The following is a 576,716-nucleotide window of genomic DNA, read 5'->3' as shown; positions in this document are numbered from 1 at the left end:
CATGCTCAGCATAAAAGCTTCTTCTGATGCTGTCAGGTGGAGCTCAAGCTAGCTGTCAGCCACCCTCAGATTAATTAGTGCCGGTTTAGAGGTGAAAAAAAAAGCTTTGTTTTGAATTCAGGAGAAACGTGTTGCAAACACAGAACCTGAGTAAAACTTGAAATAAGAAGCTGAGTCATAGCTTATATGCATTCTAATTTTGTATTCATATTGTTATTGCATCATAGAGCAACGTTATTGCACGAGGCATCTTGTGCAAGCCTGCCAATCAATGCAGTCAAAGTAGTCAAAGGTTGATCTTTTGCCCCGAGAATCAGAACACGGTCAACATAAGTGGACATGTCAGAATCTGGTGCAGTCTTCCCACAGAGCTTTGTCACGGAGCGCGAGGCTCCACCTTTAAGTTCAGACAAATCCACGGTTGGACTGACTAAGCAATGTCAACGAATCGATAAAGCACCCTGTAATCTCTCTCTTTTTTGGTAACCAAGTCTCCTCGAGAAAGAAGTAATGCCTTTGAACAGAGAGGATGCAGCAATTTCGGATCAAGGACGATGTGTTTTCAACGGGGTATTTTGTGGAGGTTGTTATCAGCGCGGCGGGAGGGAAGCTGTTGTGAGAGCAGAATGAGAGGGAGCGAGACAGACAATGCCGAACACAGAGGGAGAGAAGGAGAGAGATGGTGAGATAGAAGTGCCAATAATCTGTGGAAGGCTTTATTCACTTGCTCTACTCCTCAAAACATCCTGTTTGCACCACAAGAAGAAGAAGAAGAAGAAGAAATGAAAGATTGGAGAAGAAAGTGTTGGAATGTTTCATGCACAAGCTCCTTTTAAAGCCTTATAACCAGAAGTTCTTAATGAGTTGTTTTTATGGTTGCTGAAATCTGGCTTTGAATCAATGAATCAAATCTTATTTTGATTTATTAAATCCTTGCATTCTTTCCTCTCTTTAAGCTTTGCCGTTATCCACAAAGCAATCAACAAGCAGGAATATGACAGGCTTTAAACTCAACAAACTGAGCCTTGAGATGATCCCTCATGATTCAGCTTTCTCAAGGTTTTTACCCAGCGCTGAATCAGCCAGAGATTTCCGTCTCTCCAAACCAAACAAGCTCAGTGATTAAAACTTGTAAATATACCAAAGCAGGGCTGCAACTGTTGAATGTTTGGATTGTTATCCTTCATTATTGAAATGATAAATCGTCTAATCAACTGAAAATGAATTGCACGTTTACTTGATGAATCTTACTTAACTATCAGCCTTAAGATTTAACAACACTTTCAACCATAGACTGTATAATGAATGGACGTAGTATCCGTGACATCACCCATCTGTTTCTGAAGCCCTGTTTTGAAAGCCTATCGTTGGTGGGTGCCATATTGGAAATTCTGAACGCAACCTAATGTCTGTCGAGCTAGTGTGAGGTAAAGAGGCGGGCCTTAAGCCTCTTAGCCAACAGCTGCAAGGTGCCCGCCTGTCAATCAAGTCAGCCATGACCTTAAATGGGCAACTCATAATTAGAGATGCACCAATCCGATCCTGGTATCAGATATTGACTAGATCAGACTCAAAAAGCTAGATTGGATATCGGTGACAAAGGGCCGATATATAGTGTCGATCCATATGGCAGATCTATTCATCTCAGTTCTATGCTTTTCTGTTCTTGCAATACCCATGTGCGTCTCCTACGTCATCAGCGCCGACTGGTCTGTGCATTTTTGCCCAGTGGAGCATGATGGAGGAGAACTACAGAGGCTCTGCAGTTTAGGTGCACGCTTCTTTTGATAACAACTCCACCGGAAAGTTGTAACATGTGCAGCGCTAATGGCAGTTGCACTGAAAAATATAATGGGAGCCCAAAGGAAGAAGTTTACGTCAGCTGTAGCTAGGGATGGGTACCGAATTCGGTACTTCTATAGGTACCGACCGAATTCCGACTATACCGATTCACGTAAAATCAAACAGTACCATGTTTCGGTACCTGAACGCATCCCTGTGACTGTGAGGGAGTGGAAGAGGAGAAGAGTTTCCATACTTTCGCCCTGTAATAAAGTCAGAGACTGACCGGGTTGACAACTCTGCTCTCTGCTCTCTGCATTTGCGCGGGAGCGCGCCAAATGGAGCCTGCAGCTGACGGGCAGAACTGCAGGAGGATTCAGTTTATTTTCTACAGTCTATGGTTGAGACAGACCCTCTCGCTCCAACTACCTGCCCTGTTTATAACCGTTCCTGTGTGCGTGAATGCCCAACAAGTAAGTTGTGTGTCCTGTTATTATAAAGAGACGGAGAACTGACTTTTTCCCGTCCGCAGACATTCACGTGTGTTCATTGATAAACTCCCGACAGAGCAATTAGACGCCACGAGCATGTGTCAGCTTATACATCTAATCACCTTTATAATCCTGTTTCTGTTCATTTCATGTTAACAAATTTGAGATTTTATTTTTTTTTAAATTAACATTTATTACCACAGAAATACACAAAAGTACCGAAAATTGGTATCGTTGAGTACCAGTACCAATTCCCAGGTACCGGGTATCAGTTCAAATGAGAAAGGTAGCCATTCCCTAGCTGTAGCCGCCTGCAAAAAAGCAAGAAACCTTCTATACATGGATTCAAAGTGTGAAAAACTGACAGGTTATTGGATTTAATTGTTCTGGATCCTTGAAATGAAGGGATTCCAGCCTCTGGTTTAGCATTTTTGAATCCAGGTCCAGTTCACCATCAAGTCAGAGAAGCCTGAAGTTTCCGAAACATGGTTCTATCCTCACATTAAAGAATAGAGATTCTTAAATCACTACCGGGATCGGATCGGCTAGTATCGGTATCGGCAGATACCAAAGCCCAGGTATCGATATCGGTATTGGGACCTAAAAAGTAGGATTGGTGCATCCCTACTCATAATCCTCATATCCTTTGAACTGCCGTGTCCAAAACAATTGTGTGTGCCGATAGAGAAATAAGCTACTTAGACTCGAGCCGTTTTTTGTACCAGGCTGTAAACATGTTTATTTCTGCTGTAAAGATCGTCTTTTTTGAATTGGTGTGTATGTGGTTTCCAGTTTTTCTGCAGCCAGCCTCAAGCGGACGCTCCATGCACTGCAGTTTTTAGCACTTCCCCATTGGCCTCATATTTTAAGACCTGAGGTTGCTGCTTGCTTTCAACTCTTGGCTTTAAACACAACTAGACTTATTCTAAGAGAAAGATGCAGTCTTTATGAGTTGCTATAGAAAGTGCCAAGATGAAGTGTTGTAGGGGAAAGGTTTGAAGTTGAGGGACTGAAGAAAAGTAAAGAAAAATCATACAGCGTGGCTCTAACTTTGGACTGTTATCAGTTGAATGTCACAGTTCTTGTATAAGAGACTTAAACGCTTGTGCTTCAGGATCATGCTCCCATAAAAGCAACATCTGCTTTACAAAACTGTAAGGCAGTTAGTTCCTATATGCAGAGTTGAGGATTAAATGTTCTCAGACTTCAGTGGCTTTAAGACACAGTCGTGCTACATCGCCCACCGGTGTTGTGCTATGTTTAGTTTACCTGCCACTTCAACTTCTTCAATGCATAACAGCATACCATTTGACATTTTACATGCATGACTCCCATCAGAGATAATAAGGATGTGGGATGGCTCACTCTTTAGCATCTTAGCTCTTAGAAATGATATAATGTCTACACAGCATGAAAATCACATGCAACTGAGTGATTTTTGACAATTTAGTTAACTGGCAACTGATTTTGCAGACATTATGAAGTTACATTGCTTAAAGCAACACTCACTAGTTCTAACTATCTGATTTGACCTTTGCATCCAGCTGTAGTCTTGTGTTCCACTTTTTACAGCCGGTAATGTGGGAACAAAACAAGGTATTTCCATCAAGGTCGACAAATTAATTGCATTTCTCTTTTCAAAAGAATATCCACCCTATGTCACCTTAAGTCTGTTCATTTCAATCATCAGTTGGCGCTGTCCAAATGGGAGTTATAAAGGCAAGTGTGGTTTCTTTTCAGGACCGATTTTCTAATCAAACTGTTAACTCTGCTTTTCCTTCAGTTGGTTATTTCCTGCAATCCCAGCTGTGACTTTCAATGGTGTCTTAGAAAGGGCTTCTCTGTACCGCTCAGGTTCTGAGAGTAATCACAGAGGCGATAGGTTTTTCCAGCTGAGGAAAAAAAAGGGTAATACAAGGAGGGATCAGGACTGTTGTGTTCTCACTCAATCGTTCGAAGTCCAAACAGTTCTCTGTGAACACTCAACTTAAACTGAGTCAGGATTGGGATCAGACTGAACTGAAGAAGAAGAAGAAGAAGAAGAAGATGCTGAATGTGGAGTGATTTGTCTTTATGATTCAAAAAGCTTTCAAACTCTGCTGCAACCTTTATGTGAGAACACTGGCTGCAGTATTTCATTCTTGATTCAAGGGCTGACAAGAGAGAGAGTGATTGAGGCGCACACGACTGAAGGTGTTGTGTGCATTATTGCATACTTGTTAAAATGGGATCTTACTTCCTGTTTGATATTTGAGTGGACTTTTTTTTGTGTCATTGCTCTCAGAATCAAAGTAGAAAAGTAACGGCAGAAAGAAGAAAACCTTGAGCTTTTTGCACAAGATGTTTTTAACCTTTTGAATTTGAAGTCAACAGAAGCCTGTTGTTGGTACCAGATGTGAAATGCTTCAAATTCAAATGCAAAAAATACAAAAAGGAAGAGAAAGTAACACAACTTGAAAATGAAATACTATTAAAAAAATCCAGAGCACTACAAAAACTTTTCATAGCATTCTTTAAAGCTGGGGTTGGTAATCAGATTTAGATACACTTTTTGTCATACTGGTTAAAATTATCTTTATGTCCTGATGGCAATCAATACATGATGTGTTCTTAAAAAAGAGTGAAAAAAAACTGCTATCTACAGCCGGAGTGAACCAGGGAAAACACTAACCAATCACCGTTTTTTGGCTCCCCAAATTTTAAACCAATCAAATCCCGTCCAGCCGTTCTGCCCTCCTCCTGCGCGTACATTTCCCCGGCGTGCACTCCTCCGAGTCCCCATCTCCTGCCTCTACTTCCCCTGACTCTATTTACTGCCCCTCTCGCTCGTCCTCGGGCCGGTCCCCTCTGACCTGATGAGGTGCTTTACTCAGGACTGTAGTCCGGATCAGAGTCTAAAAAGCTCTCACCAACAAGCAGAATAATTAATGACGTTCAGTAAGTCCTACAGAAAATATATATGTACTGTAGCGTCTGTCCGGACGCTGTAGTGATGACGAGCCGATTGGTGAACACGTTGAGTTTTAATAACCGGTCACTGTCGGCCGTGATCACGCCAACCAACAAAACAACAATCAATGTTTGAATGAATGAAGAACTTCTCCTCTCCTCTCTCCCACTCGCACACTCTACACCTCTCCTGATGCCTTCACTGACCGTCAACACTGTAGGAATTAAGAACATCTACACTGAACACGTTTAACAAACAGTAGAGCTGTTACAGTATTATATATGTGTTATAACTTTTCTCCTGATATCGTGTCACCGGTACAACTGGATAATGCTAGCATGATAGTTGTGAGTACTAACAGCAGCCATGTTTGTTTGTGTTTTTAACTTTCACTATGATAATGTTTTGGTGAGGACCGGTTTTGAATCAGTCACGATCATATGGTCGAGAATCAGCGGCGCTCGTGCATGTGAGCGGGGGGGCGTCGTTTTGGAGGAGCTCCGAGGGAGGAGGGGAGGGGTTAGACGGAGTCATGAGGAAAAGCTACATTCAAATTCATGCTGGTTTTCCGAGACTACCAACCCCAGCTTTAAATGAGATGTTATACTTTTCCAAGAAACTTTTATACCAAATTTTGCTTGCTGCATTGGCAGTAGATTAACAGTAAGGAATACAATTAAGTCCTTATTTTTATTTTTTAATACTGTTTGAAATCAGTTTTTAATCTTACCTCATTACAGTTCAATCTGGCTTATATTGACTGTAATGAGATATTTTGTCTAAACAGTTGAGCTTTTCTTGTTTTCACTTATCTGTCAATGATATTATTCCACAAACAAAGCTTATTCATAGCACATGCCTTTGCTGATTACACATTTGGCACTGTTGTGGAAGTTTTCTGCTACTGGTGAATAATGAAATAAAGACTTCTGCCGGCCGACAAGTTGTTTTTTTTTTCTTTACAAAGAAAAGGTAAATCAACACACGAGCGGTCAGAATAAAGAAAGACCCAGAACATGGGTAAAACCTAAATATTTATACCTGAGGAACGTTTCACACCCTTTTGTCTGTTGCAGGTATTGGCACAGGGTCAGGGTTTTGTATCCAGGCAGGAGGTTTAAGAGGTCTAGAAATCACAATTTAAAACACAGAAGGACCTAGTATCTTGGTGAGAAAGCAGAAGATGGGGCATCTCAAGTAGTTGAACACAAAGGAAGTGAAATTATCATTACAGCACTCAACATACTAACAAAACCGTGCTGCGCTGTAAGAGGCCATCTTGTGTACTGTGCTTGTTTACATCCTTGTGAAGAGCATCAAAGCATTACAGCGGTAGCCATGACCCGACGCTACAGCCCCATTCAATCAGCTGTGCTACAAACAGACACAACCTAAGACCACCTTTGAGCATACAATGACAGAATATTTATAACTTGGACTAGTAATAAAGATGCTGATTGGCATGGACTTTTGATCTGTTACTCCACTAAAAGTGCTCTTCCCTGATCCCCACAATCCAAACAATACAATAACCTAACAACCTGAACAATAATGTGTGTGGAGGCTAAAATCTCACAGAACTGTGCACTTAAACAAAAACAATTTTATAAATAGGTTCAAATTCTATTTAAATATAGCCAAGACCATCTGTTTCTCAACAACACATACTTTGATTTTCTTTTCAAATGGTTGAACAATGAAAATACTGAGCATATAGATATCATTATCAAAGAAATTAACATTTCTCAGGAGGGTGATCACATTTCTCTCCCCATGTTCAAACTCACTGTGAGTGTGTGCTGGCTGCAGAGAAATTTTTGAGCTCCAACAGTCTATTGTTTTTTTTTTCTCTTTTCTAAGGACATAACACAGACAGCTGTAATACTCCAAATTATATTAAGCTTATCTTATTTACAACATTAGTGTTATCTGCAGTATTTCAAATTGAGGCATCTGCCTGATAAGTGAATTCCACATATAGCAAATAGATTTATCAGGGAAAGAGTTTCTGTGGAAGATGTCTGATTATTCAGATACTTAGTGGAGTCATGGGAAGATGAGTCGTGTCCTCTGTCAACAATCAAACACTGAGTCCTGAGCAGAGATTAACACACATCCCATATGCAGAGGCAGTGCATTGCTGTTATCAGCTGCAGGGTTTTAAGGGTATAGAATACATGCATAAAAATAAACATGTTAATGCACAGAGTGCCTCTTTTTTTACAAGTTATTCAAAAACCTGTCTGCCAATTTCCCTTCATCAGACTTCCACTTGGAGTTTGAGAATATTTGATTTTGTTCCCTCAGCCGTCTGACCCTCTTTGGTAAGCTCAGCCTGCAATTGTCAACTCTCCAATCACCAGTCAATGATACACTTCTCAGCCATCAATCAGGGAAAATTACACAGTAATAACAGACACATAGACTGAATAAGTGTTTTAAAAGTTTGTGTTTCCTGCCTCTCTTTGAAAACGCTAAACAAAACTTTATAATTCCAGAAAACAAGCAGAGAGGCAGAATATCAGTTTATTAGCCGGTGAGATGAACTCACTTTTGCATTAAAATCAGCACACAACTGAAATAAGGAATCAGAATATGTGCTCCAGTTATCTGTTGCCCTATATTCTGTGAGAGCAATTATGTGCATCTTAATTCAACCTCATTGGACTTCAGAATGGGAGCAGAAGAAAATTTAGTTTCCTGTAGGAAGTGTAAGTGTACATTCTAACTGCAGTGAATCGTTGGCTTCATGAAAAGCATAATTCAGAGTTTTACCCATGACCTTTTGTAAACATAATGGCAGAAAACAATTTATCTGAGGACGCAGTACTGAAATGTAATGGTGCCTTTGTGTTGACCTTCCTTCGCTGCAGCGTGAACACTGCAAGCTCAAACAGTCAGCAGTCAGACATTAAGTTCCAACAACAACAAATATGAAGTTTCTTTGTGATTTCAAAGAAGACCACTGGGTTCCTTCATATTTCTCCACATACTGAAAGGGTGTTCAGGGGATAAGCCTTATCTGTAAAATCACTAGAGGTTGCATCCTTTTTTAATCCTCCTGTTATGTTCGTTTCTTAGGGACAACAATAATGTTCCTGGGTCAATTTGACCCGGGGCATATTTAATGATTAAAAAATGTCAGAACCAAAAAAAAATGTCATGCTAGTTAAGGCAAGCAGAAGAAGTTTCATAGTGAAAAAATACTTTAAACATTTTTTTTTGATTTTTGAACTTTAAAACGGGTCAATTTGACCCGCAACATAACAGGAGGGTTAATAAAAAAACAAGCAAAAATGAAGACATGACATTCATTCATCTGGACCTCTAAGGGACGTACAGGTTGTGTTGATCTTAGTAACATTTGCAGACAAAGCTGCATGTTTTTGCTAATCCTGTCCTATGCATGCAACAGGAGTATTTTTTTAATGATTATTTTCATCATACATGCCTGGAGAACCAGCCAAGATACGATTGTAGGCGTGCATTACTTCTGAAACCACTGACCATCTTAACAAACTTTAAGATGGTCAGTGTTGGAGATTGTTTAACATCAAGTGGGAGCAAAAAATGAAGCCAGTCCAGAAGTGCCAAAAGCTGCAGTTCCTAGAGTGTCCACTTGTGGCTGGCTGCAAAAGCCAAGGGATCCCCATTAACATCCATTTTTCTGATTCATGGTCTGGTCCCGGAGACAGCTGTCTTAGCAAGTTGACCTTGACATACCTCTCCCCAGCTCCTCCTGGGGCATCCACAGCTCTGGATTTACACTAGAGCCTCATCCCAGTAGGACAAGCCTAGACCACCTCTTAAGGGTTTTTTGCTAATCCTGTCCTGTGCATGCAACAGGAGTATTTTTTTAATGATTATCTTCATCATACATGCCTGGAAAACCAGCCAAGATACAGTTGTAGACGTGCATTACTTCTGAAACCACAATGCACAAATCTCAGGAGTTATATTATTCCTAAAGGAGCTATATGAAGGAGTAAATTAAAACTCAGGTTAACTTTAAGGAAGATGAGGTACGGGTGCTGGTGGCCTAGCGTTCTAAGCGCCCCACATACAGAGGCTACAGTCCTGCCTGCAGGGGTCGTCGGTTCGATTCCCGGCTAGTCGACCATTTCCTGCACGTCTTTCCCCGCTCTCTACTCCCCACATTTCCTGTCTCTCTTCAGCTGTCCTATAAAATAAAGGCAAAAAGGCCCAAAAATATAACTTAAAAAGAAAAAGGAAGATGAGGTTGGCTGGAAGGCCAGAAGCTCATAATCAGTAAACTGGTCCTGCAGAAGCCAACACATAGACATCAACCACAATGACGTCCAACACTAACACACATTAATGTTCTTTAAAAAAAAGCTGCAGGCTCAGAAAACACTGGTGAGCAAGCCAGATGCATAGTGGATCCAGAAGACTGGAAACATTGCTGGAGGGCTCATCTGAGGATGACCAAATGATGATGACGCAGAAATGCAATAACCACTGAAACAGTATTCCTCAGGCTGACATCCAATGTGTGATATTTTGATGCTCGGTGCTTTCAGAGTTGAAGGTTGACTAATGTTTTTGGCACTTTCCAATTTAAAGATGAGTTGGATTTGGGGAAGCTGATACTACACGTCTGCTTTCAATGCTTAGCAGCCAAATGATGATGCTCTATGAGTAAATTATGACCTTTTTCCTTGATACATCAGGACGAATGAGCTCTATATTGCAAAACAATCCTCTCTCTTTGCTTACATGTCTTCTAACTCATCACTTAATGCCCAGTTATGCAGTTTTAGCTGACACCTTTCTGCACAGTCTCAAAATGTTGCCATAAATCACATGTACAATCCATTTTGAAGCCTAGACTCTTGTTTTAGGTTTTAAATACATCTTCCGATTCACCTGAACACATCATCAGTGATGTGACCAGGGATCATTGAGTGTTTCGGGTCTTTCAACATCAGACACTCTCACCCAGATGACCCAGCCGTGGTTGATCAGACTGCGGTCTTTAGCTTGTGCTCAGGTAGCATTCGCTTCTCCCCATGGCTGTGATCTCCGGATCCAGATCCATTTCCAGGTGTTCTTGATGGCTCTGCTCCTTGCTGCTCCCGTAATGCCCGATGCAATTAGGGCTTTGTGGAGTGAACACCCCACAAATCCCCTGCAGCCAACCTCGATGGGCATACACCTTGCCTTCCAGCCCTGCGCCCGACAGTCGATAGCCAGGTGTTCGTATTTTGACCTCTTCCATTCGTGGGCTTCCCCCAAGCGGTCCTCCCATGGCACTGTCAGCTCCATTATGATGATGTTCTTGGTGCTCTCTGAGACCAGGAGGATATCTGGTCTCAGAGTCATGCTGACGATGTGTTTAGGGAACCTCAGCTGCTTCTCCAGGTCTACTGAGAGCTGCCAGGATTCCTGCTGCTTCCTTCTTGCAAGCTGCTCTGGGCTGCTCTCCTGCCTTGACGAAAGCTATAGGGCTTGTCTTGTTGCGCACTCGGCTGCAGCTGCTGATTCCTTTACTGATGGCTTCAGCAATCGGTTTCAGCACCTGGTTGTGGCGCCAGGTGTAATGGCCTTGGCTGAGCGCCCTTGTGTAGGAGCTCAGGAGCTTTAAAGCTAGTCGAATTGAAACAATACAGGAAGCACAGAAGACTAAATAATAGATGGAAAATTAGCTAAAGGCCCTGTGAGGAGTTTTGAACTGGCTGAGAAACAGACTGAAAATGATACTGATGCCTCTTTATGACCTTCAATAGCAAACAAGACCATCAGCAGCAACACTGACACCTTCTCTGTTGTCATTTGTAATGCCTGAAACCGCCCTGAGGGGGTAGGTGTCAGACCAGATGATGGACATCTTGCTTCAGAAACAGCCTTCATTTGACTGTTTTCATGGAAAATAATCACATTGCCTGATAAAGTTGACTGTTAAAAGACAACAGGATGAGGTTTTTGTTGAAAACACTACTTTTACATGTATAGGATAAGAGATAAGAGGTATCACTTTGTCCACAAGGGGGCGCCAGAATCGATACAAAACAAAAGTTCCTCACAGCAGCTTTAATCAGATAGCTAGCTAATTTCAGAGGGTTGCATCAAGAGGCCAGTGTTTAATTTGCTTTTAACTGGACAGATTTTTGCATCTAGGTCTATGATTCAATGAAGACCTGTGTAGAAACTGATGGCAGTGTAAACCAACATATTCAAGTGTCCCTCTGTAGACTTAAACTGCACCTGAATGTCAGGTTGAAGGATAAAGATCATGGCAGTATGTGGGAGTATAGCTGCTAGGGATGCGTCAGTCTCGCTTTTCAAGCACACCTTTTTGTTCACTTCCACTGTGAGCTGAAAAAAAACATGCAAGTTTAATGTAAACATGCAGCAGAGAAAAACACCTTCAATAGAGGACCTTAAGAAAACCTATTTGCATTCAGGTCAGAGTCATAAACTGCTGCCATATTTTTATTCACTTGAATCAGGTTCAGACTGAGAGCAGTGACAGTCAGTGACAGTCTCTATATACGCGACACACGGGGGGCTCACAGATGGGGGTCCCTCTCCTTCGTTCTCCCCTTTCTCCTTCCTGTCGAAACGCTTTGCCTCTCCACACATCCAAAACAACATTTCTAAACAGACCCTGTGCAAATTTGGCATCTCAGTGCACATGACTTGCGCACTGAGATGTCATAGTACATTAACCCAATTTGGGTAGATTATATTCTGCCTCACTTCCACCCACGCACCACCACCTTGAGGTCTCCTCTCCTCCCCTTTCGCCCTGTCACAAGTCATGCTCCATTTCATGGCTGCCGTGTTCAGGATCATTGTCTGTGTGCTGCTCTGGCCGGGTAGATGTGAGTAAAGGAGGACATGACTGATAACTAAAACCCTTTTTTTTTTGGTGGTAGAGGGCTTTAAAACTCACAGCATGAAGCAGTGTGGGTATATCATTAAGCGTATCTAGGTCTTGTCCAAACCCCCAGGCAGTATAAATGAAACCTCTCCTAATGGTACCAAGAACCATTTACAGCCAACAAATACATTGTCTCTGTCAACTAAAGGGAAATCTGAGTGTATAAATTACATCTATTTATTTTCTGCTGGTCATTACACTGTTTCTCCACAAATGAACCCATACAAGTAAAACAATTCTTTCAGAGGATAATCATACATTCTGCTGCCCATTTCTGGTCCCTCTTTTTTTCTATGGTACAATTTAAACTAGGTTTTTGAGACTGAAAGGGCCAAATGAAACCATTTAATTTCCTGTTTCTGTTCAACAGTCACGTCTCTCTCAAATAAGTCTACACATCACAAGTGCAGGAACTAACAATTACTGAAGCTTTCAAATGGATTATTGTTTAGTCAATAAAATCTAAAAAAAAAAACTGTTGTGAAAAATGTTCATTAAAGATATCCTGATCCCAATTAATATCTCTTAATGGCTACTTTTTCTAAACTAAACTAAACTAATACAATTCACAGAATAACAAACTTTAAGATGGACAGTGTTGGACATTATTTAACATCAAGTTGGAGTGAAAAATTAAGCCAGTCCAGAAGTGCCAAAAGCTGCAGTTCCTCAAGTGTCCACTTAAGGCTGGCTGCAAAAGTCAAGGGATCCCCATTAACATCCATTTTGCTGATCCATGGTCTGATCCCGGAGGCAGCTGTCTTAGCAAGTTGACCTTGACATATAGTACCTCTCCCCAGCTCCTCCTGGGGCATCCAGAGTTGAGCCTCATCCCAGTAGGACGAGCCCAGACCACCTCTTAAGGGACTTCATTCTTTCCGTCCCTCCCCAAAGCGAATGATCATAGGTGAAGGATGGAACATAGATGGACAGGTAAATTGAAAGCTTTGCCTACCTGCTCAGCTCCCTCTTCACCATGATGGCCTGGAACAACGCACGCATGTCTGCTGATACAACACAAACCAGCATATCATTCTCTCAATCTGTTTTACCTTCAGCCCCCGAGACACTTGAATTCCCATTAAAGTTACTAACCATAGGCCTTTCTGTGGAGTCCCTGAGCTCCCTTGTCTCGTATGTTCTTCTGAGTCACTGCCATAGACGGCCTGCTGCTGTGGACGTGCCAGATTCCATCTGCTACAACTACTACTATCTGTCTCACCACTATCATCTCTCTCTATCTCTCTTCCTCTCCCTCCATCCCTCTTTACAACCCAACTGCCTGTTAAAGGAAGTTTGTCCTTACCGCTGTAACTTGCTAAATGCTGCAAAGTGCTCTGCTCATGGTGGATTAAAATGAGATCAGACTGAATTCTGTCTGTAAGATGGGACTGAATCTTATCCTGTTTTGATGTTGAGTCTTTGTTAATAATTTAACATAGAGTCTAGACCTTCTCTGTTTGTAAAGGGCTCTTTGGATAACATTTGTTGTGATTTGGCGCTATATAAATTAAGATTCATTGATTGAGCTCCCCCATAACACCAATATGACAATGCTCATCCGTTTAAAGATATGGAGGCTGAGAGGCTCCACCTCTTGTCTGTTTCTAGGTTGAATGAAAGTTAGGATGAGTCTGCATTCTGAATATGGCGGCCATCTTCAAAACCCCTCTGTAGAAACCAATGGTTTGTGTCACTGAGACTTTGCCCATGTTTCATGCCGTTCATGACCCAAGTTAAAAATGAAGCCAATCCTCAATTTAAGAAGCCGCAAACAAAAAAATAAACTCCAAACTGCATTTTATGAAACCGCTAAAGCATATTTAATCTAATATTTATATACACCATTAGTTCCTTATTTTATATCTTGCTTGAAACTTTGTTTTTTATTTTAATGGAGTATCCAGAGTCTCTGAATTAAAAGCTGTTGAAGCTCTATTGATCTATGTATATTAGCTCAGGCTGTTGATTCCATGGTAAAGATTTAGCACTGAGTTGGCAGCATGTCAAATGGAAATGAAATGCAAATGGTGCCAGCAAAGTTTCTGCTTCTATAACAGAAAAATAACATCTTAAGAGTGTTCCTACATCTTGATTCTCCTCTTAGACCTCTCTGAATCACAAAACTGTTCAACAAACAAAGAGCTCTGTGATACCGAGAGGTCTGAGAGGAGAATCATGCAGCAGCAGCACCCTCGCACACAGACACTCTGAGATCTATGTTCTTCACAGTCAGCCAGGAATTCAAGATAAACCGCGCAGAGTCATAATTGTTGCAGCACATACTTTTTTAAAATCTCTGTGGGCCTGACACCACCTCTCACTGCTCCGTCAGTCCCAGCGCCTCCTCTCCCGGGTGAGCCTGCAGAAGCCTATTCTCAGCTCTTTTGAAAAACCTCCTCAGTGAAGTTCGACGAGGATGGCTGAAGGATTGGAGTCCAGTGACTGCGGTTGGAAAAGTGTCTTCTAGATATCTTCATCTTCACTCTTGTTATGTATTCTTATCACATTTGGAGCTGAATATTTTGCCATAATAAAATTCAAGCTGTGAAGTTTGCCAGGGACATCCAAAGGGACTCTATCATTGAGCCAGACAATCGATGAGCATCATAAGTCATGTTTAAAGCATCCCTCATTGTGACCTGAAGAAGAGTTTCCACACTCTCCAGTTCTTCTTAGTATGTTTAGAACCCTTTAGCGTCTTTCAGCTCTCTGTTTTAGTTCTCTACCTCCTTACTCTGCAATTTCAGTTGAGTCATATCTCTCTATTTTGGATCCTTTCCAAGCAATTATCAACTAGGCGGTGAACTTGGCCAGCACAATGAGAAGAAAACATGCTACATTTAACCCTTGAACACTATCACTGAAATTAGTAACACCATCACTACCGCTGGTGTTTTTTACCCCGATATAATATACCCAATAAAAAGTACTTTTCATCAAAATGCATCAAAATCTGACAAAACATGACAAATAAGAGTAGTGTTATTTTATTTTAAACTGTGCCATGTCTAACAGAATGAAAAAAAAAAAGTATCATGGGGGGACTCTATAAAAATGCTCCCAAATTACTGAAAAAAAATTGGACTTCAGGACCAAAAGTTCTGGAAACTTGATGTTTGGTCCACCCATTCCTGGGACATTTGAGACTTCCCTGGTGAAGGCACAGTCTCCTTGATACACAAACATCTGCAGCAGAGAGAAACAAAAAATCACTATTGCCGGGTGAAAATCACCCGAACACGTGCCTGTAGGAAAAAGCAGGTTTTGGAGTAGGGAAACACCCACGCCTTCAAAGACGTCAAAGACGATGCTGAAGCTACCCAGAGACCCATGACACTCAGAAAAACACAACATAATGAAAATCATGTATATGTGTTTGCTCGGGTGAAGATCACCCGGCGATAGTGTTCTTGGGTTAAGCAGTGTTCATTTTGTAAACTAAAAATATGACAACAGAAGTTCATTTTTAGATTTTTTTTATTTTACCTTTATCTGCCAAGATGATTGTTGCTGACCTGACCTCCATTGGAGTTGATGTTTGAAGGAGCACAGTTGTGAGGGATCTTCATCATAGTGGGCTTCAGGACCATCGTCCCAGAAGAACCCCTTTACTCAAAGAGCGGCACATCAGAGCCAAATTGAGGTTTGCCCGAGAACATTTGAAAGGTAAAGATGAGTTTTGGAAGTCCGTCTTTTGGTCTGATGGAACTTTTTGGGCACATGGATGTTGTTCATGTTTGGCAAAGAAAGGGAGGGTCCTTCAACCCTTAGAACACGGTCCTCAGAACTAAACATGGCGGGGGGAGCATCTTACTGTGGGGCTGTTTTGCAGCCTCAGGCACAGGAAATCTTGTTCTGGTGCATGGCATCATGAAAAAAGTAAGTTATGTTGACATTTTGAGGGATAATGTGAAGAACTCTGCTCTTAGTCTAGGCTTTGGTCGGCGCTGGGTCTTCCAGCAAGACAATGATCCAAAGCTTACGTCAAAATTGGTCAAACAGTTCTTAAAGCTGGGGTTGGTAATCAGATTTAGATACACTTTTTGTTATACTGGTTAAAATGATCTGTATGTCCTGATGGCGATAAATACATAATGTGTTCTTAAAAAACAGCTAAAAAAAGCTGCTATCTACAGCCGGAGTAAACCTGGGAAAACACCAACCAATCAGCCTTTTTTGGGTGCCAAAATTTTAAACCATTCAAATCCCGTCCTGCTGTTCTGCCCGCCTCCTGCGCATACATTTCCCCGGCGTGCACTCTGAGTCCCCGTCTCCTGCCGCTGCTTCCCCTGACCCTATTGACTGCCCCTCTCGCTCGACCTCGGGCCTGTCCCCTCTGATCCGATGAGGTGCTTTGCTCAGGACTGTAGTCCGGATCAGAGTCTAAAAAGCTCTCACCACGGGGCTCTGACAAGCAGAAGAATGAATGACATTTACTAAGTCCTACAGAAATGTAGATGTACTGTAGCGTCCGTCCGGACGCTGTAGGGATGACGAGCCGATTGGTGAACACGTTGAGCTTTAATAACCGGTCACTGTCGGCCGTGATCACGACAACCAACAAAACAACAATCAATGTTTGAATGAATGAAGAACTTCTCCTCTTGTCTCTCCTCTCTTCCATTCACACACTCTACACCTCTCCTGATGCCTTCACTAACCGTCAACACTGTAGGAATTAAGAGCATCTACACTGAACACGTTTAACAAACAGTAGAGCTGTTACAGTATTATATATGTGTTATAACTTTTCTCCTGATATCGTGTCACTGGTACAACTGGATAATGCTAGCATGATAGTTGTGAGTACTAACAGCAGCCATAATGCTAGCATGATAGTTGTGAGTACTAACAGCAGCACTATGATAATGTTCTGTGAGGACCGGTTTTGAATCAGTCACCATCATATGGTCGCAAGTCAGCGGCGCTCGTGCATGTGAGTCGTTTTGGAGGAGCTCTGAGGGAGGAGGGGAGGGGTTAGACGGAGTCCTGAGGAAATGCTACATTCAAATTCATGCTAGTTTTTCGAGACTGCCAACCCCAGCTTTAAAGGACACCAAAACCAAGGTCCTAGAGTGGCCCGAACAGAGTCCATATCTAAATCCTGTGAAGAATCTGTGGCGGGTGATCAAAGTGAACATCCATGCTCAGAAACCATGTATTTTGGACCAGCTGGAACAATTTGCATTGGAAAAATGGGCCAAAATCCCTCCAGAGACATGTGCCAATCTTGTAAAGAACTATTTGAAGAGGTTGTTGTCCTGTGTGGCTCAGAAAGGGTGCACTATTGACTACTTAGGGCCAGGGGGCTAATAATTTTGGACATGCCATTTTTACCTTTTCTTGTTTCAATTCATTGCATCAATAAAATATCCAAGTCAAACATAGTGAACATCTGTCTTTGTTATTTTGGAAACACATAAACTATAAACACTTGTTTTTAATGGTCATTTTCATGGAGAAATCAAGGGTTTTATCTGATTTCACAAGGGGGGCTAATAATTTTGACCTCAACTGTAATTTGTCCATGGGTCAATTACTTTTTTTGAATGACCAAGAAGGCACTGCAACAAGCTAAAAATACATCATCGATAGTAAAATCTCTCATGAACATGAGATTTGTTTTTATTAACAGATGAGACGAAACCAACATGTTTGAGCTGGACTGACAGACATTTAAACTCCATAATATGTTCACATTATTACTACATTACTACATATTGTTCCAAAATCAGAGCTCCATCTGATTAGTCAAACATTCAAAGGTAGGAATCTTTGTGGTCTGTATAAAGCTCTACTTTTTATTGGCTTTTAGGGGGTACTGCTCATATTAATATCAGGATAACAATAATGTATCAAATATTATGCATTTAGTGAGTAGTTAATTTGACAGAGACTAAAAAAAAGTTGATTAAGACTTAATTCAAAGTGTTTAATCCATTTTTCCAACAATGCTCCTTATCATAAACAACTTATAAAAATCATCTCACAGGACTTATTGCAATAAACACAACTTTCTAATTAACCAAGGTTATGAATGTAATACAGTTTTATTCATTTTGAGATAATTAAGCATACTTCAATGTGTAAAGTTTACTTGCAGACCACTTCAAAACGTATAAACAACTTCCTGTGACTTGAAGGCCTTTTCTCTTTAAATAAAGAGCTGAATGAATAAACTGCTGAGAGTTCACTCCACTCATTAAATAAGTCTGCATAGAAGATTGATCAGCAATTAGCAGACTTCCCAGCATGCATTGTTTGGGAGATAAATAGTCCCTGGAGAGGCTCTTCTATGTAGCTGGAGGAAAACAGACACCATTGGACTAGTTTTGTACCTTTAATCCTGATAACATTACACTGGATGTTTATTTTTTATTAAGATGGAAAAAAATACAAACCTTATTGAAGGTTCTTGTCAAAGTCAATCTTTGGGAAGCTGTGATAGTACAGTCAACAATAGCAGCTCTCCATGTTGAGTTTTTATTAACTTAATGATGAAGCAGTTCTGACTTTAGGAACACCAGCTGTTGGTTTGTGTCAAAGGAAAAACTACCTCTTCAAATTAAGAACAGGTAAAAGGAAAGTAGATCTACAACAGAGTGTTCCTCTAAAACTTCTTCTTGATAAACATGAGAACTTAGCGTATTGATCCAGAACCAAGAAGTATTTCTTGAGTGTGGTGGAGTGGGCATGGGGCTCACTTTCATACAGATAAAGTTTGATACCCACAAATTAATGTTTGCCTTTTTGTTGATGTCTCTTTGTTCCTGATGCAGTCAGTGTCTTTACTCTAACTAAAAATACCAAGCTCCAGGTCCAATTGGCGCAAGCCTCACAGTGATACATGCCTCCAATGGCCAACTTCTCTGTATTTAAAGTGCAGCCAGCAGTGTGCAATCAACAACATCCAACCAAGACTTACATTTCCTTGCAGTGTTTAGTGTCTTGAAGGGTGTGATATCGACAGAAAATAATATCTTTGTATTTGGGGCGACTAAGCCAATAACAATAATTGACAATATTTTGCTGATATCTCTAGAGAGGCAGAGTCCAAATCTGTTTCTTCACTACTGAGATTTCTCACCTCCTTCAATTGCTGCACACGTTTATTGTCCAGTTCTTTGTACACAATTGAATGCATGTAAACACAGTCAACATTTGACCCTTTTTTACACGTTTGTACGTCCGTCCATCCATCCATCCATCCATCCATCCACCCAACCACCCACCCACCCACCCATCCGCCCGCCCGCCCACCCGTCCGTCCGTCCGTCCATCCATCCATCCATCCATCTGTCCATCCACCCACCCATCCATCCACCCACCCACCCATCCATCCATCCATCCACCCATCCATCCATCCACCCATCCATCCATCCATCCATCCTTCCATCCTTCCATCCTTCCATCCTTCCATCCATCCATTTTGACTGCTTATCCCGTTCAGGGTCCTGGGGGCTGGAGCCTATCCCGGCTGAAATCAGGTGGAAGGCAGGGTACAGGTCGCCAACCTATCACAGGGCAAAGACAAACAACCAATCACGCACACACTCACACCTAAGGGCAATCTAGAGGGACCAATTAACCTGGTGAGAATGTTTTTGGACTGTGGGAGGAAGCTGGAATACCCAGAGAGAACCCTCGCATGCACAGGGAGAACATGCACACAGAAACTCCACACAGAGAGGCACCTTCCCAAATGGGTTTTGAACCAGGAACCTTCTTGCTATGAGGCAACAGCCCTGTACCCACAGTACCACCGTGGCGCCCACATTTGTACATAAATGTAAAAATGAAATGTATTCTGCTTGAATAAATAAATAGTTTTAGGGGAATGATTTAATATACAGTTGAATCTAAATGATTATTCTTAAAACCTCTTCTCTTGATCACACCCTGAGTTTTAGGCAGGGCTTTGTTCCAGATTACTGTACATGGATATGTCTCTGTACAGAAAAACAAGGCCATGGAAAGTTACAATCATGTTATCTGGAGAGTTCTGCCTATGGCCAAAACATTGCATTTTCCCTTGGAGATTAGCATCAGCTGTGGAGCGACTCTTGTTTTCTTTATTAGAGCAGGATTGATGCTTGAACCCATTTTTGATAAGACCCTGTAGAGACAAACCTAATGTGATGACTGTGAGATAAAGCAGCGTGTTTACAAAAAGCATCCTTTGGCTGAAGAAAGCTCACAGTGGGGTGTAGAGTGTTTTATGTGAGCGGTCATCCATGATAGATTTTGCAATATTTTTTTGCTAATTTGAGCCTAAAATAAACACTTTTAAAAAAATCATTACATTTTTTTGTGAAGTTAATTTTCATGTTATCTGATCCACTGACAGCCCCTCTCTCAGAAGTTATCAAACCTTCAGGATAATTCACATCTGGGTAAATTGGAAATCAGCACAGACTATTATGAGTGTAATTGGTTGATTATATTGCTCATTATGAGTGATGAACACTAAGTGGCAATATTAATTTGACTCATGAATGCCACCTCAGTATAAACAACACCAACAGACAGTCACATCCTCTGAGCAGCTTGAATTCCTGTGAGGTGATGTCGAACCATCTCCTAAAAACCTCTGTACTGTCGAAGTTTACTTCAATAAATGACCATTTCCTGCATGTTAGTGATTCAGTAGGCACCCTGCAGCTTTACATTCTTGCATAAAACCTAACCTATAATGATGATGTAGCAGGGGGTGGACACTGACACCAACACCTGCAGCCCCACAAAACCGGGCTGCAATAATGACCACCTTTCTGAAAGCAACAACTTAATTTGTCAGTGCTTAAGTGGCATTTGCCACACAGACGCTGTACTTAATGCAGGTACATTGCTTTGAATTGCATAACACTGTACAGGTGTTCATGTTATTGTATCCTGTGCCTATTAAAAGTTGAAATGACTGAAGTTGTTTTGGGATTTGCAGGTGTTTTGTGATGTTTTGCAGTAAATCTCAACAAAGCTGGGATAACGACTTCTAATTAGGGCTTGTTAAAGAACTCACCAACAATGAATGAGTCAATGGATGTCTGTGACCCCTTTTAAAGTGTAACAAGATTACAAATGTCTGATCATTAGAAAAGAGGTGTAACAAAGGAGACAAAGTTGGTAGTCCTCCATCATTTGATGATGCCTTTCGATGTTTGCTTCTCAGGAGGTGTTTCATGGGGATTGTACTGCTGCTATATTTAAATATGGCACCATTTCTTTTAGTCCTTTGGGAAGGTATGGTCCCACACTGATACTTATTTCTAGCTTTATTTTGCAAATGGTCTGCAAAACTGAATGCCCATTCCACATATGGTCACAATTAAAAACACGAGTTTTTTAAAAGATTATTTTTGAGCTTTTGCCTTTAGTTAATAAAACAGCATGAGAGAGACAGGAACAGTAAGGGAGGGAGTGGTAGTTCCAAAGTAGCACCAAATTATGTCAGGACTGGGATTTGAGCCTACAACCAGTATGATGAATCCTATGGCCTCTGAACATGGGGCACCTGCTCTACCAGCTGAACTTCACCGGCTACCCTGTTTCACTTCTTCTTAACCCTCTAACTGAAACCAGCTTTGTCAGTTATTAGTTAAACATTTTATTTTCCACTTCCCTAATCTCTAACAGTTGCTCTTGCAAATTATATCAGCAAATCCTGTGGGATAGATGTCAAGGACACTTACTGTTCCATTGTCCTAAATACCTATCTATAACTCCCCTAGTTTCCTGCCCCTCTTAAAAACCAGACACCACCATGCAGTGGTTTCAGAAAGAACCAAAGACAAATGAAAAATGTGAGAACATTTCTCTTCACAGTTGCAGAAAATAACCAGTGTGTGATTTTCACTTGTGGTGCAGCAGATCACAGTTGATCCGTGGCCCCCCCATGATTCAGGAAGTACTGTTGTGATAGTTTTGCACAAACTTTCACACAGAAGAGACAAAGTGTTGTGCGCGGTTACTTTGTACTCAACGAGGCTTCCCCCCTCTCGCTCTTACTCTGTGTGCATTTATTTTGAAAGTGTCAACTGGTGGTTATGTGTGACAGCATTACTAATGTTGTTATCTGTTACGGTCGCCCAAGCAACAATGGTACACAGGCTCAATAGTGGAGACTGCAACATACAAGAACAGAAGATGCCAATCAAAAATCCCAAGGTTTATCTGAAATAGAAACCCCTCCCAAATTAAAGAACAAATGAAACCAAAATAAATAAGGGAAACAATAAGGGACTGGAGACCCCGGCCAAAAAGAACAAAAGAACAAATGGAAAGGTGCTGGGCCAGCCGCACAATGGACCGTCGCTCCCAGCCCCTAACCCTAAACTAGACTGAGAATAACAAAATCTAAAGCATAGGGAAAAAGAAAACTGATAACTAAACTACTGGAAATCCCCAAGCCCAAACTAACACAACAAACAAACATAAACCCCAACAAACTAACCATGCTTGGGACACAAGAAGACCAAGGGAAAACAACCCAAACCCTTCCTTGTACGTGTGCCGTCCTGTGTCAGATAGCTCCCTCTGCCCCTCTTTTCTTACCTCCCTCCTACCTGAGCGCTAATTGCACCCAGGTGCACAACTGGCAGAGGGGGGCGGGGCCAGAGGCACAGGAGAGAAAGAGAGAGAAAGAGAGATAGAGAGAGAGAGAAACCTGAGGAGCCGCACATACAGTAACATTATCCTTCAGCCTGCTGTAGTTTGTAGCCGTAAACTCACCCATGTTCTACAAACTCACTTGAACAGCACTGTCTTGGTTCATAACAGTTAAATTCCCTAAACACATACTCCTTTGTTGTTTTGTCAAAACCCACACAGCACAAGCTCCAAGAGCAGCCAATGCACACACACACTCACACTGGGTTAATGAACAGTGTGCATACATTATGTAGTAAAATCTTCACATACAAGAACAACTTTTTGTTTTCAAGCAGACTGGTTACAGAAAGTGTTCTGTTTTCTGTTTGTAATGTTGATGTGCTTGGCTGGGGGTAACAAATACAATACTTGAAATGATGCAGCTTTGTTGAGTTATCTTTGGGAGCATTTTACCTTCACTGGCATGGAGCGAAGCATCATGGCCGACATTTGAGCCTGCGACTACAGCAAGCACTGTGGCTTCTGTGTACAGGTTAAATGCTTTAACTGCAGAACTAATCCAGCGTGCTAATGATGCAGTTTTGTACATTTCAAATTTTTGGTCTCCAAGAAAAATAAAAAGGAGTTCAAGATTATCTGACGTCTAGAATTTATTATTAAAATATGTATGTGAAGAAAAGTTGTAATGGTAATTTCTTGTTCAGGCTATGATGTCAGCGTGATAGATGAAATAAACTCATGGAGAGACAAACGATTGTCTTTTGTCAAGTTTTATTATCAGCACTCTTTGCAAAGAGGGAGAAAACAAGTGACCACGAATTAAACTTCTCTCAGTCGAAGTCAGATGTCCTCTGCCTTGAAATGTGAGCTCAGACAGCATGTATCAGAGAATGAAAACAGGTGTGGTACATTGACAGGAAGCTTCTTCCAAATAAAGGTAAAATCCTGTGGTCTAACAAAGATCATTGATGGGTAGAATACAGGATCTGTAAGAGAAGGAGTTATGGGAATACAGGAAACCTTACTTCTTATCAAACAAAAGCCTTCTGTCTACAACCTTGGAGAACTGCTCCTGCAACAGTTCCTATCAGTCTTACACAAGCACACAAAGAAACACAAAGAACCACAGTTTATTCAGTCATTTTGCACCACAAAGTGAAGATGTGATACATTACTGAGATGCATTGTAATTAGTTGTGCCTTTAAAAAGCACGGTTACAGTCATGCATGTGAGAACCAGAGTTGTACACTTGATTCTTGTTTTTGTCTGATCTGAAAAATGGTCTTATCTGTGGTACAAGTCTATGATCTGAACTGGGAGACTTGTGGTCTGCTCTGCTACACTGGTTTTCATGTTTTACTTCTTGGTGCATTTATTTTAAGATGCACTTATGACAGTTTGTTCTACTTCCTGGATTCCACAATCTTAACCACCCCTAACCTTCAAGAGGAACATCCGATACCACCTCCCTGTCGAAGAGGGACAGCTTTATTTCCTGTACCGCTGTATCACTTCCTCACTGTCTGCTTGGACTCTCCTTCCTCCCACCCCAAGGCAGCATTTCATCTGCTGTACTGAGGGCCTTATTCTCTTTGCCAGTTGTCTTCCCTCGAGGACTCAGACGATGTCAAAGTGGAGCAAGAAGCCAAAGGGCAAAGAAGTTTGCAATTGATCTTGCCCATGTAAACAATTCCGGTGTGAGGAGTAGCTACCTCTGGGACGATTGGTCCATCTTTGGAGCTGCATGCTCACCCCATATGCTCTGTGATTCTTTTGTAAGTCACCTTTAGTACCCCGAACATCCCTGAACACTTTTACTGACTCATACCCAAAATAGTGAAGATCAAACAAAATAAACACGAGTGAAATACAGAGGTAAGTATTCAGATGTTTTCTTTATGCATCCATTTATAGAGGCAAATGTATTTTACTCTCTTAGAATGGATGAAATGACACTTCTGTCCTAATTCAGTGTATGATCTTATGGTCCTCTGAGACAAAGTATTGCTGCAGGATATAAAGCAGAGTGAGAATTGATTAGTTGGGAGGAGACAGGCAGTTTGATATACTGATGGCTTCCTCGTCTTCATCCTTACAGTTTAGTAACACTCCAGGACTTTCAAACAATCTATTAATGCTCCTATGTCAGAGGCCAACAACTAATTTTTCCTAACATTATTTAAAGAACTGAAATAAGAGGAGACAGGTTGGTTTCTTCTTTTTATGTTCTTGTATATCCAGTAATTGTAAATGGTGTATGTCTGACTCTTTTAACACACCATTTAAGCAAAGGTGGGGAGGAAGAAGAAGGCTGTTCAGTAAACATGGAGGAAAATAACACAGGTTTATTGTAACTCAGTAGTTTTAAAGATATTAAGATTCCAAGCGTCATAAATAGGGGCACATCTGACTTCACTGACACGTGGGCACATTGTCGCGGAGAGGCTCAACTCCACCTCTTTGCCTCTTGTGAAGTCACCCAAAAGTTAGGTTGAGTTGGCATTTCCAGTGTGGCACTATTGCAACTCCTCATCAGAAGCCTATGTCTGATGTCAATGGGGCCTCCTCCATGTTTCATACAGTCTGTGCTCTCAGTTTGGTCTTATGCATGGGGAAATAATGACGGTGACTGGGCACCTGTGAGAGCAGCCTGAGGAGCTACTGGGCCCCAACCATGTCTGATAGGGGAAAAGTGGAGCAACATCCTGTCCTGCAATCCTAAGAAGCTGTTCTCTTCAAAGTAACCTCAACTACTCAAGTCATAGTGATTCACTTTGCTTCTGGGTCATGTCTCACCCTGTTGATATTCTGATAGGCATTAACCACCTGCTCATTAAACATTATCCCTTATATATATATATACGAGCCCTTTCAGCACGGTCAGTATTGTTATACTGTATATGTCTACTGATTCATGCTGATATTTCAAACTTTACATCATGCACACTCAGTTTGTCCAGCACATTAATCTGACTCCATGGGGAAAAATGCACAAGGTACTGTGTGGAGCACATGTAGAGCATCAAAACAAACAGTGGTTGTCATTATTTTTGCTCCAGCTAAAACAAACACTGTTCTTGGTACCACAATGGTAAGTGCAGTTTTACCTTTTTCATAAGCACTGCTCTAACTCTCATGCATCACGCTAGTTTGTAACAGATAGCAATGCTTTTCCCACTTGTTATTGACTTTTGATATTAACCTTCGTCTGTAGGAGTTTTAAAGGTTTTTAAAAGCTGCCGATGCCATTTGAGTGTGAGTGTGGTTGTTTGGGTGGGGGTGACTGAAGGGGACCAAGGTCATCAGATTGAAGTTGTAAGTAACAAATAAATTGCACTCCAATTCAGGTTAGATTACTGCGATCTGTAGAAATTGAACTGGGATGTGGTGCTTCTCATAGACTGTATAAAACATGGACGTCGTCTCTATAGCTTCACCTCAACTTAACTTTTGGTTAAGCTTCCTCACTAACAGCTACAGTGTGCCTGCCTGTCAGTCAAGTCAGCTGTGACCCTAATTATTAAAAACTTGCAACCTTGATACCTTCAAGAGAAATTAGCTACAAAAAATGTGCCTCCCTTACATCTTGTGTGGATATAGAAAAATAATTTAAGCAAAAATTATTTTTGCAACCAGCCTGCAAGCATGTTTATTTATGCTGTAAAGATCACTTCTTTTGAATGGGTGTGTATGTGGTTTTGGTGCCTCTGCAACCAGCCTCAAGTGGACACTCATGGAACTGCAGTTTTTAGCACTTCTTCATTGGCTTCATATTTCAACTCTGGAGGTTTCTGCTTGGTGCTTCTCACAGGAGTTATCAATGGATGATAAATTAATTGTAACAACTGCAATCATTTTCAGTTTTCTCTTAAAGTGGCAGTGCTATTTTATTCATACCTATTACAGTTTGTAGAGCAAGGAGTAAACATTTAATCATTTTATACGAACAAGAATGATACAATGCCAGTTATCCATGTGTGGATTTATAAAGTTTTTATTTCTTCTGACACTTTGTGCTCCACTGGACCTCCACATACCAGCTAATTTACTAAGAACAGCATCTATACTTATAAAAACATTTTAAACATTATTCTCTGTTTCCAAGCCTTTGTTCTGACAATGGTTTTGTCCTGAGGCATTTTGTTTCGGGTTGACCCTGAAACCGTACTCTCCTCTGATTCTCGTGAACTCAATATCTCTGCATGGTCTGCTGGGAATGTCTTCAAATTTGGACCCAAGGATGAACCGGTTAGATTTTGGTGGTCAAAGGTGAGTCTGCCTGAGGGAACAACACAATCTGAGATCAATTAGTGGACATCCACACTCGCTGTACCCCTTGTGTACCTGTTCATTCGGCTATAGCGAGAGAGGTCTACTGGCAAACACATGCTCTGTGGAAGGAAAATAGCTACGAGCACTAACTTTAACCTTTGCTGTTTGCAGGGGCATTCAGCCAGAAGGTGATTAAAACCGCCACATTTTCACATACTATTGTCTTTGACAACTCCTCTTGGAAACATTTTCTACTACTTACAAAAGAAAATGGTTTAAGAATATATACTTGAATATATTACACTAACTGCAAAAACCCTATTTCTGCTGTTTGTAGTTACTATTTATCTCTGTTCTTTCTGTTTATGACCAAGTTTTGGGGTTGGAAATCAGACCTCAACATGGAGCTGCGAGTCATACATGAAAGCTGCAATTACAATTAAGAGAAGTAGAATTCACAGTCATATAATTATATTGTCAAACTATGCTAGCTAGCAGGCCGACAACAAATAATGATACTTACCCTGCCATGCAGGTACAATTTGCTGTTGGGACACAGCTTTCTGGCTTGTTAATTGTGACCGAGGCCTCACACTTACTTGTCTTGTGCACTAATCTTAAGCTTGGGAAAATAACTGATTTCAAGGCACAAAACTCAGGTTGTTGGTTCGCCTGCTATAGCCTACTAGGAAGATGTACTGAATAGGCCAAAATGTACTATATAGTTTGCAGTATGTAAGCATAAGTAAGATCTGCAGAATGCCAACAATACCTGGATGTCCTACTGATTCTGAGAAAAATCCTCAACATGCAGTGAACCAGTCTTCCTTGTGTACCATTTCCCAAAATGCACAGTGATAATGTTCTTATTTTTTGTATTTTATGACAGGTGGCACGCAGGAGGAAAATAACACCAATGTATAACGTTCCCACTGCCATTCATTCTTATTTAAACATGTCAATTTAGTAAGTGGTAGGTGGTTTCGTATACGGCCTCACAGTCTATTTGATGATATTTGACATTGTGTCTGTGTTGTTCTCACTAGCTGCAAAAGCTAGCTAACCAACCAGCTAAACAGTCCCCAAGAAACTCCACGACAAAGATGTTGGCTTTCATGAAGTTTACTCAGGTTTACTGTGAAACTGAAAACAGTACAAAAATGACCTTATTAATACAAACAATAAGGTAGTTGAATATGCATGTCAACACATGTAGTCACATAGCGTTAGCGTCTAGCATCTCAATACAACTTATGACGAAATTAGCGTTAGCTTAGCAATTAGCGAATGCTACTTAAATCAATAGAAAATGGTGTCCTTATGTTCACATGGATACAAAACAAACAGTGGCTCAATGTATACACATCCTGACAAAGAAAATACTTACAGATGTTGCATTAGCCTGCAGGAATAAAAGGAAGCATGCAACTTTGAAGCTACCGGCAGTGCTGCGTCCTGCACAACAGTGTCCATGCACACAGATAACATAGACATACAAATTACCTATATATCTTTGCCACTCGCTAATGTCTTCTAACCATTCACTTGCATCACACGGTCTTGAAACTGATAGTTTGGTTTGCCTTTATTTGAGATCTTTGGTAGGTTATCCCTTGTAGCTTGGCAAATTGTTGTACTTCACCATACCTCTATTGCTAAACTCTTTGCACACTTATATAGGTCCCCATTTTCTACAGACTGTAAAAGGATCTTTAAAATTAACCAAACTTTGAATGTAACATCAGGAGAGCACCAATTGTACTGAAACTCATCCTGAACTTGTTTTTTTTTTTGTAGCAAAGTTTATTCCTTTGTATCTCAGATGTTGTCAGCTTTTCCGGTCTTTTCCTCAAAGCCTTTCTTAAGATTGACAACATCTAATTTCAACCTTCAGTTGCCATAAAACATCGGCTTAACATGCAGAGACACAGAAAAATAAACTAACAGAAATATATAGTCTTAAAAAAAAACCTCCCATAATAACAGTAAAGGTGCAAAGACTAGATGCAGTCAAAACAGTGTCAGACCTAAAGTGAAAAATCAAGTGATGTCCAGCTCTGTGGGGAGGCTGTCAGAGCAGAAGAGATCAGCTGTCAAGTCACAAAAGACTGTGAGTCAATTTACAAAGACTCTTTCTCCCCAAACTTTCCATGCTGCAACTGGTTACCAGGCAACCCAAACTCCCCGTTGGCTGGGGAACAAGTTTCTGAACTCAACAGTTTCAATTTTTTTGACACGTTTTCTTTTTTGTCTCTCTCTCTCTCTCTCTCTCTCTCTCTCTCTCTCTCTCTCTCTCTCTCTCTCTCTCTCTCTCTCTCTCTCTCCCCTTTCCTCTACTTCTGGCCCTAAACTTTTCAGCAAATCGTTCATCTTCCTCAGCGACTCTGACTGTTTTACTAATGCAAATATGAAGAAATAAAATGATCCCACAGCAGCGTTGTAGTTAGCGCTGTCGCCTCACGTCAAAAAAGGTTCCTTGGTTTGAATCCTCAGGCTTCTCTGTGGAGTGTTTAGTTCTGCGTGGGTTAGGCCTGTCTGACTTCCTCCCACAGTCCAAAGACATGCTCGTTAGGTTAATTGGTCACTCTGAGGGTGTGAGTGTGTGTGGGAATATTTGTCGGTCTTCATGTGTTGGCCCTGTGCCTGACTGCTGATCTGTTCACAGTGTAACCCACCTTTCACCTTAACACCTGGGTTAAGTGGTATAGATAATGGATAGATAATGGATAGATGGGTGGAAAATTATTTCCCCTTTCCCCCAATTTCTAGGGTGTGTGTGGACGGCCTGCTCTCACTCCCAAATAGGCTCAAGATATGCTTGATAAATGGCAATTCCTTGGTAATTGCAATATGAGCACTGACATTAAGCACATCACAAAATTCTGAATCTATCAAGATAGAGAAGACAAAACATTTTACAGTGATATAAAACACTTCAATCGATCAGTATGTATTCATTTTATTCATTTGAGGGGTATGAATGGCTTTTATTTTATGTTGTTGTGGAGCTACTACTGTTGAAGCCAAATGAGACTAATGCTGTCAGCTACCTTTGGATTATTGGTTGCAAATTTAAAGGGCTGGTATGATACCTTTTTATCTTCTACAAATAAATATGAAGTTAGGGTGAGCAATGATTTTCGAATATTCATTCACTTTTAAAAAATTGAAGAGTTACTTCAAATATTTCCTCATTTAAAAAGTACAATTTTTCATTGTTTTTACAGGTGCCTGGTTGTAATATGGTGTTCCCGTCAGATGGTGGCTGTAGAGCGTGTCAAAGCTGTTTGCTAACTGCATTAGCAAACAGAAGAAGAAGAATGCTAACCGCATTATCAAACAGAAGAAGAAGAATGCTAACTGCATTACATAGCAAAAGAAGAAGAAAACATTTGCAACCGTCACGGCGATTTTCTCCATTTCTGATTATTTGAATAATCGTCAAATAGATACCAATGATTATTGAATAGCATTTTGGCTTGAAATCATCCTATCCCTAGTTAAAATGTTTGATGGTAATATTAAAAATGACCAAAGTTTGAGTGTGAGATAAAGATGTGTTGGAGTAATCCCCGGATGAGACGGCAGGCTGCTCTTGTTCAAAACATCAGATGAGAATTGTGCAAGTGGACCAAGTAATTTGCACAAATAGTGACACAAATGATTAGTGAATCCTTTTTAAAGAGCTTAGAAAAACATAACAATTACCAAAAAGAACTTCTTGCCCTGTTCTGTGTTGCTGGGGATTTTTGTTGTCCCTTTCTAAACTTTTGGGGTCAGATCTAGAGTCCAAAACCTAAGGCCATATTTCATAATTTTGTCATTTCGAACAGAGACTTTGCAGTGTGGCAACAGTGGAGGAGGCTTCTGGAATATGTGTGGTTTCTTAAAGGGACAGTTGCTGAAATAAAACTCTTCAGACAGAGGCCGAAATTAAGATTTTCAAAGACACCAATCTGAGATAAGAATTTTTTTTTTGAGCTGTACAATATGTAAAGCTACCACAGAGCTGTCAGAGGGACAATATAGAGCCTGGAAATAAGTGTGATACCCTCTATAATATTATGTTTTTATTCTTTATTTTGCATGCATAGGTAAAAACATGAGGAACAGCAGAAGGACGTAGAAACCAGGTTACAGCCAATATGCACTGTTCAGTGTTTGTTTATTCATTGCCTTTCACATTGTCATTGCAACACTGAGAAATGCAATTGCACATTGCATATTATCTCATATTGTGCAAGTCTAGTAGACACTAGTTACATAATGTATATACATCAGTTACATCATTCGTGGTGTGTCAGTTATGTAACTCATGTAACTTGTTTTAAAGCATCTTGTTTGTAAGTACTCATTTAAACCTGTTTTCTTTTCTCAAACAAAAAGTCTTTCTCACGTGTCGACTTAACCAAACAGAAACCATTTTGCAACACTTAACACTTATGTTTTTTGAATGTCGCACATTCAAAAGACATCAAAATGTAATTCATCTGTCTGCATGGTTTGTTGTAAATGTAGCTGAATGTTTTCTTATTTTTAAATGCTTACTTGACTGCTTTTACTGAAATTCACAAGTTTCATACCTTACCTGCAAAGCTATAACTCTCCTGTGCTGCAAGCCTCAACAATAATCCTGCCCCACCCCCACATGATAAGGACTCTTATCTAACCCTGCTGTCAGTTAACATCTCAATAATGAAGAGGAGCTAATGGTCTTAATGCATTACTTTAATATACATTGATGAACTCTGGACTTCAGTGTTGTGGATTCACATTGCACACTGTCTCTTTAACTTTTATACCATCATATTTTTGCAAAGACCATCATGCACATATCCTGCACAAGCTTCCATTAGACATACTGTTGTAGCATGTCCTCCAACAAAATGACAGTCTGGCCTGATCTTGGCTATGTAATGGTCTCCGTGAACACCAGGTCAATATTTGGCAACATCCTGGTCCATTTATGCAATGTCCTGGTCCATTGACAACACTGAATAATATTCCTCCAGAGCATCCTGTGGCTCCCTTCTCAGTTCTCAGTGCCTACATATTCAACATTTTATATCTTGAGTCTGTATTGTTAACTTTTAGTGGTGGAATAACTTAATTTCATGTACAGTCAGGGCTTTGAAATCTGTAATTCTATATCTGTGTTCACAGCTTCTGGTTATGAGCTGAACTGTCAAACTCATTTTGAAGCAGCACTTATTTTGACAAATGTTCTATTGATGAGTTAGCAGGGAGAATGAGTTCATGTAGAATAAGTTCCGCTAAAGGCTTGAATATCGTTCTGTTTTACATTTCTAGCCGTTAACTAAAACTGCTTCTCGGTTGCACGGGAGAAAACAATGAACACCTTGTGTGAAATTCTGCTCTGCACGGACACTCTCATTTGTGAAATACGATTCTATTACTCAAGTAATCATTAACTGGTGCCACGGTGTTGCTGAGTCTCACGTCTTAATCATCCAGGCCTGATGTTAAATATATATCTAAACAATCCACTTTGTTTTACAGCATCACTACCGAGCCAATTGGTTCCAAATCATAAAGTCCTTCGACGCAGGAAATGATATAGTCCCTTTGGCTTCCTGTGATTGGATTTAGTAGTCCTTGACTCTACATTTTATTGGTCTCCAGCACTGATCTACACAGTGATCAATAGCCAGAGAAAGACTGACCTTGCTGGAACGGTCCACCTTGGAATCACGTGAGAATGGAGCATCTGATGTGTTGCTCCGCAGGTCAACGGTTAACACAAGAGCATAAACCCGACGACAGATTCAGAGGAAACGGTCGGTTTAATGCATGAATAAACAGGAGGGCAACCAATGAGGCGCACAGAGATCCGTCCTGATACATGTTGTCATCTTTGTGCACCCACAGTAGCATGTTGTGAAAGGAACAAAAATGCATCTCAGAAAAATTCATATAACTTGACTTCAAAAATTAACAACAATATCAGACCTGTTGATTCCTGTTTTGTGGAGCACAGTTTCAACCGTGATCTTAAAAAGTCATACAAGTGGGGAAGTGATTGGAAACAATTTGTCTCCTGCAGCAAAGAATTACCTTCAAGAGCGAGAGAGTGCTCCGTTATTAATTTCAGTAATGAAATACAGCATGTGTTAATATGTTTAAAGTAAAAGCAACATAAGTGTGTGCAAAACCGGACTTTCTGGTATCTTGATCAGAACAGACGTGAGCAGCTTCAGCTTAATAAATGTTTATCTTACAGTGTATGAAATAAAAGTGTTTGCACAAACCATTGATAATGCATGAGTTTAGCTAAGCACATCTATTTGTGGTTCATTAACATTTATTATTACAGTTCAGTAAGTATTCAAATGAGTTGTGACACATGTATAATTATGTAATTAATGGATGCTTGGACGGTTTCACTGCTCTCAGATCCAAGTCACCCCCAGATTGAAACCTGTCACAACACTTACCTTCTGTGTGAGGAGGATGTTCAAGACACAAGGTAAACCATTAGGTGGTTATATTAGGACATTTCAGGCTGTTCTGTATGCTTTAATTTTCTTAGCACCCCATTGTCAAGTTAACCACAGTTTGCACATGTAGTTCCTGTTAAAGTCTTTCCTGCTTCATGTCTTCCATCATGTCTTCTTTTCTCCACTCAAATATAACACTCAAGGCTGCAACCAACAACTATTTATAAAGTCGACTAATCATACATTTTTCAAACGACTAATCAACTGACAGGATAATGAATCCTTAATGACTTAATGCCTCTTATTGAGCTTTCAGATGATAGATATATTACTCTAATAAGCTCAACACGTCATTAAAAATGTCAGTTCAAGTCCTATTTTTTCTCAGCTTTAGGGTAAGATGGATGATTTTGTTTGAATGTGTGGTTTCTATAGTAATATGTTAATAGTTTAGAGTTAAGTGAGAGGAGAGGCTGGGGAAATAGAGATGAGAAGGGGAGAAAGATGAAGTGTACAAGGGGAAAGATTTGAAAGCGGGGCTCTAACTTTGGACTGTTAAGTTGAATGTCACTGTTGATGTTTAAAAGACAGACGCCTAACATGCTTTCACTTCAAACGCTCACACATTACCAACCTCCTTCCATGATAAGTAAGGTCCACTTTGCAAATTTGCAGGCAGCACTCTTTTTTTTTTTTTTTCAGCATTGAGGATAAAATGCTCCTGGACTTTAGAAGATGAAGGATGTGATGGTGTTGCATCGGCCACTGCATAACTCTCTGTAATGATAGTAAGAATCAAATATGGATGTAATGATGTGACCAACTAACTGACATTTAAATGGGAATCACAACCAGGAACTTGGTGTTAGACTCTACCCAAAAGCAGATGACAACAAAGCATGGATAATATGATGAGTGGTCCTAGCCGGTACTCAAGTCACATGGTCCAGAGGAAATATGAAGATCTTTACTGCTAGATTTATATTTTTTTCTCAGTGAAGGAGAGTTCTCTGAATTCCAGGATGAAGTTATGAATGTTGCCCCCACAAGGTAAGGTCATGTTAAGTATCTATATTCTAAGCTCCAGTATTTGAACCTTAGCAAATTGAGCATGTTAACTTTAGATTTAGTTTGGTGAAGATAATTTGGTTATGACATATTCTTTAGTCCTTAAGTATTGGACAGATGAAAGTTTTCTCTTCAGAGTGCTACAAAAAGATGTTAATCAGGGAATCATTGAAGTCCCTGAGAGCTCAAAATGCCATTACCACATTTTTGTGGAAGGGTTGCTCGACCTTAGCCCATGCTAGCCCATTCCCTGCTGTCTCTACACAATGTTTCCTGTCCCTCTTCAGCTCTCCTCTCAAATAAAGGCAAAATGCTTATTTAAAGTTAACAAAGAAGCAGATCCCCTTCCAAGCAGACCGCCATCTTGCACCGCTGAACAAACTTGTATCATACACCTTTTTGTATTTAGTGAGATGCCGTGTGAAATGCAAAAGCTGGGGAAAAAAGAAGAAGATGAGAGTGGTTGTTGTGCAGAAAATAATTAGTATTGATAGATGTTTTTGATGGGAAAAACTTCACTAATGGAGCATCGTACTTATCATGCATCACGGCAGCTCCTTGTCCTCGAAGGCCACTGTAGCTTCACCGCTGGGAGGGGTGAGCAGGGAAATGTTTCAGTCTAGAAGCTGAGTGCTATTTATCACTAGATATTCCCATTTCTACACATCACCTTAAAAAAAGATATAGAAATCCTTCCAATAGTTGGAATTAATTTACCAACAGCTCTCTAGTCGATTGGCTTAAATATATCAGAGTCTCTAGAGTCAAAGTGTTGGAGCGCCTCAAGATAATCAGGTAATTTGGGGAGCAGATATGAACCCAATAAAGACTTTTCACCAGGGATAAAGTTACGGTTAAGATGATATTTATTGGTAATGTTTATGTTTGATTTGTAATATGAGGACTCTTGCAAGCCATTTGAAATCCCTCTCATATTACATTTAATTTAGTTTCTGCCCTTCCCACGTACACACGCATGCAAATCCCCTGCAGGCTCCACTACCTTGTATTATGCAAATTAGCTTAAACCAATCAGTGTGAGTCATACGACATTCACACATATGCACCTTGCATAGTGGTTGCATAGAAATTACTTGAACCCCTACACTGTGAGGGTTTGACTTTGTTTACTTGGAGAAGTTGCTAGGCTATTATAAGCTGTAATAACCTGCCCTTTGCTGGCAGCTAATTCTAATATAGCAGCTATTCTACGGAGAGTTCAGGTTAAAAAGGCACATTTAGAGTGCTATGACTGCATTAGTGGAAATAACCTTTTTGCAGAGCCATCGGAAAAAAGCTCAGAAGCTGTGAGGAGACACAGAGTCTCCTTTGGATCAACCTGGACAGGTGCCTGGATGTGGAAGTGCTCAGAGCAGGAAACATTTAAAGATTTTTGTCAGGCAAGCAAGGCCAAGCTCTAAAATTTTGGCAACCTTTTTGTGATGAGTCATCTCCATCCAGTATAGAGATATAAAAAGTCCCAAGTACCACACAAGTAAGGACACTTCAGTAAAATTCCTTGAGAAACACTGAGGTGCTACACTTGTTATAAATTGTTACTCCACGCTTGGCTTTAAGACAGCGTCTAAAAAGAGAACTCTGGTTTCCACGCTGAATTACAGCAGAGAAGAGTAGAGCACATGGAGGCTATCATAAAACATGAATATTATTGTGGGATGTTGAAGAGTGCAAGCATGAAGGCGACACCAACAAGAAGAACTGCTTGTGCTAAAGATCTCTGACTCCAGCCCAAAGTATTTAATAATGCCACCAACAACAAAATCATCAAGTGTGTGTTGTCTTGAAGGGATCAGAGCATACATCAAACACAGCACCATGTCCAGCAGTGAGTGCATGACTTAATAGGACATATCCAGGGAGATAAGGCTTTATACATGTCCCTGCATTCACTTTGGATTCTTGAATTGTTTTAACAACCTGATGAACACAATTACTTTTGAAACTGTGACTGAAAACAATTATTAAAATCAGAAATCCAAATTAAAAGTAAATTAGTCCATGAAGAATAAAACCAAGTGGACTGATTCATAGTGTAAAATTCTGTTTTATCCCTGGAACCTGAAGTATTCTTCTATTATTCTAACCCCCTAAATAGAACACATTAAAGCCCTTGTGCTGTGTTTTATTTGTGGTTATGAAACAGACTGAAATTGATATTGGTGCCTCCTTATGAACTACAAAAGCACACAAGACCATCAGTGTGATAGTTGTCTATCAAGATATTTTTCAAGTGTCTAAAACAGCTGCTTGGGGAAGGTGTCAGCCAAAGTGATATGCTGCTAAAACAGCCAACTTTCTCACACAAGCCTCAGTGAGTCATACATTTGACTGTTATAATAAAGCATGGTTCATTTAAAAAAAAAAAAAAAACACTACTTGCACATGTATGGGTCACAATCAGCAAAGGGGTTTAAAAGGTCTCCACAGGGGGCAGCAAACTGAAACCAAAAGTTCTGCACTGTAGCTTTAAAATGTAAAGCCCTGCATTTACCTTGAACAAGTTGGAATAGCAAAATTTGTTGTTTCCAGAGATAAGAACATTTCTCTGGTCATTTAATTACCACTGAGATACCATTATGGTACAATTGTAATGTTACCTTACCTTCTGTATGACAATATACCAGCACACAAGCTAACTGCAGATACTATTTTTAGCTTGATTAGGTCAGTTTAAAACTAGAAAAATCCACAGTTTGATGTGACTATTTGAACTGTCCACGAAGGGCAGCATTGAGCTAACTCACTACAAGATTTTCAACATTGTTTGCTTGTTTATTTTTTTATGTGTAATAGTTGTAATACATCAGACAAAGCAAATAGTTGCATACAGTCCCTTCCAGTGATTCCTTCCTGCTGGTACAAATGTCAGGGAGGGCCTTTGGAGAGCCCCAAATTCAGCACCATGGACAGCGTTAGTGGCAAAATCCTAACTTGTATGCTGGACACTACAGTAGTCAAGTCAAGTCAAACTTTATTTATATAGCACATTTAATAAACAACGGCAGTTGGCCAAAGTGCTGCACAAGCTTAAAAACACAATCAATAAAAAAAATAGTAATTAAAAAATAATATTAAAAACACAATAGATAACACAAGAAAAATCCACAATAAATGAAAGCCAAATTAAATTGTTGGGTGTCTCACTCAACAAGCCAATGCAAAGAGGTGTGTTTTAAGTAAAGATTTAAAATTCTCAAATGTCTGAGCATATCTTATATTCAGAGGCAGACTGTTAATTAAAGATAGTAGTCAATGGATATATATTAAAACATGTTATATATATATGTATATATATATACATATATATATATATATATATATATATATATATATATATATATAAAAATCATATCAAGTTCAATTTGTTGTATATAAGAAACAGCAACTATAAAAATAGGAAATTCTGTCATTTATTTTTAAAATGTTACAACTCTGGTGTTAGTGAATAAAATCTGTCAGTTTGTGTTGTGTTGGTCTTATCAACAATATATAAACAGCACTTTTTGATCCATCATCATTGGTCATCATTTGGGTCTCACAGTTTCAACATTTTCAACATCAGACCTTGTTTGGGGTCTACATGATGCTCAAACAGGTGAGTTTAATAAACCTGTTGGACAGTTTTTAGTGATTGCTGGGTTGCAAGCGGCTCTTACAGAAGACGGTGTAGACGAGCACTTTGTTGCTTAGTAACTTATTGTTGCACTGAGTGTTTGAGGTGTGTGCACCAACTCTGTTTACATTCCTTTCACATCTTTGTGTTGTCCGTCAGGGCTTTATTCTGCTCTTTATTGTATAGGAAGTGGGAACATACAATGTACAAAGACATTTCTAAGGTTTGTTCCTGTTTGTTGTTTGTTCGTGTTCGTGTTTTGACCTCTTTCATCAGTAGAACTGGAATTGCATGGGATACAAAGTCCACATCTTTATAAGATAGGAACTTTAAATTACCTTTTTAACCAAACCATTACTGTCGTTTATCTACTCCTCAGCTGGAGAGGGTTTGGACTTTATTAGTACATTTAGTACTATTAGTGCATTTTAGAACTTGTGCCTGCCAAAGTCTGCAGCTGGTGGAGAGAACATTTTTTAAAAGAAATTAATTTAAGAACAAAATGGGAGGGGGAAAAAGGATTTGGGAAACGAGGTACTGCTATCAAACATGAAATGACTCTTGACTATCAAGGAACTCCATAAAGAATTGAAGGCACAAGCAGAAGAAATTTGACGGAGTTACTAAAATGTTCTAAAACGTCTCTGTTTATAACCTCCTAGGCAAGAAAATGAATTATCCTCTCAACAGAGCAGAAGACTGAAACAGAAGCTCCAGCTGAAAGAGACTTCTTGCAGAAAAGAAAACCTTCACTTCAGAAAGCCAACATCTGAAGGTGCATGCACTGTACATAAAATGAACACTTAAGAAAGAGGAACATAATCGGAGAGAGAAAAAAACCTGGTGTCATCCAGGGATCAGGTTGTGGATACATGTTATTATTGAAGAGCTTGATGTAGAAATTTCTCCATTGCTCGGTAAATCAAGGCCAGTACATTTTGCCACCCACAGTGTGTACAAACCGCATGCTGTGTGGTTGTTTGGAAAAACGGTTCATTGCCTTGATCATGAAAGCTTGTACATGCTGTAATAGACCGTGATAAATTAAACTCACTTTAACAGCTTTCAAGCCATCATCTGCATTTGTGTGACGCTCTCTCTGAGCAAACCCTGCTCTCTTATTCATTAGACTTATCTACATCCCAGTCTTCTGGGCCGGGCACAGAAAAGGTTCATTAAATCGCATTTTCAGATATTGGATCACATTTCTTTTTCGTAACTGGCTGAGCAGGGAAAAGGGGGGAAAACGTGACCCGATTAACAAGTGTGATACTTACGACTCAAAAAAAAGCATGCAAAGAAAAGAGACAGATAAATTGGAAGATGTAATTTCAACAGCTTCCTGGAAGATTATCACACCTGAATTTTTAATGGCCTCTCTTCTTTGTATCCGATATATATATATCCATTTTTAAAGCACATGTTTCTTCCACCTTCACGAGACATTCATCTCCGCCCTCCTGCTCTTTGGAAAATATGACAAAAATAGAATCAAATCATTGGTTATTGCTGATGTTCCATTTTTAAAGGAGAAGTTTATACTTGGACTGTATTGCAGCACAGTAATCCAAAGCTGTTACCTGCATGCTCATGAGTCTTCATCACTGCTCTGTGGAAGTGGATTAAAGCGAGCTACCTGCTCATGCAGCGGCATGTTTGAAATGCATTTCTATTAGTATTCATGTCTGCACAGGGTTGTGACCAAACAGTCTTCTGCAGACATTGTCATCACAACCAAAACAGCTCAGGTGTGAAAATGTGTGTCCACCTTCACTGATAAACTAATAAAGCTGCTGCACTGTATCAAGCACATGCACAGTTGTCCCTCTTAGATCATCTGTGTGTATTTGTTGATTCACTGCATAGAGGGGATGTAATATTGATCTGCAGAGCTGCTTCACTTTCTGCAGCTTAGACTGAAATGACTGACTCCTACCCTTACATGTTGCGCCTCCCTTAAAGCTGCTCCATAAACTTGAAGTTGTCAACTGTACGGTGGGTTGTTGTAAAACAAAGTAATTAAAATGAATGGCAGGCTTCCTCACAACCTTCCCTGAATATGTTGTCCTTTCAGGTTCTCTTAAATCAAGTATAGATACAGACCTGAGTCATTTTATCAGCACAAGTGCCTCCAGGCATAAGCAAGCTAAGCAGCTGCTCAATACCCCAGAGCCCTCAGGAGCCATAAAACAAGTGAATACCAATTTTAAAATCATTGTAAATTTAGTCACATTCATGGTGATTTAATAACAAGGAAACAACACAATAACAATGTTTAATCTTTATTCTCCTTTCAGGGATTTTTGTGTGCTGTTGGTTGTTTTCCACAGTAACATTTTTAAAAGGAACACTTCATCATGTTTGGATGCAGGGACATTTATCTGAGTCTCATAGGATAAAAGTGATACAAGTTGTGGATGAGGTTCCAAGATATACTCATCAGAAGTTCAAGTCCAAGTTAAATCCACCATATTGGTGAAATCACAAGAAATACAAACAGAATATACCCGTAGTGTTAAGATTAAAAATAATCCCTTTTCAGAATCAATAGTCAAACGTATTAGCATGTGCTCCAATTTTTAACATTGATGTGTTCAAGCATAAAAAGCACTTTATTACAGGTGCTGCTGGAGATGGAGTACTTCATCATATTTATCTGTAATTGAAAAAATTAATACAGTGTTTCCCAACCAGGTGATCAGGCCTCCCTTCAGGCCAAATCTATGGAGTCATGAGATGATAAATGACCGTATGTTGAGAGGGAACAGACTGATTTTTTTTACTTTATGTGTGAAATATTATACTTTAAAGTTTTCTATTTTTACCTCCTTGGGTCTTGAGTTTTCTGATATAGGCTAAGAGGAAATGCAAACTTCTTCCAGACACTTAAAATTGGGCTCAGACTAGACACTGCTGTTTAATGAGTCCCAAGATAAAAAGGTTGAACCACAACTTCACTGGGAAGCCATGCATTGTATTTTTAAAGTTTTATTCTTTTTTTAATGTAAAAAATGTAATCTCAAAAGTTTCCAGTGACTGCAGATATCGTTATATATAGTGGAATAATATCTGAAATACTGTATGTCCTTTTTATGTGGAAATGAGGACAGAGGCTTGAAGGTATATGTAGGGGACAATGTACAGAGAGCAGGTTGTTATAGTGGATTATATTGCAATTATTTCTTACTTATTACCACTTTATTCTGATGGTCAAAACTCCATAACACGCTTAATACTCACTAATAAAAGGGACACTTAATTTTCATTTAACTTGAGTTTATTTGATTAGGACAATGCACATCAGTCAACATTTCAACAGTATGCTTCAATGTAAATATGCCGGGATTAGCACAATAGCTACATTTCATCTGTAGTCCTAAAGCAGGTACTTATATAAAACATGAAACAACAAGATTTAAAATTACAGGATGTCACAAGACAGTTAACAGGACACTTCATGAACTGATTTACAAACAAATTTTACATGCAAAACGTTTGTGACATTATAAAAACAGGATGAAAGGTGAGGTCAAAGCCCCCAGGAGCAGGCATCAAATGAGGAAACAGATTAGTCATGAGTACATGACTGGTAGTTTGTTCCAGGACTGTGTGCCTCTGACAGACACTACCTTGTTTGTGCTCTAGTTTTTATCATATTGTGATAAATGTATTCAATGATGGAGGGGCAAGCCCATTTAAAACTAGACACTAGAGACAGCTTGATGAATTCAATCCATGGACAAGAATTCTGGCACTTTAAACCTCTGCCTGTTGACACTGTGGCCAAAAAACATTAGTGTCTGTCTCAGGCTGGTCTTGAGAGTTGGGGAAATAATGACGATGATGGTTAGCGGGCACAGATGTGAGAGCAGCCTGAGGAGCCTACTGGGCCTCAATCATCTCTGGTAGATTCTTATAAAAAAAAGGTGGAGGAGGATCCTGCAATCCAGGCAACAGCAGCAGAGCTGGTGAGAGCATCTCTGAGCTGCTGATCACTGCAAAGTAACATAAACCATAAGAGGCAGTGATAATAGCAACAATGTTAACAGTTGTGACATTTGCCTCTTTTAGGATGATGGAAATGTTCAGTTTAATGTGAATTATAACAAATAATCAGGCCAATGTGTTCACTTGACTGTGAAGTGCAGCAAGTAGGCTGATCAGAGTCCTAAGCCAGAAAACAAGACCCCCTTTGCTTTATGTTGAGGTGCTCACCCTGTGTGGATTCTAATCTGTCTAACCACCTGTTCACCATTCATAAAGTAAGGGTACTTTAAAATGATATCAGTACCTTTACATCCCAGCGCTGGTTTTTTACATGAAGTAAAACATCAATGAGAAAATGTACTCTGCTGTTCTGAGGGGATTTAATTTATACTTCTGTCTGAACCTTATCAGCTCCTGCAGAGTTACCTGTCAGCACACACACTTTATCAGGACCCCGGGTTTCAAGCACAGGGACCGTTTTAAGGTAACAGACTGTTGCCTTGAATAAACAGCATACAAAAAAATCTGACTCCAAGAAAGGAGCAGTGAAGCAACCAACACATCTGATTTTTCATCCTTCAAAATCTCAAAAATCTGTAACTTATTTCTCCATCACTACTTAACATTTCTTCTACATCCTCTTTCCTCTCAGCAAAAGTTCACTTCAGTTCTCATATTGGTCTTAAACTCCTGAGACGATACACAGCTGCACCTTTAGATTAAGCCATACATAATAATAAACCTATCGAGTCAACACCAGCAAGATCTTAAGGATAAACCTGAAAGTATTCAATGTTTAAAGTATCAGTGTTTTTCTGAAGAACAAAGAGGGTCCATATTTAGTCCAATACCCTGATCACAGATATTAATAAGTAGGTGAACAGACTGCCAGAGGCTTTTTTGTTACACCTCGCTCTGTGATTCTCTTGTGGTGACACTCATTAGTAAAACCATTGCATATTTAAGCAGGCAGCCTAGCACGGGGCCAATTATACATGCTTAACAAATTCTATTTTTAAGGTAAATATGTGCTCTGCTCTTATGTCTTTAATTGCCTAAGTGCTTTAAACAGCACACCTGGCCTACAGTATTCATAAAAGGGCCCTTAAAGGCACTTATACATCTGGAGGACTGAAGGCAGAGTACTCCACGCTATTAAAGGCAGAGCAACCGTACAAAAGGCAGATAAAAGTGCAGAATACCTCAGCAGGGAGATGCACTTTGTGCCAAGATTAACCATTAGCCGGGGCTTTAACTTTGATGCCATCAAGAACACTTTGAGGAGGTACACCTCCTAAATGGATTGCGTTCATGGGTAAAAAGGGTGAGACAGATAAAAAGAATTATCTTGATATGATGTGCTAAAATATTCACCGCTGTACCACGGCCTCGTTCTTATCTCTCAGGGCCTGGCTTTTCTTGGCTCCAGACTCTGCGTCAGAGAGTTCATCCGCATTCTCTAACAATCTTATATTAAGGAACCCTTGGGCTCCCATCCAGGTCCCCCCCAATAAACCTGTCAGAAACTTTTCCCTTGAAGCTGCTCTGGGATTTCCTCTCTGGCTTGTAAGTGCCGTGTGTCCTTGAGTGTTTCCTTATGAAGTGGGAAAACACTCTGTTTGTAACATCAAGTAAAAACAGGCACATTTGTTTGCTTGAGCTTACAGTTGCACAAAACAATGGAGAGTGGGAGTGGTAAAGGAGTATGTGATAAAAAGAGAAAGACGTAAAAGAGTGTGTTTGTTTGATAAAACCGAGGGAGTTACTTTGTTCTACTAATGCGTTCAGAATTCCCCAAACTAAAAATTTGACTTAAGATGAAGCTGCGAGCAGGTGAAAAGAAAACAAACCCAAACTGAAAAACCTGCACATATTTAAGAGAACATGATCATATTTCATCATTTTATACCCTACAGATGACTCCCTCAAACAGTTGTGATGTACTGTGTGTAGACGATGTTTACTTCGCACCGCTCGAGGATTGATTCAATCCATTCTTGGAATTTTCTGCCAACATTTTCCTGTGATTTATAAATATCATTTCAGGATGTGGCGCCGCTCCTCTATTTCAGTCTCTCCAGGATGATAGAGACGGTTATGCACTTTTCGTGCCTTCTCCTTGCAGAGCCAAAAATACTTGGTGTAACTTATGATTATGCACACATACACACACACACATATACACACATGGGAGGCTGCATTGCATTTTGGTGAGGGGAAAACATTTTAAATGGCATCCAAAATAGTCTCTGAAATGTTGCACAAATCTGCAAGAGTGAGGGAGCAGTGGGAAAGCTGAGCTACTTTCTGTAAGAACAATAAATAAATCAAAACATTATGCCTGGCAGTACTTAAAATATTCAGATTAAATCAAACTTCCAAATGTTTCTTTGAAAGTTTAAGTAAAACATTCGGTTGAAATGTCAGAAACTGTCTTCTCACTGCAACACTACAGTAACTTTTGTTCTCGGATTTTTTGTGTCTTCAGTTTCCTTTCTGGTTTTGCTCTGTTGTCACAAGGTAAAATCCAAAACCTGAACACTGAATCTTCCCCTCTGTCTGGTTAAAAAACCCCAAACAAAATCATCAATAATCAAACAAACAAGACAAAAAGGAGACTATAAAACACCCAAATCTATCAAAGTGTGAAATCCGCCTCTATGTTTGCACAAATTCCTTTAGACTCTGTTGAGAAAAACAACAACGGCTGCCCTGCACCACCACATACTCATGTATTTATTGATTCATTAGGCTCCGCTGACACTCTTTGCTGGGGTCAGATAAAAGATAGAGGAATCTGAAAATGACAGAGGAGGCTGGGACGAGAAGAAAGGAAAGCAAAGTCCTAAGTATACCAAAAGGTAAGAGGGCATGGAAAGGAGGATCATTCCTTTCTTCCTTCAAGTTGTTGATGCCGGCTGCAAGAGTCAACATAATACCCTGGAATCTGCACCATCGATCGGACCTAGCCTCTCTTTGAAGTCCTCACTTCACTCAAATAATATCAATGAAGCTGAAGTATAAGAGCACTATGGACATTATTCTGCCCGCCTGTATTTCTTTTTTTTAGTTTGTTGTCATATAAGCTTATTTTGCATAGTTTTCACTTTGATGTTGCAAAGAAAGAAGTCTTTTTAGGACTCAGGGAGATGCAGCATTCAATCATTCATCCGCAGTGCTATATGCAAATGTGTGAGGTTTCAGGAGGGAGTGTGACAGCACTGTGTGTGGGGAAAAGTTTTATCTCATATTACTCATCAGACAACGTAAATGAATCATTTTGTGGAACAAAAAAACATGCTTACTTTGTTTTTACAGAGTATGCCTCTGCATAAGGTGTCTTCAAACAACTCCAGCATCTCCTCACCCACTCATTAAATACTCTACACACACTTGTAGAAAAAACATCTAGGATTATGTTATAACGAGCAGCCAGCCTACTTTTTTTTTTCCTGTGGGATACAAGGCAACAAAGAAGGCAACCTTCATTGTTGCCTGCATGTGGAACAGCATAATGAGTTAATTCTGTATTGGCAAGATCATCAGCTATGCATCAGCTGGCTTAACGTTAGCCGTGTACTGCATATAGCACTGTCGTTAAAGGGAGAGGAAAGGGTTAACCAATCCTCAGCTTGATTCCTGAATGCAGACATTTGAGCTAACTATATCTACTCTGGACATGTAACTCAATGTGAGTTGCACCCATTGCCATACCTGCCAACATTGCACTGTGAAAAATAGTGAGATTCCCTGGAGTATTGTGCAATCAGCCTATATCCAGCAACCCTGTTCTTATATAACCCTGAACTGCAGATTAATACATTTAATAAACAGATATGTAAGTCAAATACTTCAAATGTCTCTTAATTTAAGGTTTGCAGTAAAATATGGCAATGGAAACATACAAATTTAAAAAAAGGCACGTCTTACAAATATGACAAAATTCATAAACATGTTGAGGAGTGAGAGTAGAGTGAGCCACTGCAGTGAGGAGTAACACACATATTCCAGGTAGAGGGGTTTGCGTTGACACCATATTTTGATGTTAATACCATTATAGTGTTATTTCAATACAGTTTTGAATGCAGGAGTCTCTGTAACACTAATCTCCAAATTTAGATTAAATGTTATCTGACTTACAGTAACCCCCCCATAGACCATAGAAGTTGAGGGACACTCATTTGATTGGCATCAAAGTGAAATAGGGAGATTATCGGGATAAATAACAACTTGGGAGTACAGCGGGAGAATAATCTAAGAAGCGTTATATTTTAGGCCTTTTTGCCTTTATTGTATAGGACAGCTGAAGAGAGACAGGAAATGTGGGGAGTAGAGAGAGGGGGAAGACATGCAGGAAATGATCGACCGGCTGGGAATTGAACCGACGACCCCTGCGATGTGGACTGTAGCCTCTGTATGTGGGGCGCTTAGACCGCTAGGCCACCAGCGCCCCTGTGTGTTGGCAGTTCTGCCCATTGCACTCCTAAGTTATAGGTAGACAAAACAAAGCAGAACAAAAATCGTTTCAAACATTTTATACAAAAGAAGAAGAAATAAACAACAGATTTTTTTCAGCACTGCATGCTAAAGAATTACCAAGCAAAAATCAACCATACCTTTCTATCTTTTTAAATAAATTAATCATAAGTTCTCTTTATATTTGTGTATTAGCCTTATTATTGCTATCATTTTTTATGTTTTGTGTTATTTTGGTGACATTTTTGCCTTTATTGGTCAGGGCAGCTGTAGAGAGAGAAGACAATATGGAGAGCATATTGTGAGGACATGCAGCAAAGTGGCGGCTGTGGTTCAGTGGGTAGAGTCAGTTGTCTATCCATCGGTAGGCTGGCGGTTCAATCCCAGCTCCGCCAGTCACATACCAAAGTGTCCTTGAGCAAGACACTGAACCCCAAATTGCTCCCACTGTTGTTCAGCTGTGTATTAATGAGATTAGAAAGAAAGAAGAAGAAAAGAAGAAACGTACTTTATTAATCCCCAGGAGGGAAATTAAATTTTTTCACTTGTGTTGTTTTTTTCGTCATGCTACACGCACAGTTTTTTGGTGTATATATACATACAATCATGCACACACACATGCAGTGGACATGCACTTAAGGAGAGATGTCAGAGTGAGGATATTGCCGTCAACCAGCGCAACCCGAGCAGTTGGGGGTTCGGTGCCTTGCTCAAGGGCACATCGGCAGTGCCCAGGCAACTGAACCAGCACCTCTCCAGCCACCAGTCCACTTTCCAAACTTTGTCCATACTGGGACTCAAACCAGCAACCCTTCGGTTCCCAAGCCAAGTCCCTATGGACTGAGCTACTGCCGCCCAAAGCTAATACTAGCTTTGATGGTCCCTACTATATAGTGTGATGTGAATGGGTGAGTGTGACAAGTAGTGTGTAAAAGCGCTTTGAGTATTCAGAAAGACTAGAAAAGCGCCATATAAGTACAAGTCCATTTACCATTAACCAAAGTATGGAGGCTGGAGGGCCAATCAGCAACTGCTGCAACAGTAGCCCATGTATGGGTGGCATATACCTTGCAACATACTGCCTGTAAAGACTCTGACATAAGAAAAATGATGTTCAATAAAGGCATAAGCTGCAGTAAAGAACTTATCTTGTTCCATCTTCACTTGAGTTACTTAATAGAGGAAATAATATGACTGCTGCAATGATCTTAAAATGTATAACTGCCTTACATCGACTATAAGCCACCTTCTATGTCCATGTCATGACAGAAGAACGGAGCAGAGTTCAATATCAGAACATGTGACTACTGATTAGTATGTATTGACATCCTCACACCACGTATCAGTATTTCAATTTGCATGTCAGTATCACTCTCAGAGCCTGCTACACTTTTTAAATCAGCATCCCACAGGTATCGAATTGCCGCTATTTATTGATTTATGGGTTTTAATTCATAATAGATATATTCATTTTATCTGCTGTCGTGAATGTCTATTTTCACTCTCACTATTTAAAAAGGCACACAGACAAGGTTGGCTTATTAAAACCTGAGCATATTCATTATATTGTAATCAGTCATCAGACATTTGGGGCTAAATTTACATACCTTCCATTTTGCCCGACACAAAGCTACAGTGCTCTCTCAAAGGGTGACGTTCCCTTTGGCTTGATACCACCTGGAATGCCAAAGATGACCCAGTCTCCATTTGCTTCTGTAGTGGCCTCATCCCAACTGTTTTCCCCTGGAGTCAAGCAGCTATGAATAATGAGATGAAGCCCCATGCATTAATGTAACAGCATGGGCCCTAAAGGAACGTGTAGTAGCAGGTGATTGTTCGTAGCCTCTGTGGGGCTGTCAGTAAACATGTGCCCCCTGTAGCGTGGGGCATTTTAGCAGGAGCAACATCCCTTGCTCACACCCCTCACCCTGCATCCAGGGAAATTATGGATGAGTTTCTACCTAACCCCAAAGCAGCATGTTAGCTTTTGGGCCACCTCTGGCTACAAGTGATTTATGAGTACACATCAACATGAGCATTGCTTATAATACAGTGACATTTTAAAAGATGAAAAGGATGAGTTGTGCATCATGGGTAATTGAACACATCTGAGTGTTTGTACAGTGGAATTAAACATAGTCTGCTTACCCGGAGATATCTGTAGGCAACATGCGGGCAATGCCTGAAAGCCTGAAATGACTGACAGATGTTACTTTGAATATGCTGAATATTCTGACTCCAGTGTGCCTGCGAGTCAGTGTTTGCAAGAAGATCCCTGGTTCTTTAATTAATGCTTTAAATCTCTCCAACTGGCAGCTGCCCCATTTGATACAAGCATGACTGAACAAATAATTAGAAATAAATTGGTCTGGCTGAGGCCCACAAAATATGCCTTATTGACCTCTAAAAGACAAGCGGCTGATAAGTCAAACAAGCAAGAGCAGTTGCACCTGAAAACTTTCATAGGACTCAAAGAACTTCTTTAACTTTGACAGCATGGTAGGTGAACATCCACTGAATCGAATCTTATAGCCACTTTTATTGAACAGCCATGCAGTATTTCCATTACATTGCACTATTCTTTTTTTTTTTATTCTTTATTTCCATTATCACTTCTACTATAAAACAAAAGCATTGCTCAAAAAGCCCCCCCTTGGTTAACTTATTATACCTAAGTGTAAGAGGAAGTGTGTTGGAGACACAGTCGGTTTATATCTGCAGCTTTATATCTTGCATTTTAATCCTTAAAATGAATTTTAGTCTTCTTCAGGGATCAGTTTCAGGTACTTTACAACCTTTACCTGCGGCCACTTGGGTGCTATGTTGATGACACAGAGCTCTCTACGGCTGTCTCTTGTTGACTTACGCCCAATAAATGGTCTTTAATTGAATTTTTTAACTGCTTTAAGAAGGAATGTCCTGGAGCGACTACTTTCTAGTCGTTTAAAGTGATGTTTCAATTTCTACATACTAGTCTAAAGGTAAGAAATCACTCAAACATGCATAATTGAGCACAATTTATTTAGCATGGATAAATACAGAGCTACAGAGTCTGCAGGGCCAAAGTGGTGTACCAAGTGTGGTTAACATAAGCAGAGCTAGCCACCACCAGCTTTCAGTACTCCCTGCAAGTTAATTTCCCATTGCCTGTGCTGGGTACATAGCACTACGATCAAGTGGTTGTAAGCCAGTTTAACCAGACACAGCCTACACATAACTCTATACATTTTCTAGATCACAATACAGACAAACCGCATATGCTACGAGATGCCATCCTTCATCTGTGTTTGTTTATGTCAGTGTAGTAGAGCATTTTAGCATAATAACAGTAGCCTTCAACTCAAGCTGCAGCCCCAGATCGTGGTGGGTGGCTGGGTTACAGCTAGGACACAACATATTACTGACATTTTGGGCCTACAACACTATACTGTTGAGTAGCTGAAATACTATATCAGACAAGAATGGGACAAGATGGGGTGCTGGTGGCCTAGCGGTCTATGCGCCCCACATACAGTGGCTATAGTTCTTGTTGCAGAGGACGCTGGTTCGACTTCCGGCTGTGACCATGTCCCGGCATGTCTTCCCCCGCTCTCTACTCCCCACATTTCCTGTCCCTCTATAGCTCTCCTATCATAAAGGCACAAAAGCCCCAGAAATATAACTTTGAAAAAAGCTATATTTTCACTTTCCAAACTAAAAAAAACTGGTCTCATTGGTTCCCAAATGTTTCCAAAGTGTTGTTAAAAGAACAGGTGATGAAACACAACTGTAAACATGCACTTGTCCTCAATGTGTTACATTCTCTCAGATCTAAATTAAGAATATACTCTTTATAAACTATACATTATTATAGCTTCAATATTATGTATGCTGTCCTTGCACTATTTTCAATTAAGAGTGAAACATCTCATTCTGTTTGTATTAACATTCTACACAGCGCCCCATTTTTGGGGGAATGGGTTGTATTTTTTGTGTTAAGTTGCTTATTTTCCCAGTATGCCCACACATTGTTGCTTTTTTTTTTACTGAGATAATACAGTAAATAATTAATCAAATTGATGAGTACTAGGTGAGACTTGCTATTTTGACAAGGCTGGTACACTTCAAGCTAGAGTGAGAATCTTAAAAGTTTCCTCCAAGTATTCTAATAGTCAAAGAATTACAGCTCTCATTGCTCCATTGCTAGGGGACACAGACGCCTTGAGTTCTCCTGGGACAATATTTAAGCCTCAGTGATGGCATTTCAGTCTGCTGCAATGGTCTACTTTGCAATTTTCAAGCTATAAAAACCAGCTCTGTCCCAGACAGGTAATGGCATTATTACACTTCTTGCATCTCATTATACTATTTAAATGTGGAGCAAGTGCTGCAGATACTTTGCATACAGACAGAACGCAACAAGGAAAAGCAAGTTGTGTGCTAATTTTTCAATTAGAGCTTACATGCAGCAGGCTCTTCATTATGACTGTGGGACAGATTCCAGTGGGTCCCAAAAAATTGATGCAAGTGTAAGTCCTCCTGGAGTGCTAAGGTTTGCCATAAATAAGTACTTAATGGCTAACAGCTGCCACTGCATGTACTTCTGTTGCATGAAGTGTGGCATACATAACATTCATTAATTATTGCTGCCCTTAATGAACAAAGACATGGACTTAATCCAAAATGAACTTTATGTAAGTGGGGTATAAAGAGCACAAAACCAGAGTTTTATGTTCTGTAATAAAGCCAATTATCCACAATGTTGGCCTCACAATGGCAGCCAGTCAGTGAGGCTTGAAGTCTTTCTCTCATTTCTGGCTTCGCTTGTTTATTTGCTTCACCCTGTCGCCAGCTATCCTGTGGAGGATGACATTGTATTTTTTTCAGATAAACTTGTATTTAAGTAAATATAGCTTACTGTGGCATAATTATCCCACATTTGCACATTATCACGTATATCACACCCCCAAGAGAAATCAATGTAATCTATTTCAAGCTTCATGCTCAACCACAGTGTATGCTGCTTTTTATTACTAAGATATGTACTGCATGGGGTTCATTATCTGAAGACTGGCCGTTGCTGTGCTAACTGGTGCAAGGGGGGATATTTTTTACTGCGTCACTGATATATTTTCGGTTCACTCTGTAGAAACCAATGCCGCCTTGAAATAATACTAAAAAAGTTGCTGAGTAAAATGTGAGAGGTGAATTAAAATCCTGTAAATACTTTATACAACATCACTTTATGTGTCTGACCCTTCCTCCTACTCTTCTTTGTTCCCCTGCCATCTCCTTACCCTACATTATATCTTATTAAAAAATAATAATCACTATGTAATATGCATAATTCATAGAAATGGCTGTTTCCCATGTCATCAGAGAGGCTAGTTATCCTTAAAATGTCTGAGATCAGAGTCCATTATAGATGCATGAACACGTGATCTCTCTATATACATGATGCATAATGTAAAACTCACACGTTCTGATTGCAGAATATTTCTACAGGATTCCTCCAGATACTTTTTCTATATTCTGGATATTTTTAGATTTGCTTCCTCCGGGGTAGTGTCAGGCTTGTCACCACTGTGCTGAAAATGTGTCACTATTCACATTCTTCTTGGGCTGTGAGAGCAGGACTGAACAGCTGTAGGTAATGTTAGTTTCTGTATTTTGTCAAATGTAACATCTTGTAGACAGGAGGTGTATTTTTGTATGCTTTTAAAATGAATGATTGTTTGCCATTGTTATTAAAAGTATCAGGAGACAGGCATGTGTACAGAGTTGTTGTACAGAGACATTATTACATCAGAAAATGTTTTATAAGTTTTGATACAACAAAGCTTGAATTTTACACAGAATTAAACAAAAGACAAGCCTCTCAACTTTGGCCAAAGGTCATCTACTTGACAATGAAGGTCAGGATCAAATAAGTCCTGGAGTTTTTGACTAAATTAATTTCGAATGAACTAGCAGCAATCGAAAGTGAAATCCAGTCTGACCTTTTGTTTGATTATCAAGTAACATGAGGAGTTAACAGCCCTGGTCTTAAATTTACTGAAAGACTTGTGCAACCTCTAAAACTTCAAATATGAAGATATTTGAGAGTTAAATTCTTGATACATTTTTCAGTACTTTGCATACAGGATCAGAATTGCTAATGAAGGCTAAGCCTACAAGGAGATGGATCCAAGCATCAATTGACACCACAACCCTGAAGCCAATGTTAGCTAGCCCTGACAGAAATATTAGTAAAAAAAACACTTCAATCTTCTATTAATCTCAGAAGGGCCAACAAACCTTTCTGAATTATATTAAAATTTAGATTTGTGAAAGTATTCTACTAAAGTTGTACTGGAGATGTTGATAACTCCGTCTGGACACTAGTTTGTGAAGTTTCACCAGGTTCACACAGGGGGTGTCGGCCAGAACACCACTTAAGGCCAAATTCTTGAGAGCATGAAAAACACAGAGAGTTGGGAGTTGGTTGACTTGGATTTTACTTTGTGTGTGTGTGTGTGTGTGTGTGGTTTTTCTAAAAGGTAAAGCAACAAACACACTTCTTTATACTACCGCAATAGCTTAGCAAGAGAGCCGGGATGTCTGCAGATCTACACAATGACCACATGGTGAACATCTACACTCCCAACAGTGGCTCAATAACAGTTCACAGCGCAACATCAAATAAATCAACGTTCCTATTACAATTATCCTTTTACATTAATACTTAATACACTGGGATCCTAGCTCACCCCCTTCCCCCCGACCCCCTCATCTCTTACTTTAACTCTTCCTGTCCCATTAAAGTTACTAACCATAGACCTTTCTGGAGTCCCTGAGCTCCATTGTCTCGTAGATTCCTCTGAGCTGCCGTAGACGTCCTCCTGCTGCGGACGATCTGGACTCCAGCTGATACGGACGTGCTGGACTCCAGCGGCAACAGCTTCTATGACTCATCTCATCACTATCACTTCTCTCTCTTACTCCCCTCTATCTGTCTTTCCAGACCCAATTTGGTCGAGGCATGATGGCTGTCTAACATGAGTCAGGTTCTGCCTGAGGTTTCTGCCTGTTAAAAGGAAGTTTTTCCTCACCACTGTAACTAGCTAAATACTGCGATGTGCAATGCTCATGATGGATTAAGGTGGGGTCAGACTGAGTCTTACCCTGTCTTGAAGTTGGGTCTCTGTTCATAATTTGACATAGAGTGGTCTAGACCTCCTATGTTTGTAAAAGCGTCTTGAGATAACGTTTGTTGTGATTTGGCGCTATATAAATAAAGATTGATTGATTGATTGATTGAATACTCACTCTTTCATTCACGCACATCCAGCTTCTTATCACTCGTTTGTAGCTGCACCAGGTACTCATCACCGCATGGCATCCCTCACTCACAGTCAAACACTAGCTGGGGAAGCCCCTCCCACATTGAAAGTGAAAGCATAACTTAAACAGAACAGAAATGGAACAGGATTTAACATAACTTCGGGGCCTTTTCTACAAAAGTTATTTCTCAAAGTATAACATAATAAGATGTAATACAGAGCAACTAAAACAGTGAGCTGACTGAAGTTGGTGGTGCAGCCCTGTGAAGTTATGATCAAACCTAGTTCATACTTCTGTGTTGACTCTATGCTATTGTGATCAATGCCATTGCGAGCACTATATACTACACTACACACTGCATATGCATAATGCATACTACATACAAGCTGAACAGAGCACATTGGCCTGCACAGGGAGACAAGCACAGGATAGGCATAGAGCATCCATTCAATTTCAAAATAAAAAACACATCTAAGGACTCCTGGCTGTATATCAGGTCATATAAGATAGCACTACTGATGAGGGATATATTTTTAACAACTACAAAACAGCCATAAATATTTGATCCAAGTTGCTCACAACAGGAGTATTAGAGCTTCACTTAGTCTGTTGGTCACAGCACAACAGAGTTCAACATAATTATAAACAATAAACACATTTGAACATGAAAAAAGAAACCCTTTAATTATGTAGTGCACTCACCCACGTTAGAAGCACAAGAATCTTGTGATACAAGAGACCGGTTACAGACCAGCGTTAAACCAGCATGTCTGAGTGTTTGTTTCCACATGTGCAAGCCTACACAGATTTTGCGCCCGGGTCTAAGAAAGAGTAATGTGATGAGAAGTGGCTGTTGTCTCGTCCTATGTATTTTTGGCATGGAACTGCTCCGCTCAGCAGAGGCTCATAGAGCGGGGAACACAGACTGGAATGGTACATTTGGGACAAAATTATACTGCAAGGCATTGTATCAATTAGATAGATGAATGACCATGGGTTTTAATTAGAACACTGGGTACACATTCTACTTCATTATTCAGTGGAACCAAACTAATTCTGCTGCCCAACAGCAGCGAGGAGCCGGGCTGCTCCATCAGCACTCTGCCTCTGATAAGAGCACTGGGGCTTTGAAAGGTGGTGACATAAAGGGGAGTAATACAGTCTCATCAAAGGGAGGACAACATCCTGAAACGCCATAAAACCGGGCAAATTACCACATGCTGCAGTGTCTCTGGACCAGGGGATGCCTGTGGTCTTTTATACTGGGCTGAGAGATAAGCTTTAAGGACCTCTAACCAAATGTGAAGTGAATGTTTTACACATCTTGGCTTGTACCAACTGGCAATGAGATCATAAATCAACAATTGAAGGGTTGATTGATTTTTCTTAAACCAACCGTAAGACATTAACTAAAGCAGGGTACATGCTATAACCTGATTGGGCCTAATTTAGGCCCAATTCACCCCTTCAGAGCAAAGTCCCCATTATGATGGTTCTAAAGATTGTCTTGATAGATTCTCCAGAGGTCTGAGGATGTGAAGAGTGAGTTTATTCCCTCTATCTGCTCAGGAGAACACGTGACTGCACCGATTAGAAATCACAGATGTTAACATGTTCAATACTTTCGATCAGATATTCTGTTGTACAGGAGAAACCTCGAGGATAGTCGAACACATACTCGGTGGATTGTCACATGGAACCAAATGAGAGCTAATCAGGAAGCAAGTTGACTGAAGAAAGGAGCACACAAACAGCCATGGTGATGATAGCAAACATGAAATATCAAGTTAGATTTATGTCAGAAGTGTTTAAAAAATATGACCTTTAAAGGACAGGAGAGAAAGTTGAACAGAAATGACTCCAATGAATGTTTCAGGTAGCAAAGCAGCGAGCTACATTTAGCCTGACAGCCGTTATGGATCTAAAACCCAGCGTCTCTCTTCTCCATCAGCCTCCTCACCAAAACCTTTCTGTAATTCAGTTAACCATATGGAAATTAAATGGTCTGATTGATAATGTCACTAGCATGATCCCTCCTATAGCAGTGGGATAGCCTATATGTCAGGGGTGTCAAACTCATTCCAGTTCAGGGGCCGCAGACAGCCTGAGTTGATCTTAAGTGGGCCGGACCAGTAAAATCACGGCATAATAACCTATAAATAATGAAAACTCAGAACTACATTCTGTAAAATTTCACATTTAATGAACTATCTTCTTACAAAAACAGCTGTTGTATTTTTTCCTCATGATGAGTCTCATAGTGGGGCCGAATATGATATTCTTTAAGGACACACCAAACACTCAGGTTTCCCATTCACCTGACCCACAGTGAGTAATGATGAGTAATGAATCAAAAGAGCAGATAGATTATAATGATGACGAAGGTAAAGTTGACTATTTTGGACCCCTCAGCTCCAGCATAAACAGTGTGCTTGCTGGACAGTGTTGTATGCAGGGGTATTAGTGCTAGTGCAAGTAGTGACAGGGCGCACCTATGACATACACACATATATGGTAAGCATGCACTTGATATGTGGCTCCTCTCGAAAAATGTGGATTCTACTGTGACAAGGTTACATATAATTTTTAGTGTTGTTTGGATCTTGAAGTGCTCTAAAAAGTCCTTGAATTTCAACCAAATTATGCAAACTGCAAATATTATTTTTCCTCACTTTCAGAAAAAAGTCCTGGAGCATTGTTCAGGTGCGCTGTATGCAAGCTGCAGAGGACAAACTTGAAATAGTAGTTACTCTTATTGAAAAATTGCAGTTAATGTCTTCTTTGCAATATTTCACTTTGCAAAATCATCCCACGGGCCGGATTGGAACCTCCTGCGGGCCACTTTTTGGCCCACGGGCCGCATGTTTGACACCCCTGCTATAGTTGCTCTGGAGAAACCATGATTAGACTGTATAAAAAGATGATGATCCCACTCTGTGCTCATCCCCTGAACATAAACAAGCCACTGAGGTCCCTGGTTGAAAAATATTCTGTTTGAACAGAGAGCTCGTTTGAATCTGTTTAAAAATGTGGTTTCATATTTCAGGCTAAGCACTGATTGATCACCTCCTGTATGCAGCAAGTATTCACAAGTATCTACACAACAGCAGAATTTTATTAGAGCCAAAGAAGCAGAAAGTTGTCTCACAGCTGGTAACAGGGAATGTAATTTAACATAGAAATTGGGTTTACCAGTGACAGATACCTGTGATGTGGCGACGTGTACAGCAACAGCGCGGTGTGCAGCCAGAGATGTTTGAAGTCCCACTCATAGTAAATTAATTTTGAGGATGCTGCCACTCAGCAGCCAGAAGCTCTGTGAGTCTCTAGAAAAGTCAAACCAGGTCTGACATGTGCTGGAAACCCAGAGTATGGTCGGGTTTGTTTAAAACTCTGATGTATGACCGTTATAAATATGAAATGGATTGCTCATGTGAATAAATGTGTTACTCACCTACTGAAATTCTAATCCTTTAAGTTTTTGGAAGAAGCTGATTGAGGCATGATTCGTATAACATTTTCATTTCACTTCAACCATTATTGCATTAAAGATAGTGTTTATGTCATCCTTGATCACATCCAGCTCTTACATTGGTTCCAATCTCCATATAATTGACTTTTCTCATTAAAGATATTCAATTAACACAAAGGGAGAATACTAATTATGACAACAGTGACTGGAAAATGAGGTCAACATATATGGGTCAGATAACTTTCATATTATATCACAGGGCAATTATAAAAACAACTTACTTATCTAACAGTGTTGTTTTTTCCTGCTGATAAAATAATAATTGGCCGTATTAATGCCAGCATGATGGAAGAGTAACATTGCTGTATTAATATGAATAATATGAGCCAACTGTGCGAGTCTGCTTCCATCACATCTCATTCATGCACAGTCTGTTCTGCGTTCTGCATCACTGACCCACTGCGTTTCCTTCCAACATCGGCCTTCATTACCGCCCTGATGCACGCGGGAAAAATTCCCTTTAAGTGGGTAAACACGCTCCTTCCCTCTCCCTTTGTTGGGACATTAATTTGTACCACAGTAATGGCTGTGTCGTAATAAAGAGCACCATATGGTCCGGGTCCAGTGTCTGGCATAAAGCACATTGAGAATCAGCTTTTGTACTCTTCACCTCATTCTTAATACAAGCGTTATATTTAATATCAACAACAAGGTTGGATGACACTGTAGGTAATCAGCTGGGAGTCAGTTGATGGCTTTTTAATTGCTCGGCAATGCACCACAATGATGAGAAGCAATAAGTGAGTGCCACAGTGTCCTCTTTGCAAACACGGCACTCCATTACATTCTCAACTCCCATACATTGTAAATGTGACAGGCCTGTTATTCAGCATGATGAGATGTAGAGCAACCTCCTCCTTCCCTTACACTTTCCTCTGGTGAATCTGTCAACCAAACAGTTGTCAGTGTTGTTGACATCCTCCGCTCTCCTGTTTTGACGAAAAAATGTAAAACAGCAATGTGAAAATGCTGAGAAGGCACTTGCCGCCTTCATTTTGTTTTCTCTCTTTTTTGTGAGCTCCCGCCGGCGCCTCACTAAATTGCACAGTGACCCCAGGACCCCACCCCTGCAGCATGCACGCACACACATACACACACAAAGTGCACACACATTCTTTTCTTGTCCCTGAACCTTACTGAAGACCCTGCAGATACAAAAAAAGAGTTAGTGCTGCACAATCATCAGGCAATTGATTGTTGCTCTTCTGCAGTCACTCACCTTAATCGGTTGAAATCAGCAGGACCCCGTTAGTCCAAGCAGGTGTAAAGGTGAGGCAGTGAGGCCAGTACGATTTCATTCAGGTGAAGTGTGTTTACAAAAAAGCTCAGAGAGAGGATGACTTGGAGATTCCCTTTTCACCTTGGCGTCATGTGAGCAGCAAGCGCCACCCATCGTGAGTGTGAAATGAGGACAACGGAAGTACCAAGGGCTGCAGTTCCCCAAGTGGCCACTTGAGGCTGAATCCAACAGAGAGTCAGTCTATTTACAGCATGGTACTGTGCAGCTTGTTTTCCATTAGAATCAACTGTAGATGAGGGTGATTGTAAATACATATCACTAAGGAGGCATGGTCGCTTTAAGTGATAATCTGTATGCTAGATTTCTGCTCAGCTGTATCTTGTCTCAGAACATTATGCCCTGCCAGTGTTGTACTTTTGGTGTCTTTTAAGAAATGTTTTATGCAAATACATGAAAATTGAATGGCCTGCTGTGCAGTTCATATATTGTTTATACAGAGCAATCAGTATGTATATACTCCAGTTTTCTAGTTCTAATTTATTTCATTGATATGTTAGTACTCATTTATTTGTATTTGTTTCTGTGTTCACTATACCTGTCTTGTACGTGTAGTGTTCATCATATATTTCTATATATGTGATGGTACATGCAAAGGAGTAATTAAGTCCTCTGAGCAACAAGTGAATCTATGTGAAGAATCGAGTTAAAGCTGCTGTTAGTTCACAGAGTAAACATCTGTTCAGAGAGAGGGACTTCGAATGTCAACACTATCCCTCCCAACCAGATTTCCTCTTAGCCCCCCAACACAGATCGGCGTGTGCAATGCTAAGGTGATTCTTGAGCCTGGTGGGACAGCTCAGGGTGTTGTAACCCTTTTCTGTCCATGTTTATCTGCGGTGGAAGGAGGAGGAGGGAGGCAGAGGACTCAAGAGGTTACAGGATACAGTGGACCAAGGCACCAAAATAAGTAATAAAGAAATAAGGAAGTAGAGAGATAAAGAGGTAAAGAAATAAAGATAAAGTAAAGCAAAGAAAAAGAAAGAATAAGGAAAATAAAATTAACTTAAGTAGTGCAATAAAAAGAGTTAAAGAGCGTGTGTGTTTGTTAGACAGCAGTGGACGGGCGGAGGTTTGTGCAGTCATGATAGTGCCGGACTCATAACCAATTGGAGGACGTAGTAGGGGACCAATCAGGACAGAGGATTGGAGATTAGCTTTGATTTGTCCGTCATAACGGGAACGAGGGGAATAATAACATTGCTTGATACAAAGGCATTGGAAAACACAGATTTTGCAATAGTCTCAAATAACTTCACTTACCGATGAGTACAGATGGGCATTATGACCTTCTCTCCAAACCCAGCAGAAAAAAATTACGTTTTTTTTACACCATTCCTACCAACAGCAGCTTTAAGGCTTGTGTTTTTTGCTCATAGTTTTTTCCTCTCAGGGTTGAAGTTTGTCACGACTCTGAGAGTTGCAAAGAACTCCACAGGCTCTCCCGGGTGTTTTTTTTATATTGTTCTCAGAAGTGATGCTGCATAGAAAGTAACTACTAAAAGTAGAAAGTTCTTCACTCCTTGTGACAGTCTGTATTCTAACATCCAGATATTGTAGCCTAACGTCCCCACAGTAATGGTGGCTTGTTCCCTTTGAGTCATTTGTAGGATTTATCTTTAGCTTTGATGACTTTGTGCTTTACAACACTTTGCTCCTCTTTATGTCGCCTCCTCTGATTCGAAGGAAACCAACATGGCATAGGACAAGATTCTGAACTCAAGTCTTAAAAGGTAGTCAGAAAACAAAAGAATGTTGTCGGGGTGGCTATCAGGGGTGTGTGGATGAGTTAAGTTATTAATATTTGTATTACTATAGACCCACAAGGCCAGTCATATAATGTGTCTAAGCTGTAGCACAGCTGGTGGTAGGGCTAGCTCTGCTAATGTTAACCCAACTCTGCAAACCACTTTGACATTGTTTACCCCCAGACTCTGTAATCCCATGAGACCTTTACACTGGTTGATTAGTCATAAATGTAATTTCCATTCCAACAAATAGAGATTGAGTCACTATAGAACATCCCATTATTTATAATGCCGATTGTGCACACCTTGTCTCAATGAAGGACGCAACAAGATCATTGAAAGAACACCCAGTTTGGTTTCTGGGATTCCTGGCATCCTCTGAGACGAGATAATATCTACAACTTGTTGTATTTTTGCAACATAAATAACCCCGATGACGGAAACTGTGTACATTTCATGGAGATGTGAGGCCCATGCTGTATTGTCAATGATTTCTTTGTTCTATAGACGTTACTTTCATATAGCAGGAATGGGAAAATGTCCTTGAGCTGAAAACAAAGGTATAGTGCTTCTCTCAGCAAGAGCAACCAGCAGAGAACAAGAGGAGGTAGAGATGGATCAATGGGAAGTCGTACAGAATTTGGTGCAACGATATTGATCTCCAAAAAAGAAAGGACAGAATACTGGCCTTTTCCCTCAAACAACTTGTCTCTTGAAAGCTTCAAAACATACTGCAGGTGAGATCACTGACGGGAGTCGGCCACAGATTTTCTCTGATTTGTAGCTTTCTGTTCCATCTGTTCGATCAGTCTGCCAATTCAGAGGATCTTCACTCAGACAGAGGCTGAAATAGTGGATAAACCTGAGCCATTCATGGAAGGTATTGAGTTTTTTAAACAGGGGCAAGATCTCTTAAGGGGCCAGCAAGCATGCATTCATAAAGCAAAGTTTAAAGAAAAAGCATGCAGGGTCCAAACACTGAAAGTAAAAGACGAACTGTGGTCTGTCACTTACTTTGGGAGCTCCACCATACAGGAAGCAGTTTTTTTTTCTGTCATGATGGCCTCTAAGTTTCAGCGTCAGTATGCAAGTTCTCACTTTGAGGTATAAAATGTATTGTTAGTCCTAACCTCCGCCTCTTCAGCATGGTCAAGTTCCCGCCCCCACACTTGTCACTCATCTTGATGAGCTGTCTTCAATGAAACAGCCTCTTGCCTGCGGCTAATGTAACCAGGATCCATAAAGTCACTGCAGGTGAACAAGAAGGAGACACCCGGTGCAGAAAACCAGCAAAATCCACAGCACTTCTTTTTCTGTGCCTTTTTTTTGAAGCTTGTGTCTGCAGTATGTTTAGCTTTGCTGCTTTTTCTGTCTCTTCTCCTCTTTGGTTGCATTGTTGCTGTGAATCTCCTGCACTTGATGTTACAATTCAACTCCCTGCTGAGGTACATGCACGTAAAAAAAGAATGCAGCTGCTACTCACAAAACAGTGTGTGAAATAAAATAAAAAGAGGAAACTCTCTTTATTCATCCTGTTCACTTTTTTTTATTCTATTGCAGGTAAATTCTTATGAATTAAATAATGAATGTTCCTATATTTGAGAGAGCCTTTGGGTCTGCTGTGGCACATCCTGACACTTCATCCAAACTCAGTCAGCTCAGGTCAGTCAGTCACTCAAGTTTAATATTGCAGCCTTTCTTTTTATATCTCGAGTACAGTAAGTCTTCCTTTCTGCACCAACTCATCCCTCTGAAAACTTTCTATAAAGGATTTTGAAAGTCTTACCTGGTGGTACATTGCTTATGTTCTGTTTGAAGCCCGACTGTCATCTTAGTGACCTCTTGATTTCATTAATTTTGATTATATTAAGACAGTTATGCATATTTATAGGCACAGCTGATTTGACTGACAGTTGTGCATGCTGAAGCTGTTTGCCAGGAGGTTAAAAGCCCGGCCCAGCTCCACCTGTTTACCAGTTTCCAGGAAGTAAGATGGAGTCAGCATCTTCATGTTGTGACCAGCATCTAATGAGGAATGTCACTGAGACTGCATCCGTCCTCAGTATTTACAGTAATGCAGCAATGTACCCAGGATTAGCACAAGCGTGGAGGATCATTAGCTGTCAACCTGAGTAGAGGTAGCCTACAGGAGATCTCTCCTGTTTGTCGATATATTGAACGATGTCTTTGTCTTTATAATTAGAGTGACGGTACTTGAGAGAGTTCATCTGCTCTATAATGATGACAGAGCTGAAGAATTAACACAGATGTGACAGATCCCAAAACATGCTATCCCTTTAAAGCTATCCTGTTTTGCTATTAGAATCAGAGATATGTTTTTGATCATCAATTCAAGACAATGATGATATGATCGGATTTCTAACCTGACTGCTGTGTCAGAACTCCTGTGAATTGAGGTTTTTACATAGACTCGTATCTGTTTGAGGACCTGATGAAGCTCCTTAGATCCGCCTGTCTCCTTGTTCTTGCAGATGTGCACACACCTGACTCAGCACATTTAATTATGCAGTGCCATATGGAGCTTCTACTCCCTAGAGTCCTTAGGGCCAGGAATACTTGTAAAAGATACCTATAGCACGCAGAGACATCCACACTCAGCTTTCTGAGGATGTGGCAGGTCACTGCGTCCTGGATAACCAAGAGTGTGTCACGGTTGTAGGAGAAATGAGGAGGACCCAAGATGCAGATACAAAATAAAACTGGTGTAATAAACAAAACTTACTCTGAACAAGAATCACTGGAGCACAGAAACACAAGGAACATGCAGGAGGGTAGACAATGATCTGACAAGAGACAGGGGAAACAGAGGAACTAGATACACAGAGTAATTAACACAGGTGTGGAGCACAGGACACAGGTGAAACTAATGAGGGTAATCAAAAAGGGAGGGAAACACACGGAACTAGGGACTTTACCCCTGAACTACGTGCATTTGGACCGGTGGAACTAGGGTCTAAATTTAGTTCAGAGGAAGATAATCTCCTGCCTAAAAAGCCCCTGCTAGGGGGGTAGTAGTTAAAAAGCCCTGGGGCTTTCAGGGGACAGGGCCTGCAATGCTGAACATGTCTGATTAGTAGATTAACCGCAGTGTTTTTATTCTGCCCGCCGTCCACGATAACATCACACACATCTGTGATTCACTTGATTTCTCTTTCTTTCATTAGTTTTTATTTGTTCTATCTTTTTTGTATGTGTGTGTACTTTTCAAAAGAAGAAGCTGTGATTCTCTTGATTTAGCAGCTTGTAACAGTAGTCTTCTCTCAGCCCCACCGCGAATGCGTCTCTCCCGGTGTTACGGTTTTAAAAGTGACCCTGTAAACTGGAGACCTTCAGCTGAATGTAACAGTGTTTGTGGAGTTTACACAGCTGTTGAAACACAGAGGGAGTTTTAAGATTCAAAATATCCTCATCAGATATTTAATGATCGTCTAAAGACGTTTATGAGGGATGCATGCGGCTGAAAGTCTCCAGTTAACAGGGTCGCTGTTTAAACCAAAACACCGGTCGATCTCTGCCACGGCTTTTTGAATTCGAAAGGATTTTAAAGCTGTGTTGAAACGTCTTTGCTACTCGCGCTTATCTCCTCTCATGTGTTAATTCAGTGAATCCATCTGTGATGAAATATAGCACCATCTAAAACAGCACCAGCTGAGTCTCTTCATGCTAACAGGCTAACTGTTGTGATACCTGTCGGCCCGTCTTCTTCTGTGGTGTCATCTGTGATAAATGGCATTCGTCTTTGTTTTACTGCCCTCTACTGGTCTGGTGGTGTACTGCCTTTACTTTTTTTTCCCTCCATACATCACTGGCCTGATTTGCACAATCTACCCGGGGCTTCGGCCCCACGGTCGAAACACAGACAACACAGGGGGGCACAGGAACCTTTTAAGTTCAGGGGAAAGTAGTTCTGGGGCTGAAAGACCCTGGAACTCTTGGTCGAAATGCACCTTAAACTGGAAACAGGGATCAGAACCACAAAACAGAGAACACAAGAAACACAAGAAAGTACAAAAAGAGACATGGATCACAAAGGATAACTAATACAGAATAAAAAGGAAAAACCAGGGCATGAACACAAGCAAAAAACTAAACTAAACATGGACTCATGACAGAGTGGATAAAAGGTTTAACTAGATAACGTCCAGAAGATGGTTTCAAGATTAGTTCCTGTTATTTTACTTCATGATATATTCCCTATTCTAAACATTTTGGTTTCTTTACTGTCATTGTGTGACTATCTGTAGATACAACAATCAAATTCAGTGCTTACCCACAATTCCCCTGGCTGTTTAGACTGCACAGCTGTGGAAAACATACCGTATCTGGGCTGCAAATCCGTAACCTGGGAACCTTGTTTTCATACAGCAGCTTTCTGCAGATCACACCAGTGTAAGAGTCAGCGAGCCATTCACTTATTTGTATGCCATGCGGCGGTACTGTACACATTGTGTAGCTGACAGAGGCAAAGATGAGTGCAGTCACATGAGGATGCACTTGTGAACAGGGGAGACCTTGCTATAATTATGGTGACTCAGTGCAATGTTGACAGCATGTCTGCGCTCCGCTCTGCTTATTTTAAAGACAGAGGAGAGTACAGCTGAGCATCCTATTAAAACCACAGATAGCAAATGGCCTTGCATTTATGCTTTCAGGCAGTGATGACTCAATTATGAAGGCAAAAGCCACAAGAATACATTTCCTTCCAGAGATAAATAATAAATTGTGACCTTGCTCTGGACGAAGAAAACCACAGGAAGGAAGGAGTCGGGTTTCATTTCAACTTGTGGGCACTTCTGTGATCATGGATGTATAAGGAGAATGAACAAGCATCAGAGACAGGGTGACATTTTCTCATCATGAAACAAAGGAGGTAGATCCATCCATTTTATGAAACAGTCAAGTTTCTGTCTCAAAAGAGACAAGAACAGTTTTCACCCAAGGAAGTGACTGCTGACTCTGAGGACTTTCTCTGGTAGATTGCATTAGCTTGTGCAATTTTTCTACCCTGTGAAAACTGAAGTTGAAAGTTGGTTGACATGTCTATAACAGTGAAGCCTTAATGATAGTTAAGACAAAACAATAAGAGGATAAAATGTTGGAATAACCAACAAATAAAGGGGGGAAGGCATCAAAAGAAGACAACCTCATTTCAAAGAGAACTTGCAGCCATCATGCTCAACATCAGCTCAATGAGATTCAGGATGCTTTGTTCGCTTTGTTATACTGTAATGTTGTAAACTGGACCAAAGCACTCACCATCCCAGGGTTGTCCTTGTCATTAAATCATAGACACCTTTCTCTCTGCATAGGTAAACAAATGACTTGTTGCACTTTGCATCGTGGGAAGCTCTGGCTCCAGGATGCAGACTAACATTATAGTGATGGGAATTCCAGCTCTTTTTAGAGAGCCTGTTCTTTTGGCTTGACTCTTTAAAAAGAGCCGGCTCTTTTGACTCCCCAAGTGGCTCCTCAGAATTTTTCTTGTTAAAATGAATGTATTATTTAAAGTAAAGTTAAAATTAGTTACTGACCTAAAAACATATATTATATCATTTTTAAAAAAAATATTTATAAGGCTTTATTTATATACTCAACATGAAGCAGAATGGCACAAAAATTTAATTATAAAGTAAAAAAACAAGACTCATCTCAATGAGACAAAAAGGTCCAATCTTTGTCAGTATATTATTTATAAACTTGTTAACACCTTCATTAACAGCAGGTTCCCTTCACTGTCTTTATTCTTCACTTATTGCACTGATGGATAAACAGTTCTAATGTCCATGACCTGGATGACTGAGAACCTTCACAGACACTTCTAATGTGCCTTTGCAGGTTTTTTGTGGACCCTGATTGATGACATTTTGTGAGTGTCAGTTTGACTTGAAGCAGCGAGGAGTATAAACGCTTCATCATCTGTTGGGAAGATGAGTGTATTTGTCAAATGTTGGACACCACTCACAGAAGAAACAGAAGTGTACAAACTTGTGAGTCAGTGCATGAACGAGAGGGGCTTTCACCGCTTTAACAAGCAGTATCTCACTGCAAACAAATCTCTCCAGAGGTTGGATTTGAAGTGAGCTGAGACCACCTCTGCTAGGCGATCTTGGCTTGCTGTAGTATGTTCACATACTGTATGTCTAATTGAGCTGAGCCAAGGACTAAAACGGAGAAATTCCTCCAAATGATCCAGGAATTAACAGGTATAAGCCAAGCGGCAACCTCTCTAAAAATATGAGTCCAATGTGGAAGTGCTAAAAACTGCAGTTCATCAAGGATCCGCTTGATGCTGGCTCGGGTTCTGTCATGATTTCTATCATTTAATACGGGCCGGGCTCGGGCTTGCGCGGTAAATGAGCGGTCAGGTGAATCTGGACTCCCCTCAGCAAGCAGTTGTGCGTCAACGGCACGAGCACTGGCTCGTGTGTAAAGTGATAATACAGGACCTCTATAAGATCGCATCATTCCTCTGACTGAAATTTAACCAGCTGAGAATGTTTCCACACTCAGACAGGGAGGCCGTACACGCTCATGCCCGCACTCTCCTGTAAGCTATGCACGGTGCTGCAGGTGCACGACACGAAATGTGGAGACTCGAGACCCAGAGCTCTCCAGAGACGAGCGCGCTCATCCTCCAGCAAAAAGAGAGAATTTTGAGGAGTTGGAAAATGTACAGCAAGCTGACTGGGAAGACAACGAGGTATCACGCTACATTAAAACGACTGTCATGGAAGATGAAACTGATGTTTTTGGCTGGTGGAAAGATCAACAGACCTACCCAAAACTCGCAAAATTAGACAGATCAGTAATGAATCATGTCGGGGAAGTCGGGTTGTAAACAGGTTCGGGCCTTAAAAAAATCAAGGTCATTCGGGTTCGGACGGGTTCGGGCAGAATTCTGTCGGGCTCGGGTCTGGTCTAACTTTTAAGGCCCGACTACAGCTCTATCCTGAAGTACCAGAAACCACATACACACCAATTCAAAAAAGCCGATCTTTACAGCAGAAATAAACATGTTTACAGCCTGGCACAAAAGACGAGTGTAGTCTAGATAGCTCATTCCTTGATCGGCACACACTGTAAGGGGGTGATTTTTTTCTAACGCGGCAATTTTGAAGATATTGAGATTACAAGTCTTTCAATGAGAGGCACAGCTGACTTTATTGACAGGCGGGAACACTATTGGCTAGTAGGCTCAAAGCCCGCCTCTTCACGTCACAATCGCTCGACAGCAGCAATATAGCTGCCGCCGCCGACTGGCCTCAAAGCAGCGCTTCAGAAACAGATGGGTGACATCACAGATACTACGTCCATATTTCATACAGTCTATGGTATAAGCTTGATTTATAAATGTGTTGCGCTGGTGTCGAGCTAAGTGTTGCCTTGTTTCTAAATGTCATTACTGACACAAAATATTACTCTCTACTTGGTTCCAACAAGCCCTAAACTAAGTACAGTGTTCCATCGATCCACACAAAGATCCATCAGTAAGTTTGCCAAAAAGCAGTCTCTTGAATACAGTTCTCTTCTCAGTGCCAACCACTGCCACACAACTTTCTCATAAATTATAAAACAATGTGTTCTAAAGCTTTCTCTGGTTATAGACCTAAGGGCTGAATGACAAACTGTACCAAAAGGTTAAAGAGGAGAAGCAGGGGAGTGCATAAAAGTTACATTCCCATCGTTCATAAATGGATAAGAAAGATTCTAAACACTCAAATATGTAGGAGGTGGATAAAAGCATCTCCAAGCCTGACATTTTTCTAAGTAACCAGTTGAAATGTAGTTAGGTAATGCCTGTCTTGAGACATCACAGCACTTGAACAATTTCCTAAAAATGTTTGAAGTCATCCAACCATATCTTGATCTACTTATATTAATGGTGTGAAAAACAACTCTTTGTCTCAGCGGAGAAGTTTGGCAAAGCAGCAGAATCTATTTTTTCTTCCAGCCACCAGTGAAGTCATTTGAGGAGGTTTTGGCCTGAGAGAAAGTCAGGCAATTTCTGCTTGGATTTCTATTCTCCAGCAAAATGCAAATAAGCTGTGCAACTACACTAAAAACAGCAACAATGGCTCCCCACAATATGAGTCCAGAGGATGTTATGGACCAGAATATATTCCATGTTTTGAATGATTGTTCAGACTTACAGGCGAATCCAACAAGCAATTTGAGTATCCCACCATTTTACAGAGCTGCCATTACAACTCAGCATCTGCTGCTGCCTGTTTGTGGAAACAGCAGCATAAATACATGGATCAAAACTGTTAGACAGCTGCTGATGAAGGTATCTTTATCAGGGGATCTTCACATTATTCATGACCAACACTTACAGCAGAAGCTTGATCACATAATTCTTCACTTAAGGACAGCTTGAGACAGCTCGCATTCAACCGCACAGATGTTGTAGGGACGGACACGCCAACGCAGTAATGGCAGCTTGTTAACTTCTGGTAGTTTGTGGAATCTGTTTGTTCATTGAGCTCCAATTAGTGTTGTAGTTGAATCACCAAACCACAGGTCTGAGTCTTGGGTTCTCAGTTTCTTGTTTTTTGTGGCTCGCACTCAACTTAGACTTGAACACTGCATTGAGTCTGAGGAGAGTCAATATTAGTACTTTTATTCATTTTAACCAGTGTTCCACTCCTAACCTGGACTGTCAATTATCAATGAAGTTGCTGCGCTGTGTGGATCATACTGTTTATAAAAATGGACGCCATTAGTGTTCATTGACTGTGAGGCTAAAATATTTAGAGCTCCCCCTGCTGACTGGCTGCAGTATCTGCAAATGCAAACTAATGTATTGGTTAGTGTGAAGTCTGTGGCGTCAGTCCCACAGCTTGGTTCACTTCTGCACATGCTTTAGCTGCACAAGCAGAATATGTCAGCGCTCATGGAGGTGGTCTTTTAGCTCCATATCTCACAATGGGTGGAAATGAAGGCACGTTGTCCATACCATAGAAAGTCAATGGTGTGGTGCATTGGTTCTGCTGTAGTGGGATCATTACAGGTGACTAATAAGCTCAGAAGTACCGACAACGTATACACTGTTGATCAGAAACACCTTGGACCCAGTGGTTGCTAACTTTAGCATCACTCTAAATTTTCTGGGTGTACCCTCAACAGATGTCTTTTACATGTTGAACATGTTGCGTTGCTCTTGATTGCCTATCGTGTTTGGGGTCACGGGGGGGGGCTGGAGCCAATTCCAGCTGACTGCAGGCGGAAAGAAGGGTACACCCTTGGACAGGTCGCCAACCTATTACAGGGCAAACATGGAAAGACAGACAACCATTCACGCGCACACTCACACCTACGGGCAAGTTAGAGTGACCAATTAACCTGGTGAGCATGACTTTGGGCTGTGGGAGGAAGTCGGAGTATCTGGAGAGAACCCACGCATGCATGGGGAGAACATGCAAACTCCACACAGAAAGGCACCTGCCTGAACGGGGACTCTTGAATGCATTTGCTGTTAAATCTTTAGAACGCAAAACTCACAATTCAAGGCTCCTCTTTTTGCAACCTGGCAGGAGCTGTTGCTGGACATACATGTCCTTGTAAGTCCAAGTCTGAGTCATCAGTGCTCAAGTCGAAGTTGAGTCATGAGTCCTGAAAATCTGGACTCTAGTCAGACTTGAGTCCAAGTCCTGGACTCAAGTACTATATCACCAGCCATGTAGCAGAAGAGATGCAGAGGAGCTAGCTGATTCCAAGGCTGCTTGCTGTGATGCATCCTGGTAGATGTAGACACTGTCTTCCCTGTCCTGAGAACATAAATGTGTGTTCTTAATCAGTATTAAACACATTCAGGATTTATTTTACTAAGTTGACCATCAACACTGAGATGATACTCACACAAATCATTGCAAAAAGCTACTCTAATAAAATCCCATTCAGCGGGTCAGGAAATCTTGGCAGGCCTGAATGAACCTTGTTGCAGTTTCTATTAGCAAATGGTCGATTGAAGCAATTATTAATTCATCAAGTCTGTATTTTAAAAATGGAAAGGATATTATGCTCTGTTATTTTTTTGCACATCTTTTTTGAACATCTATTTTTCAATCAGTAGCCTGAGGCAGTCCTGAAGGAACAGAGAGGAGGAATCATCAAAAAAGTAAAAGAGGAAGAAAGACTTCTTCTCTTTTTTGACAGGGGTACAATACACACACAATGTCACCCTCTTCTAAATCTTTCCACGTTATTACACTGGAATACTGACAAAACCAATGCAAAATAAAGCCTAACGAAACATTGATCCAAGGATATTAAATATTGATTGGAGCATTATGATGGATCCCAGAAGCAGAAAATAAATTTCATTTGAAAGAGCATATTTAATTCTGTGAACAAAGATCGTACCCACTGGCACAAATCAATCAGCTGTTCATCATCTTCATCACCATCTCCACCAGCATCTCCAGCATGACAAAGATAATGATCGGCTCCATCTTGCAGGCAAAGACAATGTGACTGGTGCTAATGAGATCCTTCCTCTGCGGCTATGATTAGTTGGCCGACAGAGATAAAGTGCGAATGCTCTTCAGATAAGACAACAGATATGCAGGATGAGTCTATTTGCAGTGTGACCCGTGCCGCTCCTTTTCCTGCCTCAGCTCTAAAATTTCAACAAACATCAGAAACATCTTTTAAAAAAATCAGCCGTCAGTTAAGTGAAAGAAGACTTCTCACTGGTGTCTCTGGAAACTTCATGGGAAGGGAGCTTTGTGCTTCACACAACCCCTTCAAGAAATGTCGAGTTTGACTTGGACAAGTGCAGACTACAGATTCTCAGCTCATTTTATTCTGACACAGGGAGAGTCTGCAAACAGACAGGAGATAAAAATAGAGCATCCTTCAATTAACCAACATATTTAAGGCCTGAGAACGCCGGAGCGGAAACATCAGCACAAGATCATTTTGATAAACAATCAATAGGTGAAATAAAAATCACAGAGTGTACGCAATTTGGACTCGCTTTAAATGTCTCTATTACACTTCCCTTCAAAATAAGCTTTATTCTATGTATGGCAGCAAACCATTTCAATAGCTGGAGGCTGCTATTAATGATTTATGGAGATTGCTTTTTATGTTAAAATGGAGATTGGGAATGGTTGTGTCTGTAATAGTTTGGGGTGTGTAATCAATGATTGTGGAGGTTTGAACATGAAGTCTGGAATGAATGCATCTCTTGCACATTAACTGAAAGCCTATGTCTGAAAAAAATGTCTTTTTCGCTCTTCCTGTAGATACTTGAACATATATTTTTATCTTTTTTCTTCCTGTGGATACTTGAACATATATTTTTATCTTTTTATATATCAATTGCCAAAAAGATGCAGGAACTTCTGATTGACTCAATATTGCGCACACATATATTTGGAAGTTGGACATGTAGAGAAGCTCAGATGACCTGCTTTTCACCAAGAGTCTTCTTCATCCATTGAAACATGTTGACAAGATATTTCAGATATTAGTTACATGTGCATTTTTTCCTGAACCTGATTAAAAACCACTCTGATTACAAATTCAAAAATCATTGTTTTCACTAAAGCTAAAAGTGACTTGATTCCTGTTAGCCCTATACTAGATTTACACAACATTTAACATAAGAAAAGATACTCCTTTATCTGCCCACAACGGGGAAATTCATGGAGTTACAGCAGCAAACAAAAAGGTGTACTACAGTACAAGAATTCCAACAAGAATATATACAGGAAAGAAATGTTCACCAGAGACGACAGCTTGGCCTTAATTCTCCTGTCAGCCACCACCTCCACAGGGTCCAGGACTGAGCTGGCCTTCTTTGCCAGTTAGTTCAGTCTTGCTCTCCTGTATCCTGTCCGCCCACAGCAGGTGAAATCCTTCCAATGTGGCGTTCGTGTCCGGTGTTAGCTCTGTTAGCTACTCTGGTGCTGGGTTAGCTCGTCCACCTTATCGTAGATAGATCTTACATTCCCCATAACGGTGGGTGGAAGGACAGGTTGATGTCGTCTTTGTTAGCTTGCACCTCAACACCAGCACGTCATCCTTGCCTCCTTCTCCTCAGCTTGCAGGGAAACATCAGGCCTAGCATCATTTAGCATCGACATGCTACGGGATGCTAACAGCTGATCTCGTATGTAAACGATGTGACCATGGTTACTCGTAGGATCTCCGAACACACACAGGAACAAAAATAGTAATAACACCACTGCAAACGTAGCCAGTTTGGTGTCCATGGCCAACAAATGAGTCATTAAAAGTCATGACAGGCTCCAAATACAAAGATAACTAAACAGATATTAAAAAAAGTAGAAAAAAGAACAACAAAGAGAGAGCTGCTGCAACAAGCAGCCACTCAAGCGGCGCTAGGACAGTCTCATTTACAAAGTCAGAATAAAGACATGAGAGTTTGCTAAAGTAATGGGCTGTCTCATCATCTTAGTTGTTGCTGTAAGGTGGACATTAAACTCAATACAAACTGTTTAAAGACAGACTTTCTCTGCTCTTGGGGATATGATAAAATCAAACATATAGAATAGTATCCCATGTCTTTAGTCTTGTCAAATGCAAATCATGTTGTTCAATGATGTAAACGGTCACTAACCAATAGATGCGCTTTCCCCAGCACCAAACAGGAAGCTGCAAACGTGCTAAACAAGCACAACGGGGAGGGTAATGATGGTGCAGCTCTCTTGGAGTGTGAAAAAGGAGGAGACACTTGTGGACTTGTGGAGAGAGAAAGATTGCCTCTTTGATAGGACCTACCATTTGTACCAGGATAGAAAGAAAAAGTGGACAGAAATTGCTGCGGCCCTCCAAATCTCTGTTGCTATTGCAATCTATAGCTAACTATCTAACCACTGTCTCAAATTGGGTTATGGTCCTATAGCAATCAGTGACCCTGCAAAAAATCCTCAGTCTTTGATAAATCTGCAGTGAGAGTAAAAACTCTGTGACTAGCTGAGTCTGTCCTCAGATGTGAGAGGGTGTCAGACATCAGTCTTTTAAAGCTCTCTTTAAAGTTTTTACAAAGTCCTCTAGTGTGGAAGGCAGAAGATGTACGTGTACTACATTCATCCAGCACTTATAGTCTGAATAAAACCCTTTTGACATACACAGAGTTAGTTCATCGGTCTAATGTGCCAAAAACAGCCGAAGAAGAAGAAGCTGTCCCTCGCACTCATTCCAAACACTCCTTTCACTGTCATTGAAAGATGTAGTAACAAATAATGTCACTTCCACCTTCACTTGGCTCTTTGCACACCTATGTGACTGTGATTGATTGATTATACATGCTTTTGTGTCAGCTTGCTTGGATTATTGGAATTCTCTCTTTACATGTCTTAAGGCTGATTTATACTTCTGCGTCTCCCCTACGCAGCAGGGGCTGACGTGGACATGAGCACCACATACTTGTGCGTCGGTGTGTCTGTGTCGCGCAGCTATTCTCCGCCGAAACGCCTGAGGGCAGTGCGATCTCTCTGATAGCCGGCTGCCTGCTTCCGGTCCCGCTATGATCTCTGTTTACTTTTCCACAGAGTTTCAGAGCATGTTATGTTAATCTACAGCTGATACATGTTGCTGTTTATCATACAGACATGATTACATGAAGAATAGAGAGGAGGAGATGAAATACACGGCCGACGTGCGGCCGATGTCCGGGATCCCGGAAGTGTTGTAAATGCGGGAAAGACAAAGCCGCCGAGCGGACCAATCGCAGAGCTTGCGGTCCACGTCGGCTCTACGGGGAGTTACATTTTGGAGGAGGTGCACGTCAGCTACGTGCGTAGGCCTCGGCGTAGGTACGGGAGCTACGCGGACCCCCGGCGTAGGGTACGCCGTTGATTCAATGCAGAAGTATAAATCAGCCTTTAGTAATGCATCCTTGAACCGCCTACAAGTGGTCCAAAATGCTGCTGCTAGACTGTTGACCAAATCATCAAGGAGATCTCATGCAACACCGATCCTCATTTTTTTGCACTGGCTTCCAGTTAAATGTAGAATCCAGTTTAAAATCATTGTTGTTGTGTACAGAGCGCTCCATGGTCAGGCTCCAGTCTACATCAGAGAACTGCTGAAGCCTTATAACTCCAGCAGGACTCTGAGGCCCTCACCACGATTTATCGGTTTTGCCTCATACCAAGTTAAAAACTAAAGGAGACTGTGCTTTCCAGGTTGTTGGTCCTAAACTCTGGAACAGTCTCCCTGTGGAACTGAGAACTGTGTACACTTTTGACAGGTTCAAAAAGCAGTTGAAGACCTATCTGTTTAGACTTGCCTTTGTTTAATCTGTCTGTTTTTATCTCATGTTTTTGGATATAGTTGCAATCTCTGTTTTGCCTTTTAATGTTTTTCTATTGTTGTTGTAAAGCACCTTGTGGCCTCTGTTCTTGAGAGGTGCTCTATTCTTGAGAGGACTGACGTGTGCAGTATAAGTAATTTTACCCTGACCAGGAAGAAATGATCAGATTAAGTGCTTCTGGTGTGCTGGTTGATGGCAGCATCCTCACTCTGACATCTCTCCCTAAGCATGTTCACTGCGTGTGTGTGCATGATTGTATGTATATACCCAAAACTAAAACTGTGTGTGTAGCATGTCCACAAAATAGCACGAGTGAATCTTCTTCTTCTTCTTCTTCTTCTTCTTCTTCTTCTTCTTCTTCTTCTTCTTCTTCTTCTTCTTCTTCTTCTTCTTCTTCTTCTTCTTCTTCTTCTTCTTCTTCTTCTTCTTCTTCTTCTTCTTCTTCTTCTTCTTCTTCTTCTTCTTCTTCTTCTTCTTCTTCTTCACTGTTATTGTTCTATCTCTAGTCGGCACAAACCACCCCTCCCGTTTGGAATGGTAGTTCTTTCTAAATGGGCCGTATCGGATCAGTCTCTGCCAATCCAAGGATTCAAGGACATGAAGCATTTTGATTCTGATCAGGCTATACTTCGGATTATCAGTGGTCCATGTAAACAGCTAATGCTTCATCTTTCAGTGCCTCTCCTGCAAACACTCACATAAAGCTTCTCTCTGAATATTAGACGTTCGGTTGGATGGTTTTTTTTTCCAGCATAAAAACTCATAAAGCAAAAAAAGAATCACAGAGCTCAGGTAAATATTGTTATAACTACACCTGCTCACACAAAGGTTTATTTTTTTTGTTGCAGTGCCTTCTTTTAGCAGAATACCCTGTAGCCTATTCAGTAAATATCAATATAACTTCCAGTCGCACGCAGCCGGCAGGTAAATAGAATAGGGATTTTTGTGAAGAACAGAAATAAATAATGTGGCTGCAGCTCTAGGGTCAATTATAACCCTCCATTTCAATGTTTTGGGAGGATTTTTGCTGATGGGATTTTAGAGAATTCCATTTTTGGCTCAAATTGTTTATCCAAAGGAGTTATTGTGCAGCGAAATACCTGGACATTGTTGCGAACATATCTATTTGGGGGAAGCCAAACCTTGTTGTTCAGCTACCTGAAAGGATTTGGATTCACCAAATAGGACTTAGGTGTGAATAGCAATGTGCAGGTATTAAGTCTCTGCTGTCTAAATGCTGATATGCGGTGTCAAATCCTCCGGTTCTGTATGCCCTCGAACTCGTTAGCAAACTACTCCACTCTCTCTTTGTTCTGTTTTCACGTCCTTAGAAGTCATGTGAAGCAAACTTGGTATAAAAGAGAAAAAAGAAGGGGGGGGAGCTGTCACCTTGATGTTTCTGCTGCAGTTTTTCATTGAAGCTGGTCTCAGAGGACAAGTGCTAAGGAAAACATCATTATGTGGGGAGAAATGTACCGGTAATAAACCCAAATGGCACGGAGAGGTGCAGTTGTCAACCATGATAAATGGCACTGATGCATCCTGAATGTGTTTGGTGCCCTTGCCATGTTGACTCTCTCTCCTGAGGGCGGCTCTCGACTGCTGGGTTTGGCCCGGAGCTCCAACCTTAACCCCTCCACCCGGGGCTCAGAGCTGACAGGACGGAGGCGGCTCTCAGATTGCCAGGATTTCTGACTCACAATGCTGCTTTTATTCTCATTCACACTGCGGTTCAAATGCGTTAAAATTGTTGGAAAAATAATCTTTCCTCAGGGAAGGAAACACGTAGCGTGTTGTCTTTTCAGAAAATTGCAACAAAACATGAAAGGAAAGCCTTCCTTAGTATTAACACTGATCCCTGAAATGTTTTGCTACCTCACACTCTCTCATCTCAATTTATTTGACACTAGTCAAGATTGATTTACAGTATTTTCAATTCATTTTCCAGCAGCTCATTCTAATATGCGATTATAGCCCGGCTTAATTAACATATCTTTCATTTTGTCATTTCAAAATGAAAGCACAGGTTGAGTTTAATGATGACTTGAGGTTTCTGAATCTAATTATGTCATGTTTTAGAGCGTATGTTGGTGTCCAGGGAGATGCTCTGCCGCTCTGATCACTGCTCTCTCTCCAATTTTATCCAATAATCAGCCGAGTTCCTCTGAGGTCATACTGGGACACAATTTCTGACACATTTCCAATCGATGACTCATTTTGCTTACTAAAGAAATTCAAAACAGCTCTAATCAATGAAATAAAGCTGATGCAAGGGTTATATTGTGCAGAATTGTGACTTCAAATAGATTTCTTTAAAAGGAATGGATCATAAAAATTCATATTTTAGTCCTTTGATAACAGACCGATCAGTGACATAAGGAGGGGTCTGTTTGTTTAGCTAGAGCCTCAACTCTTTAGATGCTAAGACTCATCAAGCTGTTCAGCTGTAAAGACTTCTTACGTTATGTGACTCACACAACTATTCAAATACCCTTAAACTGTGCTCATCCAATCCAATCCACTGTATTTATAAAGCAGATTTAAAAAATATACATAGAAAGCTTACAAAAGTGCTGCACAGTGAAGTGAAAGAAATTAAAACACACGGATAATAAAACACTGTAAAATGAATAATTAAATGAATTAAACAAATAAATAAATGAAATTAAAATAATGAAAAACACAAGACACTTTATGAAATAATTAAAAACACTTAGAATACAAAAAAAAAGAAATAAAAGCACAGAAAAGAAAAACAGAGACATAGACCACACAGCTCTCATGACAGTGTTGTAGTCGAGTCCCCAAATCCGAGTTCGAGTCGAGTCCTCAGTCCTCTGTGTTCGAGTCCGAGTCCGAGTCCAAGTCACCAGAGAAAAATACGAGTCCGAGTCCGAGTCGAGTCCTCATGACTTGAGTCCGAGTCCAAGTCGAGTCCTCACCGATAATATTATATATTACAAGGAGGGCAGCCGTTTGAATCCAAACTATTGACTGTTAGTCTGGCTGTGTGGTACCTTTTGGATGTGTAGGAAACACATGTATTTAATTAACATTAGTGTTGGAGCTATTTCCATCATTTTATGCCATAAATATAAATTATTCTAATATATTCATAATGATTTTACTTTATGTCATTTATATGTTGTTGTTTGTATTAAGGGCAATGTCATGTGCATTATCATTATTTTATTTTAGTAAGCATTTTGATAGTTTGATTGTTTTCACCTGGATGGGCAGATAAGATAGGAGGGGCGGACACTGGGAGAGGTGAATGTTGTTGGGTTTTTTTAGTTTTTTTTTACCAGAAGACGTTAGAGCACGAGGACGCTACAGACTGTTTAATGAGAATCTATCTTGTTTAATAAGACTTCAGAGAATCTGAAGTTTTTACTGGACATTTGAAATGTGTCTGATCCTGTACGATCCGCTCTCCCCCCGCGCTGTGGCCGGTTTGATTTTCGGTTTCGATTTTAGTAAATAGACGAGGTCTGACTGCCACTGCAGTGAGATTCTAATGAAATCCAGCCGGTGTGTGTCTGGAGATTAATTTATGAATGAAGTCACAGCGCTGTGTGACGTGCGTAAATGCGCTTCAGCTGCGCTTCAGTTGATGAGGGGATGCGCAGAGATTCTGCTGCACTGGGATCACTGCCGGTGTCCAATAAACTAACAATGAATCAAACAACTTCATAACTTTGGTTTAGTTATTTTAGTCGCTAATATTACCGTTACACTAACACAGTAAAGGGATGAACGGTCTCAAGAAACTTTAGCATCTCTCTCACTTTTGGGTTCATCCTGTACAGATGTCTGTTAAAGTTTGAGCTTGTCTCTTTCCTTGATGGGTCTCTTAAATCTCCAACATGTCGCTCTGCTCTCGCTGCATTTACTGTGAAATCTTTGAAAGAAAAATGCACGGCTGGTAGCGTCTTTTAATCCTGGCAGACGTCACGTGCACGCGCATGCAGGCGAACACTCATGCCAGCCCTCGTTCTGAACGGAATACATTTTATGAAACATACAAAATCTAACATGAACATTAAAACAGTCTGTATCAATATATAAGCCCGAGTCCTCCTCTCTATCATCCGGGTCCTTTTGCAGTCAATGCTCGAGTCCGACCCCAAGTCCGAGTCATCAGCGCTCCAGTCCAAGTCAAGTCACGAGTCATCAGTACTCGAGTCCAAGTCCAAGTCACGAGTCCTGCAAAACGTGACTCGAGTCCGAGTCCTGGACTCGAGTACTACAACACTGTCTCGTGATGTTTTAAATTCCAAGGATTGACATTACATTTTAGACAGGATTTAAAAGTTGGTAAGCTTTTGGACAATCTAACATAAGGGGGGCAGCTAGTTCCACAGTTCTGGGGCTGCTGCCGAGAAGGCACGTTCATCTCTGGTTTTCAGCCTGGTCTTAGGGACCACAAGAAGCAGCTGATCAGCAGACCTCAAAGACCTTGAGGGGGTGTAGCCTTGCAGGGGGTCAGAGATGTATTGTGGTGCTCCTACATTTAAAGATTTAAAAACAAGCAATATAATCTGAAATATAATACTAAAATGAAATGACCAGGGAGCCAGTAGAGGGAGGCAAGGATGGGGGTAATGTGCTCTCACTTGTAAGTACTCAGCATTTAGGACTAACTGCAGACGTGCAAGGGAGGTCTGGTTAACGCCAACATAAAGTGCATTACAATAGTCCAGAAGAGTAGAAATACAAGCATGACTCTCTCAAAATCATTAAAAGATGAAAATGATTCTGAGATAAAAGCCTTGTGTTAGTGATAACAGCAACAGTTTAAAAAGTTGTGACATTTTCTTCATTTTTATTTAAAGTGTGTCGACTGCAGAACTCAAAGAAGAAGAGCTGAGGACAGAAATATCAACACAAATAGTCCTGCAGAAATCACGTTCACCTCGTCTAATGTTTCCTTCAGTAGAAATGTTCACTTTAATGTGAATTGTAACGGATAAGCAGGCTCATGTTTGACCATGACTTGTCCATTAATTGAAATGTTCAGTTTAATGTTAATTCATCCTGAACACACCCTGGCTGATGAGAGTCCCTCTGCTTCCATCATCAGCAGCACTTACATATCAGACTATTTTTTTTAAAAGCTGTATCCATAAATCATTTTTAAATCAATAAAATCATCTTTAAATCAATATTTTTGTAGACTTTTCTGGTTTGAAGTAGTCTAATAAGCAGGTTCTTCTTCTTCTTCTTCTTCTTCTTCTTCTTCTTCTTCTTCTTCTTCTTCTTCTTCTTCTTCTTCTTCTTCTTCTTCTTCTTCTTCTTCTTCTTCTTCTCCTCTTCTTCTTCTTCTTCTTATTATTATTTTAAATTATTTAATTATTATTTTAATCATTATTATTTTAATCATTGCTTTAACACTTATTGATCTCATTTAAAAAAAAAAAAAAAAAAAATGTATATATATATATTGAATCTATTTCTTGTGTTTATCTGATCCTGTTCACTCTACCTTATTTTTAAATTTTCTTTCCATTCTTGCTTATTTTATTAATTTTACTCTGTTGATTTTATTTTGGTTTTTAAGTATTTTATTTATAATAATGCCTTTTTTTATTTTATCTTTGCTGTTGTTTATCTGTCTCTCTGTTCTTCTGTGAAGCACTTTGGGCTGCATGTTTATATGAAAGGTGCTTTATAAATAAAGTTGAGTTGAGGTTAATGGATAGTGTATGGGTGGTAATGCAAATTAGAAATCAAGCTTTGAATTTGCTTGGATCAATGGGTTTTGTCTTCTCCTGAATGTCAGTGATTTTGAATTTGAGTATTTTTATCTATGGTGCAGTTTCATTTTCGTAGGTTGCATAGTTGATCTATTTTCTTTTGAAGGTTGGAAATGGATAAATTACTCTTAAATATAAAAAAAACAGAGAGTAAACACTGTAACATATTTCTTACTATAAACTGATGTGCCAGATTCTATATGTCCAAAGCTGTAGTGCAGAGAACAAACAACAACACTATCATCCTAAATTGTTAAGTAATTCAAGAACAGCTTGAATTTGAGCTTTAAAAAACAAAATGTGTGCCAGCCCCCCAAAAGACTTGGCACTGCAAAAAAAACAACGACGACACTAACAAAGAGTTTCAAACGGAGCATTACGGATATCTAGAAGATGTTTAGTTGGTGAGGCAGCCTACCTAAATGGGCTCTTGGAGATGAAGTGAAAGTTCTGGGTGATTACACTGCGTTTTGGATTGTGTTTCTGCAGGATAAATGCTCGGCGGTAAGCTTGTAGACTAAAAAGTTTTATTCTGTTAGACCTCAGATTCATTTGTATTTGATTCAGGACATTAATGTCAGCTTGTATCCTGCGATCCGTGTGTAATTATATCCACTTTAACCTGGTCGCTGAGGGTCGCTTCTATTAAACATTGCTGATTCACAGCAGACCGGCGTGGGGTGTCTAAACAAATACGGAATAAATGAAATGGAAACTGATGTAGTCTGGTGCACTGCTGTGAAATAGAATCCACAAGACGTGTCTCAAGTTCGGGAGGAGGGCATGAAAACAGGAAAATGGATGATTATAGAGAAGGCGAATTACATTAGTGTGTCGAATTAAAGAGACGTCTGGTATATCCAGCTGAGATAGAAGCAAAGAGCCTGAGAGAGAGAGGGGGGGAATGGCAGAAGATGAATGCAAAAGACAGGGACAAAGACATTGTGTGAGAGAGTGAGAGATGCAGGGGAGGAGGGTGAGAGGAAAGGATAAGCGAGATGCTAAAAATACCTCCCCACCCTATGAGTTTTTCCTCTATTGGCATAGACGATGAGCGCTGGAATAAAGCTGTGAGCTTGTTATTGTTATTTTATTATTCCCTGTGTTTTGTGTGCGGCTGATACAGTCTTACACAGCGGGGAAAAAGTGATTCAGTGATTTGCTGTTTACTGGAAATGAACAGAAACAAACAAACAGACCACCAGGAGCTAATAACCAACAACATTAACATTAATTTACTATAAATCAGTGATGGTCCATATCAACTTTATGAAGTCCTGGTCTGCAGTTACACACCATGTTTAATTTAAAAGTGTACATACTTATTACTTGTAAGGCCAAGTTTTGAGGAGTTCTTTCCAGGACAGCAGAAGAGAGTCAGAAAATGTGGGGAGTAGAGAGTGGGCGATGACAGGCAGCAAAAAGTTGCGTCAGGGATTTGAACCAGCGATCGCTTGGACTAGGGCCTTAAGGCTGATTTATACTTCTGCGTTGAATCAACGGCGTACCCTACGCTGGGGGTCCGCGTAGCTCCCGTACCTACGCCGAGGCCTACACACGTAGCTGACGTGCACCTCCTCCAAAATGTAACTCCCCGTAGAGCCGACGCGAACCGCAAGCCCTGTGATTGGTCCGCTCGGCGGCTTTGTCTTTCCCGCATTTACAACACTTCGGGATCCCGGACATCGGCCGCACATCAGCCGCACATCGGCTGCACATCGGCCGTGTATTTCATCTCCTCCTCTCTATTCTTCATGTAATCATGTCTGTATGATAAACAGCAACATGTATCAGCTGTAGATTAACATAACATGCTCTGAAACTCTGTGGAAAAGTAAACAGAGATCATGGCGGGACCGGAAGCAGGCGGCCGGCTGTCAGAGAGACCGCACTGCCCTCAGGCGTTTCGGCGGAGAATTGCTGCGCGACACAGACACACCGACGCACAAGTATGTGGTGCTCATGTCCGCGTCAGCCCCTGCTGCGTAGGGGAGACGCAGAAGTATAAATCAACTTTTAGTTTCAGTATTTGAGGCATGTGCTTAAACTGCTAGACTTTTTTGACTGTGGTACCCAAGCTCAGGCACTAACTGTTGCAGGGGTGGCATGGATGTGAGCACAAATGCATGAATGAACAACATTTATTCACCCTTTCTTGCTCCAGTAATCATTTCTCCTTTATCTAATGATTCAGTCAGTTAGCTTACGTTGTATTGATCAAACTTTGTTGCTGCAGCAGAACATTGTTTGTGTTTGGCGTCTCGGCTCCGACCTCATCACTCCTTGCAGATTAACTTTACATGCAGAAATGAAGGAGAGATGAGATAATAACCATATAGTCTGAGCTTGCTGGTGGATGCTGGGGAGGTGCTGGGGATGAAAGTTTGAGTGCAGCACTAGTGCAGAGTAGCATTGGCATTAGTATAGACCAAAGAGGCAGAGACCAGAAATCCATCCATCCATCCATCCATTATCTTGACCGCTTATCCTGTTCGGGATCACGGTGGGCAGGAGCCAATCCCAGCTGACTTTTGGCGGAAGGCAGGGTACACCCGGGACAGGTCGCTGTCGTGGAATTTTCATAGTCTTATATATATATGTAGGAATGTTTAACACTTGTATCTTTCCAGTCTAAGTGTCAGGTGCAGAGTTACTTCCTGCTAATGTCAGCCGAGACTATTGGGTGATAGGTGAGACAGGGTCACTGTAGTAATCAAGGTCTTTCTCCCTGCTCCTGTCTTTATCTGTATGTTTAGACTGACGTAGTGTCTCCAGACTAGAGCACAGGTCTTCCTCCCAATTGTTTTGTTTCCTATTGTCCTATTGTAAATATGGGTATCTAACTTTAGTGTAGTCTTTGGGGATAAAGTACCACGCCTGAGGAATTGTCTGGCAGAACTGACTTGGCATTGCACTGCACTCCCCTGCCCGTGTACTGTTATGTTATTTCTCCTTGGCCAAGTTCTACATGAACTATTTCAACGTAAGCCGTCAGAGTCTCCTGAGTCTTCTGTGTCCAGTGTCCAGTTTATTGATCAATTCCACCACAGTCGCCAACCTATCACAGGGAAAACATGGAAAGACAGACAACCACAAGCAAACACTCACACCAACGGGCAAGTTCGTGACCAATTAACCTGGTGAGCATGGCTTTGGACTTTGGGAGGAAGCCGGAATAGCCAGATAGAACCCACACATGCACGGGGAGGACTTGCAAACTCCACACAGAAAGGCACTGGGACTCGAATCAGGAACCTTCTCACTGTGAGGCAACAGCACTACCCACTGCACCACCATGCAGCCCAGACCAGGAATCATGCAGCTTAAATAGGCCACCTAACTGTGAGGATACTTTGTCAGGAGGTTGTGAGAATGATGCAAAGCAAATGTGAAATCAGTGCAGTCATCATGTTTGTAGGCATTTGGGATATAACTTACCTATATCTCTGGAGAAGAATAAATAAGAGACCATTGCAGAAATGTGTTTTCCTCTGGTTCTACTTTTCTAGGTTGTGTTTGAGTAAAATGGACTCATTAGTTTCATTGTATACCTTTCTCCTGACTTCCCAGAATCCAAATAACTCATTATAAACTCTTACTTGCAGAAAATGATAAGATAAGATGATGTATTCTCCAGACAGTGGATGATGCAAAGAGAAAATAAGTTCACATAGATTTAAAAAATAGTTTTAAAAATCTAGGATGAGCTCAGATATCAATATTTGGTGGAATAGCTGATTTTTAATCACGATTTTTATGAATCTTGGCCTGCTCTCTGCCAGTCTTTCACATTTCTGTTCAGTGTCGTTTTCCCACTCTAGGTGTTAAATTCGAGCAGCTCGGCTTTGTTAGATGGCTTGACGGTTGATCACCAAATCAGTGTGCAAATGAGGTGTGCCTGCGTTGTTATTCAACACTGGAATGAAAATGTCCTCCATACATGTAGAGATGAGGATTTCAGGGAAAAGTGGTTCCTTAATTTGCTCCAGAGCTGTATGTCGATGAGATTTATTTTGCATGTAAATCAAGCTTCTTTGTTCACAAACAATGTGTTCAGTAATCTCCAGCTTCCCTTCACTTTAAGGTAAAAGTTGCTGTGTTTGAAAATCGTCCACAGGTGCACAGACCCTCAGGATTTGATTTCAGATTTCTTCCTGCTTTTGGCAGGAGATGTTCCCTCCCAACATCCCTGAGGCAGAACATACATAAAGCATGATCTGCTCAGCCTTGAAATACTCTGACACACAGACTGCAGTCGTGTTGTCCTTGAGACACACTGTAAAATATACAGAACATGACAGTGTTTAGTTCTAATTTACTGTGAAGTGAGTGAATAAATTGAATCTGCTAAAAGCATTTAAAGGTGTTTGAAACACAATGCTACTTACATAACATCCTTTCTTTGCTGCTGTCACATATTTGATGCACTTTTAATTCCACTGCCACTATTAAGCTCTATTCTTCCTGCTGATTGTTACTTAGAGTGTAGAAACATTTACCGTCTCTCTAATTATGCCTATGAAAGAGTTGTCAGGCCAACACACTAAATATATCATGATGATCTTTTTGCATTTCTGAAATAGTACAAAGACATACAGATGTAGTGTTATCTGGATGAATGAGATTGCTTTTATTCTCAGTGTCGTAAATCCAGGACTCAGACTAGAGTCAGACTTCGGTCCTGATTTTCAGGACTCATGACTGAACTCAGGCTCGAGCACTGATGACACAGGCTGGTGCTAAGACCTGAGCATTAACTGGGAAGATGAGGAGGAGCACTTTGACTTGTGTATAGGTAAGGACGGTTTTATTTTGGTGTTAGATTTTCTATATCAGGCCCTAATAATGTATTCATTGAAGAACAGGGGCTGGTACATGTGTTCGCCCACATGAACGTTCACATGCCATCTTGATCAGCTGCAGTAACTGCCAGGATGCCTACAGAGGTGCTCAGATCGTGTGTTTTGGCTTCAAAGACTTTACAGTAAATGCAAACAAGAGCAGAGCAACATGTTCAATCAGTAAAATACCATTGAGGACAAGACAAGGACAAACTCTAACAAACGTCCAGGATGCACCCAGAACACTGAGATAGATGCTGAAGTTAGCAGTCAACTCCTGGATCCAAGATGTTTGGTTTGTTAGAATTCTTATTAATAGCGGGTGGGCTGCAGATATTTTGGAGTTTATTAGACACCTGCCGTGATCCCACTGCAGCAGAATCAATGAGTGCATCCTTCCATTAAGAGAAGCATGCTGTGCATGTATGCAGGACGCACAGCTCCATAACTTCATTGATCATTTAAATTTCCATCACTAATGAATGAAACGTGTTTTCTATACATTCAGAAGTTACAACACAGTCAGTGCAGGTTCATACAGTCTGTAGTTTGGGGTGAAACATCCTCCATCCTCCTAATAAATAATAATAATGAGGGCTGGACTCAGACTCAGGTGATTGGGACTTGACTTGGACTTGCCTCTTGTTCTTCTCTGCTGACTTGGACATGAATCAGACTCACATACTGAAGACTTGATTTGGACTCTACTGCAGTACATTTTAGGGTTACCAACAACAACAACAACAACAACAACAACAACAACTACAACTACAGCAGATTATTCAATAAAAGAGTCATCAGTCGCTGTGGGAATGTACTTTATCTGAATCCAGAGAAGGCAATGTGTAAATGCACTGATTTTAAATGATGATGAGCAACTGTTTTGAGTTTTAAAGCTTGAAAACAGGAAATTAGAGGAATTCACTTCTAGATCCTGCTCATCACCTACAAAGCCCTCAATAACCTCGCCCCCTCATACCTGATCGACCTCCTCAAACACCACTCCCTGTCTCGCAGCCTCAGATCATCAGATGCCAATCTCCTGTCCCCTGTCACCAGGACCAAGCACCGCACCCCAGCTTTCTGGAACTCTCTCCCTCCAAACATCTGCAACTCTGACTCACTCCAATCATTTAAAAACCACCTCAAGACCTTACTGTTCAAAAAAGCATACAACACATAACCTTTTCTCCCACCCACCTCTGTCTTTGTTCTGTTTTATTCATCTGCTTTATTTATTTATTTGTTTTTATTATTATTTTTCTGAGCGACTTTGAGTATCAAGAAAAGCACTATACAAAACCTATCAATTATTATTATTTGTGTTAATAATAATAATTATAATGTAAATATTTTTCATCAGCTATTGATAGTCCTGTTGATAGTCTTGATCAATGATCAGCCATTGTAGTGTATTGGAAGGACATTTATGTCCTGCACAACTTAGTAATCCTGGTCAATTAACCTGCCTATCTGTCAGTCTGTCTGCTGTATGATGAGCACCTATCAGATAGCCTTGTGATTTAATAAAGGGCTCCTATATTGTTAATTAAAATTCTGATAACACAATGTTATCGGATCAAAACACGGACAACAGCTGCTTCCATTCACTCATTAAAGCTAGGGTTGGTAGTCTCGGAAAACCAGCATGAATTTGAATGTAGCTTTTCCTCATGACTCAGTCTAACCCCTCCCCTCCTCCCTCGGAGCTCCTCCAAAACGACGCCCCCCCGATCACATGCACGAGCGCCGCTGATTCTCGACCATATGATCGTGACTGATTCAAAACCGGTCCTCACCAAAACATTATCATAGTGAAAGTTAAAAACACAAACAAACATGGCTGCTGTTAGCACTCACAACTATCATGCTAGCATTATCCAGTTGTACTGGTGACACGATATCAGGAGAAAAGTTATAACACATATATAATACTGTAACAGCTCTACTGTTTGTTAAACGTGTTCAGTGTAGATGTTCTTAATTCCTACAGTGTTGACAGTCAGTGAAGGCATCAGGAGAGGTGTAGAGAGTGTGAGGTGGAGAGAGGAGAGACAAGAGGAGAAGTTCTTCATTCATTCAAACATTGATTGTTGTTTTGTTGGTTGGCGTGATCACGGCCAACAGTGACCGGTTAGTAAAACTCAACGTGTTCATGAATCGGCTTGTCATCACTACAGCGTTCGGACGGACGCTACAATAAATATATATTTTCTGTAGGACTTACTGAACGTCATTAATTATTCTGCTTGTTGGTGAGAGCTTTTTAGACTCTGATCCGGACTACAGTCCTGAGCAAAGCACCTCATCAGGTCAGAGAGGACAGGCCCGAGGACGAGCGAGAGGGGCAGTAAATAGAGTCAGGGGAAGTAGAGGCAGGAGACGGGGACTCGGAGGAGTGCACGCCGGGGAAATGTACGCGCAGGAGGAGGGCAGAACGGCTGGACGGGATTTGATTGGTTTAAAATTTGGGGAGCCAAAACACGGTGATTGGTTATTGTTTTCCCAGGTTTACTCCAGCTGTAGATGGCAGTTTTTTTTCACTCTTTTTTAGGAACACATCATGTAATGATTGCCATCAGGACATAAAGATCATTTTAACCAGTATGACAAAAAGTGTATCTAAATCTGATTACCAACCCCAGCTTTAACAAGCCTACACATCCCAACACTGTAGGTTACGATATGCAATCTGCAGGAGAAGAAGAACAAGAACCATCTGTATTTTTAGTTCACTGTTACAATGTGTAACAGTGATGCCCAAGTATTCTGAGCAGGGGAACAAAAGTCTACATGTTTGAACACAAGAATTCTTTCTCGTCATCTAAAAAAAATCATCATTGCAATAAAGATGTATTCAAGGAATATGAAGCAGTTGTGGTCACAGCTAGCTTTACCAGAGACGATGCAAAGCCAAAGCAAGCAATGACAAAATCAGTGATATACAGCACTTAATGACCCGCCTTTCTCTGATGTTGAAGAAAGAGGGTTATGTCTACTTGACAGATGTATCCCTACCTGTCCTGTATGATGACATCTCTAGACACACACACGAAAGTTTTTTTCTTTGCTGTGTTTTTGTGTTTAAAATAGTGACCCCAGTTAGAAATAGTGATGTGGTATTAAGTATTTATATGCATCCTTGCCCACAAAATCTCAGCCTTTTTACCATCAGGTATACATAAACTATATATTTTGAAATACAAAAATATAGATTATCTTGTCAGCTGTCAGGAGGTTATTGGTATCACTCAGAAAAATCCTAGCAGTGCATCCCTCATTTTATTTGATCTGTGTTGATAGAATTTAGATGTCTCAGATGATACCTTTCTGTCTAACATAAATAAATACATATAGAGTTTGTATGGAGAAGATTTTTAGACACATCTTTCTCACTTATCTTCTCAGGGGTTATTGTTGGTGTTAATATATCCAGGTTGCAGTGAACATGGCACTTAAACCTTGAAACTTGTGCCAAATTGTTGAGTTCATCAACCAATAAAACTAGTGTATGCCAAGGTTTCCCTTTTAAAGAGGGCAGCAGATTGCTTAGTAACGCTGCTAAATGACAGAGATATACTCGTCCCTGATAACCTAATGCAGAGGAGAGACCACATACAGCACTCCAGATGTCGTTCATTAAGACTTCCACTTAGATCAGATGAAGTTTATGAATTCACTAAGCAGTAACAAGGCCTGTAACACTGAAAGGACAGAGAGTGAGAGTGAAAACAGAAGGTGTGATGCTGCCAGACTTCAAGCAAAGTTGGAAACAAACAGCTCTGATTGTTAACTTGCCCACAGAGAGCGAGCACATTTTAACACACACACACTGTACAGAAGCTAAGTGTAAAAACATGGCAGAGGAAGAGAAGAGACAACTTAGGTCACAGGCTTTTCCCAGTGCAAAATCACCGCTTTGCAACCGAATCATTGAACCAACAACGGAGGGCTCTGACATCGATTACCAACAACAAGAATATCACATCCTGCCGCTGGATAAAGGAGGGTGCTTTGTTGTGCTTCACAAAGCAAAACTATATGTTCTCTCACTTAAGTGACTGATTCCTGAGAGCCACACATGAATCAGAAAGGAAAATTCCACTACAGAGGCATCTATTGGAAAGAGATTATATGCTATTTATAACAGCAGGAGAAGGACTTGTATTGATCCTAACCCTCCCTTTCACCATATTCACACCACAGACTTCTGTCCCTGACATCACAGGCAGGAAGCAGAAATGCACAACAACATTGATGTTGTGTTTAATGTTGGCAAAATATGCAAAAGAACATAATCTAATACAAATCTGATGTGTCATCTGTCTATAATTCTTGTTAGGGCTGCAGCTCATGTTAGCCCTCGCTCCTAGCAAGCATTTTTGATTAACCCTGTTACACTGTACGACAGGAAAGGTGAAAATGAGCTCTAAAGTGATAAACTACAGCTTTGTCACAATAATTACAGCATGAAGGAAACATGGTGCATCTTCTAAGGTGGCATGTCACGTCAACAAAACCAGTGTGGCAGCCAGGAGGTGCTACTTTAACTTCGCTATCCGCTTGAAGCTGTTCCAACTTTATTTTCTCCTCCTCAAGTTTAACCTTCATTTCAGCCTCCCTTTGCCTGATTTCTGCTAACATTCGAGTTTCCTTGAATTTCCATTCACTCTCCAGTCTATCAAGTCTCGCTTGTTGGGCATGTAGCACTTGAGTAGCTTTTGCTTGCTCAACCTTTGCTGCAAGTTCTGCCTCTGCATCTGCACGTTTACTAGAGGCCCTTGAGGTAGCACATGATTGACTGTCAGCTCCTTGCGATGACTTTGAGATCACTGTTTCTGTGTTTATTTTCCCAAAGATAGATCCATACTCATCCCTTCTCCAGCTGGTCGTTAAAAACCTGGCCCATATTCTCCTGTCTTTTGTTGATCAGGTCACAAAACTCAGTTGATAAAGTGCTGCATGCATCCATTTTCTTTGCAATCTCTGGAGTGGTAGTTTGTTTACGTCTAATGATCTCATACTGTTGACACACTATTTCATGTTTGGATTTAATGTCCTTTTGAATTTCATCCAGGTCCTCAGGTGAGCAGGAAGTCTTTAGTTTGGCTCTACTATCTTTTGCTATAGTCTTCCATGATTCATAGGCTTTGTTAAAGGCTTTCTCAATTTTCTTTGTTTCTAGTTTATGCAACTCTAGGCCTTTTTCGGCCTGTGGCAGTTCAATGATAACATGGTTAATAATGTGTCTGTTATCAGGAGTGTTGGACTTCTAAGAGGACAAAATTGTCTGGTGTAGTTATTCTCTCTCAAGCTGCAGCCCAGTCATCAAGTTATCCAAATGTAGTCTCTCATTGTTGTAATTAGATGTTAGCTTGTTAGTTGTATGAAATGTTAATGGAGAATTTGGCTCTTTCCAGGGTTCCCACGCGTCCTGGAAAACCTGGAAAACAGTTGACCAGTTTTCCAGTCCTGGAAAACACCTGGAAAATGGGAGAAAAAGTCAAATGTCCTGGAAAATCACAGATTGTCCTGGGAAATTATTCTAACATGACTGCATGCGACCTGAAAAGGTTAAAAAAACCCATCCCCATTCAACATTTGTGGCCATTTTTGTCATTCAGTTCTATTTAGGTCAATTTATGCACTGATCCTCTGATCATTATTATTATTTATTTATTTATTTATTTCTGTAAGGCAGCTTCCAGATTCCTTTGCTGGCTCTTTTGTGTTTTACTTAGCTCATTTAATATTTTTTGAGAGAAGAGAAAGCTGAGATGAGAGTTGCCCATCATTGTTACTTGGTTGCACTAATAAAGTGCTGTGCATCTGTGGTTGCATTGTTCTATAATTAGTTTGCCATCATTTTTAAGCATGCAAGAGATGATTTCATGGATAGCCAATGTAAACTTCCACTGAGAGGAACATATTAGACTATTTAGGAACTAAATTAGGAACTCAATTTAGACTGTCATACCAGCTTGATCGTCACTGAAAATGTCCTGGAAAATGATCTCCGGAAAAGAGTGGGAACCCTGTCTTTCTGTTACTACAGTTACTAATGTTGGATGCAAGGTGACGGTCGGTGCATTGATTTAGAAATATGGACAGTTTGAGCAAAACTTCATCAAAGGGGTTCATCATCAAGATATAAAAGAAGACCTGCAGCCACTCAGAACTGAGTATCCTCCCAGGTCATGGTGAAATATCCTTCATTGGTTATATTCTTTATGTAAATAAGATTTACCTACCTGAAGTAGTGCAACATAAAAAAGCACTTAGCTTTCCAGCATAAGCATGAAGTCAGAGGAAGATGGCCACTGCATGAGAATGGTAAATTAAAAAGGATTTAGTGGTAAAACTGGGAGCTAGGGATTTGAACAAAGTATTGATGCAGCATAATACCAGCGATTTGGCTTCCATTATACTATTATTGATATGTTTACAATTATTGATGTATGATTATTTTTTTAAATCCAGTGCTCCCGACGGATTTCCAAGATGACGTCACGACTTGGTGGTGGCTCTAATGACATGAATGAGGGTTACCTGAACAGGAGTGAACTGGCTGAAAAAGAGGTTTCGTAAAGGAAAGCATTGTAGAAGAAGAAGACAGTAGGACAATGTTGGACAGAAGGCTGATTGGTTAAATGAAAGTTAAAGATTTTTGCACAAGCCACCTTCAAAAGCAAAAAGAGGGAACACAAAATAAAGGTTCAACTCTTTATGCCAAGACGAGAGCTTTGCACTCATCTACCATGGGTGGACTTCATGAGATGTGGAGTCCTGCGTGGCAAGTACTTTTTGAAAACATTCCTACTTACTACAAGCTAGCATGATGTATAAGACTTCAACTGGTGCTTATGTAAGTAAGTAAGTAAGCTTTATTTAGTAGAGCACCTTTCACAGACATAGTCACAAAGTGCTTTACAGAGAATCAATGTCGACAAGACAAAACAATGAGCAATAAATAAGATAATACAGAAAGCAGACAAAATGACATCAAATTACAACAGAAGTTCAAAATCCATAACAAACAAATGTATCTTAAGCTGCTTTTTAAAAGTCTCAGTGGAATCAGCACAGCACACTTGGGGTGGAAGACTGTTCCAGAGAGATGGAGCCACATGCTCAAAGGCACGGTCACCCTTAAGGCTGATTTATACTTCTGCGTCTCCCCTACGCAGCAGGGGCTGACGCAGACATGAGCACCACATACTTGTGCGTCGGTGTGTCCGTGTCGCGCAGCTATTCTCCGCCGAAACGCCTGAGGGCAGTGCGGTCTCTCTGATAGCCGGCCGCCTGCTTCCGGTCCCGCTACGATCTCTGTTTACTTTTCCACAGAGATTCAGAGCGTGTTATGTTAATCTACAGCTGATACATGTTGCTGTTTATCATACAGACATGATTACATGAAGAATAGAGAGGAGGAGATGAAATACACGGACGATGTGCGGCCGATGTCCGGGATCCCGGAAGTGCTCTAAATGCAGGAAAGACAAAGCCGCAGAGCGGTCCAATCACAGAGCTTGCAGTCCGCGTCGGCTCTACGGGGAGTTCCATTTTGGAGGAGGTGCACGTCAGCTACGTGCGTAGGCCTCGGCGTAGGTACAGGAGCTACGCGGACCCCCAGCGTAGGCTACGCCGTTGATTCAACACAGAAGTATAAATCAGCCTTTAGTTTTAAGCCTGACATGAGGCACAGCAAGCAGACCCTGATCTGAGAATCTGAGGAGTCTACTGGGGATGTAAGGGTGGAGCAGGTCGGAGATATAAGAGGGTGCTTGATGATGGATTGCTTTCTATGTTAGTATGAGGATCTTAAACTGTGTTCTGAATTTAAGGAGAATAGAGCTGAAATCTAACTGGAGGCTGTGGGGAAATGGAAGCGGACTGAAAAGTTACTGACATGGTGGTGAATACGACTGGAACTGTCACGGGTACAGTCAGACAGGTGAACATAAAAAAAAGTGTATTTTCACTTTTATTTTAGTTATTCTTTAGTTCATAGTTTGTAGAATTAATTTAGAGTCTAAAAACATGGACACAGGTGGATCTCAGTGAAACCAAACCAGTGTGCACTGAATACACACAGTAATCCTGTACTTCTTTTAAATTTGTAAAGGCATTTTGCATTCCTGTTATGTATCATTATTGACTGTCTTGCATTGAATTGATCACAGTAGATTCCTTTATCGTGATATTGTTAGTGTGGTCCAATGTGTTACTTGTATCATATCCTACTGTATTGTTTCCTGTCGTATTGCATTGTATAGAATTTCATCATTTCCTATGATATCATATCATATCGTGAGCTGGAAACAAAAGTCATATATCATGTTCTTGGAGCAATCAATAACCTGCAGAGGAAGTGAACCAAAGAAAAAAATATTTCTACAACATCAAGGAGTTGAAGAGTGAATGGCAGCCTGGATCAGGTGTTTGCATTTGTTGACCTTGCCTTATCGTACCCTAACTTATTAAAGGTGCAAAGTGGTTTCAACATAAAGAGGAGATGTGGCTATACATCTGGATTCACTGGAGTTTCCCACAGTACTCTCCTGAACAAAGCCACATGGTCAAAGAGAAATGAGAGCTTTGAAATACCTCCAGGGAACAATGGCCTTTGGTTAGCACGCTATACGTGGAGGTCACGATACAAATCCAGGAAGGGCAAGCCTTTATGGAGGAGATGCACTAGGTAGGAAAGTTGTTCCATTTTGTGACCAGGCAATCACAGCCTCCTCAGAAAACACTACACTCAAAGAGGAACTTTAACCCTGATACATGTTCAGCTGGGAGTAAACAGAAGGAGGTGGTTTTTAAAGAGGAGTGAGCGATGTCATACGTGTCGAATGGTGCAACCGACCTTGAACCGTGGGGGAGGTGCACAGAGGCGGGTGGGATGGCGGTTGATCCATGAATCCACTTACCAGCTAATTGCTGCTCTGTCATCTTTTCTCAAGTGATATCACAATCCTCAGTGTATATCATTTAAAACCTGACATGTGACCCGTGCAGCTCACGTGGAGCCGCAGAACGAGGTGTGAGTGAGATCAAAAAGCACTCCAGTATGGTTCATAGTATACTACGCAGCCTCTTGAATTTATAGTGAAATGTGTGTAATTTTCAGGTCCCAAAAAGTCATATAGAATTTATTAAATGTGATGTTTATTTTAATTTCATGTTGCTCTGTGTTTTCACTTGATTTAACAGTGTTACTAAGGTGTTGAAAATATCTTAAGGTCCTTTGTTGTCTCTTAACGGTCACCAATAAATACTAATTAATTGAGTAAATACTTCATGCATGTGATCTCCCTTTTTTCCCATAATGTGCCTTTCATTCCCCTCTTTTGAATATGCTTACAACCACTGTAGAAGAGCTAGAATTGTATGCATTTTTGGCTTTTTCATTTTTGTTTTCCCCTTTTTGGATATGCAAGCGACCTATACCAACAACATCATGGTTGTTACAAGGGATGCACAAAATATATCAGGCCAAAAGGTTATCAGCCTGATGAAGATGATATTTCATTATTTATATTTATTATTCTGATAATCTGTTTTATACAGCCGATAAAGGTTGCTCTGTGTATCTGTTTCAGAGGAGGCAAACATGATTGCACCTTGCAAAACACAACAAGTTTTAACACAACAGATATTATAAGTCACCTGAAAAGTCGTCATTGCAACCAAGATGTATGAAAGAAATACACTACCAGTCAAAAGTCTGGAAACACCTCCTCATTCAACGTTTTTTATTTATTTTAATTATTTGAAACACTGTAGATTAATACTGAAGACATCAAAACTATGAAAGAACATATATGGAATTATTGAATTAACAAAAAAGTGTGAAACAAAGCAGAATATGTTTTATATTTTAGATTCTGTAAAGTAGCCCCCTTTTTCCTTCATGGCAGCTTTGCACACTCTTGGTATTCTCTCAGTCTGCTTCATGAAGTGGTCTCCTGGAATGGTTTCATATTAACTTCATCATAGAGTTCATCTGTGGAATTACTTGCCTTATTAATGTGTTTGAGACCATCAGTTGTGTTGTTCAGAGGTAGGGTTAGCACACAATGGATAGCCCTATTGACTCAAATGACTACTGTTGTAATCCAGATCATGGCAAAACCAGATTATTTCCTAGTTTTGATGTCTTCAGTATCAATCTACAATGTCGAAAGTAATTAGAATAAATAGAAACCATTGAATGAGAAGGTGTGTCCAAAGCAAGAGCACTCAATGACAAAATCACTAAACTCACAGTATTTGATGACTCACCTTTTCCCAAGGAACAAGCCCAAGGATTTCAACAGCTAATGCAGTATTTGAAACAGTATCCCAAGTCACAGCTACTTTACAACTGTATCTCTACCTGCTCTGTATGATGTGAGCTCTTCACACTTTCACAGTCTGATCTGCAACAACATCAGTGATTAAGTTTGACCTTGGACAGATGGACTTCTGACGTTAGTCCATTCAGTGAGTATGTTAGAATGATGGAACAGTGGCTGGATGAAGACTTAAACATGACATATACATTACTGCGTAAACAGGAGTGCTCTTGTTCGCAGTTAAAAGTAAATAAATAAATAAAGTAAATGGAAGAGTCAGAGCTGTTTTTGCATAAAAAAAATATACAAATCAAATCAAATATTTAAATATATTTTCTCACTAAATCTTAGAATCTTTTACCCTCAGGTGTGCATAAACTACACATTTTAAATATCAGTTATCTTATCAGTACGACCTTCAGGAGCAGGTTGTTCTCGGTTATCTAAATCAGCTCATAAGAGTCTGTATTGTGCATCCCTAGTGGTGACATTACCTCCACAATCTTGGCATTTAAGACATACCCTATTTAAAAAAAGGCTCCCAAAGTGCCCACCTGTCCTCTGTCTGGATAATGTCCCAATGCACTGAGCTCACTCCACCTTATTTTAGATGGACCTACAAAATGTCCTGCGCTGAACTGTGTTGTCCTATATTGTGTCGTATCATCCCATGCTGAACACTTCCCTTTTGTTACCCTCCCTATCTTATCCTCAGCGTATATACTGAACTAATTATCATAATTGAGCTTTAACTTTTCCCATTTGGACATTTGACAGAAACAGTAATCATTAAACATGAAAGAAATCAGTTCAAATACATAATCAGTCTGAGTGAGCCTTTACAGCTAAATAAAAGCTGTCTTTTAGCCTGGAATAAGACATTTGCTTGGCTTCCCACAGCAAATGATAACAAAACGTCCAAATAGAGAAATTGTCAGAATTTAAATGAGCAGAAATGTATCTGAGCCTGACAGTCTGCAGGGTGAGATTGGTTCATTGTCTGTACATTTCATGGGTGAATGTTATATGTAAGGCTGTCTTTAGACCTTTCAGTGAAGCCTTCCCTCTTTCCTTTAAGTAAAACCACTGCCATGGCACAGCAGGATGCTAATGTATCAGTTTAGCTGCAATGGACAGTAATCTGTCATCTGCAGTGGAAATTACCGTTAAATGTGGTGTATTAGATGCACTTTCAATGCTTTTTTTGTCATCTAGAGGATGGCGTTCAAAGAAGCCAGCAACTGTTTGCTACGGAAAGCATGCTGGAGATGTAGCAAGGCAGACTTGTCTGGTGGCGCCACTTCTTAACAGCTTTTCTCCTGCATTAAGGTGTAACCAGCATTTAAAGAAAAGGGGGTATACTATTACAAAAACCCTGTGGAGTACTGGTTTGATTGAAAAGGCGTAGTGTGAGTTTAGGGGTCTATGTCTCACAACTATAAACGACCATAAGGTGAGTTAATACTGTGCAGGGAGCAAGCAGGATAGTGGCAACAGATGGTACTAAAAAGAGCTACACATCTGCATTGAAACTGCACATTGCTGAGTGCAACTTATATTCTGCATGTTCTGGCATTCCCACATAAGCAAGCATTCATGGTAGATTTTTTATGTTTCCATATGAATAAAATTTAACAAATTAAAATAAGTAATAATAAAGTAAATAAATAATAAATAGTAACAAATAATAATAATAATAATAATAATAATAATAATAATAATCATCAAGTAAAGTAAAGATGAAAGTAGATAGATGCAATGCAATGTTTTCTGACCTTTATCATTTTATGTTAATTAGATTTTTTAGCATGCATGTTCTACTCACTGTGATATCACTGATTGGCTGGCCAGAGGTGCAACATGCCTGAAAGTTTCAACCTCAAAAGCACAGAAGATTTGGGTATACACTCTTTTTTTTTTTTTTTTTGATGTAACAAGCTACACATTTATTTACAGATAATTATTGTCATTTTACATAAATTTGACTGTAATTTAAGAGAGCAGAGGAGATCATGTATAAAAATACAGTATTTTTTCCATAAAGAAATGAGAAATAAACATAGTTTATCATTATTGGCATAATACTTAAAAAAAGCAACCAGGTTGTCAATTTACAGATCATTTCTGTAATTTTACAGTTTTGTAAACTATTTTTAAAAAACAGAAAAACTACTGTAAAAATGTAGGGTTATTAACTGTAAAATTTGTTTTTTTTTCACAGTGTATATTACTCATCCTGCAATCAATACAGAAAATAGTCATCATTGTGGTATGTTGGGTTATCATTTCATGTGCTGTGTGGTGTATAATAAACCTCAAGACTTATAAATATCATATATCCAATGGCTCTTTAAATGTGTTCCTCAAAAGACAGCTAAGGGTGGTATTTAAAATGTGATTAGCTGTAAATGTTTTCAAAAATATAAAATCTCAACATATTTTTTAAGGACTTTCATTGAAAAACTCTTCTCAACCAATCAAAAAACACCTTGCATGTTTTTTTCCCTTTTTTTTGGACTGTTATTTTTGGTCTGAATGCCGCCTGACGTGTGATATTGTGTTAGCTTGAATCTAACCCTTCTCTTCCATGTCCTTGAGCAGCATTCAGCAAGTTCAGACCTGTCACACATTTCATATCATCACATTAGAAAGCTGCTTGAGCAGTCGATGAAGAGCTGTGACGACCCGGTGTTGTCTCCAGAGGAACCATCTGTTTGCTGCATGGGTTTGAACCCAGCTCATAGTCTGTCACACCTTTATGCGCTGAATCCTGTGCATCTGTATGATCTGCAATTAAACCAAGAATTAACACACACCTTTAAGTAGGAAGCATAGATCTTTAGCATGTAACACTCTCAGCCTCCATATTCTCTATGCACATTTATTTCTGTAGTGTATGTGTGGAGTCAGGCTTCAGAATCCAACACTGTATCTGATCCTTGATTAAACTTTAACAAGGCTTTTGGGTAGATTTCCCACAGTGAGGTTAAAAGTTTGCGACTTCAAGTAGCAGCTCACTGCCGAAAGTTAAATTAGCCAGACTTGTGTTGAGATGGTTTTCTGACGCGGTGCTCAGTTTATCCAGAGAACTGTCATGTCTGGATGTCATTATTCCTGCAAGAGTTTCAAATGAATCTTAAAGCAATACATTAAGAGCCTGAAAGTGCCCTTTATGTCTTGAGGCATTCATTTTTTATTTGATTTGTAGAGTTTTATATATTTTATTTGACTGAAGTCATTAGAGTTAATAAATATGTTACTCAAAACTTTCAGGCAGGGAACCTGTTGAGGGAAAGTTTAGTAATTATTGCTGTAGGATTAAAAAATCAAGCCTAGACCTTCTTGGAAACACTACCAGTCAAAAATTTGGAAACACCTTCTCATTCAAGGGTTTGTATTCATTTTGATTATTGTAAACACTGTAGATTAATACCAAAGACATTGAAACTATGAAAGAACATAAATGGAATTATTTAATTAACAAAAAAGTGTTAAACAAAGCAGAATATGTTTTATATTTTAGATTCTGTAAAGTAGCCCCCTTTTTCCTTCATGACAGCTTTGCACACTCTTGGTATTCTAGTCTGCTTCATGAAGTGGTCTCCTGGAATGGTTTCTAATTAACATGATCCTTGTCAAGAGTTCATTTGTAGAATGACTTACCTCCTTAATGTGTTTGAGACCATCAGTTGTGTTGTTCAGAGGTAGGGTTAGTACACAATGAATAGCCCTATTTGACTACTGTTGTAATCCAGATTATGACAAAACCTTATTATTTCATAGTTTTGATGTCTTCAGTATTAATCTACAATGTTGAAAATAATTAGAATAAATAGAACCATTGAATGAGAAGGTGTGTTCAAACTTTTGACTGGTAGTGTAAATATGACACATTGTATTTTTGACTATAAATGCTAATATAGTGTAAGACCTAATGTTTATATATTACATCAAATGTCCACATCGTTCAGAATTAGAAAGAGATCTAATCAATATAATTGGCACTATTATTTGAGTTTGTGATCATATGTCACAGGAGGTTTATTGCTCAAAAGGAAATACAGAGAATTGTAGAAAAATAAACATAAAGGCCGTAAGACATCTGATAAATCTCCACATGATGTGATTGGACACCCTGTCAGATGGGTCATAGACTTTATATGACATGAATTGAAGGACAGCTAACCCGAGTGAAGCCAGAACTTGTGACTCTCCCAGTGACTGGCTGCAGTATAAGTCCTGCAGCCTTCCCCGTCCAGCATGACAGATGGAGCATAGGTCATACTTGAACATTTAAATACACAATCTCATTTATGTGCCATTTCCTGAGTCTAGTTGTGATCAAATCAGCTTGAGGATCTGTTTTGCTCTAGACCGCACCAACCAGAGGGATCTCTCTTGTTTTATCAGTGTGTGTGTGCTTTAGTTAGTGCAAGGTGTGTGATGTCAGTCCTGCAGCTCCACCACCCAGATCGCTTCTGCTCCAACAGCGCAGTACTTCAGCACCTATCGAGGTGGTATTTTGGTTTCACATCTCACAATGGGAGGAGATGGAGGCGTGAAATCCATAATAACATACAGTCAATGGTTGAGGCTGAGACTACAGGTTGAACGCACTACGTAAATACCTTCTGGGGTGTGCAGCGCCAAAATAAGCTTTGGCTCGCTCTACTTCTCTGCTCGAAGCTACAAACTGAAGGCTATAGCAGCTACCAGCATAACACTGTCACATTTCCAATCACACTGTTAGCATTTGGATTGCATTGTGGGTAAAGTCTGTCAGGTTTAAAAAAAGGAAATGCTTGCTCTGATTGAGAAAGATGAATCATGTTATGTGAGTGCAAAGCTAAATCAGGAGAATAATGTTTTTCCTGATTACTTTTCAGGCTTTTAATGCCTTTGTTCAGAGGATAGAAGAAGGTGTATATAAACTTGGAAGATAGAGTGGGGAGTGGCATGGCAGGTCAGATTTGAACCTCGGCCTGCCTTCTTACCATGGACTTCCACCAGTTCCGTGTCCCGTCCGTCTCCGATCCGCTCTCTCGTCTGTCAACACCCACCGGTTGTGTTTTCAGAACACAGCATGGAGCAGGACCGCCGGACAGCTGGAGTCATGTGACCAAGGTTTTCCTGAATTAATGAATATCCTCCTCCTCTCCTCATCCATGTTGTCTTTCTGGTCCTCTGAAAACCTCTGACCTGTTGACTCCAGGCCTGGCTCCACTCATCATGACGGTTTGTTGTTGTAGTTAAGTGAAATCAAATCTGGTGATAACACAGAGTGTTTTATTCTGAAAAGTAATGTTTTCATTTTGTCTTGGTGCCTGACTTCCTGTCCCGCTCCATCTGCTCTGTTGAGATTGATGCATCGTGCTCCAGCATCTGACAAAAGTAGAAGTCTTTCATATCTGCAGCCCGTTGCACCAGCAGTGCACAAGTTGTGTCCTAAGTTACAGTGTAAAGTCATCACTTAAACCATGCGTTGAAACTACTTAGTTGTAACTTAAGTTGTGTCATTGTTTGGTTGCACCACAGAGACGTAAGGTTCATCTTAACTAGTAGGCCGTAACGTCCAAACTAACCAAAACATCATCACAGATATGACGTTGACACTTCCAGCAGCCAATCAGAGGAAAGCACCAACTTTGATGCAGGGATTATATGTGTTATTTTTTGTGCCTAATCTTCTCGGATCTGACCGACAGCTGAATCAAACTAAAGTAAAGTGATGACTATAGCCTAAATCCTTAATCTGCAGTGTCTATAATAACAGTGACTTTGAGTGGTTAAATTATCAACTACAACAAATGTTAACACTCAGGAGCGCAAATCTTGGTCATCATATTTTTCCAAAGGATGTAATCTCTCTCTTGGATATCGCCTTGCTGACGTAATCTAGCTGGGAGAACCCTCTGTATCTCCTCATCCTCTAAATCATCCCACCTTTCAAAACGACGGCCATGACAGCCAATAAACTCTACAGAGGACTTTACACCTACTAGGAGCCAAGTGTAAGAATTACGTTGTAACTTAGGCTTACGTTGGAACCATCTTAGCTGGTGCAACGCCCCAAAACTTTAGTAGAGTGTAAACTTCACCCTAAATGAGAAATTACGTTCAAACTAGGCTACATTTGAGTTTATGCACAGCTGGTGCAACAGGCTGCTGAACCTGAGAGCTCTGGCGTGCCACATCAGAAGCGCAACAAGATCGCAACAGAGTGGATCCAGTGGAAGTTAACACATTGGCTAAAATAGAAACCTATCAACTCCAGTGCTGTGACGAATCAGAGATGGACCGGACATGGATCCAGTGGCATTCGGCCGTTATAGCCTCTCTACGTGAGGCATGCAGTTAAATCACCAAGCTAGACTTGTGCTCTGGAGTAACTGTCAAAACATTTTCATACTCTCTGACATTTAGATCTGTCATCCTGCAGGTTTCTTTGATACATTCTGTCAATAGACTGGTGTAAATTCACTTCTGCAATATTTTATTTTCAAAACTATTTTTTTTATCATGATTCTATTTTTTCTTCGAGTACAAGAGGAGTTACATCCGAACATAAAACACCACAGAGGAAGTAAAAGAAGGAGCAAACAAACAGAATTTATAATCATCATTTATAGATCATGGTCATTGTCCTCATACTCATTCCAAGTACAGGTCTCTGGAAAGCAGAATTGACTGACAGAATGACAGAACAAACACAGAACAGTTGAAACGGAGACTTATTTGAGCTATTCTCCTCTGGTTTTTGCATCCACCCAAGCACACGTCGGACAATCTTGTAATACCACTTGGAAACACACAGCAAGGTAATTTATCTTTATCATAGTCATCATCATCCATCATCATCTTGCTCATAGTCATTCATTACCTCAGATTTCATTCTCACTCGTACGTCGGGATTGAGCAGGAAGGCAGTGATTCTACCAGCATCCTTTAAAAGAGATCCACACAAGTTTTCATGCCACCCTACCAACGCCTTATGCAGTTTTTGGGAAACAGATAGGCTACTACTGGTCTGGGGTCATCTATCTCAGGTTGGCATTTGTATAAAAACTATATAGGAACACATGTAAAAACAGGGGAGAATCAAATTATCATCAAACTGAAAAAAAAGCAGATGTCTTCATAAAATCTTCTATGTCTAGCAACACTTAGTAACACTTATGTCTTCTTTTTGTCCTTTTTTTTGTTGAAGTTTTATTCCAAAATGGTTGAGGAGCAGTTATAGTTTGCATCATCTATACAACAGGCTATAAAACACCACTTTGTCACAGTCCAGAAAGCACATATAGATGTGGTTGTACTGTATATAAACATATGTACTGTAATAAGATAATTTTGCGTGCATGGCTCCCCGATCTTAACGCTTGAGACGTTCCCGAGGAAACTCATCCCTTTGAGTTCACACCACGTGAAATCGAAGGCCTCCAGATTTCTCACTGTCACATTGGACGTTTTTCTTCTTGTGTTACATTGTCCTTAAGAGAAACTGACGTCCATTCTCATCCTTGCACTGCAACAACACAGTCAGCCAGGTATTGGTATAGTCTCTGCCGGCCAATCGCTGCCTCTTCAGGGGAGTACTTTGGCCGGTTCCTCGGACTTCCATCGCAGATTTTTTTCATTCTTTCTGAATTCACTGTAACCTGATTTTTTTTTCTCATCATCCACAGTAAATGTTTGGCGTATTTATGTATGTATTTATTTATGCATTGTGTCATTTTCTGTAGAAAAAGTCCAAACAACACAAACACAGGCAATGTAAATGAAAACATTAAGTTTGTAATGCTGAAGCTTCCTTTTTGCAAAGTGCATCTGTGCTCCTCGGTTCACCAGAAACAAAGTCAGATCGTATCGTCCCGGCTGAGGAAACAAGTCACAGATGGGTTCATATTGTTTGGTTGACATGTTAGATATGTTTATAGTCTTATCTTCCATCGCTTGCCAGAGCAATTTTAATCAGTTTCTTCCTGGACAGTCTCCAGTTCTCTGAAGACAATAATCTTTTCATTTTTCATACTTTTCAGAGCATTGTCTCATAGGAAAAAAAAGACTAAATAATGTTCATCTTTATTATACTGTACACATGTTAAAGTCCTGATTTGTCTTTTTAATAAATGTTGAAGTCGGTCTGGCAAAGACCAAATCCTTGACAATCACACGTAGTACTCCTTGTCCTTGTTCTTCTTGTTCTTGCTTGAGGTTTTTGCGGTGTTGACTGGTTTCTCTTTGACTACGGTGCCGTTGGATTGTGCCGAGTTGCTGATGTAGTTGCGACTCTCGTCCACGTGGTACGAGCCTTCGTCTCTGTTCCGGTATTTGTACATGGCGTAAAGCAGGATGAGAATACAAAGCGCCGCCGCTGCTACGATGCCGACCACCATCCCTGTCGTGCTGCTGGACTCCCGGAAGACCTCCGATGTGCCTGGGATTCCCCGCGGTCCAGCACCAGTGGGATTGGCTGCAAGGGAGACACAGATATGATTACCTTAATTATACAAAATCACACTATCTTAAACATTTCTCATCATTACTTTAAGAAGAATCATGGGAGCGGATGCATCTGTTTTCACTCTGGATCAATACCCCGGTTTTATGTGGAATGATAGTACAGACATCATGCCTCAGGGCTGCTGAAGCTGAGAGTAGAGGCTGGCTGATGAAATTGATTTCCCCGTCTTAAAGAAAAGCATCCAGTTACACAAGGAAGTGACAACACGCAATGTTTGTCAGTAATGATGCTAAAATAATGCCATAAAAGAGAGAGGATTAGAGGGTCCCAGCTGGACTCTTTCTTTTTTTTCTGTAGATTAATAAAAAAGAATAATCTAAATGTTTAATCCTTTAACAGTCCCTTTGCTATGCTTGATAAAACTGTCATACACTCCCCTTGCTGTAAAATAAGTCACAAATACCCCCCTGTAATTTTTCCTTATAACTCTCTTCAAGACTTTATTTTAAATCCTTTGTCAGACTCAAAATCCAGAAATTATACTGAACTGCAGCACAGTCAATCCTGCTGCAGACTGAAGAAATAAAGTATGTATTAAAAGTTTCAATAAAGGTAGGGGCTGGATATTTTTGTCAGCTTTGCCTTAAGTACACGCCATTTTACCTGTCTAGGCTACTGCCTATTAGAGTTATAATTCCTGCAGAACATTAATCCAATGACATTTATTGAATTCCCTTACATGCCGGAGAGAGAGAAGGTGAGATACTGTAGGATAAAGAGATTAAGTACAATCAGAAGTGAAGCTGACAAGAAGACTAATGTGTAAATGATTCATTAAACACACACTCAGAGGCTCATTACATATTTTAAAGCTCAGTCATGAATGAACGGGGCCGCATTTCCAACATTCACTATATATCTACACAGCATGACTGCATCACATAGTCTGTGAAAATAAGTCTTTCACAGAGAAACAATTCTTCAATTGACTCAGCAGATTTTGCCAAAGGCTATCCCCACTTCTTTTCTGAAAAGCTGCCATTCAATGGAACATATTCTGAAAACACGTCAGCCCCCTGATATAATTCAGTCCTCCTGGCACATCTCTGTGTGTTTTTGTAGCAGTCATCATTTCTGTTTAAGCCCTCTTTGTTGCATTTGTGAAATCCAAACACTCAACGCTAACATTTTGGATATGAAAGCACTCTGGTTCCACTGGATTTGGGCATAAAATATTTGAGGGATTTACAGCTGGGTTCAGATCATAGTTATGTTGAGGAGAAGATGTTTTGCTTCGATTAGCATTTTTACTGGACAGAGTAAAATAACAACAGACACATATATAGCTTTGATGATATTGGTATGAATCATTTTATTTTCTGTTGACCGGAAAGTTATGAAGGTTCAGCTCTGCAGGACTCTGAGACACTTAAAGTTCAGGGCTTTAAGTGGATGAATGAAGAGCAGGTACTCCCCTTTATTCACTTGATGGTGCATGTATTGTCCAGCCTTTTTAGTATTGCATAAACACATTCATTGAAAATACTACTTCAGTGTGTCACACAAAAACACAACCTCTCCATCTCTGCATCACCAAGCCCCCCATCTAATTCTCCACCAGGCTAATATAAACCGCATACAGTAGCTGTGGCTACTTGTGGTTACAGTAGCTTACTCTACAGTGAACACATGCAATTGAGTGTCATGTAATGCCAGTGAAATAATGCAATCTTCATGTAGTGCACCATGGGTAATGCATTTTAGGACCCATTATAAACCGCCAAAATAAATTGTGATATGGAGAGGACAGGGAAGTATCCAGTACACTGAAAAAGTCCTGGGCATGCCAAGTGATGAATCTCTAGATGTGAGGTTAATGCGTCAATGCTTTAACTGTAAGCTTATTTTACAGATTAATTTATCTCTCAGGTATTTACCTAGGTTGATGCTCATTTTGTCTGTTTTTGTACCTTATTTTGAAGGTAAAATTCTGGCTAACGACATAGAAATGCATTTAAACACCAATAGTGTGTTAGCATTGTCAAAGTTTGTTTTTAAGGAGAAGAGTTTATTTTTATACATTTTCAAAAAACACCTTTCTTTTTAATATAGATTTTTAATAAAGTCACATTTTTAAGATACCTCTGATTAGTAACGTCATTTTGACTTAGTCAAAGCCACCCAACTTCAATTGATTGATAATACCTAAAGCTACTAATAGAAAAAAACATATTTTTTGAAACATTTTTTAATTTTTTTTAAAAAGTGAGTTGTCTGTTTCTGCAAATGAACTCTTCTTGTTTGTTTGGCTCCTAAATGATGAGGACACAACGCCAAGGTTTGTCCATCTTTTCATGTCATATGTGTTTGATGTTGATTAAAAATGATTTCATGGTGTTATTGCATGAAAAGGTAAATCAATCATTCTTTTGGATTCTAAATGGAGTTATCTTAGTGAGGTTAAATATGCTCTGCTACAATCAAGAATGGCCATACTACTACAAGACTGCTGTATCAGCTCCATAAGTGCTTTTACTTATGAATTCTTCAAAAGCAGCTGATCTATTTTGGTTGATCTTGCTCCACTAGTATCAAGAAAAGCTCTATCGTTACCTGCGTTTGACTCGGTATACCATCATGTCCTGTTGCAGAGACTAGAATAATACATTGGCATCACAAGAGCTGTATTAAGTGGATTTAAATCTTATGTATTGAAAGGATGTCAGGGATAAGTCATCCATGCATACCAAAGTTAGTCAGTGATTTCCTCAAGGTTCTCTGGCTCACCTTATAGATGCTTCCTCTGGATAGTCTCACGAGGAAACACTATACATGTTAAGTGTTATGCAGACGATACTCAGTAATACTTATCAATGCAGCCAGTGTTAAGTGCTTCTCTCATCCATCTGACCACTCAAAGCTCTTTAACACTACATGTCACATTCACCCATTCACAACACATTCACAACACATTCACACACTGATGGCAGAGGATGCTAAAGTAGGAGACCATCAGTATCATCTTACCCCACTCATACTCATTCACACCTCTGATTATGTCACCAGAGGGAATTTGGAGTATGTGATGGCGGGAGCAGGGATCGATTCCCCAACTATCCAATTAAAGAGACGACCCACTCCACCACTGAGCCACAGCTCCCCTAAAACCTTGATGATCATAGATAGTTGGAATATAATAAAGCTCCAATGTTTTATGCTGTTAAAATAGTAATTCTTATATATTTGGTTCCCTTCTCTAGCTGACTATATGTGCTCATGGAGAGAGAATACCACGCACTTCCTGTAACATAAAAGCTTTACTACCCATTAAGAGCAGTATAAGACCATCATACAGATTCATTATAGATTTATATTGAGTTGACAGATGGGTATATGAGCTCATGGACAGAACCTAATGCAATATACATCCAGAGAAACTACAATATTCATCTAAGATGTCCATGCATTTTCATGTGAGCCAGTCATTACTAATTTAAATTTAACATTCACTATGACAGCTATCAACATTTGTATATACCAATAAAATGAGTCTTTTAATTGAAATGTACCGAGCATGCCGGTCCCTCATGTCCCATTTTGCTGTCCCACTTTTCTCATTACTTTTTCCCGGGAACATTTGGTTTTTGAAATAATTGCTTCCTCCAGCTTTGATATGAAGCAGCTTTAAAAAAGAAATTTCACTCTAAAACAAAAACTCTGACATTGTCTCTTGATTATCTCGATCCTTTGATCTTGTCCAGTCAGAAGAATATTTTCCAAGTGAGCAGCTCTCGTCCTAAACTGGAGCTCAGTATCCACAGCAGAGGGAAAAACTCTCTATTCTGTCTTACATCAAAAGGAAAAAGACACGGAAAACAAATGTTGCTGCTATTGAAGTTCAGCACAATCACCCTGTCTCATCTTATCAAATCCTTCTTTTATGACAGACTAAGTTATCTGATCATGAGTAAAGAGGGCAGTTCTTGTTCTCATCGTGGAAAAAGACCATTTCTCCCTGATCCGTGAAGGACAGACAGAATTAATAAGATGATACAGCACATCTCAGCGTAGCACTTTAGTGGCAACAAGTCGCAAAATAAACCTCAGACAGTTCTTGGGGTTTTTTCAGTGAAGGTGTTCCTGTCCTTCAGATTACACTGAATATAACCAGCTGCTGTAACTCCCATTAAAAGGACCATGCCAGTGGATTTGCATACATTTTCAAACCTACAAAGAATCACATATGCTTAACATCACCATTCTGCAAACCGTGCTAATTTGGCTCAGGGTGGATTTTTCAAAGTATCCATTGGTTTCTATGCAAATATGAAAACACTTGCAGACGTTTTCTTTCAATTCCACACTTGGGGAATACAAGCACTCCATTGGTAAGGGTCATTGATCGGCCATTTGACTTTCATTCCTTGAAATAACTTGAAATGAGGGGAAGTGCTTCCATAGGAAAACGAAAGTGCAATTTTAATTCATTTGAACAAAACAACAAAAGGCTCTTCTGGTCTTACTTTACGTCCATTTTGCATTTACTTTATGTTTGTACAAAAACAATCACTCTGTGTTCAATAACTCTAACTTCCTCCACTTTTGGGCATCATTTCCCACGCTGAATAGGAAGGTGATTGCGAAACAGCGTAACCACTTCACATCCTGAATGCTGTCCAAGTGATAACACAACTCTCCTTCCGTCTCTGATAGCCCTCATCTCTGTTTCCCTCTTCTAATTTCTACTCAGAGTTGGTGACTTTACAGATAAACAACTTTTCCTGATTGCATTCATATCTCTTCGTGATTGACAGCTCCTATGATGTAATATTAGAGAGTGACCCACACCGATGGAACACGTGTCTATTTTTGGTAAATCTTCTTCAAGCCAGACTGAAAAGGTATGAAAAAGTGTGAACTGTAAAAGGGCAAAAGTTCTGTAAGCTGTCTGCCGGGAGATGAGATGCTGCTGCTGTTCATTGACATGTTTCCTACCATAGTGAGACTGATCAGTGGCTGAAGTATGCTTCCAATGCCAGCAGACATTCAAGGACAAGCAGGGAGCACCACTGGGGGATTGAGTGTGACTGAGCGTTGCAACAGATTAGCTCTGCTTGTGACAAGCCCACTTATCCTTGCAGACAGGTGTGAAGAATGCTCTCGCCTTGTGGGCAAAAGCCACTGGTTGACACGGCTCTTCTCCAGCGAGACATTGTGCCAGTATTAACACTGACTTACTTTCATATTTGCTATCTATCCTTTGTCTGGGGTCAAAAAGGTGAAAGTGTAGATAACATAGCAGGTTGACGGAGGGGAGAGCTCTCACTATACGAGACCTGGGCTGACTCCTTCAGCAAGGTGACAAAGTTAGAAGAGTTCAGAAGGCAGGCGGCCTCAGTCTGCAACATCAGGAGTGAGTCATGTGATAACAGAGCCATGGTGTGTTGTTATTTCTTTTGTGATCTAACACCTCAAGCTCTGGGCTTTATTTCCTCCTGCATGGATCTGTTGATTGGCTCTCCACAGGCTGAGTTCACACACAGACTTTCTCATAAGTAACTCCCCAATGAAGTGATAACAATTCTTCCAGTCGCAGGAAATGTAAAGGAAGTACGCTTTGTGATCCAGTCATAGAGAGATAGACTCATAGTTGAAGATTTTTATCCAGATTCTTCGTGTTTCCTGTTGAAAATCTTTAAAATAAAGCTGAGTGACGACTACTTAAAGCAGGCATGTCCAAAGTAAGGCCCGGGGGCCAATCGCGGCCCAAGGTCCATTGATTTATGGCCCCAAGCCTCCATCTTTAATTGTGTTATTTATAGCACAGACATTAATCACCTTCTAAATCATCTGTACATTGGCAGTTTCTTTCAAGCGCACAAACAAAACTAAAGTCAATCCAGAAACGTCTCAAAAAGCTTCATATGGACAACCTTCCTAAAGTCAAAGCTCTGGGAATTCTGCAAGACGGCAATAAAGAAGAAACACAAGAACTCTTAAAGTTGACAGATTTTCAAATGAATGTTTTCATCATGATGTGAAAATGTTCTTGATGAACACTGAAAGTTCAGAAGACACAAAAGAGGACACAAGACGATATCACAATTATGAAATTGTACAGAAAAGTCCAAATTTGATGCATAAAAATTCTTCAGAACGCAGTCCTCCTGCTGTGGACGATCTGGACTCCAGCTGATACGGACGTGCTGGACTCCAGCGGCAACAGCTTCTACGACTCGTCTCATCACTATCATCTCTCTCTCTTACTCCCCTCTATCTGTCTTTCCAGACCCAACTCGGTCGAGGCATGATGGCTGTCTAACATCAGTCTGGTTCTGCCTGAGGTTTCTGCCTGTTAAAAGGAAGTTTTTCCTCACCACTGTAACTAGCTAAATACTGCGATGTGCAATGCTCATGATGGATTAAGGTGGGGTCAGACTGAGTCTTACCCTGTCTTGAAGTTGGGTCTCTGTTCATCATTTGACATAGAGTGGTCTAGACCTCCTATGTTTGTAAAAGCGTCTTGAGATAACGTTTGTTGTGATTTGGCGCTATATAAATAAAGATTGATTGATTGATTGATTGATTGAGGAAAATAATTATTTTGTTATAAAATGTTGTCTGCTGGTCAGAACAGTCTTAAAAACAACACCAAAAGAAGTGTGAGGAAATCCGTTTTCCTCCAGAAGAAGATACAGTTTGCTAATGTTTACATGGCTTGTGGAGAACTGAGGACTTCCTAGTTACTGTTTTATTGAGAAAAATTTAAAATAATTGTTATTAAATAGAGATTTCATATATAACTTGTATGATTCCTAAGTTTCAGTAGGAGACAATGGCCCTGAGGTATTCAGACAACATCAAATGTGGCCCTCTTTGAAAAAAGTTTGGACACCCCTGACTTAAAGGATCTACACTGCATTTAGCACCGTGCTGATGCGGCCATGTTTATTCCAAAAAGATTAGCATTCATTACAGCTCATTAGCTTGCGTTTGGTCTCAGAAGTGTCTATTAAACAGACACCTGATTGCACGAGTGGATCTTTCCTAGTCCCTTGGATTATCTGGTACACCTGATGATGTAGCTCGTTTGTTGCCCATGAGTCAGGCTGTGCACGCTGCCCTGCTGTGCCCTCAAGTTGGCTTCAGACAAAGTAATGCGGCAGACACGAGGCCTTCGAGAACGCCTCATAAGACATCAGCGAAAATGCATCTGCCTGTCTGTTCATTAGCACTCCATCACCTCAGAATGAAGGCACATAAACTGAGAGAGAAATAGTGCCTGAAACAAGTGTTTAAAATGATGGCTGCTCTTATGCGCTCTACTCGAGCGTACCCAAGGGTAAAATTAGACATGGGGAAAATGACCTTAAAGTGGCGCCTAGCTTCATGGCAGCCTGGCGGGGGTGCACTTGTGAAGTGATAGAGGTAAACTCAGGGGGGTTAACTTTTGAAGGATTGCAGTTGTGCAAAAGCTGCCAGAATAACTTTCTCCTCAGTGTCTCATCCCCGAGCCAGACTTAAATTACAGTATCACATACGGAGCGTCATAAAGTCCTTGCTGTTTTAGCCACAAGGACAACACTTGATGTGTAAGCCATTTAGTCACAAATCATTTGTTTTCATCAGATTCTTCCAGAAGAGATGCAGAAGAAAAAAGGTTAAGTGATGAGCAGATGATTTCATATATGACCCTGATCCATTAGATCAAGTGAGGAACATTAAATAGCCTGAGCAGAAATTGCATTTGCCATACAGAAGAGCACAATGACATGAACACAGAGATTGGTTTGGCTTCGATGTCCTGCTTCCTGCAGAGTTGATTTGATAGCATCTTTTCTCCTCGTTCTACCCGGATACATGAGCTCGCCTCTCAGAGATATAAGCGTATATAACTTGTCATTTAAAAGCCTGTGAAAATGCCTGATGTGATTCCCCTTCTTCTTGCCTGACTTCTTTTTCGCCACATGCTTTCAAGGAGAGGAAGGGGATCAGAGATTCCTCACTGTCAGGTGGGATTTGAATAAATGGTCCTCTTCAAAGACTATTTTTCCTCATTTGTCTCCAGCGGGCTGGTTCATTTGTTTGGTAATTTGGAGCAGGGGTGAGCAGGTTTGACGGGGGATGCAGATGAAGGAAAAACATGGAGAGAGGAGCTGAGGGGTTACTTCAGGTGCGTATGAGGCTTGTTGAGAGGTAATGGGCCAACCAGGACTACTTAAGATTTATTGAATGGACAGACAGGGCTTGACCTTTTGTTAACTGGTGGCTGTAATGGGCTGAAAGAGTGCACATGACACTGCTTTTTCATAAGAGGGTGCACTATGGCAACCCTGATGTCAAAGATCTATATATCAACATATATAAATATATATATCTATATATATATGAGATATTTTTTCCGAAGTCGGCACTGAAATGGGATTTCGTGTGCCTCTCTACAACCTGCATCAGCTGATAAACGTGAGCAGTGCACCGTGCACCGTGCATCTCTTGAGAGCTTAAGGAGGTGTGGTTGTGGGATGTCTTGAGAGCGACCCAGGCTTAGCTGGCATGCTCAGTGACACATTGCTGTTATTCAGCCAGATTAGTGTTATACCATCTTCTTCCTTCACATATCCAGCCATAATCACGAGCTGTCACAGCCGTCACAGAGTCGGGGATCAGTGTGCAGACAGGTCACTGTATCAACTCCAGCAGAGCCAAAACACTTATTAAATCCCTCTTCCCTCTTTAATTATCTGAGTGTCCTCCAGAAGTGATGCAAGCCACCCTGTACTTGTGACATGCTGGCAGTGTGCCCGATGACAGCATGCATGTGTGAGCCTGAAGCGGCTCTGCTCTCACTGATGGTGGCTGATGAACAGAGAGCTGAGTGAGCATGAAATGAGGTCGGAGTGAGAATTATCAAAAGGTGTTTGAATGAGCCCCCCGTCTAAGGTACGGCGCAGTTTAAGCCATCGCCCGGAGGAGTTTAACTTTAAGAGATGAAAAGAGAGCAAAGCCAGGCTGGCTGGACTACACCGGCATGAGTCTGGACTTCATCTCCTGATTAGATTCCTGAAAACAGAGGTTACATGTTGTCAGGGTCTGTATTTATGATGGATGCCATGCGCCTTTAGCTACACTGAAACTTTCCATTGTGTTGATAAAGAGTCGCCTTCTGCTGCAAGTGGATAATCAGATCTAAACCACAGGTTCACACTTTGTATTGCAGAGCTTTGACACAAACTGTTCTGTGAGATGAGTCCTGGATGTGTGAAGGCACAATTTTCTGTTAAATGTCCAATATCACTGCTTATAAAATCCCCAGAAAGCTTCGGCTATCTGAGCTCACTGTACTGCCCTCACTCGTCCCTGTTTGCTGTATGAGCTCGTTCCCCGGTCTTTGTCTGAATATAGTCTTTTTTTTAAATAAACTTTTTAATCTAAACTTATTTAAAAGTCTATTTTAGGGTCTGCTTCCTTCATATCTTCAAACTTACATCAGACAGAGGAGTACAGGAACTTCTAATCTCTGGTCCAAGGACCTTTTCTTCCAGCCTGTTCCAAAGGTCAGAGCTGAGATGTGAAAAAGGCGTTAAAGTTTGCAGCTCCCTGTACTTTGAACAAATAACAAAAATAGGTGAAACTGAAGGATCTGGTCTCATAAGCTCATTTCAAGCTGCTGTTGAATGACTTGGAGTCAGACATACCTGGCTGTAGATGTTCCTCTTGATATGTATATGATTGTGGTCCAGTTGTTTCACTTTTATTCTGTTTTTAAAGTTTTAATATCACCTCTTGTATTATGTTTATGTGGCTGCTCCCTGTTTGTTGGAAACCTTGTCAGCTGGTCTGCTGCCTGTCGTTGCCAGGACACTCTTGAAAATAGATTTTTGACTGAACAAAATTAAAGCTATGAAGAATTAGAACCATTCACAGACATTTTGGTTGAGCTGTTTATCTGTTCTGTATATTCTTCAGCATTATTAAAGCAGCATAAAGCCAAACATATTCTATTTTTGACTCTTAAAAGAACAGTTAATACACTTATCAGAGGGTTTTTTGAGGTTCTTTAATGGGGAAAGAAAGGAATCCTTAAGAGGTTGAGGTTTTTTTGACTTCACCCCTTTTCAGTAATTCTCTAAGTTAAGTTTTTTTCTTTCATTTAGATCATTGAGTCACAACCTTGGGGTTCAGAATCAAAGGGTGGTCGCAAATTCTGGGGTAAATGGTTGTGGATTAAAATTAAAATTAAAAAAACGTATTAAAAATAAAATTATATATATGGCTAATGGTTTTTACATCACAGTGCCTATTCAATCACTTTTAAAGCTCCACATGATCACGCCTCTCAGTACATCATTGACCTTCATACCCCGTGTAGGCCTGCCCCATCTCTGATCTGCTGATATGGTTTTGCTAGTTGTACCCAGAGCCTGTTAGAAGATTAAGGTCTGTTGGGCTCCCAAACTCTGGAATGAACTACCTCCTAATATCTGGCATGCTTTATTGGGTCTCTACTCTTAAATCTGTTCCTAAAACATCCTTTTTTGTAGAAAGGCTTTTAGATCTGTGTAAATTTTCACTCTGTGTCTTTATTTTCTTCTTCTTGTATTGTTATTATGCATTTTATTGTTTTTTTTTCTCTGTCTTTCAAGTTTTTTATGAAGCACTTTGTACCTTTGGAAAGAAAGAGCTATATAAATAAAGGTTATAATTATATATTATTACCTGATCCTCCGGTTGTGTAAGATGCTTGATTCTGATTGGTCCAAACCCCCTTGCAACCCCTTAACAGTTATTAACTTTCCCTAACATGAGCAACACCAGAGGCAAACTGATCACATGTCATGTCAAATCAAACAATGCGTTACCGGTCTCTACAGAGAAATTTTAACCATGAGCCGTGGTGATGATAGCAGCAGGGTTCAAAGTTGTGACATTTAACTTGTTTCTTTTTAAAGGTGTGTGAACCGCAGAGATCAGAGGAGAAGGAGAGCTGAATGAGGACAGTTTCATGTTGAATCGACCAGAACAGGGAGATAAGAATCCATCACCATGGAACGCTAACTGACGTGGAATCACTGGGACTATTTTTTAAAAACTGTATACATACATCACTTTAAATCAATAAAAAATAATCTTTAAATACATTTTTTTTGTCAACATGTTTGTAGTCCCTTTAGGGTGGTCAAGACCCCTCGGCAATAACCTGCCAACCATACATTGTCCCTTACTCATTATTTCTGGTGATGTCTTTTGTTTTTGCACAGTGTCAGACTGGCAGTGTGTTTCCTGCCTGACGGCTGCAGGTTCTAGTCTGGCTCTGGCCATCATCATGGTTAAACAGGTGAGGGGACACCTTGGATTTAACTCTCGAGGGTCATGACCAAGTGGCCAAAGTGACCAAAACAGCGCTTTAGAGACAGATGGGTGATGTCACGGATACTACATCCATATTTTATAAAGTCTATGGTCATGACTTGACAAGGTTGAGAACCACTGCTGTAGATAACCAGCCTGAACAACATATTGAAATAAATTCATCATATTTTTTTAAATCCAGAAAAAAATCTGAAAACTGCTGAAGTGTATTTTAAATGTTTGCAGCTGAAGAAGTCAGTGAAATAAAAAAAAAAAGCCTCTTTTTCTTGCGTCAATACAAAGCCTCTCTTCCGATTGGTCAGCTGTGATTTGTTTTGTAATGTTTCAAAGTCTTCTCTAACTTCTGCCATCACCATAACTGACCTTTGGCTGGGCTTCTTTTCTTTTCTTTGGAAAGCAAAGTCTTTCATGCCCTACTTAGACTTCTAAACAGACACATTGTGTTAGCATCAATGTCATCACACCCTGAAGATGTGGGGTAGGAAAATAAAAATAATTGAAAATATAAATACGGTGGGATCAGCAAAGAGAAAGACTGACAGTGAGTGTGAAATCCTGTTTTCTCTCAGAACACACTCCATTTAAAATAGAATGTAGAGGGGAGACTTGGACGGCATAATCCTCTCTGAAAGGATACAGAAAAACAAAATGGCAATATTCCATAAGATGGGCTGCATAAATTGCCGGAGTATGCATTAATAAAAGACATATATTGTAAAAGAAAGCACATAGGGGGCTTTAAGGTCATTGGTTTTTAATAGACACAAGCTCTGATCACACTCAACGGCTGATTTTTGTTCCATTTGCTAAACCATCTCCACTAGTATCGGTCTGTTGGCATGTGGAGTGCTAAGAGAGGCATGCCACACACTGGGCTCCAGCTAGGTATGATTGAATAACCTATTAAATGTGGGCAGTGACCTCTTAAGCTGGCACAGTGCTCCAAATGTTTCATTAATCTCCCAGCTACTTTTAAAACAATAATTTACTCTAATTTTTCTTCCCCTCTGGCCGGGTGCATTCCAGTCACTGCCATCGGGTTAAAGAGAGGATTCATTTGCTGTTTGATTTATTGGTTTACTCAGTGTATTATTTCCCCCACCCATAAATTGAATCTATTAAAACAAATGTCAAACGCATTAGTAGCTGCTAATGTCACTGCAGGATGCTCCAGGACAGACATAGATGAGAGAGCACAGAGAGAAAAGGGAACTATATGATTAACTTTAACCTGCCTATGGGCGATCCGCAGTGAAGGGCTACTGGAGATCAGAATGAAACCTCTGAGAGATGATTCTAGGAGTCTAAAATGATGCATGTATGTAAACTCTTACTCAGGCTGCTGGTGTATCTGCATTTCTTGAAGTTATTTTTTCCATAAAATGTGGGTTTTACATGCTTTATAAATTAATGCATGCATTGTTTTATTGGATATATCTCTCTGAGCTCCACACAGTGGAAGGAAACACTTCAGAGGCTGGGATCAGAGAAACTTCAGTTCAAAGGAAAACCAGTTCTGTGTTTTAAATCAAGAGAAAAATAGAACTTAGTTATGCTTTTTCTTTTTTTTTTTAAATGTTCAAAGCAGAATATTTTCTCCTTTTAAGTGGTTATCATTTTACAGAATTAATGTTAAAGGCACTGTGAGGAGTTTTTACTGATTTTGAAGCAGTCTCAATCTTCTCCTGACACCTCTCCGTGACCTATGAAGTAAAATGAGATTATCAGTAATAAAACTGGTTATGTCTCTGTACTGAATTTTAGTGTCTGTGTTTAAAAAAGCCAAATTTGTCGATTTTCATCCCTCACTCTGAAGTGTCTGTGTTTAGAGCTCTGCTGGTAAAGTTTGGCTGTGAGAAGTAACTTATCAAGCAGGAGGAGTTTTTATCTTTAGATCATTTTGTCCTAATGGCTGAAACTGGAGCAGGATTATCAAACAGATGTACGTTTTCTGTTGAAATTGGATTTAAGACAGAGAAACTCTCCAATCAGGGCTTTGCTAGCTAAAAGAGCTGAATGGCTATGAACCGAATTTAATGTTTATGCCGGCTTGTGAATGCTTCACTGCTCTCTGAGATCTAAAGAGTTAAACCGTGTGCATAATTACATTGTTCAGACATTTATTAGGAGACCGGTAGCTCCAGGTCTGTGATGGGTAACTTTAAACCGGTACATCTGCTCCCCTTTTGTAAGCTAATGTTGTATCATGGCCGCCCGTGATTTGTAGATGTAGAGGGAATCTTCATGACACCGGCTTGCTTGCATAGTAATGCATTCATTACAAGAATCAAAACCAGTATCAAACAAGCACCCAGAACGCTTGGGAGAACAGCTCTGTGACTGCAAATCTGCTCCCAGAAGTCTGTTGACCAACACCTTTTATAGGTCTGAGAGCCAGTGACATAGCCGACGACAGAGCACAACTTATCTTAACATCTGGTCTTTTATTGTACTGTCCTTCAGCTCTGCTGACTTAAGGACCGCAAAAACGTGTCCCTGCAAATCACAGAACAGGAAAGGGGTCTCTATCTAAATGTCTCTGAGAGTCTGAAACAACATAGTCTTCTCCTTGACTTGTTTTATGTCAGATAATTGTTTTATGTCAGATACTTCACTAACTCATGGTGATAAAACAGAGTTTACAAAGTTTGGTTGTTGTTACATTATGATTAATAATTTGATGTAGCTACAAATCAACACATGACCTCATCACTCTGCATCCTGATCAAAAGTTGTCTTTAACAATGACGAGTAGTATTAAAGAGAAGATCTTTCTTTAATTTGCTTCTACAACAAATGCACGTTTTGGCAAGAGACACAGGTGCTCATGGGAAGTTCAGTTTTGACCCCCAGGAAAAACACTAATAAATTTGTTCAAAGAGGTCACCAGAGTCTTTAAATATACTGAAAGCAGAATATCTTCTCCATCAGTCCAATCATTTGACAGCATTCATTTTAAAGATTAATATAACTGATGAATAAAACCTATAAAGTGCTAAAAGATCCCAATGGTGACACTGCCCCCCCTCCCGTTTAATGGATTCATCCATTTCTGAAAAATGTATCTAATTTTGTATCTGGAGCTTTAAAATCATCCCTTTAGTATGCAAATTCATGTTTTCTGTGATGAAGAGATTAACATCTCTGATCTGTTTCAAACAAAGCTTCAACCCACAGCCTGTTAGCTTGGAGAAACACAAAGACTGGAAACAGATGGAAATGGCAAGCTCGCCAGCTAAAACTGAAAACTGCTGTTTTAAAACTTCCTTTTTTCCAACAGATTAATTACACTAGAGAAAGTGATAACAAGTGAGCTTTTGGGACGCTGAAATGTGGATTTAACTCTGGGGCAGATGTTTAAAAAGCATATTCCAATTACCCAAAAATTCCAAGCTGGAGTAGCAATATTAATTTGCCTTGAATTTAGAGCCAGGGCTCAGAGTTCTGACAATATGACTGTGAGAAGAAATGATAGTCAAATCAAAAAGTGTTAAAAGCCAGTCAGATTTTCGAGATACCATTTGACTAATTTAAGCAAATGTGGAGGACGAGCTGCAAAAGCACGAACGCTCAGGGGAGAAAATCCAAATGATGAGGAACAAAGGCAGTTTGCAGGATGTAACCTTGGATATGGGTCACCGTGCAGCAGCTGCCCTCCATCAACGGCCTGCATGACGCCGATGAAATGAAGCAGGTAGGTAAGAGACATCCGTTCCATCTGACCCCATGCAGCTCGGCAACAACCGCTTCCATTAACTTTCACCATAAAACCTGAGGTTGGTCCTTGAAAATCAGCACCAGGCGCTGTTCACCGGGCTATTTTCACACAGCCCAGCTCACATCTGTATTTTCTTCAGGTGATTGGCCAACACTTCAACCCTGGCCATTAAATGAACAGGTTTTTCTTTACTGCTGGACTCTTTTCTTCCTAACACCAGGAATTGATGTTTCTCTAACATCAGAAGTGCCACTCCAGGTAGCTTTTAAATTATATATTTCATCTGGTTAAATTCATGTTACATCTGGCAGACATTTTCAGCTGACATCTTGGAGTTAGGTGCATTAATACTGGAACTATGATACAAAGGCAGTAGTTTTGACATTTTTTAATTTTCCCAACATTTCATGCTTTTATTTCTTCCATTTATTTTGCCTTTGCTAAGCTACATCCTATCTTTGGCTGTAAACTGAGACCCTGGGACTCATATTCCCACTACAATCCAGTGCATGATTCTAAAGAGCGCACATAAAGGAGGGTACTTTGATTGTGATGATACAGCTTAGCATAGTTTTCAGTGCTTGGCTATTATTATTTAGGTATTTAACTGATTATGACCACCTATCATTGTTTAGGACCCCCTCTCAGGTCAGCGCTGTACTACCCCTGATCTAATAGGACATGGACTGCACTAGACTTCTGAAGGGTTGCTGTTGTAACTGGCACCAAGACGTTAGCAGCAGCTCCTTTAAGCCGTAGAAGTTGTGAGGTGGGGCCTACATTTGTTGGACTTGGCGTCCGACAAATCCCACAGATGCTCAGTTGGACTGAGATCTGAGGAATTTGGAGACAAACACTTGTTGTCACATTCCCCCAGGCCACCTTCGCTCATTGGAACACAGAGCACATCTCTCCCATGTTAGCTTCTCTGCACTGGCTCCTCGTGAAATCTAGAATACAATTAAAATCCTTCTTCTGACCTACAAAGCTCTTAATTGTCAGACCCCTTTTTATCTTAAAGAGCTCATAGTGCCTTAGTACCTCTCTGGAATACTACGCTCCCAACATGCAGGCCTGCTCATCGTACCTAAAGTCTCTAAAAATAGTATGGGAGGTAGAGCCTTCAGTTATCAGGCACCTCTCCTTTGGAATCATCAACCAGTCAGGGTCTGGGAGGCAGACACCCTCTCTACTTTCAAGACTAGGCTTCAAACATATATTTAGAGCTGGCTCAGGTGTGGACCAGCTCTTAGTTATGCTGCTATAGGCTTAGACTGCCGGGGGAACTGACAGTGTTGTGTGTGAATGCACAAAAATGAGCGCCTTCAGTATAATAGCACCTCACAGGAGCTCTAAACAAAAGAATAATAGGTATGATGTCATTTAATTGCCATAGGTTCTCTGTCTTAGTACTTTTTCCACATTAATTAGAATATAGATTTTTGTAAACAGACTGTTCTTGCTACCTCCTCTGAAGCGATTTCATTCCCCTCCCTTATACAACAGATCTATCTATTCTCAGCGTTTTCAGTGATTATTGAAATAATGTCCTAAAAATGAAGGGATTGTCAGAATGACCGCTGTGGCCCTATGTTTATTAGAGTTACAGTGTTAATGTATGTCTGTTATCACGGGCACAGTGATATTCAGCTGTCAGAGCCCCACTGCTGAGTCCATGCATGCTCCCCGGACCAGCCTCCTGTAACAGATCAGTGTGGCAGCATGATGGGCCTGTGTATTCCACAGTGGTTTCCTGAACTGGGGTGTAGGGGGGGATTCAATTTGCTGCAGTATGATCTAATCTGAGTCCAGGCAGGTGATAAGCTCTGCCGGTACCGCTGGCTTTCCATGCTTTCCGGAGGTAAGAGAAATAAAGCATGGCAATAAGTGAGTTTACCCGATTGATGTCACTCAGTGGCTGATAGGGACTGCTGTGGGACCAGACTTTAGTGATACACAGGATGATCTAGAGCTGACCTTGGGCAATGGATAGCTCACATAATAGTCTGCTTCAGAGCTCAGCCCTTGGGATCACTTATGCACCAACATTATCCGACTGTATACATATGCTGCAAAGCCTGAGCGCAAGGTTGGGAGAAAGAGAGATATCAAAAGTATATGTGGCTGCCCTCTGCTTTTGAGCGCCAGACGGAGCAGACTGTCAAGGTGTTGCTTGAAAAATGATGTACTATTGGTGTCATTAAAAGGAGCCAGCTGAACAGTAATATGAGAAAGTAGTATATCATCTGCAGTGGATCCAGTTCTTTATCCACAGCAGCTTTGTCTGAGATGCAGTAAGTGCTTGGCAGAGCGTGTGAACGGTTCTGAATGTAGATATTAATCAGGATACGGTGTTAGACAGCTGCCACCCTGGGAGCCCGCAGCTCTGGTGTCAAATCCCCTTCAGCGATCACAGAAGGAGAGGGATACTCTGCTCTGGGAGTGTGCGTCCCTGAGCATCACACAGTTCGCGACTGATGTTTTGGCAGATGCCCTTGTCAAAAAACATCATAATGCAAGCTGCTGGTGTGAATCAGACCAATCTCCTGTGTACCCTATGTGACAGAGGTAGCAGATGTACATTGGAAGTACCTATTGTGATGCCGCCCAGTGGGAATATCACCGCTATGTGGAGTGTGAGAGTTGTAGAAAGAGAGGGACTGTGGCTAACAGCTAATGCTGGGAGTGGAAAGCTAGAAGAACAGGAAGAGACACAGACTTGAAAGTTGATAGTCTGTGCTGTGGGGCAGACATTAATTTAGTGGAGGTTTTATGACCACATACTGATCGATAGCACATTTAGATGGAGTGGGGGGCCTTGGGTCTGGACTTAATTGTTCTCTGTGCCTCTCATCACTTCAGAATGCATTTGAAAATCCTTCTATTCATAGGCGAGCGCTAGGGTTAGACTTAATTGCCTTCCATGTGTGGCAAGGTAAGAGATTAAAAGTCTGGCGGCATCGCAGGGAACAAACAGATTTACTATCCCTATTTGTCAAAGTGGAGCTGATAAAAATAGAGCTATTGTCCAACACTTTGGGGAGACAGAAGTGTTTCTTTTTATTTGAAATATATCAGAACCCTAGAACACATCAAGAAGTACGGATTAATGTACTTTTGTTTGTTTTAAGACTTAAAAACACTTCAATCAAACTTCCAGAGCTGTTACCTTCAGACACTGTGAACACGAGAAACAACTAAATGAACTCCCCCTGCTCACTGTAGGATTGAATCAACCACAGTGGGGCCCCCTCTACAAACTGGTGTCAAAATCAGCCTTCAAACACTCCTCTCTGGGTTTACACTGCTTGATATCATGAGTTGGAGGCGTGGGAGTCTGATAATTACAACTGTGTGTGTGTGTGTTTTTTCCGTCTTCTTGAGAACTCCCCTGTTTACGCATTAACAAGTGCCACGAGTTAATGAAGACGAAATAGGTGCACAATTAAAACGCGGTAATAACAGCTGCTTTGACACATACAAAACACCTTGAGCAGTCGGGAGAGTTAGTTATGCATGCAGTTCTAACGGACAGAGTTGTTATGTAAAACTGCCAGTGTTAGGAAAAACGGAAATCTCAATGGTCCTTCTCCAAGTCAGTGCAAACCTGAGAAAGACGCTAATGTTATGGATGAAAAAAGAATACATAATGCATGATTAAAAACTATCTGAGGTTCTGATAGGTGCTCGTGCATTTTGCTGAGACTTGCACGAGAGCAACAATACCACAGTCATGTTTATGCAGTGCATTTGATTCTGGAGACAGAAGTCTGTTGGCCTAGCTTGGAGGAAATACTGGTTCAGTCATTCAACTCATGTTGTATTGATCAAAACTTACTTCAGCAGCAGAACATTGTTTGTGTTTTGCGTCCTCATTACTCTATGCAGATTAATTTAACATGCAAAAAGTAAGTAGTGATGACTTAATAAATAAAACCCACTTTAGTTGGAGCTAACAGGTGGATGTTGGGGAGATGGTGGGGCTGAACGTTGAGCACAGCACTGATAAAGGGCAGTAGTCACATTGGCAAAGTGAAGCTAGAGACTGGAAGTCCTGCAGCTTAACTAGACCGCCTCATTTAGAGGATGCTTTGTCAGGTGATTGTAGGAATGATGCAAGGCAAATGTGAAAGTGATGCAGCTTTGTGACCATTATTATTATTATTATTATTATTATTATTATTATTATTATTATTATTATTATTATTTTATTTTTATTTTATTATTTTATTTTTATTTTTTTCCCATTAACTTATCTCATGCTATGCACCCCAGTTGAGGTACTGCATGTGGGGATGAAGAATAGAAAGGGTGGAGTATGATAAAAAGTTAATGGTTTTTGTGTGTGTGTAATTGTCAGTACAAAACTTTGAATCTGTCTATCTGTATGCTGATTAATCTGTCTTGTTCCTTTTATTGCTGTTCTGTTTAGGTGGTCTACTTTGTAACTGTTGTGTACAAGGGGATTACCTTGTTGTATGTCACATTGGTGTAACACACTTCAAAAATAAAGATATATATATGTAAAATAGTGATGCAGCTCGGGTTGCCTGAACTAGCTTGCAGGGGTCGCTCCATAAGCAGGAGGAGAATGCTAGCCTTGTTAGCTTACAAATTTGAATTGGTGTAAATCATTAAAAAGGAAATTATGTGCAAGTTATGATCTACAGATGTGATGTTTAATAGACTTTGTTGCCTTTGTGAACATGGATGGCAGTTATTCTAGTATCAGATAAGGGGCCACATTATGTTTGCAGTTAGCGCCACAGTGGTGTGGACATGACATCTGAATGTAGTGTCTAAGCAAAAAAATTATATTCGATCCATATTTTACTGAAAATTCATTGTTACAGACTTTTTAACAAGAGAATCCCTTATCTTACAAATTCTACCTCAGACCTCCCTCTGATTTCAGATATTTCTTTTTTATTTCTAAGAAAGTAAAAATAAAACAACAGATTCATTTCCCCTGCACCTTCAGCAAACATGGCCCTCTTGTGCATCTCTGCAGCTGCTGTATGCTCTGTTTGGTCATGCTCAAGCAAAACCTATTTAAGTGGGACTTGGTTCTTCTGATGCTGTAACCATAGCTGATGCACATGAGAGGGGCTGAGATGTCAGCTGTCACTTAATCAATATGATCAGTGCATGATGAGCTACTGTCCGTGTCAGATCTGATCCGGGATCAGTAGAGTGTCCTCCAGTGATTGAACAGAAGTAACGTCAATACAGGACATGGGGTGAACCACTGGATACAAACCCATGGAGTTCCAACAAACAGGACGTCCTGGATAATACAGAAAAAATTGGCAACCATAATCTCAAAGGCTGATTCCAGAAGTTTTCATCTATTTCTAGTCTTTGAGTCCAGAGAAGCTAATCTGTTTCCAGCTGCAGCTTGAAATGTTCAATAGATTTAAGAGTGGTTAACTTATCTAATGCTCAGCAAGGACGTGAGTAAGCATGTTTTGGAGAATGTTGAATAATCTTTAAGCCATTAAAGTAAAAAAGAAAATGTAGCCAGCCAACCTTCCAATTTAAAGTTGGAAAAAGTGACTTGTGAAACTGCCCCCATTAACTGGATTTCAAAACTGCTATCATGATTTAAAATTAAAGGAACTGCTTTTTAAAGCCTTTCTTCTAATATGTATTTTATATTTCTGTACAGTGATATATGATTCAGTAAAACCAAGCTCTCTGGCAAAATGGAAGCTTCATAGTCAGACCTAATGACCAGCCTCCAGGTTGCTGTATCATGCAGTCGGTGAAAGCCAGACTAAATCAACTTTGCCTCTGAGAAGTGTTCAAGCCCAGACTAAAACTCCAATCTGCTCATTTAAACGCTGTGTGTGCGCCCGGAGTGTCATGGTGGGGGTGGACTGTGACACACAGAGACACACTGACACACCCAGAGAGAAGTAGAATAAAAAAGATGACTAACCTAACCCACCTGAGCTCGGCTCACAGGGATCAATGTCCTCATCGTCGCTTGGACACTCGGCTGACGCCACCAGCAAGTCGTCGGTTGTCTGAAAGAGAGAGAGAGAGGAACACATAAGAACTGTGAGGGTATGAAATGCTTCGAGGTATCAATGGGGTAAGATGGCTCCCACTCAGAACTACCAATAGTGGCGTTTCCAGAGGGGGTTAGGTTAAGGAGAGCGGCACAGATGAGATGTGAATCCAGACAGCTCCACTGCTTGGCTGCTGGATTTATCTGTCAACACGGTCACACGCTGCCTGGCACTGTAGCAGCTGCTATACCGCTTTCCAGGCAATGCTTTCCTTACAGAAATGAGATCTGATTATTGGGGAACAGCAGTGGCTAAAGTTCACAGCACAATTGTCAGCTTGCATGCTCAATTTGTGCTGCAGTGTGTGTCTTTGCATAGCCCTTCAAGGGATTGTTAAGAGCCATCACGAAACACCTCTGACATTTAGAGGACAAGCAGCCATGAAAGCTTAAAAGAGAGATTGGAAAACAAAGGGCAGAGCAGCAGAGGTTTAAATCAATACTTTTTCTCTTTCTGTGTGATTCAGTATCTCTTTTACAGACAAAGCATCCAAAATAAACCCAAACCACGGCGTATTTGGTGGTGCTTCATTATCCTGCCACATCTACTCTCATACTAAATCCATTGCAGACTGTTTGAAATGCACTTCCTCACCTGCCAAACACTCTACAACTCACCCTCTCGGAAAATGGGAAAGGGCAAACAAAAGACCAGAAAAAAAATTGTACTGTAAAACATTATACTGCAATGTTCTTTTATAGTCTTGCTTCAGGCCATTTGATCAGCTCTGCGTTAAAGGTCATTTCATTTAAGCATGGCAGCCTCTTCAGGGCTGGGTTAGATTTGCTGTTATGGAGCCGTGCTAAGCAGAATAACCTGCTAGTATATATATTTAGCCTCTGCACCTTTACTTCTCCTTTTTGTGCTAATATTTTGAAATCCCCAAGTGCATGCTTGACAATATTTATTGTACTTTCAGGGTCGATACGCAGGGGTATGCATGCATGTGACAGTTATGAAATAAAAGAAGGAAATAGGGGTTTAAAACGCATTAGACTGCAAATATGAAGATGGACCAGAGGTTTTATTCAATTTGTGCTTTTATTTCTAATGTTTGACTGTGCATCCAAATACATCTGCAAGTTGGATTAGTATTGACTCATCATAAAGAAATTAAAGGTGATGTCATTTGCTTATCATCCATTTGGCTGGGTATAATGTGATTCTACTGCGAGTGTAACATCATTTTGACATTCTGTACACGGACCAACATCGTCTTTACATAATAGACCTGGAAATGATAGATCAAAGCCATTAAGGCAGTTGTGTTGGAGGGCTGTTTTTGGTGCATCTGTGCTGGGTGAGGCCCGGGGAAGCCTTCCAAATGTAAATTTAATTTGCTGTGCATGAGGCTGATATACAGTGTCGGCCATCCAGATGGCAAAACCGCCGGATCCTGGAGTGCCACATCCATCACTTCAGCCTTGTGATTTGTTTTTCCTGGCGGGAGATCTTGACATGCTGCACTCACTGGCAGAGGTGCAGGAATCAAGGAATCAATACTCCCTCTCTCTCCCGTCTTCCAACCTTACCTCTGTCAGTCTCTCTCCCTACCTCTCCCAGCCCTCCTCTCCACTCCTTTCAACTCCGTCCTTCAGATTTATTTGCGAGCGGAGAAGAGGAAGCAATGTGACGTGGGCGTAAGAGATGTAGGTTAACTCCCTATAGAATCACCTGAGTGGAGGTGTGTGCCCGTTCATATTTATATGTTTCCTGCTCCACAGTCAGGTCATAAAAGCTACAGCTTGAGGCCTTTATCTCCATCAGCAGCGTCACATTCAATAATGAATATGGATATTTGTTTATCTCCCTACAAAGGAATCTTTGATTTTATGATTAAAGGTGCAGACATCAAATCCAGGAGTTTAGAGATGAATTCACTTCTTATATGTGTGATTAATCTCTGCTTGTAAACACAGAGGAGCAACTGGTTTGCAGTTTGGGATACAGTTATGATTTCATTTAGATCTGACCTTTCAAATTTTATTTCAATTTCATCCACACGCCCAGAGAACTATAAGAAACTGACCAAATGTAACACTACCTCTTGATCGAGACTTTCATATCAGTGACAGACAATCATAATCTATAGTTTCATTATGTCGCCATAAAATAATACCCTTCTCATTTCTTCCCTTAAGGACAAAAGCTAGATCAGTGTAACTGTAGCTGTAAGCCACCTCGGAGTCCAATTCTAATCAAAGTATCCACACGATGCTACACCTCTAAATGAATCCTGCATGCATGCATGTGTGTGTGTGTGTGGTGGTGGATTGTGGGTGGTGGCGGGGTGTAAGCCTCTGAATCAACACGAAAATGAATTCACATGTTAGCGAGCATCACTCTGCCAGCATGGATTAGTGTGTAGGTCAACATTTTGATGTGGTCATGACCTGGTTGAAATCCAATAACATTACCAATTCATGGTGTCCTCCAACTACGCTTGGCTTCTTTTTCACCCGTGACAATTCAATGTGGTGCTATGTGAGGGGCTTACCATGCAATTTAGCCACAGTGATGAAAACTGACAGGTAGCCTGGCTGGAATGTTTGAAAAGGACACTGAAATCTTTTCTAAAAAGGAGCTGTCCCAAATATCACAGGATTCTGGCTCGGCTGTGATTCTCGGCTAAATGCAGGTTTCCTTCTTTAAATGGCTGATTTCTTTGACTTTTCCTTGAAATGCTGTATTTTTTGTGTTCGGTTCATTAGCTCAGCAGAGTCAGATTTACTGGTGCGATGAACATCATGACCACAGGAAAGCTGCTCCAGTACATAGGCATATAAACAAGATGTACCTGTAGTTCATTTTATGAAGGCACTTTTAAAGATGCTAAAAGCAAAAGGCTCTGGGCTCGCAAAGCATCATTAATCTAGCGGTAAAGTGCTGAAGCCATGGTGAACCTACAGCACAGCTCATTTATCTGCCTCTGCTCAGAGCAGCAGAGAACGAGCTCCTCTGAGACGTACTGAGAGAACCTGGGGAGACAGTTGGGAGCATGAAACTCAGAAAAAGTGGAAGAAAAAGACACACTAGAGAGAAAGAGAGAGGAATGTACAAAATGTATGCGAATGTTCATATTTTCTACAGGACATTTTCAACCTCTGGACATTTGGCATAAAAGTTTTATATAATGGAACCTTTTCTTATTTACAACATGTTGGCTTTGGAATTCAGTAGCAGAGAAAACAGCACGACTTCAGCCTCTGTGGAGGATCTGCAGCCTCTCAGTTTCTAACCTCATTATCCATGCGGTGATCTGAGTGGGCAGGGATGCTATGGTAATGGGACGCTGTGCTAATTGGCTGCCTAGAAGTTGTCTGAAGGGGAAGGGTGCAGAAACCTTTGCATATGGACCAATCTATTCACGATAGTGGAGCTTTGAGCTGATGAGATGGGAGGAGGATGAGAGAGTGGTAAGACTACTAGCATGTATTTGAATGTAGCATTTCCTCAAGACTCCATCTAACCCTTACCGCCCTCCCCTTGGAGCTCCTCCAAAACGGCGCCCCCGCTCACATGCACAAGCGCCGCTGATTCGCGACCATATGATCGTGACAGATACAAAACCGGTCCTCAGCACATCCAGAATCAGAATCAGCTTTATTGGCTAGGTATGCTTGAACACACAAGGAATTTGGCTTTGGTAAACTGTGCTCTCTTTGTACAAAGGCATAAGAATAAGGCATACAAATAAAAATATAAATATAATAATAATAACATCAACTATAAACACAAAAAGAACAACAAATAGGCATGACTAATATGCACAGGCTAAAAAGTAATATGATAATAGTGCAGTGGTGGGTAGTGTAGAGGTAGTTTTACATTGAAAGAGTATAGTAGGTGATAGTTAAATAATAAAAAATATACATTGTATATTTAGTAATAATAATAATAATGCATTTTATTTATAGGCGCCTGTCTTGGCACTCAAGGTCACCTTATAACATTAAAACAAACAGAGTTTAAATAACAAACAGGAAATAAAACAATTTAAAAAGTTTTAAGTGAATGGACAGAGGAGTTGTGGTCAGATGGAGTAGGCCAGTCTAAACATATGAGTTTTGAGTTTGGATTTAAAATGTGGGAGTGAGTCAGTATTACAGAGGTCAGGTGGGAGATAGTTCCAGAGCTGGGGGAGCAGAGCGGCTCCCCATGGTAACAAGGCGAGCAGGGGGGACAGTGAGGTGGATGGAGGAGGAGGATCTGAGGGTGCGGACGCGTGTGGCAGTATGGAGAAGGTCAGAGAGATATGGAGGGGCGAGGTTGTGTATGGATTTGAAAGTGAGGAGAAGTATTTTGTAGTTGATCCGGTCTGTCATGGGGAGCCAGTGGAGCTGTTGCAGGATGGGTGTGATGTGGTGGATGGAGGCGGTGCGTGTGATGAAACGGGCGTCTGAATTTTGAACCAGTTGTAGTTTATGGAGGGTTTTGTGGGGGGAGGCCAAACAGAAGGGAGTTGCAATAGTCCAAACGGGAGGTGACGAGGCTGTGAACAAGAATGGCCGTGGAGTGGGGAGTGAGTGAAGGACGGAGACGGTTAATATTGCGTAAGTGGAAGTAGGCGGACTGGGTGACGTGGTTGATGTGGGAGGTGAAGGAGAGGGTGCTGTCGAGGATGACACCCAGACTCTTAATCTGAGGGGAGAGGAAGAGGGGCGAGTTGTCGATGGGAATAGAGAAGTTATGGAGTTTGTTTAATGTAGATTTTGTGCCAATTAGAAGAAGTTCAGTCTTATTGCTGTTTTGCACGACCTCAACTCATGTCTCACTCAGCGGTAAGAAAACACCGAAACATTATTATAGTGAAAGTTAAAAACACAAACAAACATGAAATGTACGCGCAGGAGGCGGGCAGAACGGCAGGACGGGATTTGATTGGTTTCAAAAATTGGACTCTTAAGGCGGTGATTGGTTGGTGTTTTCCCAGGTTTACTCCAGCTGTAGATAGCAGCTTTTTTTCCACTCTTTTTTAAAGAACACATTATGTATTGATTGCCATCGGGACATAAAGATCATTTTAACCAGTATAACAAAAAGTGGATCTAAATCTGACTACCAACCCCAGCTTTAAGATGAACACCAGAGCCTTCAAGCTGTTGCACCAATGATGTAGAATAATGCATGCTTATCACTTTAAATCATGTTTCTCATTCATTCTAATTATCAGCTGTTATATCACGTCCAAAACTATCATGCATGCCACAAGAATATAAGGAGCAGAAGATGAGTTTCTTAGATTAAACAGGAGTAACTTTCGTCAGATTAAATGTGTCAGTCAGGGTGATTTACAAAAAGCTTTACTATCTGTAACACAGTTAGCAGTTAACATGTGCATGCTAAGTTAGCCCTTTGTGCTTAAAAGCTATGAATGAACTAACTTTGGCTTCAAAAGGTCGACTCGTGCTTTAATATAACTGAGTTTAACTACCTCGACCTACACAAAAAACTCCACAGCTGAGAGTGGATCATCAGAGGCCATCACAAAACTCCTGCAGCCATAAATAAACAACTTCTGTTGACTCTTAACACCCACAGCGGTCAATACTTGGCCGACGATTGATGCTAATGCCGAGTGTAAACTGCTGAATAGCTGCCGTGTAACTTCTTGAACGATTGGCTTGTTTAGTTTGTTGCAGAATCCTTTAAATAAATATCACGCTCAGTTCAAACCCACAGACAGAGGAGTTTACTGAAGCTTAAAAGAGGACAATATTTAGAATTTGGATAAAGACAAAATTCTGATACTTAAATATGTTAGCTATTATGTACACAAGACTCTTGATTATGCATTCATTTGGCTCTTGTGGATGTGTGTTTCTGGAGGTTGTATGTTCCCCAGGAAGAATACTTCTCACTGCGGTTAGAAGTGATGGGGCTCCTAAATGAATAGAGGCTGTAAGGTTAAGTCTTTCAGGATATTATGGTAAAGTACAGATATCGACTGACCTTGGCTCACACACTGATTGAACCATTAGGGGATGGGGACCAGGGAAGTCCATCCTGACTCAGCCAAAGGTGCTCTGGTGCGTTCTTAAACACTGTCATGCTTCTTTTCGATCTCTGAGGATTGATAATGGTCCTCCTTAATGAGATGTCCGGGCCGAGCCATGGTCTGCATGTGTTACTGGAGCTTAGTCAGCACAGTCTCATTCAGCCGGACAGGTTATCTACAACCCTACACACACTTATCTGTTCTCCACTAATGCCTGTCTGAACACTGTCTACTGCTCCTCTCAAATAACTACAGTATGGAGTCTGCAGCCTCACTTAGATGTACTACATCTGTACACCCCTGAATGCATGTTTTCCCCTCTTAATCCTGAAGCTGAAGGAGGGGGGGACAGGGAGGGGGGGGTGCTGCTCTTCAGAGAGGCTGCTGTGCACTGCTGCCCGGGCGCTCGAGAGCTAGAGACACCTTCTCTGTGATAACCTGTCGGCATGTCTCCACGGAGAGCCGCGGGTTTTCACATTGTTTTCTCTGCGGTCTAATTTGATGAATGCTCTCTGGCACACAACACGTCTCTTTGGAGACGAGCTGAAAGTCAGGAGGACACTGAAGGCATCTGAAGGGTTTATCCGAAGCATGCCTCTGCTGTCCTGGTAATGTATTCCTCTGAGGATGCTGGCTGTTTTCTTTCGCCTTGCTAGCTTTTTTTTTTCTGGAGTAAGCCCTGTTTTTGTCGAAAATAAGCTCTTGTTTTGTAGCTGCTCCCCTTGTTGTGTTGCTGATCGGTGACAATAAGAAAATTGATATTTTTATCTCAATGGCCATAATCTGTTGCTCATTATAATCTGCTGTGAATCCCAATACTTTTTTCAGGATGCCAAAAAGCTGCACTATTATCAGACAGTAAATTCAGGCTTGATTGAAAAATCAAAGGGAAGATGGCTTACAGATGCATCCTCTTCTCATATAAAATCCCATTTGTCTGCTTAATTCCACACAACACTGTCAGAGTTTGCCTCATAACAGATCTTTGTCTGACTATGTCTGATACTTTACGGCCCTGTTTGTACCCAAACTGCTCTCAATACATCAGCTGAAGTGTCCTGCTGGATCACCAATCCTCACGGGCCGTCAAGATTTCAGACACGAGGAAAGAATCACAGAAACAGATGTGTTGAAAAAGTGAAAATCCGAAGACTGCTGTCTAAATATGACACAACAATACCTCTTTTGTTTTCCTTCATGTAAAATATTACCTCTCATGTTGTCTTTTATACACATATTTTGTTGTTATGCCACTTTTATGACAAGAAAAGAGGTACAAACTGAATTTCATGATGTGTAGAAAACAATGCAGAGATCTGATTAACTTTGTTTCAGAGTATCACTGAAAAATATGATTTCTGATCCATGAAGCTAACACGCACATGGCTATATCATCAATATGATACGGTACACAATTATATATCATATAATTCCAGGTCACACAGGTATGAGCACATCACTCCAGTGCTCTCCTCTCTTCACTGGTTGCCTGTTCACGCCAGAGCAGATTTTAAAGTGCTACTGTACTGCTGTCTCTTAAAATTGTAAATGGTTTGCCACCCTCTTACCTCACCGACCTGGTGGATCCATATGTGCCTGCTCGGGCACTTCGTTCTCAGGGGGCTGGTCCACTCTATGGAACAATCTCCCTGTCGAAATTTGGTTGGCATGTTCAGTTGACTTATTTAAGGCAAAGCTGAAGACCAACCTGTTTACTGCTGTTTATGGCTGATGTTTCTTATGTTGTGTTGTGTCTTTGTTTGTTATTTGTTTTTAAGCTTTGTAAAGCACTATGATCGAAAGCACTCTATAAATAAAATATTATTATTATTATTATTATTATTATTATTATTATTATATTTGTCTTGGACACCTGATAACTGAAAGTAAGTTAACTGCCAATGCATGGCTCCCGATGTGATACTATACAATATGATATAATCTAATATGATATGATATGATGCAATGCAATGTGATATGGCAAGATAAAAATAATATATAATGCAATACTGTATTATTTGATACAGTAAGATAGACTTGATATTATATGATATTTTGTCCTCTTGGGGGAACTTTGTCTCAGACTTAAACACTGCACACACTCAACTGCTTCCAAAATAGTGTCACTGAATAAAATCATTACAAATAAAAATCACATGTAAACAAGAAGCAGCTTCATGCAAGACTGGGTTGCATGTAGGGCAGTGCCTCAATGTATTGAATTGCTAACAGGTATTGGGGAATTGACCCAGAACACTTTAGAACAATTGTTTGTTTGTGTGTATGTGAAAAGTCAAAGAAATGCTGCAGCCGTGTTAAATCAGTGCTGGATAATGCCCTCACTTTTCATTTATTTCCACTTCCACAAAGTATTCCTGCATTGAATATATTGACGGTACACTCATGATTCCATTTTAACCAATCCTGCTGCAGTAAATGCCATTCATATCTCATCAGTAATTGGCACCAGCCCTTGAAGCCAGAGCTTCAATTGCCCTTAAAAGCAGAGGATTTTTTTTCCCTCTGTCTGTGTTCCTGCTTGGACCCTGTGCCATTATTTCTCATGCTGGCACTGATTTACACTGATGTTTGTCTGCTCATGTCCGGATCTGACCAGAGCTGTGGTCCACGCAGGCTAATTGGGAGGAGTCTGTTGTCCTAAGCTTCACTCTTGCGGCAGCACATCATTAATGCGCCAGAGAGAGAGAGATGGGGACGGAGAGAGGGGGGAGACGGCGGTGGGTCAGTGCACAGGAACGTCTCATAGATGGGATGAATTTACCCATGGCAGCTATCACACTGCAGCAGCAGCCCTTATCAGAACGCCTGATGACATCCAAGTATCTAACTTAGCACCCTGGAACTAGGTCGATGTTGATGAATAATTTAGTCCCAGATGCTCAATAGATTCCAACTGAATAATGAAGGCGTGTGGGCCTCTAAGACTGTGAGTTCAGCTCCGTGTATTGCCTGGCCTTCGCCCACACTCTTCCTACTGCTGGTCTGCCAAGCTGTCAACATCATGTACTCACACATATACAGACTTCAGCAGGGCTGGGAGACAATAGAATGGCCTTTTTGCTATCACAGCTCAGATGTGAAAAGAGAGAATTGAAATATGTATACATGCATACATCTCATACTTACAATGTGTAAAACGTATCATGTTGAAAACATCTTGATTCTCTTTGCTTTTGTACAATTAAAGAACAGCTCTGATGTGAGGCGTCATGGTGACACGACAGATTGCCTCTGTGACTCAGAGGAGAGGGATGAACAATAGGGAACAAGCAGCGGGGGTAAAAATGGAGATATTCTCCTCTGCATCCTCACTGAAGAGGATTTACATCAGATTCTGCGATTCTCAGCAAATGGATCAACAAAGCTTCCAAACAGGCGCTGCCAAAAAACATCCCTCAATAAGCAAACCAAAAATATATGCAAAAGACAAACAAACAACACCAGGTGCTTCATTTTTTCCCTCGAAATGAATCATTGAGATTTTTTACTGAAATGTTGTCAACCATTAAATGAGGGTTTCACTCAGCAAGGTGTGTGTCTGTTATCTGTACAGCTGCACAATCTGTCTTCATAAAGAAATATCAACTCCTGCATGAAGAATTAGAGAATAACAATAAAAAAAAAAGCCTCCCTTGCAGATTGCATATTAAACATATGGCGTATCTGGACATCACAGAGTCACCAGTCTGTCGATGGAAACATAAAATTTCATTTGGACACAAAATAGTAAGCACCATGGAGAGAGAATCTTTCCTAAAATATCACATTCTGAGTTATTATCTGTTGTAAAATAATAGCATCACTTTATGTCTAATGAAAGTATACCGTCCTTCCTGACTCTTTCTACGTCAATGTAAGGAACATTACAGAACGAGGTCGCATATAAGATTTTTATTCCTCAAGCTGTGAGTAATTACCTGAGTCTTATCTTTTCTCTGAATCAGAGCAGGTTACTGAGTGCATTCTGAAGGTAGTGATATTCTTCACAGCACAAGAGAATTCAAGCAAAAAAAAAGATGCTGGCATTTCTCAAAGGCAATTAACTCTGAATAATTGCTCCTCCTCTCTGTTTTGACTGCTTGTGCTTGCTGTAACGTCAAACTGGCTGTGGTGGACAGCTGTTTTCACTTGCTAAGTTATGAGACCCGTTCCTCTCGGGAGAGAGGCTCTGCTTTATTTAAAAAGAAGCAGCTGTTGCTGCAACTGGACCTCAGGCAGAGTATCAGAGTGTCATTAAAAAAAGGATGGTCTCAGGCTCTCCATCTCCTCCCCTGGTACCCACACGTTCCTGTCTTGCTATACATCTTCCTCCAGGCTGGAGTCACTGCACCCCAGACAGTCTAACAAGGTGCTGGGAGGCGGCTCTAGCACAGCGCGCAGTGGGTGCACCGAAAAAACATACAAGCTTTGTTTCACCCAGAAATACACACAGTCCCAAGAGGTCTATGATGATATTTGTAAAAACCTTGAGACATGAGTTCATTCAAAAGTAGGACTAACTGAGCTAAACAGGGATTTCACTGGATACTTTATCCGTCCACTTATTTATAAATGTGTAGTGTGTCAACAGAATATGAGAGGGCATTATTGTAGAGTTGTTGAAGAGAAGTACTTCATTATTGATATATTATATTATAGTATATTCACTGTATTTCATCTCGACTTTCTACTTTACCCCACACATAAAAACACATATCTGTAATTCTCTACATTCTCAAAATAAGCTTGAATGTTGAGGTTTAATGCATTTCAGGTGACTAGGGAATTTCTGTGCACTACCATTATATCATCAAGGCCAATTTAAACTTGAATGGGTCCTATAATAACTGACTTGCACATTAGAGCAAAGTGTGTGTTGAATCTGGCCCCCAATGGATACCTCCAGTGATACCTCTTGTACATGTCTGGGTGTAAAATTAACAACCGTCAAGCGCCAATGGCCGGTAAAAAAAATTAGTCTGGCGTTTAAAAGAAAAATACTCAACCGCCAGTGGCTGATGGAAAATGTTGTTTTGCATGTGAGGTTTTGTGTTCATACTTCCGCCCATTTCTTGCGACTGTCAGGCTATTATGACCCTTGCGGTGCGCTCTACTTCTCTTATTATTTGGTACGTTGGGAACGGCGTGACGTCAGCTACTGGAGCTCTATGCATTCCCTTTGCTTGAAGAAGCACGGTGGGAAGAGCGTTTCGAGGAAGATGTGGCGACACATTCCCGGCGTGAAGCCACCACAAGCAAAAAGGATAAACAAAGAGGCAGGAGACGATAAAGAAGAGGAACAGAGCTAAACGGAGTAATGTCACAACGTTTCAAGGAAAACTGGAACATTGACAAGGCTGGTCAACCTCGGTCCTGGCTGACTTATGACCCGAAAAACCACACCATAAGCTGCAGCCTTTGCCGCAAACACATGTAGGATAAATAGAAGCAAAACCCATTCGATTTTGGCACAACAAACATGAAATTTGTCACTTCTGTGTAATGTTTGTGCAGCCTAGAAAAAAGTAGCATTTGGCCGTTACATTTTTGGAGGTCACTAGCCAATGGCAGATGAGGTAAGAAGTTAATTTTACGCCCTGTGTCTGACTCTTGAACTCTCATCCTGCTTCATTTGAACACCCCGATGTTCAACTCTTGTTAACCTCTGTCATGTAAAATGCAAATAAAGGCTGTTTCAGCTGCACACAGATAATCACTGGGACTGCCCCTTTCCAAGGAGGCGACCATCTTTCACTGTCACGTTTTAAAGGCAGCACAGAATGGACAAACTTGTAACATGTGCCTTTTATAGTGAGTGGCCACGTAAAATGCAAGAAGAGTGGATGTGTGCAAAGTAGTTAGCACTTTAAATGGTTACCACTTAACATATTGAGGATCATACTTGTCATGTTTCGCAGCATCCTTTTGTCCTTGGATGCTATTGATGTTGTTTAGCTACATATTTCCACTTCTACACCCTGTGCTTTTAACTTAAATACCCTAGTCTGAACAGACCCTTTTATTACACACCTATAACTCTACTTGTTATTCAATGTGTGTTATATTGCCACCTCAATGTAAAAAGTTTTGATAGAACAGTGGGTAGATAAATGTTCACAGTTGAAGTAAGGTCTAGGGAAAGAATACAGCAAAAGCAGCAGATGCGGTGTCTAACAGAAAAGGGTTAGCGTTGAGTGAGTGGTGACAGGTCAATTGCTAGTTTTCTGAACAGGGACAAAAAGGTCTCTGCTGTGTTAATGTAAGGCTGCATTGAGAAGGACAGGTCAGAGCTAATGTAAAGGTAAAATGCAGGAGGAGGAATGGAAATGAGGTAAGAACAGAGCTGCATCACAATGTACACATGACTGTGCCCTCATTAAACAAGCTCCCTGCGGAGTACCTGAGAACTCTGCCTTGTGACTCCTTTTAACGCGGCTGCTTCAAGGCACCGCTGAATCGCTTTGTTGATGTGTCGGAAGCCCCCCCTCAGGACGCTGAACTCATTTTCCAGGAACAGACATCCTCATGGTCTTAATGCTAATTCATTACTTTGCCGAGTGTGATGTGGCTTAGGCACAAACCTGGATGCAGGGACGTTGTATGGATGTGTGGGATGAAACCGGAGACAATAATTGAGAGGGGGTAGTGGTAACCACTTTCAATTCTGATGTTGGGTTTTTGAACCCTCACCCTCTATCCTGGTTGACTTGTCAATTACACGTGGCCCTAAAGCACACCCTGCTTTATTGCTTAACTCTAAATGTGACCAGAATTGACAAAATAAGCATCATGCTGAATTGAAGAGGACTTCAAATAAAAGATTAAGAGATAAAAAACACTTTTTAATGTTTTCAAATTTCCCCATTTGGTTTTATTCAAACTCCTGCAGCCAGCTGAGTTGCCCTCTGCTGCCCATCAGGGGGAACCATAGACTGTGTAAATAATGGACGTAGTATCCATGATGTCACCCATCTGTTCCTGAGCGCTGTTTTGAAGCCAATCGACGGTGGCAGCCATATTGGAAAAATGCATAACTCAACCAGTCAAAGTGTGATGTAAAGAGGCGGGGTTTGAGCCTCCTAGCCAACAGCTATGTGTTCCCACCTGTCAATCAAATCAGTCATGTCCTGTGTTTTTTTAACATACTGTTGCTTGCTTGTGTTGTCTATTCGTTGTGCTCATCTGTCGCTCAGTCTATACGTTGCCTCATTTGAATTGCATGCAGCTAGTTCAATGATTGATAGTCACTGTCTGATGCAAATATGTACAGCGCTGTTAAATGTTGTCCTGTTGTGTCTGCATGTGTCTTCTTTAACATTTCCTCATTGCTGCTTCCTGATTGTCTTGGACACTTTCTCAAAGACTGTCATATCATGTCCTTATGTAGCTTTTAGTATTTTTAATCATGTGGTGCTATTTGTACTTTTCTTTCCTCCCCTTTTTTTTGTTTGTTTGTTTGTTTGTGTTTTGGTTTCTCCTCTACCTTCTTATTCTGAACCTATTTTACTCTATTTCATCTTTGTTTAATCTTGATCTTTTTAGGTAGCCTTTTTAACTTCTGGCAAGGGACTACGGATGTAAACTAGCCTTTTGGCTAACTCTGGCGTATTTACAGAAGTGTTAATTAATATGCATGGTCCTTTTTAAATAATAAATAAATAAATAAATGTCCTTATTTGGGCAAAAACTCATAATCTTAATATCTTCTGAACCGTAGCGTTAGAAATAAATTCACCCCCGTACAGTGTATGCTGATAGGGAAATTAGCTACTGTAGCTAAGCCGTTTTTTGAACCAGGCTGTAAACATGTTAATTAATGCTGCAAAGATTGTCTTTTTCCCATTCATGTGTATGTGCTTTCCTGTTTCTGTAGCCAGCCTCAAACTGGTTCTCGTTAAATTGCAGTTTATAACACTTCTGGATGGGCTTCATACATTTGAGACCGGAGGTTGCCGCTTGGTATGGAGGCTATCTACCTTGAGTGAGCAGGCTAGCTTTAAATCTGATCTGCGACTCTTGCAAAATATGATTATTCACATTATCTTCCTGTTCCCTCCATAGTCCTCTCAATAAATGCATGACAAGCCCTAAAAATAACCTTTAAAAGCCAATTGTCCTTACTTATTTTAAACATACTGTTAACTCATATTGAGTTATGTTTCATATCTTGAGACCGGAGGTTGCTGCTTTGGGGGGAACGCAGGTTAAAGGCAGTCCTGCATCCGCTTCACTTTTCAAACCAAAGCCCACTTCTTATCTAAAGTCTGCGGATTAAACAAAGTCCATTTCCAAGTCAGTGCCTGCGTCACAACTCCACACTGCCAGTCAGTGACTCACAGTGAACCATGTGTGACTGGTGCCTAATTCATCCTCTCATACATATCAAGACTCAAAACAGTCTGTAGGAAATGATGAACAGTTGATATTTTGATTTCCAACCAAGCACACTGCTTATTATTTATTACCGGGGACATATAAATAATGTGCACACAATATGGCCGGGTGCCTGCAGTCACCACACGGTGCAGAGAGAGTGCACATTGAGCGGCTGCCATGTAGTATCCAGCTTGTAGCAGATTACACAAGAGACGGCTGAATGCCTTCTGTTAGCTACTTGCTCTCAATGATAAAATCTTAATATGAAATTCATAAGAACTATCTGCATCCATCTACCTCCTACGCTCCCCCCCTCTTGTTCTCTCATTGCTTCTCTCTCTTGCCTTTTGCAGAAACGCTGCTCCATGGAAGTATATTACATGGTGGACTTTGTCCCTCCTCCTTATCCTTGCTTTCACCATTCTCAGATAAATGAAATCTGCCAGCATTGAAGCATTTTCCCCTCTGGATGCCCTGATATTTTCCTTATCTGAAATCGAATCTGGAGCTCTGTGTGCGTCTGTAGCTTGCCTTGTAGTAATCTGGCCTGAGAGCAGGAAGCTGCCCAGGAGGAATATCATACACTAAGGATAAGCCTTGGAGGGAGGGAGAAATGACAATTATCAGAGAATGGCTTGTAATCATAGGGATTTCTATCTAAATTCTAACATACTAAAACTTGCCATGTTAGGGAAATATTCTGGCTCTGTCTAAACGGGACTACGTAATTCTTCATTTTCATGTTCCTCTCTCACAAGATCTAAAAATAGATGACAAATCTAAGCATGCATGTTTTTTTGCGTGTTTTTTTTTTAGAAAGAGGGAGAGAGAGAGCAAGAGGGGAAGAGATATGCAGCCTGGCTTCATATCGCTGTCTTCCTGACTTTTACCTGCGTCTTGATATGCAGTCCCAGTCCCTCATCAGGTGACAGGAACAAATTTGTCATCCTAATATAGATGCCATCACGGCTGAGATGAATGTACTCAGGTCTAATTCCCAGGTGTAGCGTTTGCAAAAACATGACATGAGGGAAGAGGGAGAGCAGCTTTGCCCTACAACAGCAGACCAGGTCGCCTGTAGCTCCCACAGAGCGTCGTCATAATCAGATTCCTGTCCTGCAGGTCTGGATGTGTCGCTCACAGAGGGCCGAGTGCCACCACTGCAACTAATGAGGAATGCGCTTGTTCAGGAGAGCGGAACAAAAGACACCACAACAAAAAATAAATAGAAGTAGAAACTGTAAAAAAAGAAAGAATCAAAAAAGTGTGCAGGATTGATGATGTCTCTGAAGTAGCAAAGATCTTCTATCAGTAATCCATCCCTGTGGCTGTGTTGTAATGCAAGACCGATCAGGACTACACATTTTGACTGGACCAGCTTTTTAAGACACAACTTTTACTTCCTTTTTCTAAATCTTTATTGGCTTTAAGATCTTGCAAAAAGGGGCGCTGGTGGACTAGCGGTCTAAGCGCCCCACATACAGAGGCTACAGTCCTTGTCGCAGGGGTTGCCGGTTCAATTCCCAGCTGGTCAACCATCTCCTGCATGTCTTCCCCCACTCTTTACTCCCCACATTTCCTGTCTCTCTTCAGCTGTCCTATAAAATAAAGGCAAAAAGGCCAAAAAATAGAGCTTTAAGATCTTGCAAAAAGATGCTGATTTCATCCTTTTAAAAATAAATAGAAGTAGAAACTGTAAAAAAGGAAGAATCAAAAAAGTGTGCAGGATTGATGATGTCTCTGAAGTAGCAAAGATCTGCTATCAGTAATCCATCCCTGTGGCTGTGTTGTAATGCAAGACTGATCAGGACTACACATTTTGACTGGACCGTTTTTTTAGGAGACAACTTTTACTTCCATTTTCTAAATCTTTATCGGCTTTAAGAGGGGCGCTGGTGGCCTAGCAGTCTAAGCGCCCCACATACAGAGGCTACAGTCCTAGTTGAAGGTGTTGCCTGGCCGGTCGACCATCTCCTGCATGTCTTCCCCCACTCTTTACTCCCCACATTTGCTGTCTTTCTTCAGCTGTCGTATAAAATGAAGGCAAAAAGGCCAAAAAATAGAGCTTTAAAGGTGACATATCATGCAAAATTGACTTTTTAATGTTTTTTTACCTGAAATGTGTGTCCATGGCATGTCTACAAACCCCCCGAGAATGAAAAAAATCCATTCTGCCCGTTTTGATTTCTCCACCTTTCTGTAAATGTGTGTGAAACGAGCCGTTTCAGACTTCCGTGTTTTTGTTACGTAACAACAATATCCGGTCTGTCACGGAGTCAGAGCTCGGAGCTTGTTCAGCCCATAGACTGTATAAAATAATACTGAATCCCTCCTCCGTTTTTCATTACCTGCACAAATGTGTGCTAATAAGGAGCTTAGGAGGGAGGCATGCTAGTTGTAGGCTGTCTTAATAAACACAAAGGTCGGTTTTACTCCCCACATCTGCAGATTTGAAGATCTAGTGGATGATTTTTATTTATCATGGATAAGTGCTAGCGCTAGTTAGCATAGCCACATATCGTAGCTGCAGCTGTGTACCAAGACACACGTCAACATACTGACAAATAAAACAACAAGTTACACAGATTCTGTGACCAATCCTGAAAATGTCCTGCTGCCTTTCTGGCAGAGGTCGGTTTTACTCCCCACGTCTGCAGATTTGAAGATCTAGTGGATGATTTTTATTTGTCATGGATAAGTGCTAGCGCTAATTGGCATAGCCACATAGCTACATGTTCATAGCTGTAGCTGTAGCTGTAGCTGTGTACCAAGACACACGTCTACATACTGATAAATAAAACAACAAGAAACACTAAATCTATGACCAATCGTTCAGAAAGGTCCTGCTACAGGCGCCTCTCCGTCAGGATCAGATTCAGAGGGTTGAAGTAACGCGATCTCCGAGCAGCCGTGTATATTCAGCCAACATGTAAACATTAGATCAACGTGCTGGAGAGCCGAGGCACATCCACTTCCTGAGGGGGCGTGGTCAGAGAGAAAACAGAGTGTTCTGAGGAGGACTGAAGAAGAGGACTTTTCAGGCATGCCAAAATCTGATTTCAAAGTGTTTTTTTTGAGCATAAACTTTAAAGACATGTTTTGGGGACCTCTTAGACTAATATATATCGATGAAAAAAGCGTGATATGTCCCCTTTAAGGTCTTGCAAAAAGATGCTGATTTCCTCCTTTTTAAATTTGGGGTTAGTTTTTTAAATTTGCTTTCAAGCAGAACTCTATTAGCTTAGCTTGGCACCAAAATTGGAAACAGGAGGAAACAGCAAGCCTGGCACTTTCTGCACGGACATGTACAGACTCCAAGAAATGTTTCCCAAAATATCAAACTATTCATTTAGATACATTTGGATTTAAACTCCATGCACTTAGCCTCATGATCAAGTTATATTCCTCTCCTGAGGCATTTTTTCCTCCATCACTCTCGCGCTCTCTTGTCCACATGTCTGACAAAATAACAGGCTTCATTTGCTGGAATGCAGATGCCTTTATTTCATTTCAGCCTCTCCTGGAATTTGTTTTACCTCAATTGAATCAAGATGGTAATGAAGTTACTTTCTATTATGCCCCTCTACATTCCTAAACTCTCCTTCAGAGTACTTGATGTGGTGTTCGACATGGGGTCAAGTTGAGAACCAGCACTCTTCACGTGAGTACAGTTTGTTCTCAGTCCAGGCTTTTTACTGAATTTTGTGCTTTAAATGGAAAAAGACTCGTGTCTTCCAACAAAGTACAGAGTATTTGATTTTACAACTGTAGGAATTAATTCAGGGATTTATGATTTATGATTTGTTTTTGTGTGAACTATTTTGTTCCATTTTAATCCCACTGGTTCTTTAATTAACAAATAAGCTTTTGGATGCACACGACTCTTTCAACCAGCCTTTGAGGAAATTCTTTTTTAAAAATGCAGAGAGCCTGGCTCCACAAGCAGTTGGCACACAGCTCATGTTCATGAATGTCATGTAAAAAAGCAGCTGATGCCAGAGTCTCGCAGGTGGGAGCAAAGCACTGAAGCACAAATTGTATCTTATGCTCAACAGTTGGCCCAGGACTATTTTCTGTTTCCACAAATCATAACAGCAAATGTCCTGAGAGACAACAATATGCTGTATAAAACATGCTGTAAAGCTGTCAGTGTCAGTTTCTCCTCCACGCACAATCCAACACTTTATTGAACAACAGAGACAACATTCACACTGCGTAGGTTTCATTTTTGTCATCCAAACAGACTTAGTGGGACAATCTGTAGTCGACTGCTTTTGCTGCCAACAGTGTGAAACCTGCAAAACAAAGATGCCTCTTTGTTGACTATCCTAATAATGGCTGAAGGTAAGAGGAGTCAGTCTGTGACAACTCAAGCAGACTTTCAAATCAAGCCAAAGGAAGACAAGTAATATCATGTACCTGTGACGGAAACAGCTGCCTGTGCTTTCAAATACCACAAAATACAAGTGACTAGGAACGCACCTCGACACACACTAGCATGTTCACCCCTGTCAAGGTGGACTGGACCAGCGAGTCACATGGACGCCATGTGTAAAACATGGTGTTTGAAGGGCAGCTCCCCTAATGGCCCCCGGTGAGGCTGAGATGATGGATAAGGTCTGTCGCTGGGAGTGAACGCTGCGGGCTCAGGGCAACCGCAGGTCTGCACCGATACCTCCTTTGCCATCTGTCAGCACTGGGTGGGCACCAACCCATAACCATGCCTGGGGCAGAACACACCAGGACCACCTACAACAGCTCTCACCTCGCTTTAGCAGCAAGGCAGGGAGGTCAGAAAGACACACAAGTGCTGCACAGGAAAGATTTCTGAGTATCCTGCAGTTCGACCTGTTCCTGCTCTCATCGGATGATGGTCCTATTCACACGGAGAGGCACATAGATCTTCACTCTGCAATCTCTGCTCACCTCAAAGGAGCAAAACATTTACCTTATCGAGCAATGGTGGCTAAGTAACTGTTGACCTTTGCTGCTTGTTGTGCCATTTGATTGGTTTTTCTAATGCGACGCTTCAGAAGATATTAAGTCTACAAGTTTTTGCCCAAATAAGGACATGACTGACTTGACTCACAGGCGGGAACACATAGCTGTTGGCTAGGAGGCTCAAACCCCGCCTCTTTACGTCACACTCCTTTGGTTGAGTTCAGCATTTCCAATATGGCTGCCGCCGCCGATTGGCTTCAAAACAGTCTATGCTCCATATACGGGCGTGCGATTCAACCACTGAGCTATAAACCAGCGCCCCAACCAGCTAGCTTTTTAATGCAAAAATAAAGTCAACAATGTAAAGCTACCTTTTTAGAATGTTAAATGCTAACATAAGGTTGGACATTCTAATGTCAAACACTGATGATAATGAAGAAGATGAAAGGGATGGTGATGAGGACTCACTGAGCAATCAGTGCCTTGATACTGTAACTGAACTTTTGAACAAGTTTGTCATGTTTGTGAGCCTCAAGCTAACGTTAGACACGGCTAGCACACAGCTGCTAGCCAGCAAGAGTTGTATGATGTCAGAGGAATCTGAATTACCATATTTACCTCATCCAGTGCCCTCGTCTCCAAACACTACAGTGTTGAGACTCCTTATCAGACTTGTGCGTGACATTAGATTGGACTTAAGTATGTCTGTCTACATGCAGTCTGTTTACAGACTTTATAATGTCAGATATTTTCACTCAACCATCATCTTGCACATCTGCACAGCTCCTCATCTACAACTATTGGACATTTTTGTATTGTATTACATACATTTTTACATTACATCATACTTTTCATCAAAAATGTGACTATTTGATATTTAGTATTTGTATACTTTTTGCATGTATTTGATTTTTTCATTCTCATTAAACATAATTAACTCTGCTTTTATTTGTTGAATATTAAATGTGTTCCAGCTCTTTACCTGGGATCATTTATTCTTGTTTTAATGAAGTAATTTTCTTCCTTATTTTAAATTCCATCCAAAAATCTTTAGCCCCTCACAGAAACACTGCAGACCCTATTTTTCCTCATTCAATAACAGCTCCTGGGCGCCACTGCTCATGAGAACAGTACAAAAAATATAACACAATGAAAACAATCAATCAATAGAGTGCATGCGAGCTGATAACAATCCCTTTTTCCCTCCCTTAAGCTTACAGTATGTGAGTATCATGATGGTCAACCTCATTCATCTGCATTGCAGAGGAAATCTTATCCCAAGGATGTTTTTTTTTCTGTGAATAATTGAAGGCAGCACAACCTCACAGGGCACTGACACTCACACTGAACACTGCAGTACGTCTCCGAGTCCACAAGACAATTTATCCTCCAACATGACTGCACCCTGGCTGATTAATCCTCCTCCCTGCTCCTGTCTCTGCTCCCTAACCTCTCAGTTTGCTGTGCGTGTGCACATTTTTTAATTGCTGGCACATAGCAGGAGGAATTAAACAAAAAGCAGGTTTTCATCTTAAAATAGGATCTGCCTCCAGATGAGTTGAAGAAAACAGTTCCACTTGGTTAGCAATGTGACGAGCTAGTCCTATTAATATGAATTTGAAAAAAAGAGACTACAGGGAAAGAGAGAGAGAGAGAGAAAAATGTTGTACAATCATCTCTGCAAATCAGCAATTTCCGATTGAGCTCCATTCAGTGCGAGAATATTAATGTTTCAAAACTGGCTCTGATTATATTCTGTGAAGACTCAAAAAAAAAAAATCCTGCTGTGCTTAAATCTTCCATGTGTCAGTTTGTGTCATGTTTCTTTTTGAGTTTTTTTTGAGGGAGTTCCTTAAGATAACTCACTTTTCTGTACCTTAAATTGAACAAGAATCTGACTAACTTTCAAAGTAAGAGAACAGAATGTAAGCACTGCGTCTGATTCATCCTCTACTTAAACATGTTTCTGTTATCAAAAATGAACGACGCACAGAAGAAGGGCGTTTAAACTGAAAGAAGAAACAGAGATGAGGGAGACATTGATACGAGGAGGTAATTAATTTCTTTATCATAATTTTATTCTAATGAGACAAAAGACTGCGTCTGATAACGCCGCTATCAGAGGTGGAATGTGCAAACTCTGCTTTCATTCACTGCCCATGCTTCTTCATGTTGGCCTGATTGCGTTCCATTTACCTGCTACAACCCAACACTTTTCTTTTTGTCTGTGACTTTCCAGTAAAAGCAAAAACAATAAAAGCCATCTGAAAATAACAACCATCCATCATAAAAACTCAGCAGAGAGCGTTTGGGATCACAAGGCTGACACCAGCACAAACACAGATGGGAATCCTAAATCCTGATGCCATAAAGTGAACAAACAAAGTCAACCTATGCTTTTTATACTGGGATAAAGTGAGGACGGAAATCGATTTTTACTGCCAGATACTCAGAATGCAGTTGTGGATTGCTTGTTAGAAGCTTGCATTTTTCCCATAAGTTGACAAAAAAAAAGTTCTTTTTGACTTATTGAGTGTTTGCCTGTCAGTTCATAACAATTTACTGTACACTGACTGTGAACAGCGGGCTGCTTATTAACCAAACTGACACAAGAAGAACACAAAATCATGCACAACAACATGTAGTACGTCAGGACAATATAAGTTAGTCACTGTGTGTGCAGGAACTAAATGTGAGCGCTCTGTTCGACTTCTTTTATTCCAGGAACATGACTTAAGATGCATCCATTGTTACAGCTCCTTGCTTTTGTGTCTAACAACCTCTTACACCTCACATACATGTATGATTTCAAACGTTGTGATGAAAAGTGGCACTTTACTGTGAACAAGTGAATCATTTATGACGCACAACTGAAGCTTGCAATTGATGTGCTTACACTGTACGGTCCACAGGAAGATGGGAATCTAGAAATTCACCCGACCTGTCAGGAGCAGCTTATCAGATTGTGATTAGCTATCATCCTGCACGGCAAACAAGGCGTGATCGTGCTGGAATTTGGTCTGACTTCTTAGAAATCAGGTCAGATCGGGCTCAATTTGCACAGTGCAAGCCTGGATTTATTTTGATGGTATTAAGTTGAGATGGCTGGTGCCGCTTCGGGTCAGAGTCTGTCCTGTACCTGAATCTGCAAGGGATCTTATGAACTATTTCTGCTCAGTCCTGTTGCTACTACTGCAGGTGGACACTGGAAATACTGTACATGTAACTCAGCAATACTGACACAAAAGAAAATGTTGCATGCAAATATGAACAAAGTGCATCTTATCAAAGTTTCCATCGTTGTCTGACCTAAAACAGAATTAAATCAGGTCAGCTAAGTGAAGGATAAAATTGACCGGGCAGTTGGGTACCATCTTTTTAATGATGTGCACCTCAAACTTTCTGATTTATGAATTCATGAACAACCAAGAACATTCTGTTTCTTTAAGTTCAGGTGGTAGGCATCGCTGTGGGTCCTTGACTTCCTGCAGAGGAAAAGAGCCACTTTCTGTGACCTGAACGAAATCTACAACACTTTGATTTTAGCAGTCTGATGGTTTTAGACTTCATTTGCTCTCATGCTACATTACCATAGAGAAAATCAGTCTTATACTGAAATAAGCACTCTTACATTTATCTGATTTTAAATACACAGATCATGTAACACCAGAGGATAAAGCTCTGATTGCTCTTTTTATAATTTCCCAGTTTTGATGGGAAACTTTTCACATCCACATCTTTTCTAAAGATCAAAAAGGCAAACCAAAAATTCAAAAGCCGATCACCGTGCATCTTACATGAAGATTGAGTCATCCTTAAACTCAAATCCGAGTATCACATCATGTAGCACAATTAAAGAACCTGCACTGCATGTGTGCAGTTGCCTGAGGAGTTCTTAATACCCAAGATAAGTCTCAGGTCTGAATATTGATGCATGCAGGATTAGTATTAAATCTGGGCTGTGCAGACTTATTGTAGCCTTAGCTTGTAAAACAATAATCCCTGCCAGTATCTAGACAATCACAACAATGCCTGAAGGTAGTACCAGATACAATAAAGAGACATGGTGTGTGGATGATTATAAAAGGAGAGAAGCTGCACACTGAACAGTTATTTGGTTCAAAGTTGCAGAAGATTTTTCACCAGAAGATTACTGTGACACTAAGTTTATTTTATTGTGTTTGTGAGCACCAGCAAGGGAGGCTTGCAGGTACCCAAACACTGCACCGAAGGTGTATAGCAGTATGTCAAATCTTCGATTATCCCTGTGAATTACAGAGAGGCCGGGTTTCTGCCCCTCGTCTCAGGGACCAAGACAAACACAGCCACTACAAGCCAGTTCAGCTGGAACTGAACCGTGTGCTGTGACTGCAAATGAAATGGCCCGCACAATGTGTTTTGAATGTTCCTCACTTCCCTCTAACGGCCATTACACCCACCTCACCTAGGGTTAATTCAGAAACAGTGAGGCCAATTGGCTATTTGGTGGCAATGATGTGACATAGCGGTCATTCATCCTCCCTCGGAACAGGCTATAATCTGCATTTGTTGAATTTCCACAAGCAACAAGCTATAAAAGAGAAATTGTTCTCTGCAGAAAGGTTATGAAGGAAAGATGGAGAGCATGGAACGCCACATGAGGTCAAATATTATTGTCGCATTAAAGAAATATTGAATGGCCTGGAAAGACGAGTGTTATTGGTCGGAGTGAGGTCTGTTTTGTTTGTGTTTCAAAGCTCTGGAGAGAAGGACACCAGCAGGTCAGGGTCCTCATGTTTTCACTAAAATATGAAGAGCTTTATGAGTTTGTCTTGGCTTTGTGTGACAATATTGACTCCTGATCCCTCGAATTCCTCTTTTCAACCGCATTGACATTTTGAAACATCATAACGGATGGAATGTTTTTGAAGCATTATTACAAACTGAAAATATCAGTATAACCCAAATTGTATATCTTAATACAAAAAGGTGAAGTGGATTTTTTCAAATTTGTACCAGCAGAACACAGGAAGTGATGTGATCCATCCCTTGTGCTAAAAGAGCTCTTAAAAGGTACAGTGCGTAGAGCAGCATTTAGCAGAGCAGACTTTGTAGAAATTGAATATAATGTCCATAAGTATGTGTAAATTAGTGTATAATCACCTGAATATACAAATAATGTTGTTTTCCTTTAACTTAGAATGAGGCTTTCATATCAGCTTGAGGACACATGTTTGTATAGGCTGCAGAATTAACTGGTTGGAAAGAGGAAGAGGAAGAAGAGAGTTGTTGTGTTCAAATCATTTGTATTGATGAACATTTTGATGGTAAAAACTTGACAAATGAAGGACCAGAATTTTTATCACAGGAGCTTCTTGTCCTCAAAGTCCACTGTAGCTTCATTAGCCAGAGGGGTGAGCAAGGGAGCGTTTCAACTAGAATCTGACTGCTGGATATCGCTTAATATTCCCATTTCTACACACTGTACCTTTAAGAGGGTCTCTAAATGGGTATTCTCAAGAACAGGTAGGACAGGACACCTCATCAGTAGTATACCTCCTATATGGATGGGTGTTCTGGCCTTGAAATACACCATTCTCAGAGGCAGCCAGTTTCAGGGTGACTAGGCCTGAGCTTGTGCCCTGTATCCATCTGTCAATAAGAACCACTCTAGGATGGTAGATGTGAGGATGATTAAAACAACTACCAAGTGTAATGTGGAAAGACTTTGCAAGTTAGTGATGTAAAAGTTGGCTTCTTACCATGGAGGTGAGCATTTGGTACAAATAACCCCTGGAGTGGGTGTCCAGTCATTGTCTGGATTTATTTTGAATCTCAATTACCCTTAATTGCAATAAAAAAGGAGGCCAAGATAATGTAAACTACCTTTGTTAGTGATTCAAAATAGCTTTTAAATTCAACCATTAATTCAAATACTGCATAGGATGCATGAAGTCTTATCAAACAATATTTTTCTCTAAACTATTCTGTCCCCTCTCGGTGTTGCAGGAGCAAATACCAACTTTAGAGGATGTTCCTGCTGACAGCTGTGGCGGTGGATGGCACCCTCACACTATGACCGCTCATGAGATTTATACACTGTATGTGTGCTGGCTAGGGTTGATAATACAGAGCAATGTAGGTGAGGATCCATCACTGTCAAGAGCTCTCAATGGCTCCTCCAGATAGCAGGCGTTTGAGTTTTTTCAGTTTTTCGTTGCAGGGAGGGGAGCAGCTACACGGGGCGCTATCTCGTATCCCTGAGTGCTTTTGATTAAGCATCATCTGGATTTAAAGGCTATCGTTCTGAAGCTTGACATTTTCCCTTGTTCTGTGCTGTAGCCTTTCCTGCAAGCTGCAACATGCAGTGTGTGGCACGATGTTCCAAACTTGCATATTTGGATGCCAGCTCCACCCAGTATATCTGAGACTTTAAAATGCAAGCAGGTATCACACAAATGAAAGCGATAAATGGTTGAGTACCAGAGAGAGAAATAATGAAGCACTAAAGCTTCGTAAATCTGATATAAACTGTTCATTAGTAGCTAGAGCTGACATTAGACCCGTGTGGGCTGACACTTTGGATTACATTAGCAAACGTGGTGCTGTATATCTCTAATGTGGCTCCAATTAGCACGAAGAACGGTTCTGTTTCTGAAGCAAGAGGGGAAGCGCTTATTTCCCCGAACAATAAATAAATGGAACAGACATTTTCAGATGTTTTAGTTTCCTTTCCTGAAATCAAGTTCAATTCTACAATTTCCTGAACGGGTAGTGATATCTAGTTTATGATACCAAAGCACGACTTTAAAAGTAACAGCTGTGCACCACTAACCATGGATGTGACATGGTTGCTCAAATTTTTCTAATGATTGGCTCAGGTCAAAAAACACAAACCAATACATCCAGATTTTGAGTTGCCATCTTACTTTTTCAATTACCTACTCTGATGGTCAGCTGTAATGAAGAAGGTCATAAAAATACACAAAAGAATAAACATAAATTATCTTGTTGAATATTTAAGAAGGCTCAATGTCTCCATGTCACTGATTTTTATTGTGGTGATGATGTATCGTTGTATTCAAGACGGCTATGGTTCAGTGGTAGAGAGGGTCATCCCTCAATCAGAGGGTTATCAGTTTGATCCCAACTCCTACAGTCACATGCTGAAAGTGTACTTAACTGAACCCCAAAAGTGACAAGTAGTCCAAAAGTGCTTTAAGTGGTCTGACAGATTAGAAATGTGTCAAATAAGTACTATCCCATTTATTTATTCTCTTTGTTGTTTTGTTTTACGTTGTCCATCCAGAACACACCATTGCCTCTTGTTTGGGGCACTTAATTGGCTTCAGCCTAAAACAAGAAGACAATTTCACTGGCTTTTTAAATGTGTCCATATTAACTGTCCGCCCTAAAAGAGTTCCTGGTTCAATATTCATCTTCATATTCCCTCAGACATATGCAACATCCCTTCTTCTTTGTCCCCAGAATCCATAAAGAAATTGGTCGCAGGTCATTCAAATATAAAGCCCCATCCGATTTGAATAATCTACCCCCTTCTGTTAAATCCATCCCCTCCATCCACTGCTTTAAATCAAATTTGTTTTATCATTTAAAAACAAACTGTTCCTGTTTTTGACGTGTGTTAATGTGCTTTTTTGATGCCTTTTTGTTTGGTTGATGCTGTCCATTGTCAAGGTTTTGTTTAATGTTGGGTTGCTTGGTGGGTCCAGGAGTGAGTAAGGGTGAGGGGGGGCTGTCTGTGTTTGTTTAATTGTGTTTGTTGTGATTTAATGTTTTGTGTTTTGTTGGGACCCCCTTAAAAACGAGATGCTGTATCTCAAGGGGCTATCCTATAATAAATAAATTACAATTTCCAAATTTATTATTTCACCATATCATATGTTTTAACCTGTTTAAATCACCAGATCACTTTGCTTTTAGAGAGGAGGAGACCTTGAAACTATAGAGTACACACATTTTTATTTAATCTTACATACACATATTCTGTTTCTATTACTTTTTAAAGCTACAAGATATCTTGGTAACATTTTCCCTGTGCATGCTTGTTGATGTTTGCCATCATCATATGATAACTGACTAAAACTCAGATACTGTTGACAGCTATAATGCATGCAAATAAATTATTCCAGTTTAAACTGGTTATTATATCCTGAGCTTTTACACTAAACTAAAGAAATATATAAAGTGGCGAACCCTGATATACATTCAGGCTTTGTTTGTTGCATTTTTGATGCTGGTTTGAGTCTCAATCAACTCCAATTATATCAGTGGGAAAGAAAAAGGAGTGGGACTTTTTTTCTACTTAAACAGAAGGGGGTCTGATTGTTTGTGATTGCATACCTGAGTGCATTATAGTTTAATTGGATGTGACCAGGCTCTGCTACAGAGAGCAGAGGCTTCATTATTACATGGCAGTCAGGGCAGGAAGCTCACAGCCGAAAAGCCACTTAAGGGGTTTCTTCGCACACAAGAGCTGAGAGTTGAGATTTTACATGGAACCTTCAGATATGATCCAAATAAGGGTTAACTCAGAGCAAGGTCCCACTGTTCTCTACTATCTCTGTGTTTGAGTGGGTTGTAAGTCCTGGAATTAAATCAATCCAATTATCCCCTAAGCAAAAGAAAAATTCAAATCATTGTTAAAATAACAATTCTGACTCATCAGCTTTTTCCCATGGTGCATTTTTTTCCTGATTAAGCCAGTGAGCTCTGAGATGATAATGTCCCTGTTAATAAAGCATGAGTGGACGCCCAGTGGTTTGAGAAGAATGACATTAATGTAATGTTCCCCCTAAGCCGAGGCCCTCAGTATTCAATAACAACATAACCCCAGTCGAGCATTTAGAGAACTTTTTGATGGGGCACCTGAGAAGGCTGAGTCCCTTCTGACCCCTCAGAATCATTAAGCTGATGATGATCAGCACAGACTTTACCCTCTAGGAGGAAAGTGAGCTAGAGCGTGGAGACAAAACCTTAATCAACAGAGCTAATGACACTGAAAGATCATATTGTCCTGGCAATATAAACCATATGTGCAAAAGAAGACTGGCATGATCACTGCAGACTTATTTTTATCATCGCAGGCATGCATCAAGAGTTATCAACTATTGATAGCAGTATGCGCACTCATATGAACCTCTCTCTGTCTGCATCTCTCTTTGTCCCACTTTCTTGGACAATCTACTTAAGGCAGATAGCTGTTGAATCACCCTCACTAGTCGGCACCAGAATAACTCATCGATCAAACAAACAGCATTTAAATGTAATATTGTAGGCCCTAAACTCCAGCCATATGTTGGGTCTAAGACGTAGTGCAGCCACCCACCACTAGCTGGAGCTGCAGAGCCTGTTAAGGCTGGTGATGCTAGCTCTGCTGACGTTAGCTATAATTAACCAATTTCATATGTTTAAGGATTGTGCTCAACGTCGACTGTTTCCTGTGTGTTTTATGACCTTTAGACTGGCAAGTTAGTTGGATTAGAAATTTTGGTTTAATTTCTTAACATACCTACTGTTCAACATGAGTCTGGTTCTGCTCAAGGTTTCTGCCTGTTAAAGAAAAATGTTCCTTTCCTTTGTTGCCTAATGTGGACAAGTGTTTGGTCATGTTGGATTCTTTTGTCATTTGGTGCTGCATAATTTGAAATTTAACTGAATCAATAGCAGGGTGATGCATTTGCTTATTTAGCTGTGTTCAATATGCATGAAATTGCATTTATTTATTGTTATTTTCTTTTTAAAAGAAAAACAAAACTGTATTTTTTCTCTTTTTTTCCTTGGTAGGACTTAATAAATTACAAAATAAGGGCGAATATGTAACTTCAGGGTTTATCTTACCAAACTGAATGGCCAAAATAACGTGCATTGATGTATCTATAATAATGATAATAATAATAATAATAAAACATTATTTATGTAGCACTTTTCAATACAGGTAACAAAGTGCTTCACAGTGGGCAATAAAAGCAAAAAGAAGTGCAAAGCAAAATGAAGCGATTAAAATTGAATGAAATAAAAACTTTAACATACAAACTCATAAAACAGACCCTTAAAATCAGAGCTAAAATTAAATCAAATCAATCAATAAAAGCTTTGCTGTAAAAATAAAAACATTAAGACAAGAAACATCCATAAAACAAAAATCCATAAATCAAAAATCACTTTCTCTCCATGCAGAGTCTTTTTTCTGGTGAACTAGGTTTGCAAATGAAAAAAAAATTACCTTCATTATAACTTTTTTTTTTCGCTCTAAAGGTTTGACATATCCATGATGAGTCATCCTGCACTCAGGTGTGTGTGCACTAATTTATCCAACCATTTTTCTTTCATGCATCTTTCTAACTGAACAAAAGCAATAAAGATGTGCTGGTTAAACCAAAACACATTAAGCTGAAGGATAAATCTCTGTGGAGAAGTCACTTTGGCATTAATCCTTCACATTTCACAATCATCCATTGCTAATTAAAAATAGGGATCGTATGCTTTTTTTATATTGCTTGAAATATGAAAGCAGTAGTAGGCTCTTATGTCAAGTTGCACATACTGGACTCAAAGATCCATGCATGTTTGGTGTATTGACAACAACCTTTCATGGTCGTTAAGATACCGTATATATTTTCTTACTTTCTTCTTTTTGATCAAACTGCACTCTTTGATAGCGGCCCATTATGTGCTTTTTCTAGAGCACCCTTGTCATCGAGCTTCAACACTCAAAGCTCTATATTGCCAACCGCCATGCAGCATTAGCTATTCCATTTCCACTGGGGCGGGCCATCCTCACTAAAAATGTATGTGTCCCAGTAAAGCAGAGCTCTCAGGACATAAAAGCATTCACTGAATTGCAGTCGCCATCAGAGGAGAGATGGAACAGCTGGACAATGATTAAAACGCTGACTATTCACAGGAAAGGACAGTGAATGCACCATCTCCTTTTACACAAGCCAGACACGATATCTTTGTATGGGTAGTGTCCTGAGATGTCCTACTGCAGGAGCTCTCCACGGGAAGGTCGTCACGTCGGATCAAACAGAACACATTGACATCCCGGGATGCACACGTTTTTGCACGCCTCATTCATCTTTCCGCCTCCATCACCGAGCAACTCTTTAATCCAATGACCTTTTTCTTCTGTGTGAATGCATACCATAATGCCTGAACAGTTACAGCTAGTCGACACTGTTCTCATATTTTGAAGCCTTTGTAGGTCAATTTAGAGGGGATCTATTAGCATAACCTGAGAGTACAACACCTGTCTCTAATAAAGGGTTTCAGTAAGAATGGACTGTGACCCCTGCTATCACCCAGCATTGCCTATCATTACCCCACATCTCAGGGTCCAATTCACATATTGTACAGCTCTAATGATATGAGCCCAAACACAGCAACTACATTTTAGAGTTCTGCACAGTTTGCTCTTGTTTTGCGTATCATTTTGAAAGTGAGCCATGGAAGAGGCACGTCATTACGTCAGATTTACATGACTGCTTTTCCCAGCAGAGCTAGCACCAACTTCCCCTCACAACAACAACGATGGCGGACAACAGCAGGTTGTCTCCTCTGCCAACCACTGCTTTGCCTTGGAATCCATTAGTCTTTTTCATTTTTTCGCTGCACGACAATAGGGGAAGCACGTTTGGTTTGTGTTTTTGATCAAGGCATGAGAATAGAGCCACCCCTGTTATCACCAAGCATTGCATATCATTACCCCCTGTCTCAGGGTCCAATTCACAAATAGTACAGCCCTAATGATATGTGCACAAACACAGCAACTACATTTTCAAGTTCTGCCCAGTTTGCTCTTGTTTTGCATATGATTTTGAAAGTGACCCATCAGCATCCCTGCTGTCTGCTGTGCAATGCTGCCCTGTTACCCCTTTTTTGACCGAGGCAGCTTCAGGGCCGGTGCTCAATTGAGAAACGTTTTTTCATGTTTCCACTGTGAGTGAACCGGCTCCCTACCGGGAAAACCGGTTCCAGAGCGGCTCCAACTCTTTGCTGGTCTAGAACCCCTTACGTCAGGGGTAAGGGGCAGGGTTGCCAAGATCAAAAACACAAACCAAACGTGTTTCCCCCATTGTCCTGCAGCGAAAAATAAAAAAGACTAATGGAATTCCAAGGCAAAGCAGTGGTCTGCCGATGAGACAAGCTGCCGTTGTCCGCCATTGTGTTATTATGAGGGAAAGTTTGCGCTAGCACTGCTGGGAAAAGCGGTCACGTAAATCTGTCGTCATGATGTGCCTCTTCCACCGGCTCGAGCTGGTGGAAAAAGAAACGGGTGCCATGTTGATTCACAAGTTCAACCAGAGTGAGTACCAGCCCGGAAATAGAACCCTGTTCGCGTTGGTCGAAAAGAGGTATGTTTGCTCTCACCCTCTCTATCCAATTTCCCTCCAACTGGTGTTTGTGCATTACACATTTTGTCTCGACTCCTCTCAAGTGGTGATATCAGAGATTTCCACAGTTGAACAGAGGGAGAGTCACCCCCCAAGCCATTTCATCATTATAGCCCTCCTGGTCAACATCAAAGCACATTCAATTATTTTCTGATGTCCCCTCAAAGGGTTTGCGATATTTTCTTTCGGGCATAAACGTTGGCCGGGTCACAGTTGAAGCCCTATCAGAACATTTATTTGTTCACATATTGCCCGACACAATTATGACCTTTTTATTACATTCCCAAAGACAATACATTCTAGTTTGAGTGTTTGTGTTAATGTGGGTCAGGCTGGGGAGGCTCCTGTTTGAAGCTTAGTTACAACATGTGTAGACTTGTAGACATTATGTATGATACTGTATTTCATCTCCTTATCTCAGTTACATATCATCACCTTATTAAAATAATGGCCTAAGTCATCTTTTTTAAGTTTTTGGGAAAACACAAAAACCCTTACCAAATGTAGAGCATATGATATTTATTAATCATTTCAATCAAAAAGGCCTTGACAGTGGATGACTGTTGACATACATAGATAGAACGTTGTGTGTCAATTATCTAACATTAAAGAATAAAGTGACTTAGGCCAATTTTCTAACATTCTAGTATGACTTTAAACCTGGCTTAAACTGCCCTTTCATTCCATAGTGCAAACTCAAAACTGAAATTACCCGGAGTTAAATTACACAAATGTAAGGTAAATCAAATTGGTTAGGAGGCAGTCCCTTTCCTCACTTCTCTAGGTCTTTTTAAAAAACTGTATGTGTAGCATGTCCAACATAGCATGAGTGAAAAAATTGAATTTCCCCCCTGGTGATCAATAAAGTACCTTTCTTCTTTGCTGGGTTTTTATTGAACTTAACCCATTTCCAACATCTAGTTTTGACAACTTTTTGAAACCTGACTATCAACTGTCCTTTAATTCCATAAAGCAAACTCAAAACGTAAATAACTCTAACCTAAATTGAACAAATGTCAGGTCAATCAAACGCTGAGGAGGCATGTCCCTCTCCTCACCTGTCCAGCTCTTCTTTGCTGGGTTTTTGAACCTATCCCAGTACTATTCAGTTTATAAGGATTAAGGCGATTTTACTAGAGGTGGCCAGAATCATCAAGAGATGATTTAGGCCAAAAACTCATTTTCATCAAAAAATGACTTAGGCCATTATTTTAATAGGGTGAGGATATTGAAATCCAAGTGGACGACATCAGAACCTCTTCTTTTGTTTCTTTATAGATTGTCATTGTGTTAAAATTTGTAACAAAAAATGGAAACAACTGACATTTCTACAAACATAACACTCCCAGGATACTCAATTTCTTTGCTGCTCTAAATCAGTAGCTTCAAGTGGCTGTTACAGCATATGGAATTTCTGTGAAGGCGACTGTTTAGTGTACAAAGAAACTGATTGATTATAAGACGGGGGGTAAATTCTTGTACACTTTCATGTTATTGACCGGCAGACTCACTGATGCCTGTACTGCATCTTCGTTGGATTCAGGAGCATCCCTGATATCAGTATTGGTTTCAGAGTAACGCTTGAATTTGCCACAATCTCAATGCAGCATCAGCATTATGAATATGTTTTTTAAATAGGCCCGAGTGCCTCTGGGATTGAACTGTACATTTACACTCATATCAAATCCAATAACTGCTAATGATTGTACCATTATTGATGAAACCATTCATGCCAAATGTGGTTAGTATAAAGCTGTAATGACATTCCCAAGTACCAAAGCAGAAAACATGTAAATGAATAACTATCTGTGATACGCAGCCTCTCTGGATTGTCATGGTCATTAATATCCCTTTAGTTCCCTCCATATGACAAGGTCTGGAAAAGACGGGCATCCATCTTATCAAGCCTGTTCCTTTCTGCCAATCTCCTGGTTCCTTGGTGGCAATTTATAACACGGCATGGAGCTTGGATATAATTATAGTCTGTTGTCTGATATTTCTACTGCATTACATGCTCCTGCAACGGTCCAGGAGCCATGCTGAGTCTCAGAGAAAACCATTTCACTGGATCAATATTTATGATTGTATTATTTGTCAGCATCTGCAGACCCTTACACAAACTGTTTGGATGGTTGCAGAGATGGAGAGATGGAGAGGGAGAGTTGGGGGAGTGAAGTGGGGTCTTTGCAGCTGCTCAGCTGAAAGCGAGGTGCAAATTGTCTTTGGGAGTTTGTCATTTCATAATAGGAGCTGTAGCTTGAACAGTCTGCTAAATTGAAAGAAAATACTTGACATTTGGTTTTGATTTTGAAAATGTTGGTCTTTGAAAAAAAAGGTCTTTGTAACAGCTTCAGTTTGGCTGCAATGATAGACTGACAGTCATGGTTCAAGGTTTTTAACACTGTCTTTCTGGATAAAGGCGACAAAGGATGTCTTAAACGAATTAAATCCTTAAAGGGGTCCATTGGAGTTTATTCTGGGCAATGAAAGTGATAACAGCATTACACATCAAGGCACTGAAACATAGAGTCTCAGATGCAGATGTATTAAATGTTGTCTTATTGAAACTTTAAAGACAGGAAAAAAAGTCAATCTGTCAAAAAGGAATTTAAATGAGGTGATGTGAAGTGTATTCACATTACTCATTTCTCATAAAACCCTTCCCCTGCTGGAGATGCTATAATCTTCCTTTACCCAATCCGATTAACCCAAATGAGTCAAATCCAAAATGATTTTTAACCATATTTGTGTAAAAGCTGATTAAAACCTGATTAAAGGGTCATTTACATCTGTGACTTTGCTTATTTTAAACTACTACGTTTGTTCTTCCTACAAACGTCTCACTGCATATTCCAAATTTAGACACATTTTAACAACCCTTGGATTTGTATCTTTAGGGTTACAGGTTACTTGCTTCCTATCAGGCTGTGCACTCGAATGTGGATATTTTTGAAGACATTCTTTTTTCTCTGTCTTATGTCCTTACACCCTCAAATAAATGGACTTTTAGGTCACTGAGAATGGATACTTTCAAAAATGCCAAGGTGGACATTTTTTTTAAAAACTCTGTTTTGCCTCTATTTGTGGGGACAACAAAAACAGGAGCGCTGATGTCATTACCTTAACATGCATGACAGTTGTTGTTATGTACTGTATGTATTGCTCATGCACCAAATTAGGTTTATTGCATAACACAAGGTCAAAAATATATATCATGCACAATAGTTTCCAATCATGCCTTGTTGTGCACAACTTGTTACCTTAAAAATGTCAAAACTGATAAGTTTTAAAAACATTTTTTAGAGTGTAAGACTAGAGAAATTAGCTATTCAGATCAAAACTGTTTATTAAAAATGTTTATTTCTCAAAGATGGACATTTAACATGTGTGTTAATGGAACTTCCCAGGCTTTTGGAGCCAGCCTCAAGTGGAGACTGGAGGAACTGCACTTTTAAAACTTCTGCATTGGCTTCATATTTCAACATCAAGTTTGCTTTTCTCTCTGTACCAACAACATGTAAAGGTATTTCTACTGTACATTTGGACTTGACTCATTATTTGTTTAAAACAATATATATAACACTGGAACCCTTTGCATGATTGCCCTACATGAGTCAGTGCAATCCTCTGTTTATTTCACAGGTATTTTTAGATCGTAAGAATGTGAGTTGAGAGTTAGCTAGCAGGTTTGTTGCGAGGTAACTCTCAACTCTCAAAGTATGGTGCCAAATGAGGTCGTGTTTACGGTGTTGACGAGAAATGGTCATATGAACGCCCCCCTTCATAAGTTGTGACATGTCAGATGACGTCCACAGAAATGGTGGAGCCCATAGACTCCAGTTTCATGCAAATACATGAAGTTATTATGTAACGCTACAACGTGATTTGATTACCTTTAGCCACGTACAGGACCAAGAGGAGTTTGTTGTGCCTCTGCACTGCATTTCAGCACTCATACAAAAATGTAATATTAGCATTTCCACTTATAAAGCAAGGAGGACAATGATTGAACTTTTGGCCTTCATGTAGCCGCTGCCCAGTAATGGTGTTACCACTTCAACGCCAAGCCTCTCATTCACACGACTTCTCCACTTTACGAGTTCCATTTGAAGGCAGCAGTAAATTGAGTAGCTAGTTTTGTTTAAACCTCCAGGGTTTCACAGTTGTTCCAGGAATAAAACGAGTTCTCTTTCTGAAAAAAAAAGTCATTTAAACTAAGAAATTAAAACATTTTTAAATGGAGTAATCACGCATTTTTACGAGGAGTATTTCTGATTTGAAATCCAGCAGGCAGCAGCTATAATGCACCAGACCTAAGAGGAAATGTCTTCTGTTTGTGACGGGGGGCTGTGCAGGCATGGTCTGATCGCCATTTCATGTGACAGGATTTGTGTTGCATTGTTTAGTCACACATTGTGACATCCGAGAAGTAATATGCTCCTGCAGATGCTGCACAGCTCATGGAGGACAGATAAAGATGATGGAGGACCTCTAAGATGGTTATCACTCTAATGCACAGACACAGATAGAGAGACACACACACAAACACACACACACCCTGCACGGTGCCACATCTGATTGCATGGGGAGAAAAGCTTGACAGTGAGCATGTGGAGCTGCTCCCATTGGTGGAACAATGCACTTATTTTCCTTCATTTTTTTTTTAGGTCAGAGGAGTCGAGGAAAAGAAAGGCTCGATGTAGTGAAGTGAGGCGTGCGTTCCACTTTATAAGAGCATAATGATATAATGTATTGAATTAATCCAGGATGTGCTTTACTGCATGCTGGGCATTGTAAGTACTTTAAAATGGATCAAGTGGAGACAATTATGACACGAGTAAAAGCGGCTGACGACAGAGCGATTAAAGACAATCTTACCTGCTGAGGCTCTCTCGGTGTCGTCTGCTTGACTCGCCTGCTCGACGCCGTGGTGGTGGTGATCTCCATGATGGACGTGGACGTCTCCGAGCGATTTGCAGTAGTGCTCGACTGCGGCGTGATAGAGGAGGGCGAATCCCCGACCAGCCGCACGCTGCCCTGGATCTTAATGTTGGGATCGCCCTCGGCGGCCATGTTGAAAACCTTCAAGCCATTATAGTAGAGGCCCGAAAGCTGGCCCTGAAACGATCGACTCCGGTCTCGCTCCCAGCCCCCAATCTGTATAGTGGTTTGGCTGTTGAAGATTGTAAGCTGCCGCCCTGTGGGAAAACAATGTTACATATATACAAGAATGTTGGACTGTGGACTCAGCCACTTCTACTAAACAGGAAAAACAAAACTAAACAAAAAAAAAAAACAAGACAGAAGACAGATTATTTGCCCAGCGGCTAATGAGACCAATAAATTACGGGTTGTAGAGGCAAACCCGGGTAATTTATTGCAGTTATAATGATGAGATGCCTACAAAAAGAAACAGAAACATGTGAAATAATAACACAGGATTTAGGAAAATCAAAGCAGCTTTGCTAAAAGGGCAGTCTAATCTAAAAATAACAAGAACAAAAGATTCATCAGAAACAGTAATGTTATGTGTGTGCAGCAGATTAAACCGTACTTGAAAAGATATCATGATCTTGAAAGTAATACAAATGGGTAATTTGTTTGCAGGAAATTGCCCAGGGGGGGGGGGAATATGTGAAGCATTGGTATCACAAAGCTAGGCATATATTTCTTCATGCTTTGCTTATGTTGGCTCCCAGTTTCCCTTCTGATGTATAGATTTCTAATCTCATTGTAAACAGCAAGCATGGAAAAAGGAACTTCCTAAAAGGGCTACAGGCTGTGAAAAAAGGACTTTGCTAAGTGTACAATCCCATAGCAGGCAGGACACACTTCTGGATATGTGGGGCTATTCATCCTTTTAGCAAAAGCAACCAAGGCAAGTCAAAGTTAGAACAAACATGGTTGGGAAAAGAAAACAAGAAGAAACATTTCCGAACAGAAAAAAACCCAGAAATAAAAAAAGAAAGACAGAACAGAAATGAAAGCAACAAACGGAACAGAACAGAAATGATAGGGCTCATTTCACATTTGAAGTGAAAGATATGAATTAGTTATTGAACTATAAAAAACAAAGCATGCACTCAGTTTGTTTTATATTACAGTTCCTTGATCTAATGCCCTATACATATTTACAATGTCTGTTAAAGGGACTCAGAAATCTGATGCCAATTCATTTATTGAACTCTATTTATCATTGCTAGCAGTTTAATCACAATCAGTACTGTACTGTACTGTAAATGTGTCAAGTGTTTCAAAAGACACTCAGCAACTAGTCATGACTACACTTTTAAATTATCATTTAGATGTTTACAGCAAAGTGCGGTAGTAATTTATGACATTTAAACAATGCTGACATTACTTCAGTTAGTGGATTTAAATTCATATTTACAGTCCCTTTAACCTTTAGTTGACAATAAACACGTATTAAAACAGCTGACATTTATAAAATAAATACATTATTATGAAAAGTATGAAACACTACAAACTTAGTTTAACTTTTGTGTTTAAAGTTTAACTGAACATTTATTTTTTATGTTTATTATTTACAAAATGTTTCTACAACTTGTTTATATTCAAATTATTTTATTTGAAATTTTAATCAGTGATTTTACCTTTGTCGAGTAGCCATTCGTCAACTACTCGACCGAGTCGGTATGGGATTCGCTGTCTAGCAATCGCCAGGCGTTCGTTATCATTGTTGCCTTTAAAGTTTAAAGAGACATTTCATTGGTTACAATCTGTAAGGTCAAAGGTTAAACGTTCATACTTAATGCTGGAGCTATACAACTGCACAAGAGTTTTATATTTAAAAAGGTTTGGTATATTTTAAAACAATGTTTACCGAAACATTATCTGAACAAAAGTCACTCAATTTATTTTATTTTAGCCAACAAATTAGACCTATATTATTGAAAATAAGCACGCTTCATCTTTATTTAATAGAGTTATGTTATAAACCAACCCAAATCACAAATTTATACATTTCCATTTCAAAATCTTTATCCCAAATTTTCCACCCCATTTGTTTAAACTTTTTTTAAAAACTATTTATATACATTTATACAAAAGAACACCATTTAAATTAGTTATTTACTCAACCTTTTATGGTTTAAAGGATGAACAATTTAACTTTAACTTATTACACATGCCCACCCCATTTATACACAGCCTAGTTATCAAGAAAAATAAGCTAAGTGCAATACAACAATTAACACAGTGTACATTCAGAGCAGCTAGTCAGAGAGAAGTCAGGACACAAAGTCATTGTTGGCACATACACTGTAAAAAGATTCAGTGAGACAGCTTTGACAATAGCTTTCAGAGGGAAAAGTTATGAGTTGGACTGTCTGAATATGAACCCTGCTGGTATCAGAGCCAATGGAAGAGTCGTTTCCCGGCAGTATTCAAAGGAAAAATCCAAATAGTGATCAGGACAAAGAGGACCAGCCACAGAAAAACTCCACTCTATGATTGGAGCAGTACTTTGGCAATAATGAGGGCAAACTCTGCATCACCCTTTTGTCGAGGCCAATCACCTCTCCAGAACACAGACTTTCAGCCAAGTGCCACTGTCTCTGAGTGCTTTCCCCCCCCGGTATTGTCTGCACAGATTGAATTCAGTCAGCTCTATTCTTCCGGCAGATTGACAATGTTTGTCCCATCAACTATATTAATTCACTTCTGGCAGATAAAAGATCCGGTAGCAAAGAATGATTCGCTGAAGAGAAAGCTTTGAAGGGGAAGCGATCACGGTGACACGAAGGAGAGGAGGTAACCTTGTAAGAAATGCACAGTTGGTCTGATGAAAGGTCTTAGTGGTAAGAAGACGCATAAAAAGACATTTTTTTAATCGCATCAGCTTGAATTACTGTAGAGGATCAGCTGCACAGAAAAGAGTTTAAAGCTTGTCTATACTGCTCATGGAATTTGGCTGCAGGTGAGTGTGCCTGGTTGGAGCACAAAAGCTTGTGAAAGTGATTTGGTGGAACATTTCTGTCTCAACAATGATGCAGAGAAACATTCTGCATTACAAAAAAAAGTGACACTGTAAAATGATGTCTGGTGTGGATCTTTAAAATCCATCAGTGACACTTTTATCTGATGTGATGCTGCACATTCAGAGTGCTTTACCTGCAATTTGCACAATTACCAGGTCATTTTAAATGAATTACTTTCTGCTTGAAAGAGTGTTTTTTTCTAACAGAAAAATGGTTTGGAAATTGCATGTTAAACTGTCTTATGCAATCAAGTGCGTGCAAGGACAGGGCTGGCAACTTTGCTTTATGTGTTGTCTCCAAATCCCATGAAGACAGGAAGGAGATGAAAGTCTGCTCCAACTGTCAAGACTGGCTCCCCAGGACATAAATCTTTAAAAACAGGTTCAAGATATTTAGTTTCATAAAAAAAACAATGAAGAAGTCTTGTTTTAAAGCTCGTTCAAGAAAATAAGTTCTGATAATATATTAAATGTGACATATTATGCTCTTTTTCATCAAAATATATTGGTCTAAGAGGTCCCCAAAACATGTCTTTAAAGTTTATTGCTCAAAAAAACACTGAAATCAGATTTTGGTATCCCTGGAAACCCCTCTTTTTCAGCCCTGCTCAGAACAGGCTGTTTTCTGTGTCTGTGCCTTTAAATGAGAATGAGCTCTCTGACCACGCCCCCTCAGGAAGTGGATGTGGCCTCGGCTGTCCAGCACGTTGATCTAATGTTTACATGTTGGCTGCCAACAGACCCCCGTTTCTTCATCCCTCTGAATCTGATCCAGAATCTGATCCTGACGGAGAGGCGCCTGCAGCAGGACCTTTCTGAACCATTGGTCACAGATTTTGTGTTTCTTGTTGTTTTATTTGTCAGTATGTCAACGTGTGTCTTGATACACAGGTATGAACCAAGCGGCAAACTCCGGTCTCAAACGATGAAGCCAATGCGGAAGTGATATAAACTGCAATACATCGAAAATCCGCTTGAGGCTGGCTGCAGAAACACCGGAAACCACATAGATATGAATGGGAAAAAGACGATCTTTGCAGCATTAATAAACATGTTTACAGCCTGGTTCAAAAAACGGCTTAGCCCTACAACGCTAATCTCTCTAATGGCATACACTGTACGGGGGGTGAATTTTTTTCTAACGTGATGGTTAAGAAGATATTAAGATTATGAGTTTTGCCCAAATAAGGACATGACTGACGTGACTCCCGGTCGGAGACACACAGCCATTGGCTAAGATACTCACACTACGTCACACTCTGCCTAGTTGAGTTCCGCATTACCAATATGGCTGCCGCCGTCGATTTGCTTCAAAACAGCTCTCAGGAACAGATGGGTGACGTCACGGATACTACGTCCATATTTTTTACAGTCTATGGTATGAACATGTAGCTATGTGGCTATGCTAACTAGCGCTAGCACTTTTCCATGGAAAATAAAAATCATCCACTAGATCTTCAAATCTGCAGACGTGGGGAGTAAAACCGACCTTTGTGTTTATTAAGACAACCTACAACTAGCATGCCTCCCTCCTAAGCTCCTTGTTAGCACACGTGTGCAGGGAATGGAAAAACGGAGGAGGAGTTGAGTTGTATTTTATACAGTCTATGGGCGGAACAAGCTCCGAGCTCTGACTTCCGTGACAGACCGGATGGCGTTGTGACGTATGAAAAACACTGAAAACTGAAACGGCTCGTTTCAGCACACATTTACAGAAAGGTGGAGAAATCAGAACAGGGGCACAATGGACTTTTTTCATTTTCGGGGGGTTTGTAGACATGCCAGGGACGCATATTTCAGGTAGAGTACCATTAAAAAGTCGATTTTACATGATATGTCACCTTTAATATTTTTAGTGATTTTATTACAGAAACCTCAGAAAGTTGATAGTTGTTGTGTCCAACATCTACATCTCTGTGGCTCATGGATCTGCTTTAAGAGTTTTGGACAACCATGGAGCTCTGTGGCACAGAAGTGTAAGGTCCAACATGGCTTTAGTTTGGACAGACAACACCTGTAGGATCACGTATTTGTTCTTACAAGTCATTTTTTTGGATCTGTTTAAAGGTAGGAAGTCATAAATCGCTCATTTCTTGAAAGCACATTACTGTCATAAATGAGCATTTCTGAACAATACATTAATTTATGCTGCAGCTCAAAAAATCAGTGAGCTTCCTTAAGGTAGGTGGATGCAGAGCGCACCAGCCTCCAGTAGCTTTTGGCTTATGTAACGTCTACCACACTGCCTGGTGTCAAACACACACCGTATTTCCCTTATGCAAGGCCCTGGAGCTCTGCACCACCTGATCCTTCTAAGCACTGAGCATGATGCAAGCATGAGACACAAACAAACCAATAAACAAATAACACACACACACACAGATGCATGCACACGCGTACCCACACAGCAGTACCTTCTTTTAATTTTAAACGTGTCAAATCATTGAATAATCCATTAATTGCCAAGAAGCAGTTCTTGGGCTTTGATCATTCCTGCCAGCTCGGTTTGTCAGTCATGGGGTGTTAGTTATGTCACCTCTGCCTTTCCTGCCATGACACCTCATCTGAGGTGAGGTCAGCTTCAAACTGGACTTTGGAGAAGAGTTAGCCTACAGCTTTTTAGAAGAGAAGAGGGCACCCGGAGAGGAGCCAGACCTCTTTAAAGGTTATCACAATTTCCTTGAAAACTCTTACATATACTGAAAGTTATTCTAGGATAGGAAGTGATTTAATGTGGCTTTATTTAGCTGGTCTGCAGAAAATAAGCCTGCCTATATGAGCATGTGGCTGTGTTTCCTTTACTGCTACTGATGCTTTTGATAAATCACTGTTCACTAACACTAAACTTAGGAGACAACTGGCAAAAAGAAAGGCAGAAAACTCATTACATGTTCTATTTTCAAGGTTTTATTTCAAGTTAAGCTACAATTTTTGTCGATTTTTTTACTATAATTGATAAAATGTGCTATTTTTAGATAACTATGAAAAAACAAACATTCTAGAGACATCACACGACCCCTCATTTGTGTCTTGCAACCCCCCAGGGGGTCCTGACCCACACTTTGGGAACCCCTGCTATATTATACCATATGATGCATTACCATACTATAACCTTTATGGTATTATATGTTAAGTTATGTTTTGTTGCATGACCTTACACACTGTTATGTTACAGTATGGTACAACAGGGTAGGGTACGGTAACTCCTGTGTGTCTAAACTTAGCCACACAGGAGTTACAGACAGGCAGGCAGACACACAGGCATACAGTAAACACACATTCCTCTGCTCCAACACACCGCTGGGCCAAATCCTCTCCTTTTGTGCGGCAACACGTTCCATTTTCAAAGACAGTAGCACTTTATCTGTACGGCTCTGCACCCCTCGTGGCGTGCTGAGTCTATCCTTACTGAGGTTAATTAAGTGTGGATATAATCAAGGTCTGATCGTGTATTGATCCTCACTGTGGGACACCCGAGTGTTAAACAATGCTGTCCCCTGGGCTTTGATGCAGCGGCAGGGCCCCATTCATTGAGCCCTGCGAGCGGAGCCCAGTCGCTGCTGCTGAGCGGTGATTTGGTTTGGTGCGGGACGGCCCTGCTTATCTCCTCCGCCAGACAGCAGCGATTCAGCTGAGCCGTCCCCACTGACCCGCTTTGCCCTCACTCACTTGTTTTCTTTTTTGTTAATAAAGTGGTCAGATAAGGTGGGAGCTTTATCTCATTACAAGCCCTAGGACACTCGGCACATTAAACGAACAAATATGCAAATGCTTCTTCTGTTCGTGGAGCTGGGAGAATTAAAGAGGAGGGAACGTACACAAATCTCACTATTATTTTCATTATTCTGCTCCTTTTTATTTATTTATATCCTACTCTGGCTGGGGTGGCCAATGCACCATTTTTTTTAAGCATGCTCAGTGATGACTGCTCGCACAATAGGCTGAATAGGCTCACGGATAGAACAGAGGAATAAGCAGAGCAGATAGGGATGGAGCTTTGATGGATAAAGCTACCCCCATCCTCCCCCTTGTATCTCACAAATCAGACTCCACATGGCAAGGTGGGAAAACAGGACAGAGGGTGATATCGACAGTGGGGGGCAGGGGTGGACGGTCAGGGGTAGAAAGGACAGGAAAAGAGGAAACTGCAGGGTTGAGGGGAGTGCAAAGGAGCGACAGAGAGCTCTGTGAGTGCACCACACTCTGATAACAGCAAAAGAATAAGGCCACAGACTTCTCCATTATCTTTGTGAGCTGCGAGTGTTCACTGGGTGCTTCGGATAGGATACTGCGCTGCACCCTGAGGGCCCGGCAGCACCATTGTGATGGTATTACTTCCATGGCCAAGACTCAGGAGAAGGGTTCTGTTTCTTTTTGCTCAGGCTTTTGTGAGCAGCGCAGAACGAAAGCGAGGATAAAGGACAACAAATAGAACGCTAGCTCCGTGTCTGTGTGTGATTTTTAGATTCTAATAATTGTGCTAAAGACTTTTAATGGCCCACAAGTATGCAGTACGAGACTTTTTAATGAGATTACCAGGGCAGCAATATAGGCCCTGGTGAAGCAATTATTTCCTTGCTTTGAGAGTGATCGCTCCCTCCCATATAATCTCCTACTCTCTGTCTTTCTCACTCTGCAGCCATCATTTTTATCTCTGCTGTCTGCTCTTATTATAATCACTGTTGATCTGTGAGTGGCCTGTGAGGGGCCGAGGGCTGCTATTATGAGTGCGTTAGAGGCGTACATGGATACTAATCAAACTACAGGCGAGCTGAGAGAATGATGGCCTTGTGTGTGTGTGTGTGTGTGTGTGTGTTAGGGGGGCTGTGCAGTAATTGTGATTGGATGTAATTAGTCTGAAATGAGTCTAATAAGGTAGCTGCACTTGGCTTTGTCACTGATGTTTGATTGGTGGGGATGAGGTTGGTCACTTTTCCTGCAGCATTTATAACTCAGCATTTCTCATTAGAGAGAAAAATCCAGAGTTATTAATAAGAGAACTTCTACATTCTGCAGCGCCAAAAAACAACTACTTTAACACTTGACAAGTCATCACTCATAAAAATGACTGATCAACTAACTGGATGATGAAGTGCACAATTACTTAATGGCTCTTATTTAGCGATCAGCTTTTAAATTCAACGTTACTCTTATAAACTCAAAACATGCTGTTAAAGATCTTAATGAATGTAAGACAAATGATTTCATTTCATGTGTAGAGTGGATACTGTGGTAACACGGTGAGAGTCTGCTCTGCTGTTTGGTGGAGAGGAGGAGGAAGAGATGACGTGTTTGAAGGTAAAGGATTTAAGGTGAAAGTCAAAGGCACACAGCGTGGCTTGAACTTTTGACCTAAAGTTGAATATCACAGTTGATCTTTGAACTGAAAACATCCAACGTATCCTTTCATAAAACGCTCATACATCACTGACAGACCGTGGGATAAGCAAGTTCTGGTTTACTGTTGGCATCTTTTTTTCATTACAGTTTTGAGGGTAAAACTTTCCTGTACTGAAGACATTTTATGTCTCTAAAAGTAGTATAGGAGGTAGAACCTTCAGTTATCAGGCCCCTCTCCTTTGGAATCATCTACCAGTCAGGGTCCAGGAGGCAGACCCCCTTTCTACTTTTAAGAGTAGGCTTCAAACTTTCCTTTTTGATAAAGCTTATAGTTAGAGCTGGCTCAGGCTTGGACCAGCTCTTAGTTATACTGCTATAGGCTTAGACTACTGTGGGAACTGGCACACTGACACACTAGGATCCTATCTCACCCCCTTCCCCCCAACCCCTTTATCTCTTACTTGAACTCTACCTGACATTTTAAGTCTCTACAAGTAGTATGGGAGGTAGAGCCTTCAGTTATCAGGCCCCTCTCCTTTGGAATCATCTACCAGTCAGGGTCCGGGAGGCAGACACCCTCACTATTTTTAAGAGTAGGCTTAAAACTTTCCTTTTTGATAAAGCTTCTAGTTAGAGCTGGATCAGGCTTGGACCAACTCTTAGTTATGCTGCTATAGGCTTTTCCTGCCAGGGGAACTGGCGCACTGACACACTGGGATCCTATCTCACCCCCTTCCCCCCCAACCCGCTCATCACTTACTTGAACTCTACCTGACATTTTAAGTCTCTAAAAGTAGTATGGGAGGTAGAACCTTCAGTTATCAGGCCCCTCTCCTTTGGAATCATCTACCAGTCAGAGTCAGGGAGGCAGACACACTCTCTACTTTTAAGATCAGGCTTCAAACTTTCCTTTTTGATAAAGCTTATAGTTAGAGCTGGATCAGGCTTGGACCAGATCTTAGTTATGCTGCTATAGGTTTAGACTGCCGGGGGAACTGGCGCACTGACACACTGGGATCCTATCTCACCCCCTTCCCCCCAACCCCTTTATCTCTTACTTGAACTCTACCTGACATTTTAAGTCTCTACAAGTAATATGGGAGGTAGAGCCTTCAGTTATCAGGCCCCTCTCCTTTGGAATCATCTACCAGTCAGGGTCCGGGAGGCAGACACCCTCTCTACTTTTAAGAGTAGGCTTCAAACTTTCCTTTTTGATAAAGCTTATAGTTAGAGCTGGCTCAGGTTTGTACCAGCTCTTAGTTATGCTGCTATAGGCTTAGACTGCCAAGGGAACTGGCGCACTGACACACTGGGATTTAAGCAGTTGTTGCAGCTGTTTTTCAAATTTAAATGTATGAAACTTGTGCATCATCTTTGTGCGCTAAAAAAAAACATAGAAAGATGTGTTCACCAACCACATCTGAGGTAGCACATCTGTATGTTTCACAGGCCTTAGTGGGGAGGGGGTTTGATTCAAATGAGATGGTAGCATCCAGGCATTTAACCCTGCTGTGCATTCTGCCTCGTCTACAGCATGTCAGAAGCCATTAGCTTCTCCCATATCACCTGAGGCGAGCGGGGACGTTGGAGTCCCAGTCGTAAAACTCCTTTCATTTAGATGAATGCACTGGACGCAGCTAAAAAAGGTCACCAGACATTATGCAAAAGGGGGAGAGACAGGTTGTTTTTCCTGTTGGTCCTTTTTGTCCACTCATTGTATGCACGCTCACATCAGACAGATGTTTGTGATTTCAGGCTGCAGAACTTGTGCTGCAGTAATTTAGGTGCTTTGATGTGACGCATTTAGAAGTGCGAGTGACAGATTAGTTATTTAATAGTCCCAGTCCTTTAACCCTCTGTAGCTTTTGTCAAAGCCTTGAAGCAGTTAAAAAGTTAACAATTTCAACAACACAAGCAGTGACATTTAAATTCATTTTGAAAGCCATCATTCTGCTAAACATCTTGACATTCTACAGAAAGGAACCAGTGTTGCTGAGTTTTCTCCACTGAAAAGGTTGTCATCTAACTCGGCAATGTAAAAGGAAGTGCCAGAGCAAGTATTCCAGTCATATAAAAGTGGAACATATTATTCCTTTTCAATTACCAAATGCTCATTACACAGTGCAGTTATTAGGTAATTCTTCTTCTACTGTCATGTAAGCCGTGTTTATGTGAAGTGCTACACAAATAACAATGATTATTATCGGTAGTAACACTAATAAGAAAGAAAATGAAAACCCCAATGAGTAATTGTGGTGTATGCTGTGAAAATGATTAATATGAAAGTGCATTGTCATGCTTTAACCAGATGCTGAAATGTAGCTGATCATCTGGTGTTTAATTCTGAGTAAACAACACATTAATTCAGGTATTCATTTCATTTGACTGTGTTATTGCAGGTTTGTCTACACCGTCCCTGTAATTCAATCAATCTACTGTATTGGCAGAGGAATAAATATTGAACTGGCACACAATTACATGGCACAATAAAAGTGGTAATTTGTCTGTAAATAGTCTATTGATTAGACATTCTGTGAACACACACTGTGGGTGGATTATTAATGTATATTGGGGGGAAATGCAGATGGGTGGACAGGATGGGTGGATGCCCTGTCCTGAAGTTTCTATTTTAGGTTATGGAGGCTTTAAAGTGCATCCATTTTGCATAGACTAAGGTTGTTTAACAGCATTGATTTATGTAGAGTGATAAAAATCAGAGCTGAGGAAAAAAACTCCACAACACTGGTATTAATCTTAACAGCTGCTGGAAACAGAAACATAAAAAAAGCAATTAAAGCACATGCCAAGTCAACACAAAAAAACATCCTGACTGATAAGGCTTTAATAGTCGGCTTGATAATCTCATAGGTCATTTTAGCACTTTTAAAGCAGAAGCAGCAGATGTAATTAAAGGTGAACTCACCTGTGGGGTAGCGCTCAATGACTGGCAGGTCATCCACCTGCAGAGTGGCATTACCCCCACTCCTCGTAAACTTCACTATATGGTATTTTCCGTCATTTACAAACTTTGACGTCTCCTCAATGTTTATGTCGTCTGTTCCGACATTAAATACAACGGCAATGTTTCCTTTTTCCTGAAAGACAAGAACACAAAGAAGAGAAGGATTCAATGACGGGGGTTTATTAAGGGACTGTGTGACAGTAATAGGTTCAGAAAATGTGGCGGGTTCTTCACTTTTATCTGAAATGAGGGCAGTTATTTCAGAGATTGAGCAGGCATGACATTTGTCATTGTACTGCATTTAAGAAGGAGCTATCCTTACTTTGTAAAACAAATTCTAGTAATGCAGTGGGTCTAGTCTCTTTAAAAACACTGAAACAGGTCAACACAATGTGTACAGTCATATGCATTCAACGTATCTTCTTTAATCATGAATAAAAGGTAACTTATTGAAGCTCTACTGATTTCAAAATTGTGTTGCAAACAGAGAAACTTCATTGTAAGACACACAGCACATCATTTTGCTTTTGTTCTTTGATATGTTTCTTTGCATACTCTGAAAAACAAGCAGACTAGGGAAGTGAATACAGGGCTATGAAATCTTGGAACCCTTCGGCAGTCATCGTCTATCATTGTCTTGCAGTGAGAGGTGATGCGTCTCTGGTAATGTCAGCCAACTTTTCAGTAATTCCAGTCTTGCCAGCGGCTACACAATGACTTCCAGCCAAGAATTCCCTTTCTCTTGCTGCGTTTACGTCAGCACAGCAACAGAAATGCTGTCATTTCCTAGTCCTTACATTCTCCAAGACAGTGCATGTACATCTGTACTTCAGATTACTGCTGATGGGAGACGTGTTATCACAGCGGGATGTTTCCCGCCTGCTTTTGCTCTCCACACAGACTGTTTTTCCTGCATACACCAAAGCCTACTTTGTTACTACTCGGACTATAAACAGAAACCAGAACACTTCCCATGCTGAAAATCCATTCAACATAAGTTAATCAGAGATAGCATTGAATAAGTTTTAAAAATCAAAATTGATTTATGTTTTCAAGTCTTGTATCTGGGCAAGATGCCACCTCAACTTCTCGGCTTTTCAAGAGTTTACATGTTTAGGCAAGGCAAGGCAAGGCAGCTTTATTTCATACATGAGGGCAACTCAATGTGCTTTACATTAAAACATTAAAAGCATTGGAAACATTAGAAAATTACAAAAATGTTAAAAATTACATTAAAATTTGCATTTCAAGTGAGTTAAAATGAGCTAAGATAGGAAGGCAGTGGCAAATAAAAAAGTCTTAGTCTTTGATTTAAAAGCGGGTTGGAGCAGACCTGCAGCTTTCAGGGAGTGTGTTCCAGATATGTGGAGCATAATGACTAAACGCTGCTTCACCATGACTCTAGGGACTGAAAGCAGACCAGTACCTGATGACCTCAGAGGTCGAGATGGTTCATAAAGTAGCAGCAGATCAGCAATGTATTTTGGGCCTAAACCATTCAGTGCTTTATAAACCATCAGCAGGATTTTAAAGTATATTCTCTGACAGACAGGAAGCCAGTGAAGAGATCTAAGAACTGGAGTGATGTGGTCTACTTTGTCGGTCCTTGTTAGGACTCGAGCAGCAGCATTCTGTATGAGCTGCAGGCGTCTGATGGACTTTTTAGGGAGTCCTGTAAAGACCCCGTTACAGTAGTCTCGTCTACTAAAGATAAATGCATGGACATGTTTAGAGTAATGCAGCAAAAAAGCCATAACAAAAAAGTGGTTATGTCAGGATTCACCTGCATTAGTAGACTGGATTAATGTGATGCACGCCATTTTTGTAATGGAGAAACTAACGTTCACTCTGAGGCTCATAAGTGATGTGTTTGATAAATGTTGGAAAGGATGGATTGAGTTTATTAACCCACATAGAACGGATTTCAGGTAAAGATCTACAGCTGTACTGCATATGGACTGTCTTTGTTGTATTTTTGTTTGTCATCTTTGTTTTCTTTTGCAAAATAAAAAGTGCTCATTTGAGAATGTATTGTAAAAATATATATTAACCCAAATAAAAAGAAAATGGAATAAAAAGAAAATCCATTTTACACTTCATGTAGATTCTGCATTTAGACATTAAAGCCGATGGCATTACATTTTAACAGCATCAAAGACTCAATGGAATATACTCAGCTTGTTTATGTACCCTGCATTAGCTTGGCTGCACTGTTTATAGTGTACAGCCACTTTAATGAATGGAGTCCTGATGTACAGTAAGACCCTTACTTTTAAGTGTCTAGTGAATTTTAAACATGCAGTCGAAGAATCGGGTAATCAAAGACATCCAGAAGGTTTTTGATATACTGTGATAAACCAACTTTATGTTCATAACTAATAACAAGTCAAGGAGTCAGAAATGCCTTCGCTTTGCGCTTCAGAAAACACGAGGGAATCATCCATGATGCTGCAGAGTTCTCCATCTATGTGCTGCTGTAGTGTTTACATCTGTCCCCCCCTCCGAGCATCTTAAAGAGCAACATATGCTCCCCTTCAGGGATGTTCCTCGTCACAATCTCTCTTTTGTTGCTGTCTTCATGCAATGTGAGATGATATCCCGACTGTACATGTCTTAAACTGCAGGACCTGCTGTGCAAACCATAAAGCAGATTACTATATGGATTAGTTTCATCGGATTGAAGCTATAGATGTAACATTTGTGATGTTTTTGACTGCTGTACTGATGCTAAGAGTTCACTCCTCTTTTTAAAAAACTTGAACAGAAACATTTTTAGCAGCACTAATAGGCGTGTTGTTCATTTTGTACTTTATAGTTTTAATAACGTCACTTAAATAAATAATATAGTCAGTGGTTAAGAGTTTCCCCTCGAGCTTAAGTGCGCTGTGTGCCTGTTCTGTCCTTCTGTGTGACGCCGCCATCTGCTTCTTTAAAGTGCAATAAACAGTTTTTCACTTACAACACACACACACACACACACACACACACACACACACACAAACATCCAATCCTGAGTTTTCCCCATTCAAACATTGTACACACACACCACGGTCATCACCATACAAACTTCTAAAGTAGCTTCAGTTCTTGCCATGAGGATATCATTGAATTTGAACACTTTTCATTGGCCTGGGTCATTAAACTGGAGTGAATAGTATAACCATTACACAGAGAGCATTAAAACATAAGTGTGGACACATAAAGGATATCTGAAAAGCGGGTTGGACTGAGCTTAGAACTCCCTCTCCTCAGATCCACATGTGATGGCCAATCTACGCTAATAAGCTCTTATTACTCGACATGATCGAAGTCCCTGAATCCTCCTGCTTAATCCAGCTCAGATGTGTGTGTTTGTGTGCGCATTTATGTGTGTGTGCGTGTGTGTGATTGTGTGTGTTGGTGCAGCCTCACTCTGCTTATGAGCCGCAGTGAAAGGAGCATCTGGTTGGAGGCTCAACCTGCTGTAGCAGCGCAGCACTCTGCATGTCATTATCCAGTCAGCACAGCCGATACTACACTACATCTCTCTCTTTGACTCTCCCACATGCACAAATTGACTCTTTTTAAAAACCCCACACCACACACACACACACACACACACACACACACACACACACACAGACAGAAACACAAACACAAACAAGAGCTTGTCCCCCTTAAAGTGCAGAATGAGTCGAGCATGTCTCAAGAGCCAGAAGCTAAAGCGCAATTAAACCCATTTGTAATGTGTCACACCAAGTTACCCAAACAAGGACAATTGTATGCTTTGTAATGTAATTTCAGCAGATTATATAATCTGATGCATTAAAGCTACAGTACAAATGTAATTTACTGACCCCTCGTGGGCATAAACACCAATCAACACAACTGGAAAGCAGATGCTACAGCGGCTACAGTCATAGTTTCCAGAGCTGAACGGGCGAGACGATGATCCACAGAGGCTGTTGTTGTTGTAGTCTTGACTAAGACCTTGTGCTAAGTTGTAATCTGTCATTTTTAAGAGATTTGGCCCTCTTGAAAACCCTTCAGCGAGAGCCACCGAGACAGCAGCTCCACAGCAGGACTAAACGCAGCAAGAGACAGCAGATAGCACGAGCATCTGCCATCATCAGACCTCACAGTCAGACAGATTTTCACCCAATTTTCTCTCCTTCAAGTGCTCCAATTTACAGTGAAATTTAACTCAAGAGTAGCATCTGTGATTCCAAATGGGAACTTTCTTTCAAGGACTACCACACACTAAACACATTAATTGAGAACTTTTTTAGTACCCTCAGAAAAAAAAAAAAAGAAGAGAGAGTAAGACAAAAAAAGACGCTTTAGTGAAGAGACCAACCCAATTAAAATCCTGCTTTTAATAGCCTCCTTCAATTGACTTTTAATGTTCCCCATAGTCTTGTTAATAAATTTACTGCATTTAGTCACAAACTGCCAACTCAAATTTCCATAGCATGAAGAAAAAGGCCAGCTTTGCACGTCTTGAAAGAGATGACGACGTAGATGAAAGTGGGGGAGTGACAAAGGACAAAACCCGAGCCATCAGATCTGGGGAGTCAGAGATGAGATAAAAGATAAAAAGCTAAATCTGCAGCCTAAGAAAAGCAGAAAGTTAAATTTCTGACATGCTTACAGCCCGTGTTTCTCCCTCATTAACATGATTAGCTCAGACTGTCTATGCCTCTGCCTCCTGATACTAGGCTGTGATTGGCTTTGAACGCCCATACTATTCCTCTAAATAATTATCAAATACATTTCAACATTTCCCGAATTTGAATCCACTTAGACAAGTAGCTTCTCAGTAAGATTACCACTGAGAGGAGGCTAATCCTGGAGTTCTAAAAGGGTGCAAGCTTATGTCACAGAGTGATTGATAGCTGCTTATATAAACCCAGCCCCATTACACCCTGTACGATTTTAGGGCTGCTCACTTGGTAAGTGCTGCTCCCCACAGGGCGGCCCCCCCGGGAACATACTGTATGGTGCACACACACATCCGGCACCGTACAACTCAGCCCTGCCTGACACTCTGCACGCTGCCTTGATTAATTGCTCATCAAGCTGCAATAGAGTTTAATTAACTGATGAAGTTGATCCACCATTCTCCTCTAATCTGCTCCCTTTTTTTTTTCATGCTTCTCATCCTTGCAGCTGGAGGGTGGAGTAGCTGCAGCAATACTCAGGGTGTCACTTTCTCGTTAAAACTCTCCATCTGCGCTCATTATGCAGCCGTAGAGAGTCTTGTTTTAGTAGCTATAAAAGCCGTAGAAACAGCCTCCGCAGACCAAGTGTTTTTCTGTAATTATCAGAGTCGCATCATGTATTTCCTCCAATCATGTCAACAAAAACATGACTGAGCACATTTCAGTGTAGTGCTTCAGAAGAATTCAAGAGAATAAATGGGGAATATGGACGGGAAATTAGATCAGACTAAAAGCTCTTTAAAACATTGTTTCCCATGAATAATAAATCAATGAATGAATAAACCATACTTTCACATACTTGTGTTTTCTTAAGTGATATGATATGTTGTGCATAATGCTTGAGGGTCAAAAAATGAAGTGCAAAACAGAAGCATAATAATTAGAAACAATCCCCTTTTTTTCAAGTCTGGTTCTTTTCTTTTCTTCCCCCTGCCTACGTCGAGACAACGTAAGAGAATTTAAAATGAGGGAAAGAAAGTGAGAGGGGGGATTTGGGATGGTGTCGTGATTCCTTTCCAATCTTTGCAGAAATGAACCGCAGTGGAGGCTGTCCTAATCTTTTTGCTTGTTTATGAGTCATTCATGTTGACAAGCATTGTGCACACGTCACACTTAATATCTCATCAGTTTCAACGCTGCAGGACTGCTACACATCTCCCTCCAGTGCACATGTCTGTGAAGGGTCTGCTTGGCAGGTGCAGGAGCACCTCCATCATCCCTACAGTGTGTTATATAGGTGTTTGGTGTGTGTTGGTAAAGGGGATATTACATTCTGGCTGTAGAAACTAAATGTCTTAATGCAGCTGGGGAAGCAGACTGTACTGTTCACCTTATCTTTTAATTACCTCTGACAGTCCTCTGCTCCTCTCTCTCTCTTTCAGCTAAGCTTAGTTAATGAAATTACAGACATAATGGAATACTTACACAGAATATGTTTTTTTTTTCTTACAGCATGTGGTCCATATACTGTACGTTACTCCTTTATTTATCTATGCAACTGCAATTACAGTTAAGCAAACACAAGTCTATGAAATCACGCAGACATAATTTTTAGAGTGCAGTAAAATCATAACAAACCTGGAGGCAGAATAAAAGCATCTCTACCATGGTGCAGAAAATGAAATTTCAGCCTCGTAGAAGCACCATATGATACATTAACTCCCTAATATCCAAGACAATTTGACGACGTTGTGGACTGTGACAAACCTACAGCATAGTGTCTCTTAAAGTTGGAAACCAGTGGGCCCTTTGTTTCCAATATCATTTCAACTTTTGACTATAGTCATAAAAACTTCAACTTTCTCGTTAAATGGACATTGAACACACACTGCATATAGACAGTACAACTTTACAGGACTATAACCTATTACAGAACAAAATAAAGCACACCAAGTGTCCTGGAAATGAAAACTACATACCTGCACCAGAGTTTGAAGTGTAGCCTGCTTATTTCTGAAATAATATACATCTTTAAACTATGCAATAGAAGGGAGTGTATGTCAGTATGTCAGCGTATAGTGTTTTCACAGTAATACATTTTATTGTACATCAATTTAAACACTCACAGCCACACTGCAGCCCCCCACATGATGTCCATCTGGTTAATAACTCATCATATTTCCTCCATCTCTTCCAATCTGCACTCACAGTGTGTTTGTAAATAAGGTTCCTGATCCCAGTCTGACGTGGCGATACTCATCTGCTGTTAACAATATGACTAAAGGCTGATTTATACTACTGCGTCTCCCCTACACAGCAGGGGCTGACGCAGACATGAGCACCACATACTTGTGCGTCGGCGTGTCCGTGTGGCGCAGCAATTCTCCGCCGAAACGCTTGAGGGCAGTGCGGTCTCTCTGATAGCCGGCCACCTGCTTCCGGTCCCGCTACAATCTCTGTTTACTTTTCCACAGCGATTCAGAGCGTGTTATGTTAATCTACAGCTGATGCATGTTGCTGTTTATCATACAGACATGATTACATGAAGAATAGAGAGGAGGAGATGAAATACACGGCCGATGTGCGGCCGATGTCCGGGATCCCGGAAGTGTTGTAAATGCAGGAAAAACAAAGCCGCCGAGCGGACCAATCACAGGGCTTGCGGTCCGCATCGGCCCTACGGGGAGTTACATTTTGTAGGAGGTGCACGTCAGCTACGTGCGTAGGCCTCGGCGTAGGTACGGGAGCTACGCGGACCCCCGGCGTAGGGTACGCCGTTGATTCAACGCAGAAGTATAAATCAGCCTTAACGCTGTAAGATCTTGGCATTACATTGACATCACCATAGGTCACGACTGTGAGCAAAAGTAGGTCTTAACATTTAGCTCTATGGGTAAACATTAGTGAGTAATGTGCCTCTAAATAGCAAGCATGTCTGACATCACAGGAACGCAAGTAAAATTGATTTGTTAGAGCGTGGTCTAAATTCTTACTCATCACTTTCATTATATGTCTCTTCATCTGTTGAATCATCTACAAAAAAGGTTACCAAGCCAATTTGAACTCTGTGTACTTTTAGCAATATGATAGTTCATATTCCTCTTCACTTACTGTGCTGTAGCCTGATGTCAAAGTCAGAACCATACTGAGAATATATGGTTGTTATTATGCTGGAAAAGTTCAGGAATCAACAGCAGATATAGTTATTATGTGGGAGCTAACCGGAGATACACAACCCAACTTTACAAGAGCCTAACTCCTCGTGAGTTACTGGATACAACGTGCACAAATAAAGATAATATACCATCCTGTGTAACACCACAACAGATGAGATGAGTAGGAGCCTTATTTAGCCTGCATTCCAATATATAGTGGATATTTACAGCTGGTACTCCCACTGTAAATATGGAGGTGGTGGAGAATGCTGTACCTCTTCCTTTCTGTTTTTAGTAACTGTGAGAAAACTTAAAGTAAAACGCTTGGAGAAAACTGCTGGAGGACTATATCTGTGGATTCTCAGCCGTATGTTGGTCAACTTTAAAAATACACTCTAAAAAATGAATCAAAGTCGTCCTACAAAGGTGCCCTCCCTCCCCTCCTCCTCCTCCTCCTTCTCCTTCTTTTTTCCCCAAACACCCTGGAGCGTTTCCAGTGTGCAGAGGTATAAGTGTGTTTGCTGGGAGCTCAGTTTATTTCAAAATCAAGTCCGCCGGCTAAAGTGCCTAATTATCTGTGAAGTTGGCTTCAAATTGTTTCCATTGCTAGGAGACTCTATCAAGTGGCTTTCTCTAGGAGAGCCTCATCAAATACCTCGAGTTAATAAATCATCAAGCCAGCCGCAGCAGCTGTTTGAAGGAGGGCGCGAAGAGAATAACTAGCACATACGGCTATTGTGCCATTTGGGATGTAAAACAGAAACATTAATTTATGTTAATACAAAACACAGCAGCACCTTCTTTGTGAAAGGTAGCAAGAAAGTCTCCTAAGTGTTTTTACACAGGGGAGTCACTGCACTAAAGTCATGATTCTGTTCTCATTAGAGGCTGTAGAGCACGGAAGTTCAGAAGTTTACGTCCAGTCAGAAGTGACAGCAGCATCCGCAAAGGGAGCTGACCAGTGGCACTTTTCAAAAGGCACGGCTTGTCTCCTCCTGAAATGACATTTACTGTCTGTCTACACTCTGTCTTATGCTCTATCTTTGGCCAGCTTGTGACACTTTCCATCAAGGGAGGTCAACAGATATCTGAAATTCCCTTCTCTCTCTCTCACTCAGAGAAATCAATTCAGGTTTCAGGTGATTCTCCTGTCTGTCCACTTGTGACGGCCAGCATGCAGTCGGGGGGTGAGTTGACCTTCATCTCTGTCCTCTCTCTTCCTCTGGACTCCCTGCATTCCCCTGAGCGATGTCATTGTCCAGCTCACCTCTGATCTGTGAATCTCGTCACCTAGCTTTCTGAGTAAATAAGAGCCACTGAAGTAACTGAAATAAAGAGCGTAGTTAGAGGCAATAAGGACTGCACAAAGCAAAAGCAAAAAACTGGAAGCTCAAGTAATTCAAAGCTTGATCAGAAAAGGTGACTAGACCTGGGGGCAGGAATCACAAGTTACAATTGACCCTTAATCCTTAAAGACACAATGCATGGTAACAATTAAGACCATGACAAACATTTTTTTGTGTGCAGCTTCCAGTATTGTAAAAAGGAGGCAAATTTGGAGGTGCAAAAAAGAACAATAGCCCTGCAGTTTCTTGAGTGTCCACTTGAGGCTTGTTCCAAATGCCAAGACCGCCCAATATGAGCCCCCCCAAATGAAAACGCCCCTTTTTATGGCATGATTCAGCATGTTTTCAGCCTGATTTGTGCTTCAATATATTTAGTCATAACAGCTGAGACAGGGTTATGGCTAGAAGTTTTAAAAAATTGGCCAGATGTTGGTTAAAGCCAGTACTTCCAATATGGTGACTGCCATCTTTGGGCTTTGTAATGGCAAATTTTGGTTTTGTATTTTACAATGCAATGTCTAGACCCTCTAAAACCTCCCCCCGAATACACAACCCTGTCTTGATGTAGATACCTGCAGTGCTTGAGGTGTCCCATCTCCTGTCCCCTCACCAAGACACCAGGTCCCTTTGTGTTTTAATTGTGATGTCTTAGTTTACCTAAGTCAAATCCTTGTGTGTTCAAGCATACCTGGCCAATAAAGCTGATTCTGATTCTGATTCTAGACCCCCAAAACCTCCTTTATGAATACACAACCCCGCCCCGGTGTAGATACCTGCAGCAGACAAAGGGTGTGAAACACACCTTAGGGGGTGGTCCTCAGGTATAAATGTTTAAGCTTCCCCCATGTTCGGGGTCTTTCTTCATTCCAACCGCTCGGGTGTTGACTGACCTTTTCCTTGCAAAGAAAATAAAACCTTGTCGGCCAGCAGAAGTCTCTATTTCATTATTCGCCAGTAACAGGAAGTAATGGGAAAAACTTCCACAACAGCTTCAAAACACCTTTCAAAAACCATTGGGTGACGTCACTGGAACTACAGTCATGTTATACACAGTCTAGTCCACTCAAATTGATCTTGAGTAGAATAAAAATGCATCTCAAAATGTATCAGAAAATGTAGTCTGCATTTATGTGAAAAGATATGTGAATGGTTATATATATATTCTGTAGGCTCAACGTCAGACACATTGGCTTGTTTTCCTCCATTCTGCGGTAGAGGCTTTTATTTTGAAGGTTTCCACCGAGCCAGGCTCCTCCAGAATAATGAGCTTGTATCTCATAAATATGCAATCGCCCTCTTGTTCTTCTGAGATCTGTTCCACTATGTTTTCTCACTGTACGAGCTCTTCCTGTGATTATGTGACAGGTTTAATAATCTTGTAAATGGTGTCGCGCACATTCCACCTGAGTAATGCAGGATTGCAATTTCAACACAGTTCATCTGAATTATGTCACATTTCCATAATTATAGCTGGGTTTTTGCTTTTTTTCAATTTATACGTGTGTAATTATTTGGGTGACTAATGCAAAAATGAATTTATGGCACAGAACATGTGTCTTATTGACTGGAAACAAAGATGTATCTTTGGATATAAGGTCATACGTTTGTAAATATGAGCAACAGAGTTCAGCATGATCCTATATCTCCTAATCAAAAGAGAAAGAATATGCCTGCAAAATGTATACGATGGCCAAAGCTTGCAGAGAGGCTGTGGCTCAGTGATTAAGTGGGTTTTCCCTCTATTGGAATGGTTGACTGTTCTATCCCAGCTCCTGCAGACACATGGCCAAGAGTCTTATGGTAAGACACTGAACCCCGAATTGCTGAGATATAGCCAGTAGTGTGTGAATAAGTATGAAAGGTAGTTGTTACTGTTGGTTCACTACTACAGCATCTTCTGCCATCAGAGGGAAAATGTGCTGTGAGTCTGTGAATGCAACAAGAAGTGTAGAAGCACTTTGAGTGCTCTGAAGGATGAAAAAGCCCCACATAAGTACAAATCCATTTACCATTTTAACGTGTGTCTTCAGTACTGGTGGACTGATGTAACCGGTTGTATTTTCAGGTTGTAAGCTTGTAATCAAGGGGACATTAGCGATGGCATCATTGCAACACACAGATCTGGTCTTGGAACATGTTCAGGCACAGTGACTCACTGTTCCTTGTTCATACAATCTCAATAGGTAAGAAATGGTAGTAAAACAACATGACACTCATACATTCTGAGATCCAAAGCAGTCTGTGTTTAGACATCAACAACAGTTGCTGAATAATAATGCAAAATATGTAGATCAACGACGCCCAAGTGGAAATACAGAGTCCTGGTTATAAGATATGTCCTCGACGTTTCCTCTTATTTGCAAATAAGAACTTGTAAATCTGGAAATCAATTTCACCTCTGTGAACTCTGTCTCCAACTGAGAGGTGATTATGTTTATATTGAAAAATGTTCTTTTAAAAATTGAGATGGGGTTATTAATGGGAAGCACTGTTTTGTTTGTTGCTCACTGCAGTGGAGAAATTGAATAATATTTGTGATATGCTTTATTTCTGTGATAAGTGGTTAAAGCTGACAACATTTTTATGAGATTGTGAAGTAAGTTTGAAACTTTGCCTTTTTTATTTTGCAGCTTAGTCATTATGTTAAACCCCATGGAGCAATTTATATTCAGCAAACTCTCCATAAAAGAGCTGCACAAAAGATGGAGGACTCATTGTTTGGATTGGATGGATAATCTGTTTGTGAGTTTAACTAGAAGACAATCGATTGCAAAGAAATTCAAATGCACACATGGGTTTGATGCATTATGGGCCAACACGTTCACACCATGCACCAACCTCTGATGTTGAATATGAGGGTTATGCAGAAGTGCTAAAAACTGCACTGCCTCAAGTGTCCACTTGAGGCTGTCTCCAAAAACCCTGGAAGCCCCACTAACACTCATGATAAATGCTCTCTATTTGTACACTCACACAAAGTTAGGCTTGGTCACATCTTCAACATGGTGACCGCCATCAATAAGCTTCAAATCACTACTTCAAGAACCAATGTGTGTCATCACTCAGACTATGATCAGTCGATGGTGTACTTTCAGGGCTACTCAAACACCTTCAGGTGCCTCCTGCAGCAGCTTCTCTTTATTTGTTATCTTGTTTAACAGACTTGAAGCAGCTGGAGGTCTTTAGACATTTCAGGGTCATGGTTTTTGCAGAATTACTTCTGTAAGCTTGGAATAAAAAATCGATCCAGTATTGTAGTTCAAGTTTGCTGTAATCTATAATTAAAGAGTTCATTTGCAAAAACAGATAACTCAGTTTTTATACATTTTCCAAAAACATATTTCTTTATGATATAGATTCCTAATAAAGTTACATTTTCAAGATATCTCTGATTAGTAAAGTCATTTTGACTTAGTCAAAGCCACCCAACCTCAGTTGATTGATCATACCAAAAGATAGTAATAGAAAAAATATGTTTTTTGAAACATTTTTTACATTTTTCAAAAGTGAGTGAACTGTTTTTGCCAATGAACTCTTCAATTGTTCATGTTGGCAGATCCATTGGAAATAAAATGAAGTAAGTGATGGCAATGGACCAAATTGCAGCTTTAATAAAACATAAACAGAGTTATCAGCTATTTAAAATTTTGCACTTCAGATATAATAGAGAATTGCAGTGTTTTACATTGGGAATTGATTGTCCTCTCCACTACAGCAGTGAAGTAAAGGGAAAAGGGCAATGTGGGCAAATGTTTAACATTTTGGCTTTCCTACAAACTGCTCAGCATTCTTGCAAATACTCAAACACATGAGCAATTTAAATACGGCTTTGTAAAACATTTGACACAGTGGCCTTCTGCAATTCCAATCCCTGATAAAAAAAAATGTCAGACTAATTACTCTCAACTCTGTCTTTTATACAGTAACTATGGAGTTCACTTAACAAGAGCTGCACAGCCTACTGGTTGGAGATTATGACCATTGTTAGAATCTTGAATTCAGCCAATTACAAGATAACAAGTTGCTAATAGCTGAACAGAAAAAATCCTTTAGGTCGACAACATACAGTTTCTCCTTTTTCAACCTTGAAAAATGTTTGACGATGGGCTGTTAACAAACAACATGCAAGGAATAGAGTTTCCATTCCTCCTGTGATGTTTATGGAAGAGGGAATATGGAAAACAACAGTGTGGTCAGAGGTGGAGAGAGATTGAGCAGGGTTCACTACATCACAGCACAGCAGAGATCCAAAAACAGAAGGACTATCACCTGAGCTCCTCACATAGCACGCTATTTTAAGTCATCCCTCGCACCACAAGCACCATCTTCACATCCAATAAGTTCCTCATTTAGTTATCAACATAAAGCTTCAGTAATGTGGCCAATTCTATCTTTGTACAGCAACATCTCTTTAATCAAGGTTCTGTGGGATGAAAATAGCATGCAGTGAAAACGAGACTGTGACCTGCTCTGTGCTCCACTATAGGGACTAAAAATAAGTGTATCATGCTGTTGGATTTAGAGCAGGATGTAGTCCAAAAATCAGCCACCATTAACGGGCACATTATAGCGGCCTTATACTTGGCAGCAGTAGCTCGAAACTCCCGCCTGTTATATTTAGAGTGCAAATTAAACTAGGAGCTCTCTGTTTGTGAGACGGTACGTCAGAGATAGACTGTATTAATGGAAATAGTCAAAGGTAAGACCTGAACTTTTTATTGCTTTATGCTGAGTGAAAATAGGTGCTTTGATTCTGAATGTATATTTATCAGGAAATCAGTATTTCTTGTATAAAGTTTGTGAAAAATAGTGCTTAAAAATTACTATTTACATAGTTAGACACTGAATCATTACTTTTACAGTCTGAATACACAGTTTCAAGATAGTTACAAACATCAAAAGTCATACTTTTTGAAAATGTAGGATATCTTTGTGATTTTTCACATTTTTTTTCTGATAAAGTGTCATGTGACTTTAATTTTATTTTGCAAATAATGCCCCCAAAAAGAAAACTTGCTCAACATCTAATTAAATGATCTGGTCTAAGTCTCCAGATGAACTCAAATGGACTAAAAAACAACTGTTTTATTTATCTAGTGACAAAAAGCCTTATTTGTATTTTCTGTTTAAAGCTACTGTAAGGAACTTTCAGGTGAGGTGGATTTTAGCGCCCCCTGTGGACATGCAAGTTCAGGTCATGTTTTTGTTACATCATGAAATGTATTCTTCCTTTATTATTTTTTAAATTTCACACTGAAATGTAACACTCATTGAAACTCTGTTGTGGTAAATGTAAAGAAAGACTGTTTCAGCAGCATGCAGATTATCACTTCGACTGACACCTTCCTCCCCACCACAGGTTTCAGAAATTACAGATTGGTGAATGATCAATATTTCTTTTTGAACAGTCGATGCCGATAATTAGAGAGCAGGCCGGCTGGTATGTGATGCTGATATCACATTGTTGTTTTTTTGCATTGATAAAATACACAATATAACGATTATTCCATGCACACTACAATCTAGTATATATGCTCAGCCAGCTACATGTTTTAGATGGATTTATAAATGGTCAGGTTCTGCTACAGATTTCAGAACACGACTGATATTAATGTCAGAAGCAATGTTAAACTGCATTATTCTATACATCATAACAGAATGTATTAAATACTTGTGAGTGTCTAATTAAGATTTGATATGCCGTCATTTAGGATGGGAATAATGTGTTCTCATGTAGGGAGACATTAACATTGATCGACAGCAGCCGCACTGATGAGGCTGCCTGCAGTGTCTGCAGACACTATTTGTTTATTCTTTAATCGGCTTCATGAGCGATGGCTGATGCTGCTTATTCAAAATGACATTAATTGGCCCGACCGATGAATCTGTCTACCTATTAAACAAAGAACGGTGTAGAAATGCTCAGTCTTAAAGTAACCGTCCTGCTGGCTTTTGTAGCTCATGCAGAGAAATCAATATTTGTTTTAGTCGGTTTCACAACAAGATGTGGACAGTAACAAAGTAAATTCACTTGAGTACTGTACTTTACTTGAGTATTATTTTTTGGAGGATCTTAATGCTTTTACCCCACTACATTCAGAAGACAATTATTGTACTTTTTACTCTACTACATTTCTATCAATGCTCTATATAGTTACTCACTACTTTAGCTTTGAAGTCAGCTCATGAATTCCCTTCTCTTTCTGAGATCTGATCCCTAAGACATTAAACTGTGTTTGTGTAGTTCTGTTTGTCTCAGTGGTTTAGTCATACCTGTATATTGTGCGTCTCCACAGTTTAACGTGGAGCAAATACAGAGCATGTTTCACTGAGATCAGGCAGTTCCTTTATAGGTGGTAATGATGGCTATAATTCTCTACCTGAGCACCCATGTCCATATCTCAGAGGTTTTTGAAATGAAGAATGATACGTGTTGTTTTAAATTTTCTCCCTGTTTCCCACTCTGCCCAAACATATACAAATTCACAGTCCAACCTGAGAAAGCGTGTTGAGCTACGTGACATTTGTTTCATTCCAGATGAACATTTCAAACTAAGTTGTCTGTGCTTGGAGGAACTTAGTATTTTTTATCCATGGTGTAGTTTTTAGAGATCTAAAGTAATTTTTTTCTAAATAAATATGATGTAACAGAATATACTTCTATTTATTCTTGACTGAACTCATGTATTGTGAAAATACAACGTTTTGAGATTTCTTAATACTAGAAAGGCCAAGGGGGTCATTTTGACTGTTCTCACATTTATATTTTGTGTAACTTTGTTAAATTAAAGATTACAATGCTGACGGTTCCTGATGTTTCCTAAAGTTATGTGTTTACATATTTAAAAAGTCATTCATACAAATTGCACAAAAGGCAACAATTATCTGATTATTTTAACCTACTTCGGCCACAGGCAGTCGTAATGACTGCCGTGATTAGATTAATACATTTTCAGGCAAGGCATATGCCTCTTGGTTGCTTGGCAACTATCACAGTAGTGTACAAAGCAATTTGAAAAGTTTTGGACTGAAACACAAAGACAGAGAGGACTGCTGAGGAAGCCTGACAGTTGTTCCAGGAACTGGACAATTCAGATATACCTGAATAAGGAGCAGATAAAAGTGACTCGCCAAGGAAAGTCCCATAAAAATATATGTATATTTTCATAAATACATAGTATATCCTTCAACAATAAACACGTAAACACTCTATATTGGGTATTTATCATAACAGATAATACAATTTGAAATCTGGCGGTCAAAATGACCTCTCGTAGCCTTTCTAGTAGAAATGGAATTCTGGCCCTTCTAGTGTTAAGAAGTACTTTGAATACTGAAGTATTTTTCAAAGCAAGTACTGCAGTACTTTAACTCAAGCAATAATTTGACTGAACAACTTTCACTTGTATTGGAGTAATATTTGACCTGGTGGATCTATACTTTGACTTAAGTAATGAAGACGTGTACTATGTCCACCACTGTTCATAACCCGATAAAAACTCTTCACTTTAACTGTGAAAAGGTGGATAATAAAAGCTGAGTATGTGACAAATGTATGGATACAATACTGCCACGCACAAGTATTTTGATACAACGCTGTATTGATTATTCTCCACTCCTGCGGTGTAAGCACAAGTGACATGGACAAAAAATGTGACTTATCTCTACACTGTGCATATTCTGTCATCATCCCAACAGTACAGAAACACTGCTAAACCCTTACACTGAACATATGTCATATAATCTCATGTAGGTCTGGACAATAGTGAAACTCAGTTTAGCTCAGGCTCAAACCATGGGGTCCTTTGTCACCCTCATGACTTGTGAACTTTAATTTCTCACTTCTGCTGTAGAAAACGTCACACAATTTATATTCATGAGTAAGCTAACAAAGAAAGGGGTTCATATATATATATATATATATATATATATATATATATATATATATATATATATATATATATATATATATATATATATATGTGTAGAGGTGTCTATTATTAGATGTGTTGCCATAGTAATAAGTGTATATATAATGCCGCAATTTTAAGTAATTTCCATAATCACCCCAGTGTAATTTCCATAATCACCCCAGTCAGTCACAAGTGAAACATGTTGTTCACGCTGACTTTAAAGGTGACATATCATGCAAAATTGACTTTTATATGGTTCTCTACCTGAAATATGTTTCCCTGGCATGTCTACAAACCCCCCTGAAAATGAAAAGAATCAATTCTGCCCCTGTTCTGATTTCTCCACCTTTCTGTAAATGTGTGCTGAAACGAGCCGTTTCAGTTTTCAGTGTTTTTCATACGTCACAACGCCATCCGGTCTGTCACGGAGTCAGAGCTCGGAGCTTGTTCAACCCATAGACTGTATAAAATACAACTCAACTCCTCCTCCATTTTTCATTCCCTGCACACGTGTGCTAACAAGGAGCTTAGGAGGGAGGCATGCTAGTTGTAGGCTGTCTTAATAAACACAAAGGTCGGTTTTACTCCCCACGTCTGCAGATTTGAAGATCTAGTGGATGATTTTTATTTTTCATGGAAAAGTGCTAGCGCTAGTTAGCATAGCCACATAGCTACATGTTCGTAGCTGTAGCTGTGTACCAAGACACACGTCGACATACTGACAAATAAAACAACAAAAAACACTAAATCTGTGACCAATCCTTCAGAAAGGTCCTGCTGCCTTTCTGATAGAGGTCGGTTTTACTCCCCAGGCCTGCAGATTTGAAGATCTAGTGGGTGATTTCTAGTTTTCATGGAAAAGAGCTAGCGGTAGTTAACAAAGCCACATAGCTACATGTTCGTAGCTGTGTACCAAGACACACGTCGACATACTGATAAATAAAACAACAAGAAACACTAAATCTGTGACCAATGGTTCAGAAAGGTCCTGCTGCAGGCGCCTCTCCGTCAGGATCAGATTCTGGATCAGATTCAGAGGGTTGAAGTAACGCAAGTCTGTGAGCAGCCATGTCTATGCATGCAACATGTAAACATTAGATCAACGTGCTGGACAGCCGAGGCCACACCCACTTCCTGAGGGGGCGTGGTCAGAGAGAAAACAGACTGTTCTGAACAGGGTTGAAAAAGAGTGTTTTTCAGGCATGTCAAAATCTGATTTCAAAGTGTTTTTTTGAGCATACACTTTAAAGACATGTTTTGGGGACCTCTTAGACCAATATATATTGATGAAAAAGAGCGTAACATGTCACCTTTAATACTTACTGGCAGGGGAGAATGAAAACAGCTGCTCACTCAATGTGCAATTCCAACATCAAACTTCAATGTTGAGAGAAACAGCGCTCAGGCGATCTGTTGTCTCCAAGTGAAAACACTTAAATTCTACATTTACTGTAGAAAATACATCCAGGAATACATGTCCCTATTAAGAAGCACACAGCTGTTGTGGCCAATTGTAATGTCTGGCCAGCTATCAACAGGGATAAGAGGAACACATTAGTGAGCAGTAGAATGGACCTAGAAATGGTGACTGCCAATAGCTGTTATTTAACTGGGTTAAAGTGTTTCTCAGGCGTCTTTTTCCTTTACAGGAATCCTGGAGAACTTGTTTCTAATACCTCTGCAGACCTGAGAAACTGCCACACTTTTAAATTGCCACCATCAATCAAGAGGTTTAAAAGGATGCAACAAGCTGTTTCATGGTCGTCTTCTTTTTTCCTACCAACTTCTCCAACATTGTTCCTCGTACCACTGTGCCGTTTTCCCCTCCATCTTCCTCTGTTTCTCTTTGATTCAAGCGATGAAGACAAACGAGTCTCTCTGTGCCCTCTCACTTATTCATGTCCGCTGACTTCTCTCTTGTCTTCGGTATTAACACAGCTCAAACAGATTTCCTTATTCCCACACTGAAGCAAGAGTCATTTCAGAAGAAGGATCCGTTAAAAGATCTGGAACAAGAGGTGTTAAGTTATGACAAGGACTTCGCTTTACTTAAACCTCAGAGGAATGAACCTTGTCCTAGATTTTTCAGATAATGGAAGCGCTACCGTTGCTTTCACAATCTCTGAGAAATGTAATTCCTCTCTCTGTTAAAGCAGCTCATGGGCCTCATTTTGATTTTTGAACAATGCCCGGAAGATGCAAGGGTTTTGTCTGAGTGGGGCTCTCCTAAGAGAAAATGGAAAGCAGGAGATGCAATTCTTGCATTTTGTGGAACAGAATCAAACCTCTTTGTTTGCCCGCAGGCTGAATATCTTTTACTGCCAGCGGGGGGAGATAAGAACTAATCATTTTACCACAATCAATCAAAGCTGAGCACATGAACAAATGTGCTGAGAGTGGTTAAAATGAGAGCTGATGTTGTGAATTTGACAGAGAAGCACAAAAAAAAGCACCTTAATATTGATTAAAACAAACTAATCCTTATTTGTAACAGCTGCCTCCCCTGTTTACTATTTGGCCCCAGCAAAAATCATTTAACAGCAGTAGGCACATTGGACCACACTGTCCCGCTCCACACTAAGAAAAAATATTGGAATTTGCAACGAACCAAAGAAAGACACACATTCAAATTATCACGGGGGGATAACCGTGAAAATGTGTGATTTCTGCAGCAAATGGGATATTTACTCACTTTTGTTTCTGTCCTGTTTCCCGCAGACAGTCCTCTAATGCCTGTCTGCTTCGAGCCATATCTTTTCAAAACACAAGGGAGGCTGGTACTTACACAGAGCACCCTGAAGAGATATGGGATCATTGTCTTTATCCGCTCGTCTAGCTGCTATTTTTGAGTGAAACTGACCCAGTATCTCCGAGCTGATGGAAGCTTCGATACACTGCAGAGGACTGCTATAGGCAACAATAACCCTCAGAGAACCAGGTGTATTAGAAAATATATTGGGTCTTAGTCTGTTTTGATGTGTTGTTTTTGTGGTCTCTCTCTGCTGACATTTATGTGTGTGTGTGTGTGTGTGTGTAAAGGTTGTTGAATACAGCTCAGGATCTAAAGGCAAGAAAGCTCCTGTACATAACGGATCAAGTCAATTATTTTCCTAATAAGGAAGCCTTCAAAGACATTACTCTTCATCACATAGTAAAGATAAAAACTAAAAACCTGGATTTATGTTTTTATAGGAACTGCACTGAAATCTTAAGGTTTCAACAAGACAAGACTGCTAACCTGGTGAAGCCTCAGGGTTTGACTAAATCCTAAAAGTCATTTCTATCCCATGAGGTTCTGTTGCAATACTGCTGCAATAGAAAGTCTAGTTAAAGGAGCGGGTCAATCCGGATCATGGTCTTGCTTGGCTGGGCTGATCTGAAGTGCAAGAAAGTTATGGTATGCAAGCAGGATCATACTTTGCTAAACTTTACCAGTAACCTACATTATAGTATCATCATTTTTTAAATGTATTTATTTATATTTTTGGGCACTTTTCGCCCTTTAATGGACAGGACAGCTGAAGAGAGACAGGAATGTGGGGAGGAGAAGGGGGGAGGACATGCAGTAAATGGTTGAGGCTGGAATCAAACCTGCGACCTCTGCAATGAGGGCTATAGCCTCTGTACATGGGGCATGCACTTAGACCGCTAGTCCAACGGAGCCCCTATAATATCATTATTTCACTGATACCATTAAAACTGTATACTGTGTTTATTATATTATATAATTGATCATTATTGTATATTATATTACATGCATTTTACTCTTATATTCCATTATAAATATTACTTTTACAACTCATATGCAAATATAAACTCCCTACATACTATATTATTCCATTTGGTAAAATAATACTAGAGCACATTTCATACTCTGATTTTATCACTGCACTTTTTATTGCTATTTTATGTTACTCCCTATATTATTACATCCCCCCTTATATCATACTTTATCTTACACAACATATCACATTTGACATCATCCTAGTGTGAACTCGCTGTTACCTGTCATATCATGATATGTGACTGTATCCCAGTACTGTCACTTTAACTTGTCATCGAATGCATCGTTTGTCCTAAACTGACCTATAGTTTGTATGTATTATTTATTTAAACTTTTCTTATCTTTAATTTGTATTTACTAACTGATTACTTTGTCTTGTGTTGCTGCAAAAACTGAATTCCCCCTTGGGCATCAATATCCAATCTAATCTAAGATTCACTTTCATTTTTATCTTTCTTCACTAACATCACAGTCTTTAAAGCTTTCCTATTAACCAGAGAGAATAAATAAATACATGTTGAAGTCCCTTATTATTAAAATTAGATGTCATCTTGTTAAAAAGTTGCATAAATAAACAAACAATCTGATTGTTTCTAATTTTGGATGAAGGCTAAACGTATATAGCCACTGTTTTTAGAGGGGTGAAAACATAGCTTCATTTGCTGTGTATGAAACCCTGCAGCCAATCAGAGTCCAGTATTTTCCAGGACAATGGGATAATGTCAGCTAACAACCTGCTGCAGTTGCCCAGTAACAGGCGGTCACTGGACCTCACTTCATGCTATTATTCTTGAGGGTTAATCAGTTAGTTTGGAGGACAAGTTCGATATTAAAACATAGTAATAGTCATGTAAAGTAAACTTCCATCAGGATTCAAATATCAGATTCAGTCAGATTTGTAAAATTCAATTCTAATAATTTATTCCAAGTTTCACCTAAAATACCTTCTTCTAAGTTCTCAGCCATCAACATCTGCACTATGCAAAGATTTAAAATTCAGCTCTGCACTCTGTCCCATGGCAGGCTGACATTATGGTGTCGTAGAAAATCCCTGTTAGGGCCACAGAGCAAGGTGACAAGTCTAGCCAGGAGCCGTCATTATAAGCCAACTGGATCACTATTAAGCCTGAATACATTTTCATAAAAATGGCAGTAACTACACTTCTCTTTCATTTCCTGTTCTCAAAATTAACACACTGCTATTACAATCATCAGCAATGATTTTAAATGATCTCAATCATCTCAATCAATGGCAAGATACCACGACTGTAGATTAGTTTCTTCTCAAGATCCAAGGAAACAAAAAAAAAACGCCTCATCCAACCCACTCAATTTCAGGATTTTTGTCCAATTATTCTCACTTGTCATTTATTGTGAATGCAGTCAGGAACACCTGCTTAGGGATAAATAGTGTTGGGTGAAAATCTGCCAATGGACACACTGACAGCGGTGCTGACAGGCCCTCTGGAAGGTGATGACAAGTAGACAGATATCTGGATGTTTGTCATCCCTGTGCAGCTGAGCAGACACTTTCATCGAGTTCATTGTGTTTTTGATGCAGACTCGTCCCAGCTCCTCTCCCTGGCCTCTTTTTTGATTCTTGCATGCAGTACGTGTAGGTTTCACTTGCAAGAATAACAATGAAGAGACGCAGTCTTTTCCATTTTTAGCTGCAGTCTGTGTGTGTTTTTGTCCCTTCAATGATCTGCAGCTATGATCGATAGTTGCTGTATAAAGTGTTAGCTTCTGGTGGCGCTAAATGGCCAACTGGCTCCCCTGAGACATTGTTGTTCATGACGCCGCCTCATCCATCTTCCCACGGCCCATGTTGGCTATTAGATATTCATTAATTGATTATCATTAGAGGGACTGAACTCTGAGACCGTGCACTGTGTAGGGATTGAACAGTTAACTGGACGAGGTATTGGCACATTTTAATTGTTGTACTATGAGGAAGCCAATTACATTTGCTCTAATGAGAGGAAATTGATTAAGGCAGGCTTTTGGGTTGCATCAACAAGAAATTGATGCCAGTAAAAGTGTGTGATCCTCCGGGAGGAGACGTTTATTTTTGAGATTATTTAGCACCCTCTAATGAGACGATGTCACCTCCCCAGTGGCTTTGTTTGCACAATGTGGCTTTTTTTGTTCTCAGACTGAGTTTCTCAGGTTTGGACTCAAGTTTCACACTCCGTACTGGACTGTCATGGTTTATAGAGAGGTATAATCCAACACTTGCCTGGGCTATTTGCACACTCCTGTAGTTTTTTAATCAGTTCCTTTTTCTGTCTTTTTTTTTTTTTACCCTTTAACAACTTCACATACCTTCCAGACTTCCTACGATTTGAGGCCTGTTTCCTGGACTGTGCTTGATTGTTTTCTGGGGCTGCCGGTTATGGCACATAAAGGAGCAGCTCCTGCTGCTGGTGAAATTAGAACTGGGCAGTCAGGTGTTACTGCAGTACACCCTCCAACCTGTCAGACAGAAAGACCAGCACTCTCCATTTGGCCTCTGCAGAAGTAAGGGCCAGGATATGAAAGAAAGGTAATTTGCTCATACCATTTGTTCCCCGCCCACAGTTAACCTAATTTCTGCGTGTAGGGCGATAAATCGTACCTGTCTAGATATAGGAAACAGAGCTCAGTCTTATGGGCTCACACCTGAAACTTTAAAGCACTTCCCAGCCAGATCCTATCACTACTGAAGCCTTCTTGATACAGATAGACTATGAATACATATTTTTTCCTTCTCATGTATAGATCAGGCAATATTAGCATCCTTGGTACAGTGGTACAGTGGTACAATGGCTCTTTGCGTGTTAACAATATGCATGTTAATCACCAAAGTATATATGTTTTTTGGGCATCTGGAACCAGTTTGAGCTTGCAGCAACTATTGGTGTAAAAATGAAACGTGCAGAAGTGCTTAAAGCTGCAGCTCTTTGCGGTTCCACTTGGGGCTAGCTTCCTAAGCCTAAGACTCAATCACAGCCCACACAGCAGATTTAAACATGCTTACAATCTGGCTTTAAAAAACTGGTCCTAAAACCTTTGCCAGGGCAAACTTTCTATACCTCATCATATTTTTACATCAAGTCTTGGAATGATGCATAATAATAAGGGGTGGGGTGATTTGATTGACAGATATGTTGTAGGTGTTTGATAGGAAGCCAAAGGCCCGTCTCAACTACCCCTCTTTGCTGTTTCTGCATTGTTTAGCTGGAAGGAACTTGCAGTCCGCTTTTCCAAGATGGCGAACCGCATCTTAGGACTTCATAATTTGATGTGGGCGTCTCAGAGACTACATTTATACAGTGCATGGGTTGAGTTCCATGACTAATGAGCAATGTGTGCCTCTTTACAAGGAAACACAATGCTGCAATAAGAGCCTTAACATATGAATCTGAAAAGAACATGAATGAAGCCAGCAGTCATTAATGCTAATGCTATGTTTTAATGACTCTTAAGCTGATGAACATTCATATAAACTGCATAAGACTGTCCCTTTCCATCTGGTTCTTGAGATTGATTCAGTTAGCCTAGCAACTAACAAGTTAAGAATGGCTGTAATATGTCCAGTTAACTTTACATATATTGACTATAACTGTCTGCCTTATACTCAGTTATTTAAACCTGAGCTCATCCTCACACTTTCTGCTGATAACCGACAAATGCAAAAACCAATGCAAAGTAGCATTTGACAGTTTCTGGTAAATCCTGCTACCTCTCTTTAACTCAGACTCAAGAGATTTATCTCCCAAAACCAATCAGCTAAGCTACGTGACATTCCCACGTTACCCAGAAGGCTTTTCTTTTTTAAGGGGACGACATAGATTTATTTTTGTCCCAACCTGACCATTGATAATTTGGTCATCTAAAACTCTTTGCATTGCTAACATCGCCTAGCCCTTATACAAACACCACTTAAAATAAAGCGGTGAGTTTTAAATCTGTGTGTTCCCACTAATGATCGTTTCTTTTTAGCTAAGGGTCTTAAAAAGGGCCGTGACACGTACAGTTTTCATCTCCATTTCATCATGAATATGTAAACTGCAGCTACTTTTCTGGTAAAACATCATCCGTAGGGGCTAAGGCAATGTGATGAAGACTTGTGTCAGGCCAAGTGAGCTGGAACTGATGGTGCACATAATTAATGGTCTGAAATAGACTGAGAATTAGTGCTGGGCTGGGATGTTAATTGACTATGATACTTGGGCTGGTGCCTCTCAGCCTGGGGCTCTTACTCTTTCCCCCCTGCTTTTCTCTATCACTTTGCTTCGATTTTCACTGTGTCCTATTTCTTCCACTCCTCGCTTTGCTTTCTCCTGATTTTGCCTCCTACTCAATTCCCCTCTCCCTTTTTCAATCTCATTTTCCATGTTTCTTATCCTTTCCTTGTCAGTCTCCTTTACCTTGAAGGTATCTGGGACTTCAAAAACAGAGTGGGAAAGACATGTGACGCACATTTCTCATGTCGAAGCAGCCACCTACACAAAGTTTGCAAGCTGAGGTTGTCTCTTACGGGACAGAGAAGTCTCTGTTATGATGCCAGAGTTCTCACACTAATAGGACTATCATGCTGACATATACACACACACACACACACACAGATACACACATAGCGAAAAATAGCTGCATGTTTACAAAGACTCGCTACCACGGCGATGTCTTGATATGACCTGTTTAGCATCCTCTTCCATTATGCATCAGCTCAAATAGATGACCTGTGCAACTCCAGAGTAAGAGTGTGGGAAAGGTTGTGTATTTTGTTAAATAGGCACACAAACAAGGTCACAAATGTGCCAGATCCGGCGTTTTCTTCAACCTCCAATTTCACATTTTTTCCCTTCACGGACACTTTTCTTTTCAAGCACTGCGTGACACATTACCATGACAGGTGAAGTAGCTTTTTGTTCACAGCGAGGCAAAACGAAAACAAATAAACCCACTGTTTATTTGGGTCAGCCCATGTGTTGCCGTCACTTATCTTTTCTCAAAAGCATAATACAATTTCTAAACTCTCTTGCGCTTTATCTAGAGGAGCACTACAAATAACAACACCTACACACAGGCACAGTTAAAGGGGCATTCCAGCATTGTGGTATAGTCTTTTCTTTAAGGCCTCAGGACTGTCCTTTACAGAAATAAAAGTCAAAATGTTTGCTTCAGAGGCTGAGTTCTGCTGACTTTTAATCCTTAAAATGTCTCCGTGTCAAAAAGCACTGAACCCTTCATTCCCAATTAGAGGACTTCACTAGACCAGCTCCACCTGTAAATACCCTCCTCTTTAATCTCTCCATTTTTAAACAGAATTCTTTTTAAAATGTTGTGAAGGGAAATCTGAAAGTTTCTCCTCAGCTAAAGAGATGTGACTGCTGCTCCTGAGTAAAATAATCAAAAGAAACAATGCATACACTCTTCTGCTGTCCTCTCAAATCAATAGAAATGTGTCTGTTAATTCTGTCTCTTATTTTTTGGCATTGATAAGTTAGTTATCAAGCAGGAGGAGTTTTTTATCTTCAGATAATTTTCTTTTGTCCTCATGTCCTTCTTTTAACCTGCAAAGCCCTTAAAAATCAGGCACCCTCGTATCTTAAAGAGCTCATAGTGCCCTAGTACCCCTCTAGAACTCTACGCTCCCAGCATGCAGGCTTGCTAGTTGTACCTAAAATCTCTAAAAGTAGTATGGGAGGTAGAACCTTCAGTTATCAGGCCCCTCTCCTTTGGAATCATCTACCAGTCAGAGTCCGGGAGGCAGACACCCTCTCTACTTTTAAGAGTAGGCTTCAAACTTTCCTTTTTGACAAAGCTTATAGTTAGAGCTGGATCAGGCTTGGACCAGCTTTTGTCATGCTGCTATAGGCCTAGACTACCGGGGGAACTGGCACACTGACACACTGGGATCCTAGCTCACCCCCTTCCCCCCAACCCCCTCATCACTTACTTTAACTCTGCCTGTCCCATTAAAGTTACTAACCATAGACCTTTCTGGAGTCCCTGAGCTCCCTTGTCTCGTAGATTCCTCTGAGCTGCCGTAGACGTCCTCCTGCTGCGGACGTTCTGGACTCCAGCTGATACGGACGTGCTGGACTCCAGCGGCAACAGCTTCTACGACTTGTCTCATCACTATCACTTCTCTCTCTTACTCCCCTCTATCTGTCTTTCCAGACCCAATTCGGTCGAGGCATGATGGCTGTCTAACATGAGTCTGGTCCTGCTCGAGGTTTCTGCCTGTTAAAAGGAAGTTTTTCCTCGCCACTGTAACTAGCTAAATACTGCGAGGTGCAATGCTCATGATGGATTAAGGTGGGGTCAGACTGAGTCTTACCCTGTCTTGAAGTTGGGTCTCTGTTCATAATTTGACATAGAGTGGTCTAGACCTCCTATGTTTGTAAAAGCGTCTTGAGATAACGTTTGTTGTGATTTGGCGCTATACAAATAAAGATTGATTGATTGATTGATTGATTGATGTCTGATACTGGAGCAGGACTATCTAAAAGAGGTTGTTTCATGCCTTTATATCATGCCTATTTGTTGTTCTCTCTTGTTCTTTGTATTTATAGCTGATGTTATTATTACTATATTTTTATTTATATTTGTATGTCTTATTCTTATGCCTTGTACAAAGAGAGCACAGCTTACCAAAGCCAAATTCCTTGTGTGTTCAAGCATACCTGGCCAATAAAGCTGATTCTGATTCTGATTTCTGTTGACGTTTTGTTTCAGATGGAGAAACTCTCCAACCAGGGCTTTGCTAGTTAAAATAGCAAAATGCTTATGAACAGGATTTAATATTTATACCGGCATTTGAATGCTTCACTGCTCTTTGAGGACTGAAGAGTTAAACCTTGTGCATATTTATGCTAATCAGACATTTATTGGGAGAACAGAGCTCACATAATGACACTGATGCTGTGACAGATAACGTTAAACCGCTAAACCTTTTGTCAGCTAACTAACGGTAATAACTCAAAGTTTACAAAGCTTAGTCGTCGGCGTCATCGCCATTACCATCGCTTATTTTGATCTTTTTGGGTATTTGATTATTTTGAGTCTTTTGTTAATAAATAGAAAAACTTTCCATTGACTTTGATTTTGATTGATGGCAAGACACGTCACAAACACTTAGTCCACTTAGTCTCTGCAGCACAGTTACAGTTAATAATTTGATGTAGCTACAATTCAATACATAACTACATCACTGCATCCTGATAAAATTTGTCTTGAACTAAGTAAAGTAGCATTAAAGCTGCTGTTGGTAGTCACAGAGTAAACATCTGTTCAGAGAGAGGGACTTCAATGTCAACACTATCCCTCCAAACCAGATTTCCTCTTAGCCCCCCAACACAGATCGGCGTGTGAAGTCATGATAGTGCCGAACTCATAACCAAACGGAGGACATAATAGGTCCGCCCCTTAACCAATCAGGACAGAGGATTGGAGATTAGCTATGATTGGTCCGTCATAACGGGAACAAGGGGAATAATAACATGAAACAAAGGCATTGGAAAACGCAGATATTTTGCAATAGTCTCAAATTACTCCACTTCGCCATTCCTATCAACAGCAGCTTTAAAAAGGAGATTTATATTCATGCATTTGTTACTGCAACAAGTGCTCACTTCTTGTGTTTGTCTATGTCTGTGGAAATGCAGAAAGGTGCTGTGGAAAAGAATTTCCCCAAGGGGACAATAAAGTCTAAAGTCTAGTCTAAAGTCTTTAGCAAGAGGCACACCTCTTTGACAGAGGGTCTTTATCTTGGGACAACTACTGCTAATTTCAAAGGGTCACCAGAATTAATGCATCACAGTGCCTTTAAGTGGACCCACAAAATATTTACTAAAGACATGTAAGAAAGGAAACGTTTGCAACTTAAGCGTTGAGAGAAATTTGGTCAGTTTCTTCTGCAAGGAAAAACGTTGCCTTCTTTATTTATTCCCTTTTGTGATTTCTTCTACTAGATACCTTCAAATGCTTAATGTCCCCATAATCTGTACAGCTTAAGTCTTACGTTACAAACAGCATATGCCTGGAGCCACATCCACAACATTTCTGACATGTTTTCCACCGCATGAAGCTTAATGTACTGACGCCATCAAAAAACCACAATATGATTACATAAAAGGAAGACACCTTAGCTCTCTATTGCAGAAAGAATGATGGCTCTAAATATCTCCCTTTTTTCATTTTAACTTCAACAGATTGACGTAAAACAACCTAGTTGTGCCAACAAGGCAAACAGTGTTACGTTACCCCTTTACGATTCTACATGATCTAACCCATGACGTCTTCAGAACATATACAGCATCGTGATGTGCAAGATTAAGTCTTCACAAAAGGAACGAAGGCTGTTTTTTTTTTTTCTCATGGTCATACAAAGTGTGTTTTCAAAGAAGTAAAGGTAATCACAATCATTTGAAAGAAGTCTATGGTGATCCATTCTTTACTTACAAACAGCAGAATGAGTTTTTAAGCAGCAGTATTAGCTGAACACACTGAAAAGACTCCGACACTCTCCAAATGTCTCCTACCATTCTAAATCTTTGTATAAAAACGAAGCCCTAAAAAACTAGTTGTGTTCTGCAGTCATTATTTACATGACAAAAGAAGTGCTCTCAGTGTGGGCTGCTGCAGCTTTCACATTCAACACCATCTCCAGAATGCAGTCAGAGAGAACTTGTAGCTTGTGTTTTTATAGTCCTCAGCCGATTTATTTATTAGGTGTGGAATGAGGTCATTTCATTTTGTATTTGTATGATTCAATTCAGTGATAACAGAGCAATCCCATCTGCCATTGCTTTACCACACCCAAACAGAAAATACAGCCTGACTGAGGCTGTTCAGTTTTGATAATAGAAAATCAGACACTGCCAAAGCTTCTCGACCATCATTAATCTCCTGCCCCAGCGCCTGACTCACCGGCACCGACTGCTGATGGAGTCGAGGAGGAGAAGAAGATGGAGCAGAGAGGAGAGACTGGAGTGAATTAGAGAAGAGAGAAAAAGCGGAAGGCAGTTTAAAGACAGTCAGAAAGATGAAAAACTGGATTACCCAGGAGAGAGAAGGTGGGAAAGTATAGGGTAGTTGGACTTAGATGGGAGCCAAAGAGAAAAGGGGAATTCAAGGTATTAAGGCAAACAATAGGAGCTGGTCTCAGAGGAAGCAGCAGCACTGAAGGGAGAAGGTCGGCCTCATCACTCTATCACAGATTACATCGTGTCCAGATGTCTGGTTGTCCACACGCAGATAGCAATCACCGTCATCCCAATACCTCCCCCATCACAAGCCATTACTCTATCTCTCAACAACAGACGCCCGCTTCCCAGCCAACACATGTTGCCTTAGTGATGATCCTTGGGACATCACACTGTCATGGAGGTCTCACCTGTCACTGCACATGAGCATTACCTCCCGTATTAAGTAAGTAGGCTTTTTTTTTTTTTTGACTGGCTGAAGCTGCTGCTGTTGCTGTTCCAGAGCGAGGAGAGGCTGCCATTGATTTGCTGCACTGAAGGACGGGCTGAGGTTGGGAGGCCTGAGGTTGTGGGGCCGAGGCTGTGCCGGCTGTCAGGGTGTAAAGGCTGCTGGAGTTCTGAGACAGTGCAGGGTACGGAGGCATTTATCATCAGCAAGGTAACTGGCTTCTCTCAGAGCAACTCAGGCGAAAAATGAACAGCTGCCATGTCTGCGCTCACGACGACCCAGCCATTCTTTCTGCTTTTCACCAGCCTCAGTTTGCAGCAACAGGAAACAAGTCAGACATATTGTCATTCAAATACATAACTGCTCATAAAGAGCCGTATTTGTCTGGTGGGATATGACAAAGCGAAATGGAGGGTTATTTAACTGCAAACAGGAAACAAAAACAACAGTTTGAGTGAAAGGACAGGCATCTGGCAGCCATGTTTCTGTGTATGGACATTTCAATCTTTATGGAAATCTGTCATCAAAAGCTGCCAAAAAAATAACCTGATGTATGTATGAATAATTATTTGATTATGCTGTCTATGCAAACAGGTGATCTCACCCAGAAATGTACAATCTATGCAATGACATCAACAAAACTAGCAGCTCTTTTCAACACCTCAGCACTGGACTGAAACAGTGTTTGTTAACACCTATTCAATTTACACCACATTAATCAATGAGGTGGCAGGTAGCCTTCCACAAATAGACTGTGCAGCCTGGTTTTCCTTTAGCATCTAAATGCAAACGCACTTGTATCTTGAAAATGAAACTTTTTGCAAGTGTCGCAGTAATAAATTTGGTGAAGACATACTGCAATCAGAGACAAAGAACTCTATGCTTTATTGAAGTGGATGTGAAGTGTCTGCAATGTTGTGGCTATGCATAATAGGAAAAAAAAGAATGCATATCTAAACTTAGTGTACGATGCTCATTGAAGGCTTGAAAAGATGTTCATAGGCCGGTCACACTCTGCAGCTAATGTATTTCCATCTTACAGTGATGAGTTTAAGGGGATGATTAGTCCTTACTTTTTTTATAAGGCCATGTTTTCTTCTCTTCATCATGTTGTTTCCACTCGACAGCCAATGCCTCAGTGCCCTCTGCTATATTTCTAGACGGGGGTTCATTATCACAAGAGCTGCATGTATATGTTACTGTATATTACATATTGAGCCTCCTATGCTCACTGAGATTGCTCTTGGGTCTTTAGTGGAAATGCATTAGCAATGTGGGCGTCCTTCTTATCAATCAGATGTTTATAACCAGAGGCGTATCCCATTCTGGATGAGAGGAGCATGTGTGAGTGTCATTTGTATGTGCAATGACCCCCCTTATTAGGCAATAATTAGTATTTCCATAAGGTTATTAAACTATGGTGGCCCTGAGAGCTCACAGCAATGCAACTTAAGAAAATACATGCAAAAAGACAAGCACAAGCAAAGTAAGAAAACATCTTCATCAATTTGAAGACACATGCAATGCATATAGAAAATGCGCTGCAAAGACCACAACACAATGGAAGTGTTTCCAGAGGACACTTAAAAGTGATGCACATGTCCGGACACGCTTGTTGTTGATGCAGATTTTGAGTCACAGCTCTATTAAGATTCTCGGTAACACTTTATATTAACTACACACTTTTAAGCATTAGTTAAGCATTAATTAATTCTTAACTCATCATCTGTAAAGCATTGTTCATACATTAATACTCATTTGTATATCATGTACAAACACAGTTATAAATGTTTTATTATTCATGAATATGACTCTCTATAATGTGTTAACTAACTCTTTGTTTATACTTTATAAATGATGGATTCACCAAATACAAATTAGCTATTATGGTCATTATAAACCAGTTATAAACACATTTACAGTTTATGATTCTAACATTTAGTAAGGGTTAGTGAACACCTTATTACATAGCAAATTATGATTAATTAAGGTAGTCACAAAGGACTTATAAGCTGCTTGTTCATGGTTTTGTGAGCTGATCTAAAGTGAGGACTTTATATGCTTTACAAAGCATTCATTAATGAGATTTAAGACCAGCAGCACCTTAAAACACAGAATCCAAGTTATTGTTCAGTTTTGCAGCTGCATTTTAACTTGTGTTTACAAATGGTTTTACAGCCAGCGTTTAAATGTTACTGTGTCTTTTTATATATTTGATATGTCATATTTTATTTGAGTTTTTTCACTGTGAGCACTTTAAGTTTGAGAGATTTTCTTTTTCAGTTGCAGAGTATTTTAAGTTCATATGAAGAGTTAGAGGTTATTTCCTTTTAATAAACACAAGTTTAAGTCCATGTGTTGTGTCTGTTTCCTTATTCTGCTGATTCAATATATGTGACTTCTGTGTTTTAAGGTGCTGCTGGTCTTAAATTTCATTAATGAATGCTTTGTAAAGCATATAAAGTCCTCACTTTAGATCAGCTCACGAAACCATGAACAAGCAGCTTATAAGTCCTTTGTGACTACCTTAATTAATCATAATTTGCTATGTAATAAGGTGTTCACTAACCCTTACTTAATGTTAGAATCATAACCTGTAAATGTGTTTATAACTGGTTTATAATGACCATAATAGCTCATTTGTAATTGGTGAATCCATCATTTATAAAGTATAAACAAAGAGTTAGTTAACACATAATAAAGAGTCATATTCATGAATAATAAAACATTTATAACTGTGTTTGTACATGATATATAAATGAGTATTAATGTATGAACAATGCTTTACAGATGATGAGTTAAGTATTAATTAATGCTTAACTAATGCTTAACTAATGCTTAAAAGTGTGTAGTTAATATAAAGTGTTACCAGATTCTCTTACAGTCAGTGGTGTTGGAAAATGAGATTTAAAAAGTAAGTGTTTTTGATTTATTTTAAAGGTGACATATAAAGCAAAATCGACTTGTTAATGGTTCTCTACCTGAACATGGCATGTCTACAAACCCCCCAAAAATAAAAAAAAATCCATTCTGCCCCTGTTCTGATTTCTTCACCTTTCTGTAAATGTGTGCTGAAAAGAGCCGTTTCTGTTTTCCATAGACTGTATAAAATACAACTCAACCCCTCCTCCGTTTTTCATTCCCTGCACACACGTGTGCTAACAAGGAGCTTAGGAGGGAGGCATGCTAGTTGTAGGCTGTCTTAATAAACACAAAGGTCGGTTTTACTCCCCACGTCTGCAGATTTGAAGATCTAGTGGATGATTTTTATTTATCATGGATAAGTGCTAGCGCTAGTTAGCATAGCCACATAGCTACATGTTCGTAGCTGTATACCAAGACACACGTCGACATACTGACAAATAAAACAACAAGAAACACTAAATCTGTGACCAATGGTTCAGAAAGGTCCTGCTGCAGGCACCTCTCCGTCAGGATCAGATTCTAGATCAGATTCAGAGGGTTGAAGTAACGCGGGTCTCTGAGCAGCCGTGTATATTCAGCCAACATGTAAACATTAGATCAACGTGCTGGACAGCCGAGGGCACATCCACTTCCTGAGGGGGCGTGGTCAGAGACCTCATTCTCATTTAAAGGCACAGACACAGAAAACAGCCTGTTGTGAGCAAGGCTGAAAAAGGGGTTTACAGGCAGACCACAATCTGATTTCAAAGTGTTTTTTTGAGCAATAAACTTTAAAGACATGTTTTGGGGACCTCTTGGAGACCAATATATATTGATGAAAAAGAGCAGAATATGTCACCTTTAACATTGTGATCGCATGATTCAGCCTATTGCAGTGATCTGCTGTTAAACTATCGTTCGCCTTTTGTTTGTAATTAGCCTGCCAATTCTAATAAACTGATAAGATAAAAATACACACAGTTAATGAATTGTGAAATAAATTTAATTTATTTCTAATGTGTTGTGGACTTTGCCGCATGTTTTCTAAATGCTGCTCATGTGTTGTCAAATTGATGAAGCTGTTTTCTTAATTTGCTTGTGTTTGTCTTGTTGCATGTGTTTTCTTAAGTTGCAGTGCTGTGAGTTCTCAGGGCCACTGTATTAAACACCTACAATGAAACATGTTTGTTTTACACAACATCTCACTCCTGCCATTTCTGAAGAAAAACCACATTCATTTTACCTTCCTAACACCTGTGGTGTTTTTAGCGCAGCTCTAACTTGTCTTTCCATCACTGTCCAGCTCACGGTTTCCATATCTCTGTCTTATTGAAGCTCAAACAGAATGTAGGCCCATTTCCCTGTGCAGAGCAAAGTGTTGGGGAGGGCTGCAGATTAAAAAGCCTTCCCCTGGGTGTGCTCACCAGGCTGTTCAGCACTGCTCGCCAGGGAGATTCACTACATACATTCTCTTTTATGGCCCTTTCCGTATTCATCATAACACAGCTTCAATTTTATTAACTTCTCCAGCCAAGCATACATCTTTGCCCGTGCCATCAGTCTTTTTCTTTCTATTCCGATTCATACACAGCACCACTCTGCGAGCGGTTCCACATACTGCTCATACGTAAACATACATGAGCGCATTTGGTGTCTGCTTGCATGTGCACAGATGTAGGACCAAGGAAGGCTGAGTAAATGGACACATTTCTTTCAATCCAGGCAGGTCTTTATCTTCCTGTTGGGTAAGTGTTGTTCCCCAGCTGTGGCTTGCCTTGCTGGAGTCTGAGGCCCAGCTGGCATCCTGCATGAAAATATGCTTAACATGGAAAACGGATATGAGGCATGCTTCTAAACGTTGTTTCATGCAAACTGAAACTGAAAAATACTGTGAATAGTGAGAAGGATCCAGTGCTGAATTTGAAAGAAAAAAAAACACCCCTGAACATGGACTGTGTAATCACTTCTTGGTTTGCGGACTGCTGTTTTGGAGTCTTGATTTTATCATTTTGGCTGCTGTCATTTTGTCTTTTGGAAGTAAAACTGATCTTACTCTGATGACAAAGAGGATGCACTTTGTTACATCTCTATCTTGGTTGCCTCTGTAGTAACTTTCCAATCACAGGTAACCACAACCTCCAAGAGTACCCTACCTAATCCTCAGTTTCACTCCAAGTCTTGCAAGTTTTTATTAATTTATGCTTGTCCTCAGCATAAACATTCAGCTGAGCGACATGTAACACCCGACCCCTGAAAGGACCACAAAGTGCACCATGGGTAGCGTATTTTTGGTGCTATTATGAACCACCCAAGATAAACTGTAATATGGAGAGAACAGGAAAGGGCACTGGCAGCAAGGGGTTCGACCGAGGCAGTTTCAGGGCTGTTTGCTGTTTTGACTATAAGTGAACCGGTTCCCGGCCGGGAAAACTGGTTCCAGAGCGGCTCCGACTCTTTGCTGGTCTAGGACTGTGAAACGCTTACGTCAGGGGTGAGGTAGCTGTGATCAATACCACATACAAAACAAGTCTCCCCCATTGTCATGCAGCGAAGAATAAAAAAGACTAATGGATTCCAAGGCAAAGCAGTGGTCTGCCGTTGTCCGCCCATCGTTGTTGTTGTGAGGGAAAGTTCGCGCTAGGGCTACTGGGAAAAGCGGTCACGTAAATCTGACGTCATGATGTGCCTCTTCCACGGGCCTGAGCTGGTGTAATAACAAATGCATGCCCGTGTTGGTTCGTGAGTTCAACCAGCTCCAACCAGTCTGGAAATACAGCCTGGTTCCCGTTGGTCAAAAATAGGTATGAGGTTAGATGTAGATGTAGCATTGCAGTGCACTATAGCATAATAGCTTACTTGAAGCTGTGCATGAGACTTAAAGCTAGACACTAAAACCAGAACTTTGTGGAAAATGTTTGCTGAAGTCTTAAAATAAGTCAAGTCAGAAAATACTAATTTTCCATTATAGTTTAACTATTGAAAAGTGAAGTATAAGGTAGCTTTGCATTAGCTCTACTTTTGAAACTAGAGGCACAGTCAGCATCATCTGAGTGATCTCAGTGCTTAATGTTTTGTTCTGAACATGGTGGATGAATGCTGGAAACTGTATGCAGAGTTACACACTATACTCTATAATCTGAAGCAGAGCAAGGACATGGCAGGATTTGGAATTCTATTGTCCCCGAGGCCGTATGAGGTAACATAAAGACATAAACTGCTGCTTCAAAAATCACAAAGGCAACCATTAAATTGAAAGAGGGGAAGTCTTTTTCATAAATGCAGGCAGTGGTGAAAAGTGTAATACACCACAGAGCTAATGTGTTATTTCATAGCATTACATAGCATAAGGTACCCAACTTTACACAATTAAAAGATCTTGGTACAGTCAACTCTTTAGGCCTTTTTGCCCTTCCTCTTGGATTTGTAAGCTCCATACCAGACACAGCAAGAAAGGCAAATTCCACCAGTCACAGTCTTCACCGCTATAAGAAACAGGCACATGCCCTTGAACCCCACAGGGAGGTAGCGTGGCAAGACCACTAAAACTGCTGTGATTACTTTAGTGGAGCATACAAACTGTGGCTGCACTGTGTGCTAAAAAAAAAAAAAAGCCAAAGTGGAAAAATGGATGCAACGGATCCAGCTTCAGTCTCGTGAGGAAGGTGACGGCACGAGGGCTACTTCACCGTGAAAACCTTTGATAGAGAAGCTTATTGTATCGTGAAAAGACAGACCGCCTGGAAGACAGAGTGGATGAAAACAGAGAGGGTGCCTCTCTGAAGTTTTTGGAGTAAAGAATATGGACAGTGTGCATGCCTGGGGTTGAATGTTTACTGTGCACTGTTGGAGATGAAGAGATGTCTCGTGAAGCAAGTGCATGCTCTCACTATATTTGTACTTTACCAATTTTAGACATGACACTGAATTATTCAACATGGCAACCCCTATAACAAGACCACAAGAAACGTACTGTATATGATGCAAAATGTGATACAGGGAGAAAGAAGGGAACTGTGCGTGTTTGTGTGAAAGAGTGTCAGATTTTTAAAAGCCCCATGAGTGGAACAGTATGAATTTCAGTGCCAAACAAGGTCTACAGTTTTTGGACACACATGATGAGTAAAGATAAAAAAAAAAAAACTAACTTTGAACAAGATACTACACCTCTTTGTTGTGCGGTATAAAGCCAACAAATCTTTTTCCAGTGCTTTGAGGTAGAGTTATGTTAAAAGCTAAAACCGAGCTACAGTGTGAAAAAGGAGTCAGTGCTTCTGTTGATACAATACGGGGATTGGGTTTCATCTCCCACATGCTGATATATCAATGTGCCTCAGGATGTTTAGTCAAATCATCCCAACATAAGCTGGTTTCAGACATGAACTGCAGGAATTTGTTGTGAATTTCAGGTGCTGAGTTGAGCATTCACACACCCTTCACTGTGCCAAGTCTTCCCTCTCTGTCGGACATGTTTGGTTCACAACAAACAAGTTGTCCTCTTTATTTCTCTCTGAACCTCTAGTATATATGATATTCTTAAATTCACTACTGTGTCCCTGTCAATGATTGCAATAAAATGTATCAAATACAAGTTGGCAGTCGTATGCGTTGACATTTTTTGTATTTATCAAGTAATTGAACATATCCATATATCAACTCTGGGTTCACTGGTGTCCTATTGAATTGTGCTCCCTATTAAAATGCATACCATGCATGCTTAGAGCCAGAATCCTCAGCACTTGTTACTACTAAGAGCATTATTTGATAGGGGATGTTGTCTAAATCTTAGACACAGGTTTCATAATAGAGTGCCAAAACATGCCCTATTTATAGCCCTAAAAAATACTGATAAATAGTGCAAACTGGCAGCCCCTGCCTTTTGATTTGCGTTTGAAGTATCTGACATAAAACAAGTCAAGGAGAAGACTATGTTGTTTCAAACTCTCAGAGACATTTAGATAGAGACCCGTTTCCTGTTTTGTGACTTGCAGGGACAAGTTTTTGCGACCCTCAAGTCAGCAGAGCTGAAGGACAGTACAATAAAAGACCAGATGTTAAGATAAGTTTGTGCTCTGTAGTAGGCTATGTCACTGGCTCTCAGACCTCTTGGTCAACAGCATTCTGGGAGTCAGCAGATTTGCAGAGCTGTTCTCCTAAGCACTGGTTTTGATTCTTGTAATAAACATATTACTATTCAAGCAAGCCAGGGTCACGAAGATTCCTTCTACATCTACACATCACTGACGATCAAGATACAACACGCTGTTGTAGCATCCAGTAAGGACCCCTCTGGTCAAAGAGAATTGCCATTAACATGCAATAAATTGTATTTGGCAGAATGGCTCTGTTCTGAGGGGCCCTGCCCTTCCACCTTCCATGTGCATATTTGGAAGGGGTACCGAACAAAGCAGGCACCAGTGTCACTGACACATGACACCAGTGAAATCAGACGCTGCATAAAAAGGAGGAGCAGGAAGCGCAGGTGGATTAAAGCAGTTTAAATAGACATTTGTCATTTGGATGCGTAGATGGTAGTCGGCTAGCTGGCTGCTGACATGGGCTGGTGTTGAGATCAACTGAGGTACTGCGGGCTGAGTTTGACTTCATGGCCTGCCTGAATTAACAATAATGGGCAGCCAAAATTGATAGACTGAACACTGGGTCAAGATGTTAACATTATCACCCCTGCCCGCTTGCTTGTGGTGAATTTTTCTAAATATGTCCTGCTGCATTCTCACATCATGAACATGTTGTCTGTTTGTGTTCAAATATGAATACCAGCAAAAATGAAGATGCTTTAAGGAGTTTTATATAATGTGAAAGCAGCTAAAGACATTCACATGTTTAATTTGATAATGAATATACTGATATTGTATTTGGTGGAAAAACACAACTGGGTTTATTCAAGATTGGAAATGCTGTGGTCTCAAATGTTGAAGTTGCTCGGTCTGTTTTGTTCAGACTTTCTCTCATCTTAAATGTCACATTTGATTTGCTCTTGAGAATGTTTTGCATTCCTAATGCAAAGTGACATGGGGAGCATGGTGTGTTCTGGACCATGTCAAATGTTTAAGAGCTAATTAGTATAAAACTGTAAATGTTCAGCAGCATAGCTTTGGAGAATGTCAGTAAGTCCACCACTTTGGTCAAGACAGAAACATTTCAACAACTATGAGACAGATTATCATCCCTTGATTTCTCCTCCAGTGCCACCAGGCTCCACGTTTGGGATTTGGGAGAAATGTCTCATGAGTCCTCAAGTTTGAGCATCTTATAACTTCTCTTCCATCATTAGACGAATTATAATGTTTTCCCCCAATACTTCAGCTCCTTTCTTTAGGCCTCATTTCTCCTTATTAACAGATTTTAGCATACCATTATGCTAAAGCAAGATGTTTACAATGGGTAAACAGCACAAGGTAAGTAAGAGCATTGTTAGCACTGTCATTGTGAGCATGTTAGCTGCACAAATTGTCTATAAGGCAAGGAAAAATCTCCCACCAGGAAATATTCAAAAATTGTTCTTTGAAAGAGAGGGGGGGTTATAACTTAAGAGGTGAGTGTTTGGACCACAAGGAGAAGTTTTTGTATTTCAATCTGTGGTGTAAAACTGTGGAACAGTCTCAATATGGAGCAACAGCAATGTCAGAACATAATCCAGTTCAAGAAGAAGTATAAAGAAAGGATTTTCATGAGGTACAAGGGAAAAGACACGTGTTGATAATCACAAGGGGTTTACTTTTGATTGTCGGTGTATATATGAAGATTTGTTTTGTGGGAATGCACTAGTATAATGCCAGATAATAGTGAATGTAGGGGTAGGATTAGATAAGTTTTAACTTCTTCCTACTCCTTTTAGCACATGTAAAGTAAAATGTGTCAGTGCTTGCTAATGGAACTGATTGATTTTGTTTCTTTTGTATAACTATTTCTTCTTTTCTACTTGTATGTTTTTTATTTCTATGTTACTTTTACATGTTCAAAATAAAGACATCAAATCAAATCAAAAATCAAATCACTTGTTTTAGCATTTAGTTCACTTCACTGGGCAAAAGAGCAGTTTCAAAGTTTTTGCCCCGTATGCAATATCCTGGTTCTCAGGTCTGAGGTAAATGACATTACGCAGCACCCGAATAGAAACAAAACATGCCAAGGATCATACTCTGCTTCTCATTAAAGATTCATGAGTTTCCAACAGCTATCTCATCCCTGAAAAGAATTCTACGCAAAGACACATTCATCATCAAGGTGCTGTCCGGGTCATAATGAGAAAAGGCAAAACAGAGGAAGAACTGTCGCCTTCAGTTGTCCGATCCTCACCATATGCTGCGGCTCCTGTCGACATTCTTGCTGCTTAAGAAAGAGCCAATTTATTTCCACAGAAGGATGGACTACTTGTGACATTTGGCAATGGAGCATCAGACGCTTCATCCAGCTGTTCCAGACAGCGATGCACTGAAGAGACATGCTCACAAACACGCAGGAAGCGAGGTAGAACTCAAAGGGCTAAGACGGCTGACTTACAAGTGTTACATTTTAATGTTTGATGATCTGCAGTGGTCTACAGCTGTAAACACTCCTACCTACCTACAGTATGTGCAGCAAGGAGACACACAAAGTCTAAACTGTTGTGTTCCTATATCCTAGTGCATCAGTCTTTCCAATAAACACTGCCTTTGCTGCTTTACTCTTGGTTACTGCATGCAGCTGAGTTGCCCCAACAGTATTTACCGTACATAGAAATTCTAGTGTGAGTCAAAGCAAGGGCCCTTTTTAATTTTTGCTCATAAGCTATCAAGGAATGATCTGTTTTCAGCATGAAAACATTGGTTCAAGGATGTCGATTTAAATCACAGAGTACTTACAAGAGATTTCCAATTCACCGCATTGTGCCGACAAAATGGCTCCACTATTCAGCGAGGATGAGGCACAATTATACTTCATTCATTGCGTGCATTGGAAAGCAAAATTAAGCAAATTATAAGTATTTCAGCAGCAGCAGCGCTCAGAGGAGATCATCCATCAACTGCACTGATACAGTTCTTTCTTTATCTCAGCAACTGCTTGGGTACCAATAAAATATCAGTTAGCATCCTATCATCGCTTACATTCCCAGATAGTGATTACATTGATTTGACATTTACAAACTTTATGGGGAGATGTAACATCATAATTATCATGTAACAATCTCCATCCTACAAAGATCATTAAGATTGCATTGCTTCAAAGCATCGTGTTGCATAAAGCAATAACAGAATGCATCTGCATCATAGACTGTATAAAATATGGACGTAGTATCTGTGACGTCACCCATCTGTTCCTGAGAGCTGTTTTGAAGCAAATCGACGGCAGCAGCCATATAGATAGATAGATAGATCTTTATTTGTCCTTAATAAGGAGATTTGTTGCCACCGTCTGTACAGGAATACATGTATGAACACAATAAACAATAAACATCCACCCAGCCTCACAGCAATGGTGCCCCGCATCCCACAAATATACACACCAGACACATATGCACACACTGGGCACATATAAAACACACTGAACACATATGAACACACTGGACACATATATGCACACCATATTGGTAATGCGGAACTCAACTAGGCAGAGTGTGACGTAGTGTGAGCCTCTTAGCCAATGGCTGTGTGTTCCCGACCGGGAGTCACGTCAGTCATGTCCTTATTTGGGCAAAACTCGTAATCTTAATATCTTCTTAACCGATTACCGTTAGAAAAAAATTCACCCCCCGTACAGTGTGTGCCATTAGAGAGATTAGCTTTGTAGGGCCAAGATGTTTTTTGAACCAGGCTGTAAATATGTTTATTAATGCTGCAAAAATCGTCTTTTTCCCATTCATATCTATGTGGTTTCCGGTGTTTCTGCAGCCAGCCTCAAGCGGATTTTCGATGTATTGCAGTTTATAGCACTTCGGCATTGGCTTCATCATTTGAGACCGGAGTTTGCCGCTTGATCTGCATCCTCATTGTGCACACACAATGTCCTGCTGAGCACATCTTCAAGCATGCAGAAGAGTTTGTTTCGGTGTATGTGTGCAGGCGAGTTAGGACACCGACTCGATGGAGGGGGGGGTCACAGGGCTAAAAATGAGCAGGGAATCTGGAAACGGAGCCATATGAATAATAAAAAAGAGATACTCGTGCCAGGCGTCCTGCATGCAAGTCTAATAAAATGCCTCCATTAGCAGAGCCATCCAGGTGTAACGTAGCCATGAAAGCTGGATATCCAAGCAGAGAGAGAGAGAGAGAGAGAGAGAGGGAGGGAGAGCACAGGAGTCTTGTTATGGTGAGAGCAAATCCAAGCCCACTCTACCAAACATTAATCTATGAGACGGCTCAATACACTCTTTATGTGTGTATCTGGGCGTGTTTTTATAAGTGTGTGCATATATAAGGAAAAGGGAGGAAGAGGCGAGTTTGTGAGTGTATCACACAGACACATGCTTCACTCTCTGTGGGTGCTGAAGGCAGACCAGCACATGCATGTGCTCAGATTTCCATTCTTAGCTATAGGGCAGTCTCTGATGTGATGTAATCGCTTTATCATGGTGCTGGAAATTGGATTTAATTTTCTCTCCTCAGCAGCTGCACCTTGATTCACCCTCACTTTGACTCGGAGGGGGGAAATTGACGATAACTGATTCCTTTGCTGGCTGGTCTCATCTAGTCCATAAACACAGATCTTATTTGTAGAGGCGGTAAAATTGTATAATTAAAAACAATAATTCACTACAGGTCGTTATGCACTGCTAATTAAGCTGAGCTGACAGAGCAAGGTGTGTGTGTTAGGGTGGTAGTTACAGGAGATATAATGCCTTGTACTCATTACTCTGACAATGCGGAGGGCATGTAGGAGTCAGTTTCCTTATTTGTGTCTCTCAGAGGAAGCTACTTAAAGATTTATGAAAAGATGAAGGACAGACTTGGACTATTGTTCCAAGATACAAGGAAACTGTCTTACACGTCTGCCAGCGCCACAATTATTTGGTTCTCCAAAACATTATCCTCAACAAAAAACCCCACAACACAAGAAGCCACATTTTTCACATTGGAACTCGCTGTGAAAAACATCACCTAACAGCTCTCTCCCTCTCTCTCTCTCACATTCCACTCCTTCACCCTTCGACAAGGAGCTAGGAGTGCAGTTTTGTAAATCCGCCCAGCAGATCAAAGTGCCACCATGTTCTAATGGCTGCCACCCACCAGCCTCTCCTGTGGAAGAGCACCATCAGCAGAGTACGTCTAAGAAGAGCCAAGACAGCCTGATTAATCTTCTAATAGTTCCAGAGAGATAAAGACAGATACTGTAGACGCAGAAAGGGAAAGAGAGAGAGAGAGAGAGAGAAAGTTGCAACTCAGTTACCGAATCGCACCGTATGTTCCAGTGAAGATAGTAAAAAGGCGACAAGCAGCAGGGAGGGATGATGAAAATGGCTACGCTTTGTCTTTGTTGCGACTTTTACACATTTGAGCCTTTTGAAATGATAAGGCTCCTCAGTAAGATGGCTGCCTCGATGCAGCATCATCTCCTGCCCTCCTGCCACGCTCGTCTCTGTGACAAACTCCTCAGTCTGCTTGACAGGATGATAATAACCATCAAACAGATTCCATAAATATGTGAAATAAGGATCAAGATACGAGATGAAAAAGAACCTGCTGCCAATTCTTGTTGGGAAAGTGACACGTCTGGGATGGACGTTGTCATCTTGAGAAAGTTTTAGGGGAAAATTCAGAAAGGAACAAAAAATTGAAAGATTGAGTTTGTTACGGAGACTGACAACTTCACAAGTCACCAGAAGAGTGAGTGAAGTTTGTTTTTACAAAGTGGACATGATGAGCACTAAATCCTCTGAATCCACCTGAGTGAAGCAACACATGATGCAGGTTCTCCTTGCTTAGCGCCGCTCGTGTGGCTGCTTGTTGCAGCAGCTCTCTCTTTGTTGTTCCTTTTTCATATCTGTTTAGTTCTCTTTGTATTTGGAGCCTGTCATGACTTTTAATGACTCATTTGTTGGCCATAGACACCAAACTGGCTACGTTTGCAGTGGTTCTTGTTGCTGTTTTTGTTCCTGTGTGTCCGGAGATCCAGCGTGCAACCTTGGTAACATTGTGTACATACAAGATCAGCTGTTAGCAGCCCGTAGCATGTTGATGCTAAACGATGCTAGGCCCGATGTTCCCTGCAAGCTAAGGAGAAGGATGCAAGGACAACCAGTGGCGGTTCTAGACCAATTTTACAGGAGGGGGCCAGGCTGGGGCCAAGAGTGTTGTCAGAGGGACACATTCAACCCTGTCAAAAGAGACTGAGAAGGGCGAGGACCGGCTGAGAACAAACTGGCAAAACATCAGTGCATCCCCATATACTATACATATATACTACTGTGTACTATATCAAAATGCAGACTGACAACAGCTGTTTGGCTGTTTATGTAACGGATATTGTGTTGCATATTATCCCACTTGCTTTAGTATGTAATGGTTTGATACATGTACTTGTGGCTCTAGAGCGCCCCCTCTCCAAGGTATATATTCGCTGTGCAGCTCTAGCGCTGTGCCAGTGTGTGTAGACCTGCCGGAGGTGAGTGTCAGAACGCAGCACCGTGTACATTTATAATTAAGCTAGCAAGCTAGTAGCTAACCTTGTCATTGTTCTTTGTAGTGTGGTGTATGAAACACTGAACGAGCCACTGTGCAACTGACCAGCATTTGTTATGTCCTTCTCTGTTCAGATATAAAGTGTTGGTCTGGATACTCTATCAAGCCTCCTTCATCCTTTGAAAACACAACGCAGAGTTTATTGAACCATCCAGCTGCAGTAAGGTGCTGTTGACCGTGGTTACATTTACACTCAGCATAAGTCCCTTAGTGCTCTAAGGGACTGGAACCAAGTGCCACACGCATGTGTTCCCCCTGTAACATCGGCATGATACAGAAGCTTTTTTTATTGTATAACATTTGTTTGGTGTGGAGGGGGGGGGGCACATGGGGGTCCAGGTTCAGTTTTACAGGAGCACTGGCCCCTGTTGGCCCCTCCCCAGAACCGCCACTGAGGACGACGTGCTGGTACTGAGGTGCAAGCTAAAAAAGCGGACATCGACCTGTCCTTCTACCTACCGTTATGAGGAATGCAAGATCTATCTATGATAAGGTGGACAAGCTAACCCAGCACCAGAGTAGCATCATGCTAACAGAGCTTGGTTCCAGTCCCTTAGAACCCTAAGGGACTGGAACCAAGTATCACACGCATGTGTTCCGCCTGTAACATCGGCATGATACTAAAGCTTTTTTTATTGTACATTATTTGTTTGGGGTGGAGGGGGGGGTACATTGGGGTCCAGGTTCAGTTTTACAGGAGCACTGGCCCCTGTTGGCCCCTCCCCAGAAACTGCCACTGAGGACGACGTGCTGGTACTGAGGTGCAAGCTAAAAAAAGACAACATCGACCTGTCCTTCTACCCACCGTTATGGGGAATGTAAGATCTATCTCCAATAAGGTGGACGAGCTAACCCAGCACCAGAGTAGCATCATGCTAACAGAGCTAACACCGGACACGAACGCCACATTGGAAGGATTTCACCTGCTGTGGGAGGACAGGATACAGGAGAGCAAGACTGAACTAACTGGGGAAGAAGGCCAGCTCAGCTCAGTCCTGGACCCTGTGGAGGTGGTGGCTGACAGGAGAATTATGGCCAAGCTGTCGTCTTTGATGAACATTTATATATTCTTGTTGAAATTCTTGTACTGTACACCTTCTTGTTTGCTGCTGTAACTCCATGAATTCCCCTGTTGTGGGACGAATAAAGATCTTATCTTATCTTATGAGTTTCCCTTTTCCAGAAACAAGCCATTGCAAGGGAGCACCTCTTATTCCTTCACATTAAGATGGCTGACTTAACAGAACAATGACGCTGTTCACTGAGAAACTTCCTAACTCACTTCTCAACCATCAAAGAAGCTTGTCTGCGAGCGCGTCCTGTCCATCTTGCACACTTGAGGGAATATCACTCATACAAAGGCCTCGGGCAATAAATATGCAAATGTGTACACAGCATAAGCACCTCCACAACATCATGGAGTGAATGTAGGCACAGGCGAGGTATAAGAACAACAGGATATGAAAAATAACTGCTTCGCAAACATGCTTGCATATTACACAGATGAGTCCTCCTGTGGTTTTGCTTATATTAATAAATATGATTCTATTGGGCACATGGAAAATAGGCATTATGCTTGTTTATACAGCGAGCATTACCATAATCATTTCTCTAGCTTGTGTTGAATGTCTCCCATTATTATACAAGAGGAATGTGAGCGAGGATACTTTGATTTGATATCACGACTTCTCTTCTCCCCTCGCTGCGGTTTGAGGTAGTGACAAAAGGAGGAAAGAGGAAGGTGAATATTAAATACAAACACAGGTGTCAGGTAGCCTTTGTTTGGCTGGTTCCAGTTTTAGCGCTTGGGCTTGAAATCCAGAGCACATGCATGTGCAAGCTTAAGCACAACCTTTATATTTGTTTGCCATTTATGAGCCAATATGGACCTATTATAGAAATATCTTCATCCTATATGTGCTCTGACATATAGGCACATGTATGATTGACAAATGTCAATCTGTCAAAGATCGTGTTATGATTTTTGACAGTCCTTTCAAATTTGATAAACAGATCTCCTCGGTTGTGAAAACCATATTTTTCCAGCTGAGACTTTTAGCGAAGGTTTACGCTTATCTCCGTCTATATGTCTTTGACAGACTGATCCATGCATTCATCAAATCAAGGCTTGATTACTGTACTTCTCTTTATAGCGGTTTAGATCAGCTGTCTCTGCAGCATCTCCAACTTGTGCAAAATGCTGCTGCACATCTGCAGACTGGGAAAAGAAGGGTTGACGACATCACACAGATTTTAGACTCTCTGCATTGGCTTCCTGGCTGTTTTAGGATTGATTTAAAAATCCTTGATTGTTTTAAAAGCTTTTAACGGATTGGCACCTTTCTCTTTTGTTGATGTCTTGCACATCACACTCAAGTTAGACCACTTCAGCAGGGTACACACTACGAGATAATCGGGCCAATTTTGGGCTCAATTCCCCCTTCGAACAAAAGTCAGCAAAGCCCCAATTTTCTGATAGTTCCAAAGATTATCCTGCTAGATTTTCCTTTGGTGTGAGGTATGTTAAGAGTGAGTTTACTTCCTCTAATCTGTTTGGAAGAACATTAGGGTAGTGCCCATTTGAAATGGATGTTTGAATTTAGTGTTTTCAGTATTACGATCAGAAACTCTGTTGTGTGTGAGGGACACCCTGAGGACAGCTGAGCATGGACTCGAACGATAGTCAATTGAGGGGTTGAGCTGACTGACGAAGGAAGGAAGGAAGGTTTGATGGAAGGAAACGGAGATAGACTTCTTGATTTGTTGCAAACACATGAGCATTTACACAACACCACAGAATTAAATAAATAACTAGGGAAGGAGTTGAACTGGAACTACTACCACAATGGATGTGCCAGGTAGAGGAGCAACTATCAACACTAAGCTAGATAACCTTCCTGCTGTCCGCCATATTTGCATACTCTACAGTTTCCAATTTTAAGAGTGTGGACTCTGGTTGTTAGTGAATGGAATCTGATGGTGTGTATTACACTGATGGTCTTACCGTTGCACACCACACAGCACAAGAACAAAACTGTTAGATCTGTCGTGATGTATGGGGTCTCTCAGAGTTTGAGAATCTTTAAGTGTGGGCCAGGCTGTAGCTCAGCGAACCAGCTGCTCTTAGAAGACCCAGGATGGGGCGCTGGTGGCCTAGCGGTCTAAGCAACCCACATACAGAGGCTATAATCCTTGTCGCAGGGGTCGCCGGTTCGACTCCAAGCCGCGATCATGTCCTGCATGTCTTCCTCCACTCTCTACTCCCCACATGTCCTGTCTCTCTTCAGCTGGCCTATCATAAAGGCACAAAAAAGCCCAAGCCCCTGTGGTGTCCATGCAACAGTCCACCTGTCAGTATAAGATCTGCTCAGTCACATGACATTTTTAAGTTGCTGCTAAAGACTCATCTCTTCTCAGTGGCCTTCAAATTAAGCTGGCTTTGTCTCTTGTCCAGCAGGCCTTTTCTTATTACACTGTTTTTGGTTTCATCTCAGCTCTTACTTGTTTTATTCTTATATTTTATCCAGTGTCTTATATAATATATTAGTAATACTGTTGGTAGTCTTTTATTCAGCTTTTATTTCATGTTGTTGTCTTCCTTAGTTGTACAGATTTTTGGTCAATGAAAAGAGCTCTATGAATACATTTCCCTTGACTTTGCAATTGTGCCACTTTAACATTTTTCATACAGAAAAGAAAAACGCAGAATAATACGCTCAAGGTTATTTAGAAATGATCTCATCACTTAGAATAATCTCTTCTGTTTAGAGATAAATCAGAGTAGCAAAACTAAATATACCAGTTGCTCTTTAAGTACTTTTGCTCAGTCTAAGCCGTACAAAATGGATGCAGAATCCAAATTGAAAATATCTCATTTTTCCTTCCAGCTCAACATTTTTCCCACATCGGCTGCCATGTTCATTGCCATGCCGTTGGCTGAGGAATCGCTGGATATTTGTCTCTCTTAAATTGGAGCTGGAATCGGTCTTAAAAACCCCTATAGTTGTTCCTTAAGCCAAATGTTGAAGGTCTAAAAGTCTAGGCATCACAAAATCAAATGAAGGAGTTTCTGCAGCTGTGGCGCAGAACACAGCAGAGCTCTGATAGGTAATGCTGACATGAGTCATATGCAAGTTGGTAGCAAAGTGAGACAGTCCAACGTTTCCTCAAGAATGTAATTTTTGACCGCTGTGAGTGCTGTGTTCAGTAAGTCAAAAATCTGCTGCATGTTTTCCTTGGAGCGTCATGGTGTCCTCACTTTCCTCAGTCATTCTTTGGTTGAAAACAAAATGCATGATTCCACCACAGAGCTGCAGGATGCTCAGAGCCATTTGCTATTTGCTGCAGGGCTCCAGCTCACGCACCTGATTTATCACAGAAAAAGCACCAAATAATTCCTCCTTGGCCAACGTGACCACACAAGAACACCACTTGCTGTTTTGGAACTCAGCGACTGGACCGGATAGAGTTGATACAGCAAAATAATTTCTTCCTTCCGCAGCAAATGTTATAATTCTGAGCACTGCTTACTTTTTTCAGCCAACTCTCATCATACTCGCTCAGTGTGTGGCACCACCTGGGTTAGGAAAACATTCTGAACACAGTGCATTATTTTCTATAAGCACGTCATCAGTCAGAAAACATTCCCAGCATGAGTGCAGCATCACAGCTGAGTTTGCCTGAAAACTTAGAGGAACAATAATGAAAGTGCACACCAGACTTTTGATTCCCAAATCAAGCTTTTGGGTTTGAGTTATTGCCTGTCCCATTCAAGGCAGCAGTACGGAGCAGTATATTGAAAGGTCTCTCTACCTGACAAACAGGAGAGCAGCTATGAGTGACTGTGGGCTTTTCAGTTTGTCTATGACAGCGTCTGTCTTCATTCAGGGCTCTTAAATTGGCTTCAGAACCAATTGGAAATGGTTCTTTTATTATACTCCTCCCATAACTCCCCCTCTCATCAAAGCAGGGCTATCTTTTATCTGGAAGATGACGTTTCCATTAGGGTCTGCCAACCTCTTACTGCTGCTCTGTGAGTTGTGGCGTTGGGGGAGAGCATTGTTAACCAACACAACATCAACAGGATCTCAGTGGCTGGGGCGTGCACAAGCCTTGGTCTGGGGCACGGCAGTTCATCAGATGACTGCTCACCCAGAAAACACACAGGAGGAGGTACATAGACACACACTGAGTCTCTCTATCTCCCTTGCCTTCTTCTACTTTCTCTGTCTCATTCTTACTCACACAAACATGGAAATTCAGGGATCTGACAAAGTCATACAACAAAGAAGCGAGCGAATTTGGCCAAAGGGAGTGTGCCTGTCAGCTCTTCCTCACCAGTTTCAGTGTTTCATCAAAGGTACGAGGGGCCCAAAAGGTTCAGCTGCCAATCTGGCAACACTTTCAGTCCCCAAACACAGAACTGGGGCTCTTTCAAAGACTCCAGCCTCCCTTCTCTGTTTCTGTCTTCATTAACTTTGCCTGTAGACGCGGCTCACGTTAGCAGTCAGGCCTTGGTTTTTCAGAAATCAGGATGGTTTCAAAGCACCCCGTTACACACAGAGCAAGGGCACTTTGTGCTCTCTACCACATTTCAAGGCTGCGTTCGCCAGGCCCGGTGACATTGTTGGTGCTAATGAGGACATGTCTGTGCCTGGTGTGTGTGTGGGTCGGTAGAGACATACGCTCTGGTCCCACTTGGGGAGTTTTAATTAGATCTACATTATCAGACGCTCTGTCCACATTGGCCTTATCAGCTCCTGTTTAGATGCATCATTTATCATCAGTTTAAGATGTGTGTTCTCTGTGTCTGTATGTGAAGCTATTTATCCACATGAGGCTGATGTTTACCTCACAAATTTTTCAATCTAAAATGTCATTTATTTCTCTGGTTAATCTTCTGGTCCTGCTGCTTATTTCCTGTTGTTTTCATTTTCCCCTTCTCTCTCTTTTTTTTTCTCTCTCCCACGCTTTTTCTAATTTCATGAGGTGGACTTGCTAAAACATTCCTTTTCCTCCATCATGATCACATCAGGCCCCACTCCTTGACCTTTGCGCTTTGCTGTAAATGTCAGCTTCTTTATGAGCCCTGTGATGAGTTTATTGAACAATTCACACTCAATACCACACACACAAGGACACACACATATCCCCCCACACCACACACACACATTCCACACCACACATGCATGAGCACACTGCCATGGGATCTGTCCTTCACAGCCAACTATAACTCTGATTTCTAGGTGTCTACTGAAAATTCATGGTCCTCAGCGCTGGCGGGCAGCATGAGAGCGGCTGCCCACCACCCTCAGCACAACCACTACATATAAATCAAGATTTCATGGGGACTGAAATGGCTTCCTGCAAACTCTTATAGAGCTGGCAGGCTGTTCTGAAGGTCTGTCCTATGATTGTAGTCATTGTCTGTTTAAAACTTAAACAAGTCCACAATTTCAGGATGGAAAATAGGGTGTCATAAACAGCGCAGGGCAGTAAAGTGTACTCTTCCATATTGTTTGTGTCTGCTCTACAGTGGGGATAAAAGTGGGCCAACAATGTGTCATAAAATTTGGCCCGATACGACTCTAACCATATGCTGAGGCACTGATCTGATCTCAGGCTGATCCTGACTCAGCTATCTTCTGGAGTTGTGGTTTATAACAGTGGGAGTGTACAGGCCAGGGTGGCAGGCACTGCTGCCATCATGATGAATGCTGTGCATTACGACTGTCCGGACCTCTTTGCCTATGCTGGCCTGCGACTCCTCCTAGTGGAGCACAGAGCTGAGGGGGACAGGAGGGAGCAGGTATGACATAATGTTACTGAACATTTCTTGAAATTGACTGTAAAGCCTATTTGAAACGAGACACATGAAAAATGCATGTCCTGTAACATGCTACCCCGACAGAGGGTGTTTGCAGGGAAATAGATCTTGCATGCATTGATGGCTATCTCCTAGACATAAGAAATGAAACAAAAGAAGTCGTGCATACTGGAAAAAACTGAGGACACACTGAGGCAGCAGCGAACGGTCACAGAGCTCCTGAAGACGAGGATGTACCTGACAACTTGTCAGGAGGTTTTCCCAACACTCAGAAAACTCAGAAACACTGTCCAAGTAGGAACAGTGCTAGAAGTGGAATGAAAATAAGTGCTGGTACTTTACTTATTAGTATATGCATGTATCAGTAAATCATTAGTGTTTAGTTTTACATTTCTACAATTAACAAAAGATGCCACAATATTATGCTGATTTCTGCACTATGCATATATTAGAATAAAAAAACAACAACAATTAAAGCCGCAAGCGGCAATGAACGGGCCCTTGCACACCTGCAGCCACCGCCTCATGTTAGCCACAGCCTAATATGAGCCACTGCCTCATGTTAGCCACAGCCTTATATGAGCCACCGCCTCATGTTAGCCACAGCCTAACATGAGCCACCGCCAGATGATTTGGTGAGATTTTGGGGCTTTTAAAGCCCCCAAACATCCATTCCTGCATTTGATGCACCGCCTGAGAGTCTGCCACGCCCAGAATTTTAGTCTGACGATGGAAAGTTATCAGAGGCATACCATTCAATGTGTCTACTATAGAATGTGCCTTGTTTGAACTGAATTGGAGAAAAACCCTAGGCTGAGATCTCAAAAGTATGCACCCTAATTTTGGCCCAGTTTTGAATTTTCAAAGCTAGGTGGCACTCTTCCTGTTGAGTTTTGGATATGGGTGTAATAGGCTTATTTGTGCGTCCTGATGCAATACATATGCATATTCAATTTCATGCATGTAGCTCAAAATAACCTCAATGGGGAGGGTTTTTTGCAAATTCTAGACACATAAATTCTCAAATTTCTCACCAGGCCTGATGAACGTGCAAAAATGTGCACGTTTTCATGCTTGTTAAAGGCTCCAAAAATTAGATCATTTGGTTGGATGAATAATAATAATAATCAGTAGGGTTTCAATAGGGCCTTCGCCGCCACTGCGTGTCAGTGCTCGGGCCCTGATAACTCTAGTGTGAACCTCTGCATCACCATCAGGCCTTATAAACTAAATACTGTGACTTTGGTGAGTGGTGCAAATAAGTCATCAGGCCTTCACTGGAGGACTCTACTGGAGAGTGATGAAAACAAGTTGACTCCACTTCCCTCACACTACACAGACAGACGCAAATAGGAGTCAAGCGTCACACAGTGTGTCATGGGTAATGTATTTTAGATGCTTTCATGAATCACCAAGAGAAAGTGTGATATGGACAGGAGGAGGAGAGGACAGGAAAGGGTACTGACAACTGTAAGAAGTCTTGGTACGTCAAGGGGTTAAATTTAGAAGTGGTGGTACTTTGTACCGGAGCGTACCGGCCCACTTGAAGCACTGAGTAAGAAGGAAAGGAACCCATGTGCGTGTGCGTGCATGCTCGTGTCCGTCTCCTAATCCTACTACCTCCCTCATTTCATCTTATCCTCCTCATCCCCCTGTGCCAACACAAGGCTTTTCCTTTAATGAAATGTTTGGGTCCTTACACAGTCCTTACTCTTTATCTTCCTGGTTTTATCCTTTCTCCTTCTACAACTTATCTTCTGTCTTTCCCTCCTTCATTGTCTTCAGGCTGTTATCAGTCATCTTGCAGGGAAAGGTAATAAAAGGCCAACATATTGAGGGAGCCTTGCTCCGCTTTGTCATTTTGTTCTCTCGCGCCCTCTTTTTGTCTTTTATTTTTGTTTGTAGCTGCAGACCTTATCAGGGAGATGGGCGTGTGATAAGCCCTCTGTGGTTCTTTGTGGTGAAATAATATGGCAGGCTGATAAAGCCTTATGGGTGAGTAGTTCACTGCTGCCTCTCTCCTCCCTCGGCTGCTTTTTCCTCTTCACAGGGTGTGTTAGGAAGTCCCGAGTGGGGCTGAGAGTTATCAGACCTTTGCGTCAGGTTTATCCTTTGACAAAATGTCAACCCTTCGCCTTTAAAACATGCTATTACATGCAAATACTACCTTACACAGATGCAAATCTTAAAGTTTGGAGAATAAGATGTCTGAATATGTTACAATGTCTGCAATCTGCTTGATGTTCACTCTGCTGTCATTCATGTGCACAAAATGCACATTTTCACAACATTCACAGATGTAATCAAGGAGCACAGACAATATAAAGATCAGCATAGACAGACAAACTTGACTCTGCTATTTGCTTTACTACTGATGGGGTCACAACTTCCCTGCTCTCGCCATTACTTTGTCTCCAATCTGCAGCACCTATTAAGATTTCATGAAGTGGTAATGATTATACAATTACTTCCAGCTTGGAAATACCATAATCATGGCCGCGACGACAGAGGCTTTGCGAGTTTGTGGAGTGGATGTTTATGGATTATATAACAAACAAATGCAGACTACCTGACTGGCTGACCATCGATTTGTGTTGCAATTGACTAAAGGAGGGTGGTGGGCGACACTGGCGCTCAATAGCAGTTACATTTTCATACCAATAACAGCAGCTCTCTGGCCTGTAATTGAGGTGAAGAAGTAGACAGGGTATCTTTAACAAAGATAACCTTCTGTGGACGATGACTCCTCGCTTTGCTTGGATGAGACGTCCAGTCTACTTTACTAGATCGTATCTGGAGCTCTACAAACGTCATAATAAAAGTGTTTGATCTTATTAGGAGGTGTGTCTGATTCAGTTTGCTTGTTGTTGCTTGTTCAGCCCATAGAGTGTATAAAATACAACTCAACCCCTCCTCCGTTTTTCATTCCCTGCACACATGTGTGCTAACAAGGAGCTTAGCAGGGAGGCATGCTAGTTGTAGGCTGTCTTAATAAACACAAAGGTCGGCTTTACTCCCCACGTCTGCAGATTTGAAGATCTAGTGGATGATTTTTTTATTTTTCATGGAAAAGTGCTAGCGCTAGTTAGCATAGCCACATAGCTACATGTTCGTCGCTGTGTACCAAGACACACGTCGACATACTGACAAATAAAACAACAAGAAACATAAAATCTGTGACCACTCGTTCAGAAAGGTCCTGCTGCAGGCGCCTCTCCGTCAGGATCAGATTCTGGATCAAATTCAGAGGGTTGAAGTAACTCGGGTCTGTGAGCAGCCAACATGTAAACATTAGATCAACGTGCTGGAGAGCCAAGGCCACATCCACTTCCTGAGGGGGCGTGGTCAGAGAGCTCATTCTCATTTAAAGGCACAGACACAGAAAACAGCCTGTTCTGAGCAGGGCTGAAAAAGAGGGGTTTACAGGCGAGTGTTTTTTTGAGCAATAAACTTTAAAGACATGTTTTGGGGACCTCTTAGATCAATATATATTGATGAAAAAGAGCATATGTCACCTTTTAAAGGAATTCAAAATGGAGCCCAGAGTACACAAGGATAACCTATAGTAGCTCTAACACTATACTCGATCAGCCGTTATAATGCTTCAGTGGTGAAGGCAGATTAAAACTTTGCCTCCGAGTGTTGAGCTCAGTCAGGATCCTGCAGAGACATAGAATTCCCACAACAATTTTCTACATCTTTTATAGCCGCTCCTTGTCAGACACAAGGCTATTTCATAAAATGCACTGGTGGATTAAAGAGTTAAGAAGAAGCTGATACTTCAAGCATAACTGATTTATTAGGCCAAGAGAAGGGAGGAGACGAAGAGAAGAAAATGAATTAGGCCTCACATGCACTTTTAATTACTGTTGTCAAGGTGTTTGCTTCGCCCTTCTGGGAAAAGCAAACCAAACCATCACTCATACCAGCTACTTAGAAGAGCCAAAGAATGAGCCATAAAGTTTAACACCTCTTCTACGGTGCAACATTTACTGCAACATAAACAAAACTTCTTCCCTGCGACATCTCTCTTTCTCTGCTGCATGGCCGATAAACTGAGCAGAATGAGGCCACACAAGCAGGGGGCTGCTCTTCTCACCTCATGTGCTTACCTTAGGGATAGAAGGGGACAAAGGTACAACAACATGTGCCTGTCTGTTTGATCTCCCTGTATGAGCTGCATTGCACATGTAGGCTGCTGACACGTCATGGGCTGTTTGTTCTTGCACAGGCAGCACTGCTGGCCTTCACTGCACAGCTCTTATTATTGCAGAGAGGGAAGGGATGTGTTTTTTTTTTTATGCACATGTACGCACACACACGCATATTTTTTTTTCTTTTGATGAGGCGGTGGAATAAGCTATCTATGACCAGAGGCTCTGTTAAAGTGCTTGGCTGCAGTGTAACTCTCTTACAGCTGAGAGACAAGACACCGGGCAGACAGTCTACCCTATAACAGTGAGGAAAGTACACAGCAGTCTTGGGATATTTAACTTGAATGTCAAGTGCTGCTTGGTGTATAATTGGAGTTAAAATCTCTGCTGGACCTGAATCATATTGACTGGTGGCTATTGAAGATATAGGTAGGGTCACTAAATCCATTATTCATAAAGAGGGGACAAAGGAGGGTGAGGGTTTCTGCTGACAATGTGGTTGCTCTCCGAGAAGCAGAGACATTTTAAGAGCGGATACAGTTCCCAACCTCAGTCAAGATTGGTTTCAGTTGTGCTCGTTTCCATTCGCCTAAACGATATGTCTGCATCTGTAGCTTCCTGCCGCTCATTTACTCTTAATGTTTTATGAGTCTGTGTGGTTTTTTTGGTTGAAGGCGAACGGTAACAATAGAGCATCACTTCCTTGTTCCTCGGAGAGATGTGGGGGAAAGGAGACCAACTTCAATAACATAAACTGAAGTGAACGAAAAAGAGAATATAAGAAATAAATCAAGTGCTAAAGTCAACTGAGGTAGACCACCGGCAGCAACACACACAAAAAACGCCCACCGAGGCACGCTCCGAAATGTTTCCACAGCAGCAGCACATAATTAAAAACAGCATGCTTGTATGTGTATTATATTTTAAACAGGCTTCGATGGAAGACACAAGGGGCCGAAGATGAGAGCAGTGCAGCAGTGAAAAAGGTAATTAAGTTGACCAGAACAAGGCGAGGCGTGTGTTTAATATTTCATGCGGCCGTACACAGAGCGCTGTGGAAGCCATCAACAACAGGGCACCAATAACAATTATGGAATAATTAGCCGAGAAGCACCCTGGTAGATTTGTCTCTGCAACGCATACGTGTATTAAATTGTTAAAGTAATATTAAACTTTGCTCCGTCTAAGTTGTTACCTTGACTTTTATTTCACTGATTATTAGATTTCTGTACAACAGGAACTTCAAAGGGAGCCAACACTTTTAGAGCTCCCCCTGGTGACTGGCTGCAGTATAGGTCTTAAAACCTGCCTCCTCTGTTATAGGAGATGAAACAAAGGTCAAACTACAAACTTCTGTCACAGCAGTCAGATCTTATCAAGCTGATTTATGTGCAAGTGTTCATCTCTTGGACAAGTTTGTGTCAGTTTATTGATGTTAAAGAGAGGGGATGTGACGTCCTCCTTCAGAAGTCTTTACAAGAATGGCAGAGTAGAGAAGGAGTGGTGAGAGAAAGCATAACAAACACTAACACAAGAGTCATTGAACTTTCCATAGTCATGACTGTCTGCTTGAAATCATAACAAGGATCTGTTTGGTGGACTGTACTGACCTGAGGGATCTTTGCTTATTTATGGTTGGCAGAAAGGTTGTGACATCAGTCTCATGGCTCTACCATCACAATATATCGGCGCCCATTGAGGCGATGATTTAGCTTCACTTAGAGGCGTGTTGTCCATGTTAATTCACAGTCAGTGGATCGGGTCAGATGATTGTAAATGGCTTGCCTGAGGTTCACTGTCCACAGAAAACTGTAAGTCCTGTAATTCCATCAATTGTTTCCAACTCTATGATTCATATGATGAGTCGGTCGGGGAGTTACACAGGGAGTTTTTAATCACAGATGCTGATAATGCTAACAATGCTAGCCCTAATGTGGCTTTACGTTGAGTATGTTGTTGGAACTTAAGTAATCATTGTGGAACTATTTGTTGTTGTCCCTCAAAGAGATGACATTTGATTGAACCAGTGTTCATTTTGGCGGCTATTTTAGATTAAGTCTTATTTTTTAGACGAAAATGTTAGTTTGAGTCATATTTTAGTCTTTAGTTTTTGCCAGAACATCTTCACTCTTCAAATAATTCATGTAGTCAATCAGATATTGGTATCAGGGTTGTACCAAGTGTTAAAAATCGTCAACACTTCACTCTTTTAACACTTTTGCTGGGGTAATATCTTAAGAGAAATAATTCAGCTCGTCTCTGCTAAAATGACAAGAGAAAACATTCTTGATGTGACCACTGTGGCTGTATTTTGATTCTCTTGATTCACAGAGCAATGCCATTAAAGGGCTGTATTGCACATCTACGACGGTCCTTGAATGCACCTGCAGTGACAGGTGCACCGGACAGACAGTCAGTTTACAGCACTCTGAAATGCATTTGCATCTTTGATGACAAGGAGTTGATCAACACTTACTAAATGTGTCTGATGTTTCACTAAACTGGAATAAATCAAGCTGTAGACGGGAGCTTTTTACAGTAATGGCGGCAAAAATTGCAAACGTCAAATAGTCCTAAAACAGAAACAGGCGTCCCACGGTGTCTTTGTCACCAACCCACACCGGGGGGTAAAAATCCTCAATGAAGATGAGACAGAAGCATGGAGGCGGGGAGAGCTGGTTCATAAAGCACACGTGCTGCAGGTAGAGACCAAGCTAACACTGCGCCCCTCAGATAATAACTCAGCCTGTCATGTTCGTCAGAGTTTTTATCATCAGTGATGCACTTCAGATCATCATAGTCTCGTTTAGTGTTGTAGTAAAGACCACGTTAACCAAGACCAAGACATGTCCAAGACCAGTTCACCGAGACCAAGACAAGACCAAGACATTTAGGGATCGAGACCAAATCAAGACCAAGACCAAGGTAGTGCAAGACCGAAACAGGACCAAGACAATATAGATCAATGAAAAATCATAATGAGAGTTAACAAAATAAAACACTTAAATACTGCTGGCCTTATGGCAGCTATGTAAAAGCACTGTCGGCTCATCCTTCCAAAACATCCTGATATATACACCATCCTGAATACTGCCTAAACTAAAAAGAGCTAGTGCTACCTACTCTTTACCTCTTCAACAACTTCTGTAATGACAGGGACACAGAGTGCATCAGTGGTGGTCTTGACTAGTCTTGATATAAAATACTGAGTTCACCCAGTCCAAGACCGAGACAAGACCGGGTAAAAATGCTTTTGAGTCCGAGACGAGACCGAGACCATATAAAAAGGGTCTCGAGTACTACAACACTAGTCTCTTTTTTGACTTGAAAAAATGAGTCCTGGACGAATATTTATTGTCTTAATTTCGTTAACGGAATGAGCACAGGATTGAACCAATCAGAGAACTGCCACATCTGCTGTCTGTCAAAAGCACATTGAAATGCAACAAAGTAGGATGTTTATTTTGTTTCTATTTGTAACTTGAACAAAAAGCAAGAACAAATTAATTTCCTTACCAAGTTATTTTGTTCAACTTATCACCTTGAGCATTTTGAACCGCTGTTTTGTTATTTTGCAAAAGAAAAAAACACATTTAAATCTAAGAAATGTTGCAAGAGGCAGATAAGATTTTACTGCACGCAGTGTTTCTAGAGAAAATATGCTCCATATGTGTTAGTTGGGGACGCTGTACTTCAGTTATCTGCAATGGAGCGAGAAAGAACGAGACTATTTTTATCCCACCCTGAGGGCTGGGGCAGCTGTGTCAAAAGTCAACAACTATGGTGACTCCATGCTGCGCCGCTCCAGTCCCAAACGCACACAAACCCACTCTGCTTTTCACGTCCGGACCCAAGAATGCAAAGATGTTCTGAGATTTGACTTTTAGTGGTGATGAAAATCCACAGAGGATAAAAGATTGCTTGAAATGTGGCGGAGGGAAAATGTGAAACAGCTGATTTATTTATGGGAGTAGAATTTAAATCAAAGAGCTAATACAAACTCCATGTATCCTCTGTAATAACAAACACAATGTCAATGCTCTTAACCTTGTAACCCAGAGAACAGGGAACATGGCTGACAGCGTAACATGGACGATGAAATCAAATTTACCCCATGTTAGCCATGGCAATATTGCTCTGTATGAGGCAGGCTCATAATGTATTGATGTACAGCTTTGGGGATGACAAGCTGTACTCACTGTGATTTGTTACACTAATAAAAGTGAAGACACATTATTGTCCTGCCCTCTCAAATACACATGCACACACATCTTCCTCGCTCTCTCGCTCGCTTGCCTTCTCTCCGATCCTCACACACACACACACACACACACGCTCAGTCCTCTTCATGGACCACTTGGCTTTGTAGTGGCAAAGAGCTTGAACAAATTGAGAAATGATTGGAATTGAAAGATGAGTAATGGTGATTCTAGTGCTGTCCCTTCTCAATATGGAGATGATGAGATTTGATTCTTTGAGGTCAGGTACATCATCCGAGCGGAGTGCCTGCCCCGGCTATGACTAAAAGCGATGGAAGGCCTTTCACTCACACATACGGGCCTTTCGCCACAATCGCTCACTGCTGACACTAAATCAATGCCATGTTTACTTCTGCTATACTCTTCATCGCCAATAACTTCAATTCTGTGTATTAACCGTACGAGCACCATCACCACATAAATACTCCTGTCTCTTCCCGTTCATGTTTGTGTGACTGAATCCACACTGAGGGACTAAATGAGGTCAATGAAGCTCCCCCCCCATCTTCTCCTTCCACTGCTATCTCCTCATCGCGGTCAGCTATTAACTCACCATTACAGTGCCATTAGCCTAGCTTTGCCACATACTGCAACTGCCAAATACACTGACTAGCAAATGGCAGTTCTAGTCCCACTGACACTCAGTGAAATGAGGGGAAAGAAGGGAAAGGGAGAAATGGCATCTGGTTGTGAATTTCAATGTGGCAGAGACGCTAGAGCTGAGGGGTTTGTTAGCATGCGTCGCTGGCATAAATAAAGCCATGATTATCAGTGCTCCATGTTTGATGAATTAATCCCACATACGGAGTATTGGGAAAGAGGGAGGCAAATATATTTGGATTAGAACTGTCCAGAACAAATGGAATAAAGACCTCCAATACGGCCTCAAATGTGGTGACAGATATCGGCCTCAGCACTGTCATTTCCCACAAATGCAAGACTTGCTTAATCTTGGAACATTCTCCAGGATAAACAAATAACTTGGGCATCTTCCCCTTACTGGCATTCTTCTGATGATCCTCAAATTACATGCTCTGTGTAAAGTGTGGAGCACCGAATGCTCAGGCTGTCTGTTTGAAGCGAACGTCCCAGAGAGCCGTGTGTACCGCAAAAGTAGGAGTGACTTGTGTCAGCAGCACAAAGCATGGAAAGTCAAATCACTTGTGAGATGGATGTGTTTACGCCTACCCACTGCTCAGTGGAGCATGACAGTTCGATGATGAATAATGTCATGGGGAGCAAGTCTGTGCTTGGACACTGTTTCTTCAATACCGACGTGTTTCAGCAGAGTTTTTCCATCCTGACCCTACAGGTTTTAAATTATCTGCAAAAGACTAACGTGTGTGTGTGTGTGTGTGTGTGTGTGTGTGTGTGTGTGTGTGTGTGTGTAGACTGATGTACTTTCAAAGTCTGCAACATGTCAACATTGTGATCTTTGTATCTCTGAGTTAAAGGTTGAAACCATGCTGTTTGATTGTTTTGCTCCCCGACGATCGATCTTGTAACCAGGATGACTTTTCACTTGGAAATAAGGAGCCTGGTTTTGAATCAGCTCAAAATGCATTACATCACCTCGGTACGAATACACCACACCAGCCTTATACTGGGTTTGTTACCATAGCAACAGCTGATAAAGTAAAGTTGAGGAAAAGTGTGAAGCAACTGTTCAAACACAAAACACCCAACAAATAAAACATATTCATAAACGTTGAGCTGGGGATGTAATCAAACACATGATCTGCGCACACAAACAGGTAAACAGCAGGAGGTTTCACATGTTGTCATGTGGTGGTGACGTGATACCTGTCACCTGCTCTGGAGGTCTGCTAATAACTGACCGATGTGCCTCTAAGCAGCACAGGAAAGCTATAAACCAGTGTCTCCTGAGGGTGTTGCGCGCAGGTCCGCTCTGAGTCTGTGTGCAGAGCGAGCGCCAGATGCAATTACTGGGTCTGAGACCCGAACACGGGGAGCAGATGAGAATAAGAACCTTTCTCTGCGCAGGTGTTTTAATAAGAGCATAGGGGATAGCGTGACACTGGATTGTCTCCTGAGACGCGCAGCACCTCTCCAAGGTAACGATCTCACCTGTAGCATCAACTCACACTGCCAGGTGTTTCCTTAATGAAGCACGCGATAGTGCATAGTCAAAACTCCACCAGGAGGGTGAGCTGCAAAAACACATAAAAGATGACATTTTCTTTAGCGTGAACACTCAGACAGTTGGCCTGAGAGTCTCTTTTCTTAAGCTGTTTAACATGATTAATAGGGCAGACAGCAGGAGTTGAAGCTGCAATTAAAGGTGTCTTCAGTCAAAAGAAGTACCTCTTTTCTAGTACACAGCTAAAGGAGGACTGAGGGGAGCCGTGCTCCACCAGAGAAGTCATTATTTCTCCTCCATACCCTCTCTTCTATGGAATACATTAACTTCATAGTGCTGTCTTATCCGGAGTGCCTTCATTGCTTGTTTTTTCATTTTTTTTTTTAAGGGATGCATGCAATTAGAAGAAGGGAAAGAAGAAAGTGTTTGGAATAGTCCCCAGCCCCCACACAGAGATTGAGTACCAGCACAAAACAAGCTCAGTGGGCCCCTCGGGGCCCTGCCTGAGACTGTGAAGAGCCTCTGATAGTTGCTGTCACCGCTGCTCATTGACAACAAAAACAGGAGGAAAACAACTGCAAAGCCTCCATTTCACTGAGTAAATGGCTTCCTAAAAAAGTGCGGATGGATTTCCAATAACAGACGCTGGCCTTGTTTGTGCAGGAAAATGAATGATACTTCCTTTGTGGGAGATAAAATACCTCAATAGCATCAAAGTGAATTCTACCTGGATATTTTGTGCTAAATTATACAGATCCTGCACAGTAAATCATTGTTGCGTGTTTAACATTGCAGATGCTTCACCCACATCGTATAAACTTTGTTCCAGCTCTTCTTCTGTATGAATCACCCTGCTGCAAGGAACCAGGATCATTACATTCATCATTTGCATAAAGTTATTTTAAATATTTCCCCGACTTTCTGCAATTAATTTTATATATTCCGATTCTCTTGCCAGGGCACACTATCATGCACAGACAAGTCTTATATTCACATGGGATTCTTCTTGGAGGAGCCTCATGAATATGCTTCACCTTTGGAAAAGTGAGAGGGTTTCTGGAGAATCATCATAATTGGAGAAACGGGAGCGGTGATATTACGAATCCATTCCTCCTTCCGTGTGCGCTACAGTAATGAGCCTGAGGAAAGTGATTGTCGTACATTTGATGGTTCACTGACTTCCCAGTCATTGTCTTTATCTGCTACAGGAAAGGAGAGGCGGGGGGAAGGATCGCAATTCCTTTGAGGCGCATTTAAATCATAGTCCCCACATATTACTCTGAAAAATTCCCTCTAGAGAGTGTGAACTGAGATGGCGTCCTTCAAGCCCCGCTGGGTTTTCTGTCATCATGAAATGGGAGCAGGAGATTAGGGGGGTGAGGGATGTAGAAGATGGAGAGGGAGGGGGGTAAATACTGAAATCTGGTCTAATCCCATCTCATACGGCTGAAGATACACTCTTCCAAAGACATTCCTGCTCAGAGCTGAGGTAAATGCAAGGAAGCAGGGGGGATACCTCTGGGAATGAAGCTTGTAATGGGTTGTTTTGGAAATGTGCATCTCTGAAACAACTTCAGAAAAGGTCTATACATATTCAGCTCCGGCAATCAACATCTGTCACACTAATCTAAGATCTTAAGCTTGTTTGACTCAAGAAACTAAAACAATTGGACCAAGCTGAGTGGAACTATCTTGCCTCACATACAATGGGGTAGCAAATGGTCCCATAGAGTCATTATAATGTTATTTTATTTAATTTTTCAGCACGAGCCTCTGAGGGTGCAGTTCAACCAGATAAGGTTTTTGCAGGTGACTAGCTGAGTGCTGCTTTTCTCGCGTAAGAAAGGCATCAAAGTGGCAATTTTTCACAGCTCATTGTGTTTAATGGAGTGCTGTAAAACACGTCCTTTCCTGTGTAATTAATGAGAAGCAGACAGAGGTGTGAAGCACATATCTAGAGGGTTTGTATCATAAGCATTGCAATTTCATAATATACTGTGATTTAATTTGATGCTGTCTTTCAATGTAACTGCAGCACAAAGTGAAAAAATATCCATTACAGCAATTACATATATCAGTGAGCCTGACTGTGTTGGATTAGAGCAAGTTTTTTAAACATAATTCAAACATAAATGAAGTTTTTTATCACTTAATGTTATAAAAAAAAACATTATTCATTCAGTCCCACTAAAGTTCTGCACACCATTGATGCAGCTTTCAATGCACAGAATGAAAACATTGTAACACTTCCATATTGTGAGGTTTGTGCATACATCAACCCTGACACTCCTCTGAAAAAAAAACCCATGAATAAAATCAAGAGCATGACCTGTTTTGCCCTCTTCCTGCCTCTTCTGTGTCTCTCCAAAACTCCTTTTTTCTCTCACGCTTCTCTCATTTTCTAATGAAATGCAACGTTTCACAAAGCCCCCAGATTAATGTGCAGAAATAAATAAATAAGAGGAAGCATTCAGAGTGACTGCTGATGCGAGAGGAGAGGGGATTCTCACAACCCACTGCCCCTGCTGTAAGAACATGCCTTATCAACATTTTCTCCCCTGTAAAATGTCAATGGAATGCTTCACATTTAATCAACAAGGCCGCGCATGCATCTGCTGTGAGCTGCATGATCTCTCTGCCTTGTTATACCATGTGAGACTCCCCTCCCTCACCTCCCCTCACACTCAGCTCCACTCTGCAGTGAACCTTAAAACATGCTCAGAGGCAGAAACAGTCTTCTTAGAGATGTTTCCCCCCTCAATATGACCTCTGCTTTTCCTGGGCATACTTCTCTTCCTGATCTATCTCTCCCGTGGACTGAGAGGTGTTGTAGAGTATTGCGTGAGTTTTACCTTTTCATGTGTCCAATGAGTGTCGCAAGCAAGCCCAGTGTGTCATCTTTAAACAGGAGGATTTGAGGAATGAGGAAAATGGCTGTATTTATAGAGTATTTGATTTTCTGCTGAGGAAGCTGCTTTGATTAGGACTCTGAATGACTCAGTCCAATCATATGAAACTTTAAATATCAAACTGGAGCTAGCCAATATCTTTACTACAAATAGAGAAAACTAAGTTGAAGGTTAGAGAGCTAGAGGTTGTTTTAGGAGGATCTAACACTGACTGTGTGTGACCTTTTGTAAGTTTAGAAAACACATTTAATTTCTTAACTATAGATTCTGACTGATCCTGTCAGTTGCCTAAATATTTAATTATCAATGAAGGGACAGCTCTGTGCATTCCTCTCTTAATGGATAGTGACTCATCGGATCGCTGCAGCAGTCTAATAAACTCAGCCTTCCTCCTGCTTTAATAAGAACTAAGTAAACTTCCTGGACACAGTGGCTGAGTCACTTTAGCTGCTAACATTACCGTTAGCTTACTAATGGTAATGTAATCAACATTCCAAGAAGGCAAACTTTAGCATTACACTCACATCTCAGGGTGCATCCTGAACAGATCTCTGATAAAGTTTGAGTTTGTCCACAATTTGTCCTTGATGGTTCTTCTACATATCAAACATGTTTCACTGCTTTTGTTTGCATTTGCTGCAAAGTCTCATGATTTGTGGCACCTATTTAGGCACCTGGTAGACGCTGTTGCTGAACAAGACGTGCAGCTTGTGAACATGCATGCATGTGAACACACATTTGTGCTCTTATTCAAGACTAAACCAAGTATCAGGGTTAAATAAATACATAGAAATAGTCTTAATTTCTTTTTTTCTTTTTTTCATATATATATATATATATATATATATATATATATATTTGCCTTTTTGCCTTTGTTTGATAGGACAGCTGAAGAGAGACAGGAAATGTGGGGAGTAGAGATCGGGGGAAGACATGCAGGAAATGGTCAGCTGGCTGGGAATCGAACCGGCGACCCCTGCAACGAGGACTGAAGCCTGTGAATGTGGGGCGCTTACACAGCTAGGCCACTAGCGCCCCAAAATAGTCTTAATTTGTGAATAAATTGGATTCTTTCTCTCCATTTTTAAAGTCAGTGTTTGAGTCCGGATTGCCTCACAAGTCATGGAAATCAGGACTTGAGTCGCCTGAAGTTTGAGTCCTTGACTCGAGTGCTACAACACTAGTTCTTACTGTAAGTTATAACAGATCGGGGCGCTGGTGGCCTAGCGGTCTAAGCGCCCCACAAACAGAGGCTACAGTCCTCGTTGCAGAGGTTGCCGGTTCAACACCCGACTGCCACCATGCACTGCATGTCTTCCAGTGGCGGTTCTGGGGAGGGGCCAACAGGGGCTAGTGCCCCTGTAAAACTGAACCTGGACCCCCCTGTGGCCCCCCCCTCCACACCAGACAAATATTATACAATAAAAAAAGCTTTGGTATTGCGCCAATGTTACAGGCGGAACATATGCGTGTGGCACTTGGTTCCAGTCCCTTAGAGCGCTAAGGGACTCACGTTGAGTGTAAACAGCCAAACAGCTGCTGTCAGTCTGCATTCGGATCTAGTACACAGTAGTATATATGTCTAGTATATAGGGATGCACTGATGTTTTGCTAGTTTGTTCTCAGCCAGTCCTCGCCCTTCTCAGTCTCTTTTGTCAGGGTTGAATGTGTCCCTCTGACAACACCCTTGGCCCCTAGCTTGGCCCCCCCAGTAAAATTGGTCTAGAACCGCCACTGTCTTCCCCCCTCTCTACTCCCCACACTTCCTGTCTCTCTTCAGCTGTCCTATCTTAAAAAGCCCCAAAAATATAACTTAAAAAAAAAAAAGTTAAAAAGGCAGAAGTAACACAATTATTTTTGAATAATCAGGATAATGTATTTTCAGGTTATTGGTTTTCTAGTACGCAGCCATGTATTACCAGGATAGTTCACAGGGAGCATGTTGTTCCATGTGTTTTCATCCTTTAGCGATACAACAGCAAGTGTGCAGACAAGCACATGAGAAAATCAGTATGTACATGAAATCAGCACTGCAGTGGGATGAGCTACCAAGCAAATCCCTTTAATTTAAAAAGGAACTTGAAGGAGATGACATTTTCACTTCTCACATGGAAATCGTGCTGAAAGAAATATCTGTCTGCTTCATCCCCGTTCAGGTGTTTCGAGCAGGTGGACAGGAGCCCAGACACATCAGAGAGAGCGTATCTGTCCCTCCACACTGACATTTTGATTTATGTTCTTTAAACATCTTGTGTGCGTCGCTGCTTGGCTGTAAGTGATGAACGGTGTGAAAAAGGATATATCCTTCTAAATTAGCTGGTTCTTTCTGAATTAAAATCAGGGGCTCAATATCAACCGGTCTTATGATTTAGGAAGAAAAACGGAGGCAAAAAGGCAAATCCACACAGTTTAGCGTACAGAAGTGTCTCAGACGAACAACATTATGGGCCGTCTGTGTCCTCAGGACAGGCCTGCTAATGTCATTGCATGCTTACTGTATGTGTGACTCTGTGTGTGGGCAGCTTGGTTTGAGGAAAACTTCAAGATCAATTTGTGTGTGTGTTGTCTGGTCAGGCGCTTTCCTCTGTGTGTGTGTATGTGTGTGTGTGTGAAATGTTCCTGCATGCTCCTGGCCAACATCAATGTTGTCATGCACTTTTGGGGGCGGGGCTGCCCTGGCTGGTGCAAGCCTGCAAGCCCTGTTGTACATTTTCTTTAGTTTTATGGGTAACTTGCTTGAAAATAGATTAACAACAAAAGCAGATATTTAAACCTGCATAGTACCAAACTGGCAAGCACAAAAATCCTGTGGACATGTACAGGGTGAATAAAACACTTGTGCAATTTGTGTTTCAGATTATTGTCGGTCCTGTTTGACCTAAAATAAAGCATCTTTGAGTGCACAATGTGCCTCTTCAGGGGATTCAAAATCCAAACTGATTCACAAACAGGGTGCATGAACTACTTCCCTTTAAAACTGAGCATGCACACACTGTGAAATCAATAATGCTGGTTGTCAGGAGGTGACATAACCAGAATCTGCTTCAGATCAGGTCAGAATTCTTATGTCAAAACGTAAACTGTGTACTTCCATCTTTTCCCTCTGGCCAGCAGGAGGGGCTGCAACCAGCACTGCACCCCTCACCCCCTCAAACACACACACACACACACACACACACACACACACACACACACACGCATCCTCTAATAAGTGTTGTCAGTAAGTGGGTGCTACCGAGATGGAGGTCATATGGTTGCCAGCAGAATTATGTCCAGGTCAGAAGTGCACTATATGGAGCTAACCCTTATTAGTGCACCGTTTCCCTCAGCTCCTGCTGCAGTCACAGCAGCCGTAACACACAGACAAGAGGAGGTGAGCAAGCATGGGCTCACTCAAACACACACACACACACACACACACACACACACACACACACACACACATACACATACACACACACACACACACACAACAATGATGTACTGCTGGTCATGCATGATGTAAGTGCCATTAAACATGGCTCCCTCCCTTTTTTCTGGTAATTGAGCTCAGTGCAATTACCAACACTATTTAAGCCCAGGAAACTTGGCTTCAGTTCTTTGGTACTTGTCCTGATTACTACTTCATGGGAATTGTGTTGTAGTGGTTTGATTACTTAGAGAGGGAAAGCGTTGTGTTTCTGTTTTCAAATATTGAATACTAAGGTCTTGAATTTACAGTGACTACTCTGGTAATTCCCTTTGAAACAGTTGTGTGGATTTTGTTTTATGATTTCACAATTTACAGTTACAAGACGGCTCAACAACGGCCGTTAGATCCTGCACCACACATGCAAACTGTGATTGGTATTTGGTCAGTCTTTTTTTGCTTGATCTAATGAGTGTAAAGTGTCAAAAAGGAAAAACCTAAGCAGTGTGCTTTGGATCATTTGGTCCAACGCTCTTGGAATGATGTTTAGAAAAAAAGTTCTGGACTTACGATGTGAAGCTTCAAGAAGTCTCCAAGACCAGAGGAGCTATCCACCCTCACCAGGACAGCATCCTTCAGGTGCGTGCTGAAGCCGATGGCTAGCCGGTCTGCCCTCGTGCTGGGACGGTCGTTTGGCGGCCACGTGTATGTGATCAGTCCACCATCTCGCCCAAATATGTAGGTTGTTCCCGCTGGAGACAAACACAAGGAGAGAGAAGAAACAGAAGACATTAATAGTGTATTTACCCTCTGCAACCGTGAACCAGGTGTGAACCGCCTGCTGTAAACACAGCACATTATTAACAAGTCGGCATTGATGCCACGAGTAAGGAGCACCGTCAGTCTGGAGTGTTTTATTGTCCTGAGTAATGTCTCTGCAAAGCACTGAGGAACATATCACTCTTGAACAGCTCTCAGCTCCGTTGGATGGCTTAAGCACACTCATGTCAATTCATGAGAAGGAGGGAATACAGCAGGAATGAAGGAGGCAGGTACTGATGCCACTTTCCTCATAATGCTGCACAATTACTCAGGTTTATTGCCACTGATGCTTCAACCTCCAGAGAGAAGAGATACAACTCAACGCTAGCGGTTGTGTCCCCGGTTCCTGTGTTACCAGCATGCCAAACGGGCACCTCCCTGCTCTCGTGTTTCATTATCAGCCTCAGAGGTAGACTCCGCCGGCAGCATCACTGACTGACTGCTCCATTTCTGCCCTTCTTATGACCTCAAAACTGTCTCTGTCCTGAGTGGCAGCATTACCTCGTTGTCTTTAGCCGCCTCATGAAAGGTTTGAACATGACCTGCTGGAGAGAAGAGTGCTTCTAATTACCTAGCTATTCAGCGAGAAAGAGCCCTGCAGCATAATGCCAGTGACCTAGTCAAATTGAGGGTTTGAAATAAGGCCTTCTTGACTAATAAAAGAAGTGGTCTATTAAAAAGTGGGACAATTTATTCATGTAAAAAAAAAAAAAAGACGCAGATTCGGGTTTTTGATGCAAGCCAACCATCCAGCGCTTCACAATTTCAGAGCTGTCAGAGTTGTCTCAATCAAATAAAGGACTATTTCGCCCCCAATTAGAAACCTTCATTAGGATAGCGTTTCAATTCATTTCTGCCAAAGACGTAGAAAAGTATGGCCGGGGAAAGAAAAAGTGTGTATATGTGAGTGCTATTGTGCATGAGTGAGTATGTGATTGGGAAATAAATGCCTGAGAGAAAGCCTGAAAATGAATGCAGCTGTCAGATTAGCATAAAAACGGCTATCTTCATGAAAAATTAGACAGGGAGCTCTGCTGGTGTGTTGTTCCTTTACATGTGTGCGTGAGAGAAACACGGATGGATGGAGAAAGAAAGAGAGAGAGAGAGAGAGACGGAGTGTGTTAATATTCACAGTAGCAGGGAGTTAAACAGCCTTAGCCTGAACAATAGATTATAAATCATTGTGACTGTAATTCCAATATTTTCTTGTAAACCAGTTCACAAGGATATAAAAACCATTGATATATTTTGCATTTGGTTCTTTCCGCCTGTTGTTTTCTTCCCTCTGGCTTCACTTCTCAGCAGACTGATTAAAGTGCGTCACTCTACTCTCAAGTTCATTTTCCAATTTCATTCCCTCATTCAAGTCGATACTCACTGTCAACCATTAGCTAAAAAGAATTGCTTCATTAATTAACGATAATGTGATTAACAAATGGTGTCGGGACACACAGATCTGTGGTGGGATTTATTGTTTTCATAACGCATAACTCGCATCTGTAAAATGAAATAACACTGTTAGCATTCTTGTTCGACTAATGGATAAAGCGTTATGAAGCTTGATGACTTCTACAAAAGGAAAAGACATTATGTGTAATATATTTGCGAGGCGGGCTTCATTCCTCTTTCATGAAGTCTGGCGGCTACAGCTGAAAAACCCCTCCGTGTTCTGTTCCCGTTAATGCACATCTGATGCTGGCCTCTTCACAGAGCAATCTCCTATTCATGTAGCTCTCGCCGGACTGTTGTCACTGTCTCAGAGTTTTTTCGCCCCCCAGCCACCAAACACTTGCTCCGTACTCTGGCTTATTATAATTAAGCTCTTTTAAACCATGTCAGTGTTGGAACTCACTGGGCCCTCAAGCATCCATTCCACCCCTCTGTCTATTCATACGATATGACACCCACTTTTTTGCTTCTGACAGCTTATTTACTGATGGTGACCTCCACTGAAAACACACTAAAATACAAAGTTGGCTCATTTCATCGGACCGCAGTCCAGATCTGGCTTGTGACGCCCTTAAGCTAAATGGATAAACACCAAGGCTGCCATGTCAAGGCATCAGGGGTCAACTAAACTCTGTGACATGCAGATTATATAAATGCTTCCAAAACAGATTCAAACAGTGCGAATAATAAGGCTGCCGATATGTTGTGAAGCAGTCTAAAATCCATACAGGCATGTGAGACTAGTGGAAAGACTCCTTGAGGGACCGTTGAGGATTAAGATACACGGAGAAAACACAGCTAATGCACACCTACACAGCAGTGCAGTGGCATGAAATCAGCCGACACGTGCCTGTGTAACTCCAGTGGTGGGAGTAATTATGCACAGGCTCCATATTTGTTATTTAGGCTCCCTCCTGGGAAACTGGGTCCTGATATGGATCTGTTGTAGTCATTAGATACAGTAGCGTCCTGGAAATACTTGCCTGTTTGTTGTCTCTTTAGTTTGACAAGAGTTTCAGTTTATTCCCCCTTCACCCACAGTCTAATAAAAAACAAATGAAAGGACAAGATGTTGGAGGTAATGAGGGGAGTTTTTTGAGAAAGTGCTCAGAGGTGTAGAGCTAAACAATACAAGCAAACAGAATGTAATTAAGATGTTCTTGCTGCACGTATCCCCTCATGCATTTGTATCTCTTACATTCATATGCATTTCCCCAGAGAAGTCACGGAGCAGGAGGAAGCACTGCATTTCAAGCACGTTTTTTTTGCAAGGTCTTACTCCCAGCTACTGCAGATGATCAGACCTCCAGCGTGAACTCCTCAACCACAAGCCCCCCTGCCCCTGCTGAAGGATAATGAATTAATCTGTCCTCATGTTGGACTACATCGCGAGCTGGCTGCTCTCTGCTGTGTCACTTAACATCAAAGAAGATAAACATTGGCAGATCAAACACTCTGCTTTCATTAAAAATGTAGCACCATCCCAGGAGCTCTCCTGCGCTCGGCCAAAGAGGTGTGTGGGATAGTCGGCTGCAGGATAGCAAACATGGCCTGTGTGTTATAGAGCCCTCTTGGCACTGACTTCACAATGTCTCAATCTGTTTCTGGTGGAACGGAGCAGGAGCATATAGCAAACTGGCCCCTGAGCTCTGAATGTTAAATAAACTGCTCGGTGTCATATGAAGAGGCGGGAAGGTGTGAGTAAAGGAAAGAGTGCTGGCTCCGTGCCCTGGTGAAGCACTTGTAGGGTAGTGAGGATACACAAACCAGGCAGTGTGTTACTGTACTCCGAGCAGCTGAGGTCACGCCTGCATCCCAGACCGTCTTTCCTCTGACCTCCAACACAGCCGTCATAACGAGCCTCATATTACCACCTCTGCCGAGAAACGAGGGAGGAATCCAATTATAATTACATAGTTGTGATGGAAATATGAAAAAGGAGAGATGACATTATGGATTTGCTCTCTGTCAGCATCTCGCACTTGTGTTTCTCTCGTTTTGCTGCCAAGGATTCCCGTAATGACTGGGGTGCAAAAATAGATCTCTAGAGAAGTGGAGTGTAGTATTTGATCATTTCCACGAATCTCTTAAGCAGAACTTGAAGTAGGCTAACCTCTTATACATTTATTTATACGCCTTCACACTTTATATAGAAACATAAACATATTGTTTCAAGGTTTAACATTCAACTTAAATGTATATCTTTTAAAAGACAAAATTGCTTAATGAGGACATCATCCAAGGAAGTAGTAGATAAGCAAACATTAACATAAATAGCTGCATGTTGTTGGTTCCAAATCCATTTAAAAGGACAGGGCTCTATTAAGGACGACAGTGTTTGGCTCTATATTTGGTCTGTGTGCCCCCCTTGGGGGGAGGACTACAATTAAAAGAAGCTTAATGATGTTTATTGGATTACTATTTCAGTTCCACAAAAATCATTAACACAATTTATGAGGACACTATTAGCCAATCAAACACTATCGGTATCTGGTGAAGGAGCTACCTCCAATCAATGCCGCTGAAGAATTAGAGCCATGAGGGAAAATTGTGAGTCAACACGATCAATCCGAGTCCTCCTCTCCTCTGACCCACCTTTTTAGCTATACTGGGTCGCTGACAGGGTCTATGGTTCAGGGGATTAGACGGTAGATGGACTGTGGAGGTTACGACCAAAAGAGGTTTAAAGTTGTGCTTTTTCAGCGACATGATCAAACTTGGCAACGATCACAAACCTGTGAATTAAATCCAGTCTGCTGACCAGGGACTTCAGTGTACAATTAAAGAGCACATCACACCCCATGGTCCTCACAATAGAAGCCAATCTAGTAATGCCTCTCTATCTTGCCATCCACCTTCTGCAGAGTCTTTGTGATACGATGTCCATACATGGCAAAACACCAGTGCCATGAAAGACAAATATGTGAAAAGTGTCGTGACAACATGACTTGAAAACATACTTCTTTTCTTCAACAATAAATTTTGAAATCTTGTATTTACTTGTGAAATATTAACACGATAAATCATGGAATAAAATATTGATAGCCAAGGAAAATACCAGCACTGGATGCAGCATCAATAATCTCTATACTTCCCCCTTGAGCTATAAAATCGTAGTCGTGCTGTTTGATGGTTAAACCATTTGATATATAAACTTGCAATGACTGTCAGAAGGAAAAAAAAACATGATTTGATTATTTAAATGTCAATGGATTGTGTTCCTTCAATGCAATATTTCTTTTTATATTTTCCAGCCTTGCAGCTCTGAAAGGACATCATTTAAGAACTCGAAGATTTCAGCCTTCAGCTTTGATGTCAACAACCTTTTCATACCATGACACACCGTGTACGCATGTGTGTGTTTGTGTGTTGTTGTGTGTGCATGTTTGTTGGTGACTAGTTGTGGAAGAATCTCTAGCTGGGTTTTCAGTCAAATCTAGATATTTCTAGTGAATACGGGTCGTTGAGGCACAAGGTCCTGATCGCTGAGCTTGTTGAAACCAAGGACTAGTTTTGAGTAAAATTGTATGCATCATTTACTTCACCCTTATTTTAAATTATATGCAATATTTGTATGTCTTTAAGTGGAGGAGGCCTTTATAACCCTATCTGTGAGATGTCCCAATGCTTACAATTAGGGCTGGGCGATAATTCGATACCGATATGAGGTCCACTAAACACCCACCTCATCCCACTCCCCTCAGGACGCAGGTACAGAGCACTTAGGTGCAGAAGGGCTCGTCTTGGCAAGAGCCTGATCCCTGCTGTTATAGCAAGCCTGAACAAAAGGCCTCACTGAATTACACAACTCTGAGTGTTGATGTCTGGGTGGACAGTTTGTTCAGCCTACAGTGTACGGTATGTTCTTGTGTTTGTCTATGTCTGTGGAAATGCAGAAAGGTGCTGTGGAAAAGAATTTCCCCAAGAGGACAATAAAGTCTAAAGTCTAAAGTCTAAAATTATCGTGATATAATTTTTCTCAATATAATTATGACAAATGTTTGATAAAAATTTGATATAAATAAGCCTGTAATTACACCACCCAACCACTGGAAAGGGGGGTGTTAATGAGACTTAAACGCTAGTTGCCATCCAACATTAGACAGAAGAAGAAGAAGAACAGCCAATCATGTTGCAGGGTGAGAGGTAGGCGGGGCTTAGCTCAAAGCAGAGTCGTTAGTCTGACACTGTGTTGACTCTGCTTTAACTATTAACTTAATTCACTTCATTAAATGTACTTACAGGATGTGGGTAAAGGAAGAGAACAGAGACAACTTCTGCTGTGCATCTCGACCGTAGGACAACTGAACACTGAACGACCCTGATGCATTCACTGCACTGTGGGAAACAACATCACTGCCTGTAACCTTTAGTAACCTCAAAGGGGAGAGGACAACTCAAAACAATACTTTACTAAACTGATACACAGTACACAATTTAATATATATTTGTTGTAAATTTAAATCAAATTATGCAAATAAGCTCAACTTGAGAAAATTAAGAATCTACAACTAAAACCACAAAAATTTTATTTTACACAAAAGACCTGCTTCCTGTTAGCAAGGTCAGAAATGAGGGATTCAAGAAGCTTTTCAGAAAACTAAATCCAGATACAAACTAACAAACTGTCTGCTTTCTACAGCTTTCACTCAGGAGCAAAAATATTCCTTTAAATTTATAATTGATAATTATCAATATCAACGGATATGAACTATTTTATCATGATAACATCATTTTCAATATCGCCTACAATTCTACACTCACATAGCATGACTTTGATGAGTAAAACTTATGACCTGATTTGTTGCTTCAATCTTCTCAGCTACAGCAGTGACTGCTTCCACTGTTTTGCACTCTAACCATTGTTTTGTTCCATTTATTCCTAATGAATTCAATGAAACATAAACCCCTCTCCAAGAATATCTTCTTGAAAAGACTGAACGGATTGTTCTCCTGCTGACGCACGGCAGGGCTTTTATTTTGGCGACCTAACATTCCTGTCAGGGTTTTTTTCTTCTCTGCGCCTGCTTGGTCTTCTGGCAACTCTCTGAACTTTACCGAGCCGTGGCATTAAGGATCACCTGGGATTTGTGCTTGTCTCGCTCACCTTCTGGGTCCATGTCAGAGGTGTGTGCTGCACTGCAGTTTTTTTTTTTTGTTCTGTGCTGCTTTCACACCTTTACCAAGTCATGTGTGCATGTGTGGATCATATTCAGAAGCTCGTGGCCTTTTCGTGGATATGTAGGCCAATTTGACTTTGATGTAATTCCCTCAAGCAGGAAAAAAAAAAGCGTTTTTTCTCATTCCAAGTATATTCACATGTGGCTGTACGATGAATGAGGAGCGGGTTCGTGGACGCACCTTTCCTTTAAGCACACTGCACTCCCAGCAGTTGGTTGATAGTGTTGTGAAGCTCTCTACCTACTGTCTCTGAGCTATTTCTTTCATTTTGCACTGAATCTCTTTGCCCCAGTGCAGCATATTAACTTAACATGTTATCTCCTCCCAAGCTAGTTAAATTTAAACAGTGATATAGTCGCTCGTGGCAATTCTGCACCTTTGCACAAGGACACGAGGGTTCTCCTGAGGCAGGGTGTTTTTTGTACATCCCCTCTGTACTTGCTCTCTGTTGTACATCAGAGTTGTCAGGGCTGCAGCGCTGCTTTGACGGGTGATGAAACCAAATCCACTGATAATTTATTCCAAACGGTTGCCAACAACACCACATACGTGCTGTGAACTTCTGGTCACGATGGAGGCTAATTCTGCACCCTGCGCCATTGGTTTTGTAATGCCTTACAAAACTAGAGCCTGGAGTACTTAGAAAAATAAATTCTCAGCTTTTGGGTTAAAGAGGTCGTCTGAAAATGGGAATAATTTAGATTATTTAAATGAATATGTCACAAAATGTTATTTCAAAGGGAATCTAGCGCATGGTTTTGCTCAAAGGGGGACATTTTTGATGTTCTTTTGAAATCTTATGCTAATCTCTCTCACCATCTATGCTACACATTGCTCTGTTTAACCTTTCCCTGACAAAATACACATTTCAGTGTTTTACCCTGACTCTCTTCCTGCAGTCATTTCAGTTTTTCACATGGTGGGTTTTTATTGTGCAAAGAGAAAAAAGGTCTCACAATGTTTTTTTTTATTATTATTAGAGTAGGAGGCATTACGAAGCAAATGGAGAATGCTGTTTTAGTGCTTCTCCAAAAAACCTCTTTACTCTAATTGTTAATTGGTGTATTTCGAACGTGGCCTTTGTCTCGACTTTGTCATTAAAATTGAGTTGTAATCATCTTAAAAAGGCAAAAAAAGAAAAGGTGTCACAACAATTATTTCGAATGGTTTTCTCTATAATTTTCAAGATCAAAGCAATCAAAAGTTTTCTCTTTCTCTTCTGAAAACAGACACCAGCAGGAAAAACAGACCCTCATGTCAGATGTCACTTTTATAGCTGACACAACAGAGTGCTTTGACATGTGAGGTGATTAATTGCCTGTCACCTTTGACTGACAGCCTCTGTATGTTGGAATAATTAAATGCAGGGCGTAAAAAAAAGCAGGTGTGGAAATAAGGGTTGATAGTTGTGGTGGTTGATGCTGTTATTAAGGGTTGGTAGTTAAAGCACAGCGGCTTCTGGTTGTCCGTCCTCTGGGTTGGCTAGGAAGCAAAGAGAGCTGGAAGCTGAGGTATACTGGATACAACTAGATTCCTGTGGTTCCCCCGCCCCCCCCTCGGAACCCCCACCTCGACGCAATCTCTATTTCTATATCTGCTCATTGTTCCATTGCGGTACAGCGAGGTCCTTTCAACAATTTAAACCTCGCTCTCGAGTTCTGCTCCTGGAAAAAGCCATTCTCTATCTTCAGTGGTGTGTGAGCAGCCCTTTGGGAGACTAAAAAGGCTATGGATTGTTGACTTGTCTTAATCCTCTCTCTGCACAAACAACTGCCTCCCTTATAATGGGAAAGGCAGTTAGAACAGCAGAACCAGCAGGCATGAGGAAAAAGAGTTTCATCTCAGGGTGGAAGCTGGAACAATCCTGTGCAACATATGACTGGGACGACAGAAAAACCAACTTTTAATACATCCATCTCAATCAGAAAGACTGGAATCCCCTCGACAAGATGAATAAAAAAAGCTTTGCTGTATTGTGTAAGCATGTCCAATGCATTACCGTGAGCATGCAAGAGCCAGAACATGTAAAGTGTAAGCGTGGAGTGGATGCTGAGTGTTTTAGCCAGCTGGTCTTTAAGTGCTGCAGTCTATAACATAAAATACTGTATTCCTCACACTCTGCTGCCCTCTGCTTTGCTACCCCTCCATGTTTCTCCCTCTTTTTTTTTCCCTTTTTAAGTGATAAATCTTCCTCTCAGTCTTTATCAGAAGGCTGGAGCTGAGCTATTCTCTTTGCAGTCAGCAGAAAGCAGAGTGGACAGAGGTGCTAAATCAACACAGAGCTCAGACTGCCTGCTTACTCCATGTTGGCTTAATAAGTCTGGCCATATTGGCATGTATACGGCACGGTCGATATAAACTTTTACAGTCCGCTGCCCGGAGACTTAATCTTCACCGGCGTTAAATTTACAGCTTGGGACTCAGAGATTATGAACGCCATAGCAGATATGTATTCAAAGTTTTGCAATGATTTCAAATTTAATGACTTATTGACAGCCGTGCATGTCATAATAAAGGTTTTAATAACTAGTGAGAGACGCTCAGCTGAAGAACACAGCTGGGTGTATAAAAATAGAAGAATTTAAAGTCCTACAGCAGTCCTCCATCTTCCATTTTAGGCAAGTATTCTAATTAGCCCATATTCACAGTATTGTTTTAACAATATCCAGTGACCTAAGAGCCTTAAGCTCCTTCTAATGAAGACAATCCCACAGCAGTGTTTCTGCTTAGGACAGCTGACAGTGTCCAACCTGCCTGCATAAGCTGCAGAGGATTAAGCCTCTCTCGCCCCTCTCTCTCTCTCCCTGCTTTGCTAATTTGATGTAATTAAATTAAGTGGAGACTAACAGTGAGGCATTGCTGTTTGGCCCTATGATTGGTCAGCCTTATTAGAGGGCATAAGATGCTGGCTCTAAAATCATAGCTGCAACAAAACCTCATAAACACGAGGAGAGAGAGGGAGAGACAACATAGAAGCACTTAAGTCGGACCTCGAGGCGAGTACAGTACAGAATGACCACAGTGAAGGAGGAGGAGGAGGAGGAGGAGGAGGGGGCAGGGGAGAAATAAACACTAGTCGTAGAGAAAGGGTCGGGTGCAAAGTAGGCTCATGTTTTTCATACTGCAAGGAGTAAAACAACTTTTATGAATTATTCATATTTCTGTTTTTTTTTAAAGAATAGCTTCTGAGCTTTAACTCTTTAAGGGAAGAATAAAACACCCCAAAAATGTGTCTTTGTTGACCTCCAGTGATTCAGCCCTGCTGCATCAGATCTATATTGTGTACTCCTGGACTTGAGGTGCATTTCGACAAAGAGTTCCAGAGTCTTTTAGCCCCCAGAACTACTTTCCCCTGAACTAAGAGGTTCCTGTGCCCCCATTGTTGTCTGCGTTTCAACCGCGGGCTGAAGTCCCGGGTAGATTGTGCAAATCAGGTCAGTGACGTATGGAGGGGGGAAAAAAGTAAATGCACTACACCACCAGACCAGTAGAGGGCAGTAAAACAAAGACAAATGCCATTCATCACAGATGACACCATAGAAGCAGACGGACAGGCAGGTATCATTAAGAGCAACACAACAGTTAGCCTGTTAGCATGAAGAGACTCAGCTGGTGCTGTTTTAGATGGTGCTATATTTCATCACAGATGGGTTCACTGAATCAACATGTGAGAGGAGATAAGCGCGAGTAGCAAAGACGTTTCAACACGCCTTTAAAATCCCTTTTAACACGAAAAACCGTGGCAGAGATCGGCCGGTGTTTTGGTTTAAACAGCGACCCTGTTAACTGGAGACTCACAGCCGGATGCATCCCTCATAAACGTCTTTAGACGATCATTAAATATCTGATGAGGATATTTTGAATCTTAAAACTCCCTCTGTGTTTCAACAGCTGTGTAAACTCCACAAACACTGACACGTTCAGCTGAAGGTCTCCAGTTTACAGGGTCACTTTTAAAACCGTAACACCGGGAGAGACGCATTCACGGTGGGCTGAGAGAGGACTACTGTTACAAGCTGCTAAATCAAGAGAATCACAGCTTCTTCTTTTGAAAAGTACACACACATACAAAAAAGATAGAACAAATAAAAACTAATGAAAGAAAGAGAAATCAAGTGAATCACAGATGTGTGTGATGTTATTGTGGACGGCGGGCGGAATAAAAACACTGTGGTTAATCTACCAATCAGACATGTTCAGCATTGCAGGATCTTCCCCCCGAAAGCCCTGGGACCTTTGAAAAGTACTACCCCCCTATAGCACAGGCTTTTTAGGGGGAGATTATCTACCCCTGAACTAAATTTAGACCCTGGGTCCACCGGTCGAAACGCACGTAGTTTAGGGGTAAAGTCCCTAGTTCTGGGGTTGATCATGTAGAGTCAGGGTACATACGTGGGTACTTTAGAATTACGGATATCAAAATGTGAAATAACCAAACCACTCAAGGTGAATATATGAATGAAAACCCTCATCCTCCAGTGGTTGACAGAATTCCTTTTTTTAATACCTGCAGAAACCTTCAAGCGATTACAAAGACTTCTATCTTTACCCCGGCTCAGCAGAAAGTCACCGCTGAAGGAAACACACAAAAAAAGAAGGAAGTTCCATCGTGAGAGAGACTGTAACTCATTAGATACTCCTGATTTGGCTGAGTCAGAGTCCTTGAAGCCTCATATTAACCTGAACTGCACTCAATGGTGTTCAAGGAGCAGGTAAGCTCCTCGGCATTAAGGTATAGAGTTTGCATGATGGCCATTGTGCACAAGAAGGAGGAAAGCATTGCCAAATAGTTCTTATTTTCTATATATGACACAAAGCATGCCAGATATTTGGCATTTTATACATTTTGAGATTTATTTGGAATTAAAATCAATTATATTTGTTTAATTACCTTATTAAAATGTAAAATACGTATAAAAAAGAGGAGAAAATGTCTATCTGATAACAAAAATAGGCCATTTTCTGTCACAGTGAAGGGGGATATGTCTGACATTTGAATATATCTAGAAAAATGCAACTTGTTTCCAAAAAAGTGATGCAGCCCCTTCAGCAACCGAGCATAAATTACCAATACACCCAAATGAAATAATGATACTTCTACAATTTTAACCAGCTGTCGCACTTTCTAAAACCAAGTCGACAAACTTTGATTCTAGAGATCTACCTGGCCTCATACTGCTGCAGTACCTCACATTATTACCCCCACGCTGCTCTATAGAGATAAGCCTTCACCTCATCATGACGGGGCCCCGGGGTAGCCATACCAACCACCCTCCCTCTCTGTGGCAGGGGACCATCAATTCATGGTTGAGGTAAAGTTCTGCCCCCTGGGCTGGTAACATTATGCCATGAATGCTCAGTCAACCAGTGTCACTCACACCCCTCCTGCCCCCTCCTCTACCATGCTCCCTTCCCCTAAGCCCTGAGTGAAACATGAGCCCCTGCCTTGTGGAGCAGAATGGGCCATCCAGGCAGAGCTGACAAGACCCAGTGTCTTAATGGAGCAATACACCAAACGGGCCCTTTGTTACCCCGACCAGCTGCATATCTGCCTCCTGAGCCAACCGCCTTGGCTCTGATAGAAGTGTCTCACAGTATCGACAGCTTCTAATTTACTCTCTCATCATCACTTGCCTCATTTGCTCCTCAGACACAATGCTCTCTTTCTCTCGGTTCAGGTCAGCCATTTTGTTTGCCAGCAATTTGTTGATTAGATTTTTTTCTGCATCCAGCGTTTAATTTCCCTGCCAGCGTACACACATATCAAAGTTAGACTTAAATAAAATCAAGCTTCAGTCGATTCTCTGCTTTTTTTATTCCCCGTTTAAAAGCCTCTCTGACTGATTGCGTGCCATCAGACTTCAGTACATGATTTAGTTTCAGTGTTTCTGTTGTGCTCGCATGTTCCAAACATCACAGCCTCCAAATGGTCTCTAGAAGCTGTTGTCTTCTCTATTAGGGAGCCAACAGATGTGGAGTATGACTGCAGTTCTAATTACTGAAAAAGACAAGTGTGGGGGATAATTACACAGTGGAAGTGAGGCAGGAAAAAAAAAAAAACGAGTCCAGGGCCAGAGCTCTGATCTGAGACTAGAGACAACGCTGGCTCCCCATCGCCATATGCAGCCCAACCTGCATCAGCACAAATACAGCACTCACAGAGAGGCTTGCTTTAGGATCAGACAGCACTACTGTGCTTCACTGAGGACACTCCAACATTAGTGCTATTCATAAAAGCAAATGATATGGCAGCCCACATAATAACAAAATGCATCTGCTGCAGGGGGGCGGAGGGGGGGCTTCCTTTGAAATGGTTCAATACATCCACAGATCCATCAGGGAAATGATCAGGTAAAACCTACTGTCCCTCTTCTTTAGCATATCAGTGTTTAGCCTAAGGCAACGCACATGTGCAGTATGTGCTTTAAAAGTGGAGCATAAACAACACTTCAAAAGGCAGCACACACACACACTTGTGAAAAGGGAAATGCAGTGTGCATATACTCTATATATTTTACACAGATTGGAGAACACAGGATCACATAACGTAAACTAATTTGAGCTGTATCACAAAACAGGGATTTACCTCATGCTAATGTGTCTACTAGTGATGTCATTCTGTTTGACACTACCTTGTTTTTGCTGTTTACTCCTTTTGTAAGCCATACCCAGGAGACAACAAGCGCCTTGGCCTTAATTGTGGGATTAGACATCTGCTTTGCTTATTGCTCAGTAGCCTCACTTTGTAAGTACGCCTTTACCAAGTGCTGAGATATTATTTAATTAGCTGCCAAACTTATAGAAATGATACAATAAAATAAACCAGGGGAGAAAGATCAGCATTAAATAAACACTACATGTGGTGTGAGGTGCAGCACAATGCTGCCTTTACAATTTGTATACAGCTCTGCCTCCCCCTTATCAACAAGCAACGTGGGAGCACCATAAGAGAAATGTGCTGTTCTCTATCTCACAATGATGCTACCAACAAATAAATATATAAAAACAGACATGTGCGTGGGTATGTATTGTATTTCCACACTATGTTTCAAAATATATGCTAATATTAGCTTGCACTTAGGTGTTAGGCAGGCATGTTTTTATCAGCTCTTGCCAGCAGGCCTGAGGCACTAAGAGATGGCAGGAGCAATGAGGAAGGTGAAATCCCACACAATCCTATTAGAGTGGATTAGGGGGCAGCTTTCTTTCTGTTGCCACTCTGCTGCAGGTGAGCAATTGTAAAATGCAAAGAAAAAAAGAATAGTTATGACATGGCTGGTTCAAATTGAGGCCTTCTTTTGTAACAAAGGGCAGCCATTCATTTTTAAGACAACTTTTATTTTTTAGACTATGATTAAGCTGGCAAACATGAACATACATAAAGTCCCAGGGTAATGATTTGTAAGCTAAGACTAATTATAATACTGTCAATCAAAACTCCCACCTAGAAGAGCTCAAGGATGGAGTTTCTTGTTTTTTTTCCCTCCCCAAACAGCCCGTGTGAAATTTAAGTAGAGGCTCATTATCGATCGGATGATCAATGGCAATCATACATTTTCATCATCTGCGAGCTGGCCGCCACAGAAACCATCCCCTCTAGCCTCCCCTGTGGTACTCAGGCTGTAAAGGCTGAAAGATTTCCCTGTCCATCTCCTGTCTTTCTCCTTTGACCTTTCTCAGAACCAATTAGAGCATCACTTGGGGAGCTATCTCCGGACCGCTGGAGCTACTGTACATCTGGACAATTACGTTTTTTAACACCTTGCAAGTGCACCGTTTTCTTTACGACCCATCTCAAACTCTCACTGATGTTATGTCACACTACATAAATGAGACACTTCCCATCTGCATATCCCTGAAACTATCCTTGCAGACTTTTCTTGGCTGTGAAAGTGACTGGAAGTGATCAAAGAGATGAAAGATGATTTCTGCTCATTGTGTGCGCAGTGAGCATGTGTGCATTTACATGTGAATGTGCATGAGTGTGTTTATACAAGCCTGACTGGCTTCGAGATAGCTGCTACCTCATTATGATGACAGAGAATGGAGGCTTCTACGGGGTGACTGAACTCATTCAGATTAGATGAAAAAGGAAACTGGACATTTGCATTTTTTATCTCTTTCCTGTGTTTCCCCTGAGAAACGGAGGCGTTTAAAGAGTCAGTGAGAAAGGACTGTGGAGGACTCTGAGCTCTTTTCAGTGGCATCCTTAACACCTTGACCGGCACTACAGCTGCACCTCTCCACCATGCTTCCCATGCAGGTTAGCATGCAAAGATTAAGTAGTAGCTACAACATTTAAAAGCCTCTGGATTATTTTCTTAAAATAGTAAAAATGCATATTTGAGATCAAAGAGAGCTTCATTTGGCATCCACAAAACTAAAGCTTCAGAATTAAGATGAAATGCGTTTTTTTTTTCTCTCTTTAAACCTTTTCTCAAGACCATGTGGGCGTTTCAAATAGCATAATGACTGACTTCTGCCTGACTGAGAACACGACAATGGCATGTGACAATTAGCATTGTGCAGCCCTTTACAGTGTGTTTGAGTCATCTGAGTCAGAATCAGAGGAGGAAGTAAAAGCCATGCCAACACCAATTACTCATCATAAGTGTTTCCCGAATGGTGAGTTAAAAAAAGATGTTTGGAACTCTTCTTGTAGTTGGTTTGTGGAATTTAATGTGCAGTTATTATAATAAATATCTGAGCTGAACCACACACAACTCAAAACCAGGAAAAGGAAGGCTGAAGAAATGATAGGTTAGACATTTATATAACAATATTTAGAATTAGGTTAAAGCTTTTTGAATTATTTCAGATTCTTACTATGGAGTAAGAAACCAAATCACATTTTTATGAAGGATGTGTTCATCTTTATCTTCATTTTGTTTGCCTTTTTGATACTTATGCATACTCTTGCAGTGCCTGCTGACCATTTTGCTGTACAATGCATGGCTTTAGCTATTAGACCATATTATATGATTTTATACGGTATGATATAAAATGATACTTAAAATAGGATTAAATCATTTCTCAGAATAGCACATGACTTCATCTGACATTCAGAGTGATACAGTGTTGATATGATAGTCTTTGTCATACCCTTTGAGAAAGTTGTCCTTGACTTAACCGCTGCACAAATTTTGCTGGCCATTTTGAATAATGATTATGTCATTTTGCAGTACAGTACATGGCTTTAGCTGTCTAACATTAAGTTAAAAAAAAACCCGCTGTATTATCCCAATAGAAAAATCTGCCCTGGACTCAAGTGCTGCATACATTTGTTTGCCATTTTGATTCTGATGATCTTATTTTATTATATTCATTTTGCAGTAAAACATATGACTTCAGCTTTCATACAAATAGCCCTACATTTGCTTCCAGTTAAATTTAGGATTCATTTTAAGGTTCTTGTTTTTGTGTATAGAGCTCTGCATGGTCAGGCTCCTGAATAAATCGCCGACCTGCTCCACCCCTACCTCACCAGTAGGTCACTCAGGTCTTCTGACCAGGGCTTGCTGGTTGTCCCTCGAGCTCGTCTAAGAACAAAAGGTGACCGTGCTTTTGGAGTGGTGGTACCAACATTGTGGAACGCTCTTCCTGTAAATATTCGTTCAATCTGTCTTAGACTCAAGCGCTGCAAACTTTTGCATCAGACTTGAGTGCTGCACATATTGAGCTGCGTTCACAATTACATAAATTCAACAGTTTTTAAAAAGGACAATGAAAAAAGAATGATCCATGTGCACACTGTGAGGCATCAAATAAGTACAAACAACATATATGGTAAAAACCCTTAATTTTCATGCTGAGTTTACTGTCTGTATGTCACTTGGATTCAGTGCTACAGCAGTGGATGTTGAACAAACAACTTATCATTTGAAGCAATTTAAAAGAAGTACCTCTGAACAGCAGAGCCAGAGGTGTAAACAGACAGATGGACTGGATGAACAAAAAAAAGAGAGAAAGATGGCAGAGAAGACGAGGCTGTTGATGATGATTCACCCAGTGCCTTATGGGTAAAAAGCTCCCTGACTCAAACTTAGCCAGGACCTATGCATGTGAGGGACGCAGAAGAACCCTGAAGTCAAAGGAGGAGGACTCTTTTTTCCTCTCTCTTCCTCCCAAGTCTCTAATTCAAAACCAGACACATTACTCAGCTGACCCCTCGCTGCCCACCGCACGCACAGTCAGGTCTCATTTCCCTTCATGCCAACCATAGCCTGGTCACCACCGAAACCACACAGACCACTGCAGGCACAAAAGACTGCCCACTCTGTCTGCTTGGATGGACTCTGCAGACCAACAATGGAGCTGGGGGTGGGTTGGGGGAAGTGTCGGAAGGAGATAGAGGTTAGAGAGAGTAGAGAGGAAGAAAGAGAAAAGAAGAAGAAGAAGAATCAAGTGAGGGAGGGGGTGAGTATCTGAGATGTAAGTAGGTTAAAAACCTAAAGTACACACAAATAAAAAAACAAGGTATTTGTGCTCTCACACTTCAGAGGATAGAGAGAATGAAACGACTGCAGTCTTCACTCTCTCTCATTCGCGGGTCAATAACTGCCTGTGCTCCCTCTAGAGCAGAGGAACATGTACTCAGATCCTTATCAGGGCAGCTATCATCTCCGCCGCCTCACAGAAGCACAGATACTGTCATCCTCACACTATCGCAGAATGACATCAGCTCAGAGACATGGGAGTAATTATATTATACAAGGCCGCAACACACCGACAGAGAGGCAAAATCAGAGTGCATCCACTCTCTCCCTCTCTTCTTTTTCTTCCTTACTTTTTCACTCTCTCCATCTTGGATGTTCTTTACTCTTTGGATCTCCTTTTATTTTTCGCCTCTGCCCTCCTCTCTCTCTCTCTCTCTCTCCCCTTCTCTCTGCAGCAGCGCCAGCACAGACGAGCGCTGCCTCTAATCCATTCAACCATTAGCTCTGAAGGTGGAGAGCTTTAAAATTGATTATAATCACTTAAATTGCTTTGCCGACTTTGATCAAACCGCCGAGTTTTGAAATGCAAAAAGCCATTTGTGCAGTAGTTGACCGAGCAGGTGTTGCGTGGGGGTTTCCTCAGACATGTTAAGTACATATCACATAATCGTCATGGCTTTGAAGGTTAACGCCACCCCTACTTATCATGCTATGATTCGGAGAGACTCACACTAACACAAACAAACATATTGACATGGAGCAAAAAGTAGAGCCAAGGAATAAGAGGCTGTGATGTGCAATATCTCTGCAGCTCTGTCTTCTTTATTAGCTATAAGAAGTTAGGCAATCTGCAGAAAGTCCACTCTGCTGGTAACAAGAGAAGAGATTCATTCCTCTAACTGCAAAACACTATTGCAATCGATCACATCATCTCATCTATCCAGTCTCAATGAATAAGAAGAGCAGCAACAGAGGAAAATATGATAACCTAGTTAGCCAGAATATCAAGTATCCCTTGTATCCATATCTGGGAAAGAAGACTATCACCTCTGGGGAGTCTGTCTGTGATGAATGGAAGGTCTGCTTCTCAGAGTTGATATTGTCTGAACCTCATTACTGCTAGCCCTAAACAAACAATGCATCACACTCCAACTCAATTTCATACATCCTGACCATGGTAATTTTCTTCTTCTTTCCACATAAATCAATGACAGAGTCGATACAAAGGAAAAGGGGGTTTCTGTTACAGTGTGCTCTTTAGATATAAATATATATCTATGATAAACCCCAGAGATAGACTGATGTGTGTTTTCCTCTTAAATCACTTCCAGGTGTTCTTTGATCCCGTCATGGAGAATGGATTTATAGCCCACCATTAGGGCAGGCAGGTTACTAAATATAGCTACATGCTGATTGAAAAAGTGCATTTTCATGGAATGGAGATAGAGGCAATTTGCATATAGAACTAAGTGTCAGCACTCTATTAGCTTTGTTTAGTCTAATCACTTGAGACAATGTTAAATGCACTGTGACAACACTGGTGAAAGGCAGGTACAGTTACATAAGTATTGCAAATAGGATTAGATTTTAGCATTGGCCGTGACACCAAAAAGAGCAGAGGGGGAAAGAGGGAGAGGGGGTGAGGACAAAGGAGAGGGGAGGAAAGAGGAAGTGAGAAAGATGGCATACGTTGATGAGGACATAAAAAATGATGAAAGGTAGTGTTAGAAAATACAGAATCAAACTTTAAGGGCTATATGACTAGTATTCTCACGTATTAAAGTGAAAAAAAAAAGGGCTGTATATGTGAAACTGCTGCAGTGAAGGTGTAGGAACAAGCCCCATGAAAATTAAACCAATTGCTGCACAGCTAAGACATCAGCACTGGGGTTTTTACAACAGCAGGCTTTGTCCTGGAGCCAGGTACCGTGTTGAACAGCATGTCTCTCATTTCACTTTCATGCACCCTCCGTGCGCTGATCAACCAAAAATGTAATCATGTTACTGCCAAAGCGTTTTCTATAGGCCCCCTCGAGCTCCTTCTCATAATAACACCACGGAGGAGCAGCAACGATAACTGTGATATTAACTCAGGGAATCTGCCTGAAAGCACCACATGCCCCCCGGGGTCCTCTGGGAGGGCAGGGGGCGAGCTGAGTGTTGTCTGCCCCAGACAGGTCACGGCAGAGTGGCCTAATTGGCTCCTCTTGTTGTCTCACTAGGCCGGCAAACCTCCCATCTCCCTCATTATGACTGAGGAGCTCTGACTCCCTTGTTCATACAGGTCTGACTCGGCCCACTGATCTGGGTCTGATAAAAACATCCTCAAAATGCCAGTGCTGCCCCTGAAATGGTGGTATGACTCAACTTGAAGACTTGAATAGCTAAAGTTCAATTCAGAAGGACACGGAGCAATGCAGGGGAGATTATCTGTACATTATTGAGGAGCTTCTACTCAATGGAATACAGGGTAGCATTACGTCAGTGTTACACCAGCTCTGATTACGTCACTCCAAAATGCCTGGGCAGATGATGACTAAAGAAAGAGTATTTTGGGCATCTGAGTCTCACTAACTCATTGTTATACATCAGCGTCACTCAGAAGTTCAGGTGGAATTCACACAGAGATGAAATCAAGTGGGAGGCAAGTAGTGCAAAAAAAAAAAAAAAAAAAGTGGGAAAAAACAATCTGCAGTATTTCTCAAATCATTCACACATGCTGGATTGAGGCGAGCATACTGCAGTCTACCATGAATGCTCAGGATGAGGTTATATAAGTCCTTGGAGTTGAGATTTTTTTTTCTCCTTCTCTTTTTCTCGCCCTGCCTGTGTCATGAACCTTCTTGCCACACTTGGTAAAGAGGGCCTCATCGACACTCGGCGCTGGGCAGAGGCCAGGAGTGGCTTGACGCCCTGCGGAGCTGGAGGGAAACACATCTTTGTCTCTTCCAAACACCCAGGGGCAACATGGAGCGCCACAGCGTTCTAATCCTGTCTAATCTGGACACAGCGGAGCATCTGGAGATAGGGATATGGCTAATCTCAGACATGGAAACAGAGGGCACTTTGCTGAGATAGAAAAAAAAGAGGATGGATCTAGACTTGCAGCTGTCTTACACAGCTTCGCGTGCATCTTGGGTAGGAGAATCTAAAAACCGAGTTTGCAGCGTGAAGTATGGACCAAAGAGTGAATGACGGTTTCTGAAAGTTAGCAGCAATGATTAGATCTTCTAAAAACGTGCTGAAGAAGTTACTGAGCGCAGAGGAAGTATTGGAGATACTTACTGTGCCCTGCTCTTAGGGATGCAGGTGATCTGTGGATTGCAATAGGCACAATATGGTGACGCTTGTTTCCGTGGGAGAGGTGAATGTGATGAAGACTCTCCACAGCACCTGGGTCTGAACCCGCCACAAAGCTCAGAGCCAGGGCTATGATCCACAAGGCCAGGTGGGTGAGTGAAGCTGAATTCCGGTTTGGGGGCTCAGCTTCAGGCCTCAGGGGAGCAAAGTGTGTCCTCCAGCCTCCGAACATCTTCCCTGAGTGGCCCAGATGAGGCTTCAGATCAAGGTGGAACTTCAGTGAGCCTCACAGCCCCATACTTCTCACCTTGCCAAATCTCACTATGCCCAGAGAGACTCACACAGATCCACAGAAGAAAAAAGGAGGAAAAAAAAGTGAAAGGGACACCACAAAATGTCGGTTGAGGGGGGAGAAAAAAAACCTCTTGCAGTTCTCCACCGAGTTAGGAAATCCGTAGCAGCACCCAGGGATGCAACGAAGTGTCATAAATCATCATTTAGAAAGAATCAAAAACACTCAGGAAATTAGGACAACCTCAAACAGCAATGGAGAAATCCCAGCTTGCTCCAATTCCCTCAGTTCCCTTATTCTCTTTGTTTCTTTCTTTCTGCTCCTTTTTAAGCCCTCACGAAATTAGAAACATCTTCCCCACAAAAAGCTCTTAATATTCCAAAAAAAATGTTTGCAATCACCAGGAAAAAGAAGAAAAACAACTTATGAAGCGACTGACAGCACCTGTGCAAAGTGGGTGTCTTCAGAAAACCAAGACAGACATTCTGAGTTCCCCTCCTTGTCTTCTAGTGGTCTCAAAAGGTGTCCAGAGGAATGGGACCATGGTTAAATCCGAGTCTCATTTGCATGTGTTGGACAGCTGCGGCAGCGCGCGCGCAAGAAGCCGTGATTGCACCTGTAAGTTGTGCCAAGTAGCGCACCCGTTCCACATCTAGAGATGTCTGCGCTCAATGAGACCGAGCGACAGCAGCAACAGCAGCACCTGAGAGAGCAGCCCTGGGCAAGAACACACAAACACACACAGGCAGCATCGGCAGCGCCGTTCCAGAAGATGTGCGCAAGAGGAAGAGGGGAGAGAGGAGGAGGAGGAGAAGGAGGAGGAGGACAGAGGGAGGGGGGAGCCTCAGCAGCCAGCCAGGAAGCAGGAGGGAGAGTGGCTATGCAAATGGGCAGCATTCACATAGCGAATCACTGGAGCCTGAGTGCATTACAGAGGAAGAGCCTATTTAGACAGAATAGCAGGAATTGAAGCTATGTCCCCCAGCCCTGATTCCTTTCACAACCTCTCCCCTCTCTGCCTGTTCAGTCTTTTTAAATCCACTCTCCTGTGTGGACATTCATGAGCAGGAAAAGAAGAAAGAAGCAAATGTGAAAGCAGGACAGGACAGATTCATTTCTCTTTCTACTTTTTTAATCTTTCCAGGTTTCCTCTTTTCTCCCTTCCCCTGCCTCTCTTTTCCTTCTTCCTCCCTCCTTTCTCTGTCTGTGAATTTGGGGAAGTTGTATGAAAAAAGTCCTGCTGCGGATATGAAATATGGGAGCCCAGCAGTCCAACCCAGTCCTCGCCTCTCCATCGCCCTAGAAAACTGCTTTTCTATAGGTTCACAACCGGACTCTGCAGTCTATCGTTAGCAAGATTTTAGAAGAGTGATGATGCTGCAGCTCACATAGGGAACTCTCCCCCTCTCTCTCTCTCTGTCTCTCCTGCTCTGTCTCTCTCTCACACAAACATATGAACTCATACACATGCACGCGCACTCACACTCATACACAAACACACATACGTAAACAAAGCACGCACACAGCCTGAGCTGGCGGTGGAGCGCTGTCCACTGAGAGGGTGCTGAATCCGGGCAAGTCTGCCTCGCCTGCTAATAAAAGACCATTTCTCAAAAGAGAGGGAATGCTGATCGCAGACTCGGAGAGCAGCACGGGGCTACACGGGAATGCAGAGAACATGTGGACATAAAAGCCCTGCTGATAAACACAATCTGGTTCAGCTGGGATGTGTGCTCAGTGTTCAGAGTTCAGGACTGGAGAGTACAAAGCTCAGCTGCAGTGTGCCTGCTTCTGTGTGAACACTGGCCATTCAACATCCTCCCCTTCCAATTGCAGTGTTCTAAGCTGCAGGCAGAGAGAAAAAAAAACGTAAGCACTGCTGAGCCGATCTTTACGGTTTACAGGGAATACACAGGCATTTCATGCCCAAAGAAAGCCAACTTAGCCGGCGTGACACAGAGGATAAAGTGTCCTTCTTCTTTATTTTCACTTGACTGTTTGCGTGAAGCCAATGAAAGACGCCTCGAGCAAAGGAAGACCCAATTAAATGAGCACTTAATGACTAACAATTTATTTGATCCATTTGCTGAGTACATATACATTAGAATGGAGGGCTTAATATATAGCATGGCTGCTGTAATCTGAATTTGAATGCAGGAAAAAGAACAGAGCAGACACTTAATTGTTAGAAGAAGGACATAAGCACTAAGATGAATATAATCTGCCATCTGGCATGACGAGGACAGATGAGGATACTTCTTCTTTCTCCACTCTATCTGCTGTTGTGTTCCTATAGAGCGTTGGAAAGCGATTGAAGTACATAGCAGCTGCTGCACACATTAGGCAACTGTGTTGTTCTCACCTTGTAGAATCTCAATAACTTGGTGCAGCCACCTGGCGCTAAAAAGTCAGCAGCATGGAACCACAGCTCTGTTCTCATTTGCAATGGTGAAAAGGAATGTACCTGCTGAATGTGTTTACACTTTTATAATTATCAGCAGCGCAATCTGCATAATTACACCTAATAAGGCAATCTATCAGGGCTGCTTGCCAAGGACAACAACCTGACTTACTATGTCCTCAAATGCAAACTTCCACAGAGACACAAAATGAGATCTTAAATTGCAAAGCTCGATAGTCGGGCAAATAGAGATGGAAAATGTGCATGTAGTTACACCCTCTTTAAGTTTGCATTGTGTATTTAATGGAATTCTGTGTTAGTATGCAGCACCTGAAGTTAATGACATCAGCAGTGAGGTGATACCTTCATCAGGTTCTTCATTAGTTAGTTGTTCATTTGTGCCCCCAAGTGGCCAGACTGTGAAGTGCACATCAGGTTAGTGGATTTATAACAAAGCCAGCCTCCTCTGTCTGACAGAAGATCCATAGCATTCAACGTGATAAACAACCGGTGCAAGCAAACATCATCATTGCATCAGATTACACCAAAGATTTACATTTGATGGGATGAAAATCGTCTGTGATCTGATACAATTTTAACACTCTGATCAATTTCTATGAAATCCCCTCATCCTGAATACCACTCCGCCTTCAGCAGCTTAACCTTTGCTCGAGTCATTTCTCATGACAAATTGGCCATCTGACGTCTGAGAAGCAGAAACAGAGAGCGTGCATACAGCTCTAGGGAAAAACGTTCACATCTAAATTCCTTCTGCAAACACCTGAGACCAGGACTTAAACTCATTTCAGCACAGTTACAGATCTGATCGGCTTTAACCAGATGATTGGAGAGCACCGGCTACAAAATGAGAAAATCCTCCCTCACAACTAAACTTTCATTACTTAAGTGTGTTCTTTTCTTTTTGTCTCTTCGTCCTGTTAGTGGGATGATGTCTTGACTGAGAGCCAAAAACAACTCTTCTTTGTTTCCACTAAAGACCCCAAAGGACTGTGCAAGTCTCTCATGCATGTGATGCTTTGAGTATGCTTCTCTTTTTTTATCTACATTTTTCTGGTTTTCTTTGTTTCTTTTAAAGGTGAAAACATGATGGAAGCCATGGAGAGTTATTAAAAAGCAAAATGGGGGAGAAGATAAAAAAAAAAGAAAGTGTGGCTGACTTTCCCCCAAAGTACAGGATCAGCCGGGGGAGAAATTGGTCTTTGGTGTTATAGCCCCTCAGAGAGCAAAGAGGAGTATATAAAGGAAAGGGTATCTCTGGTACTCACTTAAGACTGAGACCACAGCGCACTGAGCTGATGAGTTGATTTTGGAGGACTGGAGGAGCAGTGACTGGAGAGCAGCAGATGTGTGTTCTAAGAGTACCTGACCCGACTGAAGCAGGGCCTTTAAATCAGTTAAAGGACCATCAGGCGACACTTTAGCTCACATGGAGAGACCCTTTAGAGATGGATGGGCACTTAGATCCACTTTGACAGAAATGTTTCTCCCTTTAGAGAGCCACTTTCATATTTACTAGCAATTACAAGACGACATACCATCTAATGAGGTATTATTTGAGTCAAAGCCACTGGAAAATCTGTCTTGAATAGTACAATACACTTGTGATATTAGATTTGAGAGCCACATAAAGCATCCACACACATGGAGGTGAAAATACGGATGTGAAACTCTTGGTTCAGAGCTGTTTGTGCTTTTTTTTTTCAACACAGTGGAGGTGTGACAGATCTCATTTTGACCAACATTTCCCTGGTTTTGCACACAGCATTGACACATGATGGTGCAGCCCAAAAGCACTTAGACCTGCTGCAACTATAGCCGCTTAATAATGAGTAAGACAATGCTTTGCTATCAATAATGTGTCACAGCTAGCGTACACATTCAATGTTAGCTAATATCCCCCCTTTTTTGTCCCAAAGCTACGACTGCAATGTTGAATAATAGCTTTATAGCATTAGCTAGCGCCGTAATATCACAGGACTAGACTCCCTCTGGTGACATTGAACAACCACCGCCAAAATAGATCATCAGCAGCAGGCACTGAACTCCCCCAGCTACAATTAGGAAACCGTAGTCTACAGTCAACACCCACAGGGGTCAACATTTACTACAGCCAAATAGCTGCCCTGTGGCTATTCTGATGATTGGTGTTTGAATTTATCACATAATATTACATCACATTATATATCATTATACTATTTCATATCAGATATCCAAGCTTAAAGGGATAGTTTGGTCTTTTTAAAGTGGGGTTGTGTGAGGTACTTGTCAATAGTAAGTGTGTTACCCAGAGGGGATGACGGTCGGTTCGGTCCCTGTGTTGAGCAACCGGCAGGAGAACCGGAACTGAAGCTAGACTATCAACAGCTGCAGACGGGGTCAAATCCACAGCGTCATATATCTCATTTCAAGAAAGCACTAATGTCCTAAGTTCTCCATTTTCAGCTCTTTCTGCACTATTTTTGGATGCACTACACATGTGTTCCTCTGCCTTGAGTGCACTGATCAGCTGTTTGGGTCTGCTTTGATTTGAATAAGACAGAAATACAACCAAACTAAAAACTGAGTGATTCTGACAGAGATGATGACATGGCAAGTGGGACTCGGTAATAGCAGTACTTCAGGACCTTTCTGTAACAGAGGAAATCAGCGGCTTGCATAGCGCTGCAGTCTGCATCACTCCAGAGTTCCCTGCCTTACTGACTGTTTTCAGACTCACTTTAATTGTCAGAAGTGAAATCAGGAAAACAGAAAAGCTGAATGGGAGTACGTTTTCAGCTCTCACGTTTGCTTATGTATTGCATAATGACACAATCAAAGATCTGCACTACATGTTTGTTTGTTTTAAGTTATATTTTTGGGCGTTTTACCTTTATTTGATAGGACAGCTGAAGAGAGACAGGAAATCTGGGGAGTAGACATGCAAGGTATGGTCGCGGCCAGGAGTCGAGCCGTCGACCTCTGCGACAAGGACTATAGCCTCTGTATTTGGGATGCTCAGACCGCTAGGCCACCAGTGCCCCTATTACATGTTAAGCCTCAAGAAATTTGGAAAAATCTTCCTTTTTTCTGTCTGCCATGCTTGCTTCTTCGGTGTGTGGCTGTTGTAAGCTCAAAACTCCAGTCTTATTTAGTTTTTTACACTGAAAGTTATATTTTCCCATACAGAAATACCTTAAATGTCTCACTTTTCAATATGCTACATAGCGTGACAGGATAATTAATCAGGAAAAAGACAGTTGCTAGGGTGAACCACCAAGAGCTCACGAACACACGTCCACACGTCTTGCCTGCATCTGGGCTCCTTCGCCCCTACGACATGTGAACCTTATCAAAATACACAGTGTGAGCTGAGGACTAGGCTGACTCCAAAGCATTAATATGTCAGCTTAATAATGTTTAGTATTCATTTTCTTAACTGTGTCAAACCCATCAAAATGTAAAGCGATGAACAATATCTGTAGTGGACTCTTACACTGACAGCTTTTGGGTCCAACTTTTGTAAAATTAGCTAAATGACATGGAACAGTTGACCCCGTCTGTATCGGTCCAGCCTTCATTCAAGTTCTCCAGCTGAGCTGACGGGCCACTACCTCATGTAACCCCACAAAAAGACCGGAATATCCCTTTGACTTCTCTCATTCAAACCCAGTATTACAGAGGCTTTTAGTAACTCAGTGTGTTGTGTGAAATAAGTGTGAATGTGTGTTTACATTGGCATGAACACGATAAGTAGACTGCTTAATAGCGTGCAGGCGACAGCTGCTCACACACTGTTTCCTGATCAGGTGCAGTTTACTGTATCAGATGCAACTGTTGGCTCGGAGCAGATCAAGCATGCTGGCCCAGCCATGCATGAACTGGCTGTACCTGTCGAGTGCTGGGATGACACATCTGTGCCAGGCACAACAACATATGTGCCCTTCTGAACGAGAGCATTTGGAGGCCTTTATCTCTGGGGGTGAAGTGTGCACTGGTAGAATGAACATACTGTAGGACACACACTTTTGGAAACTGCTGAGTGTTGAGGTTGTTGGTATCAGCCCCCTGAGATTTAAATCAGCAGAGAGGAAACAACAACCGAGTGGAACTGCATGGTCAAAAATTCAGTTTTGACGCACATGAAACCTAAACAAAGAAACAAGCAGCTGCTCCAACTACGCTACAATCTCATCCTTCCCTCTGAAGACATTTGACTCTCACAGTGCCTGTCATACATTGACATAAAATATTAAACCTGAGCTCTTTATTCAGTAGGAGTATTCTGCGAAAACAAAACGTGTCATTACTCATCCAAACGTGGTTCAGGATGCTACAGAGGGAGACAGATGAGCACACAAAGCACTGATGCTAATGTGTCCGTGTGTACAGGAATAGCAGCAGAGGGCTGTCTTAGTCATCCCCGAGATGTGACATGATAAGACCGGGCAGATACAGGGAGTCAACACTCAATACAAACACACAAGCTGAACAGCATTTCAACAGAGAGGGCAGCCAGAGTGTCAATACTGCTTGTGTTAGCCGAGGATGTTACATCAGGTGCCTGTCTGTCACATTGTTGCACTGTATCTGTTCGAGAGAGTGAAGTCAACTCTGACCTACGTGCATCAAAAGGCGTCGACTAGCTGCTTTCCAATTCCTGTGCACCCCAGCATGTACCGTGCTGCAGTCTTGCAGAGTCCTGCAGAGTCCGGGGGTTTAATGTATCACCACAGCTGTGGCTGCCCTCATGATTAAGTGATTAGCTCTTTCTAGGATCTATCGCTCATGCATGTGCAGCAATCACACAGGCAGTGATTATGATATCAAAGAAATAGAGCATACATGCATGTACTGTAAATCAGGGAAAATCATCCAAGCCAACATGGTTGATGTAAAATGCAGGAACCCTTGTGCACCACATAGAGAGTTGTGCTGAACACGCTGTTCATTATGCAAGCTGTGAAGACTACATAAATAACACCACTCAAGCTGATAAAAAGGCCCACTAATAGGAAATAATGCACAGTTAGTGTTGTTAAATCAAATCAGCGGACGGAAATACGCAGCGATTTACTGTAATGACTTTACTTAGGACAAAACAAAGACACAAAAGGCTGTATCTATTTTTATTCATCCTTTCTCTAATTTTTGTCTCAAATGGCTTACATAATTCAATGAAGCGGCTGAAAGGAAATAAAACTGGCTGATTTAAAAACACAATTTCTGATTCTGTTCACTTCTGTCATCATAATTTGGTTTAAGTTTGATTTTCCCATACTTACAGCCTTTTTTATTTGGGAGTAGGGATGCACCAATCAGATCCTGGTATCGGATATCGGCTAGGTCGGACTCAAAAAGCTAGATATGGGTGACAAAGGGCCGATATATAGTGCCGATCCATATGGCAGATCTATTCATCTCAGTTCTATGCTTTTCTGTGTTTACAACAGCCATGTATGTGCGTCTCCTACGTCATCAGCGTCTTTATAAAATGTGCTGCTGATTAATATTGTCACAATATCAGATGCAGAGAAGGGAAACAGTAGAGTATGCTGGGTAGAGTAATAATGTATCCAATGATTTTAATCCCAGCCACAGGTACACTACTTCTGTGGGAAACACTCTATGGAAACACTACCTGGACATATTTTTTATTTTCTCATTTGAAGCAGTTTTTTTTATACATAATATTTAATTCCTCTTATCAGATTCAGATTCAGATTCAAAATACTTTATTAGTCCCCGAAGGGCAATTCAGTTTTACAGTCAACCTGTCCATAGTACAGAATATACAGTAAGGAAATAAATGACACGTCGTGACATCAGCAACTACCACAACCAGTGACCGTACAGCAAAGCGGGATGCTAGGTAGTTCCCGATTTATTCTGCCTTTGGTGCATTTAGCAGCCTTATGGCAGAAGGAATAACAGAATTAGCATCACTGCCAAGAATGTGTCCCGATTGGGTCAAAATTCGGTTTGCTTTTTGGACCACACGCACTGTCCAGAGGGAGCAGAGGTCCTCAAATTGGACTCAAGTGACTTTGGAGCACAGCCTGATGATGTCATTCAGACATTTCTTGTCTTTTACAGAGAGACAGCCAAACCAACATATCAAGGAATACGTTAGGAGACTTTCAATAAAACTCTGTAACTCTGAACATAGAATATTTTCCACTGCTGAGGTTTAAAGTTGAATTGTAATATCTTATGAAGATGAACTCACCAAACTGCTGGTACACATTTATGATCTCTTGAATAATGATACTGTCAGTTTAAAAATGTTCATTTTATTTTGGTTTACAAAGTCAGAAAAGTCTGAAGTTGCCAAAACATGATTCTATCCTCACATTAAGGAACAGAGATTGTTGAATCAATACAGGGATCGCATCGGCTAGTATCGGTATCAGCAGATACCAAAGCCCAGGTATCGATATCGGTATCAGGGCATAAAAAGTGGGATCGGTGCTTTTAATGACTCATTGTTGGTCATAGACACCAAACTGGCTACATTTACAGTGGTGTTTTTGCTATTTTTGTTCCTGTGAGTGTCCGGAGATCCTGTGTAACCATGGTAACATTGTTTACATACAAGATCAGCTGTTAGCGGCCCGTAGCATGTTGATGCTAAACTAAGCTAGGCCCGATGTTCCCTGCGAGCTGAGGAGAAGGAGGCGAGGACGACGTGCTGGTGTTGAGGTGCAAGCTTAAAAAGACGACATGGACCTGTCCTTCCACCCACCGTTATGGGGAATGTAAGATCTATCTACGATAAGGTGGACGAGCTAACCCAACACCAGAGGGAAAACTGGCAGAGAAGCATCATGCTAACAGAGCTAACACTGGACACGAACGCCACATTGGAAGGATTTCACCTGCTGTGGGCGGACAGGATACAGGAGAGCGGGACTGGATGGGCTGGGGAAGAAGGCCAGCTCAGTCCTGGACCCTGTGGAGGTGGTGGCTGACAGGAGAGTTGTTGCCAATCTGTTGTCTCTGATGGACTATATATATTCTTGTTGAAATTCTTGTTCTGTACACCTTCTTGTTTGCTGCTGTAACTCCATGAATTTCCCCATTGTGGGACAAATAAAGGAGTATCTTATCTTATCTTATCTTATCCCTATTTGGGAGTGTTGGTTCAAGAACGGCAGCGTCACAATCTTGCATGTGTACATGAAATCCATTCAACATGATGCAGAATTTTCTCTGCACAACAATTTATCATGGTGAAAGCACAGTGACATGGTTTATAGTTCAATAATGGCACTGTTTACACCTCTTGTTTAGTGTAAATACACATATATATGTATGCATAAACATGCACACACTGTGCACAGCAACCTTTCCATTACCACGTCTGGAGGAAGCCCAAGCTACATACATGGAAGATAAACAGATGGATTTTTTTTTTCCCTCTGTACACTGAGCTGTTTGTATAGCCAACAGGCTCCTTTTGCTCCTTTCTCTCGTTGGATTCTGCTGGCGAGGGATGCCACAGAATCTGGCTGATGTTGTGAACCTTTTTTCTCCCCTCCTAATGCATAAACGATGCCACAGCAGTGTTATTCATTTCCATAAACCCATTTAAATACACATAATGATCAAGTGCAGGGGAAATAACATTCAAAAATCCTTTTACCTAAGTGCAAATAAAGGTTGTGTGTGTGTGTGTGTGCGTGCAGAAGTACGTACGCACTGTCTTGTGTGTGTCAGGGAGAGTGTGTGTGTCTGCAGATGCATAAACCAAATCCTAACTGTCAGTAAGAGAGATAGGGGTCACAGGTCGGCAGCTTTTCGAAGGCTTTCTCTCTATCTTCTCTGACAGTTCCCAAGATGCAGTGGGCCACCAGGGCACCGTGTCTGTCTCTCTGTGTCTGTCTGTCTTTTGAGAAATCCGTCCAAAGTAGATCAGTCTCCTTCTAACAGTGCTTCATCCTGAACAGGTCAAGGACAGACTGCGTCTCTCATCAGGAGTCTGCAGCTTCTTTGTTAACAGACGACTCTGCACAAACTAACTGGGACGTAATACAAATGCATTTCAATAAATTTGAAGTATTAATAAACACTCCAATGAAAAGTATCCCATGTCCTTTTGAAAGGGGTTCATTGCTTGTGGAATTAAATCTGCAGCAAATAAAGTGAGAACAATCCATCCTCTGTTGAGAGGCACACTACAGCGCACTTCTTCTGTTCTGGTTTTGAAAACATCAACAGGAATATGGTTCTTGTGATCACTGCAGGTGGTCAAGGGAAGATCCTTCTTCGTGTGTGGGTATAATGAAGAACATCCTTCCTAAACAAAGCACTACTACTGCTGCTCTTCTTTCAGGTGTTCTTCACTTGAAGTGCAACTCAACAACGTGACGTGATGCCATGTATTTCAAGAATCATTGTGCATTTTCATTTCCAATCTCTGCCTTGAAGCAGTCGGTTCAAAGAATTGGTTGAAAGAAAATGAAGTACGTGAAAGAGATGAACTTTTAGGGGTCAGCCTCTCGTTGCTCTCTCTATTATAGCACTCCATGCAGGAGTTGTTCTTCACGTATAAGCTTCACACTCAAACCTCATGCATGAAAAATGCACAGAGCTGAAGACTCTGAAACAAAAGGTGAAACAGTGTGAGGCTTTAAAAACAGTCCTGCTCCTGCAGAGAGAACAAAAGAAAGTCCCTGATACTTCGACATGCAAGAGTGACGCAAGGTAGAGTGGAGCAGCTGAACAATGAGCGCTGCATGGTAGGGGAGCACTAAGACTGCTTTTGGATGCGTTGAACCCAAGAGTAGGATAAAGTCATTTAAGAATACAACCACTTTAACATTTTAACAGCTGACGCAGGTTGAAAATGTGCTGCCAACACAGTTTAGAGGCTCTGAAAAGGAGCAGATTCTGGGTCAGTCCCAACCACTTCCGGCCAGGTATTCTTCTCAGCTGGTTGAACCATCCTCTGCAGAGCTTTTGGACTCTGGCTAAAAAGGTCGCTTACAAAGAGAGGAGATGTCCAGGGCAAAGGCTCCCCTGATGTGTCACCACTGCTATTTGAGATATCAACAGCATGGGAGATAGTGTGACTACTGCTTTCAGAAGTCAGAACAGACAACCATATCTTCCTGCAGATTCCAAAAACGTACTGAGTCAAGACAAAAGGTGGGGATAAGATGTGCTTACATTGTCCTTGGTGATAAGATCAAATCATGCAACACAGGAGCAAAAAGAAGGCCATGAGTGCTAACCCTTACAAGATGCACTGGAGCACTCTCATCTAGGTGAAGGCTTGGTATATGAAGGACCCGTGCCCTTCAGCCCAGCACGCAATGTATGTTTAGTGTCACACAGATTAAGCGAGGTAGCGTGACTCCAGTTCTTTCCATCGCAGGCTTCACTGCACGTCCTGTCTGCAAAATCATCAAGGATGACCACCTCCAGATTTGACACTCTCTCAGGTCTCTTAAACTTTCACTTTTACATGAATCCAGTCTCACAAAGTGTTCTTCATGGAAGGATTTCTTACAATGAAATGATTGAATGATTTCTGCTAAGCCTTGGCTCTGACATCTCCTGAATTGAGTGGGCTACAAAGAAGCATTCACTGATTTGTTCTCTCTGGGTTTTGAGTGAATTCATCCCAAACACAAAACATCCTGGCTAAAAAGAAAAAAAAAAAGCTTCAAGTCTTGGCAGGTTTTCTCTATGAAGTCAGGACGGCGTCATTGCTGCGTCTGACTTTGTCTGAAGACACAGTGATCACTCTTTGCCCTCTACCTTAAGCTGTCAACAAACAAGGACGGATCTGAAAGCTGCAACCCATGAAGTTTCTCTTTATACCTGCAAACTTAAGTTGAGCTCAAGGACATCTCTGCAGCCAGATGAGTCCGATCGATCTCTCGGTGATGGTGAAAGAGAGGAGTTTGTATTGAGGAGCCCTGAGAGCAAATTGTTAATATTACTTGAAGTGCATGGCTCTGCTTAGACAAACTAAAGCTTGTTTGTGATGGAGAGTGTAGAGAAACAGACGCTCTTTCATTTGCTTTGTGGCATTACTGGACGTGTTTGTCAAGATGCTTCTGTGCCTTTATATCACACATATATATGTTTGTAGTGCAACGATATGATATTTAGAAAAAAAAATCTACCTTTTGATCATGTCTGATTCATTCTCTCACTCTTTACTTAGAAGGCTCTCATACCAACACAGGCAAGAACCATGAAAGGAAGATAAATATAGGTCCATCCTGAAGGCTCGTCAATAGCAAGGACTCAAGTGGTGTAGTGTACAATCTTGAGCTTACTTGAGGCTAAGTTGTATAGATATGGAAAGGTGTTTTCGGCCCTGTTGCATATGAATGCTAGCTAGAGCCAATAAGCACAATGGTGACAATGATTTCTCCTGAAAAGAGAAAGCATGAGTCTTTTAAGCAAGTGCCCTAGAATGGGAACTTCTCAAGAAGCCTTTGTAACTGAGACATGAGCCAAGGAGGAAGTCCGGTGTAGATTATTTAAGAGTGACAAAGTCCATGTAAGGATGAGGAGGAAGTCAGGAGAGATAAATGGGTCTTCAAAGCATTGGATTTTTAGAAAGTGAGACTTCCCCAAGAGGCAACCTCTGGTCTAAAAATATGAGTTCAATGCGGACGTGCTAAAATCTGCAGTTCATCAAGGATCCAGCTTGAGGCTGGCTCTGGAAGTACCGGAAACCACATACACACCAATTCACTAAAGCTCTTTACAGCAGAAATAAACATGTTTACAGCCTGGTACAAAAGACGAGTGTAGTCTGGATAGCTCATTTCTGGATCGGCACACACAGAGGTACAGCTGCCTGCAGGAACACTGCAGCTGTTGGCTAGGAGGCTCAAAGCCCGCCTCTTTATGTCACAATCGCTCTACAGCAGCAATATGGCTGCCGCCGACGATTGGCCTCAATGACGTCATGGATACTACGTCCGTATTTCATACAGTCTATGGACTTCCCTTGTTTTCAGAATGCAGCACGGTGCAGGACCGCCAGACAGCTGGAGTCATGTGACCAAGGTTTTAAGGTGGTAATTACTGAATCAAGGATTCTCCTCCTCCTCTCCTCATCCATGTTGTCTTTCTGGTCCTCTGAAAACCTCTGACCTGACTCTAGGCCTGGTTTCGCTCATCATGACGGTTTGTTGTTGTAGTTAAGTGAAATAGGATCTGGTGATAACACACCAGATCGTATTTATTCTGAAAATTAACCATACATTTTCATTTTGTTTTGTTTTGGTGCCTGACTTCCACAATAGAAGTCCTGCATATCTGATCCTGAGGGCTCTGACCTGCCAGATTAGAGACGGAGCTCGAGTGGATCCAGTGGAAGTTAAAACATTGACTAGAATAGAAACCTATCAGATCCGGTGGAATTTGTTTGTTACCCGCTACAGCAAACCCCCCTGACTTTAGGAAGGTAGCAGCTCTGACTCAAACTTTGATTACTTTTGAACCATCTGCTACCTGGTGGTTACCTCTTACATAAATGATGAGCACTTTTTTAGAGCTGTCTGTAAGTGCATCAAGATCATATTGTACCCACATGAACCTGGACTCTAGCAGAACAGCAAACAAAGTAAAATTGCTTCTTGCAGAGTAGTCTCTCTCCTGTGTGCACTTCCTTCCATTATATTATTTGTTACATGGCCCTGCTCAAAAAAGAAGAGCCTCAGCTTCTGTCATTTTCAATTTAAAGGCGAATATGATCCATCTTAAAAAAAAAAAAAAGGACCCCCAGTGGAGCGGACGCAGTGCTCTCTTTGAAATGGAAAAAGTAGCATGCTCGCACTGCAGCTGTTGTTTATGTTCATGATGCTAAATTCTAAGAATGGAGTTGAATTGTGCCTGTTATTAGAGTTTCATCTTATAATTCTAGTTACAGGTAAAAGGAAGATTAGAAAACTTCAGTTAATTTAATTCAATGACTCATCATGTTGCATGTTTGCACAATTAATTACATCCAAGGACTCATCATGTGGTATCTTGTCAGCTTGTCAATGTCACAGCAGGATTGATGAAACAGTATCCTGTTTGACTGACTGTGATCAGTGGTCACAGTTGGAGCTCTGCACAGCCCAGCCTCGTGCTCCGCGTGCAGCTGGGGACATAATAGGTTCATCATTATGGCAATGAGGATAACGAGCCAGTGGAGCACTTTGGCTCCCCTTGAACTTAAGTTAAAATTCATAAATATCAGTGCATCTTTCTCAGCTTGAAATACCAATCAAGAGAGTCGCACAATACAGGTGCGACTCTGATGGTGGTCCCAAATGTTAAATTAACTAATCATGATTAAATTACCTCTCGTTGCAGACTCATCCCATCCTAGATAGAGAGTGTCTGCCTATTGAAACTCACAGTGTTCATCGAGTAAGAGGTGTAATCAACACTTGGAAAGCTTGGCCGCCTAAATATGCATTAGACTGATTCAGTATCATCTGCATGAATCTATGGGAACATTAAAAAAGGCTCAAGGCTTTAGATTTCTAGCTCTCTTTATCTCTCTCTGCACATTGCCTTACTGCTCCGACCTTCTGCCTTGCTATACATGCATTGATATGTGCTCACAGGTACAATGTGTGCAATTCAATTCATAATATATGTGAAGCTACCAGTCAAATCCAGCGCTCATGGTGTTTTGGAAAACTAAAAGCACATTTCAATTTGCTTTTCATTGATCTGAAACTCACATAATCTCTGCAGTTAAATGACTTCTGAATCTGAGAGCATTCACAGAATTCAACAGAAGCAATCAGACTTTTTTTTTTTTAGATGGTTAAGTACAAGGGAGCGTCTTTATTTATTTATTTTTTCAGGGGTATTTAAGATTCTTTGCCACAGTTCTTCCATGTAAGTTCAATACTCCGACTTTAAGAAAGAGGGGGATATTCACAGCATCAGCGAATCACCCAGCTGGGTACTTCAGCAGATACTCTGTCGACTAGTCAGCACTTTAATTAGTATTGTGTTGTGGAGAAACAACAGCTTCTTATTCCCTGTCAACACACCCCTCTGGGCCACCAATTAATAAAGAACACCTCAAAGATTATATTCCCACCACTGCACTACAATCACTCCTAGATGAGATTCTGATTACAGCACAGATTCAATGAAGACAACCAAAGCTTGTGCTCACATCTGATCTGACCACATACTGTTCATTGACACAAAAGTAATGTTCAGAAGCCCTTAAGAGAGACAAAGCGCACGAGGAGCTCTCCCCGACTGAGTTTGTGTCATTGACTGCACACGACAGCTCCGTCACTCTGTATGAACAGCAGCATGGTCTTATGAAGCGATCCTACATATGTTAGACACCGCTGCTCCTCCGCCATGCCAGCATGAAGCTGCATCACATAATAAGCCAGAGGCATGCGTACTCACAGCTGTAGCCTGTGTTTTAACAGCAGTCATGTATGTGTGTAAAAGCCAGATTTAAGAGACGTTAGTATTCCAGAAACACAGCTAAAAGATGTAAGCGATTCTACACAACTCCCTGCTGAGAAAGCAACTGCATGAGCAAGGTTACAGACATGTTGCAGCATCCACAGCGGGAGGGATGGGAACCTGGTTTCCATGCCAACAGCCTTTAGCCAAATATGGACAGCGCTTCCTGGCACAGAAACCCATTTAAATTCAGATATTCAATAAGCATGAAGAAATTACTGAGAGGCCAGATACGGACCACTGATACCGATCCTGGTTTGATACTGAGTTAGAGGTGGAGGTGGAGGAAGACAAAGTAAGAGAAGCTAATGGAGTGATAAATATTTGTCCACTTTACCACAATCTGTGTGCAACAGCTATGAAATATGCATCAAATAAGTGCAGATCAACAGCCTGTGATGTAGCTTCAAACACAGAAAAATACCCTGCAGGTGTGCCATTGGATCAGGCTTTACTTCCCTGATAACTTGATGAAATAGTGGAATAATAATGACATAATAATATGAATAAAAACAATAATTAATAATTGAATAATGAGACAGCTTTACTCCTCATGCAAGAGAAGAGTTTGTGAACGACAGGACAAATCTCCTTCTTAAAATGAAAGGCTGATCCCATTGTAAATTTCATCTTTTTAACAAATCCTTTATAATAATAACCATTTTACTAACTGTATGTTGCACTCAGCCTGGAGCCCACTTTTGAGATCTGTAGATCTGAATCTATAGAAACAGCTTTAATTAGTTTAACTTATATTTCTCTGCATGACTCTGCAGAGAAATGTAGAATCTGTAAGTCTGGGCCTGGATGTTAGAACAAGAAGTGTTCTGGTTTCTGTTTCTAGTACATTTGTAGTCCGAGTGATGACCTGTCACGTGTCAGCAGGCTAACAGTCTGTATGGAGAGCAACAACATCCTGGCTCCCATTGGTTGTAATCTGTGGACGATTTATTGTATTAATCCCTGTTAGCAAATATCTGCATTCAAGTGCAGCTTATAATGAAGTGTGTTTGTGTTTGGCCTTAGAGTAAGATAACAAGAAACAGATATTTGGGATAATAGTCAAATGGATGAAACATAGTCACACACACACTACGTTTTTTGGGGAGAAGTTCAGTCGAGGACAGCTGAACTGATAGGAAGCAGTGACCACTGAAGTATGTAAACCAAAACAGTTTGCTCCCTACTTTGGCAACATGGAGCGTGGAATCTATCATAGATGTGTGCTGATGTGTCTGGGCCTGTGTCATGTTCCTGTTCGGTTGTCCAAAGCAGGGGCTGGAGTGGCTCAGTTCATAGGAGTGATCTCGACTCCATTCCAGTAAAAGTGATAACTGAAAAGGTAAAAGGTTGCAGATTTGTCCTCAAAGGACTGCCAGGTTAGGACTAAGAATAGGACAATAAATTATGAAAGGTCACACCTCACCCTTCGACTAAGCGCCAATTATGGTTGGCCACCCATAGTTATAAAATTTGGAGGTTGCAAGTTGCAGTGTCAACTTTTTAATCCTTTTTTTTCTAAGTTTCTTTTTGGTCTTTACAGTTTGATTTCACACACTGAAAATGTAATAATGTCTTTTTTAGACATAATAATAATCATGATAATAATCATAATAAAAATCATAATAATAATCATAATAATATTCATAATCACAGTCATAATCATGATAATCATAACAAATAATAATTAAAAATAGCAATAATAATAATAGCAATATTGATGATAATAATAATAATAATAATAATAATAATAATAATAATAATAATAATAATAATAATAATAATAATACTGAATAATAATAATAATAATAATAAAAAAAAAAATTATAATAATAATAATAATAATAATAATAATAATAATACCACTAATCATAAAAACACTAGTACTACTACTACTCCATCCATCCATCCATCCATTATCTTGACCGCTTATCCCGTTAGGGGTCACGGGGGGGCTGGAGCCTATCCCAGCTGGCTTCGGGCGGAAGGCAGGGTACACCCTGGACAGGTCGCCAACCTATCACAGGGCTAACACAGAGAGACAGACAACCATTCACGCACACACTCACACCTACGGGCAATTTAGAGTGATCAATCAACCTGAGCATGTTTTTGGATTGTGGGAGGAAGCCGGAGTATCCGGAGAGAACCCACGCATGCACGGGGAGAACATGCAAACCCCGCCCAGCCCGGGGATTCGAACCAGCAACCTTCTAGCTGTGAGGCAACAGCGCTACCCACTGCACCACCGTGCAGCCCACTACTACTACTACTACTACTACTACTACTACTACTACTACTACTACTACTACTACTACTACTACTACTACTATTACTACTACTATTACTACTACTACTACTACTACTACTACTCATCATCATCATCATCATCATCATCATCATCATCATCATCATCATCATCATCATCATCATCATCATCATCATCATCATCATCATCATCATCATCATCATCATCATCATCATCATCATCATCATCATCATCATCATCATCATCATCATAACAATAATTGCTAAGACTTATATCTCACTTTTCTAGGTACTAAAATGTGCTTTACATGAAGTACAAACATAATTCAAAAAAGTAAAAAATAAATATATAAAAATAGAAAATAAAATAAAATAAAAATAAATAAAAAAAAGGGGAAACCTGCAGAATTTTTCTGAGAACCCCTGGTCTCGAGGGTGATTCATTTAGATTTCATGTAAAACAGGGTAAGTCATGTTGTATGTGAGACTGCATCAAAGTAAACTGTACTGAGACTGTTATCATGCTACTTTAAGCACATGCAACTTTTTGTCACAATATTGCTGTGTTTTATTAGATGATGTTTGATATCTCTTATTAGTTTTGAGAAATGATGCAGCTCTATGACACAGATAAATATCACATGTCAGGCTTTAGATATAATAGCTGCTCATCAGACGCATTCATTTTTGGCTTGGTCCTTTCTTCAGATTTGCAGACAGTAGAAAAAGGATGTTAAATCAGCAAACTGATCATCACTAAGGACTAAATCTAAAATGACTCATACAATGTTTGAACAATATTTGTGTGCATGCAAGTAAATCTAGTTCAGTGGCTTTCAATCTGTATTTATGGTAAGAGAATTTGTACTTTATTTCAAGGAAGATTGAACAATGAGAGACTTGGAGCTTTGATAAGATGGAATGGTCTTTTAAATGTGCTGTTAAAAAGACCTCAGCTGTATTACCACCAGTTAAACTCCACATTGGATGAGCCATATTTCTTTTAAGCTTGTGTGCACATTTAGGAGGATGGCCATTGAAGTGAATGCACAGAAGCACTTAAGACTGCTTCTCTTATTTCTTGGGGCACAATGGCCGCTCAAAGCTAGGGCAAGCTTTCACCACACACTGCAGCCCAAATATCTCCAAACCAATAGATTTTTTTTTCTTTTCTTTTGCTGCGCTGCATTAAAAGAGGGCCACAGCCAGGGCAAAGAGGACATTACTTCCATGTGACAGCAGGCTGTTTACTCCAGCGCCGCGTATCCCCCCTTGGCCTAACTACTGGACTTGGTGTCCCCTTGTATTGATTGAAACCAAACTAAGTGGTCTAATCTGTGCATGCAAGGAAACAGGCCACCACACAGAAAGAGGACAAAACTGTCTGCTGTACACCCCCCTGCTTGAGTGTGTATGTGTGTGTGTGTGTGTGTGTGTTTATCTGCATGAATCTGGAGGGCTGCCATGACTGTACTGGAACACAACTGCCCTCATTTATGAAAAGTAAATTCTTGGAATACACCAGAAGATTTACAGTAGGCTAAACTGGGGCAAATATTTGCCCATACAACATCGAAGAAGCGGACTCAATGCATTCTCACTCACTCCATAACTGTCAGCGAAAGTCCAGCACACAAGATTGGTTTTCTTTTCTGGACTTCTTGGATTTTTTTTGATTCGAAGTTTGAAGTTGTTTTAAAATATTTAGTTGAATTCTGCTCTTTGTGAGCTGATGCAAGAGCATGTGGGCTCCTCTGCGTCCAAGCTGTCTTTAGACTACGGGATGAGGAGCCACATGATTAAAAAGGATTAGGTTACTTCATTCTGTATGTACTTGAAAGAAATCAGACCCATGTCTACTGTAGACCTCATAGTAAATACTGAGCCTGAGGCCAGTTAGACTATTCTCAAGGTACAAAGCCACTGGAATGAGCATTGACTCAGACACATTAGAAATCAAGTGAGAGGGGCTCGTCTTCGCCCCTCGGGCCGAGACAATGGAGACCAGACCCACACACAGCTCCCATTGTTGATACAATATTGACATGGCACTAATAGCTCTGGCTCGAAGCAACCAGGCGAGACAAAATTGCGTGAAGGCCAGGCAAGCCCCTCACTAGCCTCACCACGACCCACTTTACTTCTACAGCAAACACCATTCTGTTTGTCTCTGTGCATTACCCTCAGAAGCTTGACCACTGCAGGCACAGTCCCTCAGGAGGTCTGGACTGGAGTTAAAGTCTGACAAACACACGCCAGGCCAGCTTCTCAATGAAACTGGAACTTTTTTCCAACCTGAGTGGACTTTGTGGCAAAGTTTAAAATCAATTGAATTCAATTGATGTGCTTTACCGGCATGAAAGTAATACTGAGAATATTAAAGTTAGTTTTTATGAAGTTTGAAGAAACAGACAGAGACATATTTTTTTTTAATTAAACCAAGAAAATAGCAGAAATAGATTCTTTATGTAAGGATGTCTGATGTTGAGTGTGTCTGTTGAACACTGCCCACCAAAACCCTGAAAGTCTGAAGATGGATATATAAAGATCTATTGATATACTTTATATTTGTTCAAATACTGAGCAATACTTCCCTCATATAATATATGACTGCACAAACAGTATGTCAAATGTTCCACGCACATTAAATAAACATCCAAATATGTCCCATGCCATATCATAACATATACAGACTCAGTACTTGGCTAGAGTATTATAAAATCTGTGGCATGTCATCACTCTTTGTCTTTTAAGCATAAAAACACTGAGCTGACATCAACAATGTGATGTGTTGAATTCAAAATACGGCATCAGTCATATCAGGAAATTAGCTTAACTCCACAGTCTGGTAGAATCAAAGAGGTCCCATTCTTGGGATTGTGTTAGTCCAAATATGACGGGTGACAATGCCATGGTTGGATAAGACCAAGTCCCAGTCTGGATTTCATCATATATGACTCATACTTAGAACAAGATCTCAGGATTCTGAGGCACTTTGTGCAGTGACACTGTTGAAGGTGTATCTGAGTTAAAGTTGGTGTTTTTGTGAATGTAGGAGACTTTTGTTTACATTGGTGTTGTATTCTTATGTGTGTGCATGCATGTTGCAGGGTGTGTGTGTGGGTCTGAGTGGTCATGCATTAAGTTTGTCAGAGGACCCTCCTTCACAGTGAGTAAGAACAGCTCTTAAGGCTGATTTATACTTCTGCGTCATGGACATGAGCACCACATATGTGTCTGTGACGTTCAGCAATTCTCCACCGAAACGCTTGAGGGGAGTGTGGTCTCTCTGATAGTTTGGTTGCCTGCTTCCGGTCCTGCTACGATCTCTGTTTACTTTTCCACATCGATTCAGAGCGTGTTATGTTAATCTACAGCTGATACATGTTGCTGTTTATCATGCAGACATGATTACATAAAGAGTAGAGAGAAGGAGATGAAATAAACGGCCGATGAGCAGGGATCCCGGAAGTGCTGTAAATGCAGGAAATACAATGCTGCTGAACGGACCAATCACAGGGCTTGCGGTCCACATCGATTCTACACGTAGTTACATTTTGGAGGAGATGCATGTCAGCTACGTGCGTAGGCCTCTGTGTAGGTACGGGAGCTACTCGGACCTCTGGCGTATGCTACACCGTCGATTCAACGCAGAAGTATAAATCAGCTTTAAGTTTGTCAGAGGACCCTCCTTCACAGTGAGTAAGAGCAGCTCCAAGAGCTAACACTTATTCTTTTTCAAGATATAAGCCAGCAGAAGAGAGACAGGAAACAGGGGGAGAAGAGAGCGGGGGAAAACATGGACCAAATGGTCGCGGCCGGGAGTCAAATCGGCGACCTCAGCATCGGGGACTGCAGCCTCTGTACGTGGGGCGCTAAGAACACTAGGCCACCAGCGCCCCAGAGCTAAGACTTAATTATGTCTAATATGTGTGGCACTATAATAACAGAAGCAAAGTTACATGTGTGAAAAAATAATTAAAATAAAAATGTAATCATTTAATTATTTACAAATACACAATGTTGGCTTTAATATACTGCATCAGTTGTTGTCTCACAGCACTTGTTATGTTGACCTAAGCATACAAAACAATATCCATAAATACTTATTAGTCAGTTAAAATATGTTTAAGTCTAAATGGTAATGTTCTGCTTTATACTCTTGCTTAAAGCCCTGATGTTCTCCACACACAGACACACACTGCCCGTGTTTCCTCCCTCACTCGTTTACTAAAATGTGTTTGTGTCTTTTTATTTCTCTTGGCACCGAAACAAGCTCATAGCAATGAGACCAAATGCGTGCTTAACACCATTCACAAGCATCATAATTCATTTAGCATGCATGGTGAGGAATTTAATTCATCTTGGCCAGCATGGCTTGTATTTTTTCCTCCTCATTTCACTGGCTGTAGGTATATCCAGTGCAGATAATTGCTTCTATAAATACAACTCTTAGACATCGTGTCCACAGTTCATTCAAAAACTCAAAGTACTGGCACATCACTGGTGAGAAGTGTTGGGGAGATGATGAGGAGAAGATCTGAAGATTATTTTTGAATCTATGTCATCATCTCGCCAATCATTCTGCAGTGAGTGCTGCAGCGCTGCGTGGAGACGATGGAATATTTTTACACCCAGAGCACAGACAAAAAGTGGTGGAGTGCTCTGGAAATGTAAACCCTGTGCAAAGTGTATGTGGACTCATACATACTTACACATATACACAGACAGCAGATAAGGAGTAATTGCAGAAAACATGGTATGCACTAAAAGCTGGGGGGAAAAAGGCAATGAGGTTGCTCTCACAAAGATAAACCACCTTACTTATAAGTAACTGCTACTGTCCTCTACATTACTGCCCTCACCAATGGATAAGACTGAGTGCATTAAGACTACAGGACACTCTTCTTATGCACAAATAAGAGAACATCACCAGTTATGATTGAGCCCACGTTTTCCTCTTTTTTAACATTATGCTCATCTGCGTAGTGTGTTTTGTTCCCTCCTCACAGTTTAGATGAAAACCACATGTTTGCAATAGAACCACACACACACACACACACACACACACACACACACACACACACACACTGCAGTACTGAAGAGGTACGGGCAGTCCATGTTCAGAAAGCACCACAGTGAGCTGCCTTAAAAAACCCTGGCCGTTCCTGCTTGCTCCTTACTCAGGCGAAGGAGAGCCAGAAATCGGATGAAACAATGATAGATGTGTCCTGGTTTAAAAGATAGATTTCATCTGGTCTTCGAAAAACAGGATGTAGAAAGGGGGGACGGGGGGAGTAAAGGTTACCTCAGTTCGGGGGTCCAAGAAGAGCTGGCAGAGATATCACTTTTAGCTAACTCATCAGAAATGGAGGATCTGTCATTATCAGAGTTGGGAAGTGAAACATTCTAGTTACTACTTTTTAAAAGGAACTAAATTACAAACTGAAAGTAATTAGTTACCTGCTAAAATAACTTCTGTGTCAACATTCTCATTAATGCCTCTTCCCTCTGGTCTCAGCTGTACTTTATCATCAGGTCCCTGAAAGCAGCAGACTCAACAGTTGATATGGGAAGCGTGTGTTCAACAACGTACCATTCAATCAGTCTGTTTAGTGCACCTGGCTTACAGTGTGTGCAGCTGGATGGTGATTTAAAATTCAAGCTATGGCTGTTTGGATGGAGTGACTCCTCCTTGGTCTGATGAGCTAACGTGAGCTGTACCTGGGTCAGCTCACAGCAGCAGCTCTCTGGACTCTAGAGCTCAGTAGAAGCCTGTTGTGTGATGTGGTGCTTTGTGAGATTCAATTCCTGATGGTAGACAAAGTTTTCCTTACTGCACATAGACTCACAACTATAATCTTGTTCGTCAAGATAAACAAAATGCTCCGGTCTCAAAATATGAAGCCCATGTGGAAGTGTTAAAAACAGCAGTTGAGGCTGGCTGCAGAAACACCAGAAACCACATTCACACCCATTCAAAAAAGACGATCTTTGCAGCATTAATAAACATGTTTACAGCCTGGTTCAAAAAACGACTTGGCTCTACGTAGCTGATTTCTCTATCGGTACACACTGTACTGGGGGGTGAAGTTTTTTCCAACGCAACGGTTCAGAAGATATTAAGATTACAAGATTTTGCCCAAATAAGGACATGACTGACTTGACTGACAGGCAGGAACACATAGCTGTTGGCTAGGAGGCTCAAACCCCGCCTCTTTACGTCCCACTCCTTTGGATGAGTTCAGCATTTCAAATATGGCTGCCGCCGACAATCGGCTTCAAAACAGCGCTCAGGAACAGATGGGTGACATCACGGATACTACGTCCATTACGCATACAGTCTATGGTATTTCCAAGATGGGAAACTCACGCCTTAATGATCATCAGCCATAGTTTGTGATCTCTGCATGTGACACCCTCTCTCTTAAAATGCTTCTGTGCTAACCTAGATGTAACCTTGCACAGTTGTTAGCAATCTGATATAAAGTGGTGAGACCTCTTCAATTTCTGAGAATGGCGGTATTGAATTTGAAAAACTAAGTCAAAGCAAATAGTAGAATTACATGAATGTGTTAGCAGCACAGTACTCACAACATTTGTGAGTATGTGAGAGCAATCTGGTTATTGGATATTTGGCAAGAATGATAAATGGATGATTGGAACGCCAGAAGCAGCGAAAGGTTGTCATTTAGGAGGGAGCAATCTGCTCAGCACAAGAGGTTATGAAATTGGGGGACTGGGTCGATGGTCAGCTTGACTGCAGTGATTGTGTCATTCATACATCTCTATTTAGAAATGTGGAGGTCAGAGTGATTACAGGTCTTCTTTGTTCAGTTTATAAACACTCATTTTTTCATCAATGGGTAAATAAGGATGCTAAGTTTGTAACCTCACTTCATTCTGTCACAGACCTCAGAGAGAAAAGAACTCCTTCAACTCAATGTTATATACCATTTAATTAAGGCATACTCAGAATTTAAATTGATGCTTTAACATAAATCATCACGATATACATTCTCTGAAGACGAGGACGTTTTCTTTTTTAATGAACCATGAGTAATTATCCATGAATGTGAATATTTTTGAATACATTTAGTCCAAGCTAATCATCATCTCAGCTCCAATGAGTCTTTTTTCAGGGACCGCCGAGGGCTGCCTATTGTCTTCAATATTATTAATTCAATTAACAAGGCAGATAAATTGTTTCTTGATATCTTATTTGAACACGATTCGACAAATTAATCAAACATATTCGATTCCACGTCGCCATCAAACTCTGTTTTTCTTTCATTCTAGTAAAAGTCACAGTGATGATGAGTGAAAGATAAACAAGTGAAGCTTAACAACAGAGAACTGAATACTGAGATGGTATAGTAATATCTGATTTGATATTATTTCCCTCATGATTTGTGACTGACAGCTGTAAATGTTAAGGGGCCGGGGGCTGTGAAATGGAGCTCCTCTCCTTGTGAGGAAGGCGGGACGCCGAGACTTCCCACTAGAGAAATCGCGGCGATGCAGCGAGCTCCTCGTTGTAAGACGCTTTCTTGGAGACCCATTGCTCTGTTGTAAATTGCCTGCATTTCAGCTTATGCAAATACACCCCAGTAAAAAGTGATATTCTCCTCAGAGATGCTTCTCTCGTTCTTCTGCTGCTCCCCTCCTCCTCCTCCTCTATCCCCATGACAATCCATCAACACAGATAAAACCCGACCATCTCCAGCTTCATTTTTCTCCACACAGATTTCCTCCGCAGACCGAGGATGTCTTGCATCACCATTTTTAAGACTACTTCACTTCATCCACAGTGAAGGAGATTCCTTGGAAAGTATATATTTGCGGATACATTTTTTGCTTCCCCCGGGTCCGCTCATTGATCCTTCCTATTGTTTTGTCAGGTCAGCAGGAATAATGAGGATAGCTACAGTAACTGGAATCAGCAGGTAGAGCAATTCTGCTTAGATATAACACACGCATACGTGTCTTATGGGCCACTCTGCTCCCAATGCTGTAAATGAGCTCTATGGGCCTGTTCAAGATGAATATGTATGATAGGAAGACAGGATGGAAAAAAAAGCCATGCGTTTCTTCTCCTGCTAATGCACAAGGAAGGTTCATGAGGAGTTCGCCATGCAAAAATATCCCCCCCAACACCTCCAGCAAAGCCCCACACTCCTCCGTTGATCCAAACACTTTCTGAGGAATGAAAGAGGTGAGTAAAACGTGCACAGGAGGGCCTGGATCCACATGAGCTACACTCCAGCCCGCATCTCATGGACAGAAGAATCCTTTTAGTGTTATCACAGTCTGCAGATATGTTCACAGGAATCTATTAACACTTTCTGGTGATAAAAAAAAAAAAAAAAAAAAAGTTGGGGTCTTATCATGCTGGTAGAAGTGACACAGAATGCATTAACATTTATGCTGTTCTCTCCTCTGCTTTTGTGCCATCTCTGGAGAGTCCGCTCTGTTCTTTTCCTCCTTAATGCAGTTCAGCACTTTGCCCATTCACCCCTTACTGTGTGAAGCGCTGCAGAAGAAAATAATGACCAAACAAAACCCCCGGTGCATGTTTTGCATAAGAAAGTAGCCCATTTTTTAAAGGTAGGGCAGACATTACCCCAGTTCTCTCAAAAGCTGAACATTAATGAGCGCACCGTCTCTTAAAATAAATGCCAATTTAACTGTCTTTAAGAGAGATTAATATTACAGAACTTTTAAATTGCCTCATGTTGGTCAAAGTAAGTTGTGAATTTGTAGGCGTGGTATGAGGTTGGAGTTGATGTTGGTGGATGCAGTGCTGAAGGGAAAATGTTCTTGTAAAACTGCAGTAAATAAAAAGTGCACTGCTGTTTTTTATTTTTATTTATTTTTATTCTTGATTGACCCGTCGTTGATGTTTTATTTAGCAGAACACAATGTTTGCTGCTCCCTCTAGTGGCACATCTTTCAAACTTTAATGAGCTTGCACTGTCACTGTCAGCCAGATGTCTGAGATTTAAAAGTCTCTGCCCTTCAGAGTCCCAGCAGCTCACGACTGCCAGTGAGGGAAATATGTATTCAAAGCAACGGCGCCACTAACTCAGAAAAAAAAAAAAAAAAAAGGAAAAGAAGAGGCAAGATTCACCCGAACTGACCGAGATACAACACATCAGTCATCAGCTGCAGTGAATGGCAACAGTTTGGCCTTTCACAAAGCCGCATTGGAGGGTTCACAAAGCGAATGCGTCATACTTCTAGTAAAAAGTTGTGCTTTTTAAGGACACGCATGAAGCACTCAGACACAGGAAACACTAATGAGTACAAACTGTGTGTGGAAGCACAGGATAAAAATGGCCCTGCAGTTAATGATAACACCCACCTCCAAACGTCTAACGCCAAGATTTTCCTGGATACATTTAATTAGCTTAACAGATGGAACGAGTTTTGTATTTAATACCACGAGATATGAGGTATGTCAATTTGTGTTTGATAATTAGGGACTTCGATTAAATCAAAAAGACTAATATAGCAGTCCAAACAAATTAGCATGTGTCTTTGTTTGCGTCTTCTTTTATTAAAAGGAAAAGTGAACAACAACTATTCAGACGTGGAGCAGAAAGAAACAGGAAGATGTGTCCTACCATCATTACACAGCGGCCCTCCGAACGTCGTCATGCTGCAGTCACAGCTGAAGCCCTCCCACTGCTGGAGACACACGCCCTGGTTGGCACACGAGTCCTCCTGGCACGTAGTGCTGGGGCCTGAATATGGAGATAAATGGCAACTTGGTGAGCAGACTTTTTTGTAATAACAAGCAGCACAGTGTGCAGATTGACTCTGCGGTGAAATTAAATGTCACGCACAACATACAGACAACAGGCTTCTGCAAATGGAAGCTTCCCACTGAACAAACATACATATGCTGTGCAAACTAACAGCTGTGTATTTAGTCACATTTTGGTATTCTTCTACAAATGCTGCTACAAATTGACAGATTGTCGCAAACTGCCTGCCTGAACTCACAATGAATGAATTGTATTCAGGAAGCAGACACAATAAAAAGCCTCACATGCGTACAAAAAGAGGAGATATTTAAATGTGTTTAAATGATTTTAGCGCCTGGATTAAACTCTTAAACTCTGGATTACACTCTAAAAAGTTATTTCTATATTTTATGTGGGAGGGAAGCTGTATCTGGAGTATCACATAAAAAAAGCCCCCATTTATGTCTGACGTTTGAGGACTTTATTTACACTCTAGAGCAGATGTAGTTGTTAAAGCACGGAGTTAAATGTGTCCACTGCAGACGTCCCTGACCACCTGTCAAGATGGATTAGATTTCAATCTGTCTGTCCTGAATCAAGCATTATAAATGGGATCACAGGTCAGTGATACTCAGTTGGTTATAAGTCGGGAACTGAGTCGACCTTGTGCTTATAAAAATGTAAATAAACGGTGCCTCCAGATGTGAGTACAGTCGATGTGTTTAACCTTCATGCTTGTGGATTTATCCCCTCCATCATTCCATCCTGAATCACTCAGTAAGTCAGTCGCTCTGTCGCTCTCAGACATTATGTGCAGACTTTATTGTCTGGCTGTTTGTGCTGCAGTGATGCTGAGTGAGTTCTGTTAATGGAGAGATGTTAGTGAAATGATGAGGGTTAGTTAGAGGGATGCTACATTCTATTTTACTCCCTGGTTACATGTTTTATGTAGATTTTGGAACATTAACAACACCGTCCTTGTCAGTAATTATTTATCATGAGTAATAATCACACATGGACCTTCTGCATGCATACAGGAGCTTCTTTTATAGCCTTGATTACTGATGCTGAGCACATGTATATATCTGATCCCACATGCTTACTCTAAGTGAGAGCACACACTGCTTCTATTGTGTCTATTCACTCTTGTGGGACATCAGACGAACGTTACAGTCTGATCTTATATCTCTTCTTCGTGTTCCTGAATAAAAAGTGAAACCACAGTAGGTAGCTGCTCAGACTCAGAGTAACTATGGTAACTGCTTAATAGTTATGCTTTGGCTGTTGCCCACTCAAGGCTGGAGAATGCAAAACATAAATATGCTGTACACAGTGGACATATTGCTGTGAGACAAAAACAGTTTAATCTGAGTGGAAATCTGACTACTGCAAATAATTATGATTTTAAAGCTCTGAAAATATTGATAAAGCTGATGAGCTGCAAACTAAATGGAGCTAATTTGTCTGTGTTTATTTAATGAGTCCACTTAACAATGAATAAATGTAGTGTAATATTAGTCTATCATGAGATCAGACATTCAAATAATGATGAAACATAACCACAGATATTTTTAAAGCACTTTTCATTTTAGTTCTACTTTAGATGTTTGACATGAAGAACACAATAAAGACATTTCTAACTTTCAAAATAGTATTCTGGAAACTTTAACTATTAAAATAACTTAAAAATTAAAGGGATAGTTCTTTTTTTTTTAAGTGGGGTCGTTCGAGGTAGCTGTCAATATTAAATGTATTACCCACAGGGCATCAGCTCGGCCCGCAGATCTGAAGAGCTGATCAGAGCGCTGCAGGTATGTGTCTGTCAAACTAAGTGGCTTAATGGACATGTATAAATATAGTGCACGCTCACACTAACTTTGGTGTTTGGATCAGAGCTCTTAAAATGATTTAGATGATGTGATTTAATTGACTCTGTCTGCAGCAGATGATAGGCCGGCCTCTGTGCCAGATCTCAGCCTGGTCTACAACAACTGTAGCAGACTGGGATCCCCATACACTTACTTCAAACAAGTACCTTACACAATCCCCCCTTCCAAAATACTGAACTATCCCTTTAAAAAGATGACAGTCTAAGGAATATAGTATTGGTAAACATTAGAACTTCTAACAACAATGATTTATTTCATTTGAAAAGGGAAGAAAAGACTGAATTTTGAGTTCAAACTTGAAGTTTTCTAAAAGGAAACTCATGCAGGAGGAAAGGTTGTTAATAAGACTGATCATGCAAAAGTCTGTCTTAAAGGTAAAATATGTGGACAAAAGGAAATCATGATAACCACAATAAAGAACCAAAAAATCTGTCCAATAAAAACGACACACAGTGTGTGAGTGCAAATCAAAAAGTGAGCCCCATAGGCTTCGATACAAGACGGCAAAGACACTTGTATTCCTATGGGACTGAAGTCCATTTCATTTGTCGGGTGGGTGAATTCAAACCGGGCAGTCTTCTTGCTCAGGGAGAGTTTGGGAGTGTGAGGTCAGAGACTGTGGGGAGGTGGTGGAGGGTGGGGCGGGCGGAGGCATTTCAGATGCACGAGGAGAAGGGAGGAGGAGGAGGGATATCAGACTGTGTATCAAACAGTCAGAGCTATCTACCTTGCAAGTCAGCTTTCATCAATGCAACTTTTGTCAGCAAAATAATAGGAAAGGAAAAGGCAAAGCATACCAGCTGTTAGTAAAGCACCAAGAGCTCAGAGGTGGAGTAACAGAAAACACAGACTGTTGAAGCAGGAGCGACAGGATTGAGGCGGATGTCTGTCCTCAGAAGGAGCCAGAGGGGGGAAAATTGTATTGTAGAGTGGAGGCCTGGGTTAAGCTAAACTGTAATTGCAACCGCTCTCAAAATGGCATCAGCAATATGAAGTAAAAGCATGCAATTGTTAAGTCAGAATAATGAGAGTGGGATGTGCTTTGTCTGCTTGGTTCAATAAAATTTACAGTGATAGAAAAATGCACATTATCTCCCAGGCATATTCTGAAACGGACCCTGCTGCTGTCAAATTCTATCAGCACCCATTTGTACCTTCTGACTCCTTTCGCGAAATGCAATGAACGTGTCATCAGAGAAGCTATTTTCCTTTGAGAGCAGTTATTGATACTGTGTGGCACCAAGCGGCAGATCTGACGGACCCACACGGAGCGCACTGGGATTGATTACATTTGTAATGTTGATACATGAAAAGATCATCGGTTGAGAACTCAATACAAGAAGAGTGGATGAGTTGTGAAATTAAACTAAGTGAGTGAAGTTGAAAAATAAATCAAATATTGTCTCTGGATGTGGTGCACACATTAGACTGGGCAAATGATATTCATGCATGCAACAAAGGCTTCATACATTATTCAAAAGGATTGCTTCTGGCAAACTCTCAGATCCAGCAAGCATGCACAGAGCAAAACAAAATGGGGATAAAATGGGAAATAACACTGGCAGGACAAATATGGCAGAGAGAATAATCAGATTATGGCTAAGTGAAACAGAAATTATTGCCTGTGGAGGAGTGTCAGGGTTTGATGCATTCTGACTGAATACTAACACACTTTATGGATGTTAAATGATGTGCCACAGGTCGGCAGTGTGGGCGCCTTGGTGGGTGTGCTTTACACTTTATACGTGTCCTTGTCTGACAAGTATGTGAAGGGGGGGGAAACTGAACAGGGCAGAGCAATAACCCTGGGGGGAGTACCAGAGAATTAAAAAGAGGATTGTATTTCATTGTTGAAATCAGATTTAATTAAAACATTGTTTTGTTGAGAACCGACACAAATAATCAAACCAATTAAATTGTAAACTCAAGACAAAAAAAACACTGTGGGATTTAACCCCTTTAGTGAGCTGAGAGACCGCCTACCTTCACATCCTCTCTCTATCTGTCCCACACAGTCCAGAGCGTCTGACATCAGGTCGGGGAGCCGCCCGTTCAGATCCATTGACGCCAGACAGCCTTGAAAGCCCTCTTTGGCATGCACCAGTTTTGGCAGCTCCTTGAACATCTCCTTCGCAACCCCGCCGACATAAAGGTCACCTGTGCAGAAATGAGAAATGTGACAACACTGACCCCTAGTGGAGAGAGCATATAGTGGCATTTGAAGCTCACTACAGGAAAGGAACAAGATTCTTTATAATTAGGCATTGAGTTTTCTTCACTACAGACCAGGTTTGTGTTGTTCTAATTAATCATACAGACTGTTTGATAAAGTATTTAGTCTAATGTGGGAACAAATGCAAGTTTTGAAAGTCAGTCTTGCCTTAAATTTCTCAAATTGAATAAAAAAAGAAGAGTCTTTCTTGTTGTAGAGGCAGGGATGGATTTCTCACTTTTCACTGGGAGTGTGTGTGTGTGTGTGTCTGTCTGTCACTGGGGCTGACTGATTGCCTAATGAATATCACCTGCAACTGCCTGTGAATCTGTTTGCCTGGTGCAGGGAGAGAGGAGGCAGGGTGCTGATATTTCTGTTGATCGCTAAAGCTTTTTACCACCACATAGTTGAGCTCTGGAAGTCTATCTTCATGAAATATATGTTTGAAAGTATGTTTTATCGAGAAGGTCAAATAAACACCCTCGAATTGCAGTAACGGCTTCATGTTTCCTCCCTTGGAGTCAGCGCGTCAGACAGACAGATCCCTGTATTCCCCTCTCTGTGACTGATTTAGTTTTTGATAGTCATGCAACACTTGTCATATATCAACTACAATTCAATCAAATTCAAGTTGTTTGAAATGTTTCTTACAAGCCACTAATGGCACCACTTTAACCCGCCTGTTTTGTTCGTTTCTCTGGAACAGCAATGATGTTCCTGGGTCAATTTGACCCGCGGCATAGTCAATTATCCAAAAGTGTCAGAACTCCAAAAAATACAAATAAAATTTTTTTTTGATCTAACATTTAACTCCATTACTAACCATTTAAATCAAGATTTAGTCCATTGGTGTTCTTTAATTCTCACAGATCATGGTTCAAAGAGGAGAACTCACTCGCTTTTTATTAAATTTCATGTTAAAACTTTTTTTAATGTACATTGGAAAGCCCTAAATATAGATTCAATAGTTTGACATGACAGATTTTTGATTATTTTATTTTAAATTTTTATTTTTTTATTTTTATGAAGTGATTTTGATAAATTAACACGACTCCTCTTGGAATTTTGCTTTAGAAAGGTACTTTATTATTAAAGAAGGCATGTATTGCCAAAAATAGACTTTAAAAAGGGTCAATTTGACCCGCTACATAACAGGAGGGTTAAGAGCAACATTAAAGGCCCAATAAAAATATGTTTAATGGCCTATATGACATTTTAAAGAGCGTCACTAGCTTTGTCATATTTAATTCACAGTTCAAAAACAACAATTAGGACAGCTTTTTTTAAAGTCTAGTGCTAATTAACAAAACATCTGTCCAGGTAGGAAACTTCTTTTTCATTCCAAGTTATAATAATCTGAAAAAACTTCCTGGTCAGTGAAGCACAAATGTTTTTTTGATGAACCCCCCTGCTCCACTTGCACAGCTTCCATCTTTGCTGCGGAACAGATGGGGGTTCAGTTCAGCGCTTAAGGGGGCCTCAGTGGTGGTAATGAGTTAGAGCCAAGCGTTGCTTTCCCCCCCCCCTCCATCCCCCGCAGGCTTTATCCTGGTGCAACCTTTCAGCCGCAAACCTGCTTTCTCTCACCTCCAGGCCACTGCTGCCCCAGTTAAATGAAATCTAGAAAATATATAAATTTGTTTCGCCTACTCACCCTTCAGGTCCAGGTTTTTGGCTCCCGTGGTCGTCTGCGTGGTGACCTTGGTATCAATCTTGACGGTGTGGAGGTTGTTAGTGTCCCTGGATATGATGACATTGTGCCAGTGGTTGTCGTTCAGGGGCTTGTTGGAGTTTCCTTTGATCAAGTGGGCTCCATTCCCCAGATCAGACACATAGTGCAGATAGCTGGAAACAGATATTAAACAACATGACTGGGTGCAACCGTGGACGCACATAAAAGCAGAGAGCGAAACCAAAGAGTGTAGACAAATCTTTCATCCTCATATTTCTCATCAAGTGCTAAACGAACAACTCGCATACAAATTCTAGCAGAGAGAGGAAACTTTTTGAAGAAGAATAATTAGAAAAGTGTGTTGAACTTCAGAAAACTAGAGCAAGCGTTAGCATGTGCCCTCTCATGTGTCGATACGAGCGAATCAGAGAGTGCAGCTGTCCGAAAGCGAGCGAAGTAATTGGCAGGTTTCAGAGTTAACAAAAGGTTCTGGGCTGTGCTGAACTAATTTGTTTTAAGTTCTTTTGGTTTACAGGCTATTTGTGATTGTCATGCTCATTTTTAATTAAAATGAATGACTTTAATGTTTAGCACATTGAATAATACCTTAACTGCAGGCGTTACTTAAAAGAAGGTCATTCTATAGCTGCATTTCAGCAATAAGAAAATGCGCCCTTGTGCAGTTGATTTCCCTTTTATGTGGGGTATTTGTGTTGCTTTCATGAAGATTAAAAAGAGCAGCAACAGCCGGCAGCTCTTCCAGTAAATATTCTGGCACAGGCGTGATAAGAATGAATTTGAATCCCCGTAGTGATGGCTTTAAAAGCTGTCAAGAAACATTTCTGTTTAGAAACTGTCATAATATGAAGGTCTGCATTATTAAAGTCCTAATCCATTTATATGGAGATTGTTACCTAAATAGAGGACTTGCTACACTTATTTTAAACTCATTCAACACAGTGTACAGCTTTATGCTCTCTGCCTGTGCTGCTCTCTGCACCTGACGGAGGTAGGTGTGCCTCACAAATAAAGCAAAGACAGGAGCTGTGTTGTTACTGTGGCGTAAACACTGAAACAGAAACAGTGAGCCGCCCACACTAAACCAAACTCCATGTACTAACTCCCCTTAAAACTTGGCAGAAAACTAGAAACATTGTTGTTTTCAGTTTACTCGGGGGACGGCAGAATAAAGCTCCTACACCAAAGATGCTGTCAAATCTCGTGAAGAGCAAACTAATCAGAGGTAGAGAGTTACAAAATAAAAACTGGGTTAGAACACACTAAGTTTTTAGGAGTTCATACTTCATAACTCCTACTTGTGTCTCGTGTTTTAGACACACATATCTGTACTTCAGAACAGGCCTTTACTTCAGTTTAACAGTCTTTTATTTTGCTAACTCATTGCAAACACCTTCCTTCACTTATCCAACATCACAGGCCCAATCTCAATGTCCTCCCTCAGCCCTGAGCCCTTCTTGACTTAACACTGACATCACCTGGGAAGTGATCGAAGGCAGGAGGCAGTAAGGGCTCAAACTGTAGAACTGGGAATGAAACAGCACTTTGAGACTTCTCACGTAACCTGCATGACGTCATGTAGCTCACCTTAGAGATATAAGGAATTCTTATTGCACAATTTACTTTCCTCAAATTCAAGGCACTTAAGGGACGACTGACTGCCATGTGATCCAGGCTCTTACCGTACAGACTGCTTAACCACAACATATAAAATATATAAATAGGCTATATAATACAAATATATAAAATATACTGTATACACATATATGTGAAGATACATAGATTAAGGCTGTTTTCTATATTCATACTTACAGGGAAACTTTTTTACCTGTAAATTTCATTGCAACTTTCTTTTTCTTTTCTATTTCCATGTTATGGTGTTCCTTTACTTTTCCATGCTTGTGGGCTTCCCTTGGGAACAGTGGCGGTTCTGGGAAGGGGCCAACAGGGGCCAGTGCCCCTGTAAAACTGGACCACCCTGTGGCCCCCCTGTTACCCTCCCTCCACACCAAACAAATATTATACAATAAAAAAAGCTTTGGTATTGCACCGATGTTACAGGTGGAACACATGCGTGTGGCACTTGGTTCCAGTCCCTTAGAGTGCTAAGGGACTCATGTTGAGTGTAAACAGCCAAACAGCTGCTGTCAGTCTGCATGTTGATCTAGTGCACAGTAGTATATATGTCTAGTATTTAGGGATTCACTGATGTTTTGCCAGTTTGTTCTCAGTCGGTCCTCGCCCTTCTCAGTCTCTTTTTTCAGGGTTGAATGTGTCCCTCTGACAACACCCTTGGCCCCAGCCTGGCCCCCCCAGTAAATTGGTCTAGAACCGCCACTGCCTGGGAATCCCATGTTTCACGTCACAATACTATGAACTCTGGGTAATTCCCTTATGCTAAGTCTGCACAAATACCCACTTACAGAAAGGGGGCATAAAGGGCACAAAAAGTCAGTGAGAGATCCCTCACACACTTGATGATTTGACAGTGGGAATAAAAGTCAGTGATTGCTGGAGGGTGGACATTGAGACTGGGCCACATACCACAATCAAGACATGATGAAAAGAGTCTGATGAGATGGACTTCTTTCTGATTTTAGTCCCTACTCAGAGCTTTCACTTTCTCACCTTTGCTTTGGTAAAGAAGTTGAATCAGTACCTCCACTTTCACACAAGTATCTGTATTTGTGCAGAGGTACAAAATATGTGCACTCTTCCCACCAACGGATCTAATCATACCTAAGGGTTTTACCTTTTTTATAACAGCCCCAGTGGAAGCACAGAAAGACTAAACCAAAGTAAACTGGACTACTTCAAAGTGTCTGAAAGTAATCTCTTACCCTTTGACCAGCTCCACCACAATGAAGTCGTTCCCATCCCCGCTGTTGAACAGGATGAGGCCGTCGGAGGAGGTGGTCTTGAACTGAAAGAAAAGGTGCATGGAGTAGTAGGCCTGCAGAGTAGTGAGGGTCACGTAGCTGGAGCGGGACTTGAAGGTGATGGGGTCGGCGATGATGTTCTTGAAGCCGATCATGGCGTTGAGCTCACAGTAATCGATGTCACCGTTTTTGCACAGGTCTATGTAGGCCATGCCGTTGAAGGCGAGGCTCTGGAGGTGGCCGATGAAGTTGGAGGGCACCATAGACATGAAGCGCCTCTCTGTCACTATGCCCGTCTCGATGTTGTGGAACTCCAGCTGGGTGTGGTCACCTGCCATTTGACCTTTTATCAGCAGAGGGGGGAGGGAGTGTGTTATTAAAGGGACATTTACAAAACCTTTAGATCAGCTGTTCCCAAATGACAGAATGCTGCAGGTGGGGATGTAACGGTACCTCACAAAACAGAACTTTGGTACAGGAGACTTCTGTAGCTGAGTAAAAGTGTAAAGACATGCACTATTTTAGCATGTCCTCTCTTTACTGCTTGCATTTGTGTTGCAGGTAACCAAGAGAGGTGTTACCATAGACTATAAAACATGAACGTAGACTCAGTGTGGTCACTTACTGTAAAGTACAGTTTCCAAGCCTATCCATGATTGACACCATATTTGAAATGATGACACAACCTATCTTCAGTCGACCCAACAGGCAAAGAGGCAGAGTTGAGGCAGGCCTTTAGCCTCCTCTCTAACAGCAACAGTGTGCCCATCTGTCAGTCAAGTCAGCCATGCACTCAATTATGCAACACATGTAACCTTAATGTCTTCTTAACCACTAACTTATAGCACGATTCATCCCCGGTACAGTGTGTGGGAATCAAGAAATGAGCTATTCAGAGCAAATCATCGTTTGAACCAGGCTGTTAATATTGAGGAATTTCCCGATGTTACTTAAATAACACAAAGACAGAATCAACTTGCAGTCTTTGTGGGTTTATTGAAGATACAGCTCACAGTGTTCTGCAAACTATCCACTCAGGTCATGTTGACCTGAGTATCTGTTCATGAGAAAGTGAACTAATGAACCCCTTTAAGGACAAATTGAGGAAACAACTGGTTTCTGGAAAATCAACCTTTTGTACGTTCTCTTGCACATTTCTAGGAACTTAGATTAGAGAATTCGCCACGACATTAACATGTTTATTTTTGCTGGAAAGATAAACTTTTTGAATGTGTGTGTATGTGCTTTCAGGGGCTTTAAGCCTCAAACAGATACTTGAGGATCTTTAGTTTTTAACACTTCTGCATCAGCTTCATTTTTGAAGACCTAAGGTTGTGGCTTCGGTGTAAACGATATGGTAACGATGATACCTCTTAAGGGGTTTCTAAAACATCCTGTTGATTGTTTTTAGCTGTCTTTATTTGTTTCCTGTTACTTTACAATCCAGCAGAACTACCTTTTGTGCAAGCGGCAACCTCCAGTCTAAAAATATGAGTCCAATGCAGAAGTGCTAAAAACTGAAGTTCATCAAGGATCCTCTTGAAGCTGGCTCCGGAAGTACCGGAAACCACATACACACCAATTCAATAAAGCTGATCTTTACAGCAGAAATAAACATGTTTACAGCCTGGTACAAAAGACGAGTGTAGCCTGGATAGATCATTTCTGGATCGGCACACACTGTACAGGGGGTGAATTTTTTTCTAATGCAATTCGAAGATATTGAGATTACAAGTCTTCTAATGAGAGGCACAGCTGACTTGATTGACAGGCGGGAACACTTTAGCTGTTGGCTAGAAGGCTCAAAGCCCGCCTCTTTACGTCACAATCGCTCCACAGCAGCAATATGGCTGCCCCCGACGATTAGCCTCAAAACAACGCTTCAGAAACAGATGGGTGACGTCACGGATACTACGTCCATATTTTATACAGTCTATGCTTTTGTGTCCTTTTTAAATTAAAATGTGCACAATGTTTTAAAACAGGAGAGAAAGTTACTGTGGCACAAGGCAGGGAAATAAATAGATGAATAAAGAAATAAAGCAAGTAAGAATAAAAAAACAAACAAATAAAAGCATCACAAATAACAGTGAATAATAATGAGGCTATCTCCTCTCCAAAGCTTGAGCATAAATTGATCTACTTACACCCTAAATGTCATAGATAAATTGTTTCTAGCAGCTTGAGTTCTATATTATTGTGAGTACCGTTACATCCCCAGCTGTGATCCTGTTTACATTTTGTTTTCAGAAATATTCTAGGAACACACTAAACCTTTAATCATGGAAATGACATTATAACTAAGGACCAGGATGATTCATTTCACAATATATTTCAATAATACATTTTGCTTCATAAACAAAAAAAGTCCATGTGAAAGAATGTTGAGAAATGCAGGGCAAAAAATAACATATTCATTTACAGATTTCAAACAGAGGGTGCAAATATTAAGATCCAGAAATAAATACTTTTGTTTATGTATTGCTGAAGACCTTTTGAGGCCCAGCTGCACTACTGACATGGCCCACCAGTGGGCTGCAGTCCACACTCTGGGAATCATTGCTCTAAATAACAAGAGTAACTCTGTATGGCAGCAGAGGCCACAGCATTAAAGAGAAATAGTGTTAAATCCCAATACTGAAAATAATTAAAGTTATGCTAATGCAAAATAAATAGCAAGAATATCTAATAAATCTATCTGACTCAAATCTATTTAATTTGTACTGCTTAGTTGAATTCTGTGGTTTCTGTAATTAGTGGTAGCCTTCTCAAGGCCATGACATATTGAAAACTGTTCCTCCAACATAAACATTTTGTCCAAAATGGATCTAAAGTTCAAAGAGTTTACTCTCATAAGTCTATAAAAATATAAGACCTGCAACAAAAAAAAGGTCTAGTACTGAATATTTCACTTAAGCTCTTCTTTATTCTGTAACTTTTGTCTCGGAGTCAGAGAAACCTCAAACCTAAAAGCCTAAAAAGGTTATTCATAATTAAAACTTAAAGTAGAAAAATAAGTTTCTGTCAGGGAGAAGAGAGGATGAGATGTACCTTCCACAGGCGGCAGATCATCTACGGTCAGTTTCAAACTCTTGCCCCTCCTGAACACACGAACTGTGTGCCACTCATTATCGTTCAGATTCTGACCCGCAAAAATAGTCTCTGGACCTTTGCCTGCAGGACAGTCCAGACAGCGGTTAACACACATGCATGCAAACACACCACATACTGTACATAAGAGAGACAGGCTGAGAGATAGAGAGGAGGAAGGGGAGGGGAGGGGAAGGGAAGGGAAGGGGGGGTCTAAAGGAGGACAGAGAAGATAGCCTGACAGAGGCAGAAAACATTAAGGTAGACATAGTTAATGGTCCATAAAAACACATCGCTCTGACTTGCATTTGCTGCACTGATCGCACCATTAGATAGGGCATCAATTTCTCAATTCTCGCTGAACACAATCTTCCTCAAACAAAAGAGGAGGGAGGCAGTAATCAGAGTGTCATAATATTACCAACAACAATATTAACATTAACTCTTTGGCTGTAGTGTCAGAAGTAACAGAAATAATAAGACATTTCATTCCCTGGTGCAGCTTCCTCCTCCCTATCACACCACTTGGTGGCAGCAGATAGCCACCCAAAAGGCTTCAACGGTGCCAGGCACTTAACAACTGAGCATCACTCTCCATCTTGTTTACCTTCCACAGTGCAACCCAGTATTTGATTTTTTTTTCTCCCTTGCTCACCACAGGAAATGAAAAAGTGATATTGAAAGGAGGAATGGGGACGATGTGCTTTGTGGTGAAAAGAAGCCCTTCAAAGTAAAACAGACGGGGCCATTGTTGCAGGAAATCTAGGAAATACAGAATGTGATTCTTTTTTTTTCTGCACCCTTGAAAATGCATGGGTGTAGCAGGAAACAGATGCAGCTCAGGAACACTCTTCAATTTCCACACCGTCTAATCCTCTTGAGTTACGACTGTCAATAATCAAAAAGGACCATTTGACTGATGAATATTTAACAAATAGCAATATTCAAACCTCTGAATCATCCCCTCACTCAGTCCTGGAACCAGCTATTTAATTTTACATAAAGTGTGTCACTGCTCGCGGGCAGAAATGGAGATGTCACACACAATCACACTGCCAAAAAAAAACCTCAAGAGGAGATAATCAAATTTGGAATCACAGATAAATCAGAGCGACTGCACCGAATCTCTGTGATCTCAAGAGCAGAGAGAAAAAATAATCTCTCTGAGTTACCCTCCTGCATTTAAAAATTCCAACATCGGTCCAATTGGGGCAGCATATTATTTTTTCATGCCGTCTCCGTCAGAGAGTATCTTTGAGTTGGTATAGAGCTCTGATGCTCCCCTGCTGGGCACACATAACCAAACAGAGCACTGAGGACGTGCCGCTGTGACAGTATTAAAATCCCCTGGCTGTGGATACCTTGCCCACTGTGGGGAGCTTTTCACATGGGTGCCAGGTTCATTCCCCTGCACCCATTTGTGGCTATTTATTCCTTCCTTTTTTTTTTTTTTTGTGCACTCTTCAAAGCTCTGATACAATGTGTATGCAAATCTGAGGGTGCCAAAGTACTGGGACACACTCAATCTCAGAGGCACAGTTCTGCTTTGTAAGCACTAAACACCGGGCCAGGATTGAAACCAGACGACTGGTGAGGGATTAAGGCGGGGAGATATGAAATAATGGGATGGAGTTGGACTTGAAAGCAGGCTTGATCTTTGCCTTCCATCACGCTGTCCTTGTTGCACTCCAAGGAGGAAAGAAAGAGAAGGGGGGGTGGGGAGGTCAATCGCATTGAGACGCATATTTCTGCACCACATTCACTCCCTCAGAGCCTGTAGTGCAGCCTGTGGTCTGAACAGCAAACTGCTGGCCAGACATGAAGGGCGTTTAGTCCACTCTCTCTGCCACATCCAGCCCTCTCTAGTGCCCTCACTGATGGGGATCTATCTGCAGTGATGGATCTACAGTGATCCTTCCCTGCCTCAGTGACTCCTTGCCCAAGGGAACAGTGGAGACGTGTAGAATAAGGGCTGAATGAGAAGATGTGATTATCCAGTCAATCAGCTCTGGCTGGCTGCATGACAGGTCAGATACTGGTTCTGCTGGCTCCTGATGCTGGGTATTACATGTGTGGAGGGGAGATGGACTCAGTGAGTGAGCAGCAGGCCACAGATTATCATCAACACATTAAAACCAGCACACATGGCAGAGACAGCGTAGCAGTTTCACAAAGCTATGCAACCTGCTTCTCCAATCAATGCCCTGCAAACAGAAAGTCATTGTTAAAATGTCCCAGCTATCAGAGGTTAAACAGAGTTAAAACAATAAGTGTGCCAGTCAATACTAATCTGCTGCTGCCATTTGCATTCCTGTTTGTTTGTCCCATATAATGAGAGTGAGCTCGACACTGAACATGTTGAAAGGTTGTTGTGAACACGACCCGATCTAACTGCCATCACTTTCCTGAGATCAGACTATTTTTAGCAGCAGCTGCATAATCATGTCGTGTTAACTACCTGCTGGCTTGACAGGAAAGTCCCTCAGCATGCTGTAACTTTGGGAGATGTCAGGGTTTGTTTCCAGGCTTGGATCTCAGGAGCTAATTTTTCTTACAAGGAACACTGAGAAGACGTGCTGACCTCCATGTGACACTACCTCCCTGCAACCGCAAAAGAAAAACCTTCTTATCTCTTTGGTTTAATTCTAAGAGCATGTTCTTTCCTTACTCTGGGTGCTCTCACAGAAGCATATGCAGAAAGATACTCGGATTTAAGTTAGCATTTCTGGTATTGAGTTGGTGTTGCAGGGCTGTGTAGAAAATTAGGGAATTTATAGTTTCTGATATGACATAACAAGAAAATGATTTGGGTTTTTATGTGTCGTCTCTACTGACTTGTATTGTGGGGAAGCGGTATACTTAATCCACTTAAATGTCATGGAGAAAAAATATCAGGTGATGTAGTGCAGAGGTCAGGGTGGATGGATGAATCATACAAACAACGTAGTTTTCAAGGTCTGCATTGTAAAAATGACAACTTAAAATAGTTAGCTTGAAAATGATTTTTTGGTTAAGTAAACAAAAAATGTTCCATTTTGTTTCAAACTTCATCAAAGTAGTTATCTCAACTCCCTTTATCAAGTTTGTTGTGTAAAGTCGGTCTCATTTCATAAGTTAGGTTCGCATAACTTGAAATGATGGGTTTGAGGCTAGGCTAAATTATTTGAGTCTGCTTCAGGCAAAGAACGGGGTCTCCAACTCAAACCTACAGGGGTCTTCCACACTTTCAAATCCCCACATGTGGCGCCATCTCTCCTGTCCTGTGTGGATTTTATCGCCCTAAAGGTGAGTATTTTGTTTGAGTATTGCATTGAAACTCTGGCTTTACAGTTGGTCAATTGATGGTGAGTTGATTACCGGTTAATGTAACTTTAATTTGTTTAGTTACTTAGTTTAATAAGGCATGGTCATTACCAATAGTTAGCCGCCTTGAACGTTAGCTAGCTACCTTGCCAGTGGGAAAACGGTGCATTAACGTGCAGTAACAAAGGGACATTTTCTGAACACAAAAAAATAAGTTGGCACAACTTTCACTTCTTAGTATGAAGAACTCAAAACTTTAAGTTATACTGCATATGCATGATAAGTTATCTCAACAAAAACTAATCAGCTGGCTCAAATGTAAGATTTCTAGTTAGCTTCAGAACTCAAAAATCTAGTGCAGACAGGTGCCTTGAAATTTTGAGTTTTCACAGCTTTTTCCTTTGCAGTGTGTGAGAAACTCAAGGTCAACCTTACTGTACGTATTCTATTTATTTACATGAACCCATAATACATATCTTAGAACAGTCTCTTACAAGACTGCATGTTGGACTATCTTTAGCTGATGGGTGGCTGTGGAGATCCTCACTGAGCCCTGATCCTTTCATTTGTCTGTTTATTTTGTATATTCTGTTGATTCATCTTTAAGGAAGTGTTTATAGTTCATAACTGAGAAAATTAAGTCATATCAGGAAATGTCAGATGAGGAAATTAACTTATAAGTAAAGTAATTTTTCCATCTTGTATCATAAACTCAGACTTTTTAAACCAGTGGATGTAGCTGACGCAGTTAGAATGTGTGTGTGTGTGTGTGTGTGTTGGTTTCCATGAAAACATTGTTTTGTTAATAAGCCTGACTTACATTTTTAATGAATGCTGGGTTGTTTTTCTTATACTCAAAGACATGATATGACTTGTTTGCCCTTGTTTAATCTTCATTAAGGTCAATATGGTTATCAAAGTTGTGTCGAATGTCATGTGACGTCATGTGGCAACATCAAGAGAGACTAGCAGGTGGAAGCAGCACTGGCATGATCTGGACTGTCTTTTATTTCCTTCCTGTCGGTCATACAGGTGAACACGCTCACTGTGGATCATTTCAAGTTATTTAATAAATCTTCAACTTTATTTTATTGTCATTTTATAATTAAAATGTAACATTGTCATCTTAGTTTTCACAGTGTACCACAGTGTCTGTCTCAACTCACCACTGCACTTTATCATATTATTTTAGCCTGTACATATTAGTCAAGCTATTTGTTGTTTCTTTGTATTTATAGCTAAGGTTATTGTTATTATATTTTCATTTTATTTTTTATTGTAGTTCTTATTCTTATTCCTATTCTTATGCCTTGTACAAAGAGAGCACAGTTTACCAAAGTCAAATTCCTTGTGTGTTCAAGCATACTTGGCGAATAAAGCTGATTCTGATTCTGATTCTGATTCTGATTCTGTCCATCCTTAGTGAAGATTAAATGTTACATGGACGTTAGGACTCTTATATGACCATCAGTCGCAGTGGTGTCTCCCCCTGCTGGCCATTTGAAGAAGTGCAGGTTTAAGGACCTTTAACTTTGGCTTCACTTTTGAAACAGGAGGCTGCGTCCCCTTTTTATTTACAGTCTGTTTGTTTTAAATCTAAATAAAAGAAGAAGCAGGAAGTAGATTAAATCCACATGTAACTGTGTTTGTGAGTACACTGTCAATGTTTGGTACTCATTAAAAATAATGTCATTTATGATAAGTCCTTGGCAGTATATACTGTAAGTACATATCTCACCCACTGTATCCTCCCCCTCCTCCTCATTCATCATGTCTATCATGCACAGAGGGGTAATATCCATGTAAAGAATTCCCTGCAGCTTCTTCACACTAAATAAATCCAAATGAAAGACTGATATGTGGAGAAGATCAATTATGAAGGAAAAGCTACCTTGGGATGTTGCCCAAGAAGGTCATGAGAGATTGATCACATGAAGTTGCCCTCACCGCAGAATCTTAGTTACACTGTAAATGTGATTATCCAGCAGTTTGAGTTAATGATAGAGGAACAGAAGCAGACAAAGAGAAAAAGCCAATCCGTCAAAAGTTATTTTTAGTTCATATTTTTTAGTCTGTTGTCACTCAGAGCCCGTTAACAGTGTTTAAGTCGAAGTGGCAGTGTTTTCTTCAGACAGCTCCGGGCAGCCCCAGGGAGCCGAGGTCCCTAATTGACAGTGATGTGTTCTTTGAGTCGGTGCTGAAATTCTTCATCCACCACACTGACCGAAGCTGCAGCGCCTGACAAGGCACATTAATTAACACGGGGAGAAAAGAGGGGGACAAAAATACCATGCAGCAAAATAACAACCTAGAAGAAAATAAATTAAACACTATCTCCTTATGAGTGGAAACGCTCTGACACAGTTCTCTCCAAGAACTTCAATTAAACATTTCCTCATGACATAATTAGGTCTGGATCCATGAAAGGAAGATGCTGTTTCTTGCTTTTTTTTTTCTATTTACTTATACATTAGCTTTCCCCTTTAGAATAATAAATGTAGATTGAATAAACATATTTTCTTTTTGAATTGTAGAAATTATCAGTGGAACACATCTACAGTCTTTTAATCTATAAAACATCAGTTAGTTCTGCAAATCTGACAACATGGCTCAGTGTTAATGAGGACTTTTATTTGTATACGAATGAAGGGCCTTCAACTACCAAATGTTCAAACAGATTTATGACTAATGGAAGAAAAAGGAAAACACCAGGATAAAATAAGTTAAGTGCAAACAGACCATCTGCATTTGGTAATTTTCTTCTAACAGTCTTTTCTATTCTCCAGCTTTTAAACACTTTTATACACGCTGTTTGATGCTACCAAAAAGAAACCAAAGTGCTTCTAAAACATGATGCATTCTGTGAAATTTAGAGTCTTTTATCTTCAACCAGAATTTAATCTGACTCTCCTTATCCTGCACCAATCTCTGGACCCATTGTCTACCATCCTCCACTAACGAGAGAGGCGATATGCCTCTGGGAACACATGCCAACTTTTCAGTGATCCCGTCGTCGCCAGGCTTCCAGTCAAGACTTAATTTCCCGTGCTGTGTTTACATCTGCAACGTAAACACTGTCATTTATTGATCCATTGCATCCCTGGGGTTGTGTCTGTTTATCCGTTTCAAGTACCAGTAGGCCTCAGTTTAACAGTAGACACACAGACGCTTCTCTCTGGTTTACTTCAGCGCTATGAATCCAGAAAAGAATCAATTTTCTTTGATTTACGCAAAATGCATTGGTTGTAAGTTTGCCAATAAAACAACCTCATGATATAGATTTGAGATATTAAAGTACACAGCTTTTCAATATGTTTGTTGAGGGGAAGTCAGATAGATCGTCTCTGATGCATTCAAGGTAGTCAGGAAATTCAACCGCTGATGGCCTGATGCAACATTTTGTCTCAAGTGGAAATATTTGATCTAGAATTATTTAGCTGCTTGCATGAAGACATCTGTTTATAAAGATGATGAATAGATTGTTGTTAGATTACTGTTGATAGGAGCTGGGCTGTCATTGCAGCAGAGAACATTCTGCTTTTTTCCTACATACACCACAGTCTGCTGAAACGTGATTGGTCAATACTCCTCACCCTACAAAGTCACTACAAATAAGAACACTTCCTTAACTGAGGGTCTTGAGTTAATGGAGATTATTCGTGCACGCATTTTGGCCAGAGCTCTGATTTCTTTTTTTAAATGTGGGGTGTTTTGTTGGGATGTGGGGAACAGTGAGATCATTTTTTGCATATGATCTTGAATTTAAAGTAGGGCTGGGCAAGGATTCCGTTCACTTTGTAAGAAAGGATTATTCGAATAATCGTGGAATAGATGCCAACGATTATCGAATAGTATTTTGGCTTGAAATGCCCATCCCTGTTCATGGGTGGTTGAAGAAATAAGGCAAATGCAGTCTCTTTGCTTGCGCTATGTTGCCTTAAAAGTTTCAAATCATGCTATCATCTTTTATATATATTTTTTGTACTGTCTACTTGCTACTGTGACACTTGAATTTTCTTGGGACGAGAAAAGGACTTTCTTATCTGATCTTATCTTCATCCATGTTTTGCTAAAGTGAAACAGATTAAATGAGGAAGAACTCACAAAAGTAGATAAATCTCAAATCTGTATTTTTTTTAAATAAATACAACGTGAAGGGAATATCCCTGACCACTTCAAGTCTTACTTCAAATTAAATTCACAGGTCCACTCTTACTTCTTACTCAACTCGTCACACTTCATTTCTTCATCCTCCTAAATGTTTTACTTGTAGAAGTCAATTCTCAATACGTTTCAGGGGCAGCAAATTCTGGAATATTTATTCTAATAAACTGTTTATCTTTAAAATGTTATAAAAAGATGCTTGAAAAAACTTTTAACTACTGTGACTTAATTATACACATCATGCTCAACCACATACTCATAGAGTAGGTGTCTATACACGTCATATTTTGTACTTTTGAATTCTGTTGATGTAATAACTGTATTTATATTAACTGTTAATTTTGTATATTATTTTGTTATTTTATTTTTAGTATCAACTATTGTCTTTATTCCTTAATCCAGGATAACAGAATGTTTTTCCTTGCAGCATATGCTAAAAGGTTAAACAGTCGTTTGAGATGTCTATGAAGGAGAAGACACCGACGAAGAAAAACTGGCACAAAATGATCATGCAGTGCATGCCCATGGAATTTCTTACAGGTATGCTGACACTTTTTACAAGGTATGGGATCTGTACCTACAGTATATTGATCCCAACCTAGCTAACACACTACCTGTGGGTTTCCTTAACAGAAGTGACACTGTCAACCAGGACACATAGAATCAATGAACTGCACCTTACACCCTGAATATAGCCGTAATGGGAGTCATGTCTGCAAATGTGAAGGAGGGGTGCCTAACTGACTGACTTACCTTTTCATCTTCTTGGTCCACCTTTAACATTTGTTAGATGTATAACCTGTTTTGTTTTGTGTATCTTATATTTTCTAGTAGTGTGTCCTTTTGTAAAATGTCTGAGCTGCCCTGTTTATATTTTTGTTTGTTTGTATGTATGTTTTTTGTTTGTTTGTTTTTTGATTTGAAAACCCCCCAATAAAAATATAACTGAAAAAAAACAACTATTGTCTTTATGTGTCAATTTAGTATTTTTTAAAATCATTTTTGATATTAGAACACTATTTGGGTGGAGGCTTCAAATAAGCTCTGAGTTTTCTGCCTCTTCCTGCACTTTATATTATTTATCTTTGCTATTTTGTTGTATGCATTTTCTTTTAATTGTGCAAATAAGTAAACAAACAAACAAATAAATAAATTAAGAAGTAATGTGTGGAAGAATTTGTAATAACACAATGTACAAAACATAAAGCTGTTAGCTAAGTATGAGATACAACCGCCTCAGATTAACGTCAGCTTATTATTCATTTAACACAGTTAAGGCAACAAAATGTGCTCCCGTTTTGCATGTTTGATATTTTAGCATGATTAAAGAAAATTCCACATCCCTGCATCTGAAATGAGATGTAAATATTGTTTCAAAACTAAGTCACATTCCTTCAAAAAGTTTGAGTTAATCGGTGAAATGTGTGGCAAACATGGACGCACACGTTTGCACATACAGTGCCTTCACACTGTCCTCATAAACCAAGAGTGACCTTTTAAAGCATCAGAGGGGGGAATTACAGCTTAGAGCTTTTTATTTGCATACACAAACAAGGGATGCAAGCCAAGATGCATGAAAAATGCTATTTAGCATTTAGAAAGGTGTTAAGAAGGGCTGGCTCACACAGGCATGTCTAGAGGTCACATCATGTGGTTGTGTGCGGAGGCGTTATGTTGTGTAAGTCTGCGCTTCTCGTCAAGGCAGTGACCTTCAAATACTTTAACACTTCACACACACACATACACATCCAACACGCGTGTTTCCAGAGAGAGCAGTTTGTCCTTCTTTACAGTGTGTGACACTGGCACTCTATTACAGAGCTTAAAGCGTCTCATTTCTGTTGGTGTTTACTGATACAGAGAGTGTGCCTGTCACTTCAGAATCATTAAACAGGAAGAGAGCTCACGTATTATGACTCCTAAGAAGTAATTATTAATTCATCACGGTTCCTGAATAATAAATGTCAGGGATATTTACCTCCCAAAATATTGCAATGTAACCTCTTTGTTGAAACAAACACACACACACACAAACACTCGCAAATCCACCGTGAATCCCACAGCAAGATCTATTCTCCCTCCCTCCCTCTTTATCCCTTTCTTTCTGCTCTGTGAGGCAGGTTAATGAGAATAATAAAATCACACTCTGTATTTCCTCTGCGCCTTGAATGGCCTCATCAATTTACAACTGGCGTGAGATACTGAAGTAGAAAGGAAACAAAAAAGAAGTGAGGTTCGAGGAGGAGGAGGAGGAGGAGGAGGAGGAGGAGGAGGAGGAGGAGGAGGAGGAGGAGGAGGAGGAGGGGGGAAGTTAAGGAAATCATGCATGTCTAAAATACCTGCACTTCCAAAGCATGCGTTTTATATCAGCCCGAGTTCATGAGTGAAATGGTTCGTTAATTAGGAACAACTCAGTGTGTAGAATCACAGCTGACTGCCATATTTGGGTCCGTCATTAATTCAAGCCTCCCTCCGTCTCCGGCCTGCTGCTCATTATTCTCCTGGACAACATCATGCAGCTCTAATGTGCCCTCAGCTTTCGACCTAAAATGTTCTCTCTCTAAGTCAATGCAAGGTGCAAGTCAGACACGTTTCAGAGAAGAATCCCCTTTAGGATACTCTCATGTCAGGGTCATAATTAGTCTGCAGAAAAGAAGTTATAAACATGGTAACATAAAAAACACTTCTAGAGACTAAAACAAGAATGTCCAGAAACAGAAAAGAAGCAAAAAGAGGAGGAAGAAGAAGAAGAAAAAGAAGAAGAAAGGTGAACAGTAACTTACTGGTGGTACAGTTAATCCTGATACAATCTAGATGGGGAAGAATAGATGAGAGATAAATTCATCTTTCAACGTTACAGCTGCAGACATCATTAAAGCATACAGTCCACCCCTCTGGGGACGCACACACGGACACTGTCCGTCCTCTGATGCTCTCACCCATGGCCCCGGGGCTGCAGCGAGCTGGTAAAAGCACTGCAGTGTAGCTGTGCCAGAGGAGCAAAGCATGGTTTACTGAAATACACGTTTCAGCCATGTAGAACAGAAAATAACAAGAGCTGAGGTTTGGTTATATAACATTGTTTGTTTTGCTTAGTCTTTTTTGTGTAGCTTAACTCATTCCTTTAAGTCTTGTAAGAAGATGGAAGATTTGTTAAATAGCAGTATATGATCTTATATATAGTACGTAATGAGAGCATCAGATTTCGGTCAGGGTCAGACAGGGCCAGCTGGAAGCTTTTCCTACATTCTTCATCTCTGTTTCCCTCTAGCTTTCTTTCTATCTATCTATCTATCTATCTATCTATCTATCTATCCATCTATCTATCTATCTATCTATCTATCTATCTATCTATCTATCTATCTATCTATCTATCTATCTATCTATCTATCTATCTATCTATCTATCTATCTATCTATCTATCTATCTATCTATCTGCTGAACATCAACCTTTCTTCCTTGTTCCTTTCTTGTACCTTTGCATGTTTTCAGATCCACTAAGAAAGGTTACAAGCTTGACTTTACAGACACTGTTTTAGAGTTATTCTGCTGCTGTAAGAACGACTAATAGTGCTGAAACATAACTACAACTGAGTGTTACCTTTAAGTGGAACTTCGCTTTATAAGATACAACTTGTACCTTTACTGTGCTATATTGATCTTATGATGCAGGTAGGAGTTATTTTTAGATGTCTTTTTTCTTTGAAAAAAAAAAAAAAAAAGATGAGGTCATATTCTCTGATTTACTGAGACAGAAAATATTTTACAAAATAACAATGTGTCCATTTGGTTTGACTCGTCCCACATCAACCAGAAATAGATGTAAAGCTTATATCTTGATTATAAAATAATAATCCATTAATTCATGTTCATCAAAATTCAACTAGATATATGATTAAAAGATCAAAATAAGTCTTTGGACCTTTAATACTTCACCTATTTTTTTACTGACTTTACTTTTGTACTCTTCCTTTAAAATGTAGAAAGCAAAATGTGAACTTGTATTGCTACAAAAGTAAAGCATCTAAATAATTGATCATGTAAAGTAAGAAGAGTCAAGCTCCTTTTGGACTAGGTGTGATATTTAAGATTTCAGTCAGGAGGACCGCTCTTGTCAAAGATAGTTAATTATTTGCATGCATTAAGTTATATTTGGAGCTATGGCTCTGTTCTGGGAGCTCCCTGCCGTTCCACACTGCCTCAAAAGAAGGTGCTGTGGAGGTGGGCTGCAAAGCGGTCTGCAGGGGAAGCAGCAAGAGTAGGCAGTAGGCACCCATTTTGTTATCTGCCAATCGGATGTGTAGGTGTAATCAGCTGAGCTGTCAGCTGATACGGTTGATGTACTGTGGTCCGAGCGTAACTTCATGGTTCGCTCAGTTTGGACAGGTAAATATATTTGTTACAGCTAGATCTGTCTGGATTAGCACATTAGTGGGAAGCAGTTAAAGATCAAAATCAACCCTGTTTTATTTTGCATGCTATTTTTTGTCTTTCAGCACATCATGGTTAAGCTGCAGAGGTGTCTCCTGCTGCTGTAACGGAAAATAAAAACATTAATGTGGTGTTAAATGGACGTTTATTGTGGTTCTTAATGAGACTTCAAGGGTTTGCAATAGCAGGTTTAGGATTGTGGTGTTGCTATATCAACTTAAAGTCAAATTTCTGCAGCCTAGTTAAAGAAACACTTCTATCTTTATTTATTTTCTGGTAACACATTATAACTCTGCTGATCCTTATTGCTTTCAATACGATACACTTATCTTGTAGACACAACGTAGTCTACCTCTACTTCTGTATCTATATCTACCTCTCTTCTTCCTGAAGCTCAGCTAACATCATGCTCTCTCAAAGGTGACCCCGATTTTATCTCCCTCCCCTCCTTCCCTCCACGGCCCTGCCCGTCATGTGTCGTCAACCACAGCAGAAAAGTGGTCGCAAACAGCCAGAGACCAACACCAGCCTCACCCTTACAGGGAATGCTCTGCTTTAATGGAGGAGGGTCAGCCTCAAAATCTCTTTAATGTGTGGGAGATAATTCAGAAGAAGATAAAAAACACAGAGGAGCATCTTTTTGTCGTCATAATGATCAGACCTCGTCGGCCCTGTCAGTGTGTGGCGCTGTTGTCTTCTGTGGTGGCACAGATGCTTCCTTGTGGTTGGAACAGACTGTCTACTTTGTATGCATCGCTAAACGGCCCCGCTTAGGGAGCCCATTTCTGTTTAGCCAGTGGAAAGGAGGAATAGATGGCTATCATTTGTGCGGCATTGCTCTGTCTGGGAGATATCAAACTTTTCACAGGCATCATTGGATCCTTTCCTGAGCAAATAAGCACACATACACAAATCCATGGAGTCTTTCATTTTGTCCTCAATTTGCTTTTTGCTGTGGGCGCAGGTGGGGGGAATAACTTTTCCACTCGAATTTAAGACACAATCGCAGATTCATGTGCAATCATGCAACTCTTCCTTCAATCATTCTAGTGCATGGGAGTGGGGATGATTAAAAAACGTGTGCAGGTCGCCACAACCTGAAAGAAAGGTGCATCATGTTTAGGGGTGGGAATTGATACGATTTTATCACTGTCAATGGCACTGTCGATTCTGCTTATCAATCCAATTCCTTATCAATTTGATTTTTTTGAGGGGAAAAACGTAGTTCTACACTGTCTTCCGCACCAAAAGGAACCATTTAAAGTTTTCCAAAATTATGTCTGAACAAGACTGAACATGAACATATTCAACTTGAACATTCTGAACAATAGGTTGACCTCATTCTCGGTCGCATGAGTCCAGACATGGCCCCTGGAGCCTGGAGGAAAAGACTTTGAATTTGGAGAGGAAAAACACTTTTCCTCCAGGGGTCATTGCGGAGGTATTTTACCTGCTCTCGGTGCCTCACTTTCGGCCGCGTGAGTCAGGACGTGGCCCCTGGAGCCTGGATGAAAAGCCTTTGAATTTGGAGAGGAAAAACGCTTTTCCTCCAGGGGTCATCGCGGAGGTATTTTACCGACTTTCGGCTCCTCATTTCGGCCGTGTGAGTCCAGACGTGGCCCCTGGAGCCTGGAGGAAAAAACTTTGAATTTGGAGAGGAAAAACGCTTTTTTTCTACGGGGGTCATCGCAGAGGTATTTTACCCGCTCTAGGTGCCTCATTTTCGGCCACATGAGTCCGGACGTGACCTTTACATGAGATGACAGCGTTGCACTGATTGCACACGGCATTGTTCTCATCTCTTTCACTAAAATGGAGCCGCAACTAAGACCGCTTCTTCCTCTCCATGTTTCCTCTTTGTTGAAGGAGTTCTGCGTTGCAGAGTGTGTGACGTAATGCAACGTACCGCAACGTGACATGACGCTGGCTGGGAAATGAATCGTTAAGAAGAATCTATAACATTTGAGTAGTCAAATTTCAATGGAATTGGAACCAGTTCTAAGTTGGCTCCAGTTTTCGATTCCCACCCCTAATCATGTTACTGTGGTCAACCACTAGCTGAGTGGAACAAGCTCATCTTCAGAGGCCTTATGAGTGTCCTTGTGTGAGTGCAACCTAGCCAGAGTTCAAATCAAGCAGGGCCAGGTAGAGTGTAGCAGCATGTGTAATGTAAGGGCGGTTTCCTTTAGACAAACACACGTACAGATGTTGAAGAAATGGGCAGCGAGCATTCCCTTCCGGGCAACAGCAGCTGTGTGCTCAACTGGCAGTGAGCGCAGAGCCGCAGACTCTTTCCATTGAAAGTCTTTACTCTTTCTATTCCAAATATGCTGTCTGTGTGAGTGTAAGTGTGTGTGTGTGTGTGTGTGTGTGTGTGTGTGTGTGTGTGTGTGTCTCTGCCGCTGCAGTCAGTGTATGTTCGAGGCGTTACCTAAGTTGACAGTCAGGCGTACGCGTCCGCTCTCCAGCTCGAGACGCAGGGTGTCAGCAGATTCCCGAGATGTGGTGGCTATTAGGATACCATAGGCTCTCTGGGAGCGGAAGCGCATGGACACATCCTCGGCTTCTGTGTGCATCACCACTGGCAGCTGGACCTTCATAAACTTGCTGCCGTCGTAGCTGAGGACAGTCGCCTCTGCAGAGAGAATGAGGAGGAGAAATAAGATGAGTGCTGGGTAAAATAGAGTGAAGCAGATTTATGGTAAAGCAATGGCCGGGGCTGCCAGTTCAGTTTTGAATGATGTCCTATTTATAAGTGGAGTTTGGTGTAGTGACTTTCAATCTTGATGAAAGAGATACATAGCTGGAGAGATATTAAAAAGGCATTTGGAAGTGAAGTGTGAAGGTTTATTATGTGTCTATAAGAAAAATGCACTCAGGTGACTGCAGATGATTAACTTCGTTTTGAGAGAGCCTTGCTGCCTGACTTGTTATCTGCTCCATTCACAGAAAAATGCTCACAAGGCAGCCGCAGCAGGCAGAGTCAAATTAAGCAATCATAACACTTTGAACACGTAGTTAAAGAAACAGCTTTTTGCACCTTTTTCAAGACAATGAGGGCATGGTGCATTGATTGACACCTTGCCCACCAAATGTACCAATCAGCAGTGTGACTGTAGGTGACAGTAGGTGTGTGTAGAGGTTTAGTGGACAGTTTAAATGGCCACAGAATCTTTTGCTTTCTTTATCACAGTCAGCATTCAAAATATGCCTGCAATCCCAAACATATCTCCAAACTTAACCTCCTGCTGCCAGAGAAGTAGGCAACTGGTGTGAACACTAAAAATCCAAGGGAGCCTGTAATCCTCTGAAGCTGCTGACAGTCACTCTTGGATGTAAGATTGTAACTGTTCATATCGTTGGTTTGCAGAGACAGTTTTGTCATTTTTCTTATAAATAACCTAGATAAGCAATGCAACATTCAAAGCCAATATCAGGAACTCTAAAGATACTGAAATTAAAGTGTTTTGAATTTGAATTTACTTTTACATGTACATCAGAACCAAGCGGCAACCTCCGGTCTAAAAATATGAGTCCAATGCGGGAGTGCTAAAAACTGCAGTCATCCAGGATCCACTTGAGGCTGGCTCCAGGAACTGGAAACCACATACACACCAATTCAAAAAAGACGATCTTTACAGCAGAAATAAACATGTTTACAGCCTGGTACAAAAAACAAGTGTAGTCTGGATAGCTCATTTCTTGATCGGCACACACTGATCGAAGATATTGAGATTATGAGTCTTCCAATGAGAGGCACAGCTGACTTGATTGACAGGCGGGAACACTGTAGCTGTTGGCGAGAAGGCTCAAAGCCCGCCTCTTTACGTCACAATCGCTCGACAGCAGCAATATGGCTGCCGTCGCCGATTGGCCTCCAAACAGCGCTTTAGAAACAGATGGGTGACGTCACGGATACTACGTCCATATTTTATACAGTCTATGGTCAGAACATGCAAATCATACAAATCTCAATCAGAAGGCTTCTATAGGTGTTGGTTTCCAGTGGCCTTAATTCAAGAAGTTGACAAACTCTGGGACAGCTATATTCTTCATCAGTCTGCTTATAAGTTTGTTACAGCTTAGCCAGAAAATGCTGCTGCATCTCCCTGACACTCAGAGGCCCTGTGACTCCTGATGATTCCGACATTCAGGCGATGAGCATTGCAAAAAAAAGGAAAAAAGAAAGGGAAAAACAAAATCAATGCGTCAATTCAGAACCCACTAAGTGACTCCTAAGCAGCTTGTTCACAGATCTGTCATCCATGAGCAATGTGTACAAACTTGCCACAAGTCTGGCATCACATTACAGTGTGTACTACGGCTGACAGCCACCTAGAACTCCCTCCAAGTCGACTACTGTCTTCTCTGTGCCAGATTACATGCAGGTGGTGGCCTCCATCAGTAAAAAACAGAGTGTGAGGGCAGGTGCATGCTATGATGGAAGAAAAGAGACACCACCATGCATCCTGAGAAACTGATCAAATCCTACTGGAAAGGGTGTGAAGGAGACTCCAGCCTTGCATTCCACAGTTTCTTTACCTGTGATATAATACAGACAAACTACAAAAGGACAAACTGATATTGACTGAGGGTGTAAAAAATAAACAGTGACAGAATGGTAATAGTCTGTGGGCCTTGAATATTGAGCTTCTGCTCAGGGTGACTGCATTTACTCAGAGCATTAGGCAGTCGTCTGGAGAAATGCAGGGGAGATTGTTTAACGCCGGCAGGAGGTTGTAACAGCATTTCCGGTAGTGTAACTAAACCATAACCCAATAAGAAAGCCATTACTGCGGCTGCAGCACGGAGACAGATACGAGCCAAGTCAGAGGGACCGGGAGAGGGAGTGTGGTGGGGGGCGTTAGGGTACCAATGTACACACACCACCTCATCGCCACTTCCTCGTCACACACAGCCAATGTCACATCCATCCCCTGGGATGACTCCGTCACATTCCTCACCCAAATCCAATTTCTCCACGCCCTCCTGGGGTACGCTGCAGATGACAGGGGTGTGTGACAAACGAGTTCTCACTGCTAAACTGTCTGCTTCCTGCTTAGGCAGCCAAAGCAAAGAGCTGCATTTAGGAACTGATCGCAGATGCTATGAAAAAGAGCAACTGTTTAAATTATCCTGATTCTGGAAACATGTTTATTAGCAACAGTAGCATCCAGAGAGAGAGTCGTTAGTCATTTATTCAGTAACCAGGTTCAGTGCTGTGAAACACAAACAGTTCAGAGCGTGGTCAGGTTAATGTTTCCGCTGGGATGGTGGGACATGAAATCATTGCTGTTAAAGACTGAGTGACAGATTTAAGTGCAGCACTGTATAGGATTCCTGCTCTTGCATGAACCTCACCCTTTTAACATGCCTCAGTGTAAAACAGAATCTGTTACAGTCGTGAAACTGTGCCAGAGGTAACAAGGAAATGAAACATGAGATGAAATATAACAAATCCACTGATGCTGACATTTTGAAGGCCACAGTGTGTCGACTCTGATTTGTTAAACGGTTTTAAGATTTACCTTGAAATAGTAAAAATGCAAACATAATATCAAAGTTTACAAATTCAGTAGACTCCCAGAGAAATCTGATTAAAAGTAATCACTCAGGACTAAGAGAGAAATTAGTTCAAAAACAGCTTTCCACTGTTTCTCCAGACTGTGTGGGCAGGTCACAGTGGATTTTGAGTGACATCTGCCAGCCTCCGCAAACAACGCTGACGCTTCAGACTGTAACAGTATGTTTGGGTTGTCTGACTCAGAATCAGAGGAGGAGGAAAAATCCTTCTGTCTTCAGATATTAATTTCTGCTGTCATTGAAAGGTGATTAAGAATAATGCTGATATCTATTTTATAGTCCAAAATGAGCTATTTGCTCTCAAGGCAAGGCAGCTTTATTTGTATAGCGCATTTCATACAGGAATACTTCACTTTAGGAACTTTGACTTGTTTTTGGTGATGACACTCACTGAATTAAAGGCAAGGCAAGGCAGCTTTATTTATATAGCACATTTCATACACAAGGGCAACTCAATGTGCTTTACATTAAAACATTAAAAGCATTGGAAACATTCAGACAAGCATAAAAGAGCACATTTACATTGACAAATATAATAAAACATAGAAAAGAAAAGGAAAATTAGAAATATGTTGAAAGTAAATTTAAAATGTGCATTTAAAGTGAGTTAAAATAAGCTAAAATTGGAAGGCAGTGGCAAATAAAAAAAAGTCTTAATCTTTGATTTAAAAGAGGTGAGAGTTGGAGCAGACCTACAGCTTTCAGGCAGTTTGTTCCAGATTTGATTTCACCATGTTTCAGTACGAATGCTACGCTACTCGCCGGTATCGTTCATCCTTGGTTTTCATAATCAATGCACCTTTAATAAATAGCATGGAGTATACTGGCGGCTATTACTGTAACCTCAGACTGAAACCTGTGGTGTTATACTCGGCTTCATCAGCACAGCTTGGATTCTGTTAAAGCTTTGAGAGGCATTTCTATAATCACAGCGTGCTGATATTTAGCACAACATTACAACTTAGGGTGTGTTGTTGCTCTCATCCAACAGTCCTACAGGCGATGTTAGGTAGGTGATGGTGTTAAAGAGGTAACAGAAATAGTGTTTTTTTTTTTGCTTTACTAACACAGGGGTTCCAAAAGTGTGGATCGAGACCCCCTGGGGGGCCGTGAGATGTCTTCAATAATGTTTTTTTTTTAAGTTGTCTAAAAATAGTACATTTTACCCATTATAGTAAAGAATATTGACACAAATAGTAGCTAACCTTGAAACAAAACCTTGAAAATGGAAAATGTAATGAGTTTTCTGCCTTTCTTTTTGCCAGATGACTCCTAAGTTTAGTGTTAGTGAACAGTGAATTATCAAAAGCATCAGTAGCAGGAGGTTAATTCATAAAGGCACAGGAAACACAGCCACATGATCATATAGGTAGGCTAGTTCTCTGCAGACCAGCTAAATGAAGCCACATTAAATCACTTTGAGGGACAGTGGGGGTCACGAGTCTTTGACACCTATATTTTGGGGGTTGCTGGTTGAAAAGTTTGGGGTTGAAAGTTGCCATGTTTGTCATATGAGCATCCATCTGTTTCAATGTGTACCAAGAATCCATTGTGTGATTCAGAGGTAACACCTAGATCAGGTACAATCAGATCATGTTCTACTGGCTGGCTGTAGTGCAGGTCATTCAGCCGGCCTTCATGTTCACAGATGTAGCAGATGGGTCAAACTATAAAACTAAAATACATGTCCGATTATCCTTTATCATGTTTCCAGTCACTATAGTTAAGATTTGATTAGTTATTTGATGATGAAAAAGGATATTGATTGATTGATGTTGATGAATGCAGGTACCAGCAGTGCTCTTAATCAGAGTAGAGGAGGAACGGTAAAACATAACACTAACACAAAGTCAGTGAACTTTCCATATCTATGAGTCTCTGCTTCAAACAAGCACATAAATCAGATCTACTGTGGACTGCATAGACCTGAGGGACCTCTGCTGCTTTATCAATACGTTTAATGCATGTTTTGGTTAGTGGTAGAGGTGTGATGTCAGTCCCTTGGCTCCACCAGCCAGATTGCTTCTGTGCATGCCTCGGCTCCAGCAGCTCAACATGTCAGCACACATCGAGGCGGTAATTTGGCTTCACACCTCACAGTGTCACAATGGGAGTAGCATGGAGGTATGTGCAATATATAGTCAATGATTGGCATGCATGGGGCGTCTCGTCCAATAAGATTGCTCGGATGAAACTAACTGTTGTGTAGAATTCCATTAAAAATAGTGTAATAATTTAGTGCCCTCTGTGCAACTTCTGTCTGACTGGGTGGCACAGCTGATTAGCACGACTCAGGCTGGGCTGTACCATTTCATGCCGATACAGGGGGGAAGTTTTTTAAATGACCTTATTCTGAATAAAATATGAATTATGATTTTTTTTTTTTTAATTCTTATTATTTTCGGGGCCCCTGTCAGTCATGGGCCCTTAGAATCATCCTAACTTTTCCCCCCTGTACTGCGCCACTGACAGCGCGCCATGAGGGTCAAACTAGCCCGACAGTCTGCAGAAATGGGCGAAAGTATGAAAGCAAAACCTCACATGCAATTCAACATTTTCCATCAGCCACTGGCAAGTGTGTGTTTGTGTTTTACACGCCAAACTAATTTCTTACCCGCCATTGGTGCTTGGCGGGTGTTAATTGTACGCCCTGCACAGATATGACATAATACTTCCTGTGCAGCACCTCATGTCAAATAGTAACACTTTATTTGTGATTTACATTTTCTTTCAGACTGAGTGGAAGGATCAAATTAATCACCGCTGGAGTAAATATGTTGTTCTCAAAGTTGTCACTTTAGCTGAGTCTCAAATAAAACTGTCTGAAACGCTGTAAATAAGCAAAAAGTTCAGTTAGCTATGAAAATATGAAGGATGACATGTGAGGCAATCATTACTTAATGCAAAGTGAGCACCTGTCAGAAATCCAATCCTGGAAGCCAAGTCATTTGATGGCACTCCCATGTTTAATATCAAAATAAATTGAGAGGACTGAAGCCAGAGCTTCTGTCTGTGCCAACCCAACAGGAGGCTGTCAGTGGTGAGACAGAGCACACCAAACTAAACCAAGCATTCATCTTCTGTCTTCCAAAGCACAATACAACATTGTTTGATTTTCACAGGGAAATAAGGAGAGACTGGTTGTGCTTTCACAGAAGTTACAGATAAGGTTGTGCTACTAACAAGTGGGAGTGCTGGCAGGCAGGCAGGCACGCAGCTCTGCCTCCATTCTCCCTCAAGGAGAAAAAGGCTCAGGAGGAAGGAAGAACTGTCAGCTGCATGTCACAGGATTGTGATGTCCCACTGTATCAGGGCACCAGGTCCAATCCAATTCAAAACTTACCCAGAAAACACCTGCCAAAGGCTTTTGGAAAATGTTTTTACGGCTCAGAGATATCATAAATAATTCAAAGCTGCTCATGTCTTTCTCACCGCAGCCCTCTTCGGGTTTCTTAGTATACACAATCCAAGAAATAGACTCACTGGCTATTAAATGTGTGAAAACAACCTGCCAGCTGAGTGGATTTCCTGAGACATGGCAAGAATTCACTATCTATACAGAAAGGAACAGCTTCATCGTGGGCCAACTCCACATCCGCTGCTCTGCGACCATACGGCGGCTTCATTACGGCACAGATAGGAAATGGATCAGTGTGTCCGGGTAGAGAGGGATGGAATCTGCAGCTTCAGCAGGAGCTGTCAGGAATACAGGCGACAGCCAGGACGGTGAGGGGAATTAGGTTTTTCAGCCCGTAGAGACTATTAAAGGAGAATTACCACTTAGTTTAATGATTAACAAGTTAATCTTCAGTCTTTTGTCTTAGCTGGGCTATCAAGGTCTCTTAACAAGACCTTTTTATACCGAGCTTCAGAAAAACAGACATCAAAAGCCATAAAGTAACGCTTAAACAGATGAAATGTTCAAACCAAGCCAGAAACCTTGGTGTAATCATAGACTCAGACCTTAATTTCAGCAGCCACATTAAGACAATTACAAAGTCAGCCTACTATCACCTTAAGAATATATCAAGGACTGAAGGACTTATGTCTCAGCAGGATGCAGAAAAACTCATCCATGCATTTATCTTTAGCAGACTAGACTACTGTAACGGGGTCTTTACAGGACTCCCTAAAAAGTCCATCAGACGGCTGCAGCTCATACAGAATGCTGCTGCTCGAGTCCTAACAAGGACCAAAAAAGTAGACCACATCACTCCAGTTCTTAGATCTCTACACTGGCTTCCTGTCTGTCAGAGAATAGACTTTAAAATCCTGCTGATGGTTTATAAAGCACTGAATGGTTTAGGCTGATCTGCTGCTACTTTATGAACCATCTTGACCTCTGAGGTCATCGGGTACTGGTCTGCTTTCAGTCCCTAGAGTCAGAACGAAACATGGTGAAGCAGCGTTTAGTCATGATGCACCACATATCTGGAACACACTCCCTGAAAGCTGCAGGTCCACTCCAACTCTCACCTCTTTTAAATCAAAGATTAAGACTTTTTTATTTGCCACTGCCTTCCTATCTTATATTATTTTAACCCACTTTAAATTAAAATTTTAATGTAATTTTTTATATATTTCTTATTTTCCTTTTCTTTTCTGTTTTATTACATTTTTCATTTTAATTATGTTCTTTTATGTCTGAATGTTTCCAATGCTTTTAATGTTTTAATGTAAAGCACATTGAGTTGCCCTCTTGTATGAAATGCGCCATACAAATAAAGCTGCCTTGCCTTGCCCTGCCTAAACACAGACTGGGGGAGGGGGGGGTCACTGAATGTTATCATTAGATTTACGACCAAAACACTGCTTTCACTTTCACAAAACCTCTCCTCCACTTTCTTTGCTTTAATCACCCCCGAACATCAACTCCCAGTCCTCCCAGCCTCACACACGTACAGTCACATCCTCCATGCTTTCCAACCTATTTCTTGCACATTTGTGTACATCGCTTCAGGGCGTGCGAGACAACCAGTTCTCTCTAATTTGAGATTATATTGGAGTGTGGTGAATGGTGACTCACACACAGTATGCTGTCAAAGGGCATGGCTAAAATGTTTTTTTTTAATGCTAAACCACAGCAGTATTCCCCTATGAGGGCATTTCACAATTACGCAACTACATTCTGCACCTCTTGGCTTTCGCTCCGGGCCAGTGGCAAATGGCTTTATGCTCTAAAACACAATAATTACACTCAAAGAACCAGCTTTCCTATAGCTGTACTCATTTAAATAACACTATTATGTATTCTATGCAAATGTTGTAGATGTTTTTGCAATTGTGGACTTTGTTTTGGAGCACAATATCTATCATCGTAACACTGGCAGTAATACAAACAGTAATGTAGTATTATGAATGCGTGCTTCCAGAGTCACACTGCAAAAAGCCAGCCTTCAAAAGGAAGACAAAATATGCAAAAATTGGGGGTATATTACTTAAACTAAGAAAAATTATCTGCCAACAGAACAAGACAATTTGGCTTGTCAAGACTTTCCAAAACAAGTAAAGATATCTAACTTTAATGAACCCAGAATTACCTTAAAGCTCCTGTGAGGAGATTTTTAGTGGTCATGAAATGGATTGAAATGAACAGTGATGCATTTTTATGACCTAGAAAAGCAAACAAGATAGTTAGAAAAGGTATTGATCATTTCTGTTTTGTTATTTTAAAGCCTGAAATCGCTGTGAGAGGGTAGGTGTCAGATGAGGTGATGGACAGCATGTCACGAAAAACCCTTTTTCTGCAGTAAATATTCTTAATGAGTGTAATAGTTGACTGTTAGTTGAAAGCAGGAGGAGATAACATAATTCACACATGTACAGGACAAATTAAGCAAGAGGGGGGCACCAAAGTCAACACAAACAGAAAGTTCCTCACAGGAGCTTTAAAATGAGTGAATTTTCACTAATAAAAAGTGCTTTTTTCTTGATAGAAATACAAAAAATATGAGGCTCCTTTTCTCAATATGTTGAAAAATATTCTTAAGTTAAGTAAATGCTAATGCCATTATCTTTTTTATTCTATTGGGGGGCTTTTAAACCTTTTATTTGTAGAGGAGAGGACAGTGGATAGTGCTGGAAAGTGGGAGAGAATGGGGGGATGACATGCAGGAAGGAGGCCACAGGCTGGAATCAAACCCGGGCCAACCACTTCATGGGCGCGCAACTTGACCATTATTATTTCTACTGTGCCAACTGTACTAATATAATATATAGTAGTACATGTTTTCTATTGTTTCATTGAAAATAAAACAGTGGATTACATTTGGCTGTCATTTGTTTTAATTGTGTGAAGAGATGCAGTTGTGATGATGATTTCTTTTTTCGTGCTTGAAATAAGAAATCATGACTTTGAAAAAGCAGTTTTATACTTTGGAGTGTTGATAAAACAGCTTTGTAACATTTCATAATCTAGTTTCAAGCATGCATTACTCAACATAGGTCATCAAATCTCAATAACAAGCTGTAATATCTTACTGAGATCATTTAGGACCAAAAAACTCAAAACAAGTGAAACACTCTAACATAAAAACTGTAGTGAGAAAAACAATCTCATCAGGCAAAAAATAAGCAGATTTCACCTTTATCAGAGATATTCAATCTTACTTAGATTTCAGTTTTTGCAGTGCATTACCTGCTGTATCAGGACTGTTTTAAACAACACCACCAGGATTTTAAGATATGTCTTTTCTAGTGAGGGAGAAGAAGGTAACACCCTGGTGGAAAAAGCCACACTGAAGTGTGCACACATCAGCAAGTTGTATGATTCCATGTGTCAAACACGCGTGATGTACAGTACATCGAACATGGCACTCCATCGATCTGTGTATTGATCCAAAGCATTTATTTACCTTTAGTGCACCTGTGTGTACGAAAACATCCATCTGCCCCTGTCCATGTGGAATAATGCAGGTGCTGTCAGAGCTTGAGTCAAGCATGTCATAGCTCATTAGGGAATATGTGCATGTTCTGCAGCACACCTATTACACCATCTGGGAGGCTGCCTTAGCCTCACTCTGCAAGACTAATATTTGGGCTAATTAGCAACTGGAGGAACAATGAAGGGGAAGACATTTGGGATGCGAGGGGGGGAAAATTGCTTTGTCTGCTTAATTAAAATCTCTCAAAATAGGGCGAATAGCTTTGTGGTTCTACTCCGGAGCTCCACCTCCTGTTCCTTGCATCCGTTGTCGTCCTCCTCCTCCACCATATGCAGTAGCTGTATTTTGCCACCGGGTGGTACACCATGCATGGATAAGTGAGAGCTGGGGTAATTCTTTTGACAGCTCCTCGGCCTGCTGGTGCCTGCTCCATCCTACCAGCGCTGAGGCAATCTGGAGCCATCAAAACAGCTGGCAGCACGCCAGAGCCCGTCCTCCGTACCATTGCGCCCACTCACTCTCTCGTCGATGCCAGTCTCATACACAGAGCAGGAGACAGGCAGCAAAGAAGAGGGCTGGATGGAGGAGACGCCAGAAAACGCTTAAGTGTGAGGACGGAGGAGAGGGGGGTTATGATCGCAGAGACCTTTGTATCACGCAGCACTCCCTGTGATGTGGTTTCAAACGGGCTGAGCTGTTTGTTTTCTGCTTTTTGTTTCCACACGAGGTCAGAGTGGATTATATCTTTGTGAATCCAAGAGCACTCTGCGCATAAGTAATTATCTTACTGAAGTGAAACAATCTGTATCCCATGCCCACTCCACCTCCCTCATTCACTATGCCCTAATTCCTGTCAACTCATTAGCTGGAATGGAAGGGCACATGTGGAGAATCAGCACAGAGCAGAGCCAAGCCAAAGTGACACATTTATCAGACACGGAGAGAGATCCAGTTTCTCCCTTTCCTACACCATGTTCCTCTGACATGAAATATTAATTCCCCTGTCTTAGCAGTGACCACATAAAATCCCAAGACAAACCATAAGTCATCTATAACTCAATGCACTTCATTCATAACAGAAAACAGGCTTAATGTGCTTTTGTGTTACATTACCCTCAGCAGATTTCCACCAGCTCAGCCACATCATTAGTATATCAGCCAGACATATTCTACATCCCAACCACAGGCTATTTAGGAAACACCATGTTAGGAGTTGACTGACTCGGGCACAGAGAAGCACGAGCACATGTAGAGATGACACATGTGACTGCGTGGGAGGTGTTACATTTCTACCAAAGTTCTTTTTTTTTTTTATCCCGATGAGAGAACCTGTTCCTGCTGTCGCTCCTGCGCACATGCACCACGCTGGGATAACAGTGCGACATGCCTGGGCTCTTTTTTTTTGACATTTGCCTTGATTATGCATATGTTAACTGTTTTGCTCATTTGCTGCTGAAGCTCTCTCGTTTTAAAAAACTGTGTACAGTACATACTGCTCTGGAACAAAAGCTCGCCTACTACTACGCTGAATCCTGCCACTTCGCAGATTTGTAAGGATGTATTGTAAACACTGTAACAACACAGTGTAATGTCTTTTTGTGATATTATATCCAGCATACGTCTGCTTTATTGCAGCAGCTTCAAAAGCATTGAACACTCACTTCTGCTGTTCCCCATTAATTAATCAATACAAATTAAACATGCCATTAAAACCACTCGCTTGTGATTGAATTCAAAAACTATTGAATAACACTCTCAGACTCTTCATTACACCCAAATCCAATCCAGCAATAAACCCTAATATTTCAAATCTCTTTAGTTAATGAAGTATACATCCAACATATTTATTCACTCAGGCTGATTGTGTAAATAAGCCTGAAATTCCAATTTTAGCCACATAATAATTGCCTCACTGCACACCATATTAGCAAGTGAAGGATTTGGCTTCCTCACGCGGCGGCTTGTTGTACAATCTGGCTAGATTTCAATCAAAGAGGTCAAAGGGCAATCCTCTGGTCACAAAGACCAACAAGCTAACACTGAGCAGGCAGAAAAGCAGGACAGTGCTGAGCTGTGCATTAGCCAGCAAAAAAAAATAAGCTCATGACTGTTTCTCACTTTCAGCTGAATTACAGAAGAGTAAATACAAAACAGAAAGACAGACACAAAGATCCTCAGTGGAGGTCTGATAACAATCCAGCATTAACACCATTAGAGAAAGATCTGCAGATCTAATCAAACACTGATGACAAACAGAGGTGGTAGTCACAAAGCACTAAAAGACAGTTGTCAGATAGGTTATCCGTCACAACTCAGAGGCGTGTCCAGATATTTGTAATTGGGATGGCCCAACTGGGGCGCTGATCCCTGCAGGGGTGGCATGACGTATGTGTGTGCAAACGAACACAGGCATGTGGACGTTTACATGCAGGGAGAAGTGAAGGCTGCTGCAGCTAATTTAGTTTATCACACACACCATCACAAATATACATCACATATATATTCAGTAAACATTTTCACAATGCTTGGATGTGTGGAAAGAGGTAACCCCAAGGAAGCTATTTAAAGCTTTTAATAGGGGGCCTAATTTCCCACAAATAAAGTGGCAACATACAAGATACGACAACAACATACTAACAGACATATAACAAACACACAACAGATAATCTGCTAACACAAGCCACATCCAGCAAACCCTTTGACATCATTTACCTACAGATTCTGTGATTCTGTGTCCGTCTTTAGACTAATTGTATACGAATTTTTATTTTAATTTCCACTTGACAGCCCTTCAGAACATACCAAATTTTGGCACCAAAATGTTCCCATCTTTTTCAATTTAAAGTGCGAACAGGAAAAATGTGTTCCATTTAAAACCAGAGAAAAAAAGAGGCAGCCTAGTTTTGAACTTGATAAACATATAAACTCAGTAGTTAAAACCAGTTTTTATCATCTGAGGCTTTTATCCCAAATGAAATCTGTTGTATCTTTTAATGATTTGGGGCACTTGATTCTTTCTTTTATCTTGACCCATTTGGACTACTGTAATGCACTTTACACTGGCACTAACTGGCATTACATGTAGTCCAAAACGCGTCTGCTCGCCTTTTAACGGGAACCCGCAGGCATGGACATATCAGCCCCGTTCTCGGACTCCCTCCACTGGCTCCCTGTCCATTTTAGATTTAATTTTAAGATTGTAATGTTTGTTTTTAAGTCACTAAATTGTCTGGCACCTCAGTGCATCTCTGCCCTCATTCAAATCTACACCCCCTCCAGAGCACTGAGGTCTTCTGATCAGATGAGTCTCTTCGTGACAAAAAAACGACATAAGACGAGGGGTGACCATGCTTTTTCAGTGGTAGCTCCTAAACTGTGGAATAAGATACCCGGCCAAGTCAAAATGCCCCCCACCCTGGATACTTTCAAATCACTTCTTAAAACTAATTTTTACTCCTTGGCTTTTAATACAGTATGAGAGTTTGTGTTGGTCTCTGTTCGTCTTTTAATTTACTGTATTTTAAATTGTACTATTATTTATTTCTACTCTTTGTATTTGTTGTGCAGCACTTTGGTAACCTTGTTGTTTTTAAAATTAGCTATATAAATAAAGTGGATTGGATTGGAAAACAATCCAAATAGACAACTGATTCAAACAAAAGTCAACCCTCTGACATGGCAGATAGCCAATGACAGTTTAGGATTTTGGGATGGCCAAAAGGGGGCCCATGTCACCTCTGACCAGCCACCCAGACACGCCCCTGACTCCCCTGTATTCAAACTTTTTCAGTCAACTTGTTATCACACTGCCTCCATTTAATACAAAACCTATACAATCCACGTGACATGTTTTCTGCACCAGTTTGTGTCTTTGTATTTTATCTTGTGGATGCAACTGGAGTAACACTATTTTGCATCACTGCATGCCAACATCCCAACCTCCAGACCAGTCTTAACCTGAATAGATGAGGCACAAACACAAAGACAAACTGAGGCCTTGTTGCATATCCTTCACAACAAATGTGAAGATGAAGCAGACAAGAAAGACTGCAAAGAAGAGGCGTCGACTGAATGTGATGTCTGACTGACAGATCAAAATCTACAAACCAAGATGGCTGATGATGCTGAAGAAGATTCAGAGCAGCAAGACATCCAACAGATTTTTACATTGGATGTAAGTAAACTGTTCTCAGAGCACAGTTTTTAGTATTTTACTATCCGTTAGAATAATTTCAGTTTGATAAACTCCCATAAAAACAGTGTTTTATGCTTCCCAGCAAAAAACATGGAGCTATAAGAGTTCACTTTCTGACACTTACTTCTGCTTTTCTCTTCTCTGGAGAAGATGGGGATAAGTATTCTGCACCAGCTCTGGTCATGAGCGAGCGGTTTGATGAGCCAAATGGTTAGCAGAAGACAGCCAATTTACAGGCTGGTGTGCATGGTGGACGTGACCAGCAGCGTCTCACAGTGGTGCATCAGTCACCTGCCACTCAACACCGCTCCAACATCAGTCAATCAGCAGTCTGATAACCCTGACTCATTCTGCCTGCCTCTCTGTGGCTGTCTGTCTTCACATGCACACTTTCTTCAGTGTTTTTGTTCTACTTTCAGTTTGCTGTTGAAGAGGAGCTGTTGTTCATCCATCAGCCGAGATAAAAAGACCACCTGCAGGCTTCTGTCTGATGATACTGTTCCCCCCCAAAACTTGAAAGGAAGATTCATTTCAGACAAAAGATATTAATACAACAGTTTTTATGATTTCAATCTTTTTCTTTCTGTTGTTCTTTGATGTCAGTCACAATAACATTGTTAAGATCCCGAGCCTGCCTTGAAAATACAAGCAAGGTCTAAGTGTGTCAATGTGGAGTACTGCTAACTTTTCACACAGACAAATCCGGGTTACTCCCATCACAGCGTACTCTCCATCTGCAGATTCTGCATATGAATGAAGGGTTCATACTTTCTGTTCGTTGCAGAATAATACAAAAGGTTTCCAGTGAGATTCAGCTGTATGCAAAAATAAAATACTCCATTTGTAGTGTAGAAAATACTGAAAACATCAGCTAGGGCTTGACAATTATTTGAATTTCAATTCTGATTTTGGCTTCTCAGGATCATAATAACAGGATAATCAAGATAACTGTGCTGCCTGCTGTGTCACGCTTGTTTCGTCCCTTCCTTCACAGCAGATCCTGTTCCCTATTTCTCCCTCTTTACAGCTCTAACTTCAATTTGTATTTAAAGTGAGGAGGAGAGGGAGCTATGGCCAAGACTGCACCGGCAATCTGGCAAAACAGGCCTTTTTCAGTCGGGCTGACACACCAAGGGCCAGTAGGCTAAAATACGTCATTATCAGGAGCTCAGATCAATGTGCAACAACATTTGGGAGCTCAAAGAAGTTGCTAATGCCACAAAATGTGTTAAGTGGGAACTAATGTGTCTTCCACATGTTGTACTACAGCAATACCAACTATTATACAGCCACAGGTCGAGAGGTGAGCTGTAGAAACTGTAGCGATAACAAGCCTTAGCAAGCTAATGATTGAGTGAGTGATATTAAAATTGTTAGATCCATACTTATATCAGTGTTGTGCATGGAATGTTTGATATTGTTGTGCCACTTCCTTGTTTACACACTAGGTGGTGGGTGTTGACACGTAGGGTGTAGAAGGTACAAAGTGAAAAAGACCCAATTAGTGGTAGGTGACGTCGTCATCATTGTCATCGTTGTCTTGTTTACAATGCCTGTTAATTATTCTGCAAGTTCTGTTGGATGTAAGTGCAGATTGATCTGCAGAGCTTTATTGTGTAGCGATGTAAATAAACCTGTTTGATGTCAGTACACAGAGTGTGGACCAGAGCGTCATTCATTCATCCTGCTGAAGAGGACACCTGTCACCTCAGTGAGTCACGGAAAAAGCAGCCCCTCAGTGGCTTATTGTTTTTTTGTTTCGACTGGCGAAAAGCAAGCCACAACAAAAATACCATCCTAAATCTAATCGTTTGAAAACAAAGGCTTGAAAAGACTGAATGAAAGGTTAGATCTGCACCCAGTGATAACATGTGAGGGGTGGAGGAGCTCAGATCCTTTACTTTATCATAACAGGTAGTAAAACCCTACTGCAGGTAAAAGTTCTGTGTTTAATTCAGCGTGTGTCATCACCAAAAGCAAGTCAAAGTTCCTAAAGTGAAGTATTGATGCAGTAAATGGTCCTGTCTGTACTGTCACGTATGATATTGTATGTTACTATGACTGCTGTATAAACCTACGATGACTCACAGGTGCATGTGGTGCAGATGTTGTTATATCAGTGAGTAATCATTTGTAATAACTGTGATCTTAAAATCAATCAAATTAATCATGATAATATGTTTTGCCACAGTCGAGCAGCCCGAACATCGGCCATGACTCACCACAGAACAATCATCCATCATCTGCATATGCGAATATAGAGCAGCCTATTCATTGACACTGCCTGTAAAATCCAGCTCTCTTCTTGCACTACACATTGCTAGTTTTTTCAAACATTGGTCACCTTTGTTTGGACTACCTTCCAAGCTTATCCAAAACTATATGCAACACCAGAAGCCATGATTATTGTCCTCAGCACAAGGTGTATCACTTGAAGACATTACTGACATAAATAATATGCTTCCAAACACAGAGGATGAAATTAAACCAAAACTTCATCCTACCTCTCTCACAGGAGCGTCCCAGGTATCCAGTCCCGGAGCAGTCACATATATAGCGGTTCCATCCCTCTCTGCAGACCCCGTTGTTTTGGCATGGGTTACTCAGACACTGTTTTGGAGGCTCCTTGGAGCAGGAGGGCTTGACCCCTGTGGCCTTCTGGATCTCAGCCAGGCGCCGGACATCTTTGCTCTGCCCGTCAATGAAAAGATCACGGATGCAGCCCACGTAGCCGTAGTTGAGTAGTGCTGTCCACACCTCGGTGGGGAACACCAGCCCCATTTTGTTCTCAGGCAGACCCCCGAGGTAGAGATTGTCATCCAAGTCCAGGATCTCACTTTCTCCCGGGGCCGTGTAGGCAGTACGAAGGGTGTTGATAGAGATGGTACCTAAGAAATAAGAGACAGTAGGAGGTGTTTATTATTTCTCCAACTGCTACAAGGTTATGCACCAGATGGACAGATTATAACACGTATCGATGGTAGACGCCAGAACACTCTATCAGCCCTGCAGTAACAAAAACACGCAGCGAAGACCCATTTAAAGATGGTTTGATGAAGAAATTAGCTTAATTAGTGTTATCCATCTGGACAGGGTCAGGATTTTCTTCATTTAGAATGACTGATGAGTGTTGATAGGACACATTAATCACAGGACAGCTAGTCTATTAGTAGCCTAATCTGGGATCCCTCAGAGTATCCTCTCCATTTTCTATGGATTTCCCATAATAAATCTTCTTTATCTATGAAGCAGTGGTCATAAAAAAAAGAAAAGAGAGGAAAAGAAAAATCGTTGCCCCCTCTATCATTTCAGCCGACCAACCAAACAAAACAAAAAAAAAAATCATAGGCATCTTTTAGAACTTGATTAACGGACTGGAGGCTGTTTTTTTTTTTACCCTGTCTCCCCCTCTGTTTGCTTCTCCAACACATAAACCTGCACTGGGAGTTTGTGTGTTTCCCCACCATGATTTATCGCTCTCATTCAGGTTTAATTCTCGATCTGGAGCACGGTAAACAACAGCGGACATGACTGGACTGTAAAGCTTCAGAAAAGGAAGGCCTTACTGTGGGACTCAGACTGGGTGATTCATTTGTATATGGATCTGTTACTCTCAGTGCAGGAGCCATTGTGGATCTTTAATTAATGGTGGCTGCCTCCACTGCCCACAACCCTCGTCCAGTAATCTATACACCCCGCTGCTGAGGATCTGCACACGCCACTGCCCAGGGAGAGTGGCAGAGAGACGGTCGCTCGGAGAGAAGCTCAAAAATAAAATTGCCATAAAGTCACAATTTGCATTTTGAGTGGCAGATGCAAACCATGCAAGATATGACTGAGCTATTAGCTGATTTTCCTCAGGCTTAATGGCAGAGTCCTAAGTGCTTGTATGTGGAGGAAGAGCACAGCTTTTAAGTTATTTTTCCAGGCAAATTGTTTATGTTGGGAAATCAGCCTGGAGCCACACATGAATTTTCAGCAGGGCTGCCTGGCACGTTTTAGAGACACATTAAACATTAAATGGGGCCTTTCACGTTTCATTACAGCTCCTATTAGCATGCATGAATATACATATCACAATTAATTATACGTGTGATAAATATCTGTAGGTCTTTTTATCTAATTAAAGCAAAATTCATTGTGTTTTCTTTGTTTTTTCAGTCTCTTCACCAAAGAGAAAGAAATATTTAAACCACTCTATCAGCTAATTATAGTCCTGGGTATGTTCTTTACAGCCAAGGTGAGCCAGCCTTCTCAACACAGTGCTTTGAGAGAGACAGCTAAGGGCCTGGTGCACAATGATTAACCTGGTCCCACTAACATGTTCCAGCTCCTTTCTTGGGGTCTTGGCCCCAGGCATCTGTTCCAGCACTTTCCTGCCGCCACCCACTGCCCCTGCTCCCTCCAGCCGCAGCTGCTGTGACTTCCAAGCTTTGCACACTTGGCAAGGGCCACCCGTCACGCAGCCAGAACAGCTCCCTTCAGGTCATAGCTAACGAGCTCACTACATCAAACTCATTAGCGGGGGAAACTTTGCTCGGAATATAGCAGGTGCCTGGCTGGAGAAAGAGCATCAGCATAGTCAGTGAGGTAAAAGTTTATATACTGCACACATGTCAGATCTCATCATATAGGGAGGAATAGCTCTGCTGTGGAATTATCTTTGATGTGTGATAATGGACTTATATTTATGTGGCACTTTTCTAGTCTTTGTGACCAATCTAAGCACTTTCACCCTTTCACCCTTTCACACCACACTCATACACTGACAGCAGAGGATGCTGCAGAGACCATTAGTTTTAACAAGTCCCATTCATATGCATTCAAACACTGCTGACTGTCACTGGGCGCAAATTGGGGTTCAGTGTCTTGCACGAGGACACTTTGGCATGTGAGTGCAGGAGCTGGGATCAAACCTTCAAATTGAGAGACAATCCCCTCTACAACTGAGCCACAGCTTCCCATTGCATTCTAAATTATACCCTATTCTACGCTAATCCTTCAATGAATCCTGGTGCATCTTTACTAAAAATAACCCTGAGAAGTGTTACTGTCTTCAGGGTTTGGCTGCCTCTGCAGGCAAAGAGGCATGCCCCATTTCTCAGCTGATTTTAGCCATGAACGTATTTGAGTATATGTCCAAAGAACAGTCTCCTCCTGTTTCCTTAGACCAGACTAGCTGTAAGTACTACTCATTGTTAATTTTTGTCCAGAATGCAAACAAAATCCATTTGGATCCAAGCGCTCTTAATTGCTTTGTCTGAATTAGACATAGTGGCAGCGAGACAGGCATTAAAAAAATAACTACACAAATGGTTAAGCTTCCAGCTAATGGTCTGTTTTGCTTTTGTGGGTCATATCAGGTAAGTATTACTTCTGTCTGTTTCAGAAGCACTTAAACGCTCCACACAGTACAGTTAAAGTAGAGCTACTGTTGTAAACAGCAAACAAGGACTTTGGTAAGCATGTCTGTCTAAACTGATGTAAGTGGGAGACAAGAGAAGGATGTCATCATCTTTCCAGCATCTGCTCAGAGTGCTCCACTCACTTGTCACAGTCCTGTAAGAAATGGGTAAACACAGTCAAGCTATGTTAAGTCACAGGCACTGTGCAATCCCATGGGGACATGTGCCATCGCCAGCATGGGGAAGCATAACACACACATACATATACACGCATTGCAGGATGGCAGCCTATGTTTGGAACTGTATTCATAGCCAAAAGGGGAACGGGGACGTGTCTCTGTGAACACTACTGAGCATAAAAGAGGAGGAGATGGATTCAGAACAAGATGGGAACATGGAGATAAAGATGTCTGGAAAGAAGATGAGGGAGGGGTACATGATGACTGATAAGAAGGCAGACGAGGAAACGCAGCAGCAAGGAATATGTAGAGGAGCAAGTGTAGAGGGATCATTTGAAGTGTTTGTCTCTGCTAGAAATTATGTCTGTATATAAGTGCTTTACTAATTATGTTATAATTGCTGCATGGAGTATGGTCAGAGACAATGTTCTTTAAGAGTTAATGAAATACTAGATTTATTTACACAGCCTGGAGAACCAGGAGGCAGAGTGGAGTGGTGTCCTCACTTGTACTCGGTTGTGAAGTGTTTGGATTGTGATTAAGTGAAGGAATTAAAGCTGGGGTTGATAGTCAGATTTAGATACGCTTTGTGTTATACTGGTTAAAATGATCTTTATGTCCCGATGGCAATCAATACATAATGTGTTCTTAAAAAAAGCCGCTATCTACAGACGGAGTAAACCTGGGAAAAATCAACCAATCCCTGCCATCAGGAGCCAAATTATGAAACCAATCAAATCCCGTCCTGCCGTTCTGCCCGCCTCCTGCGCGTACATTTCCCCAGTGTGCACTCCCCGTCCCCTGCCTCTGCTTCCCCTGACTCTACTGACTTCCCCCTCGCTCGACCTCAGGCCTGTCCCCTCTGACCAGATGAGGTGCTTTGCTCAGGACTGTAGTCCGGATCAGAGTCTAAAAAGCTCTAACCATGGGCTCCGCTCCGAGGGGAGGGGGGAGGGGATAGACGGAGTCCTGAGGAAAAGCTACATTCAAATTCATGCTAGTTTTCCGTGACTACTAACCCTAGCTTTAAAGGCACTTGGAGGAAAATTGTGTTTTTAGTTGTATTAACATAAACACATTTAATACCTCAAGTCAAACTTGTTTGTAGAGAAGCCCTGAGCTGAAATAAATCTATACATACTCTATTCTCCTGTCAGAGGAAGTGATTTAGTTGTTTACTCCACATCCTGTCATCTTAGGATAATAAAGCTGGTTTTCTCATTACAATGGATTAATTTATCTCATCTGTTTGCAGATAACAAAGCTTCCTTTCTTGTCATAAATGGATAACTTTCTGGCTATTGAGAAAACAACACAATGGGTGGTCACTGTGAGCCAGATCATGATGCCATGCTGCGATTGCTCAGTAATAATGTAAGTAAAGCATAAAAGGATAAATGATAAGTATAAGTTGAGTCACAAGGGAAGCTTAGTACAAGAGTGATCGCATTATGGACAATAGGATTGGCAGCAATTTTTAAAGGTGGTTTTTGCAGCACAGGCTCCATTAATGTAAGCTCCAAGTAGTGACAACCTAATTTAACAATGGATGATTTTAAGGATTGATTAAAATCATGCTGATTCAATTAATGAGGATGAGTAATTGTGACAAAGATTTACTTTAAAGCCAATTTTCATTCACTCGGGCCACATTTCTTCCTCTCCCTCTCTGTCCTTCCTGCCTGACCTGTAAGTGATGCTCCATCATCAAACCTGAAGGCAGGGGTCCAAATGACAGCTCAGATCTCGCTCACACTTTCTGCATCAGCAGCCAGGCTCAACTCGGCATGATGTCCCCTAACCCCACTCTCACATCCCCAAAACATGTCAGACAGGGGATTACTACAATCCAGTTAGGGCGATACGGCCAAATCTCTCTATGTGATTGGATTCTCTGTAGAGAGGGAGGCTTGTGAGTGGGCTGTGGGGATGTGGATGGGGGGTGTTTGCTGCCTATATGTTTGTGTATGTGCATGTGTCTGTTTGTGTATTGTATGTGTATGAAGTGAAGTGGTGTGCGTGCCTTGGCAGGATGTGGGAGCTACAACAGAATGTCCGTGTAATGTCTCTGATGAGTGACCCACGGCTCTCCCCCACTTAAAAGCAGAGTGTCTCTTAGCGTCTCTAATGCATTGAGGTTAGAAGACGGTGTCTGAGATCGAGAGTCCATTTACAGAGCTGCTTCCTACAGGAAGAGCCGGCTGAACTGAAGGGGCTGGGATCATTATCCGCCATTGTCACGGCTGCAGGAAGTGTTCCACATGGAGGACCCAACTGGAGATAATTATGTCTGGCTGTTGTGTTGCACTTGTGTATGGAGTGATGTGCTTGATGGTGTGTATTAACAAAACATCTGACATACAAGAAAAAAGGTGAGCAAACCATATGTTTGGTGAGTCATGCTCTCAGGGGACTGCTGGAGTTTCTTCTCAGGTTTTAAAATGACCTTAATTCTGTGGAATATTAAAAAAGTGCAACTAAAGGGTGCAGGGTGTGTAATTGCTTGATGCAGCTGAACATTATGAAGTAGGAAGGGGCACATTTTTTTTAGGAAAACTCTAACAAAGCCCATGAGAAAGGGATGCAACAGACAGACTAATGTGACTGTGAATTTGGACAAAAGTGCAGACGTGAAGCAATAACGTGACATTTGATAACAAAATTAACTGCACTCTGGAGTTAGCAAACGATCCCTCCACAGATTGAATGTGCATTAGGAGATCAGCATGTCATGTATTGGTTGGGATGCCTTAGCTTGGAGCATAAACAAGCCATTTGCTGCAGAAAACATTCCTTTTTGGGCAGTTTTGGCTCAATCTTTTCAGCTGCACTGGACTGATTTTGATACAGTGCCTCCACCACATCGGTGCAATGACGTAATAGCAGTTAAAAATGAAATTCACCATGTGCTGTCCAAGGAAAATGATGTTCTTCAAGAACACCGTCAGACTCTAATGAGAGCCAGGAGGGGTATTCAGGAGAATCCCTCTTGTACTAATCTTGCAAGACAGCTTATCACTACAACAAGAAATATTGTCACAATTGTGAGATCTTTTGGAAAAGAGATTTGATCACACCCCTTTTTAATTTTAATATTAAAGGGGACTATTTTGGTTGATTCACAGCATTAAACTTTAATGAAAAGTGGCCTTATATGTTGAAAACTGATGTTCACATATGAACTTGGCTTTTTTTAGAGTAGCTCTTAACCCTCCTGTTATCTTCATTTCTCTGGGACAGCAATAATGTTCCTGGGTCAATTTGACCCGGGGCATACTCAATAATCCAAAAGTGTCAGAACCCCAAAAAATCCCAATATACATTTTGCCTAATCTAATTTGTAACTCAATTACTAACCATTTAAATCAATAACTAGTGCATTGGTGTTCTTTAATTCTTACAGATCATGGTTCAATGAGGATAACTCACCCCTCATTTAAAAAAAAAATCATGTTAAAACTTTTTTGAATGTATATTGGAAAGCCCTAAATACAAATGCATAGTTTGACATGACATAGATTTTGGTTTATTTTATTTTAAATTTTGAATTTTTTTATGAAGTGATGTTGAAAAATGAACTTGACACCTCTTCTGTCACATTCTGCTCAGATGTTTATGCTGCAATTAGCTGGCTTGGAAGGCATGTATTGCTTAAAATAGACTTTAAAAAGGGTCAGTTTGACCCGCAACATAACAGGAGGGTTAATCATCTAATTTTAATACAGATGTGTAAATTTAATTAAGGGTAAACAAATTCAAATTTGATATTTAGATAAAGCTATTAAGAGTGATTTAATATCACTAAATTGGCTTTTTAATGCACTCTTTACACTGCATGTTTCCTGTGGGAAGACAGGGGAACTGCATGAGGCCCATTGAGTACAAAAGAGGTGCAAAAATTCTAATGCTCCTCTTGGAGATGCCATGCACACATCATTACTCTCTGCAAACAATGGTGCTTTGTACAGCTCAAGAAAATCTGGATATGCAAGATTTTAGATTGAGGAGGACTGCATACTTGCAGAATTTAATTGCTTTAAACTTGATGAGCAAAGATAAAACAGCTCTGGCAAATTTTTTGCAAATCACTTTAACAACTTTAAACACTAGTTCTGAGAGCACTGAGTCTCGGCATTCAAACCATTTTGTTCTCGCTCTCACACGGGGATTCATCACGTGGCACAGACCTCTTTATGTCCTCTTGTAAGTGTTGATGCCTCAGACTTGAGGAAAAAGGAAGAAAAGTTACTCTGAAATGTCATTAGTGCACAGCTCAGCACAGAACTGTGCAGTAACTGTCTCAGTCCAGGGAGAGACCACCTCCTGTTTCCATGGAAACTTAGGCAGGGTAGACAGAGGGAGCAGAATGAGCTCAACTAACAAAAAAGATGTTTGATAGCTTTTGTGTGTGTGTGTGTGTGTCTGTGTGTGTTATTCTGTCTGCATGTGTGTGTAAGTATGCAGGGATGTATAATAGGATGTTTTTAAACTAATAACTATCTTAATATTATTCAGACGGTGTCCTTCAGTGTTTAGTGTACCAGATTGAAATCCTACAGAAGCATGTTAAATTGAAACAGGCCACTTAGACCTGTATATGTATGACTGCATTGTGCAACCTTTATCAGAGTATTGGAACTGAATTAATTTGATTTGACAAAATAAAAGGACTCAATGAACATTCAGCTTCAAAAACACATGAATGGACTTTGCAGCTATTTTAACCGTGTAGCTCAATTTACACTCTACCCCAGTATTGCTCTAGGGATAATGAAACAGTTAATGTAATTTCCACCTCTTGAGATGGAGTGGAAAACATGGTCAAGGGGTATATCTAATTTGCAGCATGACATTGCGAGGCCTTGGCTCCAAGCACACACTAACAAATTGCTGCTTAGATAAGCAAATCAACAGGGACCAAAGCAGAGCAACCCGGGGGCTTAGAGGACATGACAGGAGAGGGGGCAAAGTTATTTTGTGGCCAATATGAGTCTTGAATCACAACACATAACACATAGGTGCTACTTTATGGAACTATCAGTGCTCATGAAATAGACTGCAGACAAAAGATGTGACTGCAAACATGTATTGTTTTCCTTGGTGATTCAGTGTCAGCATAGGTAGTGTTAACTGTGACCCAGCAGCTCTATTTCTATAACACTTTAATTATTTAACCTGCAGACCTAACACTCCATGTTTCTGCAGAATGATGTGAAATATGTAAGAGCCTGAGATAGTCCGTTTAAAAATGGTTCTATAACCACAAATACAACCATGAAATCCCTATTTGATGTATCCAATGAAGAAAATATCTATGCCAATTTGAAGAAAGATAGTTGGTAGAACAAATTGCATTTCAAATGTAAAGGTCCCATTTATTGAAAAGCCTGTTGCCCTGCTACTGTGAAAACGTGGCTTCTACAAGGCGATTTGACTTGGCTCCTGTGATGATGTAACGACAGGAGTGATTTGCATTGGCATGTATATAAAACCACTCCAACTCCCAGGCCTTGAGCAATTGAGCTTTCTTTTGTGGTTTTGTTATGGTGTTGCAAAGTCAAGATTTCAAAGGCTACAACCAAAAATGCCAGTTGCTCTGTAATTGATTCCAAAAACCAACACAAAGATCTGTATTCTGTCTCAGTGATGGAGGACCAAAGAAACAGCAGAGGTGTCTTCACTAAGTGGTGCCACTTTGTACTAATATTTACAGTTTAATACAAGAAACATTCAGCTTGGTATTTGTGTTCTTCTGGGGCGCTCGCCATGTTTGATTTGGTGTTTTTCCGCCTCTGCATTTGTCTGCACTAGTCTGCACCATCCCCTCTCAAACAACATTCAGGCAGTCAATCAATGCACTGTCATGTTATCATAGAATCCCTGAGGTTAGAAAACTGAGAGACAGATCCTCTACAGATGCCAATGTTGGGATGTTTTGTGATGTTGAATTCCAAACTGTGCTTAAAAGATAACTGCAGCATTTTGTAAACAGCCAAAAAAATAATTATATGGGACATTTAAGCAAAGCAAGTAACTAGAAACAAAATCTGGTACATGTAAACACACTGTTTCAGTGGAAAAACCTTAATTTGTTGGAACATATCTGGACTTCTTTCAGGTGGTTTGTGAACCTGTTTTAAATTTCCTGTTCCTCAAAGAGGATCCTCATCTCATATACTGATGGCTTGGTCTGTTTGCATGTGCTTTTATATACATCCTAATATGTTGGACTCTCTAGGCCATCATTGTGGTAACATCAAAAACCACACACTTTTCTGTTACTTGGTCTTTGGCTAAAAATAGTAACCAGTAATGAACTTAAAGGTTACCTGATCTGCCATCCCGCTGGAAATCCACATGGTACCACTCCCCATCATTGACCTTCTTATTGACAGCCCTGGTCTTTGTGGTTCCTGAGCCCATGTCAAGCAGCAGATACAGGTGGCCATCCAGCATCTCAATGGCAAAGAAGTCCACCTTAAGAGTCTGGGGACTCTTGGAGTCCTTCGGCTGCTGCTTGGGCTTTCCATGGCTGAAGAGAAGGAGACCATTGGGCTCTGTGGTACGGAAGTCGAAGGAGATGGAGCCTGTCTTCTTGGCGTTCCACTTGTTGAGGACGATGAAGGACTCGGGTGTCTCGAATGTGATGGGGTCCAGTGTGGCCACATTCTCACACTTGAATGCGACAGTGCCGTGGATCTTCATCTTAGGATCACCCAGTTTTGCCAGCCTGGACAGCTCGAGTCTCACATCATTGTTTTTGTACACAACCTGTATTTGGAGAAGAGAGGAAAGGTTGATTATACAGCCATACATGGATGAAGCACCAACAGAGTGAGGGATTGCATTCTATTGCCGTTTGCAGAATTAAGATTCGACAGGCAATCTCTAAAGTTAAATACCAGAGGTTCTTATTCCCAATACATAAAAAAATGCTGCACTGTCACAACCCTTGGAGACAAAAGGTACTTCTCCTGATGTTGTTTTCACAAAGCACACCAGGCATCGAAAACCAATCAACTGAAACATAAACCAATCCATGATGGATGGGTGATAAAACAGGGGACCTTTGCGTCTGGGATCCAGAGCAATGTACCAAGGGTTTGAAAACTGTGTTTTATCAGACATAATCCATTATGCTAACTGAAAATAGAGGCTTTCATGTGCCTCTGTAACATACTCAAAGATAATTTGTGTGAATGAGATGCCAAAAGGCCATGACAGGCCTCAGCCTTTGATGACCTTAGATGAGAAAGCGTTGTATGAACAAAAATGAATGAGCTGGATACTTTAAACATTAGTTGTCACTGTGACATTTCTTCCCTCAGGACAGTGTGTCATAAGCAGGGTTTGGACAACTCAACCCCGGGTCATCGTTGTCACACTGCACCTATGCGTGAGAAACTGTGTCAACGTGGCACCAAATGTCACCCACATCATTCTGCTTTCTGTGCCCCCCCCCCCCCTTCCCATTTGAAGCCTTCACAACACATGCGCGGTGCATTCTGGCTGGGTGAACTGTACAGACAGCTCAGCTGCTCTCACGTCCATTTTGACTTTTAGCTTCAGTGTCAGCTAGAGGAAGAGGCAGCCTTAGTTTGGGGAGGCAATGAGGATAAAGGCTGGGGGGAAAAAAAAGGATTCTATCAGGGAGCGTCTCCTGGGATTCTGGGGTTGTATGTGAAGAGTGAGATGGAGAGTGATAAATCTACACTGCAGCCTTGATTGCAAGTGTTGAGTAAAATGCTGATCAAGGTCTCAAGTGCAGCGTGGGATTAAAATGAAGTGGGCAGGTGACAGATATGCCCCTCTTAAGCAAATTAAAAATGAGTGCATGGCTGTTCAAAAACAATTTGAGGGGCACTGGTGGCCTAGAGGACTAAGCGCCTCACATACGGAGGCTACAGTCCTCGTTGCAGGGGTCGCCAGTTCAATTCCCGGCCGGTTGACCATTTCCTGCATGTCTTCCCCGGCTCTCTACTCCCCACATTTCCTGTCTCTCTTCAGCTGTCCTATAAAATAAAGGCAAAAAGGCCATACATATAACTTGGGTGTGACTCCTGGACACACTCATGACAGTTAGTGGCTTATATTTTCTAGCTCTTCCCCAGTCTGGCCAGAACTGAAGAAGCCTTTCAGAGGAGAGGTGAAACGTCTTCAAGCATTTCTACCAGTCCAGTTGCCTTACAGATCAAGCTTTGGGCTGTCTACAATTCATAACATGGAGACGTTATGAAATACAAAATTCTGCATGTATGTTTTTTTGTATTTTTTGCAGAAACTCTCACTTTGAATTCTCGGACAAAGCAAACCAGACAGGGCTTGGCATCAGAGTGCTGTTGTAAATGAAGTACATTAGTGCGGTGACCTTTGCAATGCCAAGTGCTGTAGAGCTAAGAAGCAGAAGTGAGAGCAAGTAGCAGCCCATTACCATACTGAGCCATAGAGTCATTAAAATACCAATTAACCATGGATAAGAATCATTATCATGTGCTGCAGTGCAAGAATCAACTCACCAATTCGCCTAGCTGATCAATTTTATCCATTTTTATTTTTGTATCAATTGTGGTTTGAGTTTAAAACTCATCTTAAGTTCGTGTTATAATATAAATGCAGCAGACAGGGTCTGTTTAAGTCTGTACAGACTTTAAAAGGCTGTCTGTGAAGGCAATCTTCAAAGAATTGATTTATATCTCTTCAGGCTAAATAGTAGTTCCAGTGTGCATAGGTTGGGGAGCATCACCACGCTGTGTAATTGGCAACAGTCTTACAAAAAAATTAGAGAGAGCCAGCACCTTCTTATTATCCAATCTCTGTAATGACAGAGTATCTTGCGAAAGTGCAGCTGTGATAGCAAGAAATCCACTGTCTACCTCATTTGCATAAAAGAAACTAATTATCTTTTGGGCGAATGTCAAAACTTTTTCATTACGACGTCAGCGTAGTCATGATACAACAACATGACTCCCAATGAAAAACACATACACACATAAGATGATCTTTTTATCACAACAATGATTCTTTAAATACAGGGCTGTCAATAGAGCGCCGGGCAGAGGGATAAAGAAGCAACTAATGTTAAACAATTAACCCCGGGGGGCACAGGCAGAGTCAATGATCTCTTCCACACTGCTAATTGGTAGATAAGGTTATCAACTGACAAATAGCCCCATTTTTGGTTGGCATGTCTATTTACATAACAAAACAGTCGTAATGGTAAATCTATATTGCTTGGAAAAGCACAAATCAAATGAGTTACAGCTGCGGAAGCTCTCTATGTTCTGAATTTGTTGTCATGCTAAGCGCTCACCTGAAAACCAGGACACCTCCGAGGGGATTGCATTTGCATGAAGTGTTGTGTTTATCACTGAGTCAGATCTACTGTGTCTGACTGTTCAGGTAGATGAAGCTCATAGCGGTGCATCCGAATTAACAAGCTCCGGCTGAGTCTTCAGTTAATGCTTTGTGGCTATTTGTATCCCAGTGCATTTCACTTTTGAGGAAAAGAAGAGAGCAGGCTTCTATGTCCACATCTCCTTCTTAGATATAAAAAAAAATACTAGATTATGTTCTGAAGTCTTGGAAAAAAAAGGCTCTTGGAATAAAATGTTACTCAGCAAGAATATTCCACATGAAAGAATGGTAAAAGGAGTAGTGATTGAACTTGGTATCTCTGTCTCTGAACTTGAGTCGTGTAGACTACAGGTGCAACAGACGCGCCCTATAAACCCAAATCAATTCTGTACAGTCGAGACAAAGGGCACCTTTCAGAGTCAAAGGAGCTTCGGTCTGAGCTACAACTTTGCTGCACTAGTAGTGCTGCACTAATTTGTCATCAAGCTCAGGCTGTGACAACTGAGCTATTACTGCACCACCCGTTTGTTTTTTGCCATCAGAACCAACAGGCGGGCGTGGCGTGGCGACTCCGACTGGAATCTGCACATTAATGCTGCAGAACAGCTCGCAAGGGAACGCGCCATCAATCAGGCGCTACAGCACGTCCTGTTAAACCAGCACTCATGTTATCACAACATACATGGAGGATGACCTCAGAGGGCTCCTGCATAATTCAACAGGCTGGATGAGATAATGTGGAGAGCTCGTCAATGTACAATAAACGTCAGCAATGAATGTGAGCTGAGTGAATTATACTATGTATGGATGTTACAGTGTAAAGGCTCCAGATATTTTCTGTGCATTGTGCACAGAACAGAATAATAAAAAGGAACAGTCTGTGCAGAAAACAAAAGAAGGGAAATCTAATGACCAGGGGAAGATCACAGGAATGCACCTATGTTTTATGGGGTGTTTTTGCAAGCCAACATGATCTCCAAGAGTAGCCGTCGCAGGAACCAACAGCTCAGGTTACATAAACAGAGTAAACCAATCTGATTCCCTTTCTCGCCACATCTGCAGCACCTCAGGAGCATACAGTCAGCTAAGGCTCCCTTTTTAACAACCAGATCTGTAACGAGAAGTACACGGCGTGTAGACATGTGGTCCACACCCGGGCTGCTCATTAAACACGGCTGCCTCACACCCCTCTGAGAGGTTCACCGAGTACGACAGCATGCTCTCGAGGTGAGAGACAAAATGTAGGACACCGAAAAACACAGAGAGATGGGAAGAAAGAAGAAGAAAGAGAGAGACAGTAAAAAAAAGGGGAAACTGCCTTCAAGATTAAAAGATAAATGAATTGATCATTTTGCAGTACTTTGGGGGTTTACCTGGTAGATGTCTTTGTGTATCTCTAGTGATCCCTGAAGTGGATGCTTAAGGTCAGAAATCCTATTACCAGCTACAATAAACAATACTGCTGCATTGCTTGAAGTGAAAAGTGACTTATGAACTGTCTGACAGAAGATTTTCATCTCTGAACTCTTTTCTGCTTCATCTCCAGTGATAAAAAGTAGAAGAAGCACACGCTCACATGTAGAGTCCTAGAACACGTAGGTCGTGTGAAGTGATAGATGACACACTGTGAGGAATGAGCCAGATTAGGAGGGCCTGTTTTGACATACAGCATCCAAGATCCCATTTGCTTCTACATCGACCTCATTCACATCTGCGGCATGATCAGAGTGTAATCATATCTGCCTGATGACATCTGAATGGGGTCTGGCTCACACAGTGATGTAAACACACCATGCAGCATGCTTGCTTCCCAAATACAAATCGACCTTTATTGTTCTGCACTAACCTCTGACCATAAATACCACTGAGCACTCTTCACATCAGACTTATGGATCAATTCAAACATAAATTAAGTGAAACGATGGCAGGTAGAAATGGGGAAGCTGTGTCTTCGGAGTCCTCAAAAAACTGGGCCTGTATGTACGTCCAGCCATTACACAAATGGGACCATTAGTCTTAAAGGAACCGTTATGGAACGGCCCATTTAGCCGTAGCGTTAGCCGCATGCACAACTGCAAATAATTAGCCAATTAACTAACTGCGCCATGAAAGCGAGGCTGGTGCAAAATGTCATATTTCTAGGGAACATCCTGGAAAACCCATATCCAACAAATTTGGATTGCGCATGCCTACTACACATAATCAACAATAAACATGGCGAGCGGTACCGGTGTGACTGAGAGAGGAACAAGAAGAAATGGACATTTTATTACAAGAATATAGAATGAACAAACATCTGTTATCAGCAAGTCAATCGTCAAAGATAGCAGACAAGGATAAAGGGAAAGTTTGGCTTAAGATCTTGAACCGGGTTACACATGTGGTGTTTCTGAGCGCTCAGTAGAAGACCTACAAAATAAAATCAGCAACATGAAAGCGGCTTTGCGCAACAAGAACCGCCACCAACGTGGTCCAGGTGGAGGACCACCTGTCCCCCCTATTGAAGGATGAGGACTTGAAGAGTTCATTTGCAAAAACAGATAACTCAGTTTTTATAAATTCTCAAAAAACATATTTCTTTTTTATTTAGATTCCTAATAAAGTTACATTTTCAAGATACCTCTGATAAGTAAAGTCATTTTGACTTAGCCAAAGCCACCCAACCTCAGTTGATTGATTATACCAAAAGCTAGTATTAGAAAAAATGTGTTTTTTTAATTTTTCAAAAGTGAGTTAACTGTTTTTTGCAAATGAACTCTTCACTTGTAAATAGAGTTGTTTGGGAAGGATTCACTTCATGGTATTGCTGGTAGGTTACCTGAGAATTATGTTCTAATTCATTCATGTGAAATAATCTATAGAAGCGAAGAGCCAAGCAAAGTTGCTAAACTGACTCGCCGGCTTGAGACTTTGATTGCCTCCCTTATCTCATCTGTAAACTGAAATATGTTGTGTCTCCTAAATCTAAATTTGTTGCATATTTCGACATTGTCATACTATTCCAAAGGATTCGTTCGATCCCTAAATATCTGTTGTCTTTGCATATGTCGTCTTAAATGGTGACGCAGAAGCAGGATTTTCACCATCCTTTAAACAGCCTAACAGGTGTGGTAATCCTGCCGTTAGCACCTGTAATGGTGGGGTCTACTGCCATTAAATGTAATGCTTTGTTGGGGCGTTAACCTGGCTCATGCAGACCGCTATTAAATTTTTTTTCCACCATTAGTGCAAACGCCCGTTTTCATCGCTAATGGCTGAACTCTCTCTCTCACTATCCTCTATCCCTCTTTCCAGACCCAACTCGGTTGAGGCATGATGGCTGTCTAACATGAGTCTGGTTCTGCTCGAGGTTTCTGCCTGTTAAAAGGAAGTTTTTCCTTGCCGCTGTAACTAGCTAAATACTGTGATGTGCAATGCTCAAGATGGATTAAGGTGGGGTCAGACTGAGTCTGATCCTGTCTTGAAGTTTGGTCTCTGTTCATAATTTGACATAGAGTTTGTAAAAGCATCTTGAGATAACGTTTGTTGTGATTTAGCGCTATACAAATAAAGATTGATTGATTGACTGATGTGAATACAGACCCAGGATGTTTGGGGGCTTTATAGGGTGACAGTGCTGTCCTAGCAAACTGGACAGTGTCCTCAGAAAGAATTCTATTCATGAAGACATTTCAAAAGAAATAGATGGACAAGGTTGGTCGCAGACCTTGCTGCAAGAAAATAAAATACCAAAGATGGTTTGTCATAAAGCATGCTGTCTTACACCTACAATGACAATCGCCTACAGCTTATTTGTTGCCACCTCAAATAACTCAAACACATGTTTTACTCTGAAGGACAGAGATTTCAGCTCAATGAGGATGACAAAACTTTGTGAACAATATAGATGTACACGCTAAGGAGAGATCAGATTGTTATCCAGACACAGATCCCATTTTAAGAGCAGGCGAGAATAGGGTGCAACATTATGATATGTGCTGCATATATATCACACAGCAGCATATACTGTATGTCAGGCAGTAAACAACACTTCTGCACCATGACGTGTGTGCTGTTTTTCAAGGTGAGAGCCATGACCCAGTTGCATCAATATGGAGCTACCTACACAGAATTCACAAACCACTACTTTCAGTGCAACACATTATAGTCATAATTCAACTTAAGCGCTCTGAGATAATATTAGTCTGGTACTGCACATTCCCCAGTGCAAGAATAGTGAGGTGTTAACTGAGGCAGTTTCCTGACTGCTCATGAAAATTCAACTGCCTGATCTCAGGATCACTGCTCCTCTTTGAAGTGCTCCTGACAGAGCTGTGTGAAGCCTGTGATAAATTCCACCCTAAGACTGAGTTCTTCATGCCTGGTTTTTGTGCTACACCAGACCCCTTGACGTGCATGTGCGTATAGCATTATGAGTACAGTGGAGGAGCAGCAGCAGAGGAAAAGTAAAGTATGTGTGAGAGTTGGTGAGAAAAACAAACTAAAGCGAAGTGTAAAGGATGAGACAGGGTCAGTGTGTGGGTGGAAGGGCCTGTTTTGGAGTCCTAAGGTGAAGCCAGTCATATCCAGTCCACCCACCCGCCTCAGAGTGTACACAGCAGTGGTGTTTACCTCCTTCAGGCATCCCATGAAGTTGTTGCTGACTGGAGATCCAGGCAGGTCAGCTGTGCTAGGACTTCCTCCAACATAGAAAAAGTCATCAGAGCCTAGCATGGTGTAGTCTTCTTGTGTATATCCTGTTGTGGTCAGAATCCCGTCCACGGATATTGTCACCTAGACGAAAAAGCACACGGAAAGAACATGCTATACTCAGACTGCCTAGATAATGCAAAGTTACTGCCTTTCCTTCTTGTCATCTATGAAAGACTTCCCTGTTTGTTTGTTTTTATCTGAAACCCATTTTCATGTCTGTTTTCAGTGTCTTTTTTCTTGTTTGTTAATATTATTTTGTCCAGTTTGATTAGTAGGAAGACTGCAAGCCTTCAAAGAGATGCTGTTCTAGTTAGAGAGTTAGTATTCTGCCCATACAACAGTGTTAGTATTGCACCTACTGCAACTTAAAATAATTTAGCAGACACAAAAATGGTGTTAGTAGAATGTTATCTAGGTTAGTTAACTGTTATAAGTCCATATTAGTACGTCCAGCAGTTCTACAAAAGAAACCAAATCGTGCTACTGGGTTAGAGAGGGAGCACATGCTCTGATAAGCACAATCACCAGTTTGTACGGGACAATGACTGAGGGTATTGGACAAAAAATTAGCATGCATGCATTTGTTTTTCTTTTTGTTTATGCACACAAAAAGAAAATGTTCCCAAAAATGTTTGATTGGGATTTTTAGTATTTCCGGTTCTTTGTAAGTCAGTGTCAGATGCATGCAAAAAGCTCATGGATACTGAGAAGCCACGGAAAAAGAAAGCAGCAGAGAAGCGCCATCGACAAACACAGCTCTACCATCACAACCATATTGACGAATGGGCAGTGTGACATTTGCAACACGTAGTCAAATTGCATGCCATGCAAAGTGAATGGGGATACAACTGGCTGAGCCCAAGAGCATCAGGCCAGCCAGACAGGAGAGGGGTCCTCATTATTAACCACAGCTTGATGCAAAAGGCTCGAAATGATGCTCCTAAAAAGGTGGGTCAAACAGAATTGGACAGGAAACAAGTGAAATAAAGAGGGTGAAACCAATGAATGACCCAAGAAATTAAAAAAGGATTTGAAAAGTAAGCAGAAGAGTACCAACCGCAATTTCCCTTTTTTTGATAATGACGTCTACAGTAAAAAAGAAAGAAAAGAAACACACGGCAAACCCAAACTAAGAAACAATTAGAATGATATCTACCGAACAATGTAGTTTGTTTACCATAGCGTGTCCAATGCCTGAGTGCTTTGTGGAAAAGGGGGGAGAAAGGAAATTAAAAACTGTGAACAGAATAACGATTGTTACTCAAATAATATATGATGGTCTTAATCTGTTAGTACATTGTTAAACGGCAAAAACCATACTGTTAGTAGAATGACACATTCCATGAATGATGTTAGTTAGTTTCCAAAGCATGTTAGTAACATAGAGAAAAAGGGCAAAATAAGTTTAACAAGAAAAAAGCAGACCAAGGAAATAACAAGAATGCTCCACAAGAGGTGCCAGAGCTCTTCCAGTGACTCCCTACGACTCCTCATGGTGTTTGTGCACCATGTTCTGTATGACACCATACCACCGTGGAGCAGAAAACTCCTCCACCCTAACCCTGACATCAGGTTATGATTGACAGAAATCAAATGGTTCATAGGAAAGAATACCTAAAGCACATCAGTTGACCCTCTTTTAAAAAGTCCTATAAGTTCAAGACCATGATTCAAGTATTTTTACGACTTTTACTTTGAGGCTGGAGACCAATCCGGTAACAGACTTTCCGGCACTCATACAATACTGTACCTCCATTTGGTCTTATTGATGAACTTTAGGATCACTTTACTGCAATGAGACAAAGCAAAGAAGACCCTGACACAGAATGAGTAGGATGGGAATTTGGATTCCCCCACAGAGCATGCACTCTAAATGCATGGTTTTCTCTCACAATTTGAATGCAATGAATGTTCGAGATGGCCAAATCCTTTAGGTAAGCCAATAATCAATTAGCTGATTATGCAAAAGAAGCAGTGTTGGTACTGAGAGGTGAGGACAAACGTTTCCCATCAAGTGAGCAGAAACAAATAGAGAATGTATTCTTAATGTTTGCAAATATTTGAGTTACTGTCTAGTCAGGCGTTTAATGTGGATCAAAATAACCTGTTTGATATAGTCGGGTGAACAGAAAGAAATATTGTTCCATTAAACTCAGAATAAATAAATAGTCTAAACTGAAGTGCTAGCCTGGAAAAGCCTGAAGTAATAAATCTCTGAGAGCCAAAGGCCCCTGAAAACCTCTAGCCCTGCAGATGCTGAAGATAACCCGTCATGTCATCCTGTCCTTGGTCCTCCGGTTTTGGCAAGTGATCTGCACCAACCACAAGCGATCTTTGCATACCAAAGTTAGTCTGGACAGACATACTCTGATTGAATATTCCCAGGATGATGCAATGGACCAAAAATGGCACCAATGTTCTATATCAGGGCCAGTTTGTCATGTTCTGCCATTAACCGACCCCATCTCTTGATGGTTGTGAAGGAGCTTCTGGAAAGTGTCTCTGCCATGAGACACAATACCACCAAGACAGGGTGACTTACAGCTGGATAGGGTAAATTGAAAAAAAGGACTGCAATCCTTTATTAGTCCCAAAGAAAACCAGGGCTGCACTATTGGATTTAACATCACTCAATCCATGACCATTGCAAGTCTTTATTGTGTTAGTACAGAAATGCTGCCTTGATCCGTCACAGAGATCCCCAGAGTTCTGTTTTCTGGTACGCAGAGAAGTGTTTTTTAGGTTAGTCCTTAATCTGACTTGTTTCAAAATGATCTAAATGCATCATACCTAAAGAGATTAGAATCTTCAGTCAGGTGGATAGGCGGTTACTGCTTCCAGGTGGTTCCCTCACAAGTGTATCTGGACGAATGGCCCAGTGTTCCTGAGCTCAGATGAGCCGCCAATGCTGAATCGCAGCTCTAAAATGAGCAAGGCTTTACGCTAAATCAGCTCAGCTGTTACACAACAAGTGGGCTCAATAGCTCTCTTCATCCCTGTTGGCCACTTTGGGTGTACATCATGAGTCACCTGGAGCAGTGTTGTGTTCACTTGGGGTTGGATCCCAAATGCCACATTGCCAACTCAGTCCTTTATTTGTAGCCATTAGGCTCCAGATAGCTGAAGGAAACTCCATGCCCTGTTGAGCCTCTGACTCAGATTGAAAATATCAAGCTACTTCAGTGGAAGCAGTGATTGAGCCTCCTCTACAGTTTCAGCCAGTAGGGATGGAAAACTCCAACCAACAACTGACTCAGTGGTTGCGCACATCAGCTGACACTGGGGAGCCAGTTATTTTTGAGAGTTGCTGGAAATATGTTTATAGATGTCAGCAGCTTTTGTCTCTTCAGAACATCAGGATCCTTGTGCAGCTCATGCAGCATTCTAACAGTGCTAAGTACTGCGTGTTAACCAGGTACACATTAGTAGTAATGAATCTGTTTGCAATGCCGCAAACACTCACAGACCTCGCTCTTGCCAGGGAAATCTGTTCCTGCATGTGTTCTACAGCCCCAGGCTCTGCTTTACATATTTCCTTCAGCACATCTGATTCCTCTGCGATTGGTGAGCTGGGCAAAAATCAATTCTGTTGATACCCTGGCTGCTCCAGAGGTTACGAGACAAACTACCACGGGAGAATGACACTACCTGAAGGCACAAGCTGCTGAATTCAATTGAAGAAGTTATAACGTCAGTAATCTTGTGCTGTCTAACCAGATAACACTTCCAATCTGTAGTCTCTTTAGAGTTAATGATGTAGATGTAAATCTGAGAGAAAAAAACAGAGGAGCAATTAAAGCCTATAAATGCTGACGGAGGGTTTCACCTGCGCTCGAAGAAAACAGGTTTATACACTTTCAAGAAACTTCACAACTGACTTACTGCTCTAAATGCTTAACTCATGTCTGACAGAATAGCTCTAAACCTTGATTTCTGAATTTAAAAATAGTGTTTGACAACTTTCCAAACATCTTGACTTCAGTTCAATTCAATTTATGTTTCAATAGTTACTCCGTGTTTTAATAGTTATTTATTACTGCCTATTTATTTCCATTCAATAGTTTAGCTTTAATATTTATTAAAATATAATTATATTGCAACATTTGCACCCTGCGCTACCCACTTACTGTTTTATCTATTTATCTATTCACTCCATTATCCATATTTAGTTTAGTTTAGTTTAACTCACATAGTCAGCCCTTTCTAGTCTGTCCTCATGTTGTTGTTTTGTCTTGTTTTTATATTCTGTCTTTGTTGTCTGTGTATAGTTTGTCAGTCGTTCCATTTGCACTTGCACTTCTTTGCACCTGCCATGTGAGAAACAGAATTTTGTTCAGCTGTATACAAGCTATCCAGATGAATGACAATACATTCTGAGTTGAGTTGAGTTCAATTGAAGCTTAATGATAAATAATTTTGTCAGAGGAATATAGTTGACTTCAGCAGAGCAAAAGCAACTGGGTGGCCATGGACATCCCTGAACCTGATTGGTCACCCCAGTGGCCACCTAAACCATGATTTGCTATTTGTCCTGACAGAGGCAGCACTCATATTGAAATCCACTGTTTGGGTTTTGTTTAACAGGCGCTTTGCAGGGCGCTGGTGGCCTAGCAGTCTAAGCGCCCCACATACAGAGGCTACAGTCCTTGTTGCAAGGGTAGCTGGTTCGATTCCCGGCCGGTCGACCATTTCCTGCATGTCCTCCCCCGCTCTCTACTCCCTACATTTCCTGTCTCTCTTCAGCTGTCCTATAAAATGAAGGCAAAATGGCCAAAAAAATATAACTTAAAAAAAACAAAAAAAAACAGGTTCTTTGCATTTCAATTTGGAGCATTTTCTTTGTTAGATTCTTCATTTTAGAGTAAAACAATATGTACAAGGTTTGGGTTAAGCCCCATATGTTTACCCCACCTGAACCACCCTTACTAAAGTCTGTGCACCATTGGGCCAGCCTAATCAAAAATGTCTGGCTCCACCACTTCACTTAAGATAAAAAAAAAACTGCTGATAGAGACTATACCCACTGCAATGATAATGGAGAGCCATCAAAATTAAATTTCACTTTAATACCTATGATATTTCCAGTGATAGTTGTTTATGAGAAAACCTACGTCACTCTGTTAACCGTCTGTTACTCATTAAACCAGAATAAATGTCATACCTCAACATCTGAATGACCCTTAATGCTTTGGATGTGGTTTCTAAGCAATGTTTTTCTTTTCCCTCTCAAACTGTAACTCAATAGAAGTCTGGATTCACATCTAGATGTCCCTGCTCACTTGCGGTTCTGTTTTATCTCCACCATACACCACCATGATTCAATTTAGCAATCCGATTACAATGTCGGGAAAAATGATATATTGTATGATGGTAATGATTTAAGTGCATTTGTTTTGATTCATTTACTGAGTCTCTGCATCACCCTCTGTACTGTTACCTGACGTAGATTCCTTGTTACTTTGACATCATGCCAATCATTGTCATTAAATTTCCCATTGACTGGCTCCACCAGAGCTTCAAAGGCTCCAGACCCCAAATTAATGACGAGTGAGACAGCCCCATTTTTCAGTGCCAGGTTGACGTAATCAGCTGATTTGCCCGTGTGCAGCATCAGTCCATTCCTCTGTAGGGTTTTGAATGACAATGTGATTTCATCACTGCTGCTTTGAATCGGGTTCAAGGACAAGTCGTAGCAGAAGAACTCAGATCCTTTGAAGGTTGCGACATACTCTTCTTTTCCTGCGGAGACAAAGACAGAGAAATGTGTTGCATTAATATCTTGGCCTCTTGGGTGCAAGTTGGGTAGCAGTCAGGAAAAAATGAGAACAATTTCCCAAAAATGCAACATTCACATAAAGACACTGAAACAGGAAAAATGGCACATGCTGAAATGCAATGGATAGAACACTTAGAGATATGCTCATTCCTTTTAATGACCAGTCACCAACCTTAACCAGAGCAAACGTCTAGGTAGCACATAGCACTGTGTCAGCATACAAACTCTTTGCCACATATAATAATAAAGCAACATTTCCACCAATTAAAGCTTGGACTTCTTATTTCAGAAGCTTCATCATTGTTTGTGTTTCCACTGAGGTCTCAAATCAATCTAATGGCATGTTAAAAAGCCAGACCTGTACTTTACCAATCAATGCTCAGAGCAGCAAGAGGCAACACAATGCCCCCTCTTTTTAAAACTAAAGCCCCCAATGAAGGGTATTGTTTGAGGGAGAAAGACCCTGGTCCCTGTGGTGGGAACACACCGAGTTCCTCTAAAAGTCCTGAGTCCTCTGAGGAAGCTCCTTTGGTGGAAATGCAGCTATATATAGAGGGGAATACTATTTTTGGATTTCAATTGTCACACTGTGTAAGGTTCTACTTGACACATAGTTTTACTTCACCGCCGTGTTATGTAACTGTGCAGCTCTGACTCCTCTTTGTGTTCGTTGTTACATTTGCTATTTGTCTTCTTTTGTCGTACTGATGTCTTGTGATCACGTTTTAAGTTTTCACTTCTGCATCAACATGAATTTGTAGGACATGACTGTCGGACACAGAAAACATGAGGAAGGTCTGTATTCACAAACTGTACAATGGGAAGAGCAGTTCAGACACCAACACAATCAGTGTCATAGAATCTGAAATCATCACCATCATTATCAACGGACAGCAGAACGTGTAATGGTGCACAGCTAATGACATTTACACTCTAAATACTGTTCAAATTTGCAGACATGTATTAATGTCACTGGGTCATTTCTGGTCACACTTCTTCATGAGCTTCAAAAGCCACTTGTACATGCATGTTGAAGATGAGACTTGTCCACAATGTACAGCACATTGGGGCATAGTGGTGGGTCAAGGGTTCAACATACTGAGCAAGCAGTTGAGATAGTAAGGAGGCAAAACAGCGTCAGTGCTAACTGATTGATGCTTCTTTTCTACTTTTGTATGTGCACATAGGCGAGCTGACTGGAAGTTCATTCATTCCTGAGGGTATCCCTAGTGCACCTGCAGTATTCCTCCCCTTTGTTATATTCCCACCTGATACTCACTTCAAATATGTGAACAAAGGTGTGAATTTCTGCAGCAGATTTTGCAGAGACAGTATGAGAGCATGTTAGATAGGCTATCTTGCTGATAACTAGCTAATATGTCATTTCTTTCAATTCAGCTCCCTACGTATGTTGATTGTAAATTGAGTTTGTATGATTTAAAGGAACTTCTTATTCTGCTAATCAATCAATCAATCTTTATTTGTATAGCGCCAAATCACAACAAACGTTATCTCAAGACGCTTTTACAAACATAGGAGGTCTAGACCACTCTATGTCAAACTATGAACAGAGACCCAACTTCAAGACAGGGTAAGACTCAGTCTGACCCCACCTTAATCCATCTTGAGCATTGCACATTGCAGTATTTAGCTAGTTACAGCGGCGAGGAAAAACTTCCTTTTAACAGGCAGAAACCTCAGGCAGAACCAGACTCATGTTAGACAGCCATCATGCCTTGACCGAGTTGGGTCTGGAAAGACAGATAGAGGGGAGTAAGAGAGAGAGGTGATAGTGATGAGACGAGTCGTAGAAGCTGTTGCCGCTGGAGTCCAGCACAGACTAAGACTAATGCTAAGACATGGTTATATACAGTGGTGAACAGTAATACATTAAATACATTTTTTTGAGTATCTGTTCTTTACTTGAGTATTATTTTTTGGGGAAACTTATTACAGATGAACATAACAAACTTAGTTGTCTGTGCTTGGAGTAACTTAGTGTCTGTTTTTATTCCATGGTTTGGTTTTTAGAGATTTCAAGTATTTTTTTCTAAATAAACAGAATGTAACAGAATGTACTCCTAGGTAGTCTTGACTGAATTCATGTATTGTGAAACTACAATGTTTTGATATTTTTTTAGAAGTACTTTGAATACTTCAGTATTTTTAAAAGCAAGTACTTCAGGACTTTAACTCAAGGAATAATCTGACAGAGCAACTTTCACTTGTATTGGAGTAATGTTTGACCTGGAGGATCTATACTTTGACTTAAGTAATGAAGATGTGTACTTTGTCCACCACTGGTTATATAAAGTCAGATTTATCAGTTTGATAAGAAACACAGTTAGTTTGTCTTGATGGTCTGATATGGAGTTTGATATCTCTCCTCAAGTCTAGGTTACTGCTGTGATATTCCTCTTTAATTTGTAACTTGTTTTTAAACTGTGTTCATTTTACATATAAATATGACATTGACACAAGAGACGTGGCTACAGTTCTATGAGGTTTCTGTCCATCCGTAAAGAATGCATCTCCAGGGCGCTGGTGGCCTAGCGGTCTAAGCGTCCCACGTATAGAGGCTATAGTCCTCAACGCAGAGGTCACCGGTTTGACTCCTGGCTCGTCAACCATCTCCTGCATGTCTTCGCTCACTCTCTGCTCCACACATTTCCTTTCGTTTACATTTTTTTATTTTAATTTGATGCTCAGACCATGATCACATGGTATGGAGCAGAACATAAATTACAAATAACAAAACAATATAATGATGGCACACGGCATGTTTGAAGTACAGCAGATCTTACTTAAACAAAGGAAGGACATTCTTCAGAAAAGCTCCTAATTTACAGATAACTTTTGGCTTATCTGATTGCAAAAGCAGAATTAATTAAAACACAGAGGGACGTTGGGAATAATACCTGGGTATGAACCTCTTTCTATTATTCAGAATGCTTGTGTTCTTGCATTCGAACAAAATATGGTACTCGTCGCCCACACGATTATCATTACAGAGATTACAAATCGGGATCCTGGTGTTATTTGTTCTAAAATCACAGACAGCCTGTCTCTCTCCCCCCCCCCAAAAAAACTGAACACAGGATGCGTCTCTTGTTTCTTTACAGATCTACGGACACCAGTCGTGAGAGTGTGTGTGTGTGTGTGTGTGTGTGTGTGTATCAAGCGGCAAACTCCGGTCTCAAACGATGAAGCCAATGCGGAAGTGATATAAACTGCAATACATCGAAAATCCGCTTGAGGCTGGCTGCAGAAACACCGGAAACCACATAGATATGAATGGGAAAAAGACGATCTTTGCAGCATTAATAAACATGTTTACAGCCTGGTTCAAAAAACGGCTTGGCCCTACAACGCTAATCTCTCTAATGGCACACACTGTACGGGGGGTGAATTTTTTTCTAACGTGATTGTTAAGAAGATATTAAGATTATGAGTTTTGCCCAAATAAGGACATGACTGACGTGACTCCCGGTCGGCAACACACAGCCATTGGCTAAGAGACTCACATTACGTCACACTCTGCCTAGTTGAGTTCCGCATTACCAATATGGCTGCTGCCGTCGATTTGCTTCCAAACAGCTCTCAGGAACAGATGGGTGACGTCACGGATACTACGTCCATATTTTATACAGTCTATGGTGTGTATGTATGAAGCTCCTGAACATAGGTTACACATTGTCCCACTGTAAATACATGTAACACAATGTGGCTCATTCTCAAGGGCAACAGAGATGTACACATTTACAGCTGCAGAGCTGAAATTCAAATTGCAACAAACCCACAGCAATTTGAAGCCTCTTAACTAACAGAGACTACAAGAAAAATAACAATAAAACGTATTTGGCCTTGGCTGTGTTCACAATGCTTCATGTTTTCTTGTGTGAGAATGTCAGTGAGAAAAATCGAGCGTCTGAAAAGAGTGACTCCTGTGAATAAAAGGAGATGTTTTCCAACCGTTGGATTCATGCATCAGTCTTACATTAATCAATAATAATATCAGTTCACTTTTACAAATCAATATCTGTGTTATAAAGGTTATTGATAAAGCTTGTGACTCCTCTAAACCCACTGCTGTACTGCCAAGCTCCGCCACGCTGCAAACACCAGTGTTTATCCAGTTTCCTGACCAACAATCTCTCAGAATTCATCTCCTCAAACTCAAAGCATTCACTCCGACAGCTTCATATGGACGCGTTGCACTATTAAAACCACTCAATTAATTCAGCTGCGCATGTATCTCAGTACACTGGAGCAAGTCGGCACTCATCCGCCATCAGACATCCTTGAGTTTGACAGGGGCTCCACAAAGCAAAAACAACCTTGAGAAAAACCTTAACACTGTTATTGTGTGATAAAAAGAGAGCGGCGGAGCTGAGCGTCAGAGGGTGATGCATGTGAACACCCATTAGTGAGCGTTTAAAAACAGGTTTAGACAGATAACAAGCCATTAAGGCCACTGGCAGAAAATAAACCACCAAAACACAAATGGACCAAAGCATTCAATTATCAGAAATGGAGAGTGCTGCACATTTGTATAAATGCCTGCCAAAAAAAAACAGACACACACAGACAAATATACCCACACACTCGTTCTTAGAGTAGCATCCAGGCATGCATACAACAACACAACAAATAAAAGAGGCTGCTGTCCACAACAATTTGTCACTTCATTGATTCCCCCTTAAAAGCACTATAGTGCACCTCTGGGAAAACTGCAAGGGGCCGTAATTGAAGTTGACTGGATCTCCTCGCTCTTTGGTCATTCCTTCAATGTCTGAGCCCCCTATCAGTGAAAATGAAAGACCTCTACCCTCTTCACTAAACCCACCCTTCCCTGCCCAGCGAGCTCAGTGACCACATAACAAATACAGCCGATAGTGTGGGGTCATTCCCATCCCTCTTTTCACACCGCCCCATGCCTGCACTTCACAGTTAATTCCCCTAACCAATGGAGCCAATGGAGAATGAATTGCGTGTGTACAGCAGGGCTGTTGTAAGGAATTTACGACACTTGGGGCTCCGCCAAGAGGCAGTTTTCTGGACTAGGGGCGTACATCTCCGTGGAGAATTGCATTTCCATTCAAACACTGGCAGTCAGTTGTACTCTGATGTAAACATGGGTCCAAATAAAGCTGAACAATTTGGGCATGAGTCTGGACTCAGCTGCAGTATGTTTTAGGGAATAAAATGTGTTTAATCCAACACCAATGATTGCGTTTCATGCCTTTGGTTTCAACTCTCCAAAAGCTCTGAAAGGGCTCAACGTGAGAGGATTGTTCTTGTATTTCTAACAACTTTTATGAATATTGAAGACATTTTTCTTTTCATTGATAATAACACTGGCAAACCAAGACTTGTCAAGCTTCACACATTGAGCTTTTTGAAGCTTTTCCCCATCAAGCTCACAACCTCGTCAACTATCAGGCCAAGCTAGCACTCAAACTTCCATCTGGCCACTAATAGTAGACTGCTTACAAAGCACACAGCTGCCTCCTTTTAGCTGCTTTTCCATATTTGGATAATACGCCAATCTTCTGTGCAAACTATTTTTCTAAAGAGAGTCGCAATCATTCTTTATTTCAAAGCCAGGACCCAAATACAGCTGCATTAAGTGCTTTTGACCACCAGGCTTCATAGCAAGGTTCCCACTCTTTTCCAGAGATCATTTTCCAGGACATTTTCAGTGAAGTTTTGAACTCTCTCAGAGATTTAGAATAGTTTAAACTGTCTGGCAATGTTTATTGTGATCAGTGATGTCTACAACGTTCAGTTTCTGTGCAGCTGTGTCGCTCTTTTTGTTCCGTTTGTTTCCACTATTGGGAGTTTGCAGTCCTACTAGCAACAGTATGGTAATTGAGCTCTAAGCCTGCAGGGAAAGTTGTGAGGCACAGAGCCCCAAGCTCTTTTTTTCCAGGACAATACGTGATTTTCCAGTACATTTGACTTTTTCCCCCATTTTCCAGGTGCTTTCCAGTACTGGTAAACTGGTCAACTGTTTTCCAGGTTTTCCATGATTTCCAGGACGCGTGGGAACCCTGTTCATAGCAAGACTTTCTATTACGTTTTAGCTGGTTTGTAGACCTTAATACTGTATAAAGGGTAAAACGAGTATCTGATGAATCTGCAAGTTGATTTCTAGGGATTAGGGCCAACCTTGGAGGTCATATTTCTCTCCACCATTTTCAACAACAAATATTCACAGTGAGTGACACAGTTGGCTTACATATTGGCCCACAGGGGGCGCCAAAACCAACAAAAAACAGGAGTTTCTTACAGCAGCTTTCGGCATAGTGGATATTAAACTTATATTTGTTGGTTTCCCAGAAGTATGACTCCAAATGGATGTTCCTCTGTCTGCTAGATCTATTTCTGAACATATTAGCTAAATAACCTGATGGCAAACCATGTGAAATATGTTCATGTTAAAATGTAAACACTGCGTAAGAGTTCTGATAATGCACTAATGTTGCTTTAACATGCTTTGGCTACTACGCATAACCTTGTAGTGACAAGTGTGCTGAAAGTGCCTGAAAGCTATAAAATACTGCTTAAACCTTCATACTTTGGCTTTACTGTCATTTATACTTAAACATGTTTTATACGTGGAGCTCAAGTGACACATGACTGTGACTAGCAGTGCCCATACCAAGAAAGGAACAAAGGTCTCCCAATGCAGACAGCGTTTAAGGCTTGTTAAGCTAAGCGTGCACATGCCATATTCTAAATCAGGTTTATGTGGAAAAACTGACTACCATGTCGTCTTGAGGAGTAAGCACATTCTGGAAGTATATTTGATGCTTTTGACAATTATCCCCTTTACATACGCTTAAAGCGGATAATGACTTCCACCTGAATTCACCTCATTACACTGCCATATGCAGAGAGCAACCTGAATATTTTGTGCAGTCAGTGTGTAATTTCTGACACCTAAAAAAAGGAGGCAACAGAACTAGTGAGCAAGGAGTACATCTTGGTGTGCGTCTCTTTCAGGCACAGGATCACAGCAGACATAACAACCTGCAGTGTTCATGTCTAGCAGCCGATATGTCACTCAGACTTGTCATTTCCCTGCAGAAACAAAAAAGCTACTTGATCTTGAAAAAGTTTTGTCATCGTGTTCTTGTGGGCATTTAGGGTGTGTCTCCCCCCTCCCCCGCCCCCGCCCCCCCGCCTTGTCTCTCTGGGCTGTCCTGGTCTACAGTCAATCAATCTACAGCAGGCTGCCAGCACCTTAATGCCCCTGAGTCATGACACTGAATGGGGACATGGATGAGAGCCAGCTCCTTTAGTCTGTTTTCAGAAAACAGAGGACAGAAAAAGACAGCAACAGGAGAAAATCTAGCTCCTGGGGAGAGGCCATAAATAGACGCCTAGGTAAGAACTTGTCACAGTCTGTTGTTTCCATTTATTCGGCAGCTCTTTGCACTAAAACTGAATTTCAGAGTCTTTACCGCGAACCAAATTTACACCAGATTTTCACAAGTTATAAAGTTCATCATTAGAGGAAAATAACCTACAAGGTTTTTCTTTTCATTTTTATTTTTACATTCAGTGATGTAGGGAGTAAAACTTTTCTTCCCACAGTAATTTTTCCTATTATCCCAGCTTAATTTCTCTGCTATAAAAAAGTGTTAATCAATTCTTTGTAACTGCCAATGCCATTCACAAACCACCTTCTCAATGGATCCAATACATTTGCAGCTATAGGGGAGAACGGGGTTGGTTGTCAAACTCGCCACCAGCGGGCACTGTCTCTCAAATTGGGGTATGGACATTCCCAGAATTAGGATCAGAGCTCACCTACATAGTCTTCTCTGGAGTAAGACAGCTGAACTTGAGGTGAGAGGACTTTTTGTGTTTTTCATGTCAAATTGTAAATATTCAGCTCCTCAGTATTTTTCTTCTAGGCTTTTAAACGATGGGTTTATAACAAAACAAGTGTTACCCTTACAAAGTGTGAGGGGAAAGTTATAGTTTAAATTTCTATTAGCTAGCTAAGTAGTTGTTAGATGGTTGTTAGCCTTGATGCTAGCAAAAAAATTCCAGTTGGGGTTGGTCGTCACATTCTCTTTGGGGTTGGTTGTCACATGTAACAACCAACCCCTATGTTGGCAAAATCATGCATGGTGAAATGAGTTGGAGTGTGCAGACCCTACATTTGCCATCACTGTAACTCAGACAGTGACTGCATGTAGCCTAGTTGAGTCGGCCGTTATTGTTAGGCCTATTTGTTTTGTTCTGTATGTTGTTATATAGGCTGGCCTAAAGATGTGTTTCCTGTTCATGGTCCTTGCTCATTTTATGTTAAAATGCATTACGTTATGTCGGCCTATCACTTGTCAGTGTAATTAAACTTTGAAATTTTGTTCTGCCTTCTTGCCTTTTTTAAAAGATTTTTCCCATTGAAATACCATTGTGACAACCAACCCCATAGTGTGACAACCAACCCCATAGTGTGACAACCAACCCCATAGTGTGACAACCAACCCCATAGTGTGACAACCAACCCCATAGTGTGTGACAACCAACCCCATAGTGTGTGACAACCAACCCCATAGTGTGACAACCAACCCCATAGTGTGACAACCAACCCCATAGTGTGTGACAACCAACCCCATAGTGTGTGACAACCAACCCCATAGTGTGACAACCAACCCCATAGTGTGTGACAACCAACCCCATAGTGTGTGACAACCAACCCCATAGTGTGTGACAACCAACCCCATAGTGTGTGACAACCAACCCCATAGTGTGACAACCAACCCCATAGTGTGACAACCAACCCCATAGTGTGTGACAACCAACCCCATAGTGTGTGACAACCAACCCCATAGTGTGACAACCAACCCCATAGTGTGACAACCAACCCCATAGTGTGTGACAACCAACCCCATAGTGTGTGACAACCAACCCCATAGTGTGTGACAACCAACCCCATAGTGTGACAACCAACCCCATAGTGTGACAACCAACCCCATAGTGTGTGACAACCAACCCCATAGTGTGTGACAACCAACCCCATAGTGTGACAACCAACCCCATAGTGTGACAACCAACCCCATAGTGTGACAACCAACCCCATAGTGTGTGACAACCAACCCCATAGTGTGTGACAACCAACCCCATAGTGTGACAACCAACCCCATAGTGTGACAACCAACCCCATAGTGTGTGACAACCAACCCCATAGTGTGACAACCAACCCCATAGTGTGACAACCAACCCCATAGTGTGTGACAACCAACCCCATAGTGTGTGACAACCAACCCCATAATGTGTGACAACCAACCCTACAGTGTGTGACAACCATCCCCATAGTGTGTGACAACCAACCCCATTGTGTGTGACAACCAACCCTACAGTGTATGACAACCAACCCCCTAGTGTGTGACAACCAACCCCCATAGTGTGTGACAACCATCCCCATAGTGTGTGACAACCAACCCCATAGTGTGTGACAACCAACCCCATAGTGTGTGACAACCAACCCCATAGTGTGTGACAACCATCCCCATAGTGTGTGACAACCAACCCCCTAGTGTGTGACAACCAACCCCCTAGTGTGTGACAACCAACCCCATAGTGTGTGACAACCAACCCCATAGTGTGTGACAACCAACCCCATAGTGTGAGACAACCAACCCCGTGACGGGGTTATGGTTAACAGTTGGTTGTCTTTGATAGTTAATTGCCTCTTTGTTACAATGAGTTGGAAAATGAGAGGGATACAGATTTCAAGCCAACACCTTAAGCTTCAATTTAATGTAGAATGACTATTGAAAGATGCTTTGATGATGAGCAATCATCAAAACAGTTAAAAGTGTGACAACCAACCCCATAGTGTGTGACAGCCATCCCCGTGATGGGGTTGGTTGTCACAATGTGTCAAAATGAGAGGTATACACATTTCAAGCCAACATCTTAAGCTTCAATTTAATGTAGGAATGACTATTGAAAGATGTTTTGATGATGAGCAATCATCAAAACAGTAAAAAGTTTGAAAACCAACCCTGTTCTCCCCTAGTGCAAGACTTACTCTCCTTTTTGAAGTAATGCAATTATTCACCACTTTAATTGAGTCAGCGTGACAACGAGTCAAAGTGTGATGGTGCTGCATCTCAAACAGCCAGATTTACCTCACTGTAAAAAAAAGAGGATGCAGCATAAATGTCCCAAAGTATCAATTAACCCTCAGCTAATAAAAGCTGAGTATGTAGGACTAAATCACTCATTCATCATGACGTGCCAAGGGGCCACAAGCTCGAGCATATGTAAGTACAACAGTGCCAGCATGCGACCGAGCGACCAGGAGGCTCCTCATCAGTCACTCTGCTCTGACACTAATCTGGCATCTGCTACTCTATGGCTGCTTTTTAAATTAGCGTGCACCCAGGGGAGTGCTCTGCCTGTCAACATCAAATCATGACACAACAGTCTGCAACAGACTCAGCGGGATACGGGAACAAATTACCTTCCAAATTGACATCAGGGGGTGGCTGTGACTTTAAATGTCGTTATCCTAATGTTTGACATTTCAGCCCTCATGATGGAAGTAAGACATTTGTCAAGACTTGAGGTTAAATGAGGTGTTTTTAATAATTGCATACTTTTTTCTACTTAACACAAGATTGATTTACTGAAACCTCTGACTAATAATAACAATTATTTTTGTGTTTCAGTTAATGGAATCAATTTCCCTGATATGGTTGCACCATAATAATTTAACTTTTCTTTCTTAAATGTCCTATATAATAAAAACACTTTGATTGTCCTTCAGCTTTGCAACCCTGAGGATGTGGAAGTGATTCTGAAGCCCACCTCCTGATGTAGATAGCTTCTTCAAGGAGATTTTAATGTGCTCCTGTTGTGATGTAACAACAGGAGGGATTTTAATAGGCATACTGGCAAAGCTACCTCCATTTCTACTCTTAGAGCGGTTCCACTTCCTCCTACATTAGTGCAGTTTTCCTTGGTTGTTGCAGAAACAATTAACACAGAGGGGAGTGTTTCCCCTACAATTTTACTAGGGGGTCGGGGCGCCAGCAGAAGTAATTTAGAGTTACCTCTCTGATAGATCAGGTCTTAAACTTGTTTTTTTATTAAACAGACTAAATATCCTTATGTTAATTATCTTATTTACATGACAGGATGTCATTATTCTCATCTGTTCTCTGTAATCGCATGGCAGAGTTCCGCCCAATGCGCACACAGACACACAAACACTTGCGCTCACACTGCAGGTGCATTCAGGGGCCGTCGTAAAAGTGCAATGTAGACCTGTACTTTGCGTTCATGGCATTTTAATTTGAATCAGGAGAATCAGATATAGTGGTCACATGAAATATTTTTTCCTTTTGACTTTTTTTGCAGGCTAGATTATTTGACTTAAGATATTACAAAAGCAAAAGTGTTAAGAGAGTTGGCTGCAACACCTCAAGCATTGCCTACTCCTGTTAATGATCATATGTGTGGAATTCTTGTGAAGGTTCTTCTGGTGCGGTCGCCAAGGTTTTTTTTTTGTGTGTGTGTTTTTCCACCTCTGCATCCATCTGCACCTTTCCTTATCAGCATAGCACCTCATTATTGTGGTATCCCCACCTACTCAGATCACTGCATGGATAATAAGTTTAGAGATCAAGAGGCTGCAGATCCTCTGACTTTTTGGTTTTTGTTTATTTTGTGCAACTTAATTAAAAAATCTGCTTTTTCAGAATTTCTATCAAATTTGCATTTGTAGGATATCCGTCATTTGATTTAGTTGTGGTCTTCTGCATGACTGTTTGAGTTTGCATTGTGTCTAATTGTTTTTTTAATCAGTTTTTCTTTTTAAATGATTGTGGACTGTTGCAGGGAGTTTGCACTTGTCAGCCACCATCATAAAATAATTTAAAAACAGTGAGATTGACAGAAATGCCCAAAGGCATATCCTTCCAAATACATCACTGCATTAGTTGTCACATAATGCATTGAACCAATTCGAACAATTCTTGTCTTTGCATCATTTAAGACTAAAATACAATTCACCTCCAGTGATGGCGCACAAAGCCTGAGGACATGAAGACCAAGATCCATGTCTATTTCAAGAGATAGTAACAACGCTGCTCGAGCAGACACAGTAATTATGTCGGCCACCTCCACAGGTGCCGTCTTGTTCATGACATCCTTCAGCAATAACTGTTTCTAACTACTTCTCTGTCAGAGATCTCACAAACACCCACCCAACCTCCTAGTGCCACTAGAAATTCCCATCTTCAGCTCTTGGTAACAAGCTGTAGAAAAAAAGGAGCTTGTTGTGCCACGCTCAAGCTTCCAAAGGTTCAGAGGAAGTTCACAGTTGTAGAAAGAGGAAACACTCGCAAAGAAACACCTGTGGATTTTTTTAAAAAGACGAGATGTGCCATAAATAAAACAGGACTCTGAGGCAAAGCAACATGAAGACCAAAGTTGTTTAATCGTCTGCGGCGAGGCTCTGTGACTGACATTCTGTTCCCATTCACTCCCTGTTTCCTCGTTTGACTGGCAGCCTATTAAAATGATACAGAAGTCAGTGTCTGGCAGTCTATTAAAATGATAGGAAGTTAGCGTCATGAAGCCAGCTTAAGCCTCTTACATTGTGACAGAGAGAAGAGTTTCTGAAGTGCAGCATTCTCTGAGGACGTATTTTATTACATGATTATCTCACCATTCAAACAACTTAATAAAATGTCTCAAACTGCTCAAAAGACAGGCATTCCCAAATCTCTGATTGTTGTATTTCCCATCAATTGTTTCTCTCTGCAACAGAAATGAAATCTCTGTGAAGCTGATTCTGTTTGTTGCTGATGGTGACAGAGCCTCAATTAGCTCAGTTAAATGTATCCAGACATTTAACTGAAGGAGTCAGCATGTGTGAGCTTCCACATACTAAGTTCTGTCAGACACCATACTGTGTTAGCTTAACATACAGTGTCATTTAGATTCACAGTATGACGGACGTCTCGCTGCGCTCTGAGGGAGTCCCCTCCCCGACCGTCAGTCTGCAGAAACGCTCCATCCACAGCAAATACACTCATAATTGGCTTTTCCATTCAGCTTGACAAGTGGTTAAGGAAGTTTCCAGACATGTGACTCATATCCTGCAGACTGATTGTCACTCAAGGTGTGCGTATATTTTAGTTTGGAAAGTGTGTACTGGTCCACTACACTGCATGCCAGCCATTACCTTTTATTTTCACTTGTTTTTCAGACTTTGAGTTTGACGCTTTAGTTCAACCTAGTCATTATGTAGTGCGCAGTCGTGCCAATTATATCCATTTAGCAGTGGAATAAAGGGATGCACAATATTTACCTGGCAGATAGCTTGTCAGCCCACTGAAGGGAGTATTTCAGGAGTATTTATCATGATGACACAGTTTAATTTGATAAAAACAACCCACTTAAGTTGCTTTTGTTGACTTAAAAACAAGCCTTCAGTCTCCAACACAGTAGATGGAGGTTTGCAATCCCAGAGAAAAGAACAAAGCAGCAACAACAAGCTGGTGAGTGAGTAAAAATGTCATCATGAGTATAACATGATTGTATTCAGAGATGAGGAAATAAGTTAAGTTTGAACACAGCAAATCTTTAAAGTCATCTGAAAAGTTCTCATCACAACGAAGATGTATTAAAGGAATATGAAGCAGCAGTAATGGCAGCTAGCATAATTAGAGACCTGCAGAAAGTTTACCTGAGACAAAGCGGTTTACAGCGCTTGATGACTCATCTTTAGTCGATGTAGAAGACCAAGATTGTCTCCAGCTCTCCAGCTAACTGTGTGTTTGGACCAGTATACTGAGTCATTGCTACTCTGCAGACATGCTCCTACTTGTTCTATATGATGAGATCTCTACACGGATTCACAGCTTGATCCACAACTACGTCAGTGTCCTAAGTTTAATCACAGATGTCAGTCCCTCCAGGAAGTTGCGATTTCGCGATCGCAACTATCAACGCAAATTCAACCAATCAGCGCGATTTTTTCGCGGCCTTGCAATTTTATACAATCACCTCAACTTTCCCGCAAATTTGACCAATTACATTAATCTCAGCCCCTGTACGTCATCGGTTTTGTCATCAATTTCACTTCCTTGGAACATAAATATAAGTCCTCACTTGATCGGCACTTTTCAACAGCAAAACACGCACAGAGAACAGGTGTAAAGGGAGGACAGCAGGCAGGACAAGTGATGATGACGACGTTGTTATTTATAGATACTAGAGTTATTATCTGAGGGGCTCAGTGTTAGCTTGGTCTCTACCTGCAGCAGGTGTGCTTTATGAACCAGCTCTCCTCACCTCCATGCATCTGTCTCATCTTCATTGATGATTTTTACCCCCCGGTGTGCGTTAGTGACAAAGACACAACCGGGGGACGTCTGTTTACTATTTGAGGTTTGACGTTGTTGCAGCCATTGTCGTAAAAAGCTCCGCGTCTACAGCTTGATTTAATCCAGTTTGGTGAAACATCAGACACATTTAGTAAGTTTTGATCAATTCCTAGTCATCAAAGATGCTGATTCATTTCAGAGTGCCGTGAACTGACTGTGCCTCTGTCGCCGCGAGGTGCATTTAGGGACCGTCGTAAATGTGCAATACAGTCCTTTCATGGCATTTTTCTGTGAATCAAGAGAATCAAAATGCAGTCACAGTGGCCACATCAAGAACGTTTTCTAAAAACAACTGTAATTTAGCGTATTTACTTGTCCCTGAGATGTTATTGTGGGAAAAAAGCAAAAAAAAATCGCAACTTTCACAGTAATTTTTTCAAAAAGCTGTTGCAAATTCAGGCTATTTGGGCCGCAACAATCACAAAAAAATCCTGCGAAATCCTGGAGGGACTGATATGTATTGATGGAAACTCAAACATGAAAAAGGTGTTCCTGCAGCTCAGGAGTGCTCTGGGTCACAGTCTAAAAAAGTAGCTGACCGTTGAGCTCACAAAGTCATTGTCTTTCTCATCATATAAACTTCACATTTTAGAATACAAAAAGATATGGTTATCTCATTGGAACTGGTTGTTGAGATGGTTATTTATGGTTAACAGTATCAGCCCCAATAAAGAACTCATATTGTGCATCTAAGGTTCAATATTCTGTGGTCTACTAAATCCAGAATTCTTTGAAAAGTTTGACAATTTTGCTTCAAATTCTGAATTCAGTTCTGATTTCATAAGAAAGAGTTTCAGATTGGTTTTCTTCATTTAATAAACTCTCAATTTTGTTTTGCTGCAAGATTTTCACTCCCCAGATGTTGACCCGTTTCATAGATTTGTAAAAGCGCTGTTTGTTGTGCCCTCACTGAAGAGTTCTCTGAAGCGAACATTCCTCTGTTATCCTAATTGACAAATCAAATTCAACCAGATGAATTTCATAAATTAACAACAAAGGAATTCCAAGTGCAATCAACAAACTGTTAAAATAGACAAAACACTGTCTTGCTAGCTAAACCGTCCTGAATGAGTTACCACAAAGCAAAGTAACATTTCCAAACATACTTACAGAAAATGCATCAACTAAGAATTACAGGCATGACTGGTAATCACACATTTCTTAGAAAACTTTCAAGATCTGATCTTTAGCTTTCCTGAAACCCAATCAGAATTCTTCTTACTCCCTTAGAGTTCAGAATAAAGGGTTAAATCTGAGAAATTGCGACCCATGTTGTTCTAGAGTTAAAGCAGAAAAATGTGGGGTTGCTGGTGGCCTAGCGGTCTAAGCACCCCATGTACAGAGGCTGCAGTCCTCGTCGCAGGGGTGGCCGGTTCGATTCCCGGCCAGTCGACCATTTCCTGCATGTCTTCCCCCGCTCTCTACTCCCCACATTTCCTGTCTCTCTTCAGCTGTACTATCTAATAAAGGCAAAAAGGCCAAAAACATAACTTTAAAAAAAAAGCAGAAAAATGGCCCTTGCATTGCTTCAAGCTAATATCAGCTTAAACCATGTGGTGGAAATCTGGAAATGATAGACTCAAACAACAACGGTTTGTCTTTGTGAGCTTTATTCCGGCCTTCAGTGAGCTTTGCAAAGCGGTCAGATGGCAGAGTGATCTAACAACCGAGACAAGGTCTGCTCAACTGACCCAGAGTGAAGATACAACACGGTACTTATCCTCTTCAGAGAATAACATTAACACATCATTGATCATCTTCAAAGAACTGTAAGACAAACGAGAGAGTTTCTTATCGCCTCTTGCTTCCTGGTCACCTTCCTGACTTCTCACCTTATGGTTTGCTCCTCAGCCATGGGAACAGATAACAATATGCAAATCACAGAAGGTTTGGTATGTGTGAATGTTTCTAGCTTCTGATCAAAGCAAGAACAACATACTATCATGTCTGTATTTTTCCCACCACAACCACTATACAAGTATTGGTTGAATTTCCTTTGTCTCTTTTCATTGATGCATCTAAACCTATAATATTTATTAAGATGTTTTTTTTATTCAGAAGATATAGTTTTAAAATTATTTTTCCTTGGAGGTGAAGGTTTGGGGAAAAAAAAGAATGGAGCTGTCTATAAATATGTGCAGACTGCAAAAAGGAGTAGTACTATTTTTTGCCCTCACAACAGCTTAAATCCTCATTGGATTTCTGTCATGCTGCAGCCTGAACCATGGCTGGCAAGAAAGTGAACCGTGCTTCAAGAAGGAAAAGCCTCCAGTTTCTTCTGGGACAAAGAATACAGAAACTTCCTGCACATTCTGCCTTCCAGAAAATCCCAATCCAACCTACTCACACTATACCAGTGATATGCTATAATATTAATGTAAATGTTGGAGAATTATAGCACTAAAAACGGTAACTACTCTGCACTGCAGGGTGAATTTCTGTCCTTTAAATGAGCTAAATATACCGGGGTTTTTTACACAGGCGTGCAGAGCTGTTGTCACTGAGTTGCTGCCAACAGCACCATGGATAGCACCATGTTTAACAGCTGGCGAGGTGGATTGTGGGGAGGAAGTCGTCTTTTTGCTTCCTCCGGAAACTCATCCAGATGCCTCATTAGACTGTTTCTCGGTGCTTCATGTTTTTTTGCCCACCGCCAATATGTTCCATGTTGGAGTAGGAGATGTACCGCATACCAACACAATCAGGACAGTGTGGGCACGATCAAAAAGAAAGTGATGATGTTTTCTTTATCGTAGTTATAAGTAAGCAGCACCTATTCTATAGTACACATGATGATATACCTTTAACCTGAAGCAGATGATTCATCATATGTACTTTAAAACATTTATCATAATTATAGTAAGTAAGTAAGTAAGTAAGTAAGTAAGTAAACTGTATTTAGTATAAAACCTTTCACAGAGCATAGTCACAAAGTGCTTCACAGATACAATGTGCAATAAATAAGACAATAATGAAAGCAGACAAAATAACAACAAATGACATAAGATGGTCTAAAGCCATGACAAACAAGTGTGTCTTAAGACTCTTTTTAAAAGTCTCAGTGGAGTCAGCACAGCACACTTGGGGTGGAAGATTGCTCCATAGAGTTGGAGCCACATATTTTGTTTTTAGCCTAACACAGGCACAGCAAGCAGACTCTGGTCTGAGGATCTGAGGGGTCTACTGGGGATGTAAGCAGTGGCGGAGCCAGACAGTTTTGACTTGGGTGGCCAAACTGGGGCACTGACTGTTGAAGGGGTGGCCAGGCGTGGAAAACACTTAGGGGCTTACCCCAAACCTAGAGGGTTACCTCCAATAATCACACTTTAACTTCTTTTTGTAAAATAATTTTTAAAATATTACATGTTTGTAAATTTCTAACGTTAACATTAAAAATGTAACTTGACAGAGTGTCAAGATTTAAATCTTCTGAACTGAACTCTTTATGGACTTGTCCAAAGTCAAAGCATCAACAAAAACAATATTCAAATCCACAGTAACTGCCGTCTCTGCAGCTTGCTGAAACGCAATAGCTGATTTCAACACAAGTAATACCTCTGACATGGCAAATAGCCAATCATGTTTAAGAATTTCCGGGTGGCCAATCAGTTTTCAGAGGTGGCCATGGCCACCCCGGCCACCTCCTGGCTCCACCACTGGATGTAAGGGTGGAGCAGGTCGAAGATATATGAGGGTGCTTGATGATGGATTGCTTTATATGTTAATATGAGGATCTCAAACTGAATTTGATCGGCAGCCAATGTAAGGAGAATAGGATGGGGGTGATGTTGGTTGTTTTGCTGGACCTAGTTAACAGTCTTGCAGTGTTTTGAATTAATATAAATGTATATATATATAGAAACTGGGTCTTGTTGTTCACCTGTTTTAGAACAAACAAACACTTCACTTCCTAAAATCTCTTTCTTGGTAAATAGCTGCCCAGAGTTGAGCAAAACAAAGTCCAGAGTACTGAATATCATCTTATCTATATTATAGCAACTGCTGGCACAGAGGTAGAACAAAGGTTAAGGTTACATTTAGTTATTTATAGCCTCTATCTTTATCTCTCTCTCTTCCAAGAATGATAATTTGATGCATTTAGAAATGTGAGGTTACAAGGTCTCATACTAATGCATACTATTACGTTCTCAGATATGAAATAACAGCTTTAACTTCAATGATTTTCCAGCGCGGTGGCAACCAGCCAATAAAATCTAATAAAGTTTCACCCCAACTCAACTAGAGCGGCCTTATTGGAGTGTGTCAGTCAGCTCGCGCTGAATGGAAAACTCCAAATCAGGTGTGTGGGCGACCCTCCCCAGGGAGCAGCAGCTCCCACAGCGACACAGAACCTCTCCTGCACAGCAATTTTGACAATGCATACACCTGTGCACACATATCGGAGCACGCATGAAAAACAAACAAGAGACAGTGAACCTGATGTGGACACACACACGCTCTGCAGAAACACACATTAAAGAGTATTATCTCCTTTATCCCTGTGACACATAAACTGGATGACATTCTAATAACAACACTAGGCTCCTGCAACGTCGACACCAGCAACTGCAATTTCCTCCTCAAGAAAAAGGTGTTTCAGGCAGCTTTCAAAACAAAGTATGATGTGCAGACGTACAACCAGCATTAATGTGAATGTCAGAGAAGGTACTTCATTTGATTCAAACTGAACACTTTGCAATTACGTGTAATTTTTCTCTCACTGTGATGCTTTTAAGATATTACAATTACACAAAGGAGTTTTTTTCTACATTACACATAATATCAAAATCACAGATGTGTGTGTGCGTGTGTCTGTGTGTGTGTAGGCTTTAGATATTCTGTTGAAAGGGCTCCACAAGCATCAGCCGAGTTTGTGTGAGAAGTGGAGAACTCTTCTGGTTTAACACTACAGAAGATTCTCAAGATCAAATATATGCCAGGAATAAAAAAACGGGCAGACATTTATAGATGACAGCTGGGCCATTAAACTAGATCTTTGGGTGCACTCCCCTACCAACGGGAGCATGTCTGTGGAGTGGGTTTAACAAATAACTCCCCCCCAAAAGCAGCATCTTGAGGACTTAATGGCCCTGGCAGCAAATAAAGGTAGTCAATCTCTTGGCGATGTACAGGAGCCTCTCTTTATCCGACGCACAGTGTGAGGGAAAGGGTAAAAGCATCCAAGCCTCTCTGTTTCTTCCGAGTGTGGAAGACCAAACAAGAGGCAACTAAATCTAACATTGAAATGAAGGGAGAACTGTACACCCGAATGCTCACAGACGGCCCAATATGCATGTGAATGCCCATGCACACAGGCAAACAAACACTGTACAAATACACGCACTAAACAGCACACTTCCAGCTGCAAGGCTCTCATTTGCTCTCAGCCCATTACAGAGTCACAACAGCATTACAGTGAAGAGGGAGTGTAATGTGCTGAATACTAATCTGCAAAGCCCAATCCATTTCTACAGAGTAAATCCAGGGGATAATAATGTAAGCCTGAGGGAGATGTGGGGGGATCAATATCCTCATCAAAAGAGAAGCATTTTGACATGAATGTATAGTTACCACTTCTCTTAACTACACATTAAGAGCAGGGGACTACAACATTATCATCCCTCCTATATCTAATGAAGCCATCAGCGCTAATGCATGCTACCTGATGATGATATTAGAGTGATTATTTACAATCGAAGCGAACGAGCTGCACGAACAGGTGTGTTGTAACATTTGATAGCAGCTCCCTGGCAGAACGAGCTGTACTTAAAATGCGCTTGCACTAATAAATCTTTGCCATAAGCATCTGAACAAGCTGCTCAATTTGGATGTACCCTTGTCAAGGTTGCCGGCGTGGACCTGAAGTGCACGCTGTGAGAGAGCAGCAGAGGTTACCGTCCACTTTTTTGATTACCGGAGCCGGGGACGCGGCATCGGACTGTAAAGGACTGGCATTTGGCAGATGTCTAATTTAGGTCCATACACACAGAGACATTCCTCAGACACGGGCAAAGCCGAGAGGCGCTGAGGCATGTCATTGCATAGAAATAATTCATGTGCTAATTACACCGCCAGTGTCTGCGGATGATTTCTGTGCAGAGCTGCTCTTGTCTCCGCAGCTCAGAGCTCAGACATCCACTCCCTGTCTCGCACAGCATGAATGCCTGATAGTGAGGGCGACACACAGACACTTTCTTATCCTCATCCTCCCCAGAAATCATCCCTCATGGTCCAGACAAGGCATGCATCAATGCAAGTGCTGAGCTGCAAAAGATTCAGGGTGTCCTTGGTTGGACTGTTTGTCACATAAAAGTATTACACCATGATTATTTTCCCTTCGATTGCATGCTCACATGGAGTTTCTACCACATTAAGGGACGTCTGAAACCTCTGAGTGAGGAGTAAAAGTTGGACTGATGACTTCCTGACCATGTGTAACAACATTTATAGTTTATCCTGGTGGGTGCTAAAGAAGTTCCTTAGTGTGACCTGCTCAGATTGAACTTTAATCTAGATCAAGATTATACTATCATGCAGATATTTAGTTATTCACCCCTTTCCAGTCTTTGAAACGACACGTGTTTATAAGTACCCTACCTACAAACATCAAGCAGATTATAAACTTCAAGAGTTTCTCATATTATGAAGGGATTTTTATGAGTTTCCCTTCAATTTTGTCCACCAAAAGTTTGGAAACACCTTCTCATTCAAGGGTTTGTATTTATTTGAATTATTGTAAACACTGTAGATTAATACTGAAGACATCAAAACTATGAAAGAACATATATGAAATTATTTAATTAACAAAAAAGTGTTTAACAAAGCAGAATATGTTTTATATTTCAGATTCTGTAAAGTAGCCCCCTTTTTCCTTCATGACAGCTTTGCACACTCTTGGTATTCTCTCAGTCTGCTTCATGAAGTGGTCTCCTGGAATGGTTTCTAATGAACATGAGCCTTGTCAAGAGTTCATTTGTAGAATGACTTCCCTTCTTAATGTGTTTGAGACCATCAGTTGTGTTGTTCAGAGGTAGGGTTAGTACACAATGGATAGCCCTATTTGACTACTGTTGTAATCCAGATTATGGCAAAACCAGATTATTTCCTAGTTTCGATGTCTTCAGTATTAATCTACAATGTTGACAATAATTTAAATAAATAAAAGACATTGAATGAGAAGGTGTGTTCAAACTTTTCAATGGTGGTGTGTTTGTGCATTATTTTGATTAGTTTAGTTCTTCTAGTATTTCAACACATTTGAGAACTCTTAGATGATTAACCCTCCTGTTGTGTTGCGGGTCAATTTGACCCATTTTAATTAAAAAATCAAAAGAAAAATGTTAAAAGTATTTTTGGTATGAAACTTCTTCTGCTTGGTTTAATTAGCGCAATCAACTTAAATAGAATAATTTATGAACATTATTTCATAAAAATAAATAAATAAATAAAATGCTAAAAAATTAGTCATGTAAGACTATTGTAATTATATTTAGGGCTTTCCAATGTACATTAAAAAAAAGTTTTAACATTAATTTTCATGAAAAATGAGTGAGTTATCTTCAATGAACCATGATCTGTGAGAATTAAAGAACACCAATGCACTAAATATTGATTTAAATGGTTAGTAATGGAGTTAATAATGAGATTTTAAAAATGTTTATTGAGATTTTTTTGAGTTCTGACACTTTTGGATCATTAAATATGCCCTGGGTCAAATTGACCCAGGAACATTATTGCTGTCCCTAAGAAGCGGACATAACAGGAGGGTTAAATCAACTCAAGATCAAATAAAAAGCTGTGTTATTTTCCTATTTGTTGCATTGTCTTTAGGGTTCAAACCTCAAAAGCAGCATGACTTCATCATTTTTTGTAAGATGTAATAAAAAGCAAAGTCAATATTAATTCATTCTGAGAAACAAAGTAAAAAATAAAGACAGTGAGACAAAGAGAACCAGATAATCGTATTGATTTTTTAAAAGTAAATATTTAACTTTGTTATGACTGAAAAAGAATGAAATCAATTTGCTCTGCCGGTGATACAAAAGTGAGTGAAGCAAAGTTTGCTTGCAGAGATTTACTGCTCCGTCGTATGTTAGCAGCTCTCAAACCTCTATAAAAGTAAAATGACTTAATCAGCTGTGGCTGAAACACTTACTGGTGTGTTTTATGAGCTGCCAGAAATAATTAAACCATATAATCTGGAAAGTCATAATCATCTGGGTCACTGCCATAACCTTCATTCCCTGCAGGATGATAGCAAGACTAGAGAAGTCCAAATGAAGAACCAGTTACTCCCTGGGTTTTAAACATTCATGAACCTAAGCGAGGCATTTAGTGCCTCCGACTAACTCATGTTTGCCTTTCAGGAACAACCAGACCTTGTACCAACACAGGTACTGTTCAATTATTTATAGAATTAAGCACATTGCAAGTAAAGAGCTGAAAATGAAGCAGAACACTTCAAAAAATGTGTTTACTAATTGGTATCGAGTTGATTTTCAGTTTGGGGAACAGTCTTAAGCTGAAATTAAATTCCAAAGCACTCGAAATATTGAGAAAAGGGAACCATTGCAGAAGTAAACAGCATTTCCTCCTGATAACTCTGTAGTGGTAACCTCCAAGCATCATCACTTCCACTGGCACACAGGTACTCTTTAGTTCTTTCAGTCCCAAAGTCAACCCAGTAAGATCAGATTGTTCATTCATGCTTTTCATACTCCGACACTGGCAAAGTGGCCTGTCTGCCAGGACCAGGTCTCTCAGGTGCAGTGAGGTGAACTTGAGATAAATGTATCCTGAATCTGAACCAAATCTTCCCGGCACATCACTTTCACTCCACTCAGACAAGGAGGGGGGAACAAAGAGCTCTGCAGTTTGGTTTCCTGCACTGATTTCCTTTCGTATTTATAAGTTATGTGTTGTTGTCAGATTTTTAGTGGTCACTCAACAGAGCCTATATGTTAACTCTGTGATGGGAAAGAACATGGCACAGCACGCTGAGCAGCATCATTGCATGTTTAAAAATGTGCTCCAATGAACAAATCGCTGCAGGACAGCGAGGCTTGACAGAACCCCAGCATCACCTCGCCGAGCTGCTGGGCAAGGTCACCAACAGCAGAGTATGCTGTGTGCTCTCGTTGGCTGAAGGATGGCCATGTTCAACATTTTGCTTCGGCTCTGGGATCTACTGCATCCGCACAAACCAGCTGATGAAAACAGCTGCTATCCAATTATTTCCTTCCAAGTCAGATGGGCTTTGCTGGCTGGATGTGTTGTGGCTCTAATGCATACACAGAGGAATTTTCACAGCAGCTTCTGTGTGAATCTAACAACAGCACCCAGCGCCTCTTCTCCCCCAAGTTCCCTGTCGCTGTGCCAGCACTACACTGAGGGGTATTTGAGCAAGTAAAGACAACACATTCCTCTTTGTGTCTCAGAGAAAGCCTCGCAGCATTGAGTAGGATCACACTGAGGTATCCTTAGCAGTGGAGAACCAGAGGCACAAGTGTTTGCTCTGAGACAAACACTCAGTTGCAGTGGAGATAAAAAACCAAGGTCTGAAACCAGAAGAGGGGTATTCATACGGTGCTGGCACTGCACCACTCGAAAGGCTTACACACCTCTGTGAAGCTGTGCTAAAAATACAGACTACAAAGCAGCGCACTTAACAGGTGATAGCAAACAGAGCTACCCACAAACATTAGTTATTGAAAAGAGTCTGAGTCAACAACGTTTTGATGGTTAATAGCAGAAAATATATCAGAATTCATCCAGGAGCTACCTTTCTTTTACTTTCACTGACCCAAACTACACCTTCAAGGACAAGACCTCTGAGTACCGTACACACTCGACATGGTCTGCCTCTGTTATCAACATGAGTGTCTCTCAGGTGTTAGTTACAGGAGGAGGACTCCATAAAGTGCATGTTTTTCATGTGCTGTTTGGTTGTAGTGGTCCAGAGAAACTGTCCAGATAGCTCTGGTTCAAGAAGAGTCATTGCTATTGGTCATGTGATGTGTTTTCTGCTCGGAGTAAATCAGGGCCTGTTTTATTCAAAATTACCATCATGTCTCATAACCTTGCTTAAGTACCTACTGAGCTAGTAGGGATGGGCATTTCAAGCCAAAATACTATGTAGTAGTAGTGTGAGATTCAGAAACAGAGAAAATTGCAGCGACTGTCGCTAATGTGTTCTTCTTCTTTTGCTATTTAATGCAGTTAGCATTCTTCTTCTTCTGTTTGCTAATGCGGTTTGCAAACAGCTTTAAGATGCACTGTAGCCACTGTCTGGTGGGAATACCATATTACAACCAGACACTGGTCAAAACGGTGAAGAATTGTACTTTTAAAATGAGAAAATATTTGAAGTAACTAATCAATTTGTAATAAGTGAACGAATATTCGAATATTCGAATATTTGAAAATCATTGCCCATCCCTATTAGCTAGTAAGCATTTATGAATCAGGCTTATACAAACTTAAAGGAACTCAAGGTTCTAAGCTATGTTAGCCAGTTAGCAGATACTAAGCTGGGTACAGGCATCCAAATCAGCCTGGGGAGACCAGATGTCTGTGGCCTGTTGCACCAGCTCTGTATGAGTTGTGTCTTAAAAGGTCCACATTAAACCAAACATTAAAACTAGCTAGTTTGTAAACTCAGTTGCACCATGGAGACATTAGCTAGATTACGTGGTTGCGCTGACGCTGTATGTTGCAGATGGAAGAACCTGTATGCGCCGTGTCCAAGGATAGTGCAAAAACGAATAGGCTTCCTGACAGCAAAGGGAAGTTCTTAAAGTTTCAAAACAAAGATTAGTGCTTTGGATGAAGTTTGCTGACATTAGCTAAGTTACGTTGCCGATAGCCTAGCTTGCGCACTGGTCCTCCAGCTGCTTTCTCAATAAACAGACCAAGCTGACCAGCATCCCCCTGTGGCTAATACTTGTATTATTGACAAGTACCTCATACAAGTCCACTGATATACACCTTTAACATCTATTCAGAGCTAGGTGTGAGATTCAAGATGTAACTTGTGCTTAAGATGGAATTATCATAGCCGGTGCAACACTTAAAATGTAAGAAGTAAAGTAACTCCATCCATACTTAGAAATTACTGGGGCGCTGGTGGCCTAGCAGTCTAAGCACCCGACACATCGAGGCTATAGTCCTCGTCGCAGAGGTCACTGGTTCAACTCCCAACCGGTCTACCATTTGCTGCATGTCTTCCCCCACTCTCTACTCCCCACGTTTCCTGTCTCTATCCAGCTGTCCTATCAATAAAGGCAAAAAAGCCCCCAAAAATATATAACTTACAAACTTAGAAATTACTTCCATACTGTAGGCTAAGCTTGAACTTACACATAGCTGGTGCATAGTGCTGCAAAATAGGTTAGCTTGTAAGCAGCTACAGGACAAGCTAAAGCCAATATAATCAGCTGGAGGAAATTTGAGGTTCCCAAACCAAACTGCTAGGGAGCAGAAGCATGACAGACTAAGCTAACTAAATGAGCCTGGAAAAACAAAGGCATCCAACCTAAAATCTTATTAAGAGTCTCTGCTGTTTGTAACAGACACATCCAGAATCATACCTGTTACAGCAGATTTGCTATGCCTGTTTTCACTTGCATGCACTTTAGTAATTTTCTGTAATGCAGCACCACGTTAAAAATGTTTCTGGGAACAATTTCAGTCCAACCATTTCTAAAATAAATTTACAATTCAAATTAAGACAATTTAATTCATATCATAAACATGCAACAGCTCGTCAGCTCAAAGGCTTTAACTCACAACAGGTCAACTGGGAAAATCTTCACCCGTGAGCAGCTACAGAAGCAAGCTCCTGCTTACTGTTCAGCCTCCAAACCAATCGCTCTCTCTCAGATTTAATGAAACCCAGTCCAGTGAGTGCATGAATAAATATATAGACTAATTAAACTACCTTGAAATGGGATGCAAAGCAACATCTAATTGTGATTTTGTTAATCTATTCCTCCGTTCTTGCAGTCTGCTTAATCAGATCAGTCCACTGCTCTAATTACGCCGACGCCACCGTCCTCGCTATAAGGTTTGCTCAGGCGCTTGATTATGTGCCCAGCCCTCCTTTCTACTTCCGTCACCTCTGCGATTGATAGTGGCAGGACCCCTCCCTGCCTTTATCTACGGGGGGAGATTGTCCAGCGGCAAAGATGCTGACCTATGGAGGGAAAATTACTCACTTTGGGGTGTTACTGTTCCAGCAGCACCATGGCCCTGCTGACACTAGAGCAAGGTCATTTCATAATGGGTTGTCCAGCTGCCACTCTGCTGTCAACAGGCCTGACTGATGAAGGAGAGTGTGTAGCCAGTTATGGTGACAGGAGTCAAGGCTATGGGAGCTTGATAAAGATCAGTCGCTATCAGGAGCGAAAACAGCAAAGAAAGAGGGATAGAAAAAAGATGATCCTGCATTTTGCCCTCTAAGCCTTCAAAGTGGTGACAAATAGATCTGCTTTGTAGCGTGCGTGTGTGAGCCTCCCTGTTTTGCATTCTGCTGGGAGCTGCAACTGCCGTGCTGCAGGAATAAATGCATGTGATCGGAGAGAGCAGTCATCACAGCGCAGCTATACCCTGAGAGGTATCGACTGTGTTACAGCTCTTTTCTCAGGTCGCTGTCAATCCTGTCAGTCTTATGAATTGATCAGCGGGGAGTTCACATCCATCAGAGTGAGTCATCCAACTCAAATATGATGTTTCAGAATCACTTTTTTTTATCCGCTGGGTGAAAGTGGATGAAAGTTTGAAGTTTGAATTGTGTTTGTTTCCTATTCTCAAGAAAGTTGTCATTGTGTCTCCACTTTTAACATTGTTATCTATATACAGAGTTAAGCACATAAGGTTTCTGCTGACATGGTCTGTATTCAGACCTGGATGGCTTGTCTGATCTTTTGAACTTTTGAAACCCAGATTCACTTCAAATGATCTGTCAGTGGTCACTAATACGTATACTTGTAGATTCAGATCTGTTTGAACATCCTACCAGATTAATTGATGCATGATTATTTATTGTCAAGCTTTATTTTTACTTGTAAACATGCCCTTTGTTTAATTCTAATTCCAATACTTCCTCTTCCGTTACCCTAGTATTGAAGTTAGGTCGGGAAATAAACATAATGCATAAGACACTTTAATTATTTCAGAAATACCATAAAATATACTGTATAAGATGCATTTTAAAGCTGCATCCTATACATGGATGCAACCAACATACCTGTATAAAATGCACAGAGAGAGGTATCCTGTTGATGGCACTTCAAGACGCAAGCAACCACTTCAATGCACAAAGCATGCTGGATACAAAGCAGGTGAACGAGTCTCGTGACACCACTTTGTATCATTTTTTACCCTCATTAGGTCTAATTCATGCACTTACAGGAAAAAGTGGTCTAAGGTTTGGTTTATAAACCTTGTGGAGGGCTGCTTTGATTTTACTCTTCAATTTAAGACAGCAAGTTTCCAGAGGAGGGGGTGGCGCCGCAAATCTTGGTAAATTGGTTGTGGGCAGTGAGCCTGTCTTTCGCACCGCTCTTGTATTTTGTGCTCAACTGTTGTACAGGCAGCTAACACACAAGACTAGTAGGAGCTACACCTCTGCATAGAAACTATACATTGCTGAATGCAATGGAAGTCCTGCATCCATATATCGGCTGATATCTGCAGACACTGCAGGCTGACTTGTCAGTGTGACTGCTGTTGATCAATGTTAGTCCATTCCCTTAAGTCCATTTCACCATTCTGTATTCTACATTCTGCCTTCTGCTATAAATTTCCTCAGTCACTATCCTTTTTTTCTCAATGACAGCATATTTATGTCATTGACTATTAAAGGATATTTCAAGGTTCAAGTTTTTGCAGCAAGGAGAAGCACATAGAAATGAATTATTGACCGATACCACTACTTACACATAACAAGATCAGCCAAGATAAATAAGGGATCACTTTGTCCACAGGGGGCGCCAAAATTAACATTAACAGAAAGATCCTCACATTGCTGCCACCAGAAAAAGGAGCATTTTCCTTTTATCATAAAGCTTTGTTGTAAAATAATTCATCTCATCAGGCTTCAGATCAGTCAAATCATTTCGTCAGCAGATTGTAGCATTCCTTGGTTGAGTGTAATAATGCAGTAGTACATTAAGACATTGAGAATACACTGAAGTCATATGGTTGTAGCCTTTAGAATCTCTTTCTTTCTAAGCAATTAAAATGATGACATTAAATCCATATAAAAAAAAAAGACCTTGGTTCTGTTTCGCTCTGCAAAGAATTCTTCACATATCTTAATTTGCAGTCGGGGATGAGATCCAGAACCAGGGCAAGTATTAATCGAACCATCACAACCAAATTTAACGTGTCGAAGAGTGGATGCAGTTGAGAGCGGGGGCTAGGGGCAGTTTTGGGACTTCAAAAATCTTAAGTTGACCCAAAAATGCTCCCTTTAAGTCACTGGAACCGTCTGTCTAGTCTGAGTGTGTATTTTCTGTGTGCTTGTCTGCTTTGTTCTCAAACTGTGTTTTCCTGGAGGAGACTCTAGACTTAATGGGATTTCCTTGTTTCAGCAGTTTACAGACTAAAGAATGATTCAGTACATATATTGCATAATTCTATTTTATTCCTTCTGCTGTAACAAATACATACACAAAAGCTGACATGCACACAATATGCAAAATACACTTCCAGCAGAAATGCACAGAAGTGTGCATGTTTGAACGTTGGATCTCATGCCTCCTCTGAAGCCTCTCTTGAGGGGAGGACTATTTTCTTAAAGCATGGCACTAAAACTGACTGGAAAATTCCAAATTAATTAAAAGAACAGGGTAGCATTTCTGTTCCTCTGGAGTGTGCTCTAGAGACATGTGAAACAGGCTTAACAAGGTCCCAGCATGCATTGTGTCTTTAAGAAATACATACAAGACAAAGGGGGTCATTTCTGTTTCTTTCTTAAAACTGCAAAACTCTCCCACTCCATGTAAACACTGCAGTGTGTGTGAACCTCTGCAGCTCAGTTTATCAAAGATGAGATGATGACATGCAATTGAAGAAGTTGTTGTATCATTATGCCACTTACAGACTCTGGAAATGTGGCTTCAAATGGTAAAAAAAATGCTAGAATTTAAGTTAAGTGTCGCAAAAACAAGGTGGAATACGCCTCTTTAAAACGTAGGTAAAAAAATAAGGCAATCACATTTTGCTTGCTATCTTTCTTTCACTGAGCACAACAGCAATATGTGACAGTCAGTGCTGGTGCAGCCTATGCTGAATTCGACTTGTGTCCATAGATCCATGAATACAGGGATGAAACCTCCATGTCCAACACAAAGAAATGCATTTATCTATAGATGGGCAGAACCTGATACAAACTACCTAGCGCCGTGGAAGAGAGTCTAAATTTGTCGGATAGCTGATAAATCTGCCCGTGCATTTTGTCACACTGACAAACACAATCTGAATGCATAACCATATCTTAGCAGAACTCACTCAACAATCAGAATTTCATACTGAATTCAAGGTAATAGCCTTTAAGCTAGTTAGCAGCCTCTTCTAAACAAAGATTGGCAGATAAAGATTGACTGTTAGCTAAGCTAGCACACTGTCATATTGTCTCTCTGAAATCCACTGCAAAAGTTCATTCTTTGGAACGTACTGAAACATTAAAGAGGGGAGGACTTTCACAGGCACATTAGATATCATGGAGTTTCCCATAGGAATGAATGGACTTGACTCGCCTCTGTTCACATAATTATGTGGGTGGAAAGAGAGGCCTTAATGGTATGTTCAAGTCAAAATCAGGACAGAGTAGCAGCCCTTTGTTCTGAATTTCAGTCTATCTTTATGATAGTTAGCTTTAAGTATACAGATGTAATGTTAGCTGGGATGATGGGATTTGTTCTTTAACTGGCATAATCTTAATTAAATTTGAATTTGTTTTATTCTACATTATTTCATTATATATTTGTGCTGTGTTTACATATTTTAGTATTGTATTTTGGTATTGTATTGTATGTTACGTTTGTCATTTGTGCTGCTTTTGATCTGTTCAGCACTTTGGTCAACCTCTGCTCTATAAATCAAATTTGAGTTGAGTTGAGTTGAAGTTGCAAAAGCAATACTATATGACAACGTAGTGTTGGGAGCTGAGTCCTCTGAGAAGTCTGATCCCAGTTCATAAAATCAGTGATGAACTTGTGTAGTAAAAACAGAGACATACTCTTTATAGCTAATCAAAAACATAGGAACACTTTTTAAATCAATGAACTTACTCTCATCTCAGTGTTGGAAATTGTGTTCAATATATATATAGGTTATAGTACAGCTAATATTAACACTCATATTATAATATTAACATTAAAACTTAAAACTAAGTGACAATTATTATTATTAAATTCTTTGAGGAGGTGCCAAAGCAGAAGAGAGACAAACTGCACTGCATGCTGGGAGGTTTTAAGGTAGGCCTATACCTTACACACATGGACAAAGCTACTTTGGGAAACAACAAGTACTGAGACAATATATGATTAATAGTGCACAGTCAAAACTAGACCTCTGCAGCCAACACTCAACACCAGTGGCTATCAATATTTGGCAGATGATGCTATCAAATGCAGTAAAGAGCTATTTAGCAGCCATGTGACTTTTCAAATGTTTGGATAGCAATAATAATTGCATCAAGTATCAGGGAGTGTACAGACATGTAAATGGCTAAATTATGAATATTGATTAAAATATTGATTAAAACTGATACATTTTTAATGCTTTATACTTTGAGTTTCACATAAGTTTCTGCACATCTCAGTGAGAAGGCATTGTGCATTTGTGTTTCCAGTGTTTTTAACTCTTGGGGACTCTGAACAATGCATATAAAACGGCAGAGACGGTAGTTAAACGAAGGGATGTTGTTTTGTAAGCTGCTTTCTGCAGAGTCCTTCTTTAGCACTCTCCATCAGGGCCGTAGCCCTGGGTGACTGAGCCTTTTACCTTTCTGCAGCATCCAGCCACCTGCCATGGAAATCACGGCTGTTTCCGCCATATGCCTCAATGTTCTGCCAAGCCTCTCCGGTCTGTTCCGCCTTGAGCAAATTTCATTACGGGATGGCTGGGAGCACTCGGTGCTGCTCATTAAGGCTATCAGCGTGGCACGTCACCGTTTGTAACACGAGGATGCAGGAGATTGAACACCCCCAGCAAAGAAGATCACACAACAACTTCTGCAATTTAACAACTTTTGTTCAGAAATGAGGGCATGAGGAACATATGGTCTCCTCTCCAAACACACCAAGGTCACTCTGAGATTTAAGCTGTGTTTTAATTTGAAGTAAAAAAAAAAAAAAAGGTACAGTGACTGAGAGGGAAGACTAACCTTATGCAGTCGGAGAGGAAAGTGGCTGGCAAGTGTCAATTAAAATCTTATTACAGGACACCTCAGGAGTTCAATAGTTTAACAACTGTTCTTAAATCTTTGCACAAGATGTCAGAGTGAGACCCTGGAAAGAAGATTTAACAAATTCTTCCTCTTAAAAATGAAAAGATGAATTTCTCAGTAATAAAAGTGCCCTTGCTCAGCTCAGTACAATCGGGGGTTACACTGTAATCACAGTACTTATCTGTCTCCATCATCCACCACCTAATACATCAGCTGCTTTAGACTGTTATCCAACTCCACATATCAGCTGCACAAATTACATCACTTAATTATGACATCTTATTTTCATGAATGTTATTAATATTATTAATACGCACATTTAGCGTCATTTATAATAGAGTAAATAGTATGCATGTATTTCCTTTAATGTGCACAGAGTACCTACAATACAATTTATATTTAATAGTGAAAGCTACTCTTCATTGTGTTCCAAAACTGCAATTTTTCCTATCTGAGTAAAATGTAGCTTTTATTATAACTATTTTCCTCCAACTGCTTTTATAATGTAATTCATCACTTGTTCAATTAAGGCTGCAGCTAACCACTGCTTTGATGGTTGACTAGTGATCAGTTATTGAAACAATTCTTCAAAATTGATTTTTGCATAATTTCTTAATGTCTCTTTTAAAGCTATCGGCTTTTAAATGAACTATTCATCCTTTAAACTCTAAATATGTCATTTAAATATCCCAATTCAATATTTCTGTCTTGGCTTAAAAAGGTGATGAGTTATGAAAAACACTCTCTCTGTTTTCCTCTGCTCATATACTCGGGTATCAGGAGTATACACTGACCCACAGAATGTGAAATAAGCCATTCCAGCCCTTGGTTTATGGACTACCTATATCTGAAAACTATAGACTGTATAAAATATGGACGTAGTATCTGTGACGTCACCCATCTGTTTCTGAAGCGGCGTTTTGAGGCTAATCAGCGGCAGCAGCCATATTGCTGCTGTCGAGCGATTGTGATGTAAAGAGGCGGGCTTTGAGCCTTCTAGCCAACAGATACAGTGTTCCCGCCTGTCAATCAAATCAGCTGTGCCTCTCATTGGAAGACTTGTGATCTCAATATCTTCAAAATTGCCGTGTTATGAAAATTCACCCCCTTAAAGTGTGTGCCGAAGGAGAAATTAGCTATCCAGACTACACTCGTCTTTTGTACCAGGCTGTAAACATGTTTATTTCTGCTGTAAAGATCAGCTTTTTTGAATTGGAGTGTATGTGGTTTCCTGTACTTCTGGAGCCAGCCTCAAGTGGTTCCTCGATGAACTGCAGTTTTTAAAACTTCCGCATTGGACTCATATTTTTGCTGAAAACACACAACCTGTAGGCCTTTTCAGAATCGCCCTCACCTTCCACGCCACACATTCAGAGCTAAACTTCTGGAAAGTCTTCCACTGTTTCTCTCATGGTTATTTACAAAATGTAAATAACTACTGATGAATTTTGTTGTAGAATGGCCAAAATTAAAAAAAACAACTCAGATACCTGACGTGTTTTTCTTTAGCATTGGAGGCATTAAAACTAAAAGCTCCCAACACAACTATGATTTATTCCTATCTTTTTACAGTAGATACAAGGTAAAATGTGCACTAATGTGGAGCTGCTTTTTTACTTTAAATTTGCACAGTGGTTGAGAAGTGGATCTTTACTCTCCTGTCCGCTCCAATTTTGGTCTCCACCACATTTTGGGAAATAAGACACTCGCTAATATCAGACTGTTGAGCTCCCAGATCCTCAAGAATGCTAACCAGGTTCTTGGACAGCTGATGTGTTTTTCTTTAGCATTGGAGGCAATAAAAGCTCCCAAAAACAACTATGATTTCTTTGTATCTTTTTACAGTAGATACAAAGTAAAATGTGCACTAATGTGGAGCTGCCTTTTTTACTTTCTTATTGCACGGTGGTTGAGAAGTGGATCTTTACTCTCCTGTTCGCTCTATTTTTGGTCTCCACCACATTTTGGGAAACAAGACGCTCGCAAATATCAGTCTTCCACTGTTTCTCTCATGGCAGGTACACCTCACAGAAAAGAGGGGCAGTAATAACGCAAGATATTTCACTCCCCAGTAATTCAATGCAAGATGATGCCCCTGACTTATCAACAGTTCAATTCATCTGCAACTAGTTGTCTTTTATTTTCTTTGCCTCCAACTCTTGAGCAGCCATAATCAGTACATTTTGTCCTGTACGTGATCAGTAAGTTTATATCATCTCTTTGACATGTCAGCTGGCTTCTGTATTTTCTACAGACATTACTGCTTCTGTTTATTGACCTTCTCTTTTATCCTTCTGCTATTGTTAAACATTATGTTAGTGCGTCCTCCTGATCCCAGCTGTTCCAAAGCATCACTGCTGGATGCTGTGCTTTACATATAATAGCCCCTTGCCTTGAACAGAATTATGTATGCAAACAGTATAGCAGTAGAGACTCCACTGAGCATGCTATCTCCTAATCTGCTGTGGTGTATGTGAACAAAACAGCTCGCACACTGCTGGCTCACAGTGTGTTTAGCTTTAGACATAGCTGATTCACTAAAAGATAAGACATCCTCCTCTAGCATATATGAGCCAGTGTTGTGCTACCAAGAGGCAGTGGCAGTTGTCCACAAACATGGTCAGCATATAGCCAGATGGAACCGAGCCACAGGGATCAAACGGAGAGTTCTGCTGCTGGAGATTTCCTGCCAACAAACACCCACCACCCTCTGACATTTCCCCGTCACAGCGCTCTCTATCTCTTTACTACCCTTGAAGAAGAAATGAGTTCACTTCGCCCAGGTATTACAGTCGCAGGGAGCAGAGGTGATTCTGAGCACCCAAACAATAATAGCTTATCTCCTTGCCTGTCTTTTGCATTGTTTACTCACAGTAGTATCCTCCTTTGTGTTCTCATGCGAAAAGGCCAATCTGTGGCCTGTGCATCGGAGAGGCAGAGTTTAGCTCCACTGTGCTAGAACAGGATGTTCACTCAGCCATACCGGTGCCATGAACCCAGAGCCATCACAGTGCATTAACCCCTGGATGCTGCCCGGCAGTGTCTCGCTGGAGTGCAATTCCAGTCTGCCTGTAGTCCTCAGGGTGTTCGGACCTCAAGCTGGCTGGGGGAAGGGCAGCCAGGGTAGCCAGGGTCAAATAATGCTGAGAGGATTTAGAAAAAAAAAACAACAGACAAGTAAAGGGGGCAAAAAAAAAAAAAGAGAGACAAGGAGCGGTGATGGCATGGAGATGGATCTGTTGTTTTGTCCGTCTGACTGAACGGATAATAGTTATAGCATGTGAGTGATGCATGTTGAAAAGTTCATCGATCTCTTCTCAATAGAACCCTGTCAGAGATGGATGAGCTACAATGGTAACCAATCAATGCAGGTAGTTATTTACCGGCTTCCACTGCCACTAAGCCGGTGCATATGTGGTGCATCAGCCATAACTCATTCTCACCACATTTCTGTGGTAGAGAGTAAAGATCCAAAGATCCAAAGAGAGAAAACACAAACCTTCACCTTGTGCACAATATTTTGCATTAAATATGGAGGCAGAGTTTGGCAGTTTCAGGGCCTGTGTTGGGCCAAGGCTACTGATGGATTAGAAAATGCTTAGAAGTGACACGTCCTCCATTAACAGAAATCCCTTGCAGGCTCACATTACTAATACACGGCCTTGGGTCGCACATAAGTTAGAATATATTGCATAAATAAGGATACAAAATGTAAATAACTACTGATGAATTTTGTTGTAGAATGGCCAAAATTTAAAAAACAACTGATGTGTTTTTCTTTAGCATTGGAGGCATTAAAACTAAAAGCTCCCAACACAACTATGATTTATTCCTATCTTTTTACAGTAGATACAAAGTAAAATCTGCACTAATGTGGAGCTGCTTTTTTACTTTATTTTTGCACAGTGGTTGAGAAGTGGATCTTTACTCTCCTGTCCGCTCCAATTTTGGTCTCCACCACATTTTGGGAAATAAGACACTCGCTAATATCAGACTGTTGAGCTCCCAGATCCTCAAGAATGCTAACCAGGTTCTTGGACAGCTGATGTGTTTTTCTTTAGCATTGGAGGCATTAAAAGCTCCCAACACAACTATGATTTATTCCTATCTTTTTACAGTAGATAAAAAGTAAAATGTGCACCAATGTGGAGCTGCCTTTTTTACTTTCTTATTGCACAGTGGTTGAGAAGTGGATCTTTACTCTCCTGTCCGCTCCAATTTTGGTCTCCACCACATTTTGGGAAATAAGACACTCGCTAATACCAGACTGTTGAGCTCCCAGATCCTCAAGAATGCTAACCAGGTTCTTGGACAGCTGATGTGTTTTTCTTTAGCATTGGAGGCATTAAAAGCTCCCAAAAACAACTATGATTTCTTTGTATCTTTTTACAGTAGATACAAAGTAAAATGTGCACCAATGTGGAGCTGCCTTTTTTACTTTCTTATTGCACAGTGGTTGAGAAGTGGATCTTTACTCTCCTGTCCGCTCCAATTTTGGTCTCCACCACATTTTGGGAAATAAGACGCTCGCAAATATCAGACTGTTGAGCTCCCAAATCCTCAAGAATGCTAACCAGGTTCTCCTGTTTTCTATCATTTCCATTTAGCACCTTTTTAAGCTTGAAACAGTAACCTGCTTCAGCCTGAGCACCAGGCAGAACATTAATATTCTTAACGGTTAAGTCCAGAATAAAAAACAGATATTGGATGGCTCAGCTATATATAGAGAGAGGAGAGGGTCTTGTGCCTGGGTTTTTCAGGTAGCAAATAATATACCTTACAGATATCATCAAAGTCACTTTAAAGCTCTTGTGAGGAACTTTGCTTTGTGTTGATTTTGGCACCTGTGGGAACACAGATGCACGTCTTCTGTCTTTGCTTATTTTGCCCTGTGCATGTGCAAGTAGGGTTTTCTAACAGATCATATCACCCTGCTTTATTTCAAGGCTCATCAGAAATTGTTTTTGTAGAAAATGTACAAATTTAACTGTCAGCTCGCAGTGTAAGACATCAGTAATAACTTGATAGATGTAATCAGTCTCATCACTGATGGTCTCGTTTTCATAAAGAGCCATCAGTGTTGTGACAGTCTGACGTTGAAAGCTGACAATTCCTCACAGGAGCTTTAAAAGGCTAAAAGATTCCACCTTGTTTTGCAGAAAGACCTGCAGTGAGGAATATTTTTACCACTCCGAAGCTTACCCTTTCTTTTACACTCTCAACCAGAAAACTGCCCACCCAATTTAGTGTGCATTCGGACCTTTTGATTGCAAAAAATGCCAGCACCTTTACAACAGCAAGAGTAAACTTTCTGACCTGGAATGTAACCTCAGACAATCCAAACATGTGGATGAGTGCACAATCAAAACTGAGGTACTGCCATTTACAGACAATGACAAACACAGAGTGTTGTCTCCCTCCAGGAACCTCCAGCAAACAGCAGCAGTAATCACAGAGCGGGGGGGATGGGGGAGGAGCCTGATGGTTGGCACTCAGGCATGATGAAGGGCATGACTTCACTTCCAAATGACCCACACCAGCAGCTCTGCACTGTTAGAGAGGCTATCCACACTGACGTGTGCCCTCATTTACGGCCATGCTTACCAAGATTAAAATAGCCAAAGCAGCTTCTACAAATTTAGAGAGCTGAGGGATACGAAGCCAGAGGCGATAAGTCATTTGTGGAAACTCTGCTCTCTTTGTTGTCTCTTTGAGGGACCTTTTTTTTGGAAGCAAAGACTGTCCTTCTTCTGTGACCCCAGGGTGGCAGTCTGTCAGGCAGGACTGACACCAAACCAATGTCTAATGGCTCTTAAGCCATAAATACGGCCCCAGAGTTGACAGCCTGAATCTACGGTTCCCCATTATCTTGATTCATTCCACCACAAAAGCAGGAACTCTGCAACGTATTGTGGCCATCTTAAGTGGGGATTTCAGAGGGATCCACAGACATGCCCCAGTGAATTGCAAACTGGCTGAAGCCTTTTCCTCTCTAATTAACATTTACAGGTCTGCTGGAACAATCTGTTATGATAGAGCACCAGGAGAGGTGAGAGCCTTTGGATGGATATTAAAGTAAGAAAGGGGCCTTTACAAGAGACTGAGATAATTTAAAGTGCATTTCAGCACTTATGAAAGATTCATAGTTGGTCCCTTACTGTAAATCTAATTGTTCTGCTCTCGATGAGCATGCCTCGCGGACACATTTCTGCAGGACATTCACTGAAATATGAGTCGACCAGTTCAGCTGCTGGTCAACCGGAAGGATCCCAGTGCCTTTCAGAGACATCCAGCATGCAAAGTGAAAGCCTAGGATGATAAATATTTTACTGTTTTCCCCCCAGATGCTTATCTAACACATTTTTGCCATTACAACTCTGCTTCCTTTCTCTACATTTGTTTGTGCCTACAGCGGTGCAGTTCAGGAGCTTTTTCTCTGTGATGAAGATCTGAAGATGAAAACATCAAATCTTGTCCTACAAACTGTCAGATTTCCTCTAAATAAATTATGTAAAATCCTGAAATATACTTTCTCTTTAACATCATAGTTTCTGGAACATTTTCCTAACTGTGTACTGTGAGACTCTGACTAAGACACCATCCCACTTATAACCTTTACTTTTTAAATGAACATATCCTGATAAAGTGCATCTACATCCTTGACAGTATGGCTAATGTGGGATCATAAACAGCTCCTGAAACAGCTGTTAGTTTTACGTTCTTTGTACACAGGAATACGAACCACCAGTTCAGCACAGGAGTCCTTTGGATTCAGCGCTTCTACTGGCATGACATCTTGACCAAACACGACTTTTACCATCATAAATGGCATCTTTGTCTGTACCCCTACACTTCAAAACAATATGACCTAGATACTGAAGTACAGAGTGAGAACTAACCAAGATGTCTTTATTGAAACTTGATTGGAACCAGTTACATTATATTTAAGACTTCAATGTGTTAGAAAACACATTCCTGTCCTGTTATTATGATAACTTGTTTATTTTAGGGCTAAAGGGAGAACAGACGATTATTGAGGGCATTCTCTACATCTTATTTTTCCTACAAAAACAGAAGTACTGTGCTTTATGGGCTGAGTGATGTTAACAAGACCATTCAGAGACATTGTAAAGGGAGCACTTTTTATCATCTCCCACATAAGGAGGTCGGCCTAAGCAGGACGACCCCTAGATACTGAGGGAGTTGATTAACGGACATTTGGTTACAACAGTTCACTGTGGTTGATGGTGGTGGGTGCCATACTTAAATATTGATGTTGCATGTTTAATTCAAGTTTGGGGTCTTGGCACTGCTCACTCATGCGATAATTTTAGCCCCTTCATACGAGATACAGCATTAAAGTGGTGATGAATGTGTGATGAATCTTGTGATGTATAATCCCCTATGGCGTTCCATGCCCAGTAAGGATCAAGCTCCATAGCATCTCAGTTTGCAGAGGAAATAGATCATAGTTAAATAATTACCTACATACATAGTAAGTGGGAACTAGGGATGGGAAATGACTTTGAATATTAAAATATTCGTTCACTTTGTAAAAATTGAAGGTTTACATTGAATATTTTCTCATTTTAAAAGTACAATTTTTCATTGTTTTTACCGGTGTCTGGTTGTAATACGGTATTCCCGCCAGACGGTGGCTATGGAGCGTCTTGAAGCTGTAGTAAGTAACAGAAGAAGAAGAATGCTAACTGCATTAAATAGCAAAAGAAGAAGAAAACATGAGCGACAGTTGCTGGGATTTTCTCAGTTTCTGAAACTCACACAAGAACACATGTATTTCCAGAGACTGAGCATGAAAACACTGATACAAAGATCGAGACAGACACTGTCAGTGCCCAATACTAGCAGCACCTCGTCCTGCTGCTGGTTAACGTGACTGCCACACAAACAGGCTGTTATTGGGACATGAGTGTGTGGGGGGGGGGATTATTTGAATAATCGTCAAATAGATGCCAATGATAATGGAATAGTATTTTGGATTGAAATGCCCATGCGTAGTATGAAGTCCTGTGACCAAGGTGCATACATTAGTTGACTATTGTACACTTCATGACCAAGCGTGCCAGATACGGCCCTGGTGGTGAGGCTTTCAGCAGTGTGACTGCCCCCTGGTGGCTGGCTGCAGTATAGGTAAAAAAATCAGTCTCCCAATTCATTTGAACGGGGGAGCAGTCAAACTTTAAAAAATAAACACACGTCGTACGAATGTTTCTCACATCCGTATGCTGTGGTGATATGTAGTTAGTATTTGACTGTTTTGTGTCCAAGGCCTCTTTTTCCTGAAAAGTTTCTTTTTCGTTAGTTATTAGAGTTTAAAAAACGGGGTTTTACTTCCGGGTTTCCTTTGATTCACAGCCGTCGTAGAGTGAAACTTCAAAGGGCACACAGCGTCTTGTGACGTTACGCTGTAGGGCGGAGCTTATTACAGTGGCTTCACAGGCTCTGGCTGCACAATGGCGGCGCCCAGGAGAGGGATTTTTTGGCTTCAGAACTGTACAACGGGAAGAGGCGGAGCAACGCTGTCCATTTTTATTTACAGTGTATGTTCATGACCAATGAAAAGTAACTTGTTACTCAACATCAACACTGGATATTACTTTCACGTGGGAATCAAACAACAGTGTTGGTTCAATTGTTGTGTTTGCTGGATGATCAATTGCTGGTTGTCCAAAAACCTAAATGCCACTCCTAGCTTTCCAAACTATGTCTTACTATCTTAATGGCACTTCAAAATAATAAGCTGGGCGAATGCATTCAGATTTGATACTAGACAGGTTTCTAACGTGCCATCCTTTGACTACCAAGCTGCTGTATTTGATAAGTTGGGTGAAGGAATGAGCTGTCACTGTACAGAATAGACTCCATACCTCTGCATTTGCCACATTATGTTGGTGTTATTGGTGATTCATGTGCAGAAGTCCACAATATAATTTGCAGGGGATTCGGGCTGCTTTAAAATATAAACTCTGTAGCAGTAACCCTAAATCATTGTAGAAGAAAGATACAACAGGATAATCATTTGTGCAGGAGGCAGTGAGTTTAGCCCTGCTGAGTGTCGTGTGGTCTTTGCAGAGTGCAGTTATCACTGAGTCTCTCCCCGCTTATTTACACAGCCATGTCATTCGATTACAGCACTGAATGTGCGGATTTAGCGAGTCAATCTTTCCATTGTGCACCCGCTCATAAAACACGGTCTGCTGTGGCAGTGGTGGCCAATTACAGTGCAGATTAATGTTGTTGACAGAGAATTTATTAGAACAAGGTAGTGGGTGCCCAAGCTTCTCCCTGGGCCCTGGGAAAAAAAGATGCACTCTATGATGCTGTGCCAACGGGAGGAACTTCATTACTCACAGCAGAGGCTCCACCACGAATGTGAAATCATGAAAACAAGAACAACTGAAAAAGAGAAAAATGCAAAATACTGGAAATTGGGTCTAACTGTGCGTCACGAGGAGTGCTAAAAGTTTGGTGTTTACTGGTCAGTGTTATTCTAACAGGAATAAGTTGGGAGGCTAATAAAAATGTGACGGATGTCTCTATCCTCCTGTCTCCCTCCATTCATGTAAATGCAGCACGGGCCTCCAGCCCCAAGGTCACCTGTGTTAGCCTTGGCCTCAGCTCCCTGCATCCCCTCCCAGCTTTGCATTCAGACCATCCCAGCAGCCCTGCAGACCACACAGCTCACTGTCGGAGCAGCGAGCAGCCCTGATGGAGAGGAGGGCAGGCTGGCAGCTATAAAATCAGGATGGATGAAGGCAGACATGAGGAGCAGAGACAACCACAAGCAAACAGCCAAGCACAAAAGGAAGAGAAAGTATCATAGAGTGTATCCCATACCAAACTGTGTGCTGACATCATCACACAGGACTCAGGATTTCTCGATGATCAGCTGAGAAAATATGCCCCCGTGTCACATGAGGCTGAGGATCCTTCACGTGGGTAAAACAAACAGCTGTGAGGGCTGCTGACGGGGTGGAATTGAACTGTAAAACAATGTGCCACGCCTCGCGAGCGACGGCTATCTAATACTAGTACATCACCTATCATGACACCTCATCAGAGTGAAATACAACCACCATGTCTGGACAGCAGACAGCACCTGGAAACTGTAAAAAATCCATGTTTTCCATTGCTGAGAGTCTACTAAAACCGCGTAGTAAAAACAAGAATATTTATTTGCAACATCTCTAATTTAATTCCTCATATGTAAGTGCACAGTCTGTTCATTTTTACACTTCCTATCCCACCAGGCCTGCATCTGGTCATGCTCCCTCGTAGCTTGTCACAGACCTCAATTGCAGATAGTAAATGAAGCCATAAAATTGATGGAAGTCCATAAACAGGGCTTTTAAATTGGCATGCTGTTTTTCCCCTCTGCTGAATAATGATATGGAGCACTTTAACACTGCTCAGACTCTGGGAGATTCCTTTTTGGTATTTATTTCTCAATTTCCTCTCATATCATCAGTCTGCATCACATCGCTTCCTTAGCACGTTCAATAATTTCACAAAATGACACGGCCGAGATGCAATCTTACTCTGGAGCTTAAAAAGTGCTCGTCTGTGTGTGTGTGTGTGTGTGCGTGTGTGTGTGTGTCTGTGTCGGCACGTCTCAGCCTCAGCAAAGACCTTGTGAAACAAAATGGCTCCAATGAATAAAGAGTGAGAGGGATTTATGAATAAATAGAAGCAGATCGCTTGTAGACTAGAATGATGGACAGATAGATGAACCCTTGCCAGCTGAGATAGGGAGCTGATTTGCACTTTGTATCCCTTCAATCCCTTTGTCTGTGGGGGGAAAAGTGCCATCTCAGCGTGTTACTGGCAGGCGGAGGAGGAGGAGGAGGCAGGAGGAGGGGGGTACGCACGCCTACTCACCCAGAGCACCCTCCTGGCTTGCCCGTCCCTTACTGTCTGTCACCAGCTCCATGCACAGGGTCCCAACAGCCAGCAGCTCCACCACTAAACATCCTCCACTTCTAACATACTGCATTTAAAATCATGCTGTCATATTTTTAAAGTTGCATCAGTTTGATATCATAGTTTGATGCACTATAGGTAAAGTACAGTCTAGTTATATTATGGCCAAAGATGTATCTGAACTACTTCTTCGCTGTCCCTGGCTGAGCCTTTAATCTACATTTACTCTGAGATCATTTGATCCTTCTGTCCTTATCATATTCAGCTTATTAATTATGATTGTTTTAAATGTTATTTTGCAATTAGCAGCATGTACAGTCGTTTCACACTCATAATATTTTCCAACTCTTCTTTATGAAACCATATAATGCATCTGTACAGTGTAACTGAGAGGAAGAGATTATTTATGGTGATTCAATTATACGTTTAATACCAGATAACATTCAATTAGCACCATGAAAACACAAACATTAACCTTTTCACGTTCCAGCATACTTCCTGATGTTGGATTATAAAAATGCACATCTTATATAAGACTAATCGACAGTCAGATGGTGGAACAGGGAAGAGTTGTTAGACTGAGCTTGGTGGCTGATGGGGTGAGGATGCAGACTTGCATGCAGCAAGACATAAGGCCAAATCTAGGTCTTGTCTTGTAACTTTTCTACTCTGTAATAATAAAAATAATTGTACTTAAATAGCACTTAAAAAAAAAAAGAGTTACAAACAAGTGGCAACCTCCAGTCTAAAAATATGAGTCCAATGCTGAAGTGCTAAAAACTGCATTTCAACGAAGATCTGCAAAAAAGCCGATCTTTACAGCAGAAATAAACATGTTTACAGCCTGGTACAAAAGACGAGTGTAGTCTGGATAGCTCATTTCTCAATCGGCACACACTGTACAGGGGGGTGACTTTTTTTCTAACACAGCAATTTTGAAGATATTGAGATTACTAGTCTTCCAATGAGAGGCACAGCTGACTTGATTGACAGGCGGGAACACTGTAGCTGTTGGCTAGGAGGCTCAAAGCCCGCCTCTTTACGTCACAATCGCTTGACAGCAGCAATATGGCTGCCACCGCCGACTGGCCTCAAAACAGCATTTTTTACTTTGCAGTGGCTGTTTGACTTGGTCAACTTACAAAACTTAAATCTCAAATCAAAATCCGGCCACAGGGCACGGGGAGAGTGGATCTTACACGGTGTCCAAAAGAGTCTTTTGGTGGTTTATTGTATAACAAAAAGGTTCGCTCAAACAAAAGGTAGCATCTCTTTCAAATCTCCCAGTAAAAAACCATTCACCATCCCCGGTGTCCGCCCCTCCTATCTTACCTTCCCATATATATAGACGTCACCCGGTGCAAAACTATCTACCTATAAAAAGTGAGTAACGAAATATACTAATACCTCTATGGCATTAAAGTTAATTACCTTAAATTAAATAACAATAAACAAATCAATTGATTAAAGTAGAAAATAATCAAACACGAAACAATGTAAATCGCTCCAACAGCAGCAATATGGCTGCCGCCAACAAATGGCCTCAAAACAGCGCTTCAGAAACAGATGGGTGACGTCACGGATACTTTGTCCATGTTTTATACAGTCTAGGGTTATAAAGTGGTTTACATGGGCAGCTAAATAAAACTAGCAGTTCTTAAAATCACACAAGGCAAGATAAATAAATAAAACATAATTTAAAAGACATAAAATTCCCTTAAAAGAACTCTAAAGGTATACAAATATTTTAAAATATATTTCTTCAAACAGTTAAACTCTAAGAAAAGAAAAGAAAGTTCAGATAAAATCAAGAAAGGCTCTGCAATGAAAGTATGTTTTAAGAAGGGATTGAAAAGAGATCACCGACTCTGCATATACAATCATTTTAGCAGCTATATATAAGATGTAACTTGGTAACTGCTGTGAAAGGTGTCTGAATGTGTGACAAATCTTCTGACACAGGCTGATTTCATTTTCAAATCTAGTCTAGACTTTTGATCAGCGTCTTCAAACTGTGAAAAACTCTCACATCACCATTTTCAACATCTTTCAGGCACTGGCCATAGATGTCTTTTGAATGTGCACTGGGTTCCTGCAGTAGTCCTTCATAAAAGTCTACACATTACTTTATTTCCATGCTCTCTCCAATGAAAGGTCAGTCCATGTTCTGACACAAACGCTTTATTTTCTAGTGAATTTTCAAGTCTGAATATCATCTTTATCTCCATCCATGTTATCCTCACAAGTAGTTGTATTCACACCGAAAGGTTGTGGCCTGTCAGTTTTAATAGAAGCTCTCTGAATCAATGCAAATCCTTTCAGAGGAATGAAAAATACATGAGACCGTCTCCTGTGTTAGATCAGCATGATTAAGGTTGGTAAGTAGGTTTTTCTTTTGTCGCCATGTGCAGAAATGCAGGAGCTGCACATTCTAGCCGATGACATCAAGCTTATCAGCTGATCCACACTGCTGCGTGTAAGCGCTCTGAGGGGGGTGGAACTGCATGTAGACTAAGTGGAGAGGTAGGAGACTGTGAGTGTGTCAATTTGGATGCAAAAACAGCAGGTGTCACATCTCAAAAAGATGAAGGACTGAAAAGCATTCACAGTGTTCTCATAATGAGTGTAGTATTGTTCGTTTAAGCCTCCTCCATCCAGATAAGAAATCAAAGTACACATCTCTGCTCGTACTTTAAAGGTGACATATTATGCTCTTTTTTTATCAAAATATATTGGTCTAAGAGGTCCCCAAAACATGTCTTTAAAGATTATTGCTCATAAAAACCTTTGAAATCAGATTTTGGCTTGCCTGTAAACCTTTCTTTTTCAGCCCTGCTCAGAACAGGCTGTTTTCTGTGTCTGTGCCTTTAAATGAGAATGAGCTCTCTGACCACGCCCCCTCAGGAAGTGGATGTGGCCTCTGCTCTCCAGCACGTTGATCTAATGTTTGCATGTTGGCTGAATATACACGGCTGCTCACAGACCCGCGTTACTTCAACCCTCTGAATCTGATCCAGAATCTGATCCTGACGGAGAGGCGCCTGCAGCAGGACCTTTCTGAAGGATTGGTCACAGATTTAGTGTTTCTTGTTGTTTTATTTATCAGTATGTCGACGTGTGTCTTGGTACACAGCGACGAACATGTAGCTATGTGGCTATGCTAACTAGCGCTAGCACTTTTCCATGAAAACTAAAAATCATCCACTAGATCTTAAAAAAAATCTGCAGACGTGGGAGTAAAACCGACCTTTGTGTTTATTAAGACAGCCTACAACTAGCATGCCTCCCTCCTAAGCTCCTTGTTAGCACACATGTGTGCAGGGAATGAAAAACAGAGGAGGGGTTGAGTTGTATTTTATACAGTCTATGGGCTGAACAAGCTCCAAGCTCTGACTTCCTGTTACAGACCGGATGGCGTTGTGACGCATGAAAAACACTGGAAACTGAAACGGCTCGTTTCAGCACACATTTACAGAAAGGTGGAGAAATCAGAACAGGGGCAGAATGGATTCTTTTCATTTTCGGGGGGGTTTGTAGACATGACAGGGAAACATATTTCAGTTAGAGAACCATCAAAAAGTCCATTTTGCATGATATGTCACCTTCAATGGAAATCAAGACACATGACCCCGACAAAGGATCACTTGGCTCCTATAAATGTCATAAAAACAGAAGCAACTTAGTTGATGCACCTAACAGGAAAACTCCTGTAATAAAAAGCATGAATAAGTGTGCCTTTACTCCAGAGAGGAAGCTGGAGGAGGCAGAGACAATTAAAAACCAGGGAGGAAATAGTGTGCTTACCCCGATTAAGCTAATGGGTTGGCAAAGAAACTAAGATCTCAAGCCTCATTTGTCTGCCCCTAACATGATTAAAGTACCAAATGTTTAATTAGTTTTGCCACTTGTTAACCAAAGTCATCTTTGTCTGTTTTAGGGTGGAATTTTGATCTCTGTCCAGCTACAAAGACATCAGTACAGCTCATCGTGTCTACTGTAGGTCTGAATCTCTGAGTCACCTCTGTAAGTACACTTGCCATTTGAAACCCTGCCAGAGTTCCCCCCCCTGCAGAGTTAAGTAAAGTACTTACGAACGACCATTTGCAAGAGGAGGGCAGTTTCATCCTTGAGTCATAAGGAAGGCTAAATAAACTAATTAAAAAATATGGCTGGGAGCGTGCTGTGTTCAAGGGGAATGGGTTGGAGCTTAATGAGCGGCTTCACATCAGGAAACATAGCTGGGGGCACAAACGCGCTGAAGCCCTGTGACAGAGCGGGTGTGACTGCTGCATCACCTTTGCTATTCAAAGTCCGTGCCTGTTCGTGTGTGTTTGAGCGTAAGAGGAAAGAGTGTGTATCCGTCCCGTGGTGCAGCAGCCCCTCCATAGTTGGGGTGGATGCTTGGCTGCTCTAATCACAATGCGAAGAAGTCTCTAGGTGACTGGTACATCAATCTGACATGGCTCCTCAGGCAGCTGAGAGGAGACAAGGCCCCGCCAACCAGTGCCATGCCATGTGATTCATTATGCCAGTGGGCAAGAGAAAGAACCTCACTGCATGGTTAAACTGACACCTGAAGAGGAGGTTAAAAGAAGAGGCAGGCGTAGAGGCGTGAATAATGTAAAAAGTGAGGGTAATGAAATTAGAAGTATCCTGCAGTTATTTCTCTGTGGCGGCTCTCATAGTTAATAGATCAGTCCTCTTCATCTCTGCTATGCAATGACTTCACTGTATGATGTCATGCCATTACTCAGTCACAGTAATAAGAACGCAGCCTACAGACCAGTTCAATGGGTCGAGATAATGAATGTTACCCTGTGCATTAAAAAGTGATTTATGACAAAAGTCAACATATTGCTCGTTGTTGGCTCAACAGCAGAGTGGTCTGTGGCTCTTAGCGTCAAAATGTGATGATCTAGTCTCAACACTAGAGACGGTTTAACATGTGCAGAGCTCTCAATAAGGATGACAATGACTTATATGCAACATCCACTAAGAATTTAAAATAAAGCTTTCAAATTAGCCACAATCATGCAGTAATGAGGAATTTGATTTGTACAAAAGCAATTCCCAAAGATTTGGGATGCTGAAAATGTTGATAAATGCAAAATGTGATGGTTTGATAATAATTTAAAGCCTATATTTATTGAAATAGTGCAAAGACAGCATATAAAATGATGAAATTTAACTATTTCATTGTTGTATGAAAAATGTATGCTCATGCAGTGATCTCCACTACAGAGTCATGTCCTTTTTTAATGCAATGCTGCCTGAGGGCCCAAAGATCACTGTCCAGTATTGTTTTTTGGCAAATTCAACTTGTCTTTTTGAATTGGGATTGTAAATAAAATATTGCTTTTACATATTATCAATGTTGAATGTACACAAATGTATTACAACATACATTTGTCTAGGTGTAGGCACCAAAAACACTCTGTGAAGTTTAAAAGGTTATAGTTTTGTTTTATGATGACTTAAGTATACTCTAGTTTCATGACCAGCGAGTCATGTACGATATAACAATTGTTGTAAGATACATATATAATGTAAGATTCTATGGGCATGCCTTCATTGAGCAACGTCAGAGTGAGGGGAGTGCACACAGAGCCTCCTGAGCTGTTGGAAATCAGTTCCTTGCTCAAGGGCATCCCAGCAGTACCCAGGAAGTGAACTAGTATTAATCCAGCTACCAGCCTGATATCCAGACTTGATCTGTAATGGTACTTAAACTTATAACCCTTCATTTCCCAAGTCAGGTCCCTACAGACTGAGCCTTTAAGTAAGTCAATTCTTTGGGTTCATATGCATATGAGATTTTTGAGTCAGAATTACCCATCCTTTACCCTCAGCTGCCATCTCACGTGGTGTCATGTGCTCTTCATTAACGTCACATGACTGATACAGCACATCAAAACATAGATCTAAAGCCTGTTATTTGAAGAGCTGTTGTAATGTATCTAAAGTTACAATGTTTGACGTAAAGGGCCACTAACCAGTCAATATTTTACAATTCAGGATCCAAAAGTTGTTGTTTTAATGACTTAAAGAGTAGAAATAGAGCTTATATATCAGTTCAATCCCCATGATATAACATCGTGGCAGTGTTACACCTCTAGAGCCCTTTTTGTCAGACTTTGTTAAAGCTCTTGTGAGGAGTTTTCAAGTGGTGATGAAAGGGTCTGAAATGTACAGTGATGCCTCTTTATGACCTACAAAAGCAAACAAGAATGCTAGAAACGGTATTGATGATTTTTGTTTTGCTATTTTTAAGTCTGAAATCCCTTCAAGGGGGTAGGTGTCAAATGAGGCGATTGCTTCACCCTTTTCTGCTTTTCCTGCAGTAAATATTCTTAATGAGTGACTGTTAGTTGAAAGCAGGAGATTTTTTGACAGAAAGCATAATTTACACATGCACAGGGCAAAATCAGCAAGATCACGTTGTCCACAGGGGGGCGCCAAAATCGACATAAACAGAAAGTTCCTCATAGGTGCTTTAAATACAATTGGCTTATCATTTGTAAGGCTTTAAAGAAATTAGCACTGGCAAAATAAACATTTCAGCTCCTCTAATTGTATCTTAAACTCAGCAGCAGTGTCAAAGACATAAAGGTGTAAGTGATTCTAGATGTATGTATGTGAGATATGAGTGAGTTTTCTGAATGCTCTGATTTACTTTAAACAACATTATGTCCAAACAAGGAATTGTACTTTTCAGCATTTGTACCATTTACTGCAAATGCATCTGAAAAACACACACTGCTTATTCGTCTGCCTGAGACTGCTGGGACTTTTGCCAAGCGAGACATCAGAGACAGTCACTAACATTACTTGATGGCAACATCTGCTCTTCTTCAGCTCATAATGTGACAGAGAAATGTAGTAACTTGTTTGGAGTATTTCTAAGGGAAGAGACGCAGTTTTAGAGAAGCTGGTTTGAGAAAAAGGATGTGTCTCATAGTTGTAGCGCAGAGGAGCTACGAGGAACATCTCCATGATGCTACGACGAGATTCTGGGCCACCACGTAAATTCACTCCTCAGGCTGTGCGTCTGTCTTTCTGTGACAGATTCAATATGCACCTCAATATCCTCTCAATAATTCAGAGCACCTATAACACATTTGAGGCAGTCAGTTTGATATGATTCAATTCAGCCCTGTCTCAGTGCAATAAACAACAATATAATGCAATGTAATTTGTTTCAATTTGCTTCAAATGGAGTTTTGTCACTATTTGAAGAATCTTTCAGAATAAATCAGTCTAAAAGTCAGAGCTCAGACGCATTACTGTGTGTGTCAAACCAGTATTTTGTGAGAGAAGCTTGGGATTCCTTCAAAACTGACATTAATCTCAGGCATTAATCCTGCTGCATTGATTTGTAGCGTCTAGTTATTACAAGCAAAAAAAACTGAAGTTAAAAGAAGAGCTGCAAACCGAGAGAAGTATAAAGATAATGAGAATTTCCTGAAAACTCCCTTCACCAAACTCACACACATCACAGCTTCACCAATTTTCTCTCTCTGACATCCTTCTGGTTCGCTCACTGTCTTTTCATTTAAACCTTTTGATGAACCGTGTTTTTCTTTTTTTTTCTTTTCCGTCTGTCACGCTGCTTCATCAAACCGTTTGGCCTCTGCTGTCTCACCTGCAGACTGCAGCTGCTAAAGAAGCCGCTGTCTTGTTTGCTCAGTGTGATGCTCCACTCTGTTTCCAGAGAGAAGCAAACAGACTCTGGAGTGAACAGTTCATAATCCCATCACGTGCTGATGCTGTGCACTGTCTATCAAGATGAGAGGGGCGCTACGTAGAAAGGGCTGGGAAATAAATACACACCCAGGCAGGAGAGCAAAGCAAATTTGCATTTGAGAAACGGCACGACCTCATTGAAAACATGTATTTTCAAAGCAGCGTTTATTCACATTAAGAGCTAATTTAAAATATATGTAGTAAAATAATAGAGAGAGACGTGATACACTTGAGTTGTGTGTCACATCTGTCCCAAGAGGACACGGAAATTGTCTCATACCCATCCCGCAGACACCTGCTGCCACCCTGCAGGGCTAATGTCACCTTCATCAGGTACATAACAGTGTGTGTTTCAGCAGCTGTCTTGTCACGCTGATGAGCATCTTCTGACACACATGCATGCGTGTGTGCATACATGCATATTCCCTTTCCCTCATCCCCTTTCTTCCTTACAACCCTCAGGCTCTGTCCTGTGCTGCTCTCATTGTAAGGCGTACCTGAAGGACGTCATTGTGGGACGACTTTTAAAAGCTGCAAAATTTTAAAGAAAGGTCGTTTTCTACATCACACGTATGACACGGTGTGTTTTCATCTTGCTCACCGCTCTCTCTTTTTTATTAAGAATCATTCCTCCTCACAGCAGCTGCCGGCCTCCAAAGAATGGTTTAATGATTACAGAATATTTTGTCCTCAAGATGGATTTTTTTTTTTTTAAACTGAAGGGCTCTTCAGATCTCTGCAGAGGACACACTGATCATAATGTCAATATTACACAACCAGGGTTCCCCGTTTAATAAATCCAAATTCATTATTATGCAGAAAAAGGAGTAGAACCTGTGGCGGTTCATTTTGATTAGCTTTCAGCAAATTGAAAAATGTCTCACATACAGAAGTTAGAATATATGGAACTCAATATTATATACAATCATGGTGTTATTTCATCTCTTACTGTGTATATTTGTGAGTTCTTGCAGGAATAGATGCCCTGCAATATACTGTCAATGCCAAAGCAAGGTGAGAGCTGAAAACATATCCTGCCAGCAGTAAACTGGTATCATAATTGGACCTGCCCACAGCCTATTTTCCACTTACCACTCAGTTGACTGTGGTGTATAGTAATATAAGATAGGGCATTTTAATTGGCATGAGCCAGATCAACATATCAGCTGACCTATATACTGTATATACACCTATATATATATATATATACACTACCAGTCAACAGTTTGGAAACACCTTCTTATTCAATGGTTTTTATTTAATTATTTTCAACATTGTAGATTAATACTGAAGACATCAAAGCTATGAAATAATCTGGTTTTGCCATAATCTGGATTACAACAGTTGTCAAATAGGGCTATCCATTGTGTGCTAACCCTACCTCTGAACTACACAACTGATGGTCTCAAACACATTAAGAAGGCGAGTCATTCTACAAATGAACTCTTGACAAGGCTCATGTTAATTAGAAACCATTCCAGGAGACCACTTCATGAAGCAGACTGAGAGAATACCAAGAGTGTGCAAAGCTGTCATGAAGGAAATAAGGGGGGCTACTTTACAGAATCTAAAATATAAAACATTCATTTATTTATGTATAACCTTTACTTAAAGCTGGGGTTGGTAATCAGATTTAGATACACTTTTTGTCATACTGGTTAAAATGATCTTTATGTCCTGATGGCAATCAATACATGATGTGTTCTTAAAAAAGAGCGAAGAAAAGCTGCTATCAACAGCCGGAGTAAACCTGGGAAAACACCAACCACACCGTTTTTTGGGTGCCAAAATTTTAAACCATTCAAATCCCGTCTTGCCGTTCTGCCCGCCTCCTGTGCATACATTTCCCCGGCGTGCACTCTCCGTCTCCTGCCTCTGCTTTCCCTGACTCTACTGGCTGCCCCTCTCGCTCGACCTCGGCCCTGTCCCCTCTGACCCGATGAGGTGCTTTGCTCAGGACTGTAGTTCTGGATCAGAGTCTAAAAAGCTCTCACCACAGGGGCTCTGACAAGCAGAAGAATTAATGACATTTAGTAAGTCCTACAGAAAATGTAGATGTACTGTAGCGTCTGCCCGGACGCTGTAGGGATGACGAGCCGATTCGTGAACACGTTGATCTTTAATAACCGGTCACTGTCGGCCGTGATCACGCCAACCAACAAAACAACAATCAATGTTTGAATGAATGAAGAACTTCTCCTCTCCTCTCTCCCACTCTCACACACTACACCTCTCCTGATGCCTTCACTAACTGTCAACACTGTAGGAATTAAGAACATCTACACTGAACACGTTTAACAAACAGTAGAGCTGTTACAGTATTATATATGTGTTACAACTTTTCTCCTTAAATCGTGTCACCAGTACAACTGGATAATGCTAGAATGACAGTTGTGAGTACTAACAGCAGCCATGTTTGTTTGTGTTTTTAACTTTCACTATGATAATGTTTTGGTGAGGACCAGTTTTGAATCAGTCACCATCATATGGTTGCAAGTCAGCGAAGCTCGTGCATGTGAGCAGGGGGGGGCGTCGTTTTGGAGGAGCTCTGAGGGAGGAGGGGAGGGGTTAGACGGAGTCCTGAGGAAATGCTACATTCAAATTCATGCTAGTTTTCCGAGACTGCCAACCCCAGCTTTAACCAGGAACTTAGTTCAGTATTGTTTGTCACACTCCATCATCTCATCCTGAACTGACTCTCTTGACTGCTGCTGGCATTATAATGCATAATATATCATATTATAAAATTATCTTTGCCGTATTACATTATGTTATATTACATTATTATTGTTTACTACAACTCATGGTCATATTACATACCCATATTTATTGTTATGTATTGCTTAATCTGTCATTACCAACAATAATCACACCATGTCAACCTCTCACTACTGAATCATTTTTAATACTGCCTGTAATTACTGCTATTTAATCTAAATTCCATTTGTAACATTGTATATATCCAAATTGTATTTTATCTTTATTTATCAATTTTTATTTTTACTTATCTTATTTTATTCTATTTTACTTATTGAAACTTCTTCTTGATTGTACTTATGTCTGGGTTGCTGTAACAACTGAATATCCCCCCCGGGGTATCAATAAAGTAATATTATCTAGTATAGTATATTATATTATCTTATCTTAAATGCTCATTGAGATTAAAAATCTCTTTTCCAAGTGAGTCCTGGCCAAGATAGGCAGCAGCACAGTTACAAAGTTACAATAGACATGAACAAAAATAGCAGACGGATACAACAGCTACAACAACAGCAACAGCACAAGTTAAAGAGTCATCAATTAAAATGCCAAGTTATCTGTAGTGCGGTACAAGTTCAATACGCATCCCCTCACGAGTGCATATTGATGGCAGGTTTGCAGGCTTTGATTTTTTTTATTGTAGAACAGCATGGTTTTAAAGTTTTAAATCATAAAAATGATGTTGAATTGTATTAAAAGCAACTGTGTCAGAGCCTGGTCTGGGGGTGGGGTGCAGAACCATACATTATGGTGTCATCAGCATAAACATGTTCTGGTTCGTCCATTTTCTGTTAATTAAATAATTCCATGTATGTTCTTTCATAGTTTTGATGTCTTCAGTATTAATCTGCAGTGTTTCAAATAATTCAAATAAATACAAACCCTTGAATGAGAAGGTGTTTCCAAACTTATCACTGGTATTGCATATATATGCACCTGTTAGGTCTACAGCTGTGGAGTCCCCAAGCCCAGGACCAAAATATAACCTCAAGTGAAATCATTTGCACAAACTGAGCTGCAGATTTGTGCTGGACTGTCGAACATTTTCATGAAGTGATGACCTCATAAAGACACTTTCATGAAGACCACTATAATCACAGCTAAATGATGGTCTTTCAGGTATTTCAGTCATGCAATAAATCGGGTCATTCAGCTCTCCACTGTGCCGCTTCACACTGAAATAGAGAGGAGGATCCCCCCTTACATTACAGGGTACAGCAGCATTTAGCAGCACAGGAGAGTTGATGAATTCATACAGTAAAAAAAGAACTGATCTAGAGCATTAGGAAATAATTAGAACATGTTTAGGGGATAAAACTGAACACATCGATATTCTGAATGTCTCTCAGTGCAGAATTTGTTGTAACAAATGCCCTACAGATATATGAAATTACCGTATCTGGCATCACATGTTCTGCAAATCTCCACTGCCTTTTGGGAATAGCATGTACTGTTTGGTGAAATATACAGTAGATGCTCTCATGCACATAAACAGAGGCCTTGGGGAGAATCATGTCAGGGTTACATCATCTGCTCTCAGTAATTCTACCTTTATGATGTTGTTTTTTTTACAGCCTTTGCACGATCCTGTCCTTAAACATGAGAGCTAATACCATGCACTGTATTGGATATTTATTCAGTACTCAGCTGTGTGGAAGTCTCTGAAAGCCTCTCTTCTCTAGCCCTCCTCATATCATGTGTCAGATAGCAGGTTGTTTTCCTGTTGAGTACTTTATTTTTTCCCCCTTCTCTCTGCCACTGCATGACCGTGTCTGTATTTCTCCCTCTCAGTCTCGTATCATCTGCAGCCCCATTGCTGTGCTCTCTTCCAGAGTTCAGTGATGAGTACATTTCCTCCTGCTTCAAGGTGAGTTTGTGGGCCCTAAAAAGCAACAGGGGTTTCTCTGGCTCCACACAGTATTTCCTAATATGTACTCCGACCTCAGCCTGACAGCACTCGAGGGACGATACTGACTGTGGAAGCATACACAGCGGAGGGGCCATGAAATATTGCACACTGAGACTACCCCAATTTAATGTCGAGCATTACACAGTGTGTGGCAGGAAGCTGCTCTTGCAAGACGTGTTAAGTGTATGACTTCAATGCATGTAGGAGAAGAGTTCTGATTGCTTCGTGTAAAATATCCTTTTAAAGATTCATCAAAGAGAAATGACAGGCAGACTTTCACTCAGGTCTCAGAGGAGGTGCACAAGCCTTGGGTTTTTGTCCTCTACTGTTAAACCTACCCTATATGCAATCTAGGGATCCAAATGTAAAAAGTTTGGTTCATTCTTCTTTCTATCACTTAAGAAATATCACCAAACTCAGACCTTTTGTGTCCACAGATGAGCTAGAAATGATTATTCACGCTTTTGTGTCATCTCAGCTGGATTACTGTAACTCTCTTAGCAATGCTTCCTTGAACCGCCTACAAGTGGTCCAACATGCTGCTGCTACTAAGCTGTTGACAAAATCATCTAAAAGGTCGTATGTTACTCAAATCCTCATATCTTTGCACTGGCTTCCAGTTAAATGTAGAATCCAGTTTAAAATGACTGTTGTTGTGTGCAGAGCGCTCAATGGTCAGGCTCCAGTCTATATCAAGGTGCTGCTGAGGCCATATAACTCCAGCAGGAGTCTTAGGTCCTCAGATCAGGGTTTATTGGTTGTGTCTCGTACTGATTGTCACCTGGCTTTGTTACTGGATTCTGATTGGTCAAAACTTTCTAACAATGGTAATTAATTCTCAAAGAAAGCAACCTGATCAAACATGTCGTATCAAATCAATCGAGGGGAGGAGTCTAGCACATTTGCCCTCTGCCTGTTGACACTGTGGCAAAAGCATTAGTTTGCATGTCAGGCTGGTCTTAAGAGTGGAGACATAATGATGACACATTTCCCCAAGGGGACAATGACGTATTTTGGAAGGTATCTTATCCTAATTTGCTCATAAGGTTGGAATCTCAATCAATCTTTATTTATAGAGCACCAAATCACAACAAATGTTATCTGAAGACTCTTTCCAAACAGAGCAGGTCTAGACCGTACTCTATGTTCTACTATTAACAAAGATCCCACATCAAGACAGGATAAGATCCAGTCCCATCTTACAGAAAGGACTCATCTTAATCCACCATGAGCAGAGCACTTTGCAGGATTTAGCAAGTTACAGCAGCAAGGAGAAACTTCCTTTAACAGGCAGAAACCTCCAGCAGGACCAGACTCATGTTAGACACACATCTGAGACCGAGGTGGTTTTGGAAAGAGGGATGAAGAGAGAGAGATAATAGTGGTGGGACAGATAGTAGTAAAGTAATCTGTATATATGTGTCACTTCTTGAACAAAAGTATCACAATGTGCTCTTCCTGCCTTAAGTTAGAGAAGCATCCTCATCAAATCTTTAGTGTTTGAGCGTAGTTGTCACTTTCTGAATAACTATGATTGACTATGATGAAGCTGATACTCTCCTATGATAGATACTCTTCCTCTTCTTGATCTAAAATGTGGTTTTCATTTTCTCCTCCAGTTTCCAGTAACAGAGATCCGGTTTTGATGTGTCCCACACACTGTAATTGGCAAATTAATTTGGGTCACAGGAAGCCCTGTCTCCATGGCAACAGAAGACACATCTGTTATGCTTAGGAGTCAAGGCCAAAGATATCTTAATGAGGTGACCGTTTTCAGAGACTGTACACCAAAAGCTGCATGAACCGTGTTTACGAAACTGGGCACACATACAGGCATTTTCATTTCTCAGAGCAGCGAGCACGCCGAACCTATGTGGGCCGCGGGAGCCGTGCAGACAGCTCCTTATTGAATCTGTAGCAAAGCCAGCGGAAAAAAAGCTTCATGTGTAAAGTTAGGGTCAATAAAAAGCACTAAGCAAAGTCCAGTGTATTGGATTTCTCATACACAGGAGGGTGCTTTGAAACACAATGCCGAATGTGTACCAGGGGCAGCAGTAAAGAAAGGTGAGAACACACTGTCAATCTCTGCAGTCAAAGAGCTGACATTTATTACATCATATACATGATGTGGGATTGTGGAGGTCTTCCTGCTGCCTGCGTATGAGCAGTGAGATCCACTTCTTACCTTATTAGGTGAGCAGCCCCTGGCACAGAGTATTAGTGGATATGAATTTTCCCCCGGGCACTTATTAAAGACCTGAGCATTAATGATCCAATTCCCCGTCTCATGATCCTCAAGGACCTCTCAGCTGCCTATTGAAAGGACTCTTAACCCTACATAAAGCTCAGCACATGCACCTGCCTCAGACTCTGGAGTGCTCCAATAAAGGCAAAATGCATTGGATGCACACATGTAGCCACTTTTACTCAATAAAAAATCGATGCTGCATTGATTTTTCATAACGCTACAAACCACCGTGCATTAAAAGAAATGCCTGCTTAGTGGTGCTAAGCAGACAAGTGACATTTTGCCTCACAAAATTACAACGTAATGTTATCCACCATTTTAGCAATTACACAGCTGGGATTTAGAACAAGCAACAGGAAACTAGACATATAAAACAGCGCTTGCTGAGGGAATAAAACACTCCAGTTTAAATCTGACTGTGATCCTTTCATTTGTTCCCATCAAGACTTCAGTCTGTGAGGAAGAAGAAGAGATACTGAAAAATGGATGCAAAAGAAGACTATCACTGGAATGTGTCAGAAAAGAGGAAATCCTTTCAAATAATTCAGAGCTTTACAGACGTAAACATTACACCACCAGAATAGATCCACTGTTCTTTTCTAAATGATGCTTTCTGTTTGCTTGAGTTAGGTACTGGTTCTGTTTGCTTGAGTTTGGTTCTGGTTCTGTTTGCTTGAGTTGGTTCTGGTTCTGTTTATTTGAGTTTGGTTCTGGTTCTGGTTCTGTTTGCTTGAGTTCGGTTCTGGTTCGGTTCTGGTTCGGTTCTGGTTTGGGTGTGGTTCTGTTCGGTTCTGGTTCGGTTCTGATTCGGTTCTGGTTCGATTCTGGTTCGGTTCTGTTCGGTTCTGGTTCGGTTCTGGTTCGGTTCTGGTTTGGGTGTGGTTCGGTTCTGGGTCGGTTCTGGTTCGATTCTGGTTCGGTTCTGGTTCTGTTTGGTTCTGGTTCGGTTCTGGTTCGGTTCTGGTTCGGTTCTGTTCGGTTCTGGTTCGGTTCTGGTTTGGGTGTGGTTCGGTTCTGGGTCGGTTCTGGTTCGATTTTGGTTCGGTTCTGGTTCTGTTTGGTTCTGGTTCGGTTCTGGTTCGGTTTTGGTTCGATTTGGTTCTGGTTCTGTTAGGTTCTGGTTCGGTTCTGGTTCGGTTTAGTTCGGTTCTGGTTCGTTCTCGTTCAATTTTGGTTCTTGTTCGGTTCTGGTTTGATTCTGGTTCGATTCTGGTTCTGTTTAGTTCTGGTTCTGTTTGCTTTTGGTTTGGTTCTGGTTTGGTTCTGGTTCGGTTCTGGTTCTGTTTGGTTCTGGTTCTGTTTGCTTGATTTTGGTTCTGGTTCTGTTTGCTTGAGTTTGGTTCTGGTTCTGTCTGCTTAAGTTTAGTTCTGGTTCTAACCCTAACCCTAATCATAACCCTAACCCTAATCCTAACCCTAACCCTAATCACAACCCTAACCCTAACCTTAATCACAACCCTAACCCTAATCCTAACCCTAATCACAACCCTAAACCTAACCCTAACCCTAATCCTAACCCTAATCACAACCCTAACCCTAATCCTAACCCTAACCCTAATCACAACCGTAACCCTAACCCTAACCCTAACCCTAATCACAACCCTAACCCTAACCCTAACCCTAACCCTAACCCTAATCACAACCCTAACCCTAACCCTAACCCTAATCCTAACCCTAACCCTAATAACAACCCTAACCCTAACCCTAATCCTAACCCTAATCCTAACCCTAATCACAACCCTAACCCTAACCCTAATCCTAACCCTAATCACAACCCTAACCCTAACCCTAACCCTAATCCTAACCCTAATCACAACCCTAACCCTAATCACAACCCTAACCCTAACCCTAACCCAGCCCTAACCCTAATCACAACCCTAACCCTAACCCTAATCCTAACCCTAACCCTAATCCTAACCCTAATCCTAACCCTAATCACAACCCTAACCCTAATCCTAACCCTAACCCTAATCACAACCCTAACCCTAACCCTAATCCTAACCCTAACCCTAACCCTAATCACAACCCTAACCCTAACCCTAACCCTAATCCTAACCCTAATCACAACCCTAACCCTAATCCTAACCCTAACCCTTACCCTAATCACAACCCTAACCCTAACCCAGCCCTAACCCTAACCTAAACCCTAACCCTAATCGCAACCCTAACCCTAATCCTAACCCTAATCACAACCCTAACCCTAATCCTAACCCTAATCACAACCCTAACCCTAATCCTAACCCTTATCCTAACCCTAATCACAACCCTAACCCTAACCCTAATCCTAACCCTAATCACAACCCTAACCCTAATCCTAACCCTAATCCTAACCCTAATCCTAACCCTTACCCTAACCCTAATCACAACCCTAACCCTAACCCTAATCCTAACCCTTACCCTAACCCTAATCACAACCCTAACCCTAACCCTAACCCTAAACGCAACCCTAACCCTAACCCTAAATGCAACCCTAACCCTAACCCAGCCCTAACCCTAACCCTAATCACAACCCTAACCCTAACCCTAACCCAACCCTAACCCTAACCCTAACCCAGCCCTAACCCTAACCCTAACCCTAACCCTAATCGCAACCCTAACCCTAACCCAGCCCTAACCCTAACCCTAATCATAACCCTAATCCTAACCCCTAACCCTAATTATAAGCATTACCAATATGGCTCCCGCCGATGATTGGCTTCAAAACAGCGCTCAAGAACAGATGGGTGACGTCACAGATACTACGTCCATTATTTTGTGCAGTCTATGCCCTAGTTTGAAAATTTAGCCTAGACCCTCCCACAATACAATGTACCCACATAAAGCTGATGCATGGCCTTGCAACAGGCGCTATCTGTCCACACTACATCCATCAAATATATGGCTTTATGCTTGTTTGCGTCGCATGCCGTTAGGACATGATGTTAAACAACATCATAGAAATGTCAGCGCCTTGCAGCCAGCAGCACAAGGTTTTATATTCTTGCATGAGTTGTGCTTTCTGGCTAGGATTTAGAAAAAACCTCACATGTCGACTCTTATTGAATATTTTCTCACTCATGATCATGTCGGTGACCTCGTCTCACACTGGTTCTCAAAACTCTGCTGTTTTTGCTGAAATCTCCAGTAGTCCATATGAACTGAACCATGAGTTCATCTAAAGGAGTTAGCATCAGCAGTATTTTCAGTGTTACATAGCTATCAATCATGTGGAATCAGACGTCAGTCTTTGTGTTTTCTGGCAACAGGCCGGCCTGATTGGGATTCAATGGACGAGCTGGATTGTCAGCACATGCCCGGCGCTGGTGATGCAAAGTCTGAGTCATTAACACTCAACAAGCGCGGTGCAGCCCCAGGGCACCCTGCTTTCTGACAGTAATGCATTCTAATCTTGTCAGCCCATTGAGAGCTTCAGCTACATTACAGATAACAGGAGCCGAATCAAACGCCGCTGTCTGTCAACATCTCAGATCAATCAGGAGCTAAAAGTCTGTGGGGCGGCCATGCATGCTTCTCAGGCCAATCACCAGAAACCCAGCACAAAGCATCAGACTCCACAACTGCAGGACAAGTTAGCTCTGACGTGCTCTTTTAAAAAAATCTGTGCCGTCTCCTGCTGGCCAAAAAAAACGACAACAAGCAAAGTCCCAAAAGTGATTTCAATTAAAAACCTTCTTTTTCACATTCAGTCACTCTCGGCACAGAAGGGAGCTGGGATTTTTTATTCAGAGTGCAGAGTGTTAGAGAAGCTCCAGACAGGGCTGTGAAAAAGAGGCAGAAAGTGGGATGAGGACGGTTTATTTTGAGGGTTCGGCTGTGCATTATTCAGCAATCGGTGTGGCGGAGAGTCAGACATGTCAGGTTCACCTCCTGCAGCATCATTCCTCCCTCTTTAATAAATAAAAAGGCATTCCAGTTCAGTCCTAATTAAACCACATGAGCTGGAGCTATTAGAAGGTAATGATTACTTCATTTGAAAAAGTCAACGATCTCTATCAGCACTGAAGGGCCTCTGAAAGTGGATGTAGAGGCAGGGATTTTCAAGGGTTTTTTCTGTAGTCATAGATGCATCTGACGCATCACTGCAGTATGTGGAGCAACTCCCCGAACGCACGTGAATAAATGCTTTCTAAAAAAACCCGAATGAAACACTTGTTGGTTCCTGAGCTTCCTGATCTATGTGGAAAATGTTTCAGCTAAGTTCTGTCTTGTCCTGTTTCCATCGCTCCACATTTCCAGTCATCCTGTATACATAAAGTGATACTTCAGACCATTAAGTAGATTCATTATTCATAAGGAGATTATTACTTTGCTGGTTCACTTCCCATAATTGTCCAGATATTTTTCCCTGTGATCCCGGGTACAGGAAGTGCATGAGAGGGAGGATAAACATCATAAATAATCAAAAGGATGTCATCAACACAGACATGGATCAGAATACAAATATGTCCCAAAGCGGACAAGAGACACCGGCCACACAGCGAGAGACATACGATACATCCGATAATCACACACACACAGGCACAGTCTCTCCTCTTCCAGCATCCAGGTAGATTCTTCTGATTTACCAATGCAAACTGAAACATCATGTATTATAAATAAACCTCCTGGAAGCTGAAATAACACAACTCTATTCATCCTGACAAATTTAATTGCTACAAATCAAATATCCACGTCTGCGATTCAAGGCTCGCAAAGCAATCCAGCAATTCATGCTTCATTCATCTCGATCTGGCAGCAACATGCATGAATTATTTTGAGATAAAAGTTCTCAAGAAGCCTGCACGAGGAGCTGACTGACAGATCCCATCTTACGCAGACACCAACATGACCTCTTTCCACACCTGAGTGGGAAAACACGCCGCTCACTCAGCTGTCTTTGTCTCAAAATTTTCAGTCTGGAGAAAACATACCGGCTGTGCTCTGAAATACATGACATCTCATGTAAACTATCCACTCAGATAAATGATTAATGCAAGCTGCTCCTCTGTAGTAATAAGTTGCAGTTTATTCCTTGATTCAACAGGGGGGGGGGGGGGGGGGGGGGGGGGGGGTCCCAACGCTTTCACACATCAAGGTCTGTTTACAGGTCACAGGAAGTACTACTGCACATGTAAGTTCAGGATGCAGACGTAATCTGTATCAGGTCTTTTGAGGCTCTTCGTGGTGATGTGCAAAACCCACATGAGTCCATTGAATCAAGTGTAATTTGGAGCTTTAGACTGAAGTTTGAAAATCAAATAATGTGGAGATAGAAAGATGAGTTTTGACCTCAGCTGACCTCAGCCTGATTGTTTTCTCTGCTTGAGTCTGAAGACTTCGCCAGCTGCTTCTAGCATAACACGCCACAGTCTTTATCAGAAGCATATTCTGTTTAAAGGTGAGCACTTTGCAGTCCTTACCTCACCAACTGGTTTGTGGAACCCTCTTTTAAAGGCACTAGTTCCAGGTTTTGGCCATTCACAGTTTTAGTTTGTGGGCACTTTTAGAGAAGATGGTGGATTCTCATCATTTAGTCTCCACTATGTTTGACAGGTTGTCATTGTAATGACTTGTCAATCACAGGCAGCAACACTCCAATGCATACCTGACTTTATAGAAAGTTTTATTCTAAATTGGACTAGTTTGACGGAAATGATGTCATGCTGTAGGGAAAATGTTTCCTCAGGAAATACAGTATATCAGCTGAGAGGTAAGCTAATCCTCTCATCTCTTTCTATACAATGTGACTTCCTTTTGCACCCCCTGAGGTCCCCCCCCTGCTGGACACTATGAATGCAGGTCTGAGGCAGTTCCATATTTGCTTAAATTTTGCAACCACAGGCTTCAAATAGTGAATGAATGAATGAATAAAACCTTTGCCTTGCACCAGAAGCATAAAAACGTAAATAACAAAGACCCACCAACAATAATAAATATTACACAAAGCCATTAAAAGGGTAGATCACTTAAGCATTGCAAGGCTGCTGATCAGGAATATCAAGTGCTGAGTTCAAAAGCTGATTGCTGCATGGGACATAAAGGATGTGATGCAGCTTTAAGATGTCATACCGGTCATATGTACATGTGTAGCCCAGTGAAAAATATTAATTATATTATGTATTTGTTAAATTAAACTGACTGTAAACATCTCATATTTGAATTGCTCCGAGTGTGTTTTTCATGCTCATAAAAACCTGGTGCAATCTTAACCGTGCAACAACTTACCTTACTATGGATTAATAATAACACTATCATAATCATTATTATTATGTAATCACTGTTTTGAAAGTTGTTGTTTTATTTATTTTTGGTGCCATGTGTTTGTGACAATTTTGTTTTTGTTTCCATTATTTGTAGTTTAATGCTACTCATCGTTTATTTGCTCAGATACTTAGTTTATTTTTCATTTTCATTCTTGATTTTTAGAATTGGCTGCTATTGCATCTTTGTTTTATGGATAATGTGTGATTTTTAAATCATTGTTTTTCTTGTTTTTGTTTTTGTTTTGTGGACCCCAGGAAGGCTAGCAACCACAATGTGGAAGCTAATGGGGATCCTAATAAATAAAGACATAAGATAGAAGTGTACATAGTGTATACATCTGTTTTATTTACTATATTTTATTTTATATTCACTTTTATAATTATTATTATTATTATTTTATTTTTTTAAATATTAAAGTACTGTGTTGTATTCTCATGTCCCATGTTGTAAGCTGCTGGTACCGGTGGTTCTCCCCAATTGGGTGATCAATAAAGTGCAATAAGTCCAATTTCAAAATGGTTGGTAAATAAATACATAAACAAATAAATACGGATTTAAAAAGAGTGTGATTAAAATACATATTTTGTTATTTAAAAAAAACGTGTTGTAATTAATGCAAGTTCATAATAATGTTTAAAATTCATTGATTTTTTAAAATTTATTTATGTTGTTAAAAATGTTTAAAATCCTTCAGATGATATCAATGAGCAGAAGTGCACCTGGTCACTGACGCACTTCCAGGTGTGTTAATTGGCTCACGTGATGAACAGCTGAGGCTCGTGAGAGAGAAAAAAAGACGACACTAACGAGGCATCCTGAAGTTTTCTGCTCAGTGGATTTTCAGGAGTTTTTTCACAGACTTTTGTGTTTAAACTTTGTCTCTGGATTATTTCTAAGGTGCTCTGTAAGAAGACATGTTTGTAAATAACTGAACTCACCATTGAGAGGGATTCAAAAACGCAGCTGCTGCTAGTTTATCCAGCTCGACCCTGGAGTTTCGTCTGGACTCTGGAAACACCTGGACACTGAAAACTACAACCGGACAGCGCTGTGAGCCACCTGCGCATGCTCAGAGCTCCTCTGGCAACTTTGGATTACCACCGGACCTGTGACGTCACTGCAGCCTCGCTTGCTCGTTAAGGAGAGCTATGGATGCGTGCACCACTCTGTGGACTTCACATCTGTAAAAAGGTACTGTCCTGATCTTTTATTTTATTCTGCTCTGTTTGAGTGAAGCTGCTGAGTTTTTGGTCACAATGCATACACTCATCAGTACAGACCTGCAACAAGGTTTTTATTTTCAGAATATATTAATTTGTTGGTTTAGCATAGAGGTACAACTGATTGTTTTTATTTTGTGAAACTTAAGGGAACAATATAAGAGGACTTATTTAGTTTTAAGACTGAAACTGAAATAGTTTTTTTTGGTTTAAATGTGTCACATTGTGATATAAGTCAAACATTGTTGAATACAGAAACTGAAAATAACTAAAAGGAAAATTTAATATTGGATTTTTGATTTTTGATTACTATTATTTGTAAGGTAACTTTACAAAATGTAAAGAGACAGTATGCTTTTAAACATTTTACTTTGTTTTTTCACTAAATCTTAGTCATTTCCAGAGGGAAGGGTTTATTTTATGACACAAGATTTATAATATTACTGAGTTACTCTACTAAAGTAATTAGGCATAAGAACTCCAGGCTCCTTACTACTTATTTAAGGTGTAGGCAGGCTACACATGCACCTCAAAGTTAAAAAGTGTGCATTCAAATCAACCCTGTATTTTTCAAAAATATTCAACTTAAGAGTTTTGCCCAAATACGGGCATGGCTGACTTGATTGACAGGCAGGCCCCCTGTAGCTGTTGGCGAAGAGGCTAAAGGCCCGCCTCTTTACCTCACGCTAGCTTGACAGAAATTCGGTTGCGTTCAGCGTTTGCAATATGGCGCCTGCTGACAATTAGTTTCAAAACTTCAGTGACAGATGGGTGACGTCAAGGATACTACCTCCATTTTTTTTATATCTATGGTTTAAACCAGAGGGGGTACTTTGCAAAGTCAAGAAATACTGCACATTTGTTCACCACAGGGCTGACAGCGTAACACGTCACTCGCGATGTGATTAAGGTGCGAGTGAGTTGCAAGGTGCAAGTTCTCTTTGTATTTAAAACAAAGAGTTGACTAAACGCCAGTTATATTAGTGTTTTTTTCAAGGCGTCATCATCTGCAGATTTACTCATTACACAGTTATCCTGTCAGCTGACACAGTCATTAGTTTCCACTGAGAACGGTGACACTGTGGAGACTGGTCCCAAAAAAAGCTGAAGGACAGACGGGACTAAAGGTGATGCGTCTGGTTCTGCCGCATCAGCTTTGGTCCTTGTTTTCAAAACTGTCCATCACCAGCCCCAGAATGTCACAGAGGGAAACACTGTCGCTGAACCGTGTAAGGTTCGCTGACTGTTATTTGACCTCAAAGATTATCCTGATGTTTCATTTCATACCAAATTGAACTGAATAGATTCTTGTAAAAATAAACATTTTGTTTGAGGGATGAGGCTTGGCAGAGTGCTGCTGTTCAAATATTAATTTTATCATGAAGACTCTCTCATGGAAAAGAAAAAAAAAAGTCCATTCTGTGCTGACCTACATCCCGCTAACTGATATGGCGTCCATATTTTGGGGTTGTGTGGTGTCTATCCACAACATAAGTCGCACAGCCTGTGGAGGGAGCCTCTACAAAAGTAATATGATGTGTCTGTTGATCACCTAAATAAAAATAAATTGGTCTCCGGTCTGCGGCTTTGATGGAGACGTCTTCATTTTCACAAATTAAGATGCAGACGCAGTTGTGTGAAATCTTAGATGTGATAAACATTCAGGCTTAGGCTGCCAATTATACTCCATCACATTTAATGTCTGCGCTAAAGTTATTCCAGCCTTTAAAAAAACACCTCAAATAAAGATGATGTGTGAGCTGCTGAAATGTGTTTTTTATTTTAGTGTGGTTGTTTATTTTGGTCTAATACCAAACATGCTAAATATACAGTAAATGTGATGAAAGAAGCTCACGTTCAAGGGAAACAGAAGTGCAGCAATATGCTTTATGTGGATGCATACACCCTGCAAAAACACCCAAAGGTAACAAAGAGGGAATCGAAGTGTCTCAGTGGAGTAAGTGCCTCTGTCTACCCGAGTGCTCTGTTTGTCCATTTAGAAATGTCATCGGCTTCAGGACTCCCCAGGATGCTAGCTAAAAGCTTCACTACAATGGTCTTCCCCATTTACTGAACGGGCTGGCGGAGAGATAGTGCTCTGTTTTTGTGTACCTGTGGTCACCGAGAGAGCCGGAGAGCAAAGGTCTCTACCCTGGACTAAACCCGGGTGAGGATATTAGCCAGCGACCGCCCTGGGGAAGGTTATGGAGCAGCTCAGATAAGAGCTCCTCACCGCAGCACAGAGGACGGGAAAAGTCAAAACAGTGCTGAACAGTGAGGACATGACTTAGAACTACAGTTATTGATTTCCACTGAATGTGGTGTTATCATCCAATTTTCATTTTTTACATATTTGAGCATTTTTGAAGTTCTTCGCCAATAAAAATAATCTCTGCAGGGTTTTGTTCAAGACTCTGGGTCAGCAGTGTGAGGTCTTTAGGTGGCTTGGTTTGGTGTCAGCTGTATTGTGGTGAGGAGGCAAAGTTGTGTTTCACCTCGATAATCCAACAATCACTTGTGGGCTTGAGCTGTGAGTGGTGACTGAAAGAAGGACATTGTGGATCCTACCGGTGTGGCTGTGGCTCAGCGGTAGAGTTGGTCTTCTCTCAATGGACAGTTTGGTGGTTTGATCCCAGCTCCCATTGCCTTCATGCCGAAGTGTCCTTTTGCAAAACATTGAACTCCAAATAGCTCCCATGCAATAAAACCACCCACACACATCTGCACATAGCATCTCGTCCTTTCCCATTGATGTACAGGATGTTGAGGGGATGAATGGTAAAGTAGTGTAAAGGTGCTTTGACTGGTTTTAAGACAAGGAAAGCGCCACCCAAAATCCTTTACTGGGACTGGGTATTTGTCAAGTCAGAAGCAGGACTTGTGTTCAAATCAACAGTTTGGGTTGTTTGTAGCAGGCTGGCAGTAATTTTCTTTGCACATTGTTGTTTTAATGCTCTCAGCTGTGACTTTGGACAAACATCTTCTTACTGAGCTCTTAAAGAATGAAGCTCAGAACATGTGTGTGTCGTGTTTCTTTTTGAAGTCAATAATGATACACAGTAATATAACAACTGTATGCAACTTAGATGATAGTTTTAAGGTAGATAGTGCAGCTGTAGAGGGTAAATGCTATTAATTAGGGACGGGGCATGATTTTCGACTGCTTGAATATTGATTCACTTATTAAAAATTGAAAAGTTAAAATGAATATCATCTCACTTTTCATTGCTTTCACCGGTGCCTGGTTGTAATACGGTATTCCTTCCAGATATTTGCTGTAGAGCATCTTAAAGCTGTTTGCTAACTGCATTAAGTATCAGAAGAAGAAGAAGAAGAAGAATGCTAACTTCAATCAATTGCAAAAGTATAAGAAAACATTAGCGACAGTTGCTGGTAATACGTGTGTAGTAATAATAAATAATAGTAACTGGAATTACTTTCAAGAAACCTAAGGTCGCTTCACGGGGTCAGGTAGGGGGTCTGGGGGGTACGTGGGGACAATACGAGCTAATGGGGAAAGGCCTTGAGGAATACTGCTTTTTTAAAGCTGTACAGAGTTGGGGCGCTGTGGATGTCGGGAGGGAGAGATTTCCACAGAGTAGGGGCTGCCACACTGAAGGCTCTGCCTCTAAAAGTCCACAGCTTAGTCCGGGGGATGGAGAGGAGACCCAGGTCTAAAGACCAGAGGTTCCGGGATGGAGTGTGTTAGTGGTGTGAGATTCAGAAACAGAGCTATTCCCACAGACTAAGCATGGCTGTAAATGTTAACGTATAGGGACCGCTGCTGCGTCACAGAAACACCGGCATTAAGGTGGAGTCAGACGCTGCCAGTGTTCGCTATTAGCAGCACCTCCTCCCGGTGCAGGTTAACGCTCGATGATGAATAATCGCCAAATAGCAGCCAGTGATTATCAAATGGTATTTTGGCTTGGAATGACCATCCCTACTATTAATGTGCATGTGTGCACATCCCTCGGCCACCCCTGCTCTATCAGTGCCCCAGTTGTGCCACCCCAGTAAACGTCTGACCCCGCCCCTGACTAGGAGGAGACCCAAAAGTAGAACCAGAGCTTGCTGGAGGGATTATATCACATAACCGGTCTGAGAATGACTCTGCAATGACTCACACCTGGCCTACTCTCAATGTAACCCAACCTTAGATAAGCACAAGAAGAAAAAGTAAAGATAGACGACATTTCAAAGAGTACTTCCATGCTTTCTAGCAACTTCCAGCTCAGTTACAACTTGTTCCTTCAGTCCTGAAGCTGCTGAAAGAATTAAACTTATTGCAGGATTTAATCAAACTATGGTTGCCATGTGCAGATTATGTAGAGAGAAGAAGACATTTGCATTGGAGCATCTGAACATATGCCCAAGCTTTTACAGAACTGTCCTATAAATGTCCTCGTCTGGCAAACAGGTTGATTGCTTTCAGAGATATAAATTCTTTAATGCGCATCCAAAACTAATCTACATCACTCAGATCCTTCCCACTCAGTGTAACTGATGCTCATCACCGAAACACCTCCACACAAATGTGCATTGAGAAATTGTTTAAATCAAGAAGACACATAATTCACATCAGTTTGTGTTCCATATGCATGCCTGCAGGAGGATGCTTCACGATGTTAAACCACAGCTATAATTATGCCATTATGTAGCAGTAACTCTGATTTCTATATTCCATGTAGCCCTCGGGCCCGTGTATGTAGAAAGGAGAAATCCCATCTCAAGGTAAAAGCACCCACTTCACTGTGGGTTCTGTACGCAGCTCATTAAATGAAGTTCCTCCAGGGACCAACTTGGGATAGGATTCACACCGGTGCCTTTGTTACCGCAGGCGACTCGCGAGGGAGGGGAGACAACAGGGATCACAGGGAACAAACAGTGCAGCCAATCAGGACGCTCTTTCAAACATGTTACATCCTCCTTTATTGTAGAAACATGGCTGGAACATTGTTTTTCTCTCTCTTCTAATGTATGTCATTAGTGTGAAAATCAAAGGGGGATAGAAGACAGCTCAATGGGAACAAAGTAAACAACAGGATGTGTGTTAGACCAATCACAGAGCACGTCTTGGAAGACTTCATACTTCAAAACAGTGTCTTATTTTAGATTAGACTGCATGTAACGTCATTGAAGTTGTACTGCGTGCTCATAGTTGGGTTAACTTTATTCAGATCATGTAGTCTGATATTGTAGACAAACATCAGGCAAAGTTTAAGGAAGGTTTTTCCGAACACATCCATCACTGTGGGTCCTTCAATATTAGCATATTGATATACCTCGCAAATCAATCAACAGCGCGGGCTGCACAGCATAACCTTTGTCACAATAATGAATTGAAGTCGTTTCTGACCCTTACATTTTAATGGGCAATCGATCAAACCGACCAGACAGTGTATATAAATGAAAATGTAAAGCACTGTATAAGAGAGTATTGAGAGCATGCCCACATAGTCAGAGTTGTAAATTATGGAGACATGGTGCTTAATGGCAGATGTGGCTCTCAGGGTCACCCTTTATTAAGGTTTAGCGCTCATAAATCTATTTCATATTGGAGTGCTCATTGTCACTGCGCCGCTAGTGGACGAGCAATTCATGGGCCTTTTTGAAAGAGGAGGAGGAGAAAAAAAAAAAAGGACATATGCAAAGCCTGCAAAGCTCAAAATTAACAAGGAAGCAGAGCTGTCAGGAGCAGAGTGTGGAAGGAAAAATGAAATAAAAAGAACACATCGGGAAATGTCAAAATTCCCCAGTGGGATCCAGCAACACTTCGGAAGAGATGTGGGTCACAGCTTTAGTGTCACACAGCCCTACAGTCGTGGACAGAGTGGGAAATCTTTTTGATGTCTCTTTAACAGACAGAAATAGAATCTATTTTTATCAGTTCTGCGCTGCAAAAGACAAGACGGCTTAATGTAGTGCATAAAAACACAACAGCCCCTAAATAACAGGACTGCTCTCTAACTGCCAATGCATTTGTCACTTCATTACACTCTTACTTGGAACACGATAAAAGCATTATCGGGAACTCTAACAAGGGAACCGTGCAGTTTTCTGACACTAACAAACAGCTGAAGCAGCAGATAAACCCAAGACATTCTCATACTGAAAATGAATACATCTCAGAGTATTTAAATAGCACACCAAAACATGAGCAGGATGTTAAAATGACACTTAAAGCAACACGGTGGAAGAGTATTTTCAGTCCACAGGGCACTGTTTATGAGCCATTCCGGTTTTATTGCAGCTCTATCCGAGGATGCCGATGCTTGGTCTTGGAATTTATTGAGTCAGGACTGACCTCCTGATACTTCGCTGAGGTTTTAGGGTCACCAATGTAGGTCGCAGGTCATGAATTACTACCTAACAAGCCCACGTCAATGACTCGTTACACAGCGTGGGACACAGAGAAGGAATGAGAAGATGCCTCAGGGGCCTTGATGTGTGTAAAAGCTCTATTCAGATTAGGCATGTTAAATAGGCTTTAAAAATATTCTTACATTCACAAAAATATGCATTAATAGGATTTAAAAGCTGGTCTTATCAATGAATGTATTTTAACTGACTATGATGTGTAATGGAAAGGGATTGTGCGTAGAGGTGAAACCACATAGAGCCACATGTCACTGAAAGACACTCATATTCACAAACTTACTCTAAGTGTTTAACCTCTGCTCTACTCAAAACTGCTCAATCACATAAAAATGTCTCTAAATATTGTAGGTCAACCAATTAAAGTTTATGAAACAGGCTTGAATATCAACATGTTACAGCTCACAGAAAAAGAAAGTAAACTCCACTGAAAAGAACAAACTGAAACCAATAAACTGAACGTAACAGGTCCCAGGTTTTACAAGACTGAAGCTTTGTACAACATTCAATCCCAAAATTGGAGCTTAATCCACATTAATTTGTCACAGTATCTGGTGTTCGCTCAGATGGGTTTGTTTTGGGCTGTTGTGCTCAAGTGGCAACCTCCGGTCTTAAGATATGAAGCCCCAAGTGCTAATAACTGCAGTTCATCGAGTGTCCACTTGAGGCTGGCTGCAGAAACACCGAAAACCACATACACACCCATTCAAAGAAGACGATCTTTACAGCAGAAATAAACATGTTTACAGACTGGTTCAAAAAACGGTTTGTGTCTGAGTAGCTAATTTTTCTATCGGCACACACTGTATGAGGGTTGGACTTTTTTATAACTCAGTATTTTCCAAGATATTAAACTTAAGAGTTTTGTCAAAATAAGGGCGTGGCTGACTTGATTGACAGGCGGGCACTCAGTAGCTGTTAGCGAAAAGGCTAAAGGCCCGCCTCTTTACCTCACACTAGCTTGGACGAAGTTAGGTAGAGTTCAGCATTTCCAATATGGCACCCACCTACGATTGGCTTCAAAACAGCGCTCAGGAACAGATGGGTCACCAGTGGCGGTTCTAGACCAATTTTACTGGGGGGGGGGGCATGCTGGGGCCAAGGATGTTGTCAGAGGGACACATTCAACCCTGACAAAACTGGCTGAGAACAAACTGGCAAAACATCAGTGCATCCCTATACACTAGACATATATACTACTGTGTACTAGATCAAAATGCAGACTGACAGCAGCTGTTTGGCTGTTCACACTCAACATGAGTCCCTTAGCGCTCTAAGGGACTGGAACCAAGTGCCACACTCATGTGTTCTGCCTGTAACATCGGCGCGATACGGAAGCTTTTTTTATTGTATAGTATTATTTTGGTGTGGGGGGGGGGGGGGGGGGGGGTCCAGGTTCAGTTTTACAGGGGCACTGGCCCCTGTTGGCCCCTCCCCAGAACCGCCACTGTGGGTAACGTCAAATACTACTTCAATTTTTTTACAGTCTATGGTTCTGCTTCAGAAAATGAAGAATGAATGACCACATCAGGAGACTATGTCCTTGGAAAACTTAAATAAAAACATAGGTCTCTTTATGCTTTTGCACCAAATGATGAACAAGGTGGCGCTGTTCTTCACTGACAATTAAACTCTAAATACAGCTGATGTTTCCCTCTGGAGTCAATTGAGAGGCTGATTTTATTTGTAACCTGATTAAACGACAAGAGCCCTTAAAATGTGAACTATCTTTCAGATGTAGTTCATTTCATAAGCTTGTAGTTTTCCCCTGCATAGCTCTTCCCTAACATTACACTGCGGTTTTCTGTCCATTATTCATGCACTGATATTCAAAAACTACATCTCTTCAAAGTGCCATCAAAGCCCTGAGCTCTTTTGATCACAGTGCAGTGTGTGTTAAATCTTTGTTTTAAATGCAAAACAAGTTTAAAAAATGTTACTTTTGATGGCGGTCCACATTTAAATTTTAATAAGAACATAAACTGACGGTATCATGATGCAGCCTTTGAGGAAGTGTCATAAAAGTGGCCCCTTCATTAAAAATATATTGATGCTAGCAGAACAGAAGCTACCTTGAAAATGATGAGGGACTCTGTGCTTTATTGAGAAAAAAGGATTAGCAGAGAGTAATGAAAGGTTTGAGGCCAAACGGTATATTGAGCTATAAATTTATAAAAGACATAACCATTAACGACTCTGCTCTGATTTTACCAGCCTAAAGAAGTTCATTTTAGGGATCTGTTCAGCATGTCTTCATAGCCTATTGATTTGATCATAAACCCCATGGACACACATACAGATTAATCTTCTCCTTTCTAACATTGTTTATTAAAAAACAACAAAGAAATGTCAATAATGACTCTATTGAATATTCATAGATGTGTGGTGACTTGCAGACACTCTACACTCTCAGAGTTTTTAAATGAACCAACACTTGCATACAGTATTCCTTGTACCTTGATGCCAGCTTAAATACTATGAATGCTCTTATTGCCAAGACACGACTATCACGGCTTCCTACAGGAGATATCAAGGTCTCGAGGAGTGCCAGACACAAGATGTTATGTATTGGAGGCGCTGCAGCAGTGCTCTGTGAATATCTTTGTATACAAATTTTTGGCTGTAATCACATTTGCTCAAGATGTTTGGAGGAAATTCAGCCAAAGCCAGGAACCCCATGAATCCCAGCAGTATGTCATGTCATATCATCTATTATTGTTTCTTGTCACCTGTAAAGTATGAAGTGATTGGATCTACAGCTTTGGTAGGAATTCCATTGTATTACTCAAACATGTGGCGAGCATTATCTCTAACATGACACCTCCATATGGCTGACATAGTGACGCTTGCTTGCATTTAACATACCCAACCTTTATTATCTATATTCCATTCATCCCTCTCTACAGTCTCCATACTCCACACATAGGAGCTCTGTCAGTATCATGTGCAGGCGGCATGATTTATTTATTCAAGTGTCTCTCTGGAGAATGAGCTGTTACTCTCTCCCCCGTCAGTAAATGCAATCTCACCACAATGTGGCCACGGCAATTTGTCTTTATTTAGGTCCCTATTTGCCTCCCTCAGCCACTGCGGCACGGGTCATTCTCTTCTAGTCTGCAAAAAGTGGCCTTTAGCTTCCTCAGTACCTCATTTGTCAGGTTTCACGCTTAAAGCAACAATCCACTTTGGTAAAATATGAACATTATAACACTCATTTCTCACTGTGGCTTCATCACAACTTAATTTCCCTGGTAGCAGCAGACAGAGTTTCTACTCTCTGTTGAACAGTTTTATAAATCAGGCTTGTACTTCCCCAGTATTGACCTACATTTACAGAGTATGATTACTTTGGTGGTGTTTAGTTGTCCATCAGGAAGTTTGGGTTGGCTCGAGGTTTCTGCCTGTTAAAGGAACTTTTTTCTTATTTCTGTTTCCAAGTACTTGTTCCTGATAGATTCATGTTAGGTCACCTTTTTTGACATTATTAAAAGTAAAGTCTGGGCATGCTATAAAAAGTGTTGTTAGATAATTTTGGTTTGAATTACATTAAAATTGGTATCTGGTATTAAAATGATTTTTTGTGTACAATGTAGTATTAATGAGAGCGGCTCATCCCTCGTGAACAATCAACAGTAAACCACTAAAGACTCCTGTGACAGATCACATACATGTGCAATACTTTGATTTCCGGTGCAATACCTCAATATCCATGTGCAATATTGTAGTTTAATCCATAACATAATTTATTACAATATTAATCTACTAAATGTGCACTTTGGCTTAGGCTAATTTAACTTATTCATGTCTTTAAAAGTACTTCTGGGGCGCTGGTGGCCTAGCGGTCTAAGCGCCCCACATACAGAGGCTACAGTCCTCGTCGCAGGGGTCACCGGTTCAATTCCCGGCCGGTCGACCATTTCCTGCATGTCTTCCCCCACTCTCTACTCCCCACATTTCCTGTCTCTCTTCAGCTGTCCTATAAAATAAAGGCAAAAAGGCCAAAAATATAACAAAAATTAAAACCCTTCTATACCTTTCTTTGTACAGATGGTATTTTTATTTAGAATTTTTAGATTAGATTTTAGATTTCTATATTTATTGTCCTTACCATCTTGCTGTGTCCTTACTGTCTTGTTAGGGACAAGGGTTTCAATCATCAAGTCAAGCTCACTTGGCAATAAAGCTTTCTTGAATCTTGAATCTTGCATTAACAAGTGGCCCTGCCCATTTTTAGGCAAAGTAGTTAATTTAAAATGGCAAAAAAACCCAAAAAACTAAATTAAATAGCTTAAAATAAGTAAAACTGTACTATATAATTTTCCCATATTGTCCCATGAATTATGACTTTTCTAAATCTGGATTGGCAATGTAAAAAAAATCAAATCTAAAGGTCTACATGAGTGCCTTTTCAGCCTGCTATGATCAAACCACATCTAGTGACTGAAGGCGTCATGAACTAACATCACCTAACCTTTGTGAGTATATTAACTGTGTGTTGGGTCTTCACTCTGAGACTGCATTATCTGTCATAATATTCACTATTCTACAAGGCTGTGATGTAGAAGTTAACATCCACAAAGTTTGGTGTAAAAGTATGGAGTATTTCCTGACATTCGCTCAGAGTAACCAGTTCTTTCAGTTTACCATCAATAAAACATAACATGGATTTTATCAGTGCACTTATTTATGAATACATGGAAATAATGGGACACGAGGGCTCTGAGGCGGGAATGAGAAGCTCTTATGTTCCTTTCAATCTTCCTCCACTCAAGCTTTAGCCAGCAATTATTTTGTATCCAGTGCTTTTGGTAAAGTAGTGACATCTTGCCTTATAAACAAGAAATATGAATAAGATGTGAGTGTGAAATCACCATTAACACATGAGTGACATCTGTGTCCTGTGGGAACACGCTGGTACCAAAGTTCATCACATTCATCATGTCTGCTTTCTGCTGAAAGCCAAAGAGCTTTTATTTTACCATCTTTACCCACTGAGGAAGAATATAACATATTTATTTTGTTATTTGTTTTGTAAGATTTGAAACACAAAATGTTAATGCACATGTTTTCTCATCCATCACTAATACTTTCACAGCGCTTGTTTATACCCGAACTGAAGCGAGGTTGCTTTGGCGTACAGGAAGTGACATTTGTCTGCTCTCATCTACACTAAATGCAAGATATCCAAATGTGTGTGCAATCATATAATGCCACCAAGAAACCTATATATTGTACGTTTGTTATACGTTGTTGATAAAACAATCTGAAACTGCAGGAAAATTAAGAAAGTTTTTCCTCTTAAACCAAGGGGGAGGAAAAAAAAATCAATTCTGTGTTGCTAAGTCCGAGGAAACGAGTCTAACAGCCATTAAGGGAAGTTGTTTCCTGTGCTTATATGCTGACAATGTGCTTAGCGCTCTAATAAGAAATCACTTGAGTAGCTGCAGCGTGTGTAGGTGTGGCTCTGTTCCTACTGTGGTCTGACCTAGCTGTGAATGCTGGGCATTTGACTTGAGGCGCTACATCTCAGCACTAATTACAGCGAGGGTTGCCAAGCAACTGCTGCATTCGGGGCCTTGAGGGTCCAGGGGTGGCCAAGTGGTCCAACCAGCACTAGTCAAGTCTGTGATGGATCTTCATCTGCCCTCCGTGACCCTCTGGCCCTCTGACTTAGACAGAACATCGAAGCTCTGCATAGTCTGCTGGACACTGGGAGCAGAATGTGCTGTAAATAATACACTAGATAGATAGATAGATAGATAGATAGATAGATAGATAGATAGATAGATAGATAGATAGATAGATAGATAGATAGATAGGACTACATGTATCAGTTGAATTTATAAAGATTACAAAAATGTACCAAAATTCTCATGAAATCTAATAAACAATAAAATCTTGGCAAAAATATAATAATGTATTCAAATATTTAGAATAAATATGAAGGTCAGATTAGAGAATTGAAGTAAAATTACTAATTTAAATTTTAGAATTAAATTATATTACACTGAACATGACATTAAATTAAATATGTGAGGGACAAAGGGTAGTGTAGTGAGCAGAGTGGTCTTTCCAACCTTGTAAGAAACTGTTTTTTTTGTTTTTTTTTGTATAACTATTTCTTCTTTTTTCCATGTATGTTTTTTTTTTCCTATTTTACTTTTAAATGCTTGAAATAAAGAAATCAAATCAAATACAAACAAGTTGACACTAAATCTAAGATGATTTATTGATTAAATATTGATTTATTTTTACAGTTAATAAAATAGTCCCTCAGATTCCATGGTTGGTTGCGCTTCCACAGCAACAGTTTTCTTATCTGCCTATTTGCAGATCAAATTAACATCAAACTGAACATTGCTGTTCATTTGAAAGCCAGAATATTAGCCAGTTTTGTTGATATAAAGCCCATTAATTTCAAGATTTTCAGTCACATTAGAGTCTTAACATTAGTGTTTGTCTTAAGCGCTGCAGAAAATAACAGCAGCGCCTGTATGAGGTCCCATTCCCTGCAATTTTTCTATTTCTATTTTCTTCTCATTCAAGTAGTCCTGTAATTCTGTCCAACCCCACACCGTGTTGATGTTTATCTCTGCTCTGTGTCTGTTTTCTTCAATTCCACTCAGCTCCTTGTGTCTTAACATCCCTTTCTAGCCATGCACTGTTTTCCTCCTCTTGTCTTTTCTGCTGATGACTGGTCAGCCAATATATAGTTTTGTGCTCTTTAAATAAGATAAATGCAACATTCAAACAAAAACTTCAGTTTAACTTATTTGCCACATTGTCAGCAGGAAGAGGTGAAATTATAAACTGAATAACGTGCATAACTCCTTTCTGCAAAATGATTTGATGTGCTGTGTGATCGAGTTTTCCCTGGCATCGCTCTTGCTAGAATCACAAACCATTGCTATGGGTTTTAACCAATCAGAATTAAGTATTTAACACAGCCAGAGTATGATAAATAATAAAGATGTTTCCCTCTAATTTACCACCCTGTCTATCCACAGTGTATCCCTCTGCACCTTTAAAAGCTAAATACTTCTCCTGCAGTGGCTTTAAAAGGAACCTTTGTCATCTACTTGATTATTCACTTAATTCCACATCACTGCATCCCTGTTTGTGTTTAGCCTACATGCATGGTAATTAGGAGGAGGCTGTTTTGTCTTCAATGACAACATGGACACATTCAACACATGCCACCCCTCCCTCCCCCATGCCCTCCTGTTCCTGTCTCATTGTGGTATCCCCCGGTGAGTTATGTCTCTGGTAGAGAGGCAGACAGCAGTCCCAAGACCTCCTCCTCATAATTACCACCCTTGTTTTTACCACGGGGATGCCAACAAGCTAATTACTGAGAAATAATCACATGTTTGTCAAGACCCCTGCAATCTTGGGGATGTAAATTGTGCGTCTCTTGTCAGATTGTCTCCAACACAAACACACACACAGCCTGTCTCCTGTCTCCTGCACTCTCTGATGTAAAGATTCTTTGATGCAATATGAGCCACATTACCTTGACAAGTCCAGATGAACATGTCATTGTAAGATATAACAAGTAAAATAAATCTGTCAGTGTGGTGAAAAAAAGAACATTTTCAGTTTAAAAGAAAAGGTGAAATTATACTGATTTCAATAAACATAACTCGTGTTTCAAAACACTTGACACCTACATTTGTCTTACCCCACAAAAGCACAATTAGCCTCTATTACACGCATGTGAGCCTGATCCGTTCCCCGGTCCGCCCTGCTTTTGTTCACCACTTTGTATCCTCCGTGTGGGTGTAATGGCTGAAGATGCTCTGGAGATGCAATCTGCAAACACCCGCCCCCTCGCACACAAATGTGAAGTGCATGCTTGACCTTTGCATTGTAAAAAAAAGCATATCACACTCTGCCATGTACAATTAGCAGAGTGGTTTTTCCTCACTTACGGTACTTTAATGTGAGAGTGGTAAATTAATTTCAATGACAGACTCTAAAAGCTGGAGCTCAGCTGTGATCACTGAGACACACCGACTCGGAGAGTAGATGTGTCTCAGTGATCACCAAATAAACTGGTTATGCTGCAGATACATATTAACTTGTTGAATTTAAAGATATCTGTATGTTTAGTTTATTTTTCTGTGTCTTTATTTAGCCATTTGTACAGCAGCTGCTTTGTATTTTAAGGTACAAAAATGCCAACATGATTCAAGAGCCGGCTGTACCATGAAGTTATTTCTGCAGATTGTGCATTTACTCCTGAACTTTAGAACTGGAAACTTCCCTTTGAATCTCTGTCTCTTGGCGAAGTAATTATGGGGAAATGTTTGCAGTTGCATCACACTTTCCCTGTCAGATGCTGCAGACTTGAACTAAAATTCACACCCTGGCCCGGGTCAGTGCTGACATCTCGGTGGCTGCAGGGTGTCCTTTTGTTTGTGTGGAAACAGGCTTTATTACCTTACATGTGCTTCAGCTCTAGAAAGAGAGCGTGTTTTGATTCTACAGTATTGATGTTACAGTGTCACCAGGCAGACCTGTGTCTCTAACATTCATGGTGACTCACATTTATAGTTACATCAGCTAACCCGGCGGTGACACCGAGCTGCTAGCTTAAAAAAAAAAGAAAAGGGTGGATTCTTCAAACAGAGAGGCTTGTGTTTTTTTTCTTGGTGAGCACCAGGTGCTGTTGGCAGCACTGTATTATACTGAATTTTAAGAAGAGCAGTGTTTGACTTAAGGGGGGCTCCTCACTGTTGTTCACTAGCTCATATTTGCTGTTCGACCATGCAGATAGTTGAGGCAGCAAGCTAACAAGAAAACTGGTTCTTTTATTTTCCCTTTAAATATTGATGAACAAATAAGTAGCCATAAAATGTTGGATTCTTCTTTTATAAATGCAAAAATGCTGAAATCTGTAAGTAGCTCAGCCAGCACTGCAACATCATGTTTATTTTATTTATGAGTTGGATTGCACTTTTGAATACTTTCCCTCAAATGGGGCGGCAGTAGCTCAGTCCATAGGGACTTGGCTTGGGAATCAGAGGGTCGCCTTTTCAAGTCCCAGAGTGGACAAAGTTTTGCAAGTGGTGGCTGGAGAGGTGCTGGTTCATTTGCCTGGGCACTGCCGAGGTGCCCTTGAGCAAAGCACGGAACCCTCAACTGCTCGGGTGGCGCTGGTTGATGGCAGCCTCCACACTCTGACATCTCTCCTAAGCATGTCTGTCCCATGTTTGTGCATGATTGTTTCTATATCAAACTATGAGTGTATGGCCCAGTCTCAATGTCCACCCTCAAGCACTCACTGACTTTGAGGTGTGTTCCCATTAACTCCATGAGGGCTTAGGGCTGTCCCACTGTCAAATCATCAAGTGTGTGAGGGATCTCTCACTGACTTTTTGAGCCCTTTATGCCCCCTTTCCGTAAGTGGGCATTTGTGCAGACTTAGCGTAAGGGAATTACCCAGAGTTCATAGCATGACGTGAAACACAGGATTCCCAGGGGAAGCCTGCAAGCATAGAAAGGCAAACGAGCACCTTAACATGGAAATAAAAAAGAAGCATGAAAGTTGCAATAAAATTTACAGGTAAAAAAGTCTGCCTGTAAGTATAAATATAGAAAACAGCCTTAATCTATTCACCTTCCCATACAGTAGCCTATAACTTATATATTTGTATTATAAAGCCTATTTATATATTTTAAATGTTGTGGTTAAGCAGTCTGTACGGTAAGAGCCTGGATCACATGACAGTCAGTCATCCCTTAAGTGCCTTGAATTTGAGGGAAGTCAAAATTGTGCAAAAAAAATTCCTAATATCGCTAGGATGAGCTTGTGACGCCATGCAGGTCACGTGAGAAGTTGCAAAGTGCTGTCCCATTCCAGTTCTACAGTTTGAGCCCTTACTGCCTCCTGCCCTCAATCACTTTCCAGCTGATGTCAATTAAGTCAAGAAGGGCTCAGGGCTTAGGCAGGACATTGAGATTGGGCCTAAGTAGCATGGTCAAAAAATAATAATAACACCAGTGAAAATTTGAATTTTCCCATGGGGATTAATAAAGTACGTTTGCCTTTACCTTTACCTTTAAGTGTAACTTCAGAAATAGTTTAATGTTCAGGAGATATTTGCTGTTAGTTTTAAGAAGTCAAAGTACTGAACACTCTAACAGTCAGTGCGTTTACATGCACAGTGAAGTCCAGCTACAGCTGCAGCTCGATTAGGCTCCTTAATAGGACTAATGGTCCTTGTCCCGGTGCACAAGCACCAGGTGAGGATTGATTTATTGACAGAAGTTTGTTTGCCTCCAGTGCAGTAGGTGGCGAACCTTCCTGTGGTTAAGCTATTACATCACATCACATACCAAGGCGATGGACAAACAAGGTAATAAGAGGCTAACTGGTTGTATGTTGAGCGGCTTTACAGCTCTGTACCTTTCATACAGACTCTCCGCTCACCATGTTGATAGCTTTGTCTTGTTTACTACCTGACTTCATCCATGCAAGAGAAAATCAATCCTCAACCCCATTAGCTACACATGTTAGTGTGATTTCAGTTGGACTAACGTGTTTACATGTGTTGTGACAGTTGGACTAAGGCAATAATACTCCAGTAAAGGAGCAACTACAGGAGGTGCAGTTAGAGGAGGAATAAATACACAAGCAAAAATAAAACCAGGACTGTCTGATCTGAAACAGCCAAAATATTCAGATTTTGTAAAAATAAACTGTGTGCATACGAGGAATTTCATCGTACAGGAGTCTAATGATAGGATCTGTTTTCAGCCTCTTTGAATGCTGTAAAAGCAAAATCCTGAAGTATACACTCATTAAAATGATCAATGGCAAATTGCAGAGCAGTTATGAAATCTAATTGCCAATTAATGTCATGTACCTTGTGACGATTTAGCACTTATAGGCTGATTCAAGCATTGCAAAACATATTTCCAAAGACTCTCGCACACACACAGAGCAGCAGCAGAGATGGGTGTAAGGTTGGGAACACTAAGAACTGGGACAATCAGGGCCGGTGTGTGTTCCAACACCTTAAAGACCAGTTTTCCCCACTGATGCGCCACTTAACTGAATATATTCTTTATTCCTGAGTTTGCACCCTGCTCCCCCCCCTACACCCTGCCTCGCCCCCCTCTCTCTCCTGACCTCCTTCTGAGTGACTGCGGTCCTTGCAGTCCACACGTCTAGTCATTAATAACACTCTCTGCACTGTTTTTCCTGCCAAACAGAGCAGCGCTTTCCTGTCATCCTGACACAAATTAATTCCCCTTATTTATCTTCTGGCACCAAGGCCGGCATTGGCGGAATAACTGTTTATGGACAAAAAAGGACAAAGAATTATAGATGGTGTGTTCTTCCTGACAGGGCCATTTGTTTCTCAAATAAGACTCGCGATAAAGTTCATAACAACTATTTTGATACCAGAAATCCTCTGTCAGCTACTCTTGGGGGCTGTTTTTAGCAGATGTATGATTAAGTTTGCATGTGTACGTATAAGCAAGCTAGGTGTTTTTATTATGGGTGGATTGTTTGTTCAGTTTTGCAACCAAATTTAAAAAACATTATAAAAAGCATTTCATGAGTAGCCAGGTGTGTCCTTAACCCAAAAGTAGCTGCATTTATCAGACTGAAAGGCTCATGTCTGTGTTTCCTTGTGGTTGTTTAAATAATTAAAATATTCAGAGTTCACAAATACTCTTTTAAGACAGTTTGATACAACTGTGCAAAAAAGAAAGGCCTTGGGCAACAATTTCAATCTGCTTTTTGTAAGGATGATAATGTTCTATGCTTCACTTTTTCTAAGCCAGCCTGAGTGAGAAGAACTGAAAGTTCTGGGAATAATAAAAGAGATACTCGGTTTGTTTGTCCGCAGGTTTATCTCCAGAAAAACAAACAGTCTCTGGTGAATGAACACCAGGTTGTATGTTACAAATACATCAAATATACTATTTGGACCTTGAAGTGGAACAGTGTCTCTAATAGAGTTGCAAAATTCCAGGAATTTTCAAAGTTGGAAACTTTTCATGGCAATTAATGGGAATAAAACAGGAAATTACTAAAATTGAAGGTTGGCTCGTAATAGGGAACTTAAGTATAGTTGGGGAAAATATATTTTATCATAATCCTGACTAAAACAACCAGATTTCATGCAAGTACAGTTGAATATCTATGCCATTCTTCAATCACATGCACATAGCACACTGCTTACTGCAGGGCTTTTGAGACCATGTCCCCTACATGCACTGTGCATTCCTCCATCACATGCACAGATGATTTGCCAGCCCAGAGCACAACACTATTGAAGCCACACATTTGAGGCTGTGGACTACACAAAGTGAGGTGTGGTAATATATTTAACAAATTTGATGTATGGTACTAATGTTTAACTTACAAATATCAATGGGTTGGGTCGGGGGGGGGGGGGGGGGGGGGGGGGGGGGGTGAGTAATATTTAACTCAACATTCATGTTTTTTCTTAATGAAAGATTTGATTGTTCAATAAAACATTTAACCCTTGATAAAGTTCTACTTACAAATACATCTGTGTTAATTATACTATTTTTGGACGGATGTCTGCTTATAGCAAAACACATATTTATGCTTGGATATGACACCTTTCCATTGAATTACCCTCAATTACTAGTTAAAAGCACTATGAGGAGTTTTTCACCAGCTGAGAAACAGACTGAAACCAACACTGATGCCTCTTTCTGACCTTCAAAAAGCAAACAAAACCATAAACAACAACACTGCTACCTTCTCTGTTTCTCATTTTTAATGCCTTCTACCACTCAGTGGGGGTAGGTGTCAGACCACATGATTAACATTTAACTTTAGAAACATCCTTCTTCGGCTGTTTTCATGGCAAATAATCACATTGAGTGATACATCTGGCTGTTAAAAGAAAACACTACTTTTGCATGTACAGAACAAGAGATAAGAGGTATCACTTTGTCCACAATGGGGCGCCAAAATTGATATAAATCAAAAGTTCCTCACATCAGCTTTAATTCCCATAAAATCCCATAATTCCCTCGGACAGTTTCAAATTTGTAATATTTCCAAAATTCCCCAGCTTAACTTTCCATGGAAATTTGCTGGAAATGTTCCACCCCTTTGCAACTCTAGTCTCCTCACACTAACAATTGAATAACTATAAGTTATTTAAAAAAATCAATACAGCATCACAAGATGAATCCTCCACTCTATCTGTACCTTCATAAACTCCTACTGCAACCCTCAATGTCATTTTTCTAGTTCCACTAAAACCTCCAAACCCAACATGCCAACACACATCCTCTCCCAAACCTCCTCAGTTCCTCGATAATCCTATTTTACATCAGTCCTGACACAATGCACAATATGGACTCCATCACCCTCAGTGCATAGACAGGTCCCACAGCAGCAGAAGCATCTTCTCCTCATTCAAATCCGAGCCGCTCCGGCTCCACTGACAGTGAGAAATGGATTTAATAGCCAGAGAACAGCTTGTCAGCAGTCTAAAAACCCACAATGTGAGGAGACTTTTTTTTTTTTTTTTTACTCGTCTCTGGATCCCCAGGGTACAGCAGTGGGAGGGATATTGGAAAGATCGGAAAACACCAATGTCAACACAGCATTCATTTTTCCTCAGTAATGTATATGATCCATTGAGTATTCACTGTGAAGCGGCATACAGCAGGAGTGATTCTGTATGTAAGGCAAGGCAAGGCAGCTTTATTTGTATAGCGCATTTCGTACACGAGGGCAACTCAATGAGCTTTACATTAAAACATTAAAAGCATTGGAAACATTCAGACAAGCATAAAAGAAAACAATTAAAATGACAAATATAATAAAACAAAAGATAGGAAGGCAGTGGTAAATAAAAAAGTCTTAATCTTTGATTTAAAAGAGGTGAGAGTTGGAGCAGACCTGCAGCTTTCAGGGAGTGTGTTCCAGATATGTGGTGCATCATGACTAAACGCTGCTTCACCATGTTTCATTCTGACTCTAGGGACTGAAAGCAGACCAGTACCTGATGACCTCAGAGGTCGAGGTGGTTCATAAAGTAGCAGCAGATCAGCAATGTATTTTGGGCCTAAACCATTCAGTGCTTTATAAACCATCAGCAGGATTTTAAAGTCTATTCTCTGACAGACAGGAAGCCAGTGTAGAGATCTAAGAACTGGAGTGATGTGGTCTACTTTTTTGGTCCTTGTTAGGACTCGAGCAGCAGCATTCTGTATGAGCTGCAGCCGTCTGGTGGACTTTTTAGGGAGTCCTGTAAAGACCCCGTTACAGTAGTCTAGTCTGCTAAAGATAAATGCATGGACCAGTTTTTCTGCATCCTGCTGAGACATAAGTCCTTTAATCCTTGATATATTCTGAAGGTGATAGTAGGCGGACTTTGTAATTGTCTTAATGTGGCTGCTGAAATTAAGGTCTGAGTCTATGACTACACCAAGGTTTCTGGCTTGGTTTGAACATTTCATCGTTGCAGATTGGAGCTGAAACCTCATGAAGAAGGGTTACGTGCATCAGGAGAGGGACACAGGCGCTGCCCATCATGTGTAATAAGTAAACGATGGTGTTTGATTGGATCTGTTGCAGTGGCTGTTGTGTTATATTGCAGCTAATTACTCTGCTGTTCCCAACGTGTAATGAAATGACTCACTGAAGTGGTGTTTGATTATATTTAAAAGCTGACGAAATGACAATGATGCTGCGTTGCCAACATTTCCAGACAGACAGACTGTACCTCTAAAATAAGCACGTCGTTTCACAGCACAAAGTCGTCAAGCCTTTCATGCAAATGGTGAAAAAAAAAAAAGGAAGGACGAGGAAACATCCTGTCTTTTAGTGAAAGTACACTTCAATTCTGTTTTTCAATTTTCCAGAACAGAATCTTCCTGGAAAAAAAATGCCTTTTTTCACGTCTCACTATACATGAACACGGAGGACTGTGAGAAGGAGAGAAATCCAAGCGGAGCTACATCAGCCTTATCAGAGCTTTACTCGACCAGAGAACAAACAGCATCCGCAGAGTGTTGTAACTTTGTTATCAGGTGCTTCATATAGAGGTGTACTGCAAAACTCTCCATCAGAGAGCGGCTTTAAAATAAAGCAACGTGGAGACGGTAGGTCTCTGGCTCTCTCAGCCGTAATTGTGCAGAGTCCTATCTAGCTGTCGTCTCTCCGGGGGAACAGCAGGCAGCTCAGGGGCGTGTTGTTATATTTCACACTTAATGATGTGCAAGCCATCCTCAGCTCTTATCTGCGGGCCTATTTTAGTCACTGACACAGCCACTAAATTACACAGCGAAAGCAGCTCCAGCTCTGTTGAACAGCTCATAGAATTTTCCTTATTATCACTTCAACAAGTTCATACTAATGTTTGTGAAAACATCATTTTGTTTTTTAATTCTACAAACTGCTGCCTTGAGTTTATGAATGCAATGAAAAGATTCTACACCCAATACATCTCTATGCTGTGAAAACATGGACGCAACAATGTTAAATCTTGCAGTTCCTCAAGTGTCCACCGGGGCTGTTAATCCACATCTACAATCCCCTTAGAATTTGAACTCCTTATTAGTGTAGGCAGTCCGGATGGGCATTTCAAGCCAAAATACTATTCAATAACCATTGGCTTCTATTCAACAATTATTTTGAATAAGAAAAAAATTGCATTCTTCTTCTTCTGTTACTTAAAGCTGGGGTTGGTAATCAGATTTAGATACACTTTTTGTTACACTGGTTAAAATGATCTTTATGTCCTGATGGCAATCAATACATAATGTGTTCTTAAAAAAGAGTGAAAAAAAGCTGCTATCTACAGCCGGAGTAAACCTGGGAAAACACCAACCAATCCCTGTCATTCGGGTCCAATTTATGAAACCAATCAAATCCTGTCCTGCTGTTCTGCCCCCCTCCTGTGCGTACATTTCCCCGGCGCTCACTCCCTGTCCCCTGACTCTACTGACTGCCCCTCTCGCTCGACCTCGGGCCTATCCCCTCTGACCCGATGAGGTGCTTTGCTCAGGACTGTAGTCCGGATCAGAGTCTAAAAAGCTCTCACCACGGGGGCTCTGACAAGCAGAAGAATTAATGACATCTAATAAGTCCTACAGAAAATGTAGATGTACTGTAGCATCTGTCCGGACGCTGTAGTGATGACGAGCCGATTGGTGAACACGTTGATCTTTAATAACCGGTCACTGTCGGCCGTGATCACGCCAACCAACAAAGCAACAATCAATGTTTGAATGAATGAAGAACTTCTCCTCTTGTCTCTCCTCTCTCCCACTCGCACACTCTACACCTCTCCTGATGCCTTCACTGACCGTCAACACTGTAGGAATTAAGAAAATCTACTCTGAACACGTTTAACAAACAGTAGAGCTGTTACAGTATTATATATGTGTTATAACTTTTCTCCTGATATCGTGTCACCGGTACAACTGGATAATGCTAGCATGATAGTTGTGAGTGCTAACAGCAGCCATGTTTGTTTGTGTTTTTAACTTTCACTATGAGAATGTTTTGGTGAGGACTGGTTTTGAATCAGTCACCATCATATGGTCGTGAATCAGTGGTGCTCATGCATGTGGGGCGTCGTTTTGGAGGAGCTCTGAGGGAGGAGGGGAGGGGTTAGAAGGAGTCCTGAGGAAATGCTACATTCAAATTCATGCTAGTTTTCCATGACTACCAACCAAGCGGCAAACTCCGGTCTCAAACGATGAAGCCAATGCGGAAGTGATATAAACTGCAATACATCGAAAATCTGCTTGAGGCTGGCTGCAGAAACACTGGAAACCACATAGATATGAATGGGAAAAAGACGATCTTTGCAGCATTAATAAACATGTTTACAGCCTGGTTCAAAAAACGGCTTGGCCCTACAACGCTAATCTCTCTAATGGCACACACTGTACGGGGGTGAATTTTTTTCTAACGTGACGGTTCAGAAGATATTAAGATTATGAGTTTTGCCCAAATAAGGACATGACTGACGTGACTCCCGGTCGGGAACACACAGCCATTGGCTAAGAGACTCACACTACGTCACACTCTGCCTAGTTGAGTTCCGCATTACCAATATGGCTGCTGCCGTCGATTTGCTTCAAAACAGCTCTTAGGAACAGATGGGTGACGTCACGGATACTACGTCCATATTTTATACAGTCTGTGCTACCAACCCTAGATTTAATGCGGTTGGAAAACTGCTTTAAGATGCTCTGTCGCCAACGTCTTGTGGGAATACTGTATTACAACCATGCACCAGTGAAAACTATGATAATTGTACTTTTAAAAATGAGAAAAGTAACTCTTCGATTTTTACTAAGTGAACTAATGTTCAAATATTTGATAATCATTGCCAATCCCAATTAGGCAGCTTGTGGTGAAGCAAGAAATAGAAGAAAATACAATAAAATAGAGAAATAAATGAAGAATAAATAAAATAGTAGGCGAGATCTATTCATAAACCATAACCATATGTTAACGACTCAGTTTGACTTTGTGATTCTATCAGTGTGTAGGATACAATTGGTAGCAAGAGACACTATGGCCTCATTATTGCATCATTATTAATTATTTTTAAAGATGCCTATTTATTTAATGAATGGAAAAAAAACAAATTACCATGCATGGAGCCGCTCTCGTCTCCAACCGTTGTGTCATGGGTCAGTGGATTGTTGCATAAAAAATAAATGTCATTACGTCAAACAAAGAAAGAAGCGTGTTGGCCTTAATGTAACGATTCTGCAGCAGCAGAAATCTAGGGCAGCGTAGAATTCATACATAATAGAAAGAGCCTCACCTCCCTCTGTGCCTGCTTCTGACTTTTTAGTGATCATTTATTGATCAAATGTTTGATACAGTATATATAGTATGTCCACATTGAAGATCAGAGCAGTCATGCTAATACTGGCCTTGGGTGTTTCTTCATGTATTTTCACATCCTTACATCCATTTTTTACCAGATGGACGAAATCTACTCTAACAAGTGTGTTAGTTTTGCAGCTCAGTTCTTTAAACTTGTAAGAAACCTCGTTTTTAAAACCTCATATTTAAACTCTGGTGCTGACGAGCCGGCATAGGTAGAAACTTGAGGTCTATATCGGATAACAGCAGACAGTCCTTGGGTATGAAAAAAAGAGAAAGAGAACAGGATACGTCCTCCCTGCTCTTATGGAGACAACTTTGCAGTGAGCTTTGATTTTTAATTTCCTGTGGGGTGATGTGACCATTCTCTGAGCCAGAATTTAATTTCAGCGAGTAGGAGAAATGTGTGTGATCTCAATTACGGGGGAATAAGATGCCCTCCTGACATAGCCCCACTCTGTGATTCTGCCTGATAAAGATCCTTCTTAATGTAAAATCTTTCCTTCTGTAGCTTTAATCAAAAAACTGCAAACTAGCATTGTTGGAATTCTTTAATGAAACCATTGGGAGCTGGCTGCTGGATTCTCTGCAGTTCACTTTTTAACAATGCCAAAAAAAAATCCTTTCCAGCAGAGATAAGGGATAATGATGATAAAAAAAAATATGTTAGACACTAATGCGCAATCTGCTAACATCAAATTAAGTGAATATCACTCAAACAAGAGTCCATCAGATTCAGCTGTTACCTGGGATAATGACATTTTATGCTTGTCCCCAGCTAGTCTACGTAGAAGATTACATAATCCACAGATGCTTTTTTATTTGTAAGAAAAAATATAAAGGTTATCTTTGTGCTTTTTAGCCAAAACACAAAGTCACTGCCTCAAAGGAAAAACTGGCTCCAACCCAACAAGCTCCAAAAAAAAAGATAAAACCCAAGGATAAATAACAGCTGACTGTGAAGGAAAAATGAAAATTAATGATCCAGGTTGGCTCCACTCAGACAGCCACTTTAATTCTTAGGAGCCTTGCTGTGGTATAGCACGTTCATGGGAACAGGGACAGTTTGACAGCCCCCCTGCTGACCTTCACCTGAGCTCAGGGACGGGGAATTATGGCCTCAGCAGGGCCATCTGAAAGCAATATATTTACAGTTCATTGTGTCAGTCCCCACAGGCTGCACAGGGTTATCTAGTGTGAAGTCTCAGGTTTCGTTAAAGGCAGCAGAATTTAGGTACTTAGTCGCTGTTTTTACAACTGATGTAAGATTATGAGAAAGAAAATAGAGAGGTAAACACTGATATGAATCTAGTTAGCTACTTGCTGGCTCTACCAATCTAGGATAGAGACTGCAAACATAGGAGGGTTAGGCTTTTCTGGGCTTAAGCAGTATGCACTTTGTATTACATCTAAGTCATCTAAGTCAATCAGGGCTACATAAGGAGCCATGAATTATGATATTAAAACAAATTAAAAACATTTTGCACATGTTTTCTGTCCTCTACAATCACCGCCTGGTCTCTATACTTCATCTCTTTATGGATGACAGAGGGGGTTAAATAGTTTTATATCTGTTTTGATTAAATCAAAGCTAAGAGTTATAGATAAGTATGCATAATAAGGGGCGTGGCTGATTTGATTGACAGGTGAGTGCAATGTTACTGTTTTTGTCATCCAGCTTGGCTACATCCTTAAGCCCCCCTTTTAGCTGTTTCTAGCTAGGCCAGAATTTGGAGTCAGCATTTCCGGGATGGCGACCATCACCATAACACCTCTATGGGCCCCAGTACACCTCTTTGGAATTCAAAGTGTGATGCCACTGAGTTGACGTCCATGTTTTATACAGTCTATGTGTAAAAATAAACACGCATAATTTTGTTATTTGGGTACTTATAAAACTACTTCCTGCAAACAAAACTACATCAGTACCCTCAGTACTTCCAAGAGAGGATTATAGATGTTAGAAAACATACTTTAAAGTCTCTGGAGAAGGTTGAAGTCAAATGCAGCACGTGTATTCTCTTCCAGCGAGCAAAGACAGCAAAGAAATAGTCAGCATACTGAAGACTTACCCACAGATCACAACTTTTTACAATGTAAAGTACTCCTCCTCCTGTTGTTGTTATGGTTGGAGGACCACACTTCATCATTACATCATTAAAAACCAATCATATCTCAGGGGGATTTAACCGCAAACACAACCTTGTGAAACTCCAAATATTTCCAAAGGGTTGAATCTTAAAACCCAAACCCAGCAGGGTGAGACCAGTGTTGTCAGGCTAAAACCACTCAACCTCGCCCATGTGCATCTTCTCCATAGTTAAACTTTAGTTAAATTATTTCTTAACTGAGAATATTTATCTATTTTAGATCTGCTCCCTTCATTCCTTCTAACCTTCATCAGACAGAAGAGCAGAGGAATTAAAGAACATTTCTTACAGCCTGTTCCAAAGGTGAAAACTGAGATGGTGTTGGCACTGCTTTAGGTAAGAGTACATAAATTATCATGAAGTCCTGAATGAAATCATGCATGAAAAAAACACGAATTCATGCATGAATCACCTGATGAACTTTCAGAAGTACCTGAGGGGCCACAAACATGAGGAAGTCATGGAGAAGTAATGTTAATGTGGTTTAATAGTTCCAAACTCAGAGTATGAAATCCAACTTGTAATGTTTATCGTTTTCTAAGGTGAATTGTGGACTGTGGACTTCATTGAATATGATGGCAAAAGGTCTTTCATGACACCACAGAGTCGCTGTTGTGTTATTCAAATGTACTTGACCATGTCTCATGCTGTTCAGCTGTAAGCTTTTCCTCATGCCAGCAGTGTGACGCTAACTTTTCAACAAAAGGTCACCGTCTCATTCGGCCTTTTTCCCTTTCTCCTCTTTTTGCATCAGGCGAGCATGCAGCATGATGTGTTCGAGTGCGCCTGCTGCACATGAGCCGATAGTGATGTCCGTGGTGAAGCCGTCTATCATGCAGCCGTAGAGTCGATCTATTAGCTTGTCATTTATTCATGAACTCTCTTCACGATCTGAATGAAGTCTAAACCGCTGTCTAATCTCTGATGATGCATTGTCATTGTTTTAATGGAAAGGACAACAGGGGCTGCAGCATAGTTGTCTCTTTTTAACATGATCATTCCTCAAGTAGCTAAACTATACGGGGGATTTCTTCAGAGCTTTTTACAAAACAGACCAATTAGAGGTCTAGAGATCAGCAGATAAATGGTAGATTACTAAAACACTACGGGGAATAACTGCAAATGAAACAATTAGTTTCATCAATAATTCATAAGAGGTGTGAATCCCATCAGAGAGGAGAGAGAGCTGTGGATGATATTCCCAGGTTTATCTCATCAAGATATTTTCACCATAATGCAGATTTCACTAATCACTATCCTGACAAGAGCATGCTGAAGTTATTCACCTGGAATTTCAACTGAATGTTCATTTAGGTTGAATTTTCAAAATAAAAGAAGTGAAAAAAATGCAGAATAGAGCTTTTGCTTGTAGGGAATATGTCAAGCTTTCATTTGTAACACAAATCCACTCCCATACACTGACTGTCTTTGTGTTGTTGTTATTCAGAGTCATACGAGTGTTCTCTGATATTAAAGAGGGGAAGAGCTTATAAAGAGAGCAGGGAATGCTACAATCTTCTGGGAAGCAAACTGCAATGATACATACCCCAAGGATTTCCACTGCCCTCTCAAAGACCTTCACAATGCCCTCAATTCCCCTGAAGTCTTCCTCACGCTTATGTGCTCTCTGATTTTAACCATGAAGCAGCTCGACGCCTCGACTCTTCAAAAAATATGCTCTTGAGTGTATACGCTATCTGTGGTATTTTTGGAGCTACTGTATGAGCCCGATACACTGCTGCAGAACGACTGAAACCCAGCTTCCCATGTTATCATTTTGCTCCTCTGAACTTCTCTAACAACAACGAAATGAAAAACAGGAACCTTGCTGTCACTCTGATGATTCTCTCAGGTTGATCTCATCCACGAGCCAAAATAAGACCGCGCTGATAACTGGAAACTCATTGATACTGCAGCTATGGATCAAGTGGGGTCATGTAATCTAGCAGTGTCTTTCATCAGCTCGTTTTCTCTCTCTAAGGATGTGTGGGCAGAGCGCAGGTGATTTGAATCTGAGGAGCAGAGAGAGAAAGCCAAGGCAGGAAATGAGAGGGGAGGGCAGATGAATAACAGAGGCGGCTGAATTTACGGCATCGAGAGTGGAAAACATTTCTACAGATGAGCAGCAGAGAAAAGGGTGCACTAATAAAGCAGGGTGCTTTAAAATATAAACCTCGTGCCTCATTGTGAGCTGCTCGGGAAGCTGTCTCAGTACATAATTTATAACATGTGAATGAAAATAGAAAGAGGGCCACTGATTGGAAAGCAGCAACTCCTCGGCTGTGTCACATGGCCTGGAAAATAAAGTGGATTCAGGACGGATGTGTTCACAGAAAAAAAGGAAGCAAGGTGTGTTGGTGTAGATTACTTCTGCAGAGCTATATTTACTTCTAATGTAAGGACTTGACCTTTAATGGATATAATGTTATTATACTTGTAGTGGTTAGTTATTGTGACTGGAGCGAAAGAGGCTGAAAAGGAGTTGTGTAGCTAAACTAAGACAGTCGTGTAAAGCACCGTACGGACCTGAGTGATAGCCTGATTATAGACGGACAAATTGTCTGTGTGAAATCATTTCTAATTGGAAATTTAGGAGAAATAACCAACTAAACACTCAGAGTTAATGTCCAATTTGGAAGGAATAACTCATAAAACTCACTTTATTGTATGTTTGGTACATTAATATCAATATCAGCCTATCTTTGAATGCCATACCTGGGTATTTACCAAGCGGCAACCTCCAGTCTCAAAATATGAAGCCCATGCAGAAGTTTTATGAACTGCAGTTCATCAAGAATCCGCTTGAGGCTGGCTGCAGAAACACCGGAAACCACATACACACCCATTCAAAAAAGACGATCTTTACAGCAGAAATTAACATGTTTACAGCCTGGTTCAAAAAACGCCTTCAGTCTACGTAGCTAATTTCTCTATCGGCACACACTGTACGGGGGGGGATTTTTTTTCTAACCTGATGGTTCAGAAGATATTAAGATTACGAGTTTTTGCCCAAATAAGAACATGACTGACTTGGGGCGGCAGTAGCTCAGTTCCATAGGGACTTGGTTTGGGAACCGAAGGGTCGCCGGTTCGAGTCCCAGTATGGACGAAGTTTGGCAAGTGGACTGGTGGCTGGAGAGGTGCTGGTTCGCCTGCCTGGGCACTGCCAAGATGCATTTGAGCAATGCACTGAACCCCCAACTGCTTGGGGTGCGCTGGTTGATCCCTAAGTGCATGTCCACTGCATGTGTGTGCATGATTATATACAAAAAAAATAAAAAACTGTGCGTGTAGCTTGACCGAAAAATAACACAAGTGAAAAATTGGATTTCCCCCCTGGGGATTAATAAAGTATGTTTCTTTCTTCTTTCTTTCTTGATTGACAGGCGGGAACACATAGCTGTTGGCTAGGAGGCTCAAACTCCGCCTCTTTACCTCACACTATGTTTGGTTGAGTTCAGCATTACCAATATGACTCCCGCTGATGACTGGCTCCAGAACAGCACTCAGGAACAGATGGGTGACGTCACGGATACTACGTCCATTATTTATACAGTCTATGAGAGAAACCAAAACAGTCAGGGGAAGCACCGTACGGACCTGAGTGATCGCCTGATTATGAGACGGACAAATTGTCTGTCTAAAATCCTTGTAATTGGAAATTTAAGAGAAATAACCATCCAAACACTCAGAGTTAATGTCCAATTTGGAAGAAAATAACTCTTAAAACTCACTTTATTGTATGTTTGGTATGTTAAAATCAATATCAGCTACCTTTTGATTTCCATATTTGAGTCTTTACCAAGATTTCCACATTTGGGTCTTTACCAAGCAGCAACCTCTGGTCTCCAAATATGAAGCCCATGCAGAAGTGTTAAAAACTCCAACTCACACCGGAAACCACATACACACCGATTCAAAAAAGACAATCTTTGCAGCAGAAATAAACATGTTTACAGCCTGGTTCAAAAAACGCTTTCGGTCTACATAGCTAATCTCTCTATCAGCACACACTGTAGGGGGGTGAATTATTTTCTAACGCAACGGTTCAGAAGATATTAAGATTACGAGTTTTGTCCAAATAAGGACATGACTGACTTGATCGACAGGCTGTTGGCTAGGAGGCTCAAACTCCGCCTCTTTACCTCACACTATGTTTGGTTGAGTTCAGCATTTCCAATATGGCTCCTGCCGTCGATTGGCTTCAAAACAGTGCTCAGTAACAGATGGGAGACGTCAAGGACACTACGTCAATTAATAATACAGTCTTTGAGCTACACCAAAATAGTCAGGGGAAGCACCGCATGGACCTGAGTGATAGCCTGATTATAAATCAGACATATTGTCTGTCTAAAATCCCTTCTAATTGGACATTTAGGAGAAATAACTAACCAAACACTCAACGTTAATGGCCAATTTGGAAGTAATAACTCGTAAAACTCGCTTTATTGTATGTTTGGTACATTAAAATCAATATCTGTCTACCTTTGATTTCCATATTTGGGTATTTCAAGAAGAGAAAAGTTGCTTTGTCACAGAAATCCAAGTATATTTCAATTACTCTGTGCACTTATGGTTAAAGAGCAAGTATGAGAAAGGGAAACTCGCTCAATTAAAATAATGGTACCAAAGAAATATATATTTGTGTCAAAATTTGCTCAAAAGGAAAATGGCTCAATTAAAATAATGGTTGTCTGTCAAAATGTGCACAAAAGTCCTTTTCCTCTCAATGTGAACACTGAAATGATTGAAAGCTGTATTTTAGCCCTTATAATAAAAAAACACTTTCAATCCAAAATAATATAAATAGCATTTTTTCCTACTTTAAAAAGGGGCATGAGTGATTTGTTAAACAGACATAAGAATAGAAGTGAACGAGATGCTGCTTCAGTGTAACAGGAATGTTTGGCTCTATGCTGGTTATTCTGATGTTATGCAAAGTTCACTTCACATGTGCCTCCTCTGAAAGGAGAGAGAATCTTCACACCTATTTACAGGAGGAAGCACAGGGAGAAAAGGGAAATATTTTATACATATCAAAAGGGAATAAAGAATGGCTCTGTCCCTGGGGACATGTTGGTCTTGAGCATAATGACTCTCCGTGCAGACCTCCTGAGACAAATTGCCACTGACCCCCATGGATTTTCCAGGGCACACTCGATTGGAAATGGACTATTCAATTTCCCACAGGGAGCCGTGCCATTTCCTCGCCATGCATCATTGAAAAGGCATCCACTTTTAGGTCGGTTGCTCACACAAAGTATTCAACAAATGTTGCTTCAATGCTGCAAGAATCTCAAGCAATTGTTGTGTCATTTACTAAACGTAATAAGGGAAGTACGTCAGTGAGATTAACTAAGGATGCATGTTCTGTTTTTGATGCATATTTAAATCAATGGAGAGAAAAGATGTCAATGTAAGTGACAAATGCATTTCACAGTGTGTTTTCTGTCAGATCTTTGTAAAGATTTCAAGTAAGTTATGGTCAAATATGCAAGATAATATGGGTGCATAGAGTTTTGTTGTCATTTGTAGTGTTCCTCCCCTGAGGTAAAAATACATAAAATAGATTAAACTGGTATCAGAAAGTTTGATAACACTCAGAAAGGAGCTGCAATAAAATCAACAAATACTGAAGTTGGTAGGAGCATGGAGCTGCTGCAGCCATGCTCACCACCATCCTGGAAACTAGGGATGGGCATTTTCAAACAAAAATACTATTTGATCATCATTGGCATCTATGAGGCGATTATTCAAATGTCCCACACACTCTCACACACACACACACAGCCACACAGAGAGACCTGTCCCGTTAACAGCCTGTTTGTGTGGCCGCCGCATTAATCAGCAGCAGGACGAGGTGCTGCACTGACAACGGCTGTATTCAAAACAGCCTGCTACATACCACCTACTAGTGTAGTAGGCAGTAGGTACTGCCAACTACATACTGCGTTTGAATTTAGTCTGCAGTATGACTGCTCTGTTCGATCTGTGTTGCAGTATGCTGGGCCAGACGTCATTGAATTTCCGGTTTCAGAAAGCGGCGTGTTTATAGTGGTTTATATGGAATTTGATCATTTTCACAGCACCTAAAAACTGAGTCCCGTCCCCCCATCAAAAAAAGAAGAGAAAAGAAAAAGTGGAACGAGCGCTGTGCATTGTTGCAAACAGTAAGTGAGGCAGACTGGTCTGATGCATACCGTGAAATTTTCCCAAATCAGTAGACATCCGGGTAGTTTTGGCACACTGTAGATTTTGCTCTTGTTCACTTACTACATACTGAATTTTGGCAAAGCCAGTACGTACTGCTAGTATAGTAGGCAGTTTCAGAAACAGCCAGCGTCTGTCTCGACCTCTGTGTCAGTGTTTCTGTGACCTCGCCTCTTAACTGGAGCATGTAAGAGGGAGCACATAACGCCCATTTTAGCCTCCCTCCACTGGTTGCCTGTGCATTTTAGAGTCCATTTTAAGATTATTTTATTTGTTTTTAAATCTTTAAATGGTCTCGCCCCGCCCTACGTCTCTGAGCTGATCCATCTCTACGCCCCTGCTCGGTGCCTCAGGTCAGCTGATCAGCTGCTCCTGGAGGTACAGAGGTCCAAGCGGAAGCTCAGGGGGGGATAGGGCTTTTTCTGTCGCTGCTCCCAAACTGTGGAACGATCTTCCTTTAGCCGTCAGACAAGCCCCCTCACTGTCCACTTTTAAAACTTGTCTTAAAACCCATTTTTATTCCCTGGCCTTCGACTCAGCATGAGACCCTGCTCTTGTTTTAGTGCCATTTTATTTAATTTTTTAATTTTTTATTGTTTAGCTTTATTTTATCTTATTGTTCTTATTGATTTTATGATTTTATTGTTTGTTTTTATCCATTATGTTTCTGTACAGCACTTTGTGTCCAGCTGCTGTTGTTCTTAAAGTGCTTTATAAATAAAGTTGAGTTGAGTTGAGTTGAGTTGAGTTGAGTTGAGTTGAGTTGAGTGCGTGTTTACAGCCCTGCTCAGTCTTTGGAAATACGTGTAGTAGTGTAAGATTCAGAAATGGAGAAAATCCCTGTGACTGTTCCTAATGTTTTCTTCTTCTTTTGCTATTTCTGCAGTTAGCATTCTTCTTCTTCTGTTACTTAATGTGATTAACAACCAGCATTAAGATGCTCTGTAGCCACCATCTGGCAAGAAAACTGTATTACAGCCATGCACCGGTAAAAAAGTTGAAAAATGTACTTTTAAAATTAGAAAATATTCGCAGTAACTATTTGATATACTAACAAGTATTCAAATATTCCAAAATCGTGTCCCACCCCACTGGAAACATGACTTTTGCATCCAATTTTACTGTCAAATCAACATTTAGAACCATTTTTGTGCTCATGAATGATATTTTTCTTTAATATTCTCGTTCACATATCAGCTAAAAGCTCAGGCTGTAGGTACGATTTTAAATAAATCCCACTGTTTATATAAAGCTGGTAAAAGTGAGTAAAAAAGCCCTTTCATCTGTGTGTTGTGTGATATGTGTATCACTGTACTCAGCTGTAATGGCTTTTATCTCTCCCCATTTTTAATCGTCAACATGAAGATCCATACTGAAAAGAACTGGGCAACAGTCATGTGAAGGACAAATGAATATGTATTCCAGTGTGACTGATTCCATATGAATTAGTCACACTGCATCTCTTTTCTCCAACACGCCTTGAAAGCAACACTTTGCAGACTTCCAGCATAATGGGGGAAGATGAATGAACCATTAAAGATGGGGGGGAAATAACAGTCTCTCTTTTTGAGCTAGCTAAGCCACCAGCCTGCTCTCATAAATCACTTACACAAAGCAGGAGCACAGTACCATGCTGGCTCTATAAGCATGTATTGTGGTATTTTTCATCTCTCTTTTTAACGCACATACTGTAAGAATTCACAACCTAAAGAGGACACGATGACTACACCGGGCAGCGTTCCACCACAGAGGGCTGTAAAACGTCCACAATCAATGGTCTTAAAGCTGAACTATAACTAAACAAACCAACATGCAAAGGATGCATTTCACAGTCTGCAGCTGAAGTATAGGTATCTCCCTTTTTTTTATCTATTTTCTGCTAAGATTCATCCACTCTGTTCTGCAGGCCAAGAAATAGAGTTTTTCATCACTGCAGTCTCTCACTGGCATCGACCAGCAGTATTGATCTGGAGCAGATCTCCTTCCACTCTACCTGGGGAGCCAGATGAGCCTTGTTCATATTGATCCAGCCTTTTTATTCCACGTTCTCCTTCGCCCTTTCTTTAGGTTTGGAAAAAAATATATATGCTTGTCATTGATAATAAATATTCTCTGGGAAAAGGCATTGATGCTATTAATCCAGAGTCGACGTTTGGATTTTGTTATCATTGATACTCTACGTGAGAAGACAGGAGTGATGTTGAAACCTGCCTCCGACGTCTGCCTGTTATGACAGTTCAGAGATGTGAAGGTGCGCTCCCTCTTTTTATCTGATTGAGGATGCTGGCGATGAAGCTGAGACTGGCACAAAGAGGCAAAACATGTCTATCAGAAAGCCAGGGAAGCAGGTCTGATGCATGAAAATAAATGTTTGCTTGTAACAAATACACCCAATTTTCTTCAAAATGAAAAGAGTCTCATTTGACTCCAGGCAACAGTCTGTGTGTCTCTTTTCCCTTCATTACTGTATTTTCTTCTGTGTGTATTCTAATCACATGCCTCTGTTTTATAATCCCACTTTATCACGCCGCTTCTCTCCCCTCTCTCTTTCTCTGCCCGATTCCTTGTGCTCATTCTTTAAATGCCTCTCTCTGTCTACTTTAAGTCCTTCACTCGCTCTGTGTTTCTTCCTGCCTCCCCCTTAGGAGCAGAATCTGTGGTAATGTACTAATCTGCAGAGCTTTAGTGCAGTCTTGCCAATCTGCCATGTCAAGATACACAAATCTCACTCCAGGCAATTACAGGCCTTTTTTCTCTGCACTGCAAAGGAGTCTGTTTCCCCATCTCTGTTGCAGCGAAAAGTGCCTCTGCGACCCATCAAGTACAATTACCTTGTTTGTAACAAACACTGATGGCCCTGGGGTGGTGTATGGAACAGGTAAGCCAGGCTGTGCTGGGATGAAAGAGGTGAATTAGTATGTAATAAATAAACTATCGGGCTGGATGAAATCGTAATTTAATGATCTTTGCTTGGAAAAGCTGCGCGAGAAAACAAGGAGACCGATCCCCCAGGCCCCTTCGTCCACAAAGTGTTTCAAGCTAGCGGAAAAAGGCAGGTCCTTCTGAGAACGCTGAAGTGTGAGTGCTTGAAAGCGTTTAGTCGCTGCTGTGTTTTTTTTATTTTTCCCTCTGAGGCGCTTTGGTTACACAACAATAAAATAGTCACATTAGAGCACTTGTTTTGGCATTTGCTCTGGATACTTATAACAGAGGCAGGTAGCTAATAGTTTTCAAGTTCAGGCAGATCACACTAAACCTGCATTCTTTTAATAACCAGCAGGTGGTGACTGTAGTTACAGCTAGCATGCTTTTGAGCAAGGTGCTATCTCAGTGGCCTGTCAACATTAGTAAGGGCCTGTGTCCTTAACAATGTTGTTTGAACTGACCGTGCCCACAACCTCAATTTCAGTGCAACTCTGACCTCTAGGTTATTTCAGTTGTCTGGGCCAAATGCACTCCCTTTGCAGTGACTGTTAAGACCGGTTTAAAGTGCTCTGGCAATTTAGAGACTGGCTGTTTTTGGAATCGCCTGCTACATACTAGCTACGAATGTAGCATGCAGTACGTACTTCATTCTACATACTGCATTTGAAGGTAGTATGTAGTAGGACTGTTCTGTTGGATCTGTTATATAATGATATAATAATAAACTTTATTTATATAGCAAGGTTACAAAGTGCTCCACAACAAAAAAAAGCAGAGAATTACAAAGCATAAAAAACGGTGCAAACTGTGGGGGAGAAAAGGATAGAAGCAAAACAAGACATCTGAATGCAGAGCAAATTCAAGAATTAGGGGTGGAGAGATGCCTTCTGATATAAAAATGTTTTTTAGTGAGGATTTAAAAGCAGTTAAGGTTGTGGACCGTATAATTGTCAGTGGCAGGGAGTTCCACAAACTTGGAGCTTTTGATTGAAATGACCCGGTCACCTTTTGTTTTAAGGCGGGACTTTTTGACCTTCATTGTGATGTTATTGCAGATTTGTTATGGAGAAGGGTGGTGGAGTAAGAATGGCCAAAGATTATTATTTCTGATTTGTCAGGGTTAAGCTTTAAAAAAGTTATTGGACATCCAGCTTGTGATGTCTGTGAGGCAATTGAGTAAGTCATCAAGGCTGTCCAGATTATTGTGTTCTGTAGGATGCTTGGGTCAGGCGTTGCTGGATTTCCAGTTTCGGAAAGCAAAGGTTAACAACGGACACGCTGACAGCAAAACTACTTCTTTAGCATCAACTTATGATTTAGTCGAGAAGTGGTTTATATGGAATTTAATTATTTTCAAAGTGAGTGCCACGTCAAACAGTAAGAAACAAGAAAAAGCGGAACGAGCGCTGTGCATTGTGGGAAACAGTACCTGAGGGAGACTGGTCTGATGCATGCTGAGAAATTTTCCCGAATCAGTACGACATCTGGGTAGTTCTGGCATACTGCAGATTTTGCTCTTGTTCACAGACTACATACTGAATGTTGTAGTATGTAAAATCAATTGCTAGAAATCATGTAGCGTTAGCAGCAGCTCCGGACGGTTAATGTCTCTTCTATACTTATCTATGCCATTTTTTGGTAACATAGCTGATATCAGAAGTCCCGCCTCTTATACATTTTGATTGGTTGGTGATCAAGAAGTGACACTGACGAGCACGTCGGGGTTCCAAAAGTTGAACCATTTTCAGCAGAGAGCCCTGTGAGAGCAGGAATAAAAAATCCAGCTGCTGCAGAGTGTGTTTTTATGCTGAGAACAATGAGCGCTGAAAATGCTGGACTGCATTTGGTTTGAATATAAAATAGGCGCTGACATTGCAAAAAAAAAAACAGCCTGAACTGACCAATCCTTTAAATGTAGGAACTCCTATAGTTCCATAAATTAAAAAGGTACTGGCCAAAGCACACAACCTGAGGCTGATAAGGCGTCACACGCACCAATGGGTGTTGTCATTATGGCTAATGCTATCTCTGTTATTCAGACTATGGGTTAAGCCAAAGTGAGTCTCCCCAAATACTCACACTTTTCTTTCTTCATGTTTCATAATCATGTTCAATATGATGGTTGAACTCTCTGTGGTACGTTTTGCCATCTTTTTACTCTAACTTCTTCCATTTTGAAAACCTATCATGCCATGCCCAGTGCAGTAAGACACTCAGACACATACAGAATCTTGGAAAACTCAAATGGCCAAACAAGAAGTTGAAGAAGAAGAAAAGTTCCAAGACCTCTAAAAAACCCAAACTCTCTGTTGGCCGGTGAAGCTCCTCTAACTTTGCTGTAGTCTTAACTCGCCTTTTCATCTCCAGCAGCTCAGGGTTCCTTTTCATCTTCCTGTTTTAAGTGAAAAGTTGATTACATCAAGGCCAGCTTGGCCAGCAGTTTGGTCTACATGTTAAGTCTGACTTCTCTCATATTCCTTTTATCATGTGGGAGTTTAGGAACTTTTTGGTGACAAAAAACACTTGAAGAAAACACTCTAAATAAGAAAATAGACAAAATGCATGCAATGTGTGTTTTGGAGGTATGGAAGAAAACTTAAAAAATAACAAGGACTGTAGTTTCCTGGACAGTTCTTCTCTTCTGGAGCTATTCTTGCACCAAAGCTCAGTCATCTGTTCTTTCTTTTCATCTTGAACTTTCTCTTTACCTGGTGAAAGTCATCAGTTTTCATCCCCTCTTCTCTTTAGGTGTTAATGTCCACATACATTTAAAGTCTTTAGGCTCATTATAATCTGTATTCCCTGTTCAATGAGGTTTCAAAAACTGACTGATTAAATTGGGATACAGACATTACCATTGAACCGGACCGCTGCACCACTAAGAGAAGACTCATTGTGCGTCACCTGACTGAAGCTATCGTCTCATCACATCTATTAAAAATAATTATGATCACACTTGTTCATCATACTTCCCCCTCACCCTTGCATTAATCACATTCCTCACACTATTGTTATTTGGAAGCATGAGTAATAATATGTGTGAAATCAGTTTGACAGAAAACGTTGGCTTTCTCATCTGAAGCGTTTACAAATGGACATTTTGTTGTTGCTGTAAGGGTCTGCAAAATCTTTATAAGTTGAGCAACAATTACACATCTCTGCTGTTCTGCCCTGAGGGGCTTGCTGCCTGCGGCTAATGAGGGGGTTAGTGGGGATAGACTTTAAGACTCAGTGTTAGATAACTATTTTATTTTTAAAGTCAGAGTTTGAGGATATTTGAGGTAAGAGGCTGTTTTCTTTACAGTGCAACCGGTGTTGTGTTAGGGGACAGGCTTTGGAATTTAGGTCAGTGAAAAGCAATACTTGTGTAAGCTTTCAAGTTGTACACTTTGTGAGAACTTATGCGCAAAGTCATGGGAACAATGGATGAGACTGAGGTGAGAAGATGTTGAAGTACTGTACAGGAGTCTAGCTCTCGACAGCTAGGATATTAGCCTCAATCCAGCACACGTGCACACGTAATGATTCTCATCCTGCGACCAGATTGAGGCTAAAAATTATAATAATAAAAACTGGGATTTATAAATCACCTTTCAAGAAACCCAAGGTCACTTCACAGGGTCAGGTAGGGGGTCTGGGGGTAGGTGGGGACAACACTAGCTAATGGGGAAAGACCTTGAGGAAAAGGTGCGTTTTGACTGCTCTGTCTCCAAAAGTCTGCAGCTTAGTCCGGTGGATGGAGAGGACACCCAGGTCTAAAGACCAGAGGTTCCGGGATGGAGTGTGTTGGAGGAGGAGGTCAGCCAGGTATTGGGGGCGGAGGGCATGCAGGGATTTGTTAGTGAGGGGGAGGAGTTTATAGGAGATGCTGTACTTAACAGGGAGCCAGTGGAGGTGCATGAGAGTGGGGGTGATGTGCTGCCAGGGCTAATACTCCAAATGATCAAGCTAAGGCCACCAATGTTTTAGTGTACTAGCTACTTACAGTCAAAAGCTTAGGTGGTAGTTGTAGTAACATGGTGAAAGTCACCAGTTAGCAGGGCGACTCGTCAAACCATAACACCGCCGCCTGTCTATTGTTGGCTAGCTAATGTGATGTAAAAATAGACGCCAACAAAAGCATTAGCTCTTCTGAAATGTTCTCCTTTCCCATCACATCTGTGATTTAGAAACTTTAACACTAATTAGGAAGTGATTGAATGCTAATGTTAGCTGTGTTCTGATGTCATTTTCATGCCTAACTTTTAGTCCTGTATGCACTTTAATCAGGAAGCAAACAGGTACTTGTGACCATGGAGAGAATACACTTGACCAAGCGTCAATCCTAGAAGTCGATGTAAAGAAATACACTACATGGACAAAAGTATTCGGACGCCTGACGATTACACCAACAGGGACTGTAATGACATTGTTTTCAAATGCTTTAATATGGAGTTGGTCTCCTTTTGCAGCTATAACAGCGTCCACTCCTCTTGTAAGGCTTTCCACACCTGTTGGATTGTTTCTGTGGGACTTTGTGCCCATTCATTCTGTCGAGCATTTATGAGGCAAGGCCAAACTCACAACCTCTGTTCCAGTTCATCCCAAAGGTGCTTGATCGGGTTGAGGTCAGGGCTCTGTGCGGGACAGTCAAGTTCTTCCACATCACACCATGTCTTTATAGTCCTTGCTTTGTGCACTGAGGCACAGTCACGTTGGAACAGAAATAAAGGGCTTTCCCCAAACTGTTGCTACAAAGTTGGAAGCATAGCATTGTTAAAATGTCTTGATATGCTGAAGCATAAAGGTTGCACTTCACTGGAGATAAGGGGTCTGATTGAAACACCTGAATTCAATAATTAACAGGTGTATGTTTAGCAGACCACAGAGGTAACTTTGACTTGTAGCTATTTAATCTTTCTGAAGTCAAAGGTTTTCTCCTCACAGTTAAAGTTAAAACTGTCAATTCCATCTTAGGAATAAGAGGTGTTTCCTTATACTCTTCAAACAGTATTTAAAAGAGCTGTTAACGTATGGTCTTCGTCATTGGCTTGCCTTCTTTGACCCAAGATACTGTCATGAATAAGCCATCAGATCAAATTCCAGTCCCTGCCTCTTAGTGTTGTTATTGAACATCAGAAGAAAGCTTCTCCCACCATCAGGCTGTCAAACACGTTTTAAAAACTTAAAACAAGCCCCAATCTCTTTCTGGTGTTTCACTATCTGTTGTCTGTGAGGCTGCTTATTAATTGGGTAGCTCAGAAGTGATCACATTTCATCAGATAATCAAGGTTTATGCCACTTCTGACCTGAAACACAGCAGTCAGGCATGCTAAATATATTTGAGCTCTCCAACACCACAGGAAGAAGCCACTGTGGGAATACGGTCTACTGGTTGTTGTTTGATAACGGTGTACAGCCCTGTGGAGCAGTGTCTAATTTTTGTGTTATTATGTAGCCAGGGGGAAACTTGGACAGGTGACAAAACCTGACAAGCTACTTGAGATGTGAGAACGAGACAATTTCTACAATCTGATCTTTGGCTTCCCTTGTCTGCTTGAAGAGATGCAAATTTCCGCCAGATGAGAGTTGGTAGTGGGCATGGTTCCAGGGGTGCTCTACGGTCAACTTCTCCTGTCTCTTTTCTTTTCTGCACAGACTGTCAAGCAAAAGCCCAGTTCAACACAAGTGGACAATACTACACAGGCTATAAAAAGAAACACCACAAGGCGAGTCAGTAATGCAAATATCAGTTTGTAAAAATTAGACTTCTCTTGATTTGACCATCCTTCAAGAGAGGTATGAATCAAGACATATCACGCTTTTTTCATCAATATATATTGGTCTAAGAGGTCCCTTAAACATGTCTTTAAAGTTTATGCTCAAAAAAACACTTTAAAAATCAGATTTTGGCATGCCTGAAGAACCCTCTTCTTCAGTCCTGTTCAGAACGGTCTGTTTTCCCTCTGACCACGCCCCCTCAGGAAGTGGATGTGGCCCCGGCTCTCCAGCACGTTGATCTAATGTTTACATGTTAGCTGAATATACACGGCTGCTCACAGAATTTGATCCATAATCTAATCCTGACGGAGAGGCGCCTGCAGCAGGACCTTTCTGAACCATTGGTCGCAGATTTAGTGTTTCTTGTTGTTTTATTTATCAGTATGTCGACGTGTGTCTTGGTACACAGCTACAAACATGTAGCTATGTGGCTATGCTAACTAGCACTAGCACTTTTCCATGAAAAATAAAAATCATCCACTAGATCTTCAAATCTGCAGACGTGGGGAGTAAAACCGACCTCTGCCAGAAAGGCAGCAGGTCCTTTCTGAAGGATTGGTCACAGATTTAGTGTTTCTTGTTGTTTTATTTGTCAGTATGTCGACGTGTGTCTTGGTACACAGCTACTAACATGTAGCTATGTGGCTGTGCTAACTAGCGCTAGCACTTTTCCATGAAATCATCCACTAGATCTTCAAATCTGCAGACGTGGGGAGTAAAAGCGACCTTTGAGTTCATTAAGACGGCCCACAACTAGCATGCCTCCCTCCTTAGCTCCTTGTTAGCACACATGTGTGCAGGGAATGAAAAACAGAGGAGGGGTTGAGTTGTATTTTATACAGTCTATGGGCTGAACAAGCTCCGAGCTCTGACTCTGTGACAGAGCGGATATTGTTGTGACGTAACAAAAACACGGAAGTCTGAAACGGCTCGTTTCAGCACACATTTACAGAAAGGTGGAGAAATCAGAACAGGGGCAGAATGGATTCTTTTCATTTTCAGGGGGTTTGTAGACAGGGACACATATTTCAGGTAGAGAACCATTAAAAAGTCAATTTTGCATAATATGTCACCTTTAAGGAAATGTTGGTCTTTCTTAAAATACAATCTAACCACATATCTCCCAATCAGGTTACCACTCATTTCAAAGAAACAACTACAGCCACAGCCAATGCCTGTTTCTCGGGTTAAAGCTGAGAAATTGTAATCCTGGGGGAGTCAATGGAGCTGAAAGGATTTCTCTGACAGTCTTCCAGGTTTCATGTGAAGCTACAAAGCAACATCTGTTGTTGAATCAACGCACACCACATGGTATCGTGTTAACTGTCAGATAAAGAAAGCAGACAAGGCTTGACAAGTTGCACTCTGACGTGCCGCTCTACATTATCTGAACGAACTTGTTGCGTTTTAGTTGCAAAGGTTCTCTCGTGTTTCACATGGGATAGTCTTTGGTTTCAACTGTCATCCCAAAAAATATGAGATGCCTTTTTGGTTTGATCTTCTCCGCTGTACACTGAAATCTAATCAGGGCCTCTGAACACTGTAACAAACTCACATCTATGAGCATCAAGAGGGAACAAAGACAGAAACAAGGACTCTAATACAGACTTAAGGGAGCAGTGTGCCCACTTTACAATGTCCCTCCCTCACAGTGATGTTTTTACCTCACTGATATCACTCACACACACTGTCACCCATACACCCCTTTAAGCTAAAAGTGACAGCATGAATATCTGTTACATAACACTTTGACAAATGGAGCCATTGCTTGTCATAATAGTTGTTATTCCCAAATGACAGATACCTGCATAGAGTCATATGTGTAAAAGCATGTTGCCTCACTCTGACAACCGGAAAATTTCAGCTGTCATCTTACAAAGCCGATAATGTACGGAAAAGAGAGAGGGAGTTAATGCAGCCCTCTCTCTCTACAAAATACCACATGGAACCTACTACGACTGCTCTGCTCTGATGCATTTACTACACCTGCTTCTTTCACACTCTGCTCTTGCAGGCTGTACGTAGTTGGGTCACATAACCCAGGTGAGGTCACACATGAAAGCGAAGCCGTATGAGAAAATGACTTGTACTGCAGCTGGCCTCTGTGCTGCCTGAAGCTAATGGAGCCTGTAAAGCAATCCATGAAGCTATGGACATTCATCACTAAACAAGGATTGAGAATAGGATTGTAAAATGACATCCAAGTTACTATAATGTTAGACTTTAGTGCAAATTATAGCTGCTGCTCTGGAGAAGAACTGACTTTAAGTTACCATGGAAAGGCTAGTTATTAAATGTAGCATTTTCAGCTGCAGGAAACTAGTGAGGGACTTGTCCACTTTATTGATCCTTAAGTAAGTAAGTAAGTAAGTAAGTAAGTAAGTAAGTAAGTAAGTAAGTAAGTAAGTAAGTAAGTAAGTAAGTAAGTAAGTAAGTAAGTAAGTAAGTAAGTAAGTAAGTAAGTAAGTAAGTAAGTAAGTAAGTAAGTAAGTAAGTAAGTAAGTAAGTAGGTAGGTAGGTAGGTAGGTAGGTAGGTAGGTAGGTAGGTAGGTAGGTAGGTAGGTAGGTAGGTAGGTAGGTAGGTAGGTAGGTAGGTAGGTAGGTAGGTGAGTGGGTGGGTGGGTAGGTAGGTAGGTAGGTAGGTGAGTGGGTGGGTGGGTGGGTAGGTAGGTAGGTAGGTAGGTAGGTAGGTAGGTAGGTAAGCAATTTTATTTAGTATAGCACCTTTCATAGAATAAAATCACAAAGTGCTTCACAGGAAAAATATTCAATTTAAAATGAAATCATAAAACATTCAAAGAAACAGACAATAGCTTAATTGAAACATTAGTCTGTAAAAGGTGAGTCGAAGGCCTGTTTAAATAAATGTGTCTTTAAGAGTTTTTAAAAAGTGACAACAGAGACAGCTGAACGAATATTCACAGGAAGAACGTTCCACAATGTTGGTGCCACCACTTCAAAAGCACGGTCACCTTTTGTTCTTAGATGAGCTCGAGGGACAACCAGCAAGCTCTGATCAAAAGACCTGAGTGACCTACTGGTTAAGGTTGCAAATGTGGCTGGATGTGAGGACACTGAAAAAGAGAACACACTGTGGCAATTTATAAGAGCTGGCTAGCTTATAATTCCTGTAGTTCATAGGGGGAGGGGCTTAAACACACACTAGCTAACTTCAGGGGTATGAGCTTGGAAAGTAAACCTATTTTCTTATGGTTTAATTACTATTTATTGGTCTCAAGTCTACTGAAATATCAAATCATGATAAAAATGCAAACTTTGTAAGATTTCTTAAGAGGAAAAACTAACTTTTAAAGTGCTTATCTGTTGAACCAAACTCTTATCTTTTGTAATACTGCCTGCCTGTAATTACCACTTTTTATTTAACTTGTAGCATTTGTATACATCGTAAATTTGTATTCTCTCTATTTATCTATTTTTATTTTTACTTATTTAAATGTATTCTTGATTGTAGTTATGTCTGGGTTGCTGCAACAACCGAATTCCCCCTGGGATCAATACAGTAATATCTTATCTTATCTTATCTTATCTTATCTTATCTTATCTTATCTTATCTTATCTTATCTTATCTTATCTTATCTTATCTTATCTTATCTTATCTTATCTTATCTTATCTTATCTTAGCTTAGCTTAGCTTAGCTTAGCTTAGCTCATCTTATCGATCATTCAGTCCGGAAATATAACAGCTGATCAGCTTTTGCAACAAAACTTTGAGCAGATTTGCCGCTCAATTTGAAATATTTGATGCAGAATGGTTTGTTAGCTGCACTTGCATGCAGATATCTGCCTATAGAGATAAAGATTAATTACTAGATTACTACCGATGGGAGCCAGGATGTCATTACAACTGTGTGCTGTCTGCCTGCTTTAGCTCTCCATACTGACCGTTTCTCCTGCTAATTCCAAAGTCTGCTGAAATGTGTTTGATTAATTCTACTCTGACTACAAACATATTACAAACAGAAGTTAGACAACTTCTCATATTGAAAATCCAGACCCTCAGGTCCAGATACTAAGTTTTAATGTGGATCTGTAGAGATTAATGGTAGGTACTTCTGCAATCCTTAAAAAAAGTTCTGGATAATAAAGTCACTGAGGCAGCGCTGTAGTAAAAGCCTGTGAGAGGTTACAAATGACATTCTGACCATCTCAAAATAAACAAAACACCTATAATGCAGCCTGTTAGTGTTTCTATATGCTTTCAAGAGTGTGAGCTAAAGCATCCGGTGTTAGAGCTTTCAGAAACAATGAACCATTATGACCTCTTGCTGTTAAACAGATGGTGAAACTGCATAATATGGGACACTAAAGTGTCTTCCTGAGCTTGTGTTGAAGTAAACGGGCAGTACTTCAAAACCCCACATGCTGCATGTTAAGTGAGGCTTTTCAACATCTTTCAGTGACCTAAACACTCATACAGCACTCACTCACTGAGCTGCACCGCATCCCAGCTTAAGCACAACACAATTCCATTAGGAATGCAAACATATGCACATATCCTTACAAGATGCTTTTTCTCCAGGGTTAAGTCAACATGTCCCGGATTAGACGGGATACTAACATTAGAATCTATAGCTCCAGCACTTGCTTGGTTTTTATATGATGTTTATTTCATCATGTGCATAAATCTGTATCTGATTTAATTAGTCTCACTGTTTCACTTTTAATTAGTGCAGAGAATACAGTGATTGTGCCATTGTTTGCGTCTAAAGTGGCTCGGTTTTTATTCATTTAACACAAAAAAAAGATACATAGAATGATCACACTAACACTCATTCACCCACACGCATCACCATATATGTTAGATGTGTGATTTTTCCCCTATTCAAACCCACAGTCCACAGTGGATTTGTATGTGTGAGAACATGACTAACATTAACACTCTTTTGACTCCTACAATGGCTGTGAAATTATCATATTTAGTATTCAGTATCCAATCACAGCATAAAAATCTTGCAGCAAAACTGGAGGGTACAGCGACAAGAGCTCAAGCTGAAACAGGGGAACCTTTGTAATATAATAACTGATTACTGAGTCTGAGACTTCACTATATGCAAGCATTTATCAGTCTTATACGAGTGTGGTGCACTTGTAAAATACCGTTGTGTATCATTGTTATTTAAAATAACAAGAAGGGGAGTAGTGCCTTGTAAAAAATCTATTAAATTCATCATGAAAAATGGAGGCCATCGAGTCCAAGCTACCAGCAAAGGATTCCTTTTGCTCACAACATTGAAATCCCCTGGAATCTGCACGGTGTAATGAAAAGCGACAATTTCCATCTTTGGAAAGTGAAAGCAATTACATTAGAAAGTACACTAATTTAGAAATAGCCCTGTTGTACCTGTAAGCCTGCCTGCACAGCCTGCACTGCCTCTTAAGCTGCACATGGCAGTTTATTGTGATGACAGCAATTAAATACCCTGTGATTTGTGTGCCAGCGGTATTATGACTTATCCTACTGTCTGCCCTGCTCTCTGGAGCTGGATGCAAGCAAGGTTTTAGGAATCCAATGTCGGCACACCAGCTGAAAGCATCGGAGAGAAAAAAAAACTAGTCCATCCTCCAGGGAGCGGCCATGAAACAGAGGATAAACCATAAAAAGTGGTTAACATGACACAGGAGGACCTCAGGGGGAGCCGGCATAATACACAATAGCCTCACAAGCTTAAAGCAGACAATGAATACAGGCGCTGTCCTCACTCCTAGGTTTAATACTCAAAGGGGATATGTGTTTGTGACCACACAGTACATAACTGGTGACAAGGTTTTTACACTGAAACACAAGGGACAGCTAACCATGGCCCAAATTAGAAACAGCACGCTCAGGTTTGTGCTTCATCAGCATTCTCTCAATCTCTCCCTGTGGCTTTCCTTCTGCCACTTCTACTGTAAGATGAGTGTTTGGTGGAGTGTAGTGAGAACCTGTGGGTTTCAGTATAGTGGCTATAGAGTGTACGCTGAAAACAGCAGTGAGCGTTGTGTATCACGAGGATAAAAAGGTGGAACAAGTCTTGAGTCGGGTGCATTGTGCAAAAAGCAGGATACATAATTCCCTTTTCATGTATGTATGTTGTGTTTGTGTGTCGTGAAAAGCCAATGTGTGCTCATCCATTCACAAAACCATAAGAACAGCTGGATTGGGAAAATGAAACTTACCTTTGCTGGTGAAAATCGACATTTGATAATCAGCAGATGTTAAATCCATGTGTATGTGACTGTGTGTGTATGTGTGTGTACGTGTGAGTGATATCCACATATACACTGCCAGTCAAAAGTTTGGAAACACCTTCTCATTCAAGGGTTTGTATTTATTTTAATTATTTGAACCACTGTAGATTAATACCAAAGACATCAAAACTATGAAAGAACATATATGGAATTATTTAAATTTTTAAAAAGTGTTAAACAAAGCAGAATATGTTTTAGATTTTAGATTCTGTAAAGTAGCCCCCTTATTTCCTTCATGTCAGCTTTGCACACTCTTGGTATTCTCTCAGTCTGCTTCATGAAGTGGTCTCCTGGAATGGTTTCTAATTAACATGAGCCTTGTCAAGAGTTCATTTGTAGAATGACTCGCCTTCTTAATGTGTTTGAGACCATCAGTTGTGTTGTTCAGAGGTAGGGTTAGCACACAATAAATGGATAGCCCTATTTGACTACTGTTGTAATCCAGATTATGGCAAAACCAGATTATGTCATAGTTTTGATGTCTTCAGTGTTAATCTACAATGTTAAATATATAAAAACCAATGAATGAAAAGGTGTGTCTGAACTTTTGACTGCTAGTGTACTTGTAGATCACTTCAGCTTGCATTCTAGCTGCAGAATCTATGCAACCCGTTCTCATAGGATGTCAAAAACTGACACTTTGTCATGACTCTTTGTGTCTCAGACTGACACTATAGGTAGGATCTATTTGTTGCATATTAAAGTGTAAGTTTGGTCTTCGTCTATCATCTGTAAAAAACAACAGTCTGGTTAAGTTTGGTGCAAAACAACCTCTGCTTTAAGCAGACTTACTTTATACTGGTCGAGAGCAGCAGTTTCTCTGAGTGTCCATGTTGATATGAAATGGGTTTATGTTGCATTCAAGTACTTCAGAGTCTTGTGGGTACCATGTGTGTTGACATGTGATGTTGAGGGTTTTGATAAAGTGTACGTTTTCGCCCTTAAGAGAAGAACGGGCTGACATTACAGTAGCTAGAAACGTCCTCACACAGCATTATTCTTCTACCACAGAGCGACTGAAGACTTACCTGTTCAGGTGATGCTTCACAAGTTTATGACAAGAGATGGTATTTAACATTACAAGCATTTATTTTAACTTAAAGATAAAGGGTTTGGAAACCGTATATATATATATGAATGCAAACGTATCATAGTAAATGTCAAAGCAGAACAACAGCAAGCAAAATCAAGAGAAAACTCATTTCAGAATGTGTGTGGAACACTTGAATGTCAGTGTGTTGATCACTAAGCCTTAAACATTGAAGTCATACAGTGTTATTACATCTCACCTCTCCAATTACTAAGCCTTGCACACTGACATTCACGTCTCCCACACTTCAGTAAGCTCAGGATGACTTGCTAAATATGGCTCTATGTCAGTAACCAACTTGAAAGAATCAAAGTTTTACCTGGAATGCTCAGTAGGGACCTTAGAAGCCAAGGTTCCCCTCTCTGCCCTGAGGAGGAGAGTCAAATAGCAAAGATCAGAAGTCCACTTACCCCACAGGGAGAGGAGGTGAAGATCACAGCCAGGATGGGAGGCCCACAACACCATGATCAAACCTCACGAAAACCCCCCCAAACCCCCTGATCTTAACATAAATATAGTTACTCCTGAGTAGTGGTGTTGAACTGGGACTAAGACAGCAGCTGTTGCGCGTATGTGCCCATGTGAGTCTCGTTAATGAGTCCCATGCAACAAGCAGAAAAGAAACAGGTGACATAACTCAAGCGTGTGGATGCAAAGTGGAAGCAGCACCTACCTTGGAAAGCTTTCATTAATTTTAAGAAAGCAGTTTTTTGAAAAATAAGCCAATGACCTGAATTTGCTTTGCGTAGTTTTAAGCATTCGATGCCACAAACATTGCTGTGATCGTTTCTATGATTTCCCAGAATTGAAAGGTCAGTACCTTTATTTTTACCTATGAGATTTGATGAAATGTTCCATGAAGAAAGCAGATTCCAGACAAAGAGGGAGAACAAAAGGAGAGGAGACACTCGTAAGTGTCAAGTCAGAGAAGGACAGACAGACGACAGGAGAAAGAGGCTTGATGGCTACCTATATGTGCAATTTTACGGAGGGGAATGTGGAGCGGCAACAGAGAGAAGTTAGAAGGACAGTGCTTTACATCCCTGTTATGCTGCGTGAGGAAAAATATGCAGGAGCCACATCGATGGAAAGTTTGCGACTACATGGACAGACGGTCTGTGCAGAAAGCAGCGACATGCATTACAAGGACAGATGTAGGATTAGCTCTAAAATCCAGTCCACCACCATGCATTATATCCTAATAATTTTAATGCTAATGTGCCTTCACTTGAACCACATCATCATAAAACATCAGAATGAAGATGTGAATAATTAAAAAGAGAGAAAAGATGAGGAGAAATGACACCCGGCAGAGTGGGGAGAAGAAAGCCAAATGAGCTTGAAAAAGAGGTCATATGAAAAAAATATGAAATAAAAATGACGCTGGGAGAATGAAACCAAGTAGGTCATTCCAAAATAAGCGAAATGACAGCTCATATCTGAAGCTTCAAGCCTGAGCACCGCAAGAGAGTTCGAGGTTCACACATTGGTGAGCACAATGGGAGAAGGAGGGGACAATGGAGGAACGACGTCAATAAGGAAAGGAGCTCATACCTTGGTCGCCCATCATCAGGTGTGCCAGACCTTAAAGGAAAACAAGAGCACAGTCAGCAGAGAACAAGGGATCATGGGAAGCTGTGTGACACTGACATGCAGGCATCTCTTTCGGAGCAGATGTCCGTGTTACCTGAGGAGTGTTGGGATAGGGGAGAGTGGGACGGAGAGGAGGAGGGAGGAGGGTGCATAGACAGGGTTAGCATGATGAGCATGTAGCCAACCCGGAGCAGGTTGCGATGCATCATCAGCCACTTACGAGTCATCATTCAGAAATATCAATTCAGGTCCACTGTTTTTTTTTTTTTCTCTCTCTCTAAAAGATGACAAGTACACAGACTCTCATCCCACCTACCAATGACAGAGCAATCCTGCACACAAATATAGCCCAGCACAGATTTAACTCGACCTTCCACTGTCGTACACATGAGTCATAAAAAATGCAAACCGTCTAGTCACTCCAGCGTTCTTCTGATCGACTCAGTTAATCAATTTTAACTGTGAAATGTGCATCGAGGAACACTCCTGACTTCCTCCATCCTTACTCAATAGTTTCTCTTGCATTCAAGTGCATTCTCTCTTAACTGCAACACTATCAACACTTGAAAGTGCTGAACTATATTCACTATCACTGACCTGCACTCTATTGTAGCTATCTGCCTGGAAAATGCAGCTCTATGTTAGTCTGCTGCTTTTTTCTTGAGTGATATCAGACTCAAATTAACAATAACTCAATCTATCCTGAATGTCCAACCCCAGATCCATAAGGGTTGGGATGCCGTGCAAAATGTTGATTAAAAACAGAATTTGATGGTTTGCAAATCATTTAAAGCGTGTATTTAATTGAAAATGGTGCAAATGCATCATATCAAATGCTGAAACTGAAAACTGTTTGTGTTTTAAGAAAAACATATGCTCATTGTGAATTGGATGCCAGCAACACGTTTCCAAACAGTTTGGACAGGGGTGTGTTGCATCACCTCTTAATGTTTGGGGTCCAAGGAGACCAGTTTCTGGAGTTTTAAAGTGAAATGTTGTCCCAATTATTCCAAGTACTATCCAGCATTTATGCAAGTTGATATTTAGTGTATGCACATTCACCATTAATGTATTAAAACTAACTTAAAGCTCCTGTGAGGAATTTTTGATTGGTTATAAACAACAGTGATGCCTTTCTAGGATTTGCAAAATGACCATCAACGACAAGAGTGACACTCCCATGTCGGCCATCTTTTTGTGACGTCACACTCAGAGTGGGAAGCTCAAATATTCTTATTGTGTCTTACAGCAGGTCTTAGGTCGTTTAAACATTGAAAATATAATCCAACATTTTGCATGTGTAAAAATGTATTTTTTTCCATTGTATCTGTGGTTTCCAAACATGATTGTGAACTAGGAAGTGTCTGACTTACCATTGGCTGTGTTCCTATGTTAGCTAACGGGCTGTCAGATATGTGTTTGAACTTGAAATATGGCCTGATATCTCTCCAGATATTCACTCTCCATTGTCTTTTTAGCTGCTTATAATAATAATAATAATAATAATAATAATAATGATAATAATGCATTTTATTTATAGGCGCCTTTCTTGACACTCAAGGTCACCTTACAACATTAAAACAAACAGAGTTTAAACAAAAAACAGTTAATAAAATACAATAAATTGAGAGAAGTGAAATGGGTCAGATAATCAAGGTTTATATGACTCAAGACCTGGAACAGCAGTGTATTTGAGCTTCCTACCCTGAGTGTGTCATACATTTAACAGTTAAAAAAAACAGCAAGATAAGATCCTTCACCAGAAAATACAACTTACACATGTTCAGACCAGAATCAGCAAAGAAAGGCCATATACTGCACCAAAACCAACACAATCTCAAAGTTCCTCACAGGAGCTTTAAAATGATCCATTAGTCTGTTCACCTCAGACTTAAGTAGGAGTGATGAAGCCTCCTCAGACATTGTGTGTTCACTTGACAGAAACCCTTTCTGTTACCCATCTCAGTAAAATATTTTACTCCCTTTGAAAACATGAGAAACCTTTCTAATGCTCTAAATAACACATCATAACCTGAACAAGTACACTTACCAACCCAGTACCATCCATACCAGCACTAGTGTACATCATGTGCATACATTTATCAGACGTGCTATAGCCATGACAATGTATATCAGTGAATCATTTGAAGTAAATTGAATCTAACAAACGAATACCCACCTTCAGCATTGTTGTCTTCTGGAAGCACGGACAGGCAGAGAGAAAGAGAGGAAAACATTCATTAAGAAGCATGCAGACTAGTACTGGCCATTGCATGTCGTAACCATGCCAGGCATTAAACATCATGCAAGTGACCTATAGTAACCCCTGCAGAGGAAAACGCTGATTTATGCATAGGACTTTTTTATTGTACTTTTGCTCTGCGCTGACCTGGAGAGCGGGAAGAGAGATTTAACTGAAGGAGCTCCTCTGAATATTTTACGTAACCTTGAAGAATTACGTTCCTTCAAACGAGTCTTTGTTGGCAGCAGATAAAAACTGGCATCCCTGTTAAAAGATTTAAGAACCAGTATCGATCATGAGTCATACGATGGTAGGGGGATAAAAAGCACATCTAGAGGCTCCAGGCTGCTTCATCCTGTTGTGTTCAGCTCTGAAAATCTTTTATTTATTTAGATATTTCTCTTTTTTTTTTTTCCCTAAAGTTGATGGACTGCAACCTTTTTGTATGACGACTGTTAAATTCACCAGACTCAGTGGAATCTGTGAATCTGTATTTTGTTTTTTAAATGAAAAGCTGCTCTAAACCACAAGTGATGAAATGCAGTGCAAGAGAAAACAACCTAAGTAAGAGAGTGTCGGCTGTGGGATAACAGTGCCTAAGGTGTCAGAGCAGGCATGGGGGGTCCTGCCTGTGACTGCAGGAATATATTCAGGTGGTGTGGTCACAGCAGTGAGAGCAGTAATCAGTGTGTGCACTTTTAGAAAAGCGGAAGACGTGTGCAGATTAAAGTATGCATTGTAAAATCTGTTACTCCAAAACAGGAGATAAGAGGAAGAAGAACATATGTGAAGCTGCAGCGAACAGGCGAGGTAAACATCATGCTACAAGTGGGACATAACAAGATTGGACAGAAGGGAGTGAGTGGAAACATGCAAAACAAATAAGATGCAGGGTGTGAGGGCCCAGCTGCCTATAAATAGAGCAAAAACAAAATCAGTCAGCAGATCTGTTCATCATTGAGCTCTTAAAGTTTTCTGGGACACTGACTCAGTATTTAATATTTAAAATCACAACAGCACAACAAGACAAAATGGCATGAGATGGGGAGAACAGAAACGGATGAGACATTGTTTTAGATTTGATTTAAAAAAAAAACGGATGTTAAAGAGACAGTAGCATGCAATGTCTCTTCAATATTGAAGAACAAATGATGGTCCTGTAATCAATCCGGTTGCCGTTGCTGTAGCCATGCGGCCAATTTGGCACGAAAGCCCAATTGTCTCTCAAAAACAAACTCCTACCTCTTTCAAATCTTTCCCAGATTGAAGCGATTGTTTGACCCAAAACTTACCATCACACCGGTCCCCTCTTCAAATCAGACACCATGCACAAAAAAAACAATCCCAATCATCATTTTGTGAACAACTGACAAATTCTCTGCACATTGGAAAACCAATTTATTTTTTGGAAATTTTGTTTACTTACTCTTCTGACAGATGTTTCCTTGAATCAAAATATTTTTAATAATCAAAATATGTCCTCAATTATCCAAGACCTCGAGAACCAGGAGATATGTCATACATTTGTGTAGATAAATAGAAACTAGTCATTTTTTCTTGGCCAAACAACAAATTGAATTTAAATCAAATAAAGCGTGATCACTTTTATGAGTCACGAGGATCACATTTCGGAATGTCAGGAGTTTTGTACATACAGAGAAGGTAAAGATCATGTTGTGAAAGACTCTCTAAAAGTGCAGTTTGTTCACAAAAAGGTTAACTTGATGACAAAAAGCACACTGCTGAAAGAAACATTCACACAAGGCAAGCATGAAGCTGGCAGTTGCAGAGTGATCACATGACAAGAGAAAATAAAAACATTTGATGATGTCAAAAAAACGCCCAGAAATGATGTTCAGCTTTCCAGAAGTTACAAATAATTCCTCACACTGCATTTCAAATCAAACTCTGGCTTCTAGTTTAGTTTCTTTAGGTTGTGTACAAGGTTATTGTGGTTTAGAGATTCCCTTCCTCTAGTTATTCATATCAGATTAACTGGATTTATAATATCTGTATCCCTTTATTTATGTCCGTAATGTGAGGCATGCAGCACATCATCCAAGCACATTTTATTCCCCTTGAAGCAGGATCAAAGCCCCACAAGCCAAGAAACACACACACACACATATACAGCAGCTTCTAATTATGGCATTTTAAAAAACACAGACAGGTGTTTAGAGATTTTAAAGGATATAGGATGTCATTCAGCGTACAGCGTCCACTCGTGATTCTTTGGCAGCCTTCAGCGACACCACTAAAGGCGCTTTCATTCTGTGATGGTCTGAAGAAAAGAAGCTTTCCCTCTAACAGCAGTATCACCTGACAGAGACCATTAAAACAAGCCCCCTATCTCTCTCATGCACACACACACACTTCCTTTCACAAATGTACCCAGCTGGTTACATCCTAATCCAGAGACGTAAATCCATTTAATCCCCTTGACAAAGTGATCCCAGTGCTATTGTGCTAGTAACACTACACCAAAATGCACTCAACTGTCTATCAGATGATCTGCATCTCTCATGGTCTTGTGCTGGTGATCATCGACTTGGTGTGTGGCTCATGGGAAATAATTACATTGCTAGTCAAATTGGTTTCTGTAAATATATTAAACATCTGGTGTTCTGCAGGAGGAGGAAACTGGAGACTGTAGATAAATCTTTGCACCATTTTTCTTCTTCTTTTTTATACTCTACATGTTTCTGACACTTCAACACAACCTCAGCGCCCCGACTGTGAACCCACAACTGTGACAACTGATTCTCACCAAAGTGACAGACCATTCAAAGCCAGACTTGTATCACTCAATCCACTATTATACACTTTACTGGCTTCTATCAGCCAGCTGGATGAAATGTCATTAAGACATCCACGTCCGTCCTGCTGTGTGTCTGAATGCAGCTGGCTGAGGAGACATGGCATTAGCAGGGACGGGATCGGGGTGACGCTACATTTCACATGAAGGAACATGTGTCACATTCACTCCACACAACATCCAGCAACAGATATAATTCATTTTTCTCTGCCATTTGACAATTTTAGAACATCCTGTCCGACTGAATCAGCCTCCTGTCCTCCACTCTTGAAGTCAGAAGCGTTGCAGTGCTGTTGCTCTGTTGGATGCTGTCTTAATGTTGCTTTGTTTCAGCTGAGAATTCAAGATGATCTAACTTTAAACCCAAGAACTCAGTAGCTTTTAAACTCTTTCATTTAATGTCTCCGATTAACAAAAAACGAGTTTCCATCTGAATGCAAAGTGTCATTACGTTTCTGATAGTCTCTCTTACGTGGAATCTAATTGGGTGTGATGAAGCCAGACATCTATCAAGAAAACGTACACAATCATTGGTGCCAATCATAACATCAGTAACGAGGCTGTTCAGCTGATTTCAGCGTCACTCAGTACTGATTACTCATTATTTAATTTTGTTTAAACTCTGACGGGGAGCTTGAAGAGCACGATTGGAGTTGGTGTTGAGAAGTAACGACTAAAAAGTGTGCAAACACTGTGCCAATTGAAGCTGATTCTCACCTGATTTTTGAGTCACAGAACTGATCTCACAGTCAGACTGAGTTTAAGTGCCATTTGACTACCGTGGCATAACAGACAAACTAGTGACACGCCCACTTTTGTATTTAGTGAGAGCAAAATGCAACAGTTTGAAGACAAAGAAGAAGGGAGTGGTTGTTGTACTGCACGAAATAATAGGGGAGCGTTTCAGTCTCGACTCTGACCTTTCCTACACACTGTACCTTTAATATACTGTGGGCTGCAAAACCCTGACAGTAGTGATAGTAGTTGCTGTGCACTGCCAGGGAGAAGTCAGTCAAAATGTGATCAGCCTAAAACATACACATTCAAGAAAACTGGTTAAACCCTAGAACACAACGCTGGGTGATTTTCACCCATGTGATTGCTGCATGTGAGTTGCATGGGTCCTTGGGTAGCTTCATGCTGCTCTCTGATGTTACCCAAGGTAGGCCTGTTTCCCTTCTACCATCCCTGTTGTTTTCAGCAGGCACATGTTCAGGTGATTTTCACCCAACGTTTGTGATTGAGAGTCATTTTTTTGTTTATCTCTCCACCAGTTATCAGTGATGCAAGGGGACTGTGCCTTCACTGGATAAGACTCACATGTCCCAGGAATGGGTGGCCCAATGAACAAGTTCCTAGCTCCATTATTTAAAAAAAGGAATCATGAATCATTTATTATCATTAATGATGAATCCCTAATTTTCACTAATTTTGGAGACTATTTATAGGGTCCTGCCATGATACTTTTTTGTGCGTTTGATGAGATGTTTTATCCTGGGGACTACAAGAGGAGTACTTCAATTTGCAATGTATAGTTTTGCAATGATATATTTTGTATTTTTTATCAGGTATATTATATCGGGTAAAATATACTCTGTGTTAGTGATACGGCGCGCATTTTGTGGCGTTTCCATCGACTAAAACCGGGACAGGTCCCTAAATTACCAAGCTGTTCCGTCCCACTTTTTAGTACCCTTCTGTTGGGGTGCCAGACACACCGATCTGACCCCAGAAGGTGGAGCTAGAAACACTGCAGTCCGTTGATTGGTCGAAAGAATCGTCACTTCCCGTGTGACAGTGGTAATAAAGAACAACACATAACCCCGCCTGTGTCGTGCTGCCATGACGTCATGCTAAGACATAGCTGACTATCAGCATCCGGCTTACACGCCGCCCACCAAGTAGGGCACGGTTGGCTGTGGAAACGCAAACAGGATCAGGCGTTACCGATCTGACCCGTTCCAAACTGTACTGATCCATACCAGACCGCTTGGTGGAAATGAGCCCTAACTGTTACATTAGTGTTCTAGGGTTAAACAGCAGTGATTGTGAGGTTTATAATAACTTGGACTTTTGTGGATCCTTCATAAGACTCAGATTTAAATGCTACCTTTTAAACAAGAGCTGATGTTTTGAGGACAAGCTAAAAGAGGACTCGCTTTATGAAGTGTGTTTGGACCCTTTTGAATACAGCCCTGAACCTGGTGTGCTCTACAATGAAAATAACTCAAGTCCAAATGAATTTCACTTACAGTGTACTGCACGTATAGAAGCACAACTGTGTTAAATGAGTACTGGCGTCGCCTTCCTTTTTCCTTTTTCTTTCTGTTGTAAGAAATTTGCAGTCATAGCTGCATTTCAATAATTGCTTTCCATTACATAAAAAAGATTTGTGCAGCCTGTTCTTGGAGTGCCTAATTGTGTGTGTAATGTAGCAGCTTTAAAACAAATGGGCCCAATCTCTCCAAGAAAGTTGTGTAGTCAGACTTTACCTCAAACTTTTAATAATATGTCTGACATCAAAAACGCTATGTGTGTTCATGTTCTGCATCCGTAATAGAGCAATTCATAATTCATTACTCCGGAAACAGAACTTCATTCTGACTCTCGCAGCATCGTGCAAATTTTGTGATTCTTGTCAGTAAGGAGATTTTATAGCTGCTTTAATTTAGGCATGTGGTTAAATATGAAAACCAAATGATTAGTGTCATAAAATGGAAATTAGTAACATTTTAAATAATATTCAATATTATAAATAATTAAACTAACACCTCCTAATGAAAGCAGTTAAATTCCATATTAAATAGCCTCAAACTGAAGCAGTTTATCTTACTAGCTCTGTGAAAGTAGGTCATCTAAACTATGTTTCATTGTAGAGAAGATGAAACTCTGCAGCAAAAAAAAAATATCTATGTGAATATTTGAACATCCTTTCAAATGAGCTACTGAATATTTGTGATTGGACAGCTGCACAAGCAGGAAAGTAACAGTGTGAGCGTCACTGCATGATGTCAGGGAAAGCAATGTGCCCACTCTGGTGTTTGAGCTAAGACAAGGGGGGGAACGGAGAGCCTGGCTTTCTTCCCCTTTTTTTATTTTACTCATGACAAGCATTATTTGGAGTCCTCCTCAGATAGGGGATCAGCTGGGACGTGATATCCTAGAGTTTTCATCATTCAATGAAACAATACCCAAAGAAAAGTGCAGTCATTACCTGGCCCTCTCTGAGAAACACACAACAGTCAATAGTATGCATCCCCAAAGTCCGTTCTACCTCCTATAGTACTTCTTTCTTGTTCTGCTTCATGTCATCACCACACTACACCGAAGAACAAAAAGCACTGACTCCTCAGCCAGCCTATTAGACAGATGTAGAATTGAAAAATAGCAACACAAAGGCTGCTCCGAAGTCCCTTGTCGCAGAGGCGCTTTAAGGGAAAATGTAAAAGCCTTTCAGCAAAGGTCAGAGATACCAGACGATCGATTTGATGTTAAATTACAATTTGAGGCAAATCAAGAGTAATGAGTATAACTGAGGGCCCATCTCTTAGTACCTCACTCCTAACCTAATGCATCTATCCAGCAGAGCAGCGTTAGTGGTATTACACAGCTCACCATCTTCCTCATTATCCTCCCCAAGCAGCAGTGAGAGTGTGGAGAGAGGAAACAGGCAGAGTGACCAGCCACTCTGATGGAAATTGATAGCTCCCACAGCTGTGGCTATACTGTGCAGTCTCTCCTCTCACCAGCTACGACAGACAACAGTGCCAAAAACACTTCAGGACGATGTCCTCTTTATATGAATTTCTTGCAGGACTCTGGATCGGTCAAACCGAAGGTGTCAATGTAACTCTATAGTATACTCAGGAGCATGTTTCTGTAGAATGACTTACTGCTGTCATTTCCCCACTGTGTACTTGAATTTAGAGTTTTCCTCAAAGGGATACTCTTGAGTATTATGAGTAGTGTTAGCTAGCTAAGAGCAAGCACAGCTGGTGCAACAGCTAGCATAGTTCCATCTGAACCTTAGAATTTACTCAGCAGCATGGTGACTTATTTTTTCTTTTGAGTCTCTGAGATGAACAAGATGTTTAAGAGGGATGCTGAAGGGCACATTTTGTTACTTCTGGTCATACCCAGGGTGGTTGCTTCTCTCAGTTCCTAGTACTTTTGCTAGGCTAAGCTAAGCCTATTGGCTGGTTGTAGCCTCATTTAAGAACAACATTTTAACATTTTAAGATATGGGTGTGTTTATAGTCTAATCATTTCCTTCTATGCAAGAAAAGATCTCTCCAAAACATTGAACTTCTACTTAAGGTTATCAAACCAACACATTTGTCAGTGATTCAGCAAATACACATATTGATACATTTGGACCTTGCAAGGCTAGCGGTTTTCTACTGCTATTAGGGTTAATGCTAAGCTAAGCTAAATAGAGCTAATCTGAATTTAGAGGAACTTGGTATCGAGACTCGTCCCCTAGTTTCCAGTGTTTAGGCTAAGTTGCTGAGCTAAGTTAAATGGCTTGTAGTTGTAGCCTTGTTCTTAGCAATAGCAATAGCATTAACATATCCCCCTGCTGTAGAGTTCTCAAGAGTGTTTTCCAGTATATGCTTGTCCAAGCATGGTTCATTGTTTTGGTATTTCAAGTGGTTAAAACTGGGACAAGGAGTCTTGACATGGAGCTTGAAAATGGGATGTACGGTCACTCTATATAAGACATATGTTGGCATGTTCGGACGGAAGGGAGAGGTTTTCTACAGTTTCAGATGTTTATGTTAGGATAAGCTAAGATAACGGTGAAGCGGCTGTAATCTTGTTCTCTAATCACAGATTTAAAAGTGATAACGTATTTGTCATTTCACTCTCTGCTCAGAAGAGATCAGAAGTCGACTATCAAATGCAAATCAGTACAATTGTTATTCAAATCATCTTTCAGGCAATTTTATCACCAGTTTTTCTCCTTAAAGGCAATAAGACACTTTAGCTTTTGACAGATCTACTTTCCCTTTTCTCCTGTTCATGCTAAGCTAAGCTAAATACAGTGGCTGTAGCCTAACATTTTGAGCACAGGTGTGAGAGTCTGATTGATCTCCCCACTGGGTGATTGAGACAATCGTTCAAAAGGCTGATCTACTGCCTCTGATTATTTAATACATAAAATTATCATTGAAATTATCACAAATACATTTCTTTTCTTTATTAAATAAATTGGGTATTGCCACACACGTCACAATGGTTAGTTTCTCTAATCAAATTGGAGCCAAACAGCTCCAGTGTTAGCGATTTAATGAATCTTATTATGAAGCTTTGCAGAGGAACCCGGGACAGATGGTGTGTGGACAATACAGTCAATCTAGATATTTCCAAGGAGACAGCCCAAACAGAGAGGATTGTGGGAGCAGATGTGCTGAAGACCTCTTGCCATTCTTTTTACATCTTGTGGGTTGGAATGATCCAACAGGATAATCAGAGTAGATTATACAGTAGTTCTATAATAACCTTAATCCCAGGATTGTGTATATGTAGGATAGTGTTACAGATGTGGAGTAAATCTTTGCTGAGATGGAGTGAAACACTTGAGAATAAGCCTGACAGTGGAACTGAGAAATCAATGTAACCTACAAGCCTGTAAGCATGGGCTCAGCTTATTTGTACTCCAGAAATCACATCCTAGTGTTAAAATAATGCGTAACAATGTTCACCAATCACCCTTCCAGTTAAATATGCGCTGTGGTTTTGGATCCCACTGTTGACGTGTGACAAATCCCTATCTGAGGAGCAGCTCTTCAGTGAAAGTTAAAAAAACTAAGTATTAATAAAGCACCCTGTGTGTTAAATACAGCTGAGCCTTAAGTGCTGTTAACATTAAGCTATGCCATCCTCCATTACAAATGACAAAATAGGCAGAAGTGGGAAAAAAGGACAGATCTGAGGTGTCAGTGCAGTCAATGAATTGTTCAGAAACAACTGGATTGACAACAGAAGAGGCTAAAAGACTCTGCAGCGCATAGTGAACACAGCCAGCAGGATCATCGGTGCTCCTCTGCCCCCCCTCACAGACATGTTCCACACCCGCCTCACCAGCAGAGCCATCAGCATCGCTGGTGACACCTCCCACCCCTACCACTCCCTCTTCAGTCTCCTGCCTTCAGGGAAAAGGTACCGGAGCCTCCGGACCCGCTCCACAAGACCTTTGAACAGCTTCTTCCACCAGGGTGTCAGGATGCTCTGAAGTCCACTCACTACCTCCCCCCTCTGCCCCCTGGACTGTAACACACACACACACACACACACACACACACACACACACACACACACACACACACGCACACACACTCTCTCTCTCTCTCTCTCTCTCTCTCTCTCTCTCTCTCTCTCTCTCTCTCTCTCTCTCTCTCTCTCTCTCACTCGCTCTCACTCTCTCTCTCTCTCTCTCTCTCTCTCACTCTCTCTCCCTCACTCTCTCTCTCTCACTCTCTCACTCTCACTCACTCTCTCTTTCACTCTCTCTCTCACTCTCTCTCTCTCACTCTCTCTCTCTCACTCTCTACTCTCTCTCTCACTCTCACTCACTCTCTCTCACTCTCTCTCTCACTCACACTCTCTCTCTCTCTCTCTCTCTCTCTCTCTCTCTCTCTCCCTCTCTCTCTCTCTCTCTCTGTCTGAGAGGGTGTGTGAGTGAGAGCTGAGAGCGGATCTGATTTTGATTCATCTATTTGTTAGTTTTGGTTGAAGTTTTGTTATCTTTGTTTGTTTGATTGTATGTATGAGTTGTTGTTTTGTTGTTTTCCTGTTGAAGGGCTGTGGTTTAGTGTGTTTGTGTGTGTTTGAGTGTGTGTTTGTTTGTGAGGGCAGCCTCCTTTGTTCGGCAGCATGCCGGTGGCGGAGGCTGCAGCCGCGGAGTTTGAAAAGCTGACTCGCCGTCATGCGATCAAGCTGAACCCCGCGGTGCAGTGCTCCGTGGAGGAGGCCGGTCTGGCCGTGGGAGAGGTGGTTGGGTTTAACTCGGTGAAGTCTGCCTCCCGAATGAACGGTGCCATCGTGATGTTCCTGGATAGCACAGCTAAGGTTAACGAGGTGGTGGAAAAGGGTGTAGTCATCCAGGACACCTTTATTCCTGTCTCCCCCCTCGTTAACCCGGCAACAAAAGTGATGATCGCTAATGCCCCCCCATTTATCAAGAACGAAACCCTGGTAAAGGAGCTGTCAAGGTACGGGCAGTTAGTCTCCCAAATAAAGATGGTCTCCCTCGGGTGCAAGTCTCCTAGGCTAAAACATGTGGTGTGCCACAGGAGGCAGGTTTATATGATCCTGAGGGACAAGGATCAAGGTCTGAACCTGTCCTTCTCTTTCATAGTTGATGGTTTTAATTACGTGGTCTTTGTGTCTTCAGGAAGTATGAAGTGTTTTGGCTGTGGAGAGGAGGGACACTTGGTCCGCTCCTGTCCGGGGAGGGGTGAGGCGCGGCGGCCGGCTGCGCCGGCGGCTGCTGGGGGGGACCCGCCGGCGGCTGCTGGGGGGGACCCGCCGGCGGCTGCTGGGGGGAACCTCCCGGCGGCTGCTGGGGGGGACCCGCCGGCGGCTGCTGGAGGGAACCTCCCGGCGGCTGCTGGGGGGGACCCGCCGGTGGCTGCGGGGGGGGACCTGCTGGCGGCTGCTGGGGGGGACCCGCCGGCGGCTGCTGGAGGGAACCTCCCGGCGGCTGCTGGGGGGACCCGCCGGTGGCTGCGGGGGGAGACCTGCTGGCGGCTGCTGGGGGGGACCCGCCGGCGGCTGCTGGAGGGAACCTCCCGGCGGCTGCTGGAGGGGACCCGCCGGCGGCTGCTGGGGGGGACCCGCCGGCGGCTGCTGGAGGGAACCTCCCGGCGGCTGCTGGAGGGAACCCGCCGGCGGCTGCTGGGGGGGAACCCGCCGGCGGCTGCTGGAGGGAACCTCCCGGCGGCTGCTGGAGGGGACCCGCCGGCGGCTGCTGGGGGGGACCTGCCGGCGGCTGCTGGGGGGGACCTGCTGGCGGCTGCGGGGGGGGACCTGTCGGCGGCTGCGGGCGGGGGCCCGCCGGCGGCTGCGGGTGGGGACCCCCCTGCGCCTCCGGGCTCGGGGGCTCCGGCTGCCTCGGGGGGTGCCGCTTGCGGGGATCTCCCCCTGGGGCCGGTCTCTCCGGGGGGGGCGGTTGAGGAAATGGCTGTGACGCTCGAGGGTCAGGCCACGATAAGCACCGATGAGTGTGCCAGGAGCACGGTGGAAAGCATGATGGATGAGGATATGTCTGAGGGAGGTCTGATGAAAGTTGCCCATAAAAGGAAGAACTTTGTGACTAAAGGGAAAACGAGAACATCAAAAAAAGTGAGTAAGAACAGAAGGGTGTTAGTTGACTCAGAGAGCGATTTTTCGCTGACTCAGGAGGACTCTCGGCCCGCCTACCCCCCGTCTGACATTAGGTCTTTCCTTGCACGGACTAAAGGGTCCAGACTGCCGAAGGTCGGGAGGTATTTCCCCGACCTGAGGCATTTTATTAAGTCAGCCCAGCCCCTGACAAGGAAAGGTGTGAAGGTGCTCACTGACACGGAAGTCTACAGACTTAGGAAGCACGTCAGCAGAGTGAAAGCTCAGATCGGGTATGATGAGGATGACGATGATGAAGACTGCTAGGTGTTTTTTATTGACCGTTCTTAGTGTTGGTTTTTATTTTGTACCCATGGGGGATTTTAATATCAGTACTCTGAACCTGAACGGGGCCAGGTCTGATTTTAAACGTGCCGCTCTTTTTAAACTGATGGAGACTAAGCGTGTGGATATTATGTTTTTACAAGAGACCCACAGTACCTCGGACAATGAGAGTGACTGGAAGAGGGCTTTTAATGGGGAGGTGATTTTAAGCCACAGGTCCAGTCTGAGTGGGGGGGTGGGGATTTTATTCTCCAGGAGTTTTTTACCCTTTTCTTTTACTGTGGAGGAAGTTGTTGCAGGTGCTCTGATCAAAGTAAAGGCTGTGTTTGAAAATGTTAAACTTGTGTTTTTAAATGTCTACGCTCCCACCAATGGGGTGGAAAGGGTGGGTTTTTTAGACATTTTAAACGAGTGTGTTAGAAACAGTGAGGATGATGGTTTTATGTTTTTGGGGGGGGATTTTAACTGCACAGAGGTCCCAACCCTGGACAGGAACCATCCTGAGCCACACCCAACATCGTCCCACACGTTCAGGCAGCTGACGGAGAGTCAGGAGCTGTCTGACGTGTGGAGGGTTTTTAACAGTCAACACAGACAGTACACCTGGAGCCACAGTAGGGACGGGGTTTTATCTCAGGCCAGACTGGACCGCTTTTATTGTTTTAAACACCATTTAAATATTTTTAAACGGTGTTTTATTCAGCCTGTGGGTTTTAGTGATCACTGTTTAGTCTCTTGTCGTGTTTTTATTAAGAACATTCGTTTAAGGAGCGCCTATTGGCATTTTAACACAGCCCTTTTAACTGACCAGGCTTTTAGAAATGCTTTTAAATGGTTTTGGTTATCCCACAGAGAGAGCAGGCCTGCCTTCACTAGCATACAACAGTGGTGGGATGTGGGGAAGACCAAGATCAGACAGCTCTGCCAGCAGTTCACTCGGGGTGTCACTGCAGACTTGGCCCGGTCTATGAGGGATCTGGAGACGCAGGTGGTAGAGCTGCAAGTTCTAGCAGACTCTACGGCAAATCGAGGGCATTTAGACTCCCTCAAGTCCAAAAAGTCGGCCATAGCCAACCTGCTGGGCGTCTCAGCACAGGGAGCTCTGGTCAGGTCCAGGTTCATGAATGTGGCCCAGATGGACGCCCCCTCCCGGTTCTTCTTTGGGCTGGAGCGCAAAAATGGACAAAGGAAGATCATTCACAGCTTACGTACGGGTGGCGGCTCCGAAGTCTCAGACTCGTCTGAGATCAGGAAGCATGCTGCCAGTTTCTATAGAGACCTCTATAAGAGTGAATGGTCAAGTAATCCAGATGTGCTCAGCGGCTTCCTGGCGGGTCTCCCTCAGGTGAATGAGGCGGACAACGGGGAGCTGGCGGCGGAGGTCACTCTGCAGGAGCTCCACACTGCCACCATGAGCCTGCAGAGTGGCAGAGCTCCGGGGATGGACGGCCTTCCTGCAGACTTTTATAAGTCTTTCTGGTCCATTATAGGGCCAGACCTGCTCGGGGTGGTCAAGGACAGTCTGAGGACCGGCAGACTGCCCCTGAGCTGCAGGAGGGCCGTCATCACCCTGCTGCCAAAGAAGGGAGACCTGCAGGAGATAAAAAACTGGAGGCCGGTCTCGCTGCTGTGCACGGATTACAAGATCCTGTCCAAGACTCTGGCCCTCAGACTGAGGGAGGTGATGGCGTCCGTCGTCCACCCTGACCAGACTTACTGTGTGCCCGGCAGGTTCATCAGTGACAACGTCACTTTGATTCGGGACGTTTTGGAGCTCTCTGGTTCATTGGCTGTGGAGACTGGTCTGATTTCGATAGACCAGGAGAAGGCTTTTGACCGGGTTGAACACCAGTACCTGTGGCAGACTCTGGCTGCTTTTGGGTTCAACCCTGGTTTCATAGCCATGATCCGGGCCCTCTATAGTGACATCGCGAGTGTTCTGAAAGTTAATGGCGGGCTCAGTGCTCCATTCGGGATCCAGAGAGGGGTGAGGCAGGGCTGCTCTCTCTCTGGGATGTTGTACTCGCTGGCTCTGGAGCCTCTGCTCCACAGACTGAGAGCGAGACTCAGTGGAGTGGTTTTCCCCCAGTGTCCGGTGTCTTTTAAACTTTCTGTGTATGCCGACGATTTGATTGTTTTAGTGAACACGCAAAAAGATATAGATGTTTTAACTGACACTGTGACAGACTTTGGTTTTATCTCCTCTTCAAGGGTCAACTGGGGGAAGAGCGAGGCTCTGATGGTGGGGGAGGGGCTGGGGGGCCGGCTCCGGCTGCCTGGTGGCCTACTCTGGAAGAGAGGAGGACTCCGGTATCTCGGGGTCTTCCTGGGGGATGAGACCTACATGCAAAAAAACTGGGATGACGTGCTCGGTAAGGTCAGGGGTCGGCTGGAGAAATGGAAGTGGTTGCTCCCCAAAATGTCCTTCAGGGGCCGGACCCTCATTGCAAACAACCTGGTCTCATCCCCCCTGTGGCACCGGCTGGCCTGTGTGGATCCTCCGGCTCCTCTCCTGTCACAGATCCAGAGGGTTTTAGTTGATTTTATTTGGGACAAGCTGCACTGGGTCCCACAGAGCGTCCTGTTCCTTCCTAAGGAGGAGGGGGGGCAGGGGCTGGTCCACCTGGCCAGCAGGGGCGCTGCCTTCCGCCTCCAGTTTATCCAGAGACTGTTGACTGGACCACGGGACGCTCTGTGGAGACCCCTGTCCCGCTGTATCCTGCAGCGTTTTAACGGCCTGAGTCAAGATTTTAATCTGTTTTTAATGAACACTGTAACTATGAGCACATCTTCACTGCCTGCTTTTTATCAGAGTGTTTTTAGTGTGTGGAATCTGCTGAGGAAGGAGAGGAGGGGGCAGGCGGACTCTCTGTACTGGCTCCTACAGGAGCCGGTCCTGATGGGGACCCGGTTCGGCCTTCCCGGCTGGGCAGGACAGAGTCTGGCTACGCGACTCCAGGCCGCGGGGGTCATCACCCTGGGTCAGGTGGTGGAGCTGACTGGGCCCGGGATGGGTGACCCCTCTAGGCTCGCTGCCCGGCTGGGAGTGACGTCTCAGAGGGTCACAAAAAGACTCCTGGACCACTGGAGCTCGAGGCTCACGGGGCACGACCGCCTGCTTTTAGACTCTTCTGACACGGTGACAGCTGAAGACCCCTTCCCCGCCATCTTTCTGGCACCGGATTTTAAAGACTGCTCTGGTCCCCTGATAAACAATCCCCTCCCCGCCCCACTGGAGGGCGCCACGGGTAAAACTTTTTACAGACTAATGGTAAAAACGCTACACAGGAAGCGGTTACATGAGAGACCTGACACTCCATGGAGGAGCTACCTCGGTCTGGGTCCTGAATCCAGACCCGAGTGGAGGTCTTTCTACAAGCCTCCTCTCTCCAAAAGGCACGCAGACATTCATTGGAGAGTCCTCCATGGGATCATTGCGGTGAACTCGTTTCTGTCCGTCATTAACGCTGCAGTGGAGGACACGTGTCCTTACTGCCCGCAGAGAGAGACTGTGTTTCACTGTTTCTATGAGTGTCCTCGTCTTTCACCACTGTTCCTGTTTTTACAAACTGTTTTTACCCGATGTGGAGAGGTTTTTACCAAGCAGCTTTTTATCCTGGGTTTTAAATACACACGTCTACATAAACACAAGTGCCAGCTTTTAAACTTTGTTTTAGGGCAGGCCAAGATGGCGGTGTATTTTAGCCGGAGGAGGAAGGTGGAGGATGGTTTTATTGTTGAACCTGTCACTGTGTGTGTCAATATGATTAAGTCCAGACTCCTGATTGATTTTAAGTACTACAGGGCGACAGGAGATCTGGACGCCTTCGAGCAGGTCTGGGGTTTTAAACAGGTCCTCTGCTCTGTGGCAGGGGACACGCTGCAGTTTGGAGATGTGCTCGTGTGAATTATGTATTCATTGTGTATTTATTTATTTATTGGTCTGAGATCAAAATGTGTGTCAGATTAATAATGAAGTTTTGATTTGAGTATTGTTAGAGAGCGGCAAATAAAGCTGGATCAAAAATCAAATCTCACTCTCTCTCACACTCTCTCTCACTCTCGCTCACTCTCTCACTCTCACTCTCTCTCTCTCACTCTCTCTCGCTCACTCTCTCTCACTCTCTCTCTCTCTCTCTCACTCTCTCTCTCTCTCTCACTCTCTCTCTCTCACTCTCTCACACTCTCTCTCGCTCACTCTCTCACACTCTCTCACTCTCTCTCACTCTCTCTCTCTCTCTCACTCACTCTCTCACTCTCTCTCTCTCACTCTCTCTCACTCTCTCTCACTCTCTCTCTCACTCTCTCTCTCACTCACTCTCTCTCTCTCTCTCTCTCTCTCTCTCACACGCACACACACACACACACACACACACACACACACACACACTTGCATATTATCTTGCATACTGTCTGCACCTTAATATCATTTGCACTGTTATCTATTTTTATTTTCATTGTCCATTTTTAAACTGTCCCTGCACTACCTGCACTGTGTACATAGGCTGTTTTTATATTTTATTATATTTTATTGTATTTTATATTTAAATTTTAGATATTTAAAAGCTGGAAGAGAGAAACAGCATCTCGTTTTTCCTGTATGTCTCGTATATACAGTGAAAATTGACAGTAAAAACCTTTGAACCTTGAACCTAATCTAATTGAATTCCCAAGCTCTAATGAGGGTTAGGGGTATCAATAATTCTCAGGCTCACCCTCCTGCTCACACGGCAGTAAGAAAAACCCTCCAAATGTGGCTTACACCCTGTGGAGCCTTCAGTTTACTAAAGTCAACTCCAGTCTTGGTTTATTTTTCACAGTCAAAAAGGTCTTCAAAGTATCAAGAACATGTTCCTGAAAAGTGATTTGTCTGCGCTTCATCATTAGCGCAGCAGCTTTCAAATTACGGCAAGTGCGCTTTCGACTTGTTTTTGGCATTTCAGACGACTCTCATGAGGGATGACACCCAAACCAGCAGCATCAAAGGCAACTTCTTTTCAAAGAGAGAAAAAATATCGACTCCAGCCTGGGATTTAAAGAGGCAAACGCTCGACTCCATACGGCTTCGTTCTGTATCTGTGTAGGTGAGATCAAACCGTTCAGATTTGATAGAAAACCCCCAGCAATTATGCAAAGAGGGATATTCTTCCACACAGAACACAGGTATGAATGAGGACTCTGTGTCTGAAAAGCTGGCAAAGATGGAAGATGTCTTTAGAGCTCAAATGCTTCCAGGTGCCATCCATGACTCTTCTTTGCTGTGAAGACTCAACCTATGAATTATACATCTCATGATATTCTCCAAACTGTGTATGACGGCTGAGCATGGAAACATACTACATGTCAGGGTATAAAACAGCCGTGTGTGTGTGTGTGTGTGTGTGGCGTGGATTTTCAGTTGTTTATTTGCACAGGGGGTCGAACCCCTTTTGAAGGCGGAGTTCAGTGTCAAAGAATTTCACAAACACCCTTTGACAGTCAGGGAACAGTTGTATTTAAACAAGGCAAAAATCCGCTGGGAAAATCCCTCTAATCTTTTGATCCCAATATCTGTCTTTGGACTCAGAGACAGCGGTATACTATTAATCTGCTTTTGTCTGAGTGAAGCTGCAGGAGGCTTCCAGACAGAGTGACACTTTCAGAGATACAGTCAGGTCATGTGGTTTGTGCTCACACAATGACAGACATGCCTGAAAGGGGAGCGCTCATTCAAATTAAACTTTATCTCCCTGAACAGTGTGTCTCAAAGCAGTTCAACTTACGTGTGATCATGGAAAAAAGCTTCTGAATACTTCAAACTAGGTCATCCAGGTCATACATGTCATTCCCACAGCTGCTAACTATTGTAGTGCAGCTTCTTTGATGTCATTTAAAACCTTAATGCATTCACAGTCACAGTTTCCATGTGTTTCATCTGTCAAAATGTGGTTTATGTTCACGTCCTGTCATCATGTATTGCCCTATATACTCATCTTCAATAAATCAGACTTTATTTGTAAAGCGCTTTCCATACAATGATATGTAACACAAAGGGCTGCACATGAAAAAATGATTAAAATAGAATAAATTAAAAATCCATATGTAGGGTTAAGAACATGATATATGCAAAACAATTATAATAATAAAAATAAATATAACATAAGTTGCTGAACTAACTGAGGAAATGCTGTCATGATATCTCAATTAGGAAAAACTGAAGGTAAAATAAGATGTTAAAACTCACAGAGAAAATAATTACTATGATAAAGAATCACTAAAATATTAAAACCAGTAAAATAAACTAAGATGCTACACTGAAAGTAAATACAGCAATGTAAAACATAATACAATATTAAAATGCTTAGAGGTAATCTGTAAAAATCAGAAAATAATACAATTTAATTAATAACTATACAGTGTTTCAAATTATTATGCAAGTTTATTTATTACTTATCTAGTTCCAATTTTAGTCACTTTTTTAAGTATGTAGTGTTTTATTTTACTTAATTATAGACAAAATATTTATTCAGTTAAATTTCATTTTTTCATTTTTTTTTTTATTTATTGTTGATTATTTCATTTTTTAGTTTCAAATTATTATGCATGTTGTATTTTTGTGCATATTTAATAAAAATATGTTAACAGTCGTTTTCAAATTGTTTAAGAAGTCAGATAGTGAATATATGTATTCAACTGTGTGGTTAAAATTATGCTTTTCAAAGTATGTTGGCTGTATTTTTAAGATTTGAGTGTGCCAAATTATTATACAAGTTGGTGATAAGAGCATATAACTTGTGAAAATTATATACTATAACCATTATTAATGTTCTATTGATTGAAAATAATAATTTTTAATACAACTGTATTCAAACTTCAAAAATAGCAGTTTTCTTTACATTTTTAAACAAAATAAAACTGTTAAAGTCTTTGAAACATTTCAAATCTAAAGTGTTTCTCTCATGTCAAATATAACCTCCTTTTCTTTCAGTGAGGGTCAGAGGTCACTGGTGAACTGTGACACTGTGTGCTGCACCTTGTATGGCTTTCCAAAGATGCTCTTTTAAACTGTATTTCTTGACATCATTTCATTTTCTGCAGATTCTGCATTTATTCTAAAAATACAGCCAACATACTTAGCATAACTTAGATATATATATATAATAATTTTAACCACACATTTAAATAAATATATTCACCATCTGACTTCTTAACCAATTTGAAAACGACTGTTAACATATATGTTTTAAATATTCACAAAAATGCAACTTGCATAATAATTTGGAATACACTGTAAATAAAAAATAAAATAATTACAATACATTTTGAAAAATAACTGAAAAAATGGAAATTACTGAATACATATGTTGTCTATAATTCATTAAAATAAGACAATATATACCTAAAAAAGTGACTCAAATTGTAACTAGATAAGAATTAAATTAAGTAAGATGGAGTAAGACTCAGTTAAAAGAGAGACTAAAAAGGTAGGTCTTGAGTTTGCTTTTAGAAATGTGTGTGCAAGAATCCCTTCCCCTGTGACTGATCCAAGCCCCAGAGTTTGGTTAATGTGCTTAAAAAACCCAGTGCCCTCACTATCCTGCACCTTTAAACAGTTTCAATCACACTCTTGTCAGTTCAGTTGTTCAGCCACCCATTATAACCCTGTCCGCTGCTCTGCTTCATTTCTGCTCTCACTGTGTTAAGTTGAATTGTCCCTGGGGATGAAACTTGGCACAAACATGCAGTACTGACTTCAGGCACGAAGCCAGAGCGTCAACCAAACAGAAATTTCTCACTGATTTGCCTCCTCATACAAAAACAAATACAGAGTGAAGGGATACTGAGCAGTCCAGCAACTTCTTAGCTGGAAGTCCTACACAGTGGCTGTGATACTTAAAACAGACATGCAATGGACTCTTTCTGGGCAGAAGTCAGGATGACATCACAGAGTTAGCTGGAGGCAAAAGGAAGCAAGACTGGAGGCTAACACGAACCACCACCACAGGGCAGCAGGCTTAATTGAAATCTTAAAATATTGTTATGTTGTGGTTTTGGATTCCAGAAAAGAAGGAGTAATAGTCTCTAAACTGAAATTCTACTGTTTACCAGCCGACACTGCCCGTCAACAAATACAGAGACAACTATGAGACGCGATAAGATGAAAGGACTGGACGGAGGCGCTCATCAAAATGCAGTGCACACTTCTTATAGTGCATATTTAACTCTGAAAACCTCTGGCATGTTGACTTCAGGCTTGGTCTGCTCATTATGACCGTTTGCTGATGAAGTTACATGATCTGGTGTGAACCCGGTGTGTTGTATTCTGAAAATTAACCAGATGTTTTAAGCTTGTTTCGGTGTCTGACTTCCTGTCTAGCTCGATCTGCCATGTGCTGAATTCATGCATCGTGCAAGTCTTGCATATCTGCTGCAGAGGGCTCAGGATTGCCGGAGCTGGCCCCGGAGCAGATCTGCAATGGAATGGAGGCACAAACATTGACTAGAGTGAGACCTATGTATTAGCTCCACTGCTGTGGTATGGCTGAGACAGACCGAACACAGATCTGGTGGAAGTTATTCGTCTCATAACTATCATCTCTCTCTCTCTCTCTCTCTCTCCCTCTCTCTCTCTCTCTCTCTCTCTCTCTCTCTCTCTCTCTCTCTCTCTCTCTCTCTCCCTCTCTCTCTCTCTCTCTCTCTCTCTCTCTCTATCTCTCTCTCTCTCTCTCTTATTCTCTTCTATCCATCTCTCCAACCCAAACTCAGTTTCAGCAGAGCTGCTGTAACTTGCTAAATACTGCAAGGTGCAATGCTCATGGTGGATTAAGATGGGATCAGACTGAGTCCTGTCTGTAGGATGGGACTGGATCTTATCCTGTCTTGGTGTTGGGTCTTTGTTAATAATAGAACATAGAGTACGGTCTAGACCTGCTATGTTTGTAAGAGCATCTTGAGATAACGTGTTGTGATTTGGTGCCAAACAAATATTGATTGATTGATTGATTGATTGATTGATGGATTGAGGTTCCTCGTATCATAGGCCTTGGTTTCTATGCAACTAAAGTCCCTAATCTAAGCGCCTTGTCCCTTAAGTACCAGCATCAAAAATATAATTTCATCAAGATAATTCACACAGTGGACCAAACGCTTGCCCGACAAGTTGTTCTCGCCTGGTTGATGAAAGTATAATCTGAAAAAGTCTTTATATCCGGTCTCTGCATTATTTTCGCTTCAAGTTGTCCCCCGCCTCCACCTCCCCATCCTCCTACTCCTGACTCTGAAAAGTGTTCGAGGTGTGTCACTGTTGTAGAAGACAATGTAAAACACCTCCTCTAATATAATCAAGGGGTTGCCAAAGTCATCATGTTTCAAAGTCTAGACGAAGGGCATTTCACTTCAATCCCATCCCTGCTGATTTGAATTCACTCTGTGCTCTGACAAAGAAAACTGTTGTCCGACTAAATGAATGAAGTTCCTCGGCATTCAAATGGCACAAAAAATGCTTGTTTTTCAAAATAAAGTCACTCGTCTAATTAGAAGCTGTGCAGTCAGGGTTGGATGAGAGGTTCATGTGAGGTTGCTGCTGCTGCTGCCTGAGCTGAATTAGACTCTCCTGTTCTGCACAGTTGTTGTAAAAAGCACTTGTAACCTTGAGATTTCTCTGTAGCTGTGCACAAATATCTGACACCGTGAGATCAGATTTGAAATATTAGCTATAGCAAAAGAAACAACAAAGGCTCCTCTGTTTTTCTATAATATATCTGTCAGCGAGGAAGCTACTACCATAGTGCAAAAAAGACCAAATCCAATTAGCTGTGAAAAACACCCACCTACAAGAAGACATGGTCAAATATTCCAGCACCAGCCAGAGCACACACTTTGGCTGACATACAACTCCGACTCCATTCCTTTTCAAGCAGCAAAGCACAAATCTGTTGTGATGTTGTCAAGTCCGGTGAATAATTGAATCACACAACCCAAGCTAGCTGTTGGTGTATGACTCAAATGTGAAAATAGGTGTGACATCATTTCACTTACTGTATGCCACAGTCATTCTTGGTACGCTGACATCACGCATTAGATGCCGAAATCTACTGGCTTAACTCGTCTGACTGGCTGCGCTTCAACGAGTGACGCAAGTCTCAGGGATTTCCAACTATTTCTTACCAGAGGTATTTATAAGCTTTCTTTATACGACCGAAATCAAAACATTCAATTTGAATACATCCACAAATATTCACTGTATCCCTTGAATTGCATAATGTACAAGATAAAGCTGTACAGTCTGTGTTAAGGTCTGCCCTACTTTCTGCCAGGACTGATTTAGTATGTTTAGGTAATGTACCAGGGAATAAACATCACTCTATTTTATCAGGATGAAATATGGAGCTATGCAATGCATCTATGTTATTTCCCTAATGAGAAAGTGGAGGACAGATTCTGGGAACTTCCTGGCCGTAAAACAGTGCATTTAAATAATTGTTTTAACCGATCAGAGGGATTTTCCTGTGTACGTGTGTGTGTGTGTTTGTGCGTGAGTGTGTGTGTATGCATTGTGCAAGCTTGTGGTCGGACAGGGGAGTGTTGACAGGTCTGGTGGCTAATCCTATAATCCTTTCATCTGATCAAAGTGATACAACAGCTTTTAAATTATTTAATGGAGGACAGGTAAAATCTCAACTTCAATGTACTTTGGAAGTGAATGGATGTTTGGGCTTAAGATAACTTCTGGGAGGGATGATCTAGTATTTTTTTTTTCTTATGCAGCTGCAATTAAATTTGATTCTTCTGCTGGTTCAGACTCAGATTACACCATTAAACAGTCCCTCCAGGATTTCACGGGTTTTTTTGTGTGATTGTTCCGGCCTGATTTTGCGACAGCTTTTTGAAAAAACTGCGGCGAAAGTTGCAATTTTTTTACTTTGCTTTTTTCCCCCAATAACATCTCAGGGGCAAGTGAATAAACTAAATTACAGTTGTTTTTAGAAAACATTCTTGATTTGGCCACTGTGACTGTATTCTGATTCTCTTGATTCACAGAAAAAAGGCCATGAAAGGGCTGTATTGCATATTTACGACGGTCCCTGAATGCACCTTGCAGTGACAGAGCATAGACTGTAATTAAAAATGGACAGTGTTGCTCCGCCTCTTCCCGTTGTACGGTTCTGAAGCCAAAAAATCCCTCTCCTGGGCGCCGCCATTGTGCAGCCAGAGCCTGTGAAGCCACAGTAATAAGCTCCGCCCTACAGTGTAGCGTCACAAGACGCTGTGTGTCCTTTGAAGTTTCCCTCTACGGCGGCTGTGAATCAAAGGAAACCAGGAAGTAAAACCCCGTTTTTTAAATTCTAATAAACTTTTCAGGAAAAAGAAACTTTTCAGGAAAAAGAGGCCTTGGACATAAAACAGTCAAATACTAACTACATATCACCACAGCATACAGATGTGACAAACATTCGTATGACGTGTATTTATTTTTTAAAGTTTGACTGCCCCCCCATTCAAATGAATGGGGGGAGACAGACTTTTTGACCTATACTGCACCTAGCCACCAGGGGGCAGACACTCTGCTGAAAGCTTCACCACCAGGGGAGCATCCGGCTCCCTTGTGACAGAGGCACTTGACAGTCAGTCAGTTCATGGCACTCTGAAATGCATCTGCATCTTTCAACAAGGAATTGATCAAAACTTACTAAATGTGTCTGATGTTTCACCAAACTGGAATAAATCAAGCTACATCAAATATTAAACAGACGTCCCCCGTTTGTGTCTTTGTCACTAACAAACACCAGGGGGTAAAAATCCTCAATGAAGATGAGACAGATGCATGGAGGCGGGGAGAGCTGGTTCATAAAGCACACCTGCTGCAGGTAGAGACCAAGCTAACAATGAGCCACTCAGATAATAACTCTGGTATCAATAAATAACAACGTTGTCATCGTCACTCGTCCAGCCTGCTGTTCCCCGTGCGTGTTTTGCTGTTGAAAAGTGCCGATCAAGTGAGGACTCACGTTTATGTTCCAAGGAAGTGAAATTGATGATGAAACCGATGACGTACAGGGGCTGAGATTAAGGTGATTGGTCAAATTTGTGGTGATTATAAAATTACAAGGCTGTGCAAAAAGCACGCTGATTAGTTGAATTTGCGTTGATAGTTGTGATCGCGAATTCGCAACTTTCTGGAGGGCCTGATTAAAAACCACTCCAGGTTTGGGGACTGCCTGTAATCCCCTATTCCAAACAAAGAGTGATAGTGTTTTCCATGCACTGATATTTGCAGTTGTTGCCGGCCTGCTTCGTGCAGCACAGGCTGGCGAGAAAGCACACAGCAACACAAATTACCCCGAGATGGAAAAATCCAAAACACTGTCCCTGCTAGAATAGTAAATTAGCCGGGGAAGGTACAATTTGGGGGATGCTTTCATCCAAAGTGACTTAAGGTAGCACGAGTTCATACAATTTCAGCATGAATGTCTCCACTGGGAATTGGATCTCTGTGTCTTGCAATGTTAGTGGCATGCTGAAATGAGCCATAAAGAGCCACCAGACGTTCGTCATTACAGGGCGTGTTATCTTGTTTTATATGGTGTGACGTCAAACATGGTAGAAGCTACAAACGTGCCCGACATAATACATAAAACATAGTCCAACAGGGAATAACTCATACTGATGATGCAAGGGAACACTTATAGGAATAAGCACAAGAAGGAAGGAAAAGGCTGATATCATGTGACGTGAAACATGGTGAAACTAAAAACATGCCAGACATTAAACATGAAACATCACTGAAGAGAGGAGACTAACAAGCTCTCACTAATGACGCATATTGAGTTCAGAAACAGATTTTTTTTCCAGGCACACAAGTGAAAGGATGTGAAACATGGAGGACCAGCATTAGCATTTTACACTTTATCTGTTTTCTATTCACTCTTTGTTTATCCGAGCACATTTTGGCAATCACAGGAATCCCTCGTCTTTTACACCTCTGCAATCACGCAACTTCCAGCTATATTTAAAGCTGCAGTGATCAGTATATTCACATCAACAACAACAGGGAGAAAAGGACTGTGTGTTATATGAGAGGGTGCACTCGTACTGACAAACCCACTCAGGTTTATCCCCCAGCTCTGCAGTTTTCTTAACCACACCGGGTTTTATATCATCTCTCGGCGAGGGCCAGGAGTTTCAGTCTTTTAGTTCACTTTCAACTCTTTCATCAACGTCAGCTACAAACATATGCAGCTCCTCTCACAGAACGAAAACAGATGAACGAAACACGCAGACGAATTTCCTTGAAAGAGTTTCAGAGCTACAGAGTGATTGGATGTTGTGTTCAGATATATAAGGGTAGTCAGTGACGCAGCTCTGGATCTATGCTGTGAAACCAGTGATGAGAGTTAATGTTGCTCTCGGTCTGTTAGATTTCAGACTGCTGGTTTGGAGCTGAGTGCATTTCTCAGTTTGGAGCTGAGTGCAGCAAAATAATGTGACATTTTGCAAAGCAGTATTATGTTAGTACGCAGACTCTGAGCATTTAAATATCAGTCATTTGGTCAATTTTGCAAATTTTGCATTAATTGTTCTGAAATTAGAAGAAAAACTGCTTCTTTTTTTATTCTTAATCAATTTGAAAAGACTGAATATCATGAGATTAATTGACTTTGAACATTTTCCTTTGGAGATATAATTTGAAATAAATGAATACAAAATGAAAATGATATACTGGATATGTTATAAACATTTTAGCAATATATACTGTAACGTACACTACCAGTCAAAAGTTTGGAAACACCTTCTCATTCAAGGGTTTGTATTTATTTTAAGTATTTGAAACACTGTAGATTAGACTTTTTAATTCACTTGTAACATTTGTATATATCTTAAATTTGTATTCTCTTTATTTATCTATTTTTATTTTTACTTATTTGAACATATTCTTGATTGTACTTACGTCTGTGTTGCTGCAACAAACAGATTTCCCCTCTGGGATCAATAAAGTAATATCTTATCTTATCTTATCTTCCTTTTCCCAAACGCTCTAAAAATGTCTCAACACTAACTGCATAAAATGACTAAAACACTACATTTTGAGATACACTACCAGTCAAAAGTTTGGAAACACCTTCTAATTCAAGGGTTTGTATTTATTTTAATTATTGTAAACACTACACAAAACTATGAAAGAACATATATGGAATTATTTAATTTACAAAAAGTGTTATGAATATGTTTTATATTTTAGATTCTGTAAAGTAGCCCCCTTTTCCCTCCATGACAGCTTTGCACACTCTTGGTATTCTCTCAGTCTGCTTCATGAAGTGGTCTCCTGGAATGGTTTCTAATTAACATGAGCCTTGTCAAGAGTTCATTTGTAGAATGACTTGCCTTCTTAATGTGTTTGAGACCATCAATTGTGTTGTTCAGAGGTAGGTTTAGCACACAATGGATAGCCCTATTTGACTACTGTTGTAATCCAGATTATGGCAAAACCAGATTATTTCATAGTTTTGATGTCTTCAGTATTAATCTACAATGTTGAAAATAATTCAAATCAGTAAAAACCATTGAATGAGAAGGCGTGTCCAAACTTTTGACTGGTAGTGTATGTGATTTAGATACTTAGCATCGTGTCTTTGGGTAACTGATAAGGCCTTCAATGTAAGTGTTAGCCTGTTCATGAATACAACTGAATATGATGAAGTTATAGAAATAATGTCACATCTGTGTTTACATTTAAATTAAAGGATATAATAGTGCTTTGAGTCCAAACAGAAATCATCTCCAAGCAGCAAAACCACCCATCAGACCAATCGAACAACACTGCATCATGAAACCTCCAAAGCTCAACACCCGTTTAAACTCTTGGTTACTCTCCTGCACACACGCAGCTGGTGGACTGTTAAACACAAAGACAAAACTCAGACCGGGTGCCTGTGTGTGTGTATTTGGGGAAACTCTTCCGAGCAGAACGAGCGCATGTCTGACAGAGAAAGGGTTTCGGTGCCACACTTTGGTTTGTGGCTGTCTGGGGTGACAGCAGCAGCAGCAGCAGCAGCAGCAGCAGCAGCAGACGTTTCTACTAAAATATGGCCCGTTTGTCTTCCTTCTGTGTAATCTTGTGCTTCGAATGACTTCAGATTTGCAACCTGCACTTTATGTTCCATCTTTTGGGATGGCAATTCAAGCTTGATGTGTGCAATAGGCAAGCAGGTGTAGACCTTAGGGATGAGTGTCAGATGCTGCAATAAGAAGAACTGGTGGCATTAACACTTCTTTAGGTACATTTCTCCTATTATCAGGATGAAGTCTGTTTAAATATGGAGATAATGGGCTTTTGTTTTTAATGAGGGATTTAAATCAGACTCATTCTAAAGCCTCCGTCCAAGTTGCATCTTTGTATTACATAAGCTGGTGTTTCTGTGGTATTAATTAAGTTTTCACTAGTTTTAAGTCAGGGATTTGTTACTTTGTATTGTTTTTATTGTGCTTTTCTAAGATTGCATATTTGTTCTTATTTGTATCAGTTCCTGTCTGAAGTAGGGATGGGCGTTTCAAGCCAAAATACTATTTAATAATCATTGGCATCTATTCAACGATTATTCAAATAATCACCCCCCACCCCCCCAAACACACCTGTCCCATTAACAGCCCGTTTGTATGGCAGTCGTGTTAACCAGCAGCCGAACGAGAGTAGCGGGATATCAGCGTCTGTCTCAATCTTTATGTCGGCGTTTCTGTGATGCAGCATGCCGTGCATGTTGGGGGCGGCAGTAGCTCAGTCCCTGGCTTGGGAACCGGAGGGTTGCCGGTTCGAGTCCCAGTATGGACAAAGTTTGGCAAGTGGACTAGTTCACTTGCCTGTGCACTGCCGAGCTGTCCTTGAGCAAGGCACTGAAACCCCAACTGCTCAGGGTGCATTGGTGCAGTCATGGCAGCATCCTCACTCTGAATCTCTCCCTAAGTGCATGTCCACTGCATGTTTGTGCATAAAAATTTTTATATATACCAAACTGTGTGTGTAGCATGACCAAAACAAAATAACACTAGTGGAAAAAATTGGATTTCCCTCATGGGGATTAATAAAGTATGTTTCTTCTTTACATTTTACAGCCATGCTCAGTCTCTGGAAATACATGTGTTGTGGTGTGAGATTCAGAAACAGAGAAAATCGCTGTAACTGTCGCTAATGTTTTCTTCTTCTTATGTTTCTTCTGTTACTTAATGCGGTTAGCAAACAGCTTTGAGACGCTCTATAGCCACCATCTGGTGGGAACACTGTATTACAACCAGGCACCAGTGAAAATGATAAAAAAAATGTTACTTTTAAAATGAGAAAACATTCAAAGTAACAATATAACTAACTTATATTTGGAAATCATTGCCCATCCCTAGTCTGATGCAGTTTGGGCTTCACGTTTGTAATAAAGATGCTATTAATGCTACATGCAAATACAGCTGATGTGTGTCAAACTGCCTCTTAATTGTTGTAGTCTTGACATTATCATCACTGTCAATGTCTTAACATTTGCTAAATGTAATCTAGAAAATATTAACCCTCATTCATATTTACATAGGACTAGGACTAAGTAGGTGTAGGACTATAAAATTCAGGAATATAATTTCAAATCTTCCAGCTCAGTTTGAGAAATGTGCAAATAACAGAGAGTAAACACAAGAAACTGAAAGTCTGATTGTTCTTATAGAATCAGCTCCTCTACAGACGTGTGCGCAGCTCACACAGACCACAGAGGAAGACATAAGAGCATATTTTTAAGGATCATGAAGCATTCCTTTTCACGACTTTAATGGATCTTGTCGCCATAGCCACGCTCTGTTCATTACATGAACCCCTTTAAACAATAAGTGCTCAATCTTCATGCAGCACAAGGACGATAGCTTTTACATCATTCATGTTATCATGGCAATAACATAACCAATTAGGTCCTTCATGGCCATGAAACCATTAACATCACGAGCCACCCTGGTGTGAAAACGATCATTCCCTCAGATTGCTGAAAAATGACAGGACCACACATGCATGGGAAAAGCCTATGCAGGTTTTTAAAAAGCTTCTTTTTTTACTTAAAATGTATCACCTTACAGGAAAATTAACTTTAAAGAAGCTGAATGAATTAAAATGTTTAAACTCTGAAATGATTCAGGGATTTGTTCTTTTAATTCTTTTTTCTCTTTTAATCCCTGAGGGCAAATTACATTTTCACTCTGTTTAAATGCACCACACACACACACACACACACACACACACACACTCAAATGCAGAGACAGGGTCCTGTGAAAATGCACCAGTGATGAGCTGCAGAGTGAGAGGGTTTGCACGAGGGTTGGTGCCTTGCTCAAGGGTGCATTGGCAGTGTCAGGACCTCTATCTCTGTAGCAGGACTTGAGCTTGACCTCTACTTCACAAACCAAGTCCCTACAGACTCAGCTACTACCACCCCCATTTATTTAAAACCCCTTTAAAATGATGTTGTTTTCACTTTTCATAACATGTTAAGGATTTTTTCAGTGTGTCATAAACTATCTTTCTGTTGTCAATGTAAACAGGTGGGACCCTGAGTAAAGTTATATTATATATGTAGCTCATTTCCCTCTTCCTTAATTACTTTAAAGCCTCAGAGGACTACAGCCAATCTAATCACAGACAAATACATATTAAGCTGAACTTTGGAAATGAGTTTTTAATAAGTCATTATGGAGGTAAAACACTGAGTCATGTTTTAAATGATTAAAAATGAAAAAAATGTTCTTTTTTTCCAGGATGTAATTTCCTCAGAAATAAGACAGCTTTGGTCAAAAACAATAAGAACAAGTTAATTAAAATCCTCAACAAAGTGTTCCTGTTGCATTCTAGTTTTTTCAATTCTCAGCATTTTATGGCTTTATTTGCTGAGCTTAGAGTATCAGAACTTTCCTGGGACGGGGCCTAATGAGCCTTACATTTGCACATCACACAAAAAAAGATGGCTGCCATGAAGTTTGCAAGCACCAATTTCATGTTTGCATTGTAAGTTCTTCTATAAGGCTGAGACAATTTCCTCATTTGCACAAGCACCATCTTCCCTCCACCTTCCAGCACAGAGAAGACGCCAAGTAGGCTCTTGTGCATTGTAATACACTGGTGTCAAAAGAATAATAGCCAAAGTGTGCTCAACAGGTTTTATTTTCACTGTAGATAATTTACAGTATTATCCAAAAGGGGACCACAGCAACTGGGTGCAATAAATAAGAGCAGTAATTTCAGTTAAAACAGAGTCTGCCTGGAACAGACTGAAGGAGAAGAGAACAATAATAACATTTTTTTGTTTTGCATGTCAGAGTAAATTTACTACCCCAGTTCATTCTTGATGTAGATGCATTCAGGATACTTTGATGCAGTGGAATAAAATCCACTCTAGTGTTTCGAGCTGATATGCAATAGTCTGAGCAAACAAATATTTAATGCTGCTCGACACCAAGAGCCTGTTTGTGAACTACAGCAACATTTATTCACTCTGTCAGTGCATGGGGTTGGTGGAGACCCTCGACTCCCTCCCTGTTGTACTAACACCATTAAAAAAAAATTCTGCACAGCACAAAACAAAACACAGCCTGCACAGTATGTACAGGGCTTATTAATTAGTACTATTTTCTATTTGCTTCAATGGCTAATGACAATCAGATGGGAATACCTCGTGCTGCTGCAGTAAGTTATCCAACGCTAGCCTAATGAGCGTATTGTTAATAAAAGATTCATCTGCTTGAGTAAAGATACATGAGCAAATGTAAATTAGATATGGCCCAAATTTCTGTTTAGATGAGCCTGTAAGTCCAGCGGTGTTTGAATAAAGCTTTAAAAATAGATTTGAAGATAACACACACACATTCACACTCACACTCACACCCCTCCCCCACCGACACTCGGCCTGACCAACAAACCTGCTCCTCCCCGACACAGCAGCAACCTGCCAATCTGTGGGAAGCTCTGCACCGAATACCCTGAATACTGATACACTTTCATTACAAACAACGCCAGGGATGAGAGGGAAAAAAGTCAGAGCGACACTATTCTTGCTGCCTCAAAGAACCCCGTGTTCTCTTTGTGTATTGATTAGCTGGGTTGCTAGCGCCTTTATCCTCCTGCTGATTTTTTTTTTATCAGTCAGAATTATTAAATGAATACAGAGCACAGTTCTGAGGGGAGATGTTGAGCAGCCATGCTACATCCTTTTGTTGTTTTTTTTTTAAAAGAGAATGATATGTGAGTGATGGACGATAATTCAGGGAAATGAATGCCAATCTATTTCTGCTCTCCCCTGACAGTAAACGCTCCGTGTTAATATTTGGTCTGATTCTGATGCCATCTGTACAAATCTGTCGGGTGCTTTTTATACATCTCAGTCCAGTGACATCATTCATGTTTTCTCCATCTGACTCCTAATGTTTACTCCTGCTTTGCATTTGAGGTAAGCCATTGGAGATGATGCTTCATAGGTCAACCAATCTCCATGGACCTGCCTGATAAGGACGGAAGACACCTTTGGGGATGAAGAACACCTGCATGTTTTGCTAATGAGGCCTTGCAGGGGATCGTTCATAACAAACAAATAACTGCAGATCAATTACACACATCGTAAGACTAAGACAAACAGGAGGCTTTGGCTGAATAGAGGAAGGGAATGCATTAATTCACTGATGGTAATTACAGTTTTAATGTAATTCATTCAGCCCATTTTGCATGTGACTGGAAAGGCTATGAAAGACATGTCGTACCAACCGAGTCCAGATGTCTTACCTTCACTGCAGTCCTTTCCTTGGAAGCCCGTCTTAGAGCAGTCACATGTCGGTTCTTCGTTAATTAAACTGCAGACTCCTCCGTTTAAGCACATGTTGGCTGTACCGCAGAGGTCCTGTAAGACCCCGTCGCCGTTGATCATCTCAGACTCCGTGTTGTTGACCTTTATGTCTGTTATCCATCCAGTGAAAGGCAGCTGATCCTTGACCACGGCCGATGTCAGTCGTAACGCCACAGATCGTAACTCCGGTGGTATTCCACCAACAAACAAATGACTAAAAACAGTCATATCCCGTCTTTTTGACTTCACCTCCACCCATTTTGTCTCACCGTCCACCGTCAGGGTTGTGTTCTTAAAGTTTCTCCTTATCGTGACTGCATGCCACTGGCTGTCGTTGACCGCTGTGTCTGACACCACGGTCGCAGGCTCGGCGCAGAAGATCGAGAAACGGAGGCTGAGTTTGCCGTTCAGTATGAGAAGCTCTAGAAAGTCACAGAATCCCTCATCGTCGAAGTAAACTAGCAGCCCGTGGGAGCTCTTCGTTTTCATGATAAAGCTCATTTCACTTTCACAACATGCATTCCACACTGGAAACCTAGCCCACTGCCCCTCAGCACCTGTAAATTCTAGACAAGTGCTTATTTCTAGAGAGCAGCAAATGAGCAGCCCAACCCATATGATATGGGCACCCTGTGGCTTCTGTAAAACCATCGTGCAGTTAGAAGGTCTGTGATGGTGGAGAGGGACTTATGGGGCTGAATTTATTTGAAGGAGCCTTTGCTAAAGCAGAAAATATATATGTTTGACAGCGAGAGAGTAGACTGGCATATAACTGACTGTCTACATTGGTTTGTAAGTGTGAGCTGATGCATTGTCAGAGGAAAGATTCAATGTGATGATATATTTGCATAGCAAAAGGCTTGGCCAACGATTATTTCCTGGAGCAAATACCATTACCTGACACTGTCCAGGCCACAGGCCAAACCTCTCACTGTTGGTGCCAAAATAGTTTGAACTGTTTAAAGGTCCTCTCTGCCATGGCTATTAAGAGCAAAGTGACAGGGATTCAAATATCCATTGGGCACACTCAGTCTAATTTATGTAATTATGGAGCAGTCCCTTCTGGTGCCAGTTAGAGTGTGCACGGTTTTACTTGAGTTGAAATGGCAGCTTTAATCTTCATGTTCATGCCAACATTATTTGGCGGGTAACTGGAAGCCTTGCTCAGGGCTTTCACCCTGCATCCTCTGTAGCAATGAAAGAAAAAAAAGCCATATGGAGTCACGCTGGCTGATAAGCTCAGCAAAGGAAGCAGTCTGTCTGTCTGTCTGTGAAGGCAGTCCTCAGTCCCAAAGCCCTCTGCAAAAGAAAAGCAAATTTAATACAGTATCAGCATTTCCACAGGATCCATTTCCAAATCCACTTTGGCCAAAGCTTTAATCAAAAGTCAGAGTTAATGCTGAGATTAAGGCAGAAGCACGGCCAATCAGGCACTTATATCCAGAAAGGCCTTTGTCACAATAAACACAGGCTGTATCATTACATTAATACCATCAGGGCTTTCCAGGAAGCACAGAGCAGCACTGGACAGCCATGAATCCTCGCATGAAAACATCTGAGTGACTGTCTGTGTTAGGAACAGTCTTTAAACATGCAGTGCATTAGAGGCGGGCATGCAATCATGCAAGAGAACATCAAGTTAATTATTATGTGTGATCTAAGCAGCCTGCATCATTAATCAGATGTTCTCACGTCTATAAACAATCCCTGCTGGTGATCTGCACACCAGAGTCAGAAAATGGAAACAGCTGATTTACAAGTCTCCTTTTTTTTTTCAAGCAATAATACTTTCCCTTGACCTCGTTACAACTTCTGCAACCGTGAAAGACCATCATCATCATCATCATCATCATCATCAGCATTCCCATGTACACTACAGGCTTTTATTTGCACTGGCCTGCCCTCCCTGGAAGACCTACCCTGAGAAAAAGTGCGTCATTTGATTCACAATGGTTGGTTTGTGTAAGACGAACCAGCTGGGCATCCTGCTGGTTCTCAGTCAGAACCTCAAAATATGCTCTCTCCACAATATCTGCCTCGTCACTATTCTTTTTTTCCCCCCACCACTCCGACAATAAAGCGGATTGTGCTCTTCCTGCACAACTCCTCAGAATAAAACACAGAATCACACAGACCTGGTTTTGAAATCTCCGCAATTAGTTTGCATTTCCAAAGAGGGGGGGAAATATGGATCGGACTTTAAACAGAGCGGAACATCCTCTCTCCAGAAACAGCATATGAGATAAATCCGAGAGGGCACTCATATCATCAGAACGCTTTAAATAATACATAGAAAATCCCTCAGCGAAATGCACCGTCTCCCTGTGCCATAACGGGATATCCTCTCCACAATAACATGCCCCATACCTTAACATCCTCCCCTGGACGACAGCTGCAAAGAGCGCACTATAATTACTGTCTTATTCCATGCCAGTATCTGCAGTGTTTCTCAGTCACAAACAACTCTAACAACCCTTACCATCACATCAGGATGCCTTTTTATTACCTTTACGCGTCAACTTGGACTTACTCGCACGGGACCTTAAATAGTTGGAAGAAAAATGCAATTTCTCGCATCTGAGCTCCAAATAAAACCACGACAGTCGAATTTCTTTAAAAAACCCTGTACCTCAAATCCACTCTGGCGAAACCTTCACACCAAGATCTGCTTTCAAGTGAATCACAGCATCAGCGAGAGGAAGAGATGAGAGAGAGAGAAGGAGGAGAGAGAGAGAGAGGGAAAAATAGAGGAGAGATGCGTCCACTTTCACTCTAACTCCACTATCAACCTTTCTGAGTGATGGAGAGAAAATTACCTTTAATATCCCGTCCCACAAGTTTCCTCCTAATACAAAAACAACAACTTAAAGAGGAAAATCAAAACGCAGGATGGAGTCGTTTTTGGAAGCGCGCGGAGCCCAAAAATCCCGGTTATCTTTGAGGAGGAGGAAGAGGAGAAGGTGCAATCTGGTCTCCCTGTTGAGCTTATCCAGCGACTGTCAGGAGCCACAGACAGAGAGCGTATCACGTGTCTCCCAGTGATGTCTACCGGGGAGGGGCTGAATGCAGTACCTTGGACAGCGCCTCTGCCTCCACGAGCATTCATCCACGGACATTTATGGCACAGGCAACTTTGGAGATAAGGCTTGTAAAACTGCTGGGATTGATTCATTGATCCCACTAAAGACACTAAAGGCAGGGAGGGAGTCAGAGGGGGGGTTTGGGTACATTGGTACACTTTGAGCACGTGGGGTATAGCGTCTGTCTTTTTTCTTACTGTGTGTATTATCTTACAAATCGATTCTGATGAATTACTGCAACCCATCAGCGGAACATAGACATAAAATATGAACACAGTCAAACAAGGAGATCACACTTCAGATTATATTATGGGATACAGCTGTTGGATTTAACACTTCTTCTTGTGGTGTTTTATTTGTTCTGTCATATTTGAAAATGTATTTTTATTCTTAATAGTTTTATTTATTTATTTATTATCTATTTCAAATGTAGTCACTTTTATTCTACTTTATTTACTTATTTATTTATTTTAAGTCTCACATCTTATTTTCTTTTAATGGTTTAATATTTTAATCTTTTATTATCTTAGAAATGTATTTTACTTTGGTGATTTTAATTTCCTGTTTTGAGTTTTAACATCTTATTTTTTACCTCCAGTGTTTCCTCATTAAGATATCATGAGAGAGTTTCCTCAGTTTGCTCAGCAAATTATTTAGATTTTTTATTTATTTATTTTATTTTTATTGTTTGTATTACTATTGTTGCATAATGTGTTGTTAACCTTAGGATTGTGGGGCTGGGTTTGGGGCTGGGATCTTTTTCTTAATTTATTCTATTTTAAGTTGTTTTTCTTGTACAGCACTTTGTGTGACAATCTCATTGTATGAAAAGTGCTTTATAATAAAGTCTGATTGATTGATTGATTGATTGATTGATTTGCAGAATCTTGTCCAGCATCTCTGAGTGAGGAAGTTCACAACAGGCTGTCTAATATTGCATAATTGATGTAGAAAATATTGCACATACTACAAAGTCTACATCAGAATCAGAATCAGAATCAGCTTTATTGGCCAGGTATGCTTGAACACACAAGGAATTTGACTTAGGTAAGCTGTGCTCTCTTTGTACAAGGCATAAGAATAAGACATACAAATAAAATAAAATAAATATAATAACAATAACATCAGCTATAAATACAAAAGAACAACAAATAGGCATGACTAATATGTACAGGCTAAAATAATATGATAAAAGTGCAGTGGTGAGTTGCAGAGGTAGTTTTTACATTTAAAAAATGGTAGTTAAATAATAAAATAAATAGAAATATGGAATTCTGCTTGGAGAATTGTTGCATTGTATATTTACATGTTGCATTGTATATTTACATGTTGCATTGTATATTTACATGTATTCTAATAGTAACAATAGTGATAATAATACATTTTATTTGTTAAGCACTTTACATTCGGAAACCAATCTCAAAGTGCTTCATGTCACTGAAACAAGCAAAAATTGAAAACAGACAATAGATTGCACTTATTAAAAACAGTGTAGTTAAATAAAACAGAAGCAGCAGGGGAGGGCAGATACAAACTAGGGAAATGCACTTCGAAAGAGGAAGGTTCTTACATCTTGTGAAGGCTGCTCAAAAGAGACTTGAACAAGCTTTCTGCATTAGAAAAATAAATCTAACGTGAAATTCTGAAATACTTTTCAAATTATTTCATATTGTGTGGGAGAATGTTTGCTTGATTTTTTTGCATTTTTAAAAAAAACTGTATCTTCTATTACTTTAAAATATTCAAACAGACCGTACTTATTCCTTTGAGTTACAGTATGCCCAGAAGCCTGAGCTAAATTTACACATGAGGAACAACCAAAACACACATTTATCAGCTCCAGCAATTTAGTCACATCCTTTCTGTGTCCCCCTCAATGCTATGAGCAAGAAAACGCCCAATGACTCATAACCAGGTCCAGCAGGAGAGAACACATCACACCTATTTTAAAGTCACTTCACTGGCTCCAAGTCCGTTTTAGAATTTATTTTAAAATGATGGTGTTGGCTTTTGAAGCTCGTAGGGGGTCAGCTCCAGACTACATTGCATCATGTAACCTCAGATCCTCTGGTAGGTCTTTACTAACTATTCCACTCTCAAACAGAAAAACAAAAGGTGATCGAGCATTTTCTGTCCGGGCCCCTGAGCTGTGGAATGACCTGCTGGGAATATCAGGGAAGCTAACACACTGTTGTCTTCTAAGTCACTTTTAAAAACTCACTATTTTAGACTTTTTATTGATTTGATGGTTTATTGCGTTTTATCACTACTGCTGGACAATGATATGTTCTTAATTACTGCCTACTGCTTTTTAAAATTGTTTGTAGTGCTTTGTAATTTGTTTTGAAAAGCGCTATATAAATAAAGTTATTATTATTATTACTGTTCTCACTGTCTGTATTGATTTTGACTAACATTTGTTCATATGATATTATTTTCCACCCATTTCTTCATTTCTGGAAAATATCTACTTTTCCACAATCTTAGTATCAGCAGTGACGACCTCTACCTTCATCACTGCAGAGTCATTTTCTGAAATATTAGGCTAATTTGCCTCATCTTCAAGTCGACAGTCTTGATTATATGGTGCTGTTGCACCTTTAACTTCTGCATGAATTCTTGTACTTTTCCCCCAAATGGGTAAATAAGTTAACACTCCCACATTAAAAGTGTTCCTGTTTCCATGAGACATTTCCGGCCACCCTGTGGAGCTTATACTGAGTCAAATAAAACCTATGTAATTACCTTCATTCAGTACATTTCCCCTATAGCTCCATCTTTCCTTCTTGTTATATACATTATAGTTGTTAAAGGGAAGTGGGTTGCATGAGGTACTTTTCAATAGCAAGTGTATTACTCACAGAGGATTCTGGTCAGGTCAGCCAGAGAACCATAACAGAAGCTATAGGCTATAAACTGCTGCAGACTGGGTCAGCTAATTATAAGAACCTCTGACCCAAACGCTGATGTCAGTGCATGTGTCCACTTTTTAATATTTTGCTCTGCTCTCAGAAAGCTCATTCGTTTTTGGATTATTCCAAGCACTTAAGTGTTCTTCTGCCTGCAGTGCACTGATCAACTTTGACAAAAGAGACAAAAATACAACCAAACTAAAGAGTGATTCTGAATGTGATGATGGTGTGTGGTAACACGAAGACACCTTTATGAACTGGTGTTTACAGAGGGAGAGTGAGGCAACGGATAGGAGGAGAGAGTGTGGAAACGTTGGTGCTTGCAGGATAGCATGAGAGATCCCAAGTTACCTGGTTGTGCAGGTGTGTAAACTGTGAGCCCATAAACGCATAGAGCTGCTGTCACAACACTATTACTTCATGACCTTTCTGAATCAGAGGATACCAGCGGATCACTCACGCCTGCAATCTGCATCACTCATTATCCAGAGCTCCCTGCTTCATTGAAGACCGCTGTTTCACCCACTTTCTTCAATTTTCAGAAGTTAGATTAGTAAATGGATGGAAGTATGCCTTCAAGATAAGTTTTAGCCTTCACTGTTATTTTTTATTGCATAACCAACCAACCCAGATATGTTTACCTCATCAAAATACACTGTGTTAGCTTCTGAAAGTGAAGACTGAGCTGAAATAACAAACTCCACAGCCATCACTGTCAGCTGCATAACTTTCAGCATTTGTTACTTGAAATTATCTCAAACTGAGATGCTCACATATCAAAAATCACAATATTTCAGTGTAGTGGGCAGAAGTAAAGTCGACTCTACCTCATTGATTCAAACAGCTGATCAGTGAGCTGCAGGAGGAGGAACACAAATTTGCATCCGAGGACACAAATGAATGAGCCTCCTGCAAGGTGAAGCACTGAATGATTCCTTGATAGAGTGTACCTTTACAGAGACAAGAGTGTTTGGGTCAGAGCTTCTTGAAATGAGCTGAATTAGGTGGTAGAGCTTCAGTTCTGGTTCGCCTGCCGCTTTCTCAACAAAGAGGGCGATCTGATCAGGATTCCCCGGATGATAAACTTACATTAGGTACTTAAACCTTGTACAACACCACCTCAGTAAAACCAAACTGTCCCTTTAACCACTCCTCCTCCCTCGTATCACACCTTAGGTCCTCCTGCCGAATGATCCTCAGAGTCTTATTCTGAAACGGAATGAATGCGTTTTATTCCACAATCAGAAGTACATGATTCATCTAAAACGTATAGACACTGAGGACGCATGCTGCTGACGGGAATCTTGTTATAGTAATCCCTTAGGCCAGCATTTAAGAGCATGTGAATGAGTTAAGTGAGCACTAGTTCAGTGTACACCAATGAGACATCCTTGAGGAAGGTACTTGAGGAGTGGAATAGCCTCTCAGTGGCAGGAAACACAAAGGCAAGAGAAAACATCCTCTTAGCTCTGTTCGGATACTTTAAGGTCGAATACTCAACATGAGGAGAACAAAATAAATCAAATGATGCCTAATTTATAAATATGAGGACTGTGCATTATCATGCCTGCTTATGTTTCATGATGACACTCTGATCACTGCTTTTTGGAGAGTATATGTGAAATAAAACGGACAATTCTGTTGCAGACTAGTCGAAAAATATCAAGCAATTTCATGAAATTTCTCCTGCAAATTACAAATACGGTTGAGTTTCTTCCTTCCACAACCATTCATGCCTGATGCATCTTTTATTCACACCAGGCAGGCCCTGCACCGGAATCTGTGGACCCATGTCTGCTGCAATTGTGCTGCAATCAGTCTTTCGATTCAGCTGTGGAAAGCTGCCTTGTATGTTTTTCATGTGACCAAAAAAAGCAAGAGCAGTGAAAAGATCAAATTACTGAGAGGTAGATTTCATCTCTGAAAATAAAAATCTATATTTTCCAGAAAATAATTTCCTTCTCCTTTTTGGGTGCTCTTTCTCCTGTGACATGTGACTGTCAGGATAACACACAGTGCTCAATTGAGATGGAGTAGGTGTGGATGTTGATGCACAGAGGCATGTTGGACTATGCTATATCATTTTAACCAACACTTGGACTTCCACTCTTTATAATCATATCCAAGTAACCCTGCCCAAGTCCTCAGTGTTATTAATGATTACCATTTCCTTTCAGGAGCTCCATAAAGTTCCCCTCCGACGTTTTCAAAAAGTCCCTTTGAAATAAAGTTTGACTCAGTATTCCATTCACTTTATAAGGATCAAACTATTAGTCATATCTGCTGACAAACAGGGCTTTGTCTTTTGGAAGGGTTCGACGTGCAGAAGTCGAGGTGTAAAGAAACATCTGAGGTTACAGTGTTGCTTGTGTCACCGTGATGACAGATTGAGGAGAGCAGGGAGATAGTGCATTCAAGATTAATAGAGGTCTAAGCTCTCTGGGTTCACACTGGGATAAGATAAGGCAGCTTTTTTGTTCTGACATTAACAATCTCTCTTTTTTTGCAAAGTAATCTGAGTCAAAAGCTTAAAAACAGTCTGACATTTACATTCTGTATATTCTTCTTTCTTGACTCAGTCATTTAAAAACAGAAGTTCAGGTATGAAAAGTCTATAACAGGTGTGTCAAGACTTTATTGACTGGAGTGGCCCAACTGGGGCACCGCCTCCAGCAGGAGTGACATAAAATATACAACATGACATCATATAAATCCTCTAGACTTTATTAATTATGAACTCAAAAGATGTTCCTCCAAAGTCACACTAAGAGGTAAAAACTGAGAGCAAATGCCTGCGAACTCACCTTCAAAAAATCTGTAGAGTAATTAATAATAAGAATAAGAAGAAGGAGGAGGAGGAGGAGGAGGAGGAGGGGGGGGGGGGGGAGGAGGAGGAGGAGGAGGAGGAGGAGGAGGAGGAGGGGTGGGGGTTGGGGGAGATGGGGGGGGGGGGGGGGGGGCGGAAGTAGGGGGGGGGGGGGGGGGGGGGGGGGGGGGGGGGGGGGTGGATGTAGGTGTATAAAGAAGAAAAGAAGAAAAAAAGAAGAAGAAGGAGGAGAAGAAGAAAGACAGAAGGGGAGGAGGAGGGGAGGAGGAGGAGGAGATGAGGAAGAAAAGAAGAAGAAGAAGAAGAAGACGGAGGATGAGGATGAGGATGAGGATGAGGATGAGGATGAGGAGAAGAAGAAGAAGAAGAAGAAGAAGAAGAAGAAGAAGAAGAAGAAGAAGAAGAAGAAGAAGAAGAAGAAGAAGAAGAAGAAGAAGAAGAAGAAGAAGAAGAAGAAGAAGAAGAAGAAGAAGAAGAAGAAGAAGAAGAAGAAGAAGAAGAAGAAGAAGAAGGAGGAGAAGGAGAAGGAGAAGGAGAAGAAATAATTTTATTTATATATGGCTTTTCAAAAAACTCACAAATAACACATTAAAAGACAGAATAAAAAACACAGTGACTACAAAAACATTAACAGTTAATAGAGTTCTGAAGAGGTGTGTTTGGACTTGGGATTTGAATGTTTGTAAGTCAGTGGAGTTGCGGATGTGTTTGGGGAGGGAGTTCCAGAGAACGGGGGCAGCAATGGAGTAAGCCCTGTCGCCCCAGGTTCGGTGCTTGGTCCTACAGGGTGGGGAAAGGAGGTTTACCTTGGAGGAGCGAAGACCACGGGAGGGGTTGTGAGGGTGAAGCAGGTCAGTGAGATAGGAGGGGGCAAGGTGGAGCAGTTTGAAGTGAATGCATTGGGGGGACAGGGAGCCAGTGGAGGTTTTGGAGGACAGGTGAGTAGACGGGCAGCTGAGTTCTGGATGTACTGAAGTTTATTGAGGACTTTGGATGATGAACCGTATAGGATGCTGTTACAGTAGTCCAGTCTGGAGGTGATGAAAGCATGGATCAGGGTTTCATCTGCAGGGAAGGAGAATATTATTATGATATTATTTAATCATTACAAGTCAAAATAAATCTGTGAGCAAAAAGTTGATTCTAAGTCCCGCCTCTGACAGGGTAAATAGCCAATCATAGTGACACATTTTAGGTTGACCCCTGAAGCAGCTAATTAGCCTTCCATTGGGGCCCAGACCACCAATCAGCCCCCCCTTCTGGAAATGTCTCTGCTTAATAATGAACATAAATCACAGTAAATATCAGCTGACATTCTCTTTCTTCTGCTCCTCCATCTTTGCTGCTTCTTGACCGTGATCTCAGACACCAACATAGCCCACAGCGTTAAGAATATCCAGAATGTCATGCACGTCTCACATTTTCATTGTCTGAGAGGTCTGTCAGACATTTTCAGATATTTCACCAGTGGGGCAGATGGTGCTGATGTAACAGAACCTTTTTTTAAGAGTTGAGGCCTCTAATCTCTGATCTCAATGTTCATCTTTCCTAAATTATTTAGAGTAAGATGACTCAGTTGCTAAAAATACACCGATTTGAAACTATGTGCTTCGGACCTTTTTGGACATGTGAATCAGAGACACAAGGATGTGTGTGTGCATTATATTAATGAACTGTAGCCACCATGTGTCAAAGGTATATTTAACATTTATCCATCTAAAGATGATTTTCTTTAACCTTTTGTGGCTCCTCTTCCACATTTATCCTGCTCCTGTTCCTCTTCTGAATGCTCCAAACACACTGATGCTCTTAATCAAATTCATGTTCTGCAGATGTTGACGTCTACAAATTCTACCTTTCTGACCATCCACCATTATTTATGACAGATTCAGTCCAATTGCTGTCCTGACTGATGCTGGTGACCAATTAAAATACGTTAAAATCCGATGACGCACAGTGTTACCTCACCTTAGTTACTGGAACGAACTAATGAGGTGATTATGAGGATGACAGGTCATGAAAACTGTCCAGTGACTGGTCTGTCACTCCAAGGGGACTGTGTGCTCAAACTCATGGTCATCAGCTTAAGTCAGGGTTAACTCTTAATGTGATACAACAGGAGGGAGACAGAGAAAATAACACTGTGTGTGTTTATTTTCATGCTGTTGAATTTCCATCAGATGAAATATCCTCCCCCTGTAATAGAGTTATAGAGCAGCTTGCTGAGCAGCCAAACTCATCAGAATAACACTGTCAATGTTATTGTTGTGGTCTGCCTTCAATTAGTATGAAGAGAGCAAAAGGCTCTGCAAATTGGTCGCAGGCAGTAAGTCCGTCTGTCCCTCACTACTATCAGCGCTCTGTAGACTGAACTCAACTACTGTACTGGTAGCTGGCAGGGTGCCGATCACAGATGGAGCTGGAAAGAGCTACACAGATGAATACAAAGTGCACTTTGCTGAATGAGATGGAAGTCTTCATGCAGGAACAACCTTTGTCCCCCGAAGCAGACAAAACAGACGGCACTTTATTTAGGTGCAAATTATATTCAGGATTTTATAATAAGTACTTTTTTAAGAACCCAAGCCATCCATTCATCCATCCATTTTCTTCCGCTTATCCGGGGTCGGGTCGCGGGGGTAGCAGTCCAAGCAAATTGACCCAGACATCCCTCTCCCCGGCGACACTTTCCAGCCCCTCCTGGGGAATCCCAAGGCGTTCCCAGACCAGGTGGGAGATATAATCCCTCCACCGCGTTCTGGGTCTACCCCGGGGCCTTCTCCCAGTTGGACGTGCCCGGAACACCTCTAAAGGGAGGCATCCGGGAGGCATCCTTATCAGATGCCCGAACCACCTCAGCTGACTCCTTTCGACGCGGAGGAGCAGTGGCTCTACTCCGAGCTCCCTCCGGATGTCCGAGCTCCTGACCCTATCTCTAAGGCCGAGCCCAGACACCCTTCGCAGGAAACTCATTTCAGCCGCTTGTATCCGCGATCTTATCCTTTCGGTCATGACCCACAGCTCATGACCATAGGTGAGGGTTGGAACGTAGACCGACTGGTAAATCGAAAGCTTTACCTTCCGGCTCAGCTTTATGGATAGGATCTCAAGGCGCAGCCGGGGGGAGGAGGGTCTCCAGTTCGGGGAGCTTGGAATCTCATCTCTGCTTTTTGCAGACGATGTGGTTCTGTTGGCTTCCTCCAGCAGGGACCTCCAGCGGGCATTGGGGCGGTTTGCAGCTGAGTGCGAAGCGGCCGGGATGAGAGTTAGCACCTCCAAGTCTGAGGCCATGGTTCTCTGCCGGAAAACGGTGGATTGCTCTCTCTCGGTGGGGAGTGAGACTTTGCTCCAAGTGGGGGAGTTTAAGTATCTCGGGGTCTTGTTCGCGAGTGGGGGTAAAATGGAGCGTGAGATCCACAGGCAGATTGGTGCGGCGTCAGCAGTGATGCGGACGTTGTATCGGACCATTGTGGTGAAAAACCCAAGCCATTGTTTCTTTATTTTTTTTTATTCTTCAGGTTTCTGTATGAGTTTTGGTGCAAGAAATGTATCCAACTGTGGCTTTTTCTTTTTTCAAAGATCTGTTTATTTGATTTTTTTCACATTATATACAGAGGATCAATTTTAACAATTAAGGCAAGTGGTGTTTTTCAAATACAATAAATCAAAAATAAGAAGACAGGTGAAGAAATCTGTTAATTAGAAGAAAAAAACTATAATTTTAATTATTATTATAATAATTTCAGATTGGAAAAAAAAAACTAAAGAAGGAAAAAAGAAATCAGAATAATGCAAGTATGAAAAATAAGTAGGTTTATATTAAAATATACATATATATATAATATATATGATAATAAATATAAAAATAATAAATATGAAAGGTAAAAATAAGAAAAACAAACAGACAAATAAAAAGAATGAACACCACATGTAATAAATTAAAACTACACCCAGAACAAAAGGTGGCTTTTGGAGAAGTCTAACATGTGCTAATTTTGTAGGAAACCTGAAGTCTGAAAATACAACTGATTTAACTTTTCTTTACTTTATTTTGAAAGTGTACCTGGGAATTACTAATTTAATATTTCCTGTCTGATTGTGGAGCCTGTGCTCTCTACTCTGTGAATGAGCAAACACAGGAGTCTGTGGAGAAGATTTACTTTATTAAATTTTGCTTTTAGCAGGGTTAACCTTTATTTGAGGAGAGTGCATGAGTGTTAGAGGAAAAGCTGAAATAAATGGACCTTGATATTATTGATATTATTGAACTGTTTATGAGACTGGGCAGTGGGTGTTCCTGCAACCACAGGAACATCTCCCAAGCTAATTTGGCCTCTCCCAGACTAATTAAAAAAAAACTGTACACTTAATCATGGCAGCTCTCGAATTTCTGCATGAGGAGCATCAGCTTCCTCTTGTGTAAGGACTAATCACAGACCACCATGATGCAGAGAATTAAGCTTAGTAAATATGATGTTGGTCATAATTTCAACAATTGGTAGCCTTATATTTGACATTAACAGTTCATGCACTATCTGTGTGTAAAGGCTTCATTTGTTGTGCATCTGACTTGAGAAAATTTTCAAACAGTGAAGTCATGTCAGCATTTTCTCAAATTTCTCTGACCTGATTTTGGTTTTGATCAGTGAGTGTCGGTTGGGGAAGAAGGGTGTGGTTTCAGATCTTACTGAAGGTACAGAGCAGAAGTGACTTAGACAAACAGGGAATAACTGCATGTTGTAAGGCTGATCAGAAACCTGAGGCAACTGTGTGCTTGCTCCGGATTCTGCAAAGTGACTTATAACTATGACAATCATAAAACTGGCAAAGATAGATTATGTTTGGTACTTTATTTGTTGGGTGCACCATGTCATCCAGCCAGGAACCTTTTATGTATGTTTGTTGTGTTAGATTGGTGTTTGGTGCATCTCAGTCTCCCTCAAAAGAAACTCTTCTCCTGTGTTTTGATAGGGTTCAACATAACTACATGAGCTGACACAGATGGAATTACTCCAGTGGCTTCCTGCAGGACTGGCTGGCTCATTCACAGTAAGTGATGGCTATGAGCCCTGAATTCAGTCAAGGCTCATTTACACTCTTTGCATGTGCATACAGACATGGACTGAGTGCTCTACCTGTACTCTGCTTTCATTTTGTCCATATTTCTGCATGTTTGCACGTTGAAGGTTACAGATACTGAATAAATGTTGCAGTACAAGCAGAAATTGTGGTGGCATTGTTGAGCAGTGTAGCGATCAGTTCAGGGCAGAGTAGAGTGGCAAAACACAAGAGAGAAGAACACTTGGGAAAACAATTTTAGGAAGGATTTTGCAAGTTGTTTGGTAACTATTAACACAATGAAATAATGAGAGGAAGTTTGGTGGCCCTGCACACCCACACTGGGGTGTGCTCAAGTAGCCCGGTAGTTCAAACCTCTGGTCAGTGGGCGGACTTGTGATATATGAGGACATAATAAAATCAATGCTAACTGAATGTTATTCATCAACTTCAGTGTGCATGCCTGCTCACTGTCACAGTGTCTTGAATATGACATATTTAAACAGATCAGAAACACTGTTAGCTCAGGCTGTGATCGTAAAACATACTAATGGATGTCAGTCTTTACTTTATGACTGTTATAAATAAAGTTTTGGAATTGTTTAAAAAGTGTTTTAACTCTGACATCAGCTTCTTAGACTGACCAAAGAACTTCTTGTTGTCAGCTGATACTTCTTTCAATCATTACATTCATCTTTTCTTCCTTCCCTCTTTATATTATTACTTTTTGGTCTGTCTCCTGTCCCTAAGATTTTTTTTCAAAATTAGGCCCTATGTTCCCACATTTCCTTTTTCATAAATTTCTATCAGACGTTATCCCCCTTTCTCCCAATTTGGTAGCCAATTACACCCAGTCTATTATCCAGTAGCAATGCACTACAGATGGAATGTAGCTTTTAGCTAAATCTGGTGTGCCCATCTCTTTGTTTATAGCAAACATTTAATGTAAGTCCACATTGTCCTTTTAGATAACCAAACTAAACTAGAAGCACAGAGGCCTAGCATTGACTATCTTCTGGTTAGATCAGTGGAATGAAGCGCAGCAACTGGACGCAAACCATAGTTGGATTTTGATTTTGATTTGATTTGATGACTTTATTTCGAACATGTAAAAGTAAAAATACAACAACAAAAAAAAGCACACAAGTAGAAAAGAAGAAAGAGTTATACAAACATGCAAGAAAAAAAAAAAAAAAAACAGTTTTGCAAAAGAAACAAAATCAATATTAGCAAGCAGTCCTAATTTTGAAAATGTCCTAGAAATGTGGAAACAGGGCTGTGGGAACATAGGGCCTAATTTTAAGTGAAAAACATTCTTAGAAATTAAGGAATGGAGGGCTGTGGGACCTTTGGGCTGTGGGAACATAGGGATGACCCTGTGTGTAGAACTAAGCCACATTTAGAAGAACAGACTTGATAGAAATGGAATAAAATATTCCTTAGCAGTTGTAGAGTTTAAAATCCTGTTTAATCACCTGAATATAAAATATGTGTGTATTCGTTACATTAAACTGAGCCTTTTATATCTGCATAAAGAGCAGGTCCCCTTCCAAGGAGGCCACCATCTTGCACTGCCATGTTTCTACAGTAGCACAGGATGGACACACTTAATGCAATGCATGTTTATGTAGCCAAAAATGCACAAGGTGCAGGAGTAGGAAGAAGAAGAGAGCAGTTGTTGTCGTGCACGAAAGACTTTGTATGGACAGACAGTTTTATAGGCAAAAACTTGACAAATGGAGGATCATACTTATCATGCATCACAGGAGCTTCTGTTTCTCAGAGGCCAATGCTGTTTCACCAACGAGAGGGGTGAGCATCATTAAATATTGTCACATATGCATCTGTTGACCAATCCAATCCATTCATGAAACATGGTGTCATCCAAAGAAATAGGGTCAACACGGTTCTGTACCTTTAGATTTAGGTGTTTTAGTTATTCTTATAGCTCATCAGAAGAGATTGTTGCTGTGAGACTTCTGCTGATAATGTGGACTGCACATTTAAGACCCAAATAAACAAGTCTGTGGATTTTCACTCCATTAAAAACACTTAGATATGATTGTGGCTCATGCATTGGAGAAATGTCATAACTCTTTTCCCAATTGAACCATTAAAAATTGTGAAGAGAGTGTTTGTAACAGACTGAATGGCCCACTGTGGGCTAACATAAAACTCATCCCATTATAGTGAGGGCATACTGTCTTTTCCTTTAATGTGTCCACCCTTTATGAATCCTAATCCCTCCGAAGTACAGAGAAAATTCTATTCAGAACAGTGTCACCCCTCACCAGCTGGGACCATTTCTCTCTCCCTATTGAAAGCATCCGTACGCTCTCGATTAAAGCTTATTGAATTTAGAAATCTGAATCATTACAGTTATTAGATTACGAGACTGGCAAACGGACATGGCAGCTCTAAATTTCATTCAGAGGAATTAATGAAACGTAGGCGTGTGGCCCTCAAAGAGCTGGTCACATGTCCAGCTTGAATGAGCGTACTGATTGTATTGACTCTTACATAATGACCCTACTGAAGATGCATGAGAAGGGCGTTAACATGACAAAGAACTGATGAAAATCTAGGATTCAAAGCCTGAACAAACAGCCTGGAACAAATTGGTTCCATCTGTATTGACATCAGATCCAGGGATTATTGAATGCATTGACTTCTGACCCTGGGTAAATTTCAGTATTTGCATTTTCTGTTTAGCACGATTCCTTTTCATGTTACATTTTCATTATCAAGGCTTTTAGTCTCCAAGGTACAGAACCAGATGAATGATAGAATCGACAACAATGACAGCTCTAATAATTACATATGATGATCAACCAATAATGACTGATTCCTCACAAAGGTCCTTGATTCTAAGCTAATACATTGCAGTTGAGGGCTTGTATTTTTTCGATTAAAGCCTCTGCATGTAACATTTTGAAACTCCTGACTTTGGTTACCACTGGTGCTCAGTCCGAAAAGAAAATATGGCAATTGGCTTCACTCCCTGCTTTCCCATCTGCCCATCTTTCAGTTTTGGAGGGATGTCGTAGCCTGCAGCAAAATTAATCAACACTTGTGAAGTACTTAGTTCTAATAGCTTGTTGACCTGCTGTAGCTTGCAAGCTAATTGCTAACTCACAATCTCAGAATCTATTCATCTCTATTTAACTTCTGCTGCTCTGTTGTGTTTCGCTTACTGACATTTGTTTAGCACATTAATTTGGTGAATAAATCTGCAAACTTTTGATTTAGCCTAACAGGACAGTGAATTCAAACCATTTATTTATGGCAGCATGAGAAGCTTTCATGCTGTTTTGATTCTGGTGACCCCTTTAGACAAAATCAGCTGTCTTTTTCCACACTGATGACTGCACTTCCCATGAGCACCATCACCCGCTGTCAGCTCTTGTCAAAGCGAGCATTTGTTGTGGTTGCAAATGAGTTAATACAGATCTTTTTAATACAACTTTTATCAGGACGCAGAATCAACATATTGATTTGGAGCTACGTCCAATTATTAGCTGTAACATAACAACCACTACACTTTGTAAACTCTGATTTATTACTGTTAGTTACCTTACAGAAGGTGAGCAGACGTACCAGTTTCACAATGTTCCAATAAATGTCTGAATAATGTAAATTTGCACACAGTTTAACTCTTAAGTCCTCAGCAGTGAAGCATTCACACGCTGGCATAAATATTAAATCCTGTTCAGCTCTTTTAGCTAGCAAAGCTCTGGTTGTAGAGTTTCCCTATCCAAAACAATACTTCAACAGAAACATACGTCTGTTCGTTGATTCTGTTCCACTATCAGTCATGAGGACAAAACATTATGTTAAAAGAAAATTATCTGGGGCGCCGTTGGCCTAGCGGTCTAAGCGGGCGCCCCAAACACAGAGACCATAGCCCTCGTCACAGAGGTTGTGGGATCGATTCCCGGCCTTGACCATTCACTGCATTTCCTCCCCCGCTCTCTACTCCCCACATTTCCTGTCTCTCTTCAGATGTCCTATCTGATAAAGGCGGAAATGCCCAAAAAACATATCTCAAAAGAAAAAAAAGGAAATTACCTAAAGAGCAAAAACTCCTCCTGTTAGCTTACTTATACTTCCAACTGCCAAACTTTATCAGCAGATTTCTAAACAATGACAATTCAGGGTGAGTGCTGAATATTGACTCAGCCCTCTTTTTCAAGAAATCCTTTTCCTGTGGAAGGAACCATTTAAATACCGTTTAAAGAAATAACCAACATTGTTGTTAATCACTTGTAGGTTATGAAGAGAGGTCAGTGTACGAATCACACTAATTCAAAATTAGTTTCCAACACTTAACAGAAGTAAAAATCACAGTTAGCCAATGACCAACCATCTGGAAACAATTATCTTACGTCAAGCAATTCAAATTGAAACAGAGTAGGCTATTAAAGTGGATTTCACCATACAGCTGATTACAAACTAGGGATGTTCCAAACATGAATTTAACTTCTGACAAACCAGCTTGTCTAAAGGTTAGAAAACTCTCAGGAAACTGTCACAATTTCTGTCACATTGGTTTGCTGAGGGTAGCTAAGGTTGGCAGAGCTAGCACCACCAGCCTTGTCCTCTTTGCAGGTTAACATACCTGTGCTGGTTTCATATAATTTGGTTGGTCATTTCCCATTTAAGCAGACACATCTGACATACAACTTTATCTCCATTTTCTAGATTAAAATCCTCACAGCATTAAATCATTATGGCACAAGTCATTAATTAGCTTAGACACAATATCTGACCATCATTTCAGGACTAAAGTGATACAAATATGAATAATAAGTTGAAGCAATGAGCAGATCTCATGTCAACAAGACATCTAATTATTTAGACAACGTTTGAAAGATGCTACATAAACATACATGAATATAAAAATACAAACATTTCTGTAGTTAATCAGTGTCTTAGTGTGGGAACATCTTGTATCATTATCTGTGACATTTCCTGTGAACATATGTCACACTGTGCTGATGCCATATTGCACAGCTGACATGAAGGCTTTCTATATGCACTGGTGTCAAGGTGTCGATTGTCTCTCCAAAGGTAAGAAGACAAGTTAGAGATATGTCTTAATGGCTTTTTTGCATTTCTTATGGTGCATTGCTGAGCATGACTAAACCCTGTGTTTTTATCAGACATCCTTGTTTTACACTGGGGTTCGTCTCGGTTGCATCATTCCCCCTGACCTTGTTTTTTTTACCCATGGTGAATCCAGTCCACAGAGTTATCCTTACATCCCTGTTTTTTTTAATCTTCTACCAGACCACTGGGTCCAGCATGTCCCCACAGTGCCAGAAATTCTCACTGAAAGATTGGGCTAACGGATCGCCAGAGATCATCTCAGGCTGCACAATACTCCTGCATTTATGAAAAATAAAAGATTGATTCTTCTCTCCCAGGTCTTCATCTTGTCTTTTCTGCACTATTCATGAGCTCTCTGTTCGGTGTTGCCTCTGGGGGCACCCATAAGTATGTGTAAATAAGCATGCAAGCAACTGTTTACCCACAATGTATGTCGGGAGTTTGAGTAATTCTTGTCCATTTCTGATGAATAATGGATTTGAACAAGGATCCTCAGAGGCGTTCAGGGAAACCTTGACCTTGGACGCATTAGAAAATGAGTATTAATCCTCAGAGAATATGCAGCATCATTCCTTGTTTTTCATATCTTGTTCCATTAGGCGCATCCATTACAGGATTAATTGCACACATCATGTCGAGGTGGAATTTGCATTTTAACATGTACAAATCACGCATTGTGCTGCTTAGCTGTTGTGCAAAACTCCCTCCTTTTGTTCATCACATGCTTTTCATATTCCACTGATCTTTGCAGTCTTATCAAAACCCCTCCTTACAAGATGAGCATCTCTATGAACCTGATTAAATCTTAATTTATTTCAGACTCCACTGATTTGCAATTCTTACACAACAGCTAAACTTGGCAAAGTTCGAGAGATCAGTGCGTGCTGGAAAGGTGCAGCGATATCATTGGCCAGTATCTGTAAAGCATATGATAATGTGGGATAATATTCATTGGAGTGCAAGCAGGTGTGAAATGGCCTGATAAAATGAGACTGTTGACACACCTGCTGATCACAAATAGTAATCCCAGCATTTTATGGCAGCATCTTTGCCTTATCATTTGGGATTGTCAGCGTTATTGCCATGGAAAGGGTTTTTACTGAATGCAGGCTCAACACAACCAAAATAGCTAAATGGAGACAGGAGCACAAATTCACGAACACGATGTATTTCAATGCACAACAAGAAGTGGTTTTTCTGTCAAATAACAAAACTGATTCTGGTATATATCTCCTGGAGTTTAACTCTGCATGACTGTTCTTTTTATTTCTTACATGTAAATCAATCAATTTTTTCATAAAGCATTTTTAAAAACAGCATCTGACCAAAGTAAGAAACAATACACAGCTACAGAAACAATCAGAAGGAATCATAAAAGAACAGAGGGACTCAAATATTAACATATAAAAGTTTGTTTTAGGGCGAGATTCGTCCAAAAGAACAGACTGAAGTGAGGGAGGTTGTTTGAGGAGTCTGGGAGTCTGGACTGCCAATGGCAAGCTGTTTTAGCATTTGAAAGCTCAACTGCATATTCTTTGGAGATATCACACATTCACTTTCCCTTTTAGAAATGAACATTTCAGAGTGTGATGTTTAAAGATGGCGAAGACAAAAAGGATGTATTTAAAGGGCATGTACGTATGTTTCTGACAAAGCAATCGTAGGTTTAAGATAAGATGAGATAAGAGAAACTTTGTCCACCGGGGGGAAATTTGGCATGTACATAAGTGCAGAGCTGCTTACAGTCAATAAATTCAACATACCAATTATAGAAGCTTAGTCCTGTACTAAAGCTGCCGATGTGTGTTTTGATTACTCCCGGGAATGACTTGGCTGACGCGTTGTACTGTCAGATGTTTGTCCATACAATACCGTTTACTGTAGTTGTTGAAATAACAGGTCTTAGGCGTAACTTTGGTTTGCAGCACCATACAATCCATTTATTGCATCACCGTACGAAGAGTTAGACAGCGTCCACAAGTTTCTCCTTCATTGCACGAACAAACATTTTAGACGCGGTTCTCCATGCCGCCTGCCGACGCAGCGTCACAGCATCCAAGGCAACAACGTGACAAGGCAACAACGTAACAACGTGATAACGCAACAACGTAACAACGGTCAAAAACCAACTGCCCTTCCGGGTCAAGACACACATCTGATACCCAGGCGGTGACGTACTTTTATACCTGTGCCCTTAATGAGCAAAACGATGACACCTTGTGGCACAATAAACAATGTGTTTCAAAGCTTGACCCAAAACATGAATCTGGCTCTTACACCAATATTACAATAACATGCCCACTGTCAAAAACAAAAAAAAACATGTCACTGTGGCACACCAATGACACAACAAAATACCAATAATGCACTAAAATACCAATGTGGCAGTAAAAAGCAATCATAGTCATATTAACATTAGTGCAGAGTAAGCCAACCCTCATACTCATACCAGAGCATTATGTTAGTGCAGATTGTTTGTTGAGTAGAGTGATGGAAGTAGGGAGGAAGGAGAGCTTGAAGCGATCTACTCGCTCTGAACCGTCTTCCAGAGGACAATAATTCATATTCTGAATATAGAACACGAGAAGAGTCCTTCAAAAAATGTTTTGTGCCTGATTCACGACAGTTTCTTCTCACTTTCTTAGCACATTTCAGTCAGACAACTCACGTTTAAATTGTTTATTGTAGCAGCAAATACATATTCATGTTTGGCGCCCAGGCTCCGGCCTCATCACTCCCTGCAGAAGTTTACATGCAGACTTTGAGGAGTGATGAGCAAAACATACTTAACACCCCCCGGAGCCTGCAGGTGGAAGCTGGGGAGGCGGCGGGGAAGAAGAAAATATCAGCAATGGCATGCAGCAGCAGAGTCGTTGACAGGCAGAGGGAGAGATGGGAGATTTTTTCCCAGTTTAAATAGACCGCCAATTTGAGAGGCAGAGGGCGGGATTGGATGATGGATAAGAGAGTGGGACATGTGACGTGTATGGCATTGCAGCTCGAGTTGTCTGCCTGAGCTAGCTCGCAGGCGTCGCTCCATTTAAACATTTTTTCAATCTTAGATTTACATTGATCATGGTTTACCCACCACCTAAGCCATCGTCAGTTTGATAGACTGCAGGTTATTTTAATTCTTATGGTATGTCAATACTGATATCAGAAGTGATTTATTTACACATTTGAACACATTTTCTTCCATTTAAATGTAACAATTTAAGTTTCAAAGACATTGTGGGCAGTTGTGGCTCAGTGGGTACAGTCGGTCATCTATCTACCTGAAGGTTAGCGGTTCGGTCTCGGCTCCTGTAGTCACATGCTGAAGTGCCCTTTGGCAAGACACTGAACCCCAAATTGCTCCAGCTGTTGTTCAGCGGTGTGTGAATGTTTATGAATGAGATTAGCTAATGGTCCCTTACACTAGCAGTCTCTACAATCTGTGGGTGAATGTGATTTCAGAGGTGTTAAAAAACAATCTCCCTCATTTCATTGAATGAGTTTGTTTTATCAATACTGCAGTGGCTATTTAACTTCGTCAACTTTACAAAATTCAAATCAAAAACCAGACACGGGGCACAGGGAGAGTGGATCATACACCGTGTCCAAAGATTCCCAATGTCCAGCCAAGTATGCAGTATTTTGGTAGTTTATTGTAGAACAAAAAAAAGGCTTCTTTCAAACAATGGGTAGCATCTTTGTGCCTTGAAATCTCCGGGTGTAAAAACATTCACCTTCCCCGGTGTCCGCCCCTCCTATCTTACCTGCCCATCTATATACACGTCACCCAGTGCAAAACTATCAACGTATAAAAGTGAATAATGAAATATATTAATAACCCCTTAGGCATCAAAGTTAATCCCAGAATTACCTTAAATTAAATAACACTAGTTTAATTGATTAAAGTAAAACTAATCCAATATATGAAACAATGTAAATAGCTCCAACAAATACTCTTCATAAAAATGTTTTTCTTCTTCAAAACAAGCTGATTTCTTCAAAAAATCCTCTCTTAAAAGTCTTGAAAAGGAGGTTGCCTTATAATCAGTTATCTCATGATGTGGCCAATACTGTAACTTACATTCAGTTTGATTGTTTCTTCCATGAACATGAATAACTGATTAACAAAGTAAGAGCGCACAAACACAATCCACAGCCCACATAACCACTTTCAACACGTTCAAATCCGTCACTTAGAGCAGATGTGAGTTGTGTGCTGTATCTCCTCAAAGAGAGAACCATATAACTGTCCATCAGAAGTATTGAGCATTCCCTCATGTACACATCATTAACACTTCATATACAGAATGCGTGTGCTAAATCCCTTTGCATGCATATATTTGAATATTGTGCTCTGCAATGAATGTGCTCGCCTTTATTCCAAGGATGGAACTCTGGACATACGAGGAGATATTTAAATCTGAAAACACTGAAAGTAAATATGCAATTATACCTGATAACTTGAACAAACATTGGTGGAAACGACTTCAACGACTGGATGCTTCTTCAGACCTCAGTTAGTGCTGTTGTGGTAAATTGGTGACATTCACATGGCGGCTGACAACAGCTGTTTAACGTTTGATTTTTTTCATATAATGGAGGGTATCGGTGTGAGTTTTGACTTGTGGATTTATTCTCCTCTGCTCTGCTGGCTTTCCTTCATGAAAGAAAATCCATTAATGATTTAAATTGGCAAACAGTGAGGTTACCCTACAAATATCTCCTCCCAGTGATTTTCACAACAGCGTGTTTGACAGAAGCCAGCTGTCACCATTATTCAAAAACGTTTCAGTGTCAGTGGTGTGTGTGGTGTGCAGTGATAAAGGGACGTCCACACACACACACTCTGAAAAGTGATTAATGGCCGCTGAGCTCCATTGTTGTGGTGCTTAAAGATTTCTTGTCGTTCACTTCATTAAACTGTTAGATCAAGAGGTTTTTAAACAGAGAGCTGTTTCTGAAACGCACACGGCTGGAGTGATGCCCAAAGCCTCAATGTATCTGACACTGGATAGATATATTAACGTCTATCACCTCTGTCACGTGAACTTTGTTCTTTAAAAAGACGTTGTTTAGAAGAGGAAGACTGTATCATTTGGGCTTTTAATCAAGCTTTCATGTCGTACAAAGAACCAGTGAAGCATTAGCCGTTATCTATTCAGGGGTGAAGTTAAGAACTTGCACTGCAGCCATGCAAACTTACTCATCAAGACCCTGTCACCTTTGCTCTGCAGCTCACTAACACCCTTCATCATGCATTTTGATTATTCATTGAATTTAACATCTCTGTAAAAAAATAAAAGTAAGCCTTGAGGCAAACTAACACCCGCCAGTGTAGTGTTACGCCATCATCTGTCTGCAACTCAGTTTTCAATCACGACCTTGTGCGTCTGTTAAAGGAGGGATCTAAAAGCAGTATGATTCCCTTTATTTGGTGTTTCAACTACAAAAGTAACATGCTCTGCACTTAAGCACCAAGCTGTAAGTGCTAGTGTTGAAGAACTGAGCTGGTGCACAAGTGCAACAAGCTGCAGATCCTTGAGTGTCCACTTGAGGCTGGCTCCAAATGCCAAGAATTCTCCACTAGAGCCCACATTAAATACTCATTTTAGAACAGACTTTAACACCTTTACAACCAGGTACAGGAAAATAGTTCTGGTCTCTATGTACAGGAATGATTCTTTTATCTTTAAAGCTGAGGTGGGCTTTTATATCTACAGTATAACTCCCAGCCTTTATGTAATAGCTAATGATAAGTTAACTGGTGTACCAAATGGGATCCCGACAGGGTGAGACAAGATGTAGAGGGGTCTTGTCTCACCCTGAAGGGATTCTATTTGGCAAAGCCAGAACCACACTATACATTATCCTGCCCCTCACCTGGCTACCAACAAAAGATACAAACAAGTTGACACTAAATATTGATCTAAAGATGATTTAATTGATTAAACACTACTTCTTGGTGTCTCTCTATCTTCTTGATTAAGAGTAATAATAGAAATGTCCTCCATGTTGTCAACAGGAAGAGGTGACATCATAAACTTTATCCTGGTTGTGCCGTGACTTCTTTCTGCGAATGATTTTGATATGTGTGAAGTGTGATCAGGTTGTCCCAGGCTTTGCCTTTGCTTTTCAGAGTTAACAACGGTTGTCGATTGGTTTTAACCAAGAGACAACCTCCAGTCTTAAAATATATACCTGTGGCTGTTAGCAAAAAGGCTAAAGGCCCGTCTCTTTACCTCACACTAGCTAGACAGCAGTTAAGTTGAGTTCAGCATTTCTAATATGGCACCCGCTGACGATTGGCTTCAAAACAGCGCTTCAGAAACAGACGGGTGACATCAAGGATACTACGTCCATTTTTTATACAGTCTATGGATTTGACCAATCAGAATCAAGTATTTAACACGTTCAGGTGATTAGTAAGAAAGCTTGGGGGTAAATTAACTTAAATAATGCATTATAAAAAGGATTCAATTGTATGTGTACTCATAAATGAATAGGCATCATACCTAAATCATGTTTGTTTTTTTACCAGGCTGTAAACCTTTTTTTATTTCTGCTGAGATAATGTGCATTTTAACATCCTTGGCTTTCAGAGCCAGCCTCAAATACTCCTCTGGCTCCTTTCAGCAACAATGGATTCTGCTTGTTCAACACTGACCATTTCCTGCATACATAAACAACCAAAACCTCCTGAAATACCATAGATAATGCAACTCAGACTACATTCAGAAACCACATCACCTCCAACACCAAATACATGTTCCTTTACCAACCACTATCAGTGCAGATGTACCTGTTTGTACCATATCATTTGATATTGAGCATATGCATTCAAAATACTCATTTTAGAACAGACTTCAACACCTTTACAACCAGGTACAGGAAAATAGTTCTGGTCTCTATGTACAGGAATGATTCTTTTATCTTTAAGGCCAAAAGTTAAGTATAATTTGAGGCATGACTGATTTGCATTGTAGCTGTTTGCCAGGCAGCAAGTCTTTGGCCTAAACCCAACCTCTTTGCCAGTATCTGCCTCTCCTTGAACCAGTGGCTGACGTCACCTGGATCACTTCCATGTTTTACACAGTCCCGGCTGACTGTCCTCTCAGCATTGTAAGGTTACAGAGGCATTGTTTAACCAACTGCAGTAAAGGTATGTGTGATGATGGTAGACACTACAGGGCAGCAGAGTGTTTGTCTCAGCCCTGGATCCTGTCACAGACCGGGACAGGAGGCAGGTCAACAGCCGCCTGGCAGCTCTCTTGTTCAGACTCCAGGTTTTGTTGCAACATTTTTACACCCCCCTCTCTCTGTCTGTCTCTCTCGCTCTCTCTCTTACTCACGGCTTCACGACATACGCCCTTTCCTCTCAGTTTTACATTATTAGCACTAATACCTACATATTGTTTTGTTTCCGACTTCCTCATATAGGTCACACTCTAATGCAAGCCTTGCTTATTTACAACACGTTAGAATTAAACCTCTGACCCGTCTGTCATCGCTGTGACTGCTGAGACTTCATTTCTGAGCTCAAGATAATGTATAATAAACATTTTGAGCAGCACCATGGGACCAGGGATGCAGAGTGGATTTGCCAGATGGCCAGTAGAAAGAAAAAAACTGGACCTTGAGTAAACTTGATGACTTTGCTAGTTAAAGGCTCTGCTGCCCTTTAAATTGGCATGCATGCATGCAGGTCTACATGAGGCTTACTCAGTGACAGGGTTTGGAGTTATTAATGTAAACAAATACTGGTTCTCTTCTTTGTATTGGGCTGCAGAATTTTCCAACCATAGTGTCCAGTGCTGATCCATTTAGATTTTTAGAGTTGAGCCTAAAACCAATCTTAGAACTCATGAGTTATCAACAATGTGGCCTTTGAGAGCAATGTTTTAGTAATTTCTCTGGTCATTACATACAATCTGACAAACAGTTAAACATGCAATAATTGTGTTGGAGTTGGGGGAAAAAAATTTCACCTGGACTGGTATCTGCATATTCAGATTCTGTTCATGTTCAATGCTAACTCATCATTAGAGATTCAGGTTTGCTTCACTTCCAATGTTATCATTGTCTTTTGGTCTCTGTGACATCACTCATTGGTTTCTAAAGAGACATCAGAAGCCCAAAAATGGTGATCGCCATTTTGGAAATGCTGACCCAACCTAGGTATTAGTCAACCTGTGAACAGGCAAAGAGGTGAAGCTGAGGCAGGCTTTTATATCTATAACTCCCAGCCTTTATGTAATAGTTAATGATAAGTTAACTGGTGTGTGAACCAAATAGGATCCTGACAGGGTGTGACAAGATGCAGAGGGGTCTTGACTCACTCTGAAGGGATTCTATTTGGCAAAGCCACTAGCGCACTATACATTACCCTGTTCCTCACCTGGCTACCAACAAAAGATACAAACAAGTTGACACTCAATATTCATCTAATGATGATTTCATTGATTTGACACTATTTCCTGCTGTCTCTCTGTCTTCTTGATTAATAGTATTAATAGAAATATCCTCCATGTTGTCAACAGGAAGTCATAAACGGTATCTTGGTTGTGCCGTGACTTCTTTCTGCCAATGATTTTGATATGTGTAAAGTGTTTTGACCAAGGTCTTAAAATAGAAAGACAATGCGGAAGTGCTAAAAACTGCAGTTTATCAAGCGTCCACTTGAGGCTGGCTGCAGAAACACCTTTGCAGCATAATAAACATGTTTACAGCCTGGGAGAAAAACGGTTTATGTCTATATAGCTAATTACTCTATCGACACACACTGTATGGGGGGTGAATTTTTTTTTATAACTCTGTATTTTCAAAGATATCAAACTTACGAGTTTTGCCAAAAAAAAGGACATTGCTGACTTGATTGACAGGCGGGCACCCTGTAGCTGTTAGCGAAAAGGCTTAAGACCCGCCTCTTTACCTCACACTAGCTCGACAGCATTTAGGTTGTGTTGCACATTTCCAATATGGCAGTGCTTCAGAAACAGATTGGTGACATCAAGGATACTACGTCCATTTTTTATACAGTCTATGGATTTGACCAATCAGAATCAAGTATTTAACACGTTCAGGTGATTAGTAAGAAAGCTGGGGGATAAATTAACTTAAATAATGCATTATAAAAAGGATTCAATTGTATGTGTACTCATAAATGAATTGGCATCATACCTAAATCATGTTTTTTTTTTACCAGGCTGTGAGCCTTTTTTTATTTCCTTGGCTTTCAGAGCCAGCCTCAAATACTCCTCCAGCTCCTTTATTCAACAACAATCGATTCTGCTTGTTCAACACTGACCATTTCCTGCATACATAAACAACCAAACCCTCCTGAAATACTATAGATAATTCAACTCAGACTACAACAGAAACATTATCACCTCCAACACCAAATACATGTTCCTTTACCAACCACTATCAGTGCAGATGTGCCTGTTTGTATCATATCATTTGATATTGAGCATGCATTAAATTAACAGCCAGAAATATTCCAATAAGCATCAAACCAACAGCACAAGCTTCATGTAGACACATTTTTGATATTGTAAACATTCGGTCTGTTGTGATGTCCTGTCGCTTCAACTGTGAGGCAAACAAACCCGTGGGCCAGCAGGATTGCCTCTTATCAGCCCTAATTCTTTTCTCTCTTGGATTAATGTGGAAATTACTTTTACATGCCCCAGTAACCCAATGCATTAGCAGAAAGACTTAACGTATTTGTCTGCTGAAGATAGAGCCGGTAAAACACCAACTAATGATGAAGAATGTAGAAACCAAGGTGCTCCTCTGACTATTTATACCTCCGCCTGTAAACCTCAGGAGAGAGGACGTTGGAAGGGCAATCATCTGGAAAGGGTCTAAACAACAACAACACAGAAATAATTTTGCCGATCCAAAGTGAGGGCTCAACTAAAGCCTGTTAATGTATTCTGCTGCTGAATCCTCTTTTAACATGTCGCAGAAACAGATGCACGAAACAAGCCATGTGCCTCAAATCACAGAGTCTAGTGTGTGCAATTCAAAATGGGAGAATAACTCACAACAAAGCTGAAAGAGGAAGGTAATTCAGGGTTTACTTATACTCCAAGCACATGGAAGATATACAATTAAAAAGTGTTAAACAGCTGCAAGGTAAAGGCTGGTTGCTTCCACGTGTCAGAAGAGAAATAAGCCGATTCACAGCCACCTTACTCTCCTGTCCTTTATCCGAGGAAGGGAAGAGCATCGCCCTGCTCGGTGGTTTCGTCAAACTGCCAACCAGGGCCCGGGAACACACTTCATTAACCACTCCTATGGCAGAGGATGGTGGCTTTTCCAGACAGCAAGCACAAATCTAAAGACTTAGGAAGACCACAATGCATTACCCTGAATAGGCTTGTCACTCCTGCCCAGGTTCATTTCCTTTTAAATGTGAGCTTGAGTCAATCAAGGGAAATGAGCTAAGAAACCCTGACTATTATTTATCAGTTGAACCAGGGAGGTTGTTTCATCACCAGCCCTCTTCATGTCACACACTGTAGGAATGGTAGATGAGTGAGAAAATAGATTTAGCCTTGGAACCACCCCCACATACATATTAAACAGGCACACTACAAGCAGTTGAGGGTAAAATATGTTGTTCGTTAAGGGACATTGAGCCTCATGCAAAAACCAGTGGTACGTAGAGAACATTTTTTAAGTGGCAAATATGAATAGTTTAAGAGAATTTGATGCTATCACTGCTTTCCTCTCTGTCACAGCAACAGAGGGCAAATTATTTTAGAGGCAGTTTAATAATAATCGTTGTAATTCTGCTAATAACCCAACGGATACTCTCACGAAAAAGACAATATCTACCATAACACTATTTGATGCAGATGAATGGAATGACTGGATACCTCTGCTACCTCCCTACCTCTGTCCGTTCTGCTTGTGCACATGTTAACTGAAGCTTCACGTAAAGCTAGGAGCACTAGCAGATAACGATAGATTGCTTGTCACACAAGAATGGCAGGAGTAATAGTTGGATACGGTAAGCGATGACAACAATGAGCTTCAACACGCTTCCAAAGGATTTCTTGTGACCTCTCCTCCAGCTCAGGTCACACATCAATCTCAGAACCCATTCACTACCGCATGACGTCAATATGGCTTCGGTGGGGGGCGGCTAATGGTAGTTAGAATAAAAGGACCTCCAGGCAATGCCTCCTTTTCCGTGTGTTCCTGTTGTTTAGAGTCCAACTCACAAATACAGAGGTGCGTCAAGGAAGTTGACGACATCTTAGAGCACGTATAGCTTGATCCATCAGATATCTGGTAGGAGGCATTTAGAAGAGCGTGCTTCTTGTTAGATGGTGGTCAATGGGTTTGGATGGGATTGCATTTATTTATTTTGCATATAGCCAAAGCCCTATAAAACACTTGCAAACTCATGTAGTGCAAATAAAAACCAGAACACTCCTCGTACCAAAATCCATCTCGGACAGAGATTATAGATATAATCACGCCTGATTATGTTCGTACACTTTATTGGCTTTTGGTCAAGTCTTATGATCAGGCCTGAGGTTGTTTTGCACAGATACTTTAAGGTTACTCATGCTGCTTTCTTTAAGATGCATAACCAACAATGCAGTGGGGCACATTTCTTCAGACATCAAGGACAATTCAGAATCTTAAGTTTGAGTGACAGATCCCAAAATTCCAAATGTTATCTGGTTTCAAAACACAGTTAAGGGACGTTAAGTAATCCAAACCCATGAATGGTGTTAACTTAGCCAACATAAAATCACCCAACAGTTTTTCAGCTATTTTCTTGACCCACATTTGAAGCATGCCTCAAGTGGCCATAAGGGGAACTGCAACTAAAACATCCTTTCTTGCATAATTTTTCAGCAGCAGAGGATGTTGCTTGTAGCAATTATTTCATGATTTTTTTTTGCACAATGATCACTGGGTGCATGATTGCAAAACAGTGTTAATTTTGTTAACAAAATTCTGATAGTAAATACAACCTTTTTTCCTTTGACAACAATGAGAATTAGGAATCACATTGACCAAATGATAATGACTTAAACGCCTTGAGTTATCATTGACTGAATTATACTAACACTATTGACCAATCCAACAAATTACTGTATGTTAACAGGTCATGGATACTGCAGTGGCATGTCTCTACAACATCAGTGTATTTAATGTGAGATGTTGTCGAAAGTGTATAACTTTTTTACTTTTACTTACTTTCTATGTAAAGACAAGGATGTATCAGACATTGGTAAGAACCAATGGAGTTCCTAGTGGAGAGAGCATATGGTGGCATTTGAAGCTCATTACAGGAAAGGATTACGATTCTTTATAATTAAGCATTGAGTTTTCTTCACTACAGACCAGGTTTGTTTTTCTAATTAATCATAAAGACTGTTTGATAAAGTATTTAGTCTAAGTAAGAGTGCAAATGCAAGTTTTGACAGTCAGTCTTGCCTTAAATTTCTCAAATTGAATAAAAAAGAAGTGTCTTTCTTTGAAAAGCTGTTTGAAATGTTTCTTACAAGCCACTAATAAAAACAATTTAAGAGCAACATTAAAGGCCCAATAAGACATTGAAACTTTGTAAATTTTGCACAAAACACCAACCGTTTCTTCATGGAGAAATCCCTGTTATTTTCTGTATAAAAGGACACTTACTGGTAATTCACTGGCTTTGTAGAGGACTAAGATATTCTTAAAAATGATAAAGAATAAGAATAGAAGAATAGAATTTTTTAAGTATCTACAAGCCCGCAGTTTTGCAATGAAACAGTATTCAACCTTTCCTCTCCTCCCACTAAACTGCCCTCTTGAAGAATGTCTATGCTTTGAACCAAATCTTAAAGGACAGATCTCAAAAATATATAATAATTTACAACATTTAAATTCCCCATCACTGACCAGAACAAAAGGTGCATGGGAACGAGACCTTATGAGGACTATACCCGACGACATCTGGAATGTCAGCATCAGTCGCATTTACTCCTCCTCCATCTGCATTCGCCACTGCTTATTGCAGTTTAAGCTCTTTCACCGTCTATATTACACGAAAGCTAAATTGTCAAGAATCTTTTCAATTTCTGACGATGGCTGTCCTAGATGCAAACAATCTCCTGCGACAATGAGCCACATGTTCTGGTCGTGCAACACACTGAGCAACTTGTGGACGTCTATTTCAAAGTATATTCAGACATCTGCAAGAGACCAATATACCCGGAACCCTTTATAGTACTCTTTGGTGTTCCGGCAAACAGGCAGGGAATAACCTCCGAACACTCTAATGTAATTGCGTTTACATCACTGATAGCACGGAGACTAATCCTTGTCAAATGGAAAGCGGCTGGTCCTCCCTCCTTCATACAGTGGATCAAAGAAGTCATGATGTGCCTTCAAATAGAAAAGTTAAGATTTATGTTGAAGGGTTCACTTGGTAGATATAACCGTACGTGGATGCCATTTATTGAATGTGTAGAGAAACTGTCATTCCCGGCAACTTAAAGCAACATATGTCTGTGAGGCGTTTTTTTTTTTCAGACCGGATCATGTGATAGAATGTAAATGTCCCCGTTTCCTAACTGACCTGTGTTTTCCTGACCTCCTTTAAATCTAATACAAGTAAATTATGTACCCTGTTGTACCTTTACAACCGAAGTGTCTTGTTTCAGTTTGTTTGTTTTCTTTTCCTATTTGTCTGTTTTTGTTTTGTTGTTTTTGTTTGTGTTTTTTTTTTTTTTGGTGTTGTTTTTTTTCGTTAGTTTACCTGTATGAATATGTATATACATATCTATATGTCTATACACAGCTAATCTATGTTTAATGCCAGGTGTTGGCAACACTACTCTTGTTATAAAAATGTGAAAAATAAAATGTTCAAAAAAAAAAATGATAAAGAATATTGTAAGTATTAGAAATGTTGTCCCTCTTCCAGTCACATGTAGAAGGCATTTGTTGTTCATCTCAGGCAATAGATATATTGTCATGTCCTCTACTAGCAAGCAAGCTCATCAAGAATATGTATGGAAACATATTTGCCAATGTAGATTGCATGTGATTTAACTTATTGATTAACTTATCCAGGGATATAGAATAAAGGTATAATACCCAGCACTTCATCATTAATATAAGAAGAAGAATCATACTTTATTAACCCCCATGGGGGAAATTCAGTTTTTCCACTTGTGTTATTTTTTGTTCATGCTACACAGACAGTTTGGTATACAGTATACATACAATTTTATGCACAAGCATGCAGTGGACATGCACTTAGGGAGAGATGTCAGAGTGAGGATTCTGCCATCAACCAGCAAGCAGTTGGGGCTTCGGTGCCTTGCTCAAGGGCACCTCGGGAGTGCCCAGGCAAGTGAACCAGCACCTCTCCAGCCACCAGTCCACTTGCCAAACTTCGTCCATGTTGGGACTCAAACCGGCAACCCTCCGGTTCCCAAGCAACATGCAATATGCAATAAGCAATATGTGGCCAATGGTAAAGTTTTTCTCTATTTCCACATGTGAATATGATCAATTAAGATAGCCTGCTCAATGTATCTTTATCAGAGGCTGTCTAATGTCTTTGATCCAACTTTATATTTGCTGCTATCACAGTCAGCAGGTAGCAGCAGACGATGAGTTAATGGATGCAACCAAACATGGCGCCACATAGGCTACAACTTGTTTGCTGGAACTGTCTACAGAGAGCAAAATAACTCAAATGTGATTTAATGTAATAAACATTATTTTGTAAGGGCTAAGACTAACTCTAAAATAGCTGCCAAAATCAACACAGCTGCAAAATGTAAGACACAATGTAGTCCATCTGTATGCTTGGATGAATTTTATTGGAGTTATCTCTGCATTATGTCGTTGACCCTATTTGAACTTTTCTGCCTCAGAGAGAAAAATGTCTCACAGTAGAAAAAAAACACAGTTCTTTCATGAGTTGCATTTGCATACTTTGCAAACTTTCCAACATTTCCTCTTTTCTTAAGTCAGGTCAAAAGATTAGAGCAGTGTACTGAAACAACAATAGTACCATGTACACACCGACTCGTGTGCTCCAGTGGGGTGCACTGTCTCATTGGTATGGGTGTTATTCACAGGCATTTCAACGATCCTTCACTGCATACTCAATTAAAAGATTATTCATTCATTTATTTTCAGTTATTCACCAGCACTTTGTGTTTCTCTGCTAATTATTGCAGCCCTATCTGGCCCTGCTGGAGGAGGTGAGAGAGAGGTGGCCGATGATTTCTGAAGAGACTCTCTGTACAGTCTTTGAAAACATGCATGGAGCTACGAATCCACCTGCAAACCGAGCAGTTTTCCTTCATATTTGCCATCCTGCAGCATTAATGTTTGATGCAAACATTCTGCACAATGGCTGGTAATTATTCTCTCAGCGTGGACTGCATGGCATAAGCGTTTTCGCTCTGCATGTAATGGCTGTTAATCCTATTTTCAAAGAGGGGAGTCAGATAAAAGCAGAGCCACATGTTATGCTCTCATAAACACTCCACAGTTACGCTCATAGCACAAGTAAGCAAGTCAATCAGGGTGCAAGCACCATGGCTCGTCTTTATTCATGCCAAGTGCACACATTTGTTCTCTGGTTTCCGCTCTGCACTTAACAAAACTCTTGCGTCTGAAGTCTTTTGTTTGTTTCTCACTATTCTTTTTTATATTTCTCTCTGAAAGGCAAGGTCATGTGCAATCTATCATTTTCTGACAGGTCATTCTCAAGTACATGAGAGCACAAGCACTCTTTATGCTGTTGTTGAAGATGACAGGTAAATCCTGAGCCATCAAGGTGCTTGTTTGAGCTGCTGCAACTGTACAACATCTGAAAACAGACAGCGAGTCAGTGATTCGAGGTATCTCTGAGCTATGATGTAATGGAGACAATGATTTTCACAATAATAGTATGGGAATGGGATGCATTGTCTACATCAGAGGTTCCCAAAGTGTGGGTCGGGACACCATGGGGGGTCCTGCGACACAAATGGGGTGTCCTGAGATGTCTTCCTGAATGTTTTTTTTAAAAAGTTATCTTAGAAGAATAAATTTTACCCATTACAGTAAAAAATATCCACAAAAATAAGATAAGATAAGAGATAAGAGATTCCTTTACTCGTCCCACAACAGGGAAATTCAAGTGTCACAGTAATAGAGTAGACAGTGCAGAAGAAATATATAAAGCAAACAAGAGCCTATAAAAAGTAACAATTATTAAAAAGTTATTAGCAATTAAAATTAAAATTAAAGAGGTAAAAAATAAGCATATCTTACATACAAACATATATATATATATATATATATATAGAGAGAGAGAGAGAGAGAGAGAGAGAGAGAGAGAGAGAGAGAGAGAGAGAGAGAGAGAGAGAGAGAGAGAGAGAGAGAGAGAGAGAGAGAGAGAGAGAGAGAGAGAGAGAGAGAGAGAGATTATTGGTTATAGAGTCTGACCACTGCAGGAAGAAAAGACTTGCGGTATCCCTCGCCACGGGTGAAGAAGTCTGTCAATGAACGAGCTACCTGGTGTTGTTATGGTCTCCTGGAGGGGGTGTGATGTGTTGTCCATCAGAGAAGAGAGCTTTGCTATCATCAAATAGTATCAAATATCAAATATTAATATTATATTAATATCAAATAGTAGCTAAACTTAAAATAAAACCTTGAAAATAGAACATGTAATGAGTTTTCTGCCTTTCTTTGTTGCCAGATGACTCCTTAGTTTAGGGTTAGTGAACAGTGAATTATCAAAAGCATCAATAGCAGCAGGTTAAATTGATAACTGCACAGGAAACAAAGCCACATGCTCATATAGGTAGGCTCATTTTCTGCAGACCAGCTAAATGAAGCCACATTAAATCACTTTGAGGGACAGTGGGGGTCACAAGTCTTTGGCACCTATATTTTGGGGGTCGCGGGCTGAAAAGTTTGGGAACCCCTGACATACATAACACATATTTACTTCACGGTGCATTTGCTTTCTCACCCTAGCAGCCTGTTTTCAGTGAAATGTGTGCCTTTTCCTCCTCTGTACACTGAATGCACCTTAAGTAACCTGCTGCAGAGCTGTATGTATCAGTTTAATGAAGACATTTACACTGGAAATACTCATTACTTCTCCTCTATTTGTGATTTAAAATGTGGCTGTACAAAAAGGAAGCTTTCAGAGATAGAGTTGGAAAAGAAGCTAATTTCATCTCATTTAATTCTCTCACAATATCTATAAAATTGATTAAGACTCTATAAAGAGCGGGTATCCTTCCTCTTAAAATATTTAATTTCCCATTATTCTAATCAAGACTTACTCTGGCAGTAATGAGTGTCTGCCAAGCAGCAGGCTGGAGGAGCTCATCCATGAGATGAACAGATCGGGTAGTGGCAGAAAGAATTTCTCCACGTAGAATGACAACAAGAGCAATTTGTACCCAGATGCATGCATTAAACAGAGACCGCTCAGTGATGGATATGGGTGACAGAAAAGCCTTCAAGTAAACATACATACCATATAAATGAGGGAAGGGGCCTCATTGTGTGGGCTGATAAGATGTTTGAGTGAGGATGAGTCTAAAAGAAGGATCAGGACTGTCTCCATGTGAGATTTCAATTTAATACATCCTAAATTAAAGTTAGGAGAATGTACATTTTCATTATAGCATCTGGTGCTATTATGTTTTCTTTATTTCTTATAACTCCCATGAAAAGACAGAATCCACAATGGAATAAATCAACAACTTATTGTTTTAACAGTCTGAAACAGCTGCTTTATCTGTGCCATAGAGCTCTGTTGTTCCCAATGAACAAATAAACCCACAACAGCGTTCCATTTATCTGATTTTCATCCTCAAGGACCGCTGAGGAGAGACAGGAAATGTGGGGAGTAGAAACCGGGGGATGGTATGCAGTAAATGGTCGAGACCAAGCGGCAACCTCCGGTGTAAAAATGAGTCCAATGCATAAGTGTTAAAAACTGCAGTTCATTGAGGATCCGCTTGAGGCTGGCTCAGGAAGTACCAGAAACCACATATACACCAATTCAAAAAAGACGATCTTTACAGCAGAAATAAACATGTTTACAGTCTGGTACAAAAGACGAGTGTAGTCTGGATAGCTCATTTCTCGATCGGCACACACTGTACGGGGGTGAATTTTATTCTAACACAGCAATTTTGAAGATATTGAGTCTTCCAATGAGAGGCACAGCTGACTTGATTGACAGGCGGGGACACTGTAGCTGTTGGCTAGGAGGCTCAAAGCCCGCCTCTTTATGTCACAATCGCTCGACAGCAGCAATATGGCCGCCACCGCCGATTGGCTTCAAAACAGTGCTTCAGATACAGATGGGTGAAGTCACGGATACTACGTCCATTATTTATACAGTCTATGGTCGAGGCTGGGAGTCAAATCAGCGACAGCTTGGACTTTGGCGTCCCCCTTTACTCATTATTTTTTAAGCGTTTAAAGTTACACATTTTGCATCATTAGGGGCATGGCTGACTTTACTGACAGACGGGACCACTGTAGCTGTTAGCAAGGAGGCTATACTCCATCTCTTGGCCTGTCATAGGTCGACTAGTTAGGTGGAGTCAGCATTTCCACTATAGCACTTCTGCCCACCAATGGGTGACTTTATGGAGACCACGTCCATGTATCATACAGTCTATGATCCTAACAGATGTTGACCATGCAAATACAGAAGTGTACTTTCAAGTGTACTTCCCTCAAGAAAAAAAATCCTCTGTTTTTTCTGAATCAGAAATAAGATACTGGTGCCCTTAAAATCTCAATGGAAGCTCTCGTGCACACACAGTTTGGTTTAATCCAGTATAATTTTGGTTTGGGTTTGAGGCACTGGGGTGAAACTCATGTCTTTAAATAATTTGATAATGACAGCAGTTGATAATAGTGTGAGTTTGTTGACGTTGAACTGCAGCATTAGACTTCTGAAGCTTTTCAGATGGAAAGCTAATTCTGATTTGAAGGACAATGCAGTGCTTCTCCAGTGTCAGTTGAGCCAATATGGCTGCTTCATGGTCATACAGTATGATGATGCATCTGAAACACATTCAGAGTGGCTACATGGCAATTGCTTTAAATACTGGATTGCCATGTAATGCAACCAAGGCACCATATCTTGTTAATTTAGAGAAAGAGATGATATTTTTCTCAAGTGAATGCAGTACGCTTCTGTAAGCGAGAGACCCCACATATGACTAGGCTAAACATGTTTGATTTTTAAGTGTGTGTACAGCAACACTAAAGCCAGCATAATACACCACACACTCACAGATTCCATCTCAAACAACCTGAGTCCCTGGAAGTCTCTAAAAATATCTCACAGTCCAATGTGACTTTGGACTAAAGAAACATGGCGGTCGATCAGTCTGATTCTCTTGTAGTGTGTACCCTGCATAACTTTTCTGGAGTATGAAAACTTCTAACCATGCCAGTGTAACGCACCACCACTGACCCTTTGAGAAGAATGTTTTTTTCCGATGGCAGAGCTGCTGCTGCCTCGTCTGATTCTGTCCTCGATGACTAAAACATACTTTTAAATCCTGCACTATTGATTGTCACATGGGTTGTTGCTGCACTCGGTGCAAGGCAAATGTCAATCAAAGTGTCAGCCACGCTAAAACAGTCATGAGAAATTGTCAAAGCAGCTGAATGATTCATAGTTTGATCTGCGTTCTCTAATTGTTATGACAGTTCATTTTGGTTCTGCTTTCAGTGGATTCTTAATGAGACTCATCTTTGATGTTACGTGTGCATCTTTTCTTTTACAGCTGAATTTAAAACAGGCTTTAAAAACTCATTACTGAGCCACACATTAGCACTGGATTTCATGTTTCTGTATCATTCCAAGTAACAGTTTATTTATACTTGGTACCCAGCTTTCTTACTGATCACCCAGCCGTGTTAAATACTTGATTCTGATTGGTCCAACCCTTTGACGACAGTTATTAAATCTGAATGGTAAAGGTGACGCTCGGGACAACCTGATCCAACACATCTCACATCAATTCACAGGTTTGCAACACATCGAGTGTACTGTTGATGATTTCACCTCTTTCTGCTGACAACCTGACTAAGATGTTGCTTTCCAGTAACATCAGCAAACACCATGGAGGCCCAACACTTTATAATAATAATAATAATAATACATTTTATTTATAAAGCGCTTATCTGAAAACTCAAAGACGCTGCACAAAGGATAAAAACATCATATAAAACAACAGAATAATAAAAACATGAATAAAATACATTTAAAAGCAAACATACGTTAAAAGCAATTCTAAACAGGAGGGTTTTGGTGAGTGATTTGAAGGTGGACAGGTTGGGGCAGTTTCGAATGTTAAGTGGTAAGGCGTTCCAGAGGGTGGGGGGCGGCGACAGAGAAAGCTCTGTCCCCCAAGGTTCGGTGCTTGGTGTCAGGTGGTAGGGAGAGGAGGTGGGCGTTGGAGGATCGGAGGTTACGGGAGGGGGTGTTGTGATGGAGCAGGTCGGTGAGGTAAGAGGGGGCCTGGTTATGGAGGGCTTTGTGGGTGAGAAGGAGGATTTTGAAATGTATGCGCTGTTTGATAGGGAGCCAGTGGAGGTTTTGGAGGACAGGGGTGATATGGTCACGGGAGCTGGTGTGGATGAGCAGGCGGGCGGCAGAGTTCTGGATGTATTGTAGTTTGTTGAGTTGTTTTGAAGGAAGGCCATAGAAGATGCTGTTACAGTAGTCGAGTCTGGAAGTGATAAAGGCGTGGATCAGGGTTTCGGCGGTGGAAAAGGAGAGAGATGGACGGAGACGGGTGATATTTTTAAGGTGGAAGAAGGCGGTTTTGGTGATGTGCATGATGTGCTGTTCCAGAGTGAGATGGGAGTCCAAAATGATACCGAGGGTGTGAACATGTGAGGACGGAGTGAGGGAAGCATTGTCGATGGGGAGGTTGAAGTTGTTGGTGGTTGTGGTGAGGGATTTGGGGCCGATGATTATGAGGTCAGATTTTTCTGGTAGTTAGTAAGTAGATTTATATTGGTAGTTAGTAAGTGACCAGTCACCAGCAGAGAAAAGAGGACACAAAGAGAAAAAACAGTGATGTTAAAACACAGAAGAAGCTGCGTCAAAGAGACGTCAACCAAATCAAAGAAAACAGACATGAAGCAAACACAAACTACAACACGGTTCAGGCTTAGGCTGAGGTACAGGCCCGGTTTGTTGAGTAGAAGATTACAACAGAAATGTATTTAAATTTAACCATGTATGAAAATATTAAGTTTAATGTTAATTTGACCTGAAGGTTGTCTGAGAAGAACACCATGGAGGCGGTACCAACTCTCAAAACTGAGGGAATATTTTCTGCAGCTGGGTTATAAGCAGGTTAACCTAACTGTACAGGTGCATCTCTACAAATAATAATAATAAACAAAGGAATAGCTCTTTATTGCAAAGGCAGACTTGTATATATTCTTATATTGTATGTAACATGTAAAGTGAAATAATTTCAATTTTAAAAATTCAATGATTGCATGATAGCTCATGGAATCAGAAATGCTGTTGCACAAATAAATAAAATATTTCCTAGGATTATTTAAAAATTAATTGAGAATACAGAAATGTCCAACTTCTGCAAAGGTAGATAATTTATAAACTCAATAGTCAGTCGGGGCTCCTTTATCAATAAATCAACCAAGCTTTATTTATATAGCACTGTCAGAAAAATCAAATGCAATTTAAAGTGCTTTGCAGCGGTGAAAAATATATATATACTATATTAGTAATAAAAATTTGAAATCTTATATATCATGACTAAACATAAATCAGAAATGGATATAGAAGTAGAGACTAAGTAGTGATTAATGCACACAAATTGCAATAAAATGTATATAAATAAAAAACAAAGGGAAATAGTTAAGAAATGAGTAAATGAAAGATTAAACATGACTAGTTAAGACAATAAAACATGGCAAGATGAAAGTCTAAGATAAATAAAAGCACTAAAATTGCAAGAAGAATAGAATTTACATAATAAAAAATGAAGAGTTCAAAATAAATAAAACAATAGAATATAAGAATAGATATTAAATGATGAAATAAGAGATGCTACATAAAAGCCAGACTAAATGGATGGGTCTTTAATTGATCCCACATACCTAGGTTTTATAGTGAGCAACAAATATGTATCAAAGGGAATACATCATCATTTAAAGTGCTATGTTATTAAAGGTGACATATCACGCTTTTTTCATCAATATATATTGGTCTAAGAGGTCCCCAAAACATGTCTTTAAAGTTTATGCTCAAAAAAACACTTTGAAATCAGATTTTGGTCTGCCTGAAAAGCCCTCTTCTTCAGTCCTCCTCAGAACACTCTGTTTTCTCTCTGACCACGCCCCCTCAGGAAGTGGATGTGGTCTCGGCTCTCCAGCACGTTGATCTAATGTTTACATGTTGGCTGAATATACACGGCTGCTCAGAGATCACGTTACTTCAACCCTCTGAATCTGATCCTGACGGAGAGGCGCCTGTAGCAGGACCTTTCTGAAGGATTGGTCACAGATTTAGTGTTTCTTGTTGTTTTATTTATCAGTATGTTGACGTGTGTCTTGGTACACAGCTACGAACATGTAGCTATGTGGCTATGCTAACTAGCCCTAGAACGTATCCATGATAAATAAAAATCATCCACTAGATCTTCAAATCTGCAGATGTGGGGAGTAAAACCGACCTCTGCCAGAAAGGCAGCAGGACCTTTCTGAAGGATTGGTCACAGATTCTGTGTTTCTTGTTGTTTTATTTGACAGTATGTCGACGTGTGTCTTGGTACACAGCTACAGCTACGAACATGTAGCTATGTAGCTATGCTAACTAGCGCTAGCACTTATCCATGACAAATAAAAATCATCCACTAGATCTTCAAATCTGCAGATGTGGGGAGTAAAACCGACCTCTGCCAGAAAGGCAGCAGGACCTTTCTGAAGGATTGGTCACAGATTTAGTGTTTCTTGTTGTTTTATTTGACAGTATGTCGACATGTGTCTTGGTACACAGCTACAGCTACGAACATGTAGCTATGTAGCTATGCTAACTAGCGCTAGCACTTATCCATGACAAATAAAAATCATCCACTAGATCTTCAAATCTGCAGATGTGGGGAGTAAAACCGACCTCTGCCAGAAAGGCAGCAGGACCTTTCTGAAGGATTGGTCACAGATTCTGTGTTTCTTGTTGTTTTATTTGACAGTATGTCGACATGTGTCTTGGTACACAGCTACAGCTACGAACATGTAGCTATGTAGCTATGCTAACTAGCGCTAGCACTTATCCATGACAAATAAAAATCATCCACTAGATCTTCAAATCTGCAGACGTGGGGAGTAAAACCGACCTTTGTGTTTATTAAGACAGCCTACAACTAGCATGCCTCCCTCCTAAGCTCCTTGTTAGCACACATTTGTGCAGGTAATGAAAAACGGAGGAGGGATTCAGTATTATTTTATACAGTCTATGGGCTGAACAAGCTCCGAGCTCTGACTCCGTGACAGACCGGATATTATTGTTACGTAACAAAAACACGGAAGTCTGAAACGGCTCGTTTCACACACATTTACAGAAAGGTGGAGAAATCAAAACAGGGGCAGAATGGATTTTATTCATTCTCGGGGGGTTTGTAGACATGCCAGGGACACATATTTCAGGTAGAGAACCATTAAAAAGTCCATTTTGCATGATATGTCACCTTTAAGAGAATAATCAAGTTGTATCTGAGATTAAAATATTAATATGAAGTACAGACAGTACAGACAGACAATTTAGGAGGAAGATTAAAAATTAATTTTAATCAACACTGGACATGAAAATCAATTTCCTTGGATTGCACAAATCAGACGCACGAAACAAATTGACAAACCCTTGTGTTTCATTCTGTGTTCCAAAGTGTTTTCTGATGAATCCATAGTCTCTCCTGTAGGTAGAAAAGTCACGCCGCCAAAGCCTCCCCTTCATCTTTCCATCTCAGCAGGGAGATATCCTCATTTAGCTAAATTAGCTCAAGTCAAGCTTGGCTTTAATGTGCAGACACTAATGACGTTCCAAGGTTAAAGCGAGGAGTCAAGCATTGATTTGTACTGTCTGTCTTCAAAGTCTGTAACGAGAATGAGAAAGGAGGCGTCTTAACAAGGCCGCATGATGGAGTATAAAGGCCAACAGCTGGATGAAAAAAAATCAATCCAGTAATTTCGCCTTGATTTCTTCAGCGGACGTCCTGCTACATTTAACATTCAAGTTGATGTGTTAATGGCATGTTTTAGTTGACATTTCACAGAAGATGATAATTTCTCAACAAATTACCTGACAGTCTAATGCCTCGTGATAAATCTTTGCATGCACTTAGAGATGGCATGCAGTGCGTGTGAAATCACTGAACCGTGAGTGAGAAAAAGAAGAAGGAAAAAAAGCACGGTGACAAGTGAGAGTGAGTAGGAAGAGGGAGTGTGAGCTTCTTTGGAGATAGACTTGGAGGCACTGTTTTCACCTGTAGCCCATCCTTAGTGTGAGCAGATATGGAGATTTCTTGCTCCTGAGGTTGGATGCGGTGATGAAGTAGGCCTAGATAAGGAGTGTGGAGGATTATTCAATCAATCACCTGTAGCCATATCTTAACACAGCTTGTCTGAGGAGACACAGGAAGTAGTCGGAGCCTGAGGGGGATAAGAGCAGAAAAAAAAATGAGACTGGGTCATTCCGGTTCACAGACGCTGCCCTGCGAGCATTGTGTAGGAGAGTTTAATAAAAGGAGACCGTTAATGTCTGCGCATGCTAATAAGCTCACCCAGAAATAGGCTCTGTTAGCTAATGTAGCTTTGATAACATAATTCCACATGCAAGTATTAAAGAATCCTTTGTTTTGATTATATATCTTATAGCGTGCGTTCCATCCATTCAGAGCGAAAACGGAAACACACACTATATGTCATCCATGATTGATGACTTCTAAGAGCATGCTAAGAGCACGTCAAGGAAACACATGTATAGCTCTGTATCCACAGTATAAAGATCAGCCTCTATCTTAAAGATGCAGTATGTGACGTCTGTTCAGCTTCTTCCTGTCAGCAGCAGAGATGCTACTTCCCCAGCAGACCACTCCAAAGAAGATGGCTGATGCCACCACAGAGTCAAAAGAAGGACTTCAGAAGAGCCCCCTCCACACCAAAAGACCTGAGTCTCCTGAGCAGAAAGAGTCTGCTTTGTCCCTTCTTGTACAGCGCAGTTGAGTTGTCTGACCAGTCCAGTTTATTGTTCAGGTGAACACCTAGGTACTTGTAGGATTTCACAATCTCAATGTCTGTTCCCTGGATGTTCACTGGTGTGGGAGGAGGGGACTTGCGTCTTCTGAAATCCACCACCAGCTCTTTGGTCTTTCCTGCGTTGAGCTGGAGGTGGTTTCTCTGGCACCAGACTGCAAAATCCTGCGTCAGCTCTCTGTACTCCCTGTCGTCCCCATTGGTGATTAGGCCAACAGTTGTCAGAGAACTTTTGCAGGTAGCAGCTCGCTGTGTTGTGGGTGAAGTCTGCAGTGTAGAGGTCGAACATGGTCGGTCTAACATCAAAATAAAAAATGTCACCTTTAAACTTTTTATCCCTCTCAAATAGATTTCAAATCTTTAAAATATAAACAAACAAACAAACACCAAACACAGAGTCTTTATATTGAACTCTTCTTCTGTGTTCACTTTTAGGACCCTTCGGTCATTGCAGCTGACAAAACAGATGATGCAGGATTGCATGATAATAAACCAAATTCTAACAGACACGATAAAAAAAAACGTACAACCTCAAACCAGTCTAGACTCCACTGTCTCCTCCCAATGTACCACACACAAACCTATATTAAAGAGACAGTGTCTTCTCATCAATAAATAAACTATAGTAGTATGTTAAACAACCAAATCAAGTTATAATTCTTACATGCTTTACCACAACAATTTCTGAACTATACTAATGTTAAATAAATCTATAACCAGCCATTAATAACCTGAAACACTACTAGGGATGCAGGAGATTATATACTCATGATTATAGTCTGAGTTATATTCATGGTTTAATGGTGATCACGATTACTGTGCATTCTTTAATTTCACAACACTACTAATCAGAAATCAGAAATACTTTATTTATCCCAGGGAGGGAAATTCGGGCACTACAGAGCTCTTATAAACAGTATGTAAGAAAGTTAGATATTAATAGAAGAAGGAATAAAAAATAAAATAAGCGCCGGGAATGAAGGTGATATACGTGGCAGAGATATTGCACAGTGTATTGCACGGTTATTGAAGGGTTATTGCACAGAGTAAAGGGTGTTGTTCAGTGATCAGAGGGAGGAGTTAAATAGTCTGATAGCCACAGGCAGGAATGACTTCCTGTGGCGTTCTGTGGTGCATTTAGGGGGAATGAGAATGATGATAATGTGTATAAGTGTAATGTATATGTTAAAAAATAATAGAAAATCCTGGATGTGACCAAAACAGATGAGAGGAAGCAGCGTTAAATGGTCACTGACCAAAGCCCTTGAGGGGACTATAATCTCTTCCACAGACTGCATGCCAGGAAGCCTAACTTTCCCAGCTATGCCATTGATTGCATATTTAATCCCCTTCCAATTCAATGTTTTATGAAGTAACTTGCCTCAAACATAATGTCACTCAGTTATCATGTAATACCTGTAGTTGTGCATGTAGTGCTGGGTGGGGACTCTGCAGATGCTGCTTGTAGTTTTATGTATTTGACCCTTTATCCATAACTTCCTGCAGGTTTTGCCGCTGGGTGATCAGTCCTCAGTCATTTCTAGTGTACTCAAAATGCTCCCACACTGCCAACCACTGTTTTGCATGTATTGAGTTAGAAATTGGAGAAATCCTCGCCTGGCTCTTTCCAAATCACGTCAACAGCTCTCTTTTAATGCATTCAACCACCACTAGTTTGTTGCTCAATCATCTATAGAAACCAAAGAAGTTTCCTGTCCTGACTAAAAGCAGAAGTTTCAAACTTACTTACTTACATGAGATGATTTTTAGCTTTAAACAAAACAGGGTGACCTGATTCCGTTAGGTCCTGGCCTATGCCTCATGCTTAGCCGGTTACCTGCGTCATATTTAATGCTGACTCATTAGTATGGGTTTCACTAATTATCAATTAGTTATATTGCTTCCGTGACTCATGTAAAACAGTCATTGTATTACTGCCGCAAAGTATTGATTTTTTTTAGTTAAAAAGAACTACAGCACTCTAATAATTAGACTCACTGCATTACAATGTAATTAGACTCATTGTAATGGCTCTTATGACGTTAATCCTGCACTTCACCTTTTTATGGGAATTTTTCAGTTATTCAGATATCGTGATGTGTCATGTGCATGGGTCATTGGGTATTGAATCGTATCATAAGTTTCTGCTTGATTCTCACTACTTATTATTAGAGAGGTTTTATTCTCTGATAACTCCCAGCAGGAAAGCTAAGAACTCAACTCAGCTCGTTTTTATTTATATACTGTAGAACCGTTCATATGTTCAAACATGCAGCAAAAGTGCTTCACAAAAAAACAGAGGGACAGAAAACGACAGCAATAGGTGAAATGATACAATGCTAAAACAAGATAGAGGAAAGTAATATGACATTATTTGAAATAAAATAAAATCATTCCAAAAAACATGAAAAAAATAAACAAATGCAAAAATCAGACAAATAAAATCAATACAATAAAATCAATAAAATATAATAATTACAATGAAATCAATAAAATATAATAATTACAATGAAATCAATAAAATAATATCAAATAAATATCAGACAAAACAAGATCAAATCAGATAAATATCAGACAAGAAAATCAAATCAATACAATAAATAGAATCATTTCAATAAAATTAAATCAATTCAATAAATTCAATAGAATAAAATCATTACAGTAAAATCAGTAAAATAGAATAATTACAATAAAATTAATAAAATAAAATCAGACAAATATCAGAAAAATAAAATAAGAAGCATTTTTCTCACCATGCCAAACTTTTCCTTATAGTTAACATTTTTTGCTGCTGTACAAAGTCACTCAGCAGACATATTTCATGAATATCTTTACCTCTGTCATTTCATTCTGAATACATCCGTCAAAATATGACAGGTTAGGTCTTTAATTGTGTCGAACCAGAGGCTCAATAAAGTGAGTTAAAATGTGCCGCTGTTATTGAAAATAAGGAACTCGTGTCTCAAACACTGTTGAATAATTTAAAAGGATTAGTGCAGCCAGCAGAGTGTTTATTGATAGATGAATGGATGTAGAGTAGAGGTTCTACATTGTACATTTCCTCATTATTTAATCAAGCTGAGCGCTTGACCTCTTGTTTTTTTTTTTTTTATCCTCTCACTCACAATATCTGTTACATCTCTTTCTTCTCCTCTTCTTTCATCCTGGTGTCGTGTCTTAACAGCCCGTGATGTGCAGATGTAGAATGAACCTCGTGACACTGGCCAGCTTGGATAGTAATCAGATTTATTACAATCAAACAGCATCAGCATCAGTAACAAGCATCGCGACTGCTTGGAGGACGACCGGGCCAGATGAAGTTGCCTCTCTTCTGTCTCCAAGTTCTGGCTTAAATACTATGAAGGTGCACTCAAATTAGAATGAGGGTGTCCTTCAAACATACACATATATGGACTCTTCAACACAAGTTTCAAGTTAGCTGCTATTTGACTCCATTTACGAACGCCTTGTTCTAAGTATTGACAAAGACATCAGCTGTCACTGTCAACCATATATTTGCCTAGGTCAAAGGTGATCTTTTTTTAAGGCCCTTCCTAGAGACTTCTGGAGCCTACTATTGTAACTAATTCTTGTGGGCCCCTGGACTTATTTTAAACAACACAGACTAGCAACATATACTTAATCTTATGTGGTTGAATATCAGATACTTCACTGGCTTTGACACAATGCTATGTTTTATTGTAACTCAGATACCAATCCTTTGCCTGGTTACAATCATGATAAAAGGGAATATAGGATTAAAAAAGAACATCATGAATTTTGACGTGTGAAGGCTGGATCACAACAGGCAGAAAATCTGTTTTCAAGAATCTCTTCTCTCATGTTTGTGTACCAGAAAAGAGGCTCCTGGCAAGCTTGAATCAACATCTGTAGGCTCCTCCTTGCAGTATATGTTTCCCCACAGAGAGTTTGAATGCTCCACAGATGTATTCATATATTTCCAGCTGTTCTAACAGAGCTTCACGTCTTCATGGGCAGGATGTCAGGGGACTCGTGTGGCTCCTTGATGGATTAAAAATGTTCAAAAACTATTATTCTGAATAAAATGATGGTATCAGCTGAATAAACCTCCATTCAAATTCCAGGCATTAGACATAACCTTTGTTTTGTCAATGGAGGCACAACCATTGATGGGAAGAATGATTGTCCGGCTGCAGCCATTTTCACAGCTGAACTTTACATCATCTTTTAAAAAAGGAGCAGATGGGCTTGGCAATGAAGGGGTCCTATTGATCCTTGCTTTCATTGATTTCCTCTCTTTTTTTTTGTCGGTGGCAAAGCAAAGGGATGGGAGGCGCGGTAGCTGTGAGAAGGTCTCTCTCTGAATAAGAATTGTGAAGCGCTGGGCACCAGGGTGAGGTGCTGCATGAACAATAACTGCTGCTGCTGCTGCAGATCGTGCTGCACTCCAGACTTTGTGTGCTCAGGGACTCTCACTGCAGATGTGCTCCTGACACGTTACAGCAGGTAAATTGCAAACACTTAATGAGACGACGAAATTATTGGATTCCTGTCGACTTGATGTGAGAGACACCGAGAGACGCGCTGGCTCTGTCGAAAAGCTCACTTAAAAGCCTCCTCCATTCCTGCCCTTACAGTTTGCATGGGATCGTGAATGAGTCGCCCCATGAGGTGAGGATGTCAGTGGTTGGCTGGTTACGTTTAAGTTTTCACTTTGAAATAAAAATGACAAAGCTACACAGCAGGCCCCTCTTACATTAGGATGACGTGTTCATAGAGTAAAATACTCCAATGAATCAAGTGCAGAGATTTAATGAGACTTGGTTTGTGCAAAATATAGAGAAGAGCCTGGTAGAGTTAGCATTTGGGTTTGAATCCCCCAAAAATCAAAGGAATTTATTCAAAATCAATGTTTATGAATATAACATGAATTGGAAATAATACAAACTCTATCTTGAAAGAGGTTTTGAAATCCAAGTTACAAAGCGCTTTACAAGAGAAGCAAAATAAAACAAGCAGGTCATTAAATCATGAGAGGAGGAAAGATTATGAAAGGGAAAACAAAGTAAAATAAGGCTGTGACATGTTTTATATCAACAGTTAATCACATATGTAATCACATGTTTAAAATGTCATTGTTTTGCACAGATCTTAACTCCATATAATCAATGCAAACAAATCTTACCAATGTCTTGATTTGGGAGTCAAATGAATACAATGTACGTACATGTACTCACACTGATCATGACTCTTAGGTTGACTCTTCAAATTATTGCTGCTCTGTTTGGTCTGAAATCATGACATAGAGGTTAGAGACAGCTTCAAAGAGCTTATTCTGAGAAATACAGTGTTCATTTTAACATGTATTTTTAAGGATAACACTGTAAAACATTAAGAAATATGCAGGAGTGCATGCACACTGATTTAGATTCATCCACGGGTCTCTGGTGATTCACACACTTCAAAATAAAAAAAGCTCGGTCAGCTTTTGTGATATGTTTGCCTGCTGACATCAGTCTGACTTGCTGCACCTGTATGCTTAGCTCGTAGGTAGTAGCTCAAACTCAAAGTATCACAGTGATGCTTTGATTACTGTTAAAGTGCATATTATGTTTGTCTAACAAGCAAGTAAACTTTATTTATATAGCACTTTTCACAGACAACAGTCACAAAGTGCTTTACAATGACAAGACATGCAGAAAGAAAGATAAAACCGATAGGCAGCATACAAATGACAGAGGTTACATGTTCCTTAAAAACATTATAAGTTCTACGAGAATCAACTAAAAGCCTCCCTACATACGTGGGTTTTTAATGTGGACTTAAAAACATTTGCAGATTCTGCAGAGCGCAGAATACAAGTGGCAATGTCTTTGTTGTGACTTGTGATACGATACAATGCGATGTCCTTTTTTGTCCCTGTAGGGAAATTTGTCTTTGACATCAATGCTGCACATTTTACCTGCTCTTTAATAAATCATAATGACAACAAGAACACATACAAAATGTACTTTACTTACCTCGTATGCTGTCTGCACCTTAATGTCATTTGCACTGCTATCTATTTTCATTGTCCATTTTTAAACTGTCACTGCACTACCTGCACTGTGTACATAGGATGTTTTATTGAACTGTATTTTATTGTATTTTATATTTAAATTTTAGATATTTAAAAGCTGGAAGAGAGAAGCAGCATCTCGTTTTCCCTGTATGTCTCGTATATGCAGTGAAAATTGACAATAAAAACCTTTGAATCTTGAATCTTGAAAATACAAGAAATAATACAGTCCTACATCACACAGCATACTCTTAAAGAGCACCATAACACTGTCCCAACCATAACAGGATATTTACTATTTAAAATTCTGATAGAGATCGGCACAAAGGAGCTTTTTAATGCCTTTAGCTGATGCAAGTATGTGCCAGGAATGACCATTTACAATATGCTCAGAAACAGTATGCTGACAGCAAATATTCACACTGAGTGATACACTTTACTGTAAAAAGAAAGGAGGATGAGTCTTTTTGTCAGAGCACATGTACAGGATGTTATCAGTGAGTATGTAAGATGTGCAGCTTTGTCCACAAGGGGTGCTAAAATCAGCACACAGAAAGATCTTCACAGGAGCTTTAAATACTCGCAGACACAAGACATGAGCTCAATATATGACTCGTTTTTGTTTTGATACATGCTTTGTAGTCTTCCTTATAAGTCCTTGGAAATTTGGAAAACTTTCAAACAGGTATAGACTACTTTGATTGTCCAAGAGTCCAAAAACTTCAATCGCTGTTAGAATATGTTGTAGGTCATCAATCCTTGAGGGAATACTGTTCCCTGCATTCATCCATGTTAAGCTTCTGTGCAGCACTCTGGGATTCAACAAAAGTTGTAAGGCAGTGCCTTCTGCAAGGACCCCTGTGAGGAGAATTTCTCCTACATACATGGTCTTAATGGAGACACATGGAGGAAACTCAGAAAGAGTGAAGAGCATGCAAACTCCAGGCAGAAAGGTTCTGCCCAGGACAAGACCCCAGGGCCCCTCTGCCTGAATCTGGCATTGGCTTTAAAATGTGTTGCCAAGAGCAAATGATGTCCCTGTCTGGTTGAACTGGCTTTTTAGAGGAGACACAGAACATCCTGTTTCTCCTTTTTTAACACTTTTTCTGGTTAGTGTTTGTCTGCTTCTGCTAACATGCCGACATGTCTTTAATTTGAAGGATGCCAAATCTGGCTTTGTCGTGGTTTTAGCTGATGTGAAAAAATAGAGTGAGATAACGGATGCAGTTGATGGTGAGACATAAAATGGAGACGGTGTTCATAGACAAAGAGAAAGGAAACAAAGTTTAAAGCTTTGACTTGTTAGAAGTATCAGTTTCTAAGAGAATGACTCAAATTCTCAAATGAATAGAATGACTCAAACAAGATGACACAGAGTTTTTCCAATATGAGTTATCTCCTCCCCGTGGCTGGTTTTCAGAGGTGACTGGCTGAGGTCAGAGTGATGTCTAGGCGAAGGAGCCGAGGGAACGGTCCAGGTGAAAGGCTGAGCTGAAATTCACAACCACACACTGTTTCCTCCTGTCAGGCGCTGCTCTCCTGGGACCTTCCCCCCAGCATTATAAGTGAATAATCAAACCCTGAGTGAGTCACTGTATTGATATGTTTCTTGTTTGTTGTTAGCAAAGTTTAAAATAACCCTAAACCTACACAGCAGTCATGTGTTTCCTCGGTCTGCTTCCTGTTTTACAAAACTCTTTTCTCTGCTCCTTGTATCGAGTTCAGTTCACTGGATTCACAAAGAACTTTAAGTATAAAGCACATAAAGAGAACATTAAAGCATGTCTGCTGTTATGGTGGAAACCTGTGCATGTTTTATGTCTTATAAAAAAGACTACAGTGACCAAATGTGGCAGTAGTTTCAGTGCAGTAAAATAAAGCTGCAGCTAAAACAGCTATCACTGAAGCCTGGATTATGCTTCTGCATGGACTCTACACACTAGTGGCCAACAGCGACATGAGCACTACATCCTTGTGCGTCGATGCGTACATGTCAATGGCAATGTTTACATGATAGAACAAAATGGACACGTGAGAGGAGATTAAATGCACGGTGATTCCCTATTTGCTGTATATGCAGGAAATACAATGCCGTCCAGTGGACTAATCACAAGGCTTGCGGTCTGAGTTGTTTCATCATGGAGGAGGTTGCACGTCAGGATACTCGTGAAGGCTTCTGTGTAGGTAAAGGGCTACGCAGACCTACAGCGTAAGCTACAGCAGTATAACCCAGACTTGAGGCTGCGTTTGGATGGTGAGTGTTGTGCAGGCAGTGTTGGTAAGAACAACCATGAAGCTGTTTTCCTGTTGGTTTAGCATCTTTGAATTCCAGTGTGCATGAAATACAACTGATCAAACACATTGTCGCCGTACTAATACACAATCTTGTTACCTAGCTATCATAAACTGTAGTTCTGTGGCTTAAACATACTGCTGTCTTTCATTCCACCAAATAATACATAATTATTGATATTGGTATTTGACTGAATTATGCAACAATAACCATAAGTGGTGCAATAATATCTTCAGGTCATGCTGCGCTAACTACACTTGTATTTGTAATACTTTTGTTTCTATTTGTTGTATGCTCTCTGTGATGCTTCCTGCATGTGGGTAGGAAACATAGACTGTATCATAAATGGACGTAGTATCCGTGATGTCACCCATCTGTTTCTGAAGCACTGTTTTGAAGCCAATCGTCGGCGGGTGCCATACAGTGGCGGTTCTGGGGAGGGGCCAACAGGGGCCAGTGCCCCTGTAAAACTGAACCTGGACCCCCCCCCCCGTGGCCCCCCTTACACACCAAAATAATATTATACAATAAAAAAAGATTTGGTATTGCGGCAATGTTATAGTCGGAACACGTGTGTGGCACTTGGTTTCAGTCCTTTAGAGCACTAAGGGACTCATGTTGTGGGTAAACAGCCAAACAGCTGCTGTCAGTCTGCACAGTACTATGTCTAGTATTTAGGGATGCATTGATGTTTTGCCAGTTTGTTCTCAGCTGGTCCTCGCTCTTCTTAGTCTCTTTTGTCAGGGTTGAATGTGTCCCTCTGACAACACCCTTGGACCCCCGAGACACTCGAGGAACTGCAGTTTTTAGCACTTCTGCACGGGCTTCATATTTTAAGACTGATGGTTGCTGCTTGGTAGGAAATCATTGTTTGATTTTGCACTAGAGATGCAAAATTCACCATAACGTGCAATGGAAATAAAGGCATTTTGTTTAAAAACAAGCAATTTTTAGAAATTAATTGAATTCCTGAACATAAAAACAATGGAACAGAAACCAGATATTCTCTCTGTTTTTACTGACTCAATGTTGGAACGGGCAACTGAGCATAACTCACAGTGTTTCCACTGTATTAATCACATCAGGAGGTTTCCTCAGTGGTTAGCTTCACAGCAGGACGGCTCTGAGTTTGAACACAGTTATTGCCGACTGGGAAATTCCTGCATAGATTTTGCATGTTCCCTGCATTCATGAGTGTTTCCTCTGGGTTCTCCTGTTACATCTCACCAGTTCAGTCTTACAGGCCAGGTGTATTGGATACTCTAAATAGCCCCTGGGACTCAGTTTATTTATGCTTGGCTCTGCAGGATGCTCAAGACCTCCCGTGATCCTACAAAGGAGGAGGGTATAGAAGATGGATGTTGCTCTGGGATTCATTTTTAATGGGAAAAAGGAACAAACAGAAGTTTTCCTACTCGCAGACATGACGGTTGCTGTAGGTAACATTGTTTGAGATGAATCGCTGAAAAATGTCCAACATGTTTCAAAGGTCACCGAAGATGCTGTCAGTGTTGATTCCCCAGCAGTCGATAACACACGGGGAAGGTTTGCTTGCTTTATGTCTGTTTAAATGCAAAAAACCTTTAAAGTCACAACATCCAGGTCAATTTTGCTTATGCTGGAATATGCTGGAAATGTAGGTAGAGCAATAATACATAACAGTTAGGTCTGGTCTCTAACATGTTGACTGTTAAAGGTCAAACACATCGCTCTGTTGCCACCTGATCCCCAAACAATCACTGAATTTAATCCAAATCTACCAAATGTCCTGTAACATGACATTTTTCAAGAAATGTTCAAAAACAAACCCTTTCCTCCACAGCTGATATGATGAATCATCATACCAGGAGAGGCACAGGTGTTACTTTTGACATTAACAAAGGCTCAGTTGTATCCAAGAGTCCCAGTAACCATGACAGTGTGACAGTGAGGCGGCAGAACCCCACAGTAAGTCAGCTACATGGGTTTAATCTGTGCTTTCCTTCTGACAAAATTTAAAAGGCACAAATGTGTCATTCATTCTTTGATATGTGATTTTGTTGTTTTTTTTTTTACACCATCCTGTTCTCATGACTATCCCAAATTATGTTTGCACTTTGCCAATTTTCCTGCCCAACACTTCCTCTTTTCTTCAGCTCTCACACGCCAACGCACTTACCCCTCATTAGACCCATATCATATCTACCTTCCCTTAATCTCCACCTTTAATTATTTGCCAAATAGTCTACCCTTCTATTCAGCATATGTGTTCAAGCCTTCATAGACCTCTGTTTAACCTTAAATGCTTCTCTTCTGTGTCTGAGTCATCTTGAAAATTGTCACAGATACGGTGCAATTCAAGCAAACACAGGAATAACCGCCATCTGAACCTTTCCATTCATATTGCTTTCAACCGTTAAGGAAATCAAAATAGAATAACATACAATGAGACTCAAAAGGTTGTTAAGAGGGCTTCACTGAAAGAATCCTTTATTTACAGATTCTGCATAAATATGTAGAATCTGCAGAACAGGGTCTGCATTTTGTATAGGAAGTGTTTTCACTGGTTTCCATTCTGAGAATTCAGTATTTACAAATTACATATCAGAAGGCTTTGGCAAATGCAGGAAAAACAGTCAGTGGGGAGAGCAAAATCTGCTTGACCCTTTGTCCCATAAAAGTCTACCAGCAGTTGAATTTCAATGCATCGGGGCGCTGGTGGCCTAGCAGTCTAAGCGCCCCACATCGCAGAGGTCGCTGGGTGCGACCATTTGCTGCATGTCTTCCCCCGCTCTCTACCTCCCACGTTTCCTGTCTCTCTTCAGCTGTCCTGTTATAAAGGCAAAAGAGCCCCAAAACATAACTTTAAAATAATAATAATAATTTGAATGCATCAAAAATGATCAGTCTAGTCTTCTTTAACGAACATGCATTTTAAAGGTTATTCTCTTCTCCTCTTGACGACACAATGACGGTGGCCAACAAGGTTAACTGATCTGCAACAGCCCAAACTATCTTAGGAGAAACAGGCTGCAGATTCAGAAATGATGCAAATTCATGAACAAATGCAAAAGACCAACACAAATGCAGAGATGGGAACATGCTGCAAATGAAAAAGAGCTGGAGCCAAACTATATAAAACTGCATTAACAGCAAACACTGTGAAAATACATACATAAATCCCAAAATGCACAAATACAGAAAACCATGCAAAAGAAAAATGCTGCAAATCAAAAATGGAAAAGTTCATGACATATTATTATTTATTGGAAAGAGTGAGGAAGAGGAGGGTCCATAAAGAAAACACAACTATATTACATTACATACAGTTAGATATACACTAACTGTCCCTCATTGCTGTATTTACAGTGCATTTGCTGTTAACGCAATTGTTTTGGCTTTTTGGAACATATTTTTTATTTTCAGTACATTTTCATAGTTGCATTTGTTTGGACTTTTAATGCGGTGTTCAATGTATACAATTTCTGAATTTGCAGCCTTTTTCACCTATTGATGATCAATTAAGCCTCTGCCGATTGGTTAGCCCTGTTGGCGGACATGCAAACCAGACAAATCTCACGTTTATACTTTTTACCAAACTGCATCATGATCTTATTATTTATGGCAAGCTCAAAGCTAGGGTTGGTAGTCACGGAAAACTAGCATGAATTTGAATGTAGCATTTCCTCAGGACTCCGTCTAACCCCTACCCCCCCTCCCCTCGGAGCTCCTTCAAAACGATGCCCCCGCTCACATGCACGAGCGCCGCTGATTTGCACATCGTTTGTGTTTTGCACGACGTCAACTCATGTCTCACTTAGGGGTAAGAAAACACCAAAACATAATCATAGTGAAAGTTAAAAACACAAACAAACATGAAATGTACGCGCAGGAGGCGGGCAGGACGGCAGGACGGGATTTGATTGGTTTCATAATTTGGCTCCTGATGGCAGGGATTGGTTGGTGCTTTCCCAGGTTTACTCCGGCTGTAGATAGCAGCTTTTTTTTCACTCTTTTTTAAAGAACACGTTATGTATTGATTGCCATCGGGACATAAAGATCATTTTAACCAGTATAACAAAAAGTGTATCTAAATCTGACCACCAACCCCAGCTTTAAGTTCCATAATTTGCAAGGAAACCACAAAGTAGTTGTGTTTGTTCATATCACTCGAGCCAGCTCAGGTACAATCTGTGTAACGCACTGCTAACAGTGAAACTGAGACTTACCAGAAACAGACAAAGGGTACTACTCTGGGGGATTAGATGAACCAAGAAATATCAACACTTTTGCAGGTATATTTCCAACTGGACTGTAAACACTGGAGCACACGTTAAACTGTTTGCTCCACTTGAATGCCTGAAAGTCATTCTGAAGGGCTATTTGTTGTCAGTATAAGGCAGGTGGGTTATGAGATTGAACAATCAGTGAAAATGAAGCATATCCAAATCATTTGAAACACAAAGTAATGAAAGCAGAGAGCAGGTGAGTTGTGAAGGTCACATGACTAAGCATTTCAAACGCTTTGATTGCTTTCGGTTGTTTGTATTTGGTGTTATGAAATGTGACTTGCAATTTATTGGCATCAGTGATGCTTCCTTTAACCCATCCACAGCTTAAAATCCCAAGTGGTGGGGGGGGGGGGGCTGTTCAATTGTTAAGCATCACAAGATTACCGAGGTGATAGGATGGTCTCTGGTGCAATCTAATGAGGCTTTGTTTGTTTACCTCTCTTCTCCTACACGGCTTTCAGCGGAGTGTGCCAGCATTTGCACGACATGAATGCCAGTGTTTTGATAAAGGTCAATGAGAGTGAGACAAGGCCGCTGAAGTTTGCCTACTTTAATTAGCTGAGGCTTTGTGCTCTCTTCTCATCCTGTAGTGTCAGTACACCCGTGTTCAGCCTTCAAGACGTGGCCAGAACAAAGATGGGGGCTGAGAGTGAGCCAAATGAGACGGGAGAGCTTCACTATCTGCAATGAATCAGCGGGATGAGACAGTTGAAACCCTCCGACTAGAAATAAATGAGAAGGACTTTGATGAATTTGAGATGATATGATTGGGGAGGAAACCTGTTAAAAATGGATTACTTATAATCGTTACCCTGCTTGATGTTTGACCAGAGTGTCCACAGGAGCTGGAGCACAGGCACACTTTCATTCTTTATATAAGATTAAAAGTGAAAAACCACTTCCAGGTTTGTGCATTCTCAAAGATTGCAATCAAGAGTCATTCAAATAGTCTCGCCCAATGACAAGGCTTCACTCCCTGCTCTCATTTGTACCTCTCTCCAGTGGCTGCCAGTAACAAGAGCGGGAAACGCAGAGAAAAGGTCAGGTATTTGTCACAGCCTCTAAATAGGACTTGGTATTACAGTGTACCATGCTGAAGAACTGAAGCTGACCCACTTCAGGTTTCGCTCGCTGTGAATCAACAGGAAACTTGATCTGATTTTTCCTGTATTTAAAGGTATATCGTGATGTAATGTGAAAAGCATCCCAGAGGACAAGAAAACACTGCTTCTGGATCAATAACAGAGGAGGGAGGCTTTTTTTTAAGACATAACAGTGCTGGCGGTGTGGCCCTAGGCATGGCAGTTTCTTCTCTGTCACTTGATCTGTCACTTAGTCCTGAGTGGAACAGCTATCGCATGGATTACAAGCAGTTTCAAGTTTGTTCAGACATGCATGTTTCCCAGAAAAGGAATCCTCAGGTGATTTGTCTTTCCTTTGGTTTTTCAGTGAAATATTTGCACAACTTCTGAATGGATTTCCTTGAATTTGAAAACTTACTATCTCACAATATCTCTATCAGCTGCTATCGCCACCTCAAAAGATAATTGGTTTACGGCCTAATATCCCCCAAATGAAGCGATGCCTGCTTCAGGCGGGTAACTCAGGCTCCACTGATTTCACATTTGCTATGCATCATTCTCACAATTACCTGACAAATGCATCATCTCCATTTAGTGCTCTACTTAATCTGCAATATTTCTGGTCACTTCCTCTTTTCTGTCAGTGCCAACGCTGCCCTGCACCAGTTCATGCACTCGAACTTTCAGCCCCTCCATCTCTCAAGCATCCTCCTGCAGGCTCCGACAAGGGGGGTTTAAGATATTATCTCATGGCTCCTCAAGTTACTGCATGCAGAGAGAGCTGAGGGCTGGATGCCAAACAAAATGTTCTGCTGCTGCAATAAATATTTCAAACCATTACAAATATGAGTTGTGCAACTGAACCAACAGTAGGTCAATGCACTTCACCTCACATCTCTGTATGATTAATGGAAAATGTTAGCATACCGACTTTATAACTGCATGCTGAAAAAATGATCTGCTTACAATCTCCATCTTAGCATTGTCTTTGGCATGCTAGCTCGAGGCTCTTTGATCTATAGCGCCAATAATGCAATTACATGCAGGGTAATTTCTAACCTCACTTTTACAAAATAAATAATTCATAATCTGAGCACAAACAGGTTGTTTTCAGTCTATTACTTCATTAAAAAATCTAAGGCATAACTATTTACATTGCAGATTCCAGCCCCCCTTTTTACAGAAGCTAAGCTTGAGTCAACCCCTCCTTTTTTACCTTTGCCCCTGTGCGTATATACATGCACAACATGTAATCTTTTGCTAGGGTTGCAAACTTTGAGTGTCTGGCTTTGGTGGGTTGGTTTGAGCAGCTGACTGATCAACATAGAGATATATGCATTGCACATGCCAGTGTTTTTATGGTGTAGTGTTCTGGGGTGAGATTTGTCTGGGCAGAGTGAGAGTGTACACAGGACTTCCACCAGATCCGTGTCCGGTCCGTCTCCGATCTGCAGCGGTCCGACTCCGTGCTCTCTCGTCCGTCAACACCCACCGGTTTTGTTTTCAGACCGCAGCACTGAGCAGGACCGCCGGACAGCTGGAGTCACGTGGCCGAGGTTTTCTTGCGGTAATCAATGAATCAAGGATTCTCCTCCTCCTCCTCTCCTCATCCATGTTGTCTTTCTGGTCCTCTGAAAACCTCTGATCTGTTGACTACAGGCCTGGCTCCGCTCATCATGACGGTTTGTTGTTGTAGTTAAGTGAAATACGATCTGGTGATAACACAGAGTGTTTTATTCTGAAAATTAACCGGATGTTTTTATTTTGTTTTGGTGAAACCTGACTTCCTGTCCCGCTCCATCTGCTCTGTTGACATTGATGCGTCGTGATCCGGCAAATAGAAGTCTTGCGTCTCTGATCCATTGCGTCACGGCGTGCCAGATCAGAGACGCAAGCAAGCAGATCCAGTGGGAGTTAACACAATGACTAGAATAGAAACCTATCAGATCCATTGCCGTGACGGATCAGAGACGGACTGGACTCTGATCTGGTGGAATTTGGCCGTGAGACTGATGGTGACAGTGTGTGTCACACTCCAGGGGTGTGAGAGTTGGCAACCCTGCTTGTATGAAGTATTGGGATTTGTAGATTAAACCAATGCTGCAGATTTATTTTGTGAGTTCCTGGTTCTAATTTATGCACAAAGCAAGCTGCCCATCTTTGCAATTAAAATCTTAAGACACACCAACAACAACAACAAAGGTCTGATCTTTTCAATTGATTTTAAAAAAGTGTGACAATGACGTTGTGCAGCAGTGTCAGTTGTGTCAGCAGCGATGCACTGTATTCCTCTTTGCCCCGGCAAGATAGGGCACCTAGTCTTATGTCAGGTCTTGTTGTTGCTATGGGACACATGAACCAAGGCCTGCAACTGTAGTATTAATAGAGTCAACATTATGTAACCTGCACTGTATTAACTCAAAGCTCAAAATAAGTCTCAAAGAACTGTTTCATGGTGTGTTTTTGTCCGAGTGTGATTTAAGTGATGCCAGCATGCTGAGTATTAAAGTGTGTGTCATTCTATTTTCATGAAACATTCAAACTCTGGTTGTGTCCTCATGCCTCTTACATCACTCTCACAGGTCTTTTTTTAGTAAAATAACAAAAGTTTTTGTTATTTTTTCTTGTTATTTCTTGAGAACTCATGCACTCGCTGCTTCCCATATCAGGCAAATGAAACTACTTCAGTTACTGAAGGTGCTTGTTCCAAATGATGGCTATTGAAAACCTGTCTCACCATAAAGGTTATTCAGAGTTAATTAGAAGTTCACTTGTAAAAACAAGATAGGGCTGCAGAGCTGCATAAACCTGCCGATGTGAGACAGATCTGTTGTATAAGGAAAGTTAAGTCAGTGCAATCTATTCCTTCTTTCTTTTACAAACTTAAATCAACTTAAAGTGTTTAAAATGTTGGTTATTTAACTCTAGTTAGTGGGATGTCATTCTGAATATATAGTTGCCTTTAATCTATTTTCAAAGTTTTTTTTTCGGAGATCCCACCAGCTGTTGTTGAGGTGACAGGCAGCTGTTTAAGGCTTGGTACAGCCGGCGGTTAGCCATTGAAAACTACGGGCTATTACTTCCTTCTCAGAGTGCTTCCATTGTTTCCAGCCTAAATAGCAACTTGGAAAGTGAGAATAGAGTTGGACTTGAAAGAGGACGTCTGATTGCTGATTATTAGTTAACATTCATGCAGAGTTCTGTTTCCAGAGTTAGATAAAAAAGCTACGCCGTTGTCGGACTACACTCTTTCGAATCCTACATGACAGCCAATGCATTCCTCCTCTTGCTCTCCACTCAGACTGCTTCCCTGCAAACAATCAAAGCTGGCTTAATTACACTGGGACAGATGTACTTAGATATATACTTAAAACCAGAACATGTCAGACACCAAATATCATGCTGTTTGCCTACAGCTTCTACGCAAAATCTTTAAACAAAGATTAATAACTGGGCCCTTTTACTAAGAAGGTACAGTAATAGGCTTTTTTCCATTTAATGATCATCTATGCATAGAATGAATCATTTTGAGAGTCCATTAATGGTAATAAAAAGCAGGTAAATAAATACTCAACCTGTAACTTCAGATGCAGGTTAAGCAAGTAACACTGGTTCCTAAATGGCCCTTTATTTGTACTTTAAAGCTTCTCTGAGGAGTTTTAGCTGGTTATGAAACAGGCTGAATAAATACTGATACCTCTGTTTACCTACAAAAGCAAACAAGACCATAATCAACTAAATGTATTATTTACTGTCTGAAGCTGCTGCTGCAGGGTCGGTGTCAGATTAAGTAATTAGCTACATGCTCAAAAAACAGCCCTTTTCAACGTTTTCCCCCAGTTAAGATTGACAGTTGGCGATTCCATTAGCTGCTCAAGAATAACAGATAGACATTTTTGGTCAGATAACACACATTAGAGGCTACAGGACAAAATCAGCAAAGGGATAAGAGGGACTGCTCAGTCTACAGGTGCGCCGAAATTGGCACAAACTGAAAGTTCCTCACAGGAGCTTTAAATACCTACTTTGTCAGTTTTGTAAGGGGTGGCTGTGGCTCAGAGGTAATTCGATTTGGAAGGTTGTGGGTTCCCAGGTCTCACTGTCCACATGCTGAAGTATCCTTCAGCAAGACACTTAATCCAAAAACTGCCTCTGGTGGCTGGGCCATCAGTGTGAATGAGACTAGGTGATACCAGTGGACCCTTTACATAGCAGCCTCTACCATCAGAGTCCAACTGTGGTGTGAATGAGTGAATGTGACATGTAATGTAAAAACACTTTGACTGGTCAGAAGACTAAAGAAAGCTTGATAAATACAGTACATGTTGATGTCTATGAAATGCTAAGAAATATGTATTATTGAAATCTGTTGTCATTTCATTTCCCATTCTATTGTAGATCATCATACTTTTTTTTAATTTTTTTTATTTGATTTATTTGTTAAGGGACCATGTACAATATTTAACATAAATTTCACCATCTGATGCATTGTACCAGAGTTAGCTTAAAGCTAATTTACATCTGCAGTCCCTTGGCAGGTCACAATTAAAACATCACATTGTAAAAACACTTGCTTGCACACACACACGCGCGCACACACACACACACACACACACACACACACACACAATCAAACAAACAAACAAACAGTATGTATATCAAGTTAAAAGTATCAAATCAGTGGTTGCAGTGTTGAGTGTCCTTTAGCAGACATTTCAGTTTGGTTTTGAAGCTGCTGAGAGATTCACTGTTCTTAATGTCCTCCCTCCGGTAAGGTGTTCCACTGAGTTGTGGCTTTCACAGAAAAAGCTGACTGCCCAAAGGCAGTGCGGCGAAAGGGCACATTGCAATTTCTGAACGAAGAGATTCTTGTTGATTTAACGGAGTGCACTGAGTGAAAGTTGATAAATTGACGCAGCGGAGGCGGGGCCAAGCCATTTAAAATCTTATACACAAGACACACATTTGAATACAATTTAAAATTCTCAAAGCTCAAAAGATGATGTTTCTCCAGTATCCTACAGTGGTGGTATTGCATTGTTTTTTGTCCAGTATTTTTAAGGTTTGTTTATACAGAGAGTCAAGTGGTTTAATGACCGTCTCCTCAGCCTGACACCAGCATCTGATACAATATGACTTGTCATTCCTCAGTGGTCTCCACCAGACATAATTATAAATATAAATTCTAGCTATAATTTCCTAAATTACAACTGTCTAGTAAAAAGTTCACAAAGTTGTTGATCACTGCAATCCACTACAGTTGTAAATAATGATGGTTGAGACGATGTGGAAAAATCATTGCAGAATGAACAAATGTGTGATTTTTGATTACACTCTCTTCCCGCCTCACAGAATAATTATGTGTGATCATTTCTTTATTCATGATTCACACATCCCTGCAGGAGGGAAGCATTTGTGTGTGACATTGTTACATGCATGCAAGATGATCTCCAGCTGGATCAGTAGCATTAATAGTCCATCGATCATATCTGAGTATACAGTGTTTTTCTCTCCTGATGTTTTTTCCTACAACATAGCCAACATAGCTCAACCGGTTGCTTAGCATGAACACGGAGGCACCAAAGCTTTTTAACACTTCTTTTTTCCAAAGGATGCATATTTCCTCTGCCTTAATGCACTTCCTCTGTGTATGCACTATGGAGTGTGCTAGGGGAATAGGCAAGTCTGGGTCTAATGTCTGCAAAAAGTCAAGATGACTCACTAGTGTTGGAAGTCTAAGTATGAGAAGGGTTGGCTGGAGAGAGTTACGAGGGTCCTCCAGCTGCCTGCTCGGGACTTTCACTCTCTTCTGTATTGATTACTCTGTCCACCATGTAATTAGGCCTTGGTGAGAGAAATAGAAAAGAGGAGGGGGGGGAGTCAGGGTTGTAGGCAGAGAAAGACCATTTTTGTATGTTGTGTCAATAAAGGATGAAAAGAAAACCAGGGTAGATGAGATACTGGCGTATCTTTCAGAAAACCGTAATAATCTTTGGCCTCTTGGCCGTCTGAAGCCATGTGGGGTGAAAGTGATTGAAAAGGGATCAGATGAAATGGCTGAATCAGGTATTGAGGGGGCAGGACAGACAAAATGTCTCCTTGCACTACATATTAGCTGGTTCAGCTCGTGGCATATTGTTCCACAGAGTCAAAGATATCAGGCTGGAAATGGTGTTGGTGGAAATTTGCAGTATATTGATATACATCTACCTCCCTCTTCCTCATCACTGCAGGGTAGCGGTTTCAAATCTCTCTAGATTGGCTGCTGTGGTTATTTGTCTCTGTTTGTAGAGGATGAGATGCAAGGAGTTGCTTTTGGATGGTATTGATTTTCCTCTATCAAAGAGACTTTTATATCATTTCATTTGCACCTTTTATAAATGACTACTTGAATGACTTTTTGCAAATATAGGCTGCTTCTTTTCTTCTATTACTTGTTCTTATACTCGGGCTGTTTTTATTAAAACTGCACTGTTCACGTCAGTGGTGATGATTCATAGGTCTGTTTTTACAGGAGCTTTTGTGATGAATCAATTGCATACTTTTTCTTTTCTGTAACAGTGCTTTGGGTTGCCAGAACATCATTTTTGACTTTTTGCAACATATCCTTCTTCCTTTTCGGCAAGCAATCCCATGCAAATTGAAAACTGAGGTTTTGCAAATCACCTTCCAAAGTTTAAATTTTTTAAAATCCATTGGCTGTATTCACGGGGACAGCAAAAACTGGAATGCTGACGTCATTACCTCAACTTTGCATGGCAATTATTATTTCTATGTATTCCGCATGTATCAAGATGGCGTGCTACTGGTTTGTTTGCATCTGCTCTGCACTGTTAGGTCTGTACCATCACGCTCAATAGTTTTCACTTTGCAGCTCCATTCACAGTTTAAATAACACTGTATATAATTGCAGCTCATTCAAGATGATGCTAAATATGAATGTACACAATGTTCTCCTATGGTGTTAGACGTGACAGGCTAATTACACATTACTGACACTTGGTCAGGCATGTCAATGTTGGTGCTTCCAACCGTGTTCGCATTGTTGTGGGGACTGAGAAATATCCATAGACATGTACAGGAGACTTTTTCTTCCTTTGGAGAGAAAAATAATAGTTTTTAAATAATGTGTATATATGCCTGAATGTTGAATTGTGATCTTGAATCAAAACATAAATCAATCTTTGTTTATATAACGCCAAATCCCAACCAAAGACCCAACATCAAGACAGGATAAGATCCAGTCCCATCTTACAGACAGGACTCAGTCTGATCTCATCTTAATCCACCATGAGCAGAGCACTTTGCAGCATTTAGCAAGTTACAGTGGCAAGGACAAACTTCCTTTAACAGGCAGAAACCTCCAGCAGGACCAGACTCATGTTAGACACACATCTGCTGAGACCGTGTTGGAGAGAGGGATACGGGTGATATAAGTATATGATGGAATATGTATGACCAGAGTATACACATCACCCTCCAGCCTATAGCAACCAGCTTGTACAAGGTGATTTGAATTGGCTCCAGTGCTGACATAATGACACGAGTAATTTTCATAAGCATGCATGCAAAAACCACTCCCACTCAATCTCCTTAATTGATTCTATTTCCTCCTTGTGGTCAAGATATCAAAGGTTAGAGCTAGACAGGCCAACTGCTCTGTTGTTGGTTGCAAAAACCAACAACATATTTCTATATCCTGCAGGAGCAAAGAAAACAGTGGTTGATTTTTACAGTGGTTGATTTTTATATTTAACAACAAGCCAGCAACAGCTGGTGCTAATTTAAATGTTTGTGCCAACCAAAAGGCAAGTAAATAGGAACACTAAAATTCTTCTGTACCACTGTTGTTGTACCGCTGTTGTAAACGAGGATGCAACACTTCAACAGTTGCCTCCTTCTGTTTGGAGTCAGATTCTGTATCATATGCGTAATGTGCTGGTGTGGGTTCTTCTGCACAGCCATGGTTGTTTTGGTGTTTTTCTGCCTCTGCATCCACCTGCACCAGTCTGCACAACTTTCAGGCAGCCAGTCAGTGCAGCCTCTCATTACCTTTGCATCCCTGCCCACTTGGATCACTGCATAGATAATGAGGTTAGAATCTGAGAGGCTGCAGAGACTGAATTTTTGATGCTTTTTGCAAAGTAAAAAGAGAACTATGACATATTTAAAACCGCTAATGCTGCCATTATATGGGACATTTAAAGAAAGTACTGTGCAATATAACAGACACCATCTGCACTATAACACTACAGTTTAATTGGCCTTTTATGATCCCTACCAGCCTCTTTTTAGCATAAACAAACCGCCAGTGTTGCACTAACATAAATCACAGAGTTCATGTGCTACTGAATGAGAAAAAAACTACTGTAATCTACACAGAGCACAACAGCATCTGTAATTACAAGCAGCCTCCAGCAGAGTTGTTGTTACTGAGTACTTTCTCAAAAACCCCACATAAATATTTGGTTACTTTTTAATTTGCAGTGTTTTGTGATGTATGACCTTCATATGATTCTGTTTCCTGTGTATGACATGAGTTCCCCCCACTCCCTGCTGCTTGTTTTTCTGTTTTCTGCATTCCCTTTGGAGCAGGACGTTTTGTGTGTAAAAAGCTTTGCTGGTTCCCCTGACACAGTCCACCACTTGAAATTGCTGGGAATACATCCCTGCAGTGCAAATTCCACTTAGTGAATTCCTTGAGGTTTGCGGACATATTGCTTGACAGCTGTAATAGCTTTGGGGAGAGTAGAAGAAGGCAGCGTCTGAAGAGGTAAACGTTGTAGGATTGCAGGGTGTACTGGTGCATTGCTTTGTTAATATTGCAGGATGGTTTCAAACTAATTTACCCGGAAGAAGATTTGTCATTCTGTTAGTTTATTCTTTATGTTAATCTAACTTGTTTCTTTTTATTTGTCCTCTCCAACGGGCTCAAAGGTCCTCTGCTCATAAAGTAAGAAGTATAAAATATATAACTGTTCTTTATCAGGACAAACTGTGTCGTCAGGCCGTGTTATTACCTGTTAACTATTTTCAGCATGACTCGTTTTAAAAGTTGTGTACAATGTAGTAACTACACATGTAGATGATTAATGCAATAATATTACTCAGATTTTCTGGCATTATTCCATACAATTTTTTTACTTCATTATTGGTAATTGAATATATTATTATTATTAGTAGTAGTAGTAGTAGTAGTAGTAGTAATAGTAATAGTAGTAGTAGTAGTAGTAATAATAGTAGTAGTAATAGTAGTAGTAGTAATAGTAGTAGTAGTAGTAATAGTAGTAGTAGTAGTAGTAGTAGTAGTAATAGTAATAGTAGTAGTAGTAGTAGTAGTAATAATAGTAATAGTAGTAGTAGTAGTAGTAATAGTAATAGTAGTGGTAGTAGTAGTTGTAGTAGTAGTAGTAATAGTAATAGTAGTGGTAGTAGTAGTAGTAGTAGTAGTAATAGTAGTAGTAGTAGTAATAGTAATAGTAGTAGTAGTAGTAGTAATAGTAATAGTAGTAGTAGTAGTAGTAATAGTAGCATTAAAATAATATTGTCATCGATAATAATACTAATAATATTATTATTGATAATAATAATAATAATAATAATAATAATAATAATAATAATAATGTAATGACTGTTAATAATAGTTATTTTATTATTTGTATAATAATATTTATTATTATTATTAGTAGTAGTAGTAGTAGTATCAATGATAATACTAGTATGATCAATAATAATAATAATTATTATTATTACTAATAATAATAATAATAATTTTAATACTAGTATCATCAATGATAATACTACAACTACTACCAATAATTATTATTATTATTGATAAATATTACAACAACAATAATAATAATAATAATAATAATAATAATAATAATAATAATAATACTAACAATACTAACAATAACAACAACAACAACAACAACAACAACAACAACAACAACAACAACAACAACAACAATAATAATAATAATAATAATAATAATAGTAAAAAGTCTGTTTTATCCTGATGCTGGTTCACTGAACAATGTGTGGTGTGAAGTCAAACACGCCGGGTCCAGGGCAGGTTACAAAGGTTTATTTCTCAACAGAAAGGATCAGCTCAGTGCAGACAAAGGACTGAGTTCGAATGTGGATGATTTGTACTATCAAAAAAAAGGGACAAAAAAGGAGATATTAAATATCTAAATAAGCAATGTTGCATAATACTGATAAAGATAATATAGAAATAAGGCGTTGCTTACATCAGTAATGCATCCACTCCAGGTAATAGTTCAAAACCACATGGCACAAACATTTCAACAAAAGGAGTCACTGGCACATGGCAGGTTTGGAGGGAACAGGAGGAACAAAGGCTTGGGTGCAGGCTTTTATAGTGTAGGGGGCGTGGCTTAGGTGATCAGGTGTTGCCTGGTGAATTAACAATCAGGTAGAGTGGAGACTTGTGATTTAACAATAATAATAATAATAATAACAATTACATTTAATTAAATTACATTTTGTTTTCTGAACTATGAGGCAGGAACACAAGAGATTGCAGTATTTATGTTTAGATGTAAAGCCTTCTACATGTTAATGGAGCACTGACACATTTCTGTATTGAACAAAACAAACTTGTAAAACTCACATTCCTGCCTCATGACACATTAGTCAAGTGTGAAACATGAAACATTCATCAGAGTATTGTTTTCAGTCAGCATGTAGACATAAAACAAAGGGTCTGACTGTTGGTTACTGCTGCGTATTGTTTAGTAAAGACCCTGAAATTTGCAGCGAGAGACATGTTGTCATGCTGAGTGATCTATGCTGCTCTGTTTCCCAGTTCTGTGTTTGTTCTGAATGAACTGAAGCAGCTTCTCCCATTGTTGCTGGAAAGAAGAGGATGAACCCACCTCTCTGTTTTGAATAGTTTTTTTCAGTGATTAATTTCAGTGACACAAAGACCAGAGTGCCAGTAGAGCTTACAACAACTGACAAACAATGAAAGCAAAACACAGCCAAGGATATAACACATTTAAAACTACAGAAACTCTCTTATAAAACACAGCAGCGACTAACTGATACCAAATTATCTACAATAAAAGTAACCTCTTACATAAGCAGCACTGAGGTGTGGTCTCCTGATTCAACAATGAAAGATTTGTGTAATCACACAGCTTCTTTATTCAATTAGTTCATCTACATGGACTTAAGTATCCCAGTTATGAGCCTTATGATAAGCCGTACATGATAAATACTTGTATCCCATTTTCTGATTACTGCATCATATTTGAACGAGGGCCTGTGATGTTTATTTTTTTAAAACACAAATTGCAGCAATTTGGAAATCTGAGAAAAGTGAGATCAAATCAGGACAGACTTCATCAGAACAATTATTTATTTTACAAGTTTAGAAAGGATGAGAGTTGTGCAACCTCTTTGGGGATTGGACCCCATTGTGATGTCTTCATGAAGCTGAAGGGTTAGTGAGGCCGAGAGCAGGACAGAACGCCCCCATGGAGTCAAGGCACTGGGGATGGTGGTGAGGGAAGGATGAGTGAGCTGAGGAGATGGACTTGAACACTGATGAGGTGGGATGGAGGAGACTGGGGGAGGGTCGAAGCGATCGGACTGAAATGATAACAGAAAGCAAGAGAGAGAGAGAGAGAGAGAGAGAGAGAGAGAGAGAGAGAGAGAGAGAGAGAGAGAGAGAGAGAGAGAGAGAGAGAGGTGATTTTAAAATTTGACAGCAGCAGAATGATTGGTCAACAGGGGTCAGGGCAGAATCTGGTTGGTTTAGCACTAGGGTTGTCACAATATCTTGATTATTGTGACCCAAAAATGAATCAGGATACAATATCATCATGATATTTATGAAAAACTGTGAAGAAAAGAATGCTATCAATCAAACTAGGGAACGGCAGCACACGTTGTTACTTAACAAGCTTTACTAATCCACACAAGAAACCCCAAAACTGGCAAGGAAACTATTCTATGGTGCCTCACTTTCATCTGTCATCCCCTCCGACATGATTTGCATTGCAGTAGGAGTCAAACTGCAATAAAGTCTAGCTAGCTGGTTATTGAGTCTTCTTCTGTTGCTGCTGCTTGTTCTTTGCCCCACTACAAGCCCATGATAAATCCTATGATATCAGCCTATGCTTATTTTTAGCACAACATTTATGATTCCATTTTTAAAAAAGAGTGGTACATTGCAAGAGCTGGATTTAGCACCAAAGAGTGCACACCCACAGCAGATCACCTGGGAAGGAGAGAGAATGCGGGGTAGCAGCATGAATGAATGATGACTTAATGAAGGGATTTTTGTGAAACAGTCTTCCTGCTGTGAATTTAGAGAGAGAGAGAACTTCCTGATGAAGAGGCTGCAGTTGATAGATATTTTTAAAGCGACAGCACACATATTACATCTCGACATCAAACACATATACGACTGGACATAAATCAGAATTCCTCCTAGTATGTTAAAGGATAATTAACAGTGGTAATCTTGAGTTAAGTAGTCCTTCTTTATAAAATCTCTATTTAATTAAAAAAAAATCCCATGACCGCTTAAAAATGTGTTAGCCTTTCTGATATAAACCCAAATTTCCATCCTCATTTACAATTCCACAAGGAAATAAAAGGATTTCCAGTGTCAATAACGTGTCTGATGAGCAAAGAGAAAGCAGATCAAATCAAGCACAGTGTTCAAAAGGCACCCATTAACATGGAAATGATGGGTGTCATTAGAATATGTATATAGAGGTTATGAAAAATGATGGAAAAATGAGATATTAGAGACTTGCACGACTCATATGCCAAGAGCTTTGGAGGAGAAATTGATCAAGGCTAATTAACACAAAATCAAAATACCAAGGAGGTACTGGATGAGGGCTCTCGGGGCTTGGAGGAGATATCAAATACTGGGATAAAAAGAAAGAGCTGTGCTGTGCTGTGCTGGGAAGAGTCCCTGGATGCCTTTGCATAATGTTGATGTGAGTCCAGCTTGGAGGTTGGGCTTCCTGACATCAGTCATTATGAAAGATCTAATTAGGTAAAAATGAATCCATAA

General features: G+C 40.9%; 1 protein-coding gene and 1 long non-coding RNA gene across 5 annotated transcripts; one reads left to right on the top strand and one right to left on the bottom strand.

Annotated features, from left to right (window-relative positions):
- Positions 1-102,367: 102,367 nt before the first annotated feature.
- LOC117811937 (neurexin-1a-like) lies at positions 102,368-506,851 on the bottom strand. 4 transcript variants are annotated; one of them, XM_034682434.1, is made up of 22 exons: positions 505,631-506,851; positions 474,315-474,332; positions 472,097-472,126; positions 470,862-470,909; positions 356,640-356,941; positions 352,380-352,403; positions 351,122-351,283; positions 343,486-343,927; positions 334,077-334,460; positions 317,342-317,545; positions 313,263-313,289; positions 302,974-303,096; positions 299,884-300,265; positions 297,008-297,198; positions 295,125-295,298; positions 291,130-291,249; positions 242,464-242,645; positions 173,357-173,528; positions 163,709-163,798; positions 161,973-162,292; positions 125,252-125,339; positions 102,368-104,231 (listed from the first exon to the last, which is right to left on the bottom strand). In XM_034682434.1, the coding sequence occupies exons 1-22, from the start codon at positions 506,340-506,342 to the stop codon at positions 103,927-103,929; spliced, it is 4,500 nt and encodes a 1,499-aa protein (XP_034538325.1). In that variant the 5' UTR covers positions 506,343-506,851; the 3' UTR covers positions 102,368-103,926. The 4 variants fall into 4 exon arrangements, with proteins under 4 accessions (XP_034538325.1, XP_034538326.1, XP_034538327.1 ...); XM_034682435.1 differs by lacking the exons at positions 291,130-291,249; positions 295,125-295,298; positions 297,008-297,198; ... (11 more) ...; positions 474,315-474,332; positions 505,631-506,851 and adding an exon at positions 263,067-264,149; XM_034682436.1 differs by lacking the exons at positions 291,130-291,249; positions 295,125-295,298; positions 297,008-297,198; ... (11 more) ...; positions 474,315-474,332; positions 505,631-506,851 and adding an exon at positions 263,067-264,120 and having other exon boundaries at positions 125,261-125,339.
- Positions 421,447-524,990, top strand: LOC117811938. Its single transcript, XR_004631088.1, has 3 exons — positions 421,447-421,891; positions 519,482-519,559; positions 524,858-524,990. It is a non-coding gene; the product is annotated as an uncharacterized LOC117811938 (long non-coding RNA).
- The last annotated feature ends 51,726 nt before the right edge of the window (positions 524,991-576,716 follow it).

This window comes from Notolabrus celidotus, chromosome 4 (assembly GCF_009762535.1).
Source record: "Notolabrus celidotus isolate fNotCel1 chromosome 4, fNotCel1.pri, whole genome shotgun sequence".
NCBI lineage: Eukaryota > Metazoa > Chordata > Actinopteri > Labriformes > Labridae > Notolabrus > Notolabrus celidotus.
Note: the sequence above shows the minus strand (reverse complement) of the source record. Positions and strands in the feature narration are given on the sequence as shown.

Coding starts and splice junctions, on each gene's coding strand:
- LOC117811937 (XM_034682434.1), bottom strand. CDS start 506,342: ATGGTTTTACAGAAGCCACAGGGTGCCCATATCATATGGGTTGGGCTG. Junction 343,928..351,121: donor TCATGGGATGCCTGAAGGAG/GTAAACACCACT, acceptor CTCCAAATACAG/GTTGTGTACAAAAACAATGA. Junction 295,299..297,007: donor CAAAAACCTGGACCTGAAGG/GTGAGTAGGCGA, acceptor ATTTCTGCACAG/GTGACCTTTATGTCGGCGGG.